We start from the raw sequence: 576,716 nt of genomic DNA on the forward strand, positions 1-576,716 counted from the left end.
TTTGGTCCTAACACCACGGTCAATTCTAGTGCCAGGCAGGATCCTTGTCAGCTCAATGAGAGGAGATTTGGGTTAATGCAGGTCACTTGGCTCTATTGCCTCCAGTGCTCAAAGCAGAAGACCACCATGTTTCCTAAATAGATCTTTGGCCCTGGTGTAATCTGGGGAGGCAGCTGGGCCCTTCTTTAAGCACAGAACCCTAAGGCAACCACATCGGACCCAGAGTTATCCCAAGAAAACTGGTAGTGCCAGAAGGTTCGAAGAAGGCAAAGTATTACGGTATCCTTAGATGAGAAGAATGACAAATATGGCAAATTGGATTTAGAAGAGCAATTCTCTAAGTGTGTTCCAAGCAACGTTCCCCCAGAAGATGCTCCAAAAAAAAAAAAAAAAAAAGGGTGCCTGGGTGGCTCAGTCGATTGAGCCGCTGACTTCGGCTCAGGTCATGATCTTGCGCTCCGTGAGTTTGAGCCCCACATCAGGCTCTGTGATGACAGCTCAGAGCCTGGAGTCTGCTTCAGATTCTGTGTCTTTTTCTCTCTCTGCCCCTCTGCCTCTCATGCTCTCTCTCTCAAAAATAAATAAACATTAAAACAAATAAAAAAAAAAAAGAGTTGTGCTGAATCAATTCCACTACAGGCCTCAAGCACTGAAGAACTCAAGTTCATACCCACTGTGAATACCAAAATAAGCACATTAGGCTGTGGAATAAATACAAGTCCAACAAAATTCTGATTTTCCCTGGTGTTAACTTCCTTGATGCATTAGACAAATACTAAACATGGATATAATTTTTTCTTCCCCAATTTGCTGGTGTCCCAAACGTGTATTTTATCTAATCTAATGGTTAATGGCTATATTGGCATAGGTTCTATAGTGAAAGAATTTGGGGGAACTGATGCATTTTCTCTAAAAGATCCATAATGAATGTAAGTATATTAGTTTGACAGTTCACCGGAGAGAAAAATGTGCAGCTTTAACGCGGTGTTTCCAAATCTCATTTGACCAGAGCACCCATTTTTGACAGCATATCTATTAGTTTTCTACTGAACTAATGGTCTGCAGAAGGTATTCGGAGGCCACTGCTAAGAGGACTCAAGTTGGACAAGGAAGGCATCTGGCCCACACAAGCCCCATCGTGTCCAACGTTCTGTACAAGTAGACATCATGGCACCGAAGATTAATCTTTCAAGGCATCTGTTCTTTTAATGTGGAACATAAATCCCAGTCATCTAAATATACTTCTTGCTTTTTACAGATAAAATATTTTCTGTACCTAACCATAGTGTAACATTATTGGTGCTATTTTAATTGCCACTTGATATCATCTCAGAAGCAGCTGGCTATGTTTTGACTCTGATAGAATTGACAGAAGTTGTGTATGTGTATGCGTAATGTAATTTGTAATTCTCAAAAGTTTTGATTTGTGTTTAAAAATAAAAAGCACTGTGTACCTCAACAAATGATAAATCACATGAGGGATTTCAGATTCTAACAATCTGGTACTGACTGGACAAAGAGAAAGCAAATTTAAATTATTCATCAACCGAAAGGTAAACAAAAGGGTAAAACTTTTCCTTTGTTTCGTATATTACAGGCAGTGCTACATGGCCTTTGAAGATTATAATTTTTAGATGGTGCCCATCATAACCTACTGTGCCTAGAATGTAAGGATATATGTATCTTTCATATACACAATGAATATACTGATCTAATAAAGTAACAGCATCTTGGAGGATGAACTCAATTGCTTTATATAACAATCACTTAAAATAACAGGGGTTTCAGAGGTGACAGTGCTAAGTAACTCTGATGGAAGTATATTTTGAGATATTTTTCTCATATAATTTAATGGTGACCTATCTCTCTTGTTCCATTCATCCTGGCTACCAGTGGCCTCAATTAAAAGAAGGCTGTGATTCAGGATATAATCTATGACCAGAGAAAAAGCACAGCTAACTTGCCCAAATGAGGATTGTAACATTAGGACAAGGTCTTGTCCAAATAAGTTAATGAACTAGGATGTATAGATTTGCAGGGCATATGGTACAGAAATTCTTCCTATTTCTTATCCCGTCTTTAACATCAGAGCGAAGTGAACATTAGGAAATTTAAATTCACTGCATTGGGGCGCCTGGGTGGCTCAGTCAGTTGAGTGTCCGACTTCAGCTTAGGTCACGATCTCACGGTCCGTGAGTTCGAGCCCCGCGTCGGGCTCTGGGCTGATGGCTCAGAGCCTGGAGCCTGTTTCCGATTCTGTGTCTCCCTCTCTCTCTGCCCCTCCCCTGTTCATGCTCTGTCTCTCTCTGTCCCAAAAATAAATAAACGTTAAAAAAAAGTAAATTCACTGCATATCTTATAGTCAACAGAAGACTGCATCAGTGATTATAAAAATAGAGTTAATATGAATAAAAACTTACCATTAAATGTTTACTATGTACGATGACCTAAGGTAAATTCATTGTCTTTTTTAGAAAACAAAACAAAACAAAAAACAAACAAAAAAAAAAAAACAAAAAACAAACCAGAATTTATTTTTCATAGCAGGTTGTGGATCACAGCAAAATTGGGCAAAATTTACAGAAATTCCCATATACTCTGGGCCTCACACATGCATAGCCCGCACATTGTCAACATCCTCTGGTTGTACCAAATGCACCAACTGATGAAACTACAATGACACATCACCAGATCGCCATGGTTTACACAATGGTTCATGTGTGATGTTGTACATTCTGTGGCAGTGGAAAAAATGCATAATGACATGTGTCTACTATGATAGCATCATACAAAGTAGTCCCACTGCTGTGTTCTGCCTGGTCACTCCTCTCTTCCCCACAAACCCTGACAAACCCTTATCTTTTTACTCTATCTATAGTTTTCTAACTTTTCAAGAATGTCATATTGTTGGGATCATACAGTATGTAGCCTTTTTCCAATTGGCTTCTTTAACTAAGTAATATGCACTTAAGTCCTTCCATTTTTTTTACATAACTTGATATTTCACTTCTTTTCAGGGCTGAGTAATATTCTATTGTCTGGAAGTACCACAGTTAAATGATCCATTCATTGACTGAAGGACATTTTCATTGCTTCCAAGTATTGGCAATTATATATAATGCTGCTATCAACATTCATGAGCAGGTTTTGATGTGGATATGAGTTTTCACTCCTTTGGGTAAATACCAAAGAACATGACTGCTAGACTATATGATAAGAGTATTTTGTTTTAAAGAAACCTAAAACACAGCAAATTGCCTTCCAAAGTGGTGGTACCATTTTGCATTCCCACCAGCAATGAATGAGAGTTCTTGTTATTTCACTTTCTCGTCACCATTTGGTGTTGTCAGTGTTTTGGCTTTTGGCCATTGTGATAGGTATATGGTGGTATCTCAGGGTTTTTAAAATTTCCATTTCCCTGATGACATATGATGTGGACCATCTTTTTATATGCTTATATGCCATCTGTATATCTTCTCGGATAAGGTGCTTTTTAAGATCTTTGGCTCATTTTTAAATCAGGTTGTAGGTATGCTCTTTTTTGTATTCCTAGACTTTTAGGTATGAAGACTACCCAAACAAAGTCACTGCTGCATGATTCATTTTCTGTTTTGTGAAGGAGGAGAGGCCATCTATATTTTTTTCTTAATTTTGAAAAAAAAAACTATCTGAAAACATTGCCTAGAAAATCGCTACCTTTTTTTTTTTTAATTTTTTTTAACATGTATTTATTTTTGAGACAGAGAGAGACAGAGCATGAACTGGGGAGGGTCAGAGAGAAGGAGACACAGAATCTGAAACAGGCTCCAGGCTCTGAGCCGTCAGCACAGAGCCCGATGCGGGGCTTGAACTCACGGACCGCGAGATCATGACCTGAGCCAAAGTCGGCCGCTTAACCGACTGAGCCACCCAGGTGCCCTGAAAATCTCTACCTTTTAAGCACACACTACTCATCACCCTTCAGAGGCTGCTGGGACTAAGACCGTTTGTTGGTCTAAAAATAGGGGCCTACGATATTTCAATTAATGTTTCTCTTCTTCAGTTTTATCAGGAATAAAAAGAGTCCCCATAGTGCAATAGGTAGAAAGTAAATCTGAATTTTTCTGTAAAGAATATGTAAAAATTATGAAATATTTCATTACACCCATTAAATAAACCAGCAACAAATATTTTGGGGGATAAGAAGCATAATGTTTTGTACCTTATCCTAGAGAAAAACACTGACTGAATAGAACATATAGGAAAGTATCAGGTTTTATATTATGGACTTTTTTCCACGGAAAGCCTATTTTTCTGGAAAAAAAAAATGTTTTACATGTTAAATAATCATGCTTTTGAAAATATCAATCCTTATACATATCAGAATACCTAACACAATTATGATACAGGGTATACACCATAAATATTTGTAGTTAACATTGTTTTTCAGGAAAGCATTATTTTCCTTAAGTGATTTTAAATATACTGTTCTACTAAAGGTGATTTTTATTCTATTCTTAACCCAAAATTCCAATGGAATGCTAAACCTAGTAAGCCAGTAGAGAGAACGCATATCATAATTCTACCTTCAGATGTTTCTCTGAGGAAAAGAAACCTTCACTTGTGATCTTCACTTTTCCTGTTCTTATCACTCTAATCATCGATTACGTGGAACTTTACTAAATCATTCTAAAATTCTTCACAAATACTCCTTAATTTAGCACAGCCCAGCTCCTGTTCTCAGTACTCCCAGAGCTACCACAGAAGTCTCTACCAGAGACAACGCTCTAGTCTTGCCAAAGTTCTTCTTAGCCTTACAGAGAATAGTCTCATCTGACAGAGCCGTACACGTATTTCTCTCTCTAATTCAAAGCCTTGTTTTGCTTAGCCCATCTCTTCCTCATTTGACTGAAACTTCCAAAATATCACATGATATCTTCCCCATTTATTCTCGTAATAAAGAACTGGACTCCATTTTTCTTAATTGATGTATAGTTCACACAAGATGTTACATTTGTTTCTGGGGCACGGCATAGTGATTGGACAAGTTTATACATTCTGCTATGCTCTCCACAGAGCAACCTACAGATTCAATGCACTGCCTGTCAAAACACCAACAGCATTTTTCACAGAACTAGAACAAATTATGCTAAAATTTGCTTGAAACCACAATAGACCCCTAATAATCAAGGCAATCTTGAGAAAGAAGCACAAAGCTAGAGGTGTCACAATTCCAGATTTCAAGATACATTACAAAGCTCTAATAATCAAAACAGTATTGGTACTGGCACAAAAACAGACACACAGATCAATGGAATGGAGAGCCCAGAAATAAAGCCATGCTTATGTAGTTGATTAATCTGGACACCATTTTTTATGACTGACCTGACAGCTTTTAGTTTCCCACCTCTCTTTCCTGCTGCCCCCACACAGGGCAAGCACGATGAGAGTCCCCGTGTGCCACACATCCTATGAGGTCAGTGGCAAACCCACCTGCAAACACTCCCACCCAGCACATGGGCCCTTCCCCAGACTCATGCCCAAGTCACCACAAGGACCCCATGTACTCTCTCTGCTTTGCTCTTGGTTTCCTCCCTTGCAGAATTTCTACACTTCCCCTTCGGAAGTCCTTCAGTGGTCTACTGCATGAGTAATAAGTTTCATTTCATATTCATTGGTAGCTATAAGTTGTTTGGTATCCAATATAAATAATATCCAATTAATATACATTCCAATATTTATATTGGTATCCAATATAAATCTTCGGGGGAGTGGGAATTTATAGCAGGAGACACCACCCACATAAAATGATTCTTATACATTTATTTATACCAATAAATCTCATCCTTGTCATTAATATTTTTCATTCAAAATGTTAAAAACATTCCTTATTTTCTTTACATCCAATGGAGATATTTATGTAATATATATGCATACAGTATATAATTATATGTGTAAATGTCTCCATCTACACAAATGTTCTCTGTCTTGATGGATGTGAAAACTATTAACAGCACATATGGTCTTCTTTGTTATTCTGCAATCCATACATTCACATAGATATTTGAATAAATTCATTTTAGTCTGAAGGTAAATGGATTTAAATAAAATAGAAATAAAGAGTGGGGACACCATTTATTTCTCTGTAGTCTAAAGACTCATATTGTGTTTTCTATTTTACTGTCCAATACCATATCTTGGTAATACAATATTCATTTTTGTTCAGTTTGCTTTACATCATGTCTTAGTACATATACAGCTTTCAAAGTCTAATCCTTCATTCCGGTTATTTGTTTCAAGTTTCCTTTCCTAACTTTGGTTCCCAAATGTGCTAATCATCTGACAGGCAGAGCTCTGTGTGGATTAGCACCTGATTCTTTAACTTTACAACAAGGTTGTTTAACCTCCCCTCTTTGTACCATGAGTTACTGTGACTTACAAACTACTTCTTGTGAAAAAGTATCCTTTTATTGTTTGTTAGACTTTATGTCAGCCACACAGTATTGAAAACATCTGGAACAGAGAAGAAAACACTTGGATTCTTTCCCAAAAATGTCTCCAAGACCAAGCAGCAAGATCACATAGTCAAATGAACAATACGAAAGAGCAAGAGGGAAAGGCAGAAAAGGCTCTTTAAGGAAGTCAGAGTAAAATCAAATGTGTGACAAACATATCAATTATTCTGTCTATTTTCATTTAGGAATGACACATTCATTTGTCCTTTGGCAACAGTTTCTCTGGCATTTTTTCACATTTACACAATCCTAACAAGCGTTTTGTACAAATGCAACGTCCAACTCAGATGGTGATCAAATGGCTATGGCAGGACTATAAATGCTCCACAGCCAAAGACAAAAGTTAAAAGTGCTGTTGGTGCCGTAGTCTTGCAAGTAGGGTTTTTCCTGAATTTGTTTAATACCATTGACACTTTTTTTGCCTAGTAATTTCCTTTTTATTTACTTTAGTGGAACTCTCTCCAAAATATAGCCGATAACTACATGACTTAACTAGTTATCTCAGAACCTTGAGTGCTATTTTCTGTTGTCAGCACATTTATGATAAATTTGCAAAATGCAAATAAAAGCTGTAGGCAAGTGAAAAAGAATTCTCATCTATAAAAATATACACCTCACCGATTTTACATGTGTTGAAATATTTTACAGCTTCTAAATTAGCTGAAATAAGTAGTCTAACCTTTCAAGGGAAAAAGTTTTGATAATGACTTATTGAACAAACATGCTCATACAGAACACCACAGGTAAACTCTTTAGGAGAGACTAGTGTGTCAGTGAATTTACTAGGCAAAAATGACAATTTTATATAATCATTAATTTTAAGAAAAAGTAGAAAGGAAATGCATAATATTTAGTCAAGACTGAGTCTTAAAAATGTTGAAGATGGGGGCGCCTGGGTGGCTCAGTGGGTTGAGCATCTGACTCTTGATTTTAGCTCAGGTCATGAACTCATGGTTTGTGAGTTTGAGCCCCGCATCAGGCTCTGCACTGACATCATGGAGCCTGCTTGGGATTCTGTCTCCTTCTTTCTGCCCCTCCCCTAATCTCCCTCTATCTCTCTCAAAATAAATTAATAATTTTTTTAAATGTTGAAGATGACTTGTGCCCATTAGTGCCTTTCTATCCTACCATGATGGCCTAAGAAAAGAGGGTACTACACTCTGACAGGGTCCTCACTTCTCTGATTCCTTATTCTCTGTGAAGGACCCCCTACACAGACCTGCTGACTCTTAACTGTCATTAAGACTCGGTTTCCATCCTTCCAACCCTCCTCCCTTAAAAACTGTTCTAAACTGAGCCAATCAGAGATATTACCCAAGGAATCTGAAAATTGGCAAAGTAGCAGAAAAACGTCTGTTGGAGTAGAATTACTTTGATGGGCATACCTGAAAAGAAAATCCACATGTTCTTCTTGTTAGGCTCCTCCAAGATTTCCTCATTCAATCTTTCTGTTGGCCTCATCTCCTCAGTTATTCCTTTGATTCCTATTATCTACCTCAGCTACTTGTCCAGAGTTGATTTCTGTGGCCTGTCAATAAAACGGATACTTAAATTATACAGATATTGACACCAGAGAGTGAATTGCAGGCAAAAGATATTCAGGGACATGTGGAATATTTAGAATTGTATGTCATGCCAAGAAATTTTGAAAATGCATTGAATCTTTTCCTTATTTTAGGAGGGCAAATAGCTTATGGAATACAGGGTCAAAACTAGTGAAATGGATTATCTCCTGCGACCCACTGACCATAGTCTCACTGAGGTAGAAACGCTGAAGAATTGGACAAATGACACTACAGAAAATTTACAGCAAATATTACAGGTCCAGAGAAACCATTTTTTTTTCTGATAGCATTAGATAACATAAAATAAAAGATTCAAAATCAGATTTAAAATTCTGGACTAATGTCATGGAATAAAATTCAAAATTCTGAGGACTGCTAAAAATAGGTCTACTCTATTTAGAAACAGAACTTTACGGTATGACAGTGTCTTTCATTGTGTCCTAGAAGTGCACTGCAAGAAGCCTGAGTAGTGCAGGTTTATTGTCTACTTCATCTAGAAGAAAATATGGCCCAGCCAGTGGCTGACAGTGTAGTCTAAGAATCAGGGTTTCAGGTGATAGATGGAGGGTTAATGGCAATATTATTGGAGAAAGAGTATGTGCCTCAGCCTATCAAGATAGTTCTTGAATCTTCTCTAGATGCTTACTAAAAGAACCCCTCAAAAAAAAAAGCCTTAACAAATGAAAAGAGTAAGGTGACCCTTTTGTGAATATCAGTTATCCTTCTTTGCCACCCAGACCTCAGCTTGCTCAATGATCTTGAAAAAGCTGCCATAGGATAGGGAAGTAGATTATGCATGGGCACAATGACATAGGCTGCCTTCTACAAGGTCAACTCTACCATCACTAATGATCCCATCATTACTGCTGGAACTCCGTTTGGCAGTTGAAGGTACATGCTTTTAGAAATTCAACTAGCCTTGAGATCCCTTTATAGTAACATGCATCAAGATACGCTGCAAGCCTTGGTGGCAGACAGATTCTATTAGATCCCTTCCACCATGAAGTGAGCAGTAATTTTCTTCTTACTCCAAATAACAATAAGACACTTATTCTGAATTTACTTCTGACAGTATCATCTTATGTGGACTTACCAAATTCCCTATATACCATGATGATATTCCACACAATATATGGACATGGGCATAAAAATATGCATGGGCAAAAAAATACATTTAATGAGGAAATAAATAAGTTAAGAGGCACGTGTGTTTGAGATTCACTGGTATTTTCAAGCATTCGATATTTGGAAGTATTGGAACAGCAAGAATCAAAGTCTCACCAGTGGCTTCACCTAGAAGATGAAAATTTACGAATTTGGGAGCTGTCTTGTAGGATGTTGTATATGTTTTCCACTCTGGGCTGTAGTAAAGTTTTACTTATACAAAGAAGGTATAGTTTTTACCAAGTGTATTGAATATTGTGAATGAGTCACTCAGTCCCCCTTCCAAACCACTTCTCATGTGCAAGAGACAGAATAATAAAAATTCCTTTTTGTTCAGACTCCTTTGCAGCTAAGGCTCAGTATGTGATTGCTGATTCATCAATCAGATATACACACATGTGAGACTTCAAGTCAGAATCTGGTTTGGTGAAAATAGGATACATACTACGCTGGTCGTACTGTGGCTGAATCAGAACATTCATGGAAGCACCAGCTTTGCTATGGCTCATCGAAATGAGAGCAGTCTGCCCAGAGCAGAATCAAAAGCATCTCTGGAGAGGCTCATTCCTCAAAAGTCAAACAAGAATCGTTGCTTCTGCCCTTAATATGTACCTTTCCACTGAAAAGAACCAAATTAGATTCCTTGGTTTTCAGCTAAGAAATGAAGAATGCTAATAACTGGAAACTAAAACTATCATTTGACCATGCTGGACCACTAATGTCACAGGAGCAGGCAGAAAATAAGGTCACATTGTCCGGATCAATACCTGTGGAATATCAAAGGAAATAGGTTTGAATGTAAATATTTTAGGATGTCATAACAACTGTGACCAAGTAGAAGTCTAAATGGCTTATGTACCTCAAGAAGAAAACTGTAAGCCACTCTATTTGACAATGTGTCTAAAAGTGCTGGCTGAAAAGCTAAAGAAAGGTAAGGGAAATGGACGGTGGTAAGATAAAATGACAAGGACCAGCTGCTGCATTGGTGTATGTGATGGGTCCTGAGGGCTGTATTTTTTCCTCTATTTCCCTCCTTGGTTGTTACTATCATTGTTATAATTTTTATATTTTACACTATTACAGCAATTGGTGTGTTTCAAATTCTGTGTGTGTTAAACATGCTAACATGTAATAAAAATAAAAAATTAACAACATACTACATAGGCTGGTATTGGTAGTATTAAACTTCCGCAGTATTAAACTAGCTCGACAGAAAAGTAGACAAAGATGAGTGATAAATATAGTCATTAGTGATTATTAGTTAATCTATACTTTTCTAATGATGAGAAAACTGGGCTGAAAATAGGGAAGGAAGGTATGAAAAATAGAGGTATTTGATTTTTTAGCTATCCCTTTTTAAAGGTTACCATCAGAGAGGAGAGAGTTTTGATTGCAAGGAAGATTACAGTGGCATCTTCATCATCATTAATAGGTGAATAAACTCTCCTTTAATTTAAAGAGACTATAGTACTCCATTCTCCCTACCCAGTAAACTCTCTACAACATTGACAACTTGTCCATGATAGGAATGAATAAGAACAAGTGACTTCTTATATTAATACTACACCTGAGGGATCCCTGTCATAGATACTGTTCTTCCATTGTGTCCTGCCAGGTACACTTAGCAGAGACAATAAAGTGCTCTGATGGTAGGTTTGTAGAGTGATATTTTTAATCGCTTAGTTCACTTCTGCACTCCTTTTATGAAACACTAACATGAAAATTAGGGGAAAAACTAAAACATAAAAACTGGAAAAACACTTCTTTGTAAAAATCCCTTTACTATATGGGGTGCCTGGGTGGCTCAGTCAGTTGAGCACGTGACTTCTGCTCAGGTCATGATCTCGCGGTTTGTAAATTGGAGCCCTGTGTCAGACTCCGGGCTGACAGCTCAGAGCTTGGAGCCTGCTTCAGATTCTGTGTCTCCCTCTCTCTGCCCCTCCCCTGCTCACACTCTGTCTCTCAAAAATAAATAAACACTGAAAAAACAAATTCCCCCACTATCCTCCTCTGTCCTTTAAAATATACCATTTATTTTTCATGACTAGGTGGTTTCAATGATGAATTACATTAAGTTTTAAGGAAAAAGTATCAATAATAATATCAATATTATGCAAAATTTTATGCAAAGATATTTTAAGAAAGAAAACCACAGACCTAAAACTATCATAAACAATGATACAAAAAATCCTTAACAAAATATTAGTGAATTGAACCCAGTAATATATAAAAAGTATAATAGATCACAACCAAATGTTACTCCAGGAATGAAAGATAGGTTTAATACTAAAAAATTAATTATTTATTCACCACATTAACAGAATAATGTAGAAAAATATCTGTATAATCAACACCCTTTTATAATAAATAAAAGAGACTCTCAACATATTAGCAATACCGAGAACTTCCTGAACCTGATAACATACATCTATGAAAAATTTGTAGTTATGAACATAGTTACTAGCCAGTATAATGAAGCAAGAAAAAGAAATAAAAGAAATAATGATTGAAAGGAAGAAATTGCCTTTGTTCACAATCCATGATTACTTGTAGTGAGAACACCAAGAAATCATCAAAATCTACTAGAACTAACATGTTGCTGAATACAAGGTCAAAAGTCCAAAATTAACTGTATTTCCATATATAAGCAAGAAACAATCAAAGTAAAATATAGAACACATTGATAATAGCATCAAAAATAAAATACTTATGAAGTAATTTAACGAAAGATATGCAAGATACCCTTATTGAAATATGTAAAACATTGCTAAGTGAATTAAATAAAACCTAATATGTAGAAAGATATATCATCATGGGTTGGAAGACAACAAACATGGTAAGACCTACATTCTTCTAAAATTAATGTATAGATTTAATGTAATCATAATAAAAATTCCAGGGGAGCCTGGGTGACTTTGGCTCAGGTCACAATCTCACAGTTCATAAGTTTGAGCCCTGTGTCAGGCTCTGTGCTGACAGCTTGGAGCCTGGAGCCTGCTTCGGATTCTATGCCTCCCTCTCTCTTTGTCCCTCCCCACTCACATGCTGTCTCTCTGTCTCTTTCTCAAAAATAAATAAGCATTAATTTTTTTTTAATTCCAACAGTTCTCTTTTTTAGAAATTTAAAAATTGGTTCTAAAATTTGAATGAAAATAACAAAGGATCTTGAATAATTAAAAAAACACTCTTGAAATATAAGAATGAGCTTGCAAGAGTTATACAACTGTATTTTAAAAATTATGAAAAAGCCACAGTAATCAAGAGCATGTGGTAGCAGTATAGAGAAAGAGCAAAGGATCATGGAACAGAAGAGAAAGTCCACAAATAGCCCTACACATGTATGCAAAGGCAATTCAGTAGAGAAAGGAAACCTCTTCAACAAATGGTGCTGGAATGACAGATAAAAATAAGTCACTTATTTATAAGAGCTATTGCTTAACATTAGATCCTAATTCAGTATTGTTAATACCACTTTAAATTAAGACAAGGGTTAGCAAAACCTCAGAGAAAACATCTACTGGTCTACTTCTATTTGAAATATAATGGCCAAAATATTATCCCAACCTTTGCCATGTGCTGTCTTTCTGTCAATGAATGAATTGTATGATATCTGTCTTCAATTTTTTTTATTATACCAATTATTTATCATAAATAATTATACATTTATTATAAAAAATCTATCAGGACTTGAGCAAGAGTATACAGTGATAAACACAACAAAATAGTCTTTATCTTCAAGGACTTTCAGTATATAATGTTTAAAGGTAGAACACTCACATTAGTTAAACAAAAACACAAATATATAATGACTTATTTTCCTAACATAATACAGTTTGTATGATTTTTTTAAATGCTTATTTATTTTGAGAGAGAGAGAGAACACGAAAGTAGTTGAGGGACAGACAGACATGGAGAGGAAGAATTCCAAGCAGGCTCCACACTGTCAGCACAAAGACTTGCAAGACTCGATCCCCTGAACCATGAGATCACAACCTGAGCTGAAATCAAGTAGTATGCTTAACTGACTGAGCCACCCAGGCGTATGATTTTTAATATATTCATTTTGGAATGGATCTCATCTCAGTATGCCAGTAGAACTCCTTCCCATCAGATATGAAAAAAAAACATAATGTACTTGGAAAATATAACGGTTCCCAGATAGACTGGGGCTGATTAACTTTTTCAAGGAGGTCAGGAAGTCAAGGTTGAGCTGAGATCTGAAGGTTGGTAGGAATTAGTTAAGTACGGAGTATAGGGCAGAGATTCTGGTTTTAGGAACAAGTGGAAATGTCCTGAAGAGGATGAGAATTTTGTGTGTTTGAGAAACTATAAGACCGGTTTGTATGTGTCTGTGTTTGAGAACTAGCCAGTTGGTCTGGTGAAGAACACGGAGAAAAGGCACTGCCTAGATCACACAGAGCCCTGGAGCTGTGTTACAGATTTTGGAGTTTATCCCAAGGGCACAAGAGTGGGCTTCTAAAAGGTTTTAACCAAGACTGGTGCTACTTGATATACTCTAGATTTTTCTTTAAAAATTTTTTAAATGTTTTATTTATTTTTGAGAGAGCACAATCAGGGGAGAGGCAGAGAGAGGGAGACAGCAGATCCAGAGTGGGCTCTGAAGAGACCAGTGAGACAGATGTGGGGCTTGAAGTCACAAACTGCAAGATCATGACCTGAGCAGAAGTTGAATACTTAACAGACTAAGCCACCCAGGTGGCCCTGATATACTCTAGATTTTTAAAAGGCCACTGTCTCCTCTAAGTAGGAGACTGAGCAAAGAATAATCCACAGATTTTAGGTACCTAAGGAAACACAATTGTCACATGAAGTGGCATTCTGGCCCGAGAAGACCATCCCACTTCTCAGAGAGTACATAGGACACAGAATATCTGCACACTAATCCAGTTGCTGATATTTTAAAGTTCTTTTGAAACTTTCTTAAACATGTAGATCATTGATTCATCATGGCTCTTGGCTCTTATAGCTTACAATAGGGAAAAACTTATTCTGACTTGAAACATTCGAACTGAAATGCAAATCACCTCCAGCAAAGGATAACTTCAGAATAATTCCTACTGAGCATATGACTTACAACCATGTTGCACCCGCGGGGGCCCATCAAGGCATGGCTTGTTGCAAATATACACTTGAAAGTGGCTGAAATGAAGTATTAGAAGGGGCTACACAAAACTGTCTATTTCCACCTTGAAGGTTGTCTTCTAAGACAACAATGCTAGTATTTATAGAGCTAATGGCTAGTTACTGTTTCTGAGAGTAATTAGAAGTTGGGCTAGGAAGGAAGCCTCTTTAACACCTTTTAAGGACTGGAATTTAATCTACCCTATTCCCATTCTTAGTCATTTGAGTTACGAGTATTTCATGATGTAGACTCTGAAGAAGCATTAAAAGCCTGCAATTGTAAGCTGAAGCAGTTTAGTTGTAGAAATAAGCTTTCAATGGGCGAAAAGCTCATATAAACACTGAAAACAAAGCAGGCATTATTTGCTGATTTCATTCTTTAATGATATAACAGTGTATGACAGTAACACTTCATTGCATAGTTTTCCCCAAAACTACATTCTCATTCATCCACACCTTAGATTGCAGGACTCAATCATGCAATTTGAGAAGATATTAAAGAACTTTACGAAGGTAGCTAACAGACAAGATTTACCTCGGGGATTCTAATTCAAATGCTGTTCAAAATCCCACCTCTGATTTCATCTATAATTTTTAAAAATTTTTTTATGTTTTATTTAGATGTTTGAGAAAGAGACAGAATATGAGTTGGGGAGGGGCAGAGAGAGAGGGAGACACAGAATCTGAAGCAGGCTCCTGGCTGTCAGCTGTCTGAGCAGGCTCCTGGCTGTCTGAGCTGTCAGCACTGAGCCCGATGTAGGGCTGGAACTCACGAACTGTGAATCATGACCTGAGGTGAGGTCGGCCGCTTAACCGACTGAGCCACCCAGGCGCCCCTCACCTATAGCTCTTGAGTGTGTAATTTAACTTCTTCAGGCTTCGACTCTGCTTTGGTGATCAAAGTAATATTTTACAGGTGTAAAACATGTTCTCACTTCCTTGGTTAAGTTACAAGGAAGTTGGTATCCAACACCTTCAGGATAGGATATAAATTCTCTAATGTGGTAACAACAACACCAACAAACCTTCTGGTTCCTGCCTCACGTTTCTTTTCTTTTCTTTCTTTTTTTTTTTTCTTTTGTTTCGTTTCTTGCCACGTAGAGTGAGTTCCGGATTTCAAACTACTGGACGGAATGTACTGTGATATAACAGAGCTGTGACAAATGCCAATGCTGGGACCTGAGAAAGATTTGATTTTGTTCTCCTGACTTCCTTCCCACTCAATCTGACTTAGAATGTATCATGCTGTACTTTAACTGATTCATCGTAAGTCTTTCCTATTAGACTGTGAGCCACATAAACCCCTGCATCTAACAGAATTCTTAAGACATACCACTCAATTCCTATTTGTTGAATGGATACATTAAAGGCTGAATGAAGCACAGGTTCATTCAGTTATAGAGTTTGGGAGTAGATAGTGTAGCTAAATCAAAATAGAGTATGAATTAGTAGTGATGTGGCTCTCTAAACAGTCCCTAATATTCAAGATTAAGATTCTCTTAGGGCGCCTGGGTGGGTAGGTCAGTTAAGCGTCCGACTTCGCCTCAGGTCATGATCTTACAGTTGTGAGTTCGAGCCCCACATTGGGCTCTGCTTCAGATTCTGCTTCAGATTCTGTGTCTCCCTCTCTCTCTGCCCCTCCCCCACTCATGCTCTGTCTCTCTCTCAAAAATAAATAAACATTAAAAAAATTTAAAAAGACTAAGATTGTGTTGATAGAAGAAATTTACAGCATCTACATTTCAGGAAATAATCAATAGATATTCTAATCTGTGGAGTCATATAAAAACTTGTATTTATTATTTTGTTTTAATATATAATATTTATTTATTTTTAAGAGAGAGAGAAGGAGAGGGGCAAAGAGAGGGAGTCACAGTATCTGAAGCAAGCTCCAGGCTTTGAGCGGTCAACACAGAGCCCAACACAGGGCTCGAACTCACGAACCACTAGGTCATGACCTGAGCCTAAGTCAGATGCTTAACCGACTGAGCCACCCAGGTGCCCCAAAACTTGTATTTATTGACTCCAGATTTGGATAGCACTACTAACAAAGGGTGTGAAGAAAGTGATAGTGTAATACTAAATTATATACAATATATAACAAGAGACTGTAGATGTAAAATAAAACAAAAAAAATTTTTTAAAGATTTTTGTGATTAAAAAACATGTTCTGTCATAGTACACAGGTAAGGACATCCATAAGGATTGGATAATACTATACCTCAATGTACATACCACTTAGCCTTAGAAACAGTATACGAGCAATACTAATAAAGTCCTTAGTAAATCCCTTTCTACAAATACGTAAAAAAAAAAAAAAACCCTATTATATGTAAATTGAATAGTTAACTTTTTGCTTCTATTTCTCCTTTTCTTATACCATTTATTTTTTCTTATTATATTCCTAAATTCGTTAGAACTAATAGAATATCTTTTGAGGAGATGATGGTGAGTATCCTTGTCTTATTTCTGATGTCAAAGGAAATTATTCTAGCATTTCACTAGTAAGATTATTTCCTGAAGTTTTTCAGAATATTTTTAAGATTTCCTTCTATTGCTGGTTTGACTATTATAGAATATGTGGTGAATTTTTATTAGAAAGATTTTTAATCTTTTGTGCAGATCATATGGAGTTTCCTCCTTTATTAATGTTAAAACATCCTTGCATCCCTTATTAAACCATACTAGTGTAAAATGTATTCTTTTCGACACATTGGTCAATTCAGTTTGCTGGTATTTTTGTTTTGTTGCAAAAATAAGATTGCCATGAAGTTTCCTTTCTTCTTTCTGAATTTATGTGGGATTTGTATCAAGAATATATTAGCTTTGGAGTACCTAGGTGGCTCAGTCGGTTGAGTGTCTGACTCTTGGTTTCGGCTCGGGTCACCATGCTAGGGTCATGGGATCAAGCCCTGCATCCAGCTCTGCACTGAGCGTGAAACTTGCTTATGATTCTCTCTCTTCCTCTACCTCTCTATGCCCCTCTCCTGTGCTCATGCTCTCTCTCTAAAAAACAAACAAAAGCAAAACAAAAAAAGAAACAGAAACAGAATATATTAGCTTCATAAATTCACTGAGGATTGTATTGGGTTTCTATTACGGCTGTAACAAATTATCACAAATGTAATGGTTTAAGACCATACGAATTTATTATGTTACAGTTCTACAGGTTAGAAGTCGGACATGGGTCTCACTGAGCTACTAGAAAGATGTCAGCAGGATTGCATGGTTTTCAATCCCTTTAGAGACAATTCATTTCCTTGCATTTTTGATCTGCTAGAGGTCACCTTCCTAGGGCTCAGTATCCTTTTTCCATCTTCAAAGCAGCTTTTGGAACCTGCTTCCACTGCTGTATCTCTTTGACACGCCTCCTCTGCCCCTCTATCTCATGTTTAAGGACGCTTGGGATTTCACTGGGTCTCCCTGGATAATGCAGAGTATTTATACTTATATCTTAATACATCTGCAAATTCCCTTTTGCTGTGTGTGGTAACATATTCACCAGTCCTGGGGTTAGGATGCAAATATCTCTGGAGGATGATTATTCTCCTTTTCACGGGTATTCATGCTTTTGCTTTGTGTGGAGGAATCTGTAGAGGATTGAAATAATAATTCCTTGTATGTTTGACAAAATTTTATGTGTAACATCATTTGAATTTGGGGGTAGGTTTCTGTGTACGAAAATATTTTAAGATAATGAGTTAATTTCTTCAATAACAAGAACATTCATATTTCTTGAGTAGGTTTCAATAAATTCCAGGATATATACAGTTAATTTACATTACAAAGAGGGGATTATTACCATAATGTTTCCAAAGTGTTCTTTTACCACCTTTTAAAATGTATACTTTTTCTGAGTTAAAATTCTTTTTTTTAAGTTTATTTATTTATTTGAGAGAGAAAGAGAGAGAGAGAGACAGAGACAGAGAGAGAGAGAAAGTGGGGGAAGGGCAGGGAGAGAAAAAGAGGATTCTAAGTCAGCTCTGGGCTGAGGACAGAGAGCCCCTTGAGTGGCTCTAACTGGTGAACCACAAGATCATGACCTGAACTGAAGTTGGACACTTAACCAAGTGAGCCACCTGGTGCCCCTGAAGTTTCTTGTTTTTGTTTTTTTTTAATATGAGTTTTGATCACACTAAAAATTTCTCTGTTTTACTAGTCTTTTGTTTGAAAAGATCCTAGAGCTGTTGAAGGTATGGTTGTTTTAATCTCGCTGATTTCCAAACGTGCTGTAATTATTTTCTTCTCTTTTCATTGGAGTTATTTTATTGTTTTGTTTTCATTTTGAATCTCTTAAATTAGATGTTTAGTCCTTTTACTTATATACAGTAAACCCATTCAAGGTAACGGAATTCCCTCTAAGTACTATTTTAGCCGTATCCTACAAGTGTGACATGGGGAATTTTTTTTAACATTCAATTAAAAGTAGTTTTATTATTACATTGTTTTCTTCTTTAAATGATTAGGTATTTCAAGTGTGCTTTTAAAATTGTAAGTGTTTGACGTTTTAATCAATGTTTTTGTTATTGAGTTCCAATATAATTATAATGTGCTCAAACGTGGACTATGATACTGAATTTTAAAAACTGGTTGCAGTCTTAAGGCGAGAACATAGGCAACTAAGTAAAATGTAACGTGTAAGTTTGAAAAGAAAGTGTAATAACTAATTGTTAGATGAAGTCACAGGCACACACATCAAATTTATGAATATAAATGGCTGGTTCTCCAGGGTTTAGGCAGTAAAAAAAATCTTCAGAGCCACGAGTGGAGGTCTGTTGGAGTAGTTGCTCTGACATCCCGCAGATGTAAACTAGGGCAACCTGAACGTACTCAGTCATCCAAAAACAGTTGTATGATGAACAGTGCTAGAAGTTGGGCATACAACAGTCAAGAGGACAAGCAAGTTTCATTCTGTCTTGGAACTCAAAAAAGTCAGAAGTGATAAAGGCTACAAAGGAAATGATGTCACCATGCAAGTTTGACATTATTTGTATTTATGTGTATAAAAATACACACACACTTGTACTGTTCATAACTACTTTTTTACATAATTTCAAACCTGCTTGATAGTTCCCCTTTGATGGTGGATTTGCTAATTGCTACTGGTAGCTGTGTGTGTGTGTGTGTGTGTGTGTGTGTTACCAGATATATCAAGTCTACTGAAAAAATTTACTATTAATTTTTTTGCCTAAATTTTATTTTGTCTGGTTCTAGAATTGCTATTCCAGCTTTATTATTTTTTTCAAGTTTATTTTGTATTTTTGAGGGGGGAGGAAGAGAGAGAGAGAGAGAGAGAGAGAGAGAGAGAGAGGAAGGGCCAGAGAGGGAGAGAGAGAGAGAGAGGAAGGGCCAGAGAGGGAGAGAGAGAATCCCATGAGGGGCAGAGAGACAGAGGGAAAAAGAAAGAGAATCTCACACAGTCTCTGCACTGACAGTGCGGAGCCTGAAGCAGGGTTGGAGCTCACCAGAAATGGAGTCAAACTCACTCAAAGCAGGGCTCAAACTCACGACCCATGAGATCATGACCAGAGCAGACGTTGGATGCTTAACTGACTGAGCCCCCCAAACACTCCCTGGCATTCTTTTAGTCAGTATTTGCCTAGTTTATTCTTTTCTATTCTTTATTTTTATTCTTTATGTATGCTTTTTCCCCCGACTTTATTCAGATATAAGTGACATAAAACATTTGTAAGTTTTAGGTGTAGGACATATTGATATGATACACCCATATATGGCAAAATGATTACTACCATGACATTAACTCCTCCATCAAATCACAGAATTACTAGTGTGTGTGTGTGTGTGTGTGTGTGTGTGTGTGTGGTGAGAACATTTAAGTTACTCTCTTAGCAACTTTCCAGTATATAATACAGCATAATTAACCATAATCACCCTTGTACACATTAGATCCCTACAATTTTTTGTCTTAATAAGTCAAAGTCTGTACCCTCTGGCCAACATTTACCGATTCCCCTCACCCTTCAACATCATTCTACTCTACATCTATGAATTCAGATTTCTTAGATTCCATATATAAATGACATGCAGTATTTGTCTTTTACTGTCTGACGTATTTCACTTAGCATAATGCTCTCAAGGTCCACCTGTGGAGGTGCAAATGGAAACATTTCCTTCCTTCTCATGGCTGAATAATATTCCATTGTATACACACACACACACACACACACACACGCACACACACACACACGCCCACACCCTTTCTTTATCCATTCATCTGTTGACAGACTTTCAGGTTGTTTGCATATCTTAGGTATTATGAATAAAGCTTCAATGAACACCAGAGTGCAGATATATCAAGAGACCATTTTCGTTTCTTTTGCATATATACCCAGGAGTAGGATTGCTGGATCATAATGCAGTTTATTTGCCTTTTTTTTTTTTTTTTTTTTTTTTTTTTTTTTTTTTTTTAGCAAATTCCATGCCATTTCCCATAGTGGCTGTACCCAATTTTACATTTCCATCAACAAGGAACCTACAATAGGGCATTCCCTTTTGTCCATATCCTCACCAGCACTTTGTCTTTTTAATAATAACCATTCTAACAGGTGTGAGGTGAACTCTCACTGTGGTTTTGACTTGTAATTGCCTGGTAATTAATGACGCCGAACACCTTTTTGTTTACCTGTTGGCCATTTAAACATGTTCTTTGGAAAAATATCTATTCGCTTCCTCTGCCCATTTTTTAATTGAACTGTTTGGGGTTTTTTTTGTTTTTGTTTTTGTGGGTTTTTTTTTTTTTGCTATTGAGTTGCAGAAGTTCTTGATATATTTTAGATAATAACACCTTATCAGATATGTGGTTTGCAAATATCTTTTCCTGTACCATAGGTTTCTTTTTAATGTTATGGTTTCCTTGCTGTTCAATAGCCTTTTAGTTTGACAGAATCGAATTATTTATTTTTGAAATTAGGAAGCATGATACTCCTAGCTTTATTCTTCTTCCTCAGCTTTGCTTTGGTTAGTCTGGTTCTTGTGTGGTTTTATACAAATTTTAAACTTGATTTTTCACTTTTTTTAGAAAGTACCATTGAAATTTTGTTAGAGATGGCACTGAATTTATAACTGAATTGGGTAGAATGGAAATTTTTGCAATATTAATGCAATGTATTAATACAATATTAATTCTTGCATTCCATGAACACAGAATATCTTTCCTTTTTTTTTTTTTTTTTTGAGTCTACTTAAATTTCTTCCATCATGGTCTTGTAGTTTTTAATGTATAAGTCTTTCAATTGTTTGGTTAAATTTAATTATAAATATTTTATTGTTTTTGATGCAATTGTAAGTGGAATGATTTCCTCTATTTCTGTTTTAGACATTATTTTTAGTGTTTAGACACAAATGATTTCTGTATGTTGCTTTTATATCTTGAACATCACTGAATTTGTTCATTGGTTCTGAGTTTTTTGGTAGACTCTTTAGACTTTTCTATACATAATATCATGTCATCTGCAAATAGACTTTTACTCTTTTATTTCAAATTTGGATGACTTTTATTTCCTTTTCTTAATTTTTTAATGTTTATTTTTGAGAGAGAGAGAGCACAAGTGGGAGAGGGGTAGAGCGAGAAGGAGACACAGAATCCAAAGCAGGCTCCAGGCTCTGAGCTATCAGCACAGAGCCCAATGCAGGGCTCGAACACATGAACTGTGAGATCATGACCTACGCTAAAGCAGGATGCTTCACTGACTGAGCCACTGAGGCGCCCCTCACCTTTATTTCTTTTTCTTGCCTGATTGTTCTGGTTAGTACTGCAGTACTATGTTGAATAGCGGTGATAGTTGGCACTTTTGTCTTATTTCTGATCTTAGAGAAAAAGCGTTCAATCTTTCATGGCTGGGTATAATGTTAGCTGTGGGTTTGTTGTATGTGACCTTTATCATATTGAGTTATGTTCCTTCTATAACCAATTTGATGATGCTTTATCATGAAAGTATGTTGTATTTTAGCAAATATTTTTGCTACATTTATTAATTGTATGATTTTTGCCTGTCATTCTATTGATGTGGCATATCACATTTATTGGTTTGTGTATGTTTGAACCATCCTCTTATCCCAAGGACAAATCCCAGTTGATTATGGTATATGACTCTATTATTATTTTTTTATTTTATTTATTATTTATTTATTATTTATTTTATTTAAAATCAAGTTAGTTAATATGTAGTGTAATAATGGTTTCAGGAGTAGAATTTAGTGATTATAGTATATGACCCTTTTAATGACTTGCTAAGTTTGGTTCGCCAACCATTTGTTGAGAACATTTCCATGTATATTTATCAGAGTTTTGGTTTGTAGTTTTCTTATCTTGTAATTTCCTTATTTGGTTTTGGCATCAGGGTAACACTGGCCTTATAAAATGAGTTCAGATATGTTCCCTCTTATTCAATTTTTTGAAGAGCTTGAGAAGGACTAGCATCACTTTTCTTTAAATATTCATTATTGTTCAGTAGTGAAACCATCTGGCCCTAAGCTTTTCTGTTACAATCTCCTTCCTCATTATTGGTCTGTTCAGATTTTTAATTTTTCCTGATTCAGTCTTGGTAAATTGTGTGTTCCTAAGAATTTCTTCATTTTTCTAGATTATCCAATTTTTTGACAAATAATTGTCCATAGTAGTCTTTTATGACACTATGTATTTCTGTGGTCAGTTGAATATCTCCTCTTTTATTTCAGATTTTATTTATTTGAGTTTTCTTTTTGTCTTGGTCTAGTTAAAAGTTTGCCAAATTCATCTTTTCGAAACACAAGCTCTTAGTTTCACTGATATTTTCTATTATTTTTCTGGCATCTATTTCATTTATTTCTGCTCTGATCTTTGTAATACCTTTTTTTTTTCCCTGTGAAGTTTGGCCTCTGTTTTTCTAGTTCCTTGAGGTGTACAGTTATGTTGTTTAAATACCTTTTTTATTTCTTGATGTATGCATTTACCACTGTAAACTTTGTTCTAAGAACTGCTTTGACAGTTTTATGTATGTTGTGTTTCCACTTCTGTTTGTTTCAATTTTTGTTTGTTGGTTTGTTTCTTCTTTCGCCTATTGGTTATTCAGGAGTGTGCTGCATAATTTCCACATATTTGTAAGTTATCCAGTTTTTTCTGTTATTATTGATTTCTAGATTCATACTATTATTATCAGAAAATATTTGGTTTAGGGGCACCTGGGTGGCTCAGTTGGTTAAGGGTCTGACTTCAGCTCAGGTCATGATCTCACAGCTCATGAGTTTGAGCCCAGCATTGGGTTCTGTGCTGACAGCTCAGGCCCTGAAGCCTGCTTTGGATTCTGTGTCTCCCTCTCTCTCTGCCCCTTCCCCACTCATACTTTGACTCTCTTGCTCTCTCGAAAATAAATCAACATTTAAAAAAAGATTTTAAAAAAGATTTGATATGATTTTAATCTTCCTAAATTTGCTATGACTTGGCTTCTGACCTAACATATGATCTTTCTTTGAGAATGTTCTGTGTGTTCTTTAGAAGAATATGTATCCTGCTGCTGTTGGATGGAATGTTCTGTTTAGGTATGTTGAGTCCATTTGGTCTAAAGTATGCTTCTAGTCCTATGTCTCCTTGTTGATTTTCTGTCTGGTTGATCTATCCATTGTTAAAAGTGGGATATGAAGACCTCTACTATTATTGTTTTTCTACCTTCAGATCCATTACTATTTGCTTAATACATTTAGGTGCTTCAGTGTTGGGTGCACATATATTTGTGATTGTTATGTCTTCTTGATGAATTGATCACTTTATCATTAAATAGTGACCTTCTTTGTCTCTGGTTGCTGTATTTGGCTGAGAGTCTATTTTGTCTAATATAATTATAGGTACCCCTGATCACTTCTGGTCTCCACTTACATGGAATATCTTTCCATCCCTTCACTGGGATTTACCCTTGGGATATGAGGATGGTTCAAATATACACAAACCAATAAATGTGATATGCCACATCAATAGAATGACAGGCAAAAATCATACAATTACTCAATAAATGTAGCAAAAGTATTTGCTGAAATACAACATACTTTCATGATAAAGCATCATCAAATTGGTTATAGAAGGAACATAACTCAATATGATAAAGGTCACATACAACAAACCCACAGCTAACATTATACCCAGCCATGAAAGATTGAATGCTTTTTCTCTAAGATCAGAAATAAGACAAAAGTGCCAAATATCATACCTATTCAACATAGTACTAACCAGAACAATCAGGCAAGAAAAAGAAATAAAGGTGAGGGGAGCCTCGGTGGCTCAGTCAGTGAAGCATATGTTATACACATAACATAAACACAAAATATGTCTTTAAAGCTGAAGTGAATCTTATTGGCAACATATAGCTGGGTCTTATTTTTTTTAATCCATTTTGCTTTTCTTTCTTTTATTGGAGAATTCAGTCCACTTACATTTAGAGTAATTCTTGATAAGTAAAGACTTATTAATATCTTATTTATTGTTTTCTAGCTGTTCGTTCTTGCTGCCTTTGTGAATTGATGATTTTGTGTGTGGTATTCTTTGATTCCCTTCTCTTATCTTTCAAGCATCTACTGTAAGTTTTGCTGTATGGTTACCAAGAGGCTTACATAAAACTTCTTACAGATCTAACTGTCTATTTTACACTGATGATAACTTAATTGTGACAGTATGGAAAAACTACATGCTTCCATTCCCCTGTTTATGTTAATACCACAATTTACCTCTTTTTATACTATGTATTCATTAATAAATTATAGTACTTCTAATTATTTTTAGTACACCTATACTTTAATTTATACTGTAGCTTAGTGGCTAAACACATCACCATATTACAGTATTAGAATATTCTGAATTTGATGATATATTTACCTTTACTATTGTGTGTTAAACTCTTACACATCTATATTTTGTTAATAAGCATCCTTTCATTTCAGCTTGAAGAACTTGTTTCAGTGTTTTTGTTAAGGCACATCTAATAGTGTTGAACTCCCTCAGCTTTTGTTTATCTGAAAAGTCTTATTTCTCTCTCTTTTTTTTTTTTTTTTTTAATTTTTTTTTTTTTTTCAACGTTTATTTATTTTTGGGACAGAGAGAGACAGAGCATGAACGGGGGAGGGACAGAGAGAGAGGGAGACACAGAATCGGAAACAGGCTCCAGGCTCTGAGCCATCAGCCCAGAGCCTGACGCGGGGCTCGAACTCACGGACCGTGAGATCGTGACCTGGCTGAAGTCGGACGCTTAACCGACTGCGCCACCCAGGCGCCCCTCTCTCTTTTTTAAGTTTTTATTTATTTATTTTGAGAGAGAGAGCACCCAAGCTGGGGAGAGGCAGAGAGAGAAAGAGAGAGAGAGAAAGAGAGAGAGAGAGAATTCCAAGCCGGCTCCACACTGTGAGTGCAGATTCCCATGCGGGTCTCAATTCCAAGAGCTGTGAGATTAAGACCTGAGCTGAAACCAAGAGTCAGATACTTAACCAACTAAGCCACCCAAGTGCCCCAGAAAAAAACCTTATTTCTCTTTAAGTTCTGAAGGATAAGTTTTCCAGATGGAATGTTTTTGGTTGACAGATTTTTTTTTTCTTTCAGCACTTTGAATATATCATTCCACTTTCTCTGGCCTGTGAGGTTCCTGCTGAAAAATCTACCAACAACCGTATGCAGGTTCCACTGTAATCGGCAAGTTTTTTTTAACCTCTTTTTCTTTTAAGATCCTTTGCCTTTAATTGTTGATGGGCTTATGAGAATATGTCTTGAAAAAATATTTCTTTGACTTTATTTTGTTTGGTGACCTATGGGCTTCACGAACTTGGAAAATTACATCTCCTTCCAGATTTGGCAACTTCCCAGCCATTATTTCCTTAAATAAGCTTTCTGCCCCCTTCTCCCTATCTTCTCCATCTGGATCGTCAGTAATTCATAAATTGACCTTTTGAGGGTATCCAATTGATCATATAGGCTTTCTTCATTCTTTTTCATCTTTTTCTCCTTGTTATCATCTGATGAAATTATGTCCAAGTTCTTGTCTCTATGTCACATATTTGAACTTTTCATTTCATTAATTGTATTTTTCAGCTCCAGAATTCCTATTGGTTCTTTTCTGTATTTATCTTTTTGTTAAACTTTTCATTTTGTTCACATATTTCTTCTCAAATTCATTGAATTATCTTTGTGTGTTTTCTTATAGACCACGAAGTTTCTTTAAAATTGCTATTTTGATTTCTTTATCTGATAAATCACAGCTCTTCATGTCTTGGGTCTCAATTACCAGAAGATTGTTGAAATTCTTGGTGGTGTCACAGTACCTTGAATTTCAACGTTCTTTGAAGTAGCAGTAACCTCCTCCAGTTCTTTACTGCTTTCCAGAGAGAAAAACCTTACAATAGCATTGATACTCTGAGGCTCTCTCAGATCTTCTGTAGGTACACCTGCCTCATACTTCTTGCTCCCTGTTATGGCAGAAATCTTAGCCTTGTAGGCCTACTTTGGACACTGCAGTGTACCAGGCCAAGTGCTGACAGCCTCTTTTTTGTTTTTTTTCAAATGTGGTACCAAGGCTGAAATTTGTGGTCTCTTTCTGGTCTGCAGATTTGGCCAAATTTCTGTGTATGCTCACTAGCTATCTGCTGAAGCCAACTTTTGCCACTGTGGGGATTGCACATGGAGAGGTGGCCATAGGGTGAAGTGTGGATGTGGGTGAGGCATTCAGAGCACTGGGTGTGCCCATAGGCCAGTTGAAGGGATCATGGGTGAGGCATTTCCTGGAGTGTGTGGGTGGGCTTCTTGATGGAATCTACACTACAGTTAGAAATCACATCTCTTTAATGTTCTTCAGGAGTTCTATCTACCATTTTCCCTGCCTTCTCCTGTCCCTCAGTCATGCAGCTTATGGCTCAGTACTCTGGATGGTGTGAAAGGGAAATCAGCCATTCTGGCAGCATCCCACACAGTTCAGAAAGCTCGATGCTCACTCACACACTCTCCCTTTGCCCCATGGGATAAATCACGAGCCAAGGAAGGTCTTTCTTGGCCCTAAGCTGTGCTGCCTTGCAGGCAGAGTGAGTTGGGTAACATAAAGCCATTCCTCTTACTCATCCCAAAGGATCCACATAATACATGCTAGAACTTCTCTGGAAACCCAGACTTCTACAAAGGTTCTCTTGTCCATGAATGACCATCTAAGTTAATGTTCACCAGGGCCTCTTGAATCATGGCTGAGAGGGTCTGGAGCTGGTTTCAGAAACCACTGCAGGGTTCACAGCTGGGATCAAGGTCTATTTGCAGGTTACTGATGCACAGATGAGCAAGACTCCTCTTATTCCCCTTTGTATATGATGCTGGATCCCACACTTCCCTCAAAGACACGTTTATCCATGGATGCTGAATTTTTGTTGTTGAGGAATAGAACAAAACCAAGAGACATTTTATGCCACCATGATGGTAACTTCATTCCTTCTGTGCCTATTTTTAATTATATTTCCTACATATAGCATAATCTGATTTTATCAATGTTATCAAACACTGTGCTAATTTTAACCTATGAATTTGTCATATGCATTACAATTACAGATCTGCATAATTCATTTCTCTCTTTTGTTTTGAGCTTTCTTTGTCCTATTTTGCCTCTATCATTTTTTTCCCTTATTTTACTTTTTCAAGAATGATTTTTTTTAAATTCCCTTTCTCCCCTGTATCTTTTGGAAGTTGCATACATTTCAATTATTTTAGTGGTTGCCATTCTACTTTTACCACACCTATGTAATTCAAAGATTAATCAGAATTTTTTTTTTCTATTCTACATTAGTACCAGTTGAGGTCACTTCATCTCTCAACAACCCTCTCTTTTGGGCTAATATATTATTGCCCACAATGTTACTATTGGTATTTTTAACCTCCCAAATTAGATAATAATATTGATAACACACATGTTCCCAGACACGTACCAATTTCTTTGTTCATTAGTGTTCTTTTCTCCTTTGCTGTTTTTCTCATTTGCTAAATACATCTTCACTACTTTCTTTAATACAGTCTGTTGTTGACAAGCTATCTCAATTTCTATGTGTCTGAAAATCATAAACAGCAGTACTTATCTGCAGGAAGCAAAGTGCTCTCAGTTTTCATTACCAGCAGTCTGTGGTATAAGCAGCATCACCATTTGGCCTTTTTAATCAAGCACATTGAACGGTGTTTGAAGTGTCTGTACATGAAAGGGATGATAGGAAAATTGCACTAGATGAATCGCAGTAGAGTCTTTTTTGGCTTACAATGTGATCTTGGGCTATAGTTGAGACTAACTGCCCTGTTACGAGATACCAGGTAACCACGTGACCTCAACTGCCCATCATGAACTGGGTGTTTTCGGATACAGCAAGCCATAAATTCCGACATGACCAGATCACTCCATATCATTTGAAGTGGTTGATGTGGGATAGCCATGAGTGACCAAGCTCTAAAGCAGATGGCTCACATCCTCAGTATGTTCCTGCTATATTGCTCATCCTTCCTCAGACAACTTTAGCTTCATATGGAGTTTTCTAGTCTAATGAGGAGAAAAAACAAACAAACCTAGCTTGGAAATGGCTTTATACAGTAAGGCTGCCCTTGCTCAAAGTGGACTCTTAAGATGTCCAGCCCCACCTTGGCATAGCCTTGAAGGACCCAAAGCAGAGAAAACTTCCTTGTAGGGAGAAAATACTTTTTTTTTTAATACTTAATTTTTTTTAATGTTTATTTATTTTGGAGAGAGAGAGAGAGAGCATGAGCAGCGGAGGCACAGAGACAGAGGGAGACAAAGAATCTGAAGCAGGCTCCAGGCTCTGAGCTGTCAGTACAGAGCCTGATGTGGGGATCGAACCCACAGACCACAAGATCATGACCTGAGCTGAAGTCGGTCACTTAACTGACTGAGCCGCCCAGGCACTGGAAGGAAATCTATTTTAAAGTATGGTTGACATTTAAATTTAACAGAATCACCTCATTGTTTTGTTTTTTGTTTTTTTTGTTTTTTTTTTTCAGGATGGTCAGGGACTGGGAAGGCTGAGTAAAGAGCAGAGTTGATAAAATTTGGAAAGTTTTCCTCTTGGAAGGAGTCCAGTCTAGGAGTAATTTTGTTCTAAGTGAGTACTCACCCAGCTGCTGAATATGCACTTAATAATTAAGTTGATAAAATATACTACTATATGGATATCAGTCAGCCTTTCCCCCCAGCCACTCCAAAATTTGCTTAAAGATCACTAAAAAAAGTGCCTCTGGTAGAGGACACATAGATGCAAAAAACACAGGCTGGCTATCACCAAAGATGACTTTTTTCCAATTTTGCCCGATTGAACGTCAGCAATGTCTAACCTTCCGTATGGCTGAATTACTAAGAAATCACCTGATGGCAGATGAAGTATTTACTCATAGAGGTAAATTTGTTCTTATTGGAATAAGCACATTTTTGTATATAGTTTTGACATCTCTGTTCATCACACATCTAAAAGCAGCAATATCTATATTCTTATGAAATATCTTACCACGATGTTATTCCACCTAATCTTTCTTCTGATCAAGAAATTAATATTCTTATAAAAGAAGTAAGGCAATGAGGCTTTCTTATCACTTAGAAACCACATGAATTATAGACTACTAGAAAAGTATAATAAAGGCAATTACAGTACTTGCTGAGAGACAGATCTTAAAATGCTTTGGAATCCATCCTTCAGGAGGTAGTATATACTCTGAGTCAGCAATTAATAGATAGTTCCGTTTCCTTCTTTGCCCAAACCAGATTATGTGGGTCTACAAACACTGCAAGGCATCAAAATGAAACCAGCCCCTCTCACTGTCACAGCAAAGAACTCACAATGTTGACTGCCCCGTGACCAATTCCTTCACGACCAAATTGGCTATACTGGATTCTGTTTTATTTTATTTTTTTTTTTCTATTTAAATGATGATGTTCAAATTACATGTTTATTTTTTATTTTTTATTTTATTTTATTTTATTTTATTTTTTAATATATGAAATTTACTGTCAAATTGGTTTCCATACAACACCCAGTGCTCATCCCAAAAGGTGCCCTCCTCAATACCCATCACCCACCCTGCCCTCCCTCCCACCCCCCATCAACCCTCAGTTTGTTCTCAGTTTTTAACAGTCTCTAATGCTTTGGCTCTCTCCCACTCTAACCTCTTTTTTTTTTTTTTTTTTCCTTCCCCTCCCCCATGGGTTTCTGTTATGTTTCTCAGGATCCACATAAGAGTGAAACCATATGGTATCTGTCTTTCTCTGTATGGCTTATTTCACTTAGCATCACACTCTCCAGTTCCATCCATGTTGCTACAAAAGGCCATATTTCATTTTTTCTCATTGCCACGTAGTATTCCATTGTGTATATAAACCACAATTTCTTTATCCATTCATCAGTTGATGGACATTTAGGCTCTTTCCATAATTTGGCTATTGTTGAGAGTGCCGCTATAAACATTGGGGTACAGGTGCCCCTATGCATCAGTACTCCTGTATCCCTTGGATAAATTCCTAGCAGTGCTATTGCTGGGTCATAGGGTAGGTCTATTTTTAATTTTCTGAGGAACCTCCACACTGCTTTCCAGAGCGGCTGCACCAATTTGCATTCCCACCAACAGTGCAAGAGGGTTCCTGTTTCTCCACATCCTCTCCAGCATCTATAGTCTCCTGATTTCTTCATTTTGGCCACTCTGACTGGCGTGAGGTGGTATCTGAGTGTGGTTTTGATTTGTATTTCCCTGATAAGGAGCGACGTTGAACATCTTTTCATGTGCCTGTTGGCCATCCGGATGTCTTCTTTAGAGAAGTGTCTATTCATGTTTTCTGCCCATTTCTTCACTGGGTTATTTGTTTTTCGGGTGTGGAGTTTGATGAGCTCTTTATAGATTTTGGATACTAGCCCTTTGTCCGATGTGTCATTTGCAAATATCTTTTCCCATTCCGTTGGTTGCCTTTTCGTTTTGTTGGTTGTTTCCTTTGCTGTGCAGAAGCTTTTTATCTTCATAAGGTCCCAGTAATTCACTTTTGCTTTTAATTCCCTTGCCTTTGGGGATGTGCCGAGTAAGAGATTGCTACGGCTGAGGTCAGAGAGGTCTTTTCCTGCTTTCTCCTCTAAGGTTTTGATGGTTTCCTGTCTCACATTCAGGTCCTTTATCCATTTTGAGTTTATTTTTGTGAATGGTGTGAGAAAGTGGTCTAGTTTCAACCTTCTGCATGTTGCTGTCCAGTTCTCCCAGCACCATTTGTTAAAGAGACTGTCTTTTTTCCATTGGATGTTCTTTCCTGCTTTGTCAAAGATGAGTTGGCCATACGTTTGTGGGTCTAGTTCTGGGGTTTCTATTCTATTCCATTGGTCTATGTGTCTGTTTTTATGCCAATACCATGCTGTCTTGATGATGACAGCTTTGTAGTAGACGCTAAAGTCTGGGATTGTGATGCCTCCTGCTTTGGTCTTCTTCTTCAAAATTACTTTGGCTATTCGGGGCCTTTTGTGGTTCCATATGAATTTTAGGATTGCTTGTTCTAGTTTCGAGAAGAATGCTGGTGCAATTTTGATAGGGATTGCATTGAATGTGTAGATAGCTTTGGGTAGTATTGACATTTTGACAATATTTATTCTTCCAATCCATGAGCAGGGAATGTCTTTCCATTTCTTTATATCTTCTTCAGTTACCTGCATAAGCTTTCTATAGTTTTCAGCATACAGATCTTTTACATCTTTGGTTAGATTTATTCCTAGGTATTTTATGCTTCTTGGTGCAATTGTGAATGGGATCAGTTTCTTCATTTGTCTTTCTGTTGCTTCATTGTTAGTGTATAAGAATGCAACTGATTTTTGCACATTGATTTTGTATCCTGCAACTTTGCTGAATTCATGTATCAGTTCTAGCAGACTTTTGGTGGAGTCTATCGGATTTTCCATGTATAATATCATGTCATCTGCAAAAAGCGAAAGCTTGACTTCATCTTTGCCAATTTTGATGCCTTTGATTTCCTTTTGTTGTCTGATTGCTGATGCTAGAACTTCCAGCACTATATTAAACAGCAGCGGTGACAGTGGGCATCCCTGTCGTGTTCCTGATCTCAGGGAAAAAGCTCTCAGTTTTTCCCCGTTGAGGATGATGTTAGCTGTGGGCTTTTCATAAATGGCCTTTATGATCTTTAAGTATGTTCCTTCTATCCCGACTTTCTCAAGGGTTTTTATTAAGAAAGGGTGCTGGATTTTGTCAAAGGCCTTTTCTGCATCGATTGACAGGATCATATGGTTCTTCTCTTTTTTTTTGTTAATGTGATGTATCACGTTGATCGATTTGCGAATGTTGAACCAGCCCTGCATCCCAGGAATGAATCCCACTTGATCATGGTGAATAATTCTTTTGATATGCTGTTGAATTCGATTTGCTAGTATCTTATTAAGAATTTTTGCATCCATATTCATCAGGGATATTGGCCTGTAGTTCTCTTTTTTTACTGGGTCTCTGTCTGGTTTAGGAATCAAAGTAATACTGGCTTCATAGAATGAGTCTGGAAGTTTTCCTTCCCTTTCTATTTCTTGGAATAGCTTGAGAAGGATAGGTATTATCTCTGCTTTAAATGTCTGGTAGAACTCCCCTGGGAAGCCATCTGGTCCTGGACTCTTATTTGTTGGGAGATTTTTGATAACCGATTCAATTTCTTCGCTGGTTATGGGTCTGTTCAAGCTTTCTATTTCCTCCTGATTGAGTTTTGGAAGAGTGTGGGTGTTTAGAAATTTGTCCATTTCTTCCAGGTTGTCCAATTTGCTGGCATATAATTTTTCATAGTATTCCCTGATAATTGTTTGTATCTCTGAGGGATTGGTTGTAATCATTCCATTTTCATTCATGATTTTATCTATTTGGGTCATCTCCCTTTTCTTTTTGAGAAGCCTGGCTAGAGGTTTGTCAATTTTGTTTATTTTTTCAAAAAACCAACTCTTGGTTTCGTTGATCTGCTCGACAGTTTTTTTAGATTCTATATTGTTTATTTCTGCTCTGATCTTTATTATTTCTCTTCTTCTGCTGGGTTTAGGCTGCCTTTGCTGTTCTGCTTCTATTTCCTTTAGGTGTGCTGTTAGATTTTGTATTTGGGATTTTTCTTGTTTCTTGAGATAGGCCTGGATTGCAATGTATTTTCCTCTCAGGACTGCCTTCGCTGCATCCCAGAGCGTTTGGATTGTTGTATTTTCATTTTCGTTTGTTTCCATATATGTTTTAATTTCTTCTCTAATTGCCTGGTTGACCCACTCATTCGTTAGTAGGGTGTTCTTTAACCTCCATGCTTTTGGAGGTTTTCCAGACTTTTTCCTGTGGTTGATTTCAAGCTTCATAGCATTGTGGTCTGAAAGTATGCATGGTATAATTTCAATTCTTGTAAACTTATGAAGGGCTGTTTTGTGACCCAGTATATGATCTATCTTGGAGAATGTTCCATGTGCACTCGAGAAGAAAGTATATTCTGTTGCTTTGGGATGCAGAGTTCTAAATATATCTGTCAAGTCCATCTGATCCAATGTATCATTCAGGGCCCTTGTTTCTTTATTGACTGTGTGTCTAGATGATCTATCCATTTCTGTAAGTGGGGTGTTAAAGTCCCCTGCAATGACCACATTCTTATCAATGAGGTTGCTTATGTTTATGAGTAATTGTTTTATATATCTGGGGGCTCGGGTATTTGGTGCATAGACATTTATAATAGTTAGCTCTTCCTGGTGGATAGACCCTGTGATTATTATATAATGCCCTTCTTCATCTCTTGTTACAGCCTTTAATTGAAAGTCTAGTTTGTCTGATATAAGTATGGCTACTCCAGCTTTCTTTTGGCTTCCAGGAGCATGATAAATAGTTCTCCATCCCCTCACTCTCAATCTAAAGGTGTCCTCAGATCTAAAATGAGTCTCTTGTAGACAGCAAATAGATGGGTCTTGTTTTTTTATCCATTCTGATACCCTATGTCTTTTGGTTGGCGCATTTAATCCATTTACATTCAGTGTTATTATAGAAAGATATGGGTTTAGAGTCATTGTGATGTCTGTATGTTTTATGCTTGTAGCGATGTCTCTGGTACTTTGTCTCACAGGATCCCCCTTAGGATCTCTTGTAGGGCTGGTTTCGTGGTGACAAATTCCTTCAGTTTTTGTTTGTTTGGGAAGACCTTTATCTCTCCTTCTATTCTAAATGACAGACTTGCTGGATAAAGGATTCTCGGCTGCATATTTTTTCTGTTTAGCACACTGTAGATATCGTGCCAAGCCTTTCTGGCCTGCCAAGTTTCAAAGGAGAGATCAGTCACGAGTCTTATAGGTCTCCCTTTATATGTGAGGGCACGTTTATCCCTTGCTGCTTTCAGAATTTTCTCTTTATCCTTGTATTTTGCCAGTTTCACTATGATATGTCGTGCAGAAGATCGATTCAAGTTACGTCTGAAGGGAGTTCTCTGTGCCTCTTGGATTTCAATGCCTTTTTCCTTCCCCAGTTCAGGGAAGTTCTCAGCTATAATTTGTTCAAGTACCCCTTCAGCACCCTTCCCTCTCTCTTCCTCCTCTGGGATACCAATTATGCGTATATTATTTTTTTTTAGTGTATCACTTAGTTCTCTAATTTTCCCCTCATACTCCTGGATTTTTTTATCTCTCTTTCTTTCAGCTTCCTCTTTCTCCATAACTTTATCTTCTAGTTCACCTATTCTCTCCTCTGCCTCTTCAAGCCGAGCCATCGTGGATTCCATTTTGTTTTGCAATTCGTTTAAAGCGTTTTTCAACTCCTCGTGACTGTTCCTTAGTCCCTCGATCTTTGTGGCAAGAGATTCTCTGCTGTCCTGTATACTGTTTTCAAGCCCAGCGATTAATTTTATGACTATTATTCTAAATTCACTTTCTGTTATATTATTTAAATCCTTTTTGATCAGTACATTAGCTGTTGTTATTTCCTGGAGATTCTTCTGAGGGGAATTCTTCCGTTTGGTCATTTTGGAGAGTCCCTGGCGTGGTGAGGACCTGCAGTGCACTTCCCCTGTGCTGTGGTGTATAACTGGAGTTAGTGGGCGGGGCCGCAGTCCGACCCGATGTCTGCCCCCAGCCCACTGCTGGGGCCACAGTCAGACTGGTGTGTGCCTTCTCTTCCCCTCTCCTAGGGGCGGGATTCACTGTGGGGTGGCGTGTCCCGTCTGGGCTACTTGCACACTGCCAGGCTTGTGTTGCTGGGGATCTGGCGTATTAGCTGGGGTGGGTAGGCAAGGTGCACGGGGGCTGGAGGGGCAGGCTTAGCTCGCTTCTCCTTAGGTGATCCACTTCAGGAGGAGCCCTGTGGCAGCGGGAGGGAGTCAGATCCGCTGCTGGAGGTTTGGCTCCGCAGAAGCACAGAGTTGGGTGTTTGCGCGGAGCGAGCAAGTTCCCTGGCAGGAACTGGTTCCCTTTGGGAATTTTGGCTGGGGGATGGGCGGGGGAGATGGCGCTGGCGCCTTTGTTCCCCGCCAAGCTGAGCTCTGCCGTCCGGGGGCTCAGCAGCTCTCCCTCCCTTTGTCCTCCAGCCTTCCCGCTTTCCGAGCAGAGCTGTTAACTTATGACCTCCCAGACGCTAAGTCGCGCTTGCTGTCGGAACACAGTCTGTCCGGCCCCTCCGCTTTTGCCAGCCAGACTCGGGGGCTCCGCTTGGCCGGCGAGCCGCCCCTCCGCCCCGGCTCCCTCCCGCCAGTCCGTGGAGCGCGCACCGCCTCGCCGCCCTTCCTACCCTCTTCCGTGGGCCTCTAGTCTGCGCTTGACTCCGGAGACTCCCTTCTGCTAATCCTCTGGCGGTTTTCTGGGTTCTTTAGGCAGGTGTAGGTGGAATCTAAGTGATCGGCAGGACGCGCTGTGAGCCCCGCGTCCTCCTACGCCGCCATCTTCCGGCACCGAGCTGGATTCTGTTTTATATAAATAAGAATGCTGGCAGATATGGATGTTAATATTATCTATACAAAGTATACTGAGTAAATGTTTTTGAATCTGTGAATGGGCTTCTATGAAACTTAAGAGACATACTGTATGCAAGTTTTATAATCAGTGGGACTCACTGGTCAAAGAAAAAATCACTTATTATTAGAAAAAATGAGAGCAAATTCAGTCACTAGATGATTATCTTGAGGCTTAATTTTCTCACTTATCCTTAGTTTCCTTACAGAGTTGGAAGAATGTTAATTTCCATTATATTTGTAAAAGAAGTGGATTGTGAATTTCTTACATGCAAGGACAATGACTTTCATATTTGGTTACATCTAGAATCTACCATGATATCAGACACACTGTGCCAAAAATAGTTGTTGATTTAAATTGCAAAGTTTATGTACTATGTTCATGTTAACTATTCTATTAATGAAGTCAGTGTTTCACAATATTCATTTATATAATTATAATTATAAGTATCTAGATATAGACAAAATGTTTCTTGTGTACAGGCAACAAAATGCCAGACATTTTATTGAGTTAAAGTCATTAATAAAGTTACTTGGAAACTGTATGTCCAGGGATGTGTGTTAGTTGGCACTTACCATGGGTAAATCTATGACATCAACAAGAAATTCTGTATAAGTAAATAGGCATGGAGAAACAAGTTTAGACTTGTGGAAGGACAAGTTGAGATAAAGAAGGGACAGCCAAAGAAGGACTTTATGGGATGATTAACATGTCAAAGGAGATATTTTTATTAAGGTATTTCCATTTGGAGTTCAGTTTAAATCTTCTTCTCTTTCCTTGAACATGAAACACACATTTTGGGAAAATTCACACAGCTCACTAATGACTTGGTAGTGGATTCAAGTGCAGAGTGCCATGATGAAAAGCTAAGTCCTGTTTTAAGGTCGGGGGGGAAAAAACAGAGGGTGTTTAAGGAGCAATACTCACATACAGATTATATACTCAAGTTGTTGGTTATGAGTGGCCTCCAGGAAACCAGCTTTATAAATGGATGCAGATTTCTAATTAATATAGCAACTGGGGGAGTTTACATTTTATATGCATTGAACATACTATAAGTTATTTAGGGTATTTATTACATTTATTTTAAAATATCTTCAGGGGCACTGGGTGGCTCAGTCAGTTAAATATCCAATTCTTGATTTCTACTCAGGTCATGATCCCAGGGTTGTGGGCTGGAGCCTGCTTAAGATTCTCTCTCTCTCTCTCTCTCTCTCTCTCTCTCTCCCCCTTCCTCCCTCCCTCTCTCTCTCCCCCTCTGCCCCTCTCCTGCTCATGTGCATGCACTGTCTCTCTCCAAAAAAATAAAGTTCCTCAAGATTTTTTTAAAAATAAAAAATTATAATATAAAATATCTTCAATGTATAACTTTATATTAGTATTAGTTTGTTCATTCATTCATTCGATCAATCATTTTTAAAGCATCTTTACTGGGACATAACTCATATGCTATAATATTACATTTTTTAAGTATATTCATAGAATTGTATAACCATCACTACAAAATAAATGTAAAACATTTCTGTGCCCTCAAAAAGAAATTTCCAATCCACTGCCATCCTCAGTACCCCTGTCCCTTACTAATTTCTAACTTTATAGTTTTGCCTATTCTGGACACTTCATACAAATGGAATCAGATAATATGTGGTTATTTTGTCACTGGCTTTTTTCACTTAGCATAATATTTTCAAGGAACATCCAGTTGAACCATGTATCAGTATTTCATTTCTTTTTATTGACAACATTCCTTTGTATGAATATGTAACATGTTACTTATTTATTTTAGGTTGACAGACATTGTGGTTGTTCCCATTTTGGACAATCATGGATAATGCTGTTATGAATATTCATATACAAGTTTCTGCATGGATAAATGTTTTCACTATCTTGGATGGAACTCTTGAGTCATCTGGGTACTCTATACTTACATTTTTGAGGAGTTGCCATATTGTTTTCCAAAGTGGTTGCATAGTTTTATGTTACACCAGTAATGTTTGAGAATTCCTATTTCTCCACATCATCACGAATACTTGTTATTGTCTGTCTTTTTTATTATACCCATGAATGTGGGAGTGAAATGATAACTTGTTGTGGTTTTGATTTGGATTTCTCTAGTGACTAATGATGTTAAGCAATTTTCAGATGCTTTCTGGCCATTTGCGTCTCTTACATGAAAAATCTCTCCTCCAATTTATTTTCCATTTCTAACTATTTATATTTTATTACTGAGTTGTAAGAATTCTTTATACATTCTAGATTCAAGCCTTCTATGAGGTATATGATTTAGAAATATTCTCTTCCATTCTCTGAGTTGCCTTTTTACTTTCCTGCTGGCTTCATTTGAAGTACAAATTTTTTTTTTTTTTATTTTGATGTAATGCATGTGACCTATTTTTTCTTTCTTTTTCTTTTTCTTTCTTTCTTTCTTTCTTCTCCTTCTTCTTCTTCTTTTTTTGCTTACGCTTTTAGCGTCATATCCATGAAGCCAATGCCTTGCCCAGAGTAAAGTTTACCCCTATATTTGTACCAAAGATGTTTATAGTTTTAACTCTCATATTTAAGTTTATGATCTAATTTAATTTTTGTGTATAGCATGATGTAGAAGTTCAGCTTCCATATTTTTGCATATGGATATTCTGTTGTCTTAAAGCAATTTATTAAAAAAAATATTTCCCATTTAATTGTTTGGGACTCTTGTCAACTGACCATAAATCCAAGACTTTGTTTCTAGACTCTCACTTCTAGTCTTCTATTCAATGTATCTACCCTCATGTGAGGACAACACTCTCGTGATCACTGTACTTTTGCAGTAAATTTTGAAGTAGGAACCTGAGTATTCTGACTTGGTCCTATTTCAAAGTTGTTTTGGTTCTTTTGGATCACTAGCATATTATAAAAGTTTTATCTGTAGATTATCCATGACTACAAATGAAAAAAAAATCTAGGATTTTGATAGGGATTGCACAGAACCTATGGATCAATTTGGCAAGTACTGCCATCTTGACCATATTAAGTGCTCTGATCCATGAACATGAGATGTCTTTCCATTTATTTAGATCTTTAATTTCTTTAAACAATATTTTTAAGTTTTTAATGTACAAGCATTGAATTTCTTTTGTTAAATTTATTACTCTTTTGTTCTTTTTGATGCTATTTTAAATGTAATTATTTTCTTTTTTAAGATTTTTTAAATATTTATTTTTGAGAGAGAGAGAGTGCAAGAGAGAGAGAAGGAGAGGGGCAGAGAGAGAGGGAGGCAGAGAATCTGAAATAGGCTACAGGCTCTGAGCTGTCAGCACAGAGCCAGACATGGGGATCGAACCCATGAGCCGTGGGATCATGACCTGAGCTGAAGTTGGGTGCTTAACTGACTGAGCCACCCAGGTGTCCCCAAATGTAATTATTTCCTTAATTTATTTTTTCATCAGTAACATTTAGACATACTTATTTTTCACATATTGATCTTTTATCTTGAAACCTTGTTAGATTGATTTATTAGTTCTAATATTTTTTGATGGATTACTTAGAATTTCTATGTGCAAGTTTATGCCATATGCAAAGAGAAGCAGTTTTACTTCTTCCATGAGAGTCAGGATGCTTTTTATTTCCTCTTCTTGCCTAATTTACCTGTATAGGATCTCTAACACAATTTTATGTAGAAGTGTCAGTATACATATTCTTGGCTTGTTCCTGATATTAAATGAAAAGCATTCAGTTTTTACATTTTGTCACTATGGGTTTTTGGTAGGTACAATTTACCAGATTGAAGAAGTTACCATGTATTACTAGTTTGTTGAATATTTTTATCATGAAAGAGTATTATATATCATCAGATGCTTTTTCTGAATCTTTTGAGATAATCATTTTTGTGTGTGTGCTTTATTCTATTACTATGGTTTGTTAATTTGTTATTTAACTGTTAAACTGACATTGCATTCCTGTGATAAATCCCACTTGGTCATAGTCTGAAATCCTGAAATATTATGTATTGCTGGATTTGCTTTTCTAGTTTTTTGTTTGTTTGTTTGTTTGTTTGTTTTTTGCTAAGTATTTTTTAAAAGACGTTCAATTTAGTAACAAGTGCCAGGTATTATGCTAGATGATAAGGATGAAATTGTGATCAAATTCATACAGAATCCCTTCCTTCATGACCTCCTACTTTAGTTAGGGAGACAGAATTTATTCAAATAGTCACACAAATTATTACTAGTAACTAATGAAGACAATGTGAACAGAAGGAACATGACTCTGGTGAGCCGATAACGATGGAAAAGACCTGAACTGAAATATGGTTTGTTCTTTAATTTGCAGGACAGTTAGTTACTAACTAGGAAATAAAGGAGACAGAAGCATTCTAGAAAGAAGAATAGCATACTTGAGAAACTGGGGAGTAGGTGTGGGAGGACTCCACAAAGACAGTCACTTTTAGAAAGGTCTGCAGAGAGGCTTCAGACCTAGACAAAACCTACATTAACCACGTCCTGCTAGGCTATGTTAATATTTTACAATTTTACTCCAAAAGCTGTAAGAAGCCATTGACAAGTTTTAAGCAAGTGAAGTGACATTATTAGATTTTCAATTTTAAAAGACAGCTCAGACCACTTTATGGAGAACGGAGTGAACGAAGGACATGATTGTCAGGAAATTACTCAGGAGGTCAATGACAGTGGTGCAGCTGACAGGTGCTGGCTGGTATACTGGCATAAGCTGGTGGCAGAGGCATTCTAGGTAAAAGGAACTATGAAAAAAGGATGGGTTTTTACCACTGGCTTTTTTAATTACTACAAATTATGAAATGGTATAATTCAAATTCTTCACATTTTATTCTTTACCCTACTGTGAAATTCATAATTTTCAAAAAATACTTGCACCCAAATAATTGATATTTTAGAGCCTTTTTCCTATGGAGATAACATAAATTATAAGCAGGAAATATATGGGATGCCTGTGTGGCTCAGTTGGCTAAGCATCCAACTCTTCATTTTGGCTCAGGTCATGATCTCATGGTTTGTGAATTCAAGTCCTGCAATGGGTTCCCTGCTGACAATGCGGAGCCTGTTTGGGATTCTCTGTCCCCCTCTCTCTCTGCCCCTCCCCTGCTCGCTCACTATCTCTCTCTCAAAATAAATAAATAAAATTTAAAAACAGGAAATATAGAAACATTTAAGAATTTATATACATAATTGTACAGCATCAAAACATCTAAACCAAGCTTGCATATCAATGCTCAAATGGTATAAGGTAAATAGAGAATGAAAAACATCTTTGAAGTTTATTTGAAGGGAAAATACTCCAAATCTAAATACTCTAAGTCTAACATTTTCTAATGTACATATGTGCCAGTAAGATAACTAATAGAATTTTTATGCCTTCTTCTTTAATAATATTGTGTTTTAGATTTTTAATGTTTAAAAATTAGTGAATACTTTTATTATGGAAGAAAATTTTTGTTTTTTGTTGGTTTTTTTTTTGTTTTGTTATATAACATATTGCCAGTACAAATTCCAATAAGCAAGAAATTAATTTTCTTGTCACCAATTTTGGTTTCTAGTATTTTCATTTTACAGAATCACATTTGCAATGATGAAAACTCTAATTTGAACAAAAGAGCAATGGAAAATTAATTTAAAAACACATTTGGTTGCACATATGTTAGGAATAAAATTGTTGTTTTAAATGGCTTAATTAGAACAGTTTGTCATACTTAGTGGAAACTGGTATAATGGCATTATTTTAACCACTAAGTTGTGGCAGAAATCGAAAGACAGAGTATGAGAGACACTCTTTTGAAGCTTTGTTCTTTTATGTTTTTCAGAACAGTTCTATCTGTCTCATTATCTGCAAGGTACTTGTCACTATGAAACTGAGATATTCAGAAAGATGTGAGACTAGAGCATAAAGAAAGATCAGTTTGAGCAAAATAACGTCTATTCAACATTTAGTGCATGCAAACCCTTTTTGTCTTTGAATGTGATATTGGTCTGAAGAGAGTTTGATTTCTAATAGTGAATTTCTTATTCAAAGCTAAATTAATTAGCTCAATGCCTACAGATGGACAGAAGAGCAGGCACTTTGCTGAACATGAAAAGAAACACACAGCTTAGGTCTCAGTCAGGGTCATGTTTTCCAAAGCTCCTACGGGGCTTTTCATGATGGGACTTGATCTGCACAAGGTAACTATTCACACACTACTTTTCTATCTGTGTCTCCCTCTATTACTCTACACACACTAAAAATTCTGAGCAAATGAGGCCATTTAATCTTTTTCAACACATCCCATGTTCTCCTTATTTGGTTTTAGCGGCAGTGAGCACTGCCATGTCTCAACAACTCCCTTGTCCAAATTCTTCCCCCACCTCAAGCAGGAGCTGCTCAAACGCCCTAAACTACCTGAGACCCAGACTCTAAAGGAGGTAACCGTGTCCCTCTCTCCATTCCCACAGTGAGTATCTTCTTCCTCATTTATGCCCTTACAGGTCACTTATACACTTGGCTACCTTATATACTCCATGAGATTATAAACTCCCTTGAGGTCGATTCCTTCTTCATATTTCACCTCTTTCTTTGCCTCAAATAGCTCTTGGTGCACAGCAAAGTACTGTCAAAATGAATTGCCTTCACTGGGTTATGGGTAGGCTCAGGCTCATGACGCATATAATGACTGAGTCAGTGACTCATAGCTCCAACGCAGAGAGAAGAGCCTGCCGCTCTTGGTTTTTAATAGTGCCCTAGGGATGCATTTGGAGAAAGACTTCTTCTCACAGCAAAGTTTCTTATATGTCAAAAGAAAAAGAAGGGAAGTAATGGAAAAAGCCAAGGGAGTTAAGAATTTTGACCCAGAAAAACAACAATGGCACTAAAACAAGACTGAGCTAAGCCTAAGCCCTTATTAAAGCTGCGACTCTCCACCGAACATCCCTTGCACCCTTCCTGATGGAATTCTTTGTTGCACAGATGATTTCTGAAAACCAGTCCAACAGAGTCATTTAAAAATTGTCGATTAAAAAATATTAATTGCAGATGGTGGATATTTGTTATTCTTTCCCGGAGAATGGGTATCTTAACTCCTTTTCTGTGCTTCCAGAATCACCCCTCACACCTTGTGAACTCTGATGGGATTATCCAAGTGCACTTCCCACCACAGAAGCTAATGTTCCAGATACTCTCTTAGCCTCTCTTGCAGCTAGAGCTCAGGCAAATGACCTGTGTGTTGCCAATCGCATTTCTAGAGATGGCTGACTAAAGAAGCTCTCTGGCAGAGAGGAAAATTACAGCAAGATCAAATGCCAGAAGTAGCCAGAGCAGGGACACTAAGGTGGGTGTTACAGGTCAAGGCCTAACTCTGCCAAGGTGTTCTAGGCAGCTTTTATTGTGCTGTGGGGCTACATGCTGGTCATCACAAATGTATTTCATGAAGGAGTTTGGGGAATTTTTCTAGACTACTTGACTTTAAGTCTCTGGCATTCTGGTGATTCCATCCACAACTTAATATTCTTTTAGCACATTATTTTCCTTAATGCAGCAGATGACTTCAGTACCTGCCAGTCAACTTCCAACTGTCAGCACCTGCTCTTTGCTTGAAGGCTTGCTCTGGTTGTCTGAGCCCGCCCCATCCTACGCAGGCTGGAAAACACGCTGGAAATACTGGAGAATTAAGGGCCTACAGGAACAGCCCTTCATCAGTAATTGTTAAGAGTTGGCTCACAATGCCTAGCTTTCCCCTGAGGGGTAATAATCATTAGGGATTAAGCTACTATAGTGGCCTGTTTGATAATGTACTTTTTTTTTTTTTTTGGCTTCTTTCCCCTTTCTCTAACATTTCCCAATTCCTCTGCTCATGTTACTGAATCACTTCCCAAATAATCTATTTGCATATGAATCCTGTCTCAGAGTCTGCTCCTGGAACACAAACTCAGACACTTAAAAAAATTCAAAACTTGGTTTATGTCACCTATAACTCAGAAACCTGACTACCTTCCTATACTCTGGAATTTGGCATCACATAAAAATGCCGAGTCACAGGATGAGTGATAATCTAAGCTCTCATGATGTTTCTCTCTTTACCTTTATACTCTTTTCTCAATTTTAATCAGAATTTTGTAAAAAAATAAAGCATGGAAAGTACAATTAGAGAGCTCTTATATTAAATATCATAATGAGCTCTTACTAAGCAAGTGACACTGGACTATTTAACTAATTTTTATGAATCTTGCTTTCTTCTCAGAGAAACTCTCTTACTGTGAAAATACATAAAATAAGTATTTCAAGTGTCTACACAGTACTAGTCACTCTAACAGGCAACATACGAATGTTACTTTCTTCCCCTTTGTTCTTTTGTTTGCTCCCTTCCTTGACCAACCTTCTTTCTTATATAAATGATAATTGAACAAAGTCAAAATATCCAAGGAAATATATAGCTTTGGTGCTATAATGAAATGTACAAGGCACAGAGGACCCTAGATAGAACATTCCTGGAAGGAGGTAACTCTGATTGTACATATATATGATCATACTTTCACTAAATGTAAGGCCCTGCTCAACATGTACTCTGCCAAAGTCACCTTGCACAAAACACATCCGTCTAGTATAGACACGGTTCCTTCAAGAGCTTCTTTCTGTGCCCATGACTTTTTCACAGCACACGCTTCATTCCTTTCCACAGTCAACACATTGAGCATACATCCTTATTGCCCTAAATATTTCTCCAGCCACTGCCTTCCCCAGAGCTGCAAGCTCTTTAAGTCTGAACAAGTAATTTGACTAATCTGGTAAACTAATTGAACCCAACTACGTTTCCAAATAGCATTTGCATTTTTTCCTAGGGCTTTATTAACTCTGAGAAACCAGGAGAACTTTAAGCATAGAAGCAGAATCTTTAAGGGGGATATATTTTTCACACTGTCAAATCTTATGCCATAGGTGACTGCTTATTCCAGTAAAATATAACACTAGCTCTGGGACTTTCTGATGATAATAAATCTCCTATTTATACACCCTGACTTTGACAATTAGTGACTTTTTAAACTATTCATGTAGCAAGTGCTTTTTAAACACCATTATGTTCACACCTAACTTCTAGGTATTAGAAGTCAGTGAATAAAGGCCCCCTCATACTCTAAGAGCTTAGATGTTAGCTGCAAAATCGAAGTATATATGCATGAAGTTGTCATGTGTAAGTTGAAGACTGTATATGACTTCCTGTGCAAATGAATTTTCAAGCACAAAACATTTTAATGGAGTTCTAGAATATTAAGGTGAATGGGATCAGAATAGTTAAGAACTATAGTATGGAGTGTGTGAATATTGGAGCAACCCTTGAAACAAGGGGGAGTATCTAGCTAAGGGAAGACAGAAAAAAAATGAGCATCCCACATGGGGGACAATTACTGTAGCAGAGACTGAAGGGAGCTCTCCTAGAGAGTGAAATGACCCAGTGGGCCAAAGCAGAGTTCTAATGTTGAGAAATCAGTGAATAACTTGAGTATGGCCACATTTTGTGTTCAGCTGAAGAGGTATGTGTGCCTACAGGTTGATATTTTATGTTAGAGTGTATGGGAAATCACTGGATATATATCATACATCTTTCTGAAGCAACAATTTGACCCATGTTTAAGCGAAACACAACTGACATCAAATCAAAAAGCCATACATACTGAAAGTAGGTTGCAAGATTAACATGAAACTCAGCAGAATGGCCAGAGGGGAAATGGATTTGAGCTGTGTTAATATCTTATTGGTAGCCAAAGACCAGACTGAGGGTGGGGTCATCAAAAACAGTGTTTTAGAGTAAAAAAAGCAGAGTTTGGGGTGCCTAGGTGGCTGTGTCGGTTGAGCATCTGACTTTGGCTTAGGTCATGATCTCGCAGTTCATTGGTTCGAGCCCCACATCTGGCTCTGTATTGACAGTTCCGAGCCTGGAGCCTGCTTCAGATTCTGTGTCTCCTCTCTCTGCACCTTCTCTTCTCTCTCTCACTTTCTCTCAAAAAAGATTAAACATTAAAAAAAAATTTTTAAGGCAGAATTTGGTGACAGACCAAGAACTACCCACGAAAGAGCTTGAAAGGGACTAGTGGGAGCCACAGGGGGTGATCAAAGAGTCAAATGTCATGGAAGCTACAATATCAAAGAAGTGATTGTCATCCCTGTCAAACAATGCAGATAATTCAAAGGAGATACAGATTACAAGATATCCTTTAGATTTAATTCTTAATAAATTATTAGCAACACCTGACAGAGTAATTTCAGGAAAAAGTGCTGCAAAACTCAAATACGATTAGAAGTTTAGACAGTGACAAGGTTTCTTTCTCCATCCCCAGAAAGTGGTTCATCTGTAGGTCTCAGTTTCCCTCAAGCGAAACCCTCTGGCTCCCAACAAGTGCCATTAGGAGTCCCTTCTCAACCAGCCTAGCAATCCATATGCTTCCACTGTGCTTCGCAAGGTGACAGATGACATCACAGGGAGCAGACTTTCAGGATTGATCCTGATATGAGGAAATCAAAATGTGGAGCAAGAGATTTCAAAGGCCAAGGGTGAGGATGTTGCATGAACTCTGCCCTGCAGTGACAGATCCTTCTCCAAGGAAAAGTACTGTTTTCAAAATAGCTGTAAGAGCTTGAGGCAGAAAAAAGTAACTATGTTGTGGGTGAGGAGTCCCTCTAGAAAAAAAAGGAAAATATACAATGAAAGTGTGATGCTTAGAATTGTTCACGAACTGTGACCTTGAGACGTGTGGCTCTCCCAATTTTTTTAATCTTTTACTTCCTGAGGTGATTTTAAGTTAGATATCTCCCCATTTTGAAAGTTGGAATCAAATTTTTTTTGATGATTTTCAATAGTTTCAAAGGATATAATTTCCATTTTGGATAGAACTGCAAAATGACTTTCTAAAATGTATCCAAAAAAAAGTTATGAAAATAACCACAATGATGTAATTACCTTATCATTCACTTCAAAACATATGAACTTATCCTTTTTAATATTCAAAAATTTCATGTCTTTTCCTTCAGTGAAATCATATTTTCACTCCATTTTCCCTACAGGTTTTTATCTTAATGCATTTTTATACCTGAATGTTTTTGCTGAACACCCTATCATATTTCTTTGCAATAAAAATATATAATTAAATATAAAGGTATATCAACATTTCCTATGAACACAGGTTTTAAATGGCTAAAATTTCTTCTGGAATTATTTTAACACCTGCAGTAACCAATTGTTCAGAAAAACATTATAAATCATCATAAATAACATTTTTAAAACATAAAAAATCTTTAAAAGCCTTATTGGAAATCAATCTATTGCTAAGATAGATGGGGTCCATCTATCTATGATGTTGTGATTAAAGGAGTTTCCCATTAACACCTGGAAGCTTCTGCATTTCTGGGCAACCCAGCAGGTAAGATTTGGGATGGGTACAGTTGTCAATTTCCCCAAGAAAGAGCCTATGTGGAAGTAGAGGATTTGAAAATCAATTTCCTTAATCTATCCTTACTCAAGGACACTTACAATCTCTTGTTCTTTACATCCAGGACACAACATTTAAAGAGCACATCAAGGAATGAAGTTCCCCTTAAAAAAGAGTTTTCTTGGGGCACCTGCTGGCTCAGTCAGTTGAGTGTTCAACTTAGGCTCAGGTCATGATCTCACAGTTCAGAAGTTTGAGCCCTGCATCAGGCTCTGTGCTGATGGCTCAGAGCCTTGAGACTGCTTCAGATCCTGTGAATCCTTCTCTCTCTGCCGCTCCCACACTTGTGCTCTCTCTTTCTCTCTCTCACAAATAAATAAAAACATTTAAAAAAAAAAAAGAGTTTTATTTCCCAACTTACCCTGGCCATTTAGGAAAAAGTATTTGTCTTCTGTGCTATAGACTAGCACAGGAGCGAGACATACATATATATATGTATATGTGTATATATGTATATATGTGTATATATGTATATGTATATGTATATGTATATGTATATCTATATCTATATATAGATATATATATAGAGAGAGAGAGTCTGTTACATTAAAGAGCCATATAGGATTGTTTATAACTTAAGGAAAAGAACAGTGGGATTTTATTCCTCCTCGTTATAACTTTTCCTTTCCTTACTCAAGTGCTAACATGACTTTATTAAAAGGATTCTGTTGAAAAATCCAATCCAGAGCTATGCAAAAGACTTGGGGACAGGGAGGAAGGTGGTACCAGTGTTTACCACGAGGATGCTGTTATTGGAATACAGGAGCCTCTGGTTCAAAAGCAGGGGTAGGAGTGAAGGTAGGGACAAGTAGTGGGGTTGGGATGTGACTGGAGATAAGAATCAGAAAAGGCGCCTGAGTGGCTCAGTAGGCTAAGCATCTGACTTTGGCTCAGGTCACGATCTCACGATTCATGGGTTGGAGCCCTGCGTCGGGCTCTGTGCTGACAGCTCAGAGCCTGGAGCATGCTTTGGATTGTGTGTCTCCCTCTCTCTCTGCTCCTCCCCTGCTCATGCTCTCTCTGTCTCTCTCAAAAATGAATACACATTAAAAACCTTAGAAGGTTTTTAGTATAATATAAACAAGTTTTCAAGGAAAGCTCACAAATTTAAGCTTTAAACCACTAGGTGTAAAAATGCCTAACATTTCTCCCTTTCAAGCAAAAAGCATGTAAAATAATGAACTGTAGATTACAGATAGCCACTGCCATCTGAGAATTTTATCAAGTAGTAGAAAACAAATCATTGCACGTTTGAGGAATAACATTCAGGGTGAGCCTGCATTGACAAAACCTACATAGAAATGATTTTACAGAAATGATGCTAATTTTTAGATGATTATGTTGGACCCTGTTTCAGTGGCATGATGAAGAAAACACATCTATCTGGTGTTCTTTCAGGCAGAAGAGCCACATAATAAATGCAAACTGCTGTGGCTGACTTTAGAAGGAACACATCCCACAGTAGTCAAAGAAAAAAATCCAGAAAAAAAAAAAGAAAAAAGAAAAAAACAAAAACGAAGACATTGAGCAAGGTATGAATCATATCCTGTGCTCGTAGAACTTTGTGGTTATATGTGATTTACACAATTTGGTTATGGGAATTAGCCATCAGAAGTTTGTATAAATGTTTTTTATTTCCCTGAACTGTACAGAACCAAAAAGGACAAACAGTTTCAAACACAGGAAATTGCTACATCTTCAGAGTAAAACCCTGGCATTTACCTAAATTTGTGTTCTAAATGTCAAATTCAATACAAGATAAAGATAAGCTGTATTTTGGGTTTAATACGTGAGAGACACTCTAAGCACAGGGCCCGCTTGCTGAGTGCACACTCAACACCTGTTTAATGAATAAATAATCAATGAATGGTCAGTACCCTCACCACCCCCCAAAAACAAAAATTTCATAAACTACACATTAGGAAGATGTACATCTGACTCTGACATCTGTGAAAACCTGTTGTTACTGTATTAATTCTCAGAAACAGACTTGTTAAAAAAATTTTTTTAACATTTAAAAAATGGTGAATTAAAAATTTAGTTGTATTTTCTTAGGTCTTCCACTATGTCATCTCACATATTCTATTTTTTTTAGAGAGAGAGGGTGAAGGAAGAGCGGAGAGAGAGGGAGAGCAAGAATCCCAAGCAGGCTCTGTGCTGTGAGTGCTGAGCCTGAGGCAGGGCTCAATCCCACTAATTGTGAGATCAGGACCTCAGCCAAAGTCCATAGTCAGATGCTTAACCCACTGAGCCACTTAGACGCCCCTCACATATTCTTAATATAATGTATTTATGAATCATCTCCCTCAAAAAAAAAAGCACAGATTCTAAGGTAAAACCTCAAGGTTTGTTCTATCTATATATCTATGTATCTATGTATCTATGTATCTATCTATCTATCATCTATCTATCTATCTATCAAGAGAAAGAAAGAGATTGTGAGCCAGGGAGAAGGATGGAGAGGGATAGGGACAGGAAGAGGGAGGGAGAAAGAAACAGAGAGAGAGAATCCCAAGTAGTCTACACACTAAGTGAGGAGGGGGCTGGATCCCATGACCCTGGGATCATGAGAAGTTAAGAGAAAGGACTGAGATCTACCTCAAGTAAGGCCACTTCAGTGTAGCAGTTACCTTTTGTTGCTTTAATGTGATGTTTGTTCCTTTGCTTCTTAAGGTGGAGGGGAGCAGCCAAAGAAGTTGAACACCCTATACATAGTGTACCTACTGCAAATGTATAATAATCCACAGATGTGCAAACCAACGGACTCTTAGATGCGGATTTTGCTTTTTTTCCCTGAGCTGAAAAGAAGTGCAAATTGAAACTAAGTTGATCTGGCATTTTATACACAACTGATAGTATTGTTATTAAAAATCTACCAGGAGGACAAGAAAAGGCATTCATCATATCATTCTAATCTCATTTTTTTTTTCTTGGTAAAAAGATGACATAAGAGAGTGCAAAGTTTTTCTCCCTTAGTAAATTATTAGCTACGGAAATTATTCATACAAATATTAGGAGGCTTATATCAGGAATAATTACAGTGGGCAAATTGGTCTTCTGAGTGTAGGTCAGTCTTTCTGCTGAATTGAGTGAGGGGCTGACCCTGACATATTCATTATGAGTCTCACGTATTTAATAGGTGGTTCACAGAGAAATGAATTTCTGGCGTTATATAACACTAAGAAGGTTGGGGGTCCACTCTGATTAGAGTTTCACAGCCCCTGACTTGCACTCAGAGAAGATGAGTGTTTAGGGCTTAACAAATCGAGTGCTTTTGCTCTATGGTTTTACATATAAATGAGTCATACCAACGTTGTTCCAAAATAATATGCTACCTCTTCCAAGTTCATGGTAATGTTACCTATTTATTCAGTTTCTAATTTTTAAATTTTGCTAATATATTGCCTCAGTTAATTACACAGTATTATCCTATCTGTATCTATCTGCAAAACTCCCAATGTAAACAACATCATTTTATATGTACATAAATGCCAAGTCACTTAAGTAGACCTTTGAAGGTAGTAGAAGTTCCATATTAGTTACCTTTTCTTCCTCCCCAATTCCAGCATCAAGTATTCACCCAACTAACGACCACATGTTGCCAGGTTACTTGGAAATAGGACTGTGCACTTCTGGTTGATTTCTAGCCTGTGACCACTGATGGGAAGGCTTCCTACTGCCCCTTTATCTCCATGCTGTGATATTATATATATACATATATATATATATATATATATATATATATATACATATATACACTATATATACAAATATATACATTATATATATATCACATATATATCACTATATATATCACATATATATATGTGTGTGTATGTCAGATAGACAGTATAAATTACTTGTATATATGTGATATATATATGTGTGTGTGTGTCATATAAAAGAATTTTTGCTCACTGCCTTTCCACATTCAAATAAAATATACTGTTAAATTAATTTTTAACATCTTCTTAAGAAATTAAAATATTTCACACATAACAAATCTTAGAAATAATGAGAAACTTCCAAAATACTTCTTCGGAGTCAGATATTTGGCAAATGGTATTTCACAATTCATTTGGAGTAGGCATCCAGATACTGGTTTTCAATAACATAGTGTTGTTGAACCCAATTACTCAAAGATAAAGTCCAAAAGCAGAAATTTGGTCATTGAGTAAATTGAGGGCCAAATTGTTGCTTAATTTCCTGGGACTGAAAATCAAATTTGACCGAGATTCTTTCATTTCTCTCTTTCCAAGTGTGTGTGTGTGTGTGTGTGTGTGTGTGTGTGTGTGTGTGTACCTGTATGCTTATGCATATATATTGTTATCAACTTGCTAAATATCTTATTGGTCTAATTAGAATATTTTATGACTAAAAAACAAAACTACAGAGATTTTAAATTACTAACACAGGCTAGTATTGTAGAAACTATATGGTGAATCATAACTCAAAACCCAAATTTTAGTCTGGATTCAAAATTATCTATAATTATTAGGCTTTATGGGCATTCTGCAATGCAGGCTTCAAAACAACCATTTAAAAGTGAGCAAAACATCTGCCTTCCATTTATATATGTTCCCTCTCCCTCCAATGTCATCTGAGTGATAGGGGAACACTGGGTTTGCTTAGGTTTGTAATGAACAACTTTAAGAAAATTCCCCTGTGGTTGCCTTGACCTTTCCAAATGTAATATTCTTGGGATTAACATTTTCCCACGTTAAAAACATGTCTGCAAAATGAAATATGTCTGCTGCACAGTCAAGATTGGAGTACAATGCTCATTTTTATACATGCAAATTTTTACATTGGAATTTCATATGTGCTAAAACAGTACTATTGATGCTTAGGATGGATTAAATATTAGAAAGGACTTGAGTATGGGAAGGAGAAAGAATAGGGCTTCTAAGAGGAAGGCAGATTTAAATTCAATGGACATCTATTTAATTTACTAAGAAGATAAAATAAGAAAAGGTCAAACAAATGTGGATGAATTTCCATCAAGAAGAACATTAAAATTACATATGTGTGTATGTACACACACATATATGTATATATACACATATGTACATATATGCGCGCGCACACACACACACACACACACACACACACACACACATATATATATATATATATATATATATATATATATTACAATGTAGGTTACCTATAAAATATAGGATTTATTTAAGAACATAAACAGATTTAATGGCCACTGAATTGATAGATCAATTCATTAGATTTTTTTTAAATGTTTATTTCTGAGAGAAAGAGAGAGAGAGAGAGAGAGAGAGAGAGAGCATAAGTGGGGGAGGGGCAGACAGAGAGGGAGACAGTCTTTTAGGTGGGCTCTGTGCTGACAGCAGAGAGGCTGATGCAGGGCTCAAACTCACAAACCAACTCACAAACTGGGAGACCATGACCTGAGCTGAAGTTGGACGCTTAACCAACTGAGCCACCCAGGCACCCCAATCAATTAGATCTTATATAAGATGTGTAATCTCCTTCTTATTTGTTTATTAATTAATTTATTTGAGAGAGAGAGAGAGAGAGAGAGAGCGAGCACATGAGCCTGCTAGTGGGGGAGAGGGGCAGAGGGAGAGAGAGAATCTTAAGCAGGCCCCATACTCAGTAAGGACCCTGATGCAGGGCTGGATCTCAAGACCCTTCTTTCCTCCCATTTTAAAACAAAATCAACGGAGGGTGCATGAGTGGCTCAGTGGGTTAAGTACCCGGCTCCTGATCTTGGCTCAGGTCATGATCTCACGGTTCATGGGACTGAGCCCTACTCGGGTCTCTGCACTGACAGCCTGGCACTCGCTTAGGATTCTCTCTCTCCCTCTCTCTCTCTGCCCTTCCACCGCTTGTGCTCGCTCCCCCCTCTCTCAAAATAAATAAAACATTGGAAAAGAACTAAGTAAATGGAATTTAATCAAAATTCTCAACAACATGTGATCAAATATAACCTGAACTGATGGTATCCAAGACATGATGGTGACCTGTCTTCTGAGCTCAGTGGGCAGAGTCAATTGCTGACTGGATAAACAAGTACATGCTCCAGGAACATAGCCAGCTGAGCCCTAAGTACTCTAAAACACACCAGGTCAGGAATCACACAGCATACCTAATGCAGCTTCTCAGGAAGCAACTTTTCCATCTATCGGATGGCGTTTTTTTCCAAAATCAATTTCTGATCATCAGATCACCCTTGTGATTCTATGCCAAGAGAGATGATGAAAAGCCTTTGTTTTTTATGAAAAGTTATCTAAATCTACCATTTATATGATGCAGTAAAGTCACTTAAACCAAAACAAATTCAATAAACTGAACAGTGAAAAGCCAAAGCTTATTGTACTTTTACATGTATATTTCAGAGTAAGGCAGCTTATCTAGAACCTGTTTTGCCATCTTTTCCCCTAATAGTATTCTTCATTTTTTTTGCTCCCCACTCTAATTTTAAAATTAGAGTTGAGTCTGAGTATCCACCATTGGCTTCACTGTAGGGAAAAAAAAAGATTATTATGAATATAAATGTATACATTTAAACAAATATGTCCACTAACTTATGTTATTTTAGAAATCTTCCAAATAAGAATTTTTTTTTATCTATGCAGTAGAAGTTATTTCTGAAGAAAGTTTTAATTTATTTTGAGAGAGAGAGAGCACAAGTTGCAGGGTGGGGGGGTGGGGTGCAGAGAGAGGGAGGGAGAAAGAGAATCCTAAACAGGCTCCGCACGAGCCCAACATGGGGCTCAATCTCACAACTGTGAGATCATGACCTGAGATGAAATCAACAGATGCTTAACTGACTGAGCCACCCAGTCGCCCCTCTAAAAAAACTTTTAGAAAGACATAAAAATGCAAAAAAAAAAAGTGTATTGTTTTCTTTATGATGGCAATTGATGGACACTTTCTTTAATCAACTCAGTACAAAGTTTTCTGGTTAAAAGTTATTGCTTATAGGCTTTGCTACCTCTATTTTATGCCCTGAAATCAGTGCAGTAAAAACCAAACCAAACAACAACAAAAAAAAAAACAGGAAAAAAGAAAGCTTTTATTTTTAATGAAATTATGATCTCCTGCCAAATATAATGAAATATTGGGTGGATGGAGGAAAGATTCTAGGGAATTAAACCATCTCAGATCTCAAGCAGGATACAGAATACCCCCAAGTTAGGTGGCATGCCCTGAAAAGTGGGCATGGGAGCAAATCAGCAATACTGAAGAAAAAGGCCAACTGACACATAAGGGCTGCAAGAAAGTCCGTGTGCCTATGTGACACATGGAGTGACAAGGAAAACAGAGGAAGAAGAAGAACATCATGGACAAATTATCTTTGCCTCGGGCTCTTCCCAAAGCACCAGGGTGGAGGAGTACAGTATGTGAATATCATTTCTAAAATCTCTAATCTCTGGAAACCAAGGACAAGTGAAAAAACCAGCAAAGGACATGGAGGCCTCTGCTAGGAGTCAAAAATATCTTCTATCAATGAGCAGAGATATGCCCAAAAGTAGAGTACCCACAAGTGAGTTTGCGTAACTGACCCAAATTTTACAGGCATGTTTCTCAGCTCAGTGCCCTGGCTCAGACTGAAGTAATATTGTTAAGCAGGAAACTGGCCCAGAAATGAAATCTTTTATTCCATGATTAGCAACAATTACAAGTGACACAGTATGTGATATAGGCAAAGAACTTACAAGAAAATATGAGCAAAGGAATACAAGTGATACATACACAAATGTAAAATACCCACCCACACACATAAATACCAAACAGAGGAACCTGAGAAACAATTTCTCCTTAAAATCGATCACAGACAACAGGGACTATAGAAGGAAAACAAGTTCAAATAATAGTTAACTGGTTTCAAAGAAGATATCATGACACAATGGTAGTCCAGTGCTGGCATAGTTCAGAAATGAAAGGCAAAACATTATTTACAAAATTTAAAAATAGTCGCTGTGTAAAAGAAAATAGACACTACCGAAAAAGTCAGTTAACCTGAAGACCCAGTTTGATCACGTTTAAACAAGAAGAAATAATGGGGTAAATACTGAAATTTATATATGACTATACATGCATAGAATGTATCTGGAAAGTAGCAAAATAAATTTAACAGTGCTTCTGGGAAGGCTAAACAATTTGGGAATCTTAGGGGTGGGAAGGACAATTACCTTTAATTATATATTTTTATGTTTTCTTATTACTTTTTTTAGTTTTTACTATTAAATTTTTTATAATGTCAATTATGTACTGTGGGCATGGTGTGTTGCATTATACTATATTAAACTATTATAAACACACTTTAAATGATCCTACAGACATCTGTGGCCAGTTAAATTTGTACTTTAGTGATGGATATTTGTTTTATAAAATATTTCATTAAAACCACACTGTACACTCATTGGTCATGTTTAAAACTATGTGATCAGGGACTCCTGGGTGGCTCAGTCGGTTAAGCGTCCAACTTCAGCTCAGGTCACGATCTCGCGGTCCGTGAGTTCGAGCCCGCGTCGGGCTCTGGGCTGATGGCTCAGAGCCTGGAGCCTGTTTCAGATTCTGTGTCTCCCTCTCTCTGCCCCTCCCCCGTTCATGCTCTGTCTCTGTCTCAAAAATAAATAAACGTTAAAAAAAATAAAAAAAAAAAACAAAACTATGTGATCAGAATTAGATGTCGATGAAAAAAGTACAAAGGTGGAAGAGAGATCAGTGAACATAGAAAGAAAAGAAAAAAAAAACTGCAGTGAAAACAACATTTCAAATGATCAGAGACCAGGATTATTAATAGCACATTCAGACAGAAGAAAAACATGCTTTCTAGTCCCCCAAGAATAGTGGACCATCTCAAAACTTTCCATGAGTTGTTTGGGGTTTTTTTTGTTTTTGTTTTGTTGTTGTTGTTGTTGTTTTGATACACATTTCTAGGCCTGGACAGAGCTGGCTCCAGTAATTTGTGTGACAGTGCCAATTTCCTTTTAATTTCTTTAAAAATATTTTTTTAAGTTTTTATGATTATTTATTTTGAGAGAGACAGAGACAACATAAGTGGGGAAAGTTCAGCTAGAGAGGGAGAGAGAGAATCCCAAGCAGGCCCTTCACTGCCAACACTGAGCCTGATGTGGGGCTCAAACTCACAAACCTGTGAGATCATGACCTATGCCGAAACCAAGAGTCAGACGCTTAAATGACTGAGCCACCCAGGCGCCCCTTTAAAAAAAAATTTTAATGTTTCTTTCTTTCTTTATTTATTTTGAGAGAGAGAGAGAGAGAGAGAACAAGCTGGGGAGGGGCAGATAGCGAGGGAGAAACAATCCAAAGCAAGCTCCAGGCTCCAAGATGTCAGCACAGAGCCCAACTCAGGGCTGAAACCCACAAACGATGAGATCATGACCTGAACCAGAGTCGCATGCTTAACCGACTGAGCCACCCAGGCATTCCCCAATTTTCTTTCCAAATGGCCCTTCTTACCTGCACACCATAGCTTTAACCATACCTTCCTTTATTAGTATCACTGGAAAGGACCATGCTTTCTGTACACAATATCAACAAACGAAGTGACATGACAGCATGGCTTTATTTAATCAAATATGTATACACTGCATATTTAAGAAACAGAGCTTTAGCCATGTATTCTCTTCTTTTGTTGTTTATTATTATTATTTTTTTATTTTTGAGAGAGTGAGCATGAGCAGAGGAGGGGCAGAGAGAGAGGGGGACAGAGGATCCCAAGCAGATTCTGTGCTGAGAATCAGCACTGAGCCTGTGGCAGGGCTCAAGCTCACAAACCGTGAGATCACGACCTGAGAAGAAGTCAGAGGCTCGACAACTGAGCCACTCAGGTGCCCCATATTCTGTCTTTTCAAAGCACTGCCTTCCCATCAATGGGTCTCAACACACGCTAGCCTTTGGGAAGTGACATTAACAGAAATGGTTACATAAGACACAATCTTAATTAAAAAAAAATTGAATATATTTACAAGTAATTTCTTGAAGATCACGATATTGATATTTGTTTGCATCATAAGAAGCTGGGCAAAAGGGGAAATGTACATATTAATAAAATCAAAAAGGAAAGTAACTTAGCATGTATAATGACTTGGAAAAAATATATCAAGAACAAAAAAGACCACATTATTTAACTGCTTTAAGTTAAATGTAGATTTCCTTTTTCACCTAAGAATATAACATAATGGGGAACTTTGAAAATAAAAAACGTTTGAATCTACTTAGTACTTGGGAAAGACAATCACTAAAGGTACAAATGTAATTATTCTAAGATAAAGGATGAAAAACAATAAATCATTGAGTAGAGACAATGATACAAATGGAGCAAACCCGATTTATAAGATTTCATGAAAAAAAAAGACAATTTTCCCATTTAATCATTGTAATTAATTCTTCTAAAATTAGGCTTAAAAAACCAGAATGTTCATGGATGATTGATGTAGTGACTTCTGATTGGAAAAGAGAAAGTGCTGTGCTTTATCACAGTGGCTGAAAAAGAGAAGAAAAATAGAAGACAGAACGTTTCATTTCAGCTTTTGTTCCAAAACAAAAAATAAATCAATTTTCGGGGTCTAAAAAGCATTTTCAAATTAAAAAAAAATCAAATTCCCTTACTACATGACAAAATATACAAAGAAGTCTAATTTAAAATGAAAAAAAAAATTCCAAAAACAAGAATCACAAAATGAAAAGAAGAATAAAATCAGAGATGAAAGAAAATACACACTTTGATTCAGTACCATAGGGCATTCCTCTCAGGAATGTCAGTGGTCTTTTCTGATTAGCTACCACCACTTGAACCTTTCATTTCCTTAGGTAGTTTTAGAAATTTACCTTTGCCTGTAAAAATCACTGCTTTCATCCTCATTTTCAAATTCTACACATTTAGAGCAAATAAAGGTAAATCTCTTTACAAAGATACTATTATTGGCAACGGAAACATAGACTCGTTTTTATTTCTCAGGAGTGGCTCCCATATCAATAAACTCTCATTACTCAACTTTATGCTTTGAATGCTTGGATCAAGCACTCTCCAGAGGACCCCTCCTTTCCTAGGGCTGTATGAACACCAGGGCCTGTAATTGTCCTGCACCGTGGTTTCTTCCTTGCCTCCGCAGACCCTGCACTACCTTGGCTGGGTTATGCTGTGAGTTAACCCTCATGTTTCATGTGATGATCAGAAAGGGAGGTAAGGATACATTCTCGATGGAATCTTGAAAGGCAGTAGCCTCTGGCATTGTTTTCCAGCAAGAAGGTATTGTCTTTAGTAGGTAGGACAGCCACTTCGGCAAACCCAGAGGGCTGAGGAGAACCTGACACTCCAGGCTTTGAATGTGTAGACGCAGGGAGTCCTATCACAAGTCATAGTGCACTTGGTTCTTCCCCAGAGGGCCTCGATGATAGCATAGGCAGACTTTCCAGATTCAAGCGTTTTCTGGGGCGCTATGACTTTCGTCATTAATTTCTGGGCCTGATCCTCCAGTTCATCCTCTAGCTCAGAGACGTGAGATTCTCTGTATATGCCACCAGTTTGGCCTTTGGGTTCATAGGAGGCCTTACAAAGATGATCGATCACTTTCAGCCTTTCATTGTCTTCCTCCAAGATTTTTATCAACCCCACCAAGGAGCCATCTGATTCCAAAGTTCTTTCATGTTCTACTTTTCCAGATTTCTCGAATGCCTCAGACGATACTCACTAGGGCAGGCTCTTAATCCTTTATCACAACTCAGTCTACTACTTAAGACAGTTTTAACAATTACATCTGTAGAGCATGCATGGTGCCTCCCCACCACCAGGGAGGGATCCCTGGTACAAATCAGTCAGTGGGGAGGCCAGTTCTAAAACCCATATGAGTCAGCTGTTTTTACCACTCACTCCTGGCCCTAGTGGTCACAGGTGGGGTTTCCCAGGAAACAGACTTCAGAATGGAGATAGGTTTGCCTGTGATTTATTGGAGATTGCTCTCTGGGATCAATACCTACAAGGGAGAGAAGCAAGATGTGAAGAGGGAGAATGGAACCGTGGTGAATTTGCCCTGGAGGCCCTAGTCAATTCCTCTGTTGGTGAAGATGCCCCAGAGTGAGGCCAATGGATGGAACTTTGTAGCCATCTCTCCTCATGGAGGTGCTTGCAGAAAAGGGGCCTCAACTTTCACAAGGCAACTCCTTCTGGCCAAGAATATTTACTGGGGAGGGATTCATCTGGCAGCCCTGCAACTGAGAGGAAAGAGAACTTTCCCTCTAAAAGGAGAATCTAGGCAGTGGACCACAGTACCTATTATGTAGATGAACACTCAAATGTCACTCTCTTTGTGAAGAATTCCCTATCCCATGTAACTAACGTAATGCTCACATAGTTGTGCATGTGTCACAGTTTCTCATTCATTTATACTATATTACCATTTCTATTCCTGTCTCAACTGCAAAACTTTAAACTTTTTGAGCATCTAGCCAATGCTTTGTACTTACTAGGGACTGATTAATACTGTGTTTTATATATATATATATATAAAACACAGTATTAATATATACTGTGTTATATATATATATAAAACACAGTATTAATATATATTATGTTAATATATTAATATTAGTATTAATATATTAATATATATTATATATTATATATATTATATATTTATATATATATTTTATATATATAATTATATAATATATATAATATATAATATATAAAACAGTATTAACATATATACATATATATATATATATATATATATATATATATATATATATAACATATATACATAAGCCCCTGTTAGAAATGTATCAGAATTGCAAGTGAGCCATACAATTTTGCAATTTGACCTCTCATCAATATGGCATTAAGTATGCAACCAGGATGGTTAAGGAAGAGTGCTGTACTGGAATAATAAAGAACCTAATGGAAAAATCCTTAATTTCCACTGATGTTCACAGGTTTAATGTAAGATTACTTTTAATGTTCAATTCCCACAAGTATTATGTTCATTTTACTTGTGCAGCAATCTAGAATTTTTTGTGTCTTTGATAAAGAGAATTGGAGCCAAGTTTATTTTGGGGGGGTACTTTATGTTTCTCAAAAGTTTGTGAATGTGATCAAATTTGCAAAATACAAATTCATTAACACATTACTAATTAGACTCTCCAACAAATACTTTGGGGTGTATGAGATTATTCAACTGTGTCATTTGACTGGAGCAGTTTAAACCAAGCGACTTCAATACTGTTTTTATTTATTTCCATTTTTAAATTTTTTTTAAGTTCATGTATTTGGACAGAGTGGGAAACAGAGCATGCATGCATGAGTGCACGTTGGGGAGAGGCAGAGAGAGAGGGAGGGAAAGAATCACAAGCAGGCTCTGTATGCTGTCAGCGCAGAGCCTGACATGGGGCTTGATCTCATGAACTATGAGATCAGGACCTGAGCTGAAATCAAGAGTCAGGTCGACTGAGCCACCCAGGCGCCCCTTATTTTCATTTTTGAATTTTATCTCTGTCAATAGCTCATGTATACTAATAATAGATGATGAAACTAAGCGTTCCTTTTTTATTTTGAAGTAATCATCATCTATTTGGCAATCAGGTCGACCAAGTAAGTGTAAGTTATAAATATAATGGTTAAAATCTCACTGGTAATGACAGATAAAATTGCATCTACTTCCACCCATCTTTTAAAAAGAGATTATGCCTCTAAAGACACACAACTTTGGATGGAGCTCTTCCCTTAGGGCAACACTGATTTAAATGATTCATCTTCATTTGTTCCAGTGATACGGAAGAAAATATCAAGATACATATTGAGAATCTTTTATATAACATTACTTCTATTTTGTGCTAACCTTATTTTCTGTTAGCTAATTAAAACATCTAGAGTGGCTCTAATAAAATTCACTCCAGATCATTTGTATCATTTGTCAGAAAATGTATGAAGAAGTTTGTCCAGGGTGAAAACCCACTTCCTTATTTATTATTTTTTCCTCCCTCTTTTCCTTTATGGTTATTGCTAAGCATCTAGCTTATATGTTCAGTCAACAATAAGTATCTGTTAATAAGCAGTCTGGCTTCAGGCCAAAGTCCTGTGTGGTCCTCCCGGTATTGCCTAGGATTTGCACTGCAGGCATCCCTGGGGAACACTGCATTCCCCTCACCAGACTTACTGTACAGCCAGGGCACTTAAGTTTTTTATAGGGAGTTTGAGTCAAAGACTCAGTTCCTCTGGGGCAGCCATGTGCATGTGAGTATCTGCATTCATGATCCATGAGGCTCCATTTGAGGTCTCCTTATTGGGGGTTGTGTGAAACACTTCCCAGGAGTCTCCACAGAGACTTCTTTATCCTGAGCCCCGGATGATGACATCTCCTATTTTGACTCAGTCACTCCTAGCTCTTCCCTGTGTCCCTACCCCTCCAGCCTAGTGGTCCATAAAGAGACAGAAGCCTTCTGTTGCGGCTTATGGGCTGTAGCCATCTGACGTTCAGCTGGTATCATTATACAGGGAAAAATGGAATATGGGGAGTGGGCAGCACTTTTTGCCTTTTGCTTGTACTGTTGTAGTAAGTGGTAAAGACTTGATCGCTACTTTCAGGGCTGTCCTGATGGATCACCTTGACGTCTGATTATTTAACAGTTAAGTGTTCACCAAATTTCAGACCTTATCTCAGTAATCGTGGAACATGCTTTCTCATTGCCAAAGATCCTTCATGTCAGAGATGTTCGTTGTTAAACATGTGATTCTCCTCAGCCGTGTCTAGATTTTGTGATAGTACTTTTGAAGGCAGGAATATTTTTTGAGGCTAATAGGATAGTCAAAGAGGGTGGAGTGTCAGGCACTGTGAAAACTGTTTTAAGTTCTGGGAGTATATATTTTGAAGAGGTGGATTTTAGTAGGAGTAGCATTGGGGTAACCACATTTAACATGAGATCTGCTCTCTCAACCAAGTTTTGAGTGCACAATACAGCATTGGTAACTATAGGAACAATGTTGTACAGTAGGTCTCTAGAACTTACTCATTTTATGTAACTGAAACATTATACCTGTTGAGCAGCAACCTGCCATTTCTCCCTCCCCCCAGGCTCTGGCAACCACCATTCCACTCTGTGTTTCTATGAATTTGTCTATTTTAGATACAGCATATGTAATTGGAACCATGCAATATTTATCCTTTTGTGATTGGCTAATTTCACTTATAATATCCTCTGGGTTTATCCAAGTTGTCATATACACAGGATTCCCTTCTCTCTCTTTTTTTTTTAATTTAAAGTGTATTTATTTATCTTGAGAGAGAGAGAGAGAGTGTGTGTGGGAGGGGCCAAGAGAGAGGAAGAGGGATAGAATCCCAACCAGGCTCTGGGCTGTCAGCACAGAGCTTGATGTGGGGCTCGATCCCAAAAACCATGAGATCATAATTTGAGCCAAAACCAAAAGTCAGAACCACCCAGGTGCCCCAAGGATTTCCTTCTTTTTAAAGGCTAAATAACATTCCACCGTAGGTATACACCACACTTTCTTTATTCATTCATACACTGGTGAACATTTAGGTTGTTTCTATACTTCGGCTCTCATAAATAATGATGCAATGAACACATGAGTGCATACACCTCTTTGAAATCCTAATTTTAATTCTTTTGGTTAAATACTCATAAGAGCTGGAATTTGACCCATGTACCCCCAACTGGGTAGACACCTATTCTGCCTACCAATAGGACCACCCCCAATTCTCTTTGACAGTTACACTCAGCAATGTGGCCAGATATCTGCATATCTGCACAGCCTTACCATATATGTACTCCTTTCTATCTTTCAGGGATAACTCGAGTTTGTAAATAACCCAAAGTAAAGGCCAGGGTTCTTACAATGGCCTATGGGAATGGGCCTGGTCTCTGTCCCTGGATATCTCTCCAATCTGCTATCTTGTACCTTTTACCTTGCTCCCACATGAAACCACACAAAGACAGACACATTCTACCCTAGGACACTGCATTTGCTTTCCCCCTGTCAGGAATGCTATTCTCCAAATTAACTCGCTCCTTCACCTTTTCTACTGTCTCCTGGCCACCCCATCCAAAATTAAAACTACTCTGTCCCTGTTTGCTGCTGAATCCCTAATGCTTAAAATGATGTCTGGTGCATGGAAGGTGTTCAATAAATATTTTTTTAATAAATGAAACCAATAATAATACCTAGAAATCAGGAAATCCTGAATATGTTGTGAGATCACAAAAGCTATCATATCTTGTCTTTGAAGCTCATCTGTTACTTCAGGATAGACCAAGGCTCTATTTATAAAGGCCTTATCATGATGGGATTGAAATAGATAGCAAATGCCTTAGTGGCTTAAGTGAAGGGAGCTGTTCAGAGCTGCAGCCACAGGAAGTAATGTACAGTCCCGGATTTGTGCGTCCAGCCAAGGAATCACTCATTTTTAGATGACACCTGGCCTAGATGCAACTTTCTTCCTACTTAATGCTAGAGCTGGAAAAAAAAAATCCCTTCCCCTTTGGCAGGAGAGTTCAGAGAGAGAAAGGGCACAGATCAGAGAGTACAAAGAACAAAGAGAATGAGCGAGAACATGCAGAACACAGAAGACATTCCTCATAATGAATCCCTGCAGGCACCACTAAAAAGGGAGCAAGCTTCCTTAAAACCCCAGCCCTTTGCAGATTCATGGAAATGATTCACAAGAACAAGAATTTCAAGTCTGAACCTACAGGAACTGCAGAGGCTCCAAGAATGGCCTGTAGCTAGTGGTAAACTGATTCTGGAGGAAGTGACTGCTGAAGCACAGGTAGTTGACTTTTACTTGTTCTTTGTTAGGCATTACTGGGCTTATCCCTCACAACTCCATGTAGTTGTGCATTAGGTTATAGAAAAGGAAGCGGAGGTGTAAAAAAACTAGATGTTCTGCTCAAAATCACAATCTAAGAGGTAGTGAGTTCAGAATCTGAACCCAGAATCCTACGATGTAGCATAATGAAAAGAGCTACCAGATTGGGGAACACAGAAAAACCAGGATCTGAAGTAATTTTGTCAGGCTAAGCATTTCTAAAATCTCCTAGTGAGGCAAACTTATCAGGAAATACCACAACCAGTGTGTGTGTGTGTGTGTGTGTGTGTGTTTTGTTCCTTAGTATATCTCCACATTGGGGTTTAACTATTTGCAATGAATAATTCTGTTGCATTCAAAAAGGCCTGAGCAAAAGAAAACATAAGTAGTATTTCTACAGAATTTTCCAGATTTCCCAGATTTTCTTTTTAGCAACTTTGGGTTTTTTTCTGGTTCAGTGTCTTTAGTATGAACACAAGACTAAAAATACTAATTTATCATTACCAGTTTGTGCGATACTTACTAGGTGCCATGTACTGTGACAAGTGCTTTACATAAGTCATTCCAATAAATCTGCATGTTTATAACCTCCATATTACAGAAGGAAATGCTGGGACTCAGGGAGATAGCATAACCATGCAAAATCACACAGATTAAAAGTTCTGTCTGTAATGCTTTCACTGGGTGTTGTATGGAAACCAATTTGACAGTAAATTTCATATATTAAAAAATAAAAAAAAATAAAAAAAAATAATAAAAAAAAAAAAAACAAAAAACAAAAAAAAAAAACAAAAGTTCTGTCTGACTTGTGAGCCCCACCCATTCACCAAAATGTCATGCCACATAAAGGAAATAGACTATGTAAAGAACAATATATAACAATATGCAACATGTTGAATGAAGATGGTTTCAAGCCATCTTACTGGTGGCTATTTAAGCAGAATGCCTGCAGAGCTTTGTATTTTATGATGTCAGCAATCCTATTAATGACCACTCGCCATAATTTTTCCTTGTATGGTCGATTGCTCAAGTTCTCAGTTTCTTATTTTTGAGAACCCCCAGGATGGGTGGTCAATAGATTAGGGTCAGACTCTCCTAGGAGTGCAGGGGAATGAGATCGTGGGTACAAGTGAGTAAAGGTGGAATAGGACTTGGAGTATTAGCAGGTGGAATCAGAATTAGGAAATGAACCTGAGAATGCACATGTAGAGTAGCTCAAGTTCAAGTGGGCACAGATAGCTTAAGAGGAAAGATCTTGAGATACTGCTTAATGATACATAGTAAGTGAGAAGATTTCCAAATAATATAACAAACCTATTGGCCATGAATGCAAGACATCCAGTAAGATTGTATCATATCACCATTTTGATTATGGTAAAAAAGAACAAATTGGTCCCTAAAACACTAAATCCATGTTTCTTATGAGAGAGTTAATTGTAGGTCTGCTATTGAGATATGTTTTATCGCGGGTCGATATTTTAACTTCCATACGCCTATTTTATTACAATGAACTTTTCAGACTAAATTCTATCATAATGTAACCTGCATACACGCAGGGATTTGGTTTAGAAAAGAGGATCCTATAATAGGTTCAGGATTGCAAATGGAATTTTAATACTATTTTGATATGTCTGTACACCCGCTTACCCTATTTGTTTCTACCTTATGCTAATTTGCATATTATTGTGCATTATATGTACTGTCACTTTTCTTCAAAGAACATTTGAATGGTGACAAATTCTCATTTTACAAAACCCAATGGTGGTATTACCTTAAGAGAAAATTTAACAAAGAAAGGAGATTAGACGATAAATGGAAATATTTTAACAATATTACAGAGAGAAAGGGTATCATATTAGTAACTGAATTCATGTTTGAAAGTAAGTATAGTGGTAAGGCAATCGTGAATCCATCCAGAAACACTGAAAAGTACTGCTTAAGACCTCAAAGTAGTAAAAAGGACAAATATGAAACCTCAAGTTTATCTTATGGGATCAACTTTGAAATCACACATTATTAGGTCAACAGGAAATATTTTCATTTCCACAATTATTTTCCTTTATAACAGGATATTCCATTAAATATTATCTGAATCAGGTAAACATGAAATAAAGTTATTCGAGACTGTGAGCTACTGAAGGCCAAGATCACTGTTTTACTGAAACTTAACAGAATACTTAGGGCCAAGCTGGCTTTGGTTACAAGTCGTGTGTTCATGTATCATCTAAACTAGAATACCATTGTAGGTGAAAGGGGCACTTTGCTAGGGCAAGAGCTATAAACCAGGAGGATTATCCCAGGCAACCTGGAAGTTAAAGTCATCTTACTTACGAGGTTATGACATTATGTCTACTAGAAGAAACAAAACTTTACCTTCACGTGTTTCTAAAGGTACTTAATTTTTAAAATAATAATACGTATTACCTATGGCATATAAGGTGAAGAATCCGGAAGGGGATAATGCATTAAGGATTTAATATATTTGTATGCAACTTTTTTTGGTTTGCTGTACTCCAAAGGCAGAAGACATCAGCTTTGCATCTAAACATTGAGTGCTTTGAATAAAAGAGAATGAGGAAAGGAATGCAAATTGTATTATGCACAACCAGTATTTATTAGTTGCTACACTTGATGCTGAAAATGTGTCATTTTCACACAGTGAAAGAGTCACAACTGTAGAAGGAAACGTGTTAGCAGTGCTATGATTAATCATGACTTCCAGTATCGCTTTGCCTAGAAAAATATTTCATAGAAAAAGAAGGCAAGTTTCTCCTACCAGAATGAACAAAATAAAAGGAAAGGCAGTGCTAACTGTGGGCAAATATGTGGAGAAATCAAAAGTCACATACACTCTGGGTAAACATGGAAACTGATGCAATCGCCTGGAAAAACACTCTGGAATAGTATTAGACATTATCTACTAAAGCTGAATAGGTACTTATGTTTTGGCTTGTCAATTTCTAACCTAGCGGAAATGTGTACACACATTCATGAAAAGACCTACAAAATGTTTAAAACAGCATTATCATAACAGTGCCAAACTATAAACTACTTAAATGTCCATCAAGAGGAGACTAGAGAATGGTTTTGATACAGTCACACAATGAAATATTATTCATCAATAAAAATCAAAGAAGCCACAACCCTTCTCAACAATGTGGATCAATCTCACAAACATAATCCTTGGCAGACGAATCCAGACACTAGAGAGGGCATATTATATGATCCAATTTACATGAAGTTCAAAAACAGGCTAACCCAGTGCATAGTGCTAAGAGACAGGACAGCTGTCTGCTTTAGGGTGCTAGCATTGGCCAGGAGGGGACACAGGGGTGGTGCTAGCAGTGGCCAGTAGGGGGCACAGGTGAGAGCTGTCTGCCCAGAGGCTGGTGAGGTTTTGTTTCTTGATACGGATGCTTGTTACATGGGTGTGTTCAGTTTGTAGAAAATTAATCAAACTGTAACATATTATTTGTGCACTTTCCTCATGTAAATAATTCTTCAATAAATATTTTTCAAAAGAGGAAAGCTTCAGTCCAGCACTAATGTAAATGAAAATAAATTTTGAATTCACAAGGTCAGAACTAATTATGTTTTAGAGCATATGGAGGCATTAATTCCCTTTTAATCTTTGAGGAAAGTCATACGTAAAATATGTTCCAAGGTTTTATAAAATGGCTTGAGGGGATTATTTCTTATTCTTTTTTTCTTCCAAGATTGTACTGAAATTCAAGTTAGTTAATATATAGTGTAGTATTGGTATTGGGAATAGAATTTAGTGATTCATCACTCATGTCTAACACCCAGTGCTCACCCCAGCAAATGCTCTCCTTATGCCCATCACCCATATAGCCCATCCGCCTCCTCCCTTTCAGCAACCCTCAGTTTATTCCCTATATTTGAGTCTCTTATGGTTTACCTCCCTCTCTTTTTTCTTCTGATTTTATTTTTCCTTCCCTTCCCTATATTTATCCACTTTATTTCTTAAATTCCACATATGAGTGAAATCATATGGTATTTGTCTTTCTCTGCTTGCCTTATTTAGCTTACCATAGTACACTCTAGCTCCATCCATGTTGTTGCAAATGGCAAGATTTCATTCATTTTGATGGCTGAGCAAGATTCTGCGCACACACACACACGTGTGTGTGTGTGTGTGTGTGTGTGTGTGTGTGTGTGTGTATACACCTATTTTTTATCTATTCATCAATCGATGGACATTTGGGCTCTTTTCATATTTTGGCTATTATTGATAATGCTGCTATAAAGATTGGGGTGCATGTGCCCCTTTGAATCACTATTTTTGGATAAGTACCTGGTAGTGCAATTGTAGTTGTAGGGCTGTTCCATCTTGAACTTGCTGAGGAAAGTCCACATTGTTTTGTAGAGTTGTTGTACCAGTTTGCATTCCTACCAATAGTACAAGAGGGTCCTCTTTTCTCCACAGCCTCACCAACAACTGTTGTTCCCTGAATAGTTCATTTTAGCCATTCTGACAGATGTAAGGTGGTATCTCATCGTGCTTTTGATTTGCATTTCCCTGATGATGAGTGATGTTGAGCATTTTTTCATGTGTCGGTTGGCCATCTGGATGTCTTCTTTGGAGAAGTGTCTATTCATATCTTCTGCCCATTCATTTCTTCACTGGATTATTTGTTTTCGGGTGTTGAGTTTGATAAGTTCTTGATAGACTTAGCATACTGGCCCTTTATTTGATATGTCACTTGCAAATAGCTTCTCCTATTCTGTAGGTTGCCTTTTAGTTTTGTTTCCTTCATTGTGTAGAAGCTTTTTAGATTATTTGCAACTCTAAATCTCCTTTAAGAAGAGAATCTACTCCTATGTTAGCAAAACTTTGGATTATAAAAAAAAATGAAGACATGACTCAATTTCCTGGGTTTTATGTATCTATACACACATAACATGTATATTATGTATAATATATGTATATATGTATATTAGCATATATATATTATATATAATATGTAAACATATAATACATACATTAATTTATAGTATCGGTAATTTTTTCCCATGTCACTTCTTAACAATTACATGCAATGCTTTTCTTAGAAGCTTTTGTTTTAATTTAAAAAACATAGTTGCTACAATTTTAAGTATTGTTTTCTAGAATGACAAAATAAGAATGTGGACTACGTGAATGTTTTTTAATGAGAAAAGAAAATCACTGTCAGTGGCATCACCTTTGATGACTTATTAAAAGTAAAGGATGTGAAATATAATTTGTATTTCTGGACTAAAATTACTAGTTAGATTGTACTCATAATCTAGAAATGCTTGTAGAGCTATTATGCTGAAAAAATTCTATAACTGAAATCATTCTTCTCCTTTTGCTTATAAATGTGTGAAGACCTATCTGTTGACTCTAAACTCTCATTATTCAAATATTTAGTATAAAGGCAAATGTGTATAATTTAAATAAAAAACTATTATAATAAACCACATTTTAATTGCAAACCAGTCTTATAATGACTTTTTATATTTTAATTTATTAAGTGTTATTTGCAGTGTTTACATGTCTTAGTCATATTTTTCAATTTTATTTACACTGCAATACATGGTTAATGAAATGTAGAAGTAAAACATAACTTTTACCTGATTCCACATGCTATCATTGCACTAAGAACAACAAGTAACTAACAAGTATGGAGTTAGCTAGATAATGAATAATTAATTAGTTGGCATTACAAACACTTTATGTGATGTGTTATTTAGATGTTCAAGAGAATTTTAGTAATATTTGTGGAAGGTGGGATTTTGAGGCAGGCAAGACATTTATTATGTTCCCATTTTTTTTTTAAAGTTTATTCATTCATTTTGAGAGAGAGAGAGAGAGAGACAGAGAGCATGAGTATGAGAGGGGGTGGGGAAAGCAGGCGGTAGGAGAGAGGGTGGGAGAAAGAGAGAGAGAGGGGGAGAGATATGGAGAGAGAGATATGGAGAGAGAGAGAGAGAGAGAGAGAGAGAGAGAGAGAGAATCCCAAGGAGGCTCTACACTGCTAGCATGGAGCGTGACGTGGGACTCAAACTCATGAACTGTGAGATCATGACCTGAGCTTAAACCAAGAGTCAGACGCTTATTCACCTGAGCTCCCCGGGGGCCCCTAACTTTGCCAAACTTAAATAATGGAACATAGCCTCATACTATATCTGAAAACTCATTATGTAATATATTTTTTAAAGTGAGTTATAGTTGAGAAAAAGATAATACCTTTAAGATATTGTATATTCAAAAAGACACTAATGCTAAAAAGGTATTTGCTGTTATTTCTTGACCTGGACAGTGAATGTGAATTTCTGAACTGCTTTAAAATGACAAAAATAATTGGTGTGCCTCAGTGGCTCAGTCAGTTAATGTCAGGCTTTGGCTCAGGTCATAATTTCACTGTTTGTGGGTCTGAGCCCCGCGTAAGGCTCTATGCTGACGGCTCAGAGCCTGGAGCCTGCTTCAGATTCTGTGTCTCCCTCTCTCTATCTGGCCCACCCATGCTCGCACTCTGGGTCTCTCCTCTCAAAAATAAACATTACAAATGTGTTTAAAAATGATAAAAATAATTATCATAGAAATGATTTAGGAGGTAATCCTCAACTACAATGTTTTAATGCCCTCCAGTATTTTGTGAAGACTCTTTTACTCCTTGATGGCTGGGGCAAGGGTGTGCATGAAAATTTTAAGTAAGACCTCTTGTATTAGTCAGCTATAGCTGCATGTTTATCTATATAAACATATCCTGTTGTTGGAAACTAACCTCTGCTTGGAGCAAAAATATGACATGAAGACAGAGTTTGGGGATAAAGAGGAACACTAGTTTTATTGTTTTGCCAGGAGAAGGAGGCTGAAGCAGGCTAATGCTTTCAAAACTGAAGATCCACTTGGTGTAAAAGGCTATGGGGTTTTATAGGAAAATACAGGATCTGGGCAATTTCAGTTGGAAACTAGTACATATGCCAGCCGTGTTGGTGGTGTCTCTTGACTAACTCAGGTGCTGGCCACCTGAGTCTCATAACTGAATATACACTGAGGTCAGCGAGATGCCCACAGTGATACCGAGTTCCTGGAACAAAGGATTCCTCAGAACACATGAAGGGGAGAGGGGGGTTTCAAGAACGAGGAAGACAACACCAAATTTGACAACAATCCTAAACATTTATATAATGTTATAAACAGCTTATAAAGCTCAAACAAACTTCTTAAAACTAACAGTAATAATAAATTTCCATCAACCATGCTATTTTCCTCTAGAGGTAATGCTATAATAAAATTGTTGTCCTAAATAGAGGTGTTTATTTCTAGAGTATATAGCCGAGAAGTGAAGGAAAAAATTACTGAGTTACAGCAGGTCATTAATAGTTTGTCATCTTTTAAAAGTATTCATCTTTTGTGATATATTTCATTCTAAAGAAATGTTACCTTTCCTTCCTAATTTTGTGTTTATAACTGTACATCCTGTTTCTTAAATGGGGGAGTCCAAGGTAATATAAGTTTCTGGCCTCATAAAACCTGGGTCAGTCATGTGTTTCAATATATTTTTCTGCTACTGTAGAAAATGACCACATAATTTATTTTTCAAACAAGGACACTTTTGAGAGTTAAAGTTTTATATAAATAATTACAGATTTAAAACTTGAAAAGTCCCTAACAAACGAGAAGTAGGTCATCTTACTCACATAAAGACAAGATAAATTTCTGATGGATTGCACAGATAGGGAAAACACTGGTCTCTTCTGGGAAATTGGTATGATTCTCTGTTATTTATTTATTATAGCAGCATCTCATTATGTTTTTCTTCTTTCTTTGATTTCTGGGAAACTTGGAGGTAAATTTTGTACTCAATAGCTGCAGATGTCCTTAGTTCAGTATTTTCTGAATGATTCCCTAGCCCAGTTTATCCTTACTGGCTTACAATATAACCTTCTCCTTCCCTTTTCCAGCTTTTACTAAAGAGTTATGTAGTTAAAAAAAATTAGCTTCTTCTGAATACTGCCTCTAGGTATTTTTTGGAAGTTAGTATTATATAAAGAAAAGTTAATAAAGACAAATCTTTAGAATCACATCATTACAATAGCAACAGTTACTTTTTATTAAATAGTGATTCTGGTCCAGTTCTTTAAGTAAATTATTTTTGTTTTGTTTTTTTCCTTTGTGCCAATAATTTCTAGATCTCATTATCTCCTACTATCACTCATTCATCAAGTGGAGAATACATTTGATAATCACCACTTTCTCAGAATATGAATTATCAGCTTCAAAATTACAAATCAGATTCTTTATTTTGTTGAATGGGGGAAATTTTCCATACATACATCTACAGCTATATATATACATATATATAAACATGTGTTCTGTTTAACATGTGTATATACTCATATACATATACTGTTGTATGTTTATGTGCATATGGGTGTTTAAAGTGTTAAGTATTTAAAGTTACCATTTCCTCCCTGAAGATGTACCATATAATCCTGACATTGTGATATTGCTGTGGCAATTTAATTTTTTTTAATTTTTTTTAACGTTTATTTATTTTTGAGACAGAGAGAGACAGAGCATGAACGGGGGAGGGTCAGACAGAGAGGGAGACACAGAATCCGAAACAGGCTCCAGGCTCTGAGCAGTCAGCACAGAGGCCGACGCGGGCTCGAACTCACGGACCGCGAGATCGTGACCTGAGCCGAAGTCGGACGCTTAACCGACTGAGCCACCCAGGAGCCCCTGGCTATTTAATTTAATTATCTGCTTGACACCATGACCTGGATAAAGTCAATGTAACTTTCACTGCTGAATGAAAAGACTGCATTCATTCCTGGCCTTTGTGGGAGGCTCCTAGTAAGTCACAGAACCTCATAGCCATGGCAAACACTGTTAGGGTCTTGGCAGCATTGAAAACCCAGAAGCCTTCCCAAACTAGGCTTTTCTGGGCAAGTACCTACCTCCTCCTTAGTAAGTGAAAGTGGTATCTTCAGTGAAACCTATCAACTTTTTTGATAGTTACCATTATCTTTTCCAGAGGATGATCTTAATATGAACTTACAATTGATCTCAGTGACGCAAGCCAAGTTACAAACGGCACCTGTGAACTCTATTTCCAATTTCACATGTCAAAGAACACTAGTCTATGATGGCCATGTGGGTGTGTGCACAAGTGTGTGTGTACTGGGGGGGGAGTGGAGAAAGGACCAAGTCCTGTTTCAGAATATCAATCACACTGTCCAGTCCCTTCTTCTCTGTGAATAACAAGAACACTGAGACTCAAGTGTTTTCTGATAACCTTGAGAGAGTATGTCGTGACTAAGCAGAGGAACACAGTGAAAGAGAAAACAGACTCTCACTTTATGGGACTTCTCAAACAAGTGCATGCCACGCCTGCTTTTTCTTCCCTTCACATGCTCAGATCAATGTTACTGATGGACGTTTGTTGAGACGAGTAAACTTATTTTCTCTCACTATTCCTATTCAAGGTAAGAAACACAAACCAAGGCTCAGTAGTTGGGTAAGGGTCTTACTCTTGATTTTGGCTCAGGTCATGACCTTGTGCTCTGTAAGACTGGGCCCCCTGTTGGGCTCTGTGCTGACAGTGTGCAGAACCTGCTTGGGATTCCCAATTTCTGTCTCTCTTTGCCCCTCCCCCACTTGCACTCTCTCTCAAAATAAATAAATAAACTAAAAAAAAAAAAAAAATAGAAACACAAACCAAAGATATGAGGACTAAAATAAACAGTAAATACTGAGAGGGCATTAATATTACATTCCCTCTATTAGCCTACTTAGTCCATGAACTCTGATTAAAACAGAGCTTCTGTGGCTATTTTCATATTTTAGTCACTTTTTAAAAAGTTATGTTTCCCAGACTTTCCTTTTAAGGTGGTGAACAAATATCAAGATAGAAAACAAAATTTCTCTGCCAAAAAAAAATTGTAAAAAGAACAAAAACAAAACCAAATAGTTAAACAAAACAAAACACATACAAAATATAGGAGCATCATCAAGAAAAATGATGGGAGGGCAGGAAAGTAACAGAAGTTTCAAAATATTAATATGCCTTAGCTTGGGACAGTCCAAGCAGCTCCAGACTCCTCAGTTTGTGTCGGGAAGAAGGGAGGGATTAGATCAGGAAAAAAAGTTTCAAAAATTATCACAAATGATTCTTCTCGGGAGGATAAAAGAAAGAGCAGGATGAACTGGGGAGTGTGGAAAAGGAGATGAACATTTGCACAAAAGTAAAAGCCTCCACCTGCCTTCTTCTGAGTCACTCTAAAGGACATGGAGAAAACCCCTGGGCCTCACCCTTCTGGTGATTCCCTAATGGGCATCAAACTGTCAAGGGAAAACTAAACACTCTCAGAAACATGCCGGGCTTATTATCTCAAACTTATTTTGAGATCTTGAGGCAGACATTGCCCAGTGGAGATCCTCACCTGCTATTTTCCACTGCCCCCCTCCCCCAGACTTTGAATATCACTGCTAAAAAACGTATTCTGCATGTATTTCTCTCTTCTGTTATGAGAAAGTGGAAACGACAGGAAAGATGAGAGAACAATTGAACTGGTCACAGTGCATGGCTCAGCTTCCCCAAATCAGGTTAGAAGAATTATCTGAAGTCCGGGGCCATTCCGACACTGGACAGGGATGCTTCACCAACAAAGGGAAGGAATAAAGGTTCAGGATTGTTAACAAAGCCTGGGTGCCAATGAACCCTCCTGGTTTCGCAGCCTCCTTCACTCCAGTCCACACACTGCACAGAGTCTGTACCCAGGATGTATCTCAGGAAGAAGAGAGATTTCAGATGAGGAAGAAATCAGATAGAACTTACTCTAATGTCACAGGGCAAATAAAGCGTTCAAGTTACCAAATCAGACAAGAATAGTATAAAGACATAAATAAGTGGCATTTAGGCAGTTACTGCAGCAAAAAGAGAAAGAGAATAAAGGGAACACAACATGCAACGAAGAGTGTGTGTGTGTGTGTGTGTGTGTGTGTGTGTGTGTGTGTGTGTGTATGGGGGGGGGGGGGGTGGTTATCCCGAAAGGAAAGCACAAGCCAAGAACTCAGAAAAACTCGAGAAACCTTACCAGTCCACAAGCATTCCCTGATAAGACACCAATCCTGAAAAGACTGGGTTTGTACCTTTACAGAGATGGCTGGAATGTTCTTTGAAACCAGAATTGTTACTGAGACTAAAAAACAAAAACCACCACAACAAAAAAATCCGTGTGAAAGGATAAAAACTTACTTACAAATTTGAGGACACATGTATAGTACAAGTTAATTAACAAGTTGGCTAGGTAGTTTCTACACTGTTATTCATACTTAGGCTAGAAATAACAACTTGCTTCTTCACTGTATCTTTGACATAAGAAGGTCATGATTAAGGAGATGTCAGAGATACCCACAAATTACTTTCAAGTTAAAAAACATCAATATTTCAAAGATGTACAGAATTATTTTTCTCGTACTGCCTTTCTCTTCTGAAGAAAATGCAATTTAAGAATAGAATAAGTTTATAAATGTTGCATTTGTCAATGTGCAACTGACATATATATGCTTTCTATTAATTTCCTCTCATTCTTCACCTTCTCAGACACAATAATAACACACAGTAGTAGGAGTGGGAAAGAGTGAGGGTGCAGGGTGCAGATAAGAACTGTCATTAAGTGACTGCCATCTTGAGAAAGCCTCTTGGGTTTTCACTTCTCTGTCTTATAAAAATACAGACATTTGACCTGTAAGCTCTCTTTAAAGAAATGAATAAAAATTTCATACTTTTATTTTTCTAACTCTTGGATCTTCTGGAAAGACAAAAAAAAAAAAAAAAAAAAAGTTAACGGTCCAAGAAACCTCTTGGGAAGGTTTCTTTCCATCAGTGGGAACTACACTGGATCTACAGTTAAAAACCAGTAATTTAAGGGGCAAGTGGGTGGCTCAGTCAGTTAAGCACCTGACTCTTGATTTCGACTCAGGATAGGATCTCATAGATCCTGAGTTTGAGTCCTGCATTGGGTTCAGCACTGACAGTGTGGAGCCTGCTTGGGATTCTGACTCCCTCTTTCTTTGCCCTTCCCCCACTAGCTCTCTCTCTCTCTCTCAAAATAATTAAAAATAAACCTAAAAATAAAAACAGTAATTTAATCCCAATCCTGCCACTCATGCATCTTATGAACCCAGAAACGCTGGCACACCTGTAAGTCTCTATTTCCTCCTGGATAAAATGAGGCAGGTCAATAAGGCCTTTTTCTTTCTCTGCTCCTCCTCTTCCTTTTCTCCCTCTCTCTTCCTCTCCTCCCTATCCCCATCACTCTTTCCAGCTTTAACAGACATTTTTTGAGCAACTGACAAACTTCTTCCCATGAAAACGAGCACATGTACACTGTTTTGTACATCTTATCAGTGGGTGCACATCGTATCATCTCTTCGAGGAGAAGTCCATCAACCCCTTGTTAAGAATTCCATGATGTGGGACACCTGTAAGGTCACTGCCAGTATTTACATGGTGGAAAACCACCTCACTACTGTAAGGCAACTGGCTGGATTGCATTTTGGGGCATCAGAAGAACTTGGTTTTTTTTTTTCCTTTTTTTTTCAATGTTTATTTGTTTTTCAGAAAGAGAGAGAAAGAGAGACAGACAGAGCACAAGCTTGGGAGGGGCAGAGAGAGAGGGAGACACAGAATCCAAAGCAGGTTCCAGGCTTTGAGCTGTCAGCACAGAGCCTGACGCGGGGCTCGAACCCAGGAATCGCCAGGTCATGACCTGAGCGAAAGTTGGACATTTGACCAACTAAGACACCCAGGTGCCCCAGTATTGGTTTCCTTTAAAGATACTTGTTTTGGGGAAACGTTTAACTCACTTAAAAATAATGAAGATTTTTTAAATCCTTTGGAGAAAAAAATAGGAAAGCAATGTGATTGCAACCAAGAAACCCTCTTGCAGGGAGACAACTCCTATGTGAGTTTAACAAACTCTGAAGCTTCAATGTGACTTTTCTAACTTGTAAATATCAGAGAAAATAGTAGAACCTACTAGTGATAGACAGAAATGGGTTTAATCTTGATACCACCATTTACTACACTGGAAGCCCACTTAATATCTCTAAGACTTGAACCATTTTTTTTTAATTTTTAAAAATTCTTTTAGAGTCTTTTTTTATTATTTATTTTATTATTATTTTTTTTTTTAGGGAAAGAGAGAGTGTGAGCAGGGGAAAGGGGCAGAGGGAAAGAGAGAGACACAGAGTCTTAAACAGGCTCTACACTCAGCACAGAGCCCCAGTGGGACTTGATCCCATGTGGGACTCAATTCCATGACCCTGGGATCATGATCTAAGCAGAAAGTAAGAGTAGGATGCTCAATGCACTGAACCACGCAGGCGGAGAAAACATGATAATTTACCTCTATGCTCATTTCCTTTCATACGAATTTTATTAAAAAGCTGGTTTAGATGGTTATCATTTTGACTAGGATCCGTTTATCTAAAGATTTCAGGACACACAAGGAGAGGCACTATAGTCCAGGGAATAAAATTCTTGTCTTATAAATCTATAGACGTAAGCTCTAGTCTTTGACCTCAAGCGTTCCCTCTCACTTCGAGTAAGTCACTATGTAGTTTCTTTCACTGTAATGATGAGGAAACTTGGCTTCATGATTTCCAAAGTGATTTCCCTATTCTCAATTTTTATTATGAGTTAATAAGAGAGGACTCATAAAGGCTGGTGTTCTTATTCATATGGACATGATACCATTTGGCATTTCATCCACTGGTTTATAGTGAGCCCAATCGGAGCATATTCCCATTTGTGTTCAGCCATGTGCAGCCAGGACTGTTTGTGTAACCAGAGTCAGTCTCCCCTGAGCTTCTCAGGCTTTCTCTGTGTATCAGCTGTGGTGACCCCTCAACCCCTCAACCAGCTCAATCCAGCCCAGTTCGCTTGCCAGTGCAGTAGCCCCACGGGGTGCTACTAGCCTTGTTTCCTGACAACTATAGCTGCCTCAGCCTTCCCAGAGAGGAAGGCCAGGATTGCACATAGCTTCCACGAGAATATCAGTGGAGCTATGAAGAGTTTGTGCCTAGTCGCAAGTTCCAGATTCAGAAGATGAGGCATCCCGCTGTGGGAAGAGGGGTCCGGCTTCTTCAGTGACTGCTAGGTGGGACTACATGAAGTTCTCTAGAATTACTGGGAAATGCATACGTGTGGGCATACATAGAAAAGCCAGAAATAGGAGATTAGAAGTATCAAGAAGATAAATTCCTTGTATTTCCTCTCCTCTGACAATTTCTCTGGCAACATCCAGAGTAACCAAGAAATCAGCTGTATTTTCTTGTGAAGCTGTCCCCAGTAACTTTTATTGGTTCCCTGCTCTATGGTCCTGTTCTCCTCACGCCTGCAGCCTGGGATTGCACCACCCAAATAAAGTGTAGCCCGTGAGCTTTACTTGGGGCTCTGGTTTCCAATGTAGGCAAGGCTCACACAGATGGCAATGCCTAGAATCTTCCTAGGCATTTGTTTCTCATCTACAGAAACATCTGGGAAAAAAAATGATAGCAGGGCAAGTTGAGAAAACTCAGCAATATGACTTAACTTCAAGTTTGAACCTGATATAAATGCCATCAATGGCCAAGGAATTTGCAAATGGCTTAGAAAGTCCGTAAGGTCACTCTTCTATTTAATCTACATTAAATTGACCCTGATAGTACTTTCTTCAGAATTTATTTTTTATTTCTTTGAGAGGAGGCTAACTTTACAAAGAACATGGAGAAAATGAAGGAGAAATCAAGACGTAAAAGAAGGATGCCATTTTAGAAAGGGGCAAAGAAAACCATTACATAACAGGAAGATATTAATCCTACATACAATGCCTAATTTCTATGGAAGCCCTAATGGAATATATTGTGCATACACTAGAATAAAAGATATTCCAGTTTCAAAAATTTGATTTCAGTTCATTGTTTAAAAACAAACAAACAAAAACGATCCCGAAGTCTATTAATCTTTATTCAGTGGTGTCATAAAGCACGGCACTGATTGGCGAAGGGCACAGGAAAGGCATTGATGTATCTTCAAAGAAGGGTTGCTGCATCTCTTACTGGGAGTCTTGACAGCAGAAACCCTTTAGCTGCCAGCTCCTGTGGGGACTGCCTCAGTTGCCTAGAGCAAACTCACCCCAGATCATGCCCTTTCCGAGTCAGCGCACTTGAGCGACTGACGAAGACGGCTATAAAAGCCTGCACATATTTTTCCTAATGAGGCACATCTATGATGGATTACTTGAGCTCACGGAGACCTCCCCTTGGTGTCAGCTAAGGCTGTTACTGGCTGGTATTACACCTCACCTTCTCTTTTTGTACCATCTAGCTCACTTCTCTTCATAGCAAGAGGTGTTGATGCCAAAGCATCCCTTAATAAACATTAAATATAGCCCATTCTACACATTACTCTCTTCCACATGTATTTCTTGGTGTGAATGTGGTTGGGGGGAAGGCAAGGGAATATGAAAGTGCTTCCCTTCAGCCTTTAAGGTGCAGACCTAGTCCCCAAGCAGAGGTGACAATAAAATATTTAAGATTTAAAAACTCAGATGCCAATCCAAATAGGTAACTCTTGAAGACATTTACTGTGCATTAACCTTTTATTTGTTGGTATGTGTGAACATCAGAAGTAGAAGAGTCAATATGGAAGGATTTTAATATTTTATCAACTGATATGGAGATCCTAGGTTATCCTTCCTAAGTATCTGTCTTCCCCTAAGTGAAATGGGACCATTATAACAGGTAGCTCCTAATAGGGAGACATGTTCCGGGCAGAAACCTGGTGTCTTCGTTAATTTCAGATTTCCACTGGAGAAAAAGTCAAGATGTGGAGTCTTCCACAACAGCAGAACTCACCATCATATGGTAGCTGTCTAACTGACCTAGAGCCCCTGGTACTCTTTCTTGTCACTCTTTTATTCTAAAGTTAGTATGATCCTAAATAGCTTTAGAAAGTGAGTCAAAGAAAAGCAACCAATTTGGTGACTCACTCTAAAAAGAACAGCTATTTCTACTGTTAAACAAATGGATTTAAACCTATAGAGATTCTAATCTCAGCATATGTCTTCTAAATCCACCAACTACGTGCCCATATGTAGAGTTAAAATATAGTTTGTCTGGAACAGAAAACCCAGAAATGAACCCACAATTATTGGTCAGTTAATCTTTGACAAACCATCAAAGAATATCCAATGGGAAAAAGACAGTCTCTTCAACAAACAGTGTTGGGAAAACTGAACGGTACATGCAGAAGAATGAAAGTGGACCACTTTCTTACACCATACACAAAAATAAACTCAAAATGGATGAAAGACCTAAATGTGAGAGCTGAAACCATAAAATCCTAGAAGACAGCACAGGCAGTAATGTCTTTGACATCAGCCATAGCAAACTCCTTCTAGATATGTCTCCTAAGGCAAGGGAAACAAAACCAAAAATAAACAATTGGGACTACCTCAAAATAAAAATCTTCTGCATAAGGAAGGAACTAATCACTAAAAACTAAAAGGCAGTCTATGGAATGGGAGAAGTTATTTGCAAATGACATATTTCATAAAAGGTTAGCATCCAAAATGTATAAAGAATTTCTCAAACTCAACACCCAAAAAATGAATAATCCAATTAAAAATGGGCAGAAGACATGAACAGACATTTCTCCAAAGCAGACATGCAGATGGCCAATAGACACATGAAAAAATGCTCGACATCATTCATCATCAGGGAAATACAAACCAGAACTACAGTGAGTACATGATACCTGTCAGCACAGTTAAAATCAACAACACAAGAAACATCAGGTACTGGTGACGATGTGGAGAAGAAGGAACACTCTTGTACTGTTGGTGGGAATGAAAACTGGTGCAGTCACTCTGGAAAACATTATGGAGTTTCCTCAAAAAGTTAAAAATATAAGTGCCCTATAATCCAGCAATCACACTACTAGATATTTACCCAAAGAATATAAAAATGCTAATTCAAGGGATACATGCACCGCGATGCCTACAGTAGCATTATCTCTAATAGCCAAATTATGAAAACAGCCCAAGTGCCCATCGAATGATGAATGGATAAAGATGTGGTATATATATACAATGGAATATTACTCGGCTATAAGAAAGAACAAAATTTTGCCATTTGCCATGAAATGAACGGAGCTAGAGAGTATTGTGCTAAGCAAAATAAGTCAGAGAGAGATAAACACCGTATGATTTCACTCATATGTGGAATTTAAGAAAAAAATGATCAAAGGGCAATAGAGAGAGAGAGAAAGAGAGGCAAACCAAGAAACAGAATTTTAACTGTAGAGAACGAACTGATGGCTACCAGAGGAAAGGGAGAAATGAGGGGATAAGGGGAACTGTGAAATAGGTGATGGAGATTTACAAGTACACTTGTTGTGATGAGCACTGGGTGTTGTATGGCATTGTTGAATCACTATATTGTAACCCTGAAATTAATATTACACTGTATGTTAACTAAGTGGGATTTAAATAAAAACTTAAAAAAGTTTGTTTGAATATAAAGTTGATTTGTCTTTGAATTGCAATAATCAAATATCATTCTTCCTCTTACTATTAATTATAAATAATCATGTTTTGGAATGTGAGGTTAATGGAACTTCTAACTAAAACAAAAATGATTTATGCATTTTGGCTACACTGCTAAGGTATGTGAGGTACTGTTTTTTTCCCTGGTAGAATATGGGGTATCTCATTCCTAGCTACAGTGGAATACTTCTAATGTGAAATAATTAGTTTGGGAACATTAATGACACTACAAAAACAATCCTATCCCCTCTCCACTTATGCTTGCCATTCCTTTGATAGTAATCAAAATTGTAATTTTTCTTGCGAGATGCAAATGGCATAGGAAGAGATAACAAATTTTACTTAGTTTTTTTATATTATGATATGAGTGATCAGATCCTTTCTAAAAGTAGATCTTTGGTAAGGATGAGAGAGCAAACATAAGACAAGCCTGACAAAATTTTCAAAGAAAAAATATTTTTTCTCGATTTCAAAAAAGAACTCTTAGATTGTATTAAGAGTACCTTCATGGGGCGCCTGGGAGGCTGTCGGTTAAGCGTCCAACTTCAACTCAGGTCATGATCTCACAGTTCGTGGGTTTGAGCCCCGTGTTGGGCTCTGTACTGACAGCTCAAAGCCTGGAGCCTGCTTCAGATTCTGTGTCTACCTCTCTCTCTGCCCCTCCCCTGGTCATGTTTTGTCTCTCTTTCAAAAATAAATAAACATCAAAAAAAAAAAAAAAAGTACCTTCATGAGCATTAGAGAATAATTACATTATGATTTATCACTTACTTAACATTTCTAAATTTTGAAAACATATCCTTTCTTTTTTAAATTTTTTAATGTTTATTTTTTAGAGAGAAAGAGAGACAGTGTATGAGTGGGGAAGGGGCAAAGAGGGAGACATAGAACCTAAAGCGAGCCCCAGGTTCTGAGCTGTCAGCACAGAGCCTGATATGGGGCTTGAACTCGTGAACTGCAAGATCATGACCTGAGCCCAAGTCGGACTTAACCAACTGAGCCACCCAGGTGCCCCTGAAACCATATCCTTTCTATAATTATATCCATTTAAATTTTGCAATGTTTTAAACATATTTCAAAATTAAAGACTAATATTACACTTAATAAATGTTAACATTGTAACATATTTGTTCCAGGTTGTCTAATTAAAATCTTATGAATTATGTAATTGTAACTACATTTGTACCTTTATTGATGTAACTCCCCAGCCCTTCCCTTTCCAGAGGTAAAAAACTTTGTTTATGCTGATGATTCCTCTTTCCATCCATGTTTTTATACATTCTCTACACCTGTGTGTTTTCATCAATACATGATTTGATCTTTGTAGCATTTCCTGTAACAGATGGCTTGCTTTTTTCCTCACTCAGCACTTTTTCTTAATGTTTACTTATTTTTGAGAGATAGAGAGTGTGAGCATGGGAAGGGCAGAGAGAGCAGGAGACACAGAATCTGAAGCTGGCTTCAGGCTCAGCACTGTCAGTCAGCAAAGAGCCCAACGCAGAGCTTGAACCCACAAACTGCAAGATCATGACCAAGCCAAAGTCAGTTGCTCAAATGACTAAGCCACCTAGGCGCCCCCCCAACACTGTTCTTAAGGTTCATCCATGTGAATTGGTATAATAACTTTCTATTACTTGAATCTACCTGAGATTTTTAATCCATCAGTTTATAATCAAAAAGATGAATTTCAATATTTTGCTGTTATACAGAAATGTTCAGTAAACTTCCTTGTACACATCCCTCATGCATACGTGTTAGATTTCCCCTAGTCTATTGAGATGAATCTATCTAGAGGTAGAAATTATGGGATGCAGAATTTATGTGTGCATCTCTGATTTTACTAAATATTCCCACTTTCGTTAGGCAAAGTAGTACCAATTTACTACCACCAGGAATATACAAGGTGTCTCACATCCTCAAAAACACTTAAAAGTGTCATATTTCAAAATCTATGACAATATGATATATGAAGAATGATAAAATATTATGATAAGGGCATCTTATGAATTTTTACATTTGCAGCTCCTTTTTGGCAAATGAGGGTATTTCCATAAGTTTATTAGCTTTTATCTGTTCACATTTAAAAAAAAATTTTAATGTTTTTATTTATTTTTGAGAAAAGAGACAGAGCATGAGTGGGGGAGGGGAGAGAGAAAGAGGGAGACACAGAATCGGAAGCAGGCTCCAGGCTCTGAGCTGTCAGCACAGAGCCCGACACGGGGCTCAAACTCACAAGCCGTGACATCATGACCTGAGCTGAAGTCGGACGCTTAACCAACTGAGCCAGCCAGGTGCCCCTGTTCACATCTTTTGATAATTTTACCCATTAGATTGTCTTACTTAGTGATTTGTACCATTTCTTTGTATATTCTAGATGCTAATCCTTTGCCAGGTATTGAGTAACGTAAGAACCGCTGGTTTAATTTGTCTTTTAACTTTGTCTTGCAGTATATTGTGTATAAAAGTCTGTGAAGTGTATTATGATCAAATCTCTCTATGTTTTTCCTTTTATCCTTTGTACGAATTCCTTACAAATCTTAAATCTATAAACTTAATGTCCCTTCATTTTCTTCTAAGGGCCTAATAATTTTACTTGGCACACTTAGCTATTTAACCCATTTCAGATTTTTTTCTATATGAGTGCAACAAAAATCTAATATTTCCCCCTATGAACAGGTACTTTTCCCATAAGCACTCACTCAGTAGGTCAGACCTTTCCCTCCAGATGTGGTTTCTGGCCTATATAATTCCCCATGATAACTGGGGCTTTCTCTGTGCCCTCTTCTGCCTATTGACCTACTTAAGGGTTTGTTTGGTTTTTTTCCAGAACTTGTAACAAACTTTTAAAAACTATAATTCCATAATAAATTCCCTACCTTTATTCTTTAAAGTTATCTTAGCTTCTCTTAGTCCTTTCATCTAACATAAGAATTCAGAATACGCTTATCAAATTTTATTTTTTTAAGCTTATTTATTTTGAGAGAGAGAGAGAGAGCAAGCATGAGCAAGGGAGGAGCAGAGAGAGAATCCTAAGCAGGCTCTGCTGACATGGGGCTTGAACTTATGACCCGTGAAATCATGACATGAGCTGAAATCAAGAGTCAGATGCTTAACCAACTGAGCCACACAGGTGCTCCAAGCTTGTCGAATTTTAGATTCAACTTAGAAGCTGTCAAATTTTGACCAAGAAACTCACAAAATAATAAACCACAAATGGTCAATAACCATTTTAAAAGTTATTCTAAAAGATAGTAAACCAAGGTGTGAGAAATCTCTATCTTCACGGGCACTGTAACAGCATTCTCCAATCTGAAATCTTTGCTGCCTGTAGGTGTTTTGGTCTCAGGATATTTCAGGTTTCATTCATAGTATTGTTAAAGAAAAATATTTTATTTCTAGGAAACAAACCTTTTCCAACCTATGCAGCAATGATATCCTTGGTTTAAATCCTCAATTACGTGTATTTGCAATATTTTCCTAAGAAAATGTGTGTCCAATTACCAAACTGTATGCTTTATACATAAAGTAATCCTTTTTTTTCAAAGCAAATGAAACATCATGTTTATTTAAAATCTCACCCAGTACAAAAGCCAAACATTGTATAATGTTTCCCCTGTAATTTTGTTTAACACGAGTTTTTATATTAAGTTTGTTTGCATTTTTTTTTACCTTTGTAAGTTGGTATTTGTTAATTCATACCAGGAATGATCATTTCTGTAAGTCAAATCAAACATGCTTTTCACATAGAATTTTCAGCATGGCATGTGACAGCTACTTCAGAATCTTACTTTGAAAAATATATCAAAAGCTGGGGCACCTGGGTTGGCTCAGTTGGTTAAGCGTCCGATTTTGGTTCAGGTCATGATCTCGTGGTTCAAGGGTTCAAGCCCCATGTCGGGCTCTGTGCTGATAGCTCAGAGCCCAGAGCCTGCTTCGGATTCTGTGTCTCTTGCTCTCTGTCCTTCCCCCCGATTGTGCTCTATCTCTCTCAAAAATAAATAAACATTAAAAAAAAGAAAAATATATCAAAAGCATCATTATGCCACAGCCATTAGGTTAATGCCTAAGAGCAGTGATGGAGAATCTCATTCTGGACCTTCTTTAACTGAAAATTAAACTTTTAAATACAGTGAGGAGCTAAGTAAAAGGAAGACGTTTCTAACTTAAATGCCCCTGTACACCTTTGCAAAATAAAGGTACTTGTGTGCTGGTGATTTTCAGGACAGATACAGTGGACTTAACAGCAATTCCTTCCAGCTTTATCTCAGATCCTCCGAGGGAGGGCTTCTGTAAAATGAAGCAAATCTGTATACAAAACATGAACGTCTATCAAAATTAATTAATTAAGCATACCACAGACATAGCCTCTAGATATGAACTATGGAGAAAACTGAAAGGTTTATTTCATAAGACAAGCATTCCTGACAGATGAATCATACAGGTTCTGCTTATACAATACCTATGATGAAATACTGACTTAAGTTTAATTAAATATTATTGAAATGTTTCTTTATTAGGTTCTCTATTAAAGGCCACAACTATAAATACAAATGGTGGGGGGGGGGGGTATGTGTATGTGCATGTGTGTATTTGTATTAAAAGTTATTTCAGAAAGCATCTGTACATCATGCACATTAAGGATTTATAAAATACACGAAAATACCACAATACATTAAACACGCAAATAAAAAGGCCAACTGAGAATATTAACTGTAACCACGAAAAAGGCTAATATGAATAGTTATGCCTTAAACTCCACTTCTGTAGGTAGGTCACTAAATGGCAAGAAGTCAAACACATCCATTTGCATTTAACTGATTATTTCATTAAGTCAAATTTCTGGAAGAGGAATGAATGAGGAAAGGATATGTTCATTCTAAAGGCTTGACTCATAATGCCAAGTTGCCCTCTGCAAAGGTTATTCAATTTATAATCCTGCCATCATTGTATAAGAATGTGCTGTTTTCCACTCTCAACAATAGCCAAATTATGGAAAGAGCCTAAATGTCCATCAACTGATGAATGGATAAAGAAATTGTGGTTTATATACACAATGGAATACTACGTGGCAATGAGAAAGAATGAAATGTGGCCCTTTGTAGCAACGTGGATGGAGCTGGAGAGTGTGATGCTAAGTGAAATAAGCCATACAGAGAAAGACAGATACCATATGGTTTCACTCTCATGTGGATCCTGAGAAACTTAACAGAAACCCATAAGGGAGGGGAAGGAAAAAAAAAAAAAAAAAGAGGTTAGAGTGGGAGAGAGCCAAAGCATAAGAGACTGTTAAAAACTGAGAACAAACTGAGGGTTGATGGGGGGTGGGAGGGAGGGGAGGGTGGGGGATGGGTATTGAGGAGGGCACCTTTTGGGATGAGCACTGGGTGTTGTATGGAAACCAATTTGACAATAAATTTCATATATTGGAAAAAAAAAAGAATGTGCTGTTTTCCATATGTCAACTAATTCTGCATATTATCATTCATTTAATAATTGCCATTCTAATTAAATAATATCCCATTTTTATTTTCATTCCCATGATTCTCAAAGCAGTCCAAAATCATCATAGAATGTTATATTTAATATTTTGTGGGGTGCCTGGGTGGCTCAGTCAGTTAAGCATCCGACTTCAGCTCAGGTCATGATCTCACCGCTCATGAGTTCAAGCCCCATGTCAGGCTCTGGGCTGACAGCTTGGAGCCTGGAGCCTGCTTCGGATTCTATGTCTCCTTCTCTCTCTGTGCCCCTCCCCTGCTTATGCTCTGTCTCTGTCTCTCTCTCAAAAGTAAATAAACATTTAAAATAATTATTTTAAAGAGTCTATAGACCCATGTGCAGAATGATGTTTTTTTAAAAAGCAGAAAATAGAGGTGCCTGGGTGGCTCAGTCAGTTAAGCATCTGACTCTTGATTTCAGCTCCAATCATGATCTCATGGTTGTCAAATGCAGTCCTGTGTCAGGCTCCTTGCTAGGCGTGAAGCCTGCTTAAGATTATCTTTCTCCTGGGGCACCTGGGTAACTCAGTCAGTTAAGCATCCAACTTTGGCTCAGGTCATGATTTCACAATTTGTGGGTTCGAATCCCATGTCAGATTCTGTGCTGACAGCTCAGAGCCTGGAACCTGCTTCCGATTCTGTGTCTCCCTCTCTCTCTGCTCCTCTCCCCCTCACACTCTCTTTGTCTCAGAAATAAATAAACGTTAATATTTTGTGACTTGCCTCTTGGAAATATTTTTTTTTCCTTAACTGAGGCATCTGTCATTTTCTTAGTGATGTGTAGAGATCCCTTAAATAAAAATAAGGATGTTACATAATATATAAGGACAATAACCTATATTCTGTCACATGTGTTAAGAATACTTTTTCTCAGGGCCACCTGGGTGGCTCAGTCAGTTAAACATCCAACTTCAGCTCAGGTCATGACCTCACAGTTCATGGGTTCAAGCCCCCATCAGGCTCTTTGCTAACAGCTCAGAGCCTGGAGCCTACTTGGGAATCTGTGTCAACCTTTCTCTCTGCCCCTCCCCTACTCATGCTTGGCCTCTCTCTTAAATATAAATAAACATTAAAAAATTTAAAAAATACTTTTTCTTTTCTGTTATGAATACCTATCTTTTTCAATAAATTTTTATATACTGATAGCATGTTTATTTTTTCTTTGGTTTAATTCACTAATTGCTTGTGTCATTCATGCCCTTTTGTCAAATTATATGGGTTATATTCAGACCAAGATTAGATAAATATGTATGTATATTTTCTTCTAGCAATTTTATATATATATATATATATATATATATATATATATATATATATAGTTTTATGCAATCATATATTTAAATTGCACATACCTTCATGTAAAATTTATTTTGATATAAAATGTAACCTGAGAATCTTATTTTGTTTATATTTCCAGGTTATAAGACGACTATACCAATGCCCATCATTAAATAATCATTCACTTCTCCACTGAGATGAAATATTAAATGTGCACTTCTGTTTTGAACTGTTTATCCTGCTTAATTAATAACATTATAATGATGCTGGGCCTTCTATTTTAACTTTTAGAGAGATTATAAATTTTTCAAACTTTTATTATGTTTATCTTGATAGTATTTTTTCTTTCAGTGCTTTGAACTAGTTAGTGGACAGTCATCTTACTGGGTACTAGGAATTAAGCAGTAAACAAGACAGATATGCACAATGAGGCTACATTTTAGTATACAAAATAATCACTGAACAAACAATTACCAAACTATTTAATTGTAAACTCAACTAATTTATGGAGCAAAGAGTTGCCAAAATGATCTAGACAAGGTGAATACGAGACAGCTTCTCTGGGAAAAAGATTCTCAAGACAAACTCTAAACGATAAGAAGGAATTAGTAATGAAAGAAATAGTAGCAGTGAATTTTTCAAGCAAAGTTGACAGCAAGCAGGTGCAAATGATAAAAGGAGAATGGTGCATTTGAGGAATGGAGAGACTGGGGTGGCTGCAGTAAAGCAACCAAGAGGACAGTAGCTCGAGTTGAGAATGGTGTGCAGAGACCACATCACTCAGAACTTTAACAGGTCATGTGAAGAATTTTAATTATTTTTCTGAATAACCATGACAAACTACTGAGTGGGCTTAAGCAAGAGACGTGTTATGGAAAGAGTCAGATGTCAACATAAAGAAAGAATTAGGAAGGAACCAGTGCAGATATAGTATAACTGGTTAGAGGTCATGGCTATGGGTAGACAAGATGATGGTTTACCTTCCTCTCTATTTTTATCTTATTTTTCCTTCCCTTCCCCTATGTTCATCTGTTTTGTTTCTTAAATTCCACATATAAGTGAATGTGTGAAATCATATGTAAGTGATGAATCACTGAGTTCTACTACCGAAACCAATATTACACTGTATGTTAACTAATTTAAATGTAAGTAAATAAAAATAAATAAAGGGGGGCGGCACCTGGGTGGCTTAGTCAGTTGAGTGCCTGACTTGGGCTCAGGTCACGATTTCATGTTTCATGAGATCGAGCTCCACATTGGGCTTGCTGCTGTCAGCATAGAGCTTGTTTCCAATCCTCTGTCCCCCTCCCTCTGCCCCACTCTCCCAAAAGTGCAGCTTGCACTCTCCCAAAAGTAAATAAATATTTAAATAACTAAATAGATAAATAAATGCAAAAAAAAATAAAGGAACCATTCTTAAATATTATACACACACACATACATAGAGAGAGAGAGAGAGAGGGAGATGATGGTGCCTTAAATTAGGGTCATGGGAGTAAGGAGAGAAGGTCTATGAAAGTGACCCTTAAGAGAGAGAATTAAAAAGTATTTTGGGGGGGGAACCTGGATGGCTCAATCAGTTAAGCTTCCGACTCTTGGTTTCAGTTCAGGTCACGATCTCATGGTGTGTAAGATCAAGCCCCACATCAAGCTTTGGGCTGACAGTGTGGAGCCTGCTTGAGATTCTGTTTCTCTCTCTCTCTCTGCCCCTCCCCTGATCATGCTGTCTGACTGTCTGTCTGTCTGTCTCTCTCTCTCTCTCTCTCTCTCTCTCTCTCAAAATAAATAAATAAATAAATTTTAGAAAAAAAATATTTATTCATTTAGTGTACAGAGAGAGCAAGACAGCTAAGCATCAGAGATGCCTTTTAGGCTTGGGGACTGTGAGACGAGGTAGATGCTGGTGACTTTCTCTAAGTGAAGGAAGAGAAACATGGTTTAGATATAACTTATTCGTCTATTAAAATCAAAAAAGGTAGGATTTCAAGAAGTGATATGATATGTATTAGCGAATCAACAGTGTCAATTAAACTACGTGGTGGATGAGATAGCTTATCTCAAGGAAGGGTGCACAGAAAAGGCCTAAACTAAAAACTTAAGGTTAGATGTACAAAAAGATAATGGCAAAGAAATCTAAGGCACAATGACCAGAGACATGGGAGATAAACCAGGAGAATGCAAGAGCAGACAAGAGGAACCAGAACAAAACAATAAAATACTGCTAATGGAACAAATTTGGAAAAATGAAAGGAAAGCATAATTACTGAAAATCAGAAACGCTAAGCAGTAAGTCAAAGTTTAAAAAGAGAAAAATTTTAGACCCCTAAGAAAAAATTGTCTTTACTTCCATGCCAAAAAAAATAAAATGGAAAACCTGAAAGAAATAAGCAATTTTTTAGAAAAAATATAATTGACCAAGCCCAACTTTTGACAAGAATAGCATTTAAAAAGACAAATTTCTATAAAGTAAATTGAAAATTATGGTAATTATGTATTAGTTTAAGATTATCTTCCACAGGAAATTCCTATCAAACCAAAGGAGCTGATAGTTCCAAGGGTATTTAAACTGTTACAGAGTAAAAACCAAAAAAAGAAAATGTCAAAGTTCTATGAAAATAAGAACATTGGTATCAACATTTGTAATAAATTGAACTAAAGATAAATTTCAGATATGAATACTGATTACAATTTTCACATAAAATATTATCAAAGTCCAGAAAAATATAATTGTTGTGATCTTTATTCTTGCCATGCAAAGATGGTTCAATGTTAGGGAAATCTATTATCTAAGTGCATAATTGTAAAATATTTACCGAGAACAATAATCATTACCATAGGGGCGCCGGGGTGGCTCAGTCGGTTGAGCTTCGAACTTCAGCTCAGGTCATGATCTCATCCAAGTCGGGCTCTGTGGACCTGGAGCCTGCTTTAGAATCTGTGTCTCCGTCTCTCTCTGCCCCTCCCCCATGTTCTGTCTTTCTCTCTCTCTCTTTCTCTCTCTCAAAAATAAATATTAAAAAAAAATTTTAAATCATTAACACAGATGGTCAAAAGGGATTCTGCAAAACTAAAGATCTTCTTTGACAGAGTATAAGTAATAAAGTAGGTATAGGTGTATATGTTCTTAAACAAATGAAAAATATTTCTAATTCAGTCTAAAGCTATCTAAGCAAAACCCAGAATGGCATGGTCCAAGGAAACAGGAGATTCTTTTAAAGTCAAGCACAAATGAGAAAGAATGAAATATGGCCTTTTGTAGCAACGTGGATGGAGCTGGAGAGTGTGATGCTAAGTGAAATAAGCCATACAGAGAAAGACAGATACCATATGGTTTCACTCTTATGTGGATCCTGAGAAACTTAACAGAAACCCATGGGGGAGGGGAAGGAAAAAAAAAAAAAAAGAGGTTAGAGTGGGAGAGAGCCAAAGCATAAGAGACTGTTAAAAACTGAGAACAAACTGAGGGTTGATGGGGGGTGGGAGGGAGGGGAGGGTGGGTGATGGGTATTGAGGAGGGCACCTTTTGGGATGAGCACTGGGTGTTGTATGGAACCCAATTTGACAATAAATTTCATATATTAAAAAAAAAATAAAATAAAAATGGAAAGATGTATCATGAAAAAAAAATTAAAAAAAATAAAGTCAAGCACAAACAAACAGATTCAACATCATTACTATTATTTAACAATCTTAACACCAACACAACCATAAAGTTGAGGAAAAAATCAAAGTTATAAGCTTTGAAAGTAGGGCTTAAAACCATCCCTTATTTGCAAATGATGTGACTGGAGAATATTATATGTTGGGAAGGTCCCACCATAATTAACAAATATCACTACAATCAATAAGAGAACTCAACAAACAAGCAGGATTAAATAGTATAATTAAGGGAAATGCTTTCATAAAACACAACTCATTACAAATAAAAATGGAAGAAACAATACTATTTCTAGTAGCAAGGAAAAGTATTAAATTTATAACAAGATTTGGAAGAAATCTTGTATACTTCTGACCAAGAAGACTTAAAGCAATAGCTTACTGTGTTTGATAGGGAGATTTAGCATCATAAAGGTATCAATTTCCCATAAGTCAATTTACAAATTTAATATGATCCTCACAAAATCAACAATTTCTTTTCTTAAAAAAAATTAAGTTTATTTATTTATTTTGAGAGACAGAGAGAGTAGGGGAGGGGCAGAGAGAGAGGTAGAGAGAGAATCTCAAGCAGGCTGTGCACTGTCAGCCCAGAGCCTGAAGCAGAGCTCAGTCTCATGAACTGTGAGGTCATGACCTGAGCCAAAATTCAAGAGTCAGACACTTAACCAACTGAGCCACCCAAGCACCCTCAAATCAACTATTTCTTACAATACAGTGGTGACTCAAAATCATGTATGGAAATTTTTTTAAGTTAGAAAAAATACCTGTCAATCTATGAAAAAAAGCAACCGTGGGTCATTAGCACTTGTACATAATAAAAACCTAAGTTTCAGGAAATAAAACAGGGCAGTATTGGCACATCAATCAACAGGCCAGAAGAAAAGAATAGAAATGTCAAAAGCAGATCTCAAACATATTAAAAATTAACATTTGATAAAGTTATGTCCTACCAGGAAAGATAAAAGTGCCTATTAAATAAATGGTTTGGGTACAAAAGTAAGGTCAGATCTTTAACAGGTTAAATTCCAAATGGTTCCCAGATTTACATGTAAAGAAATGAGTTCATAAAAACTGTGACAAGAAAAAGTGAGAACTGTTCTATAATCCCAATGTAGAAAGTCTTTCTAGGACTCAAAATTCAGAATCCACAAACAATAACAGAATACCTCTACATAGTAAAATCTGCCATACTGAACATCAGAGGATAAATAAATGATAAACTGGGAAAAACACTTACAAGTTACATTGTACCTTATGTGCCTAATACATAAAGAATGAAAAAAAAAAGAGTTTAAAAAAAAAGTTAAAAGAAGAGAAACAGAAAAATGAGCAAAGGATACAAATAGAGGTTTTATGAGAAAATTAAAAGTCTACAAATGGCTCGTTTTAAAACTTGACAAAAACACAGATTTCACTTACAATAATAGGAAGGCAAATTATAGGTAAACTAAGAGTGTTCATTTTGACAGCACATAGACCAAGAACTGAAGTGATACAGAGAAAATTAGCATTGGCACTATGCAAATATGACATGCATATTCATGCAACATTCCATTTTCAAAAAGTAATACCATTTTTAAGCATTAACTTGACAAAAATCTGTTTTAAAACATACTTGGCAGGTTTGTGGGGAGTAGCACTCTCATTCATTGCTGGTCAAAGTGTAAGTCAGCATAATCCATATGGAGAACAATTTTGATGTATTTATCAAAATTATAAGGTATATACACTATATATACCAATTCCACTTCCAGGAAAGTGTCTTCCATGTATGTTCATATACACAGAAAATGATGTAAGCACAAGGTTATGCAGTCTAGCATACATTCTAACAACAAAGTTTAGAAACAAATTACCTGCTGATTAGGGACTTTTTAATATATTATAGTATAATCACACAAGGGAATACGATACACTGCACATGTTGATCTGGAAAGATACAGGAGATAATTTTTTAAGTAAAAACACAAATATGGAAGAATGTGATACCACGGGTATGAAACACAGGAAAAAAATTCATGTGTATTTGCCTTGGCATGCAAAAAACCTATGAGGAAAGACACATAAGAATCTAACACAATAAAATATGTTTTAATGGTGTACTGGGAACTGGGCAAATGAGAAATAAGGTAGGAAGAAGACTTTGCATTGTACAGTTTTTATACTCTTTGATGTTTAGAACATGTGTATGTTATTTTCAAAGTAATGCATTTATAGAAGACTGCTAGGGAATGAAGAGAAAAAGACTTTCTTGTCCTGGGTGAGGAGAACATTCACTGGCAATAGTCATGGCAGTCATTGAAGATGCAGATGTACAAAAGTTTGTGTACCAAAGGAACCTCATGTTTCTGCAGAGGCTCTGATCTTGCTAAGACTGATGGACCCGCTACTGTGTAATTATCAAGAAAATATTTACAAGGCTTGATAAGACAGACTCTTGCTGGACCATACTATTGCCCATTACAATTGAAATTAACAAGAAGTTCATTATTTAACATGTCTTGTTGAAAATGACAGAGAATGGCATTGTAGTGCATGTATCCACTCAGTTGAGAACTATGTATAAAGGACACTGTTAGATTATGAAGCCAGTTCAGTGCTGGGCTCTGCTTTCAAAGAGCTTATATTCTTCAAGGACAAAAATGCCATGTATATAAATACATAGAACTACAGAGAGAGAGTATAAAAGGTTATGAGCAAAATGAAGTGCCATGAGTTTGAGAGGAGATGAAAATGACCACCAGCTGGAGAACAGGAAGAGGAAGATGGAGAGAGATCTGGCATTTAAATGAAGTAACAAAATGTTAATTTCAGCCATTATGACAAGTGTGAAGTGGTATCTCATTGTGGTTTTGATTTGCATTTCTCTGATGATGAGTGATGTTGAGCATCTTTTCATGTGTCTTTTAGCCATCTGGATGTCTTCTTTGGAAAAGTGTCTATTCATGTCTTCTTCCCATTTCTTCACTGGATTATTTGTTTTTCGGGTGTTGAGCTTGGTAAATTCTTTATAGATTTTGGATATTAACCTTGTATCTGATATGTCATTTGCAAATATCTTCTCCCATTCCCTTGGCTGAGGCAAAGAGGTTGCTGCCTATTTTCTCCTCTAGATTTTGAGGTTTTTGGGAATGTTATAAGTCAACAGCTCTGCTCGGAGAGCGGGAGGGCTAAAGGACAATAGGAGGGAGAGTTGTTGAGCCCCAGAGGACAGAGCTCAGCTTGGCAGGGAACAAAGGTGCTGGGAAGCGCCATCTCCTTTGCCCATCCCCCAGCCAAAATCCCAAAGGGAACCAGCTCCCATCACAAACTTGCATGCACCGCACAAACACCCAATGCTGTGCTTCTGCAGATCCATCCCTCCAATGGTTCTGCCTCCCTCCAGGTGCCACAGGGCCCCTCCCAAAGTGGACCACCAAAGGCAAAGTGAGCTGAGCCTATCCCTCCCACCCCTGTGCACCTTGCGGATACACCCCAGCTAATACGCCAGATCCCATCAAAGCAGCACCACAAGCCTGGCGGTGTGCAAGTAGCCCAGACAGGGGCCACACCACTCCACAGTGAGTCCGGCCCCTGGGAGAGGGGAAGATAAGGTACACACCAGTCTGACTGTGGCCCCAGCGGTGGGCTGGGGGCAGACATCAGGTCTCACTGAGGCCCCGCCCACCAACACAAGTTACTCCAGACAGCACAGGGGAAGAGCCTTGCAGTTCCCCGCCACTCCAGGGACTATCCAAAATGACCAAACAGAAGAATTCTCCTCAAAAGAAACTCCAGGAAGTAGCGACAGCTAACGAACTGATCAAAAATGATTTAAGCAATGTAACAGAAAATGAATTTAAAATAATAGTCATAAAATTAACCTCTGGGCTTGAAAAAAGTATAGAGGACAGCAGACAACTATTCCTACACAGATCAAGGGACTAAGAAACAGTCAGGAAGAGCTAAAAAATGCTATAAATGAGCTGCAAAATAAAATGGAGGTGACCACAGCTCAGACTGAAGAGGCAGAGGAGAGAATAGGTGAATTTGAAGATAAAATTATGGAAAAAAGAAGAAGCTGAGAAAAAGAGAGATAAAAAAAATCCAGGAGTATGAGGGGAAAATTAGAGAACTAAGTGACATAATTAAATGAAATAATATACGCATAATTGGGATTTCAGAGGAGGAAGAGAGAGGGAAAGGTGCTGAAGGTATACTTGAAGAAATCGTAGCTGAGCACTTCCCTGAACTGGGGAAGGAAAAAGGCATTGAAATCCAAGAGGCACAGAGAACTCCCTTCAGATGTAACTTGAATCGATCTTCTCCATGACATATCATAGTGAAACTGGCAAAATACAAGGATAAAGAGAGAATTCTGAAAGCAGCTAGGGATAAACATGCTCTAACATATAAAGGGAGACCGATAAGACTCATGACGGATCTGTCTACTGAAACTTGGCAGGCCAGAAAGGAATGGCAGGAAATCTTCAATGTAATGAACAGAAAAAAAATGCAGCTGAGAATCCCTTATCCAGCAAGTCTGTCATTTAGAATAGAAGGAGAGATAAAGGTCTTCCCAAACAAACAAAAACTGAAGGAATTCATCACCACTAAACCAGCCCTACAAGAGATCCTAAGGGGGATTCTGTGAGTGAAATGTTGCAAGGACCACAAAGTACCAGAGACATCACTGCAAGCATGAAACCTACAGACATCACAATGACTCTAAACCCATATCTTTCTATAATAACACTGAATGTAAATGGACTAAATGCTCCAACCAAAAGACATAGGGTATCAGAATGGGTAAAAAACAAGACCCATCTATTTGCTGTCCACAAGAGACTCATTTTAGACCTGAGGACCCCTTCAGATTGAAATTGAGGGGATGGAGAACTATCTATCATGCTACTGGAAGTCAAAAGAAAGCTAGAGTAGCCATACTTATATCAGACAAACTAGACTTTAAATTAAAGGCTATAACAAGAGATGAAGAAGGGCATTATATAATATTTACAGGGTCTATCCATCAGGAAGAGCTAACAATTATAAATGTCTATATGCCGAATATGGGAGTCCCAAATATATAAAACAATTAATCACAAACATAAGCAACCTTATTGATAAGAATGTGGTAATTGCAGGGGACTTTATACTCCACTTACAACATTGGATAGATCATCTAGACACAGGATCAATAAAGAAACAAGGGCCCTGAATGATACTTTGGCTCAGATGGACTTGACAGATATATTTAGAACTCTGCATCCCAAAGCAACTTCCTTTTCGAGTGCACATGGAACCTTCTCCAAAATAGATCACACACTGGGTCACAAAACAGCCCTTCATAAGTATACAAGAATTGAGATCATACCATACATACTTTCAGACCACAATGCGATGAAGCTTGAAATTAACCACAAGAAAAAGTCTGGAAAACCTCCAAAACCATGGAAGTTAAAGAACACCCTACTAACGAATGAGTGGGTCAACCAGGCAATTAGAGAAGAAATTAAAAAATATATGGAAACAAACGAAAATGAAAATACAACAATCCAAATGCTTTGGGATGCAGTGAAGGCAGACCTGAGAGGAAAATACATTGCAATCCAGGCCTATCTCAAGAAACAAGAAAAATCCCAAATAAAAAATCTAAAAGCACACCTAAAGGAAATAGAAGCAGAAAAACAAAGACACCCCAAACCCAGCAGAAGAAGAGAAATAACAAAGATCAGAGCAGAAATAAACACTACAGAATCTAAAAAAACTGTAGAGCAGATCAATGAAACCAAGAGTTGGTTTTTTTGAAAAAACAAACAAAATTGATAAACCTCTAGCCAGGCTTCTCAAAAAGAAAAGGGAGAAGACTCAAATAGATAAATCATGAATGAAAATGGAATTACTACAACCAATCCCTCAGAAATATAAGCAATTATTAGGGAATACTATGAAAAATTATAAGCCAACAAACTGGACAACCTGGAAGAAATGGACAAATTCCTAAACACCCACACACTTCAAAAACTCAAACAGGAAGAAATAGAAAGCTTGAACGGACCATAACCAGTGAAGAAATTGGACCAGTTATCAAAAAACTCCCAACAAATAAGAGTCCGGGACCAGATGGCTTCCCTGGGGAATTCTCCCAGACATTTAAAGAAGAGATAATACCTATCCTACTCAAGCTGTTCCAAAAATAGAAAGGGAAGGAAAGCTTCCAGACTCATTCTATGAAGCCAGTATTGCTTTGATTCCTAAACCAGACAGAGACCCAGTAAAAAAAGAGAACTACAGGCCAATATCCCTGATGAATATGGATGCAAAAATTCTCAATAAGATACTAGCAAATCGAATTCAACAGCATATAAAAGAATTATTCACCATGATCAAGTGCGATTCATTCCTGGGCTGCAGGGCTGGTTCAACATTTGCAAATCAATCAATGTGATACATCACATTAATAAAAGAAAAGATAAGAACCATAGGATCCTGTCAATCGATGCAGAAAAAGCATTTGACAAAATTCAGCATTCTTTCTTAATAAAAACCCTCGAGAAAGTCGGGATAGAAGGAACATACTTAAAGATCATAAAAGCCATTTATGCAAATCCCACAGCTATTATCATCCTCAATGGGGAAAAACTGAGAGCTTTCTCCCTGAGATCAGGAACACGACAGGGATGTCCACTCTCACCGCTGTTGTTTAGCAAAGTGTTGGAAGTGCTAGCTTCAGCAATCAGACAACAAAAGGAAATCAAAGACATCAAAATTGGCAAAGAGGAAGTCAAGCTTTCACTTTTTGCAGATGACATGATATTATACATGGAAAACCTGATAGACTCCACCAAAAGTCTGCTACAACTGATACATGAATTCAGCAAAGCCGCAGGATACAAAATGTACAGAAATCAGTTGCATTCTTATAGACTAATAATGAAGCAGCAGAAAGACAAATAAACTGATCCCATTCACAATTGCACCAAGAAGCATAAAATACCTAGGAATAAACCTAACCAAAGATGTACAAGATCTGGATGCTGAAAACTATAGAAAACTTATGAAGGAAATTGAAGAAGATACAAAGAAATGGAAAAACATTCCATGCTCATGGATTAGAAGAATAAATATTTTAAAATGTCAATACTACCCAAAGCTATTTACACATTCAATGCAATCCCAATCAAAATTGCACCAGCATTCTTCTCAAAGCTAGAACAAGCAATCCTAAAATATGTATGGAACCACAAAAGACCCCGAATAGTGAAAGTAATATTGAAGAGGAAGACCAAAGCAGGAGGCATCACAATCGCAGACTTTAGCCTCTACTACAAAACTGTAATCATCAAGACAGCATGGTATTCGCACAAAAACAGACACATAGACCAATGGAATAGAATAGAAACCCAAGAATTAGACCCACAAAAGTATGGCCAACTAATCTTTGACAAAGCAGGAAAGAATATCCAAATGGAAAAAAAAGACAGTCTCTTTAACAAATGGTGCTGGGAGAACTGGACAGCAACGTGCAGAAGGATGAAACTAGACCACTTTCTTACACCATTCACAAAAACAAACTCAACATGGATAAAGGACCTGAATGTGAGACAGGAAACCACCAAAACCCTAGAGGAGAAAGCAGGAAAAAACCTCTCTGACCTCAGCCGCAGCAATTTCTTACTTGACACATCCCCAAAGGAAAGGGAATTAAAAGCAAAAATCATCTATTGGAACCTCATGAAGATAAAAAGCTTCTGCACAGCAAAGGAGACAATCAACAAACTAAAAGGCAACCAACGGAATGGGAAAAGATATTTGCAAATGACATATCAGACAAAGGGCTAGCATCCAAAATCTATAAAGAGCTCATCAAACTCCACACCTGAAAAACAAATTATCCAGTGAAGAAATGGGTAGAAAACATGAATAGACACTTCTCTAAAGAAGACATCCGGATGGCCATCAGGCACATGAAAAGATGCTCAACGTCGCTCCTCATCAGGGAAATACAAATCAAAACCACACTCAGATACCACCTCATGCCCATCAGAGTGGCTAAAATGAACAAATCAGGAGACTATAGATGCTGGAGAGGATGTGGAGAAACAGGAACCCTCTTGCACTGTTGGTGGGAATGCAAACTGGTGCAGCCGCTCTGGAAAACAGTGTGGAGGTTCCTCAAAAAATTAAAAATAGACCTACCCTATGACCCAGCAATAGCACTGCTAGGAATTTACCCAAGGGATACAGGAATACTGATGCATAGGGCCACTTGTATCCCAATGTTGATAGCAGCACTCTCAACAATAGCCAAATTATGGAAAGAGCCTAAATGTCCATCAACTGATGAATGGATAAAGAAGTTGTGGTTTATATACACAATGGAATACTACGTGGCAACGAGAAAGAATGAACTATGGCCTTTTGTAGCAACGGGGATGGAACTGGAGAGTGTTATGCTAAGTGAAATAAGTCATACAGAGAAGGACAGATTCCATATGTTTTCACTCCTATGTGGATCCTGAGAAACTTAACAGAAGACCATGGGGGAGGGGAAGGAAAAAAAAAGTTAGAGAGGGAGGGAGCCAAACCATAAGAGACTCCTAAATACTGAGAACAAACTGAGGGTTTATGGGGAGGGTGGGAGGGAAGGGTGGGTAGGTGATGGGTATTGAGGAGGGCACCTGTTGGGATGAGCAAAGGGTGATGTATGGAAACCAATTTGACAATAAATTTCATACTTAAAAAAAAGAAAAAAATGATGTTTGATAGTGCAGTAAAGTAAAGCACAATTAAAAAAAAAGTTTTTGATGGTTTTCTGTCTCACACGTAGGTCTTTCATCCATTTTGAATTTGTTTTTGTTTATGGTGTAAGAAAGTGGTCCAGGTTCATTATTCTGAATGTTGCTGCCCAGTTTTCCCAACACCATTTGCTGAAGAGACTGTCTTTTTTCCATTGGATACTCTTTCCTACTTGGTCAAAGATTAGTTGGCCATACATTTGTGCATCTATTTCTGGGTTTCCGTATTCTGGTCCAGTGATCTACGTGTCTGTTTTTGTGTGAGTACCATACTGTCTTGATGATTACAGCTTTGTAATACAGCTTAAAGTCCAGAATTGTGACGCCTCCAGCTTTGGTTTTCTATTTCAGGATTTCTTTGACTATTTGGGGTCTTTTGTGCTTCTACACAAATTTTAGGATTGATTTTTCTAGCTCTGTGAAGAATGCTTGTGTTATTTCGATAGGGATTTCATTGAATGTATAGATTGCTTTGGGTAACATAGACATTTTAAGAATATTTGTTCTTCAAATCCATGGACGTGGAATGTTTTTCCATTTCGTTATGCCTTCTTCAATTTCTTTCATAAGGTTTCTACAGTTTTCAGCATACAGATCTTTAACCTCTTCAGTAAGGTTTATTCAAAGGTATCAAAACAATTCAGAAAACAACAGATGTTGGCAAAGATATGGAGAAAGGGGTACCCTTTTACACTGTTGGTAGGAATGTAAACTGGCACAGCTACTTTAAAAAATAGTATGAAGATTCCTAAAAAAATTAAAAATAGAACTACCCAATGACCCAGAAATTGCACTACTAGGTACTTATCCATAGGATACAAAAATGTTGATTCAAAGGGGAATATGCACCCCAATATTTTTAACATTGCCAATAATCAACTATAGCCAATCAACAATATCCAAATTATTAATAATAAACAATAGCCAAATTATGGAAAGAGTCCAAATCAACTTATGGATGGATAAAGAAGATGTGGTGTGTGTATATATATATATATATATATATATATATATATATGTATAAATATGTATACATATATATATATGTATATATATATATATATATATGATGTGGTATGAATCAAAAGAACATGTGGTATATATCAAAAAGAATCAAATCTTGCCACTTGCAACAATGTGGATGGAACTAGAGTGTATTGTGCTACACAAAATATGTGAGGCAGAGAAAGACAAATATCACGTGACTTTACATATGTGGGTTTAAGACACAAAACAGATGAACATAGGGAAAGAAGAGAAAAAATAAGTTAGCAACAGAGAGGGAGACAAATAAAGAGACTTTTAAAGATGGAGAACAAACTAAGGGTTGCTGCAGGGGAGATGGGTGGGGAAATGGGTAAATGAGTGATGGGCATTAAGGAGGGCACTTGTTGGGATGAGCACTGTGTGTAATATATAAGTGATGAATCACTGGATTCTATTCCTGAAACCAGTACTACACTGTCTATAACTAGAATTTAAATAAGTGAATTTTTAAAAGTAAAATAAATAAAATAAAAATGCACCCCACCAAAAGACCCACAAAGCCAAAACTATTTACTATTTTTAGCCCTTTAGAGAAAAGATTGTAGCACTGCTTCAGTCCATTATGACCCCAAACTTTTTTTTCAGAACTGTCCTGACCCAATCTTTATTTTGAGACAAAATCTGACATCAGAAATTTCAAACTAGCAAGTGATTTATGGAATCAGAAAATTATTTGCTTTATAAAAGGATTCATCACAGAATTTATACAAATCAATTCTAGCTCTTCTGAAAAAAGAAAAAAGAAGTAAAAAGGCCAAATGATCTGTGAGTGAAATAGCATTTCAGGTAAACAGTACGACATAAAGACAGGAAAAGTAAAAGAGGGCAGGGAGAAGGAAGAACATATAGTTCGACAGGCGTATGAATAGGATATTTGATGATATATCCAATGAGGGAGAGTATCCAAAATATATACGGAAGTTACACAACTTAACACCAAACCTCCCAAAAAACTCCAATTAAAAAATGGGCAGAAGATACAAACAGACATTTCTCCAAAGACATCCAGATGGCCAAGAGAGAGATGAAAAAAACGCTCAACATCAGAAAAACTCAAATCAAAACCACAATGAGATATCACCTCCCACCTATCAGAATAGCTAAAATAAAAGATACAAGAAACAATAAGCATGGATGAGGATATGGAGAAATAGGAATCCTCATGCACTGTTGGTAGGAAGGCAAAATGGTGTAGCTGCTGTGGAAAATCCTATGGAGGTTTCTCAAAAAATTAAGAATAGATTTACCATATGATCCAGTAATTCCGCTACTGGGTATTTACCCCAAGAATATGAAAACACTAATTTGAAAAGATACATGCACCTCTATGTTTACCTCAGCATTATTTACAATAGTCAAAATATGGAAGCAACCTAAGTGTCCAATGACAGATGAATGGATAAAAAAGTGCAGGGTGTGTGTGTGTGTGTGTGTGTGTGTGTGTGTTTAATGATTATTCAGCCATAAAAGAAAAGTATGAAATCTTTCCAATTGAAACAACATGGATAGATCTAGAAGGTGTAATTCTAAGTGAAAAAAGTCAGAGAAAGACAAATGCCATATGATTGCACTCATATGTAAAATTTAAGCAACAAATGAAGAAAGGAAAAAAGAGACAAAGGGAAACAGACTCTTAACTACAGAGAACAAACAGATGGTCACCAGAGGGGATGTGGGTGGGGGGACAGCTACAACAGGTGAAGATGAGCACGGAATAATATACAGAATTGTCGGATCACTCTATTGTACACCTGAAACTAATATAACACTGTATGTGAATCATGCTGGAATTTAAAAAAAAATTAATTTAAAAAGAATATGGTATTTGTAAAGTAGAATCACTAAGCCCAGGTTATAGGGCCCTGAACTGAAGGCTAAAGATTTTGGGTTTTACTTCATGAAACCGGGAAGGTCTAGAAGTTCAGGAGAAAAGGGATAACAGCTGTCCAAACAGCCCCTTAGCAAGGCTGACATGCATCAACTTTGCAGGATGGATTGGAGGAGATGGTTGTTCACGGGGAAAGGAGAACAAGTAAGAAGGCACTGGAAAACTCTCGGCGAGACCATTAGAATCATATGGAGAGTATAAGGTAACAGATATACAGGATCATGTGGAGGTGTGAGGAAAATAATAGGGAGTCAGTAAATATCTGTTGTATAAATGGATGAATAAATAAATGAATGAGGCCAGACAGATGGAAGCAAAAAGCAAGGAACTAAGTTCTATTCCTATTCCTGACTCAAGTTATTAGTCAACTTGCAGCAAGTTCTCTCTCCAGAGTTTCTTCCAGCCTGACACCCTTACAGGAAAGGTAGAATCAACAACCTGTTCCTGGATGGGGAAAGGAACAGTCTTGGCTTTCTTGTTAAAGCTTCTGCTCTCCCCTGGTAGTTTCTCTAATTAAGCAAGGTGAGAGTACTTTGCAGAAAGGCTGTGGCTTCAGATGTGTGCATACCACAAATTCTCTGTTGCCTTAGAAGGGATTTGATCTAGCTCCTTTTCTTATAGCCATGGACTACTAATGACTAGACAGGTATTTTAGACCAAATCAGGAAATGCAGGTCAGGATAAAAGACAATCTATCTGGTTCCCCTGTGACTACACGATTTAATCCTGGACGTTCTTCATATATGAATGGGGAAAACAGATGTCTGAGGAAGGAAGAGAAGAAAGAAGGGTGTGAATAGCACTGCTAGGAATTTAACCAAGGGATACAGGAGTGCTGATGCATAGGGCCACTTGTACCCCAATGTTGATAGCAGCACTCTCAACAATAGCCAAATTATGGAAAGAGCCTAAATGTCCATCAACTGGTGAATGGATAAAGAAATTGTGGTTTATATACACAATGGAATACTACGTGGCAATGAGGAAGAATGAAATATAGCCCTTTGTAGCAACGTGGATGGAACTGGAGGGTGTTATGCTAAGTGAAATAAGCCATATAGAGAAAGACAGATACCATATGTTTTCACTGTAATGTGGATCCTGAGAAACTTAACAGAAGACCATGGGGGAGGGGAGGAAAAAAAAAGTTAGAGAGGAAGGGAGCCAAACCATAAGAGACTCTTAAAAACTGAGAACAATCTGAGGGTTGATGGGGAGTGGGGGGGGGGGGGGGAGTGGGTGATGGGCATTGAGGAGGGCACCTGTTGGGATGAGCAGTGGGTTTTGTATGGAAACCAATTTGACAATAAATTTCATATTTAAAATTTATTAAAATAATAAAATAAAATTTATTTAAATAAATAAATAAAATAATAAAATTTATTAAAATAATAATTAAAATAAAATAATTTGCACATATGTTAAAAAAATAAAGCAACCATCAAAAATTGCTTCAATAAAAAATTACAACTATGTTATTGGATCAGATTTACATTTTTTACACTATCATTAAAACTTTTTTCAAAAATTAAAAAAAAAAGGAAGGAAGGAAGCATGAGAAAGAGGAAGGAGGGATGAAGGAAGAACAAAAAAATTAAGGAAATTAAGGAGGGAAGAAGGAAGAACAAAAAAATTAAGGAATTAAGGAATTAAGAAAAAATTAAGGAAATTAAGAACAAAAAAAATTAAGGAAAAAAAAAGAAACAAAGGAAGGTGGGGAAAAAAAAGAAAGAAGGAAAAAAAGCAGGAAAAAGTAGCTGTTTTTATTTCTCTGAAATTTCCCTTTTAGAAGACTTATTGATATTTACCCCTGACAATCAAATGAAGTCAGCACTACCATTTTTAATTTTATAGATGAATCACCTAGATAATGATGATCACTATTATTATTATTACCATTGTTTTTATTACTCTATCTCAAGTCTTCTTATAAATTCACTCCCTTGGGCAGCAGGTCACTGTGTAATAAAATTGCTTATGACAAGGAAATGCAATTACTGTGGGAACGTGGACTGCTTGGGAAAAGACAATTTAGCTGATAATACAATTTACCTTCCCTTTTTAATTCAACTGATACTGCTATGGGGGAACTGTGCTTTTAGCAGTCAGTGTCACATCCAGTTTCTATGGAAATTGTAGACTGCTGTCATTGGATAAAGTCAATGATGCCATGGGAACAACATCCCTGAAAATGGCAAGCTTCTTCTCCAAAGGTGTGATTTGCCTTCTTCCTGAAAGGTGACAGAATCCACTGGCAACTTCACATTTTCTCCACATATAAACACACCCTGAATTATCCATGCTACAGTTCTTTTCAAAATTATTGCAAAGAATTACATACCCAAATAATTATTTTCAATTAAAGGAAGAAGAGAAAGGAAAATAATCTAATAATAAATATGCGGACAGACTGTCTTCATCTACACTTAGCCATTGCAACCACACCTAATGTATAGATATGCTCCCTTTCCTTTTTTTTTTTTTTTACTTGTTTAATGTTTATTTTTGACAGAGAGAGAGAGAGAGAGAGAGGCAGAGAGAGAGGGAGACAGAGAATCTGAAGCAGGCCCTGCACTGTCAGCACAAAGCTCAACCTGGGTCTTGAATCCACAAACCGTGAGATCATGACCTGGGCTGACATCAGACACTCAACTGACTGAGCCACTCATCAAGTGCCCCACCCTTTTTTTTTTTTTTTTTTTTTAATTTGAGAGAGTGAGTGAGCAGAGGAGAAGGGCAGGGGGACAGAGAGAATTTTAAGCAGGCTACACACTCAGTGCTGAGTCCAATATGGGGGCACCATCTCACGGCCCTGGTATCATGACCTGAGCCAAAATCAAGAGTCAGACACTCAACCAAGCCATCCAGGCACCCCTAGATGTGTTCCTTATTTGGACTTTCCTCCCCTTAATATACGAATGTCCTAGTCAGGCAAAGAAACCCTCCCTTCCACTCCATACTTTTCCACATATATTTGCCACTCCACCCCACAGTGAGATTCCACGATGTTAAGAATTACTGGTTTCTCGCAGACATCTTACCTTCAATTTGCAACTGGCCACTGCTTGCAGGGGTTACAGCAGACAAAGACTGTATGATGAGGGATCAAGAGGAAAGAAGCACTTCCTTATTGAAATATTTGGTGTGCAACTTCACCCAAAATTTCATTCTAAGCAAATACTTTGAATTCTTTCACAATGCGTCATCCACTTGTATAACCATGGTAATTAGGCAAACTGGATGGGCTCTCAGAGAGCTGAAAGTTGGTATGTGATGATGTCCTGGGGTATTAACAGGAAATATCTTATAGTTATCCAAGTCTGTAAATATCCTCAATAAAAGGAGGAGGAGGAGGAGAGAGACAAGAAATCAGATGCAGGGACCTTGAAGGCAAATGGAGTCCTATGTCTTCCTCTAGGACTCCACCCTTCCTTCAGTCTCCATTTTTCTTGCTGGCGATCTAATATTAACAGGAGACACATGTATCAGAGTACTGCGCATGGGCACCTGGATGGCTCAGTCAGTTAAGCTACCTACTCTTGATATCTACTCAGGTCATGATCTCACAGTTTCATGAGTTCGAGCACCCAATCCAGCTCTACATGCTGAATGCGCATGGAACCTGCTTGGGATTCTCTTTATCCTTCGTTTTCTGGCCACCCTTGCTTGCACACATGCTCTCTTTCCCTTTTTCAGAATAAATTTAAAAAACGTATTGCACAGCAAAACACTGCTTGAATCTGGATGATGAAATTAAATGAGGTTTTTTTTGTGTGTGTGGGGTGAGGGTGGGTAATGTTAATGGATACTATGGAAAAGCTAACGCCCTTTAAGCTACCCCTTAATACAATTACTGCTTCTTTGACCACCATCTTGCCATTTTATAAGGTGGATCTGAGCTCCATTTTGATCTGATTTTTAAAAATTTAAAATAAAGCTTGAATCATTTAACTTTCCTCAGATATGATGCAAAGGAAATAAGCCATGAGTTAAACAAATTAATCTTTCACAAACATAAGACTCTTTATGCTTCACTGTTGGGTCCAGTGGGGCTCTTAGCATGCTTTGGATTGACTTGTATTTTGGTGCCTGCCTGTCTCAAGAATGCTAATTCTGTTTGATGAGCTTATTTTTTAATTTATTTAATATAAAATTCATTTTAAAATTGGTTTCCATACAACACCCTTTGCTCATCCCAACAGGTGTCCTCCTCAATACCCATCACCCACTCCCCTCCTTCCCACACCCCATCAACCCTCAGATTGTTCTCAGTTTTTAAGAGTCTCTTATGGTTTGGCTCCCTCCCTAATTTTTTTTCTCCTTCCCCTCCCCCATGGTCTTCTGTTAAGTTTCTCAGGATCCACATTACAGTGAAAACATATGGTATCTTTCTCTCTATGACTTATTTCACTTAGCATAACACTCTCCAGTTCCATCCATGTTGCTACAAAGGGCCATAGTTCATTCTTTCTCATTGCCACATAGTACTCCATTGTGTATATAAACCACAATTTCTTTATCCATTCATCAGTTGATGGACATTTAGGCTCTTTCCATAATTTGGCTATTGTTGAGAGTGCTGCTATCAACACTGGGGTACAAGTGGCCCTATGCATCAGTACTCCTGTATCCCTTGGGTAAATTCCTAGCAGTGCTATTGCTGGGTCATAGGGTAGGTCTATTTTTAATTTTTTGAGGAACCTCCACACTGTTTTCCAGAGCGGCTGCACCAGTTTGCATTCCCACCAACAGTGCAAGAGGGTTCCTGTTTCTCCACATCCTCTCCAGCATCTATAGTCTCCTGATTTGTTCATTTTAGCCACTCTGATGGGCATGAGGTGGTATCTGAGTGTGGTTTTGATTTGTATTTCCCTGATGAGGAGCGACGTTGAGCATCTTTTCATGTGCCTGATGGCCATCCGGATGTCTTCTTTAGAGAAGTGTCTATTCATGTTTTCTACCCATTTCTTCACTGGATTATTTGTTTTTCGGGTGTGGAGTTTGGTGAGCTCATTATAGATTTTAGATACTAGCCCTTTGTCTGATATGTCATTTGCAAATATCTTTTCCCATTCCGTTGGCTGCCTTTTATTGTTGATTGTCTCCTTTGCTGTGCATAAGATTTTTATGTTCATGAGGTCCCAATAGTTGATTTTTGCTTTTAATTCCCTTTCCTTTGGGGATGTGTCAAGTAAGAAATTGCTGCGGCTGAGGTCAGAGAGGTTTTTTCCTGCTTTCTCCTCTAGGGTTTTGGTGGCTTCCTGTCTCACATTCAGGTCCTTTATCCATGTTGAGTTTATTTTTGTGAATGGTGTAAGAAAGTGGTCTAATTTCATCCTTCTGCATGTTGCTGTCCAGTTCTCCCAGCACCATTTGTTAAAGAGACTGTCTTTTTTCCATTTGGATATTCTTTCCTGCTTTGTCAAAGATTAGTTGGCCATACTTTTGTGGGTCTAATTCTTGGGTTTCTATTCTATTCCATTGGTCTATGTGTCTGTTTTTGTGCGAATACCATGCTGTCTTGATGATTACAGTTTTGTAGTAGAGGCTAAAGTCTGGGATTGTGATGCCTCCTGCTTTGGTCTTCCTCTTCAATATTACTTTCACTATTCGGGGTCTTTTGTGGTTCCATACGAATTTTAGGATTGCTTGTTCTAGCTTCGAGAAGAATGCTGGTGCAATTTTGATTGGGATTGCATTGAATGTGTAGATAGCTTTGGGTAGTATTGACATTTTAACAATATTTATTTTTCTAATCCATGAGCATGGAATGTTTTTCCATTTCTTTGTATCTTCTTCAATTTCCTTCATAAGCTTTCTATAGTTTTCAGCATACAGATCTTTTACATCTTTGGTTAGGTTTATTCCTAGGTATTTTATGCTTCTTGGTGCAATTGTGAATGGGATCAGTTTCTTTATTTGTCTTTCTGCTGCTTCATTATTAGTGTATAAGAATGCAACTGCTTTCTGTACATTGCTTTTGTATCCTGTGACTTTGCTGAATTCATGTATCAGTTCTAGCAGACTTTTGGTGGAGTCTATCGGGTTTTCCACGAATAATATCACGTTACCTGCTAAAAGTGAAAGCTTGACTTCCTCTTTGCCAATTTTGATGCCTTTGATTTCCTTTTGTTGTCTGATTACTGATGCTAGCACTTCCAACACTCTGTTAAACAACAGCGGTGAGAGTGGACATCCCTGTCTTGTTCCTGACCTTAGGGGGAAGCTCTCAGTTTTTCCCCATTGAGGATGATATTAGCTGTGGGATTTGCATAAATGGCTTTTATGATCTTTAAGTATGTTCCTTCTATCCCGACTTTCTCGAGGGTTTTTATTAAGAAAGGATGCTGAATCTTGTCAAATGCTTTTTCTGCATCAATTGACAGGATCCTATGGTTCTTATCTTTTCTTTTATTAATGTGATGTATCACATTGATTGATTTACAAATGTTGAACCAGTCCTGCAGCCCAGGAATGAATCACACTTGATCATGGTGAATAATTCTTTTTATATGCTGTTGAATTCGATTTGCTAGTATCTTATTGAGAATTTTTGCATCCATATTAATCAGGGATATTGGCCTGTAGCTCTCTTTTTTTGCTGGGTCTCTGTCTGGTTTGGCGATCAAAGTAATGCTGGCTTCATAGAATGAGTCTGGAAGTTTTCCTTCCCTTTCTATTTTTTGGAGCAGCTTGAGAAGGATAGGTAATATCTCTGCTTTAAATGTCTGGGAGAATTCCCCAGGGAAGCCATCTGGTCCTGGACTCTTATTTGTTGCGAGATTTTTGATAACTGATTCCATTTCTTCGCTGGTTATGGGGTTGTTCATGTTGTCTGTTTCTTCCTGTTTGAGTTTTAGAAGTGGGTAGGTGCTTAGGAATTTGTCTATTTCTTCCAGGTTGTCCAGAATGGGTCAACCAGGCAATTAGAGAAGAAATTAAAAAAATATATGGAAACAAATGAAAATGAAAATACAACAATCCAAATGCTTTGGGATGCAGTGAAGGCAGTCCCGAGAGGAAAATACATTGCAATCCAGGCCTAACTCAAGAAACAAGAAAAATCCCAAATACAAAATCTAACAGCACACCTAAAGTAAACAGAAGCAGAACAGCACAGACACCCCAAACCCACCAGAAGAAAAATAATAAAGATCGGAGCAGAAATAAACAATATAGAATCTAAAAAAGTGCAGAGCAGATCAGTGAAACCAAGAGTTAGTTTTTTGAAAAAATAAACAACATTGATAAAACTCTAGCCAGGCTTCTCAAAAAGAAAAGGGAGATGACCCAAATAGATAAAAACACGAATGAAAATGGAATTATGGGGCACGTGGGTGGCTCAGTCGGTAAGCATCAGACTTCGGCTCAGGCCATGATCTCACAGTCTGTGTGTTTGAGACCTGCATCAGGCTCTGTACTGACAGCTCAGAGCCTGGAGCTGCTTCAGATTCTGTGTGTGTGTGTCTCTCTCTCTGCCCCTCCCCTACTCATACTCTGTCTCTCTCTCAAAAATAAAAAAAAAAAAACATTAAAAAAATAAAAATAAAATAAAATGGAATTATTACAACCAATCCTTCAGAAATACAAGCAATTAACAGGGAATACTATGAAAAATTATATGCCAACAAACTGGACAACCTGGAAGAAATTGATGAGTTTATTATTCTATTTTCCAATGTGAAGAAACTCAAGGGGATAAAACTCCTTTGGGTAATCTGTTAAGTGTGGTGATCTCTTCTGGTATCTCAAGTATGTGTATGAGAGACTACTGCCCCAAAGTGAATGTGCCATATGGCCATGGGCCACTCTAGGCAGGAGTTTATGATAAAGACCAGGGTTGACACAGTTAAGGCAGGGTGTAGGACCCAGACAAAGTAAGGAGAGTTATAAATCAAGTGTCGTGCGGATTCAAATACCGAGAGTCAGTAACCCCCAGACTTCCCCATCAAGTGCTCTAGCTGCTGTTCATAGGAACATGGGTTTTACTGAATACCTATTCTGCTTGTATTGAGGCCAATTTTGATGCCCTTCTGGAGTTGTGCATAACTTGGAGTTTTATCCTAAAACCCTTTTTTAATTTTTGTCAGAAGATAAAATGTATTTGTTGCCTGACAGAGTAGGCTATGTTTCCTGCCACTTCAGTGACACCAGGGTATATCAATGGCTTACCATTAGCACATGTATCTTCTATGGATTTCTTCTATCTCCAAAGGGCATCAACACTATGTAGAGCCCAGTTAAAAGCCCCTTCTCAAACCTTATCTCAGAAAGAGACAGATATGAGTGAACAACAACACTGGGAAACAATCCACCTCCACCTGGTTCCCAATTTAAACCATAATATCTTTGATGCTGCTTCATCAAAGCTGTATTGGCCTTGACATGTAAGCCTCCCTAGGTGGTAGTCTTGGGTGGATAAAAAGGCTAATCACACTGCTTTTCTGGAAAGAAAAATGGGAGCTCTATGTAGTGCCAGTCCATGTATCATCGCTATTTTCAGGACAAGTGAAATGTCAAGGCTAAAATACCCTCCAGCTATCTATAAAATAACGTAAGCCAGATCATGGCAGAGTTTTGAAATATTATTCAATTGATTTTTTCCATCAGAAAAAAACTAAAAAAATGTATTTTTCTGCTCCACATTTATCAAAAAGGGTGCTGAATTAAAGGTAAAAATATGGAAGCAGTCTGGTATCCTGTCAAATTTAATCTATGTGCAACAGTCCGATCCATCCCACAGAAATACATTGTACTGAAAATGGAAGGCTAGCTCAGTAAGATGCTTGATTCTTCTTCCTTTAACACTTATATTGCTCTGTGTACTTGCATAGTTGAAACTAGAGAGAGTGTTTAATACGTTTGGCTACCGTGACTCCTGTAAAGTAACTCTTCTGTTGTTCACAAAATGGACAACTCCTGCAGATTAAGGATATTTTATTTCAATTTTTCCTACTTTAATGAACTTTTAAAAGACATACATTCTTCTGTAGTACCTACATTTAAGGAAATTGAAATGCAGATATATATGGATAGAACTACTTTTGGACAAATTAGTTGAGTCCCAAGTGCTAACAGTTATTGTTTTAACAGATGGTAGAATTATGAATAAAATTTCCTTTTCTTTACCTCTGTGTTTAAGGACATCACATATTTTATTTTTATATCATTTTAATCATAGAAAAATGCATAGGCTTTTGTTACCAATACACATTTTGAATGGTGGTAGTGCTCTGCAATTTGAAATGATTTATTTTCTCAGTCAACATTTAATTAATATGCCTCCTTGATATCAGCTACTTGTATAGGTTTTGAGAGCATAATGAGAAATAAAACATCCTGTCTACCTCCATTAAACTCCCAATCCGTAAGGACTGGCCTAAGATTTCTTTCACGAACACTTTTTATAAAAAGTCTGTCATATAGTTTTTAAAAAGTCATTTAAAACCATAACAAATTGGCACCAAACAAAGAAAAAGACTTTAGCACATCTTGAAGAATTTTACCCTGTATGTTCACATACGTAAACAGGACCAAAAAAAGAGGCTCAAGCTTTATACAGATTGTGTGAAAATAATTCTGAAAAGATTTTCACATCAATGGTATTCATACATCTTCTACATTCACCAGTCTGGCACCAAAAGGTTCGCAAAACACGCCAACCTAGACAACTAACCTGTCACTTCGATTTCCCAAGATACCAGGTTCATAAGATGCAGTGAATGGTTCAGCCCTTTATATCCAGAAATTACAGAAGAGAAAGCAAATAGTGGGAATGGTCTCAACTTCTTTCTTTTTTTCCTTCTCCACTGTATGATCCCCACTCCCCACTCATGATCTGGTATCAGCACTCAGAACCTTCATTTAGAAAATACAGCCTGGTTGTCTCAGTCGGTTGAGTGTCCAACTTAGGCTCAGGACATGATCTCGTGGTTCCTGAGTTCAAGCCCCATGTCAGGCTCTGTGCTGACAGCTCAGAGCCTGGTGCCTGCTTCAGATTCTGTGTCTCCCTCTCTCCCTGCCCCTCCCCCACTTGCACGCACTCTCTCTCTCCCTCTCTCTAAAATAAACATTAAAAAAATACTTACAAATATTACTAAAAAGCAAAAACAGATCTTACCAAATTGAGACCCCTGAGAGTAGTCAACAACTATCTATATTGCTATGTGAAAAAATAAACAGAGCTGGATATCAGGATATAATCATGTAAATTAGAGTACCTAGATAAACTCACAAGTTCTCTTTGTTTCTTCCACATTAACATGAAGTTCTCTTCTTTCCAAAAATGATTACATTTCCAGTTAAAAAAAAAAAAAAAAAAAAGAAAAGAAACTGTTCTGTTGGAAGGAACCTGACTGATTGAGTATATCCAATGCACACTTGCCTGGCTTGTAATGAGGAAATTGAAATCCAGAGAGATTAATCTCAGAGCTGGCAAAGTTCTCCAAGCCTGCCTCTACTGTGATGCTTTTCCAGTAAACCAAATTCTTAGCATCACATTAGAGTGTGCAAAGGCATATTTACCTCAAACCTACTGAAACAAGCTCTCCTCTAAGGAGAAAGGCCTAGCACCTTTCAATGACTGAATATATAAAACTGCATTAGAGAGTGCTCCTCCAAATTGTATATGGTTCAGAATTCTTAAAACCTGGATCAGCTCCTACTGAGAAAGACATAGCAGAGAGTTCCATATTGTTGTAACTTATGAAATCTTGATTGGAGCTGACTAGATGGCAGGGCATTTTTTGGCAAAGGTCCAACGAATTAAAAGAGTCTAGACTAGGGCACCTGGGTGCTCAGTTGGCTAAGCATCCAGTCTTGATTTAGGCTCTGGTCATGATCTCATGGTTCAGGAGTTGAAGCTCCGCATCAGACCCTGCGCTGACAGCATGAAGTCTGCTTGGGATTCTCTCACTCTCCTTCTCTCCCTGCCCCTCCCCTGTGCGCTTTCTCTCTAAAAATAAACAAACAAACATAAAAAAAAAAAAAAAAGAGTATTGACTTTAGAAGGCCTTGGTCATCTTTGCCAGTCACCACTAGGTGACCTTGAAAGGTTTACCTAATAATTTACCTTAAAAAAAAAGTCTAGCCTGGATTGTTAAGGACTTCTTTTTAAAGTGTTGATTTCAAGGGATTCTCATTAGTTTTCAATCACAGTTTCTTCCTGTTTAATAGGAATGCATTGCTTACTACCAGTCATTTAAAAAAACAAAAACAAAAACAAAAAACCAAAAAACTAGTATCAGAATAACTTCAGAATTGACATATTTCCAAGTTGATTTAAATAAAAACACTAATTTATAATATATAGGGTAAAATACATAGGTAATAAGCCTATATGTCAAGATTAAGGGTTTCTGTCATATTTAGATATTTTTTTATCATATTGAAACAAATTTTGATGTATGTACAAAGGAGAAGAATTACAAAGAAAACAGTTCTTCCTGTTTATTTCATTTTCTGGAGTTTCTCTTTGTTCATGTGAGAGAAAACCCAGAGGCCTTTGTTAAAAAAGAAATTCTGAAACACTGTTCTATAACCAAGATAAAAATATCTCCCTTCTCAACTGTCTATACTTAACATTTTAGTTCCATGATTGATAATGTGCATTAATAATGAACCCTTCTGGATTTAGCACATCATGGTGTGATCAGAGTGTACTATCAACAAAACAAGACAACATGAAGAAGAGTTTGCCCATCTGCCTTGATGTCAAATTTTGAAACCATGAACTACAAAACTTACAAATACAGATTTCGTGTCCATTAGAGAAAAAGTTTTATATACTAATTATTATATATTATTATGTATATTTTAAGTATTCATGACATACTATAAAGGATTTTTACTTGAGAAATTCATTGAACTTTTGCTTAAAGAGTTTCTTTAGCTCTGGGGCACCTGGGTGGCTCAGTTAGTTAAGTGTCCGACTTCAACTCAGGTCATAATCTCATGGTTTGTGAATTCGAGCCCCATGTCGGGCTCTGCACTGACAGTGCATAGCTTGCTTGGGATTCTCTCTCCACATATCTGTCACTTCCCCCCTCACACTCTCTCTCTTCCTCAAAATAAATAAATAAGCTTACAAAAAAAGGAATTTCTTTAGCTCTTTGGCAGTTTGGGAAAATGTACCCTAACATAAGCAACATAAACCAATTAAATCTAATCATATATTACCAAGTTATCAATCTCCAGATGGCAGCGTCCTAGGAAAAAAATACTCTACTTGGGTGGAAAAAATAATATTTTTGGAAAAAAAACATGTATGAAGTGAAAATATCTCTTTTATTCCAAAACAAATCTAATATTATCTTTGGGTAAAACCCAATTCACCAATCCGCAGTCACCCATTCCATAAGAAGAGTAGACTGGTAGAGTTGACTTTTGAGGAAGAGCTTTTCACATCTAGGATTCTTTAATATGTTGATAAATATTCTTGGGGTAGGGGTGTCTATGGCCATCCATACTTGAGAAATTTATTAACATCTTGAGTTCCTTCTTATAGAAAGTTCTATAAGAACTAGAAATTTTGCAGTAAAGGAGTCCTTTTGCCTTCTTTAAGATTCTCCAAACAGGGTGCCTGGGTGGCTCAGTTGGTTAAGTGTCTGACTTCAGCTCAGGTGATGATCTCGTGGTTTGTGAGTTTGAGCCCCAGGTCGGGCTCTGTGCTGACAGCTCAGAGCCTGGAGCCTGCTTCTGATTCTGTGTCTCCTTTTCTTTCTGCCCCTTCCCCACTTGTGCTCTGTCTCCCAAAAATAAAGAAATGTAAATTAAAAAAAAAAAAAATAAGATTCTCCAAACATTTTTACCCTTGATCCTCTTTTCTCCAAACACCTTATAAAATAACAGTAATGGTATTCTATCCAACAAAAGTAAAGAAAAAAAATTTGGAGGATCTCAAGAATTCTGCTCAAGAAGTTCCACACAGTAGATTCTTAATAAATATTGTTTTGTTTCATAAAAATAAAAGCCAAGTACGCTGTTCCACACTAGCTTAAACACTTTGAGATTCTTTATTTCATTTAAATTCCATTTTCTTTACTTATCTTGTTTGTAATAAATATGCAAAGCCAATGCTAATTGTGTATTATGAAGGTAATATTATCTAAAAGGACACTAAATCTACCTAAAATCGTGAATATTTTAGTCAGTGCTCACAAACACTTCTGTCAATTCTAAAATTATGGATTGTCTAATACTGCCCTCAAATACTTGAAATTTTTCCCAAAAATTAATTTGGAATTCTAGTGGGCATACATCCTCATTTTGGAGCCAAATTCAAATTTGTTAAGTGAACTTTTATCTCAGATTCTGGAACTGTCATTTCAAAAAAAAAAAATTTTAAATACATTTTGTAAGCATTAAACTCGAATTGCATTAGATGCTAGTAAATACAAACACATTTGTCTCAGGCTCTTGCTCTTGGTTTTGATCTATTTTTTTTTTTAATTTTTTTTTTTCAACGTTTTTAATTTATTTTTGGGACAGAGAGAGACAGAGCTTGAACGGGGGAGGGGCAGAGAGAGAGGGACACACAGAATCGGAAACAGGCTCCAGGCTCCGAGCCATCAGCCCAGAGCCTGACGCGGGGCTCGAACTCACGGACCGCGAGATCGTGACCTGGCTGAAGTCGGACGCTTAACCGACTGCGCCACCCAGGCGCCCCTGATCTATTTAAATTAGAAAGAGAAAAGGAAAGAGGGAGATAAATTGCCAGTGTTGTGAATTCTGCCTCTGACATTAAACAGCTCGCTTAAATGTTGCACAATTGATAGTTCTGTATTGAATCTACACTGTGATAATGATAATATAGTGTTTTAACATTTATTGCCCGGCAGCTCAGATCTCAGGCTTTTTATTTGTTTTTTAAATGGAGTATCTTACTCTGTAAGCCTATTTACTTATTTATTTATTTACTTACTTATTTATTACAGATCATGAGACTGAAATTTAGTAAGATTATTTTAGACCCTGTATGGGATAAAAAAAAAAAAAAAAAAAGCAACCACACCTGTAATTACTTAAGCACTGGCAATAAAAGTATCAACTCTGACTACAAATTAAAATACAGGTTTTAGAGTAGTTCATTTAGCTTACAATATGATATACACTGGATGCTTGGTTAATATCTGAGCTTTAAAGTAAGACATTAAAAATTAAGTCGCCCTTCTAAAGACTTCAAATGACTGAAATTCTTTCCATATGAAATATTTAAGTATATTTTCCCAAAGTTCAAATGGGCATGATTTTCACCTTCCCTGCACACTTTCCCCATGATACCACACAATATTGTTTACATAGGGTTATTCCTGCCAATGAATAGGCATACATCCTGTGAAGACCAGTCCTTTGGAACTTTATGCAAATACTGAATCATTTTCTACATCCAAAAGATGTTAACAGCTACCACTTAACGAGAGCTAACTAATATACTTGGTACTGTGATTAGATAAAAACCTAAATAGGTACTGTTTTATTATCATCCCTATTTTATAGTTGAGGAGAGAGATAGTTAAGTAATTTCAAATTTTAGCAGCCAGGAAACACCAGAGAACCACATTTTCTAATTCTGAATATCTGATCAGCTGACTTACTATAGCCTAGGGCCTACTGTGAAAAGACGTGGGGGTGGGGGCAGACAAAAGAATCCAATTGGGCTACCATGGCGATTGGGTTATCATATGTCATCCATAGGTGGAATTTTGAAGAGCAAAGAAGCTGATGAGATTTGATGGGGCTAATGGTTACTACCACCCAGGTCACTCAGAGCCTAGAAGGGGCCACGTCAGGGAAATTCTCTGTCTCATTTCTGAAACCCACCTGGGGATAGTTTGGGGTGGAGATAACAATAAAGAGTCTCTGCTTCAAAGGCCAATCAGTGACTCTTTAGGCAATAAAATGGAGGCTAAAACTACCCCTGACCCTATCGCTAGCCGAGCTGTGTCAAAGACAACTTTCAGCTAGAAGAAGAGGTGAGACAAATAAAACCTACTCATGGGCCAACAACTGACCCTCTCCGGAAGTCCTGAAGGCTCAGACATACATAACATTTGTCTCTGGCTGAGTGGCCTGAAGCAAATACATTTTTTTTTTAATGGATTAACAAACACATGCCAGATGGAGTTCTCAGGACTTCTGCAAATATTAACTCATTAATTTTAATCTGCATACTCATGCCATCAAGTAGACTCTATTATTATCACTCCTAATTAAGGAACATCCCCCAAGTTCCTGAGCTAGTAAGTGGGAGAGCCAAAATTCCAATCTTTACGTTCTGTTCCAAGCCAGTCTCTTAACCTCTCGGCAATGCCCCCTGCCATTGCCTGAACAGTCTCAGCCCATCGAAAGCCACGATGCCTGGAAAATACAACAACAAATCTATGCACCACACACCAGGCTCACCACACTGGCTCAAGCAGAGTAATTATTCCAGGTAGTGAATAATTAGTGCTTCACACTTCACAGTAATTAAGATGCTATTTTTAATTATGTATTTTGAACAAGTACATTGACAGATGCTGAGAATTTAAACCCTGATACCGGCAGTATAAAGCTGATTCCCAGGGAGGATAAAACTCAAACCCCAGGGATGATCAGGGAAACAATAACCATCGTGGTTAACAGCATGGATTTGGGGCCAGATTATCTGGGTTCAGATTCCAGTTCTGCCACTCCCTCCAGCTACTGGTTCACAAGTTACTTTGACTTATGAATATTTGATTACTTACCTTTAAAGTGTGTGTGTTGGGGGTGGGGGTATAATACCTACCTGTGTGGATTAATGTAAAAATTAAACTGTAAAGCGGCACTTACTAGAGATTAAATAAGGGTTGGCTATTGAACCTGTTTCATAGAAGGGGAAGAGCAGAAGTGGACAGTGCAAGAAGAGAAATACAGACTTTGTCATCACAAAGACATGTCCCTCAATCACACTGGGTCAAGTGATTTTATCAGACCTTTAATGAGAAGCAACTGGAAATCAATACCCGTACTCCACCGCTCTTTCAGAGTGTCGATTATAATTATGTCCATGTTAGCTGTTCTCCACTAATTCTTGTCGTCTACTATGGTTCCAAAATACAGCCACGAGTTCTTCCCAATCCAGTCTGCATCCGCTATGCTCTGTGATTTTTCTTGCCGGTTAGAAAGGGAGTCTGCTTCCCCACTCTTTGAATCTGGGCCGGCATGTGTCTGACAGAATGAAATCGAAGTGACGGTGTGCTACCTCCAGGGCTAGACCTTAAGAAGCTTTGCAGCATTCTGGCCTCGCTTTCTTAGAATGCTTTCCTGCGACCACCGGGTAAAGAAGCCAAGCTAGTCTACTGGAGAATTAGACCACGTGGAGGAGAATGAAGGGGCCTTAGCTGACAGCAAGCACAACTGCCAGACGTTCGAAGGACACCATCTTACCCTCCAACCCACCAACCCCTTTGCTAAATGCAGCTACATGAATAAGGAAAGAGCAGAGAAGACAGTAAGAATTCTGAGAAATGATAAATCACTATTTTAAACTGTGGATTGAGCACAGCAACAAATAACTAAAAAGCATCTTCATGAGTCTCAAGCTAAAGAATGTTTTTAGAAATTCCTATGTCATTTCTAAGACTGGATGGACCCTATGTGCAAATACGACTAAGATTGTGGGACACAGATGAAGCAGGATTCAAAGACATTTTTGAGGAATACTGTCCTTGGCAGGCTTATTTCAGTCTGATTTGATGCTCTGCTGAGTACCACTTCCTTCTGAGATCCTTCAAGGCCATTTTTTTTGCATAGGAATACTCTAGATCTATAGAATATATATACTATCATAGAAATTTTCATAGGTTAGAGCACAAGTCTGAGAGCAAAATGGTCTAAAATCAATTCCTGACTTTCTAGCAACTAACTTTAAAAGTATACTATATGTTAGCCATTGTAAGTATTGTGTATGTGTGTGTGTGTGTGTGTGTGTGTGTCCAATACACTGAATAAACAAGATTCACAGGATACCATCACAATACAACCTAATTTTTATCTACTAGTGTTCCTTTAAAAATTTCTTTCCAGGGAGTTCCTTCCTTGTCGATGGATAAGAACTCATTGTGAAACCCATATCATATTCTCCTGAATGTACACCTTTCAAACTTTTAAAAAGTTAAATAGAAAACTTCCAAACTTTTAACAAAGAAAATGTGGTCTTACACAATTAAAGACAGAAAACAAACAAGCAAGTATTAAAAATGAAACAGGTAAGGGGTGTCTGGGTGGCTTAGTTAAGCGTCAAACTTCAGCTCAGGTCATGATCTCACAGCTCCTGGTTTTGAACCCCATGTCAGGCTCTAGGCTGAAGCTCAGAGCCTGAAGCCTGCTTTGTATTATGTGTCTCCCTCTCTCTCTGCCCCTCTCCTGCTTGCGCTCTCGCTCTCTCTCTCTCTCTCTCTCAAAAAGAAATAAACGTTAAAAAAAAATTTTAATGAAAAAGGTAACATTAGATTATGGAAAACAAAAACAAATATAATAATTAATAATGGATTTAAGTGCCTTATTAAAGAGAAGACTAATCAGTTTGAATTAACGAACAACTACTATTGAGCTATATACTTTTATGAAATACTCAGTAATGTCAGGTAACACAAGAAGTTTTTTGAAAGGTAGGTATGAGCCATCAGACGCCAGAGAGAGAATACTCAGTATATAAATACCAAAAGCATAGTAATATTTGGGAAAAAAACACATTGTATGATATATAGGTTTTTAATTTAAAAATTTTTTTAAATGTTTATTCATTTATGAGAGAAAGACAGAGCATGAGTAGGGGAGGGGCAGAGAGAGAGGGAGACACAGAATCCAAAGCAGGCTCCAGGCTCCGAGTGGTCAGCACAGAACCCGATGCAGGGCTTGAACTCATGAACTGCCAGATCATGACCTGAGCCAAAGTTGTACCCTCAACCAAATGAACCACCCAGGGGCCCCAGTATATAGTGTTTTTAAGAGGAAAAAGGATACAGTACACAATAAATAAAGCTTTTGCACCTCTATATGTAGGTAGCATAGCATTGAAATGTACAGAACCAAGACTCCTGAATCTTCCTATCTTCTCCAGCAAGAGGCAAAGTACTAAACACATGAAGCATTACATTAGTGTCTGTTGCTATTATGGAACTGCTTTTGGCAATAGGAAGATAAAGAAATAAGTCATAGAGTCTAACTGTCTAAGAGTTTATAGTCTCATTTGAGAAGACAGCCAACATATTAAGCATTAAAGTAGTACTGACATTCTGGCTTTGAAATAATTGAAATAAACACTGAGAGCTGTAAGAGTTGCAGGCAGAAGCAGACCCCTGTAGGAGAGAGCAGAAAAGCATCGTGGGGAGGTGTAAATGGATTAAAATTTGACCTTCAAGTAGAGAGTTCAGAAGTTTTGAAATAAAATAGTTTTGTTGTTGTTGTTGTTGTTTTGGAGTCATTGTTCTTCACTGTGTTTAATGACTGAATGGATGAATAACCTTGAAGTCTGCCTAGTCTTAGGAAAATGTTATGGTAATAGTTTATGGACGGTCTCAGATCAGTGGGAGTGCAATGGTGTAAAGGTTTTATTTTTCCTCATGTTACTGTCCTCAGCTTGTCTTTCTCATCCCATAAAAATTCATTAAGCAGATTCTGCGGGGATCAGGTTACTGTCAGTTATCATCAAGTCCTGTCTAATCTAAGTGGAAACTACAAATCGAAGCCTCCCAGCTCCGGCTATTATCATGGTCTAGGAGAGGAACACTGTAGGAGTCTGCTCCTTACCTTTTCATTCAGGATGCAGAAGAAAGGATGGGCAAGAAAGGATGGAGAATCTGAAAAAGCAAAAAGTCATCCCATTTCTACCTCCAAATCTGATACTCCTGACTAATGACTGATAAGCCACAGCTCTCCTTCCCTACTTCTTTGTCTCCTGATATATGGATAGGAAGCAAAGAATGATGCTGGGCAAATCGGAAACCAGTCAGGACTCCAAATGTGTTCATTTCTCTCTAAAATGTGAGGTATGTGATACTCTGTCCTCAACATCGCTTCTAGACAACAATTCCGGCAAAAAGAAGAATCCTCTCACGCTGATTTCCAAGAGCTGACTTTTGGAATCCTTTTTAAAAATCTTTTGATACCATGTTTTTAAAACTTTATATACCTGCCAAATGGCATTGCACTTGCTAAAATACTGGTTTTATATAAGGTCACATAAAAAGAAGCAAAACTCAGTATCATTCATTCTTATCATGATAGAATCTAGTTGGTTCAAATGAACACTATGGTCAAAACTGAGAAAATAACAAGTTTTAATAATACACTCCTAATTTGCATAGTTTGTGAAATTTTTAGGGTTTTTAAAATGTCGTTTCCCTATCAGCAATGATAATGTAAAAAGAAAAAAAATGCATAAGGTCTAACTTAGAACAACCAATGTGATGGCTCAGTTTCCTAAAGAAACTGTCAGCTTGTGTGTACATATGCTCAGGAACACAGTGACAGCCAAACTCATCCATCCCTGACTGGTTTCAGTAACAAGTGACCAGTTGTGGTTTTATATGGGGGAGACAAATAGAGGAAAACTAATTATGGCTCATTTTAGTATATAACTTTATGCTATCTAGTTGGTTCAAGTGAGGATTGTAGTCAAAATGTCCCACTGCTCCAGAGAGAAAAATATTAAAACACTAGACTACTTGATTAATTTATTTGGCAGCTTAAATATTTTGGCTTACTTAGGGCTCCCAATTTCCAAAAAAGCTATTCTTAAACATGAATATTTAACGAAGACATGTGTAGATCAGCAACCAGGTGTCAAAATTTGCTCTTCTTGGAGCGCCTAGATGGCTTGGTTGGTTATGCATCTGACTCTTGTTTTCAGCTCTGGTCATGATCTCACGATTTGTGAGTTCTAGCTCCACATCGGGCTTTGCACTGGCAGTGTGGAACCTGCTTGGATTCTCTCTCTCCCACCTTCTCTCTCTGCCCCTCCCCCATTTGTGCTGTCTCAACCTCTGCTGTCTCTGTCTCTCTCAAAATAAATAAATAAAGTTTAAAAAAATAAATAAGGGGTGCCTGGGTGGCTCAGTCAGTTAAGCATCTGACTTCAGCTCTGGTCATGATCTCATTGGGCTCTGTGCTGACAGCTCAGAGCCTGGAGCCTGCTTCGGATTCTGTGTCTCCCTCTCTCTCTGCCCCTTCCCTGCTTGTGCTCTGTCTCTCTCTCAAAAATAAATAAACATTAAAAAAATTTTAATAAAAGATTTGCTCTTCTGCCAGGGCCTGTGTTGCATTCATATATCAATCAGTGAATCAATAAATCAATACTAGAGTAACTAATTATCCCCTTCAATCATAGTGAGTCACTAATTTTTGGTTAATAAGAGAGAAAAGAATGCTTATATGGAGCGTAGTTATTTACCCCACTGTGCCTGAGTTACCCTAAACTCCTCATCTATTCATCATTTATAATATTTTCTATATTAATTAGTGTAAAGCTGAGTGAGAAGGATATAGCTTCCCAGGGTGTGGCCAAATTATTATTTTCTGCCAACTTCATGATCACCAAATAAGTGATTCCACAATTTTGAACCCTGTATTTAATTAATTTGGCAAATACTTTTTTTAAATATGAAATTTATTGTCAAATTGGTTTCCAAACAACACCCAGTGCTCATCCCAAAAGGTGCCCTCCTCAATACCCATCACCCACCCTCCCCTCCCTCCCACCCCCCATCAACCCTCAGATTGTTCTCAGTTTTTAAGGGTCTCTTATGGTTTGGCTCCCTCCCTCTCTAACCTTTTTTTTTCTTCCTTCTCCTCCCCCATGATCTTCTGTTAAGTTTCCCAGGATCCACATTACAGTGAAAACATATGGTATCTGTCTTTCTCTATATGGCTTATTTCACTTAGCATAACACTCTCCAGTTCCATCCCCGTTGCTACAAAAGGCCATAGTTCATTCTTTCTCATTGCCACGTAGTATTCCATTGTATATATAAACCACAATTTCTTTATCCATTCATCAGTTGATGGGCATTTAGGCTTTTTCCATAATTTGGCTATTGTTGAGAGTGCTGCTATCAACATTGGGGTACAAGTGGCCCTATGCATCAGTACTCCTGTATCCCTTGGGTAAATCCCTAGCAGTGCTATTGCTGGGTCATAGGGTAGGTCTATTTTTAATTTTTTGAGGAACCTCCACACTGTTTTCCAGAGTGGCTGCACCAGTTTGCATTCCCACCAACAGTGCAAGAGGGTTCCTGTTTCTCCACATCCTCTCCAGCATCTATAGTCTCCTGATTTGTTCATTTCGGCCACTCTGACTGGCGTGAGGTGATATCTGAGTGTGGTTTTGATTTGTATTTCCCTGATGAGGAGCGACGTTGAGCATCTTTTCATGTGCCTGTTGGCCATCCGGATGTCTTCTTTAGAGAAGTGTCTATTCATGTTTTCTTCCCATTTCTTCACTGGATTATTTGTTTTTCGGGTGTGAAGTTTGATGAGCTCTTTATAGATTTTGGATGCTAGCCCTTTGCCCGATATGTCATTTGCAAATATCTTTTCCCATTCCGTTGGCTGCCTTTTAGTTTTATTGATTGTTTCATGACAGGGATGTCCACTCTCACCACTGTTGTTTAACAGAGTGTTGGAAGTGCTAGCATCAGTAATCAGACAACAAAAGGAAATCAAAGGCATCAAAATCGGCAAAGAGGAAGTCAAGCTTTCACTTTTTGCAGATGACATGATATTATACATGGAAAACCTGATAGACTCCACCAAAAGTCTGCTACAACTGATACATGAATTCAGCAAAGTCACAGGACACAAAAGCAATGTACAGAAATCAGTTGCATTCTTATACACTAATAATGAAGCAACAGAAAGACAAATAAAAAAATTGATCCCATTCACAATTGCACCAGAATCATAAAATACCTAGGAATAAACCTAACCAAAGATGTACAAGATCTGGATGCTGAAAACTATAGAAAGCTTATGAAGGAAATTGAAGAAGATATGAAGAAATGGAAAAACATTCCGTGCTCATGGATTGGAAGAATAAATATTGTTAAAATGTCAATACTACCCAAAGCTATCTACATATTCAATGCAATCCTAATCAAAATGGCACCAGCATTCTTCTCGAAGCTAGAACAAGCAATCCTAAAATTCGTATGGAACCACAAAAGGCACAAATAGCCAAAGTAATTTTGAAGAGGAAGACCAAAGCAGGAGGCATCACAATCCCAGACTTTAGCCTCTACTACAAAACTGTAATCATCAAGACAGCATGGTATTTGCACAAAAACAGACACATAGACCAATGGAATAGAATAGAAACCCCAGAATTAGACCCATGAAAGTATGGCCAACTAATCTTTGACAAAGCAGGAAAGAATATCCAAATGGAAAAAAGACAGTCTCTTTAACAAATGGTACTGGGAGAACTGGACAGCAACATGCAGGAGGATGAAATTAGACCACTTTCTTACACCATTCACAAAAATAAATTCAAAATGGATAAAGGACCTGAATGTGAGACAAGAAACCACCAAAACCCTAGAGGAGAAAGCAGGAAAAAACCTCTCTGACCTTAGCCGCCATTTCTTACTTGACACGTCCCCAAAGGCAAGGAAATTAAAAGCAAAAATGAACTATGGGGCCTCATGAAGATAAAAGACTTCTGCACTGCATTGGCAAATACTTTTTGAGAGCAGAGGCTGGCCAGGTACTAGAGAAGCAACAGACAGCAATGTCATGCTAATTTCCTGCTCTTGGCCAGATTATAGGTGAGTATGGGAGAGAAGTAAGAAATCGCTGGAAAAAACTGTTAACTGCTCCAAAATGTTTTTCAGCCCTTAGACATACCAATCCATTTTCACAATGACTCACACCCATATACTGTGTCCTTGAGATGGATAATAGAAGCTCTGTTGTGCTTACTGTTGTAAATCTTCAATCAATCACCTAGAATATACCTGACATCCTGAGGACTGAGAAGGTAAACCTAACTAATTCCACCAGCAAAACCTGAACTCTGTTCCTCATCACACTAAATCTACCGTTCCCTCAATTACACGGGTCATTTGGCTCTCCACCTGGCTTTAGTGGTTGGAACCTTCTTACAATAAGATAAAATCAGATGTGGTCATTTTTAAAAGATGCATGAAACAGATACTTTTCGTATACTATAAAATCTGGTTCAGCTTTCAATACAAAAATAAAATAGCAAAGGAAAAACAAACTTTTTTATCTTTACAAGATCAAGACATATTATGACAATCCATAGTGTCTGTTTAGGCGTGCATACCTAAAATATCCATTATGTTTTAAGTAAAATGGTGCTTTTAGAAAACAAGATTTTGTGCTCGCTTCGGCAGCACATATACTAAAATTAGAAAACAAGATTTTACTAATAAATTCTTTTAGTTTATTTTTAAAATTATTTTCTTCTGCTAAAACATGTACTAGTGTATACACCTGAGATTTCAGTTAATATCCACATTTTTCAGGTGAGCAGAACTGACTTTGAAGAGAGGGTGAAGAGTCAAGGCGATGGGTTTAATTATTAAGTCAAGTGAAGATAATGAAAACATTTTTCAAGTTCTCGTTGCTTCTATACACTGCTATTGTCTGAATGCTTGGATCCTGCCAACATTCCTCTGCTGAGATCCTAACCCCCAATGTGATGGTATTTGGACATGGGGCCTTCGGTGGGTGATTAGTTCATGAGGGCAGCGCCTTCACAAATGGGATCGGTGACTGTAGATAACAGACTCCAGAGAACCCACCCATTCTGCCATCTGAGGACCCTGCACAGTCAGCTGAAGAGGAAGAAGACTCTCACCAGACACCATGTCTGCCAGTGCCCTCATCTTTGACCTCCAAGTCTCCAGAATTGTGAGAAAAAAATGTTTGTTGTTTATAAGCCATTCGTATATGCTATTTTTGTTCAAGTAGCCTGAACAAGCTAAACACATAAACATACGCGTGTTTTCTTCTCTTGTATTACTGACTTGTGGTTACTTGCTATCCTCAAGAGATTATCATGTTAAATTTCTGAAAACAAATAGAAGAGCAGACTGTTTCATTTCCACCATCCTTAGAAAAGGCATATTTAGGGTGTCTGGCTGTTCCGTTGGTTAAGCATCTGGCTCTTGATTTCAGCTCAGGTCATGATCTCATGGTTCTTGAGTTGGATGCCTGCATTGGGCTCTGCATTGATAGCATGGAGGGAGCTTGGGATTTTTTTTCCCTCTCTCTCTCCCCCTCCCCTGCTCGCTAGCGCTCTCTCTCTCTCTCTCTCTCTCTCTCTCTCAAAAATAAATAAATAAATATTAAAAAAAAAAAGAAAAAACGTAGTCAACTTCAAGGATATTACACCTCAGTCTTTCCTGATTATGAATCCTAGTTCATTTATGATTATAGTTCTAAGAATATGTAAACTTCTCATCTATAATTTTTACATATCAAACTTATAATTTTTAATTTTAATTTTTATTTACATAAATAAATATACATCATATTTGTAAAATTTCAAACAATCCAGAAAAAAAACATATATTTCCCTCTGTCCTTCACTTCCAATTTTAGTCTGCTTGTAAGAGGTAACTATGATGAACTATTTAGTGATTAATGTTTCTAAAGACAATATTCTAGACATTTATTATACCAACACACATGCACACACACGATTTTGTAATCTATCATTACATTTCATGTAAATGATAGAAATGTATCATTTTGCAACTTCTCCTTTAACCTGTTTTTGAGATTTACTTATAACATGTATTTCCATATTGATAGACAGCTAGATGGCCTATAATTTTTTACTTTGATAAAGATAGCATCACTAAGCATCTTTGTACATCCTACCTGGGCACATGATGGAATACTTCTCTTGAATGAATACCAAGACGTGGAATGGATAGATCAGAGCTGCAGTATAAATCAGTTCTCCAAAACTGTCTTCCAATATTATTCTACCAATTTACACTACCATCAGTGATGCAGAAGAGTTCTTTTGTGCCCTCATCTCATCTAAACTGTGATATTCTTTATAAAATATTCAGTCTATCTAATTTTACTTGAATTTACTTGTACCAGATTCTCTGTGAGGTTTAACAATTCTCTTTATGTTTGTTGACCTTTTATATTTCATCTTTTGTCAGTTACTCAGTTATTTTGTCACTTTTTCTATTGGATTATATATTTTTCCTTTTTAATTAATTGTAGAAGCTTTTCACTTTGAATATAATTATCTACTATAAATGTTTAATTACTTTCCTTGTTTGTTAATTCTTTTTATCTTGGTTATGCTATTTGTATTGCTTAAAAGCTTAAATTTCTAAGGAGCCAAATTATTAATCACTACCTTTATGCTGATGGTCTGCTGAATCTTTTGACAAAAGGTCTTCTTACACCAAAATTGCATGCATAGTTTCCCAAAATTGCTTCTGGGTATTTTTTTCCCCATTAGGTCCAAAATTCATCTGCATTTCATTTTTGGAAACTGTGTAGTGAGGATCCCTAACTACAAATGCATAGCTATTTGTTTTCACATGTTGTAGTGAATTATATAAGAATCCTTAAGATAGCATTTATAAATCCAAACATAGAGCCAATCATTTCTAAATTTTTTAATGTTTATTTATTTTTGAGAAAGAGAGAGAGAGAGAGAGAGAGAGAAAATATCAATGAGCAGGGGAGGGGCAGAGAGGGAGACACAGGATCCAAAGCAGGCTCCAGGCTCTGAGCTGTCAGCACAGAGCTCAATGCAGGGCTCGAAGCCACGTACCCTGAGATCATGACCTGTGCCAAAGTTGGTTGCTCAACTGACTGAGCCACCCAGGTGCCCCAATATAGCCAACCATTTCTAAACAATTCATTCACTTTTCCAACCAATGTCTTAATGTTTCCCTTCACTTGAAAAGCTACTTGTCCCATATGGGAAATTATTATTTAACAAATTATTATTATTTATTAATTTGGACAGATTTATTATGTAAGTATTTCCCCAAAAGCTCTAAGTTTTTAGAACTCCTTAGAAATTACTACATTGCTCTAGAAACATGAGAAAAGTTATAAAACAGTCACTCAATTCTCCAGCCCAAGTTTGGTATGTTAGCTGTTTTGTCAGAATTAGCACATCAAACTGACGTCGTCATGAATGCAGCTGAGAGGCACAGGTTTTCATCTGACTTATTCTCTGGTCACAGTTACTAGCTGATACCTCCCCAGTGCTAGCTGGCTTTGTATCAGAGGCTAAGTCATTAAGCAGGGAGAGAAGTTATGATCAGCTTTCATCTGGGTCCTCTCACAAAATGCTGTAGACCTTCACTGTGCTGATGGCACTTCTCCTCTGGGTCCACTACATTGTCCATGACTTGGCACAAAGACTCTATCTGGCGTTTTATTCAACTATATGTTTCTTCTATAAAAGAACCCCTCCCCCTTTCTGCCTTTTCCTCTAATGTCCTGTGACAAAATGTTGAGAGACTTTGAGACTGTAGCTCTGATCACAACTGTCTTTTATATGTGAATTTCTAAGAACATACAAATTAAAAGAGCTTATTACATAGATTAGGATTTTACCTGCCTTCCCTATCTTTCTTTTCCACATCCAACATGTCCTTAAGTCCTACTGACCACTCTCTTGAAATATCATGTAAATGTGTTTCATCTTTTCAATTCCCAGGGACACTGCTTTTACTCAGCATCATGTCAAATTTCACTTACCTCAAGTATTTCAACATTCTCCTCAATAATTTCTCCCATTTTAATATCATTCTTTTTTTCTTTGTATTTTATAAAAGTTGTGTCTTTCTAAACCATAGACTGATTATGGTGTATGATTTAACTGTAATTTATGTCAGTCATGTAACTCCTCATTTTGTATGAAATAAAACCCTAAGTACTTTGAAGGGCAGTCAATAATCCCAATAAATGTACATCAACTTAGTTTTTCTAGCATCCACTGTATCTCTCATTCTTCCCCAAACTAATATATTCTATACAGCAGCCACAAAGGGGAATGAGGCTTCCTTCCAGTCCATAAACATCTTTGACTTTATTATTCTTACTAAAAATACTGACAGACAACTTTATTATTCATTTGTAATGAAAATAAGCTCAAATTTTGAAAAGACAACAACCAACTTCTTTTCTATTGTCAAAAAGGACAATTTTCTCCCATTTCTATGTATTAAGTAAAATGTCTAGCATAGTTGGAAATTCTATCCTTACTCCAAAGAAGGACCATCTAGGGGCGCCTGGGTGGCTCAGTTGATTAAGTGTCCCACTTTGGCTCAGGTCATGATCTCATGGTTTGTGGGTTCGAGCCATCTGTGGGGCTGTGTGCTGACAGCTCAGAGCCTGGAGCCTGCTTCAGATTCTGTGTCTCCCTCTCTCTCTGCCCCTACCCTGCTTGCACTCTGTCTACCTCTCTCTCTCAAAAATAAAAATAAATAGTAAGAAAAAAAAATCAAAGAAGACCATCTAGACTTCTATTTCTATGATTTAAAAGCCAGTAACAGAAAAACTCTCCATCTTAGAACAACTATTAAAATGGGATAAAAGTTTTAAAATCTACTTTCTAGAGGCATGAGGAAACAGCCAACCCAAAACTAGTGAGTGAGAAATCCTGGGAAGGAAGAAATGCATTGAGGTAAGACCAATATTTCTGCTGATTTTTCCATGAAGGGATTTGATGCCCACATTCTTCTCAACAATGCCTAACCCAGAGTCCATGTTAAGGTGTAAATAGGATAACCATCAGTGATAATGTATGGTGTGAGACCTATGCATGTTCTAACTTTTTCTACAAATAACTCAAAACCTTAAAAAGCCGGAAAACAAAGAAGACTAAGTTGGCTAACTCCAAAAAGTTGAGTAAAATTGACAAGTAGGCTGAGAAGCATCAGTTCTTTTTCCCTAACTTACTAATCATAGACACAAGATAGAGTCTGAGGTTGGAGCCTTGGCCAGAACAAAGGGCAAACCATAGGAGAATTCAGTGGTTGTGTGGGGCTCAAGTAACAAAATTGGAACTGTGAGCATCTTCAAACATCTGATGGGTCCTCCCCTAGATATAGTGCCACATTTTAAAATTGTATAAGACAATGGGCGCCTGGGTGGCTCAGTCGGGTAAGCGTCCAACTTCAACTCAGGTCATGATCTTATAGTTGATGAATTCGAGCCCTGCACTGGGCTCTGCTCTGATAGCTCGGAGCCTGGAGCCTGCTTCAGATTCTGTGTCTCCCTCTCTCTCTCTCCCTTCCCTGATCATGCTTTGTTCCTCTCAAAAATAAACATTAACTTTTTTTTAAATATTTAACATTGTACAAGACAAGAAGCTAAGCCGATAAGCCAAAATTTGCAGAAAGACAGAACTAAGTTTCCTAAAGTTCTGTAGAAGTGAGTATAAAATAACCTAGAAACAAGTGTGAGCCATACATAACCTCAGCCTTACTAAAATTTAAACCAGCTTTGACCTAACTCAGTCCCTTGCTGAGTTGAGGTCATCTCCTCTCACACCCCACTCAACACCACAACTGTGTTATTTTTTTTTTTTTTTGGAAGATACAGTAAATCCTTTCCAGTAGGAGATTCCTTCATCTGAAACCTCTACACTTCTATCACAGTATCTGGAATGTGATGAAAAAATTAAGAATTAGGAGAAGAGGCAAGACGACGTGGTGGCAAGACAACGTGGTCAGTTACTAAGAAGAAAAAAATAAGCTATAGAAGCAGACCCACAAATGACTCATACATGAGTCATCTTGAAATAACTATGATTAATAAACTCATGAAAGGAAACAAGAAGGATGGAATGGGTGAAAGAATAGAAATTTCAACAAAAAAAGCAGAATTTGTGAAGATCAAGTGGCCACTGGAGTATTTAAAAATACTATCTTAAATTAGCAACTTAGGGGCGCCTGGGTGGCTCGGTCAGTTGAGTGTCCAATTTACACTACCACCTGTGATGCAAAAGCGTTCTTTTGTGCCCTCATCTGTGCTGCGGCTCAGGTCACGATCTCACAGTTTGTGAGTTCAAGCCCCACATTGGGCCCTGTGCCGACAGCTCAGAGCCTGGAGCCTGCTTCAGATTCTTTGTCACCCTCTCTCTCTGCCCCTCCCCTGCTCACATTCTTTGTCTCTCTCAAAAATATATAAAACGTTAAAAAAAATAAAATTAGTAACTTCCCAGATGACCTTAACAGCAGATGAGATGTAGTAAAAGAAAGAGTTAGTAAACTCATATACAAATCAAAAGAAAAGAGCCACAAAATGTACAAAGAAGAAAATATTGGGGTGCGAGTGTAGAACAGAGTATAAGAAAACCATGAGATTCAAGTAATTCGAAGTAAATGGAGTTCTAAAAGAATAAGAAGGTGCAAATGGGGCTAAAGCAACATTGTGATTGAGAATTTTCCAAAACAGATGAAAGATATCTATCTATCTACTGGCTCAAGAACTCTGGCACACACTTAAACAGTATAAACACAAAGCAAATCAAAGACCCATACTGGTAAAATAGTTTAAAAAAAACACAACTAAAAAGACAGACTTAAAAATAGCTAGAGAAAATAAAACAGCTATATTATCTACAAAAAAAGCAGGAATAAAACTGAATTAAGCAAACAGAAAAGATGAACGTCAAAAGATATTCCACTGTTGGTATGGCATCTTTAATATGCTGTTTATGGAATAAATGCCAAACAAAATTTATATTTACACTGAAAATATTCTTGAAACATGAAGATAAAAGTAGCTCATTTTAAGACAACAAAAATGAATTATGTGTTACATGAAAGCCTACACTAGAAAAAAAGAATAGAGTTCTTGAAGTAGAGGCAAAATGATCCAATTTGGAACCATGAAAATACAGAATGGTGCGAAGAACACAGAACGGGCAAACATCTAAGTAAATATAATGATTGCTGGTTATACAAAATCATGATTGTAATTTCTTAGGGTATTTTAAACGTACATACAACTAAAACACAGGCAAACAGGATACAAAAGGAAATAAAGACCATTAATAGTTTCTTTGGCTTGGGAATTATTGATGAAAAAATATATACAAGAATTTTTTAGAGGATTCAAACAGTTATATATGTGCATTGTACCCTCTAGGGTAACCACTAAGAAAATAGAATAATTAATAAATAACACATTAGTAGATGGAAAATGAAAAAGAATTTAAAAATTCAGTAATCCAAAACAAGGCAATTAAAGAAAATAAAAGAATATAATGCAAGTGTATTAAAGTGAAAACAAATAGACGATAGATACTTCAACATTCAAATGGACTAATATGAACACAAGTCTATGAAGTACAAGTTAACTTTTTATTTTTTTAATGCTTATTTACTTTTGAGAGAGAGAGAGAGAGAGAGAGAGAGACCGAGCTCAAGAAGGGAAGGGCCAGAGAGAGAGGGAAACACAGAATCTGAAGCACGCTCCAGGCTCCGAGCTGTCAACACAGAGCCCAATGCGGGGCTCGAACTCACTAACTGCCATATCATGACCTGAGCCAAAGTCGGACGCTTAACCAACTGAGTCACCCAGGCGTCCCTATGATGTACAAAAAAAAAAAAAAAAAAAAAAACATTACTTAAGAATAAAAACTCATACATCTGAGAGTGAAGCATGGAAAACAGATGCATCGGTTATCTAGTATTGTACAACAATCCTCAAGTTGGGAAACCTCAAACACTAAACATTTATAATATCCCAGCTTCTGTGCGTTAGCAGCATGAGATGGCTTGGCTACAAGATTCTGACCCAGGGGCTCTCTTAAGGCTGCCATCACGGCCGATTGGGGGCTGTCTTCATCTCAAGGCTCAGTTTGGAAAGTACCTTGTTCCCAAACAATCCACATGATGATCTTTTCCAAAAGGCTGCTTTACAACATAAAAACTGGCTTCTTCTAGAGGACGTGATTCTAGACAAGAGTGAGAGAGCATAGACTACAGCCTTTTTATAACTTCACATTGGAATGGACATCCTATTAGTTTTGCTGCATTTTGTCCCTTAGAAGGGAGTCACCCAATCCAGCCCACAAACAAAGGGAAGAAATTACACACAAAAATACTCATCTACAGTAGATTGTGAGAAATTATGCACTCACATGGAATTGCAAAAGTAGCAGTTCTCAAAGCAGAATCTTTCAGGAGGTCTGTTAACTGACAATTATTTTCATATAAGCATTAAGATATTATTTGATGGTTTGCTCTCATTTTCGTACAAGTATATGGTGTTTTCCGGAGGTAACATGACATGTGATATCATCCTCACTCGGATGATTACTGGGGACATGTGTATTCCTGTGTTTGACAACTTTCTCAGTTTTAATTTGTAATATAGTAAATACCAAAATATGTAGCCTGCATTATGAAAAGATCTTTGGGATCCTAAATAATTTTTAAGAATATATAGGAATCCTGGGGGGCCTGTGTGGCTCAATTGGTTAAGCATCCGACTTCGGCTCAGGTCATGATCTTGTGTCCATGGGTTTGAGCCCCACGTCAGGCTCTGTGCTGACATTTCAGAGCTTGGAGGCTGTTTCAATTCTATGTCTCCTTCCCTCTCTGTCCCTTCCTTGTTCTTTCTCTGTCTCTCTCTCTCAAAAGTAAATAAATATTTTAAAAATTAAAAAACTAATAATATGCAGGAATCCTGAGACATGTTTAAGATTTATGGTTAAATCACTAAATCAATGTAAAAAGATAACTAAAAGGCATAATAATTTTTAAATGCTTGATTACTCAATAAAAAGGTAAAAGTAAGAAGATCAGAAAGTTGACAACAACAGCAAGTTTACTTAAATTCAAACAGATTTGTTATTACAATTATCAATGTTACAAATCACATATATATAATGTTCAGTGAAAGAAGCAAGAAAGATAGTAACAAATATATGATTCTATTTATAGAAATTAAAAAACAAGCAAAGTGATGTGCTGTGCTGGAAGTCATAATACTTGTCGCCTTTAGGGTGGGTAATATCTGGGGTGGGTATCAGGGAGCTCTGGGGAGGGACCTGTAGTGATGGTAAAATTTATTGCCCTATGTCCCTTTATGTACATACATTCACTGTGCAAAATCTCATTGAGCTGCGAACTTTGTTATGTACAATTTCTGTATGCTTACTATTCATACATGAAAGAGTTTACTTAAAGAAAACAGAAGCCCCACTTGGTTGGCTGTGTTGAAGACCAGCCAAATATTCAACAAATATTTGTTGATTTGTCAAGTATCTACTAAAAATCAAGCATATTAAAAAGTCCCTCCTAACCTTTTGGGATGAGCACTGGGTGTTGTATGGAAACCAATTTGACAGTAAATTTCATATATTAAAAAATAAAAAAATAAAAAATAAAAATAAAATCTTATGAAAAAAAAAAAAAAAAAAGTCCCTCCTCCTCATATACCTTAGACCCCCAAGGTAAATTAATTAATCAGTAAATTTAAAAAAAAATACTGTATACGGTACGTTATATAGGGATAAATGCTCTGGACTAAAAAACAGCCCATGGATTAACCTTCAGACACAGTGGCTTGCATGCTGCTTTGAGATCCCCGAGCTTACTGTAGAGAATCGTCTGGAACGGCTGCAGTGAAAAGCAGTGTTCAACTGGCCAACCTCCCCAACCACGCTTCATTCACAACACATGCTTTTATCTCTTTTACATAAAATGTTGCCACATAAAATTCCATTTGAACAAAACACTCCACAGTTGAAAACGAATTCAATAGATTTTTCATGTTCTAAAACATTTCAGCTTTTCAAAGGGACAAATGGTGTTTCTGGTTACATACAGACCACTGCAGATTTACTCAAACTCATTGTGTGTTTTACATTTTTGCTCTAGAATTATAGGTTGTATATAAGCAGGTGAGTTTATGGTCCTGAGAAGGACAGTCTAACCCTCATTTGCTCGACTCTAATGACTGCTGAGTGACCTTTCTAAAGATAATGGGGTGTCCTGTGTGCATTTGTCTGTATATAAGTAATAGAACCATTAGGTGATTAAGAGAATGGCTGTATTTCAATGATGATTTACTTTTGTGCAATACTGCTTAGCCATGTGGAAATAGGTTAACATTCTCCTGCTGAACCCTACACTTACTATCATCAGTAAGTGCTCACTCATTTCAATTAACTTCTCTGTCACTAATCTGGAGGTACCACCATGAGAGGTATGAAAGGCACAGGAAAATTAGTTGAAAGAGAGCAGATGTATTTCGAAAAGGAAAGGCGTCAGGGTTGAATAGCAACCAGAAACATAAGAGAAGATCCTTTTTTAATCTATGTATAATTGAATCAGCACTGAGACAGTTTTCATGATTGATGACTATGATATCAGTGATGGTGATGTAAAGGTTATTAAGTGCCCAGAGTGTTCTAGAAGTCACGTGGTACATGGTGCATTGAAAGATAATACTTTGCCATCAGGGATTTTTACCTTTTAAAAAGAAATGGGCAAGATTAGAGCATATGCCTGCATACATTCATCAAAAATATATTTGAATATCTTCCTTATTTGCAAACGTTGAATAACCAGAAGTAGGATAATGAAAAAAGAACAACAGATAAAGGACGGGGAAAGATGTGGTGCATACTCAGTAAACACATTTAGGAAGTGGGATGGGGTTGAAATTCCAGTAGAAGTAGCACAAACGTATTATAGAAAAGTCTTAATTTCTGTGTACAACAACGTCGTATACCTTAAATTAAGTAATCAGCCCAAGTCCATGCATCACTGGCTTTGTTTTGAATGAATTATGCATTGATAAGGGTTTTGAGCAAGTATCAGGGGAAACATCAGAGTATTTGATCTATTTCATCAGGTTTTGGGGGGGGAGGAGTAGGTAAATTGTCCTTATTTTTCAGAAATGTGAACTTAAGCTAGTCCGACTCTTAAGTTTCAAAAGAAATTGTGTGTATTAAACAGGCACAGAGATGAGCTTTTCATTTGGAATACATTTCATATAGGAGCATGAAATATTAATGTCAGGTGGGGAAGTGGTAATTATCTAAAATTTAATTTGAAAAAATATTACATTTCTGACTTTTTTAAAAACTACAATTTCTAATAGTATTCCATCTCTGTTGGTGCCAAAAGCACGGAACTGAATCAGTGAATATTTTTGAATAATTTCAAAGACTTAACAATCCAGGATGTGATAAAAGGGAATTAAATTTAGCAACCGTGTTATTTGGATTTTTACTTCAAGGGGATACAGACAGAAGCCAAACAGTTGATTTAAACCCAAGACATTCTGAGAAAGGTATCGTTAAAAAGGTGTTTAGAAGATGCAACTCTGCTAAAGCCCAAATTACATGGTCACTTCTTTTTTTTTTTTTTTTTTTTTGTATTTATTAATTTTGAGAGAGAGAGAGACAGAGACACAGAGAGACAGAGCGAGCAAGCATGGGAGAGGGGAAAAGAGAGAAAGAGAGAGAATCCCAAGCAGGCTCCATGATGTCAGAGCCCCAAATGGGGTTCAACTTGGGGCTAGATCTCAGGGTTTGTGAGATTATGACCTGAGCTGATTTAAATCAACAATTGGGAGCTCAACCTAATGAGCCACCCAGGCGTCCCTTTGAGGTCACTTCTAATGACTGTGCAAAGGGCTGTTACTGCCTCATAACAAATTGCCTGAAATGCAGGCCCCAGAACAGCAGCAGTAACTCATGGGGATTCATTACAAATGCAAACTCTCAGGTCACATTCTATACCCATTTAACCACAAACTCTGAGATTAAGGCCCAAAAATCTATTTCTACAAGCCCTCAAAGTGATTCTGATGCACACTTAATTTTGAGAACCCTTCTACAACCGACTGCGGGCTACAGCTCACTCCAGTCACTAAAAAGGTCTTGAAGAAACAACTCTGCCGAAATCTCTAAATTGATTGAAATCATTCTCAGAAATGTCTCAGGAATACCTCAAACCAGCTGTGAATCCCCGTGACATCTCATGCCTCAATCAACTCTACATTGACACAGATATTCAGCTACAAACAATTTTTGGAAAATAGGTTAACTCATTCTGTTTTCTCTATCTTCTATTAATATAAGCAAGACCTTGACGTAGGTTCACTTTCTAAAAGCTCTTCAATAAATAAAACTTTGACTGTGGTGGGGTCAGGGAGAGGATGAAGAGGTACGAGAATTTTAATAATATATTCAGTAATAGATCTGGGGGAGAATGTGGTCACTTATGCAAACTAAAATTGTATTTCAGACTCTTGCCTTCAACCTCTATCAGTCGCCAATACAATGAAACCCAACACGGTATCAGCAAAAAATAATGTTCAAATCAAGTAATAATTTCCTGAAATTTTTTCTCCTCTTATGAGACTTTTTTTTTTAATGAGAAGATTTTGTTAGGTTAACTCACAACCCCTTTCAAATCTCCCAGAGGAATGCTGATGGGAAATAATGGCAAGATGGGAATTCCTCTTTCTTTAGTTTGTAACATTATGTATGTATGTGTGTGTGTGTATATATATATATATATATATATATATATATATATATATATTTTTATATATGTATATATATATTTTATATATGTATATATATATTGTATATATATACATTGTGTATATATATATACAATTTTGTGTGTATATATATATATATATATATAGTGTATATATATATATATATATGCATGTATATATATATATATATATATACAATTTTACAGAGAAAAATTGGCACTTCTAGTGTATTCTTGCTTTCCTCAGCCAGCTCTTCTGCAGTATGGGTCTAGGGGACTGGACCAAAACAATTTCAGCACTTGGATGTATGCAGAAGTTCATTTTCCTTTTTGACATGAATAATATAGGTTGAGTCACTGACATGAGGACAGAGATCCCACTGTACTGGAAAGAGACAGAATCAAGGAGGTAGACTACTCCTCTAACATAGTCAAGGGCTTAGTGAAGGTAGAAAAATACATACTAATTTCTTAACATGTATTTGTAACTTACATAAAACAAATATATGTAATAGGTGTTAACTTTGATTACTTTTTTTAAGTTTATTTATTTTGAGAGAGAGAGAGAGAGAGCGTGCACACGCACATGGGTCAGAGAGGGAGGGAGAGAGAATAGCAAGCAAGCCCTGTGCTGTCAGCACGGAGTCCAGCTTGGAGCTTGAATTCACAAACTCTGAGATCAAAACCTGAGCCCAAACCAAGAGTCAGGTGCTTAACAGACTGAGCCACCCAGGTGCCCAACTATGATTATTTTAAGTGATGTACTTTCATTAGATCTTAGAATTAAATATTATACCTCTAATGAGTTAAATCTAAGTAATTTACTTAATATCATAATCATGGTGAAGGCAGGGATGGTGAGGCGTGCATTCTGAAATTACTTAAGCAAAAAATCAGCGCATACAATGTGAAACAAATATACTGAAATGAACTTGGAACTATCCTGGAAGTGTTTAGGAGTTCAAAGTTTTAATACTGAATCTTATACACTGAAAGTAGTCATTTTAGATTTTAAGCTGAACAGTGAACTCTCACCAAAATAAAAAATAGAAACTATAGTCTTAAAAAAAAAAACCCTTGAATGTAGAAGGGCCTGTTCCCAAGTTTTGTTCCTCTTGATTTAACTGTCAATAGGTTAATGAGCATCAGACACCCACAAAGCTTTGTTCTTCCACTACTTAAATTTCTCAAATCATGCAACTGTACGGCCCTCGTAAGGTGCCTGCCTCATTATATGAGGCCTCCTGGTCTCATTTCCTCAGCTCTGGGGCTCTGTGTCACTGTAAGTCACTTGGACTAATATTTTGGGTAGATAACTATTAATATTCATTAGATATTCAAATAATGCCACAAAAAACCAATTGAGTAAAATTTAATTTATACAAGAAAATCCTCTATGTGCCTGCTTAATAATGGTTTTTCAAGTAACAGCCACTTCTAAAGAATAGACATTGCCTCGCCCTCTCGGAAAAATAACTGAGAGGTTATGTCATCAAAAAGTTAAAGACATGGGGTGCCTGGGTGGCTTGGTCGGTTAAGCGTCCGACTTCAGCTCAGGTCATGATCTCACGGTCCGTGAGTTCGAGCCCTGCGTCGGGCTCTGTGCTGACAGCTCAGAGCCAGGAGCCTGTTTCAGATTCTGTGTCTCCCTCTCTCTCTGTCCCTCCCCTGTTCATGCTCTGTCTCTCTCTGTCTCAAAAATAAATAAACGTTAAAAAAAAAAATTAAAAAAAAAAAGTTAAAGACAGCATGGGGTAACCAAGTTACACGGCATTTTAGTTCATAAGTTTGGGTTCAAATCACATCTTATCAACTGCATGTCAAAGATTCAGTAATTACTATCCAATTAATAATTAATTAATAATCATTCAATATACACATGGCTTTATCTTAAATGGTAAAACTGTAATCCACTTTTAGAAGGTTGTAATCCAAATAAAAGTATGACATATTTATTAATCCATGAGCATTCTAACTGAAGGAGGAAAAATTTATCTTTAATTAATCTTACATAAACATACTAAATGTATTTTGGGGCACCTGGGTGGCTCAGTAGGTTGAGTGTCCGATTTCGGTTCAGGTCATGATCTCACGGTTCACAAGTTAGAACCCCGTGTCAGGCTCTGTGCTGACAGCTCAGAACCTGGAGCCTGCTTCGAATCCTCTCTCTTCCTGTCTCTCTGCCTGCCCACCACTCATTCTCTCTTTCTTTCTCTCTCAAAACTAAATAAAAAAAAAAAAAAAACTTTAAAAAAAGATACTAAATGTATTTTGATCCCCAATGGTTGGTGGTGATAAGTCAACACTAAACATTCCACTTTCTACTTCTACCATATTCTAAAATGTTAACTTCTGTGAGCACTAAACTTCCTGCCTCTATCAAGTGCACGGCCTCCAGCATCACTGTCCCACAACACAGTTACTACCATTGTCATGACTCAACATATGCTGTTTCCTCTTGTGGAACCACTAGTCTTTCTCTACGTCTGCACTACTTACCTTATTTTTTTATTACTTTTGATTTTTTAAGTAATCTCTACACCCAATGTGGGCCTGGAACTCACAATTCCAAGATCAAAAGTCACATGTTCTACAGACTGAGAGAGCCAGGCAGCTTTTCTCGTGCTCTACTTAAAACACCTTCTAGGGGCGCCTGGGTGGCTCACTTGGTTAAGCATCAGTCTCTTGATTTTGACTCAGGTCATGATTCCTGAGTTCGAGTTCCTGAGTTCGGCCCTGCATCAGGCTCTGTGCTGACAGCTCGGAGCCTGGAGCCTGCTTTAGATTCTGTGTCTCCCTCTCTCTCTGCCCCTCCCCTGCTAATGCTCTGTCTCTCTGTCTCTCAAAAATGAATAAACATTAAAAAAAATGTAAGGAGTTCCAACTTATCAATTTTTTTCATAGATCAAACTTATGATGTCATATGGAAAAACTCATCATCAAATCCAAGGTCACCTAGACCTTGAATCCTGTTATCTTGTAGTAATGTTATACTTTTGCATTTACATTTAGGTTTGTGATACATGTTGAGTTATCTTTTGTCAAAGATGTGAGATCTGTGTATATGTGTGTGTGTGTGTGTGTGTGTGTGTGTGTATATATATATACATATATATGTATGTATATATGTATGTATATATATGTATGTATGTATATATATGTATGTATGTATATATATGTATGTATGTATATATGTATGTATGTATATGTATATATACATATGTACATATGTATATATGTATGTATATATGTATGTGTATATATATATATATATATATATATACACACACACACATATGGTTTGTTTTGTTTTTAAGAGAGAGAGTGCATATACATCAGCAGTAGAGGGACAGAGAGAGAGAGGGAAAGAGAGAATCCCAGCCAGGCTCCACACTTTTAGCAGAGTTAGATGGGGGACCCGAACCCATGAACCGTGAGATCATGACCTGAATGGAAATCAAGAGTTGGATGCTTAACTGAATGAGCCACCCAGGCAGGCGCACCTGTGTTTATATTCTTTCTGTTGTTGTTCATGTATTCTTTCTCCATTGAACTACTGTTGCTCCTTTGCACAGAGAAACTGACTGTGTTTGGCAGGTGTCTCTCCAGGCTCTCTATTTTCTATTGGTCTATGGATCAATTCTTTGACCAATGCCATGCTATCTTGATTACAATTGTTTTATTTTTATTAATTTTTAATTTAATTTAATTTTTTAATGTTTTTTTGAGAGAGAGACAAAGTGGGGGAAGGGCAGAGAGAGAGGGAGAGAGAATCCTAAGCAGGACCCATGTTCATCACACAGCCCAACGTGGAGGTCGGTCTCACCACCATGACATCATGACCTGAGCTGAAATCAAGAGTCAGATGCTCAACCAACTGAGACACTGAGGTGTGCCACTTTTTTTTTTTTTTTTTTTTTTTTTTTTGAGACAGAGAGAGACTTAGCAGGGGACAGGGGCAAAGGGAGTGATAGAATCTTAAGCATGCTTCACACCCAGCACAGAGCCCAAAGTGGGGCTCAATCTTACGACCATGAAAGCATGACCTGAGCCGAAACCAAGAGTGGGACACTTAACAGATCGAGCTACCCAGGCCACCGTAGCAAGTCTTAAAGTCAGACAATGTCAGTCCTTTTACTTTGCCTTTCCATATAATCTTTAGAATTATTTCATCAACATACACAAAACAACTTGCTATGATTTTAATTGGGATGACATTTGAATCAGTGCATAAAGTTGGGAAGAACATTTCTAACCACAAAAACAGAAGAGCTCTTCATTTACTTAGACCTTCATCAGAACTTCATAGTTTTTCACAAATAGGTCTTGTACAAAACTTGTTAGATTAGTATATAAGTATGTAATTTTGGATCTTTAATTTCAAATTCTAATTGTTCATTACTAGTACACAGGAAAGCAACAGACTTTTGTATATACACCTTGTATGCTGCCACTGTGCTATAATCAACTATGAGTTCCAACATTGTGTTTGTAAATTCTTTGTATTTTCTATTTAGACAATCATGTAATTTGCAGACAGTTTTATTTCTTAGCCTTGTCTTATTGCATTACTTAAAACAACCAGTATGATGTTGAATACGAGTGGTGAAAAAAGACATCCCTGTCTTGTTCACAGTGTTAGGGAGAAAACACTGAGTTTCTTACCATTAAGTATAATGTTACCTATAGTTTTTTGTTCTGTTCTGGGTTCGTAGAGGAAATGTTATTTACCAGGCTGAGGAAGTTCCTCTCTGTTCCTAGTTATCTGGGAGTTCTTCCTCAAGAATGTGTGTTGCGTTTTGTCAAATGTTTTTCTGCAGCTACTGATATGATCCTAAGAGTTTGCTTTTTTTTACCTGCTGATGTAATGGGGTATAATAATTTTTTTTTAATTAATTGATTTTTGAAGGTTGATAAGCCTTGCATTCTTGGTGAATTCTACATAACATTTAGGGGGAAAATGATAGAAATTATCTGAATTCTCTTTCTGACAATACATGCAAAAGGAAACTTCCTAGGGGCACCTGAGTGGCTCAGCCAGTTAAGTGTCTGATCCTTGATTTTGGCTCAAGTCATGATCTCACAGCTCATGAGTTTGAGGCCCACATCAGGCTCCACGCTGATAGTGCTGAGCCTGCTTGGGATTCTCTCTCTCCTCTCTCTGCCCCACCCTTGCTTGTTCTCTCTCTCACTCTCAAAATAAATAAACAAACTTAAAAAAAAAAAAAAGAAAACTTCCTAAATCATCCTGAGGACAGGACTACCATCTTATTAGTCTCAGAGTCTCAAAATGAAAGCATTATTCAACTCTCCCACCATTTTCCTGCCAAACTTGGAACACTTCAGACACCACACTGACAACAGCGCTCAGCTTTCTTATACTTCAAGCCAATACTTAGCGATTTGCTTCTATCTCCAAATGTGAATGCTTCCATCCCCTTCTTTCCAGTCTCATTTCTCCAGTAATGTTCAGTCCTCTCAGAACTTTTGTAATATCTACATGGCGATCTCCTTCAGTTTCTCGACTCCTCCAAATATCCTTTCTGTATCAAAGTAGAAATGTAATGCACAACTGGGATCATTTCACTTCCTCTCTCTCTTTTTTAAATTTATTTTGAGAGAGAGAGAGAGAGAGAGAGAAGGAAGGAAGGAAGGAAGGAAGGAAAGAAGGAAGGAAGGAAGCAAGCAAGGGGAGTGCACATGCATGTGAGCCAGTGAGGGCAGAGAGATAGAGGGAGAGAGAATCCCAAGCAGGCTCCACAGTGTCAGTGCAGAGTCCATGTGGGGCTCGAGGTCACAAACCGTGAGATCATGACCTGAGCTGAAATCAAGAGCTGGACGCTTAAGTGACTGAGCTACCCAGGTGCCCCATTTCACTTCCTCTCTTGAAAACTTCCAGAGAGGGGTGGCTGGGTGGCTTAGTCGGTTAAGTGACTGGCTCAGTCAGTACAGAGCCTCCTTGGGATTCTCTCATTCCTTTCATCTCTGCCCCGCCCCTGCTCATGTGCTCTCTAAATAAACATCATAAAAAGAAAAAAGTTCCAAAGAGACAGAACAAAAACTAGCCTGATATTCATGGCTTTTTACAATCTAATGGGAGTTGTACATCTAGACTCTCCTAATTCCTCCATCCAGAGGGCCATGTCCCAATCATTCCCTCAAGTCCCAGTTTAATTAAAACCACCTTTACCAGGGGCGCCTGGGTAGCTCAGTCAGTTAAGTGTCTGACTTCGGCTCAGGTCATGATCTCACCGTTCATTAGTTCGAGCCCTGCATGTGGCTGCTCTGTGCCATCAGCTTGGAACCTGGACCCTGTTTTGGATTCTGTGTCTCCCTCTCTCTCTGCCCCTCCCCCACTTGTGTTCTGTCTCTCTCTGTCTCTGTCTCTCAAAAATAAATAAATGTTAAAAAAAATTAAAAAAAAAACTTTTCCAGAAACTTTCACACATGAATGTATGCATGCATATACGAATAACAGTATTGGGAAACAGTATCTTTCCTCCAAAAAATTTTTCTGTGGGCACACGTCCTTTTCTCTTGTGAATAATTTTTTTTAATCCAATAATTATTACCTCTGGTAGACTGTGATAGTCTTTGGGCACACTCATTTGTTGTCACTAGTTACCAAGTAAACTAGAGTAACCAGGACAGCTGTAAAAAGCACAATGAATATAATCGCTGCATGTGCTGACAAGCTTTTCCGGTACCACTACACATCTAGACCCAGGTCCAAACCTCTCTCAGGAAACCCCTCTCTTTTCCCTGGCCAACATATTAAGGAAGCAACCCTTGTATTGCTCCAGTCCTGGATATTTTCTATTCTGTTCCCTTGCTTTATTTCCATCATAACCTTATTCCTACTTTCAATCATCTAACGATTTCCCAGCTCAATTGCTCTTTCTCTTGCTATCAACTAAAAGCCCCTCGAAAATAGGAAAGTTGGTCGGGTGCCTGCGTCACTCGGGCAGTTAAGTCTCCGACTTTACCTCAGATCATGATCTCAGGGCTCATGAACTCAAGCCCCGCAAAAGGTGAGCTTGAGCCCCGCTCCAGGCTCCGCACTCTCTCTCGCTCTCTCCCTCACTCTCTGCACTCATGGGATTCTCTCTCCCTCTCCCTCTCTCTCTCTCTGCCCCTCACTCGCGCTCTCTCACTCTGATAAATAAATAAATAAATAAATAAATAAATAAATAAATAAATGGATGGATAGATGGATGAATGAATAGTTTTTAAAAAAGAAAATAGGAACGTTGCTTTTGTTCCAGTATCTCACATCGTTGGCAGTGGGTAACTGCTGAATAAAGAAGTGGACCAACACCTATAGGTGTTCTGTTCTGACATGGAAATGGAAAATCATGCAAATAAAAAAAAGGAGAAGGCGACTTCTTAAATGTGGTAAATCAAAGATGATCATGTGTGGGTTACAGGCGGACTGAGGTGCTGTGATCTCTGCATCAAGGATGGGAAATCGTCCCTGGGCATGGCCCAATGCAACGCTACTCTTCTTCTAAGAGGCCAGTAAGTCCTAGAGGTGCCAAGGCTACACTTCATTTTCCCTGCTGGTATCATCACTTCCCAGCTTAAGACAGGATGTGAACAGCTACTGTTAGCAAATGAAATCCAGCTGAGGCAAACCGATGGGAAGTGACTTGGCAAAGAAAATGACAGCAATAATGGGGAATAAGAAATCCCAGGCATATGAGGGAAAAGGTTTCAGAGGCTAACTCCCAGGAAAGGATTTATTACCAAAATGATAAATTGATTCTCTTGCCAGAATTGCTATTAACAAGTAGAAACAACGCTAGGCCACATTTATTAGCACACTGAATCTAAACCATTTAGCCTTATTTCCTTAAACTCCATATCCTAATAAATCCGTGGTCCTCAGGCTTTGGCAGCATACCTAGGGAATGTGTGAAAAGTTAACACACATGTGTCGAGTGTGTATGTGTCTATACATGTGAATAGGTACGCGTGGAGTATATGAGTAGGTTTGCATGGAGTATATATATCAATATGTACATTTAAAACCTCAGTAAGTTATATATAGTCAGTTCTCACTATTTGTGGTCACCACGTTCTATCACATCATCACAAACAATGAATGAGTCAATACTGAATTATTGCCACCAGGGGAAATACTGGGTTCGGCTCCACTAAGTCTCTCCTCGTATTTTCCTCAAATGACCAATACTTAACTGTATTTTATGTGTGTTTTTGTTTAAAAACATCTTATTTAATATATACTGTTGATTCCTTACCAGTGAACTCATGGTGGACGCCTGAATGAAGCTTATCTTACACATTTCCTTCATGAAGCACATCAGAGCCTTCTTGCACTAAGGAATGCTAGACAGGATTTCAGCACTATATCTGGAGGCCATTTTAAAGAATGAAATCTTCCACAAAAAGTCCACAAATTTGAAAAATGTTGGGGCGCCTGGGTGGCTCAGTCGGTTAAGCGTCCGACTTCGGCTCAGGTCATGATCTCGCGGTCCGTGAGTTCGAGCCCCGCATCGGGCTCTGTGCTGACAGCTCAGAGCCTGGAGCCTGTTTCGGATTCTGTGTCTCCCTCTCTCTGACCCTCCCCCGATCATGCTCTGTCTCTCTCTGTCTCAAAAATAAATAAACGTTAAAAAAAAAAAAAAAAAAGAAAGAAAAATGTTGTCACTAAACAGATTGTGAAATGGACATTTATTTACAGTATGAGAGCCAAAAGAATAAGGTCAAACCTTGTTTGACCATAGCTGGCAGTATATGGATGGGGCCACCCCAGATTTTTCTCCCCCCTGCAGAGGTATAGGTCCGTGAATGATCATAAAAGCACTGTGAATATTAATGTGGGGGTTACAAGTACATTTAACAAGTAGGTGAATTCATACACACAAAAATCCACAAATGACAAGGACTGAGTATATGCATCTGTGTGTGTTTATTATACATATTGCTGTGTGTGTGTGTGTGTGTGTGTGTACACAAATTCAGAGAAAGAAGACAAATGATACATTTGAAAGTTGGCAAACTGGCATATGGGTTAAACAGAAAGCAGTAATTTTCCTTTAAAATTCTGTTGCTGATTAATGAAATAGGCTTTGTTTACAATTTAATTAGACATGTAAGTGATTTTTGAGAAATTGGCAAAATATAAGTACTAAGGGAATGAAAACTTAGTTACCTCCAAAATTACTCTCCGCTTCCAGAAATAGAAACAGGTAAAAATGGTAATGAAAAGAAATATCTATAGCCCTGCCAAGAACCAATCCAATCATTGTCAGTCTTTGTCAATTTTCTTCTTCTTCAAGAATTCATGCCACTGAATTTCTGCTTTTCTTAATACTTTGGATAGACTGTTATGGCACAGATTTCTAACTTAAGGTGACAATTTTAGAAACTGGACCAACAGAGTTGAGAATGTATTAAAATCAGTAGGCAAGACCTAAAAGGAAAAGCCAGAAAACAGATCATAATGTATAAGATGAAGTTCAAAAGGATAATACTTTATTCATTGAGTACAAACCATGGGCCTAGCCTTCGAATTTGAATGGGTAGTGAAAATGGATCCTTTTAGCAGTACAGTAAGAAAACAAATGAGGAAGAAGGAGAGAAGGAGGAAAGGTTCACTTTCTTCTCAGTCACAAAATCACAATTTTTTAGAAAAATAAAATACTAGTTTAAACTCACATACTAAAAAATGAAAGAACCTTGGAAAACAGTTTTTCAGTTTCTTCTAAAACTGAACATACTCCAACCAGACAATGCCCCCCCTTGCTATTTACCCCAAAAGAGTTGAAAACTTATGGCCATACAAAAGCCTGTATGCAATTGTTTATACCAGCTTTGTTCATAATTAGCCAAACTCAGAAGCAGCCAATACATCCTTCAGCAAGCGAATGGGTAAATGGTGATACATCCAGACAATGGAATATTATGCAGCACTAAGAAGAAATGAGCTGTCATGACGTGGAAGAAAGTTAAGTGCCTATTACTAAGTGAAAGAAGCCAATCTGCAGATGCTACCAACTCTATGATTTTAACTATATGACATTCTGGAAAAGTCAAGAATAAGAGAAGGCGAAAAGATGAGAGGTTGCCAGTTGGTTGAGGGGAGGGATGAGTTAGTGAAGTACAGAGCGTTTTTAAGGCAATGAAAATACTCTGATACCATAATAATGGATACATGTCTATATACATTTGTCCAAAACCATACAATATACTAACACCAAGAGTGAACCCTAACATAAATTATGGGCTGTGGTGATTATGGTATGTCAGTGTAGGCCCAGAAATTTTTATAAATGTACCACTCTGGTGGTGGATGCTAATAATGAGGGAAACTAGAGGTGCTTGGTGGCTCAGTCAGTTAAGCCCCTGACTCTCAATTTTGGCTCAGGTCATGATCTCACGGTTCGTGGGATTGAGCCCCGTGTCATGTGCAGACCCTGCTTGGGATTCTCTCTCTCTGCCCCTCTCCCACTCATGTGCATGCTCTCCCTCTCAAAATAAAAAATAAATAAACATAAAAAAAATAATGAAACTATGCCATTGATGGAGCTGAGGGTATAAGGGAAATCCCTGGAAGCTTTCTCTCAGTTTTGTTGTTAACCTCAAAGTGCTCTAGAAATAAATTCTTCAAAACTTTTCTTAATTAAAACAAAAATGAAAGAATGATAAAAGTGCATCCAAATGAAGATATAATATCACTGGGAAGTTAACTTACTTTGTTGGTAAGAACAGTATTAGGTAAGAACAGTATGTTTCTGGTGAGCTTACATAGATTCTTTAAAAGGGAAATTAAAGAATTAAAGAATTTAAAGAACATATCAAGTGGACAAATTCTCTGGAAAAAAAGTCCTCAACAGTTCATGACAACTCCTTATTACTGTTAGAAATGCCACTTAGAGTCTCCATCCTGTTGCCATCCAGCAGACAGCTGAACTTTGCCAGGATCAGTAAATATCACAAATAAAATGGTCTACCCAAAGCAGACCTGTAATTAACCACTGAACTAATCGTTCTAAATCGAATACCCGCACAGAACTACGCAATCCAGAAGCTGATAGAGAAAGTAAGCATTGCAAAATAATGACCTGATCTTACAGTTCTTTGGTTCCTATGTTAGGATATTGAATAAATAAATTAATTCTGCAGAAAGAACAAGCCCAAATCAGAGTGACACAATGCCACAAACTAGTGAAATTCTGATTTCAGACCAATCTCATGTAGAAAACCTTAAACACACACACACACACACACAATTCCTTTCTTTTTTAATTTTTTTTTTAGTATTTATCTTATTTTTGAGAGAGAAAGAGAGAGAGAGAGAGAGAGAGAGAGAGAGAGAGAGAGAGAGAGAAAGCACAAGCAGGGTAGAGGCAGAAAGAGCCAGAGACAGAACTGGAAGCAGGCTCCAGGCTCTGAACTGTCAGCACAGAGCCCGACATGGTGCTCAAACTCAGGAACCGTGAGATCATGACCTGAGCTGAAGTCAGACGCTTAACTGACTGAGCCACCCAGGTGTCCCCACATTATTCCTTTCTTAACTTCAGAAGTCTTTGGAAACTCATGAGGGAGGAGAGCTGTTTTTATTTAAATATGAAACAAATTGAAACAACACTGAAACACATTAAAGATTTTCACCAAGGTAAATTCTTCACTAACAACTATAGCTTCATTTTTAAATATTATAATAATGAAAATATTTGTTGACTGCTTATAACACCTAAGTCATTGTTCTGGGGACTTCACAAATAATTAACTGATTTGCTTCTTAAAAAAACACCATCATATAGACGACACTATTATCCCAATTGTATACCGAAGAGAACTGAGGTTTAGAGAGTTTAAATCACTTGCCCATGGTCATGGGGGTCACGCTCGTAACCAGTGCCAGGACCACAAAAATTGTCTCTGATAAGCCACCCCACAAAAAGAGTTTTTTTCTAATGCTCAGGACGTTCGATCTTCACTTGAAGATCATCTACCCTTTCTTTTTACTTGCATTCTTTTTACTGTCACCATTTTCTCTAAGACCATTCTTTTTCCCCCCTCTCTTTTTTATCTTGATTACTTTCCCACTGTTTTCTTCCCTGTCTTTAATAGTTGACTACAGGAAACTAATGTGCATTTATCACATAAATTAAATGACTTTGTGGTCCATACTGTATTATTCACTCTCCAAAAATCTATAGGGCCATTAATCAGATTTCTTGTTTCTTCTTAACTTTTCAGGGGATCCCTAGTTAGCAACCTTCATTAGGAAAAGATTCTAAGGCCCTATTCTAGGTAAATTATAGTCACCCACTAGACTGAGGTGAGATCATGAAGCAACAGATAATTAGCACCAACAATCATAGAACCCACTCATGGATATACTGGCTTAACAAAACAAATTAAAAACTGGTCTGATTTAGAGAAGCTCAGAGAAGTTTTGTTTGGCCCACACTATTTATTAACCAAAAAAAATGCATAGAAAATCTGAATTTCTGGTTTACCTTGATAAGTGGCCACGCTATTCCTGATTTTTCAGAGCAACAAGCAGATGATGTTGAGTGACAATTTCTATCTCCCTCAGACAAGCTTAGGACTCTACAATAGTGTTCCTACACACAGTTCACTCATTTACACCTGCGGGCCCCATGGGACAGTTGATACTGTAGACCCTTGAGTTTAAAATCTTAGTAAGCCACCCAACCATGTCTAGGGTTAGAGCAGCAAAATTAAAAATGTGCTTCTAATTTGGTTTATAACTTCCTAATTCCTTTTTTTTTTTTTTTACCAATTATTTCAAACTAGTTCTAAAATTGACCTAGTTTGGAAATTCACTAGTTCTCTTTTAAAGACCAAAAATTTAAATATATGACACATAAGAACACTGGAATTGACATTTTTGTATAAAATAGGAAAAATCCAGAGGTCAGCCCAGAAGATACTGTGACTATGTCAAATCCAGAGCAGATAGAAATCTTAAGAAAGAAATGTCATGCCCAAATAATGAAAGTGAGTCAGCAAAGGCAGTAATTATAAATTTTCATGTTTTTCAATACAGATAAAATTCTCTTCATTTACCCCAGATGTGTTTTTCTATAAAGCATGGTTGAATGGAAGCCTCCATGTTTTTGAATGGGTAAAGCTTAGAGATGATAACCCAAGTAACAGAGGGGAGGCTAGTGAACCTGTCCAAAAGAGGCATTTTCAGAACAAGCTTATGTTTTTATTTAGATGGTATGTTAGAGATCCATAAAAATAGCAAAATTTCTAAAATCACCTTTATTGATATTTTCGGTAAGGGTGATTGAAAAGACCTCAATTTACCTGACTTTGGGTAGGGAGATGAATATTACAGTATTTTTAAAATGATCCACCCTCAAATTACCTACCTGGAATACCACTGCCCAGGATTTGGAATTAAACACGTAGGTTTGAAACACGGGTCAGCTATTTATTTTATAATAGTGAACATCTGGTAAGATAATAAACATCAGTCTCATAGCACAGTACCCAGGTTACATTAAAAAAAAATGTATTCTCTGATACACAAATGTGCCTTCTGTGCCTCTCACACACAGCTGAGACATGCAGTCCTCAAAAAGCAGAGCTGAGCACGGAGGCCAAGTGTAGAGGCAGAGAGTTTGATTCCGAAGTTCCATAATGTTATCTATTAGGATACTTTAGAGACAAACATTAAAAATTAAAACCATGGCCACTAGAAGAAGTTGCTATGGCTTTCAGAACTCATATAAAACAAAATAAGATGAAGTAATTTAAAAACTGCTGACATTTCCAATTAACCTTGCATTCTTTGGTGGTTCTTTATAAAAATTATTGAGAATATGCTCACATACAGCTCAGGGCTGATGTCAACATGCTCCTTCCCCTGGGACTGATCTAGTAGGGCAGTGGTTACCAAGATTTCTACCATTCTTTCATTTTCACTGGTATTTAACTAGTATTTCACTACCATTGCTCTGTCTTCTTGAAGTCCTATACCTCTACTTGCTATTGACATTAATCCTTAGCATTCTTTTGTTCTATAATAACCTCTCACTGAGTCAGGTCATTTTTGTCCTCCCCAGCTGCTGATAAAGTTTGCCCCAGGCAATTACTGTATTCACCTCAGACCATCAGAAGATTTAGTTTTTCTAATGTCCATGAACCTTTGGAAAGAACCCAAGTCTGTAAGATGACTCCCAGAGCAAGTCGAGCTTAACACAGAGCAGAAGCCTCTTCTTTGGTCTTTCTTTCCAATCGGTATCCCCATTTGCCTGCTGGATCCAGTGTTTCTTAATCCCAATTTCAGGGCTTGATTCTTTATATTCATTGGATTTACATGACCCAATATTATTTTCCCAATGCCTTCAATTTTAACACTACACATTACTTAGTCCATTATACCACGAATCCTAAATAAGAGATGCTCCCACAGTCAGCTCCTATGGCAGACTCCCTGGCCTCACAGACAGGAAAAGTATTCCAAAAAAGACCATGAAAAAATAAAGGGTAAAAAAGGATAAACATCAAGGCAAACTAGAACAAAGCAAAGATCAGGGCAGAAGGAACAGAAAGCAATGGACACAAAGAGAAAGAACTTCACATCTGCTGTCTTATGTTGTCAAAATCAGTGGTGGCCGCCCAGGCAAAAATATTTTACCTCCTTCAGGATAAATAAACTTCAAGAGATTAATAAATCTACCCAAAATTAGATACCCACCGACTTAAAAAACGAGAAATCAAATTCAGAACTGGCTACATTATCTACCAAAGTACGGGGCTCCCATAACACATAACATAACAACATATATGTATTTTTTTTCATCAGTTTTAATGACATATTGCTTAGGATGTGAGAAGCAGGGCTTGACACACCGCTTTGAGTGGAATGGAATGAGGGGGTGCTGTTAGTACAAAGAGACGGAGGGAGCCAGGATGGGTAAGTTAAGAAGCTAAAAGAAAAAAAAAATGTGTTCTTACCTGGGCCCTGGCTGCAGCCTGGTCCTGTGGAAAAGACAATGAGCAGTTAGCAACACCTGGGGGACAGGTGTTCTCCTCACTGGGATTAGAGCAGGCAGAGACCACAGTCTCCTAAGAGGCCATAGTTGAAAATAGTTCATCCAAAGGTAAGTTCTTCTTAGATCTTCCTCCTGAAACAGGGATACAATACTCTCGATGTGAATTTACCCTGGGGAACGCAGAAAATTACACTTCTAAATTACAGTTAGAAACCCAACAAATAAATGTCACAAAGCTCCAACCTTGAAATGATAGGAAATCCTTGGAAATTAGAAATAGTGCTTTTTTTTAAATGATGGAAGAAACCAAGACTCAAAGGGTTTAAGCACCCTAAAACTGCAGAGATAACAAGAAGCAGAGTTGACACTGCAACACAGTTTATCAGACTCTGAAGTTATTTTTCATCATAAGTAGGCTGTAAGTTTCCATTACAATAACACACTGAAAAATTACCTTTTGAACTGGCTGAATAGAAATACTGATTTCCTACCTGAGATCATTATTTCAGATCATGGAGCCAAGTCGTAGTTGATTCATGTTATTTGTTTTTCAAAATGGAACTTCAGAACATATATTAACTGCTTTAAGGAATGCTGAAACTCCACATTTAAAAAATGGTAGTTTAAATTATGTTTTCTTTCTACATTTGCTCAATATGGAAATTGTTAATATTGTAGCTTTAGCGCCCATTTAAGTCTTCAGCTTACTTTTGCTAATTATAAGCAAATCAATTGTTATAAGAAGTAGAATGTGATATTATATATATATATTTTTTCTTTAGTCAAGAGAATCATCTCCTGGATAGTTAGATTCCAAATGACTTGGCAAGACAGAAAGTCAATGAAGTACAATAAATAGACCCAGCGGAAACATTTTTCCTAAACAGCCCAGTCTAAACCACTCATTCTTCAGATATTGTCAAGATTGGATTAGCCTGGTTTAGGGAATCACATTTTCTAAATGAAATTTTGCAGCTGAAATGCCAAAGTTTTTATCATGCTATTATACCCTTGAGAAAAATAACAAGCAGACTATTTCACTCTTTTCTGGCTATTTGCTATGAAGCCTAAGTCATTTCCATAAAAGAACCAGATTTCTCCCTGACTCACCAGTATGTAAATTGGGATTAGCAGACTCTCAAAAAGTAACTGAAGGACAAAGAATAAAACACTGTTGCCATAATCACAAACCTGCAGAGTCTTCAGTAATGAAAATATTTACACTTCAGACTTTAGAATGCTAACATGGAAAGACCTTGTGGAGAAATAACTCAATCAACCAAACCACACAGTTAAGCACTCCTACTCCTCACCATCATACACGTACTGAAGCCATCATCAAGTGAGTCTGAAGACAGTGAATAACCACCTATATCTTCAGGTCCAGAGTTAAGAGTTTTGCTATGCTCACAAACTCTGTTTTGAAAGGCAAAAATCAGGTGGAGTCTCTTTAGAGCCAGGTGACGATGACAAGGGCTTTTCATAGGACTCTGGTGACTTCAAGGTCAACAGTAAAAGGAGTAGCAAAGGAGAGTGGGTAAGGATAGGGCAGAAATATTGATTTATGAGCTTTCCACACCTCAACGCTGTATTTCATGAAAGAAATGAACATAGGATTGTACAACCCCTATTTAATACTGACTTGTCAAGTCTTATAAAGTATTTGATTCTAGCTTGTTACCTCTAAGGGTCAGGTCTCTGTTTTAAAGAAACTATAACCAATATTGTGACTTAAAATTCCCAGGGAAAAAAACAGCAGCTTGTCCATAAGACTGAGTGAAAATGTAAGATCTTCTACAATAACTGTATAGAAATTATATTTCTAGAAATACCTTGGGTAAAGTAGCAACAAAAGGTAAGTGGGCAACAAGGGGATTCTGTGTTCTCAGCCCCTCTTGTCCTTGTGGCACATTATATTTGTATATTCTGTCTTTCTGAGTATGGTAAAGATCAGTGTGATAAGGACCAAAACGTGCTGGTAAATGCATAAAGCTCTGAAGCATATAATATGGTAGTGCCATTATTATCATCATCATCACCATAATGCTCACCAATGAGTCAGGAAAAGAATCCTAATTATAGGGTAGGAAAAAAAAATCACGCTGCCCTGGCAAGAGAAATGTAATAGATGAATTATTTTTGCAATGCTATCTGATCATCAAGAGATACTGCCTTTAATCATTTCTTACATCTCTTACCATGAGGTAGAGTGAAGACATTTCCTTGAAGTAACTTGAAGGGAAATGTTTACATTACATACTTACAGCCTCACATTAATACAATTTTGTAAGTGTTCTAGGCTATTTCACAGAGGACAACCGCTACCTAATAGAGGAGCTAATTAATAGAGCTAATTAATAGAGGAGACCTCCTGCAGAGGCATCAGAATTGAATTGTGAGACAGGGGTCCCAAATTTGAGTTCCAGGTTCTAACTAACACACCATAAAGATTTTGCCCTTCAAGACTTCAACCTTTTCTTCTATAAAATAAAATCTTTCTCTGTTTATGGCTAATTTAAGTAGCCTGTATGTACGAGGAATGAGGTAGGAACACCAAAGGTAGAGTCAGAGGGAGGAACATATAATTTCTGCTTTCAAGGAATGTGTAAATACTACAGGACACCACTACAGATATCACAGACACACACACACACACACACACACACACAAACACACACACACACACCAAAATTAAGCATAAGCAGTGATAAGCTTTAAGGTTACAGTTGACCGATAAGATGTAGTAAAGGTAAACTACTAAGGCAGAGATTGAAAAGTCTGCCTCAGTTATAAACATGTAGAATATAAACAGGTAGGACCTCATACTGTGGGTAATTGTAATGTGTAGACATAGATCCATCAATGGCAACAAAAGGAACGCTCTGGTGGGAGATGTTGCTAAGGGGGAGGAGGCTACACATATGAGGGGGTGGGGGTACTTGAGAAATCTCCCTACCATCCCCTCAGTTCTGCTGCAAACATAAAACTGCTCTAGAAGAACCAAGTCTCGGGGCACCTGGGTGGCTCAGTCAGTTAAGCATCTGACTCTTGATTTTGGCTCAGGCCATGATCTCATGGTTCATGAGATGGAGCCCTACGTCAGGCTCTGAGCTTAGAATTCTCTTTCTCCCTCTCTCTGCCCCTCCCCTGCTTGTGATCCCCCCCCCCAAAAAAAATAAATATTTTTAAAAAACAAAAAATAATAAAAAGTAAAATAAAAAATAAAACAAAGTCTTAATGAAAACAAATAGCACGTGTCTTCAAAAGTTCATCAGAAGAAAGAGGACTTAAAAGACAAGAGAAGAGATGGACTGTGGAACTTACTTAGGTTTGATATCTAAATTTTATTCAATATGAACAGGTAATGAGGATGTGAGTCTTTGTATTATAAGAGGATTTGCCTAAGTAGTGACTTGCCCACATATAATCCTTACTTGTTTTCACTGATACTTTTCAGAATTACTGAATTGTCTCCCACTTAGAATGCAGTAAACGCAGATATTCAGAATAATTTCTACTTCTCTTATTAAAAAAAAGATATGGCTCTATCAAATGACTTTTCTTAAAACAGAGGCCTAACAATCATAGTTATTCATTAGATATTATTATTAGATATATAGAGAGAGATAATTACATACATATTTTATATATATCTTGAAAGTTTGCAATCACTGAAAGTGATGCTCTTTTAGAAATGTTTACTGCATAATCATTGTGGCAGAGAAGGAAAAGTACTGCTTAAGAAGAAGATGACCTTTATTGTCATCAGTTTTTTCCTAAGTGACAAGAAAATTTTCTGGGCTACAGTTCTCGCTCCCCAAAATTCCTTTCCTTCTTTCTTCCTCTCCTCCATCTTCCCTCCGTCTTCTTTTTTCTTTTCCTTCTCTTTTTTCTCCTCCTCCCTCCCCTCTTCCCCTTTCCTTTTTTCCACCATTATATTTATGAAGTGTTAAGAATCATCTCAAAATACAGAGATAAAAGAATCAGTAATGGCCCTAAGAAACTTATTTGCTGGTTAAAAAGCAAATTAAAAAATTAGCAAAATATAGAAAATTCACCTGAAGTAAATTTTAAGAGCAAATAGGAATTAACCAGTTATTCTCATAGGCGCCGATAGAAGCAACCGCAGATGACCATGGATGCACACCCAACACAGGACGCCTAAATAAAGATGGACAAGGTGAGGCACATGGAGGAACCATGTGGATAAAGTAGTATTTGAAATTGAAGGAAAGGTAAGGATTAAATAGGCATGAGATGGAAATAGGGGTGAAAATGTGTAAAGATGTAAGGAACATATGAAATCGCTTTAAAATGAAAGTGATGGGGTTCGTGGGTGGCTTGGTTGGTTGAGCATCTGACTCTTGATTCCGGCTCAGGTTGTGACCTCATGGTCCATGAGTTCGAGCTCCGTGTTGGGCTCTGTGCTGACAGCTCAGAGCCTAGAGTCTGCTTGGAATTCTGTCTCTCACTTTCTCTCTGCCCCTCCTCCACTTGTGCTCTGTCTGTCTCTCTCTCAAAAACAAATAAACATTAAAGAAATGAAATGAAATGAAATGAAATGAAATGAAAATGAGCAGGGTGGTACAGGAGTTCAAGGTACAGATGAGGGACAGTGTAAGAAATAAGGGTGCAGAGGTGGACAAAGGCCAGATTATGAGAATCAGGGTGAGCGATGTAATTGGGATTTTATTCTTTCAGTTTGGTTATGGGTGGTTCCTGAAGAATTGTAAATACTAGAAGGACTTGATCAGTGTGCCTTTTAAGAAAGATCACTCTAGCAAGCATGATGAGAAGGGGTTGGGAAAGGACCATACTAACATGGAGGAAATCAGTAATAAAATATAGTGTAGCTCAGTCAAAAGATGGTAATGGATTTTAGGTCATAGAGAGGTAATGAGAATTATAAGAGCTATCAAGAAAATAAAACAGTTAAGATTTAAATATTATTCCATGTGACTGTCAACAGAGGAAGAAGGGTCAGGGATGACTACTATGTCTCTCATTTGAGCTTAGTATGACTTGGCTTTGGCAAAAGAAGAGCCACTAAACCTCACTGGTGCACAACAAGACACAATTGTTTCCTGTTCATGCCATTGCTGCTGTTTCTACACTAGCCAAGCACAACTGGGCTTGACTCTACACTACACGTTGGGTCCAAGTCTGCTCCACCTCTCATCCTCGTTGGACCAACATATACCTGAAGCATCATCTTCTTATCAAGAAAGGCAGAAAGTCATAAGGAAGTCCATCCAACAGCCTTTAAACCTTAAATTGTGTCATAAATACCACCACTGTCCTGGTGAAAGCAAGTCATATGGCAATGAATGGGAAGTGTACCCACCATGAAGCCATGGCAAGGGTGTGTACATATAATAATCCAGGGCAGTGGGCAACAGAGACTAATAATTAAATTTACCACAAGCCCACTGTGGATGGTGGAGGTATTCTTAAAATAAGGAATTATAAAAAAGAGAGCACAATATGGACACAGAAAAAGAGAATTTGGGTTATTGAAATGCTTCCAGCACTTAAAATCACTGGTGTTTAGTAGGTAGTATGGTATATAGATAGAGCTGTCAGGAGAATTATAACTGGGTTGGGAACACAAATGAGAAGCTCTCAGCATTGATATTCAAAAGGCACTGTGGGTCAAATAATGAAGAAACTCTAGGGGAAAGAATCCCAACATTTAAGGGTTGAGAAGCAGCAGAAGACTCATAAAGGAAAATGAGATAAATGGTAGAGATATAAAACCAAAGGAGAGAGTAATTTTATGTGCTAAAAGGTCAGAGGGGTCCAGAGAGGAAAGGACTCAGAATTCTTAATTGGATTTAGAATTTAAAAGAACATTAATGGCCTTTACCAGAACCATTTCAAAAACATGGTAAAGTTAGAATCCAAAGGCATCTCGAAAAAGATGACTGTTATCTTTCCAGTTGTTCCAGCATGATCTGCCATCCTTACCCCTATCATTCACATCCCTTCCTCTTTAACATAAAAGCAACTCTGTCTCTTAAACATGTGCTGTGTCAATGCAATTCTCTGTATCCCTGCTCAGGCCACTACAATAACTACCACATCCTACAAGAGCTTCCTGGCAGCTCTTCTGCCTCCATAATCCATTTCCACATCACAGGCACACCAATCCTTAAGAGGAAAAAAAATCAGATAATTGTAGTATACTGACAAGTACAATATAGAGGGTTAAAATAGGTCTTAGTCACTTTCTGTGGCAAAAACCTACTTTAACCCTCTGTATTGTACTTGTCAGTATCTTATCTTTTTATGTATTTTCTATCTCCAAACATTACTGCAGATATATTGCCCTATGTATAAGTCACATCCATATTTTGCAAACATGGAACTGGACCTCAAAAGATGTTAGTAACTATTTGTTGAATAAATGCATACTATTGTCGATTAACTGAAGCGAGCTGAAGAATAAACAGGATAAAACTCGGAAGGTAAAAAATAAATTCTAAACCATGATCAAAAAAAAGGAGAGAAGATGCACTACTGTTGCAGACTATGAGTCTGGAGTTCTCTCTTGTCCAGCAAAAGAACAGATGCAGAATTCAATACAAGAAAGGCTAATGTCCAGGAGGAGATAAGAGCCCCAAACAGGGGTTTCATCTCCGTATTTATTGAGCTCACAAGACGTTACCCACATAGTGAATGTGAAGAAAACAAGATCTTACACACATGAACATAGAGAAAAACATCAGGTAGTAATCATTAACTTGTGTGTGTAAGAAGCAAAGGGTCTGGGGGGGTGGGCAAGTGGAGTTTGTGATCAAGGTACAAGGTGTTCAGATGGAAAGTAATTTTACTCGTGATCCCATTACAATATCTCTTTAGCTAGCCTTGGGCGCTTTCACCCCGTGGTGGCAGCTTTCCACCCTAAGCTTTTTTCTAACCCATTTATGTAAGTAGAACCTATTTCCCCACACACTACTTGGACAGCATGGGTCTTATTAATTTGTTTGTAAATTCACTTATGGATGTATATATGTATTTTCCTGCAGTGACTAAGGCATTGTTAAATACTGACAGGAGTGGAAGTTGGGAATGTAAAAAAAAAAAAAAAAAAAAGCAGAAATCAGAGGAAATAATGGGGAACAGGGACTGAGAAAGGAAGTCTGGAAGACGGTAGATTTCAGATTGGGAGTGGAGTTACCAGCCAGGGAACAAAAAAGAGACCCTTTTTTCTACCTAAATTAGCAAAAGGTATGGATAATCAATGCTTGTTTGTTTTTTTTTCTTTCTTCCTCAAAACTACTATACCTACCATTGTATAAGCTACTCTCCTCATTTGGTATTTCATGCAGATTTTCCTCTCTCTTTAGAGATTCTGATACAGCATTACTTTTACTGGCCCTGCAAGTGCTCTTTTTAAGCAAGTGTTTATATAACCACTAGTTTATTTTTTTTTATTGACAATAGGATTTTTTTAAATTTTTCATTATTGTAAATCAAATTGCTATATGTGTATGTGTATGAAATAAATATATAAATCTTTGTGCAGGTCTTTGAATATTTCCATGGTAAAAATTCCTAGAGTTACTATATTTGAAGAGTTTAATCTTATGAAATATATTACAAAATTGGCTTCTATAACTTTTTCTACCACGTACTCTACTTCCTTCATGAACAATAAAAATCATGCACTCAAAATTTTTATAGTTTGATAGGTACTGAAGCTTCTTTTAAGGTAAATTTATTTGATTTCCAGTATACTTGAAGTGTTTGTACATGTATTCTCCATTAAGATTTCTTTTTGTGAGTTGTTTGCTCATGTCAGCTATCTAATTTCTTATTGGGATTTTTTTTTTTAATTCATGAGTTCTGGTAGCTCCTTATGTATTTACATGATATTTAAGGCTAGCATAAATAAATTACATTTCATAGATTCTAACAAATCATGGGAACATGTATTGTTATATACAATAATCAGTAATGTATACAATATGTATATTATATATGGCAGGAAAAATTCCTGCATATAACATTATGATATAATATTAATTTTAAAATTCATCCCATCTTAGGGATATTAAGTGGTGTAAAAAAAAATAGGGCACTGTTATAGTATGTAGATTAATTATCTTCAAAGATGCCCATACCCTTATTCCTAGAAAACATGAATATATTTTTCTCTGGAAGAAAAGACTTGGATGTTGATTCATTTTTGAGAGAGAGAGAGAGAGACAGAGAGACAGAGAGTGAGCAGGGTAGGGGCAGAGAGAGGGAGAAACACAATCCAAAGCAGGCTTCAGGCTCTGAACTATCAGTACAGAGCCTGATGCAAGGCTCGAACTCATGAGCCGTGAAATCATGACTTGAGCCGAAGTGGGATGCCCAAGTGACTGAACTACCCAGGTGCCCTGGAAAAAAAGGACTTTGCACATGCAATTAAGATTACTGAATTTAAAACATAGAGATATTTTAGATTATCCAGGTGGACCTAAACTAATTGCATGAGCCATTAAAAAACAAAGAACTTTGTCTGAGAATAAATGATATGTGGCAGGAAGGGATGTGAGAAAGATTCCAAGAGGGAGAAACAGTAGATGTGCCATCACCAGCACATAGACCCATGTACAGTGAAGGGAGAGAGAGATCTCTAGGAGTCAAGGGCAGCTCCCATCTGACAGACACAAGGAGATGAGATCAATGCCCTTCAAGTGCATTCAACATTTTCTGCCAACAACCTGAATGACCCTGGAAACTTCTAGATGAGAGCCCAGGATGATTAGTGCCTTGATTTTGGACTTGTAAGACCCAGATCAGAAACAATAGCTATGCCCACCAGACTTCTAACTTACAGAACTATGAGAAAATAAGCATATACTATTTGAAGCTACCAAGTTTGTACTAATCTGTGACAGCAGCATTGAAAACTAATACAATTATAAAACAAAATTAGGTATATGAATTCAAGAAGACAGTTGAATTCTAAAATCTAACATTCCCCAGATTTAGAACAACGTAATTTTATGAAACCAGAGATGAGAGAGAACAAACACTACATTAAAGCAAATGAAAGAAAACTTCTGGAGTTTTTAAATCCAAACATAATATTGTCAATTGTAAAGTTTTAATTTACAGTCTAGAACTACACCGGAAACTTCAAACTTGTGTATTCTTGAAATTTCTTCATTTTTTTGGTTTGCTTTTCACCATTTTGAAAATTATCCAGGGGTCTCTGTAAAATATGCCTTGCAGCTGACTGCATATTTCTGACAATCTAAACTAGTAAGTGAAAGGCTGTGTATTTTTACTTCAACAGATGAAAAACAGGAACAAAGTAGAAATAAACATTTCTGATACAAAATTCTAAGGACACAATTAAAACAACCAGCCACTATTATAAATTTCTTTTCCAGGTTATAATTTTTAAGATGTAGGAAAATTATTCTGAGATTGTAAGCCAAATAAAACAAGTGCTCATAAAAATATGAATATGTGAGCATGTAACTTGATTAACAGACCCAGAGAGTGATAAAATTTTCCAAATATCACTGCATCTTACTGTTTAATAACTACATTACTCAATTGAAGAAGTTGCAAACCATTTTTTTCTTCTATTTATCACCATAGTCTTAACTTGATATTATAATTTTATTTATTTTTTCTTTTTTTAATGTTTATTTATTTTTGAGAGAAAGAGAGAGAGAGCGTGCACAGTGCAGGGGAGGGGGCAGAGAGAGAGGGAGAGAAAAGAGAGAATCCAAGCAGATTCCGTGCTTCAGCACAGAGCCTGATACAGGGCTTGAACCCAAGAACCTCAAGATCATGACCTGATACAAAATCCGGAGTCAGATGACTAACTCCCTGAGCCACCCAGACACCCCACTATTATTTTAAATATGTGCTGGCTATGCCACTGTATCTCATATTTGACAGTGACCTAAAGACATAGTGTGGTTATGAGAAGTACGTTCAGTATGCCTGAACCAATCATTCAAATGATTATCAAAGGTTCAAATTGACAAAAGACAAGAACATAGCCCATCAATATGGGATTACTTTGAAAAAGAAGGTCCATACACAAAAGGATAATGATTCTACACTAGAAAATGGGGTAGGGATGGTCTCCAGTTTGATTATTATTCTAAGGACCTACAGTATACTGAACTGTACATTTGTTGCATGAGCTTTGCATTTTATTTCCACTCTTGCGGTGTACTTTTCTCTCAAGGTAGTTCAGGAAAGTATACCAGGGCAGGGAGTGATGAAGTCTTGCCTCCCCCCCACCCCCGCCCCTTAAACTGAAGCATGTGATGAGGCATCTTTGACAAATACAGTTGGTAATTACAAAATTACATCCGGCAAGTTCAGTCTTTGCAGAAGTACTAACAGATTAAGGAGTTCAGAGATTCTTTCGAGTAATTTATTTAACACAGAAATCATACTGACTGGAGACAATCTGAAATTATCTTGTAACCAAAATATAAGATTATCAGAATGCAAACACACTGAGGGAAATTTCTTCCAGCCAAAAGATTTGCCAAAATATTTGAATACAAATATTTCTGTGGTAATGACACTTAGAGCAAAGCAAATGGGAAAATTGTTTTCACAACACAAAACTATATAATCTTAAATTAATGTAATTATAATTATTTCCTTCTTAGATAATTTATTTATTCATTATTTTATCATTGGCACTTAAACAGAGTACCCGGCACAGAATGGATGATCGACACATGACTGCTGAATAAATGAATGAATGAATGAATGAATGAATTGTTCTAGCCCTCCCTGTATTTAGGGAAATACATTTTATAAGCAATAGCAGGAGCAGAAAATACCAAGTGGGACAGGCCTTCCACACTATTGACCTTCTGGATCCACAAGCAGAAAATGAGCTAGAGTAGAGGAGAAAAAGGATAAAGGAAAGATGACGAACGAAGTATTAGATGGCAAAGTCACAGAGTATCTGTTGGAAGTCAGAGATCTGTTTCTATTTTTTTCTCTGCCACTTATTGTTGGATGATCTTGGGTAAGTAATTTAGCTCCTCAAGATTTATTGTCCTCGTATGTAAATGGTGATAAAATCATTCAATTTATTAGACTGTCATGAGGATTAAATATGGTAATATCACCATTGTCTTGCACTGTGACTAGCATAGAAGGTCAGAATAAATGGCGGTTATTATTATTATGAGTATGTTGAGCTAAAGTAGCAAAAATAGTTTTTAGCTTGGTTACTTTGAAATGAATATTTAAGGAGCTGTCTTTCATTTCTTTCCCTTGTTAAGTGGAATTCTTTCATTAACTTCTCTTGGATCCTCACTGATTTGCATTATGTCTCACTAATACAAGATGAAACCAACCATCACTGATTGCATTATGATTAACTTCCCTAGTTTGTCATTTTCAAACAGTGAAGGATGACATGGCAATGATATCCCTTAATTAGTTAAACATTTCTCATTTATAAACCGGAAAGGATATTACATCTCAATGAATTTAAATGTGTTTTGACCCAAAGAAGCTAATTCTCCTGTTCGTGGATGTGGGCTGTTTAACACTGCAGTTAGTCAGGGGTTATCAGGTCAGGGAGAATTAGCACTTTCCTCAAAGGCGGACCAAGCAGTTCTATGAAAGGCTATGTCTGTTTCTGGTGTCTGAATTACTTAGTCAATGGCAAAGAAAAAGGTAAGAGTATAATTCTGGGTAAAAATATCACCAAGGTAAAAATACCTAAATTATGCTTTGAGCCTTCACTCTATTTCCCTCCTATTTTACTCCCCAAGAGTAAAAGAATGAATAGAATTCCAACATTCTACTATCGAAAAGGTTTGATTTATATTCGCCTAAATCTGTTTCCTAGAACATGTGCCTTACAGCAAGTTTTGTATCTAGAGTCACATGACTCCAAATACTGAACAAAATATTTTATCTAAAGAAACCTGAACTAGGGGCGCCTGGTTGGTTTAGTTGGTTAAGTGTCTGTCTCTTGATTTCAGCTCAGGTTGTGATGCCAGGGTCATGGGATCGAGCCCCACTTCGGGCTCTGCACTAGTTGAGGAGTCTGCTTAAGATACTCTCCCCCCCCCCCCCGCCCCTCTTCTGCTCATTCTTTCTCTCTCTCTCTAATAAATAAATAAATAAAATTTAAAAACCTAAACCACTTCACTCATTCTTACTCATTAGATGTGTTTTATCATCTACCAATATATGCATATGTGTGTATATAAATTTATAATGATACATGTATATATCACATATATCATATATATTACATATTATGTATTACCTGTATACAAATATAGATATAAAATTTGCATATATCTCTAATGTAGAAGAAGGTCAAAGAAGTGTGGGTTTGCAGAGAGGAGTCAGTCCATATAGATACATATTTTCCACCTAAATATGATGACACAGTCCCAGACTCAAAAGTCAAGAGCCAATTCATTAAGAGAAAATAAACTAGTTTAGAAGAGAACATTTAAAAATGAATACATATACTATCAAAATAAAGAATGGTTTTCCTTTTACATAAACTGCTTACCAAAGTGGTGGAATACATTTAAATAAAAGAGCTCTGTGACTAGTTAGAAACATCAATTAAACACATTGGCACAGCCTCAGTGTAAAGCTGAACTCTGTAAATTTGTCAGGTTCTGATATGATGTTTTCAGAATCTTTCTATTTGTAACTTTCATTTGTTGCAGTTAATTTCCAGATATAAATAGATAAAACTAAAAGGAATAACAGAGTGTGATGCTGTTTGACTCTTTTCTATAAGAAGTCTGCATCGTTTCCAGAATATTTTTTGTCCACAGAAATATAACACTGAGATATTAAAAGCCTATTGATTCAAATGCCTCATGTGATAGTATTCCAATGAGAGTACAATGAAAATTGAAAGTCAGAAATCTTAATTTTTAATTGTGAATTACAATTGTCGACCATAGGCCAAGCCATCTTGGGATAAATGTACTATAATAAATGATAACATTTAATGAGGGAAGAAATGCAATTGGTGTTACATTCTTTTTTTAATTTTTTAAGTCTATTTATTTTGAGAGTCAGAGACAATACAAGTGGGGGAAGGGCAGAAAGAGAGAGAGACAGACAGAATCCCAAGCAGGCTCTGTGCTGCTCACGCAGAGCCTAACATGGGATTCGAACTCATGAAACTGTGAGATCATGACGTGAGCTGAAACCAAGAGTCAGATGCTTAACACACTGAGCCACCCAGATGCCCCAGTGCTACATTTAAAAGCTAAAGCATACACTAAACTTATATGAAAATGGATACATAATCTAAGCCTCAAGGTCTTGGACATGATATGCTATGGTCCTTTTCATGGATCATGTATCCCACTGAATACAAAACTCAGATATTTGTTTAACCAGTCTAGCAGGATTCTGATTTGGGCATTAAGGGTGTCAGTATAATTAGGGCTTTGTCAAGTTAGACCTACTGAAGAATGCATTAGACTGATTTTATGAATTTATTCAGCAAGTTGGCTGCACTGTGTTTGTGTTCAGTCTCTGGCCTCCATTTTATAGAGACTGAAACTTCTTTATTTTTTCCATCACAAAATCAAAATCCTAAAAAGAATATTATGTCCCTCACTGTAAGTTCATCTCCTTAGCATAGAAATATATTTCCTGCAGGTTTTGACTAGATTAATATCAGAAATTCCAATACAGCACTACCATTTAACAAGGATTTATTACAGGATTTAATATTGAATTAAGGTGTGATTTATCTAAAATTTATTGAGAAAGTTATAACGAGTTGGAAGACAAATGTTAGGACCTCAGAGATAAATTGTAATACACAGACTTAATTTTGAGGATTATATGCGATATTACTTTGATATATGCTGTAAGAAAGAAGTCTTCTAAAACATATATAAAAGTTGGGCGCCTGGGTGTCTCAGTCAGCTAAGCGTCCAGTTTTGGCTCAGGTCATGATCTCATGGCTCATGGGTTCCAGCCCCACATCAGGCTCTGTGCCGGAGCCTACTTCCGATACTGTGTCTCCCTCTCTCTCTCTGCCCCTCTCCTGCTCATGCTCTGTCTCTCAAAAATAAACAAAAAATGTTAAATAAAAAAATTTTTTTAAAGATCTAGAAGAGATTTTACCTATCAGGACAATGAGGGCTGCCTACATCCCCTCATGTATTCTTTGCAGGGAAGAGTCTACTCCCTGTTTATTTGTAATTTCTAAATTATCCCTGATTTTCAGTAATAATTTAATCACAGCCACAGAAATTAATTATTAGAGAATCATTATAAAGAGAATTTGGGAAGAGACTAATATATTTAAAAGGTCTTAACTACTAATTAGGTATTTGAGGCTTTTCTAATGGATCGTCTGCACAAACATGAACAATACCTATTGTCAAGTTACCACAACGCTTCCTACAAAGAGAGTGGGGACTACGCAACAGTACTAGTCATATCCCACAAAAACTGATAAATAGCCTGACATAAATGTAAATTCTTTTGTCTTTTCTTTGAATGCCTCATAAAATTGGAGAGATTCTTCTTATAGTTGAAGGGTATTAAATGACCAGTTTCTCTGGGCGCCTGCGTGGCTCAGTGGGTTAAGTGCTTGACTTCAGCTCAGGTCATTATTTCAAGGCTCATGAGTTCAAGCCCCGTGTTGGGCTCTGTGCTGACAGCTCAGAGCCTGGAGCCTGCTTCGGGTTCTGTGCCTCCCTCTCCCTATGCCCCTCTCCTGCTCACTCTCAATCTCTATCAAAACAAATAAACATTAAAAAAAAATTTCTCAACCTTCATACTACATTCAACACTGGGTAGACATGCTCAATTCCTCTGGTAAGCCACCCCCAATATACTCTGCTTCCAATGCCTCATCACCCAAGAATGGCCTTAGCAGTACTTTTTTTTTTTTTTTTTTTTTTTTTTTTTTTTGGTGTTGCAGCTGCTCCTTGCTAAGGTCTGTCTCTTACTCAGCAGGCTCTATCTTTAGTCCCATACTGTGAGAATAGGTTTAAATTTCATTACGCTTTCTGAAAAAAGACCACTTCTGCATTACTCTCCTCAAAACACCCCTTGTATTTAGCAATTGTTCCCTCATCTTTTTCTTCTCTAAGTGTATCTTTCTTCAGCTTTCTTAAGGAAATGATTTTACAGCAGTAACCGACATAAATACTCTCTTCCTAGCCGCACTAACACATTGTCTCCAAAATGGTGGACACCCAGCCCTTCAGCTGCACAGTGGGACTATTGGCTTTCTCTCCTCTGAAAATTTTAGTGAGCACCAACTGTGTTACATTTGGGGAACAGTTCTATGTCCTCACCTACAAGATGGTGAAAATCTAGAGCTTAGAGTTTCTTGGCTTAGCCTGAGTCTGACAGAGAAAGGGTCTTTCTTTTTTCCAGGGTCATTGTGCCCAACTAGCCAGGAAGGAAATACGTGCTTTTTATGCCTTTAATAGCCTCAAAAGGAGATAGGGGAAATATCAAGAAGAAAACAACAAGAATTACAGGAGAGAAATGTCAGTGAAATCGAGGAAGAGATTACAACTTCTTAATTAGAAAAATCCCTAATACATTTAACATTTGCAGAATTGTGTCATAATTTTTTGCACCCAGAGGTATATTTTCCCCATTTTTACAAAGGGATACAATGCAATAGGAGAACACTGGTTCATGTTCAATCATTATGAACATCTTTCTTCCAAGTGTGAAAATATGTTCTTGGCAAACATAATTGTGGAACTCTTTTCACATTTTATGCAGAATGTTCAGCTTTGAATTTAAGTACTTCCTTCTTTCTGGCACTAAAAGATGTTCCAGGCGTATCTTGTCTATTTCTTGCCCCAGTCTTACAAGCAGCAATTTTCCAAAAGGTCCTGGAACCTTTTATTGGAAAAGGTATTAGAAAGCCAGACTGGGGATCTAATTGTGCTCATTAATACTGGGGTATTGTTGCTTCCAGAAATTCATATGTGTATACTAACTCATGTATATGCGTGTATCTATAAAGGTTTCTGTGTGTCACCATTAGTATATACATATTGTTGACTTCATACTGATGTTTCTAACTGTATTCCCTTACCACATAGATCATTCTAATTCCCTCCACGTTTTATCTCTTACCTTCTAGTCCAACAGTGAGAAACCTGGCTCCATTCTTCATCAAACATTTACTTAATTGTTTAACTCCTTTATACATATAAAATTATACCTAAACTGTTTAGGCATACCCCCACAGGGAAGCTTTATCAGCGAGGATACAGGTTTATGTATAGGTTCGTTTGCCTTTCATCTTACAGACTGCACTCATTTCCAAAGTTGCTTAGATCAGCACCTTTTCTACCATATCCCTTAGGGAGGTTGTTTTATATATTTGTAACACAGTTAGAGTTTCTTGTTGGTGTCCTCTCCTGGTATCCCCTGACCTCCTAAGGGATTTTTAAAATATTTTTTTTCATTTTATTTTATTTGAGAGAGATAGAGGAGGGAGGACCAGAGGAAGAGAGGGAGGGTGAGAGCAAATCCCCAGCAGGCTCTGTGCTCAGTGTGGAGCCCAACCCAGGGCTCGATTCCACCATCCTGGGATCATGACCTGAGCCGAAATCAAGAGTTGGACACTCAACCAAGTGAGCCACTCAGGCACCCCTCTCCTAAAGGACTTTTTTCTAATTTGCATACATTAAGGTTCACTCTTTATACTATAAAGTTCTGTGGGTTTTGACAAATGCATAATGTCATGTATCCATCATTATGGTATCACACAAAATAATTTCACCACCCTGAAAAATCCTCTGAGCATCACCCATTCAACATTCTCTCCAAGCCTCTGGTAATCACAGATCATTTAAATATATCTATTTGCCTTGTCTGGAATGTCACATAATTTTAATTATATAATATATAGCCTTTACAGATAGAGCTATTTCACTTGTAAGCTGCGATTTTATATTAATCTGTGTACCTAAGATGAATATTTTTTTTTATGTCTGCACAGATGATGTTTTGATTCTCTACTGATGTTCACATGTGAGAGATGGCCTGGCAGGAGCTAAACCAGCTAAAGTTGGTATCTGGTAGTATTCCTAAGAGCTGATCTAAACTAGTAGGCTATCTCTGAGAACCTTTACAGGAGATGGATGGAAGGAGAGTAAGTGAAAGAAAGGGAAATGGAAAGAGAGGGACACAGAGAGACTGAATAAACTTAAATATTAAAAGCAAGAGAAGCTGTATAATCCAACTACCGCAGCTCTCAGCAGTGTGCGTAAAATGTTTTATTGTTCTGTTAGTGCAAACACAGAAATATTCCCTGGTCTAACAGTGTGCTTACATGCCTGTATCTTTAATTAAAAAGCTACCAATGAGCTGTGGCAGAACAATCATTTCAACTGTATTGCCATCTGTGACTAAAATATATTAACACTGTGTAGGGGGAAAATGGAGAGAGGGTGGAAAGAGACTGCCAGAGGGGTCTGAACTTTTCTACATGTAAAAATGGGGTCTTCCCAGAAAGGGAGATCTCCATTACCTGTCTAGCCATATATGCTTAACAAACATGCATGGAGCCTCATCATTAGTATCACTTCATAACAATTTTTAAAAGTTCATGTTCGGGGCACCTGGGTGTCTCCATTGGTTAAACGTCTGACTTTAGCTCAGGTCATGATCTCACAGCTTGTGAGTTCGAGCCCCGCATCAGGCTCTGTGCTCACAGCTGAGCCTGGAGCCTGCTTCGGATTCTGTGTCCCTCTCTCGGTCTGCCCCTCCCCTTCTCATATTCTCTCTCTCAAGAATAAATAAACATTAAAAAAGAAAGAAAGAAAGAAAGAAAGAAAGAAAGAAAGAAAGAAAGAAAGAAAGAAAGAAAGAAAGAAATAGTTCATGTTTGAAGATAGTAGACATTTTTGTCTATTCCTGAACATCATACAAAAACAATGAAGAGAATGAGAAATACAAAATTAACTTTATTTTGATACGACTAAGAATTTTTTTTTAAATCACAAAGAAGGAAATAGGTGTTATGGTTACACAAAGTCACTGAGTATTGAGTAGGGGTAGGACAAGCAGGAGCAGAGAGACAAATCTGTGGTTTCAGATCACAGAAAAGGCCAGAGAGTACTTTTCTTAAAGGTGAAGTGCATACTCTGAGGAGTAAAATGAACTTCCCTGCAGGAAGAGAATGTACCAGTTGGCCACAGGGCATTTTCTACAATGAATTTTGTTCTAAGAGACAAAGACGAGAAATTCTCCAGAAATGCCATACTTGCAGGAAGCATTCTCTCTCTGAGGCACTGAGGGAGAAGAGAAACTTTTCACTGTTTAAGTTCCCACAGGTCTCTTAATTTCATTGGTGAGACAGTGAAAATAAAAGGAGCTCACGCAAAAGTAGGTTGTGAAGAAAATTCCTTCAAGACCAACACAAGACCTCGATTCCTCCTACATATAAACCACAGGCCAAAAATTGAGACAAAATTGTGCTCCATCACAAATGAGAAATTTAAAAAAAAAGTACATGCCATATTAAGATGTCTATAAAAATAACACAAGAAAACTGGACAGAAAAACCAAACAAACAAAACTGCAGAATATATTGATGAGAAAATGCAGTCAAGAAATAGGTAAAATCCTAGATCAAATATTTCACCATGAAAATTATTAAAAAGTAACTTACCGCATTAGTCATCTATATGATGAGTAAAAAAAAAATCTATGAAGAAAATGACATATGAGCTAAGAAAGCCTAGAATGAAGTAGAAAAAAATCATTAGACAGGTGCCTGGGTGGCTCAGTCAGTTAAGCGTCTGACTTCAACTCAGGTCATGATCTCACAGTTTGTGAGTTCGAGCCCCACATTGGGCTCTGTGCTGACAGCTTGGAACCTGGAGCCTGTTTCAGATTCTGTGTCTCCCTCTCTCTCTGCCCCAGCCCTGCTTGCACTCTGCCTCTCTCCCTCTTTGAAAAAAAGAAAGAAAAAATGAAAAAAATGAAAGAAAAAAATTATTAAAGGGAAAATTAAAAGAATACAAAGAAAATGAATATTCCTCAAAAAGCAGTAAGACACATAGGGAATGTATTTAGGAAAGTGAATAAAATTATGTAAAAATGAAATATTAAGAACAAAAGATGAAAACAGACAACTTTCGAATGCCTGCATGAGTTGTTGTGCAGATCCTGTCCCCAGTGAAACATAGCTGGTGAAAATTATTTAAAACAAACAAACAACCATTTAGTCTCAGGAAACTGTCCTAAGGACACGCAGAAAATTAAGAAACATTTACTGAGAACATCTATTAAATCTCTGTAAGAACAGTATGATTCTGTGGCACTTGGGCCAGGGCATTTTAGGCCCTGCCCCATGTCAGCATGACAAGTTTCGCTGTGTTGCATGGGGCCAAGAAGATGGAGCCCTCTCTCTTCCCAGCTCCCAGTCAAGGTCTGAGGTCTATCCCCAGAATGAGAAGATCACCAGCATTTCTCAGCCTTCCTCCCAGCTCTGTGTTGTAAAGGCTTAATTCCAAGAAAGAACAGTTGAGAGTTTGGAGGTTCCCTCCTACACTCAGCCTCCATTCATAGAGAAAAGGCATCCCAAGAATGCTGAGTACCAGATTACCATCACCCCAGCTGGGGTCACAGGGCAGAGGTTCCAAGCTTGGAAAGGGAAGCCAGAAGGAGCAGAGGCCCCTGCCACACTCAATGCTTTGCTCATAAAGCAGATGTCTGTTCTAGAGAAGCAGGTAGTCGTTCATTGTTCCTGCCTCTAGTTCTGAAATAGTGAGCCAGAAATTATGCATGGGGAGACTGGCAGACCATGAAAACAGAGGACTCCAAAGCTTTCCTCAATGAAACCCATTTAAATGTCCACAAGGGAAATTTTGCTGAGATTTTCATGGGTGTTGTCTCTGCTTTTGTCTTTTTTTAAATAAATTCTTTAGAATATGGGGAAACCCAAGCCTAAGGGAACTTGCATATATGCATATAGTGGGTGAGTGGGTAGGTATAAAAGAATTTAGGCTTTCCGTATTTATGAATCTCTTCTGTTTTGTCCCTCTCCTTGTTTTTATATATTTTTTGTTTCTTTTCCCTTATGTTCATCTGTTTTTTCTTTTAAAGTCCTCATATCAGTGAAGTCATATGATTTTTGTCTTTCTCTGACTAATTTAACTTAGCATAATACCTTCCAGTTCAGTCCACATAGTTGCAAATGGTAAGATTTCCTTCTTTTTGATTGCTGAGTAATACTCCATTATATATATATACCACATCTTCTATATCCATTCATCCATCAATGGACATTTGGGCTCTTTCCATACTTTGGCTATTGTCGATAGTGCTACTATTGGATGTAAATTTTAAAAAATTTTTAAAAATAAAATTAAAAAAAAAAAAGAACATAGGCTTATCCCACCTTTTGGCTCAATCATATTTAACAAATAACTTCCATTCTCCAGATCATCTCCGGGTTCAAGAGGACTACTAGAAGCTCCTGCCAGCATGTCTACATTCCAGATGGAAGGAATAAATAAAAAGATGAAAGGCAAGGAGGCCCTGTGAGTTAATTCCTTTAAGGCAAGCATCACAATTACATTTTATTGACAAGTATTCGGTAATATGGCCATACTATGCCACATAAGAGCAAGGAAAGTAATATATATTTCATTGGGTGCATGTCAACATTTTTTATGAAATCCTCAAGTGAGTCAAAACCCAGAAATGTGAGAAAGATGAAAGTTCGATTCAATAAAAATACTCTTGTATATGGCAAGTACCACTGAGTAAAGTCAGAGACAAACAACAACCTTAGAAAGTATAGTTCAACCCATAATCCAGACATGGAGTAAATTCAGGTATATAGAGAGAGCACTTCAAAAATAACATGAAAGGGGTATGTGATTCCATTTTTTAAGTTTGCAAATTATATCAACAATTGACAGAAAAATATGAAGACTTGGTTTTTAAACTTAAGAGCATGATAGGGGTGCCTGGGTGGCTCAGTTGGTTAAGCGTCCAACTTCAGCTCAAGTCATGATTTCATGGCTTGTGCGTTCAAGCCCCACATCAAGCTCTGTGCTGACAGCTCAGAGCCTGGAGCCTGCTTCGGATTCTGTGTCTCCCTCTCTCTTTATGCCCCTCCCCCACTGGTGCTCTGTCTCTCTCTCTCTCTCTGTCTGTCTCTCTCTCTCTCTCTTTCTCTCTCTCTCAAAAACAAATAAACATTGTAAAAACAGAAAAGAAATAACAAGTGTTCATGAGGATGTGGAGAAAAGGAAACCCTCATGTACTGTTGATGGGAATGCAAATTAGTACAGGCACTGAGGAAAACAGTATGGAGTTTCCTCAAAAAATTAAAAATAGAACTACCCTATGCTCCAGTAATTCCACTTCTGCAAATTTATCTTCAAGAAATAAAGTCACTATCTTGAAAAGATAAATGTGCTCCCAAGTTCACTGCAGCCAAGATATGAAAACCTAAGTGTCTATAAACAGATGAATGAATAAGAAAATGTGGTACATATATACAAGGAGTGTCATTCATCCATAAAAGAGAAGAAACTCCTGCCATTTGTGACAACCTGGATGGAGAGAGAATTAAGACAGAGAAAGACAAATACTGTGTGGTCACACTTACATGTGGAATCATTAAAACAAAATAAAACAGACAACTTGTAAGTACAGAGAATATAATGGTGGTTGTGGGGCAGGGTGAAGAATGAATGAAGGGGGTCAAAGGCACAAACTTCCAGTTATAAGTAAATCCCTGGGATATAATGTACAGCATGGTAGCTATCGCTAAGAAATACTGTATCATATATTTGAAAGTTGTTAAAAGAGTAGATCTTAAAAGTTCTCATAACCAGATAACAAAATGTTTCATCAAGTGCAGTGACAGATTTTTAAAATATTTTTAAAGTTTATTTATTTACTTGAGAGAGACAGAGACAGCGTGAGCAGGGAAGGAACAGAGAGAGAGAGAGGGAGAGAGAATCCCAAGCAGGCTCTACGATGCCCATGCAGAGCCCGATGCAGGGCTGGAACCCATGAAACCGTGAGATCGTGACCTGAGCCGAAACCAAGAGTCTGACGCTTAACCAACTGAGTCAGCCAGGCACCCACTACAGTGATGGATTTTAACTAAATGTATTGGGGTGATCATTTCAGGCCTTCAGGCTCACACAGGACTACATCACTGCCTCTCCTCGGTCTCCAGCTGGCCTACTGCAGATCTTGGCACTTCTCAGCCTCCATAAACATATCAGCCAATTCCTTATAATAAATCATACTTGTATCTCTATACATACATATATGCTGGTTGTTTCCCTAGAGGATCCTAATACAATTTCCTTTTGAAAAATAAAATATTTTTAAACGATCAAGCCCATTTTAATTACACTAGTGGACTTTATTCTGTAGAATATTAACAGGATGCTAGTAATTCTAGTAGAACCTCAAAGAGATTATGTTTCAGAGGCCTGAATCCTTCTGACAGTGACCATAAATTTGATATTTTTCTCTGCCTGGTGAAAAAAATGCAAAGCTAAGTTATGACTAGAGGCAAGTTTTACTAACATCTGCATTTATTCTCTAAAGAAAGAATTTACACAAGTTGCAATAAATGCAATATGGAATGCTACAGAATTCTTAGAATAAAATTCTGCTCACATGTTATGGCCTGTTGCTATTTTACAGCTTTCCTAAAAATTAAACAAACAACAGTGATAGAAACAGCAAATGAAGAATCATTTGCCAACTGAACACACCTCTAACAGTCATGAGTTCTGACTGGATGTTGGAACCACCCATAATTAATTTCTCACAAATGGTATAAAACAGATTAGAATTTTCTTCTTCTTTTATTATCACAATGTGTGTCTACCCCTGACAAATCTTGAGGGTAGGACTCAGATATGCAAAATCCCATTAAGCAGAAAGCTGAGTAAGATGTGAGTATCATTTAAAATGATTAGGATAAAGAAAAATAGGGACTTCTTGAAAAACTCCCTTTGCCAGATTTTTATCTCCCAGCATTCTGAAAGTCTTATCAAAAGCCAATTAATTAATTAGAAGCTGAAAAAGAGAAGGAAGTTTTCTCGATCCAGGAAAGTGGTCTAACAAGATAGCTGTATTCTCTTTATTACAGAATAGTTTATGCAACTAATTCTTTAATACTTCTTATCTTTTATTAAGGGACAAAATATGCAATTGGAGATTGGTGGATTTTGAGAGGTGACAAGAAGTTGAGGATTAGTGGCAAGTGTAAATACACCTGTGAAATTCTCATATCTCATCTACATGAAATGACAGATTATTTCTCAAGACTACATAGTCCACATGGGCTTTAGGAAAACTGGCTTTCTATTAGTGATTCAGAGATTCCGGCTCCTCTGTATAGGGTTCTCCTGTTTTCAAGATAAAGCTTCCAGTGTTGCCATAGGAAAAGGGAAGACTACAGAGGATCATATGGAAGAGCCTGCCCAGGAAGTGAATCAAGTTAATTTGTTCACATTCATTTGGCCGGAACTCAGTCATCCTGGCACATCTAACTGCAAAGGAGGCAGGGACATGTAATTGAGAGGGAATAGGCTGAATGTTGGTAGTAATCAACTGCAAGCATTGAGGCAACACAACCAGAATTGGTGGCCCTAAAGCAGAGAAGTAGAATGCTTTGGATGCCATGAGAGTTGGACGAAGAAGCTGAGACATCTGTGCTAAATAGTGAAGTGGAGAAAGCAAAACTTCAAAAGTTGACCATAGAGAAACTTTTCATTAAGACATGTTTTTAGAAAGCCTTAGTAAAATTACAAAGGTAATGTACAAATCATGTCTATTCCCATGGGGCACTTAGGGGACTCAGTCAGTTAAGCAACCAACTCTTGATTTTGGCTCGGGTCATGATCTCATGGTTTATGGGATTCAACCCCACATTAGGCTCTGCACTGACAGCGTGGAGTCTCCTTAAGATTCTCTTTCTCACTCTCACTCTGCCCCACCCCATTCATGTACCCACTCTCTCTTACAATAAATAAATCAACATTAAAAAAAAATCATGTCTAATTCCAGCATGATGCACCTATCAAGGCATGATATAGCACACTCTACATGCAAACATGGGCTCTCACCAACTTGAAGATCCTCTTAAAGTGTGTTTTCATATTTTCATTTAACTATGAAAAATTGCTGTTACTTGAAGTTAGGTAGGTAAGTTTTCCATGAGAAAAATCAGATGAAGTTTTGAAAAAAGGTAGGTCACCTTCAGAAACCAGGAATGTTCTAGGAGAAAGAATTAAAATATTTTTCATTGAAGAAAAAGACACACACACACAAAAACAACTTAAGAGAATAGAAGAGACAATATCTTCTCTCTGATTTTAGTATGGTAGATTTTTTAAAAATTAGTTCTTTGCTAGAAAGAAATCTCCAATGCTGCAGAAAGACATTGTTAACATCTTTTGAGTTTTTTTTCAAATGAACTTTATTTTCTCAATGGATGGATAAACTTTCTTGTTATTAAAAGATCTAAATTAGTTGGCTGGCTTTTAAAAATATTATTACCATAGAGGCTCCTGGGTGGCTCAGTTGATTTAGCATCCACTTTTGGCTTAGGTCATGATCTCATGGTTGGTGAGTTTGAGCCCTGTGTCAGGCTTTGTGCTGACAGTTCAGAGCCTGTAGCCTGTCTCTCTCTACCCCTCCCCCACTTGTGTGCATGCTCTCTCTCTCTCTCTCTCTGAAGAAAATAAACATTAAAAATTTTTTAATAAAATAAAAAAATATTATTACCATAAATATTCTAAGGAATATTCTTATTCTCATGATGCTAAACTGTGATTAGAGAGAGAAAATCAAGAGGAAAAAAATGAAGAGCATCTAATGATAATAATAAATAATTTAACAATGTGAAAAAAGGGCAATATTCTTTACACAGAGGAGGATGCTTCATAATTAAAAGTCCAACCACTGAGCTGATAGAGATTACATTTTTATGCAACCACTTCTATCCTTTTATTTATTAAAAATCATGAATACTAATGAGAGAACTTAAGTCTTTCTAAAACACCATAAAATGTAGTTGAGCTTGCTAATTAGATCTAAATTTTGGATAATCTTCACAACTTACATGGACAAATTTATTATATTTTCATTTTAAAGTAAAACATCAGATTTAATGGAAATATAACGAGAAGATTTTGTTATAACGTAACTGATACTTTTAGAATAGGTTTGTGAAATACCCTGGCATTTATAAAGCCAAACACAGGTGAATTTTTAGTTCAGAACCGGGGCACAGGCAACACCAGGCCAGTGGAAAAGCAGGCTCTGCTCATGGTACACACCTACCTGAGAAGCAACAGAAATGTATCTCCCTGAATACTGCATATCTCACCTTATCTGACTGGTGGCCCTAAAGCTACCAATAAGTCTGATCATTTTTGAGGGGGAGACAGAAAAGGAACATAGCCTTCCTCCCAGGTCCCAGCAGCTCCTTGGCTCAAAAGAGGAAGTCTGGAATTAGACTTTTTGAAAGTTCTGGCTGAGATGATTTACAAGAAGCTTTATTCCAGTGGCTGGGTGTCTATTTTTTTTTTTTTTTTCAATATATGAAGTTTATTGTCAAATTGGTTTCCATACATGGGTGTCTATTTTTATTTATTTTTAAGTTCATTTATTTTTGAGAGAAAGACAGAGAGCACAAGCAGCGGAGGGGCAGAGAGGGAGAGACAAAGAGAATCCCAAGCAGGCTCCACACTGTCAGTTCAGAGCCTGATGAGGAGATCGAACTCAGGAACCATATAAGGACCTGAGCTGAAACTAAGAGTCAGACACTTAACCGACTGAGCCACCCAGGTGCCCCTGGGTGACTGTCTAAAGCCCAACTTTGGGGAACCCGAAAGTGAAGAGTGGAAAGCAGTGATATCTGTGATACCTTTAAGAAAAGTCAACATTGTCCATTTCCCCTCCTGGTATTCCTGATCTCCCATTACTCACAAGATGCCAAGATGGTAATAAACAATGACTTAATTCTCTCTGTACACCAAGAACATAAGGAGCTTGAGGAGCAGAAAAGCTTCCACCTGGGAACTTGCCTGCTTCTTCAGGTGCAGCCTGTCACGACAAAGTCACCTTCTACCACTGGTAAAGATGCTACCTCTTAGAGTACTCCAGCAAGGGAATCTAAGCCCCAAGTAGCCAAAAGAGAAAAATGGCAGTGTATCTCTAGGTACTCAGAAGCTTGCGGAGTAAATAAAATCAATCAGAACATGAAGTAAAGGTCTTAGATGATTTAGACAGTGACTTTAAGTTTAACGGTGGAAGATGCATTTAAGAAAATTCAGGTATATAATTATCACACAGGGAAAAATGCTTTTCTGGATCTTAGGAGAACATGGATTCCCAACTAAATACTACATTAAAGAATAGCAGAATAACTTGTGGGACAACTTTAGATTGTCGAGTATGAAGCAGAAAACATTTCAGAGCAAACAGAAAAATACCGATATAGTAAACAAGAGGGAAAAGATAAACAGTTGAAAGAATGAGGCCAGGAGATGTGGCATGTAAATACAGTAGTATGAGATGTGAAAGCTGGAGGAGAGTTAATATTGCATGAAAAAGCCTGAGGAGCTTCAAAATTAACAAGAAAAAATTTAAAAGCATACTAATCGAAGTCAACAATGGTAAGAAAAAAGTGAACAGGGACACCTGGCTAGCTCAGTCAGTAGAGCAACTGACTCTTGATTTCAGGGTCATGAGTTCAACCCCCCTGTTGGGCACGGAGCCTACTTGAAAAAAAAAAGGAAAAAAGAAAAGAAAAAAGTGAACAAAAAAACATCCATGTAAAATAATATAGCAAACTCACAGAGATAAAGCCTATCAGTCATTACCCTAAAAGTGAAGCATCGAAGTTCTTTAATTAAAATACAAATATCATCATCGGGGCACCTGGGTGGCTCAGTTGGTTTAAGCGTCCGACTGACTTCGGCTCAGGTCATGATCTCCCAGTTTGTGGGTTTGAGCCCCACGTCGGGCTCTGTGCTGACATCTCGGATCCTGGAACCTGCTTCAGATTCTTTGTCTCCTTCTCTCTCTGCCCCTCCCCCACTTGTGCTCTGTCTCCCTCTATCAAAAATAAGTAAACATAAAAAAAATTTTTTTAACTTTATAAAAAAATAAAATAAATAAAATAAAATACAAAGATCATCATGAAGTACCTGGGTGACTCAGTCATTTATTTGGCTGACTTGAGACTTCTGCTCAAGTCATGATCTTAGGGTGCAGAGCCTGGTTGGGATTCTCTCTCTCTCTCCCTCTTTCTCTATCCCTCCCCCATTTGCATGCTGTCTTTCTCTCTCCCTGTCTCTCAAAATAAATAAAGATTTAAAATAAAATAAAATAAAATAAAATAAAATAAAATATAGATATTATGGTAAAAAACAAACAGCTATGTGATGTTTAAAAGAAACATTTAAAATAGATAAATTGAAAATTCAAATAGAAAGCATCAAAAAAGGTAGAATTTAAGGTTCAAAGAATTGAAGATCAAACCAAAGAGAACTCAGTAAGAAAATTCCCAAATTATTAAAAAAAAAAAAGAGGAAACAGATTGATAAAACTCTTTGTGCCAAAGAGAGCAGCAGATAAATATGGATGGCAAAACCTATCAAAAATGCCAAAAAAAAAAAAAAAAAAAAAAGAAAAGAAAAGAAAAAGAAAAAGCCTTTGATTAAAATTAGACTACAAAACGAAGATACCCCTCTTCCTGTCATGGACGAATCTAACAGGCAAAAATCAGTAAAGGTTGTTATGATCTGTACATTTGTTTCCCCTCCAAAGTTCTTACTTTGAAATCCTACTGCCCACTGAGATAGTATTAGGAGCCAGGGACTCTGGAGAGAGAGCCTCATGAATGAGATTAATGTCCTTATAAAAGAGTCCAAAAGAGCTCCTTCACCCCTTCCACCTGAGGTGGACCCCGGGAGAGATTGGCAATCTGCAACCAGGATGGGGACTGACCTCTGGCACCCTCATGTCCAATTTCCAGCTTCAAGAACTGTGAAAAATAAATTTCTATGGTTTAGAAGACACTCAGTCTATGGTATTTTGTTATAGCAGCTGAAACTAAGAAAAGGTATGTAAGAACTGAAGTTAAAAAATCCAATACTCTGGGGTGCACATGGGTGGCTCAGATGGTTAGGCATCTGACTAGATTTTCAGCTTAGGTGAAGAGCTCATGGTTTGTGAGTTTGAGCTCTGAGTCGAGCATCTGGAGCCTGCTTGGGATTCTCTCTCTCCCCCCTCTCTCTCTGACCCTTCCCCATTTGTGTTCCCTCTCTCTCTCTTAAAATAAATAAATAAAAAAATCCAATTACCTTGAACACATACTCACACCCACACATGTACATAAAATCTTACATCCTTCAAATGGAGAACGGTTTTTTCTTATGTTTATACAATATGAAAATATGTAATCGTTTCCTTGGACATACAGAAACTACACAAATTAAAAAGCAGAAAATTAACACACCAGATCCTCTGATAAAAATCCCATAAAATTAGAATAATAAAAAAGGATGAACCTACCTAAGTCATTAGAAATTAAGAAATAGACTCCTTGGATAACTCATGTATCAAAGAGAAAAATCTATAGAAAACTGTAAAACATATTGAAGTCATTGAACAGACAATATTTTGTAGAGTCAATCTACAGGACATACTAAACACTGTGCTCAGAAAATGCACTTTTAATTACTTCAGCATTAACAAAGAAAGATTGAAAGATGAAGAAAACAAGTTTCATATAAACATTAGGAAAAAAGGACAACATAATTGAAAGAAATTATCAAATTAACAGAGATAAAAGCTGAAATTAATAAACCATAAAATAATCAAATTACTTTTAAAAATTCAAAAGGTGGTTCTTTGTAATGATGAAGTTGTTAACCTTCTTTTTAATTTTTTTTTTAGAGAGAGACAGAAGTGAGAGAGAGAGAAAAACAGAGAGAGAAAATCTTAAGCAGATTCTATGCTCAGCACATAGCCTGACTAGGGGTACAATCCCATGACCCTGGGATCATGACCCGAGATGGAAATCAAGAGTCAGATGCTCAAATGACTGAGCCACCCTGGCGCCCCAACCCTCTTCTTATTCCAACATAAGAGAGAAGGAGAAAGAGAGCAAGAGCAAATGAGAGAGAGATAAAGATACAAAATTAAGAGAAAGTTGGTACAGGCACAGAAAAGGTGAAATCAAAGTAATATTTACAACTCAAAGGCAGTGTGTTTGAAAAGTTAGAAGAAATGATTTCCTTAGAAGAAATGGCCCAAAATGAAAACCCCAAGAAATGCAAAACACGAACAGGCTAATTAAAAAAATTGTTGTTCTTTTCCATTAAGTTACACAGAGCGTTTAACAGAAGAATAATGATGGGGCATACTACCCGCATAGCTCTGGCTTTGGGAATTTACAGATGTCCTGTTTCAGTAGTCTCTGCTGTAAACAAGTAGCATGCAGTATAACTGAAAATGTGAAAGCCACAATGCCCAGGACGCTAGGTAGAGCCAACAGCTGAAGGTCTTTGACACAAATCATAGAGAAGTGTAGAGTTTAAACAAACGCAAATTAAGTGCCAACTGGAAATACCCAGGTCATAATTTCCATCAATGCATTTTACTCAGGTTTTTCTGAGATTAAGGTGCTATTCAATTGTTAGTCCAAACCTTGACTGGTTTAATTTTACATGAGCTTCCTACTATGATGCTGGTGGGAGATAATTTTCATCATCCCACAAAGTTGACTGCCTTACTAGTTTCTACTGGGTAGATAAAAACGTGTTAATATTTCTCTCTGTTGTGCTCAACCCTCAGGTGAATAAAGCTGCCGGCCATTCACTAAAGAAGATGAATACTCTTACTCATTACTGAAATGGAATAATCAAGGTCAGCATGCAAATTTGATACCTATATTACTAGACTGGCACCTTGTTCTAAAAAGAAATAGTATTGGGGTGCCTGGGTGGCTCGGTCAGTTAAGCATCCGACCTTGGCTCGGGTCATGATCTCACAGTTCGTGAATTCAAGCCCCACATCAGGCTCTGCGCTGACAGCTCAGAACCTGGAGCCCGCTTTGGATTCTGTCTCCCTCTCTCTCTGTCCCTTCCCCACTCATGCTCTGTCTCTCTCTCAAAAATAAATAAACATTACAAATAAATAAATAAATAAATAAATAAATAAATAAATAAAAGAAATAGTATTTACAAGTCTTTATTTTCTCTTACCAAGAACCTAACTTAAATAGCTATTCCATGCTTTCTCCAACTCACGGAGTATTCATTACATTAATAATATTTCAGCACTCTGGCTGATCAAAGCTACCTCTTTAATAATACACTCTAAGCAAAGAAAACAAAGTTTAAAGTACTGCAAAAAAAAATGCAGCCCCCATACTGAGGAATACCAACATACAACATCCTATGTTTCGATTGATCTGTTGTCAAATTCAATTTTGGTACATACCTGCTGTTGTTTATCTCGACTATCGAAAATGCATTTCATGTGTCATAAGCACATATATTTTTATGTGCTTAACAGCTTGACATTGATATTTTTCTGTAACATCTACTGTAATCTACTGTAATATCTACTGTAATGTTTTTCTGCAATATTTATAAAACATATAAACCAAAACAAAATTTTAAAGGGAGAAGGATTCAACCTAAACCCTGGTGCTCCAGGGCTTTGGCTTGTTCACATAGCCCACTCTGAAGACCGCATTCCTTTGAAAGTGGAGGGAAAAGAGTTTCCCTTCTTGACAGAAAGTCTTGAATATACTCATGAGCAAGAGTTCTCTAAGCAAGTGTGTCCTTGATAGAAATAAACTAACAGGTTTCCTAAGGAAATACCCTAGTCCTACCTAACAGCTTAACTAAAGCAAACACAGAGAGAACCAGTATCTCTAAAAAAAAAAGGTGGAGGGGGGGAATTAAAAGTGTTTCCACCGGAAGAAATACCTACCTAATTTCAGCTATCTTTTCACTTATTTCACAGGGGGAAATCTCTGGATTCTAGGTAAGATTAGAGAAGGTCAGGGGCACCCAGGTGGCTCATTCAGTAAAGGGTCTGACTTGGTTTCGGCTCAGGTCATGATCTCACAGTTTATGGGTTTGAGCCCCACATCAGGCTTTGCATTGACAGTGTGGAGCCTGCTTGGGATTCTATCTCCTGCTGTCTCTCTGCCGCTCCCCAGCTCGCTCGCTCTGTCTCTTTATCTATAAATAAATAAATACATAAATAGCTTAAAGTAATTCAAGTACCACAGGCTGTAGTGCCTTTAAGTAAGCAGCTGGGACTGGGCTTTAGAAAGAAAAATTTGTCTGGACATAAAAACTGGCCAATGCTGGCTTCAACACAGTGTAGGCAGCAGAAGGGATGGGAGGGGAAGATACGAGAAGGTGTGATGGTGATTTTTCTACTTTTGTACTCTATCTACAAACACTAACCTTAATTTAAATTCTTTAAGTCAATTATAAGTCTACTTTCAATTGGTACCAATGTTTCTTTTCTACCAATACCTTTGTTTACATTTCAAACATTCTGTGTTGGGCACATTAATTGTATGAGCCTATTTTCATTAATGGGCTACCATTATGACATTCCAATGATTTAACAGTATTTTGTTGTTCTTCAGGCTCTGAAGTGGAAATTATCTATCTACGTTACTTATGTAAGACTCTGGAGCCTGAAATTTCACTATGAAGTCATACTGTTACATGTAGCCTACTGAATTATTCAAATGTCTGAATCAACTCTAAAGTTTTACAGTTAAAATCTATAATATTGGCCACTTCTCACACAAAAACTTTCACACACACAAGTAATTTGCCCAGGGGTGCCTGGGTGGTTCAGCTGGTAAGCACCCAACTCTTGATTTCGGCTCAAATCATGATCTCACAGTTCATGAGTTCGAGCAACCATGTCAGGCTCTGTGTTGACAGCATGAAGCCTGCTTGGGATACTCTGTCTCTGTCTCTGGCTCTGGCTCTCTCTCTCTGCCCCTCCCTCCACTCATGCCTGCTCTCTCTCTCTCTCTCTCTCTCTCTCTTTCAAAAATAAATAAACTTAAAAAAAATGTTGTTTGCCCAATGTAGAGAAAAACTTCTATTGTAAAGATGAAATAAAATCATTCATATATAAACATGCAAAAACAACATTGTTTCCAGTTATGATGGAATTACACTTAATACATGGTTTAATATGCATGTACATAAAACAACTATTTGAATGATTGATGGAAGTAAAAGTGCTATTTTCTTTATACTTTTGCTCTTGTATTGTTTGATGAAAAAGTTATGTTCATTCTCTTAAAAAAAATACACAGTTATTTGAAAAGGATCGATAAGTTAATAATTAAGAATGACAAACTATGGAGCACCTGGATGGCTCAGTTGGTTAAGCATCCAGCTCTTGATTTCAGCTCGGGTCATGATCTGCCAGTTCGTGAGTTTAAGCCCTGCATCGGGCTCTGTGCTGACAGCTCAGACGGAGCCTGGAGCCTGCTTCAGATTCTATGTCTCCCTCTCTCTCTGCCCCTACCCCCCTCGCATGTGCACTCTTTCTCTCTTTCTCTCTGTCTCAAAAATAAATAAACATTAAAAAAAAATAAAATAAAAATAATGACAAATTATGGTGGTTTTTAAAAGTACTAGGAGAATTCAAAGGGAACGCAATAAACTTTACACATAGGCAAAACAATTGGTAGAATTCAAAGGGAGAGGGTGATATTTGATATGAGTGGGCCTGGCAAGATGAAAGGAAGTGGTGTTGTCTCTTATGAGCCTTATAATAACCCCACGTGGTTGGTTTCCCTGAATTCAAACAACTTTTCCAAGGCCCCACACTTTGGACTGGCAGACATGGTGAGAGTGTGGAAAAACAGTAGCCTTGATCAGCACATAAGTACAACAGGGGGCTACAAGGTGTTGTTGCTTATGATATTTCAGTAACAATAATGAACAGAGCAATCATTTGGGAAATAGCCTGTTAGTTTGCCAGTGAAGAGAGGGGAAAATACAGAAAAAAACTCGCAGCCTCAAATGTCTCCATGAAACACTTAGGATTGGAAGTTTCTCTAGGCTTTGGGTTCACAGTGCACTGCTGTGAGCTGTGGATGACAGCCATTAGTGGTCAAGATGGTAAAGCTAGTGACCAGTAAACATCACATGCATAAAGGTAAGCAAACCCTATAGACTGGTGTTAGGCAAGCAACTTGACTCTTCGGCAGGTCACTCTTAGCCCCAGGTTCCATGGTGTCATCTAAGCCGTGTTCTTAGCTAACGACCCACTGGTTCTGCTGAATACAATTGTCCTCTGCAGATGGTTTCTGCCAATTCTTTTATATGAGGGAGGGAACATGGCTCTGCTCTGGGATACCTTCTCCAAATAATATTAGAGGCAGCTATTCAAAGAGCCAAGTATGCCCAACTTCAGAGTTTCTACAGGGCTGATTTTCCAGGGAGCTCTCTGATAGCTTCCAAATGTCATGGGTGATTACACCCACATCTCACAACTCTTTCATCATTTGAAGCACGTGGTGTCCCTAGGTCCAACTGGCTTTGATTGCAGTGACAAGTCCCTTTTATTGCCCTCCACGACACCATTAAAATCAACGGGCAGACACTTAATTCATAACTTCAAAACTAAGGTCAACCACTACAAAATTGAAAATCTAACCACAGCCTTTCTCGTCCTGAGAAACAGAGTATGCCCCTAAAAGAATCTAACAACTTAATTCTCTGCCCTAAAGGTAAAAATTGTTTATAACTTTGAAAGATGAAGTTTTACAAACATAGAATGAAGATCTAGTCAACTTGGCACCACATGAAGACACCAGATTTTTAAAAAGGAGATGTTTAGGTCTCTAATAAGTCAAACGGTGAACATTTCCTCTCTTTCAGGGTCTGCAGTTTATTGACAAACATTGGGATCTTCTTATAATATCAGTCTTGTTCTTAAGACAGAAAGTTTTTAAAGTTCAAGATACAATAACTTAGCAAAGTCATGTCTAAAGGTTACGTGAATATTTAGATCTATAAGAAATGAATCTTAGTGTTTAGTTATTCACATTTTACATCATTTTCATATCAAGAAATCAGTACATTTGACTAAAAAGCTAGTTGCAATACAACTTTAACATAATTTTCCATAGCAAAAAATGGACCATGATGTTCCTTCAAGTGACTGATCACGGAATCATTATGAATACTTCATGGAAAAGTGTATTATTCACAACATTTTTCCATCCATTTTTAACATTTAAAATTACTATGAAAATATATGGATATCTTAGTATCCTTATAAGAGTTCCAGGTGTTCTTAAAGCATATCTTTTGATACATTCTGCATCAAAATATTTTACAGGACACACTTTTATTTTGCTTATTTATTCTACTATGCCACATGGAAGCAAAAACTTTTTGATCCTCTACTTTTTTTTTTTTTTTAGAAGTCAAATATAGGTCAGATGCCCATGTAGACCACTCTGCATGTGTTGCTGTGTTCAAAGGCCTCCAGATCAACAGCAGGAAAATATGTTATAAAACCTCCCTGGTCTCTCATCTCCAATTCTCTCATAGCTTGTAATTGCTCCAGAGTTTCTCAATCTTTAAGACTATCTTTAGGAACTTTCTCCCTTAAGCTCTCCCAAATACCCCATTCATAGGAACTCTTATCTCCTCTTTTTCCCATGTAATTAGTATCACTTTCCTATCAGATGGAGCTTCCCTGGAACTCTGGAATACATCTATAAGTTATCAAGCCAAAAGAAGGATGCCTGTATGACCACCAATATTCCATTTATCCTTACCAAAAGGTACCTACACTATGGGAAAGAAGTTGTCTCCTTATAACTTCCCTTCCACTATGAAATTCCAGGGGAGCAGTGCTCAGGAATGAAACTGACTACCTCTGCATTATTTAACTCAGTAAGTCGCCTCATGCACCTAACTGTTAGGGCCTCGTGGTTGGAAATGCACAGTATGTGCAGATACAGACACTGACAAACATTCTAATCCTGTGACCTGTGGATCCTGATAGAGTCTTTGAGCTCGGGTAAAATCCACTCACACTGCTCGTCCCTCAGCTCAAATTCAAAGGAGCACAAATTAGATTGAGGAGCTGTTCTCTTTCAAACTCAGGCCCCTGCAATTCACCAAGTTTGTTGACAAGTACATGAATCCAGCAGCTTCTGTGCCAGGTCAGAATTTGTAGGCCCCACACTTTCATGGGTTTTACCTGCAGAAACTCCACCAGGTTCCTAAGGTAAAGAGCCAAGAAAAACCACTTTGTGCTTCTGGCAAGAAGAAGCAAAAATAACCATTGTGAAATATGCCTAGATCGTTCTCCATAACAAAGGTCTATTCACTAAGCAAAGACTTTACCAGAACCTTATCCAACTTGGATGAAGAGTAATTAGTCAACTCAAGCTTCTAGTTTACATGTCTCATGTAAATGGGGGTGAGGGAGAGGAGCTGAGAAACACTTCTGAAGGCCACAGACCTGGAATTCAAGGCCCCACTAAAAAAGTGAGATTTAGTGATCACATTATGGACTGCTTCCCTTCCCCCACAGGTTCCATAACACAACAGGACTCCTATAGTAACTATGGACTATATGTGAAATAGCTGTAAGATATAATCTGTTTAAGATTTGGTTCTAGGGAACCCAAACACAACAGGGATAAACAAGGATACTGGAGGAATCTGAAGTCACTGGTACCTATAGCTAAAGCAAACATTCAACAGAGCCAAAGTCCCAGCAAGTTTAACATAAAACCTCACATAGGTGCTTATGTGTCAGTTTTTATTACCTAATAGATCATGCCTGCCTTTCCACCAGAAAGTTATAAGGCATGATAAAAAAAAAAAAATATGAACCGCAGAATGAAGAGACAAAACAAGCATCAGAAGCTGACTCATCAATTTCGGAATTATCAGATAGGGAATTTAAGGTAACTATGATTAATATGTTAAGATTTCTAATGGAAAAAGTAGATAACATTCAAGGACAGACAAGTGATGTAGAACATAAAGGAAAACTCTAAGAGAGGAGGCTAGGATATTCATGTGGTAATGTATTACAGTCGAGAATATCATTAATACTTGATGCTTAACTTAATATAGACATGGATGGTTTGACATGTAGGAATGTTCACTGCTTATGTATATACATGAGTTAATATACACACATATCTGTCTTTGTTACATCAGCTGAGCTGAGAGGGCTTAAAATGATGACACCTCAAGCAACGAGCAAATCTGGTGCCCAGAGCCTGATTTATGATACGATTCTCTAGTAAAAAGAACCAGAGATCCTTGGAGAACTGGTTGACTCTAGGGCTAGGGGTAGACATACTCAACATGAACCTGGAGCATCTTCTAATGTGATAAAATAACAAAGGGCTCAAAGACACATTCAGACACATACAAAAATAAGGTATGTTAAAGGGGCATGGGAGCCACGTACAGAAAAACTTGAGCAATAAAGTAGGCATCATAATCTTCAATATAAAATAAATAGGAGTCCATACTAACTTATATAAAAGTTTAAATGATTAATGAGCAAAGAAAAAATGTCCATACAGAAGAATTACTAATAAATTATATAGATCCTCTGTCCTAAATGTAACCTTCTTCCAAAGAGCATAGTATGGAAGGGAGGAGACACAAGTTCAACTTTATAGTGGAGCACTGTGCCAAGTACCACTTTAGCCAGCTGATCAAGGTAAATCTCAGCAGTCATAAATCATGCTCACAGTTTGCACCTTTGATATGATGTGATGCAAATGGCACTTTGCCTCTGTGGTCTTGCTCCCCAAAACCTATTTTCTCAGTCTAACCATGAAAAAGCTTTGAACAGATTCCACTAAAAGGGTATTCTACAACATAACTTGACCAACACTCCTCAAAACTGTCAACGTCATCAAAAACAAGGAAAACCTGAAAAACTGTCACGCTCAAGACAAATCTGAGGGGAAATGACAACTAATTTTAATATAACATGGATAGAGTCCTGGAATAAAGGATGGCATTGGGTATAATTAGTGGTAAATTAAGGAAAATTCAAACAACAATAGACTTTAGTAAATAATAATTTATCAATATTTGTTCGTTGTTACAAATGTAAGATACCAGTGTAAGATATTAATAATAGTAAACACTGTGAGGGGGTTTATAGGAAACCTATTATCTGCTCTTTTTTTTTCTGTAACTATAAAGCTGTTCTAAAAAATAAAGTATAGTAATATAAAAACAAGCAAAGGAGGAATAAATCAAGGCCATGATGCAAAGATGACTATTTTTCTCACAGTCTAAATGAAAATAATACATTTTATGATTCCCTTTAATTTAATAACAGAGGCCTACAATATAGAATTAAATTCATGTTGTTAGGGCCAACGAAACATGAATACAGTTAAGATTCCAAATGTGCACAACAAAAGAGAACTGAAATAAAGGAAATGATGCTTTTCATGGAGAATATACCTTAGTTGTGTTCCATTAAAAAAAAAAAAAACACTAGCTGGAAAATGACCTGGAACAATTTAAAAACAATTTAGACAAACTATGTTATGAAATATAATTAAGCTTTAAAGAAGCAATTTTAAGACTGAATGAGGGCATTTAATATGTGTGTATATATTTTGTGAGAAAATACAGTATCCCCAATAATCTTTTTCAGGTATTACACTAAGATAAGAGACTGTGATATTTCAAAATTAACTACTTAAGGGATTTATAAGATGGGTGATTAGGAAATTCAAGAATTAAAATCAAACTCAGACTTTAGCAACTCTAAGGAGTAAATCTGATGAACTGGTCTCAAAGCACCCTGAGTTCTATATTGATTAAAGTGTTACGATTACTGCTGCAAAGTGAAAGAATGTATTTTTTTCATTAAAATAACCAATTTTATAATACTTAACACAATAATTATTTTCTTAACCAATGAAGTCTTTAACTCTCAAAAAACCTTTTCAGAATGATACCAGGGGTGCCTGGGTGACTCAGTGGGTTATGTGTCTGACTCTTGATTTTGGCTCAGGTCATGATCTCATGGTTCCTGAGGGCCCCACATTGGGTTCTGCGCTTGGGATTCTGTGACCCTGTCTCTCTGCCCCTCCCGTCCATGTGCCTACACTCTTTTCTCTTTCTCTCAAAATAAATAAACATCTTTTTAATAAATAAATAAACAAACAAACAAATAAATGATATCAGCATTGTGGCAGCAAAATATACCACTTATTCTGCCCCGTCTCTTGAAAACAAAAAGTTCAGCATCCATACTGAAACAAAATTGCCTTTGAGGGAGCTACGGGACCTAGCATCATATGTCAAGGCAACTGGGAAGAGTCTTGCTCCCCCATGCATCAGGAAATTGGCAGAGAGGAGTCTGTCACAGCTAGGGACCCTCTAGTAGCCCACGAACCAACATTACCCAATCTAAGCTATGATGTATAAGCCGTTAGAGAACATGGATTTAAACAATCACCCAGACAAGACAACCATTGTGGAAATTCAGGTTTCCAGAGAAGAAGTTCCAGTACTCTTGTTAGACAAATAACATATATAAATATAAATATAAACATAAATATTATAAATATAAATGAATGTGTCAGAGTGAGAAAGAGAACAGGTTGACTCTTCCTGAGTCATCCCTCTCCGCAAGGTCACATAGCTTAGGGCCAGGCGAGATTTCCTTGGCCAGGATTTCTTCTGTGAGGGGAAAATGAAAGCCAGTGAGTGTCCTAGATGCTGCCAAAGGAGACGTTTCTTTCTTGCCCTATCCGGAGTACTGAATCACAAGCTAAGTGGCCCATGTGGGGAGAATGATGGGGAATGGAGAAGACAAGACACTGAGGGGACATTAATGTGATGTGGACACTATTTACTGTGTCACTCATTCCATCAAGAATCCTGCCCATGAGTCACACAGAATGCCTCACCCATGGATCCTCACAACTGGTCGATGTGTACCCCTGGTGCTCCAAAACCTGCACCCAAGTGCAGCCTACCCTGCAGCTGGCTTGTTGTGCATTCTTCCAATGGTAGTGCTAAGAGAAGACTTTGGCAGGCAGCTAGTGAGTCCATGTAAAATCTGGACAGATCTTCAGGCTGGAAGAAGACCATAAACTTAAGTGTTAGTGTCATCTTTGGGAAAGCAAAAGACAGACTAGCAGCTCCAAGCCTGTGCATTAGAGGTTAAAGAGAAGGTATACAAGCTTAAGAATTATACCACACAAAGGAACAGTATGTATAAGGCAGCTGTACTGACAGAAGGTCTGAGAAGGCCTCAATCTGTAGCAGGGCAGACAGAAGGCATTTCTCCCCCAAAGGCAATTAGTAAAGTCGATAGGAGGTGACTACTACCTCATGTGAAGGCAATATGCAAAACACATCAAGGAACATGAAAAAATCAAGGTAACATGATACTATCAAGGGATCACAATAAACTCTAGTTACCACACAAAAACACATGGAGATGTTTGATTTACCAAACTGAAAAAAAAAAAAAAATTCAAAACAGCTGTTTTAAAAAAGCTCAATGAGCTACAACAAAATATGGAAGGGCAATTCAACAAAAGCAAGAAAACAATATAAGAACAAAGTGAGTTTAACAAAGAAATAGAAATTGTAGAAAAGAACCAAACAAATTCTGCACCTGAGGGAAACAATAAATGAGATGAAAAATGCAAAGAAAGAGCATCAACAAAAGAAATGATGAAGCATATCAATCAAAAGTACCTATGAAATTGAAGATAGGACTTTAAAATTATGTAGTTGGAAGAAAAAAATGAATGACAAAGATGAGGAAAGCCTACCTTATTTATGGGAAATAATTAAAAGAAAAACTTTGTGTACCAGTGGAGTTCCAGAAGAAGATAAGAAGAAGTGGGCAGAGAGGTTTTTAAAGAAATGATGGCTGGCACACCTGGGTGACTCAGTCAGTTGAGTGCCCAATCTTGATTTCAGCTCAGGTCATGATCCCAGGGTCATGAGACTGAGCCCAATGACAGGCTCTACACTGAGCATGGACCCTGGTTAAGATTCACTCTCTCTCCCTCTGTTGCTCTCCCTGACTCACATTCTGTCTCTCTTAAAAAAAAATAAAAAAACTGACAGCTGACATAAAAAAAAAAAAAAGGATGAGATTGTGCTATTTGTAACAACATGGATGGACCTAGAAGGAGTTATGCTAAAGAGCCAAGATACGGAAGCAACATAAATGCCCACTGATAGACAAATGGATAAGGAAGATGTGATCTATGTACATATGAGTGTGTGTGTGTGTGTAATGGAATATTATGTGGTGATAAAAAGTGTGATAATGCTATTTGGGAGAACATGGATGGACCTAGAGATTATTATGCTAGGTGAAGACTTATCAGACTGAGAAAGACAAATGCCATATGATTTAACTCATATGAAGAATCTAAAACATAAATGAATAAACAAACAAAAAGCAGAATCATACCTATAAATAGAACAAACATATGGTTCCAGAGGGAAGGGTATGAGGATCTGGGCAAAATGGGTGAAGGGAAGTAGGAGGTACAGGCTTCTAGACATTAAATGAGTAAGTCATGAGAATAAAAGGTATACTGTAGGGAATATGGTCAGTGGGGTTTTAAAGTTGCATGGTGACAGGTGGTAGTTACATTTGTGGTGAGCCTAGCATAATGTATAGAGGTGTCAAATTACTATGTGGTGCACCTGAAACTAAGTTAAAATAATGTCACCTGTACTCAAATTTTAAAAGTGAAAATAAAAAATTAAAGAAAATAATTGAGAGATAATGGTGGCAAAGGCAAAGAAAGTTATTTTTTCCTTTACTGAGAGAAATGGCATTCGCTTAGTTAAAGCCAAAGGAATTCTCACAGCAAAAGATTTCCCCTAATAATTGTCTGAAGTTTCCACTTTGTTTCCATATATATGCTAAATGAGCTCATGACATTTCTCAAGGTAAAAAGTAATTTAAAAAAATGATGGCTGAGAACTTCCCATTCTGGGGAGAGACTTGGATATCTAAGATCATGAAGCTCATGAGTCACCAAAAACAAAACAAAGCAAAGCAAAAAAACAAAACAAAACAAAACAAAAAAACCCAATCAACTCAAAGACGTCCTCTGCAAGGCATAGGTAGATGTCAAAAATCAAAGACAAAAAGAGAATCTTAAAATTAACTATAGAAACAAAAGTTTTTAACTTATAAGACAACTCCCATAATGCTGTTAACAGAGGTTTTTTTAAGTTATTTAGTTAGTTTATTGATTTGTTATTTGAGTGATCTCTAACACCCAATGTGGGGCTTGAACTTAAACTTACAACCCCAAGATCAAGAGTCACATACTCTTCCAAATGAGCTGTTACAAGCTAGGAGAGTTTAGGATGGCATATTTAAAGCACTAAAAGAAAAAAAAATGCCAATCAAGAATCTTTCACTCAGCAAAGCTTTATTTCAGGAATGAAAGAGAGTTAAAGAATTTCCAAGACAAACACAACTTCTGGAAATTTGTAACCACTATACCTATATTACGAAAAAATGCTCAAAGGAGTTCTTCAGGGAAAAATAAAAGAACACTAATTAGTAACATGAAATCATATAAAAATATAAAACACAATGGTAAAGTTAGTATGTACTCAATTAAAAATGTTAATACTATAATGTGGAGTATTAAACACTTTAACATAAAGATTAAAGGACAAAAGTATTACAACATAACTATAACTACACTAATATGTTAGTAAATACACAAGATGACAACCTAAACTATGACATCAAAAACATAAAAGGAGGAGTAAAAGGGTAGAGCTTTTCCATGCAACCGAAGTTGTTATGAACATAAAAGAGACTGTCATATTTGTAAGATGGACAAAAGATACTTCCATGTAAGTGACAACCAAAAGAGAACAGAGATAGCTATACTTATACATATATAAAGTCTATTATATGAATATTTTATATGTTATATAAGATATTTTAAGCCATAAACAATAACAAGAGACAATAAAAGATCATGATGTAATGATAAAGGGGAAATTCATCAAAAGCACAATGATAAATACATATGTAGCCAGCATCAGAACAACCAACTATGTTAAGCATATACTAACAGATCTGAAAGGAGAAATAGACAGCAACATAATAATAGTAGAGAACTTCAATACCCCACTTTAAACAATGCATCATACAGACAGAAAATCAATAAGGAAACACTGCATTTTAACTGTAGTTTAGACCAAATGGAAATTAGAGACATGCACAAAACCTCCCATCCAAAAGCAGCCAAGCACACATTTTTTTCAAGCACACATGAAATATTTTCCAGGATAGGTCATATATATCACAAAAAGAGTCTTAGCAAATGTAAAAAGAATGAAATCATACCCAGTTTCTTTTATAAATCTCAATGATGTGAAACTAAAAATCAGGAACAGGAGGAAAGCTGGAAAATACGTCAATACATGGAAAAGGAATGACACAATCCAGAACAACCAATAGGCCAAAGAATACATCACAAAATATCTTGAAACAACAAATGGGAAACTCAACATACCAAATTTAGGGTTGGAGCAAAAGCAGTGCTAAGAGGGAAGTTTATAGTGATATGTGTTCACATTGAGAAAACCAAAACAACTCAACCAAATTTTACACCTCAAGGAACTAAAAAAAGAACTAAGCCAAGTGTTAGCAAAAACAAACAACAAACAAACAAACAAACATCAGAGCATGAATAAATGAAATAAAGAGCAAAAAATAAAAAAAAATAAAAAAGCAAAACCAAAAAACAAACCAACAGAAAACAAAAACCACACAGTAGAAAAGATCATCAAAACTAAAAGTTAGTTTCTCGAAAAAAATATTTTAAAAATCAACAAAACTTTACCTAAACTAACCAAGAAAAAAAGAGAGGACAAGTAAAATCAGCAATGAAACAAAGGTATTATAACTACTATTACAGAAATACAAAGGATCATGAGAGACTGCTATGAACCAACATATGCCAACAAATTGAGCAATCTTGAAGAAATGGATAAATTCCTAGCAACATATAACCTTTCAAGATGGAATCATGATGATATAGAAAATCTAGGGGCACCTGGGTGGCTCAGTTGGTTAAGCGTCCAACTTCGGCTCAGGTCATGATCTCACGGTCCGTGAGTTCAAGCCCCGCCTCGGGCTCTGCGCTGACAGCTCAGAGCCTGGAGCCTGCTTCAGATTCTGTGTCTCCCTCTCTCTCTGACCCTCCCCCATTCATGCTCTGTCTCTCTCTGTCTCAAAAATAAATAAACATTAAAAAAAAGTTTTTTAAAAAAATAAAGAAAATCTGAACACACTAATAATGAACAAGGAGATTTAATCAGGAAACAAAACCTCCCAGCGAAAGAAAGCCTAGGACCAGATGGTTCCACCGGTGAATTTGACCAAACATTTGAAGAAGAAATAATCCCAAACCATAAGAAGTGCATGCCAATCCTTTTCCACCTATTTCAAAAAGCTGAAGAAGAGAGTACACTCCTAAATGCTTTTTATGAGGCCAGTAATATCCTGACACCAAAGCCAGATAAGGAAATTATAAGAAAACCATAAAACAATATTTCTGATGAACGTAGATAGAAAAGTTCTCAACAAGATTCCAGCAAAATGAAATCAACAACACATGAAAACGATCATACCACATCATGAACCATTTTTTTTCCAGGAATGCAAGGATGATTCAACATGTATAAATCAATAAATATGAGAAACCATATTAATACAATGAAAGATAAAAATCATGTGATCATCTCAATAAATTCAGAAAGAGCCTTTGACCAAATACAACATCCTTTTAGTATAAAAACACTCAACACATTGAATGTAGTAGGAACATTCTTCAAAATAAGGCCACATATGACAATCTCACCATTAATATCATACTCACTGGTGAAAACATTAAAAGCTTTGCCTCTACGATGAGGAACAAGACAATGTGCCCCCTTTTACCACTGCTATTCAACACAATACTCAAAGTGCTGTCCAGAACAATCAGGCAGGAAATAGAAAAAGGCATCCAAGTCAAAAAGGGAGAAGTAAATTTATCCTTTTTTGCAAACAATATAATCTTTTATCAAAAATCCTAAACTCCAACATTAAAACTGTCAGAACTACTCAATGAACTCCCTGGAGTTGGAGGATACAAAATCCACATACTAAAATAAGTTGCACTTCTCTACATTACAATAAAATATAAAGAAAAAAGTTTTTAAGGGTGCCTGGGTGGCTCAGTCGGTTAAGCATCCGACTTCGGCTCAGGTCATGATCTCGCGGGTTGGTGAGTTCAAGCCCTGTGTCGGGCTCTGTGCTGACAGCTCGGAACCTGAAGCCTGCTTCAGATTCTATGTCTCCATCTCTCTCTGTCCCTCCCCCTCTCAGGCTCTGTCTCCGTGTCAAAAATAAATAAACACTAAAAAAAAAAAAAAAAAAAAAAAAAAAGAAAGAAAAAAAAAGAAATTTAGCCCATTCACAATAGCATCAAAAACAATAAAATATTTTGAAATAAATTTATTTTTTTAAATTTTTTTTTAACGTTTGGTTTATTTTTGAGACAGGGAGAGACAGAGCATGAACAGGGGAAGGTCAGAGAGAGGGAGACACAGAATCCGAAACAGGCTCAAGGCTCTGAGCTGTCAGCACAGAGCCGGACGCGGGGCTCGAACTCACGGACCGTGAGATCATGACCTGAGCCGAAGTCAGCTGCCCAACCGACTGAGCCACCCAGGCGCTCCAAAATATTTTGAAATAAATTTAAACAAGGGGGTAAGAGATCTATCTGTACACTGAAAGCTACAATTCTGGGGAAAGAAATTAAATACATACAATTGGAAAGATATCCTGTGTTCATGAATAGAATCAATATTGTTAAAATATCTATACTACCCAAAGCTATCATTAGATTCAATATAATCCCTGTTAATATTCCAATGGCATTTTCCAAAGAAATAGAAAAATCAATCCTAAAGTTTGTATGGAACCACAAAAGACCCTAAAAAGCCAAAGCAGCTTTCAGAAAAAAAGAGCAAAGTGGGAAATATTTTACTTCTTCACATCAAAGTATACTATAAAGCTGTGGTAATCAAATCAGCATGGTACTGGCATAAACATAGACATTTAGACCCAAGGAACAGAATCAAGAGCCCAGAAATAAATCCCCACATGTTCAGCCAACTAGTACTTGACAAGGGAGCCAAGAAAGAGTAATCAATGGCAACAGGAAAGTGCATTCAATAAATAGTTCTGGGAAAACTGGGTAACTGCATGCAGACAATGAAATTGGAACTGTATCTTATATTACTCACAAAAGTTCGCCTGAAATGGATTAAAGACTTAAACATAAAACTTGAAAATGTAAACCTCATAAAAGAAAAGATAGGGAAAAGCTCCCTGACACTGGTCTTGGCAATGATTTTTTTGGATAGGACACCAAAAGTGCAAGCAACAAAAGTAAACATTAATAAGTGGGACCATAGCAAACTGAAAAGCTTCTGGACAGTGATAGAAGCAATAAAAATTAAATTAATGAACAGACTATAGAATGGGAGAAAATATTTGCAAACCATGTACTTGATAAGGGGTTATTATTTGAGACATATAAAGAGCTCATACAACTCAATTGCCAAAAACAATTGATAACAATTGGCAGGAAACACCTACTCAGCAGTTTTTCTAAAGAAAACATACAAATGGCCAACAGGTACATGAGCAGGTGCTCAACATCACTAATAATTAGGGAGATGCAAATTAAAACCACAATGAAGTGCTACTTCACCCCTTTCAGAATGGCTCTCACCTAAAAGACAAGAGATGGGGCGCCTGGGTGGCTCAGTCAGTTAAGTTTCCGACTTCAGATCATGATCTCCCAGTTCATGAGTTTGAGCCCCACATTAGGCTCTGCACTGCTTGGAATTCTCTCTCCCTCTCTCTCTGCCCCTCCCTACTTGCACTACACACTCTCTCTCAAAATAAATAAACTTTAAAAAAAGAAGGAAAGACAACAGATAACAAGTGTTAATGAGGATGTAGAGAAAAAGGAACCCATGAAAAACAGTATTGTGGTTCCCAAAAAAGTTAAACAGAGAACTACCATATGTATAATCCAGCATTACCACTTGTGGGTATATATGCAAAGGAAATGAAAATGGAATCTTGAAGATGTATCTGCAGTCCCATGTTCATTGCTGTGTCATGTGCAATAGCCAAGATATGGAAACAACCTAAGTGTTCATCAACAGATGAATAAAGATGTGATATATATACATACATATATATATATATATATATATATATATATATATATATATTTATATACACACACATTTATATATACATATATATATGAAACACACACACATACACAGAAACACGCACAAACACAACTAATTCAACAGAATATTATTCAATGATGAGAATAAAGAAAATACTGCCATTTCCAACAACATGGGTGGACAATGAGGGCAATATATGAAATGAAACATCACATAGCAAAAGGCAAACACCCGTATGATATCATGTATATGTGGAATCTCAAAAAAAGCTGAACTCATATAAACAGATATTCAAACGATGGTTACCAGGGGCTGGGGGTTAGTGAAATGGGGAGTTTGTACCCTGTCAAAGAGAACAAACTTCTGTAAGACAAGTTCTGGGAATCTAATGTTCACCATGGTGACTATAGTTAATAATACTGTATTACATAGTTCAACGTTGATAATATGCTATATCTTAAATGTTTTTACCACACAAAAAAATCTTAGTTACTTATGAAGTGATGGAGTTATTGTCTAATGTGGTAATCATTTTTCCATACATAAATGGTTCAAATCAACACATTGTGCATCTTTAATTTTTACAATGTTGTACGTTAATTATATCTCAGTGACACTGGGGGGGGGGCAAATTATATTTTCCAAAGGGAGGAGAATTATTTCTATTCTATAGTTGAGGTAACTACGATTTCAAAAACTATCACTTGCTTAATACTGTACCAACAGCTGAAATGAAATACCTAGAACACCAGCACATAGTGTATGCTCATTAAATACATACGATTCACTCTGTGGAGACCAGTATTCCAAACCATTTGCTCCAGTATAAAGCACATTATTGCATGCTTCCTACATGTTAGTCACTGTGCCCTTAGCTAGTGATACAGAGATTAATAAAATGCAGAATTTGTTTATCTATGGTCTTCCCATCTGGCATACATGTTTGCTGAACGATGAAAGAAAAATAAGTTTCAGATACTCTGGATTCCTGAATTATGGGTTTCCTGATTCAGAAACAGGCGATGTGATGCTTCTCACATTATAATTTTATTATAGCTTACACTGAAGAGGCATTATTCTGTATATTTCTTGTTGAAGTTATGCTTACTAATAAATAATCAAACAATACTTCTGCAGCATCATCCAATTAAAAATCTACAAATCAATACCTGGTGAGGGGAAAGTAAAATTGCTTTAGACACTTAAGGGAATATCTGTATTCCTTGGATGAGAAAGCAATAAAAGCTAATCAATTTTCTGATAATCCATTTAGAATTTTTAGCAACTATTTATATTTTTAAAGTAGACTATTACATGAAGTTAGCTTACAGAATTTTTGTGATTAAATGTATGCCTTCAGCACCACCACCTCCCCTACCACCAAAATAAATGCGTGTCTTCATGGTGATACAGTGAAAGAAATGCTTAATCTTGTCAAATTCCATTCAATATATGCAATGCCTTGGTATTGTATATTGTATTGCCTTTGTATGATTTCAGGAAGTTTCTACACAGGAACACACACATGTGAGCTCAATAAAACAACAAAAAAAGACTATTATAATCTTAGCATTGCCAATAGCTCTCTGTCAGAATGGTATCTTAACCTAAAACACTCAAGTTTTCGATTGTCTAGGGAATTAACAACACAGTGCCATCATTTTATCATAGACATATTGAAACCATTTAGGAAGGCAGAAAGGAACAGGGTTTGGATTAATTATCGTAGAAAAATTTATTGATGTATCTGGAAGGTTACGTCCCTATTCTAAAAAGTGCTAATAAGGAATATGTTACTGAATGGAATAGACATTCCCTTCTCTGTATGTTATGGCCCTTATACAGTGAAGCAGAAATTTTATTTTTTTAAATTTTTTTTAACGTTTATTTATTTTTGAGACAGAGAGAGACAGAGCATGAACAGGGGAGGAGCAGAGGGAGAGGGAGACACAGAATCTGAAACAGGCTCCAGGCTCTGAGCTGTCAGCACAGAGCCCAACACAGGGCTCGAACTCACGAACCGTGAGATCATGACCTGAGCCGAAGTCGGACGCTTAACCGACCGAGTCACCCAGGTGACCCTGAAGCAGAAATTTTATAAGAGACCTCATGCTACCATGCACATCTCTGCTGGGACCCGCACAGAATTAGCTGGCATTTTGTCATACCACACACTAATGGCTGAATAGTGTTGGCAAAACCCTAGCAGATCTGGAAGGTTTTCCTCCTCCATTTTGGCTGATGTGTCCTCAGAGACTTAGCCTATTGTGGTGAATCCTCTTCTGCTAGCCAGAAGATGTCTAGATTTACATGGGTGTGAATTTTTACTTTCTATTCCCATCTGTTTTCTTATTGTCTTCCCATGTAGAGCTGGCATATGTTCTGGGAATGTCTTGTCACTTCTCTGTGCATTTTCTCATTTTCTTCCTGAAACTAAGTTGGATCTTTTTTATTTTTTTATTTTTATTTTATTTTGTTTTCATTTTATTCCATTTTATTTTATTTATTCCATTTTACCTTACCTTACCTTACCTTACCTTACCTTACTCGGCTACAACTACTTCCTGGGACACCCTCAGAGGTTTTACCTTACCAGTAATTTAGATATCCTTCCAGAATTCTTTAAAATTAGCTCAGTAGTTGCAATTGCCTTCCGCATTTTCAGAACCAGAGATATGTTGTGTTGCTTTCTTTTGTTTGAACATGGCACATGGGATAAAATTCATATGTTTGTTTAATAACACATTCCAAATTTGCAACCATCAACTTTTTTAGTGCTTTCACTTTGTCTGAAAGCAGATGCAATTTAAGTAAATCGGTATGTTGGGATAATTTGTCAAACATGTCATTACCTACATATAGGGCCACTTACATAATTCACAAGACCTTCCATGCAAAATGAAAATGCAATACCCCCTTTTTAAAACATATTAAGAATCATGTTCTAGTGACATTAAAGCATTCAACAAAGCATGTGGTTCCTCGAAGCAAAGAGCCCTGTCTGACATCACAGGCTGCATACCATGAAGCCAGTCTTGTTTAAACATTTTTTTTTTCTGAAAAAGTGCTCCCATTAGAATAAGCAATCAAATTTTCAATATTTTTGATGTTTATGATGTTTATGTTTATATCTATGATCATCCTGATATGACCTCAGAAATATGCTCTTTTTCTATTCTCTAATATTCCTGAGGTGTAAAATTGTTTCTGCCAAAATAATGTTGTTCAATTTACTGTATGATTTTTTTAAATAAATGTAAACATTTATTTATTTACTTTTGAGAGACAGAGACAGCAGGTAAGGGGCAGAGAGAGAGGGAGAGAGAGAAGAATCATGACACAAGATTATGACCTGAGCCAAAATTCAAGAGTGGGCCATTTAACCAACGGAACCTCCCAGGCGCCCTATTGTATTATTTTTTAATTCCTCATTTTGCATTCCTGTTTGTTGAGACAAAGAGTACTGGAGACAGAGTCATTGGGTGTTAATCCTGGCCCCACTCACTGGCTTCATGATCTTAGCAAGTTACATACTTCTGTAGGTCTCGACTTCCAGATCTATAAAAATGCAGAGGGGGATTATATGCATCTCTTAGGTTTTGTTTCTGTTTTCTAATGGGGCTTAAACAAATTAAATCAGCAATAACCTTAGTATATTTTCTGACACATAACAGCAGCTTACCAATGTTGAACATTAACATTTAAACTAAGTTCTTACTTCTTAAATAACCACTTTCCTATAATTCCTGGTCCTGATTTCCTCATGCCCTATTAAGTCTTACCGTAAGTGCGTCCCTTGCCTTTCTTGCTTTTCTTTTCTCTCTCTGTGTATTCTATCATACTATCTGGCACAGATGTTTTATTCTCTGCCTGCTTAATACCTAAGATCATTAGTCAGGAGTTCCCAACTCTCAAAACTCTTCTCAAACTGTCCTGCTAACCATTTAGGGGTCACTAAGAGATCCTAATGGCGAGAACAGTTTCAGCTTTCATGACCACTTAAATATTACAAGCTATCCTTCACAGCCTCTCAAATGTGGCACCCCTCTTCTTTCTGCATCTCCTGAACCTCCTTTATCAAATTTAGGCTATACGTAAACATAAAAGACATCATTTGTATTTTGAAAGTAATAATTCAGAACTTGAAAAGGCAAAATCACTTTCTCCTGTATGTAACTAACTTTATTCTCTCATGGGTCTATACCACAATAACTAAATATGGAAAACCCTGCCTTACATGGATTGTCAACACTCTCAAAGAAACTCAGATCAACCCATCTTCAGAGAGAACTGAAGTAAATATTTATTATTTTCCTCATTGTTTCAAACCTCTGTGCCATCTGGTGTCATTGGATTCGCTCACCCTTACTCAATTAGGACATCCCTAATCCTATCCAAATCCATTCCTCTCCATCCTCCCAAATGTTTTCAATATGTCTTCTGGAACACGCAGTTAGTGATTAAAAGATTAAAATGTTTTCAGTTTCTTTTTAACTATGACCATGATGGGTGTTGAGGATTCAGCTTCTCACAGAGCCCCTCGAATAAGATGTATCTCTCAGATACCTCAGTTGTGTGGAGGAGGAATGATTGTTCCCATTAGTTTCTGAACCAATATTACCTGGGAAATGGGAAGCTTTCTTATTAATAAATATGCAACCTATCCTTGAAACCTTTACCAAATCCTTGGATTCATAGAGTTCCAAGTTTAGACTTAACCAGATTATGTTAAGATTCCGACACAGATGAGTGAGTTAAAGACAATGAAGAGGATGTTAGTTTAACAGTAACCAAATAGAAGAACAGTGTTAGCATCACCTGAGAATGGAAGTGGTACATGTACAGGAGCTTTGGAGGGTTGGATATGACTAATTCGGGTTCTGGAAATTCAGTTTCTGAACTACTCTACTCTTCTTCAAAACACAATCCCATCCACTCACCTTTAATTTTCTTCTTTTTTTTCTCATCTCTACTGCCTTCCAGGAAACTTCTCCTAATTCACCAAAGATTTTAGTTCCCACACCACACCTTTTCTTTCTCTCTCTCTCTCCTAATATTCTTTAAACTTAACATGAACATGTATGACCCATGGAATTCCTTGGCTTCTCATTTCTTTGATATATTTAATATATCTTTTTTTTTTATAATGCTCCCTTCCCAGTCACACTCTCCCTAAATCAGATGGTAGGCACCCTAGTTTCTGCCAACCTTAGTATATTCTCCCAGTTTGCTCACTCTAGCACTTTAAAGAGTATTTGATTAAATCAATGCCCATAAGCCATTAATGCTGGTACTTAACCATTATTTACCATGCATATCCTACTGGCTTCTATTTCTACAGCTTAGATTGACTGAGTTTTCATCTCAGTTACTTCCCTGTGAGTACCTTCAACTCCCTTACCTGGCCTCTGTAACAGTGACTTGGAAACATCCCAACCCTGGCTGAACCCAAGTCTTCACAACTTTGGTTCCAAAGTCTGAATAGTTAGCATTCCAGTAGAAAACGATACAAGAAGACCAACAGGTTTTCATGCCCCAAATGGATACAACGTACTACTTAAAAATCCCATTATGTGTCCCTAGAAAGTGTTCTTTTCTATGCTCGCAGTTCAATATTCTGCAACTTTTTATCAGTTTGCACATAATCTTTCTGCCCACCCTCAGTTTTTAGCTGCTGAGTTTTGTTGTTGTTATTGTTGTTATTGTTGTTGTTTTTACTTCATAGAATAAAACAAGAATTCCTATATCCCCCCCATGACTAAACTTACACATCCACCAGCATTTATAGCCATATTCTCTGCCTTTCCACTGTCACAGTGGACGATGACAACCTTCATCGAAAAATGTTAACCCACAAACATGTGCTCTGGGTCCATCCTCTCCCACCATTTCTAAAGGGCTTTCCTTGTGAGTCACTCCCTCTCTCTGGAAGGTCATCACTCATCTCATCTCAACTGGGTCATTCTAAACCACATAGAAACTAATCATACTATTTTCTGTCTTAATCAAAAATGGCTGTCTGAAAGCACCACCCCTTCTAAGCACTATTCATTTCTCTCCTTCTTTCACAAAATCCTATCCACACCTGCTGCACGTCTCTTTATGAACCCATTCCAGTCTGGCTTCTGACCCCATCACATACTAAAACTGATCCTCATTAGGCTCTTCTCAGTGACATCAGTGTGGCCAAATCCACTGGACATTTTTCTGTTTTATCAACAATATTTAGCCCCACAGAATATACTTAACTATAACTCAATAAAAAACCTTTTGTTTCATGGATTTGCTAATATCACACAGTCCTGTGTTCTTTTTTTCTTCTTGACAAACTTCAGTCAACTTGACAGCCTTTGTTTCTTCTCCAAACATTCCCTACATATGAGCAGTCCAGGGCTCAACCCTTAGCTAGCTACATTCTCCCCTTAAGTAACCTTATTTAATTTCTAGGCTTGAATAGTCATATTTATTTTTATGATTTTCTGAATTTCTATCTCCAGCATTAATTCATCAGTTAAGCTTCAAACATATTTATCCAGCAATCTTACATGGCATGTTCCCTCAAAGACCTAATCACTATTCTGTATTTAGTCCATCCAAAATTTAACTTTTTATATGTCTCTCCCTGCTATTAATTTCAGTGGATGACAGCCACCCAAACCTAAGAGTATTCCTTGATAACTCCCTTTCCCTCTTCCCCATCTTAAACCTGTCAGCAAGACAGGTGAGTTGTCATCCAAAATATGTTCTAAATTCATCCATTCCCCTCCATCTCCAATGCCAACACACTATTTTAAGCATGTACTGTAAATTATATTCTATCCATCATTCTGTCCCTTTCTCCCACACTCTAAGTCGTGTCAAGGTAAAAACTTGTAAGTCTTCACTTCTCTACCTTCAGCACCTAGAAGAGTCCTGCACATATTCTACACACTTAGTAAATCAAGAAGTAATTAATTATTCCCCCTTGATTCTTCCTTGATTATTCCTCCTTGATAATTCAATAAAGACTCTTCTTCTTTTAAAATTTTTTAAATGTTCATTTATATTTGAGAGACAGAGACAGAGTGTGAGCAGGGGAAGGGCAGACAGAGAGGGAGACAGAATCCAAAGCAGGCTCCAGGCTCTGAGCTATCAGCACAGAGCCCGACATGGGGCTCAAACCCACAAGCCATGAGATCATGACCTGAGCCAAAGTGGGGCACTTAAATTGACTCAGTCACCCAGGTGCCCCTCTTCCTTCCTCTTTAATGTCATCTCTACTTCCAGTCTTTCACCTAAATGCCCATTTGTTTTTTGTTTCACATGTTTACTTCCCTTCTTGTGCCCTTATTAGTTGACTGGGAATTTTTAATTTTCTAAATAAAATATTGTGCTTCTGAAGATACCTGTGTTTTTCAGTTTTTTTTTAAACCAGAAAATGTATATATACAAGGAAAAAATTCATGATACAGATATCAACATTATTACTGTGATACCTATTCTCTAGACTTTCTTCTGTGCATACACACAGAATTTATTTTTCTTTATTTTTTTTAACGTTTATTTATTTTTGAAGGAGAGACAGACAGAGCATTACTGGGAAAAGAGCAGAGAGAAAGGGAGACACAGAATCTGAAGCAGGCTCCAGGCTCTGAGTTGTCAGCACAGAGCCCAACGCGGGGCTCAAACTCATGAACCGTTGAGATCATGACCTGAGCCAAAGTCAATGCTTAACCAACTGAGCCACTCAGGCTCCCCAACACAGGATGTATTTTAAATGTTTATTCCTCTATGTATTATTTTGTAGCCTGTTTATATAAAACATGAGCATATTTCCAAATTAATAAGTTTAGTTAATTGTAGTTTAGTTCAGATTAAATAACTTTAGTTAATTATTTTAATGAATGGATATTATTCCATTAAATGAATTTATTCAGTGACTCTAACATTGCTAAAGAGATTATTTTTAGCTTATTCTTTAAAAAAACATTTTGAATACAGATATATATACGGCAGTTGGCATATATTAAGCACTCCTTCAGACTAGAGTTACAGGAGTGTACACATCTTCAGGGTCTATTCCATTTATTTTTAAGTTGGTCTAGAGATAAGTTTCAGATAATTATAATTCCTACTTTCTCCAATCCTGATTTTTCCCCTTCTTTTAGATCACTGTTAATTACACACAATATATATTTAATTATTATTTTAATATGTGATCTTGGAATCCCACTGTGGGAATGATTTTTATTTTTACATGTATATTCATATTTAAAAACTGTCTTTCTGCAGATCTAATCTTACTTTTTCTATTGGAATTTTAACCATTCATCTTATTGAAAGCTGCCATATTGTTCTGAGACACACTGAATTTTTTTCTTCACTTTTGTGTTTAGAACCTTATTTTATTGATCATAACAATTTATAATATTTAAGTATTCAAGTCAGTACTTTCCTTTGTGGTTCTTAACTTCCATGTCATGTACACTGGTTTTCCTTCACACTTAGATATGTTTTCCTACCCCTTCATTATTTTATGTATTCCTTTTTCCCTGTTTAAAGTCATCGCTCTATCTGGAATTTACTTTGGCATGGGGTTGCACCTATTATTTTTGTCCTCCTAATGACTAATCTGGTTGATTCAGTACAATTACAACATCTTTCCCCCAGTTTTGCTGAAAAATAATTGACAAACATCATTACTACATAAGTTTAAGGTGTACAGCATAATGAATGGTATGATTTACATATATTGTGAAATGATTACAATAGGCTCACCTAACATCCATCTTCTCATTTAGATACAATAAAAAGTTTTTTAAAAAGGGGAAAAATTCTCTTTCTCTCATATATACATGTATATACATACACATACACATATATGTATATGTAGATACACATATATGTATATACACATATGTATGTATATCTACATATACATATATAGGTATATATTCATATATATATATATATATTCATTCCACATTTATATCATTCCATACATATATGAGATCATATAGTATTTCTCTTTTTCTGACTTATCTCACTTAGCATAATTCCTTCATGTTCCACGCATGTTGTTGTAAATGGTAGGATTTTTTCATTTTTTTGTGGCTGACCATCATCCTGCTTCAAATTTTGCAGATGATGATGATAATGAGGATAATGATTTTGGTATCTGAGGGGCCAAGACCTCTCATTAGTCTCTTTTCCTTTTGAGTTATTGTTGTTATTTTATAACTCTGTCACATTTCTGAATCAGTGCCCTGATGATACACATTTTGGTCAGAAGGGCAGTAATTATACTGTTAAACAATTAGCAGCGTTACAGTATTCAATGTTTCTACCAAAGAAAACAGACCAAGCACTCCATTTATTTAGGTGTTACTTTATATCACTTTTAAAATAATTTTCTTGATTTTTTATTTATTTTAGAGAGAGAGAGTGAGTGAGCGCAAGTGGGGAAGAAGGGCAGAGAGAGAGAGAGAGAGAGAGAGAGAGAGAGAGAATCCTAACAAGTCTCCATACTCAGTGTAGAGCCCAACACAGGGCTCAATTCTATGACCCTCATTTCATGACCTGAGCCAAAATCAAGAGTTAGACTCAACCAACTGAGCCGCCCAGGTGCCCCTATTTTATATCGTTAGTAAGGTTTTATAATGTTCTTTATTGTACACTGATAATTACTAATTTATTTTATGTAATATTATATATTTTATACTTTCTCATTGCTGTATGTATGAGCCTTCATCCACTGTATTTTCTATCTGGTAATAAGTATTCAGTAAAGCTATACATTTTTAAAAAATATGTTCTTTGTTACTTCCAGCATCATTATCCCCTCATTAATTCAGATAGATTCCAACTGATAACTCTGATTACCTCGATGAGAACATAGGCTAAAATGGTACTTTTATACCTTCCAAGACTATCTATTGGCTACTAAGCTCCTCTAATTCCCACTTTCCCTGGGAAATATTTTCCACTCACATGTTATGTTCGTGAGCTTGGACCACCATAACAAAATACCACAGGCCAGGTGGTTTAAACAATGGAAATGGATTTCTCCCTATTCTGGAGGTGGGAATGTATTTTGTGTATATCTATCTATCTATCTATCTATCGATATAGATATATATCTATAGATATATACACACACGTGTATATACACGTGTGTGTATGTGTGTGTGTGTGTGTGTATAAAGGTTCTGGACATTGTTTCTGGTGAGCTCTCCTCCTGGCTTGTAGATGGCTGCCTACTTACTATGTCCTCACGTGGCCTTTGGACTGTGTGTATGTGCAGCCTGAGAACAAAATCAGGAGACGAAGTGCTGTGGTGTCTCTTCTTATAAGGACCCTAGTCCTACTGCATCAGGAATCCACCCTCATTTCCTCATTTAACCTTTATGACTTCATTACAGACCCTATCTCCAAATATAGTCGTAATGGGAATTACAGTTTCCACATATGAAATTTCCATTTTATTAATATGGACATAGTTAAGTCCATAGTACATACCTCATAATTTAAGTCTTAAATGTAGCTTATCATCTGTATGTCAGCAACTTCCCATACTTATTGGAGGTGGTCATCAAGAAGACGTGACCTGAAAGCTGCATCTGGCCAACTGGAGGCTCCTCACTCCCTCCCCTGTCTTTGGAATATGCATTCTGCTTGCCTTCCCTGCATCTAGAAGCTGCCCGAAGGGTACAAGCTTCAGATAGCAAAGTGATGATGAGACCATCTGAATGGTGTATGTGACTGATCCTAGTTAAGGACTCTGTATAAACTTTTAAGAATGTGGTGGCACGTGCAGAAATGTATGCATCTTGAGGCTGCTCCAGACAAGCCTGGTAAATATGTTCCCTTGAAGATTAAACCTGCCACCTACCAACATGGAGTGGCCTGCCTCTTTCTCAAGTCTCTCTCTGGCCTTCTCATGAAGGCAGTTTCAGATTACACCACAGAAGCTCCTGGGGTTTCAAGCACCAACTCTTCAGAGACCTCTTGCATCCCTTCTACTGAACTCCAGATCGGTATCTCCAACTCCCAGTTAAATGATGGATTTAAATTTATCTTTGCCCATCCACCCAAATATACTACAGCCACATTTTGTTCAGTTGCTCTTTCTTCCTTATCCCTGCCAAATCTTCAAATCTCTCTCCATATGGTTGACTGCCTCTGACTTTACCGGGGCTTTCATTATGTTTTCCTAGAGAGGTGAAGGTGTCTTCCTCCAACTTCCCTTTCCTTAAGGGACCAGATTAGTTCTAATTAAGTTTTCACATGTCACTCTTTAAAGGACTCAGAGTGTGAGATTAAATGCTACAGTGTATATCTGAGAAAAGTTAATACCAGTATTAGCCACAACCATAACTATCAAATTTTTTTTATCTTCTTAGGAAATTTTAAAATATGTTATGGTACATATTCTGGCCGTCCGTATCATGTGGTGCAAATTAGAAAACAACAACAAAAGTAAAAACAAAACAAACAATGATCAAAGAACTGGATTATGCATTTTGCTTAATCACTATATATTTTGAGACTTTCTTTTGGACATCCTACTTCTTTAGGGATATATGAGTTTTCATTAGCTGAGGTAGAGGACTAGGTATTTCTAGCGCTACTGGAGATGAGGTTCTGAGTCTCTGTACTTATTAATAATATGTTATAATAAAAAATATGACAGTCTCAGATATGTCTGTAAAGTCTAATTTACGTGATTTAAAAAAAAATGAAACCATGGTTGTCAGCACATAAAAGTCCTGCAAAGCTCAGGCTCAGGTTTCTGGGACTTCCTGGTTATTGGCTTAGGTTTGAAGCTACGATACAAATCAAAAAAAAAAAAAAAAAAAAAAAAAAAAAAAAAGTCAAACAAACACAAAGGCAAACCAGAAAAAAAAAAAGACTATTTTTTTGTTGTTTTAAAAGTACAGCACCACAGCACTCAGAGATCAGAGGAGAAAAAGCCTAAGAGTCTAACTTGCCTCAATATACTTTAATTCACCATTTGATTGCCAGGCAAAACATTAAAAATTCAGATTGTTTTCCAAGGTCTAATGAAGTCCATCTGTAAGACAGAAACCCAAAAAGCATGATAAAATTAGAAAAATGACAGACAAAAACACAACGTAGTTATAAGATGTAACAGAGGCAAGTAGAAAACACAACTTTCCTACTTCTGTGACTTTTTTGCTTATACCTTCCCTTTCCGAATGATAGCCTCACCTTCTCCCAAATTTATTTCTATCTTTTAAAATGTTACCCATAGCCTTTGGATACACAAAATGAAACTTACCCCATTCCACTTATGTCTTCCCTCTTATTCTAAAATACCCTGGACCAAAGCACAAAAAAACTAGGAAGTGTTTGAAAGGTAGAAGAATTTGGACTGCTTAAGGACTTTAGGATTTCCAGAACACACGGTTAAGTTCTCTGGATTTCTAACTCCCTTCCATCTCAGACAAGCATTACAGAAGTCTCCAATTAGGAACTTATTCCTAGAAGCGGACAGAAAAATGTCCCAATGGCCTGTTTCTCCCAGCCAAAGACTCAGAAAAAGGGACCCAACAAAAGATAACCTTTTTGGTGATCCCTGCCCTTCTCCAGACAAATACCAAAAGAAGAAAATCTCTCTCTCTTAATGAGATGCCAGGAAGTAGAAATAGTAAACTCTCCACTTTTCCCATGTTTGGGGGTCAGTGGAGCTTAATGGGGAACTGAGTTTCCACCTTAAATCAGAGGCAACAATTTTCAGCATACAGATCTTACGAATGGATAAAGAAGATGTGGTCTATATATATAATGGAATACTACTTGGCAATGAGAGAGAATGAAATCTAGCCATTTGCAGCAACATGGATGGGACTAGAAGGTATTATGCTAAGTGAAATAAGTCAGTCAGAGAAAGGCAGATATCATATGTTTTCACTCATATGTGGATCTTGAGAAACTTAACAGAAGACCATGGAGGAGGGGAAGGGGAAAAAAAAAAGTTACAGAGAGGGAGGGAGGCAAACCATAAGAGACTCTTAAATTCTGAGAACAAACTGAGGGTTGATGGTGGGGGTGGAGAGGGGAAAGTGGGTGATGGGCATGGAGGAGGGCACTTGTTGGGATGAGCACTGGGTGTTGTATGGAAACCAATTTGACAATAAATTATATTTTTAAAAAAATCAGAGGCAACAAGTCTGTGCAAGTACTTTGGCTGCTTTCCCCCAGAGAGTGTGAGCGAGGCTGAATGGGGAGGTGGCCTTCCATCCCATCCGTGTGAAACAAGGCAGTGCCCCACTTTCACCTGAGTGGTGTTGGTAACACAAGTTATGTTGAATATGCCCACTCACCCAGCCCACAGGCAACAGCTCAACAAATGAAGTGCCTATAAAATACATATACACATATAATACATACTATATATAAATTTAAATATATATTAAAATATATTAAATAAATATTTAGTACATATTTACTGGATAAATACATTATGTAAATTTATATATTTCTATATAAATAAATTATATATATATATATATATATATATATATATATATATATATATATCTTAATAGGGACCATTCCTGAAATGACAGAAATGTAGAACAGATTAATGGTCACCAAAGGTCACTGGGGGTGAGGGTGAAACTATAAAAGGTCAACAGAAGAGCCTCTGGTACATGGAAGGACCAGACATCACTTCAGCACTAGGCTTGGGAGCCATTTTAAACAGCTAAACTATAAACAAAAAGCACAAAAATGTGAAGTATGGCACTAAATAGACCCTGAAGAGGGCACTTGATTACACTATGACAAATGAACACTAAGCATGGCCTTGCTTGGCCCCAGTTGGGAATACGTTCATCAGGCAACTCGAATTTTTATGAATGATAGCAAAAGCGGGGCCATAGGTGCCAGCACATAGGTGAATTCTCAAATACTGATTCCATGAATAATGAGAATTGACTGTAATTCTCGGGAAGCCCCCGGGTGTGGGCAAACTAAGTGATCGTAATGACAGTCCACATGGAGACAGGAAATCATATCCACAGCCAACATTTATATAAAGCAGCTTCTGAATCCAGCCTATTTATAATGTTCTCTTTCAAAGGATTACCACCTCCATCAAAGCAGCTCAAGATCTTTATCTCATCCCACTACTGCATTGTGAAGATGTCCTTCAGCTTTGAAATTTTGCCTTTCACTGTGTGCCTTTGTGCATAGTTTCTACATTTTCCCATATTCTGATATCATATTTTATATTTATTGACTGTCATTTTATACTACCCAAACCAGAAAAATTTACTTATCTTCCATTGTTTCGGCTATTCTTCGATGTCTGGTGGACCTGGAAGTGCTATTTATGCCCCCAAATTGACAGAATAATTCTCTAGAATTCCGAGAGGCCAACTCATCTTAGAGTTCATTGTAAACTGAGAAGGTTTTGTTCTCTATAGCATGACAGTTGTTGCCAAGGATGCATTTTCCAGAAAAATGGGGAACAAAGACAGACTCTTGTACAGCAGGAGATCAGTCAAAAAAAGGGAAATTGTGCAGCCCTCAGTGTGAACTGTTGGCATGGGGCAAAAAAGCTTTTAGTTTTATCAAAAGAAAGGGCAATAATAAAATACTGGCATTTTAACAGAGGCTCAAAACTGTTTTCCTGTCTCCCCTCTAAATTTTTCTGATTGTTTGTAAGAGAATAAGGACAACAGAATTGCTAAGCCTTTCAGCATTCTATATGCATATTTCTTTTTAAACTGTCCCTTTCTTACTGATCTGTAACATTCTTAAGAGAGTAGTTTCCAGGGCAAGTTGGAGTTGACTTTGCAACTTCCAGCTCAACTGCCCATTTGTGTAACAGCAGTGTGGTTTGGGGATGGACCCACCAAGGGTAACTCTGGATGGTCTAACCCAGCCAGCTGCACAGTGTAATCACCTGTGGAGCTTTTAAAAAAATACATAATGTCTGGGTTTTGATCCAGATATTCTGATTTAATTGGTCTGAGGTAGAGCCCAGGTTTTTAAAACTCCCCACATGACTCTCAACTACAGCCCATGTTGAGAACCACTGTTTTAAACCAGCTATGCTAATCCCAGCTCCCTTAACAGTGACTAATTCAGACCAAGGGTTGAAACCACCAAAACATGGGATTTGAATCAGTTGTGATCAGTGTCAACTGTCAACTTAAAACAAAATTCTGTTGGTAGACCAACCAGGCATAGTGTGGCACAACTCTAAAGTCTTCAGAGATCTAGTTTATGTCCTTATTTCCATTTGTTAAAACTTTATTTGAACCGGAAAGGAGAAAGGGAGTAGGAGAGTAAGGGTTCAATACACTTTCTTTTACAGATCATTCCTGGGACCCCAAGTATTACCCATTATTGACAGGACTTAGAAACAGTGAATGCTCCCTCTCCATAGTGTACTTCAATGTTCCACACATTACTTGTGCTTGACAAAAACTTAATCATGTAACTCTAACTATCCACGAGGGAGAATGTAATTTTTAAAACAAGTGTGTTGCAGCCCTAAACAAAATCATATATTTTTTGTTATTTATAGGGCAAGGGAGAATAGACTAAGAATAGGCAAATGGCAGTCTTGCTATACCACTTTCATTAGCTGGGTCTGGTTCAGAAACGACCCAAGCTAGGGAAAAGGAGAGAATAAAAGAAATGTAGAAAGGAAAAAGAAACTTACTTCCTGGCCACATCATTGGGCCACTGAATCCACCAACCTGAAGACCTCTTATCTTGCATTCAAAGGTAAATAAATTTTCTTATTGATTCTGATATGAACACGTTTTCTGCTACTCGCATATTCAAAGCATCCTCATGTTTAGAAGAGCTAAAGATAGTTCACAGTTACTCACTTTAATTTACCAAAAGGGCAAATATATTTGCCTCCCAGGGAAATAAAAGTAGCAATTTATCATTCTTAGGTTGTGTCAAATCTATTTGCAATTCACTCTTTTGGTGTAGAAAAGGTAAATGTTTGTATTGTCCCCTAGTAATCTAGTTGCTACGAGTTGAAAAATATGCATAAACTCAGTGTATAATAAATTAAACTGGGAACTCCAAATATTTGGGTTCAGTATTGTTTTTCTTGAAATAAATTCATTGTGAGAAATCATTATTTGTTTCTATTGGACCCAGAGAAGAAAGAGACTCAATGCTTCCGAGCTTCCTATTAATTTTCTTTTAGTAAAATGGAAAATATCATGTGGAAATTAATCCCCAAACACTCTATCCATTTTTCTCTTTCCTTATTTATTTAGTGTCTGTGTGTGTGTGTGTGTGTGTGTGTGTGTGTGTGTGTGTGTCATTTTGCAGACTGGGGAAATACGTAATTGGATCTGGGAGCATGTAAGGAAAATCTAAACGAATTTTTAGCAGGCCAATCAATAACAAAGATGTCACTTGGAGCTCGTATCTTGCCTTCAACTTCAACTCACTGGAAGGTGTAATGATCTAAAAGGCGCCAAAGCCCAGAACAAATAATCAGAAAAAAAGATACTCTAGTTAGGTTTCTCCTGGGGTATTACATGTAAAACCATTTACTCTTGTGTTAAGCCTAGGAGTCAGGAATATTAACATCAGGATGTGTTCTCTTGCTATACCTAGCTATGTGACATTAAGCAAATACTTTAACTTTTTTGGTCTTGAGATCATCATACAGAAAATTACTAGCTCCGTCTAATGGTCTTATATGTCTGCGCTGATGCTAAAGTTGTCGAATTTAGTCTCAGTTTTAGCTTCTTATTCAGAAAACAGTGTTGGGCCACTTCATGCCCAGTCTCTTCTCTCTCATAGTCATTCATTCTCTCTCTCTTCCTCCATCCAAGATTTAAACTTTTTTTATTAAAGGGGATGGTTTTCACATAGACAGGGCTGGGAGATGGCATTTGTTAAAGATGATAAGTGGAATATATAATTGGTCTATTAAATGGGCCAAAGTAAGTAGGATATAAGCAGAAAACAGTCCATTTTTTTCCTGGTCACCCTCTTTGCCCCGTTCCTTGGTATTCCTTTAATAGATCCCATAGCTTTCTGGTTGCTTGTAGGTAAACAGAAGTCACTTGCAAGTGGTAAGAATCTAGGGTAATCTCAGTACTATAATCTTAGACCCAATATAAAAGTTCTCTCATCCTCAGACGACACAAATCTGGGCATCTGTATGAAAGAAGGGGGTTTGTGTCCTGTTCTCTCTCTTTTCTTGATCCAAATGCACTCCCCTAAGAATGGCTGCTTCTGATTCCTCCTGGATGAGGGATAAAGACAGAATTAGAGAAAAGAGGGAAAATTTCAGCTGTGCTTTTACCCTGTGATTGTCAGCTCTCTGTGAGGCAAATGCCCAAATGTGCTTCCTTGTGGGACACACAAGTGAGAACACCTGAGATTCCCCACTGAGACGTCCACCTCTGCCTATATGCTCACCATCTGATTCCTTACCAATAAACCCTTGACTTCCAACAGTAAATCCTACACTATGTCTTTCTCCTGAGGTCCCATCACACCAGGAAACATTCCTCTTGGCCAAAGTCCTTTTAAGATGGTTGTAGTCTGGGTACCTTTTAAGCATTCACTTGGCCCATAAGAAGGTATATACCCTCTCCCAGCTAATGAATGAAGCTTATTCCAAAGGTGGATGGATGTTCTTCTTGCCTTAAAATCAGAGGTGGCTCCAGTCAACTTTCTTCCTTCACATGTCTATAGATGAAATACAGCCTTTTCTTTAACCCACAAACTGTAAGGGACACATGTCTAATTTTCCCAATAATTTCCTCCTACCCTCCTACAGTAGGTCAGAACACCCTGAGTGTACATTTTAGTAGCATCCAGATGGAAAATAAGCTATGCCATCTGGAAATCTACGATACGCCATCTTGCCAATGGGTTCTTTTGTCACTCTTGGTTTTTTGCTTCAGAAGAAGCAGCTCTTTTCCCCACACCCACCCAAAAGAAAGAACAGAAAGTACTGCAATGCTCTTATTGCACATATTCCTGCTAAAGGATCTTCTCCTCTCACCACTGTCTGGACTTGAACTATGTAGACTGGAGATAAATGATGTGACCATGACCTCAGAGATGGCTATGGTAACGTATTAATAAGACTTCCATGTGTTGCTACCAGTGTTTCCATGTAAAACATGAAAAGAATTATTACCCATTATTCTCAGCTATAAAGAAAGATTTGTTCAAAGTTGCAAAACAAGTGAAAATATATCTAGATGGATAGATGATAGATAGATGATAGATAGAAAGAAGAAAGAAAAAGAAAGAAAGAAAAAGAAAGAAAGAAAGAGAAACAGAGTCATAAAGGCTTGTATTTTATGAGCAAGGCTTAGAAATAGGAATTTTCTTTGAAAGAATATTTTGAGAAAATATTTTCTAAATTACTCATAAGTTTGGCCCATGTTGCAATAAAATTTGTGTGTGAAATATTCAAAACGCTACTGCTTTTCTCTGGATGACATGTTTTATGTACATCTGTTTAATAGAACATGGAAACTATTTTATGTTTTAATCACTTCCTTTTTCAGAAACAGAAACTTTGCTAAAACTCTCCTAGTAAGTTCTCAAGGGTGCACGTGGATTATACTGCAGCCAAACAAAACTGCTGTTGAATCACCAACGTGACATTTATTTTATTTGGGATATGGGCTCTCTGGGAATTCCCCTTTATCCTGCTTCCTGTTACAGTACCATTTTTCTGCATGGCAATCACTGGTTATTACAATTAATCATATCATCTTCACCATAATTAACATTACATTTATTAATATACACATGGGAGCTATGCACATTATTCTCTAAGCAAAGAAAAGTGTGCTCTCCTTCAGGGTTTTCCATTTTGAGCCAACCAGTCCCAATAACCGACTAAATGGAATGGAGAGCATTTTATAGCCTTAATTATCATTCCCATAATCACCATCATCATCATGAGTGCCTACAATGTGCTAAGTTTACAGGAGGTGCTTTAATTATATTATCTCTAACTGTCAAGTAGCATGGTTGTGGGGGGGGGGGTCCTCTCTATTTTCTTCTCTTACAGGTTTGTGGGAGTTTCATTAACTGATGGGTTAATTTAGAAGTTGAGCCTCCAGTCAGTTAAGCGGCTGACTTCGGCTCAGATCACGATCTCGCGGTCCGTGAGTTCGAGCCCCACGTCGGGCTCTGTGCTGACCGCTCAGAGCCTGGATCCTGTTTCAGATTCTGTGTCTCCCTCTCTCTCTGACCCTCCCCCGTTCATGCTCTGTCTGTCTCAAAAATAAATAAACGTTAAAAAAAATTTTTTTTTAAAAAGAAGCTGAGCCTCATTGGGTCTTCAGCTTAAGACCTCCCTGGGGCTTTCTGAGAAAGGAGGGTTCATTGATGCTATTCTGCCATTGCCTGACAGAGCTTAGAAGAGATGACATGGAGTAGACATTCTCCCTGGGACTTGTGAATCATCACTGGACCAACATAATTAACCAATTTATGATTAACTATACTGTTCATAAAGTATATTGGGACTTTTTTTAAGAAAGGCAAGGTAATCTCAGATGGGTATAAAATGAAAGTTAACTAAGAGAAAAAATCCAATTAACTTAGTTATTCTTCTATAGAGGGCCAAAAGTGTGGACACACTTTAATCTCCTCAGATGGGAGTTTGATTCCTGACCTGCCTCTAAGGTTGGCCTCCTCACTCTTGCCCCACCCATATCTGTATCTATGTGCTTCCTGAGAATTCCAGCAGCTCACATAAGAAAACTCCAAACCTTCCACTGAAAATGTGAGTAGTGTGCACACTTATTTTCTGCCCCTATTCACAGGCTTAGAGGGGGTAACTATCTTTCCCATTGAGGAAAGATGAGCAAAAAACATAATGTCCCAACTCAGACTCCCTACCACAGTCATGGAGAGGTTAGCATACTCACAAAGACCAACAAATTTCTCAGAGACAATGGGAGGCTAATCCCACATAGAGGAAACAATATCTTACCATGGTTTGACCTTTCACTTGAGCAGTGAGAACCTTTCCACTCTGTCCGCTTCTCCCCCCATTCCCGCACTGATGTAGTGACAATCACTTGAGTCTTACCTGCCTTAAAGTCAAACAGCCTCACAAATAACCAAAACACCCTGGATATTAATTTCTCTCTTTATTCTTTGTTGCCCAGAGGAACTGTACTGAAGTGAAGCAATCACACTGATTGCCTAAAGTCATACAGCCATTAAGTACCAGCGATAGGATTCATACTCTCAGGCTCTTTGGACTACCCTGCAGAATCCCCACTACATATATGACCGAAGTAACTAGAAGCATCAATAATATCTAAAACCATTTCAGAAAAAGAGTTTCCATAGCCTCTATCAGTAATTTGCCAAGTGCTTCTAAATAATATCTGACCTTCTCACAGAGATATTAGATGAGAGACAGGAAAACTAGATACCACTATCCTGAGGCACAATCCTCAAAGCAAAAAATGGTAATTGGAGTATCCATCTTGGAAGGTTTCTGATGGTAGCCTTTATGCTACGAGGGATTTCTTTACAGGCATGAAACCAGCAAATCCTTCAATAGGGGTGAATAATATTCAATTTCATGACTTTCGTTTTTACATCTGATTGAAGGCTACTACAAGAAATCCTTTAAGTAAACAATTAAAAGGTCAGAAATATTAATATTCATAAATACATATTAATAGGTTAATAGATTTGACTGTTCTTTCCAGGTCAGTATTCTAAGAAGACCTACTATCTTTAGCATTTAGAAAAGATGCAGAAATCCTACTGGGCATACCCACACATGCATTTAGTTGGAATTCTTACAATTTGGGGGGAAGACTGTTTTCTTCTAGTCAATCATCAATATTATCTTGAGTTAATCATGTCCTACCATTGATACCATTTTCACTTTTTACAGAGCCTCATTATTATAAAATTATTTTATTCCTCTATTAATTTCCTACAGATGCATCAGGAATAATTCTCTAACAAGTAGAATTTAAGATCATGTCCACTTACATTCCGGAAGTATTTATACTTAGTTCTGTCACTCAGGCAAAGATATGCATAGTCCTCCCACCCCTCAAAATTTTATTATGTGGTTATATTTTATTATGAAAGTGCTGCCTTGGAGCCTGCTTTGGATTCTGTGTCTCTCTGTTTCTACCCATCCGCCACTCATGCTCTGTCTCTCTTTCTCTCTCTCAAAAATAAATAAACATTAAAAACATTTTTTTTAAGTCTAAAATCATGGCATCAGTAGTGTTATTTCCTTCTGTGGGCTCTAAGGGAAGAAATGTCTCATGCCCTGGTCCTAGTTTCTGGTGGCTGATGGAAGCACTTAGTATTGCTTGACTTTTAGATACAACACTCCCATCTCCACATCCATCATTATATGCCTCCATTCTCTTTGTCTCTCCTCTTTTTTTTTTCCCATAAGCTCCCACCAGAATTGTCTTTTTTTTTAAAGCTTATTTATTTTGAGAGAGGGAGACAGAACACGAGAGCCAGGGAGGGGCAGACAGAGAGGGAGACAGAAAATCCCAAGCAGGCTCCACACAGTCAGCATGGAGCCCAATGCAGGCCCCGAACTCATGAACTGTAAGATCATGACCTGAGCAGAAACCAAGAGCTGGACGCTTAACCGACTGAGCTGCCCCGGCACCCCATGAGAACTGTATTTGATATCTTTATTCCTACCAGATGCCATTTCAAGGTGTACTGCACATCTTTAGAACTTCTATTCCCCTAATGCCTCACCATCCCTACAAGCAGTCTGTGAATACTGTGCCCAGGTGACGAGATCCATCAGTGTGATTGGGCTGGTCCCTCCTACAAGTTCCCCTTCCTGTCCTCCCATGTGAGCCAAGGACATTCAAATACACCCATGAAATTAGCTCCTGCCTTTTGCTTGTGTGCTGTTCCTGGATCCCCAGTAAAGGCACTTGTCCCTGTACCCACTCTCTTGGTCCCCTTTCCATATGGCCCTCTGGGGGCGTGATATGCCTGGCCTCTTCCAGGATCTAGGAGTACAATAAATCCTTTAATTTCATCTGCCTTTTCAAGTGTAGTTTCTGTGGTTCCCACAATTAGGACTTACTTTGTCATTTACAACACACAGGATAATCTAGACTCTTGCTGTCACGTGAATCAGAAATCTTCCAGCCTCTACACATTACCTGAATTCAAAGCCCCTTCCACATTTTTAGGAATTTGTAACAGTCGCACCCTACTTCCTGGTACCAAAATCTATAACCATCAGGGCTGTCCAGAGAAATAGAACAGAATACATTAAAACAGAAATTGGCGGGAGTGGTGGGGAAGAGGGATGGCATGAGGGGGAAAGAAGAGAGAAAGGGAGATTAATTTATCATAAGGAATTGGTTCAAGTGATGATGGGGGATGGAAAATCCAAAATCTGTAAGCCAGGCCAGTGAGCAGGAAACTTAGGAAAGAGTTGAAATTGTAGTCTTGAACTCAAAATCTTCAGACCAGGCTAACAGATGTAAACTTACACTGAATTTCGGTGTTAGAGTTTTGAGGTGGAATTCCTTTCTCTTGGAAAACCTGTTTTTGCTCTTAAGGCCTTCAATTGACTGGTTGAGGACTTTCATGTTACCAAGAGTCATCTCTTCTACTTCACGTCAACTGATTGTAAATGCTAATCACATCTACAAAATACCTATATGGCAACATGAAGACTAGTATCTGAGCAAACAAGTAGGCACGATAGCCCAACCAAGCTGGTATAGAGCATTAATCACCACAGGGTAAAATGTAGGCTATGAGGATTTTGTGGAAAGGACTAAAAATCTTGACAGCCATTTTGGTTAAGTCTAGAATATGAATGCAAATTTACATAGTGACTAGTTTACACACCCTCAGTGCATATGTGGTTAATTTAGGTTTCTCTTTGGGAGCTAGAGCAGAAGAGACACAGAAGAGAAATAGCATTGCACAAATCACATAAGAGAGATTAATCAACTGCCTGAGGTAATCCTGAAAGAAATGATAATTATGTACATGGACATATGTCAATTGCCTTAGCCTAGGGCCACATTAACTAATAATATAAATAGAGTCTAAATCTGTCTAAAGAGAAAGGTACAAGAGGAAAAAATTCCCATTTTCCCAATGCCTAGTTTTAAGGAGTGACCCAGGGTGGGGGCACTGCACCATTTGGACACACACTCTTGCCTCACAATGGAGACATGGAGGGAGACTGAAAAGAAAGTGTGGAGAGAAAGAAACCAGAGCCAAGAAGACCAACTGAGCAGTCAATAATATGGGATGGGATGGGAAGACCAGGGTCCCTATCTTCTACCTTCCATTTCAGACCTCATCCCTACTAGCTCTGGGACCTTGGAGAAGTCCCTTAAACTTTCCTGGTAGGAAACAGAAAGGTGTGAGCCAAGGAAGCCAGATCTTAGCGATGTGGTTTCAAGTGGAAGGTAGAAGGTAGGAAGTCTGGTGAAAGGTAAAGCCTAAGGCATAAATTTGGCATGGTTTCCAGAGGCTTCTAGAAGGACTAGGTGAGAGTCTTTAAAAAATATAGATGTATACACAGGCAATATACAAATATAATAGAGTAATAAATTTGCAACAACCATTAACAGTTACTTTGGAGTGTTCTTCACACCAAACTCAAGAATGATTATTACTATCATCTTTATTATCCATCCATAAGAGGAAATTGAGGCATGGGAAGGCTAAGAGACTTCTCCAAGGTCATGAAGTTAGTAGGTGGTAGAGCTAAGATTTGAACCTAGGCAGTTTGGCTCCAGAGCCTATGCTCATAACCATTAAACCATTTACTAAGTGGATAGCTATAAGGTGTTACTTTCTTCTCTCTTCCTTTTGGCTTCTCAAGAAGCTGCCACTTGACTTTCTACTCCCTATATCTGCCTGAACAATGATCGGTGACAGAGGGAAGCTGATTAATTCTGAATTCACAACTTAAGGTATTTACAGACAGTGGAAAATAAGAACTAACACAAAAGACAAATTCACCTTATAAGATTAGGCAACAATGAAGCCCTTAGGGGGAAAAACTACAATAAAAAGAACATAAGGCAAAAACCATGCTTGGGACATCTGAACATGTATAGCTCAGCAGGTCGAAAGTGACTGCAGTCTAGGTAATAAGTAAATTGCATACTCACATTATGAACCGCTGAAGTAATTCTGTAATGTTTGGTGGGGGAAAAAACAGAGTAAGAATGAATTAAAAAAACAAAAAAAACAAAAAGGTTGGCGTATAAACACCAAGAAAAGGTAGCACTCAAGCTGATAAAGTCAGTTTTCTAGGTACAGAAGAAGCAATATAAGAAATGGATAAAAAGCATCTGGAATTAATAGAAAAGAGCTGAAATATGTTGAATCAAAGTAAATTGTGCCAAATAAATACAGTATGTTTTGGGGAGAAAGGATGAACTTGAAGGAACAGGTGCTCTCTCAGAGTTGACTTGCTTTTTTTTTTTTTTTTAAGTTTGCTTATTTATTCTGAGAGAGAGAGAGAGAGAGAGAGCAAGCATGAGCTGGGGAGGGGCAGACAGAGAGGGAAAGAGAGAATCTCAAGCAAGCTCTGCAACTCATCTCATTTTTTTTTTACTTTCAAAAAATATATATTTATTGATCATCCACTTGCTGCCAGACACTGTGGGAGATGCTATGATGGTTCAGAGAATAATCACTACCCTTCTAGCACTCACATTATAGAGGCAACAATAAAAAATTATAAATAAAAACTGTGATGGTGGCGAGACTATAATAAATAAGAAAAACAAGCCGAGAGAACCCATGGAGAGTAGAGTGTAAAGGACCTGTGGGAATCTGACTGGAGTTCCAGAAAGGCAGAAAGAAAATGAGAAAAGAAAAACAAAACAGATAATGGCTAGGACACTTCTAGAATTGATAAAAGACACCCATCTTTATGTACAGAAGACTCAACGCTTGCCAACAAATAGCATCTAAGTCAGGAGGAGGCTTGGTAATCAAATATAAGTGTTCTAAGGTTCTTGTATTATTCATTACCAATGAGGAACTACAGCATGTGATAGGGCAACTTTTCTTCTTTTTATTTTTTATTTTTAAAAAAAATAAAAAATAGGGCAACTTTTCTAAGACAATCACTAACAAGTTCACATGTTAATATAGTAGCTACACAGAGGAGATTTTACATCACAAGACAATGAATCGGTGGTGTATTACAGCTGGTTCCTGCGTGTTCAAGGGAGCCCATTGTTAAGTTCTCAGGAATTTTGGCAACCAGTTATTGAACCATCAGCAGCTTGGAATCAGCCATGGTAGGAGTACTGACACCAGCGGTAATCAGCAAAACTACCACCAAGCGCGAGTCGTTAAACAGTGACCATCACACCACAGATTTGAAGGCTGTAATCTTATCTTTATGTCATGCTGTTTCATTTTGTCTTTGCAACTTAAGCTCACTGAATGCAAAGCCAAATTCCTTAAACACTCTTGTGGACCCTGTAGAACCTGGCACACGTTCCCCAAATACTGGATTGTTTGTTACCGGAAGCAAGACCGGGAGTGGTCCTTAGTTACTAGGAAGAAAGAGACGTCCGCGTTAGCCTAATTAGGTTATTTTCAGAAAACTACACCTCTAGAACTTCAAGAAATAAATGAACTACTAAAATTTCAAAGTGTAGTTAATATACATGTCCCTTACTTATGAGAAGAACTTGGTCAGATAATTTTTTTGGTGCTCCAATGTGAAAATATTGGAAAAAATTTCAAAGTAAATGCATAAAAGAATGAGAGTCTACTGACTTTTTGAATGGGAAGTAAATGTCTTCCTAGACTGGGGGAAAATGTCTTGGAAAAGGGAGGGCCTGTCTTCCCAAGCAGGAGTTCCCTCTTAAGCCAGACAGATGGAATTATTGATCTGTTTAGAGAAGTAAAAGAAAGCATAGGGGCACCTGAGTGGCTCAGTAAGTTGAGTGACAGACTCTTGATTTCGGCTTAGGTCATGATCCCAAGGTTTATGAGTTCAAGGCCTGCATCAGGTTCCATGCTGAGTGTGGAGCCTACTTAAGATTCTCTCTCCCTTACTCTCTGCCTCTCTCCCACCCGTCTCTCTTTCTCTCAAATTAAAAAAAATAAATAAATAAAAGGAAAAAATAAAACACAGTGCATGACAAAACACAAAGTGTACTCAAATATAATCAATAAATCAATCTATCTGTGGTGTAATGCCAATTTTATTTTGAATTATAGCCAGAATGACAATACTTGAGAGAACAGTGTAATGAGATCATTTTTGATCTCATACAGTTTTTTAAATAGTACATGTTGAAGGCAATCTGATGTATAATTGAGGCAAAAACTTTTTTTTTTTTTTTTTATCAGAGTACAGAGAAACACTTATAGTTCAGTTCGATGGGGATTAGATAAAAAGTGGAAAGGATAGTTAGGATTCTGGAGAAATTTTAATCCAATTCAAAAAGAAAGTTTAAAACGGAAAGGCAGGAAAAATTTCCTTAGTCTGTCTCTTTAAACTCACAATGAGAAAATCTAGCTCAGGATGTAAAACTTAACTCCAAGAAGCTGAAAAAAATTGTGATGAACAATCTTGCCTGGTGAGGTTTAATTAGGAAAAGTTTGGCATGACTCCAATTGCCCCCTCCATTCTACTTCTATAACTCATCAATACACATAAGCTTCAGTTAGGACCACAGTCATTGTAAGCTGATACTAAGCTACCTTTTCATCCCATTTTCCATCTCCACACACACACACACACACACACACACACACTTGAGACTTTAGAAACAGTACTTGGAACTTAGACCAAGTTGAACAATCGATAATAAAATTTAAGGGCTTAAATAAAGCATGTCTACCCTTTGCAGAAAAGGATCCTTTCATTTTTTTTTTTATGAAATAACAGAGGTAATGCTAAATTTAAAGGTGAAAGAGCCATTCTACCTAAATACTTCTTTTTATATGCTTTGAAGACGCCTGTGTAATGTTTATAGGAGCTAAAACTTCTTTTTCATGTTAACATAAAAGAAATTTTTCTTTCAATCCTAAAAAAAAAATCTATCTCTTGCTTTTGAATTAAGAAAGCATGAAAAAGAGATTCATTTTGTGCTCATAAAAAGTTGTTTCAACCTTTACTCAGGCATCTCCCAACCAATATTTTTAGAATTCCAAGCAAGCACATATAATGAAAAAATGGTATCACTTCCCAACCAGAAATAATTTATTTTTGAAATAACATTTTCCTTGTGAAGGTCAGATACTTACTGTGGATTTCAGTGTTCTTTTCCTTAGTGCCTTGAGCCCACCCCAAAGTGTGAGTCTCTGAAAACTATATTAAAATAATGTGGTCATATGTATTTCCACATGCAGGCAAAATGGATATCACAGAGACCTCAATTACAGATGCAGACAGTATATCAATATGATGTAAGTCACGACAGCCCCCAGAAAGGACTTGAGATTTTAGCCCATCAGCACCTCTGTCCCACCCCAAAGACACCAATCTTCTGGGAGAACCACTGGCTTCCTGTGCAAGTGAAGTCTCTAGGTAAGTTCTCTGGTTGACCCATCACACTCCTCCACCTAAAATTCAGCCAGCTTCCTACTCTGAAAACCTTCCTATAAACTCCTACAGCTTTACTTTAAGAGAATTTCAAATTGCCAGCTGTTTTTTTGATTATGAGGAAAGCCAGCACATTCTGTGAAATTAGAGATTTTCAAACCATCCAAAGAGCTGGTGTAGGATCAAAGAGTCATGAAGACAGGGTACACTGATTTGCAATGGATTAAGAAAAGTGAGGTTAGGTGTTAAGTGTGTGTGGGTGGATCAGTTAACAGTAGTCATATTTACTTTTTAATTAAATAATGGCAAGAGATCATGTTTTTGAATGTTCCTCCTTGAAAAATAAAATTTGGCAACTTAAGGTGGAATGAATTCAGGAATTACTTTCTTAAAGAATTCAGTTTACACTTTGGACACTCGTTTCTCTCCAACAAGAGTTGGGAAAAAAAATTTTTTTAAGTGTTTTATTTTATGTCAGTGACTTTTCTAGTAATATGCTTTTAGCTATTTACTATGAATAAATACCACACTGCTCCTGGCATAAGGGGGAACCACTGTAGAAAAAGCTGACGTTCTCAAGGTCTGGGTTCACTTCAGCTGTTAGTTATGACCAGGTAGGAAAGTGTGTCATGAGTACTTTCTCCCAGAATTTTCCCCTTCTTTTCCTCCTGCTTACACAGACTCAAAGTTCCAAAGATCTGCTCCTCCTTTATCAAGAAGGACACCCACTTCTCTATGTACACATTTCTGACCTCAACATATCCTGAGTGTAATGAGCTTAGGTGACGCAGAAGGAGAACGGTACACATGTGAGCACCAATAATGAAGAACTTGGGACAGATTATCTTTTATGGATATGAAAGGGAGTTGTAAGATGTGGAAACCAAGACTTTACAGAAGAAGTGGGCTTAACCAGAAGCGAATAATCCAAATTATTCTTCAAATAACCCTCATGTTAAGCCTAAGAGAAAGTTAACAAATGCCCTGCCAAGCAGAAGTGCTCAAGTGCCCAACTGTTCCATAGGAAACTTCTGTGTCATTGCTATGGAAAAGGTGGGATCATTAACACCCTCACTGCTTTCTAATTCTCTTCCCTCCCTGCTCAGGGAGGCATGAGGGCAAGATCCAAATCAAAAAGTTCAGTGAGAAAAAAATTCCATCTGGGGGAAAAATGGTCAGTTCTCCTTATTTTGGTACTCTGACCTTTGGAAGTGATTCTCCTGAAGCCCACTCCCTTGGATTCAAGTAGAAGAGGGAATAAATGCCTTTCTCCAAGAATGCTGTACTTCCTAAAAGACCAAGAATACCCAATTTTCCCTCAACACTCTTCTTATCTGGACTCTGAGAGTCATTTCTGTGATGGTGGCTTCTAGAAAGCCCTGCATGGAAATAAATGTCTGCTATTGAGGGCATCTGTCTTCAGATTTGGATATTGGCCATTTTTTTTTCTAGAGAAGAGAAAAAAAATGTCTACTGTTTTGTTTTATAGTATGGAAACTCAGCAAATAATATATCATAAGTTATGAATTAAAGGTTCAGTGGGGGTCATACAGCCTTGGGTACAAGCTAAAAAATTGTAGGAGTAGTTCAAAAAAGCCACAGCTACCTCACTACATGAACTATATACTCTTTGGTGTATTTTAAAAGGCATGGGATATTGTGCTGATAAAGGGTTGTCATGTCTTCTTTGCTTTATTGTCTCTCTTATAGCCTCAAGATGCTAAGAAACAAAGTGTTTCATGTTCAGACTAGAATACAACTGTATCCAAGCTAATTCAAACTAAAGACTTTATTTCATGTCTTTTGCTGTCCATGCCTCCTATCATTTATCTCCAAATACTAGAGTGACGTAAGATATTTCTATTTCTCCTCTTTGCCTAGGTGATATCCTGATCCTTGAATAAGCTGATAAGCCCCAAACTTATAAATTTATTTAGAACCTCAAGTTTATCAGACTTAGGAATTTTGATCACTCTACTAATCCCTAAGGATGGCCCACAAATGTGAAGATCATCCATGAATTTGCTTAGACCAAAAACTTGGAATTCCTCTCTGATTCCTTCATTCCTTCACATCCACATTTAATCCATCACCAAATACCAACAGCTCTATTCACAAATACATCACAAACCTGACTATACTTCTGACTACTTACAATCATTATAATTTCTTGCTAAGATTATTTCAAACACATCCAGTTTCTGTTCGTGCTTCTAAAATCTTTTCATCATCAGTAACTACAATCCATTTCTAACCCATTCTATGCAGAGAGTGTCCTCCTTGTACTAAAACCACACAGGAAGTCTTAGAGAACTCAGATGTTCACTAAAAATAGATTGTGATTTAAAAATATGACCCATAAGCAACTTAAAAGTTTCAATTTATTTTGTTCATTCATTTCTTCATTTAACATTATTTATTTAGGAGTTGCTATATGCTCTCATTCTAACATGAGAGACTGAAAAAAAAAAAAACAACTAAGAAAATAAGTCAAGGTTATGACTTGCCTGGAACCCTAATTTAAACTGGACGATCTTCATTGAGGGATATTTAAACTAAGTTCTGAGTGATCCAGAGAGGCCTGGGATACTAAAATCTTGGGGAGAAGTGTTCTAGGCAGAGGCAACTATTAGTACTCAGCCATAATGCATGAAAGAGCTTAGTAACACATAAAAAGGAAGGAGTACCTAAAGCTTACCGACAAAGGAACAGAATGAGGGAAAAGAAAGTCACAAGGTTACACAAGATCAGATCAGCTGAGTCCTTGTTGGTCTTGGTTAGTTAAGTCCATTTTATGTAGTGTGAGATGAGAAACCATTAAATAGATTTAAATAGATTTAAATAGAATAGGGACCGTGTCTGATTTTTATCTTTAAAAGATCATAAGTTTTCCATTATCAAGTCTTCAAGGGCTGAGACATCAAATATTGGCTTCTGCTCTCCCCATGACTATGCTTATTTCCAAAAAGCAAAGCTAATCCGTGATTTTGTGGCTTCAGTATGAGCTTGTGACCCATATTTTAGGGAATGGTCTAAGACTCTTGCATGCTGTCTGGGAAGGAGGAAAAATGGAAGTCAACTTCCATTACTGAGCTGTAACCAATGAGCTGCGAATGCCCTTAACTGTGACAAGAGCAAGCCTTATTACACCATAAACCCACTGATGTGACTCTCTCCTAAAGCACAGATTATTTTATAGTTTCGCTCCCAGGCCATGGATACTGGTTCTCAGGACTGAGGGAGTTCATTCCAAGTATTAATTCACTTAAAACCAGAAGTTCTTGGGACTCAAGGTACTCTAAGCTGGAAATCACATGTAAATTGGATGCAAATTAGAAAATCCCCCCAAATTCTAGTCTGTCTTTTACCATACTCTAGTTTTAAACAACATTCATCTCTTAGACTGACTACATAATCTAGAAATCAGGTGATAAGGAAAACATACATGCCACTGAAGACCTACCACATTGGTAACATTAGGATGGCTAAGAATATTCTTTGATGATAGCCTACACGTTCAGTGCCATTGTGATATGATCAGAGAATAAAGAGCACATTATCCAAAGCTCTCCTATATATCCTGTATATAGCCAATCTAAGAAACCCTTCCCATACATAAATATATCATCAGCCAAGGCAAAAATCAAGACTTCGCAAAGAGGATGCATTCTGTTCTAAGTGGACTCTCCATTGGGTCTTAAGTCAAAAGCCGAAATAATAAAATAAAGCAAAGCCAAGCAAACCCAATAGATATAGTATGCAGAAATTTTATCTCTTAAAAATTGCAGAGGGAGTTAGTTACTTTACAAGTCACTATGTTCAAATAGCAATAGGACTGAGTTTTAGGAGTTAAATTTTAAAAGAGGATCAAACATATTTATTTGTTGACTCAGACAGATCTTACAAATCATTTGAACCAGCTATTGTTTCACAAAAAGGAAAAAAAAAAATCCAAGAGTTTCAGTATTTTTGAAAAGCCAGAGCAAGGAAAGGCCAGGAATAATACCCAGTTATGTGAACCTGGTCCAGTGGTGGTTCTACTACACGGCAAAGCAGAATTGGAAAAATGAACGGAGGCTAGCTCTTTTTGCATATTGCAAGAGGGAGCAATCAAACACTTTTGCTGAGATTTCTTAGAGCCAAGTTTTGCATGGCCAAACTAGAGACTGAGCATCTTTCTGTGAAAGGCCCCATGTGGCTTTGCCCTCTGCTAATTGTAAGTTGGACTGCAGAGCTACTATGTGGACACCAACACAGCCCCAGGGCAGAAGTGTCCAATTCTATAAAAATTTCATTGTTCCATGTGGACAGAGCACCGACGTACAGATAAGTTGGGTGTGTAGATCTGAAGTCATAAAACAGGCCCTTAGGGATGTAGTCATTCTCCAGCCTTCCACAGTACAGACAGATTGCATATTACCCGAGGACATCACTGCTTGCCAAAAACAACACCATGGACTGAGATGAAATAAAATGACCAAACAGGAATCAATTAGAGAAACGTGCACAATTCTGTTTGTGCAGAGTCCACTGCACTCTGAAAGGGGAACTGTGGTTTCGATTATAACTCCTATGAGTCAGGGTACCTTCCCAAGTCATTTGTTGTCCTTAAAATATCAAAAGTAACTTGAAGTCAAAAATGGCAGGCAGAGCGCCATGTCAGAGACCATTTCATCATATAAATTTCATAATTTTCAAATCAAATAACATCTATCTCTTCATTACAATGTACTTTAGAGAGCAACGAGAGCTTCATCTTTATTTTATTTCCACAATCTCAGTTTAATTCCACTTTTTGTATGATGTGGAATATATAAAAATAAAAACAACTCTATCATCCTTATCAACTCTATCACTTGATATGTAAGTAGTTCATCAGCATTATTTAAATACAAGGGCTAACTCATAAGACACAATTCTTTGAAAACTTTATTTTTTATTTTTGCATTCTAATAACTCTTATTCCAAACTGAAAATTGAGTATAATCCTTTATAGGCTGGCTGGGCTCAATGATAATAGCTAATTTGCAAATAATTGCTATTACTATACCCATTTTATAGATGAAAAGGGATTCAATAAATTTCCCAGAGTTAGTATGTTTTAATTGCAGACAATTTAAATCAAATTTCATTTCCTTGAGCAGTTTTTCTGTATACATGGCCTGCGTTTGAGAGGGTAAGCGATTTCATGGCATTCAGCAGACCTTGAGAAAAGTTTGTGATGCAGAAACTTCTGCAGAGTTTGGTGATTTACTTAAACACTCCATATCTACAATAGAAAGATCCAGGTATCAAAAGAGACAGCGGTCAAGCACTGGGAAATTTAACCCTGAAGATCTCCTTTTGTTGCCTTCTAATAAAAATGCTATTTTCCTCTTTTTCATGACATAAGAACATTATGTTCAAAAGAGGCTCTTGGAACCAACATCAAAACAAAACAATTCACCAAAATACTAAAGCTCCCTATGCCCTCTGTCGTGACCAACCCACAGTATCAATTAGATTGGAAGTACTCGTTAATATACCTGTGTCTGCCTGTTCTGTTGGGTGACTGACTGGTGGGCTCACCTGGCATCACCCCAAGTATGTTTATGGCAGTAGTTGTACACTCATAACTGCAAGTAGGAAATTTAATTACAGTATGAGTATAAAAGGAAAGTAACTTAAGAGAAAAGCATTTAAAAAGAGAACAGCGAACCAGACAGGGATGAGAAACTGTTAATGTTTGAAGAAAAACTGTACAACTCTTAAAGGATTCCGCACTCAGTTGCTTTCACAAATACACTTCCTTCTACTTTGGAGAAACACAAACAAAATTCTGAGTAGGAGAGTTTCTACAAGGAAGATGTGAACTCTAACCTGAGGATTCATTCTTGAGTACTTTTTTAAAAGGCCTTGGATTACTATTAAAAAATTGGTGACAGAAACATATAGCTATGTTTCAAGTCCATATAACATATTTCATGTATGTACCACCTTGAAACAAAACTTCTCTTTTTAAATTAATACTGTGATACTGAGAAAGTAAGAGCACATGTAGTGTAATTTTTGCTGCTATGTTCCTTCAATACCACCGAAAGACTGATTTGAAGAGATCATCCCCTCACTCAAAATAAAAAGCACATGCAAAGCCTGTTTGTGAAATTTGTGACATAAAATTGGCAGGTTTCAGTAATGTCTGTGATGGGAATGGTCAGAAGAATTCAAAAGGAGCTTCACTTTGGTCAGGGTAAGAAAAGAATCCCCACAGTGCAGGGGGACCTCAACTGTTAGGGCATGTTCTCCCTGTAAGTAACTGGGTCATCCCAAATGATTTACATAAACTGTTTGTGCTTCAGCTACCTCATGTCTAAAACATAAGTATGTAAAGCTAACCTATCACCACGGTCCAAAGTCTATGATATACTCATAGGGTAAAAATTGTGACTGCATAAAAGCCACTAGTTTAATCCTTCAGAGGATATTTCCACTTATTTTTTTTCTTAATTTGAGAGAGAGCATGCATGAGTGGGGTAAAAGGGGGAGAGAGGGAGGGAGAGAGAAAGAGAGAGAGAGAGAGAATGAATCCCAAGCAGGCTCTACTCTCAGTGCAGAGCCTGATGTGGGGCTCAATCCCAGAGCCCTGGGATCATGACCTGAGCCAGACTCAAGAGTCAGATCTCAACCAACTGAGCTATCCAGGCACATCATGTTTCTTTTTTACTTTAATGTTATACACAGAACTATTACCTTGCTGTGTACCAAAATTAGTCCACTCAAACTTTGCACAAAGTGGCCAGCAGTCAAAATATTAATTCACTTAGTTTTAAAACTTTCAAATATGAAATAAAAAGTATTACACAGAGTTGGCAGAAAATCCTATTTTAAAATATGTCTGACATTAAAATTATTCCAAGGAAGACTTGAGAATGAAAGATAGGACAAATTTAAAAGCAAACTAAATACATCAAAAACATCCAATATCTTCTTAAATGCCATGGGCCACATTAAGCTTGCCAACTGTAATTAGTAATTTCATTAACCCAAAAAGTGTTTGTAATTAAAAAATGTACATACATAGGATCTCCATATGTAAATGACATCAACTATTTAAGTGAAGTGACACATTATGTATTCAAATTTTACATCATAGGGCACTGATCAAAGGAAATGGATGACTTTCACTATTCCTTCTTGCCTTTGAATACTATCTGTGTGTGTGTGTGTGTGTGTGTGTGTGTGTGTGTGTGTGTGTGTATTTATTTATTTATTTATTCATTCATTCATTATTTCATTCATTCATTCAGTGTATTTAATTTTGTGATTTGCCCACCGTGTCTCTTCCTTTCATGGCACACAGCAGAAAACCTCAGAACAACCATAAAGCCAAGTTTCAGAAAAAACTAGGAATATTGGCCCATGCTTTCTCCTCAATTCCGTTCCATTCTGACCGATCAAACTTTATTTTCTAGACTTCTTTGTAGACTTCTCAAAATAAGAGCTTACTAGGAACATTTCTATCTGTCAAGTTAATGAAAGGGTTCAAAATTTATAGCACATTGTTGACATTCTTTTCATAAGCCTATACACAGGGACTCAAGAAAGACACTGGTTTCACTGGATATATGTGGTTTTCCAATGAAATCTGATAGCTTTTGACTTTCAAACTGCCGTCTTACAGAAGACATGCCTTTGTATATAACCTTGATTCAAAAAATGTGGTAGCTCAGGAACTACAGAATAGAAATACCTTATAAATACTGGTAACAAGAATAACTCTTTCTTAGGGTCAAACAATTTCTAAAGTGTTAAATTTTCAGGTTGTGTGCACAAAGCAATTAAGTTTCCTCAGTGCGATGCCTATTAAGGACCCAATTCTGGAAAATGGGTAACTGTGATACCAAACCAGTTAAGATAGGTGGAAACGAGTACCAAATGTAGATCTTTCATGAAAACAACCAACAAAGGATAAATGAATAAAGATGTTGTGATATACATATATGCAAGGGAATATTATTCAGCCATGAAAAGTGGGAAAATCCTACCATTTTTAACAACATGGATGGACCGTGAAGTCATTATGCTTAGGGAAATGACACAGAGAAAGAAAAATACTGTTTGATCTCACTCACATGTGTAATCTAAAAAACAAAAACAAAAAACCAAACTTATGCAAACAGGAGCACAATTTTGATTACACAAGGCAGAGGCAGGGAGGAGGAGGAATTGGAAGAAGGTGGTCTAAAGTTACAAACATCCAGTTACAAGATAAATAACTACTAGGGATGTAAGGTACACTATGAGTACTATAGCTAACACTCCTGTATGATATAAAAGAGACTAAATACTGAGATTTCTCATCACAAAGAGAACAACTTTTTTTCCTTTTTTCCCTTCTTTCTTTTCTTTTTATTGTATTTACAAAGAAGATAGAAGTTAGCTGAATGGACTGTAGTAATCATTTCATAATGTATGTAAATCAAGCCATCATGTTATACACCTTAAACTTACACAGTGATTTATGTCAGTTATTCCTGACATTCCTGATTTATGTCAGTTATTCCCTTGCATATATGTATATCACAACATCTTTATTCATTTATCCTTTGTTGGTTGTTTTCATGAAATAATCCCAGTAGATTTTTCTGAGACTCTGTTCATTTGATTAAAAAGAATGACATCTCCTATCTCTCCCATCATATTTCAAATCCTAACAACTGGATGGATATGGGAAAAGAAAGCAGGAAAATTGGCAAAAATCACTGTGAAAGTAAGTGACTCGTTATTCTAAAAAGTAGTTAGTCCATATGCTGTCAATATGGAATTGTCATTAATATGTTCATTTTAATTATTATGTTTTGTTTTTTAACTAGATTTTAAGCTTAAGTAGCCATTGTTTCTATTTTTTCTTTATTTCTCAAAATGCCTGTCCTAGTAACTTACAAAGAAAAGGTTCAATAAATATTGTTGATAGATTGAGTACTGATTGGTTGTCAGTGCTGAAAAGTATCTCCCTGCCCTCTGGGTAATGCCTGTGGTTAAAACAAAACAAACAACAACAACAACAACAACAACAACAACAACAAACAGGGTAAGATGGAAATGTTTGCGTAAGTTTTAAAGGCCTAGTCCCTGTCCTGTGACATGTAAGAGTGGCTATTTACTTAAAGCTCTTAGTAGTACACAACTATGTTTGGATTATATAAAATTAGTGTATTTTTTCTGCTTTCAAATGGACACTACTGTACAGCATTGTCTTATCCTAATTTTCATGATTCTCTATCTCAGCAAGAATTGGAATGTATATATATAAAGCCACCATTATTTCTTCTAAAATAAAGTGAAAATCATCAAAAACTATCTACATAGACTGTGATCTGTTCAGTTCTCAATTCTCTAATTAATCTTCATCCAAGGATACCAAAATTCATGAATGGCTAGAGATGAAAAAACAAGCCTCACAGCCACGGAAGAAAAAGAACAGGGGCCAAGACATTAATGCTGCCTTCCTTGTGTACTTCGGCTCTTAAAGCTAATCATTCAGGTTTTTTTAGACGAAACTTGCAGACTTCTGTGAAATGTAGGCTCCTTCTAATCCACAACTACACAGTTTTCTCTGAAATATTCTGTAAGAGAGAGACTCTTATTTCAGTTAACAATCAGCAGTAAGAAAAGAAACAGAAACACAAATCTCAAATAAACTAATGGACATTAGCCAACATCCACACATTGCATACAAAATCAGAAGGCTTTGGATGAAAGAAAAAGGAAGGAAGGAAGGAAGGAAGGAAGGAAGGAAGGAAGGAAGAGAGGGAGGAAGGAAGAGAGGGAGGAAGGAAGAGAGGGAGGAAGGAAGAGAGGGAGGAAGGAAGAGAAGGAGGAAGGGAGAGAGGGAGAGAGGGAGAGAGAGGAAGGAAGGAAAGAGGAAGGAAGGAAGGAAGGAAGGAAGGAAGGAAGGAAGGAAGGAAGGAATTTTATATGCTTAGCCATGCCCTAAAATCAAAGCATACTACATATACAGTCTGAAATTAATGCTAGGTAGTTATCTATCTACATTATATATGCACACACACACACACACACACACACACACACACACACACACAATTTTGCAAAGGATTTTAGTTACTAAATAATTCTGGAGCTGAGTCCCAAGCGAGCAATTTTATTCCAGGGAGAGCAAGTATCTAATGTTTGTTTAATGACCCAATAGAACTTGGATAATGAGACAATTGAGGGTTGAGAAAGGTACACCATCCATCACAGTGAGTCTAATGCTAGTGACATACTGTTTATTTACAGTGCAATATAGGACGACCTATGGCTCACACTTCCAACACAAACAGAACAATAAAAAGTACTTAAAGCCATTTATATTCATTTTAAAATGAAACCCATGGGGTGATGTCAAGATTTCTACTCTTTCTGACAGAGATAAAGTATTTATCAACAGCAGTATGCCTCGTTCTTCAAACAGAGCACAGTGGGGGCTTGGATTTCTATAACTCGTGTTCCACTCTAATGGAAAAACAATGAAGTTGGAGAAAAAGAAGTTATTCGATCATCTACTTTATCTCCATAGTTATGTCTATGAGACATGCTGTCTCAATTTTTTCCCAGGCCTGTCACTCACTGATGGTTTCCAAAAAAAATTTTCTCCACTTTTCTACAGCGTGGTACAATACAACTTATCTGTCACTGATTCCTTTTTCTCTTATTCAGGTCATCCCATTCTACTTAGTCAATTCTCTAGAGTACAATATTTGTGATCCTTTTCTTTGGCAAAAAATAATTTTGCTATGTGTAAAAAATGACATGCACAGTGGGGCACCTGGGTGGCTCAGTTGGTTGAGCGTCCAACTCTTGATTTTGGCTCAGGTCATGATCCCAGGGTTGTGAGATCGAGCCCCACATCAGGCTCCAACTGAGTGTAGAGCCTGCTTGAAATTAATTCTCTCTCTCTCTCTCCCTGTCTCTCTCTCCCTCTCTCTCTCTTTCTCTCTCCTCCTCCTCTGCCCCTCTCCCCTGCTTGCTCTCCCAAATATGTATTTTTAATTTTAAAAACTGATGTGCATATTAAATCCTAACTTACTAAGCCATTCACAGGTGGTTGCATCATATACTACCTCTATGTTCTTGCTTTTTTCCTTCAGGTTTTAATGGCTACCGTACCAATGACTCACACTTTTACAAAGATCATTTATAAAGTGAGGAAAACTAATTCTGTACCGTATATAATTTGAAAGTGAAAGAAATGTATCCAGCTACATTAGGAACACATGTCCAGATGCACAAAGTTATATCTAACATTTAGGAAAGTCAAAGTGAGGAGGGTTCAGAGTTTCTGATTGCTGTCCTTCCACATGGTGAGCAGTTCAATTCATCAAATAGAGGAAAATTCCATTATAATTTTAGCACCAAGAGATCAGCTCCTTGTTGGTCTTGCTCACTGATTAACCCTAGTACTAAACCTAATGCCTGGCATGTGGCTGATGATGCCCTTGTTAGAAATATTATCTTGTTAGAAATACTTTGCTAATTTAAAACTGCCAAGTGTTAATGATAATAGAAATATTTCTGAAAATGTTAATCCATAAATATTAAGATTCAGCCTTTGGCAATCCCTTTATGCTCTTCATCTTTTTAGTGATGTTTTCAATAGCACCTACCTTCAAAATGATAGCAAATACAGAAACAATTTTTTAACTCGCCTTTAAACCACTAACTTTATTAGTTCTCTCCCAGAAAACTTATCTCATTTAACTGTTTTTTTATTATTTTATTTATTTTTTTTTCTTTGAGAGAGAGAGAAATAGTGTGCACATGGGCATGTGCACACACAAGTTGGGGAGGGGCAGAGGGAGACAGAAAGAGAGAGAGACAGACAGACAGAACCCCACGCAGGCTCCGTGCAGTCATCATGGAGCCCGATGCAAAACTCAATCCCACAACTGTGAGATCGTGACCCAAGCTGAAAGCAAGAGTCGGTGGCTTAACCAACTAAGCCACTCAGGTGCCCCTCATTTCTCGGTTTTTAAATTTGGTTTTCTGGAATAATTTTCATAACCAGAACAATTTCAAGTTATTTTCAAAATTATTAATAGAGATATACTCCCTTTGTACTCACTGAGCAAAAGAACATCAAACTTTAGACATATTTGACCTAATAAACAATTGCTAGTGGAAAACATAATTTAATTTGCCATAATTCCTATTTCTAATATCGTACCCATACTTAGACTTTCACTTCATGATAATCTTAAACATAGAATGTGTTAATGCACTTTCATCTTTGGTCATATTTCCTATCTTGCTTTAAAAATCATTACCATGGTTATATTACCCAAGTCTTCCAACACTTTCAAATACTTCTATATTGGCTCAGTAATCAGCAAAGTGAAAATATAAAAATCAAGTAACAATGTTACTAGATCTTCTTGATAGGTATCCTCTGAGTACTTTAAATTAATTCATGCTTAACCATTACTACATAATTGCAACAATGACCTTATTATTTGGAAAAATGTCCATATATTGGTCATAAATTTTTAAAGACTCACATAATTAACAATTTTGCAGGGGAAAATTTGAGATCCCATGGCCCTTTTTAAGCATCTCAGATTCTGATTCATGCATCATGATTTTACTCACCGGTTCATCAATTTAATGTTGAGCACCTACTAATTCCCCAGTCCTCGACTAGTGCTGGAGATTCAGAGGTAAAGACAGACAAAAAAATTTTTAAATTTTATTTTTGAGGGAAAGAGGGAGAGAGAGACAGAGCATGAGCAGGGGTGGGGCAGAGAGAGAAGGAGACACAGAATCCGAAGCAGGCTCCAGGCTCTGAGCTGTCAGCACAGAGCCCGATGAGGGGCTTGAACCCACGAACCTCAAGATCATGACCTGAGCCGAAGTCAGATGCCTCACTAACTGAGCCATTCAGGTGCCCCAAGTGCCCTCAATTCTTGGTGTGAGAATCTACCATGATATTATTCTTTTTCTTTCATTTCATTCTTTTTTTCATTCTTTTTTTCTGTATACCTAGACTGTGGTGTCATTTTTTGGGAAGTTTCCCCTTCAGACGGAGACCTCAGCAAAAACTGCAGGTTTGGTATAATAATATGACAGGAAGTGAATACAGGTACATAATAAATCCACAAGAATATGTGACAGAGTCCATGATGCCCTAACCCAAATCAACTTCCTCTTCTTTTAGGCACATAGCTAGATTACATTTTCCAGCCTCCATACAGTTAGTTCTGGCTGTGTGCATGAATAGGAAATGTGAACCAAAGTGAAGTGTGCTTCTTCCAGCCTTGGTCTGAAAATCTCTCTAGGGTATCTCCATGCTCTTTCCTACTTAGGACAGACTGGAATGAGGGGAGTGTTGTGTTACTGAAGTCCACTACGGTGAAAATGGCAACAGTAAGTGGGTAAGAAAGAGTAAGCCATAAGTGGGTGGCTCAATTGGTTAAGTATCTGACCCTTGATTTCGGCTCAGGTACAGATCCCATTGTTTGTGAGATCGAGCCCTGAGTAGGGCTGTCAGCACAGAGCCTGCTTGGGATTCTCTCTCTCTCTCTCTCTCTCTCTCTCTCTCTCTGCCCCTCTCCTACTCACACACTTGCTTGTTTGCTCTCTCAAAATGAATAAATAAAAACACAAAGGATGCCAAAATGGTGACACCCAAATTAGCAACGTTTAATCAGCTGTGCTGGATATCTTCTGTCTCTTCACATCTATTTCCCACTGTCGGTGTGGCAGTGTTGGAGAAGCCAATTTCTTCAAACCCCCTAATAAGGGTCAAAACTGGGAAAAAAAAGGCTTTGAGCACAAAGTCACAGTAAGCTTTCTCCATTAGACAAGGAACTGAGCCCTGCAGCAAAAATTAAGGATGCTGCCTTCTTACCAAAACCTCTTGTTCAGATGGCAACTACTACTATGTTGAAAGAAATAGGCATGGAAGTAAAGAAGCAGAGAAATAAAGCAAGCTAGAGAAGTAAACCTAAAGAAAAAAGGAAAAAGACATTGTCTGTGGTTACTAGCACTTGGAATATACGTAAACCACTAAATTAGAACCCCCCAAAACTTTTTTTGAGGTAATTCTACAGTCAAGAACTATGAGTTTAGCCCAAAAAATAAAATTAAAATTAAAAAAAAAAAAAGACTGAATATAAAACAATCCTTGGGCTCCCAATTGCATAAGATTAAGAAATGGACTTTGGAAACTGCACAGCTCCCTAAGAGAATATTCTCCAGGACCCATTTTACTTTAAAAAAATTTTTTTAAGTTTATTTATTTATTTTGAGCACACATGCTTGAGTGGAGGAGGAGGAGAGAGATGGGGAAACAAAGAATCCCAAACACACTCATCGTTGTCAGCACAGAGCCCAATGCAGATCATGACCTAAGCAGAGTTCCAATGCTTAACCCACTGAGCCACTCAAGCACCCCTCCAGGGCCCATTTTAAAAGTGTCTGCAGACAGGGGTACCCAGGTGGCTCAGTGGGTTAAGCATATGACTCTTGATTTGGGCTTAGGTCATGATCTCACAGTTCATGAGATTGAGCCCCGCATCGGGTTCTGTGCCGATAGCACTGGGAGCCTGGTTGGGATCCTCTACCTCCCTCTGTATCTGTCCCTCCCTAACTTGTGCTTCCTTCTCTCTCTCTCTGTCTCTCTTTCTCTCTCTCTCTCTCAAAATAAATAAAGATTTTTTAAAATAAAAAATAAAAGTGTCTGCAGACGTAAATATAGAAGGAAGATCCTTCCAGAGGACAGGAGCTAAGTCCATGGAGATCAACTCACGAGGAAGCTCTTCCAGAACACAGAACCAATATCTAATCATGAAACTTCCTCGTCTGCCAGTGTAGACAGGTCTAAAGATTGCCTTTCCAGAAGGATTCCAGCATTTTTCTGCACTAAAGTAAGCCATGAGTTTCCCATTCACACACTGTCAAAGTAGAGGTTTCTTATGATTACTATGCACCTGCTTTACTAAAGTATGATATTTTCTAGGTCACAGGATTTAAGATATAGTAACAGAGGACTGGTCCTGACTGAGAGAAGTAGACATCTTCCAGATATCCTGTGAAGGACTGGGAAAGGGGGGCAGTGATGGAAAGGGGCTGTAGGTTGTCTTACTGGGAAAAGGATGGGTCTGCTTTAAATATGAGGCATAGGCTACTGATTAGTATTTCAGAAGCAGTAGGGTAACCTGTGGCAAAAATTGCTTGCTATTCACAAGTATATATATTCTCTTCTTCAAGGACACAATCAGACACTAATTTTTCAGCCTTCCTCACATTATCGCGTGACCATGAGATGGTGTTAAAATGCAATTTCCAGGCCTAGCGAACCAAAATGTCTCAAAATCTGACCTCATTTGTTTCACTAGGATTACTACCATGATGTCCTCAAGACCTCATCAGAGTTTCCATTATTATGAGCACCTATGTGACAGACAACAGAGAAGACAGCTGTCCCTGACAGAAGTCACAACTGCCTTGGATTTCTGGGTGAGAAAAAAATTGACTTATCCTGGCTAAGGATTCTTGGTAACAGTGGCTAGCATTGGGCTAACCCAAAAGCTAAGTTTTATTTTATTTTTTTTATTCTTTATACACATTCTTTTTATTTTTTTATTTCTTATATTAAATACAATTTATTTTCAAATTGGTTTACATACAGCACCCAGTGCTCACCCCAACAGGTGTCCTCCTCAATGCCCATAACCCACTTTCCCCTCTCCCCCACCCCTTTCAAGTCTCAGTTTGTTCTCAGTATTTAAGAGTCTCTTGGGGCACCTGGGTGCTCAGTCGGTTAAGTGTCTGACTTCGGCTCAGGTTATGATCTCACAGTTTGTGAGTTCAGGCCCCACATTGGGCTCTGTGCTGACATCTCAGAGCCTGTAGCCTGCTTTAGATTCTGTGTCTCCCCTTCTCTCTACCGCTCCCCTGCTCACTCTCTGTGTCTCTCTGTCTCTCAATAATAAATAAATGTTTAAAAAAAAAGAGTCTCTTATGGTTTGCCTCCCTCCCTCTCTGTAACTTTATTTTCCTCCTTCCCCTCCCCCATGGTCTTCTGTTAAATTTCTCAGGATCCACATATGAGTGAAAACATATGGTATCTTTCTCTGCCTGACTCATTTCACTTAAACTCCACACCCAAAAAAAACAAATAATCCAGTGAAGAAATGGGCAGAAGACATGAATGGACACTTTTCTAAAGAAGACATCCAGATGGGCAACAGACACATGAAACGATGCTCAACGTCACTCCTCACCAGGGAAATACAAATCAAAACCACACTGAGATACCACCTCACTCCAGTCAGAGTGGCTAAAATGAACAAATCAGGAGACTATAGATGCTGGAGAGGATGTGGAGAAACGGAAACATTCTTACACTATTGGTGGGAATGCCAACTCATGCAGCCGCTCTGAAAAACAGTGTGGAGGTTCCTCAAAAAATTAAAAATAGAACTACCATATGACCCAGCAATAGCACTGCTAGGAATTTACCTAAGGGATACAGGAGTGCTGATGCATAGGGGCCCTTGTACCCCAATGTTGATAGCAGCACTTTCAACAATAGCCAAATTATGGAAAAAGCCTAAATGTCCATCAGCTAATGAATGGATAAAGAAATTGTGGTTTATATACACAATGGAACACTACTTGGCAAAGACAAAGAATGAAATATGACCTTTTGTATCAACGGGGATGGAACTGGAGAGTGTTATGCTAAGTGAAATAAGTCATAAAGAGAAAGACAGATACCATATGTTTTCACTGTAATGTGGATCCTGAGAAACTTAACAGAAGACCATGGGGGAGGGGAAGGAAAAAAAAAAGTTAGGGAAGGAGGCAAACCATAAGAGACTCTTAAAAACTGAGAATAAACTGAAGGTTGATGGGGGGTGGGAGGGAGGGGAAAGTGGGTGATGGGTATTGAGGAGGGCACCTGTTGGGATGAGCACTGGGTGTTGCATGGAAACCAATTTGACAATAAATTTCATATTAAAAAAAGAAGAAGAAGAAGTGGTTGATATATACAATGGAACACTACTTGGCAATGAGAAAAAATGAAATCTGGCCATTTGTAGCAACGTGGGTAGAAATGAAGGGTATTATGCTAACCAAAAGCTAAGTTTTAAAATGCAAGTTTCAAAGTCATTCACCTATAGATTTATTAAGGCTGAACACATTTCAATTCCTCCTTTCATTTTTTTTTAATTTTATTTTTTATTTTTTAAAATTTACATCCAAATTAGTTAGCATATAGTGAAACAATGATTTCAGGAGATTCCTCCTTTCATTTTTTTTAATATTTTTTATTTATTTTTGAGAAAGAGAGAGATGGAGTGCAAGTTGAGGAGGGGCAGAGAAAGGGAGACACAGAAACTGAAGCAGTCTCCTGTCTCCAAGCTGTCAGCACAGAGTCCAACACAGGGCTAGAACCCACAAACTGTGAGATCATAACCTCAGCCACTCAGTCAGATACTTAACTGACTGAGCCACCCAGGTGCCCCTCAATTCCTCCTTTAATGTGTACTACTGGACAAGACAACAGAGCCTGTTTCGGTTTTTTTATCAATTTCTTCAAAATTTTCGGTCACCGGTCTCATTTTCAGATCCCCTGTTACTGGTTTGCATGAGACCAATATAATAGGATATCTATTAAATGACCCACTAACTGATATGTGCCTCATTTTTCCTGTTATACAGATTTGGAAATGGAGCATAATAGGATAATGGAAAACCTTCCTCAAGATCACATTTCAGAACTGATGGACACAGGATTCAGACGTTATACACAGCCACTCATGGTTATGAGGAAATGCAAACCTGTTGTGAAATTTAGTCCTCCCACATGGCTTCCTTGAGTATTGTGGCTACTAACAGTGTTAGCAAAGAATGGCTGTAGTTTAGAAAATACAGGTGAGATTTGGGACATCCACATTACAAACGAATTTATTTTTTAGAAAGGAATTCAACAAATAATTCCTATAACCAAAGAGCTTGTGCTGATCTTCTACAAGGGTGTACTTCAGACAAATGTAAAGATTCACAATATCATAGGCTCACATTTATTAGAACAAAAGTGAAGGGCAGGGCTTGATCTTCTCTACCCCAAAAATATGGTTTGTGAAGGCAAGGTTTGCAATTTTTCAAATATTTTCACGGAACGAAAATACTATTTCCTTCTAGTAAAAGGAAACTATTTCCAGAGCTCATAAAATAAAGCACTATTTTCTGTGCCTCAGTTTTTTCATAAAATATCTTATATTCATACCACAAATGGTTGGAAGTTCCTTCTAAGAGACTTTCGTAATAACATAGGATGTGGAATGTGTACTTGCTGTAGATACCTAATTAAAATTTTGTTCCCTTATTACAGTATGTTCTATTTCTATGTACATGTGCTTTATCATTTATTTACTTATTTATTCACTCATTCATTCATTCAGGAGGCATTTACTGGCTGTTTGAAAATCAATTCCAGTGGTCGATATCAACTACTAAAATCTCTCTCCAGCATTCAGAACAATGCCTGGAACACAACACACACAACACAGATATTTAGAGAATGAATGAGTGAATGAGTTAATAACGAGTGAATGAAGCGTCTTAGTTTAGCATCTGCAACAAACTTAAACCTAAATATAAGGGAGACCACGGCATGCTCTCGAACCCATCTACATTCAAAACCTGAATGTAGACTTGAGTATTCAGAAGGCAATTCGATGAGAAGTGGATCTGAAGTTTAGACTCAAGCATGGGCACAGTGAGTTTAGAAAGACCTAAAACAGGACAATGAACAAACTACAAAGATATGGACATACATAGTGTGCTCAGCATCAATAAGACAACCAGTCGTTATTATCCAGATTCTTTCTTTATCATAACCACATGGCCTCAGTGTCCTAAAATGCTCCTGACAAATAGTCCTCCTAGTGCCTACAGTAGTCTGGGGCTCTTTTACTGCCCAGGGCATTCAAAGGCATGACTCTAGCCCTAAACTCTCAATGTGTCTCCCAAACTACCTTCCCCGCAGAGAAATCCAAGTGTTGAAGTAAATGGCTTACTCTAGACCTGAGGGAAATCACTGCTACTTAAATAAGAGCACATAAAATTGAGGGAAGAAACCACAGATGTTAAATACACATGGTTTGAGAGAACTGTTTGTCCTTAGAGCCTCATGTATTCTTTTCTTACAGGATTATTCACTTCAGAAAGTAATCAATTCCAGTCTAAGGTCATAAGTGGAAGGTTTATGGTGGCTTCTCTGATAAACAGAAATGCCGAGGAAAGTTATCCATTTACTTAAATCACTCAGATGTTAAAGGGGCAAAACATTTACTGAGTTTACTTAAATAAATTTTTTACTGGCATAATTGAGGCTTGAAATTATTTTTTTTTTAAATTCCATCCACAGCAATCCTCATTAGCCCTCTGTATTACTGGTGGCACTATCTATGAGATTTCATGCTTCCTTTCTGTGTGATACCTCTGAAATTCCTTAACACTTTGATCAGATTCCAAGACTCTGGTTCCACGCTCTAATGTCAGAGAAAAGCCATATATATGTATAATATATAGTATATATAAAATAAAAATTTGGTCATTTTCTCAAGTTTAATTTTTTTCCTTCTTTAGATTTATATAATGTATTTCTTTAAATAAAAATACTGTTATACATTATTGAACACTATTACTAGAGAGAATGGATATTCAGAAATGGTGACTTCTGAATTTAATAAATATAACAAAGATTCTAAACACCTAACTCAGGAATGTGACAACAATACGTGTAGAATTCCATGTGTATGGTTTAAAAGGAGGAGGGAACCCCTCATTTAATGGAATATAGTTGTTACATTATGGGTGTCAAGTAGAATTTGACAGGCCATAACGAACACTGTGGCAATTGCTGTCCACAGAAGTTAAATGCTTAATCACAGACTTAACATAGATCACTTATTTTAACATTTAAATTTTCATGTTTAGTGTCTCACCAATACTAAGACTACAGAGGGGAAGCTTTGTTTTTCTATCTTTAAAAATAAATTCAAATTTTTATTAAAGAAAGTAGTTTTATGTGCATTCTTGGTAATATATTTGGACTACCTTCTTTTTGAAGTTAAACTTGTATCAAAATCTAACATGATAGAATGAGTCTATACACAGTCTATACGCAGTCTATATCTATACCCATGTATCACTACTTCCAGAAAGTGAACTCAGGTATCCAGGTTTTGGGTTCTACGTGTAACTGTAATTCTATAAAATATATTTTTGGAATGCAAGTGGAAGAAAAATACATAAAATGATAAATACAATTAAGGTGCAGGGCTTGGAAAGGGGCCCTTCCAAGCAAGAGGCTCTGACACTTAAGTTTCATATAGCATAATGCTAAAGTTCCCTCTAGGTGGACACCATGGTTAGTTTCCACATTAGCCATGAACACTCACACAATTTGTGAATACCTGGGGTTTTCATGATTGATATCTGGGCAGTCCTCTCAGATGAGTTAAAAAAAAAAAAAGTCCAGAGATACCTGGGTGAATCAGTGAGTTAAGCATCTGACTCCTGATTTGGGTTCAGGTCATGATCTCAGGGTTTATGAATTAGAGCCCTGCATGGGGTTCCACACTGATGGTGCAGAGCCTGCTCTAGAGTCTCTCTTTCTCCATTTCTCTCTGCCCCTTCCCCACTTGTGCTCACGCACTCTCTAAATAAACAAATAAATAAATAAACAAACAAACTTTAAAAAGAAGAAAGGAAGGAAGGATAGAAGGAAGAAAGGGAAAAATAGGCCAATTAGAACATGCACAGCCTGTTTCCCCTAAAAATGATGTTCAGAAATCTAATTTGGTATGTGTTTAAAAAGTCTTCTAACAATTCTGCATGTTAACCCCTTCAATTTCATTGTTTCCTTTCAACAAGCAGAATACTATGAGGTGGGGGAGGAGAAATATTAGGAACATAAGAGTATGCTTAGTCATGTAAGCTTTTACATAGGCAAATGTTTGGAAAGGGTTATAATCAACCATTAATAAGAGGTTTATGCAATACAATTGGTTTTCATTATAATCATGAAAATTATGTAGTTTCATTTCTAGAAAGAACCTATTAGTTCATTTTTTTTGTCCACATAAAAAAAAATAATTCATGATACTTCATCCTGCACCCACTCAACTCATTTAAGTCTTTCTGGTTGTGTATCTTTTCCAAATCAGAGGATAACATAGGGCAGTAAGACTTGCATTTTTGGGGCGCCTGGGTGGCGCAGTCGGTTAAGCGTCCGACTTCAGCCAGGTCACGATCTCGCGGTCCGTGAGTTCGAGCCCCGCGTCAGGCTCTGGGCTGATGGCTCGGAGCCTGGAGCCTGTTTCCGATTCTGTGTCTCCCTCTCTCTCTGCCCCTCCCCCGTTCATGCTCTGTCTCTCTCTGTCCCAAAAATAAAAATAAAAAAAAAACGTTGAAAAAAAAAATTTTAAAAAAAAGACTTGCATTTTTTACTTTACCTTCAAAGTAGCTCTTGCTAAATGAGTAAGTCATGGTGATGTAATATTAAGTGCCTCATGGCACCTATAGTTAAGAATACTGTATTGCATATTTCAAAGTAGCTAGGATAGTGGATCTTGGAAGTTCTCACCATAACAACAACAACAAAAAAAACCTGTTACTATGTATGGTTATGGATCTTAACTAAATTTATTGTGGCAGTCATTTCCCATTGTGTACAAATATGAAATCATTATGCTGTTACACCTGAAACGAATATAATGTTATGTCAATTTTGCCTCCATAAAATTTTTGCAAATTATCTCTTGTTCAGTGTTTAGAAATGCAATGAGTAAATGTGTATACATTTTCTTCCATCTTTATGATAGGAAAACTGATAAAATCAACTATGGGAGGGTCCATCATATGGCTTTTGGAGTCCAAGAGAATTAAGTATGAATTCCAGATCTGGTAATGACTTGCTGTGAGATCTCTCTGAGCCTCAGTTTCTACATCTGTAATGAAGATAAATGAAGTGCATTGGGATGATTGCCTAGAGAGAGCAGGAAAATGAGAGAAGGGAAATAGGGTTAGAATGAAATAAACCTGTGCCTGGGTGATACATTTGGTTAAGCGTCCCACTCTCGATTTTGGCTCAGCTCATGATCTCATCATCTGTAGGGCTTGAGCCCTACATTGGGTTCTGCACTGTAAGTGTGGAGCCTGCTTTGGATTCTCTCTCCCTCTGCCCCTCCCCTGTTCATGCCCTCTGTCTCTCTTCCTCTCTCTCAAAATAAATACCCTTAAAAAAATCCCCAGGCCCAGTGAAAAGAGGAGAGGAAGAAGTTATCTTAACAGAGAAAGAAAGAGATTTTGAGTAGAGAAAGCCACCTGGATAGGAGGGGTGGCAATTAGTGACGTGACAGGTGTTCTGATGCAGCTTACAGAGCAACCACCAGATGAAATCATCAGATCTCACTCTCTTCCCTGCTTTCAACATCTCCATTGGCTTGAGGGTGTGAGAGTCTGTTGACACAAACCACACAGATCAACCTAATAAGAAGAGAGCCATGAGGAACAGTGGGAAATAGATGTGAAGAGACAGAAGATATCCAGCACAGCTGATTAAACGATGCCAATGAGGCCACCTGGTTCAACAATCTAGGAACACACAGGGATTTATGAATAAAAAGCAACAACCTTTGCTCGATCCTCCGTCTCGAAGTCTGGACTGTGAAGTTACCATGTGAAACCACTTCACACTTGGGCTCTTCTAATGATGACTTCTGAACATCTGAATAACATCAAAATCCTCTTTCTACACTTATTCAAAGTGCCTACTTATTTTTGCTCTGGAAAATGAAGACTTAGCTAACTTAAACACGCATGCTTTCCTCGGCACATCCAAGTTGTTCCTCTAGTTCTCTGAAAGCTAACCTTGCATATTTAAAAGAAAGTTGGTTTTGTTCAAGATGCCGGACATCTTTCAATTATAGAGAAAGTTTATTTTATTTGATGAGACAGCTGATTAAGAAAGTGTATCTTCTCAAATATCCATAACAGTTGAGTAAATTCACCTATAAGCAAACTTGTCTGCTTTAGGAAAGCTTCAATGAAATATAATATGCAGTGAAGTTAATACTTAGGGTATAGTTTTAAGAGCTTTGATAAACGCATATATATTAAATAATAAAGCATTTCCATCACTCCAAAAAAATCCCACGTGCCCGTCTACAAACAAATTCTTTCTCCTGACCCTGGCCCATGGTGACCACTGACCTTATTTCTATCTTTGTAGCTAAGCCTTCACTAGAATGGCATATAAATAGAATCATAAAATATGTCATATGTTGTATCTAGTTTCTTCACTAAGCATAAGGATTTTAAAAATCATCCGTGTTGCTGAATATGTCATTAGCATTTCTTTTTTATTCCCATTGTATGAATAAGTCACTCTTTATCCATTCAGCCACCAAATGTGTTAAGATTTTTAATTTTAAGAAAGAAAGTACACAAAACAGGGTCTATAACAGCTAATGTTCCTGATAGAAATATATGTGCTATAGTATGTAGCCCTGATTTTCAGTTGTGGTTTCTCTTCCGGATAATTTGCTTTCATTTGTATCTAGTGTATTCTTTTAAAAATCAGGTCATTGCTTTTTAAAATTTCTTTGTAATTTTTATTTATTTTGAGAGAAAGAGAACATAAGCAGGGGAGGGAGAGACAGAGAAGCCCAAGCGGGCTCCACTCTGTCAGCATGGAGCCCAATGCGGGCCTTGATTCCACATACAGTGGATGATGACCTGAGCCGAAATCAAGAGTCCGATGCTTAACTGACTGAGCCACCCAGGCGCCCCTGCTTAACTTTTATTTGAAAAGGAAAAGGATGTAATTTTCAAATGTAATTGAGGGAAAAATTTTTGTAAGACTCCAACACAAATTCATGGAATAAAACACAAATTCTGCAACTTACAAAAACAGAGACTACCTTTTTAAAAAATCTAAGAAAAATTTTGTAAACCTCTGATACAATTCCTATAATAAAAAATATAGCAAACCACAATTAAAAATTTTAAGAACTGAGAGCTAATTTTTATGCTATTTTTAAAACATACAGAGCATATTTTCCTAAAGCAATTCATTTCATCAGAGTGGCAGATGTCAACACAGTGCTTTAGCTCAAAGAAAATTGTGCTATTTTTAACTTTTTAATTTATCAATCAGGGTAATAATACAAACAGGGCTCTAGTATTCACTACTGCTGTCTAGAAGGCTAAAGTGTAACCTTTTGTGGCAAAGCAAAACTATAATATCTGAAAGCAATTTGACAGAAATGACATGCTGAGTAACCAATGGGATGGATTTGCTAACCATTCATAAATAGGAGAAATGGAGAATCATTTTATCAAGAAACACTAAAATACATAAGAGAGAAAAGTAGCTTTTACTTAGACTTTATAAAAGATTCCTGATACATTAGGATATGAAATTTCATTTGGAATAAATTTTTATTGGTTTATCAAGATCAAAAGGAAATAAGAGCAATTATTCAAGCAGAACTATAAGCAAGACGTGTTTCCTCCACAGCTCATGATATTCTGGGAAGAAATTTCTGGTAGAGACGGAGACAGATGAAAAACAATTTGTTCTAATATAAAGATGAAATAAACAGCTTGCTAACTGCTGTAGAAACCAAAAATGTAACTATAGGAAGAATACAAGAGCAAGGGAGAATTTTAAAAATTTTTCTTCTTACATTTATTTATTTTTGAGAGACAGAGCACAAGTGGGGGAGGGGCAGAGAGAGAAGGAGACACAGAATCCAAAGCAGGCTCCAGGCACTGAACTGTCAGCACAGAGCCCCATGCGGGGCTTGAACCCATGAACTGTGAGATCACGACCTGAGCCAAAGTCGGACGCCCAAACGATTGAGCCACCCAGGTGCCCCACAAGGAAGAATTTTTTAAGTAGAAAGGCAATCATTTTTACAATTCTTCAGCATTCTTTCTTGTTTGAAATTTGTCCTGAGGTCATGCGGTTTCTTTTTTTTGTTTGTTTTTTTTTTTAATGTAATTATTTTGAGAAAGAGAGAATGAGGAGGGGAGGGGCAGAGAGAGTGGGAGAGAGAGAATCCCAAGCAGGCTCCGCACTGTCAACACGGAGGGTTCAAACTCATGAACCATGAGATCATGACCTGAGCTGAAATCAACAGTCAGACACTCAGTTGACTGTGTCACCCAGGTGCCCTGAGGTTATTCCTAATAGCATATTATCCTATTTACTACTGAGTGCATATTCCACTTCATCAGGAAATTCATCCACCCAGTTTTCAGGTGCAATTCAACTCAATGCATACGATGTCTCTGTCAGATCCCCCAAGACTTAGATTTTATTTCATTGAACAATGTAGATAATAAAACAGCATTTGGGAAGTTAAGCCAGAAATAATAAAAAGATAGTTTCTCCAGATTAAGAGAGGTTTATGTATTTACAGACTTCGCAATAAAGAAGAGCCATAGGTGAAGCAATAATGCCAAAGACATTTACAATGTGAGAAAGAAATATGAAAGTTACAGGGTATAAAATAAAGAGTATTAGCAAACAAGTTTTGCTCTGTTTACTCACTGCCCAGCACCAAAATAAAGGAGAATACACAACAAACACATGGAGACAAGATAATCAAGATTGAACAAATATGCCATCATGAGCTCCAAGTGTTGTGAGTGAAAAGGGATTCTAGGTATTTCTAAATCATGGATAAAAAGAAAAAAAAGGATTAGGTAAAATATAAACGGGAACTTCATGTCTTATCCAACTCCCTTCACATAAGTGCAAATTATGCTAAGTGGTTGAAAAGGGTGGAAAGCATCTATGTTGTTTGTTTCAGTTGTTTTCAGTGTCAGGAATGAAAATGTCAGTTCCTCCTGTATTGGATCAGTTTATGTCCCCAAGAGAAACTTTCCTTTTGTGGCCAAAGATTTTACCTTTTGACCATAATCATCCATAACAGTGTTCCTTTGATGTTATGCACATGCTTACCGGCAACAGTACCAACAGAAAAATTATACAATATTAACATCACAAGAGACTGAACATTGTGCTTAAGCAGTAACATGAATAGGAAGCAGGATTTTGCTAAGAATCTACCTTCAGGCCAAGAACAGACCCATCTGAGATTCATCAATGGGTTGGAGACATTGTCCACAGTATTCAAGGTGTGTCAGAATCTTGTTCTTCAGGGTTTATGCAGAAAAAACAAATCTTCGGCACAACTAGGGGAAGTCTGTTGAAGTAGTTGCCCTGACACTCCTGCAGAGGGCTCATGGCTGCCTTGTAAACTAGGGCCTACGATGAATGCAACCTGAGTGTGTTCATTCATTCAACCCAAAACAGCCATCTGACAAACCATGTTACAAGCTGGGAATACAACAGTCAAGAGGACAAGCAAATTTTATTCTGTCTTGAAGCTCAAAAAAGTCAGAGGTAATTGGGGCGCCTGGGTAGCTCAGTTGGTTGAGCGACCGACTTCGGCTCAGGTCATGATCTCGAGGTTCGCGGGTTCAAGCCCCTCTTCGGGCTCTGTGCTGACAGCTCAGAACCTGGAGCCTGCTTCAGATTCTGTGTCTCCCTCTCTCTTTGCCCCTCCCCTGCTCACGCTCTGTCTCTCTCTGTCTCAAAAATAAATAAAAACATTTAAAAAAAATTTTTTAAAAAGTCAGAGGTGATAAACGCTATGAAGGAAATAATGTCACCATGAGTATCTGGAGCTCAGGAAGCAAGTGGAATTATTTTGATGGAGCCAGGAAAGTGGGACCTTGAATGGGAGCCTCAACACTGAACAAACAAGGGTCATGCTTGAGAAGTGAGGACATTCCAAGCTGAGAGAACAATGGCAGCCTTACTATGTTACTTAACCTCTAAGGACCTCATTTCCAAGTCCATGAAAAGGATGACAAAGCCTGTCCTCTAAGGTACCTAGAAAACTTAGGGAAAATGAGTCTGGCACATTCCGCAGTGAGGGCTCTATACCCACTCTCATCACTAACTCTCTGCATTGACGCTCCCTCCTTGATACACCCTGAGGGCCAGAATTGCATATCTACTCACGGTGAGGGGGGGCAATATCAAAACTGTTTGAAGACAAGTAACATTTTAAGAAAAACAACTATGAAGAAAATATGTATGCATTCCACAAAACTTACAAAGAAGGTGTTTTATACTTGCCAGTGAAACAATGTAGGGTCAGTGAAACTACAAAGTTGAGGTCAAAGTCCTGAGCAAGAGTCTTCTCAAGCTGCACATGAACAAAGACAGCCTCCGAGGAAAAGAATATTGGCTTACCTGCAGAACATCACCTGCCTGGAGCAAATCTCAATTCTCTTCCTAAACCGATTATCACACAAAGTAATGAGGTTTAAAAAAAAAAAAAAAAAAAAGACCACTTTTACCTGTGTGTGTGTGTGTGTGTGTGTGTGTGTGTGTGTATGTGTGTGTGTTTCCTTCCCAGAAAAATTAGTGTCTTTTTTCATTTTTCCTATCTGAGATCTCACCATGACCTTTTTTAAATGACATGCTACAAAGATAGATACAACAGCACAGAAGGAACAGGAAGAGCATTGGTTTTCTGGATCATGCTGGGAAGGGAAGGAGAGTCCTTTTCTTCCCAGCTTTCTTACTCCCCCCCTCTCCCCTTGCCCTGCCACAGATAGTTTGGGAGAGATTAAAACTAATGAGATCTAAGTAGGTAATTTCATATAGTTAATACCACTCACCCAGCAGGAGAGCAAGATAAAAGATTCAAGATAGGGAAAAGGAAGGGCTAGGGAAGCCAAGTATTAGGATTCAGAGTGCCTTTGATAAAGAAGCTAGTAGGATCCAGTAAAAAAAAAAAAAAAAAAAAAAAAAAAAAAAAAAAAAAAAATTGTAGTCCAATTATCAAGCAAATTGCCAAAAGACATACATTGCCACAGAAGTCAGTATACTGTAAGTATGATCATTTGGGCTTTGAAATAGGAACTAGAACTAAATACCTGAACTAACAGTGAATGAAATCTGGTTTGGGAAGTACTAAGTGAAAAACTCGACATTTCCCTTTAACTGAAGCTATATTTTAAAATACTGTATTAAAGTAGAGATAGCCAGAGGATCTGAGTTTTCTTCAGTGGGATTTATACAAGCACATTTAAAAATAAAAAACCAAGAATACATGATATTCTCTAAGAAAACATTACTTACTGTTGGTCTGAAAGAGATACTTATTAAATTCCTTTTGGACTTAGGTTTGCTCACATGTTCATTTCCAGGAAATGACTACTTGTGACATTAACAAGAAGCAGGCCTCTGTTTCCCAGTAACTGTTGGGAAACGTCAATGACTCATTTATAGGAGTAAACAAAAGGATTAAGGAGAGAAGAGCTATTTCACAACTATAAATACATACTAAAGTTACAGAGCTCTCTCCCAGAAAAAACTATAAAGAACACTGGGGAAAAAATGAAGAGTTTTTGCACAAAGTAAACATACAGGAAAGCAGTAAAAAGAAAAAAAAAAGTTTAGTACTTTTAATCTATGCTGAGTGAAATAAATCAGACAGAGAAGGACAAATACTATGCCATTTCACTCATACGCAGGATCTCAAAAATGAAACAATCAAAACAGAGAAAGATTCATAGATAGAGAGAACAACCTGGTGGTCCCCAGCAGGGAGGGAAGTGGAGGGATGGGAGTAAGAGGCGAAGGAGATTAAGAGGTGCAAACTTCCAGTTAAAAAATAAGTACGTTGTAGGGTCATCTGGGTGGCTCAGTTGGTTAGGCAACCAACTTCGGCTCAGATCATTATCTCACAGTCCGTGAGTTTGAGCTCCGCTTCAGGCTCTGTGCTGACAGCTCGGAGCCTGGAGCCTGTTTCGGATTCTGTGTCTCCCTCTCTCTCTCCGTTCCTATCCCACTTGTGCTCTGTCTCTCTCACTCTCAAAAAAAAATAAACATTTAAAAAATTAAAAAAATAAGTACATCGTGGAGATGCAATGTACAACACAGGGAATATAGTCAATAATATTGTAATAACTTTGTAGGGTGACAGATGGCAACTAGACCCCTAATTTTGTAATGCCTAAAAATATTGAATTATGCTGTATACCTGAAACTAATATAATCCTGTACATCAACTGTAAGTCAGTAAAATAAAAACTTGAATCTAGATTGAAAACATGTGGCTTCCAGAGAAAATCAAGAGTATATTAGAATGTTTGGTTTGCTTTTGCTTTCATGCCAGCTTCCTTTAGCCTTTTGGTCTCTTTGTATTCAGTGTTAGAAAATGGCCATTAGCACCACCTACCACATCGATTTAATGAAAGAACCATTTCCTGAAATATTTAATTCATAGCACTAACAGATTTTTAAAATTTCTTTAGGTTTAACTCTTTACCAAAGATTATGCACATACTATAGTCTTTAAGTACAATGTACAATATTAGAAAAAAAGCTACTCGGGGAAAAGGATTCTTCTGATATAATAGTAAATCTTAGGCAAAATTTTTTTTGAAATTTTATGTTTTAAATTTTGAAATAATGGTCAACATACATAATAAATTGCAAGAATAGCAAAAGCAACCCCCATATCCTCTTTACCTAAATCCCCAATTGTTAATGGTTCACTGCATTTGCCTCATTACCTTCCCATTCTCTCTCTGTATATATGGACTTTTTTCTTCTATTGGATGGGATGCCCTATCACCTCTAAATACTGTAGTGTTTTCTCCAAAAATAAAGAAACCTCTATATGTTATGACCACACACCCTTTCTATTCAGTTAAATAACAGTGCTAACAAAATTGACCCAACACATAGATCCCAAAATTTAACATAACCTAATAATATCTCTTTAACCATTAAGTTCCAGCAACCTACCCAATAATACTGTATTTAGCCGACATGTCTCATCAGATTCCTGCAATCTGATTAGTTTCTCCTCATTTCGCCAGCACTTGAGAGGCTTCAAGGCTTTCATGCTATAGGATAGCCCTTGGTGTCTGACATTTCCTCATGACAAGACTGAGCATCGCATCAAGAGGCACACTCGGGTAATGTCCCACCACTGGTGATATTCAAATTATCACCTGGTTTCTGCCAGTTTCTTCAATGGAAACCCACTTTTGCACAAGATGGCTGGGCCAGAAAGGATAAAGAAATACTATCACCGAAGTTGAGGTCCCAGAGTTGGATGGCAGTGCTGTTCTCAGCATCATGCACTGTAGTAAAGCTTCCTCCCCTTGTTTTGGTTACTATTGTATGGGGAGGCATTTTGATTACTATCTCATGGGGAGGTATTTTGATTACATCGATATTCTGTTCCTCATCAAACCCCTACAGGCAAGCCTTTAATTGATGGTTCTCACCTGTGCCTACTACCCAGGTGATAGTTGCTAAACAATGGTTGTGTATTTCATCATTTCTTCTTTATCTATCATTGATAATCTACTCTGAAGTCCTTTTCCTTCTTCCTTATTTATCTACTTATACAAGTGTGGAGTGGTGGATTTCTCTTTTATTCATTAAGTAGCAATCTCACACTCTCATTATCTATTTTGATGTTTAAACTGTCATACAGTTGGTGAGCTCCTTCAAACTTACATCTGTGTTTTTGCTTTTGTTTTTTTTTTTTTTGCCATGTTTCAATCAGCCTTTAACCATTTAATTATTTTATGCATAACAATATATTATATGCTAACCTTAATACCCCTGTTTTATGCTCACCAGCTCCAGCTCTATAATCTAAGGAGCCTTGGTTCCTTTTAGTGGAAGATTATTTCTAGAAATCAAATCCAAGTGTTTGGTGTATACATTACTAACAGAGTGTCATAGTTCATGGTCTTTCAGCAAACAGAGTTAGGAAATACAGGGAGCTATAGAGATATGTGTATATATAATTTTTATATGTAATCTATTTGCAAAGTTACATAGATATAAAATCATATTCATATATATATATATATGTTTATGTAAACACACAATAATGCACATAAACCTATAACTCTCAATATCTGGGCATTCACAGTCCTGAGCTTTGTAGGTTTACAAGTATTGGTTCTTAAAGGAGCATTACGATACAGCAAGAATCCCACCGATCCTTAAGTTACAGCTACCTCCCTCGTCTGTTGGGGTCTCAGTGCCAAGGGATTAGGGGGCAAGAGCAAGAATCATCATGCTGGCAGGAACCACTGGCTCTTATCAGAAGAAGATACAGCTTCTGTCACCTGAGGAGGGCGGGAGCCATTTTGGGGCACCAAAGTGAACCCTTTGAGTATCTCTTGGTATTCCTCTGTTAATTTTTTAAGTTAAATGGAAAAGCTCAAGAGCCTGAGAAGGATGTAACAAGAACTCAGAGCCCTCAGTGTAGAGGGTCTAGATCACTCCACCGAGTAAACCACTTAGGACAGCAAAGTTCTTAGAGTGAGGGCAATCTAGAATGTCAATAGAGGAAGACGTTACTTACCACTCGCAGGCCTGAATCTTCAGTTGTGAGGATTATAGTTTGTACCACTGACCTCTCTCTTAGACATCTCCACCAGGAAAAGAGGCCCACCAGAATGCTGGAGTAGCTGCTGCACAGAGAAGAAGCGGACAAACTGTAACAAACACGGCGTTCTCCCATTCAGATCCCCCCCATGCAGGGCTTTAAAGCTAATTCCCTGCTTTTGTGAGGATGGCCTACTGACAGGTGTCAGTACTTAGTCCTTCCCAGGAATTGCCCATGGCTGAAAGAGAGATCTATCACCCTCAAAAACCTTTCAAATGTATTATTTATTCCGAAATTTGAATTATACAAATTAATATATGAATACATTCTCTTCATTAAATGTAACTACAAATAAGGTAATTAAGTCCCTTTAGCTCTACCTTAATACCAGTCACCTTTCCTCTCCACAAAGAAGCACTGTTCTTAGTTTGCATTTATCCTTCAAGACCTTTTCCTACACATGTGCAATTATCCCAGTTCTTATCAGTGACCAACATAAAATTATACATACACAAACGGATGCGAGCTGAGTCCATGCATGCTTGGTAGGCTGAAGTTTGTATTTCCATGCTTTAACATTCGTTTGGGTGCATTTTCTCATGTTTGATAGGGTATATACCCTTATTGTTTTACAGATGTATGCTATGTTTAAGGCATTAGTATTTACGTTCCAGTTTGCTATTTTTTCCCCACTGTTAGTGAAGAGTATGTTAATTTTTGGAGATATTTTTAGGGGTGCCTGAGTGGCTCAGTTGGTTAAGTGTCCGACTTCAGCTCCGGTCATGATCTCGCAGTTGGTGGGTTCAAGCCCTGGTTTGGGCTCTGTGCTGACAGCTTGGAGCCTAGAAACTGCTTCAGAATCTGTGTCTCCTCTCTCTGCCTCTCTCCCCACTCGTGCTCTGTCTCTCTCTTCTCTCTCTCTCTCAAAACTAAACATTTAAAAAGAGTATTTTTTATAAGCCCAAGCAATATACAATATATAATACAGCTAAAATTCCAGAAGTCTATATTTCACAATTTACAAAAGACATTTGAGGGTCACCTGAATGCCTCATTCAGCTAAGCATCAGACTCTTGATTTCAGCTCAGGTCATGATCTTGCGGTTTGTGAGATCCAGCCCCAAGTTCAGGGGGTGAGGGGTGGGGGGGCTCCACGCTAACAGTGCAGAATCTGCCTGGGATTCTCTCTCTCCCTCCCTCTCTCTCTGCCCCTCCCCTCCTTGTGCTTGCTCACTCTCTGTCTCTCAAAATAAATAAATTTTTATTTATTTTAAATAAATCTTTTTAAAAAGAAATTTGAAATCACTGTATTAATGTTAATTTCTTCCGATTATACAAGAGGATTACATTAACAAGTTAAAGAAATCACTTATAATCCAATTATTCTTTCATAACGTTTTAAATGTATATAAAAGAAAAAAATCTCCTCTTTCCTTTCTCCAGTGTATTTAGTATTTAGTATTGGTATTTAGAAGTATCAATACCTTATTCTATCCATACATCTATGTATTTATATATCAACACATTTTGTGTTTAATGTCATAGCTAGAAACTTAGAAAGATGAGAATAAACACACAAACATATGGACACAGCTAATTTTGTTTAGTTTTCTACCAAAAGAATGGAATTTTACAACATGCTTTGTTATAAATCCTTTATTATGAACTATCTTTACAAGTCAGCATATAAACATATATGTCATTTCCATATGAGTAGCATTCCATTGCATTAATCCCCCAAAACTGATGCCAATAATGCTTAAGCGGATTTATGCATTTTTGATAGAAAAAAAACTGTCATTTTGATTTGCATTTTATAGTGTTTATTTTTATAATATTTTTAAAATTTTTAATGGTTATTTATTTATTTTGAGAGAGAGTGAGTGAGAGTGCACAAGTGGGGGAGGGGGAGGAGACTGGGAGAGAGAGAATCCCAAGCAGGCTCCATGCTATGAGCACAGAGCCCAACATGGGGCTCCATCCCAGGAACCTTGAGATCATGACTGAGCCACTCAGGCACCCCAGATGTTTTTTAGTCACTCCAATTCAAACATGAACTGCTACTCTTTAACTATTGTCTACTTGTGGTCTAGGCTGTTGAGGGTTTTTTTTGTCATATATTTTGTTGCATTTTTTCTATATAGTGAAAGTATTACACTTTTTCCTATTCAATTACCTTCTAAATGTTTCTACCCATTTTCCCTTCTAACTTTGTTAAACGGTCTTTAACCATTCAATGTTTTTAATGCTAATGTGCCCATATCTGTCCATCTCACCCCTTATGGTTTTTGAGGTTTATGTCATGTATGGAAAAGCTTTCCCTCTACAGAATTTATAGTTTCTGTTTTGGTCTACTTTTAGTAATTTTTTTGATCATGTGAAATACGGACAAAGTTTATCTTCTTCCAAGTGAATGGACAATTGCACCAATCCAGTGAATTGAAAAATAATTTTTGGCTTTCTTCCACTCTAACCTCTTTTTTTTTTTCCTTCCCCTCCCCCATGGGTTTCTGTTAAGTTTCTCAGGATCCACATAAGAGTGAAACCATATGGTATCTGTCTTTCTCTGTATGGCTTATTTCACTTAGCATCACACTCTCCAGTTCCATCCACGTTGCTACAAAGGGCCTTATTTCATTCTTTCTCATTGCCACGTAGTACTCCATTGTGTATATAAACCACAATTTTTTTATCCATTCATCAGTTGATGGACATTTAGGCTCTTTCCATAATTTGGCTATTGTTGAGAGTGCTGCTATAAACATTGGGGTACAAGTGGCCCTATGCATCAGTACTCCTGTATCCCTTGGGTAAATTCCTAGCAGTGCTATTGCTGGGTCATAGGGTAGGTCTATTTTTAATTTTTTGAGGAACCTCCACACTGTTTTCCAGAGTGGTTGCACCAATTTGTATTCCCAAAGCATAAGAGACTCTTAAAAACTGAGAACAAACTGAGGGTTGATGGGGGGTGGCAGGGAGGGGAGGGTGGGTGACGGGTATTGAGGAGGGCACCTGTTGGGATGAGCACTGGGTGTTGTATGGAAACCAATTTGACAATAAACTTCATATATTGAAAAAAAAAAAAAAAAGAAACATACTCCTGAAATCATTGTTGCACCATACACTAACTTGGATGTAAATTAAAAAGAAAATGGTAATAAATAAATAAATAAATAAATAAATAAATAAAACATGGCTAGTGCAATGACCTAGATGAACGATAAGAACCCAAAACAACATGGTGGTGGAAGAACAGAAATGGAGGGGTGGATTCCACAGATATTTGGGGCAATTAACCTGAATAACCAATTTAATAGAAGTTGTAATATTATAATAAATATGTATTTCATCTTTGTTCCTGGTTCCTGGGACCGAGCTCCTACAGCTCTTGTAATCTGTAACTCTTGTCAACCCAGTTACATCTTTTGTTACTTATAATAAACCACTTCCAACCATAAAAAAAATAATAATTTTTTCCCAATGATACAAAATACATTATCATACCCTAAAGTACCCTTCTATATCTTATTTTGTTTATATAAAAGGGTAATATGATGTCTTTGGGGTTAAAAATGGTATGATGGTAAACTCAAAACTTTTACAGTGGAAACACCTGCATCAGGCGTTGTCACTGAAAATATGTAACTTGATCTAAATCTGTTTCCATATCCTTCAAATGGGGATCCTACCTTCCTCCTAGAGTTGTCTTGAAGATTCAGTGACATAAAAGTCAATTGCCTGAGGCATGACATGTGCTAGGAAGTTAATTCCTGTGGGTCCTCTTTCCCCATTTCCTTCTACTCATTCTAATAAACAGCTTTTATCAGGTTCTCCCAAGTAATATACTTGACGTTGGCTCATTCTAGTGGAAAACTTGAGGTGCAAATAACACATCCAGAAGTTTAGAAATTCTATGAGTCCCTCACCCCTAAATTTTATTTTCCTTTGTAGTTGCCACTATAGTGAAATAATATTCATAGCACCTTGTCTCTGGGGAATCACAGGAGCTTATTGCAAGTGAACTAATAAAGAGCGGATGACTTTTAGTTCAGCACACCTGTCACATCATTTTCAAGTACAGGAGGCTTCTTAACAAACCTGCACTCTATAATAGTGTTTCATTTCTGCTAAGAAGTCAGTCTTCCCCAAACTGTTCTATTGAAAGCACAAAGAATCTCAATGTTCCAGAAGGTGAAACAGAGGTGGAAGTTGTCAGAGTTGTTGGTGATGGCAAATACACAGCATTTCAATGATACTGATGGTGTTCATAATACTATGAAGAAGTCCTTAACAATTAATAGGAAAAAGTGTTATTAATTATACTTTCAATAATGGATGTAATATGGATTTTAGTATTAAAAACATATAAAATATGTGGTTACATATTAAACAGGGCAATTAAAAGAGAAGGAAAACCAACAGTTGACATCTTTGTTCCATGTTTTAAACAAGGTGAGGTCAACACGTATCCCATGAATGTCTTGCTATTGCCAGGTACTGGGCCAGGCTCTAGAAGTTACAGTCTTAGAAAAATACACCTTTACTGGATTTTTCCAGAAATACTATAAATTATAATTTCATATTAGTTTGCAAGGCTTGGGAAAGATTCCATGCAACTCAAAATATATGTGATATAGATGACTAAACATGAAACGATATTAACAATTTTTAATTATGATAATGGTATCTGTGTTCTCTATTTTTAAGAGATAAGATACTATAATATTTTGGTTTTATTTAAAATAATTCAGTTTTTTGAAGGGGTAGAAATGGGAGTACAGGTGAGACAAGATTGGACAGGTGTTGGTTATTACTGAAATAGCATAATGGGTACAAAGAAATTACCACTATTTTTGCATGTATTTGAAATATTCTCTAATAAAAATTGTTAATGATGTGATACCAAATAAATCCACAAATATCAGTGGCTAGATCACCTATCATAGTCCATATAGAAGAGTAATTCCTTGTATCATCATACAAATTCACTCTAATTAAGATTTTTCAGATTCAAAATCCAAGCCCTATCGCTTACTAGCTATGTTTTATTAGCCAGGTTAATTAAGCATTTTGTGTCTTGATTTTCTTATTTGTAAAAATCATTATAAGATTATTGCAATCATTGTGGTGCCTGGGTGGCTCGGTCAGTTGAGTGTCTGACTTAGGCTCAGGTCATCTCACAGTTTGTGAGTTCAAGCCCTGTGTCAGGCTCTGTGCTGACAGCTCAGAGCCTGGAGCTTCCTTCAGATTTTGTGTCTCCCTCTCCCTCTGTCCCTACCCAACTCACACTCTATTTCTCTGTCTCTCTCTCAAAAATAAACAAACATTAAAAAAAAATCTTTAAAAAGATTATTGCAATGACTAAATCAGTTCATCCCATGTAATTGCTTAGAAGTAGTTGGAATATTGTAAATACTAAATATTTGCTTGCTATTTTTATTATGCAGTGACAATAGTTATATTTGGTCTCCAAGTGCATCATTTAGATAAGAAATACTGACAAATTACTCAATGGATTATTAGGCTTCCAACAATCACAATTTACCTGTCTTGTTAAATATCATCTGGTTACTCAAAGTCTTATTCTATGTAACAGTGAGAAGCAATAAATCCCTAAGTTTATATTATTAAGTTATCAAGCTCAATTCTTGAAATAGTGGCAAAAGATTAAAAGCAATTTAGACAATCCGAGAAAAGAAAAACACTAATTCAGGCTCATACATTGTCTAAATAAATGGAAAAAGAAAGAAAACAAAATATATGATATATAGATAACACAGATAGGACTACTGTATTCACTTTGAGGCCCAGTAACCAAAAACTACACAGGTAAAATCTCAAAGCTACCAAATGGTAGTATTTCATGTCAAAAAAACTTATCCAAGAAAATGCTTTAATTACTTATTGACTTACTTATTGATAAACATAAATCAACAGGCTATATTAGATTATGTAGATATTCTTTTTATACTTAATAAAGATCTAGCCTTAAAATGTGGTCAAATTTGTCAAATAATTTCAAATAGGTCAATATCAATGATAAATCCTAAGATAAAAATTACTTTAATGTTTATTTATTTTTGAGACAGAGCATGAGCAGGATAGGGGCAAAGAGACAGACACAGAATCCGAAACAGGCTCTGAGCTGTCAGCACAGAACCCAGTGCGGGGCTCAAACCCACAGACCGTGAAATCATGACACTTCAGCTCTGAGCTGAAATCAGACACTTAACGGACTAAGCCACCCAGGCACTCCCATAAAATTACTTTAAAAATCAGCAGAACAGGGGCACCTGGGTGTCCCAGTCCATTAGGTGACTGACCCTTGGTTTCCACTCAAGTCATGATCTCACAGTTGGTGGGTTAGAGGCCTGCCTCAGGCTCTGCAGCTGGCAGCAATGGAGCTGCTTGGGATTCTCTCTCTCCTCTCTCTGTCCCTCCCCTGCTCACACTGTCTCTCTCAAAATAAATAAATAAACATTTATAAAAAATTATTAAAAAAATAAAATTCAGCAGAACATATAAGGCAAGCATGAACAAAATTAAGAGGATGTACACAAAAAGGATAATGTGACATCCAAAATTAACAGTCAGGACTACCTTTAAATGAGTGTTTACAGACTAATGTGGTTCAAATCTAAGTACTCTTGATGATAACCCCAATATGTGAAATAAATAATACAAAGTGGTAGACACTGGCAAACTTGGTTTCCACTTACTTGGTGAATCTAAACAGATTCAAATTCAGTTATTTTCAGCGGAGTGAACCAGCACACATTTGGACCAAATAGTACTCATAAGTCACTCTGCAATCTGTCTTAGTGCAATATATTGATATAAAATCAACCTGTATCCATACAATTCAAAAGCCTCTTTCCAAGGATAAAATATCTATATCCATCATGGATACTGAAACCACTCACATGAATTATCTCCTTGGAATAATATTTTAGTGGGTTCCTACTTGTTTCTTTGCTTATAATCACATGAGCTTCCAATCTCTCCCCAGTATAGCCTAAGGTGCTATTTCTGAGAACCCAGTTTGGATTCCACCAATTTGCTTTAAATGCTGAGAACACTGCAGAAGTGTTCTCAATCAACATTCTGGCTTTTTCTCCAGCATTTCCCACACCTGCTTCCATCCTTTCTGTCATGGTGAAGCACTTATACTGCAATTTTCCTCATGTCTCAGGCTAACTCACTCACTGGTGTTTTGTATACTGTTCCCCTTCCCTCCTCTACTTGATTACATCCTACATTTATTCAACCTCCAATGCATGGGTCACATCACCTGCCCCCCCCCCCCCGTCTTAGCTGCACTGCACATGCTCCTAAATGTCCCTACCATTCCCTACTCCTACTTCTTCCATGTCCTTTATTATGTTGTTTGTACTCTCTCAAGATCGCAATTTCTTATCTTTTATTTCTGTATTCTCAACTTTGTGAACAACACCAGGCACACAATTACACTCAATAATGTTTCCTTGAATAAATTAACCCATTAAAGAAGCAAAACACAAACCAAGTCTGCTCTATTCTGCGTGCTCTTTTTTGTTGAATTTGTTAAACACAGTATGGTTTTCATTTTTACTTAAGCATATAGATACCATGTTTTAAAACTAACCAAGTATACAACTACAGAAGGAAGGAATTATTTCTTCTACCTCACTGGAAACAAGACTGCTACCAGCAAATTGAATACTGATTGCCTAGATCTATAGAAGCCAAATGTAAAGGAAAAAGGTTTTGTGTGAGAATTCTTACATGAAAGCAATAAATATGTACTGGTTTAGTTGTCTCCTAATTTCAAAACTCCTCTATGATAAAATCCACTAATTAAGAAATTCTCTTTTTCCAACAGCAAGGACATATTGTCATTTCACGGGTGTCTTGTTTCATCTTTTTTTTCCCCCACAGTGAGCCTTGAACTTCATTATTGTGTTTCCAAAGAAGTGTTTTTCCCCCATATTATTTTATATGACCTACCCATTCTAATTGGCAAACCCAAATAGTTTTTTTTAATTCCTGAGAAGACACAAAAATATGTCTAATTATGTCACTCATTGTCATTTTGGGTTGAATTCAGAAGCACCTCATATTTGGGATCAGGGAGGTGGCAGAATTGTCAGTGCTTACTGATGTCAATGCCCTCAGGGCCATCTCTGTTTAGTTCACCTTTGCATCTCCATGGAAACGATTTTTTTCTCCATTTCCAGAAAATAAATCATGGGGAACACTTATTGTGTTCCCATGGAGATCTGGAAGCCCATATTAATCTTCTCCTTTGAATAATAACCAAATATGTGATTTTCTCTCTTTTAAAAGGTAAATAAGCATCCATGAATGTTACATAAATTAAAAAAATCACTGGAAGCTTAAAAATGAAAATAATGAACAGATAAAATAATTGAAGATGGGAGTTTATACTAGAAAAAGTTAAAGTTAAAAAAAAGGTAAAGAAAATCAGAGTCTACTTTAAAATTACCTTTTTTTTCTTTAAAGCACACAGAACATCAACTTGATATTTATAGGCCAGAAGGTAGAAAGGTGGAAGAGAAGTTGTCATGTAAACAGAAATAAAGAATTTCTTTGAACTACTGGAAAGTAATAATTTACTCCTTATGAGACTGGTTCACATAGTCAAGTCAAGCTGCCTTCACACAGGCAGGCAACATGAGTAGCCTTATGACCAGTCATAGCAATTTAAAGAACTGCATACATATCCTTGCCTGGTCTAATATGAATATACTACTCAGGTAGCAAAAACGAGCATTTGGCTCAAATGTTTTAAACATTTAAAGGGAATAAAATATTGGAAGACGTTAACTGTAGAGGTATTGTACAGGGTATGCCTGAATTATTGGTATATTCGTGTCCAGAGGAGAAATTAGAATGAAGGTATTTATGATTCCTATCCTGTATTCATTATGGGTGTGTTCCAAAATTCTCCGCCTAAGTCCTAAACATTTAGCCTGAACAAGCTTAGGCTTTAAGTATAGCAGCACAGTGGCATCAACCTCTCTAGAATCACAGGGATACCTGGGATAATCAGCAATGCTAGACAGTGGCAAAGTGGCAGAGGAAAATGGGAGAATAACCAACAGATATCCTCACCCGTTCCCAGAGTTGGGCATTCTTTCCTCTGTATTCCTTAAGCATCCTGTGCTGATGTGTATAGTCACAGAAAACACATTGTATTATAATGATTTACTTACTGCTTCCTTTATTTTATCTGCAGATCTTTAACAACTAGCACAGTGGTGGATACAGAGTAGAGGGGTACATAAGTATTTATTGCTATTGAATCATGTTTTTAGAAGTGGAAGTGTCCTTAGAATTTGTTTAGTTCCTTATTTTTTAAAGGTGGATATAAAAAGATTGGAGGTGAAATGGTGAATCTGAAGCCACAGTTGGTTCCAGAAAGGAATTTAGGAGCAAGTTGTAGAACCCCTAATTTTGTATTCATTAAACATTGCCCCTTACATGCTTACTAATATCTTTTCATTTTCCCAAGTGAGTGAACTGTACAAAGCCTCACCACTAGGACTCACACACAGTCCCTCTTAATAGTATACTGGTGGTTCAGGAAGTTAAAAACACCTTTACATGCAGAGCCTTCTAAATAAGGACTCATCCTAGAGAAACAGTGTGGCAAGCTGAACCCAATAATAAAATTGAAGTCATGAGATGTCAATCCTCTAGATTTGTTAATGTTCCAGCCTTAGTTCTAGATGAAATATTGTGAAAGGTTTAAATAACTGAGTTATTTTTCACTCTTTGAAAAATTGACATATAATAAATTGCACATATTTACAGTGTACAATCATGTAAGTTTCAATGTATAGACAACCATGAAACCATCCCTCCTCCAAAGTTAGTTCATGTTCAATTATTATCCCTAGTGTCTCTCTTCCATTTGCCTCAGGGAGACATTGATAAACATACTGTCACTGTAAATTAGTTTGCATTTTCTAGAATTTTTATTGTTTGCAGTTTTAGAATTCCATACAAACAGAAGTAGACATTATTAATTTTTTTGTTTTTTTTTTCACTCAACTGAATTCTTTTTAGATTCTCCCATGTTATTTCTTGCATGGAGAGCTATATACCAATAATGAAGCAACAGAAAAAGAAATAAAAAAAATTAATTCCATTTACAATTGCACCAAAACCAACGAGGTACCTAAGAATAAGTCTAATCAAAGAAGTAAAATATCTCTACTCTGAAAACTAAAGAGGAAGTCAAAATTTCACTCTTCACAGATGACATGATACTCTATGTGGAAAACCCAAAAGACTCCACCAAAAAACTCTAGAACTGATACATGATTTCAGCAAAGATATAAGATACAAAATCAATGTAGAGAAATTGGATGCATTTCTATACACCAATAATGAAGCACAGAAAGAGAAATCAAGGAATCAATCCCATTTACAATTGCACCAAAACCATAAAATACCTAGGAATAAACCTAACCATAGAGGCGAGAAATCAATATACTGAAAACTATACAAAGCTCATGAAAGAAACTGAAGAAGACACACAAAAAAAGGAAAAATATTCCATGCTTATGGGTTGGAAGAACAAATATTGTTAAAATGTTGATACTACCCAAAGCAATCTACACATTCAATGCAATCCATATCAAAATAACACCAGCATTATTCACAAAGCTAGAAGAAACAATCCCAAAATTTGTATGGGAAAAGACACCAAATAACCAAAGTAATGTTGGAAAAGTAAACCAAAGCTGGAGGCATCACAGTTCTGGACCTCAAGCTGTATTACAAAGCTGTAATCATCAAGACAGTATGGTACTGGCACACATACACACACACAAACACAACACAAAAATAAACAAAAAACAAACAAACACAGATCGTTGGAACAGAAGCAAGAACCCAGAAATGGACACACAAACGTATGGCCAATTAATTTTTGACAAAATTGGTAAGAATATCCACTGGAAAAAACACAGTCTCTTCAGGAAATGGTGCTGGGAAAACTGGACAGCAACATGCCAAAGAAAGTACTGTCTTACACCATACACAAAAATAAATTCAAAATGGATAAAAGACCTAAATATGAGAGAGGAAAGCATCAAAATCCTAGAGGAGACCACAGGCAGCCCCCCCCCTTTGACCTTGGCCAGAGCAACTTCTTACTAGACACATTGCAGTAGGCCAGGGAAACAAAAGCAAACATGCACTCTTGGGACCTCATCAAGATAAAAAGCTTCTGCACAGCAAAGGAAACAATCAGCAAAACTAAAGAAACAACCGATAGAATGGGAGAAGATATTTACAAATGACATATCTGATGGGAATGAAAGCTGGTGCAGCCAGTCTGGAAAACAGTATGGAGGTTCCTCAAAAAACTAAAAATAGAACTACCTTACGACCCAGCAACTGCACTACTAGGCATTTATCCACATGATATAGGTGTGCTGTTTCGAAGGGACACATGCACCCCCATGTTTACAGCAGCACTATCAACAATAGCCAAGTATGGAAAGAGCCCAAATGGATGGATGAATGGATAAAGAAGAGGTGGTATATATATACAATGGAGTATTACTCGGCAATCAAAAAGAATGAAATCTTGCCATTTGCAACTACATGGATAGAACTGGAAGGTATTATGCTAAGTTAAATTAGTCAGAGAAAGACAAAAATCATATGACTTCACTCATATGACGACTTTAAGAGACAAAACAGATGAACATAAGGGAAGGGAAACAAAAATAATATAAAAACAGGGAGGGGGACAAAACAGAAGAGACTCATAAATATGGAGAACAAACTGAGGGTTGCTGGAGGGCTTGTGGGAGGGGGGGATGGGCTAAATGGGTAAGGGGCAATAAGGAATCTACTCCAGAAATCATTGTTGCACTATATGCTAACTAATTTGGATGTAAATTAAAAAATAAAACAATAAAACAAGTTAATTTAAAAAAAAAGAAAGAAAATCTATCTCCCACTTGTCACATAAGGTTCAGGACACTAGGAGACATATGCTGTCTTCACGGCACAAAGTAGATAATGATCACAAGGGACTGTGTATCAGCATGCTTGTCTTGGGTGGTACTTACTCAACCTGTAAATTTAGGTAAAAGAACTTGACCATTGTTAAGATATTGTTAGGAATTAAACTCTAAGCAAGAACTTCCTGTCATTCTTCCTTTTAAAAAAATAGTATCAACTTAATTTAAGAATAGTCTATACTGAGCATAACAAACTATGATCATGTACAGCTACTTCTAAATCTATGAAACTGAAACAAAATACCAAAATAAACTGCATCATCAAAAGCTGATGGAGATCCAAAAGTCTATCTGTAATCCCCCATTTCTTTTTGTTTTTATCCAACAACCTCACTGCTGTTACTAATGTTATTCCTTTTAATGGCATAACTGAGAACTTAAAAAATAAATTTATAATAAGAAAAAAACAGAAGAAAAAGAGGAACCAGATAAGGTATCAGCATGACTTCTCAATGGGAAAACTAGAAGTTTGACAGGCAGTAGAATAACACCTTCAAAGTTCTGAAGGAAAACTACTAACAACTTAAAATTCCATACCCAGTCAAACTACCAATCAAAATCAAATATGAAGGTAGGCCGAAGGTATGTTCAGACAAGAAAAGCCTTCAAATCTTTACCTGCCAGATAACATTTCTGAGCAAGCTACTGGGAGATGCTCTCCACCGAAATGAAAGAGTAGACCAAGAAAGAAGACAGCATGAGCTACAACAGGGACAGTCCAGCACAGGAGAAAGATGAAAGGAGATGGAGAAGAATGATGGGGAAGACCCATCCCAGGATAACACCTTGCATCACATCAGAGGGCACCCACACTTGACTGAAACAGCCAGAAGTCCTGGGAAGACTTCTTCAGGAAGAAGAAATTACTAGAAATACCTGATGTGTCACAATGTTTTGAGGGAAGCTTTAGTTCAAATAAGGGACAACTGGGAGAGAGGGGGTGAGTTAGTACTGAGCACATACAAAACTAAGCAAAACAAAAATCAAGACTATTTTTAACTCTGTAAGGGAAAAAAATGTGCAGGAAAGGAAAGTACTTCCATATATTTGTTGTGAATAATGTTTACATTATCATAACGTAAACACTGAATATTGATTCAGCTGGAGTTACAACGTAATCTAAATTGGGGGACAGGAAAGGGTGCATGTGGAGAGGGGAGAGCTACATACTTACCCTCCATGATAGTAGATTGTTGATAAAGCCTAAAATCAGAAAATCAAGTAGCATTAAAAGTGTGATAATTATAGATGTGAAATAAATCCTAAAATAATCCACTTAAGCCGGCAAACACAGTTGTCTGCAGGGAGGGGAGGAAATGGAGCACAGAGGAGTAATTTTTTTTAATAATAAAACATAGGCGATTTGACCTTTCAAACTATATATGTATAAAACTTTATTTTAAAAATATAAAAGAAGAAAAAGAAAAAAAATGACATATCTGATAAAGGGTTAGTATCCAAAATCTATCAAGAATTTATCAAACTCAACACCCCAAAAACAAATAATCGAGTGAAGAAATGAGCAGAAGACATGAATAGACATTTTTCCAAAGAAGACATCCAGATGGCTAACAGACACATGAGAAGATCCTCAACATCACTCATCATCAGGGAAATACAAATCAAAACCACAATGAGATAACACCTCACACCTGTCAGAATGACTAAAATTAACAACAAAAGAAACAAGTATTGGTGAGGATGTATAGAAAGGGGAACACTTTTGCACCGCTGGTAGGAATGCAAATTAGTGCAGCTACTCTGGACAATAGTATGGAGGTTCCTCCACAAGTTAAAAATAGAACTACCCAATGATCCAGCAATTCCACTACTGGGTATTTACTCAAAGGGTACAAAAAATACAGATTCAAACGGGGTACACACACCCAGATGTTTATAGAAGCACTATCAACAACAGCCAAACTATGGAAAGAGCCCACATGTCTAATGACTATTGAATGGAAAAAGAAGATATGAAAATGAAATATTACCCAGCCATCAAAAAGAGTGACATTTTGCCACTTGCAACAATGTGGATGGAGCTAGAGTGTATCATGCTAAGTGAAATAAGTTGGACAGAGAAAGGCAAATACTATATGATCTCACTCATATGGGGAATTTAAGAAACAAAACAGATGAACATATGGGAAGAGAAAAAAAAGAGAGGGAAACAAACCATAGGAGACTCTTAATGAGAGAGAACAAACTGAGGGTTGGTGGAGGAAGGTGGGTAGGGGATGGGCTAAATGGGTGATGGGTATTAAGGAGGACACCTGTCCTGTTGAGCACTAGGTGTTACATGTGAGTGATGAATCACTAAAATGTACCACTTAAACCAATATTACACTCTATGTTAACTAACTAGAATTTAAGTAAAAATTTGAAAAAAAAATGTTCATTCCTTTTACTGCTCTGTTATATTCCACACGATGTTTTTTTATCCAGCCAATTGTTGATCAACATTTAAGTTGTTTCCAAGTTTTGGCAATCCAAATAAAATTGCTATGAACATTCGTATACAAGTCTTGGTACAGACATGTGCTTTCTATTTTCTTATTCTTAATATCCAAAGGTGAAATGGCTGCAGATTAGAAATATATGTTTAACTTTTTAAGTACTTCCAAACTTGTTCCCTAAGTGATTGTACTAGTTTATATTCCCATGATCAACATACAGGAGTTCTGAGTGCTACACATTCTTGATAACATTTAATATGATCAGTCTGTTTGTAGGCATTTTGATGGATGTGAAATGTCACCCCCTTTTTTGGTCTGCTCATACATTTTTAAATGAATGTTGGGTGCATACATATTTAGAATTGTTTTATGTTCTTGGTGAATGGACCCCTTTATTATAATGGAATGTCCCTCATTATCTTTGGTTATGTTCCTCCTTCTGAAGATTACATATCTGAGATAGACATATCTACCTTGGCTTTATTTTACTTTATGTTTACATAGTATACCTTTTTTCATCCTTATACCTGTTAACTATATGTGTCTTTATGTTTCACTTAGGTTTCCTATAGGCAACATATAATTGGCTCATGCTTTATTTAGTCTAATTTCATAATCTGTGTCTTTACATTGGTGTGTTTATATTTATATGGTTGATATAATATGATTGATTAAAATTTACCATTTTCCTACCTGTTACTTTTTTCCAATTTGTTCTTTTTTTCTGCCTTCTTTTGAATTAATCAAGCATTTTTTAAGATTTAATTCTATTTCCTCTATTGACTTTTATTAACACCACTTTAAAAATTGTGTTTGGAGTCTCATAGGGTTTACAATATGTATCTTTAACTAATATATTATTTCACATTTAGTGTAAAAACCCTACAAAATATAATTCCAATTCTCACTTTCCATTCTTTGTACTACTGTTTTCATACATCTTATGTTTACATGTATCATAAATACTCAACACATTGCTACTCTTTTGCTTCAGAGAGTCAATGAATTTTTAGAGCATTTAATAAGGCATCTCATCTCTCCCTACATCTGAAAAGAACCCAACATGGCTTTGTTAGAAAATTCCTTTCCTAATACCTACCTGATACATTGTAGGCACACAAATAAGTACTTGGTGGGTGAGTAAATTAAAACATTCTTTCCTGAAAATATAATTTTTGTAGTTTTTACAGAAGAACTCATAAAAATCACAAATAATTCACAAGTGTATACATTACTTCAATTAAGAAAATATTCACACTACAAAGAAGTACAGTTACCAAAACTCACAGGAGGGGTGGAAAGGGGGGAAGGTAGAGAAACAGAAAAGGAGAATGGGAGACAGGCTAATTCAACTCCTACTAAATTATATAACAGAATTAACATATGTCTAAGGAGGAGGTTAATATTCAAGTAAGTCATATTAACAGAAAAAGCTTACTTTCAATCCTGTGTGTGTATTTTTTTCTCAGAATAACTTCAACTTTTAATCTGGAGGATGGCTAACTGAAAGAAGAAAAAACAATCCAATTATATATTCTTGTTTTTTACTGCCAAGCTTGCATTTGTAAATTAATATAATATAAATTATCATTTTATATTATCACTATTCTACCAAAGATTTATGCACTTAAAATGTTGCATTCAGGGGCGCCTGGGTGGCCCAGTCGGTTAAGCGTCCAACTTCAGCTCAGGTCATGATCTCACAGTTCGTGCGTTTCAGCCCCGTGACGGGCTCTGTGGTGACAGGTCTAAGCCTGGAGCCTGCATCAGATTTTGTGTCTCCCTCTCTCTCTGCCCCTCCCCGTTCGCACTCTGTATCTCTCTCAAAAATAAATAGACATTAAAACATTTTTTTTTCAAACTTTAATGTATTCAGCACAAATATTACTAAGTACATAATATATATTATATCATGTGGGTCCTAGTCAACATAGTGCTTGTTATATGAAATGAATAGCATTTCATATAACTTATAACATCTTTGACATTAATTGTCTTTTTTAATCCTCTCAGTAATCTTGTGAAGTAACTATGATAATTTCATTGATTTGTAAATCTAAAGCTTGGCGATTTTACTGCGTAAACAATAAACTTTATCAATGAATGGGAACACCAAGAACAAACCTCATCTCTGCCCCCTGCTATATCTGGGATATGTATCATCAGCCCTTCCTGATGTCCCATTTCCATATTGCACTTGACTCCTAACCATTATCAGCCATAGATGAATCAAAACAACCCAATTTTTATTATAAAAAGATAGCTGCCTTTTCCATATATTTAAAGAGATCTCAGTTTAGGTCTATTTGACTTACTATACAATGACACCCTTTTCTTTCGCATCTTGGGAAATTAAAAATTCCACCAAAAAGTCCATTTTTTCTCCAAAATTAGGTAACCATGCTCTAAGTGAATATACTCATATGGTTTATTAAAAAGTCTTAAAGACCACATGATCCCCTAGTTAGCGATTGTAAGCAAACTGTGTGCAATGAATATTAATGAAAATTAATAAAGTATTAACATTACTTAAATGTAATAAATATTTCATTTAATGAAGTGACAGGAACAGAAAAATTAAACCAAAGATTCTTTTGTAGCATATTCTCTGACTTTATGATCTAATTAAAGCACATAAATTATCAGAGATGATCTAGCTCAGTAGCATTTCAAAAGAAGAGACTCTATCACTTGAAAATAGGGTTTATGAATGACCTTCAGTGACACCTGCCACAGATGATTCACAAAGTATGATGGTAGCCAGAAATTTTATATTGTGATACAGAGGAACAGAGACCCATAACTCAAAATGTGTATTATATTGCCCTTAGCTATATTTGACTGACAATAAATAATGCCAACTTTAGAAGAAATGTTTCTCATGATAATGAAATCATTTAGAACACAGAAGAAATTGTCACTTTTAGAGTAGTATGCACTCAGTTTGCATGGCTACATCTAGATTGCTTCTCAAGGAATCTTAACATAAAAAGCTCTCCTGGTAAAATTAATTTCTACTGATTACCTTATCCAATTATTTATTCTTATAAATATAATTATTTGATTTATCCTCATTTGCATGTATAGAAACAAAAATGTAAACTACTCTCTGAATAAACTTCAGCACAATGTGAGAATCTACTTTCTTTGGCATTTCCAAAAAGCTCTCAGTGGTTTTGCAGTCATGTGTGTTTCTGTTTTTAAAAGTTAAAAATATCCTGAAAATACTTCCCAAAATACAAGTGATGAGTAGATATCATTAAGAAACCAACAGCACTACTCACTCACATGTCCTCTAATAAAATACTTGACTCATTAAGAGAATGGTTACCAAAAGGAACCAGATAACACGGGTCTTTAATGGATGCAGAACACTTAAAGCCTGGCCATGATATTTATGTCTTAAAGGTCCAAGGAATGTATAATGATTTTCTTCTTCATGAGTGGAAAAGCCCTCTCCATCTATCTTATAATGCCTGGGATGAGAATGGGGAGAATGGAAAAAGGAGGACACAAAAGAAGACGTTGTCTGGGTGATAGAGGAGGGGGATAGAGACAGAGAAAGATGGAGAGAAAAAGAGTGAGAGAAAATTCTAAGAACTTCTTAGGCTCTAGGCAATTATTTGTGATGCCCTGTGCTGCCTATAATATCAAACATCAAAATACATTCACATCCTCACTAAATACTGTTTCTACATAACTATTTAAAACTGGAGTATAGAATAAACCTTGATTTGCAAGAATAATTCATTCCGGAAACATGCTTGTAATCCAAAGCACTCGTATATCAAAGTAAATTGTGTCACTTGTGATCACATGATGTTCAGCACCACGTACCACTCGTATTGCAAGACATCTCTCATTTGTCAATTTAAAATTTATTTAAAATGTTTGCTCATCTTGCGGAACACTCACAGAACAAGTTACTTGCAATCCAAGGTTTTATTGTCTATTGCAACCAACTATTATCAGTTGCCATTGCTATGCATTGTGTGTCTTCAATATGAATCCACTTTATACATTTTTATGCATTTTTTATTATTTATTTTTGAGATAGAGACAGACAGAGCATGAGTAGGGGACAGACAGAGAGAAAGGGAGCCACAGAATCAGAAGCAGGCTCCAGGCTCTGAGCTGTCATCACAGAGCCCAACGCAGGGCTCAAACCCACGAAACACAAGATTGTGAGTGAGCCAAAGTCAGATGCTTAACCAAATGAGACATAGGGGTGCCCCTGAAACCATTTTAAATGTAAAATTTTCTTTATGTACTTTGGAGCCAGTAATTTTTGGGTCTCCACTATTTTCAGTTTCTTGAAAAGCTAGTAGGACCAAGGAACTGTGACAGTAGGAGCCAGTGGAGACCATTGCCCTGCTAAGGCATAATTTTACTATTCGCCATGAGGCTACCTGTCTTTGAATTGCTCATCTTGGGGAAATGTTCAGTGCTTTGTATTAATCTTTAAAAATTTTCAGTGGAACTGAATGCGTATCTTGGAATACAGTCAAGGTGTACATTTCTTAGAAGCTGTTTTAGGATACTATGTGAGCTTGAGTTTAGTTTTGCTATTTTACTCTTTGTAAGATAACAAAGGCATTTTTATCATAACAGCCTATGACTAACACGCATAACTCCCAAGTGAATCCACCCTGACTTCCAGAGCTATCCTTACATGATTTGTTCATTTGCATATAATTCTTTCATTATTCCAATTGAATTAAAAGCACTGTCCAAGATTAGGATTAAATAAGAGAGAAAGAGAAAAATTAGGATCAATTTGGGTAATAACATAGTCATCACTAATATAACAATAACATAAAATTACTCCCCAGGGCCCATGGCCCTGTTGTCAGGATAAATGATTACCTTGGTTTTAAACACCAAACATCTGTCCTCAATTTTAATTTCCCCTCTCTCAAATAAGTGACAATTCTTCCATGTCTGTTACCTAACATGACAATTGTTTACCAAAATAAGAAGTCAAGGATCACTTAAATATTCAAAGTTGGCTTTATCTTTGACCTTCCCTGACCTCACCACCAGATTCCCAGGATACAATATGCTCTTCATCTTTGCTCCTCCAGGTCCTAACAGCCACACTCCTCTCCAAACCTTTGTCTGGAGGCCCAGCTTTACTTCCTGATAAAGCCTGACAAAATAAATTCTTAATAATATACTATTTTTTGAGAGATAACACTACTTTAAGCTAGGGTTCCCAGAAACTTAAATGTCTTCAGGGGCACACATCACAAACATATGAAGGAGTCTGGTCTAAGACAGAGATCTGAAGAGCCTAAATTCCAAATTATATTTACAACATTTAAAAACATTCTTAAAACTGCTGCATGCATCTATTTTCAGACCCTACCATAACTCTGTACACACATTCATTATGGAATATTCTCTAATACTGTAATTACTCAGTAAATAGATCAGTAGATTGAAGGATCAATACAAGGATGACAGAATGATTACGTGAATGACTTTTTGTTTAAACAGTTTTTCTGTTTTCTTTTTCTGAGTACAGACACTCAAAATTAAAAAGGTGAACTACTTGTTTTGCCTCTGAGTGAAACTAATTCTCGTTAGAAGTTTATTTCATGCCAAGACTATTGAGAACACAATAAGCATTTCACATAAAAGCAAAAGAAAATCACAAATTACCCTTTCCAGTACTACTGCCTAAGCAAGACTGTAACTTTTCAAACTACCTCAGGTATTTCCACTAAGACCAAAGAACACGTGAAAATATGGAGCTGGAAGCATTCACTGTGACCATCAGACCAAATGTCTAATTTTATAAAAAGAAAACTGAGGCCCAGAAAATAAATACTTCTCCATCAACTGTATCAATTGAGCAGGACAAATACTAGAATTCTCTGCCTAGGATTCTTTCTAGAACTTCTCACTCTTTAAGGAAGAAGAAGGATAATCACCTATGGTGACTCGTTTTTTGTTTTTGTTTTCCATGAGAAAAGACTTTCCTCAATAGTAGCATAAACACATCATGTTCTAATTAGTACAATGAATTAGATCTATATTAAGCTGCTGCCATTAAATTTTTGGAGGTCTTTGGAACTAATTTCAGTAATTTGAGAATTACTGGATTACTTCATAGCAGGCATTTATGAAAACTGTCAACTTCCACATTTTTTAATTCCCATCAAAGCCATGGTAAAGACTATCTCACTAGTGGACCGCAATGAACCACATATCCTTACATTCATTCCTTTATAGACCACTACAGACACTGACTCTAACAATGTAGGATGCACATTGGCCAGTGGTACAGTAGCAAGCATGATGCAAACAGGGAATTGACAATTACTTTCTCACAAGGTCAGGTTATCTTTGAACTCTGTCCAAAAGCTGAACCATGCTCTAAGCATATCAAGGCCATACCATAGAAGAAAGGTAAAGAGGCCATATGGCAAAGCAATGAGACACCACACAGGTGAATGATTCCAGATTCCCAAATCCCCAGCTGAGTCCTGTTCAAGTACCTGATGTACAATATTGTGGGAATATTGTTGTAGCTTTAAGTCACTTTAAGTTCCAAAGTGATTTATTACACAGCAATACATATATACCTACTCAAAAAAATGGGTGGAGTTATTCACTAGACAAAAGATCTAAGGCATGTAGAGTGGGGGAAGGTAAGAGGACAACCTAAATTGATGCCAAAATATGACTGATAGACACATGTTAGGATCGTTAAAAGAATCTGCCTCACATAAGCACCAAGAATACAGCAAAAAGCATAACCTTATCAAACAACATAGGGGGAGATGCGAAATTTTAACAACCTTAAAATCTTGACTTCAGTGATTTTTACATTAAAGACAATAAAGATTAAATATAACAACAAACTTCCAATAACCTTCTAACAGCGTATCTTATTATCTCCCATCATACAGCTGAGGAAATGGGGATCCAAAGGGACGAAGCAATTTGCCTCAGGTCTCTTGGGTGTTAGGGGACAGGACACCAAGACAACACAGGTGACTAGACAATGATTAGACAGCTTTCTTAGTATCTGATGGATACTAAGTGAACGAAGTGAACGAAGTGAACGAAGTGAACATTAGTGATACTAAATGAACGAAGGTACATCTTTCTAAATTAGTATTTCTCTTAGTAAATTTTATTCATTTTTTTCAAAAGTGTCAATATACTGTCTGAAAGGAATACTAAGTTTGGGGGGTCAGATTAATTCAGATAATGCTATCATATTACTTTCATATTGGAACAATAGTTCAAATCACTTTTTCTTTTTTTTTTTTAATGTGAAGACCTTTTTCCTTTGTGTTTCTTTACAAATAAAGTTTTATTAAGATTTTTTTTTTTAGAGAGGTAGAAGTTTCATAGAAAAATTGAGGGGAAGGGGCGCCTGGGTGGCTCAGTCAGTTAAGCGTCCGACTTCGGCTCAGGTCATAATCTCACGGTCCATGAGTTCAAGCCCCGCGTCGGGCTCTGTGCTGACAGCTCAGAGCCTGGAGCCTGTTTCAGATTCTGTGTCTCCCTCTCTCTCTGCCCCTCCCCCGTTCATGCTCTGTCTCTCTGTCTCAAAAATAAATAAACGTTAAAAAAAAAAAAAGTTAAAAAAAAAAAAAAAGAAAAATTGAGGGGAAGATACAGAGATTTTTCCCTGAATCCTCTGTCCCCACACATATATAGCACCCCCCATAATCAATATCCCTGAAGTGGTACATTTGTTAGAAATGATGAGCCTACATTGACACATCATAATCATCCAAAGCCAGTTCACTCTTGGTGGAATATATTCTATGGGCCTGGGACAAATGTATAATGACATATATCCATTATTGTGGTATCATACATAGTATTTTCACTGCTCTAAAAATCCCCTGTGCCCTAGCTCTTCATCTCGCCCAGCCCTCACCATTCACCAAACTGTGGGAACCACTTATCTTTTTACTGTATCCATATTCTGTATTTTCCAGAATGTCATGTCATTTAGTTGAAATTATACAGCATATAGCCTTTTCAGCTTAGCTTCTTTCATTCTGTAATATGCACTTAAGGTATCCCCTTATCTCTTCATAGCTAGATAACTCATTTCCTTTTAGTGCTGGAAAGTATCCCATTGCCTGGATATGTGCTTTATCAATTCACCTACTGAAGGACATTGCCTGGATATCTGCTTTATCAATTCACCTACTGAAGGACATCTTTGTTGCTTCCAAGTTTTGGCAGTCATGAATATAAGTGCTATTAACATCCACGTGCAGGTTTTTAGTGTGGATATAAGGTTTCAATTCCTTTGGGTAAATACCAACAAATGTGAATACTCTATCATATGGTAAGAATATGTTTAGTTTGCTAAGAAACTGCCAGCTGTCTTCCAAAGTGGCTTTACCACTTTGCATTCCAATGAGCAGTGAATGAGCATTCCTGGTGCTGCACATCCTCACCAGCATTTGGTGTTATCAGTGTACGAGATGGAAGCCATTCTGAAAGGTATATAATGGTATCTTTAATTTGCATTTCCCTGATGATATATCACATGGAACATCTTTTCATATGCTTTTTTGCCATCTGTATATCTTCTCCCACTCAAGTACTAACCAGGCCCAACCCTGCTTACCTTCCGAGATGATGTGAGATGAGAGTAGGCAGGTTCTGGGCGATATGGCCGTAGATTGCCATCTGTGTATCTTCTTTGGTGAGATGGCTGTTATGATCTTTAGCTTCTCTTTTAATCATGTTGTTTTCTTTTTGTTCAGTTTTAAGAATTCTTCGTGTATTTTAAATAATAGCATTCATCAAATGTATCTTTTGCAAATATTTTCTATCATTCTACCATTTCTATTTCTACAATTCTACCATTCTTGTTGTCTTATTCTCTTGAAATTGCCATTCATAGAGCAGACTTTTTCATTTTAATGGCGCCCAGCTTATCAGCTATTTATTTCATGGATTATGTCTTCAGTGACATATAAAAAGTCATGACCATAACCATGGACATTTAGGTTTTCTCCTATGTTACCTTTTAAGAGTTTCATAGCTTTATGGGGGTTAATTAATGTTTATTTATTTATTTTTAAGAGAGAAAGCAAGAGACAGGGTGCCTGGGTGGCTCAGTGGGTTAAGCACCTGTCTTGATCTTGGCTCAGGTCATGACATCATGGTTCCTGAGTTCGAGTCCCACATCGTGCTCTGGGCTGGCAACCCAGAGCCTGCTTGGGATCCTCTCTCTCCCCCTCTCTATGCCCCTCCCCGACTCACACTATCTCTGTCTCTCTCAAAATAAATAAATAAACTTAAAAAGAGAGAGAGAGAGAGAGCAAGAGAAGACACAAGTTGGGGAGAGGCAGAGACAGGAAGAGAGACAATCCCAAGCAGGCTCTTCGCTGACAGCTGACATGGGGCTCAATCTCATAAACAGTGAGATCTTGACATGAGCCGAAATCAAGAGTCAGATGCTTAACTGACCGAGATCCCAGGCCCCCCACAGTTTTGTGTTTTATAGTTATATCTGTAAATATATAAATATAACTGTAATTCAGTTAATTTTTTGTGAAGGGTATAAGGTTTGTGTCCAGATTCATTTTTTGGCATGTGGTTGTCCAGTTGTTCCAGCATCGTTTGTTGAAAAGACTGTCTTTACTCCATTGTATTGCCTTTTTTTCCTTTGTCAAATAATAGTTAACCATCACTCCCATTTACAATTGCACAAAAAATAAAATACCTAGGAATACACTTAAGCAAAGAGATGGAAGATCTGTACTCTGAAAAATATAAAACACTGATAAAAGCAATTGAAGACAACACAAAGTAATGGACAGACATTCCATGCTCATGGATTGGAAGAACAAATATCATTAAAATGTCTATACTACCTGCAGCAATCTACAGATTTAATGCAATGCCTATCAAAATACCAACAGCATTTTTCACAGAACTAGTACAAATAATTCTAAACTTTGCATGGAACCACAAAAGACCCCCACTAGCCAAAGACAACTTGAAAAAGAAAAATAAAACTGGAAGTATCACAATTCTGGACTTCAAGTTATATTACAAAGCTACAGTAATCAAAACAGTATGGTACTAGCACACAGACACACTGATCCAAAGAACAGAATAGAAAACCCAGAAATAAACCCCCAAGTATATTATCAATTAATCTTCGACAAAGCTGGAAAGAATATCCAATGGGAAAAGGTAGTCTTTTCAACAAATGGTGCTGGGAAAACTGGACAGCTTCAGGCAAAAGAATGAAACCGGACCACATTCTTACACTATACACTCACATTAAAAAAAACAAAAACAAAAACAAAAAACACCTCAAAATGGATCAAAGACCTAAATGAGTGACCTGAAACCATAAAAATCCTAGAAGAGATCACAGGCAGTAATTTCTCTGACACTGGCTGTAGCAACATTTTTCTAGATAGGTCTCCTGAGGCAAGGAAAATAAAAGCAAAATTGAACTGCTGGAACTACACAAAATAAAAAGCTTATGCATAGAAGTAAACAATCAACAAAACTAAAAGGCAACACATGGAATGGGAGAAAATATTTGTAAAAGACTTAACCAATAAAGGGTTAGTATCCAAAATATATAAAGAACTTCTGCAACTCAACACCCAAAAAACCAATGATCCAAAAAAATGAACACAACATGAATGGCTATTTCTCCAAAGACGACATGAAGATGGCCAAGAGACACATGAAAAGATGCTCAACATCAGTCATCATCAGTGAAATGCAAAATCAAAACTACAGCAAGATATTACCTCATACCTGTAAAAATGGCTAAAATAAAAAACACAAGAAAGAACACATGCTCACAAGGATGTGGAGAAAAAGGAACCCTTGTGCACTGTTGGTGAAAATGCAAACTGGAGCAACTACTCTAGAAAGCAGTATGAAGATTCCTCATAAAGTTAAAAATAAAACTACCCTATGATCCACTAATTGCACTACTGGGTGTTTATCCAAAGAATACAAAAACACTAATTCAAAACACATGCACCCCCCTGTTTACAGCAGCATTATTTAGAACAGCCAAATTATGGAAACCACCCAGTTATCTGTTGAAAGATGAATGGATAAAGAAGATGTGGTGTATATATACACAACATCAGCCATTAAAAAGAATGAAACCTTGCCATTTGCAACAATGTGGATGGAGCTAGAGAGAATCATGCTAAGCAAAATAAGTCAGAGAAAGATAAATATCATATGATTTCACTTATATGTGGAATGTTGGGTTTTTGTTTCTTTTTTTTTTTTTTTTTGAGAAAGGGGAGGGAAGGGGAGAAGCAGAGAGAGAGGGAGAGAGAGAAAAATCCCAAAAAGAGTCTGCCCCTTGGCAGAGCAGAGCCTGAGGTGGGGCTCGAACTCACCAACCTACGAGATCATGACCTGAGGTGAAACCAAAAGTCAGACGCTTTACCAGCTGAGCCACCCAATCCCTCTAGTCATAGGTGGAATTTAAGAAATAAAACAAACAAGTAAAGGGGCAGGGGGAAGACAGAAAAAGGCAAACCAGGAAACAGAATCTTAACTACAGAGAACAAACCGATGGTTACCAGAAAGCAGGTGAATAAGGGGGATGGGTGAAATAGGTGAACGGGGTTAAGAGGACACTTATCATGATGAGCACTGAGTAATGTAGAGAATTGTTGAGTCACTATATTGTACACCTGAAACTAATATAACACTGTGTTAACTATACTGGGATTAAAATTAAAAGCTTAGTTTAAAAAGATGTAAAAAAAAAAATTAGTGACCATCTATTATGTGGGTCTACTTCTAGGCTCTCTGTTCTGTGATCTATTTGTCTATTCTTTCATCAACACAATACTGTCTCAATGACTGTAGCTATCTAATAAATCTTATAGTGTCACTCCTGCAGCTTTGTTCTTCTCATTCCATATTATGTTGACTATTCTGGATCTTTTATGGATGCTCTCCCATATAAACTTTATAACCAGTTTCTTGAGATCCAAAAAATAACTTCCTGGGATTTTAATTGGGACTGTATTGAATCTATTGATTAAGTACGGAAAAACTGACATCTTTACAACACTGAGTCTTCCTACCCATCAAAATGGATTCTTTATTTGTTCTTTGATATCATTTTTAAGAGTTTTGTATTTCTCCTCATATAGAATCTTGTACTTTTTGTTAGATTCATACCTAAGAATTTCATTTTGGGGGCATTGTGGTTTGGAAGTGGTATTGTGGTTTTAGTTTCAAATTCCACTTGTTCCTTGCTGGTATGTAATACAAGAGTTGACTTTTGTATATTAACCTTATATCCTAAAGCTTTGCTGTAATCACTTACTAGTTCCTGTAGTTTCACCAGTTCTTTCAGATATTCTACATAAAGAAGCACGTCATCTTTGAACAAAGATAAATCAATCTGTTGAGAGAGATTTGAGTTGAATATGAAGCTGTACTTCTGTAGGGCAAGGCTCTAAGTGACCAAGCCAAGAGCACATACTGGGAAAAGCCTACCTATGAAAGCATGCAAAGGGCTCTGAAAAAGTACAAGAGCAATAATGCAAAGGATTAGGAAGGACCCTGCTGAACACTCAGGCATTTACAAGAGAGCTTTAGGAACCACACTGCATATGTAAATCTAATATAGCCCCAGTTAAATGGTATTTTAGATCCTTCATAAAGAAGCTTTAAAACAACCCTGAAAAGGCACTGATATGCAAGCAAATTAACTGCTAGCAGAAACAACACCGAAAAAGTCATTAAAATACGAAAAAAAAAAAAATCTAGAAGCTCAACAAAGTAAGACTGATAATGTTACATATAAACAAAAATTAGCAGAACAAAGAAGAAAAATGATGCCTTTAACCAGAAGATAAATCCATGAGTAGCAACAAACCTAGAAATCACAGACACATGAAATTTGTGCTTAACCCCTCCTTTGAGTTTATTCTTTATATTTTTAGTTATCATTTATATTTTTCATTCTAATATTTTATTATATTCAGTTTTCTGCCAAAGTCACCCAACTTGTCTTTAATTCCTTATATTTTTAATCATAATTATTTTACCATTACACCTGATAATTTGATGATCTGGATTCCCTTTGCATGTTTCTATAGTCACGTTTTGCTCCTGGGCTTTTGATCATCTCTGTTTCTGAACACCTGATTGTTTTTGATGTAGTATTGAACAGTGTATACAAAAATTATAGACATATTTTTCAGACGATGGAAGATGTTCTTGCTGGCCAAGATTTACACTGCTTTCTGCCATGCAGGCCAGAGACCTGTAACACTGGGGACCATTAGCATAGTTTCTGATTAGACTTAATCCTAGGACAGAGCCTTATGGAATCTCCTTCAGAAAACTGTGGCATTTACCAAGACAACTCCTCCTTGGCTCTGTCTAAATTCAATTTGTTGTCTTCTAACCTCCTTGAAGCTGCTCAAAGTTCTGCTCTGCTTCTCAGCCTGTCATCTACTGATAATTCTATGAAAACAGCCATTTAAGTGTCTTAGAGAAGAAATCAGTAACCTTTATCTGTAAATGGCTAGATAGTAATACATTTCAGACTTTGAAGACCAAGAGTAGAACTTGAGTATATTGTATAGGTAAATATATAACAAGAAAGAAATCCCCTACCCTGTCCTGATTCCTAGGGAGGGCCATCCCGGGTTGTTAGCACACTTTAGGACCAACTACCATATAGAAGAGGCATTCTCCAGATGAAAAGTGACTTCCTGGTGGACTACACAGGGAGAATAAGCTGCAAGGGCCCGAAAGTCAGTATTCATCTCTGCCTCCCTGAAATTGAGAACCCCATTCTCTCCCCTTAGACAGCCAAGCCATGTCCACTTGAGTAGCTGGCCAGAGTGGAGCCAATTCATGGAGCTCAGGTTCTAGGTTCCTGGCAGTTGCCAAAAGCAGAGTTCTCAACTTTGAAGTCAAGACCAACATGAGCCATGGACAATGGCAACCCACAGTTATTGGCTGGGGAGGCAGGGCTGGGAATGAAGCGAGGAGTGGAGGAAGATGTCTTAGCCTGGTCTCTATGGCTCACAGCGCCAATCTGCTCAAGAGTACTTGAAAGCCACACAAAAATTCAGCAAACTAGAACAGGTAACAGTTTGCCAACCCTCGCTTAAAAGTCAACAATGACTCCTGATACCAGACTATCTACTCTATGCCCTTTTTCAATATTTTAATTCAGAAAATTCTTTTTTTTTTTAAGAAAAACACTTTACTAAAATCCAGTGGGAAGATAGATTGTAGAAACTGCATACAACATAAAACATCCAGTTACAAAGCTGCAATCTTGATAAACAACCAGCCACAGACATACTACCGAGCTATCAGTCCCAAATCCCCTCATTTGTATTGGAGGGGCTGGTTCAGCAGAGGTTCAATTGGGTCAAATTTGGTTTCCTGATTCTTTTTTTTTTCCAATCGTTGATTTTTCATAGAGAGAGAATGTGCATGCCTTAATGGGGCAGAGAGACAGGGAAACAGAGGATCCAAATCCAGCTCCACACTGGCAGTATAGAGCCCAATGTGGGGCTTAAACTCACCAACCATGAGATCATGACCTGAGCCGAAGTCGAATGCTTAACCAACTGAGCCACCCAGGTGCCCTGGTTTCCTGATTCTTCAGGGCTGGTCAAATGAGTTTGCATGGCATGGTTCCAAGCAAACACAAAATGACCCTTCTGAAACCATCAAGGGTTCTGTGTTTTGTTTAGTAGTGAGGATTTATTTGTACTCCTGACTCTGACCTATCCCTCAAGTACCCTGGAATTTGTGATTTCTCTAGTTCTTCTGGCCACTGATGGCCCAAGTAAAACTGTGGTGCCAGAACAACAGCTCTCCTGGTCTGTGGACATAAGCAGTAACTTCTCATGGGGGAAAGGACAGGCTGAGCAGTCTACCACAAGGACCTCCTGAGTGGCCAAAGACCCTGTGGCATTGACGCAGGGCCATGGGGTAGAGGGCATGGCAGGCAAAGGTGCTACTCTGCAGCAGGTGCAGTGGGGTGTCGAAATTTGGACATGAGGAGCACATGAGAGAAGAGGAAGAACATTTCAGCAAAGTTCCCCATGGGAGGCACTATCAACAGCCAAGCATGGAGTACGAACCAGCCACCTGAGGTAAGCCCCTCTTCCTGGCAGTCACTGGCCAAACTAGAGGTGCTGCTCATTCTTCTGTTTCTGACCAAAGCTGTGGATTTTCTGCACAGTTTCAGTGAGCCAGGCAACCCTGGTGAGTCCCTTGGTGGTCAGGGCTATTGGGATCTGTGTTTTCAGCCAAAGCCATGACAAGAATCTCCTGCTGCTGGAGCCTCTGCAGAGGCTGAGGGAGCAGGTCCTGAAGATGAAGGCTCACAAATTCAGGGCTGACTTCCTGAAGTTGCACAAATCTCCAGAAACATTTTTCTCTAAGTTGTTCTTGCAGGGTGGTCCAGGACCTCTACATGTTGGCAGCAAATTGAGAGTAGAGCTCTAGGTGGGGGCAGAAGCCTTCCAGCCCCTGTCCCCAGTGCCCTACTTTGGAGGTAGGGAAGCAGCTCTTGGCTGGTGTCATAAATGAGTTCCCAGGACCCAGAGTGGGCCTGGTGCTTTGCTAGTTGTAGAGTGCCCTTGGCTCTTGGAATTCCCATGAAATACATGGCCACCACCAGCTCTGGCTGTTCCTGGTAGTACCCTCGGTCTCCATCAGCTCCCAGGCAATGCAGGCACATTTCGGCTCCCAAGCGCACACTGCTATAGCACCTGGCCTCTCCTGCTGGGCTGAGGGGTCAGTGCTCTAATCCAGAAATTCTTGCTTCCTAGATAGCTTTCTCACTTCTAAACATTTTTTTTTAAACGTGTGTGCAGATTTTTCTCAGTAGATTTAGTCTAAAACAGAGTTTCTCAATCTCGGCACTCTTGACATTTTGGGTCAGACACTTCATTGTGGAGGACAGTCGGATGCACTACAGGATGGCAGCAGCTTGCCCACCTCTATCCACTGGGCGCCAGTATCACTTCCCCAGTTCTGACGACCAAAAATGTCTCCAGACATTGCCAAATATCCCCTCGGGAGACTATTGCCACACTTCGGAACTACTGGTAAAAAATAACTACTTTTGCATTACCAGAAGAGGAAACTGAACATATTTAAACTCCTTGAATTCTGGTTATTTTTATGCAAAAAATAAAATACAGCATTATAAGGATTATATAACCTAGAAAACGCTCGACTTAGTGTTTCATATATAAGAAACTATTTTGGGGAGCCAGACATGTGCCTAAAGATATAAAGATAGTTAATAATATATTTAGGATGGGTCAGTAAATAATAATTATTAAATGTGTCCATAACCCATGCTTGTTAATAATTTGAATCTATTACATGTTTATGAAGTTACCGGGATTTTTCTCAACTTATTTTACATTTATTATCCATTTCACCCTCAGAATAATCCAAGGAGATAGGTACATTGTTGTTCTCATCTTTAACATGTAGAAAATGAGGTGCAGAGATGTTAAGTAACTTGCCCAGTATTGACAGGAGATAAGTGACAGCACCAGAATTCCAACTGAAGCCTTCAGTCTCTAGAGACTCAGCTTTCATAGTTTGCTATTTTTAAAGGAATGAAGCTTAATAATAAAAATGTGCTTTGAATTCCTGGTTGCAAGGATTTCTGGATGTGATGGATTTTATTGAATTAGTCACTGTGTTTCTCTTCGGGGTTCTTTTAATGCTTGCTCATAGCTCTTTTAAAAAGGATGAAGACTGAGTTCATTTAAGACCATTTTGTTCAGTACTTAAATAAGCTGAATGATGTTCATAATAATGAGATTTTGGATTATATGTGCAAAGATTTAAAATGTCCCAGGAGGAATTTAGTATAGAATTCATAAAATATTTCTTGACAGCTAGAGTTCTTAAGCACAATTGTGGCCAAAAAGTAATAGAATATCGAAAAGTGGAAAAATAAAAAACAGCTAACAATATGACTGCTATAATTTACCAGCATAACTTCTTAATGGGATTCAGGTCATAAATTCAATTTCCAGGTGAAAAGTCACTATTAAAAGTTGTTGAGAACCAAGCCAAGATTATTAGGATGATACAGAATGGGTAGAGATAAAGGAGAAGAGCAGACATGTTTAAGTAATATCCTCTGTTCTAAAAATCAACTGTTATTAGTTATACATTAATATGTAAAGAAGTATAAGGTGTGCATACTACTACACAATTTGGACCTCGAAAGTTCAAATAAATGATCATGTACCTGAGGTGAAGCAGGGAAGATATGATGCAAGAAGGAGAGATATTTTACTAGTGGGCAGGCAAGGACATGGGCATATTTAAATTTGGTAAGCAGAAAGAAATCTTTATTAGCGCTTATACAGTTAGAACTAGGTATGTCCAAGTACACATGCACACATGTTTACATATATATTCACACACATTTTTGTCTGATCTAGTTTATTACCTGTTTTTTTTGTTTTGTTTTGTTTTTAATGTTATTTATTTTGAGAGAGGAGAGAAGAGTATATATATAGAGAGAGAATCCCAACCATGCTTCACACTCAGCACGGAGCCTGACATGGGCTTGACCCCATGAAACCATGAAATCATGACCTGAGCCAAAATCAAGAATCAGACGCTTAATTACCTGAGTCACCCAGGCTCTCTGTTTATTATGCCCTAAAGATGCGCTCAACAAGCACAGACATATTTGTCTTTCTAACAATAGTAGTATAGTTATGGTATTAACATAATCTATTCCCCTAAAATACACATAGAGAGTGATTCCAGAACCCAAATGTGGGTCATCCATGTTTAACTTGGAAAAACTTTATGTCATACTCAAATAGCATATAAGATGCTATTAGATCACGTTCTCATTAATAAATTATTGTTTTATATCTCTATGTTAAACACATAGAGAAAGATAATTAAAGGAAGGAGCCTAGATTTTAAGAAATAAAATTATTTAGGGTTTCCCCAAAGCTTTGTAGCCTATGTAGAATCATGACAATATAATTTGACATTGGTCCTAGCCATGATGGTATGACCAGTACTAGCCTAGCTCTTCAAAAATAAAACAGAAAGTTTAATGAGGCAATTGTTTGCCAAAAGTGGACAAAAGGGACAAAGAATTGCAGGTTTTGAGAGTCTGGGAATACATGGAGTAAGATCCACAACATCCGTGGCTTAGTGTGTACAGGCACTTTCTAGAACACAGGAAAGCCAGGGACAAACAGACCACGATAGTCTTTCTAAACTGAGGAAATACAGATAGGCGATATAAATCATTAAACTGACTGGAGGTTGTGGATTAGAATAGAAAACAAAAGGGAGGTGAATAGAAGACAACTCCCAGAATCTACATGGAGTTCCTCTTACTTTGCTGGTCAAATACTATGCTGTGTGTATTGTGAGTGAGACTCTGGAAGGTCTGGAAGAGAACAGATGCTAGCCGTAAGCTAGCTGGACATTTTAGCACCTGTGCTGTCTAGGAGACACAGAGGTCCAGCAAGAACGGAAAGTCTCTGCTGAACACTTGGTACTTTGCCTGACTCCCAGGAAGTCACTTACTGATCCTAGAATAATAGGTAATACAGACTCACTCTAACGTAGCTTTTTATAAGCATGGTTACCAGTAAGGGGATGCTTGCAAGAATGAAACTAAGCACTTCCCAGAGAAAGGCAACAGAAACTGACCACAAGAAAGCCTAGATGTTGGAATCAGTAGATGAGGTGTGTATGTATTTACATATGTCCAGAGACTTAAATGAATGTGTGTTCATAATAAATAAACAGATGAACCTGAAAAGTAAAATATTTGAATTTTTTTAAATGTTTATTTATTTTTGAGAGAGAGAGAGAGACAGACAGAGTGTGAGCAGGGGAGGGGCAGAGAGAGGGAGACACAGAATCTGAAGCAGGCTCCAGGCTCTGAGCTGTCAGCACAGAGCCCGACACGGGGCTCGAATTCATGGACCGTGAGATATGACCTGAGCCGAAGTCAGATGCTTAACCAACTGAGCCACCCAGGCACCCTGAAAAGTAAAATATTTTAAAAGCAAAAGGGGGTGAGTGAATGGGTTAACAACAGCTTGGAAACAACAGAAGAAAAAGAAAAAAATAGAGACTCAAAGATGCATGAGTCAAAATTAAGTGGTAAAACATAAACATAAATGGTAAAATAGAAATATAAGTATAAAACATTAAATATATATATATATATATATATATATATATATATATATATATATATATATATATATATAAATGGTCCCAGATAGAAGGACAAGGGAAAAGAAAAAATGCTTGAAGAAATGAGGGCTCAAACTCACCATAATTTGGTAAATAAATAAATAAATAAATACCAAGATCCAGGAAGGCCAGCAAATCTCAGAAAGAATGTATAGAAATAAAACACATTTGGATATGTTACCTTCTAACAGCTGAAAATGATAAATCAAGGTAAAATCTTGAGAGCAGCAAGAAAAACAACACATGCAAGAGCAATGAAACAAATGACAATTGACTTTTTTTAATGTTTACTTATTTATTTTTGAGAGGAAGAGAGAGAGAGAGAAGAGAGGAGGGGCAGAGGGAGAGGGAGAGAGAAAATCCAAAGCAGTCTCTGCACCCTCAGCACAGAGCCCAACTTGGGACTCGAACTCACGAACCATGAGACAAAATCAAGAGTCAGATGCTTAACCAACTGAGCCAACCAGGTGCTCCCAAGTGATGACTGATTTCTAATCAGGCAGTGCAGACCAAAAAGAACATAATCTTAATAGTTAAAAAAAAAACTTGTCAACCCAGAAATTTATATCAAGTGAAAATATGCTTCAAATATGAATGTGATAAGAAAAAAATTTTTAGATAAAAAAAAAAACATGAAGCAAATTCATGTTATTCAAACTGAAGGAAAGTGACCAATATGGCAACTTCAATATACAGGAAGAGACAAAGAACAACAGAGATATAAATATCTGGGAGTGCCTGGGTGGTTCAGTGGGTTAAGCGTCACACTCTTAACTATTCTTACATGAGAGTCCAGATGGAGGCATTTCCAAACCTTAAGCTGTTAACATCCTTCTACTCTCTGAACCTTGATATGGTGACATCTGTCTCACGGCTTCCTATCCTTATGCATCATAATAACCAACTCCCCTTTATGCAGCATTCTCCTTCTCAAGGAAGAAAATACAGTCCCAAAGTTCCCAGCCCAAGTGTGACTACATCTCTCTGGCCAAAACGTGGCTACACACCCACCCTAGACTGAACGTTGGCAAAGGAGAACAGGCCACCAATATTAGACCTGACCTGTCATGATTTAGACATTGGGCATTTTACTGTTGCTCAACCATGGGTCTATTAGTTAAAAAAAAAAAAAAAAAAAAGCAGGGGGTGGGGAGCACTGGCTATTGAATAGACAACCAGTAGAATGTACCACATTTGGTAAGACAAAATTAATCTGGAATTAGTGTACAGAATGGATGAGGGAGTGAGTTATAAAGGGAGGTATTAAATAAAGGGAGCGATGGACAGAGCATATGGAGGCAGATCATTAACCAGAGCACTGCCACTAAGAGACTGCCTCAACAGTGCATGAGTATAACCTTGGAAGACATAAACTACCATCTAATGTGAAGTTATAAAAAAGAGAATGCGAGAGATCCTATTTGGTTTGTACTCTGTGTTACCAGATTGTTTAATTGCTTTAATTTCTTCATATCCCCAGGAGACCACTTAGAATTGTCTCATGTGTCTCCCAATTTAATTTCTATCGAATACTTTTAAACCTCCTTCCTATACTCTTCACCTACCCTCTGGCTTTTCTGGCAAAGGAGTACTGGCAGTCTTGCTGCTATCTTTTACTTATTAAAATGTCTTCGTTTGCAGCAGCCTAATGCAGCATTCAGCACTTGGCATGCTGCCATGTTGGTTATTCCTTTTAGCTTGGGTTTTCAATTCCTGTTTTAAAAGAACATAACACCCAGTGGGCAATATGGAGATTAGAAGCAGCAAATGACATGACAAGGGCAAAAAACATATGTTATAAACATTATAAATTTCCCTACAAGGGTGGGTATGAGTGGTAGCAAAGTAAACACAGACAATAAACACTCTGCTTCATTATGCTTTCTTTGTCGCATACATTTTATTTACTTATTTATTTAAATTCAACTTAGTTAACATTCCATATAGTATTGGTTTCAGGAGTAGATTCATCACTTACCCAAAACACCCAATGTTCATCCCAACAAGTGCCTTCCTTAATGCCCATCACCCACCTAGCTCATACATTTTTTTTTTAATTTTTAATTAGGCTCCATGTCCAGCCCAGAGCCCAACATGGGGCTTAAACTCACAACCCTGACAACAAGAACTGAGCTGAGATCAAGAGTCAGATGCTTCATCGACGGAGCCAAGTAGTCAACTCCATACATTTTTTTTTTAATCCATAATCATGGCTTGTGCCTAGGTCCTTCCTGTCTATTGTCAACCCACAGAGCTATAATACAGAGAACAATACTCAAACAGGACACCTGAAGTTTTCTAATCAAATGGGAATAAGACTTCTGGAACCAGTGCTTACCAATTTATCCAGAAATCGCACTATGTCTACACTGCAGCAGAATCAGTCCATTTATTTTGCACACAGTGCTACGTGTGGTCAAGTACAGCTTCCTAAAACAAAAGCCATCTCTGAACAAAACTTGATTCATAGGAGTAATCAGATTTCACCATTAAATTTATTGAGCATGTAATTTATAGGCACAAACCACAGCCAATATTGTAGGTGTGGCAAATAGTTTTTAAAAATCAAAAATTAACGACCAGAGATTAAAACATACAATGGTAGCAGACACATTCTGATAAATCATAACATACATTTCTCAGTTGATATTAAGTGCTCACTTATACTTTAAAGCAATACCTGCTCTGCTTTTTTTCTTTTTTTTTTTTTTAACTGAAAAGTTTCTTCTTAACTTCATGACAAGGGAGACCTACCAAAGCCTTCCTATCTACTCTGGAACGTTAACTTCAAAGAAAGGGAACAAATTCTAGGTCGGTAATGATCAGCTCTTCAATGTCCTTATGCTTAAAAAAATACAGTAATGCTTAAAAAAATAAATAAATAAAAACAAAAACAAAAACAAAAAAAAATAACTTAGGTTCATTGTTGAAGTCTCTTCCAATTGTATTAAGAAATAGGTATCTGGGGTGCCTGGGTGGCTCAGTTGGATGAGCCTCCGACTTCGGCTCAGGTCATGATCCCGCATCTCGTGAGTTCGAGCCTCATGTCAGGCTCTGTAATAACAGCTCAGAGCCTGAAGCCTGCTTCAGATTCTGTGTCTCCCTCTCTCTTCCCCTTCCCCGCTCATGCTCTGTCTCTCTCTGTCTCTCAAAGATGAATAAACATTAAAAAAAATTTTTTTAAAGAAATAGGTATCTCATTTCTTCATTTTCCTCAGACCATAGTAATGAGCTCTGAAAAAATTTATAACAAATATTAACTTAAAATATAAATTCTTGCATAAAGATAGACTAACATACTTAATATAATCATTTTCTTTGCTACATGACTTTATATATATTCAATCTACATTTTATATGATTTTAATATATTTTTTAATGTTTTACTTCTAGAAATTGGAAGATACTATGTCCCAAGTTGCTGTACTGATTAATTTTTCTTCCAACAAATGGAAAACAGAAGATGGAGAGTAAAATATGTCTTACAGCCATGTAGCCACTTTAGCCATATCCTGGGTGAAATATGTGCCTTTTTAAAAGCAGTACTAATGATCAATATGGGGGTTTTGTACATTATCAATAGGGTGGTAACCCAAAGCTTTCATCAATTTACCTTTTCCTGATTCCAATTACAATACAAAAATATACATAATGTACTAATTCAAAAGCTCTCCATGCTAAATACATAGCACCAAGACTAAATACCTAACACCGACTAAAGGTTAAAGAGGTATCTTTTGTTTTTCCCCTGTTGAGAAAAGACCCCATCTGCTGGTTTCTATCATCAAAACAGCTTCCAGACAATTCATTAGGAAAACTAAATACTTACCAACCCATACTACTTTTGTACACAGATATATTGACTCCTCCTCCAGCACCGTGTCCCTGGACACCTAAACATTATTGAAGTCCTTTATATTACGCATGTTTAAACAAAGGTATGTACGAGTCTAAGAATTTCCCAAAAGAATTCACAAACCATTTCAGTGCAGCAATTAAACTAAAATGGAAAAGCAATAAAAGATTTTAGCCATGTGATCTTGTGAGCCTCACAGGAAAGGAGGAAGTTTCAATAGGAAGTGACTTAGACACTGCAAGTTTATTCTTCCTCCCTATGTACCATGTTTCATATTCTGGAAAAGAAGCATCAACTTCAAATATAAATACTATATATACATATATATGTATGTACTATAAGTACTAGAATAAATTTCATGTTAAATAAAAATGTTAGATCACTTCAAAACAACTCAGAACTCAGGGGAGATGATGCACAAAAGAGCATACTTCTACTCACATTGTTTATTCCTTTAAGACATATTTATTGTGCAACAAACACTGAAAACTCTAGAGGCCTAGGGAGAATATACGACGAAGAGGCATGACAATTGCTCTCCAAGGACTCTTCACTTTGCCTTCAATTTTATACAGACCCCTTTCACACATTCTTAAGGTTTGCAACTTGAAGTTCTTGAAGCACTAGCCAAAATGCTGTCTTTATTAGCAGAAAAATATTATTGTAGCCAAAAAGTTAAAACTACGAATTTTTTTAAATTATCTATTTCCCCTTCTTGAGTGACCAGAGAATAAGGAATCAATTTATTACTTCCTTTTGCAGTTTCCAGAAGCCCCCCAAATTATCTTCTCAATTCTAATTCTACTTTTGTGACGGTTCTTTTTAAACTCCTACTTCAGCTTCACTACACCAAACACACTCCTCCAGTGTTGCTGTCTCATGGCTCAAGACGGATTTTCTACACTTTTCCTTTGAACAAGTTCCGGAAATTCAGAGGGCTCATGATCTTAAATCAAGTAACTATCCCCATGGCTGTGGTGTTGGAAAGCAAGACGATCACTTTCTAGGAACTTGCTTTTTGTCACTTTCACAATACCTAGTGTTTGTTTATCTGAAGAAAGTTTAGGGACTCCTGGGTGGTGCAGTCGGTTGAGCTTCTGACTCTTGCTAACGGTTCAGGTCATGATCTCAACAGTCATGAGATTAAGCCCCGTGTCAGGCTCTGAAATGAACATGCAGCCTGCTTGGGATTCTCTCTCTCTCTCTCTCCCCCCTCCTCTGCTCATGCTCTCTTTCTCAAAATAAATAAACACTTAAAAAATAAAATAAATTAGTAAGTTGTGTAAGAGACTTCAGATGCCTAAATGTCAGACGTGGTCCTTTTTTACAGAGAAAATAAAGAGTATTTCAGTAGAATGATAATCCATTTTATGCAGAAACTAAGCAAACACATGAAGTTCTTGTAAGCAAGTGAGGGAGTGAGGTTCCACTGGTAAATAAAATTATTTCAAATTGCTCAGATTTATTTTAGGTCAGCTTTGGAATCATTTAAAAATCATAACATATGCAAGTCCTGCGCTAGTCCAGCTGCTTAATTTTCCAGGATTATTTATAAATCACTTTTGTTCAATAAGTAAAATTACCTTCCCTGCTAAATTTGAATTACCAGACACTTCCAAAATATTTCTCAAACCAGCAACTGTTTTCTCATTCGCTACTTGGCATGTCTTCAACAACTTATTTAACACTTGTAGCAGTGTCTCAAAGATCTGATCCATCGTGTTGGAGTGATTTGTTTTACCACTGCAGCATCGTTTGATTTCCAACAGACAGTATTTCTGCAAATAAGCTTCAGAAGTGTGAAGCGCCTCCATCACAGTCATGCACAAACGTGCCCAAACCTAACAGGCATGAAATAGTTAAATGGCAAAGCCCTAAGCAGCTGCAGCCAACAGCGACACATGATATGGTCCAGGAAATAACCTGAGAGACACTCCTTTGATTAATGCACTGAAAGATACTGAAATAGTTGTTCTCTTTCTGCCAAAAGCCGGAATGGTTTAAGACTGTTGGTCAAACTGAAATGATCATAAGAATCACCTAGGCAGCATTTTACATCTAGAGATTCTTGGGTTCCATGCCCAGCAATTTTGTTCAGTAGCATTGGGGGCAGGGGAAATCACTATTTTTTTTTTAAGTGCCCCAGTTAGGAAACTTTCTCCAGTCCTCTGCTCAGGCAGGATTAGAATAAATGATAGAACCATACATCAATACCAAGTGTTCTATATAAATACCAATTGTATTTTGGTATATTTACTTTCAGAAATCATTCATGTATATACATACACTCAGTTTAGTGATCTTGGCTACAGTTCATTTAATTATGTGTCTAGAAATATTTTTTTAATTGGACACTTTTAGATATTCTTGCACAGAAATTTCTGAACTCAGTGGACCCAAATGATCAATATTCTCACGCATTAGAGTAAGTAGATCCTGTAATCAGCAACCCTTACAGAAAAAGACAGAAACAAAGTCTATTTGGATTTTAATTTCCTTCATGTGAAATGTGATGAAAGAACCATGTGAGCTGTGACCATATGGAAACCACTGATCTACACCTCTCCTTCCTCCTGCCCCTCACCATCCCTTCTAAGGAGAGGAACAGCATTCCCAGGAAACTGTACTAGGCCATTTTGCAAAGAGGAAAGTGCTATCACTCCCCTACCTTCTAAATTCATATGGATAAATGCCATAGCATCTAGGAGCAGGAAGAGCCAAAGTTGTATATATGTGGGAGGCAAATCTACATTCTCTAGAGGCTATGTAAGGGGTGGCTAGAGCCTACTCTAGACCTGTGTCCGATCCTCATGATGACACTTATACACTTTCTACTTTGTCTACGTATTTAATCTCTCTTTGCTTTACTCTTCTGATCTGGAAAAATGGGGTACACTTTAATATTTACCCCGTTATCACCATATCTGTGATTGCTACCTTAGTATTCAGAGGGCCAACAGACCAGCAGCATAGGCCCTACCTACAGCCTGTGAGAAACGCAGGACTTAGGCCCTGTCCCAGAATATGCATTTTTAATAAAATTTTCACACGTGGCATCCGACAGTTTGAGAAGCACTGACTTAAGACATGTGAGGATCTTAGAATTTCAAGGAATTTACAAATTTGCTGTTATTATTTAGTTTAAATCTGAACATTACACAAAGCCAAGAATTAAAAATTCTGCCAACAGGTATATAGACCTGATAGAAGCAGTGCCCAGTACGGTCTGTTGGGGACAAATCAGAACCAATAGAAACCAGTTTGGACCAGCAAAGAACGTGTACAGATGATGGCAAAACTAGAGACTGAGAAAGATGACATAGGAAGAACTACAAGAGAAATCTATCTCTGACAAATTTCCTTCAAGATTGTCTCTCTGGGAAGGGAGATAGAAAAGTCAATAAATAACAGTGAAGGTTTAATAATGCATGCACACAGAACAGAGATAGGTTAAAAGAGAGAGAGAGAGAGAGAGAGAGAGAGAGAGGTGCACTCTGCCTGGAGAGGTCAGAGAATGCTTTTGCAGGGGACCCACATCTGAACTGGGTTTTAAAGAAGACATGTAGACAAAGAAAAAGGCATTCTGAGCTTTGGAAATCTCAAATACAAATGCTTGAGGTCTTCACTGCATGGTCGCTGAAATTCAAGGTCACTACACCTTGCATGTGGGTGGCATGGCTCTGTGTTTATGAAGGAGAAAACCAGAAAAGGGTGTTGAAATGCTGCTAGATAGATGCTAGGGCCTGTCCCTCTGCCACACAGTTCTGTTGTTCAGGATGGGCCCAGAAATCTGCATTTATAGGCCGTCCATCATTCTGCTATATTTGATAAGACATGATACTGGTGTGTGACTTAATTATGAAATGTTTTTATTTCTTTTTAATAACCATAACTGTGTCCCAGGCCAAATGAGCTGCCAATGAAGGGTTAAACTAGTGAAGTGACCAACATTATTGTTTAAGTGGATAAGTTGGAGAAATGTGGTTATGCATTTATTTATAAATGGACAGTTAAAGGTATTGACTCTGGAGCCAACGTTCCAGATGTACTATGCAACCTTGTACAATCACTTTAATGCCCTGTGCCTCCTGACTTATCTCTGAAATGGGACACATAATGAGGCAGTTGAGGATCATGAAGCATCACTAACATTGTTTAACATACAGTAAACATATAGTAAAAATAAATGCTTAGTCATGACCATCATAACCATGCTACGCCAGACTTCATACGGTAGAGTTTTATGAACAATGCATCTGCCCCAAGTAAAGATTACAGAAGGATATATTTAAAAATCCTGTTAATGGGGGCACCTGGGTGGCTCAGTCGGTTGAACGTCTGACTCTTGGTTTCGGCTCAGGTCATGATCTCATGGTGTCATAAGTTTGCGCCCCATGTCAGGTTCGGCACTGGCAGCACAGAGCCTGCTAGGAATTCTCTCTCTCTTGCTCTCTCTCTCTCTCTCTCTCTCTCTCTCTGCCCCTCCTCCACTTACAGTCTCTCCTTCCTAAAATAAATTAAAAAAATTTTTTTAAAAGAGTGGTTTAAAAAAATCCTCACGCTCAGTGCCTTATGCATAGATAGAAGTTCATACTTATTTCAAAACTTCTCAGTACCCTTTTAAAAAGTAGAAATATTTCCTTGTACAAGTCTTCTTTTGTATTTTGAAGCATACATGGAATAGTGGCTCACTGATGTCAAATCTAATCAGAAAGATGAATGCTTGGCTACTATAAAGCAGCAAGACTTAAAAAGTCTCTTGAGGCCAAATGTGTTCTTTCTCAAACCAAACTCACTGAAACAATGCACAGACTCCAGACTTAAACCAAGACATGGGCAGAGAAAAGTTTGAAATACTTTAATACAGTTACCACATCGCACAGAATTCCATCTCTCTCTTTTTAAAAATAATCTAATACAAGAATAAGTTAGCCAAGCCATGGCTCATTATAACAACAGATGCATCATCTAGGAATTCACAATCTGTTTGTACATTCATTCTTTTTTGGAATCTTGAAGTTAACACAATACTGTTGAAAGATGTTGAGGCTTGGTAGATTTGAAATAGTTTGGTGATAGGCATGCTCATTCCTTATTAGCAGCACTATGAATCAGTAACGACTGACATGTATTAAAATTTTCAAATAATTTCTTTTCCAGTGATTATACATTCCAAACTTAAATGCATTAAAAGATCACTATAACTTTCTCTTGATAACTCTGCTTTTCAAATGGTATATAATAAGATACGAATACCTAAAACTATGGAAACATATGTATAAACTGAAACTAACGTGTACTTATTTAACTCAGGCCTTTTTGAGGACATAATTTATCCTGGATGTGCTGCTTTTTCTGAGTAGTAAACATAAGCTGACGATATATATATATATATATATGTATATATATATATATATATATATACACACACATATATACATATACATATATATATGTGTGTGTATATATATGTGTGTATATATATATATATGTATATATATATACACACACACATATATATATATTCTGTATAGCTGGTATTCCAGGAACTTAAAATCTTGAAATAAAGAAATATAAAATGATATCATTGGGATAAAAGACAGGTTGAAAACTCAATAGTTTCTACTTTTTCTTCAATGTTGAGGATATCCACAGAACTTGCTGTATACTCCTCTTAAACCAAGACGGTTTTAAAATGCCAAATAAATTCAATACAACCACAGCCTATTCTATCCTGCAGTCCTCCCAAGTGCCCTCCCCCAACTTGTCCTTCCACAGCTGGTATCTCTGCTTTCCTCTCCTGGCTGCAGGATGATTCCACCTTGTCCTCAGCATGCAACTTGAAGACCACTTCCACAGATGAGCCTCCCCTGACTTCCAGAACTAGGTTAAATAGTCTACTGCAGACTCACCTCACATTAAGTACTTCTCCATTCTAGCATCTGTCGATATGCCATTGTATGGTGTGTGTGTGTGTGTGTGTGTGTGTGTGTGTGTGTGTGTGTTTAATGTCTGCCTCTCCACTATCTCTGTGGAGGTAGAAACTTGACTTACTAGAGTCAGCCTCAGTGCCGATCACACAAAAGACACTTAAATACTGATTGAATGAATGAATACATTTTTTAAAATAAATATTTTATTATTTTATTTTATTTTATTTTATTTTATTTTATTTTATTTTAATTTTATTTTTCAATATATGAAGTTTATTTTCAAATTGGTTTCCATACAACACCCAGTGCTCATCCCAAAAGGTGCCCTCCTCAATACCCATCACTCACCCTCCCCTCCCTCCCACCCCCCATCAACCCTCAGTTTGTTCTCAGTTTTTAACAGTCTCTTATGCTTTGGCTCTCTCCCACTCTAACCTCTTTTTTTTTTTTCCTTCCCCTCCCGCATGGGTTTCTGTTAAGTTTCTCAGGATCCACATAAGAGTGAAACCATATGGTATCTGTCTTTCTCTGTATGGCTTATTTCACTTAGCATCACACTCTCCAGTTCCATCCACGTTGCTACAAAGGGCCATATTTCATTCTTTCTCATTGCCACGTAGTACTCCATTGTGTATATAAACCACAATTTCTTTATCCGTTCATCAGTTGATGGACATTTAGGCTCTTTCCATAATTTGGCTATTGTTGAAAGTGCTGCTATAAACATTGGAGTACAAGTGCTCCTATGCATCAGTACTCCTGTATCCCTTGAGTAAATTCCTAGCAGTGCTATTGCTGGGTCATAGGGTAGGTCTATTTTTAATTTTCTGAGGAACCTCCACACTGTTTTCCAGAGTGGCTGCACCAATTTGCATTCCCACCAACAGTGCAAGAGGGTTCCCGTTTCTCCACATCCTCTCCAGCATCTATAGTCTCCTGATTTCTTCATTTTGGCCACTCTGACTGGCGTGAGGTGATATCTGAGTGTGGTTTTGATTTGTATTTCCCTGATGAGGAGCGACGTTGAGCATCTTTTCATGTGCCTGTTGGCCATCCGGATGTCTTCTTTAGAGAAGTGTCTATTCATGTTTTCTGCCCATTTCTTCACTGGGTTATTTGTTTTTCGGGTGTGGAGTTTGGTGAGCTCTTTACAGATTTTGGATACTAGCCCTTTGCCCGATATGTCATTTGCAAATATCTTTTCCCATTCCGTTGGTTGCCTTTCAGTTTTGTTGGTTGTTTCCTTTGCTGTGCAGAAGCTTTTTATCTTCATAAGGTCCCAGTAGTTCACTTTTGCTTTTAATTCCCTTGCCTTTGGGGATGTGTCAAGTAAGAAATTGCTACGGCTGAGGTCAGAGAGGTTTTTTCCTGCTTTCTCCTCTAGGGATTTGATGGTTTCCTGTCTCACATTCAGGTCCTTTATCCATTTTGAGTTTATTTTTGTGAATGGTGTGAGAAAGTGGTCTAGTTTCAATCTTCTGCGTGTTGCTGTCCAGTTCTCCCAGCACCATTTGTTAAAGAGACTGTCTTTTTTCCACTGGATATTCTTTCCTGCTTTGTCAAAGATTAGTTGGCCATACATTTGTGGGTCTAGTTCTGGGGTTTCTATTCTATTCCATTGGTCTATGTGTCTGTTTTTGTGCCAATACCATGCTGTCTTGATGATGACAGCTTTGTAGTAGAGGTTAAAGTCTGGGATTATGATGCCTCCTGCTTTGGTCTTCTTCTTCAAAATTACTTTCACTATTCGGGGCCTTTTGTGGTTCCATATGAATTTTGGGATTGCTTGTTCTAGTTTCGAGAAGAATGCTGTGCGATTTTGATTGGGATTGCACTGAATGTGTAGATAGCTTTGGGTAGTATTGACATTTTTACAATATTTATAAAATAAATATTTTAAAAGAGAGAGCGTGTGCACGCATGCAAGTAGGGGAGGAGAAGAGACAAGAAGAGAGAGAGAATCCAAAGAAGGCTCCCTGCTCAGTGCAGAGCCCAGTGTGGGGCTTGATCCCATGACCATGAGATCATGACATGAGCCAACACCAAGAGTTGGACACCCAACCGAAAGAGCCACTGAGGCACTCCTACATGTTTTTTAATTAATAATTGTCAAGGCTCTTTTTTTTAATAGATTTTTTAACATTGTTTTTTGAGAGAGAGAGAGAGAGAGAGAGAGAGCAGGGGAAGAGCAGAGGGTTCTTTAAATACTTCTACATGTGCTAAACCCAAGAAATAAACATACACTCTTCCCTGGACAGTTTACAGAAAGAACAAGTCTTTATATTACATGATAATAGACGGTGACTACCCTCATCATGGAGAGCACTGAGTAATGTAGAGAATTATCGAATCACTAAGTTGTATACCTGAAACTGATAGAACATCATATGTCAACTACACTTCAATAATAAATATGTACACACATATATACATCAAACAAAAAAGCAAACACAAAACTGTGGATCCTGCCAGATGATGGAAAATTAAGTTGTCCATTTGCATAAAATGTTTCATGGCTTATTTGAATTGAACCAAACTTTTGAGCATCAAATCAAGAACAATTTTTAGCTGTAGCTGAGAAGCTGGGAAAGAAAGAATTATTCTCTACCTAGGGTTTCCTTACTCCATTATATATGCTGATTGTTATCTTGAGGGAAAGGAAATGCCCAAGCATAGCAGGCTTGTTCCTCACCACTGTGTCAAGATTCCATTTCACTCCTTCCTCTGTCATCCCACATAAGCAGAGTTTTCCAGTCACCTGTGGGTGATGGAGTCTGCTACTGAAAAACCCAACAGAGCAGTGAGAGTTAGCAAGCACAAAATGTTTTCATGCACTGGACCTAAACACAATTTAGGTCAGTTCAGATCGCCACCCTCAAGGAAATGAACAGTCACAGGAACTTCTACAATATTTCTTCATTGCTCTTGGTATAGATACATAATTTCATAGATAAATGGTTCCCTCTCTTCTACACCCAACCCCCCTGAGTTTCACCACCACAGCTGAGACTTCAACATACTTCCAAGATTTAGTCATGTTGCTTTAGTTATGAACCTTTTATGAAAAAGTTAGCTTGTTGTGAATCAGACCTTCCCACACAAGGCCACAAAAATGTGTGAGTTCATTTCTGAACAAAATATTTAGCTGAGTTAGGGTTGGTTTGCTTGTATCTCACATAAGACATGAGAACAGAAATCTTATTTTTGCAACAAGCGATCCATGATTTTTATTTATAATATCATAATCATCTTTGCAGATGACTAGATCTAACTCACTTTTCACACTTTTCTTCTTTATGTGTTCCTACAGGTTATCGAATGAAGTTTTAAAAAAACTTACTTGATTCTAATTTTCACATTGGAGAACATAGCTCAGGTTGTTCTATTCTAAAAAATTATATAGAGGGATGCTGTCCTATGTCAAAGGGGCTGAAGCCCATACAAAATGTGCCATTGCCAGTGAGCCTGTAGTGGCCGGAGGATTGGCTCAGATTTATGAGTCAGGACTGAAATCCCTCTTTGGTGCCAGTCATGGTGCCTGGTGAGCATGGGCCTCTGCCCAGGGTCAAATGAGGTTTTACTCCCTAAGGACAATGACATGAATCTTATTCATTAAATCTGAGGCTTTTCTGCCCCATAATGTGATTCATACACTCAAAAATGAATATTTTAATGCATACACACTTCAAATAGCCTCACATCTTTAAATGGGAATTTGAATGGTTAGAACTATACACACCACACACACACACATAAACACACACACCACTTTTAGTTTCCAGGACTCAGCAGAGCAGATCAAGATCGAGATATCAAAGTCCTGATGACTGTGTATTTCCAGCGGGCTGGTCTCCTACTTCCCATTTGGGAAGAAGGGCTCTAAGAAGTACAAGTCTTCAGAGACAAACAACAGTGGCCAGAACTCAGGACTTACTGAGACTATATGATCAGCTTTCCTAAGCAAGGTTGTCTTATTCAAGAGGTTTGTGATACAAATCTAATTATTTAGAGACAAATGCTATACCCCAGGCTCCAAAGTATGGTGATTGCTTTAGAGTATTTTACATGTACTATCTCACAACAAAGCTCATTTGAGTAAACATTTAAATCACCATTTCGTCCGGATGCGTACTTTAAAACTAAAATTCAACACTGGCAGCTGTTTCTCCATCTGAAATGAAAAACCTTCTCCAAGTTATCAACTAAAATCATTTCCTTCCAACACAATTTTAACCACCTCCTCAAAAAGATGTTGAAGTTAATTATACCTGATAATGACTCTCACCTCTCAGGAAGCATCAGAGAGTCTCCCAGGACACTCTAAGAAGGTATTTTCTAGTCTTGTCCAACCAGAAGCAACTAGGATGTGAAAGCAAAGTCGTTCACACATGGAGAAACCAAAGAACCAGTTCAGGGACAGAAAACTCCCCAAAAGTCCTTAGATATGAGGCACATTGTGTCTGAGAGACTGAACGCCAGTAGTAAGAACCCTTGTGAATCCATTTTCAGATGTCCTACCAGTCTCATAAGTAATTTGAACTTCATTTTCCTCAGATGTAAAAGGTACAGAATAAAGCTGAGCCCACAAAGTTGTGAAAATCAAAACAAATTCCACATTAAAAAAATTTTTAAAAACATTAAATCCTCATGTTAGGGTGAGATACTGTTTATTAACTGGAGTTGGAAAAAAGAAACTTATGTGATCATGAAACTTAAGTATTCTATAACTAGTCCCAAAATAGCCAGAGATACTTCCACGAAAATGTAAATCCACCCTCTATATCAATTAAGCAAATAGTCCACAGAATATTCTCTCCCAGAGAGAAAGTAGTCAGTTTTATGATGTAGATAGATATAAATTCTATTATCAAAAGTATGAAATTCCACACAGATAATATTATGAAATACTCACAGCAATCAAAGTTAGAATCAATCTGGTTCTATCTAGACTGATTTCTTGCCTTAAGCCCTCATAGCTACTACCAGTCAAATGTTTGTTTACACATCAAAAGATCTAACGTTCACAGATCTCAGTACATTTTTATTTCTATCTTGGAACAGCAACTCAGGATTCTGTAACCTAAAAGCCATAAATATATGAACTGAAAACCCACATACAGACTGAATAATAAATAAGTGTTTGATCTCCTAGGTTTTTTGCTTATCTAAATACATTAAGAATTTTTTGAACCCATCGCTCTGTTATGAACTCAAAGCAGTGTAATTTCACCCTTCAGTTAAATGGAAATAGCTTTCAGTCATCCAAGTTAAGACTCCAAAGTTAAATCCAGAAGAAAAAAAAAAGGAATTATTTAACTTTGAAATTGTGTCATCTGTGCAGAGTAACTTTTTAAATCACGCTGCTTATAACAAGTGTAGTTTACTGGTTTAAAAATTTGTTTGACTCTATTTTCTGTGGTCTGTGATAAGCAATACACAGTTAAAGCTCTGATATCTGTATATAAAAGGCATTATCAAGATCACCCCTCAGCCACGTGCAAATGAGTGTCACGTCATCTCCTGGCTTACTCTGCCCCGTCATCCCTGCTGCAGTTCTTGCGTGATTGACAGTGGATGGCCTTTGAGAGCAATGTTGGCAATTCCTCCGTGTGTCCTAATTAAACGATTCTGCGGGAGACAGAGCGGATCTCTTCCCTGTGCCTGCAAATGTTCCCTTGGAATCCCATGAGGGTGGGCCTTCCTGAGATATCCCAACAGTTAATGCTGGTACCTCCATCTTTTGCCTGTTTTAGAATCACTGGAAACCCAGGTAGCCTCCCTTCCTAGCACTTGCCCTGTAAGAAATGTGGGAGAGAAGGAAGACGTTGTTATGTCAGTCAGCAGTCCCCTGACATTTCTTTCTCCAGTAGCACAGGAATGGCTGTACTTCCTGTGCACTTCCAAAATTACCCTGTGAAGAAATATTCCAGTCTCTGCATCTTGCAGAAAGCTACAAACATGAGGTGAGAAATGGTGACATAGCGAAGAAATGTATTTTTAAGTTTTTGTCTTGTTTTGTTTTGGTTTTGGTTGTTTTTTTTTGTTTTTGTTTTTGTTTTTGTTTTTTTTTTTGAGGGAAGGAAGGGGCAGAGAGAGAGAGGGAGAGGGAGAATCCCAAGCAGGCTCTGTGCTGTTGGTTGCAGAGTCCGACGTGGGGTTCAATTTCATGAACTGTGAGATCGCGACTTGAGCCAAAATCAAGAGTTGGCTGCTCAATGGACTGAGCCACCCAGGAGACCCAAGAAATGTCTTTTAATATGTACTTTTTTTGGTAGCTTTTCTCTGTAAGATTCAATTATTTATCTCATTGCTTCTTTTTGTCCCTCTTATTGAAGGGGGGAAAAAAAGCCACAAATAGGGTAGGCCACCTTCAAAACTTGATGCTGTTAGGAAGGTCTCAAACTATGAATCACACTCATTTGGATTGGACTTCTTTTCCTTCAGGAGCTATCTCTCTCTATATATATATTCCCTACCAGATGTACACAAGTTACCCATTCTATTCATCCCATAGAATTGTTCACGTAACAATTGAACATACGATGATAAATACTAACCTATTAGCCTACTTGATGCAAAATGATGTCAAGAGAAAAAAAAATGCGTGGAGATTCTGAGCATTGTGGCAAGTCTCATCTTGGAGAAGCAAGCCTCTACCACTCTAAAATTAGTTTTGTTCTTGAATTATTCCAATTGTTATCCGAATGACTCACTATACAGGGCTCAGATAGATGCAACCCAAGGGCCAATCTTTGAGGCTCTATTTGAGCACTGATATCCTACTTTAGTTAATCAGAAAAGGAAGTGAAAATAAAGAGGACAAAGCCTCAGCTTTAGGGAGTACTACAGGTCAACCCAGAATACTGGTGAGGCCCTGAGGCAACAGGACAAGACGTAAGGGTTAACATGCCTCAGCCAATTTCACAGAGGCTGGCTTCCGCAAAATTCTACAGAAACCAGCCCCTGCCAAATTCCTGAGGCAACCAGTCCTAGGCATAGCTGAGAGGGCAGCTCAGCCCACAGGTTCAATGAGGCTGCAACCGCAGGTCTCAGACCCCATCCCCCTGATCATGCGAGGAGACGGACATCAATCAATAAATGCTGAAATAGCAGAAAAGGGACAGAGGACAAGCTCTGGCAGTTCATACATACTGCTACTGTGACACAGGGCTTGGACCCAAGGTTTCAAATGTGGCTGATTAAGGCCTGGCACTCCCTCAATTATGTTGCTTAAAAACTCCACAGCACAAAAGCCAGGATTCCTGTCTTGTTGTCTAGCCAACTGGCCTTTTGTGCTCAACACATATGCAATTTGTTCCGTGTTGGTAGAAGAAGAAATTGGTACAAACAGAACCACCTTTGTGTAAGATATTTTAGCACTGTCTAGCAGAACTTTTATATTTTGACCCAGGATTTCAACTTCTAGAAATTTGTCATAAATACATATTTGCAAAATGATGTTTGTACCAAGTATTCATAGTGGCACTGCTTTTTTTTTTTATAGCGGATTATAAAAAGAGTAATGTTCACCAACAAGGTGTTGGTTAAATACATAATGCTACATCCACATAATGGAATACTCTACAGCTGTTAAAAAAAAAAAAGGATTAGAAAGCTTGCTTTGCATTAATATAGAAATACTCCAAAATACACTGTTCAAAGTGTAGGCAAGGTGTAAGTGTATTCATTTGTTCCCTTCCTAATATTTGAATGATAGGGACATAGTGCAAACTATTAAATGCATCAAGACTGAAGTGATGAAGGATAAATCTTCAAAAGCATAATATTTAGCAAGTAACCACAAAACAGAGCACTAAAATGCAGTATCACTTGTAATTCTGAGACTTTTCAAGATGAAGTTCAACTGGTACCTCAAGCTACTTATGTAGGCAAGACTTAACTGAGCACATTTGTGGAAGTATTCAGTTTATGAAAAAAAATGAGAAATGATACAAGTAAGGTCAGTCTACTGAGTGATTCACAAAGACTTTTCAGATTATATTCCAGGATTATCCCTAGTCTGATTAGTTTTTAAAACTTTTCAATTCTTTATCTATAATTACAAAATTGTGGAAACTGATGCTCAGAAACATGGTCTTGTGGTATGCAGCAAAATAAACAGGCTAGAACAACATAGTATCAAGTTTAAATCAAAGCTCTGATTTTTGACCAATCATTTGGTTTCTAAGGACCTCAGTTTCCCAATAAGCTAGAAAATAAAAGCTAGGCATAATTATGACCAAGATTCCTTCCAGCTTTACTACTCTAGAATTCCATTCAATATGACTATCATATGGCACAAACTCTAAGGTTTCGAAAATACATTAAAGAATCATGATACAAATAATAGAGTGAAGTCAGCAATTAGCAAAGAAGAATGTGCAGACAAAATACAGCAAATGAAGGGTTCAATTGTGTCATCTTGATGACAATTTGACTATTGAGAGGTCTGGGTGATGAAGAACCTACTATAAAATGAAGCCTAGTATTTTCCCAAAGCTGCACAGTGTTTCAGAGTGAATATTATAACCTTTGTAGAGAGAGCATGAGATGAGTATCTTAAGATCCAAAATGGTCACCATTTTGAATGAGCTTTGGAGGTACCACAGAGTTCCATCTCCCAACATGAAACATCACTCTAGAAGTTCTAGCTGCCTGGGGCACCTGGATGGCTCAGTAGGTTAAGCACCCAACTCTTGATTTCGGCTCAAGTCATGATCTCCCAGTTTGTGGGTTCAAGCCCCACACTGGGCTCTGTGCTGACAGAGTGATGCCTGCTTGGGATTCTCCCTCCTTCCCTCTCTCTGCCCCTCCCCTGCTTGTGTTCTCTCTAAAGAAATAAATAAATAAACTTTTTAAAAAACTTCAAATATCAAGCTATAATTCTCATCACTTACAAATTCTTCTACAGACTAGGAAAATCCATCTATTAAACAAAAGCCACATGTTCCTATGGCCCAAATTTTCTCTAGTAAATATACCTAAGGGAAGAGCTGTAAGACCATGGTATATGTACATACTTGGTTGAGTGAGTTAATGCTAAATTGTTTTCCAAAATGCTTACACCTGTTTATACTCCATTTGGTGGTATGGAAGAGCTCCAGGTGTGTTATCTTCTTGGCAATATCTAATATCATCAGCACTCTTAATTTTTCCAATCTACTGCCTTTAAATTATTCATTCTCAACTTCCTTTCCTTTCCTTTGGTTTTTCCAAGTTTAGAGTCACATGAAAAGCTTGTGCTAATAATCCACCACCACATTCACCCCTATCAGCTCTCCTATGAGCCTTTACTCTTTCCTTCATTTCTAACAACAACTCGCTACCCTTCAATTTTAAGTTGTTTATTTTTTTCAAATAATACATCTGAAAGTTATTACTGTCAGGACCTGGATATTCGGTGTTATTGATAACTAACATGTTTGTTGGCTGCCACATAGACCTCGCTCGTAGCTCTCCAATATCATCCACTGGAGCCAAGTATCAGAAACCATGTGATAAAGTTGGATGGTTAGTTGTACCATATGCTTATTTCAAAAATGCAAATTTGTTCCAAATGATTGAAATATTGGAGAACTCTTTCAGCCTCACACAAATTTTGCACTTGCCTATGCACAAATTCATTCGTGACAAATATTAGGTGAAGAAAGAAAACTGTACTCAGATGTGGCAAGTCATGTAGGAATACACAAAAACCAAGCTCAATTTCAAAGCTTCAAGCCAGGATGTCCACCCTCTCTTTACACCTATATTTTCACATCAGTCAACAAGTAACTATTGTGCTCTTTTTACCAGGCACAGTGGTAGACACTAGTGATCAAGGTTCTCTGTGGTCATCAAAGTCATAAATATGCACAAGCTCATAAAAGCTATTTTTGCCGCAATAATTACCAAAGCGTAATAGTATTAAGTGCTACAAAGAATAAGTGCATGATGTTGTGAACATGTGTCACATGAACGAAGTTCTAACCAAACTTGGAAGCTACAATTCAAGGAGAGCAGACAAAGCTGCCTTGAGAAAGTGACCTTTCAAATCAAACAGCAAAAGTGAATTCAAGTTAGCCCGATAACAGATACGAATGAAAAGAAGGGAAGGCTACATGGGAAGGCTCTGAAGTCAAAAGAAATTTGTCCCCTGGAGCACCTGGGTGGCTCAGTCGGTTAAGCATCAGACTCTCGATCTTGCCTTAGGTGAGGATCTCACAGTTCGTGAGACTGAGCCCTATGTTGGGCTTGGTGCTGACAGTGTGGAACCTACTTGGGATTCTCTCTCTCCATATCTCTCTGTCTCTTTCTCCCTCTCAAAATAAGTAAACATTAAAAAGAAGAAGAAAACAGAAATTTGTCCCTGAGGAGGAATAGAGAGAAGGCCAGTTTCACAGAAGCACAGCAAATGAGAAGAATAATGATTTGGTAAGAGGATATGGTGGGTTGGGTGGCAGCCCCCCAAAAAATATGTCCACGTGGAACCTGTGAATGTGATCTTGTTTGTAAAAAGGGGCTTTGCATATTTAATTTTGCAAAACATCTTCAAGATGAGATTTTCATAGATGCACTGCATGGACCTTAAATTCACTGACACATATCCTTATAAGGAACAAGAAAGGAGAAAACAGAGAGACACACAGAAGAAAAAGTGATGTGAAAATAGACTCAGAGATGGAATGATGGATCTACAAGCCAAGAATGCCAAGGATTTCCAGAAGCCACAAGAAGCTAGGAGAGAGGCATGAAGAGATCTTCCCTCAGAGCCCACAGATGAAACCATCACTGGTGATACCATGATTCTAGACCTCTTCAGAACTCCAAGTGAATAAATTTCCATTGTTGGAAGTCATCCCAGCTTGTGACAATCCGTTGTGGCAGACCCAGAAAACTGATACAGAGGCCAAATCATTCAACAGCCTTATAACTTAGGTAACTATGGCAGCCGGATTCCAAGAAGGCTCTCATTCATCTGTGTCTCCAGATATTCACAACCTTGGGTCATCTGCTGCCCTTGAATGTACCTTGAGATCAGGCACATAGTTCAGGTTTTTCTGGATCCTTGTTTCATATTTTCATTTTATTATTTCCAGGGCTTAGCATTGGGCCTAGAATATAAGAAAAGCCCAATAAATATTTAAGAAATTACTACCTGACCACTTTAATTTAGATAACAAGAGAATTGGAGGATTGTGTAATTTGGGAGAGGGTCTAAAGAAAGGATATTTAAAATTACCAATGTTTAAAGGAGAGGAATTCTTTGTGAAAAGAGAGAGTACACACAAAAAAATAGTCACCACAGTATTGTGGCCTGCTATTGGATCAAATGATAAATTGCAATTCTACTCTTAAAAGATGGCAGGGTATTTCTTCACTTTGTTAACTGTGCTCTGTGAACTTGAACATATAACTTAACCTCTCTGTCGATTGTCTTTCTCATCTGACAAATGGATATAATAACTGTCCAAGCCTCAGAGGGTCTAGTGAAGATTAAAAGGCAATGTAGATATAAAAGGCTTAAAACTGTACTCAAAGTATTATATAAACTCAATAAATCTGACTTTTTATTAACATTAATATACAGAACATTCCATTCAACAGCAGCAGAATGCATATTCTTCTCCCGTGCAAAAGGAACATTCTCTATGAGAACATTGCAATCACATCAGGGAACTTTTCATATCACAGTGATATGAAACTAGAAATCATAGGGGTGCCTGGGTGGCTCAGCCAGTTGAGCTTCCAACCTCGGCTCAGGTCATGATCTCACGGTCTGTTAGTTTGAGCCCCAGGTCGGGCTCTGTGCTGACAGCTCAGAGCCTGGAGCCTGCTTCAGATTCTGTGTCTCCCTCTGTCTCTGACCCTCCCCCGTTTATGTTCTGTCTCTTTCTGTCTCAAAAATAAATGAACATTAAAAAAAATAAATTTTAGAAACTAGAAATCATTAACAAGAGAAGTATCAGAAAATCCATGAGCATATGGAAATTAAACAACACCTTCTGGAACAACCAATGGGTCAAAGAAGGCAATCAAAAAGGAAATTAAAAAAAAAAATCTTGAGACAAAGATGGAAGCTCAATATATCAAATGTACACAATGCAGCAAAAAGAGTTCTAAGAGGAAAGATTATAGTAATAAAAACTTACATTAAGAAAAAAGAAAGATCTCAGGCACCTGGGTGGCTCAATCGATTAAGCATCTGAGTTCAGCTGAGGCCATGATCTCACAGTTCATGAGTTCAAGTTCCGAGTTGAGCTCTATGCTGACAGCTCAGGGCCTGGAGCCTGCTTCAGAATCTGTGTCTCCCTCTCTCTCTCTCAGCCCCTCCCCCACTCGCACTCTTGTCTCTCTCTCTCTCTCTCTCTCTCTCTCTCTCTCTCTCTTTCTCAAAAATAAACATTACAAACAAAATTTCAAAAAAAAGAAAAAAGAAAGATCTCAAATAAATAACCTAAGTTTATAATTCAAGGAAGTAGAGAAAACAATAAATGAGGCAGAAAGTTAGCAGAGGTAAAGAAATAGTATTAGAGCAGAAATAAATAGCATAGACAATAGAAAGAGAAATAGAAAAGTTCAACAAAACTAAGCCCTGGTTTTTTTGAAACGCTAAACAAGGTTTACAGACCTTCATCCAGATGAACTATGAAAGAAAGAGAGAAGACTCAAAGAAGTAAAATTATAGATGAAAGAGGACACATTACCACTGAAATACAAAGGATCATAAGAAATTGCTATCAATAATCATGTGCTGACAAGTTGGGTAATCTGGAAGAAATGGATAAATTCCTGGAAACATACAACATATCAAGAAGGAAACATGAAGACATAGAAAATTCTGACATAAATAACAAGTAAGGAGTTTTTTTAAGAAGAAAAAAAAAATTAAGATTGAATCAGTAATCAAAAATCTCCCCTACCACTCCCCCCACCTCACACACACACAGGACCAGATGATTCCAATGGTGAGTTCTACCAAACACTTAAAAAGTAATTAATCCAATTTTTCTCAAGTGCTTCCAAGAAATTAAAGAGGAAGGACCACCTAAAAACTCATTTTATGAGGCCATTTTATTATTTTATGAGGCCATTATTATCATTTTAGTACCCTGATAACAAAGCCAGATATGGACACTGCAAGAAAATAAAATTATAGGTGAATAATCCTAATGAATATATATACAAAGTATATATGCAAAAATTCTTAACAAAATGGTAGCAAATAGAATTCACACACTGTAAAGGATGATACACCATTACCAAATGAGATCAAGTCATAGGATGTAAGAATGGTTCAACATATGCCAATCTATAAATATAATATGCCATATTAACCAGAATGAGGGATAAAAATCTCATGATCATCTCAATAGATGCAGGAAAATTCATCTGACAATATTCAACACGCTTACATGTTAGAAACTCTCAACAAATTGAATACAAAAGGAATTTAGGTCAATATGTTCAAAGTCCAGTTATGACAAATCTACAGCTAACACTCTACTCCATGGTAAAAAGCTGAAGGCTTCTCTTCAAAGATTAAGAACAACACAAGAGCACTTACTCTCACCACTCCTATTCAACATATTACTTGAAGTTCTACCTAGAGATAAAAGGCATCCAAATCAGAAAAGAAGAATTAAAAGCGTCCCTGTTTGCAGGTAACGAGTAACATGACATCATATATAGAAAGCCATTTTAAATACACACACACACACACACACACACACACACTTGCATACATAAATATAATAGATTCTTATTCAACTATAAATAAGAAGGAAATCCTGGCATTATAACAGATAAACCTGGAGCGCATCTTGAAATAACCTAGACAGGGACAAATACTCTCTGGTAGTACTTGTATGTGGAATCTAAAAAAGTTGAATTCATGGCAACAGATGGGCTGGCAGTGGCCAGGGGCTGAGAGGTGGGGGAAATGGGGAGGTAAGATAACTAAGTTCTGGGGATCTAATGGACAGCATGGCAATGATGATTAAGAATACTTTACTGTATACTTGAAATGAGCTAGGAAGTAGATCTTTAGTGTTCTCACCACCAAAAAAAAAAGGGGGGGGGACATAACTGTGAGGTGATAGATGTCTTAATTAACTTGATTGCAGTAATCATTTCACAATGTAAACATATATCCAATCATCATGTTGTACATCTTAAATATTGTACAATTTTGTTTCTCAACTATACCTCAAAAAAGCTTATGGGGGGGGGGGGGGAGAAGTAGTAATTTTTTGTGAAATGATGCTTGTGAAAACATTTAGTGAAAAATAAAGTGCAATATAGGGTGCCCGGATGGCTCAGTCGGTTAAGCTTCCAACTCTTGATTTCAGCTCAGGTCATGATCTCACAGTTCATTGAGATCAAGCCCCAAGTCCGGCTCTGCACTGAGAGCTCGGAACCTGCTTGGGGTGCTGTCTATCCCTCTTTCTCTACTGCTGCCTCTCTCTCTCTTTCTCTCTCTCCTCTCTCTTGCTTTCTCTATCAAAATAAATAAGCATCAAAAAAAGAAAATAAAAAATGAAATGCAATACACATAACAGAAATTATTATTATAAAAATTCACTAACCTGATGATTGCAATTTCTTGAGTTCCAAATAATCCCAGCTTTTATTAGCTGGTCTTCCATCTTACACAATGTCCTCACACCCCTCACCTCACCTCTTTTGCTTCCTCAACCTCAGATTCTTAGCATGTGACCTGTCCTCCACTTCAGAAAGAAAATTAAAGTTCTTATATGCAATTACTTAAAAGGCCACCATATCCATAACTTCCTCCATTTCTCTTTTCTTCGCCATAGTGCTCAGTTTTTCCATAAATGTTCTACTGAAGTTTCTGCCTTGTCAGAAAACACATGCTGGTGATTAGTCCATGTCTTGTGCACTCCGAAACTTTATTTTCAGGTTTAGTCACTTTGACCAGCATGTTAAAATATTCTGGCTCCTTGTCATAAATACAACCAGAACCAGAACGATAATTTCAGATCACGGTGAAAACCTCCCTCCCTAGTTACCTCTACTCCACACTGTCAAACTTCTCCAAAGAATTATGTATGTTCACTGTTTGCAATGTCTTTATTCTCTTTCAGTCTGGCTTATAACCCTACCCCTGGACTAGCCACTGTCCTCTCTGTTACAAAGGTCACCAATGGCCACCAGGCTGCCACCAATAATTAAACTTGTTATCAACAATCATCTTCATTTTTACCTAGTTCTCATCTCACTGGACTTCTAAAAAGTCTGAGACACACACTATTCTTGCCTTCTTTTCTTCACTTTTAGGGAGGAGGAAGAAGTAGATGCCTACTTTTCTCTATCAAAACACAAAACAATAAAACTGTACTTTGCCGTGTAAAACTATCATAGACAAAAACAGAACAGACCTGTTTTACTCCTGTTTTTACACATAAGTCAACTGAGGCTTAGACAGTTTAAGTCACTTTCCCAAGATTACACAATGTGTGAATAGCTCACATTCAAAGCTTTTTGAAATTTAAGTGTAACTCAGCTAACATGGTTTTTGATTTACCAAAACTTTAGTAGACTTCTACTCAGCAATCCACAGAATCTCATTTCCTCCTTACCTAATCACCGTTTATTGACTAAAAGTGTGACTACTGATCTGTACACATCAATAACGAACAAATCAAACTTGCAAAATCTATTTTCAGAGTTAACTATAGTAACATTAACCATAATGCCAACTAAAGGCGGTGGTTAATTAAGCACTCATAGATGTCCAGAAACTATGCATTTTTATAAATGTACCTTGTTGCTAAGCACCAACCAGCCATAAAAAAGAAAGCGAATTATTGCATGGTATTAAGCCACTTTACAAAATGGCACAGTAAGATTCCAAAAGGAATCATGTGTGGAAAATGTAATCTCAGTAGTTAAAGCTGGACATTTTTCACAAATTGATAATGCCAGGGTCCTGGATTAGAGTCTGTATACCCAGCTATTAGACAGGCTTTTAAAAATTCTCTAACAACATTCCTAGGGACCACAACATGTGTCACGGCATCACTAGATACAGGAAGCAGAACATGGCACACAAAAGCACCACACAGCCAGCTACATGAAGAGCATGAAAATGCAGTCTGATAAATTAATGTGCAAAAGAAAAGTGGACACAGCCAGTGATACATGCCAGGCAGACCTCCAGGGTGAGGTCTGTGTGTGCAGCTCGATGAACTTAACAGAGCCAGGATCAACGGCTAGGGGCTTCCACATGAACCATTTTGTCCAACTTTACCTTTCTTTCATCTTGTTGCTTTAGTTGGAGATATTTCCCTTGAAACAGTTATTAAAGTTAACTGCATCCTTTTCAAGAGTGAAAGAATAAGCATTTACAGAACTGAGCTAATTCTAAACCAATTCAGAATCAGTAGAGAAAGGTATATAATAGAGGTTAAAATATCAGATTTGCTGCTGTTAAAGACCAGGTTGGAGAAAATGAGTTAGGTGAGCAGTAAAAAAGGTTTTCTGAGGCTTAACTGTATTTTCATTGGTTAAACCCTGAAAAGAAGAAAGCCACATTCAAAATGCAATTTTCTGATTATGCATCATAAACTGAGTAGTCGCTTGCAAATATAGTCAGATCTCTGCTTTTTCACGGAAACATTTCATGAAGGAAGAAAAAGCTTACAGAGTGACCAAGAAGCTCACAAGGAACCGAGACAGAAGCAGTGCCTTTTTGGCTTAGTGCCACAATCTGAGGGCAGCCTTTGCAAGGTGTTGATTGACACCAGTCCCAATCAGTATCAACGTGTGTGCAATTTCAGACACAAAGTGCATGGGATTCACAGCATTCCCCTCGGTGCTGCTTAGAACTGAGGATTCTTGCTCCAAAAAGATAGAGGCAGGTATATACTCCTCTAAAGACAGATAGATGCCTATCTCTCGTTGATGTCATTCAGCTCTTCATGCAATTTGACATAGTTTAATAAGGCACAGAATCCTACTTTTTGAAAAAAAGAAGAGTTATCTTAAAGTAGCATGACTCCGAGTGCTGTTAAGTCAGAGAGAACCGACTGGCCTCCCTCTCAATGCCAGGTGGCCCAGGAGATCAGAGACCAACTGGAAATAAGTTTCCTAGTAAGTTTTCTGAATTCCATAAGCATTGCAGGATTTTTTAATTAAAAAAGAACACATTATATTCAAATCTATCTCATCTCACTTTTTCATCATTTTTATGAATGGTAGGGAGGACTTCATCCCTGTCATGTGCTACTTCTCAAATTCTGGCTCCAGACATCTGTAAATAACAAAGGCCATAGATATGCAGCCACTGACTCGCTGTAAGAAAGCACAGTGTCTGATGCCAGAGGCCTCGGCTCCATGTATGTACTCTCTCATCTCCGAAAACGATGAGCTCCTGGAAGCCTGATAAATCCCTTTCTTGGGATACCTCATCATACTCCTATACCCGTATCTTTCCCTTTAAACGAATCTAAATTCTCAAAGGAACGGAAGATTTTTTTGTCCATTTTACTGGAAGACAATCCTTACGACCAAATTTTATTTATGTCTTAATTCCAAAGTGGCTTTTAGAAAATGTACCACGGACAGCACAGATATCAGTATAATAAAATTTTTTCAATGTAAGGACCAAGGGCAGAAAGAAAAATGAAATCACCTGAGCCAAACTCTGTATTTGTAATTGCTGTGGTAATGCTATGTGTGACTCTGTGATTCAGCCAGATGGGAGAGAAATGGAAGACTGACTGATTAGGTTTCCGTTATCAAAATGAAGGGTAGGTCCAGACTCTAGGTAGTTGCTCTACTGTGTCTAGGAATAAATTGACTTAGACAATCAGAAGTCTACCTTTGTTTTGTCTCCTGAATCACCTAAAATGTACTTTAATCGAATGCTCTTGATTTTTCTCATGGTTATTTGCAGAAGTGCCCACATAAAAGGAGACCCTTTCTTTTAATACACATCATGCTCCTAAGAGTTTGTTATTCAAAGATAAACGTAAGGAGTTTATTTTAGATTTTAGTATCATGAAAGTCTTTTCATATGAGAATGGTCATAATAAATCAGTATGGGTCTTTGAGTTTGGAAATGAAAGGATTGGATGTTGATGGCATTCTATTATCTATATTGTATATTCCTGTACCATTAACCACACTTCACAGCCATACTCCACTTTCACTGGATTACTGTCAAAGCTTTTAAAAGAGGTTAATAGGCTTCCATTTCCAAAGGTTAGCCAACATCGCTAAAGTTAGAGTTTCACAGGAAAACATTTAGCGTATTACAAGAAAACATTGCAGAGAGGAAGAGAAAAGACAATCCCTAAAGGAATAAGATTTTAATATGTGGCTAGTATAGAGTGATGCTATATATCTTGTAATTTCCAAACTCAGAGAATATTTTTGCTATAAGGGAATCTTAAAACATGAACACCATCTCCTCAATTTACAGAAGAGAAAAAAACATTGAGGCACAGAGAAGTTAAGTACCTTGCCCAAAGTTCCGTAAATGACCAGAAGGAAAGTTCAGACTAGACCCCAACTCCCTCTATTGAAGATCAACATGTTTCCCACTGAAAAACTGCCCTAAAACACAAAAATTCTGTCCTAACAGAATGATCCCATGCAGCTCAAATCTAAGTATAAAGGACCCCTCAGCTAATGTGACTTTTTTTTTCTTCACATTTTAAAGTGGGGCTGCTTACTAACAGTGCTATCTCTTTTGAAAACCTTGGAGATTCAGTTTTAGAGGCTCTTAGATTTTTAGATTTAATAGGGTTAAAAATTAACATGCTATATTCTTTTGTCATAGACTCTGGGTCTGGAGTTCTCTCTTGTCCAACAAGACAGCAGATGCAGGATTTAAATGCGAGAGAGGCTAATGTCCAGGAGAAGATAAGAGCCCCAAGTAAGGGTCCTTGCTTCTTTTTTATTAGGATCAGAAGGCTTACAAGCATGATGGACATGCACAGAGAGACAATGAAACCATGAACATTAACTCATGGGTGTGGGGGAAAAGGGGTTTTGAAGATACATGGTATATTAGGGGTTTGGGTCAATACAAAACAAAATCCTGGCACATGGCAGATAGTTAATTACAGCAGACATGAGGTGCCACCTCTGTTTACCTGACCGGGTCTAGGGGACAAGAAAGACAGAGCATGCTAACCTCAGAGTCAAAAAGGCACCTTTCTTTTGCAAATTAGCTCCACTCTGGGCAACTTCTCCCTGCTGCAGTCTAAAGTCCTGTTTTCCTGTTTTTGACCTTCCTTCCTGTGAAAGCAGCTTTCTGCTATTGTACAAAGTTCGGGGACCTTTCCACCCTGAATACCTAATCTTATTTACCTAATCTTGGATGTTTTCGTCCTGAGATTTTCTATTCTCATACCTTTGTCCTATACTGGGGGCCTTTGCCCTATTTACCTAATCTTGTTTACCCAAACTTGGGTGTGTTCATCCTGTGGCTTTCTAATTCTTTATGCCTTGTTAACCCATCCATGCAGGCTCAGGGAATTCCTAAGCTTATTCCCCACATTCTTTGTAGTTGGACAAGATCAATACGTTCTCTCTAATGAATCAGAGAAGACCCAGAGACTACAGCGGTAACTTGTTCAGTGATTTTTATCAAATTAACTTAAGTAATCAGATGGTTCAGTCAATGTGACTGATCAATTTCACTCATCATGGAAGGGAGTAAAATGGATTTGTCACAACATGTATGTCACCCTTCCTTTTGTCTCTTTCACGACGCTGTTCCTTGGTACTGTGTCCATGCACCTACTATTGTACCTACCACACTGGTTTATAAAGGTTTATCATTCTACTAAAAATAAAATAATATTTACACAATATCATGTCATATTTTTCAGTCTGATCATGCTCAAAATACTTAAAGAGTGCCTACCTCATTTGGGGTACCATGTTAGCTTCTGGGTTTACGAGGTTTTTAAGGAGACATACATGACATTTTAGTTTACAATACTGCTGTCTCAGAGGAATGCACAGGAAGTGCTGAGAAAGACCTTATAGGGTTTGGGGGTCATAATTACAGAAGTAATTATATCGGAGCTGAATGGAAGCAAGCAGAACTAGGTAGCTAGTAAATAAAGGTAGGGAAACTGCATGAGAATGCTCCAGGAAAAGAAAACACACACACAGAACAAAAAGGAAAGAAGCCTGAAAAGTCATTTTTCAGTGCGAGATGGGGCAGCTTCTTTAGAAAGGCAAGAAGCTATCATTAGCATGAGAACAAAAATTATCAGTCTTTGATATAACAGAATCTGTTGGAGAACTAAAAAAGCATGTGAAAGACCAAGGCTGTCTACGTAAAAGAGGCATTTTATTAAGTCCTCAGGTGATAGTAACACATACCAAAGTTCAAGAACTACTGTATTGGAGCATCAAGTGCTAGACGAGAAAGATGCGTGAAAGGACAAGGTGGAAAAATCAGGGTAGAGAGAAAGAGATCAAGACTATATTCAAGGTTACCCTAAGTCACAGGTCAAACCCCATGTTAAGAAGAAGTCTACCTACAGCATGGGTAACAGGAGTGCCACAAAGATGCCTGCACTTTAAAATAATTACTGTCGGTGCGCCTGGGTGGCTCAGTCAGTTAAACATCTGACTTTGGATCAGTTCGTGATCTCAGGGTTCAAGAGTTCCAGCCTCGCATCAGGCTCCCTGCTGTTGGCGCAAAGCTCACTTCAGATCCACTCTCCCCCTCTTATCTGCCTCTTCCCCACTTGCATGCATGCACACACTCTTTCTCAAAAATAAACAGTTAAAAAATAAATAATTACTGTCGACAATAAATAAAATACATACATGATGGAAAGAAAAATAAGAGAATGGAGCAATTAATATTCCTTTTCAACAGCACAGGTGAAAGAGGCTAAGGGCCTATGCTAGAATTCAGGTTGTAGGGATGACAAAGTGGGAAAACATTACAGCAATATCCAGTCATCAACTTGTATTTAGTAAACATTCAAGAGAGGTTCATGTAATACAGGTCATGAGTGGGCGTCAGTAAATTAGGAAGAAGAAGTCCTCAGTTTCCCCGATCGTACAGAACTGACACTAAAAATGTACCAACAGAACAGATGTTTGGGAAAAACTCTTGAGTCCATTACAATCAGCCTGTAAGAGCCACTGGAATACACTACAACATGATGGAGTGGAAACTGTTTTTGAAGTTGATTTTATTAAACATTTAATGCATACAAACAATAGGTCTTCAACGTATAAAGAACAATAAAATGAAGATGCACACAAATCCACAAGTCTACTTAATAGATTCCCAATACACGTGAAGATGATGTTTCTCCCCAACCATGTGCTTTCACTTTCCCACCACCCTGCGGTCCTCATTCTTCTAAACCTCGTGCTTACCACTTTCTTTTCTTCATGGTCTAAGTACAGTGGATGTAGCCGATATAATGTTGTTTCGTTTTATGTATTGTTTTACAAAATTACTGCCTTAATGTCTTCTACAGCTTGCTCTTTTCTTCTTTCTCAACATGTGTTTGAGATGACTAATTCTGATGTGCAACACTTCAGTTCATTTTCTTTTTTTTTTTAAGTTTATTTATTTATTTTGAGAGAAAGACAGAGAGCACGAGCTGGGGAGGGTCAAAGAGAGAGGAAGAGAGAGAGAGAATCCCAAGCTGGCTCAAGGCTGTCAGTGCAGAGCCCAATGCAGGGCTCGAACTCACGAACCACCATGAAACCATGATCTGAGCTGAAACGCACCCCCACACTTAACCAAATGAGCTACTCAGTCACCCTCTCAGTTCATTTTCTTTCTGTTGAGTAGTCTACTGCATCAAGAGACCACTACTTAATCATTTGCCTGCCGGGAGGCATTTGAGATGTTTCCAGTTTTCTTCATCAGAAACAATACTTTTTGAAATATTCCTGCACATGCGTCTTACGGAACAATGAAAAATTTCCTCTAGGATGGTGGCTTTTATTTTTAAATGGAGACCCACTGTATGGCAGCCCAGTACACATATATGTTCACACAGACACATGTACGTGTGCACACATATAACACAAGCAAGTATTTCTCGAAACAACATTTAGCCTATTTCTACGTGACAATATCCTTTAATTTATTGCATTGTACTGTATCAGACACTATCATATTTCATTTTAACATGTTTATATTTGGTTGCTGAATTAACTTTAAAATCCCCTACAAAGTGGCAGCGACCTAGGCTTTAAAAATCACTGCTCAGGGTGTAAACCTAGAAAAAGAATTCGGGGAGGTAAATATGTGTCCATCCCTGGATTCCTAAGATAATACCAAACTGTTTCCCACAAGGCTTCTAGCAATCTACTCTCCCATCATTGATACATGTTATTGTTCCAAACATACACTACAACTTGTTTTATCCAGTCTGTTTAGAGTAAAATATTATCAATTTGTAGTTAAGGTAGAGGTTGATTGTTTTCCTACTTGCCTTGGCAATTTTTGTTTCTTCTTTTTTTAAATGCCAAACCCATTTTGTGTTGAGCTGCTAATTTATCTCTTGTTGTTCTATAGAAACATGTTTAAAATACATACTCTTAAGGTTTATTTTATTTAATTAATTTATTTATGTATTTATTTACTTATTTACTCACTCTCCTTACAAGTAGGGGAGGGGCAGATAGAGAACAGGACAGAGGATCTGAACCAGGCACCATGGGGAAAGCAGAGACCCAATGCGGGGCACAAACCATGAGATGATGACCTAAGCGAAAAGGCAGACTCTTAACCGACTGAGCCATCCAGGCTCCCCTCAATACACACTCTTGATACAAATCTTTTGTTGCTTATCTTCACCTATATGGTTTATCTTTTTTAGGGTGAGCTTAAGTGTAAGAAGTTTCCATTGTAAAGTGGTTAAATTTATGTATCTTTCATTATTATCATCTTTTCATTAATACTAATGTTATGTCTGTTTTAGAGCTATTAAAGGCGAAATCAGAGGTGTCTGGGTGGCTCAGTCAGTTGAACACCCGACTCCTGATTTCCGCTCAGGTCATGATCTCACAGTTCAAGCCTCATTTTGGGCTCTGCACTGACAACACGAAGCCTGCTTGGGATTCTCTCCCACCAGCCTTTCTATTCCTCCCCTGCTCATGGGTACGCCCTCTCTCTCTCTCTCTCAAAATAAACTTAAAAATATATGTATTTTAAAAAAGGCAAAAGGGAGCATGGGTGGCTCAGTGTTTTAAGTGTCCGACTTCGGCTCAAGTCATGATCTCACAGTTCGTGAGTTTGAGCACGATGTCAGGCTCTATGCTGACAGCTCAGAGCCTGAAGCCTGTTTCAGATTCTGTGTTTCCCTCTCTCTCTGCCCCTCCCCTACTTGCACTCTGTCTCTGTCTCTCTCTCTCTCAAAAATAAACATTAAAAAATTTTTTTTAATAAAATTTAAAAAGGCAAAATTATTAATGATCAAAACAGGATAGACAACCTTAGCCATATACAGATATAATTCTACCTAAGTAAGACTTGGTTACCACCAAAGAAATCTGTTAACTTAATCATTTATAAGGCTACCCATTCTTGTCCCAACATGTTTGCCTAAGAGGTCTTTGGCATGTATCTAGAAAACTAAACTGATAGTAAGATTTTGTTTCAGCTTATTGAACTGTTAGAGAAACAGACTCTTTATTCAACAGCTCTTGGTCCGTTAGTCAACAGAGGGGTGGACCTTTGTGGGCAATCTGCCCTTTTTACAATTTGCTAAATAGATTTAATGACTATCCAATTCTCTTGGGATAAATCATTGTTCACTCAAGAAATTCATGCATAATGATTTCATTTCCTCAATATCTTAATTCGACAAACAGGGTATCTTGAATTACTGACACCAATTGTTTGATTAATAAATATGTACCCCCATTGGAAGGTAACAGACTATATCCTGGTTTAAGAATTATTTCTACCAAGTTCATGTTTGTCCCAAAAGCTTGATCAGGTTGGCGTTCACCAATAAAGCTGAGTAAATTTGGGAACCAAAGACTGGATTCACCTAGAACTATGACTCCCACAAAACTCTTTCTGAAGAGCTTCTAACCACTGACTCTGACATTTCTACTATTTATTGAGGTTCTCAACTAAAATGACATTTGGGACCAGCATGTGACTTACAAGTATGAGGAATTGTGTAAGATTCTAGGAAACAACAATTATTTGGAGATGCAGTTATCATCTAAATATATTCAAATTATCGAATTATTTTTTCAGCCTTCTGCTTTCCAAAGAGAAAAAAAAAACAATCTGCAGACTAGGTTCTTGTCTCAATTCACCATTTCCCCACTTTTATTTTAAATGTAACACCACAAAAGTAGAGAGAAGCATATATACTCTTAATCATCTATGTTTTTGCAGAATTAGGAGACATTCTATTTAAAAAAAAATTTTTAACGTTTATTATTGAGAGACAGAGAGACACAGAGCGTGAGCAGGGGAGGGGTAGAGAGAGGGGGAGGCATAGAATCCGAAGCAGCCTCCAGGCTCTGAGCTGTCAGCACACAGCCTGATGCGGGGCTCGAGCTCACAAACTGTGAGATCATGACCTGAGCCGAAGTTGGTCACTTAACCAATTGAGCTACCCAGGCGCCCCAGGAGACATTCTATTTTTAATGATAAACCTAATTTTTGTTTCCATTTTCAAAAATATGGTTAGCAAAGCTCCTAAATTTTTTATGTCTGTAAGCTGGAAAATTTTTCAGTATGTATGTTTTGTTGCATTTTGCATTTTAAGCACTTTGATTTTTTTTTTTTTTTTTAATTTATTTTTGGGACAGAGAGAGACAGAGCATGAACGGGGGAGGGGCAGAGAGAGAGGGAGACACAGAATCGGAAACAGGCTCCAGGCTCCGAGCCATCAGCCCAGAGCCTGACGCGGGGCTCGAACTCACGGACCGCGAGATCGTGACCTGGCTGAAGTCGGACGCTCAACCGACTGCGCCACCCAGGCGCCCCTGATTTTTTTTTTTTTAAGTTACAGATTGTATAGATTCTGTAGTGAATTTCTGGATTCTACAAAATTGCACATCTCAGAATGCTGAAAGTCAATCCCTTATAATCACTTACAACACTCTGGGAGAAAAGAGGATTTATGTATAAATATATATCTGGTATTCTGTACCATATAAAATTATTGCAGTAATTTTATAGACTGTATCTCTAACACACATGTGTTTAACTGAATAAAACTACAAATGTCAGTCATAGAATTTGATGATGATTCTTTTTGTTTGGTTTGGCTGACAATTATATACCATGCTACCTGCATGTTTAACTTTCCAGAGTTTGCTAAGAAATATATACTTCTTACTTGTAAATACAATTTTGTCTTCTTCTCTGTCTTACTCTGTGTACGTACAAGCATGTGTGTGTGTGTGTGTGTGTGTGTGTGTGTGTGTGTGTGTGTTTTCAAATCAGCATCTTTTGAATAAGGTAGAAATAAAAAATCTACTTAGTAGTATTTAACTGTTTTAATATCCTCATAAATAAAAATTTAAAACTCTTCTTTCTCAGTAGCTTTCTGCCCCCCCCCCCCCCCATTTTTCTCTTCTTTCCATAATGGAGTCTTATGCCTCCACATCAACATTCTGGCACATCTCTAATTATAAGGAAGACTACTGTTCTTTCTTTGCTTCATATTTAGAAACTATTTTTAGATGCTGGCTTTCACATGCATGTCTCTCTTTTTCTAAGTAATTCTTTCATCTAAAATCAGAGATAAAATTTCAAGCTAATGTTGCCTAACTAAAAATACAGGGGAGTGCAGTACTTTATATTTACATCATATGAAGTAACAGAAAACATTTCACTGGATGGAAAGTGACCAGGAACCAAGTTAGAAAATTGGGAGAGAAAACGTTTCAGATTTTGTAAAACTATACTGTGTTCACATATACTAACCCTTTTTCTTTTGGGAATGCAGGTTGGTAAATTCAAAATCAAAATAGCTGAGTGAAATTTCAAAGTTAAAATTCTGTCTTAACAGAGAACAGTTTCACATTTCTGGATTCAGAAATTTATTTCTGGATTTTGGATATTGACTGCTTTTCTCATTTCCAAAAATACTGTGTTTTTGTTGAAGGTTCAAACTGCTTCCTAACAGGACTAAGGAGCGCTCCTGAGGTTATGGCAGGCTCAGGAATCAATCAAAACTAAGACTCTGTACATGTGGATTAGAACAAAGCAAAGAGGAGAATTATCTGCTTGCATCTAAGAATACCTTTAATCTAACTAAATTCCCCTGTAGTGCAAAAGTTGGATTTGCTTTCTGGTTTACACCAGTATTCTAAGCCATTGCCTTTTATCTTTTAGTTCATTGTACAGTTTCAATCAACTTTATACTTGCCTCTTCAATGGCGATACCCTGCTGGGCAGCCTTTGAAGACCCTTGTCAGGACAGAATGAGGTCAGAAAAACATTCTAGAAAGACACAGGGCAGTGATCAATAGTTTAAATGAAGAAATGAAACTGGGACAAGGGGAAAAAATGATCTAAATTTAATCAGTTCAGTTTAATTTATTAGATGAAATTTCCAATAGCAATTGAGTTAAATTCCATCACTATCAACGAACCTTAAAAAAGTTCTCCAGGTTCAATATGCAATCTAAGCTTCAAACCAGAACATAAATTAAATTAATGGTATTCTTTTCTCATTGCATTAGTTTGATTTAAGTAGGATTTGAAGTATTTCTTATAGCAGATGATTCCAGTTCATCTTCTCAATGTGCAAACAAAACTGAGTTCTTTTGTCAACCTACACCCAGTGACACATTTATGGTCATCATACATTATTCAACTCGTGTTTCTTTGTTCAAATATTAGATCATCCCCCATTACCTAACATAAAATAGATGTCAGCTTTATTTTGACTGTGGGGTAGCAAATTAGTATAAAAGCAAGTTATCAATTCTCCTGACAGGTGTCTCACTTCCAAAGGAAAGCAGAATACTTTTCAAAACACATATTTCAAACTTGTTTTATCAGTTTCTAAAAGTGCCATCTCCTTAATTTAAGGCTATTATTTCAGTGACCATTAATCAGCTCTCCACTTCCTGTACAAACTCTGGTGACACATGGTAGGCCCAATCACAGCTCTGTATCCTTTTGGCATGTTTCTCTGACCCCATTCTGTTCTGTCAAGGGTCTTTAATGGCTGTCCATCAAGGTACAGCCATTGAAGACCCAAGTGTGAAGTTGACTGAAACATTAATGTGTTCTAAGGAAACCAAAATCCAGAAGTATTCCACTAAAAACAAAACAAAACAAAAAAATCCTATCATTATCTCCCACGTACATTAGGCTTAAGTTGATATGGAAGAAAGGTGTGTAACTACCACCTAATTAATGGTATTACTTAACATTAAAATAAAAAGGTTTAAAGTGTCCTCTTTCCTGTAATACAAAAGAAAATCACGAACAACCTGGAAGTCTAAATGGCAAAATACAGCAAAGACATTTACTAAAACCAGGCTACCTGGCATTCAAGACATTCTTTAGTTTAAGAATCCTATAGGAGCTCCTCAGGTGAAAACAACAACAAAACACATCTTTAGTAACAGTCCTTAAAGGTATCACTTTTATTCATCATGGAAAAATAGGTTATCACGACTGATTCTCTTCAGTTGTTAACTCTTGCAACATTCTGCATAATTGTGTAAATGCAAAGTGTGTATTTTTTTAAGTAATTTTTCCTATTGTATAGAAATTTTCATGACTCAAGTAGAGAGAAAACAATGTTGGATGCAAAACCACTTTTTCAAATAGACAATTTTGCTGCTACCAGATCTTCTATGGTGACCCCTCTTCTTGCCCAAGACCAACATATAAACCCTAAAATCAAAACTGCTATAGTATGTCCAGAACTAAGCTAGTTAGAATTTTTATGGTCAATATTGTCTTGCATATTGTTGATTAAGAAAGCTCATTAGGATTTTCATATTAAATATTATCCTGTTACACACCCATCATTTCCTACTAACAAGCCCAAAATGCAGATTCAGGGAGCCATTTATGTTGGTACAGTCTCCTCTTTTCTCTGCACTTTACCACATGACCTCAGAACCATCTACTCCTGACCTAGTCCTCCCTCACCAGAGCATAGCCTAACCCTCAGGAGCCCTTTCTCATTCCACTAAACTCAACATTGAGATACTTTGTCTACTTGACTTGAATTTGTACTGTCTTCCTTTTAGCCAGGGTTAAGATTCTTCTCTACGACCTCTGTTTTCTTCCTTCTGTTCAGCCCCAAGAATACCCCTACCCAACCTCAGAAAAACCACACTCTACTCTACTCAACACCAGCCTGACAGATGTCCATAGCAGCTTATCTCTCTGAAGCACTTCTGAGGACAAAGCCTAGGAAAAACGGGGTCCCTGTCTTATATAACAGGGTCTAGGGTTCATGGAGTGCCAGAGACTTGACCTATTGCCTACATAATAAGATTTGAGAATATACTCTAAGATTTTCCCTAGCCAAGAATATTCCCATCTGATCCAAGAAGCCAGCTGATCAGTTCCTCTTGAGCAAGAGAAAACTTTGTGTCACAGAGAATGCCTGACATTGAAGTTAGTTCTGGTTGTGTTTGAGTCCCAGCTGCTTTGCTTACTAGCTGCACAGCTTCAGACAAGTTATTCAACTTTTGAGCGCAGATCTGTTTTCCAAAAACTGGAGATTATAATCCCCAATTTGCAAATTGGGTACAAATGTAGGCAGTAAGTTTAACTACAAGGTATATGTAGTCCTCAGTAAACTGAAGCTCTTATATTATTACTTGTATTGTATACTAACACCTTAATAAAAAGGAGTTTATAGGATTCCTTTTCATGCATCCATAACGGATTTGAAGCAATAGAAGATCCCTTGGCAAATGGCAGTAGGAGCAAAGTATTTAACAGTGAGGAAAAGGGAAATATAACAGCTCAGAAAGTTACCGAAGACTACAACATCTCCCATATCAGTCTTACAATAGAAATAAAAACAGAATAAAAACAACATTTGCAAGTTCCTAATAGAAGCCAATCATGTTCCTAGGAATTTTTCTTGTATTTCTGAATTTTACAAATAAAAGTATCTTCAATCTCAGAGAATTTATTTAACTTTACGAGTTCACACAGCTGCTCCAAGTCCAGGTCTTTCTAACTCTGACACTCGCTACCTTTCTGCTTGGTCATGCTGCCTTCCAGCTTGGAATTAAATGTTGGCTCTGTTTGAACTTCTGTAAAGTATTTATGATGGTGTTTGCTTCATTTGTAAAATATCTAGAATACCTGCCTATTGGGATTATTTAAGAATAAACTTATTTATACTACATGAAAGACAAAGCTACAACTATAGAAAACATTAATACCATTAACATAAAAACTTCAGTTGCCAGATTCACCAAATCCCAAAGTCCCCTGATCTTCTATTTTATGTTGTGATCCCTTCCCTCACATACCATTTTAATCCTGCTATGGTGACCTGTTCATTTAGCAAATATAGTCTGACCACCTAGTATATACTAGGGAATTGCGTCAAGACTACCTATCTACCTTCAGGGAGTTCAAATCCATGAATGAGAGCAAATACAGAATTAGAAATTACAGCTCAAAATGTTAAAAGATATAAAGAGACATGAACTACACTTTGTGAAAACACAGTAATCTCTGCCTGAGGAAAGGACGGAAGTCTCTCAGAGAGGGAGACACATGTCAGATGAAGGAAGATTAAGTATTTGCCACTTAGATAAGAAAAGGACATTTTTGGTTAAAACTAGGAAATCTCTTTTCAAGAGCAATTTTGCCCCTGGCAAGAAATTCTGTGATACTTTCCCTAGTGATTGGCTGGGAAAGGTGATTACTTTTGAAACACCCTGAAAACTAAAATCCAAGTATTTTGAGGGGATAATTAATACTTAATGCTAGTAAAAGTGATTGTTTCCTCCTTTATTGGGAGGGATAAGTGACCAGGGTACATATTCTATCCCAAGTGATAATCAGCAAGGATCATAACATATCCATAAGAGTAGCCAGTAGGGTCTGTCTTCTTCCAGCCAAATGGATGTGATTTAGAGTCTGGGAACCCAAGACTCTCTGGTCTAATGTCATCTGCTCTTTGCCACTTCCTGTACCAAAAATGCAAAGTTAAAAGTCTGTTGTGGGTGGAGACTTTTAGTTTCAGTGTATGTAATTCAGTATGTTTTCCCATGGAAATCATCAAGTTACAATGTCTTGGAAAATAGGAACTCAAACACAAGTTTCAAAAGACCTGTGAATTGTGTCCAGATTCTCCTTTTGATGAAGCCTAAGACAAAAAAAGAAAATTTCAGGTAAAGGAAACAAAATAAGCAAAGCATGAAAATGATAAAAAAAAAGTATACTCTTCATGAAATTTTAAAGAAATTGGAATGGACAGGCAGCTGGGTGGCTCAGTTGGTTACATGTCCAACTCCTGATTTTGCTTCAGGTCACGATCTCAAGGTCGAGTGATGGAGGCGTGCACTGGCCTCCGCACTGAGCATGGAGCCTGTTTGGGATTTTCTCTCTCCCTCTGCCCCTCCCCCACTTGCAGACTCATGCACTAGCTCTCCATCTCTCAAAAACAGAAAGAAAGAAAGAAAGAAAGAAAGAAAGAAAGAAAGAAAGAAAGAAAGAAAGAAAATCGGAATAGAATGTGGATAAGAAGATAAAGAATGAGGTCAACGGGTGGCCAGGGGAACAGATCATGCAGGTCTTGAAAAGCAATGGGAGTCATAGCATCCGATTTTCTTCAAATACAACATTCTGGCCATAGTATGTATATTTATTTATTTATTTATTTATTTATTTATTTGTTTGTTTGTTTGTTTAATGAAGAGGGACAAGAATGGAATGAAGATAAGTAAGAGTCTATCACAGCCATCCAGACGAAAGGTAATGTTGACTTGACCTAGAAATGTTTGAAATGGTCAGAAGTGGTCTCATTCAAGATGTATTTTGAAGGTGGATCTAAAACTACTTGCTCCTAATCAGTTCTTCCCTTCTTTCTTGCCCAGCATCCCTGTGGAGGGTATACTGCAAGGGAAATAGACTGGAAAGTAGGACTCTAGCCTCAGGACACCATTGATAATTTCTGGGCATGGGACAATGAGAGCTAGCACTAACAAGATTTAATTTCATTCTTTCAAGCCACCCTACATCCTGCCTTACTTTTTCAAAGTAAAGAGCTAACAGGTGGTGTTACCTGCCTTCCTTCTCTGAGTCACATAATGAAGACTTGCCCATACTCTCCATTGGCAGTTTGTTTTTCAGTGACAACGTGACAGTTTGGGCTCATTTAAAAATAACCAATTTCCAACCACTGAAAAACCATCTGGGAATGTTGTTCTCCTGAGATAAGAAGATTACTTTCTAATTGGTCTGTTTGATAGAAAATGTTTTCCTTCATTGTATACAACACTCACACTCATGTCTCTCCTGTGGCCACAGGGATTCTACAGGTTGACCTCCAAGATACTCACTTTGGATGCCTCTGCAACCTGATGAAAGGCTACTGTCAGGCATTCCAAATGGCTCCTGAATTCATTGTTTTTAACATCCTCCACAGGAAACGCTCAAACACACATAAATGCAACTGTGCAAAACACAGCTTTGAGGACTAAAGCCTTAAAGTCGTGAAGCACTATTCTTCATGTTGACTCTTAGATTTGATAATTAAAAATCATTTCATGTCTATTTTAAGCTCAGTATTTACATTGCAGTCTCACATGGAAATGTTTTTATCATTTCAATGTATTAAGACATTGATAGCAATTCATGTCTAGTCATTAAAAAGTGTGTTGCCTCCTTCCTGTATTGTTATTTATCTGTTCACATGTTCAATTAAAAGTACCAAACACACACCATCTGTCCTGAAATCAGTCAGCAGAATGAGATGAACACGAAAAAAACGACCCCACTCTAATATAGCTTATAGTCTACTAAATTTGATTCAACAATGATGCAAAAGAGCACTGTATTTGGAATCGAAAGATATGCCTTATGTTAACATCACTGCTCTTCCATTTTAGGCCCTAGCATTTGTAGACCTTCCTGACCCCACATTGGAAGGAGAAATGTAAGTCAGAGAGCTGGGACTAGAAATTACAGCTATGAACACTGTTGGCTTCACAGCTTTGACTCAGACCCATTAGAGCTCACGTAAAGGAAAGAGTGTGGCAACTCCCCTTAGAAATTTGCATGAGGCCTTGCTTGCCTTGATTGGTGAGATTCTCCTTCACCTGTGGGGTTAATCATGGTTCCTAACTGACTTCAAATCTAGTAGCCCATATAGCATTACAGGCAAACAGAAACCCCATTCTCAATCTCTCTCCCCTCCTCCAATACCCCTCCCCACCTCCAAATACACACAGCCTTCTCTGGAACCACTGGCCATGAAGTTCCCTGGGACACACAGCCTTAAGTATAGATCTTCTAGGTGGAATATCATATTCACATTCTTTCCGATCGTATATGCCTTCTAACAACCCAAACTGATTTTAAATGATGCAGGCAGCTTACAAATTATTCTTCAAATACTGCTCAAATACCCCACATAGGGCAAGGGAATACACGCATACACACACACATACACACACACACACACACACACACACACACACACACACAAGCAAATGGGCCCTATATTCGCAATCTGAGCCCTAATAATCTGCCTATAGACAAAGTCGAATAAAAGTTTAGTTGTGGCATATTAAGCATCAAACATCTGTAGACTGTCAAAATTGATTTAAAAAAAACCTTTCACTTTAAGATCACACACTTGCTTAAGCTTCATTAAGAAATTGTGTAAATATTCTACTTTCCAATTTCTCGTGCAACAGAAAGATCTTTACACGATTATTTAACTAAAGAATTTAAAAACAGATTTAAAAAATGAAAAATTAATGTAATTTAAAACATAAAACTGAATATAAAACTGTTTTTTTCACTTACTTGGCTTTAAAAATATTTACTGTGTATAATAGTAACATCTGTTTTTGCACAATTATAAGGTATCACAACATACAATACTGTACCATGTTCTGGTAAGCATTATGTCTCTTAAATGCACTGAATGACTCTAATTTTAGTGGAATTAATTTTAATTAATTTCAGTGAAACATCTTTGACTTTATTAACAAATATATTATCAGCAGGCTCCTGACCTAATTCCGCACTGTTTGCAAATGTATATGCAAAGGTATAACTATATGTATACATTATGTGTATGAACTTAGAGATCCTTGGAAAAATCAAATCTAATGTTCCAATTTCCCAAGTGAGAAATGAAAGCCCACGTAATGCAAAGTAATTACTTGCCTAAACCACAAAATTGGTTAAGCGATAGAGTACAGATCTCCCACCCACCCTCTCTCTACTTTACTAGAAGAAAACTAACTATAGTGGTTATCCACAAGAGCACTAAGGAATAATTGCATCTAATTAATGCAAATAAATTTTGTATTTATTGAAAGAAAAAGATTTGAATTAAAATAGGCAAAGTGGGGTGGGGATAGGCAGAAGAGACAACCTCATAAACTACTGATAGATGTGTCATTGATAAGTATCTCTATAGGGGGCAATAATTCTAAAATTTCAAAATGGCCCATACTCTTTCAACTGGCAGTTTTACTTCTAAGAATTTATCTTAGGGACATACACAGGTGACCAAATTCAAGACCAAGAAGGTTCTCTGCAGCAGTGTTTGAAACAGAAAAATGCTGGAAAACACTTACATGTCCACCAACAGGGATCAGGTCATATAAATTATGGAAGCGCCATAAAATGGAATAATCTATAATCTATTATAGATTATAACTATAACTATATAATCTATATATTATATATAGATAATAGATATATTATCTATTATAGATATAGATAGATATAGATATAGATAATATATAGATTATATATAATCTATATATTATAACTATAACTATATAATCTATAACTATTCTGAGGTTAAATGTCACTACACCAGCTCCCTAGTTACTAGTAAGCTAATCACCAAAGCAGTTTCCTCTTCATATTGTTAACAGAATTAGACTCTATATCCAAACTGCTCTGACAGACAAGTGAGGTTATATACAAGAGGTTAGTGAACTGTGAACAGAATGAGTATGCGTCCTCAGGTCCTAGCCCTCACAAACCTCCCATTATACCTCTATGCTCTGTTTCATACAGAGGGATCCAGGTAGCTTGGAAGTCATGTGTTCAAGGCTGCTACAAGAAGGGCCATGGAGGAAAGGTTATTCCTCATCAGGTGAACAAGAGATAAGCTTTTAATGAGCTAAGCCACTGAAACTTCTCTGTCACAGAAGCTAACATTACAGTAACTAAAGTAGCATACTCATTTAAAAGGCAAAATCAGGGGCGCCTGGGTGGCTCAGTTGGTTAAGCGTCCGACTTCGGCTCAGGTCATGATCTCACGGTCTGTGAGTTCGAGCCCCGCGCCAGGCTCTGTGCTGACAGCTCAGAGCCTGGAGCCTGTTTCAGATTCTGTGTCTCCCTCTCTCTCTGCCCCTCCCCTGTTCACGCTCTGTCTCTCTCTGTCTCAAAAATAAATAAACGTTAAAAAAAAATTTTTTTTTAAAAAAAAGGCAAAATCATGGTGCCTGGGTGGCTCAGTTGGTTAAGCATCTGCCTTCAGCTCAGGTCATGATCTTACAGTTCGTGAGTTCGAGCCACACATGCTTGAGATTCTCTGTGTCCCTCTCTCCCTGCCCTTGACCCACTCACACACACACACACACATACACACACACACACACTCTCTCTCTCTGTCTCTGTCTCTCTCTCTCTCTCTTAAAAACAAATAAACTTAAAAAAAAAGAGATAAGAAGAATATATTAGAGGGGAAGTACAAGGCATGACAAGCACTATTTCACATTTGTGCTTAGTATATATACATAGATAAATTTTCCACGTGGCTTTCCAAATGGCTTGTTAAGAGTTTAACATTGTGGGGTGGCTGGGTGGCTCAGTCAGTTAAGCCTCCAACTCTTGATCTAGGCTCAGGTCATGATCTTATGGCTCTTCAGTTCCAGCCCCACAAGTTGGGCAGGCTCCTCACTACTGTGCAGAGCCTGCTTGGGATTCTCTCTCTGAGTCTCTCTCCCTCTCTCTCTCCATATATATATAAATATATATATATGTTTATATATATATGTAAGTTTATATATATATATAAGTTTATATATGTTTATAAACCTATATATATATATATGTATATAAACTTATATATAAGTTTTTATATATATATTTATATATTTATATATATAAATATTATATAAAATGTGTAAATATGTATATAAACTTATATATAAGTTTTTATATATATATTTTATATATTTATATATATAAATATTATATAAAAAAATTATAAATATATATATATAAAAGTTTAAGTTTAGCATTGGGTAAAAAAGGAATATACTTCATGTTTCTGTGCTTGTGGTGTCATTTCCTATCACCCCATAGCTTCTGGATCACTTGCGATTCGTGAAAATGGTGTTTTTAATAATTACATTTCCTAACTTTTCATACTTTTCAAAGAACTCTTCATATGACTATAAACTAAGTCCATTCTATAGTCCAAACCACATCTAAGGATACAGTTCTTCCCTATCCCCCACCTGCAGTGTGTGTTGTGTCTTGAAGCCACACAATCAGGATGGATGCTGACTCTCCTCTTCCACTCCCTCTTGATAGTTTATCACACCCTCCTCCTCCTACACCCTCCTCTACTTTGGTGCTTCTGAGCATCCCTCACTATCAGAGGTGAGGTTCAAAGAACAGAAGCTAAAGTCTCTTATAGGACTGACGACATAAGCTCTCAGTACAGCAAGACAGCCAAGTGCTGAATGTAATGTTGGCTGGATGATGGCTCTCTGAAGAAAACCTTCATGCTGCACAATCCCTGATGTGCACCTTGCTTTCTCCAGTTGATGTCTTGTTAGACTTGCTCATTTGCTACCCCTACTACTCTACTCAAAAGCTTCCTCTTACTAGAGTCCTCTCATTACCATCCCCAAGCAATTTTTGGGAAAAGTTCATAAAGACGCTTCCAGCCAAGTTACCTCCTTTGTCTATTTGGCTTGTGATAAACTCACACATCTTCCCAACCCCAATTGGTAGTAATTAAGGTCTGTTCTACAGAAACTTCCTCTCCTTTTTCTGCCTTGAGGAAGGTCCAGGCAAGAGACAGGCTTCTCTGTCTGTGTTTATGAGCTCCCCATCTCCAAGCGATTCATGGAAATTTGCTCCATGAACATTCTCTCCCAATAAACATAGGTGCATCCTGTCTAGGAAACACTGAGCTGAGGACTGAGGTAATTACCTCCTCTTTGTGAAGACTCCTCCTAAAACTGAGAGAGATCTTCTAGAAATATACATGGCTTGGCCTGAGGATAAAAGGGTCCCTCGTACCATCCTTCAAGGAAGACAACAGAGAAAACACAACATTCTACACAAGACCCAAATGTCTTGACTCTCTATCGTGCAGACTATCTCCTATCAAAGTCTCATCTCCTTTGAGAGACAGTGAAGGGGGAGGTGGGTGGACTTAAGGTTGTTAGACTAGCTCTTCTCTATTTTAGAAATCTAACATAAGAATTACAGGCCTATCTCTTCGGAAACTAAAAACTTACACTTATTTCCAGTTTGGAGGCTATATTAAAAATTCAAAAATTCAAAATCCAAGTTGAGTGTGTGTGTGTGTGTGTGTGTGTGTGTGTGTGTGTGTGTGAAATGTCAGCATCTAGGGTGGGAGAGACAAGCATTTTTCATCATAAATTCTTTTACCCTGTGTAATCATGTGCTAGTTTTTTAAATTTAAAATTCCAGGGATTTTTTTTTTTAGATAAAGGAAATTAGGATTTCACTGGAACTCCTACTTACTGAGTTACAAGAAATATCCTTAACCATTTTACTCAAAAAAAATAAGCACTGAGAAAATCATCGCTGGATCCAAGTCTTTATTTAATGGCAGGTTTTTGTTTTGTTTTGTTTTTTCTCCCACAATGAAGTTTGACACTGTGGTGGTGACTGGAAAGTACCAGAACTGTCCCATAAAATCATGGAAAACATCTGAAGAGGCTCTTGAGAGTCTGTCCTCCAGACAATCTGACAATTGCAATCTTCGCTACTGCTAAAGCAGGGCACACAGTGTATGAAGGTAACTGTTTTATTCCCTTCCACCAAGGGTGCCAGGCCACAGAATGGCAGAGCAAGTGGCACCAACAATTTCCTTATCTGGTGCCATCAAAGAAGACCTCACACTTTCAGCTGTCATTGATTTGGAACAACACATCTGACTGACTTTTTTCAGCTAAAAATACCTTGCACTCTACTCTGAAATTTGAAACCTAATAAAATTTTTGTGATGAAGTATGATTTTGCCATCAACTCTACTTGAAAATTCAATTCTTTCTTAGTTTCTTTTGTACTACTGTGTTATTGTGAATTGGCCTAAAATTCATGCAGAAATTTACACACACACACACACACACACACACACTCATATAATATAATTTAATTTGTAATTGATAATAGCTAAAGAGCTCAGTGGTAGGACTTTCACTTCCCAGTAGAATGTAATTAATAACGAGTACGGAGGAGGCAGCTTCAAAAATTATTACAAAGATTTAAAAGAAAGGCTTTAAAATAACATCCAATCCTCAATCTGAAAATAAATCCATTGATCTAATTTGAGTGACCTATAAAGCTAACAAGTAGGAAACAAAATGTAGAATGCACATACTTCAGAGAGGAAACATTTTTTTTAACGAATTCTTCATACCTGGTAATTCCCAGCAAACAAGGAGGCAGGAAGGTGGGCCCAAGTTGCTGATGAGTGACCACTGTACCTTAGGATAGAGAGTCCACATTATGCAAGAGCCGGGGATGAAACAGAGAGAAGACCCTCAATCCTGGACCAGGCTTGTGGTTGTAATTGTTGAGCTATTTCAAAGGGTACATACTGTTAGCCAGCACACCAGATGTGTTTTGTTTGGCTCACATAGTACGTGTGTTTGTTGTTTAACTGCTTTAACTGACATTTACACATCTGAAGTTCCCAAAAAAAAAAAAAAAAAAAGAAAGAAAGAAAAGAAAAGAAAAAAAACTGGCTTCACCATAAAACAAGACAACTCCGATGAAAATCTCATGGTTTGAAGTGGGACTTTATAAAACCGCAAACTGATGTTATGATTAGAAACTTATTTGGGGGATTCATAATGATAAAAAGGAAAAATGGTACATACAGTTCCCTACCTTTTTTTTTTTTGGCCAAAATAATACATAGAAAATGGTAAAGTAACAAGCTAAAATGCATTGCTTTTTCAATCTCTCTTGTTACATGTAAAGACATTGCCAATGATGTAATAGTATCAGTATTCAAACAAGCAGTATGCTATGGAGAGACTTATTATGCAGCTGGATGAAAATACTGTCATTTCTAACACCTCAGCTTCTAATATTTACCAGTTTCTGTGTCCACTATACTTGCAGAACTTCGTAAGAACATACAGCAGAAGACATATGCTCAACAACAAAAACAAAAAAAAATATTTTTTAAGAATAAACAATGTTTTATAAAAGTAACTGTAAATATAGACAGTGATGGAGTGACTACTCTGGCATACATACATTAAATAATTTAAAGAGAAGTCCAGGTTTAAATACAAGTGCTTATAGACAAAATTCATTGTTGCATCAGTCATAGTTAAGATACTAAGCCAACGATATAAAAACTATGAGTCTCCCAAGTCTTATGGGAGGACATCAACTGGTTAACTTCATACACATAAACGTTAGCAGTAAGTCTAGTTTTAGGGCTGATAAACCCAATAACTGCCCCATTCCTCTGTGTTTTTCTCTACTCTTTTTATCTATAGGGGTTGGTAACAACATGGATGCAGAAATATCGGGCCTTATACCACACAAATGATGACACTCAGACACATTAGAGATCAAATATTTCAACAGCTTTCTCTCTAAAGTGAGGAATTTAAAAAAATAAATAAAATTAAGTGAGGAATTTTTACTCAGAAGTGCATAGCAATTTCCTCTATGGTCCCATTTCCTAAACTAGATCATCTGTGCATTCCTGAACTGTACTTGTGGCCAGGACAATGCTGTCAGTAAGGACTTAGGCTTGAAAGCTTGAGCCAAGGAACCTAAAACTAATAGGTGTCCAAGGTTGGTTGCTCTTAACTCTGGCTGCACTTAAGACTCATCTGTGAAGTATTAAAAACACAAACAAACAAACAAACTGAAACCTCTATAATCAGGTCTCATCTCTTTAACTGGTGCTCAGGTATCTGTAATGTCAGCAAGCTCCCAGGTGATTATAACATAAGAGCTGGAAATGAGAACTACTGGCTTAGACTCATTAAGATCCACCACTAAGGGTGGACTCAGTTCCCAAAACTGCATGGTTACTACAGCAAGGAATAAAATGATGCTTGGAAATCAACTTCTGTATCCAACAAAATACACCAAAAACAATGAAAACCTGATTACATTTCAAAAAACAAAAATATACACCAGAATTAATGTAGGATTGCCAAATTACATAAGGTTTAGGATAAACTATGTTACATTAGTGTCCCAGGTAAATATTTGTCAAGAAAGAAAACAGAAAACTAATTACAAATAGACCATCGGGAAAACAATGAGTATCAAAAGAATTACCTATCAAAAGAATTTAATCTATCTGAACTTGATATTGGTGCATATATATAAAGTTCAAAACTGATTATTTTGCCAAAAAGGTTTTCCAACATGTATCATATTTTCCAACATGATACAGCATTCAGAGAATATTCTTTCCTTTCTCCCTGCCCCTTTCCAATAGAAGCTTTATAGAATCCTATGTTTTAGATTTAGGACACTTACTATTTTCTTCCCAACCTGGGGTAATTCAGGTTCATCATTTATATTTTTGATAGATAACAATTTTTTATTCCCATAGTATGCTGTAGTTATTAGGTAATAATTATTGGGAAAAAGAGAGGGAAGGAAAAGAAATCCAAGGAGGAAGGGATGACTAAGAAGTCTTTTTTTTTTACCTTTTTTAATGTTTTATTTATTTCTGAGACACAGAGTATGAGTGGGGGAGGGGCAGAGAGAGAAGGAGACATAGAATCCAAAGAAGGCTCCAGGCTCTGAGCTATCATCAGACAGCCAAATGTGGGGCTCGAACTCATGAACCGTGAGAACATGACCTGAGCTGAAGTCGGATGTTTAACGAGTGAGCAACCCAGGTGCTCCAAGAAGAAATTTTAATTACAAAGTCACATGACATCTGTTCTTCATTTGATTAACACTTAAAAATCTTGCCATACTTAAACAGACTAGCTCAATTATACTTCTCAGGGCATTCAGCCCTGAGACCTTGTGTCTTCTTTGATAATGACTGAAATTAACAAATAGAAGTCAAGAAGAAATGCAATGCAAACCTTTCCCAAACTGTTCTCTCCAACAAACTTGGTGACTGCATAAAACAGTATGTACTATACAAGAGACATCAAAGTAAAGAAAGTTATCACGGGTAAAGAAAGGTATTACATTATGTTAAATGGGTCAATTCTCCAAGAAGACATAACAATACTTAATGTGCATGCACCTAATAAAAGAGCCTCAAACTCCATGAGGCAAAACCAAAAGAAATACAAGGAGAAAAAAATAAATCTACTACTAGAGTTGGAGACTTCAACAACTCTCTCTCAAAAATGGACAGATCGATCAGGCAGAACATCAGTAAGGATGTAGTTGAACTGAACAACATTATGAATCAATTGTATATAAGTGAAATCTATAAATTACTTCATCCAAAAAACATCAGAATACACATTTTTCACTAGCCTCCATCAAGACATTCACCAAGATAAATCACATTTGGGCCATAAAACACACAAGTAACAAATATAACAATGAACAGATTTAAAAAACAGAAATCATAAGCAGTATCTGCTGTCAGACCACAATGGAGTTAAATTAGAAATCAGTAACAGAAAGTTAACTGGATAATCCCAAAATACAGCATGATTCAAGTATACACTTTTAAGTAACACAGGAGTCAAAGAATAAACTTCAAGAGAAATTTAAGAATATCTCAAAGTGAAAATGACGTCAGCATCATGGTACTATTATATATCCCTCATTCCATCCCCCACCCAACAACATTCAGCATGACTGATGGACAAAACTGCCTTCAAAGGAAATGTGAAATCCAGCACAGCATGCAAAGAAACCTGGAAGGAGTGTCACCTGTCCACTTGCCAGGTAGCTGGCAAACAGACCTCATTCCTGGCTGTGGACCATAAACCAGGGTCAGCCCTCCTTGCTGTGCTCCCAGGAGCCCCTGGAAAACCCTGACTTAGACAATAACCCACACATGAAAGAGCCTTTGTGAAGGACCAGGTTTTCAGAGAGGCTCCCACACACCACTGGAACAACAACAAAAAAACGTACGTATGAGTTCAGACACACTGGAGGAAGCAAAAGAAAGAGTTTGACTTTACCTGCATCACCCCTTGTCCAAGATGGAACAGCTTTGAGCCAAGGGAGATCTTCCTCAGCCTGTAACTTCTCCTGTGGGGGAAAAGGAAACCATACGAGTGAACAGCTAGCTTCTTCATTTCCCTCTTATTCCTTCCAAAGTAATTAATCATGACTAGGGAGTGGATAGAGCAACAGATAGGGCCCTTGGGAGACACTGGAGGAATAGAGATCCTACAAACTGCATGACAGACTCCATCAAGAAGCTTGCAAATGAGCCACTGGGAATACCTCAACCAAAGAATCCCCAAATTATCTATGTGCACCTTCAGTACTCTATATGCCTCACTACTCATGCCATCACCCTGTGCATCCTCCCAGTGGAGGAAGTGAAAGTAGGCTTTAGCAGATGGCTACAGAGTATGCAGAAAGCCAGCTGAATCTGTGGGACAGACACAGACAACAAACTTAAGCTCTAGCACCATGTTTGAGAAAACAAAAAGGAGGCTGTCAACATTCGGCCCTGGACATTTCAGGATCCACAGAAGGCATACAAGCTTAAGAATTATCCTCAAAAGATAGAAAGAAGCATGGAGCACATGTACCCATATAAGTTCTGAGAAAGCCTCTGAACATCTATTAAGGTTAACAGAAGGTATCTCTCTCCCAAAGTCAGACAGTAAAGACTGGAGAAGGTGACTACTACTTCAAATGCAAAGACAGAAAAACAAAACTTTAAGCAACATGAAAAATTAAGGTAACAGGACATGAATGAAGGATCGTAATATCTTGCATTAACTGAATCCAAAGACAGAGATCTATTATTCACCAGATAAAGAATACCAAAAAAAACAAAAAAAAAAAAGTGTGTCTGAAGGAATGCAGTCTGCTACAAGAAGACACAGAAAGACAATTTGAAAACTCAGAAAACAATACACTAACAAAATATGAAGTTTAACAAAGAGAAAGAAATCATAAAAAAGAATCAAGCAAAAGTCTGGAGCTGAAAAACACAAAGAATGGAATAAGCGAATCAACATCAGACTTCATCAAGAAGAAAGAATCAATGATATTGAAGACAAAAACTTCCAAACTATTCATTTAGAGGGGAACAAAGGAAAAGGAATGGAGAAAATGAATGTTAAGATGAAAACGATAACTAGAGACCAAGATGATTGCATAATGATTAAAGGGGTCAAATTATCAAAAAAATATATCAAAATTATATAAGCACCCAATATCAGAGCACCTAAACATATTAATCAAATACTAACAGATCAGAAGGGATAGACAACACAATAACACTAGGCAACCTTAATACCCCACATTCAACAATGGAAAGATCATTCAGTCATAAAATGAGCAAAGAAACATTGGACTAGAACCATAATTTAGACCAAATGGACATAACAAATATATACAGAACGTTCCATCCAACAGGAACAGAATAAACATTGTTCTCAACTGTATGTGAAATCTCCTTCATCATGGTAGGTTACAAAACAACTCCTAGCAAATTTCAGAAGACAGAAATCATACCAATTTTTTTTCTGACCACAGTGGTATGAAACTAGAAATCAGTTAACAAAAGGAATGATGAAAAATTAACAAATATGTGCAATTTAAATAACACAATCCTTTACAACTGAAGGGCCAAAGAATCACAAAGGAAACAACAAAAAAAAAAAGAAAACACCAAAACAAATTAAAATGTAAACACACATACCAAAATGTAGGAGATGCTGAAAAAGCAATTCTAGGAGAGATGTTTATAGAGGTAAATACCTACATTAACAGAAATATTTCAAGTAAACAATCTAACTTTACACTTCAAAGATATAGAAAAAGAAGAACAAACCAGGTCAATATTTAGTAGGAGGAAGGAAATAACAATGATCAGAGAAGGAACAAAATAGACCAGAAAAACAATAGAAAAGATGAATGAATAAAACTAATATTTTTTTTGAAAAGGTAGGAGACACTATGACTGTTATAAGAGAAATACAAAGGATTATCAGAAACTACTATGAACTAATATAAACCAACAAATTGTATTAACCTAAAGGAAATTAACAAATCCTTATTAACATACAACTTACCAAAAGGTAAGTATGAAGAAAAAGAAAATCTGATCAGACCAAACCTAAATAAGAAGTTTGAAACAGTAACCAAATGTTCCCCAGCAAAGAAAAGCCCAGGATCATATGGTTTCACTGTAAATTCTATCAAATATTTAAAGAATTAACACCAATCCTTCTCAAAGTCTTTCAAATTCTTCCAAAATATTGAAGAGGAGATAATCCCCCATATTCATTTTACAAGACCAGCAATACCCTGATGTCAAAGCAATATAAGGACATGACAAGAAAGTAGACCTAAAGACCAATATCTCTGATAAATATAGATGCAAACCTTCTCAACAAAATGTCAGCAAACTGAATTCAACATCACATTAAAGCAATCATACACCATGATCAAGTCATTTATCCCTGGAATACAGGCTGGTTCAATATATGCAAATCAATAAATATAATACACTGCATTAGTATAATGAAAGATTAGAAGTGGTCTGATCATCTGAGTAGCTGCAGGGAAAGCACCTACAAAATGACAAAATGGTAAATCCTCTCATGATTAAAATAAACACTCACAAATTGGGAATAGAAGGAACATAGCTCAATATTATGAAGTCTACATAGAACTAACCCACAGCTACCATCATATTCAACAGCGAATAAATGAAAACTTTTCCTCTAGGAACATGAACAAGAGAAGGGTGTCCACTTTCACCTTACTATTCAACACAGTACTAGAAGTTCTAGCCAGAGCAATGAGGCAAGAAAAAGAAATAAAAGAAATCCAAATCAGAAAGAAGTACAATTGTCTTTCTTTGCAAGTGCTATGACCTTATATATAGAAAACCCTAAACTGTCCACCAAAAAAACTATTCAGTAAATTGAAGGATAGGAAATCCACATGCAGATATCAGTTACATTGAATATACTAATAATGAAATATCTGAAACAGAAATAAAGAAAATAACCCCCTTATGATACTATCAAAGAACAATAAAATAGTTATGAATAAATTGAACCAAGTAGGTTAGAGATTAGTACACTGAAAACTATAAGACTTTGATGAAAGATAATAAAGAAAACACAAATATAAAGCTATTCCCTGTTCACGGACTGGAAAAAATTATATTTTAAGAATTTCCAAACCGGCCAATGCAACCTACAGATGCAATGCAATTCCTATCAAAATTCTAATGGCATTTTCAAGGAAGGAAGGACGGGAAGAAGAAAAGTGAAAGAAAGAAACAAGAAAGGAAGAAAGAAAGAAAGCATTCCTAAAATGTGTATGAAACCACAAAAGAAACTGAATAGCCAACACATTCTTAAGAGAGAAGGGCAAGCCTGGAGGATTGACACTTCCTGATTTCATACTATGTAGCAAAGCTATAGTAATCAGAATAATATGGTACTGTCATAAAAACAAACACATAGATGAATGAAACTGAACTGAGAGCCCAGAAATAAAACCTCACGTACACAGTAAATTAATGGGTGACAAAGGAGCTCAGAATAGTCAATAAGGAAAGGAAAGCCTCTTCCACAAATAATAGAGATAGTCACATGCACAAGAATAAAACTAGACCCCTATCTTATAACACTTACAAAAATTATTCAAATAAATAAAAGACTAAAATTTAAGTCCTGAAACTGTAAAACTCCTTCACATAAACAAAAAGAAAAAGCTCTACGGCACTGGCGTTGGCAATGATCTTGTGGATACGACACCCAACACACAGGGAATAAAGAAAATGTTAGGGAAACTACGTTTAAAAAAGCATCTGCACAGCAAAAGCGGGGAAAAAAACATCAACAAAATGAAAATACAACCTACAGTATGGAAGAAAATATTTGCAAATCCTATTTGTGAAGGGATTAATATTCAAAATATATAAAGAACTCATACATCTCAATCCCAAAAATACAATCTAATTTAAAAAATTGGCAGAGGACATAACTAGACACTTTCACAAAGTAGACATGCAAATGGCTGACAGGTACATAAAGAAGGGCCCAACATTACTAATCAGCAGGGAAATGTAAATCAAAATCACAATGCAGTATTACCTCATGCCTGTTAGGATGGCTATTATCGAAAAAAGTCAAGATACAAGTATTGGCAAGGATATGGAGAAAAGGGGATGACTTTGTTCACTATTGCTGGGAATGTCAATTGGTATAATCACCAAAGAAAACAGTATGGTGGTTCCTCAAAAAACTAAAAGTAGAACTACCATATGATCTAGAAATCCCACTTCTAGGTATATATCCAAAGGAAATGAAAATAGGATCTTGAAAAAGCATCTGCATGTTCACATTCATAGCAGCATTATTCACGATAGCCAAGACATGGAAATAACGTTAATTGTCCATTAACAGACAAATGAAAAAAGAAGAGGTGAGATGTATAAATACACACACACATACATACAAACATACACAATGGAGTATTATTTAGTCATGACAAAGAGCAACATCTTGCCATTTCCAACAAGACAGATGGATCTTAAGGGTACTAAGTGAAATAGACCAAACAGAGAAAGACAAGTAGTGTATGGTATCACTTACATGTGCAATCTAAAAAAGCTTCTCACAGAAACAAAGAGTAGAGTGGTGTTTACCAGGGGCAAAGGGGGTGGAAAGGGATGGAGAAATGCTGGTCAAAGAGTATAAACTTCCAGTTATACGACAAGTTCTGCCAATTTCAAGTACAGCATGGTGATTACTGTTAGTAATACTGTATTATAAACAAGTTGGTAAGAAAATATTCTAAATTGTTCTCACCACAAAAAAAAGGTGTTAACTATGTGATGAAAATATCAATTAACACTATGGTGGGCTCATTTTGCAATATATAGGTGTATCAAATCAATACATTTTGTACCTTAAATTTACATGGTGTTATAAATTCTATGTCAAAGCAATGGAAAATTCAACTATTCTTTTTTTTTAATTTTTTTAATGTTTTATTTTTGAGAAAGAGAGTTATGAGTGGAGGAGGGGCAGAGAGAGAGAGAGAGAGACACAGAATCTGAAGGAGGCTCCAGGCTCTGTGCTATCAGCACAAAGCCCAATGTGGGGCTCGAAACCATGAGCCATGAGATCATGACCTGAGCTGATGTTGGATGCTTAACCGACTGAGCCACCCAGGCACCCCCCAACAATTCTTAAAAATGAAGAAGCCAAGGGGTGCCTGCCAACACTCAGTTGGCTGAGTGTCCAACTCCAGCTCAGGTTATGATGTCATGGCTCATAGGTTCAAGCCCGGCATCGGGCTCTCTGCTGTCAGTGCAGAGCCCGCTTCAGATCTTCTGTCCCCTCTCTCTGTGCCCCTCCACCGGTCATGCTCTGTCTCTCTCTAGCTCATGCAAAAATAAACAAATAAACATTAAAAAAAATTGAAGAAGCCAATAACCTAATTTAAAAGTGGGTAAAAGACCTTAACAGATACCTCATCAAAGAAAATATATAGATTGTAAATAGGCATATAAAAAGGTGTTCCACATCATACGTCATAAGGGCAATGCAAGTTAAAACAATGAGACATTTCTGTAAACCTATCAGAATGCCCAAAATCTGGGACACCAACACTACCAAATGCTGATGAGGATGTGGAACAACAAACAGGAATTCACATCCACTGCTGGTGGGAATGTCGAGTGGTCCAGACACTTTGGATGACTATTTGGTGGTTTCTTACACAACTCCACACATTTACTATATGATCCAGCAATTACACTCCTTGGCATTTACCCAAAGGAGCTGAAATCTTATATCTGCAGAAAAACTACACATGAATGTTTAGAACAGTTTTATTCCTAAATGCCAAAAGATGGAAAAAACGAAGGTGTCCTTCAGTATATGAATTATACATAAACTATGATCCACCTAGACAATGGAATATTATTGAGTGGTAAAAAGAAATGAGCTGTCAGGGTTCCTGGATGGCTCAGTTGGCTGAGCATCTGACTCTTGATTCCAGCTCGGGCGGATGCAAGTATCATGGGATAGAGCCTGCATCAGGCTCCACGCTGAGCCTGGAGCCTGTTTAAGATTTTCTCTTTCCCTCTTCCCCCTCCCCCCCTTTCACTTACACTGCTTGTGCTCATTCTCTCTCAAAAAAAAAAAAAAAAAAAAAAAAAGAGCTGTCAAACCATTAGTACATGGAGGATCCAAAAATGCATACTAATAAGTCAAAGAAGCCAATGCAAAAGGGTACATACCATGCAATTCCAACTGTATGACATCCTGGAAAAGGCAAAACTACAGACACAATAAAAAGATCAGTGGTTTCCAGGGAGCAGGTGGCAAAGAAACTAGTTTGCAGGGCAGAGAGGACCTGTAGGGAAGTAAAATTGCTCTATAGAATACCGTAATAATGGATATAACTCATCATACATTTGTCCCAAACCTACAAGATATACAACACCAAGAGTTAACCCTAAAGTAAACTTACAGACTTTACATGAGTATGATGTGTCATTGTAGGTTCAACCTTGGTTTAAAATAAATAAAGTACCATTCTAGTAGGTGTTATTGATAATGCAGGAGGCTATGCATGTGTGGGGTCAGAAGGTATACAGATGGGAAATATGTACCTTCCTCTAAACACTGTTATAAAGCTAAAATTTCTCTTTAAAAAATTAGTCTTTAAAACAGTATGTACTTACTTAATTTAGGTATGCTTCAAACTTTTTCCCCTCCCCCATTCAACAAACTAAATTAGATTTAGTCTGATACTATTCAACTTTTATTATAATATGAACCCTTCTTTTGCCAATTAACTTTCACCTTGCCTCCTTTACTTTTTGCCCAAGTACTAGTATTATTTCAGTAATTTTTGCTGCTCAAATATGCAAAGACTCTCCCCTGGTGCAAAATAAATAAAAGCAGATTTCCCCAATGTTGAATTATTTATTAAACAGAGTATTTTGTATTCAGAGTTTAACTACCTTTGCCTATCATATTCATTATAGGACAACTTCAGCCATGTCATTTAAGAAGTGTGTATTAAATACTTGAATTTATTAATGATGGAATTCTGAAAGTTGCAATAGGATTGAGGAAGTCATTTAGTCACACTGGGTCTGAATTTTCTCTAAATGAGAAATCAAAGTCACTGACTAGGACAAGACAATGTCTAAGGTGGAATCCACACCTAATGTTCTCTGCTAGGAATCTAACTTTGGTGATGTTCAGTTACTGGAAATGCAATCAACCAAGATCTGACCACTGTAGTTCCCTAGCTCAGACTTTGGTCAAAAAGGCAGAATATAATTAAGATGATTTAAAATGCACTACACATGGAAGAGACATTAGTTAGCCTGGAAGGGGCTAGGAAGGTCAAGGAGAACAAAATGTGCGGGCAACCATATTTAATAAAGATCTAACCCCACAAATGCAACAGGATAAGAGGAGACTATGAAAGGCTACAAGGCAAACCCTGAAGTTTTAAAGTAACCTGATCATCCTTTTTTATTCTGAGAATTAGTGAAAGATAAATACTTTTAAATTTTTGATGGTTTCAAGTTAGAAATACATTTAGATATGTAATTTCCCTAAACGAGCCTTGAAAATTTAGCACTCCTACCTGCATATGGTCAACTCCTGAATGCTTGCTTTATCATAACAGATTTGTGCATCTTCTCTAAAAATTACAAGAGCAAATTGTTAGACCTTTCTCATAAGTCTGTATCATCCATGAAACTGCACAGCAAGTGGGGAATATTTTGAAAATCTTAAGGATGGTGTGACTATGACTTTTTCTAGGTGGTTCCAGTGTTTTACAAGCATACCTCTTCTCTCATTCAGAAAAGTTTGTTCAGGATCCGATTCCCTGCCTACTTTACTCTATCAAATGAAATATTGTCATTTCTTCAATTTCTTACACCTGTATCATTTTCAGGAATTCAAAAATCAAATAGCACAGATTTCTGTATTACCCTCTTGGATTCTTAAAGTACTTTACTCTTTTCTTTCTTTCTTTCTTCCTTTCTTTCCATCTTTTTCTTTTTTTTTTTTTTCATCTCTTCCTTCCTTTCTCTTTCTTTCTTTCTTTCTTTCCTTATTTCTTTCTTCCTTTCTTTTTTTCTTCTTTCTTTCTTTCTTTTCTTAAAGGAAGGTACCAGCCTGACTGAGTGGCCAAAAACCCACAAAACAGGAAACTGTATCACCTGACTTGGGCAATTAATCTGGATAAAGTCATATTTCTGCTGTCTTGGTGATGAAATATTAATTAACTTATCACTGCAATTCTTTTTTTATAATTTTTTAATGTTTATTTATTTTTGAGAGAGAGAGAGAGAGAGAGAGAGAGAGAGAGAGAGCAAGCATGAGCAGGGGAGGGGCTGAGAGAGATAGAGACTTAGAATCCGAAGCAGGACCCAGGCTCTGAGCTGTCAGCACAGAGCCCAACGCGGGGCTTGAACTCACAGACTATGAAATCATGACCTGACCTGAAGTCAGACACTTAACCAACTGAGCCACCCAGGCACCCCAACACTGTAATTCTTTACAAAAGTTTTAGTTTAATGTGTTTGAGGGCGCTCATAAACCTTTTCAAATTTTATGCAAAATTGGGTTGGTACAGGGATTCCTTAACTGTCACCAGATTCTCAGTCATCACTCAATCCCACAAAAAAATCAAGAACCACAATGAAGGAAATATACACCATTAATTTTTAAAATTTTTCAAGTTTCTACTAAACTATCTGAACTAACACAACCAAAACAATTAAACATACAAATATTATTCTAGCATTCATCAGGAAGATGAATGCTTACACATTAACTCCAATGAGATAATAATCAACCATAGTAATTTCTCATACATTAATTTCTCAGCTTTGATTCGGTTGTTTGTGGAAAGTACATACTAGTTTCAAAGGAAAAAGTAGATGAGAAGTGATAAAGCACAAGAGAAAGCATGAGGTTGGCATTCCAAAATTTATTTGGGTTAAAACTATCTTCCTAGTTCTTAAATAAAGGACCAGCTTCACCATTTGTGAGTAACTTAAACTGCTCCACCTAATTGTCATGACATTCCTGCAGCAGGTCCTTACTCTCACCTCACAGAGGAGTAAAGTCAGTGATGCTAAGTTTCTTGCCCAAGATCACACATATCCCTGTCCTGCAAATAACCAATCACATTCCCCAGAGTAGTAAGAACTCCCAGTGTCCATATTTGTACTGTCGTTTGACACAGGGCTATTCAGCTGATCACTAGGATATGTGTTACCACAAGCTGCCATGTTTACTTCACTGGCATATAAGCTATAGGGTGGATACCCTTCTGCTTTCTTGTAGACCCTCACAGGTATGTGTATAGTAGGGGGCACAATTAGAGCTGCTTCACGGGCCTGTGACCTGTACAGTCTCACAAAACCCTGTAGAGATGGTCCCTGTGCGTCATTTAACACTCTGCTACAGCCATCATGAAATGCTTAATAATTTTTCAACTAATTACTCTTCATTTTCATTTTGCATTGGCCCTGCTAATTATGTAGCTAGGCCTGAGCACAATATAAGTATTGGCATATATATAATTGTATTGGTATGCATAAAGATACTGATAAAAATTGATGATTTCAATGATTATCCACATGAGCTAATATGGCAGGAAGACCTAATACAACGTTAACAGGTATCCTTAAAAAATCATGGAAGATAAGAATATTCTCCTCTCCCTTATAAATGGTTTAGGTTTGCCTATGACAAGAGAAGTGTATTAATCTGTAAAGAGATTCCTACACCAGTTTAAGATAAAGTTTATGTTCTAGTTTATCATAGTGAATATGCATGTAGTTGCATCACATAATAGTGGTTTTTTTTTTTTTTAGGTTTATTTATTTTGAGAGAGAGAGCGCGCATGCAAGTGGGAAAAGGGCAGAGGGAGAGAGAGAAAGGATCCCAACCAGGTTCTGCACTGTCAGTGTAGAGCCCGACACAGGCCCCGAACTCACGAACCGTGAGATCATGATCTGAGCCGAAGTCGGACACTTAACCCACTGAGCCACCCAAGTGCCCCTATCACATAATAGTTTTTTATCTCATGTGATAAACTTTACCGGTTTGTGGGGAAATTAAATATTTTCATCTTTTAACAAAATATTCCCAGTTCAAATTAGTTCCGTGAATAAAATTACCTTCATCACCAACACTGGCCTCAGACATTTCACGTCATCTTGTGAAATTCATAAATGAAGTATGACAGGCCAAAAGTAGTGTCACGACTTTAAAAACTTAAGAAAATGAACATCCAGACTATTTTACACAGCAGTTTCCAGCCGTGTCTATGGTACTGCTATTTTGGACTGTGTGACGATGCAAGTGGAGGAAACGGTGGTAAGAAAATTTTCTGGTAAGGTTTTGTGTCTTCTAACCAGACTATCCTAATTATAGTAAGATTCAATGCAACAATTCTGAAGTTTAGATGAAGGCGATAAAAGGCTTTGGAAGCTTGGGGAAAGTATCGCTGTCTGGGTCCTACTCATCAAATTCTGACTTAAGGGGTCAATAACGCAGGCTGAGAATCAGATCAGGGTATTTTAAAACCTCTAAGTATGGCTAAGACACTGCTTTCAGTGCTATGATGAATAAAAGAAAAGGAGATGCTGTTCTAGTTTACATAAAAATCCAGCTCACGCTGTAACTGCTAAAACTAGAGCTACCTCCTTATAGATGTGTCTGAAATGAACAAATGCTCAACACCAGTCACACCCATTTCTGGCATATACCCAAATACACATCAAGTCAGTAATCTGCCCTGAAATGCACTCTAATACCTCTAAGACATAATGCACCATTGACTTTAGTATTGGGGGAAGTTTCGTAAGTTCTTTTAACTTGATTCCCCAAGGATCAGTGGTCCCTAAGAACGTAAACCAACGTTACTGGAATATTATTTCTAAGCAGACAAAGGAATCTTGGAAAAATAAAAACTAGTGTTGTTATTCTTCACTAAAAGGTTGTTTGGATCAATCTTAAGCCAAGACGAGAGAAACTGGTTATTGCCGTATTCAGTCTAATGCTTTTGACAAAACCCAGGAACAGAAGCTCACATTCCATTTGTTCCAAAGGGCCTTCTGGGTTGCTTAAAATACCTTTATTATTCTTGGGCCTGGTATAAGACATGTTCATTTCTCACATATTACTGTGAGGTTAATTTTTGCAATACAAAGACCCACTCATTGAAATCTACAAATAAAATAGCACTAATAGGTAGTGTACAATAGTCTTAATTTGAATAATATTGCTTCAAAATAACTTAAAGATCTAATTCAGTTGTATAGAATGTGAAATTTCAGCAGATCTCACTTTTTTTCAAACATACTGTGTCTGACCACTTTCAAAAAATTTTCATTTATATAACTTACTGTTTTTCCTAACTTTGAATGTTCTTAGCGAACTGAACATTCTCATATTTTTGTGCTTCTCTCTTGATAAAATTTGCTCAGGGGAAGTTTCCACTGCATTGAACATGCAAATCCGCATTTCCCCTTTGAAAACTTCAGGCATATTTATAGTCTTCTTTAGTGGAAAGAGGTGCCATGACAATACTTGCTGGTCGAGAGAAAAGAAGGAAGGGAGGAAGGCGAGGAAAAGAATATCAATAACAACATAAGTGAGTTCCCTCAAGGCAACTAGAAGGTATATCAATGGGTGACAAGGGTCTCAATGGACTGGCAGATGGGTGAACATCCACAGAACGCGGCAAACAGAAGGCGGGCCCATAGCATATACAGTTTAACACTGAGTACCCCGTAATCTTAAATTGGCTTCATACCCCATAACTTTGGAGACCAAAACAGTGTGTCTGAATCCGACTCCGTGCACTCACACAGGAGACCCATTGAGAACTGTATTCCCACATCTTGTGGGGAAACATGCTTCTCTATAACTGTAAGGTTATCATGTTCTGTGATATGTTAATAGGATAAAAGACATACTTACTAAGAAGGGCACAAAAAAGGAACAAGGTAGCCTTTTTATTTTCTGTAAGTGACCCAATCTTCCTCCTTCTGAGAAACATAAGCAGAATTCAAGTTGGCTTAATAATTTCAGCTCTTTCCAGTTAAAACCTTTTCTGCCAGGCTTTTATGGATAAAGCCTTCACAGGTTACTATCTTTTCCTCCCCTTATTCTCCCTAAAAGAAGGCTAAGTGGAGCTCAGATAACCTCAGGGTGGCGGAAAAGGGAGCCTCATCTTCTGTTCTGACCAGTTTTTCTAATAAGGATTATAAATTATACATGATTTCAAATTTAAAACATTTTCTTACAGCAGGGGAGTAAAAAATATTCATTACTGGTTAAAGGGATTATAACTCCTATTTCTATTAATTTCCATGTAAAAAGACTTAAAAATGTCATCTGTGCTCTATAAAAAGGCGCCACAGTGGTTGAGTGCCATTGACCTCATTGCAAACTTCCCTTTATTAGACTACAAATTTAGTGGAAGCAGCAGCAACAATGATCTCCCTGAAAGTGTTTTTCTTTCTGTTATGTGTACTTGGGGGTAAATCTTACAATCTCAGAGCTGTCATTATGAAAAATAAGGTACAATTACTCAGAATTGACCCTTTCAAGCTCATGAAAAAGTTCCCGTTCCTATATCCAGTCACGTGGGTATCCACAATAGACGTGAAATGCTGATTCTGAAAAAGCATCAAGTTCTAACAGCAAGAAAAAGCTTTATGTCAAATGGATTCAAAAGCATATGACAGAGAAGAGATAGAAAGTTCTGACAAACTGACCAATTGAGTGCTAGACAATTTCTAAATCCTACCACAGCAAAATGACAATTTCTCATCGGAAGTTTCTACCTAAAGAGAGAATTCAGCAAGAATGAATTGGCACAGACAAAGAACAGAAATAACACACACTAGGCTATGTCAACACATCCTTTGGGTCAGATTAAAATGTAAGGCTACAAATAAATAATGTTTTTAAAATGTGTTCTACTAACAGATTTATTGCCTGAGGGATTATCCTAAGAAAGAAGGACTAATGATATACTTTTATTGGAGATCATGAACATCTTCATCAATTATTGAAAAACAACAACTATTGTTAGTTCAAGCTCTCCCAATGAGGAAACCAAGATTTTTACATGACAACCTCTGAAGAAAACTGAATGTGTTCTATTAATATTGTTGCACAAATTTCGACTATGAGTTTGAAATCAGGAAATTCGACAATGCATTGTAATTAAAAGTACCAGGTATATAAAAGCCGCTTTTAATATTTAATTTTGCATTGTAATCTAACATGAAATTAAAATACCAACAATCCATTCTCAGTTTCTGCACTCACTGAAGTAATAGTAGCTGTATTATTGCAGCAGCTACAATGAACAACAAAAATCTGTTCTCCTTTCCCAGGGAAGAATAGCAGCATTATGTCCGTGGTGTCTCTGTGGCTTTTACTGAATAAAGGCGATAAATTTAGCTTTTCATTGGGTCAGTTTACTGCACCCTGCACACTGTTTAGGGAAAGGATTTGTGTTACAACTCTATTTCTCTCACAATATTTTTTTTTCTCTGTGTATTTTATGTATTTGTGTTTTGGTCTTTTCCATCTCTGCTTAGATCTTCCCCCCCCCCCCCCAGTGGAGACGGATATGTGTGTATGTACTCATGCGCGCACACACACACACACACACACACACACACACACACAGTTCTGATTCCTGAAACACAAACCATGGTCAATCTAAGGACATCACAGATCACAGACAGAATTTGAAATAAAGATCACACCTCACTTTCTCTATCTGAGCTCTATCTACAGCCATGGAAGGCTTCAGAAAACTACAACGTCCGTCCTATCCAGCAATTTCTCTTAACTATTTCTGGAGAAGTATGGGGAAATCTTTCCAACTATAAATCAACAAATTGTTTATGTCAATAGAGAGATGTGCAATGGCTTTTTCATTTTAGACAATGTTCTCTTTCCTTCCTAATTATTTTAGTGTATAGAGTGACCTCACCATTGTATTCTATTTAAAAAGGCAACCAAGTTCCTAACCAAGTTCCTTATCCAGATGAAAGCCCAACTATTGGCATACTGTTTGTATAACACTCACTTTAAAGGCTTTATCCAACTACTTCTATACTTGTAGGAATACAGAGTATTATTTTTCTATTTCTAAAATATATTTATAGGCTTTACATATTATTTTTCATATTGGTTTTTCCACTCAATTTGTTCTTGAAGATTATTCCATGTTCATGCAAACAGACCTACCTCATCTTTTAACCTCATTTGCTCTCTTCCAGAACACAGAGGAACTATATTTTAACCATTCTATTATGATGAATATCTCTGTAGCTTTCAAATTACTGTTATTTCCGTGAGTACAACAAGAAACATTCATGTTTTGTGTACTTACACAAATGTTTTATTCTAATGGAACAGTGGAATTACTGGATTCTAATTTGTGAAAATTTTTATCAATTCTAATACAGGATGACAAATCACTCTCCATGTTGGCTGTAATGTTCACTTCCACTGACAGCAAAGACTTGGTGTTTCTCAACTACGAAGATAGCAGCTCAATGTCTAAATATCTTCTACATTATTCACTTGAACCCACATGGATTTTTTTTAAATTAGAATTCCTGTTGGCAGGATATGCTTAATTTTTCCACAACAACCGATTCTCCCTATTGTCTTATACCTTCCTGTTATGTGTAGGCATTTGAGGATGTTATCTATGCCCAGAATGATGCCCTAAGTTATCATCCAAAACAGGCCATATTTAAGAGAAAATCCAAATAGGGGGCAGGGGTGGACTCTAGAACAACAGACACAAATCTGGATCGCCCTAAGCAAATTGGCAAATATGGTCACCCTACATATCTTAAATAGCGATCTTATTTTTAATCCCACCTCCCCCAGCACTAGAGGTGTTCAGTATCTCCACATACATTTGCCATTTGTATTTCCTGTCCTATAAATCGCTTATAATGTGCGCCCAACTTTCTATTAGTTCATGTTTTTTCCTTAAATTTTAGGGATTCTTTTTACATCATGTCTCATTTTATTGGTTTAATAGGTTGTTCATTTTCCTTGTTTCTCTGGTGCTTGCCTTTCTGTCTAGCTTTATGATGGCTTATGTCAAATTAAAATTTTAAAATCTAATGTTACATTATTTATGTATTTTTCACACACATACGTACACACATATACACATACATATATATTTTTACATTATATATTCTCTATTTTATATATATATTTTACATCTGGAAGGATGTATACCAAAGTATCAATTGTAGCTATTTCTAGCTAGTAATTTTTATCTTATATAATATCATTTTTCAAGTTTCATGAAATAAACACATTCTATTAAAAAATTAACGAATCTGCAGGTAGGTCCCATTGTGTAATACTATGTCTCCTCACACAATGATGATACCCTTACCACCCGAAGATTTCCACCTGAAATCATCTTTGTCCAATTCACTCCCAATAATTCACTCCCACTAAGATTAACCACCTGAGGAAACTGAAGTCAACACACTTGCTTTACATATGATGTCATCAGAGCCTTCTGAGCCATCCTCCCCCCACCTTTCTTTCTAGTTGATGCTACTTGCTCTTAGGCTGATCCTATGTAATTTAGCTCTCACAGCTCAGGATTTCACAGGGGTTTTTCCCCATCAAATCAGTCTTTCTCTAACCTCCTTTTCCTCCAATATAATTAACGCATTAGTTGGATCTAGTTTTATTTGTCTTTAATTGTTTTTCCTCAGATAAATTACTCTGAAGAGACAAGCGTTTCTACACCACCCCCCATACACAAACAATTGGATGGCTCATTCTGTCTCCATACAGTGTCAGTAATCTAAGATTAGGGAATTCTGTAACCTCAGATCTCAAATGGTAACAGATGTATCCATTTTATTTAAAGGCATTCACTACAACATTTTATAGCTAAACTGTAAGCCGTCAGACTGGGAAGCAAATACAAATACTCTTAATCTTTACCAGCCTCGCCTGTTTTTTGGTTTTTGTTGTTGTTGTTGTTGTTGTTGTTGTTGTTGTTGTTGTTTTCATTTGGGTAGGAAAGCCAAATTGGTTAAAAATGAATGCTCCCATTTTCACGGCTTGTCTTCCATTTTAAATATAGCTATCTGTCCACATAACTGGGTAAGTTCAAGATTGGCCTAGCTACTGTTGTTCCGGTATTCACTGAAGGATATATATGGGAGTACCATGGAAACAAATGATATATTTAATACTATATCCTGATCAAACCAATCTTCAATCACCTAATGTACATATACCACCTGTTATATTGACAAATTTCCCTGAGATGTATGAAACTAATGTAATAGATTTTAAAATACCTTTTGCCCCCATCAATCCATCAGTCATTTTTGAGAGAAGGAAACAGCAAAATTAGTAAACATTCTTTGGCATCATTTATATAGACTCTGATTTGGAAAAACTACTCCTGCCTCGTTCATCTTGTAGTGATAAATTTCTAGGGAAGAAAACATCCAGTAAAACTCATTTATCACCAAGACCTTAAAATGAAAAATGACAACCCTGGGAAGAAAGTTTCTCACGAAGGTAATTTCTGGAACAAGAGGGCTACTATGATGACATCTAACAGTGCAGCCCTTCCTCACTTTTCTGTTGCCAAGGATTCTGAATGGAGTTGAAAGTGCTTATATCCCTCATCAAACAGTTTTGGAACTATAATGTCATTGACCCTGACTACACATAACAGAAATCCTGAGACCACGTGGGTGATGATACTAAGGTGAAATAATGATCTTTCTTTCCAGGTTCTTACTAATCTTCACATGTCTAAGAACATGATAGCAGGTGACTCACAGAAGTTCAGAACAAACCTCGCCCTATATCCATATGCCAGCGGAAAGTAATTAGGTCCAAACGGACTGTCACTTGTCTCAGTAAGAGAGAGTGTGGGGAGACAGAGATACAGTCAAAGTAAAGGGAGATGGCTTTTTAATAATCATAAGTAACCAAAGTCATAAAGATAAAATACCAGGGACTATTAATTGCAGTAATTCAATGTCTTCTAAAACTCAAACCTTGGTCAAAAACTCTGCAATTACATTAAGAACAAGTATCATTTTCCAAACACTTTAAGCCACAACTCTGTTATTTTCAAAGCTAGGTATCCATTAAATAGGCATTATACATGATGACTGACTCCAGTACCCTCCTTCAATTCGAGCTTGTTTGAACTACCACATACAGAAATCTATTAGGAATAACATTCTACAACCTATCCAGCTTATGGAAGCATGTCTCTCTTTGGGAAGCTTATTAAAAATGTCACCTTGGACAACCAGATGGCATTCTTTCTCCACATCCCTAACCAGTCAACATTTGAGGCAAATCAGAATGGTTTGCTAAGCACCATCGCTCTTGTTTCTTAGGGTAAACATACCATTCACCTGGACAGAGTCCAGAAGTGAGAAGTAAAATAAATCCTTTGGCTGGATAGATGGAGAGAGGAAGGAGCTGGTAAGAGTTGGAAAGAGTTAAGGAGTTCAGACTGCTGCATTAATGAGAACTAAGTGGAGATGATCTTCTCCATTCCTTCTCTCTCCCTTTATCTTGAGGTAAACACATTCATACAGTAGATCCTAATGCAGCATTTTAGTCTCATTCATGTTCACTAAGTAATATTTATAATATGGTACTAATAAAATTACCCCCAGTTAACCCAGAGATAAGTCCTACTACATATTTGATATGTCATTCAATATTGTTCCTATTTATATAGAGAATGTGCATTTAACGGTTGACAGATTTGGAATTATGTTCCAAATACAACTTTTGTACTCTGTGGGTCATGAGCATTTTTCCATGTGATGTTCCCCCAATTTTAATTTATATGATAAATTTTACAGTATTTCTTTATTGGATCCTTACATCATTCCCCATTTTCACTATTATAAACATGACTGAAATTATTACAATCATGTGTACCACCTCATTATACTCTTATAACAGCAGACACCAATATATATGTTAATGCTATTGATACACTAATATTTTTGGAGAGCTTTTAAAAAATATTGGCACCTGGGGTTCACCACCGAAGATTCAGATTTGATTGATCCAGGATGAAACCCAAGTTTCTCTGGCTTTTCAAAGTTCCCTAGGTGATTCAAGGGGGCAGTCAAGGCAGAGGCAGATATGTGTTATTAGCAAGTGGACATCCTTAATCGCAATACTAATTCACACACCTCCAGCATTTTGCAAAATTGCCTACTCTGCCCAACATTGCAAACTGGCCTCATTTGAATCTTTGTCAAATAGGTGACAATGGTTTCTCATTATCTTCTCATTTTTGATTCCTAGTGAGACTAAACATTTTTCAAGTATTTACTACCCATTTGTCATTTCCCTTTTATGAATCACCTCTTTATATTCCCTGTCCATTTGTTCAGTTGCAATGTTCAAGTTTTTATTATTGTAAACAATCATTCATGAGAATTAATTATTCTGCCAAGGAGAGCAAATTTACCATTTATCTTTTAATTTTGTTGATGGAGGGTATATGAAAATGTGAAATAATTAAATCTATTTTTAGATTGTTTTTCATTATTTTTATCCTTGTTTAAATCACATGTCAGCTGATGTCACTAAAAATCAAAAGAAAAGCATACATCACTAAATTCATTTTCTTAGTCACTTCAAGACTTGAGTTTCCATTGTTTTAGTTCAGTTTAATGATTATCTTACCATCTTGGTTGGGCAATTGTTGTGTTTTGGGGGGTTGTTGTTGTTGTTGTTATTGTTGTTTTGAGAGAGAGAGAGAGAGAGAGAGAGCTTGTGGGAGCCAGGCAGAGGGGCAGAAATAGAGAAAGCGAGAGAAAATCTTAAACAGAAAATCTTAATCCACGTCCAGCACAGAGCCCAACGCAGGATTCACTCCCATAACCCTGGGACCATGACCTGAGCCAAAATCAAGAGTCGGATGCTCAATTGACTGAGCCACCCAGGGGCCTGGCCATGGTTGTTCTGCACTACATTTACCCAGACTAATAACCAGCCTCTTTCTTTCATTTATTACTAATTATTCCCACATGGGAATTTTGTGAAGGAACTTTGAGAGTCTGGGAGAAAACCATGTGACAGAAATCAATGATAAGATGTCCATCTTCTTAAAACTCTCTTCGCTCTATTTGATGGGACCACATCCACACAGAGCTAGCACTTTCCTCTGATCCATGCATCTTTTTCTACAAACATCAAATTATTATTAACACAGAACAGCCTAAGTATTTCCTTTGTTGTCTTAGATCCAACCAAGTCCTTTAACTTTGTTTTGGGCAGAATAAAATATCAACTATAACAGACCCTACCCACATCTCATTGACTTAGTGCAACAGTTTCTGCAGCTACCATCCAGTGCTATGGTACAGGTAGAGACGGGGGTGTGTTCAGTTGCTCAGGAACCCAGGATTCCATCATTGGGTGCTTCCACTATCTTCTTTGCTTTCAAACACCAGAGGTCAAACCAAAGGAAGAGAGCTTAGGAAAGGCACAAAGGCCCTTACCTGCCTTGGTCTTAAAATAACACACCTCACTGATCCATGTATTCAGGTGGCCAGAAATATTCACATCACTGCATCTAGATACAAAGGGGCATGTGGTCTTTGCGTGCTGAGGAAACAAGACATTTTCCTAAATAATGAGAATTTCCTTCGGAAACAAATTCTCAACTCAGATGGTAAGAAAATTATTCGTATGCTCCACTGAAAGACACTCCAGACTCTAAAATCAAAAATCAACTTAATAATATATTATCTAGCTATTACATAATTTCATTATTCATATTAAAGTATCAATATCTCTGCCCTGCAATTTATTTTGGTATGGAGCATGGATTAAACTTTATTGCAAAAAGGTAACCAATTGTCCAACACCATTTAGTGAATAATATACTTTTAACATTTGACATGTTATCTTGATCATACAATATGAGAAAGACAGAATGTTTCTGGAATATCAATTCTATTTATCTATCTAATTATCCTTGGAAAAAATGTTATTGTTATTGTAGCTTTATAATTTATTTTAATATATACCAGGAAATTGCCCCTTTGTCATGCTTGCTTATAAAATATTTTCTTCTTCTAAATGCTTATTTGCCATATATACTCTATTTGGATTCCGTTTTATGTCTGGAATCATATTCCTTCTGCCTGGAGAACTTTAGTATTTCCTGTAGCATAGGTCAGCTGGTTATAATTCTACTTTTATATATTTGTCTTTTATTCTCCTTTATTTTTTCAATGCATTTGCTTTTGTTGTTTTTTTAGGGGGGGAGGAATGTTATTTTGCTATTGTTAACTCAACTTTTGATTGACATAATTGTAGGTCCACACACACTTATAGTAGATACAGAGAGATCTCATATACACCTTGCCCAGTTTCCCATGAATGTAATATTCTGGAAACTATACTATAGCATTCCAACCAGGATACTGACTGGAATAGAATGCACTGATCTTACTCAGGATTTCCTCATTTGTGCTTGCACTCATTTGTGTGTCTATCTATGTGTATGACTCTATGTGTATATTAAGTTCTATAGAATTTTGTCAGTTGTGTAGGCTTGGAGATTTCTATTTTTGAAAGTTATTTTTTCTGGAAATAATTGACTTTTTTTTTTTTATTTTTAATGTTATCGCTGTATTTTCTCCTGGTTTGTCTCCTTTCTTATTTAGAAGTCAGCTATCATTCTTCTATTTTTACTCTGCATATCATGTGCCTTTTTTTCTCTGACTGCCTTCAAGGTTTTCTTTATGTTTGACTTTCAAGAGTTTGAACATGTAATGTCTACATATGTGTGTGTGTGTGTGTGTATTTATAAAAAAGGATAAATTCCAAACAGTGGACTTTTGAAGCAATGGAAATTCATGAGTAGATTCAAGTTGCTCAGAGAAGCAGAAAGCATCAAAGTTTCCCCTGTGAGAAGGCTATCATTCTTTGACCAAATTGCAAGTGGGGCCTATAATAGAGGAGGCTGTGTATTTTGCACTTGGGAGATTTATTTCAGCTCATTCTACTTTACTTCACATTCATCACTATCACATACTTATTCTTTGGGGGATTTTCTTTCATCTGATCAGGAATACCTTCAACACTACGACATCCACCGCGAATAAATTGCTGTTTCTTTCCTGTTTCGAGCAGGCTAAAAAAAAAAAAAAAAAAAAAAAAACAGCCTATACATAATGACATTTTAACATTCTCATTGACTTCCCACCAATGGGTAAATAGAGAGTACAACTGTGGACCAAGAAAGCGCATTAGGTTGGGATTGATGTGTACTTGTACACATTTGTACTTTTCATTTTCAACAAATAGCCTAAGTTGCATTCTAAAGCAGTTTGAAGTATTTTTGAACCATTGAAATTCCACAGCATTACTAGTGTAAATATTCCTAGGTCGACCACCACCAACAAAAAATATAACTTAGCAGTATCCAATACCAGCTCCGATTGTGAGATCATCATCACGAGGCCACAAATCTCGACTGCCCACACTCCCACAGCAAGTGCCAGAGATAGAATTACACATTAACTCCTCTGAAAAGGATGGTGATAAATCTCTGAACCTCCATTTCCAAACACAAGGACCACTAACCCCAACATTCTCAACAAATATATTTATAGATGTGATCATCAATATACTTATGAGTTTGGTATTAAGTAAGGTGATCCTTGGTAAGCAGAACTGCAGAAGAAAGGGGACTAGACGACTCTCAGTGATTTTTACACCTAGTAGGGAAATTTCATGAAATTATGAAGCAAATACCTAAACATGTACATTTTAAGGACTATTCCTCGGCTATTGTAATCCAGAGCACTCACTCAAATACTGCTGTTCTAACTCCCTTCTAAAAGAATGCAGTCTTCACTCATCAGATCCTTGTCTCTGATCATCACAGATACAGCCATCTCTACACTGCAGTATGCCAGTTGGCAAGATGGGCGTACGGGGCCCATGTCTTTCTTTTTTATGCCTGCCTTGGTATATGGTTGGTGGCTACACTTTTGCTGACAAGGATGTAGGAGGTACACAGATCAGTAGAAGAGGAGAACCACAGGACAGGTGTGAAGACCGTGATGTTATAGAACAAATTCAAATAAAGCAACTTAGACCCACCTACACTGCACACTGTTTCAAATAGTTTTTAAGACTCTGAGTTTACAGACCAGATAAAAACAAAACAAAAGATTTGCTCTCCCAGGATCTACAAATATTATAAATGGAAACAACCAAGTAGAAAAGTTCTCTCAAATTTATATGTGTTAGCAATGCCTGAAAAGCAGCATTCATAGATAGGCACGTCTATTGGGGGTTCAGATTTTGAAGGCCATTTCTCCTTTGAATCACACTTCTCAGAAAGCGTATGTACAAAGAAACTAAAATAACATACTGGCAAAATGTCTTTAATTGCAATTTTGCAATAAATAATACAGATCACATTTGACTAAGACTTTTAAAAAGTCTTTTACGTAAGTTATCAGCTTAATTAATTTTTGCAATAATCCTGTGAGGTATTATTAACCTTTTTTAGATAAGATAAATGAGGTCAGATTAGCCCAATAATTTGTCCAAGTTTATAAGGCTGGTAAGTAGTGAAATAGGATTTAAACTTAATGTGTACTTTACAGTCAAATTTCTGAGTTCTCTCCATTACATGAACATGAACTCAGGATGGGTTTTGTGCAAATATTATTGGCAAAAAAAAAAATCATTTTTTAAATGTTTATTTTTGAGAGAGAACACAAGTGGGGGAGGGGCATAGAGAGAGGAACAGAGGATCTGAAGCGAGCCCTCTGCTGATAGCAGCAAGCCCCATGTGGGGCTCAGACTCACCAACCGTGAGATCATGACCTGGCCGAAGTCGGATGCTCAACCGACTGAGTCATCCAGGAGACCCCCCTTCACCCCAAAAAAATCATTTTAACTCCTAATCATTACTTATATTGTTCATATTTCAGTAATTTCCAAAAAACTCACAGACTAGAAAATTTTGTTGGTTTATCAAAATGTGAGATTAAGGAAACTGGCTCAGAGGAACACCCTGGAAAAAGGAACTGCCACAGGCTGCATAAGGACTCCCAAAGATATGCAGGTTCTAATCCCTGGAACTTGTGATTATTATCTTATATGGCAAGAGAAAATGTGCAGATACTAAGTTCAGCATCTTGATGTAGGGAAACTATTCTGTGTTATCTGGATGAGCCATACATGCAACCCCAAGTGTTCTTGTAAGAGAGAAGCAGGGCTATTTGATCACAGAGAAGAAGGCAATCTGATAAAAGCAAAAACATGTGAAGAGCCTATATGGCTAACTCTGAAGACTGAAGAAGGGTCCATGACACCAAGAACCCAGCTTAAAAGCCTAGACAAAATAAGACACTATGTAGTCCAAGCTGGTGAGGCATATAGCCAGGTGAAGAATCCATCTTACATTCTAAGTCACATAACCTCCCTGAATACCACAGTCATTAACTCACTGGGGATGTAAATTGGCACACCCACTATGGAAGACAGTATGGAGGTTCCTCAAAAAATTAAAAATAGAACTACCAAGTGATCCAACAATTCCACTTGTGGGTATGTATCTGAAAGAAATAAGATCACCAGCTCCAAGCATTATATGCACCCCCACATGTATTGCAGTGTAATTCACAATAGCCAAGACATAGCCAAGACATGGAAACGGCATAAGCAGTCACTAATGATGAACAGGTAAAATGTGGTGGTCACCGAACCAAGGCCCCACCACAGCTGTGGTCCCCTTCCAACCCAATGAGAAGTACAGCTGCTTAAACAAGTAAATCACAGCCTGAACACCACCAACTTACCCACATTTCAGGGTAGCAGTTTACCCAAATTGTTAGGTCATGGTCTTCCGGGTAAACCAACAGGGCATCATTTACATTAACAGGGCTAAATATACATGTAAGAAATGACAGCAAATGACACTAGTCATCGTAGGCTGTTTTACATAATTTGTCCACTTAGTGAGTGCCTCATGGGACTCAACTCCAAGAAGAGGACCCGGATCCTCCAATGGCCAGCTACAGCCTCTTAGGAAGGGGCGCCAAACCCTCCTTGGTGCTCCAGAGTGAGATTTCAAGCATGTTGAGACTCTGCTGAAGCATGAGTCAGTCTGTTTAACACGGAGTAAAGCCTGAGCACCAGCACAGACCTTACAATGATCCTGAGAGTGGATGATGAGGCAATAGGTAACAGTAAATAATCATCAACAAGAGTAACAAAGTTGATACTTGACTCACCCATGGAACTTGGCTGGGTTGTTCACAAAGACTGACCCCCAAATTGGAGAAAGGTGTTACTGTGTTAAAGGTTAAGGAACTGTCATTTCTATATGCCTTTTTCCTCCAAAATATTCATTTCCTGCCCAAATTAACTCAACAACCTCCTACTGTTCTTGCCTCCAGTCCTGTCCTACTGTAATATATTCTCTGCACTTCAGACCGTGAACTTTCTGAAATGTAAATCAGATCACATCTTTTCCCCTGCTTTAAAATTTGTAATTGGCTCCCTGCAGCCTTGAAAATCAAGTCTACACTTCATGACTGAGTCTTACTTTGAAACACATATCTTAGCACAGGCTGGTTCTTCACCGGTGTCCCAGGAAGTACAAATGATGGAATAGAAAAAAAGTGAGAAAGGGAAAGGAGAAAATTCTTTAAGGCATGTGTCAAGAAGTACATAACCTCTGTGGATACTGGGTCTCAGTCCACTACAGGCCTCTGGGTGTGAAACACACCTGAAGACTGTGTTGGGGCTGGGGAATTTACTCACTGACAACCACTCCCATTTGTGAACAGTACCTCAAGGCACAGTAACACCAAATCCAATCTTTCCTAGTACTGAAGAAAAATCTCAGTCACCCAAGAGAGAAGCAGATAGTTCTATGGTGGAAAGGTGTCAGTGTTCCAGAAACTGTGTCATCCCTTAGCTACAGGCGAATCCAGGAAGGCTGAGAGGACATCAGTGGACATTCATGAGTTTGCTTCCCACTGCATAACAGACCCTCACGTTGTGGCACTGAACTCACCAAACTTCTCTCTGGCTACTTGATCCCATGACTCACCTATATTGGACTATCTTGGCAGGACATTGATCTGGGCACCAGTAGTTATCTGTTACAGAATTCTTCTATTTCCCTTTGGCCAATTCAGGACATATGTTGTAAAGGTGTATCAATAAAATATGTAAGAAGCCGATTTTTTTGAGGGTAAATACTCAAGATTTTTTAATTTAAACACTTGTTTTGCAGAAGTGAGAACAGGGTGTCAAAGCCAGGCTTTTTATTTATTTATTTATTTATTTATTTATTTATTTATTTAAGTTTATTTATTTTGAGAGAAAGAGAGCACAAGCAGGGAAGGGCAGAGAGAGAGAGAGAGAGAGAGAGAGAGAGGTGGGGGAGGGGGGCGGGGAGAGAGAAGCCCAAACAGGCTCAGCACTCTCAGCACAGAATCCTACACGGTACTCGATCTCACAAACTGTGAGTCAAAATCCAGAGTCCAACACTCGACCACTTGAGCCACCCAGGTGCCCCAAAACCAGACTTTTTATCCAGTAAACTCGAATTCCTTTTTCTGCTGTTTATATGGAAATAAAACATCCTTTTGCTACACAGGCACCAATGTGTTCACAAGAAGGCGACTTGGGGCTGGGGTCCCAAGCTATTTATTGGAGAGGATTGTTCAAGGTTTCTCTCGGCAAACCAAGGTACCTGGACTCTTTCTGCAACAGTGTGTGTGAAAGAGCTACCTAATGATTCTATGAAACACTGCTGAAAATAAACTCCCTCCCCAAGGCCATCACCAGCAAACCTAGCTGAAGAAGGTGACAAGGGGATCCATGGACAACAACGTACAGCAAGACTAAGACCTGCACATTGAGTGAAATCTTTCAGACGCTGCACAGTGGAGAAGGTAAACGAGGAACAAATGACCTGATATTTGGGTGAAGCAAATGACAGCAAACAATAATCAAAATCAATGCAAACAACTGCTTTTCCAGCTACTGGGATGTTTGGGAGTCACAGTACAAAAGGTCAACAGAGAAAACTATTTTACCAATATGCCACTTAATGTTCAAACGAATGTTAATTATCCTCATTTACAGAGTCTCAAAAATGCATATGACCAAAAAGGAACAGAAATGTTAATGACTAAAGATGTCTGACTCATCTCTTGAACTGTGCGCATGGAGTCTATTGCCAAAACCTGTCACTTCTTTCCTCAAAACCTCTACTGTAATTATACCTTTACTATCTACTGTCTAAGTGGTTTACAGAACACATACATCATCTCACTAGAGTCTTAAAAAAGCACTGGGACACTACTTGATAAATTATCAAAACCGGCCATCAGCAATATTAAAAAAAAACAACTGGTCCAATGTCACTCAAATAGTAGATGGTATCATTGCAATTTCACATTTAGGGGGATTATCTGTAAGGCACCATACAGCTCTAAAATGCGAAGGTCTGATCATTACACACCTTCCTTAGCTTCAATTGTCTGTCACTGTTTTAGCCTAAGACTGGACCATTTCTCACCTAGGCAGCTACAATTTGCCTGACAGCAATAATCTGAGGGAGCAAATCTTTTCTCTCACCATGTCACACTCTTTCTCCTCTAAAGCACAAAAACAGCTCTCTTTGCTCTTGTGATCACAGCCAAGATGGTTAGCCTATTTTCCCCAAGTCTCCTATTAAGGAATGAATTTGAGTCTGGCACCACCAGGCTCAGGCCTGGGCTGTTCCTACTTGATTTATCATTGGCTCATTTACATATCCCCACCCCACCCCACCCCTCCCACCCTCCCACAACCCCCCCCCCCCCTGCAGGCACAAGTCTTACACTACCATCACCCCTAGGGTTTCACAACACTGTCTGACGTGCAAACATGAGCACTTGATTTCACTCCAGCAGCAGCCAACAGCTGCTCTGTCTCTGTCCTCATTTGAACAACACTTAATCCACCCCCCAAAAAAAGTTTTCATTCTTTTTTATGGCTGAGTAATATGTCATAAGAAAGAATGAGATCTTGCCATGTGCAACAATGTGGATGGACCTAGAGAGTATAATGCCACGCGAAATAAGTCAGAGAAAGACAAATACCGTAGGATTTCACTCATGTAGAATTTAAGAAACAAAGAAAAGCAAAGATAATTGGACAAAAACAGATTCTTATAGAGAATAAGCTGGTGGTTGCCAGAAGGGAGGTGGCTGGGGGTGGTGACACAGATAAAGGGGATTAAGAATATACTTATAGTGATGAGCACTGAGGAATGTACAGAATTGTTGAATCGTATTGTACACCTGAAACTAATATAATACTGTATGTTAATTCTGTTTCAATAGAATTTTAAAGTTTGTTAAGAGGATAGAAAAAAATTACAGGTCATTGCTATCTTCTGCAAATGGCAAATTCCTGTAGAGCAACACAAAGCATCCCCGCTTTTTGTTTTTTAATGTTTATTTTTGAGAGAGAGAGAGAGAGAGAGAAGAGGAAAAAGGATCTGAAGCAGGCTCCATACTGACAGCAGACAGCCCAATCTAGGGCTCGAACCCAGGAACCACGAGATCATGACCTGAGCTAAGTCAGATGCTCAACTGAGTGAGCCACCCAGGAGCCCCGCAGCATCTATACTTTTATCTATAATCTGTGGAACACAGAAAATTAACACTTAACGTGTTAAATAAAGGAAAGTATTTTCATTTTTGTTGGTATTTGATATTTATATGTGTCAGGTTTTGAGTTTATTCTGCTCAAAATACCAACTGGAACAAATCTCAACAGGGTTTATCAAAGTTACCTTAAAAACTATCTCCCAACATCCCTCTGAAAATGAAGCTCTGGGTATTTTAGTTCAATGACTTGACATTTAAGGGAAATTTGTGGAAATTTTATGTTGGGATACATTAGCTATATTTACTTTTACTCTTTGGGATTTATGAAGAACGGTATGAAAGCGATATTATTTTTAACACCCATGTATGTTCCTTCTGTTTGCATTGTGGGTCTGTGCATCACAAAACACAAAGCACAAAGAATCTTCTAGAGTATAAATACGGCTTTAGGTGGGCAGTAATTTAGCACTGTTTTTGCCACTATTGTATCTCTGGCATCTCAATGACCTAGAATAAGCTCTTAATAAGTGTTTATTAAATTCAACTTTAACAGAAAACACACTTTTCATTTCCAAGTCATGAGCGAGACATGAGTTTTCATTTTGTCATTTCAGTCCTGTGCAGGATACATTCTTAAAGGCATGGGTGCTGATTTGAAAATGGCTGGTCCAAGACACTGGGTTCAATCAAACCTAAGCGCGTACACGCCTCGTAGAAACACAACAGAAGTGACCAATGATTACAAACTACATCCAGGTCACCACCAAAGATTCCACAGCTTTCTTAGGTACACCTTTTGATGCATTTTTCATTTCCAGGATGCTTCAAAGACAAAAAGTTTCCTTAAATACATCCCTTGTGGCCATGTTTTCCCTTCTAATCCCAAAGCCATCTGCTTGATGTAAGCCTCCCAACTTCTCACACAGGAGTCCCTACAGACTCGTTGAAGACTTCCTGTCTCTCAGATTTTCCAATTCTGATTCATTATTCCCAGTACCACCCAACCTATCTTTCTCAAACAAGCATCCTGTATCACTACACTTACCCAAAATACTGTTCCATGATGTTCTAGTTCATTAACACAAACTTTCTCTGACTTTAAATGCTTTCTATAAGCCACAATATGACATCTAGCCACCAATCTTGACTTATTCCTTTCTGTTGCCATCCCTCGACCCCCTACTTAGCCTCTAACCCATCACCAAGTGCTATCTGTCCTACACTCAAGTCCAAGATAGTAGCTTCTCTCTCATCAACTACAGTAAGCTTCTATCATGTCCTGGTTCCTACTGAATGGACAGTACAGTGATTAAGAGCACAGACTGCTTCAGGTCAAAGCCCGGTCTGAGCATCTGCTGACTATGGAAGCCTGGCCAAAGTAATTGACCTCCTAGTACTGTCTTAGTACCTTTATCTTGAAAATTGTGGATTAATGGGGTGCCTGGGTGGCTCAGTTGGTTAAGTGTCCCAACTTCAGCTCAGGTCGTGATCTCAAGGTTTGTAAGCTCAAGTCCCACATCAGGCTCTGTGCTGACAGCTTGGAGCCTGGAGCCTGCTCTGGATTCTGTGTCTCCCTCTCTCTCTGCCCCTCCCCCACTCACTCGTGCATGTGCTCTCTCTCTCTCTCCCCCAAAAATAAGCATTTAACTTTTTTAAAATAAATAAATAAATAAATAAATAAATAAATAAATAAATAATAAAATGGTGGATTACTAACCATATCTACCTCGGAGTTGTTATGAAGATATAATGAGATAATAATTATAAAGTGCTTAAAATACTGTGGGATACACAGTTAAGTGCTATGTAGGTATGAGCTTGATGAGGATGGTGAGGATTTCCCCCTCAATTTGCTATATACCCAAGAACCAGAATAATCTTTAAATTATTTAAGTTCTATTTTATCATATTCTTCCTTAAAACTCTCCCAAGAATTTCTATTCATTGCACTTAGAACAAAATCCAAATTCTCTACTCTGCCCTTCAATGTCCACCATTACCTGAGGCCTGTTTACCTGCCTAGTTCATCGTGAGCCCCTGCCTGGCTTCCTTCCTTTGTTCCAGGCTCTAAATTTGTTTGTTTTTTTAAACCTATCCATCTCTTTCTGTTTACCCCTTCTCTCCTCCCCTCTCCCTTACTCAGCTGGCTCCTTCTCAACCTTTAGATCTTGGTTTGAAAGTCAACACCTTAGACATGCTTTCCCTGACTACCCTACCTAAAATAGCCCCTATGTCCAACATTCACTGTCATAGTATTTAGTTCATATCCTCCCCGCCATAGTATTAGTAGTATTACTGATTATATTACTTAACCACAAACTTGCTTCTTGTACTTATTTGCTTACTTGTTTTTTTGTTTGCCGTACCCAACTATAATGTCAGTCACCTGATGGCAGACACTCCATCTGGCTTGTCAACCAGTGAATCACCAGCACTGGACAGAGCCTACTTCATGGTGTGCATGCCGTTGTTAATTGTGGAACATTCTAGCAATGATTTTATTCAGTTATTTGTCTCTATTCCCAGATTTCTGCTCCCCCCTGTGTTCCGGCCACTTACCTCCTCTTAGCCTCCCAGATTTCACACAGCCCCCTTGATGGAATCACTCCACCCTTGCATTTTGGTCTGCCAAATTCTGAAGATGAAGTTTAAAAAGGCTTCTGTGCGTCTTTTGGTCCTCACTGATCTTCTGCTCTATCCTCTTTTATCATTAAAAATTGCTCCACCCAATCCAAATCTTTATGTATGCACAACAATATTCTAATTCTGTAATGTACATTGCTGTCATTTCAACTAAACTCTGTTTTTATATTTATTTATTCCTATAGTATACAATGTCAAAAGCAGAACATCAATAAAGATCTACAATTAGGTAACTTTATACTGGAAGGATCTTAAAGGAAGCAGACTCCCATGTATATGCTAAAATTCTAAGTACCCAGGAAAGCTTTCGTCTGAACACCTTAACATCTATTTTTTGAAATAAATTCATTTCTCTCACCAAAAAGATTTTTGTAAGTTTTTTTAAGAATTTGGTTTTGCTTGGGTGGTGATGACACCTAAGCTTCCCAAAGTATTCCAGCCTCTAAAAATTGCAAGAACAAGACATACTGGAGACCATATGGAAACAAGTTCAGCAAGAATTCTGTGTAGTTAGCATCTGCTTCTATCAAAATTGGTACAGAAACTGATAACCTTGGCTTTCTATTTCTTCTCTCAGGCTAATGCTTCAAAGGATGGTCTCATCATGGACTACTTTTAGAAAGTGTTGGGCCAAGTTCTTAATTGCCGAGTTATTAAAAAAGGAAAAGTTCAGTGACAGCTTATGCTTGCTTCTCGTTGAACTCAAGCAGGTTATACTGGGTTGTCAAGGCCGCTGTTTCAATACAAACACCTGTGATCCTAAATATCGGTGCTGTTGACTCCTGGTTCTTTGTCTAACGTGAACGCAGAGAGATCAAGTGTGAGAGTAACTTTTATAAATATTCTGAACCCTCAGAGCCAAAGGAGGACTTAACATTTGTCACCAGGGTGGTTTCTGAGGTTCCTCACATCAACATGAGGGACGATATGGCCTCAGCTTTCCCCAGGTACACCTCTTGCTCTAGCGACCACTTATCCTCACACTCATCAAAAAATTATGGGCAGCCAGATCTGAACCAGCCGTTGCACTGGGTGCCAGGAACATGGAGGCAAAAGACAGGCAGGATCAAAGGTCTTCAAGGGCTCTTATACATTGTACTGGTGATCTTAAGCTCATTCCTCTCTGACAGAAGCATGCATCAAGGTCTCAGTGTATTTTCTCATTCTTTACTCCTCTCAGCGCTGAAAAGCAAAATAAAGTCTCCTTTTGTCCTAATTTGCCCCTAATTCTTTTCATATTTCATAATTTTTTTCTTCTAAATGCTCAAACATTTCCCATCTTAATAGTAGCATATTTATGAATGTAATATGTCATTATAAGAACACACTTTATGTACCACTAAGAACAAAAATATACCACTGCCAACTAAATTATGTCACAACATTGTTTACTACTTGCAATTTTATGTTACGAAAAGAGCTCATTATAACTTTATTAGACCTAGGGGGGTTTTTTTCCTCCTCATATTATTGGTGTGTATGTAAAAAGAAATACAAACAAATTACCAACATTTCTTCACATTCAGATTCAAAAATCCTCATCAATTCAGAGTCATTAGGTCCATAATTTTCTACAAAAAATTGTCCTCTGTGCCATAAAATCCTTGGTGAAACAGCATTTTAAGTATAGTTGACAAAGAACGTTAACATTACTTTCCAGTATACAACAGTGATTTGACAATGAGGTTACATTTTTAAATAGTGCTTCACTGATTGTTTTCAGGATTCCCTTGCAAGCTGGGGATTATGAGGTTATCAATATCATTACTTAGCTATATATCCATACAGTGATACAAATTTTGATGCCCAAATATAGGCAATAACTACATCACAATTGTTACATAGATGAAAGTAGTTGTATGACACACTTTGATTTCATACGTGTTAAAGTGTAAAAAGAAATGTTACTCTTAGAAACGATGACATAAATCACACCAAAAATGTAAGCCTATTTTAAAAAATACATATTCATTATAGCTGCCAATTTTTTTTTTTTTTTAAGTAGGCTCCATGCCCAGCCCAACACGGGCTTGAAATCATGACCCTAAGATCAAGACCTGAGCTACAATCAAGAGTCAGATGCTTAAACTGACTGAGCCACCCAGGCGCCCCCATAGCTACCAATTTTCAAAGAAAAATACCCATAAATATCCTTAAGGCCATGATCAGTCTCATGCAGATAAGCAGTGAATATATGGAGAATTCCAAAACTGTATTTAAAACTCCCCGTAAATGTGGTAATTCTCATCAATTCCTAATGTTGAAACAAGAAATGTGTTCTCCTTCCAAAGTTACCAGAGTCTGCTGTTTGTTCTGAGGAAAATGGCTTACAAGCGTAACATGGAGATCCGAGACTGCCTACACAATCAGGTTTGCCAAGAACCTTAATTTAAAATCACAAAATCCTAGAGCTGGCAAAAATTTATACATTGTCTAGTCCCAATATCCTCTTTTGCCACTGAGGAAACCAAGGCCCATGGCCCCAGATGTACACCACACCTAAAGCTTCCCAAACCCTGCCATACCTCTGTCTGTCACACACTGCAGAATTTCTCTGGAGGTAATATCAGCACTTACCCAGGAGAACTGGTACTCCACTCTCCCTGTGTGATACAATTGGGCATTTAAAAACACTTACTGCAGGGATACCTGGGTGGCTCAATCAGTTAAGCGTCAACTTAGGCTCAGGTCATGATCTTACAGTACTGGAGTTCAGGCCCCACACTGGGCCACTGTGGCTCTGGGCCACAGCAGAGCCTGGAGCCTGCTTCAGGTTCTGTGTCTCCTTCTCTCTCTGCCCCTCCTCCACTTGTGTTCTCTCTCTCTCTCAAAAATAAATAAATAAATAAACTTAAAAAAACAACAAAAAAAAACAAAACACTGCAGAATAGCTCTTCTGTGCTACCTTGGAAGGGCCTGAAAAATACCTTTAAAAACATTCTTCTGGCAGAATGTGAAATATCCTCAGGACCTCTACAAAAGACAGAAATGTCTAATAATGAGCAAGACACAGACACCTAGAACAAAGGTCAGTAATCTATAGTTTACAGGCAAAATCCTACCAGCCACCTGTTTTTGAAAATAAAGTTTCGTTGGAACCCAGGTCCACCCATTTGTTTCTGTATTTCCTGTGGTTGTTTTCAAGCTACAAGAGCAAAGCTGAGTAGTTACAAAGAAGACCATGTGGTCCACAAAGCCTAAAATCATTACTATCTGGCCTTTTGGACAAAAAGTGTATCTTCTTACCGAAGGAAAGGCTTACAAGGGGCCAGAGGCAGGAATAGCAAAAGACTGTAGCGTCAAGGTCCACAACAGATTTTATGACTTGATGGCATGAAAAACACTATTCCCTTTAAACATGTGTAATCACAGCACTGTTATTCATAATTCATCATCCCATAGGAGAGAACATGCACACAAGTGTGCATACATACACTCACAAAAAAGATGGCTTTTATTCATTATCTGTAAGAGCTAAACTCAGCACACTGTAATTAAATGATACATTTATTTCTGCAGGTATAAAGAATTTTCAGTAATCAATTAACCTCTTGATGCATTCATATGTTTCTCAAAACCCTTACTCATTATGCTTGAGCTAGGACCTCAAACCTTTAGTACTCCCACTTCTGGGTCATCCAAAAGAGTAATCTGCCCCTCAGCAATGATTCTACAATAAAATTCTTTCCTGATAGACACTGATACTTTCCTCTATACCTCCTGCAAATGGTAACTCCCCATAAACATAAGTAGGCAGCAGTTCTATTAATAAAAAATATTGTAAATTAAAATACTGCTTTTATTTTTATCCAAAAACTTGATGAATATGCATGATCCTTTTTTAGAATAAAATCCTGTAGTTATCAGGAGCTCAGACTTTTGGAATAAACTGTGCTCCTCACTTAGCACGAAAATATCCACTTATGCTAAGCAAATCGTGGGACTGCCTTGATGGTGAATACAACAGGACTCAGCATTATCAACATAAATGAAGCAAGGATTTAGCTCACAAAAAGGAGAATCGTTAGATTTATTCATAAATTGATTTAGACAGTGATTCCACATAAAGCAAAGGTTATTCTATAGAATATTCTGTGGGATTTACAAAATCAGGACTTGAGCAATGGTACAGCTTCCAAGCGGATGTCATACCCTACTAGATGGAAAATATTTACCTACAGGAGGGCCTCTTGAAGAGCACAACCTCCCATGGTCTTCGGGGCCACTTGCTAATATTTTACAGGCAGTCCCCATAAGAATAGAAACATCCTGAAATGCAATTCATTAAAGGAGTCCCTCAACCATGCTTCTAAAAAAATACTCTGAACTCTAATGCGTTCTGTAAACTTTCCAACAGAGAGCTGTATGTATGCTAATAGAGTGTTGGCCAGCAAGCATTCCCAACGCTCTCGCCTGGGTAAGTAAACCTAAGAGAGGTTGGCAGGCATCCACACGGAGGTTCTCCTAAGCCTGCAAGAATGCCTTTACAGCCTGCATTTGGTGAACACAGTCCTTTAGATACTCACACTTTCTAATCCCTCATTTTCCTTCCAGCTTGATTTATAACATTTGGGTTCATTCACCCTCCATCCAAAATAAACTTACCGAGGATTCGGGAGAAAACAAGAAGATGTGGGGATGCGGAGAAGAACTCCAAAGACGACAAATGTGGCACTGGAACATGAGAAAAAACCCCAAGAGGGATGCAGGAAAACAGATCTATTTGAATAAAGGAAAATAGAATCTAAAACAAGAGGAAGCCACATGAAATGGGAGAAGACATGTTGGCAACAGAGGAATGAGGGCAAATACAATACCCAGATGGAGCTGAACTCCTAGCTATTGGGGCTTATAAACTGCAGTGATTTAACCATCGCCTTGGGGAAGTTGTAAAATGTTTTGTTCCTGGAAATGTTTACACACAAGGTAGTAAGCTGATGCAGAGAAGTAATTTAGCTGATGTCTCTAGATGTCCTTCCAACTCGGATTGAGTGATTTTCTAACTTAAGAATGACTAAGGTAATGCCAAAAAAATAAAACTCAAAGAGCCCATGCTTGTGTTCAGCATACACAAAAGATTTATGGTCGGCCTCAGAACTTTGTTCCAGAGTAACATGGAGTGAATTTCAAATGCATCGTTCTGCTGGTAATCATTTGTTTAAGTGCTAAGAGTGACTCAGTACATTTGTGTAACAACATTCAGTCTATACACGTAATTGCCCTCCTGGCTCCCTTTACCAATTTTCTTAAACGTCAAATCAAATCGATGTCTAATCAGCTTTCCAATGGTCTTCTTAAAAATACCACAATTTCTGCGGACACTACTAGATTATTTCCATATTCTTAATGACAGGCTCAGCCTAAGTTAACCAGCTAAAGAACTTTTTTCCCCCAAATTTTGCAAAAATGTTGACTCCATTCTAATGTAATGTTATTCTACATTATGAGCTATGCTTTCCTGAGGAGCCTACTTATGTTTTCATTCCATTGTGTTCCAATGGGTTCCGTTTGGGGAATGAGACAATCATTTACTCTGCATTTATCTACATTTTCAAAAGTCTGTGTATTTTCCCTTCAGTCCTGTCCCACACACGTAAGAAAAGTTTACGTTAACACCAGGCAAATCAAAACTTCATGGCAGCAGCATTCTTTAGAAGTATCCCTTTAATACTTCCTAATTTATAGGCCCATTTCATCAAGAGTAACATTGTACTTTGAAGGCTCATCTTGATTTACATACATTATTCAAAAGCTTTGCAGTATTCAAAACTGGTTGAAATTTCGACCAGGATTGTATTTATGCTACCATTTCCCCACTATCATTTTCATCGAGCAATTTTTTTTTTTTTAACCCACTCTGAATGACACTGAACTACCCATTTATTATTTCTTTGGACAAACCTCTGCTATTTTCTGTTCCCCTTTCCTTTTACTGCAGTAATTACTCGCTTTCAGTTCTTTTTATATGCCAACCAATTCATCATATATATTTGATATTTTCTCATCATTTTCTCTCTAAATGCAGCCTCTGACATCTCACCAACATTCTGTTCGACCCCACTATTTCTGCTTTTATTTGAAGGCTAGTTAACGCAGTCTTGGGCATTTTGGAAGGATTAGTGAATACGTAAGAAAAAGGATGGTCCTCCAATTTTAAGGTCATCAGCCCTGCTAGTTATCAACTCAAAAAAGATGCTTACAACAAAGGAATATTGTTCATGTAGACTCTTTAGTTAAAAAAAAAAGGACCTATTTTCCCTAGTAAAACACTTTTTCAGACATAATAGGATCTCATGAATTTAAAACAAACTTAGGAAATGTCAAAGAAGAATTTTAGAGACATTATTTACTAGTATGCTATTTTATTTATATACAAGAGAAACTAATTAATAGGTTAACTTTATTAATTGAAGATAAAAACAGAGGAGAAGGAAAAAACACAGTGTGAGGACGGTAAACTTCGTTTCTTTTCCTTGGTTAAGCAGCAGCTAGCCAGCACCCAATCAGGACATTCCCAAAGAAACAATTTCATCAATGTATGGATTCTTGGAAAAGCAGAATGAGTCTGGCAGTGAAAAGCATACAACCAGCTGTCTCTACATGGCTGTCTATGCCCTTTTCTAGGCACTTCCATTTTAGGCTAACTCTACAGCATTTCTCCTAGGACAACTTCTCAACACCCCTGAACTGGATTAAACTCCACTCCGAAGCCAAGTTGGCCATCAGAAGGATCTGACACGATGTTATGAAGCCAACACTGCTTAGGGACAATGGTTTTCCATTAGCATTCAAGTACTGAATATATACAGCCAAGGTGTACAAGATGGGACCCCATTAGTCTTTGAGCATATGAGTCTGGCACAACATGTAATGAGACCTCCTTGTTCTTTTCCAGCCCAGACCAGGAGATAGTCATGTCTGTAGGGTCGTTTCATTCATTTCTGTTAGGTCACGTATTTAGAAAACCCATTTTGAGCACTAGTGTGCTCACTGCTATCACGGTGTTATTGTTTCTAGGCCTTCCCACTACATACAGTAAGAAAACACACCTATGCTTTCAAGCCACATTCAACACCACCGGGCCTGAGAAACATTTACTGTGAAGCTAATGAGCTATTTTTAAGTTTCTATACGTAACTCTTTATTTCTAATTCTCCTTAAAGAAATCCTCCACAACTGGAAAGCTTCAAATCTCACCAAAACTCTATTTACCCCGTTTCCCCCATACCCTAACACAGGGTCTCCTCATATCCAACAATACCCATTTTGTCATCTGCCTTGTTCTACAGTGAAATCTGATTCCCAAAAGATCAGTATCTTAACTCACGTGTTCTATCTCCTGATATACAGATGGTACTTTCACAATTACAATACCACTAACAATACTTACAACAAAACTGCTAAGTAAACTTTAAGCTTTTGCTGCCAATCTTGGAGCACCTGGGTGGTTCAGTTGGTTGAGCAACCGACTTCAGCTCAGGTCATTATATCACGGCTCATGGGTTCTAGCCCCGTGGAGGGCTCTGGGCTGATAGCTCAGGGCCTGGAGCCTGCTTTGGATTCTGTGTCTCCCTCTCTATCTCTGTCCCCCCGCCCCCCGCATGTACTCTCTCTCTCTCCCTCCCTATCTCTCCGTTCTCCAAAAAATAAATAAAACATTAAAAATAATTTTTAATAAAAATAAATAAAGATTTTACTGCCATTCTATCCTTAGGATACATCCCACAAAGTGTTGTTTAAGTTGCTTGAATTAAATTTTTATTGTGTATGGGTTCTGTTTTCAACTTTGCTAACATGCTAGGTTCATTTATGCAGGTTTATGTTCAATTTTAGAGTTTTTGAATTCTTGAAATTTATTTTAATTAAGGAAAATATTTACATGACTCAAAACTCAAAATAATCAAACCAGAGAGATCATCCCTATGCTCATTTCCTCCAATCTGTTCCAACCCACCTTCAAGCCTCTGCTCCAATGTCACTTTTTCCTTGCCTCCCATGGAGAAGAGTAACTACCATCCCTATTTCACTCTCTCTCATACTTAACTGGCTTTACTGTGTTTAATACTGCCTATCACTACATAACTCCACATTTTTTAAAAACAGTTCTCTCTGCTGTTCTTCAGCAGCAAATTCGTCCTAATCCGTTATCCTTGAGTCTAAACTTCACCTGCTCACCCAGTCCCTCCTCGGGTCTTGCCCTTCCATTTAAAAAACTGGTCCCGCCTTCTATTCTCAAAGCCAGACCCTGTCTGTACCTTTTTGGCTCATATTTTTTTCTTAATTCTTTTTATGTTTTTATTTATTTTTGAGAGAGAGACAGAAAGAGAGAGACAGAGAGAGAGAGAGAGAGAGAGAGAGAGAGAGAGAGAGAGCACGAGTGGGGGAGGGGCAGAGAGAGAGGGAGACACAGAATCCAAAGCAGGCTCCAGGCTCTGAGTCATCAGCAGAGAGCCTGATGTGGAGCTCGAACTCAGGAACGGTAAGATCATGATCATGACCTGAGCTGAAGTCGAATGCTGAACTGACTGAGCCACCCAGGTGCCCCGGCTCATTTTTAAAATCAAGTTACTTTATAGAGTTGCGTGTGTACCTTCACCAACAGAAAGCGAGCTTCATGGGGACCAGGTTCATGCATTTTTGTTCGCCATTGTGCCCTGATTCCTAGCACAATACCAGTCACTCACAGGCACACAATATTTGAGGAGAGAAGAAAAATGCACCACAACTATTTTTTTCTTTTAGGATATACATTCAAGAGTCAGAAATTGTGAATATATTAACACAAATCTGTGGAAGCATTTTCATTAGAAGCTAAAATAATATGTTTTAGGAGTTAGGATTAGAGAATCTGGTAAATTTAAGACAGAGGCAGATGAAGTGCGATAGGCAAACAGCCTGTCTTCTGAGAGGGAGTAGCTGGAGATAGTGTATACAGTGTGAACAAACATATTCAACATATATTGATTATAATCTGCCAGCAACAGAAAGCAAAGATTTTTATAAATAGATTTGGCTAGTAGGAACACACAAGTTATTGGAGGAAGCACGGAAGGAGGCATGAGTTAAAGATTAAAACCCACTGGGTGACTCCCATTCTCAAATATGAATCATCTCATCCAGCCCTTTCTTTGGAACCACATGGCTCTTTAATCCTAGATTGAAATCTGGAGAATGATCTAAATGTAAATATTTGGTGTTTCTGAATGTTTTACGTAAGCTATCGGGGGTATGGGGGACAGGTTTGGCATTTTTTAGGATGCAAATTGAAGTACCTGACTTAGCATGGAGAACCATTCATCTGTGTGTACAGATAAGAAGATAAGCCTGAGATATGAGCATTGAACAGTGTTTGGGTTTCTTTTGGCCGGCTTTTGAACCATTTTAGGTTTATATCTATCTTTACCTACCTTGGATGTAACTACTGAGGGCACTAAATGGCCTTTAGTTAGAGCCAAGAGAGAAGACCAATGCAGTATGTGTATGTGTATAAATTTTAAATTGTTTCCCAACACAGCATATCAGAGAAAATGCCAATGATGGTTTTATCAAACAAGATGACTTTCGAGCATAAATCAGGATTCTGACTGTTTTAACAACCTCATCTTCCACAGTGTCTTAAAGTCACACACGCATTAGCATATTTTATCATTAGAAGATGATTATGATGTTGTCATTATCCTCATTTTACAGATGACAAATCTGAGGTTCAGGGAGGTTAACTAAAATTTTCAAAGTGAGTGGTGTAGGCTGGCACTTAGCCTTTAGTTTTGGCAATTCTATCTCCAGTGTTTTTTGCTCCCTCCCCCCCTTTTTTTTCTTTTTTAGAGAGAGATGTTGCATGCATGCGTGGGGGCAGAGAGAGAGGGAGAAAGAATACCAAGCATGTTCCACACCATCACCATGGAACCCAATGCGGAGCCTGAATTCATGAACTGTGAAATCATGATCTGAGTCAAAATCTAGAGTCAGACACTTAACCCACGGAGCCACCCAGGCACCCCTTATGTTCTATGTGAATTGGAACAGATACTGAAAGCATCTGAGACAAAGTATAGCTAGGAAGGATTGGCATCCTGTCCATCCTAAGGTGCAGTAAGTGATCAGATGATTGACACCTTTCTGTTGCCTTGATTTCACAGCCACATTGTTTGCTACAGACCATCAACTATTGTAAAATGGATACACTAAGAAAATGGCGTTGTTTAAGCCTGTCAGTGCCTAGGGAAGGAGCCCTTTTGGCTAAGGATCAGGAATTTTTTAGACTGCAAAATAGACTCTTACAAAGAAAATGACAATGGTAAATGTATGTAGTTTAGGTAGCCCATTCACATGGTATCAGTGCCCTTAGAGTGAATAGTTCAGTTTTCGGGATGTAAGTCCCACTATTTTCTAAACACAGTATAGGCTATGAGAGAGCCAACAGTTTTAATTAAGTACTGAAGCTGATCTGTTGTTCTGGTACAGAAGAAACAAGTCACATGTTTCCCAATACATTACTGAATCATCAGTTCCATATTCAGGACTCGTCTTTGGTTCATTTGGTATTACAACCCTTATGATTGTCCCAGTGTTGTGTAATAAAGAATATGGCTGGCCTCTGCCCTGGGCTCCTGGCAGGGAGACTAAATCCTTGGGATTTCCTGAGTAATAGGAGTGGCTTTGTTATTCACGAGCCCTTTGGTTCACTCCTGAGTTTATGCTAATGTGGTGACTCAAGGTGGTCCCTAGATAGCTTCAGAAAGGATGCTGGACACAAGGTAATCACACGATTAGAGGGTTGGGACTTTGAGCCAGCCTAAACTTTAGGGAGAAGTGGAGGACTGGAGATTGATTGCACTCACGGTCAAGGAAATAAGGTAACCCCATGATACTGTAATACTAAGTATAAAGCATTGCTGAGTTCTGTGAGTTATTCTAGAAAATTACTGAATGTGAGGAGAGTCATGGGAACCACCAAATTTGTAGCCAGTTGTCAATAATGCTGATGGCCTCAGGATTGTTTGAATTTGTCACTGGCATCTGAAGTAGGGGCAGCCTTCAGAGGACCTAGCCCTCAACTTATAGGGGTTACTCTAATTCCAGATAGTGCTAGAACTGAGTTTCAATATGCTAGTTGATGTCAGACTGGCTGGGATTGAAACAGAGGCCCCTATAAACAATGATGTACTATTAAAATACACATTGACATATCTTTTGTGAATTAAGAAAAACAACACTCTTAGCAGGTACAGCTATTTTCTAAATCTTAGAACTTTGTATTTCTCTGATCTCAGTTATTTACTGGGATGAATTTTGTCTACAGAACTAACTCTGCCTGGATATAGCTGGGATATTTGCGTATGAACTAACTGATTCCTTGATCAGCATTATGAGTATGACCAGCATCAGGGGAAGTGTCCATAGATCTTCGTGCAGTATTTAGGAACTGGGTAAAGAGGTGCCAGGGCAGAAGTCTGACCCTTGGCATCTGATGGTGACGGGACTGTATGATGGATGCTCTTTACTATCCAGAGGAGCAAGGATGCCTGAGAAGATGGATATAGGCCATGCAGTCTGCACATACCCATAGATTGTCCTATGGTGGTCTCCTGGTTATGTGCGCAAACTCAATCACAACAAAACTGAAATAGACATCCGCACAGAAGAAACTGTTTCATGTTTAATATTTTTGTGTCTAAGATGGCTTTTTAATCTTCACTCAACTGCCAGAGGACCAGGAAATGCCTCATTATCTGTGCTCTCCTTTTGTGTTCTCTTTAAGGCAATTCGTTTTCCCTTTATAAGATTTAAAAAACTCCATTTACCTTACAGCAGCTGCTGGAAATTTATGAATTGGCCACTCAAATATAATAATAATTTCTTTAGTTAGTATTTTACATTTATACTTAATGTTTAGTATACAGCATGAAGATAGTTTGGGGCTGTTTGCATCAGGTTCAGAGTTATTTAGTTTCTATGTTTATTTAAGTCAGAGAGGGATTCATGAGAGTAAAACATCCTGCAAGAGTTGGGAAGGGAAAATTAGAGAAGTCACTGAGGAAGACAGGAGAAGCTAGGAAAATCAAAATTGATGTTCTCATTGTTGTACCACTTACCCTCCATGGACTAAATTGGGAATGTGATTTAAAACCTTCTACCAGCCCAGGCTCCACAAAAAAAAAAAACAAAAAAACAAAAAAACACTGTAGCAATGTGAGGAAATGCAGAGCATTTTATCATCTTAAATGGTTTAAAGACTATATATTAGCTTGTCAGCTCAGCTGTTCACAAAGATAACCATAACATAAAAGTTGTCCCTCCAGGATGTCACACTGTTACCACAATGAATCTTTCCTTCAGACACTCTTTGATGGAGATCGGAACTTCGGAACTTCTGAGTCATATAGCATTTGCTTGTCTTAGATTTCTTTAAAGGCAAACACATTTTTTATTACATTCATAACGTAAGTCCTGAAATTACTTGTTTTGTACATGTGTCATTGATAATTCATAACATGCAGGTGCAGATTGGAGACAAAATCTACTTGAACATTCAGGCTCACCGTCTGCTCTCTGGTACTACTTAATAGTAAAGAGTAATGTGAATTCTTGTGTGCTGTTTCACTGTATTTGGAGGGTTATGGAATGATGTGGGGCAGGGGTGGGGTTGGGCAAAGGGGATTAAAATGGGTTGAAAACAAACTTCATTGCCAGATGGTTTATAGTCACTATTTCATTTATCTTAATGCCTTAATGCTAGGTGATCTTATGCCCATGTTATATATAAAGGACCTGTGAGTCAGATTAAGTAACTTTCCAGTGTCACAGAATTGCAAAATAGAATTCAAGACTCATGCATATGCAATTTTTTACTTTATCACATGTTGAAGCCTGCTGTTCCTCCTCTTTCTTTTCCTCCTTCTCTGATTTTTTTTTTCTTTTATTTTCCTTTCTATGTATGAAACCAATCAAAATCAGTTAACCATCTCTGCTAATCCTAGGAATCAGTGGAGATAAGAAAACTACACCTGGGACTTCTTCAGGTTCCAACTGATATGATTTACTGGCATGTCTGGTGGCTAGATTTGCATTATGCTACTTTGTTTATGCTTCACCAAGCTATTATTTTTGCTCTTATTACCATACAGCAACCATGCTGAAATGCAATTAGCAATTCTAGTCACTAATTATCTAATCAGTAGTAATTATTAGTTGGTTGGGTTTTCTTGCTGCATATGATCCAGTGTTCTGTTAAATGCTCTAGCACATAAACTCTGTGTGGTTTTGCTTACATTAATAAAATTATATTGTATGGGGAAAGTATGTAGTTTGACTTTGTTTAAAAACAAAATTCAACTGAATGCATTTTACATTTTTTTTAATATTTATTTATTTTTGGGAGACAGAGAGAGACCGAATGAGCAGGGGAGGGGCAGAGAGAGAGAGACATAGAACAGGAAGCAGGCTCCAGGCTCTGAGCTGTCAGCACAGAGCCCAAGGCAGGTCTCGGAACTCTTAAGTTCAGATGCTTAACCAACTGAGCCACCCAGGTGCCCCAAGTGAATGCATTTTAAAGATCTTATTAGCTTTATACAATGATCCATGCATTGGACAACATCCTGTCTAGCATACAGAAAGGGGCTTCAGGGAACTGGACAAAGGACTTTCATAGGCTGCACTCCTACAGGCAGGACAAAGTTTTCCAGGCAAAAAGCTGACCGTTTCAGTCAAGGTCACCTTGTATTGGGGCAAGATAAGGTATCTCTCAGGCAGATTACCTCATTAGTGCTGACCAGGTAATTCTAGGTTGACTAGTTAAGATTATATTCTTGGGAGAGGTTGAAAATGCCATTCCGTGAGCTACTAAGTCTCAGACTGGTGAGATGGGCTTAGTACAAGTGACTCCATTTGGGGGCTGTTGTTTCTTTTTTAACAACTTCAACAGTCATGAGTTCAGATCATTAGCAGTGTCACTGTGGGCTAGCTACCTAACTTTTCTGAGCCTCAGTTTCTCCACCTGTAAAACTGGGGAATACTAATAATACCTCTTAAAGAAATTTTTTTCTAAAAAGATAAAATATGAGTCACACAAATGACTCATTAATTATTGAGGAAACCTGGAAAGATATTATAACAGGCTTAAAGGAGAATTCAAAATATCATATAGATATAGGTAATCAGGAATGTTCTAATGAATTTACAAAGGTGCAAATGTTGGCTTTTCCTGCAAGAGAGTCTAATGGGGAGGTCGAATGTCTCTCTACACTAAGAATTCATTTGCAAGCCTGTGGTCAAGAATCATTCTTTCTTTTTTTAATGCTTTATTTATTTATTTTGAGAAATAGAGAGAGACATCACACGTGAGCAGAGGAGGGGCAGAGAGAGAGAAAATCCCAAGCAGTCTCTGTGCTACCATCACAGATCCCCACGAGGCTCAGTCTCATGAAACTATGAGATCATGACCTGGGCCGCAACCAAGAAACAGACGCTTAACTGACTGAGCCACCCAGGCACCCCTTGAGAATTATTTCTATTTCAGTCAGTTATCCACAATTTACAGAGTTGTAAAATGCTCAAAGTCAATGAAAGGCACATATATCTACTAGAATTAGATAATTAGGAAGGCTGTGCTCTAGGAAATGAATAGTTTTCCACTGAATACTCTCACTAGTCTTTTCTGGTCCATTTCAAAATCTTCTACAGTTTTTCCCTAAGTGTCTCATTTGAGAGGTTCCTGAGAAGTTTATATACCACCACCATCATTTAATACCACATATATATGTAATTATAACACTTATTAACACATAAAACAAAAACTTATATATCAGTTCGTTGAAACGGCTAATGTGTCATAGAAAAAAATTACTCATGACACTTGTCAAAGAATGCTAAGGAGGACCTGATTCAGGGAGACTACTATAATGGGGTTTCGTAGAAGCAAGAGAGATTGGGCTCAACTCTGAATACAAGAATGACAAGTGGAGATTTATCATTAAGAAGCAGGGTAGGGGCGCCTGGGTGGCTCAGTCGGTTAAGCGTCCGACTTCAGCTCAGGTCACGATCTTGCGGTCCGTGAGTTCGAGCCCCGCGTCGGGCTCTGGGCTGATGGCTCAGAGCCTGGAGCCTGCTTCTGATTCTGTGTCTCCCTCTCTCTCTGCCCCTCCCCCGTTCATGCTCTGTCTCTGTCTCAAAAATAAATAAATGTAATAAAAAAAAAAAAAAAAAGAAGCAGGGTAGGGGTCAGTGAATGGAAATTTACTAAGAGGAAACAGCAAGGGATAAAGGAGGAATTCTGGCTAGTGACTTGACAGGATTATAGCCAAAGGCAGGTTAGGGTGATAAGATATCCAGGGTGGAAAATAAAGAATTTGATCAGATATCAATTGTGGCCAGATACCAAGCTTGGTGGTGAGGGACTTTATTAGATATAAAGGGTATGGGATTTTTGCTAAACTAACCTAGCAGGATTCTTACTAAAACTGGACTAAATAGTCCAAGGATAGAGCCCAAAAACAAGCCGTGCCAAACAGAGAAATCAGAAGAGCCTGACTAAAGTTTTGTTAAGGAGAGAGTCTTTACCAAATAACAAGATTTAAAATGATCCACTTAGGTTGTTGGCTGATTGGACACAAAACTCTTTGGCTTGAAGCGAGTCTTGGAATCATGAATCACCCTAAAGAGAAGAGAATAGAAAATGACCCAAAATAAAGCAAGCCACTGCTCTGTTTGCTAAGCAGTCACCAAAAATGTTCAAAGGCTCATTGGATTTTGACACCTCTGTGTTTTGCATGAACAAATTGACAACATAGATTTATTAGGCTTATGGTATTTTATTTAATAATCAAGAATTTTCTTCTTCTTGACTATGATTTGGAATAACAAAAAAGAAATATATGTCTCAAAATAAAGGCTTACACTCCACTGATCAAAAGCCCAGAAGATATCAGATGTGACACAGCTGTCACACTAGGTCTCTGCCTAAAAATAAAAACAGACTTGGCATGGATGAGGAGCTGAGGAAGGAATGCAGTGAGCAAAATACAGGCTTTTGGCTAAGACTCTTCCTGAGGAATAAGGGGTTTGATTGAATTATTCAACTATTATTTGAGCTTGGTAGTTTCTGGTTAGTCCTTCATCCCCTCAGATCTATTCTCTGACTTCCTCTGCTCTAGTTGGAGCCCTGAGAGGCTGGTTCCTATGGACTCCAGTACCCTGACTTCCTTGCCCTCTGGTTTCCTGTTGGGTGTGGTGGGTTGAAAAATAGAGATTTCTCTCTCCTCCTCTTTCTATGCTGTGGTTCTGTATCTCTTTATGACAACCATGTATGGTGACACCATCCGCCCCTGGCGTGCCTCTGTGTGCCTCCTTATAACAGTGGCTTCTGACTTTTGCCAGTGCACAGATGCTTCACTATTTCTTACCATTCCTTTCCCTGCCCACACCCCTGAACGTTATTCCAACATCAAATTCTCTTTGTAATCCCAGCTGAGTGTTTTCTGTTTACCTTTGGCACCCTAATGAATTCAAGGAAGAATAACAATAAACAATTATTCAGAAATTATGACATTCTTGGCAGTTGCATACCTTATATATATTAACTTATTTGAACCTTAAAACCCTATATGGCCAGTACTGCTATGGGCATTTAACAGACAAGGAAACTGAGGCACAGAGACTGTCCATGACTTGCCTGGAGGCACATCGGACTTAAAAAAAAAAAAAGGCATGTAGTTCATGAGCATGCTGTATTTCATAATTAAATTTCATACAACCTTTTAAAAGTATAGGCTCTTTTTCTTTGCATGCTGTGTTTTTCTCTCCTAAATAATCCTATACTCCTATCATAAATTGTTTTATATTTCTTGAATGAGGGTCAAGTATGTGATGTCCTACCTGTCTTCGATTGCATAAATCATCTCATTTTTCCCCTACTTATAATGCTTCAAACTACAGAACTCATAACATTATCACATTTAGTACTAGCTATGAGAGCATTAATCATAGATGGTCATAAAGGCTAGAGAAATTAACATAACAGTTTGCTGGAAATTGTGTTAATCATGTGAAATCTTGAAAATGTCAGATTACAAAAATGGTGCTCTTTCTTGCTAACACAAGTCAATAAAATTGTGGTCGAGAAAGAAGATCAAACAAAATTAATGTTATTATTTAAAACCAATCTCACCCAATTACAAAGTGCAAATGTGTACCAGGCAGGCCCTCTTCTTGATAATTTACAGATGCCACCTAATTTAACCTTCCCAATGACTCTGTAAGTTATATTCAACCATCCATTTCTCATACATGGAAACCAAGATCTGACATTTTCAAGGTCACATAACTTTCAGCTAGCAGAAATAGAATTTGGATAGCAGTCTGTCTTGACTCCAAATACCATGACTTCCTATTTAAGAAAAATATCGTAATAGTCTTCTGTGTAGATTGGTTAGATTACATTATAGTTGTCTAGAGCTCATGTTTTGAGTTTAATTTATTTGAACTGTTTTCCCCTCAGGCACAGACCAGTCCGAGTCAACATCTTTTGGTGGCCTGTGGAGCTGAGGGCTCTGCCCCAGAGAGGGCTTATAAAAACCTGCGATATTGAGTATCAGTGGGAGGCATGAAGTTTTAAGGCTTGAATTCATCAACTCTTGGTGGGTCCTTTCAATGTTAATATAGGAAAGAGACCTGTGCTTGACTAAAATGGAAACCACACTGCCTTTAAATACAGACCTATATTTATTATGTGGAACTTTAGAGAGAGACACAGAATCCGAAGCAGGCTCCTGGCTCTGAGCTGTCAGCACAGAGCCCACATGATGCAGGGCTCAAACTGGTGAACCATGAGATCGTGACCTGAGCCAAAGAAGGACGCTTAAATGACTGAGACACCCAGGTGCCCCTTTATACGTTTTATTTTGATCATTTTGAGGTATAAGTTTTGCTGGTGGCAGTTTACAGCACTGTGGCTACTGGAGGCAGTCAAATCAGCTGGAGAGAAGCCATGTGTCTCCATTTTTCTCAGTAAAATGTAAGTGAATTATAGCGAATTTCATCAGATTTCCTCTCATATCGTTAGTTCATAATTGAAAACATACCCTTGTGAGTACTCTCAAGATTCCCGGCCTCATATTTTGAAACAAATTATCAAGAGCTAAACCCCAATTTCCATGACCACTAAAAAATGAATAGCCAAAAAGTGCTCTTAGGGATACAGTTGGCTGGAGCAGAGAATAATTCATAATCTTTATTTTAAAGTGACCTGATACAACTGGTGGGTCCTAGATTATGTTGTGTTTCTTTTCTAATTTTCTTGCTGCTTCTACTTATTTTTCTTTCCTTGGTTTCACCAGATTCTGCTAACTTCAAAGGTGGATTAATCCTAAAATTCCATTCTTGGCTCCCTGCTGTTCTTTTTGCACCTCTTCCTTACTGTTTTTTTATCATGTCCCCAAATATACACCAACGCTATGTTCTAGGTCTCATCTATAAATGCCTGCTGCCAGTAGAGACATCTCTTCAATCAGAATACCAAAACAGCTACACTTTCTTTCTCCTTCTCCAGCCCCGGTTCTGTTCTGAGTGTTTTGCCATCAGGATCTCATGTAGACTTGGGCTTCAGACATAAGAACTTGGAGACCAACTTAATCCCTTTCTCTCACTCTCTCCCATATTGTTATCACAGTCTCTCTCTCTTTTTTTTTAATGTTTACTTATTTGAGAGACAGACAGAGAGAGAGACAGTGAGTGTGTGCAAGACAGTGTGTGCAAGTGGGGGCAGGGGGCAGAGAGAGAGAATCCAAGCAGGTTCCATGCTGTCAGCACAGCCCCAACGTGGGGCTTGATCTCAAGAACTGTGAGACCATGACCGGAGCCAAAACCAAGAGTCAGATGCTTAACTGACTGAGTCACCCAGGCACCCCTGTTATTAGCAGTCTTATAAGTTCTTCATTACACCAGTTCATCTCACTTTCCCTCTTTGCTGCTTCCACTCTAATTTACATATCCATCACCTTCAAACTGAAACCACAATCTTGTAAATATTGTAAGAAAGGAACTTAAAAAAATCCTTATGTTGAATATTATTTAGGAAGAGAAACCCTAATTTCCTGATAAGGATGATAAACGAACGGCTTAGTTTGTTGTATCTCTTTCATGATCTTCTTAGGTTCATTCTCTTTAAAATTACTCCCACTATTTGCGTTGTTTGTGTTCTCAAATCACTTTATGCATAATCCTCTCTAGGAACTGGCACATGTATTATGGTGGCAGTGAACTTTAAACTCTCCTCCCAACCACAAAGAGCTCTTCAAAGGCAAGGCCATGTCTTACTCATCGTTGCCTCTCCAGTGTCAAGCATGGTGCCTGGCATACAAGAGAGAACTCAAAAATGTTCGTTTAGTTGAATCCAAAAGTATGTAATTGGATTAAATTTCTCTACAAAAATAATAATAATAACAATTATTATTATTAGATTTTTTATAATATATTTTTTATAATTTTATATATATAATATATATAATATATATAATTTTATAATTATAAAATATAATATTATTATTATTATTATCTCCCAGAGAACCTGGCTAGGCTTTTTGGACTATTTCCTGATGTTCAGTGGATAGGAAACCACTAAGCATGAAAGATGGGAGGAGCCCAGGTTGAGGGGAGACTTTGACGCATAACTTAGACATGAGATTATTCTGGCAGTGTTCTATCACATATCTGAGAAGAGAAAAGGACTCTAGGAAGGCAAAGAGGTATTGAAGCAATTCGGGTGTGAAGTTATTAGAATCTGGAGTTCAGTAATGGAAGAGGAAACAGAGATGTATTGATAAAGGGAAGTTGAATCAAGGGAAGAAAACATGTCACAAACAGGAAAAGTAAAAGTTGACTCCAAGGCAGGAGAAATTAGGCAGAAGAAATTAGAGTTCTCTTTGGGATGATCCAAGCCTCCTCACTTTGGTTGCGGATGGAACCAACTTTTAGTAAAGTGTCAAAGAAAGATTTGAGTAACTTTTCAAGCCACCTAAGATCTGCTGCTCATAGGTTGCAACTCTTAAGAGAGGTTTGGAGATGGAAATGTTGTTGGCATACTTTTCATCAGAATGTCTTTCCTTCAGCTGTTTTCTCTCCCTTGGGAGAATAACATAGCTCAGAGCTTAGCACTTATGTTTTTCTCCAAATGCCAAGGCAGTTTGAGAACACAACTTCTATACAAATTCTATCCTCAGAACAGCTGGAAGATAGCATCTGAAGATCTCTCAGGCATTTAGACATTGTTGGTTTTATGAAGTTAGGTTGATAATTTTACTTAAAATTCTTAAATGAATGTTTTCTAACAATCTCTGTCTTCATTGAGTCTCTAGGGGCAAAGCCATCTTAGAAAAGTGATTGAAAGCAGTTCCACAGAGTGCGTTAAGGGGATTAATTGTTCAAGGTGTTGTCTAACTGTGAAGAATTTATTAAAAGATAGTTTAAGAGCTGTGATATGAGTGGAATGGCACTGGGATGTAGTATTTGCTCTCTAACCTGGATTTCGGAAAAAAAATGCAGTTTTGCAATTCTGTTTATAATAAATCTGGCAGTCTTTGGGATTCATTTGTGGAATTATGGAAGGGAAAGCAGTGAAGTAATTAAATATAAAATTCAGTGCAAACCACAAACGATGTGGCCAATATACAGATCAGTATGATAATGCCTGGTACCTAGACTGCTCTCCTAAATGTTCACTACCCTCTCTCAGACAGTGTTGCTTTTATGAAGGAGGGAGGGGAAGAGCATGTAGTACAAAATGTCTTATCCTGTCCTTGGATGTGATCTTTCCTGGTCCCAGGTCCTTGTCCATTAGGATAGGGCCAGCTTCATGAGTGTGCCATTGCAAAGAGTCTCATGATCAAAAGCAGCCATTGTTGGCTTAAGTCTCTGCTGCTCTTCATTTGGCCTTCTTAATAATTTTGTCTTGAAATTTTATTGTGTAAGCAAATTCATCTGGGACAATGGAGCATATGTATGAGGAAAGAGACACGCACACAATATGCACATCTGCCACTGCTCCTTGTTGCTCTAGTCACACAGCATCTGTGGACTCATGTATTCGTTATGTAGACTGCATAATAAATTACCACAAAGTTGGTGGGATAAAACAACACACATTTTTATCCAACGTTTCCTATGGGTCGGAAGTCTGGCCATTGCCAAACTGGGTCTTCTGGTAGGGACTCACAAGGCTGTGCTCAAGGGTGGTGGGCTGCATTTCCATTTGAGGGATTTTTTGAAGGAAAGATCTGCTTCCCAGTTCCACCAGATTGTTGGCCGAATTCACTTCCTTGGAGGAGGAGAGTTCACCTCCACTTGCTTCTTTAAAGCGTCAAAGCAATGAAGGGAGGGGAAGGAGGAGGAAGGGAGAGAAGAGAAATATTTTGTTGTTACTTGGAGTTTCTGACTTTTCAACCCTCTTTTAAAGGGCTCATCAATCAGGTCAGACCCTCCTGGGATAATCACTTTTTTGATTAGCTTAAAGCCAACTGATTTGGGATATTAATTATACCTGCAAAGTCCCTTTACCTTTGCCAAATAACGTAACATAATCGTGAGAATACTATTCCATCACACTTACAGGTCCTACAGTATTCAAGTGAGGGAATGACATGGGATATGTATGCCAAAGGGCAAGGCATCTTAAGATGCTGCCTACCACAATCTGTAATAGGTAGAAGTTGAGCAACACTCAAAGTTATTACACAGTAAACTTGTTACACCTATAAATGAGGAAGCATGAGCAGCCCCAAGAGGCATGCTTTCTTTTCTGAACAGGAATTGCTTTGATTGTGGAAATAAATCAATTAATGGACTCTAAGAAACACAACCAACCAAGGAACCCTATCATGTCCTTTCTTGCTTGTGTGACCTCCCTGCATTCACCAACCACTTATGTTGAAAATGATAAGCAAGAAAGGGAAAGTACAGCCCCAAATTCCTTTTCTTTTCCATCCTTTCTTATTCATCAATAAGCCAAGGTAAAGAATATTGGTAGAATGTGCCTTTATGAGGAAATGAAATACAAACATTTGTGTTAGTTTCATGCTGATTTTCTACCATTCTAGTGAGAATATAATGTGTACTCATATATAAGCTATGAAAAATATAATTCTGTAATTTTGATAATTCCACATATAAGTTAAGTGCTTTTATATTTGCATTTAAGACTGGCATTGCACTATATAAAGATAATTGGTAAAATTTATACTAATAATCTAAATTTTTAGTTTTTCTCTTGCAGAATATTTTTTGCTTTACGTAGCAAATAAAAACATCATGACAGATTGAGAAAGAAGTTGGAAAAGGAAGGATTAAGCTTTCTATTTTATAGTTCAAAATATTTCATATTTTAGTACTTTTAATGACACTTTTTCCATCATTTTCAGACACACATTATTATATTGCACTGGGCCTTTCAAATTTTATTGCACTCCTGTACTTGGATACTGGCTGCTTGGGATCTCTGCTAGCTTCCAGAAATATCTGTAACTTATGAACTCTTGATTTTTTTTTTTTGGTGGGGGGTGCTTAAGTCACCCCTTGAGTGGGATTTCCTGACTGATCTGGCTTCAACTCAACTTATTCTGGTGCTATAGACTCTTTTGAGATTGGGCTGTGATGATTTTAGAGCTCAGAATCCCTCTCTGCCTATATTGGTGTCATCATTTATCCAACTATTACCTCTCCTCAGTTTTCTTTTGTATCTCATTTATTTGTGTGTTCTTGGGCCAATACTATGTAACTTCCCCCACCATGGCTTTGTCATATTTCTTAATATATGGTAAGTTAACAGGCCCCTACATTCATTTTTATGCTTGACTTTGCTGTTTCTGGACTTTATTCCTCAGCATGTATTCTGGAGGCTATTTAAAGTTCCTCAAAAATTTCAAGTGAATTTTCACTGGGATTTCATTGAATTTGCACACCAAGTTGGAGTTAATTGAAATTTCAGAAGTACATGGGATATCTTCCCATTTACTCTAATCATCTTCTATGTATTAGAGAGTACTTTTCAAAGTATCCCCATCTGTTAGGGAGCCAAGATGGCAGAACACCATGGAAGTTTTTTGTGTGTCTCACATCCATGAAATACAGCCAGACCAACATTAAACCATCCTACACACCAAGAAAACTGATTGGAGGATTAATACAACAATCTGCACAACCTGAACCACAGAATTCAGTAGGTGCATGCCACGGAGAGGTGTACTTGGGGAGAGAGAAGCTGGCGGTGGGCACAGAGCCACTTTTGCAGGCAGAGAGAGGACAGAGACTGGGCGGGGGGGAGAATATGGGAAAAGCACCCCTCCTCAAAAGCAGCTGGAGAGAAAGTGGAAAATTGGAAACAGCCACAGGTACTAAACTAAAAAGGGAGAAAGGAGAGGGTTTAAACTCTGTTAAGACTGTAAACAAGGGGAGCGCAAAGTCTGCAACTCTGTAGCTCGATACCTGGCGGTGCTCTGGTGGGAAGAGTGAATCCCCAGGAGCAAAGTGGGGTCTGGGAGGTTCTTGGGCCACACGGGGAAAAGCGGTTCCACTGCCGGAAGGACATTTGGTAGAGACTGGTGAAGCCACCGGGTCCCAGCAGACCCCAGAAAATGGCCACATTCGCTAGTGCTGGAACAAGGTCGATAAGGGTGAAGCCTGGTGCCAGATATGTGTTGTGATTTTCCATAATCCCTGAAAAGCTGCTGCTACACTATCTCGCAAAATTTTTATGGGGCAGGCTGGCACCTGACTGCAGTCTTGGGACACCGGCAGCAGCAGGGTCCAGCAAGTGTTCCTGGGTGCAGCCGACATTCGGCCATTGTTCGGACATTGCTTGGAGAGACCCTCCCACAGAGGGGCGGAGCGGGTCAAAGCCACAGTCCTTCAGATGTAAGGGGCCGGGGAAAACAGCCACATCTGAGACAAACCTCGGGAGAGAGGTACTGCCTGGGGCTTGGTGAAGGACAGTGAAGAAGCAGGGAATGGAAGAAAGCTGAAGACAGAGGACAGGTGTGTGATTGCGGATCGGGGAGAACAGAGTTCCGATACTAGAGACTTGGTAGCTGGATGACACAGTTTCACCGCTTCCACACAGGCGCATACGCACCTACAAGCACCACAACACTCCACCCAAACAGGCTAGCAACTCCATCTATGCAAAACAGAGCCATTACACTGAGCCCAGCCCACCTGGGCCATCCTCACCCTTCAAGAACACCAGTCTCACCGCCTACTTAGTTTATGGACTATACAGCCCTACATACTCTGACTTCTAGGGGAAAACGAAGTAATTTCAGTCCTATTTCAATCTGTTAGCAGGTCCATATATTCAATTTTCTTTTTTTTTCTTTTTCACTACTTTTCTTTTTCTTGAAATACAGAAAGAGAAAAAATTCATTTTTATTTTCAATTTTTATTAAAAATATTTTTCTTTAATTTTTTTTTACTGTATTTTCCACTTTTGTGTAAGTTTTTTCAAATTATATATTACTTCCATCATTTTATTTTAGTCTACTTCGGTGTATTCACCTTTTCAAATTTTCAAACAATTTCCTTTTTTTCTTTTTTTTCTTTTTTCTCTTTTTCGTTTCTTTTCTTTTTCTTGAATGCAGAAAGAGAAACACCCCATTTTTATTTTAAATTTCTATTGAAAATATTTTCTTCAATATTTTTAGTATATTTTTAACTTTTATGTAAACTTTTTCAAACTCTATTTTACTTCCATCATTTTATTTAAGTCTACTACAATGTATTCACTTTGCCAAATTTTCAAACGATTTTTTTTTTCTTTTTTCTCTTTTTCGTTTCTTTTCTTTTTCATGAATACAGAAAGAGAAAAAATTCATTTTTATTTTTAATTTTTATTAAAAATATTTTTCTTTAAAATTTTCTACTATATTATTTACTTTTGTGTAAATATTTTAAATTCTATTTTACTCCCATCATCTCACTTTAGTCTACAGTGTATTCATTTTTTCCAAATTCTCAAACGATTTTCCTTTTTTTCTTCTCCCCTCCCTCTTTTTTTCTCTAATCTGTCAAACTACTTTCAACACCCGGACCAAAACACACCTAGGATCTAGCATCATTTATTCAATTTTTGTGTGTGTGTGTTTTTTTAATTTTGCAATTTTAATATTTTTTTACTTTATTTTATTTTAAAATATTTTATTTTAATTTTTATACTTCATTAACTCCTTTTCTCCCTTCAAAATGATAAAACTAAGGAATTCACCCCAAAAGAAAGAGCATGAAGAAACAAGAGCCAGGGATTTAACAAACACAGATACGAGCAAGCTGTCTGAACCAGAATTTAGAATCACGATAATACGAATACTAGCTGGAGTCGAAAATAGATTAAAATCCCTTTCTGCAAAGATAAAAGAAGTAAAAAATAGAATGAAATTAAAAATGCTATAACTGAGATGCAATCATGGATGGATGCTGCGGCAGCAGGATGGATGAGGCAGAACAGAGAATCAGCGATATAGAGGACAAACTTACAGAGAATAACAAAGCAGAAAAAAAGAGGGAGATTAAGGCAAAAGAGCACGATTTAAGAATTAGAGAAATCAGTGACTCATTAAAAAGGAACAACATCAGAATCATAGGGGTCCCAGAAGAGGAAGAGAGAGAAATAGAAATGGAAGAAATAGAAGGGCTATGTGAGCAAATCATAGAGGAAAACTTTCCTAACTTCGGGAAAAACACAGACATCAAAATCCAGGAAGCACAGAGAACTCCCATTAGGTTCAACAAAAACCGACCATCAACAAGGCATATCATAGTCAAATTCACAAAATACTCAGGCAAGGAAAGAACCATGAAAGCAACAAGGGAAAAAAGTCCCCAACCTACAAGGGAAGACAGAGCAGGTTTGCAGCAGACCTATCCACAGAAACATGGCAGGCCAGAAAGGAGTGGCAGGATATATTCAGTGTGCTGAATCAGGAAAATAGGCAGCCAGGAATTCTTTATCCAGCACGGCTGCCATTCAAAATAGGAGAGATAAAAAGTTTCCCAGACAAACAAAAATTAAAGGAGTTTGTGACCACTAAACCAACCCTGCAAGAAATTTTAAGGAGGTCTCTCTGAGGGAAGAAAAGATGGGAAAAAAATACACACACACACACACACACACACACACACACATATACCAACAGCAACAAAGCTTAGAAAGTACCAGAGAACACCACCAGAACTCCAACTCTACAAGCATCATAATGGCAATAAATTCCTATCTTTCAGTACTCACTCTAAACGTCAATGGACTCCATGCTCCAATCAAAAGACAGAGGGTAACAGAATGGATAAGAAAACAAGATCCATCTATATGCTGTTTACAAGAGACCGACTTTACACCCAAAGACACCTTCAGATTGAAAATAAGTGGATGGAGAACCATCTATCATGCTAACGGTCAACAAAAGAAAGCAGGAGTAGCCATACTTATATCAGACAATCTAGACTTTAAAGACTGTATCAAGAGATGCAGAAGGGCATTATATCATAATCGAGGGGTCTACAGACCAAGAAGACTTAACAACTGTAAACATTTATGCGCCAAATGTGAAAGCACCCAAATATATAAATCAATTGATCACAAACATAAAGAAGCTCATCAATAGTAATACCATAACAGTAGGAGACTTCAACACTCCACTCACAACAATAGACAGATCATCTAATCAAAAAATAAACAAGGAAACAATGGCTTTAATGACACACTGGACCAGATGGACTTAACAGATATATTCAGAACATTTCATTCTAAAGGAGCAGAATATACATTCTGCTCCAGTGCACATGGAATGTTCTCCAGAATAGACCACATACTGGGAAACAAATCAGCCCTAAGTAAATACAAAAAGATCGACATCATACCGTGCATATTTTCAGACCACAAAGCTATGAAACTCAAAATCAACCACAAGAAAAAATTTGAAAGGTAACAAATACTTGGAGAATGAAGAACATCCTACTAAAGAATGAATGGGCTAACCAAGAAGTTAAAGAGGAAATTAAAAAGTATATGGAAGTCAATGAAAATGATAGCACCACAACCCAAAATCTCTGGGATGCAGCAAAGGCGGTCATAGGAGGGAAGTATATAGCAATCCAGGCCTTTCCAAAGAAGGAAGAAAGATCTCAGATACACAACCTAACCTTACGCCTTAAGGAACTGGAAAAAGAAGAGCAAATATAACCCAAAACCAGCAGAAGACAGGAAATAATAAAGATTAGAGCAAACATTAATGCTATCAAAACCAAAAAAACAGTAGAACACATCAATGAAACAAGAAGCTGGTTCTTTGAAAGAATTAACAAAATTGATAAACCACTAGCCAGTTTGATCAAAAAGAAAAAGGAAAGGACCCAAATAAATAAAATCAAGAATGAAAGAGGAGACATCACAACCTACACAGCAGAAAGAAAAACAATAATAAGAGAATATTATGAGCAACTATATGCCGATAAAATTGGCAATCTGGAAGAAATGGACTAATTCCTAGAAAGATATACACTACCTAAACTGAAACATAAAGAAACAGAAAATTTGAACAGACACATAACCAGTAAGGAAATCAAATTAGTAATCAAAAATCTGCCAAAAAACAAGAGTCCAGGGCCATATGGCTTTCCAGGGAAATTCTACCAAACATTTAAGGAAGAGTTGACACCTATTCTCTTGAAGGTGTTCCAAAAAAATGGAAATAGAAGGAAAACTTCCAAACTCTTTCTATGAAGCCAGCATTACCTTGATTCCAAAACCAGAGACCCCACTAAAAAGGAGAACTATAGACTAGTTTCCCTGATGAACATGGATGCAAAAATCTTCAACAAGATATTAGCCAACCGGATCCAACAATACATTAAAAAAAGTATTCACCACGATCAAGTGGGATTTATACCGGGGTGCAGGGCTGGTTCAATATCTGCAAAACAATTAACGTGATTCATCACATCAATAAAAGAAAGGACAAAGGGCACCTGGGTGGTTCAGACGGTTAAGTGTCTGACTTCGTCTCAGGTCATGATCTCACGGTTTGTGAGTTCGAACCCCATGCCGGGCTCTGTACTGACAGCTCGGAGCCTGAAGCCTGCTTCGGAGTCTGTGTCTCCTTCTCTCTCTGCCCCTCCCCCACTTGTGCGCTCTCTCTCTCTCTCTCTCTCTCTCTATCAAAAATAAATAATTGTAAATTTAAAAAAAAGTAAGGACAAGAACCATCTGATCCTCTCAATAGATGCAGAGAAAGCATGTGACAAAACACAGCATAGTTTCTTGATAAAAACTCTTAAGAAGGTAGGGATAGAAGGAGCATACCTCGAGATCATAACAGCCATATATGAACGACCCATCGCTAATATCATCCTCAATGGGGAAAAACTGAGAGCTTTCCCCCTAAGGTCAGGAACAAAACAGGGATGTCCACTCTCACCACTGTTATTCAACATAGTATTAGAAGTCTTAGCCTCTGCTCTCAGACAACACAAAGAAATAAAAGGCATCCAAATTGGCCAGGAGGAGGTCAAACTTTCACTCTTTGCAGATGACATGATACTGTATATGGAAAACCCAAAAAATTCTGCCAAAAAACTGCTAGAACTGATTCATGAATTCAGCAAAGTTGCAGGATATAAAATCAATGCACAGAAATCGGTTGCATTCCTATAGACCAACAATGAAGCGACAGAAAGAGAAATCAAGGAATCGATCTCATTTGCAGTTGCACAAAAAATCATAAAATACCTAGGAATAAATCTAAACAAAGAGGTGAAAAATCTATACACTGAAAACTATAGAAAGCTGATGAAAGAAATTAAATAAGACACAAAAAAAATGGAAAAAGATTCCATGCTCCTGGATAGGAAGAACAAATATTGTTAAAATGTTGATACTACCCAAAGCAATCTATATTTTCAATGCAATCCCTATCAAAGTAACACCAGCATTCTTCACAGAGCTAGAACAATAATCCTAAAATTTGTCTGGAAGCGAAAGACCCTGAATAGCCAAACAATCTTGAAAAAGAAAACCAAAGCAGGAGGCATCACAATCCCAGACTTCAAGCTATACTACAAAGCTGTAATCATCAAGACTTTATGGTACTGGCACAAGAACAGACACTCAGATCAATGGAACAGAATAGAGAACCCAGAAATGGACCCACAAACGTATGGCCAACTAATCTCTGACAAAGCAAGAAAGAATATCCAATGGAATAAAGACAGTCTCTTCAGCAAGTGGTGCTGGGAAAACTGGACAGTGACATGCAGAAGAATGAACCTGGACCACTTTCTTACACCAGACACAAAAATAAACTCAAAATGGATGAAAGACCTCAGTGTAAGACAGGAAGCCACCAAAATTCTCGAGGAGAAAGCAGGCAAAAACCTCATTGATCTTGTCTGTACCAACTTCTTACCCAATACGTCTCTGGAGGCAAGGGAAACAAAAGCACAAATGAACTACTGGGATCTCATCAAAATAAAAAGCTTCTGCACAGTGAAGGAAACCATCAGCAAAACTAAAAGGCAACCGACAGAATGGGAGAAGATTTTTGCAAATGACATATCAGATAAAGGGTTAGTATCCAAAATCTATAAAGAACTTATCAAACTCACCACCCAAAAAACAAACAATCCAGTGAAGAAATGGGCAAAAGACATGACTAGACAATTCTCCAAAGAAGACATCCAGATGGCCAACCGACACATGAAAAAATGCTCAACATCACTCATCATCAGGGAAATACCAATCAAAACCACAATGAGATACAATCTTACACCTGTCAGAATGGCTCACATTAACAACTTAGGCAACAACAGATGTTGGCGAGGATGTGGAAAAAGAGGATCTCTTTTGCATCGTTGGTGGCAATGCAAGCTGGTGCAGCCACTCTGGAAAACAGTTTGGAAGTTCCTCAAAAAACTAAAAATAGAACTTCCCTACGACCCAGCAATTGCACTACTACGCATTTATCCATGGGATACAGGTGTGCTGTTTCGAAGGGACACACGCACCCCCATGTTTACAGCAGCACTATCAACAAGAGCCAAAGTATGGAAAGAGCCCAAAAGTCCATCGATGGATGAATGGATAAAGAAGATGTGGTATATATACATATATAAACACACAATGGAGTATTACTCGGCAATCAAAAAGAAGGAAATCTTGCAATTTGCAACTATGTGGATGGAACTGCAGAGTATGATGCTAAGTGAAATTAGTCAGAGAAAGACAAAAATCATATGACCTCACTCATATGAGGACTTTGAGAGACAAAAGAGATGAACATAAGGGAAGGGAAACAAAAATAATACAAAAACAGGGAGAGGGACAAAACACAAGAGACTCATAAATATGGAGAACAAACTGAGGGTTATGGGAGGGGTTGTGGGAGGGGGGATGGGCTAAATGGGTAAGGGGCACTAAGGAATCTATTCCTGAAATCATTGTTGCACTATACGCTAACTTGGAGGTAAATATAAAAAAATAAAAAATAAAACAAGTTAAATTTTTTTAAAAATCCCCATTTCTATGCATTAGGGTTTGGTTATTTGGTAAGGATAGTGAATTCTATCCTAAAAAGTAACATGAAATGTTTATTCTTTTAAAGTCAGTAGATTACATGTAAAGATTATTTTCAATGTCTGCATTTGCCTTGATTGTAAAAATCTTTGCTTTATTCAATCCACAGAAGTTTGAGAGATTAATTAGGATTGACTGTAAAATCCTTGATTATACCAAAATTATCATGTCATTATTTAAATGACATAAATGGAACTATATTCTTGATATCTTATAATAGAATGAAGAATGTATGTGAAGATTTTATTTTTCAATCAAGAGTTCATTGATATGAAGAAAAATGAATCTGAATATTTTTGTAAAGATAAGTATTATACACCTATTACAGGATGTATCAGGACCTCTAAATAGATTTTTGTTAACATTTTTGAAATAAACATATTTATCCTCCAGCTAAAATTTTATCTTTGACACACAGTTTCTTGAAGTACTTCTTTCTCTTCTCTGAAGGCATTTAAAAGTTGGTGGCTGTTTCGCCTGGGTGGCGCAGTCGGTTGAGTGACCAACCTCTGCTCAGGTCATGATCTCACGGTTTGTGGGTTTGAGCCCCGTGTCAGATTCTGTGTCTCCCTCTCTCTGCCCCTCCCCCACTCATGCTCTGTCTCTCTGTCTCAGAAATAAACATTAAAAAAAATTTTTTTTAAGTTGGTGGCTATTTAAGAGTAGAAATTTAAACATACATGTTATTCGTTATACGGTGTTTTTCTCCTTAAGAAATTGGTAGTCAAAGGAAAGACAAAAATTTGTGGTATCATCTTATGAAGCTGATTAATGTTGCTATTACACATTCTATATCAGAAATATTTTCAGACTTCATCAAGTGTCAAAACAGGGAGACTCTGGTCTTTAATCACCCACCACACATACAGGCTGCGAGAGCAGCAAGAAATGAACTGTCATCAGTTAGTGTGATAGACCAGTGTTATCTCAAAATACATTTTAAAATATGAGTTACAAGTAGTATGTGACGTAGTTTCTAACTTTGTATTTCCAACCTTCACAATGTATTTTGGTGCCGTTTCTTGGTATGAGGTCAGTGTTGTAATTACTATTGCCTTAGAGAAACTCCCATCAGTGTCTGCATTTTATTTCTATCATTTGTCCAAAAACCTTGGGATGTGGTTATCACTGGACGTTTATCAAGTGATCAAGCATAAATGTCACAGTGTTATGCTAACTTAAGCCTCTTGCCTTCTTTACACCTATTCCTCCCATCATACTTTCTTCAAAAAAATTTTTTGCTCTTATTGACTATATTCTCTATGCTATATTATTCATCTTGGTGACTTATTTATTTTGTAACTTAAAGTTTATACCTCTTAATCCCCTTAATTTGTTTTACTCATCTCCACACCCACCTCTTCTCTGGCAACCACCAATTTGTTTTCTGTATTCAAAAGTTTGTTTTGGGGGGTGCCTGGGTGGCTCAGTCAGTTGAGCGTCCGACTTCAGCTCAGCTCATGATCTCACTGTCCATGAGTTCAAGCCCCACGTCGGGCTCTGTGCTGACAGCTCAGAGCCTGGAGCCTGTTTCAGATTCTGTGTCTCCCTCTCTCTCTGCCCCTCCCCCACTCATGCTCTGTCTCTCTCTGTCAATAATAAACACTAAAAATTTTTTTTAAAAAAGTTTGTTTTGTTTTCTAAATTCCACATATAAGTGAAATCATGTCTTTTTTTTCCTGAGTTCTTTCACTCAACGTAATACTCTCTAGCACCATCCATGTTGTTGCAAATGGCAGGATATCATTTTTTGTCTGAGTAGTATTCCATTGTGTGTGTGTATGTATGTATGTATGTATGTACGTATACACACACACACACCACATCTTCTTCATTCATTCATCTATCAATGGACACATGAGTTGCTTCCATATCTCGGCTATTGTAAATGACGCTGCAATAAACATACGGGTGCATATCTTTCAAATTGGTGTTTTCATTTTCTTTGGGTAAATACCCAGTAGTGCAATTACTGGATCATATGGTATTTCCATTTTTAAGTTTTTGAGGAAACTTCATACTGTTTTTCATAGTACCTGCACCAGTTTACATCCCTATGATGAAAATTGGTGCATGAAGGTTCCCTTTTTTCTACATCCTCACCAACTTTGTTATTTCTTCACTTTTTGATACTAGCTACTCTGACTGGTATGAAGTGATAGGTCATTGTGGTTTTGATTGGCATTTCCCTGATGATGAGTGATGCTGAGCATCTTTTCATGTGTCCATTGGCCACCTGGATGTCTTCTTTGGAAAAATGTGTATTCAGGTCCTCTGTCCATTTTTTAATTAGACTGCTTGTTTTGTGTGTGTGAGTTATGTAAGTTCTTTATATATTTTTTATATTAAACCCTTACTGGAGATATTATTTGCAAATATATTCTCACATTCACTAAGTTGGCTTTTCATTTTGTTGATGGTTTCCTTTGCCCGAGAAGACATATCCAGAAATATGTTGCTAAGGCTGATGTCCAAGAGATTACTGACTATTTTTCTTTTAGTATTTTATGAATTCAGGTCTCACATTTAGGATTTTAATTCTTTTTTAGCTTATTTTTGCATATGGTATAAGAAAATGGTACATTTTAATTCTGTTGTATGTAGCTGTCCACTTTTCCCCACATCATTTTTTGAAAAGACCGTCCTCTCCCCATTGTATATTCTTGTCTCCTTTGTCATAGATTAACTGGCCATAAAGGCGTGGGTTTAGTTCTAGGCTCTCAATCCTGTTCCATTGATCTATGTGTCTATTTTTGTGCCACTACCAGAATGTTTTGATTATTATACCTCCGTAGTATATCTTGAAACTGGGACTGCAATACCTCCAGCTTTGTTCTCAAATCCTTGAATTAATTTTTAGCCACAAAATTATACATTTGAGGTTTGAGATACACAAAGCATGACATTGGGATTGAATAAAGAAATGTTCAGATTTTTTGGTTTAGAGAACTTGTTCTGTATAATACATATTATACTTTTCTCTAATATATGTACAGTCTCAAGGAATCATCCCTTGTGCACAGTTTGCTGGAGAATTATCAAGCTTAAGGGGAAATGAGTGCTATATTCTGTTCCTGTGGTCCATCCTGAATTGTGTTTCTTCACCTAATTCTATAAATGAAAGAATTTTCTTGAAGTCCCTTTAGTATTGAGGCATATTCAAGGGATTTTTGCATTGATTTCACCCCGTTCTAAACCAATTTGTTACAGTTCTCAGACAATCCAATTGAACAATTGAATGATATGATGATTTGTTCATTCTGGGTACCTTTGTGGGTTTCAGGATGTTCAAGGATGTTTTTTGTCATATGAAACTGGCAATCTTCTGAGAAGCTAAAGCAACTGTTTGTGGTATAAGTTTTGAGTAATTTGACCTATAATTTATTAACAATGTCCCACTTTCCTGTTACCCTTCATGATTTATAATGGCTTTAATGAAGTAGCCTTCTATTTCTATTTTATTATCATTCACTCAGAAAAATTAAAACCTTCTTATGTTAAAATAGTAAAAGAATAAACAAACAGAAAAAAGTAACTATTCATTCTGCATTGGATAACATATAGATTGAGGAACAACGTACTAGGTATAAAGATGGTAAAAGACATGGTCTCTGACCTTTCAGATTATACTGTAAGAGATACATTAGGGAAATTGTTGTGTTTGATTTTCATTATTTTCAATTTATAAATGATATCATTTCTTGACATAATGACATAGTCCATTATGAGGAATGCAGTGTATTTCAGAAGTAGCTGGTTAGATTGGAAAACATCACAACATGTGAAGATATTTATTGGACACGCTCATGAGTTTAAATCAAAGACAAAAATCTGAGAATACAGATATTTGAATTTCAGTATTTTTGGTTTGGGAAAATACTTTCCTGTTTTATACTTCACTACTCCCAGCTGTCTTCTATACTTCTAGCCTTTTTATTCCTGCCTTGCACCTGTAGTCTTTGGGGTTGCTTCTCCCAGTTTATACGGAAAATATCAACAAAGATTACGGAATTATAGAATTTCCTGCTTCATCATCAAAGTCCTCGAGGAGAAAGCAGGCAAAAACCTCTTTGATCTTGGTCGTAGCAACTTCTTACCCAACACGTCTCCGGAGGCAAGGGAAACAAAAGCAAAAATGAACTACTGGGACCTCACCAAAATAAAAATCTTCTGCACAGCAAAGGAAACCATCAGCAAAACTAAAAGGCAGCTGACAGAATGGGAGAAGATATTTGCAAATGACATATCAGATAAAGGGTTAGTATCCAAAATCTATAAAGAACTTATCAAACTCAACACCCAAAAAACAAATAATCCAGTGAAGAAATAGGCAAAGACGTGAATAGACACTTCTCCAGAGAAGACATCCAGATGGCCAACCGACACATGAAAAAATGCTCACCATCACTCATCAACACGGAAATACAAATCAAAACCATAATGAGATACCACTTCACACCTGGCAGAATGGCTCACATTAACAACTCAGGCAACAACAGATATTGGCGAGGATACAGAGAAAAAGGATCTCTTTTGCACTGCTGGTGGGAATGCAAACTGGTGCAGCCACACTGGAAAATAGTATGGAGGTTCCTCAAAAAATTAAAAATAGAACTACCCTAAGGCCCAGCAATTGCACTACTAGGTATTTACCAAAGGGATACAATGTTTATAGCAGGGCTACTGACAAAAGCCAAAGTATGGAAAGAGCCCAAATGTCCATCAATGGATGAATGGATAAAGAAGATGTATATATATATATATATATATATATATATATATATATATATACACAATGGAGTGTTACTCAGCAATCAAAAAGAATGAAACCTTGCCATTTGCAACTACGTGGATGGAACTGCAGGGTAATATCCTAAGTGAAATTAGAGAAAGACAAAGATCATATGACTTCACTCATATGAGGAATTTAAGATACAAAACAGAGGAACATAAGGGAAGGGAGGCAAAAATAATATAAAAACAGGGAGGGGGACAAAACAGAAAAGACTCTTAAAAACAGAAAACAAATAGAGTTGCTGGAAGGGTTCTGGGAGGGGGGATACTCTAAATGGGTAAGGGACATTAAGGAATCTGCTCCTGAAATCACTGTTGCACCATATGCTAACTAACTTGGATGTAAATTAAACAATAAAAAATTTTTGTAAAAAATTAAAAAATAAAGTAAAATTAAAAAAAAAGAATTTCCTGCTTCTCAGTTATAATATTTTAATTTCAAAGTAAATTAAAGATGAGGAGAACAAATCATATTCTTCAAAGCTAATATTCAATCCAAATTTATCAATAGGACTATATCAGCAGGCTAGGTCATTCAGATTAGGCATTTCATTCATTCTGGTAGTTAGTTCCATGCTCTACGAGTTGTTACATATTTTGAATATCAACTCTGATTAACATAATCCCAACATGGTGTGGTGTGTGTGTATGTGTTCCATTTCTGTCCACTGCAATTTCCTTTCATGTCCCTGCAGTGCCATGGGTCCTATGAGACAGAATCCTTCAACATCTGTCAACTCCTTGTTTAATTTTGCTTCCTGCGCTAACAAATGACTTTTTGTTCAAGGATGACAAGAGATCAATTAAGGAGAAAGAAGAATGTTAATCCAAGATGGAACAGGTCCACCCTAACTGAAGAATGGTGAACAGGAATGTAGTCAATGAATTATAACCTCATTTTAAAATTCATTCATCCATTTAATAATTAATTCTGATGGCATCTTACATACTCATCAGAGAGGCTTTCCCTACAAAGTACATGAAGGTAAATGAACCTCTACTTCAAGCTTGACATGTATCTTTGGCTCACTGTGGAAGAATACATTATAATGAAGCAACAAACAGGATGCCTTATCATTCAAGTTTGGTGAAGAAGCAGGCAAGATTAATATCACTGCTGTGTAATGAAATAATTTTCAGGTATGAAACATTGTGCTCTACTCTTGAAAGAGCTCTTTAGTCCTGGGGATTTACAGATACTTCATTTTCATTTTTGTGATTAGAAAAATCCTAAATTTTCCTTTGAGTAGGATTTCTAACTTTTGTAAAAGCAGAGGAAAGAGTTTAATAAAAATTCTTGTTGCTGAGAAAAGCTTGTTGTTAGAGTTACCCCTTCACGTGGCCGGGTTTTACAAGTAAATTGTGAAAAATGGAAGGACTGTACTCTCAGAATATGAAGCCAGCTCATAAATAGGAATCAGGGCTGATCCAAGAGTCTCCAGACCAGCTTCACTAAACATAGGTATAGTTTTTGCAATCACTCAAGTTGGTCCCTGTCGCTTACAGAGCCACATGCAATTATAGAAGCCCTTAGGAAGCACAGAGCTCTTTTGTGTACTAACTACACCACTGACCTCATTGCCATGTGGTATCAAAAATTAAGTCACAATCCTGATGACTTTGGAGGGCACTCTAATGGATGTTCCAATCACAGAAACCTCCTTTCTTTCAATCTGTGTAAGCCAAGGCATTCAGGCAAATGCAACCACTCACTTTTCTCAGTATTTGGATAAGACCCTTGCCTACTGGAATATCGATGATAATATACAGAATTCAAAATGGGATCCTCTAGTTTGTTCTTTCCCCTACAGGGATAAATCTATTTTCAGGCATGGGCCAGTAGTCTGCCTCCAGGTGCCATGGCCATGACTGTGATGGTCAGTAATTTCATTGGACTGAACCTGTTTTAGTGGGTCATGTCCTAACATTCATCCAAATATGGGAGAGTTCATTTTGATCTGCAACAAGTTCCAGAACAAGAGATTGGGCCCTTTGGTTCAGCTCTGCTCTTTTTACAAGTTTTGATCTTCTCTGAGTGTCTTTTCTACTTCAATCACCAGAAGTGGAAGGTATATTTTTTATCAGCTCATTAACTTCTGACTTCTTAGTGAGGTGAAATAGAGCCATACCAAAAATGAAGCACACATTTATTTTTAGGAATTGCTGACAAATGCAAGCACATGCCTGTTTACTTAAAGCCATGTATTGAAGACTAAAATGAACCTGACAACTCAAAACTCCCACGTCTTCTCTTAAGGCAAGATAGTCACAACAGAACACGTGCTACACAAACATGCTTGATAACTGGCTACACCCATTTCCTGTGTTCGAAGGCAAAATAATCACAAACGAAAAGTTTTAAAGACAATCCCTATATGTTCATCCGAGGTTTAAGGATTGCCTTGGGTGCTAGAGACTGATAGAACATTGCATCGGTAGAGTGAGGGAAGAGAAAAAGTGCAGAAGGATTGTTCTGCTGTTTAAAATTTTAAAAATTTTTTGACAACTCAGAATTATCCTTAGATAATTGATTATCCTCTCCAGTTCTTGCCTTATAATATTAATTAGCTATGATGCTGCCTGTGTCTCTTACATTTTAACATGATGTCTTAATATTTAAGTTAAGATATTCTTTTGGAGAGGTAGATGCCAGTGCCAGTTATAAAATCATCATTCATTATATACAGAATCATGTGGTTTAATGCTGACATCAAATAGAAAATGAATTTATGATATATAAATATATATATAATATTATTTATATATATGTATGTATATAATACATATATACACACATATAAAAGTTTGGCCAATGACTTTTATAGAGAAACAAAGATGAAACGTTTCTTTTAAAATCCTTTACTTAAGTTTCTCAAGATCCACATACAAGTGAAAACTTAATAGAAGACCATGGGGGGAAGGGAAGGGGAAAAAATAGTTACAAACAGAGAGGGAGGGAGGCAAACCACAAGTGACTCTTAAATACAGAGAACAAACTGAGGGTGGATGGGGGATGGGGACGGAGGGGGAAATGGATGATGGGCATTGAAGAGGGGGCTTGTTGGGATGAGCACTGGCTGTTGTATGTAAGCCAATTTGACAATAAATTATGTTTAAAAAATAAAATAAAATAAAAGCATAAAATTCTTTGCTTAAAAATAACCTAATAATTTACAATAGATATAGTAATGTAAAATAGATAAAGAAGAGAAGTATAAGTGAAATGCTCATATAATGCAAATCTGGGACTTCTAAAATATGTGAAAATATTGGTGCATCTTTTGTAGACATTCTCTGCTTCTATCTCTAAAGCTATAATTGAACCTAGGTTCTGAATGTAATGGAAAGCACTAATCACTATCAAATTCCTCCTTTTCTTTTCTTCTTTATTGAAGTTTAATTGACATACAATATCCTACTAGATTCAGGTGTACATCATCATGATTCAATATTTTTATATATTACAAAATGTTCCCCGTGATAAATCTGGTTACCATCTGTCACCATACAAAGTTGCCACAACATTGTTGAGTATATTAAATCCTCATGACTTATTTATTTTATAGCTGGAAGTCTGTACCTCTTAACCCTATTACCTCTTTTGCCAGTTCCTCCCCCATCCTTTCTCCCTCTGGTAACCAACAGTTTATTTCTTCTGTTTTGTTTTTTGGGTTTTTTGGGGTTTTTTTAGATTCTACATATAAGTGAAATGATACATTATTTTCCCTTCTCTGTCTGACTTATTTAACTTATCATAATACCTTCTATGTCCATCTATCATCATTTTTTATAGTATTTATTCCTATCCCACTAAGAAAGTCTCATTATTTCATATAAATGAAACACAACATAAGAAATTAAATCATATGACACAAAACTTCGACTTTTGAATATATGATCACTCAAGACCAGTGGATGATAATTTTTCCTTACGATTCTACAGGTAGATAATTTATTATTTTCTCATATACTTGACTTATTGTAGGACCCTGCAACCCATTCAGAGCACCATCATTGAATATATTTGTCAGACCATTAATCTAAAAAGCTGGGTGCCTGGCTGGCTCATTCAGTACAGCATGCGTCTGTTGATCTTGGGGTTGTGAGTTTGAGTCCTGCGTTGCGTGTATGGCTGGCTTAAAAATAAAATCTTACAAAAAATAAAAATATAAAAGCTGTTTGATACTTCTGTATCATCTGCTTAAGTAATTACAGAGATATAAACCACATTTTTCTATCACTTTGTGTGGTACGTTCTGCATTCATAGCCCTAATACATCATGGTTACATAGGTCTTACTCTTCACCCAAACTCTCACCATTGCTCTTTCTGAGGTCAGCATTCATTTTAATGACTCCTGATCCCTCTAATCCTACCAGTCTTTTGGGTCTTCCACTCTGATGACCTCTATCTATTCTTCATTCAGCATAATGAGTTTGTTCAATCAGATCTCACCCATCAGAGATCTAGAACAGTGACATTTCCTCCCTGACTACACTTTCTTTTCTCCTACTTCCATTTCTTCTCCCTCTCCTTCAAGTGCATTATGACACCATTCTCCCTACATCTTTAAGTATTTCCAACATACTTCCTTCTACATTATTTGCTTCCCTTTGTAAATTCTGAACCCATGTAAATTCAACAGCTTTGTCGTTGTGTTCATTAAGCATAAAATCACAAATATACAGTTCCAGCTTAAAGTCCTTTCCTGAACCACAAACATATATCTAATTTTTTCTTAGATTTCTCAAATATACTTCCAAATCAAAGTTATCTCTTATACATCTTATCCATCTTATTTTCTCTATTATGCTTAGAGTCACTCAATAGAAACCCTGTCATCTCCATTTCTCTCATATTTTCTAGTTATGTAATATCCAAGATTTTTAAATTCCTCTCCCTCTGAGTATACCAAGCTTATAGCCTCTTTAAAAAAAAAAAAAATCTCCTACAGTTAAGTACCTCATAATCTCTCAAACAGAAAATTGCAACAACTATCCAGAATAGTCTCTGTTTCCCTTTTCTCCATACTCCAGTACACAACCCCAGTTTAGTTTTATCTTTTCTGTTTTTAAAATCCTTTATCAGCTCCATACCGCATATAGAATCTTGTCTAAACTTTGCTTGTCATGTTAAAATCCACTGACTATAAAATCCTATTCTGTTTTTCCAGTAGTATGTCTCAAATTTTCCTACTCCCAAATTCTACATTTTAGCTAACCCAAAATACTTTCCATATATATATATATATATATATATATATATATATATATATATATTCATTCTGTGGGTTTTTTGTTGTCCAATTTTTGTTGAATCCTTTATCTTATTCTGGAATGTTTTTTCTCATCATCATCACTAACAAAAAAAAAAAAAAAAATCTTACCCACCTGTAAGACTCTGCCTCATTTTCTACCTCTTTATAAAGCTTCACACAATGCTTCTAGGAAAAATAAAATCTCCTTTGTCCTGATCTCTGGAATATCCTATTTAGCCTTCTGAAATATATACATATACCACATTTTACTGTAATTTTTTTAGGTTCCCAGATTTAACTCAGTTAAACAGATATTTGTTGAGCATATACAATATTCCATACACTGTGTGGAGGACTTGGGACTATCTCAGTGAACAAAAAAAACAAAACAAAACAAAACAAAAACTCTGTCCTGAGACCAGAGCAAAGGGAATCAGAAGTGTGGCCTGGTATTGGGGTACAGGTTAAATCTGAAATACAATGGTAAAATAGGCCTCATTGAGGAGATAATTTGAGCAAAAAGTATAAAGGAAGTGAGGGGATTAGCCATGTGGCAATCAAGAGCATGAACTTCTAAGGAAAGGAAAGAGTACAAGACTCTACTTTGGAGTGTGTCTGTCTTATGGCAGGGAGAGAAAATTAGATAAAGTCAGAGAGATATGGGGGCTATGCCAGTAAGTCTGTACAGACCATCAGGGACATTGGATTTTGCTCTGAGAAAAATGGGAACCCACTGGAGGATTTTGAACAAAGGAACTACAGGTATTATATGACTTACATTTTACAAGGATCATTCTGGCTCCAGAATTGAGAAGAGACAGATGAGCAAAGGGAAAAAAAGAAATCGACGCTAGGAATGATACAGGATGGAACTAGGGTGGTAGCAATAAATGAAGTTACAAGTGGTCAGGGTCCAGTTATATTTTGAGGGCAGAGCCAACAGAACATGCTGGAATTTTGGATATGGGCTGTGAAGGAAAGTAAGGAAGCAACCATGACTCCAGGAATTTTGATCTGAATAACTGCTGCTTGCAATTGCCTTCGACTGAGAAAAGAAAAAGTTGTAGGTAGAGCAAGTTTGTAAGGTAAGATCCACAGTTCAATTCTGGATATAGTAACTTTGAAATAAGATATCTTTTAGACAACCAAGTAAAGCTATTAAGAGGATTATTGAATATACAAGATTGGAATTCAGAAATGACATCTGTGTGGAGACAGATCTTTCTATCTATATCTTACATAATTTACAGCCATGAAACTCCGTGAAATCATCAAGAACATGAGTGTTTATCAAGAAGAGACCATGGGGCTTTTCTTCCATAAGAGACTGATGAAATGGGAAAAAAAAAAAAAAAAAAAAAATATATATATATATATATATATATATATATATATATATATATATATCTCAATTGGAAATGTGTGGCTGAAAGGTGACATAAAATGAAGACTAAGAATGAGCACTGGATTTACTAACACGAGGTCACAGGGAGAATGGTGTAGAATTGGCAGTGAGGTCCTCTTGGACCTCCAAGTCCAATGCTATAAAGACTGTAGAAAGAAGAAAAAAAAATTCCAAGCACTTTATGCTTGCACAAGAAAGAGTATCCTGAGGGGACAATCAGCTTTTCACTAGAGCCAGAAAATGAAGAGAACAGTCAGAAAAATTAAGGCAGGGGATATGATGATGATGAAGGGTGAAGTTCAGAGGGCAGAATGGAAGAGTTTTAGATGTTGAGGTGGAGGTGGGGGAAAGGGTTGGGGATGCTACTTCCAACTGCTAGTGGAGATCAGGGTGCAAGTGATGGATGATATTCCGGGAATCCACCTTCCATTTTAACATTACAAAGGATAAAGGGACAATGAGATCAGTCCTGCCAGAATCAACATAGATTGTGGTAAGGGGGTGAGTTTTGGGGTTAGGGACTGTCTGGATTTTCTGGTTTCCTTGTAGGGCTACTGGGTAGAGGGGTCAATACGATATTTAAAGCCATCTTGAGATGTGATCTTACTCTTATTATATAGTCTTCCTCTTGACCTTTGATAAAGGCCATGGAAGATGTAAAGGAGGCCCGATTTTTTTTAAGTTTATTAATTTTTGAGAGAGAGTGCACGTGCACGTAAGCAGAGGAGGGGCAGAGGGAGACAGAGAGAGAGAGAGAGAGAGAGAGAGAGAGAGAGAGAGAATCTCAAGCAGGCTGCAAGCTCAGCTTGCCACACAGGTGCCCGAGGAGGCCTGAACTTAACCCGTCATAAGTTGAGGAATGAGCTAATACCAAATGTAGAGGCTCTACCTTAACCCTGTTCATGAGACCGATAACTCTGGGGACGCTGAGCATCACTGTGTATGGCACCTCCCTTAACTCTTGATGACAGCTCTAAAAGGCCTAAGGGTACTGTGGTCAGAACACACAGAGACCAACCATGCTGGGTTCAGTCAAGTGTAGCCAACTGATTAGGTGACCTGATAGCCCACATCTGCCTGCCTGAGGCCTGAGGTACCTCTATGGCGAGGGCTCATGCTGAGGAAAGAAGGAATCAGGCACAGTAAGCGAGGTGAGCAACAATGTTGGGTACTAGGAAGAGAGGTTATATATAAAACTAGAAGGATTCATGTTCCCTGTGAGACTCCAGGGCCTGCCAGAAACTGCACAAAACTAGGGTCACCTGGGAGCAACACAATAGTGTACCTGGCAGATGCCAGTGCAGAACTGTTAATGGGGGCCCAGCATGGAGCGCAAGGCCATGCTTCAGCAATCGTGATATTAGATATAGTTAGATATAGAGATAGAGACAGATACAGATATAGTTAGATATAGATAGATATAGATATAGATATAGATATAGATATAGATATAGACATAAGAATTCGTGAAATTAGAGGTAGTGCTGTTACTATGAATGCCGTTGATTACCAGTAGACTAATGAAGACTGGATAAATTTGTGTTGCATAGTAAGGAAAGCAAATTGCTCTGCTGGTCTCTGAGCTTGTAGGGACAAGGCTATGCTTGTGTTTCCCACTGGGTACAGTTTAATGAATGTGTTGAATTGGTTACATAAAATGATTAGAAATACCTTCTTAGGCCTTGACCTGATGTTGCAAGGTGCTTTGTTAGTGTTCAGATGTCTCCCATCATGATTTTAAATCAGAGAAGAAGAAGAACAAGTAGAGCAAGTAACCTCACTAACTGATTCAATTTTTCTTTCAAAAACACTTCTGGTCATACAAGAGGTTAATGATGAATAAAGATGTGACTTGGGGAGGGCACCTGGGTGGCTCAGTCGGTTAAGCGTCCGACTTCGGCTCAAGTCATGATCTCACGTCTCATGGGTTCGAGCCCTGTGTTGGGCTCTGTGTTCACAGCTCAGAGCCTGGAGCCTGCTTCAGATTCTTTGTCTCCCTTTCTCTCTCCCTCCTCCAATTGCACGGTCTCTCTCGAAAATAAACATTAGAAAAAATAAAAATAAATAAAAAGATGTGACTTGAATTTCCATATACCAGAGAAAACTGATGTATTTCTTGAAGATTTTTTTTTTTTCTGAGAGGCCACATACACAGTGACCAAGATAAGAGAGAGTGAAAGTACAGAATAAATTAATAAGGTGACCAAATAAATATGGACGAGAAAGAAAACAAAAGCAAAAGAGCACAACACTGGAGATTAGAAATTTAATAAATGAAGAGACAGGGAGAGAGACTCTAAGGATGGTTAACAAAAAATAGAACAAGTGGAAACTTTCTTTCCCTTTGGGTCTTGACTGAAATTTCACCTTCCCCTAGGGCCTCCTTTGAAGATTCCATCTAAATACGTGCCGGTTTTATTTGGAAATGACCCAGACCATAGTCTTGCACCTTAGGTTTACTTGTTTGTGGTCTGTCTCCTTCACTAAGTGGAAAGTATTACAAGGGCAGAAGCCATGCTGGGCTTTATGTATCATTTGTTTTTATAGCAGATCCCGATGCCTAATACACCATAGGCACAAATATTGGTTGAATAAATGAATAAATGAACAAAAGGGGGGAAGAATATGTGTTATAAATATGTGATTTTCCATATTGGTAGTGGATCAGTAGCACAGATAATCCTCACAAATAATTTGTTCAAATACAGTCATGTCTCTCTGTTCCAGGAATAAACACCCATCCTTTTGACATAAACCAAGAATTTCTGATAGGTCATTAGTGGGGAAAGTGCACTTATTGATAGGGTCCTGGGTATGAGAGATGAGCTCTTGCTGGGTATATCACAGAGAGGACCTTGGGTTACATTGATAATCCTGGTGACAGAAAGGTTCAGTAGTGTGGATACCCAGGTAGAAGATAAACTGTATTTAAGGACAAATAATTGGCAAATGATACGAGTCTGAATTTCCCCCGAGCAGTCCTCTAAAGTCACAATTTCTAGAGTGAGCTGGCACACCTTGCCCTTGCAGAATCTGGTCTTCCTCCCACATGGTCTGGGTGTTCCTTTTATGGGATCGCATGATTCATGAGTTGATGTCATACTCAGTCTGAACTCCTGAGTTATTAACTAGGAGAGCCTACGAGTGATCTGCCTGTATTTGGGGTATGGAACAGTGTGTGTCAGAGATGTGTCGCCTCGAGCCTCTCCCCTCCCCAGTGGCTGCCACCCTCTCTAGTAGTTCGAGCTGTTGAACATACACTGTGGCTGAGTCATGAGCCTGCACACGTTGTATGTATCTGCACACATTGTGACAGCGTCTTCCCCTCCTCCTTTCGTGTTCATTTTTGTTCTGTGCCTCACAAGAAGCAAATATCCTGGACTCTGTATTTCAGATAGTTTGAAAACTCAGCTAGAGTGACCATAAGTCAATGCTTGCTCATTTCTAACTCTGGCTTTGGCATATTTATTAATAGCTCCTCCTTTTGGTCTCAAGAGTGTCCTGGGCTGGATTACAAATAAGCCCTAATAAGGAGTCATTCCTCAAGAGACTGCTCTGGTTTCCAAAATCTAGAAAAAAATCACTAATTCGTACTGAATCATAGTAGGGCCTGGCAAGGTACATGCAAAAATCCTAAAAACATCAAAGCAGGTTACTAGCACTCATTTTTGGTAAAGCTTTTTAAAGCACGTTTCTAAATATTCATGATGTACACATTTGCCTGACTGCTGCAAGGTATCAGCATTGGTGGAAGACAGGACACCGGCAATATATATGTACAAGTATTAGGTCTCTTGACAATCTTAGTGATAATTCTTCAGAATCTCCATGCCCTATATATATCTCTAATAAGACAAAATGCAAATGAAATGTCTAAGTAACCACATAAATAAAGGAATAAGGCAGTTTATGAAGTTTAAAATCAGATTGCTGCTAGCAACATAAATCTAGTGTCTTGTTTCACCATTGTTATAATATTAACCTTCAACCTCCTTGAATGTACAGTGAACCTGCTGATGAATGAGTAGGGCTGTGGCTGTGTAGTAACCATGACATATGTATGTGTGTCTGAGAAGGCATTTTCCTCCAATAGACACTGAGCACTCGTTCTGGGGCACAACCCCAATTGCACACTAGTTTCTTCAGATCAGGAGATGGCAATTCTGCAGAAATGTGGTTACCTTATTTTTTTTTTATGTTTTTTCCTGTTAACTTCATTTTATACACAGCAAAAATATTTCTTTACCTTTCCTTATCATTCCTCTGCTAAACGCTAGCTCTTTTAGGTTTGCCTCATAAAAAGAACTTGTACAGGCACCTGGTTTTCTAAAGAGCCACGCTTTTGACTAAAGGCACATGTTTCCTGTGCATATTTTCACACCATAAATTAAGCAGATTTTACCTTTCATCACAATTTTCTTTCTCCCTTGATGAGTAAGTAGGGCGTTGGCGGAAATAATTTGATGAATCTTCTTTTCTTATTTTGAGCTGGAGCAAATATAGATAGCAAGCTTCAAAGGAGCAGGGATCATGCCCATTTTATTCAGCATCTATACTTAGCACTTATCCTGATGGCTTCCACATGCGAGGTGTTCAATTAGTATGTATTTAATGAATGAAGTATCTGGTGGTTCTAAAAATCATAGATGTAAGCCACAGTCATATTTTATACTCCAGCTTTTAATACTTCTACATTTTTTTGAAGTTCTATTTTCTAAGTGAAAATAATCTTTCTTAAACTATTTCACAGGAGTTATTTTCTATCCCACTCCAGACAAAGAAAATCAAGATCACATATGGATAAGGATGTCGAATGGTTCACTAGCTCATTTGTTAGCTAATGTGATTCAAATTCTTGACTCAGCAAATTGCTATATTCCATGAACCTTCACAGATTTACCTTCAGACTCAGAAAGTCTATGATGTAGGTATTTACTACGAAACTGAAGGGGTGTTTCATTACTTGTTCTTTGGCACAAGTGGGAGGGATAGTAACAGGAACATATTAACATTAATGTTACATGATAAAATTTAACTTGTGACCATGGCACCAAGGGGCAGTGGATGCTATATGCAAAGGAAAGGTGCTATATTAAAACGAAAAACATGGGGGGTGCCTGGGTGGCTCAGTCAAAGTTGTCTGAGTGTCCAACTTTGTCTCAGGTCATGATCTCATGGTTGCTGAGTTTGAGCCCTGCGTTGGGCTCTCTGCTGTCAGCACAGAGCCTCCTTCGGATCCTCTGTCCTTCCTCTCTCTGCTCCTCCCCCGCTTGAGTTTTCTCTCCCCACCCCCCCCCCCATCTTTCAAAAATACACAAACAAACAAACAAAAAGCAATGAAGAAATTTGTTTCTGACATGAGGACTCCTCCCAGGGACCAAGACCCAGGTCAGGTGTATCAAGAACCAGAGAAGAGAGAAGGGGTTTGTGAATTCTTGCCTTGATTCCCACTTCTCCTTGGGAAAGAGGAGGTGAGGGTGGTACCACTTCAATAGGACAACTTGGGAAAACATAACCTGTACCCGCTGGTCCAGATGAGAGGTTGTTGCTCTCAGCCAGTGGCTGCAGGGCAAAGAAAGAGAACAGAGGGGCATATGAAATACAGTAAAACGTTGGATTGTGAGTAACTTGTTCTGCAAGTGTTCCGCAAGACGAGCAAACATTTCTAATAAGTTTTAACTTGATAAACGAGCGATGGCTTGCTATGAGTGGTAGGTGCTGCCAAACGTCACATGATCGCAGCTGAGCCAATGGTTCTTGAAATTCACTTTGATGTACGAGTTCCTTGGATTACAAGCAGTTTCCAGAATGAATTATGCTTCAAAACCAAGGTTTTACTGTATATCCCCCTCCCAGCAATACCTGTGCAAAGGATGTGTGCTTCCTGTACATCAAGGGTGGACCCCACCGGGAAAACAGAACCAGGGGAAGTGTTGAGAGTTCTACCCAAGAGAACCTCCCAGAGAGGTTTACCAAAAGGGAGTTTTGTGTGGCGGGTTTTACCTGGATTCCTGGGGCCGACCAGGAAAGGGCCCTCAGAAAAATATGTGTATTTTTCACACTGCAGGAACTACAGCCAGAGAGATTTAGCATGGCTTGAGGGGAACATCTCTGGAAAGTTCACAAAGGTTCTGATGAGATGGAATTGGCATTTGCACATCTGTCACTCAGAGGGACCCAGTGACAGAGGATACCTCCACCCAGCATACATGACTTCTCTTGACTCCAAACTCCCTTTCCCTCCTAGATTCTTCCATAGGAGTGTCAGAAACTCAGCATAGCAAGAGACTTGGTTAAGTAGTGAAGGAAAGAGACAGATCGTCTTTGTTTCTCCCCTTTGCCATTTGCAAATGACTCACCTTCAGCCACAACCTGAGACCAGAGTTGAGTTTGGGTGACCATCTAGGCCTGGGTAATTTTTTTAAGATTTTTTTTCTTTCTTTCTTTGTTTTTAAATGTATTTTGAGAGACAGAACAAGCAAGGGAAGGGCAGAAAGAGAAGGAGAGAGACAATCCCAAGCAGGTTCCGTACTAACAGCATGAAGCCTGAAGTGGGGCTCAAACTCATGGACCGTGAGATCATGACCTGAGCCGAAAACAAGAATTGGGACACCAGGCACCCCTATGCCTGGTTAATTTTAATTGGAGAGCGAGATAGTTTTTTGCATATGAAAGTGACTAGAGGACATTTTTAACTTTAAATGAGAACAAAAACTTATAGGGATTAGTGGAGAGTTTCTTCTAAGGGCAAGAGAACATTTTCCTTCATGGTGTAAATTTTAAAGGGACAATGGGAGAAAGTTGCATTTTGATTGTGTTCCATGAGTCATGCTAGCTTAGTTTTTCTGTCATACTAGTTTTTTCGTTTGTTTGTTTTTGAGAGAGAGAGAGAGAGAGAGAGAGAGAGAGAGTGTGTGTGTGTGTGAGAGAGAGAGAGAGAGAGAGAGAGAGAGAGAGAGAGGCAGGGAGGTGCAGAGAGAGAGGGAAAGAGAGAAGCTTAAGCAGGCTCCACACTCAGCATAGAGTCCAACCTGGGGCCTGATCCCATGACCCTGGAATCAAGACCTGAGCTGAAACCAAGAGTCAAGATGCTCAACAGACTGAGCCCCCCAGGCGCCCCTGTCATACTAGATGGAACGTAGGGCCCAGTCCTCAAAAGGGTACTTATTGCCTCATGAGTGAGGCCAAATTAACTCTAAAGTGTTTGCTTTTGTCCTAACAAAGTTTAAAAGAAATGCTTACAAAGTTCACACCATTTCAAAGTGATGTCATTGTGTCCCTGAACAGAGGCTAGGAAGACTGTTTGAAAACGTAAAAGCATGTGACACCTGATAAGGAAACATTCACCACTCCATCTTGTGTCTCATTTTGATAACTGCATACTCCTTGCTTCTGAAGTATTGAATTCCAGTCTTTTATTATTTCAGGATTATAAATTATAAAAATTATAAAATTATATAAAATGACAAAATTCCTACTGGTATCCAGTAGGCCAGTACTATGCAGCGTCTTCTTCACTTACCCTCATTGTAGAAGGAATAGCCAGCAATAAGTTTCTCACCATCTCCGGTGTTTCTCCCCCACTGCTTCAGGACACAGAATATTGATCTCTAAGCCTGTCACTAGAGCACAGCTGGCCAGTGAGCAGTAAAGGGTCTTTCACTTTTTTTTTTTTTTTTTTGCCTTATATTATAATGTTTTCCCTGGCATAGTACCTTTCTTGTTCATTTTGAGCCATTCTCCATCATTACAACTGTTCTGACATTTCTTGTTTTCTTGGTGCAAGCCATTCATTGCTCTTTCTAGGCTTCTAAGAGAGCCATCCCAGCAGAGTGTCAGCATCAGCTTTCAGGATTCTTGCCAGATTATGGACTCCTGTGTCAGAGGAGAGTATCCCCCATATTGATCAGCTCTCCCTTTTCCAACTTCGCGCTCCACACTCTTTGCTCCAGTGCCTTCAGCGTCCAGCCCCTGTACACACTGTCCAGGTTCCTGATGAATCTCATTCGCCAGGGCCTGTGGCTCCGTCTACCTCCCTCTCCTTCCCTAGCAGGTCCAGGACTTGCTTGGCTGGGTTGTGCTGTGATTTGACCCTCACTTATAGTCTTGTAATTGGGGCCATCTGGGTGGCTCAGCAGGTTAGGCTTCTGATTTTAGTTCGGGTCATGATTCACTATTTGTGAGCTCAAGTCCTGCATCCGGCTCTCTGCTCTCACCATGGAGCCTGGTTCTGATGAAGTGTCTCCCTCTCTCTCTCTCATAAATAAATGAACATTAAAAAAATTAAAAATAAATTGTCTTGTAGCCAGGAGTAGAGGTGGCGGAGAACCTTAGGAGGGTGTGTGTTCTATTTCAAGGCTCTGTATCATCAGCAAGCAAGGGCAGCATTCTAGGGTTTGAGAGAGTAGCACTTCTGCAGGGTTAGAGAGTTCAGGGGGATCTGAGGGGTTAAGATTCTCAAGGGTCTCAACCCCGATGTCCCCACCATGAGTGGCATGTGTGCTGGGGATGAGAATTCAGCTTTCCTCCTCTAGACTTTACCTTATAATACAGTGTTGGGCCTGATCTTAAGTTTTCCCTGCACTCTGGTTCCAGTAGATGTGAATCTCTTCATATTCCCAAGGAGGTCCTCTGACTTTTATACTTAGCTTTAAATTTGAGACCAATCCCCCTCCGAGCTTCACTGAATTTCTACAGGGCATCAGTAGCTGCTGGCAGAAGTTGTTTGTTTCTTTGATTTTTATAATTTCATTTTCCCTCAGCCTCTCAAATATCCCAGACTCTATACCTGTTAGTGCTTTCTGACGCAGGGACAACTCGTTCCAGTTTACCACAGGTGTTAAGATTTTTCTTTCATTTTTTTGACTTTATTTATTTATTTTGAGAGAGAAAGAGAGCGAGCATGTTCACATGTTGCGGAGGGGCAGAGAGAAGGAGAGACAGAATCCCAAGCGGGCTCTACACCACTAGGACAGAGCCTGCTGCAGGGCTCTAATTCATTAACTGGAATCATGACCTGAGCCGAGATCAAGAGTCAGATGCTTAACCTACCTACAGAGTCACCCAGGCACCCCACAGGTCTACGTTTTTATAACTGCACCAGCAGTGCATGCCAGGAATGAGAAGTATTCCAACTATTACCAGTGAAGGGATCCTTCTTATAAGCCTTCTAAAATTCCATTTTATAATTTGCTTCCTAGGACCATTTTTAGTACCAACCATCTGAGGTTGGAGTCCCCGGAACACAGACTTGAGTTGGAGATGTGCTGGCAGGGGGGATACTGTGGAATCCTTTTGGATCCAATCCCTATAAGGGAGTGAGGGAAGCAGGTTTGGGCTGGGGGGAGGAAGCCAGCACTCTATGGGAACATCTGCTGAAACAGTGCAGTTACCACAGGCTCCAAATCCTTAGGTTGCTCTGGAGCTAGGATGGTCTTTCAGTGTTGTCCCAAAATTGAAGCAAGAGGGATGAGCTCTTGGACCCCTGCATTGATCAGGAGCTGGAGGCGAGCTGTTTCCTGGGAAGAAGTGTTTGTTACCAGTCAATTCCCTGCACCTGAGGGTAACACTTAGAACAGGACTCAGCAGTGAGCCATCTGTGGCCAGCACACCCACCGTCTTCGAGAAAAAAGCTCCAAGATCTGAGGCTTGCCTTTGATTGGGAGTTGTCGATGGTACAGGAGGGTAGTTTCTCCAAGCCTGTGTATACTTATACAGTTTATGAACAGTTTTATCCCATTTTATGTTTACTCCCCCAAAAGAAGATATTATTTAAGGATATGCCTTGAAAGAACCTTAAGATCACATCAAGTTCAACATTTGTGGTGTTCAGGCAAGGAATTGGAGGTGCAAGGTCAAGTGATTTGTCAGGGGATCTGAAGACACTGATGCTGAGTCTAGAGTTCAGGTTTGCTGCCTTCACCCCACGCAGGGTTCATTCCCTCTTGGAATCTGGAGATTCTAGAACTCACATCTAGAGAACAGTAATACGAGTCATTTCCCATAGCTCAAAGTTTTAGAATCTGGTCCCTACTGCAACAGGCCATAGATGTCAACCCATCATTGCTGTCTGACTCCAAAATCAATTTATTCTTTTTTCCTTTACTTTTCTGGAGGCACTGCTTCTTTTTTTAGGACCAGGATATTACATACATTATGGTTTTAAGCTCCAGAAGGCAATTGATGGTGACTTATATAATACATTGTACTTTCATTGTTGAAAACTTTTTTGGGTACAGTTTCCTTTTTGCTGAGTTTAACAAACAATAAGAATCACCTAGGTAAAAATGGCAACTCAACAGCAAATGGCCCAAATTCATTTTGTTTCTGAAATCGATTCTTTCCTGGACTTTATCAAGGTTGAACACAGGTTCTCCCACAGGGTTACCTGTGTTTCAACTACAAGGGTGTTTTGAATCTACTTACTGCCAACATGAGGGAGTTTTTCCATGAACTGGGGAAAACTTTACCTTTACCTTTGCCTCTCTATTATTGCTCTTAATAGTTTAGTCTTTCCCAAAAGAATTCCCTCTTAAATGCAATTTCTGCTTCTGGACTGTGCAAGTAAATGATCTTCAATTTGACAATTAACTTCAGTAGCTTTTTTGTGAGCCATTCATAACGCACTAAGTATTGGGCTACATGTCAGGATACAACAACCTTCAAGATACGCTATCTGCCTGAAAGGAATGTGGTGTAACTGGGATAAGATAAAGACCTGGAGAGTAATAACTCCTCTATTAAGTATTGCGTGTTCAAAGATATACACAGGGCTGTAGGTTCACAGAGGAAGTTAAATAACTACATAACCAAGGCATTCGAGAAAAAGCCATGGTATAGTCTTCAGATGGCTTCTCTTCACACGGGTATGGGGCAGTCACCTAGTTCTAATTAGCAGGCTAAACAGGAATGGTGTTTTTTAATGTTAACTTATTTTTGAGAGGGAGAGACAGAGCACAAGTGCAGGAGGGGCAGAGAGGGACACACACAGAATCCGAAGCAGGCTCCACACCCTGAGCTGTCAGCACAGAGCCCAACGTGGGGCTCAAACTCACGAACCACGAGATCATGACCTGAGCCAAAGTTGGACACTTAACTGACTGAGCCACCCAGGGGCCCCACAAACAGGAATGACTTTTAATGCTACCTAGCATTAAATACTGTAAACCATGAAGGAAAGGGGTACAGAGGGTGAAATTCTGTGCAATACCATGGGAATCGGGGAGTAGAGAGTTGAAGAGACCAGGCATGAGGCAGAGATAAGCTTTCTGTGATGAGGAGAAATAAAGTCAGCAAATAACTCCCGGCAATGCACTGGCTATAGAAATCTTCTAGAACTGGGGGGAGAAGCCTGGGCATGAAGGATAAACTTGTTTTTGCCTGAGGTCAGTTTTGCCTGAGGTCAGTCCTGCTTGGTTTAACTTGACACGTACCTGGATTGTAGGTTATATAACATTACCTATGTCACCTTTAGATTTTGGAGTAAACACTAATGTCTTATTAAAGTTATTACTATTTTGTGTGCAGGATGCATTTCTATAGGGAATGCTTTTAATTAGGAAAGCGTTTTAGTTTGCCCATCATATAGATAAGTAAAATACTCTGTGTTTATAGCATTTACATGCATATCTGAATGAGTATCAAGTGTCAGCTGTGGTACTCAAGAAATGCCAAAGTGCAACATTTTGTATTTTAAAATAAAATACTTCTTTAGAATGCGTTAGTTATAACAAACTGTATAGACAGTTAGATTTGTTTTTTTCAAAGCAGGTAATTTACTGTTACTTATTTTCTTGGAATATAGTGGTTTTGTAAGGTGAGAGGGAGCAGGAAATGTCACTCCATCTCTCACACTGTACCTGCTCCTTGCTTTTCAGACTCCCCTTCATTGTCTGAATTTAAAAAAAAAAAAAAATGTTTCTTTATTTCTGAGAGAGAGAGAGAAAGAGACAGCATGTGAGCTGGCAAAGGTAGACAGAGAGAGAGAGAGAGAGAGAGAGAGAGAGAGAGAGAATCCCAAGCAGCCTCCACACTCAGCACGGAGCCTGACTTGGGGCTTGAACTCACAAACCGGGAGATCATGACCTGAGCCAAAATCAGGAGTCTGACACTTAGCCGACTAAGCCATCCAGAGGGGACCCCCCCCGAATTATTTTTAATCTCAAAAATTCTAAACATTTGAACACCTTCTCCTAAGCTTCCAAACTGACATGGAAAACGTTTACTTTACACATGCATGTGCATGCAAGCCTACACACCCACAGCTGGTCTCACCCCTGCCTCTGCCTCCCTACCTACCTCCTTCTTTTCTTGCAGTATCGCAGTTCCGTTATGGACTTAAAGAATTTTAGCAAACTCCCTATGTTACTGTTAGGGAGGAAAAACTTTGCCATTCAACGTTCTGGCTGTTCTAAGAATTTAACTGACAGGAGACAGATTAACAGAAAATTAAATTTAATTATGCACGTAGGGGAATCCACATAAACATGACAGATTCCAAAGACAGGCAAGATGAGGTATAAATGCCATTCTGGACTAAGGAGAAGGGGTAGGGGTCTGAGGCTTAAAGGAAAGGAAACCAGTTCACAGGAAGAATGGAAAGAGAAATGTTTGGTGAACACAAGTTTGCTGGGCCACTAAGAAACAATGGAACAGAGCGAGGGCTTTGATCAGACAGGCCTTGCCGGGTTCCTCCCTGTCTGTCACTCCCTGTTGCTATTACACTGTGGTCATCTGTAGTGACAGCTCACTTCATGAAACAGGTTATCTACCTAAATTCATTTAGGTGGTTGCAGGAGAGGCAAGAAAAATTTCATGAATCCTGTTTCTTACAAATAATCAGCTTAAAATAATGAGACACATGCTAAAAGGACACATTTTGGGGTGGCAGATTTTGGTCCTCTATGTTATCCACTACTGTCATTATTTTTTTTTTAATATTTATTTATTTTTGAGAAAGAGGCAGAGTGTGAGCAAGGGAGGCGGAGAGAGAGAGGGAGACACAGAATCCCAAGCAGGCTCTAGGCTCTCAGCTGTCAGCAAAGAGCCTGATGTGGGGCTCAAACCCATGAATCACAAGATCTTGACCTAAGCCAAAGTAAGACACTTAACTGACTGGGCCACCCAGGCACCCCAGCAGAGAGAACTTTACCAGCAAGAAGGAACTGCAGGTACAGTTGACCCTGGAATAACACAGGGGATGCGAGGTGCAGACCTGCTACGCAGCTGAAAATCCACATGTAACTTCTGACTCTCCAATACTTAACCACTAACAGTCTGTTGTTGACCACAAGTCTTACCAATAACAACAACAGTCAATGAACACATACTTTCTCTATTACATGTATTATACACTGCAGCCTTACAATCAAGTAAGTTAAATAAAACATTATTAAGACAATCATAAGGAAAATACATTCACAGGGCCATGCTGTATTTATAAAAAAAAAAAAAAAAAAATCCACGTATAAGTGGACCTGTGCAGCTCAAACCCATGTTGTTCAAGGATCAACTGTATGAGGCTGTACAAGATAGGAAAGAGCTTGAGATGGTTTAAGAAAAAGAAAAAAAGGTTCAGTGTGGCCAGGGGATGAGGAGAGAAAGCAGAATGACAGATAACAGTTTAAAAGTGTGGAAAATGACAGAACTGGAGCCATTTTCAAAACACAGCTGGAGCAGCCATTTCAAAGGAACTACCTTGCATGTTCTGTTTTCTAAATCTTTAAACTGCGCCAAACTGCCAACATTCCAAGGTGCCAGCGAGAAGGAGCAGATCCCGTTTACTGATAAAAGTGAACTTGTGCAGAGTGAACATGTCTCCTGACCAGTCAATGAAGTACAAAGCTAGCCTTACTTGTCAGCACTGATGAACTCCTCTTAAAAACAACTTACCTAATCCTCCCGTTTTTCTGTAAAAACTCTGAGTCTACCTCCTGTAAGTGGGACACTCTTTTGGGTTTCTACCTAAATCTGTGTACCTAAACTGTAATTCTTTGATTCCAAATAAACGCTTGGGATAAACTCTTGCATGGCTTTTTTGTTTTCAGGTCAACAGAAGTGACAGTGAGGAACTAGGTGGATGAGGAAACTATGTTCACGCCCTAAGACATGGGGATGTGGGAGGGGAAACTGCCTGTGTGGCAGAGTTCTGGGAGAAAACCATGCCCTCTGATGACAGTCAGGTTTATGGTTTGGGTCAGGAAGTCAAGGGAACGTTCTGTAACAACATGAGGATGGAGAGAATTTGCTGACCTGAGCGGGAAGTTTGTGGAAGGGCTTTGGTTCAGGGAGGAGTCAGATGAGGGCTGTGCAGAGCAGTACAGGGAAAAGAATCCAGATGATAAGGACAGAGGGAGAGGCGTGTACTTGTGGTGGTAACTGAAATAAGCAGGGGTAAGAGGCATGAGGGATTTGCCCACGTGACAACAGAGGACAACCAATTGCTTCGCTCCATAAGAAGACTCCATGGATAGCTGCCCTTGAGATTGTGCACTGTGTCAGGGTAACAAGGTCTGGGTGTGGGAGATGCAGGAGAGAAGTATCAAAGGAAAAGACTTCAAAAGGGAAGGGCTGGAGAAGGTGTAAGGCCTTAGGACATGTTTACACAGCTGAACGCAGCTGCAGCTCGTAAGGAATGCCTAGAGCCATGAATATGGTCCAGGGCCGGATCCTCCTTCACACCTGACCCTTCCTAGTGATACAGAAACCAATTAACTCGAAATTCAACCTTAAAAAGCTAAACCATTAGACTGATTAACACACTTGCTTAGCTGACTTTATGCACGTAGTCTTTAGCAATTATCTTAATAAAAAGAAGCTGCATTCTGGAGTCAGGGCCTCATTCGGACTCGAGTATGAGAACCTTCACTTAACTGCACTTTGCGGACTCATCTTTTGCGACTCTGGCCATACTCCCCACAACATTTGGGGGCTGCAGGTCACAGCTAGAGGCTATGCCATGTAGTGTGACAGCCCATCCCACAGGCAGCTCCTGAAAAATTCCATCCATTCTAGATGGCTGGGAGGGAGGACAGTCAGTCAATGTCACTGTGCCCATGACCCAAGACTCACTTTTTACATAACTTCCTTTCATGGCAGGCCCGCTTTTCACATTATACCTGTAATTTGATGGTACCAAGAATACATGAGATTAAAAAAAAAAAAAAATACAAAGATTTTTGAACACAGAATTCTTCCTCCTGTGTGCTTTCCAAATGCAGGCCAAAACAACAACAAAAATTAATAAATTTAGCAGGTTGGAAGGATTTACCTCCTAAGAACAATATCAGCGGCAAATTAACAGGTTGAAAAACAGGGAGGCACCTGGGTGGCTCAGTCGGTTAAGCATCCGACTTCAGCTCAGGTCATGATCTCACAGTTTGTGAGTTCAAAGCCCGGTGTTGCGCTCTGTGCTGACAGCTTGGAGCCTGGAGCCTGCTTCGGATTCTGTGTCTTCCTCTCTCTCTCTCTGCCCGCCCCCCCACTCATGCTCTGTCTCTCTGTCAAAAATAAACATTAAAAAAAATTTTTTTCTAAGGTTGAGAAACGGTAAAGAAATATGTTCACAACTGCAAACCTCCCCGGAGAAACAAGGAAATCCCTCTGAAGTTAATGGGAAGAGATACAATTGGAAACCATCATGGCTGAAGGGAATGAAGAGGCTGCAGGTCTGAAAATTCCCAGCTCTGCTAGAATAATAAGTGTTATTTTTCTTTCTAATTTTTTAGGTATATTTATTTATTTTGAGTGGGAGAGGGGCAGAGAGAATCCCAAGCAGACTCCACACTGTCAGCACAGAGCCCCACTCGGGGCTGAAACTCACGAACTGTGAGATCACGACCTGAGTCGAAATCAAGAGTCAGGACACTTAACAGACGGAGCCACCCAGGCACCCCAGTGAAAAGTGTTAAACGGCAAATAGATCGTTCAACACTCACACTGCATCTATCTCCTGGAAAACAGATTCTGTTCCCATCCTCCCAGCACTTATTCGAACATATGGTTCACACAGGCAAGTCCCTACACTTACCAGTTTTCCAAAACTGAAAAAAAAAAAAAAAATGCGAAAGTAAGTTTTTACTTTTTAATACTGCATATGTGCCAACTTAGGGAAAGCTCCCATGACTTTATGTGTGCATAGGAGAGCCTACCTAGACAGCTAACTCACAAAACAAATGAAAACATCATTCTATGGGCATGGTGTTTGGTCTTAAAAAAAGATCTTTCATATTAAATAAATACACCAATAAATATATACATACTGAATATATATGCAGAGAGAGAGAGAGAGAGAGAGATGACCACAAATGACCCAAGTTATGAAGTCTCTGTTGTCTCTCCAGGAGTCCTGCTGGGTTGGCTGCCCTTGCTCAAGCTCCCATTTCACATGCTGTGAGGTTACGTGGGGCTCGGGATGCCTGAGTAACTGAGGGAGTTTCTCTAAATGCCTTCCTCGGCGGTACACCAAGCCTCTGCCCCATTTTCCTTATAACCGCATTATGAAGCAAGACATGCCCAGCGACCACTTGACTGACCACTGATGGGGACTGTTCCTCCCCTGCCCCATGCCCCACCCTTAAGCCCAACTCCATTACCAGGGACCGAGACAGTCACCTGTGCTAGCGCACTCTGCAGAGCATCTCCAGGCAGCCGAAGCACTGAATCCACAACACACAAGGAAAGATGCTGAGGAAGGTGGCTACGGAGTCAGCACCCCGGCCAGATGGTATGTGTACAATCAAGGAAGGAAAGACTTAAAACCAGGGGGCTGGCATCTCTGTGGGGAGACCGATGGGCATAATGTGGCTGTAATGTGACAAGGGGCATCAAGATGCACTCCAAAGGGAAGGGCCCCAATATCATCACTTCCTAATACCTCCACATTCATGAGACATCAACCAGGGGCTCTCACAGAGAAGTCTTCAAGCAGAGAAGAAGACCTTCCCCCACACCAGGTGGGCTTTGCTGAACTGACTGGTGATTAAGAGGCATGGCTCCTCTGAGCTGCCTGTGGGCAAAGGGGCAAGAGAAAGAAGCCACCTTGGCAGGCAAGATAAAATGAAATCAACAGGTATAATGACAGAAAGGAAGGCAGCAGAAGGGATACCCTGAAGCATGACCATAAGTTTTTCCAGATAACCGTAACCAACAGACTTGAGAGCAGCCTTTAGAATGCTATGGCCTCTTTTGAGCCAAGCTTCAGATCAGCTCAGGGCCTACATGATAGAGTCACAAATAACAACCGACCCTTTAGGAGGGGGAACACTTGAACCTCACAATGAGCTTCAAAAGCACAGAGGGTGGAAAAAAAACAAACCTAACCAAGGAAAAACAGTGCTGTCTTTGCAAATGAGAGAAAACAGAAAGATCTAAAACAATGCTGCTTTCGGAGGATCTGAAATTCTGCCACCATCTAATAGAGATAAAAAATAACTCCCATTTTCAAGAGGGAAACAATTAGATGATATCGTTGAATTGAGAAGGCTGTATTTTAAAAATATAGTTTCTGTTACTCTAAAAGAAATTAGTGTTGTTAGTAGAAAAATTATAAAGTTCAGAAAAGTATGAAGAAAAAAAAAAAAAACCATAATTCTACCTCCCAGAGGCAACCACTATTATATTGTCACTTCTCCCTTCTCTTTTCTATGCATATTTTTACGTAGTTGATATACTAAATATGAAACATTATGTCCTGCTTTTTGAGTTATGATAATAGATGTTTTCCAGCTGACTCTGTATTGCAATATACTTGGTTTACTTGTTACAAATTATTTCTTCTTAGGTCATATGAAGTGCAAAGTAGTCTGTCTACCTTGTGGATGTTAACACCCAGTGATAAATTACAGTAGACTATAAACTCTTACTAGGTTCAAATCACGAGGTTCAACAGACAACTCTAATGAGAGTGGAATTTCTGCCTCCAGCAGAGTCACAAATGTGGAACCCCAGTCACTCTACATATAAGGAAGAGAGACATAGACTCTCAGGGAGCTTCCACCCTGGCTGGTATTGTGCCCCTTTTAATTTTGGCTTGTTCATTTGCAAATGAAAGAAAGCAAAAGATCTAAGGATTGCCCCTTCACTCCTCCACCATCTCCTGGTATCTATTAAGATCCACTTCAAATATCACATTTCTAGAGCTCTCCCTGATTCCTTCTCATCTGAGAAGACTCGATTATTCCTCATGGTGCTGCTGGGGAGCTTTAAATAAGTACTGCAATTTATCACATTTATTGTATTATTAATCTCCTGTAACTGCTGGACCCCTCATGAGTCTAGGAACTCTTTTTTTTTTAATTTTTTTTAATGTCTATTTTTTTGAGAGAGAGAGATACAGAGCAGGAGCAGGGGAGGAGCAGAGAAAGAGCGAGACACGGGATCCAAAGTAGACTCCAGGCTCTAAGCTGTCAAGCACAGAACCCAAACCCACAAACTGTGAGATCATGACCTGAGCCGTGGTGGGATGCTCAAGCAACTGAGCCACCCAGGCACCTCTAACAACTCTTTAAAGATACAAATAAATACATTTTTCAGTGACTGCGAATGAACAAATTCAAAGTAAAATCCTTTTTTTTCTGGAAATCTGACAATGAATTACTGCATACTTTTTATTAGTAGTAAAGATAATAAAGCTATCTAAGTACAAAATTGTTTTTAAACGATGTTCACGTGTGGGCTCTTGTAGAATCCTCAAATCCATGTCTAAAATCTCATCTAGGAGCGCCTGGGTGGCTCAGTCGGTTAAGCAGCCGACTTCGGCTCAGGTCATGATCTTGCGGTCCGTGAGTTCGAGCCCCGCGTCGGGCTCTGTGCTGACAGCTCAGAGGGTGGAGCCTGTTTCAGATTCTGTGTCTCCCTCTCTCTGTGACCCTCCCCCATTCATGCTCTGTCTCTCTCTGTCTCAAAAATAAATAAACGTTAAAAAAAATTTTTTTAAATAAATAAAATAAAATAAAATAAAATCTCATCTGTTTTACTTTCTGCAACATGCAAAACATGCGTAGTATTTGCATCTCTGAAGGATGAAACGCCCGTTTATTTCTTATTACTAGCAACTTGGTATTGTGATGGTTAAACCTGCCAAGAGAGTCAGATAATGACAGAAGCCACAAGAGAGACAACAAATACTCTTATAGCTTCACAGAGGTTTAAGATTTTCCTTTAAATCAGGAGTGCCACAGAGTACTACAAAATTATTCATCGTCTTTTTCAACTGTCAAGCATCCATGTCAATAAATTCTAGACCCTGTTCAAAGGGACAGAAGGGGAGAGCAGAGGACACCTTAAATGGCTTATCCACAATCACAAAACAAATCAGAAAGAAGGTGATAATCTGTGATTATACAACATTTCCTCATGAGGATTTGGGATGTTTGGAGATTATGTGAAAAGCTTTTTAACCCTGGGCAGTATGGAGTGGGAGGGAGAAATATGCCCTCAAAGCTAATAGGAAAGATTCCTGTATTGTTTCTTAACTCCTTTTTTTTCTCTTTGGCTTTTTTCTGACTTTATTTAGTTTTCTATTTATTTTTAACTTCTAGAAAACAGATTTTTATATGAGATGCCACATATTATAAATGCATATTTTATAAATAACATCAGAATGTAGGAAAATTAAAATAAAAAATATACATTCAGTACGTATGGCATACTGTGCAGAAATACATGAGTTTCCTCGCAGACAACAATTCAATTTAAACCTCATCAAATAAATTCAATTTTAATTTTGCTCAGTATTGATCCCAAGTGAGGTTAGTTCAGGCTCTTTGGAGGGGAGTTATCTATTACAACAATCACCACTCCAGAGAGCCAAAGAAGCAATTGAATCAGGGAAACTGTTTGCAAATGGCCAAATAAGTAGATAATTTTCACAGAAACGGACTCTAACACAGAGCGAGTAGAAGCCTTATTTATTTTTTTTCTGCTAATGACAGTGGTTTCTCTTTAGCCAGACAATATGAGGCTGATTGTTGAGTTGTTATGGTAAAGCTATTCAAAGGCTTAGAAAATGTCTTTCTGGAAATGTCCTTTCATTCACCAGCCCTGGGACAGCACAGACAGCCTTGTAGAGCTTCATGCTGAAACAATTCTTGCAAGTTACCTACTTTCCTTAGGCAGCTTCCTGGTGGGGAGATTATGAAAACTCTGAGTCTGGCCAGACTCACACTTTCAGGGTTCAGTAAAGAAACAGCTCTCTCAGTGAGGACTGATTGCCCTAGAGCAATCACTAAAGTAGGGAGGCATCTGGGCAGGGAGATTGGAAAACAGGGTGCTGATGGCTGATTAGAGAACCCTGAGCCACCATCCTGGCACAGCTGAAGCACAGAAGGTTATAGTTCTAGTGTGGCGTTTCAAATAGCAGACAGCATAAACCAACAAACAATTCATCCCGTGTTTTGATATGACTGCAGACATTCTCGTGGTCCCTTTGGAACCGGAGCAAAAAAATACAGCAGTCTGATATAAAGGATTCCAAGTTACCACTTCTGAAAAATTAAAAATATTTTCTTGACCCTCACATAGCCTCTAATGGATCTTGAAATATCTTTTTATCTCTAATAATAAGAATTTCCCACAATGTCTCATTTAACTCTGGAAACCTATATTAAATGATTGTCCAACTCCATCAGCCTTGGAAAGAAAAACACATCTTTACTCCTGTTTTTGTTTATCAAAAAATATTTTGTTAAATATATACTAGAAAAACTTCTAAGTATATACATTTTTTAAATAACAATAAAATGAACAACGCATGCCCTCCACCCAGCTTAGCAATAAAGCACTACAATATCTCTGAAATCCCTTGTTCCCATTCCCAGAGTGAAGCCCTTTGTTCCTTGACACTTAAGGTAACCACCAACTTCAATTATGTACTTATCATTTCCTTACTAATTCTTCACAGTTTTAATACATAACTATGGGGGTGCCAGGGTGGCTCGGTTGGTTAAGCGTCCGACTCCTGATTTCGGCTCAGGTCATGATCTCATGAGTTTGTAAGTTTGAGCCCCATGTGGGGGTCTGAGGTGACAGTGCAGAGCCTGCCTGGGATTCTCTCTCTCTCCCTCTCTCTGCCCCTCCTCCGCTCTCTCTCAAAATAAATATTAAAAAAAATACGTAACTATGAATCTCTAAATAACACAGTAGTTTTACATTTTATATAATGCAATAATTCTGTATGTATTCTTGTCATCTTTTTTTGCTCAACATGATTAACATCAACATCATCCATGTTGATACATAAGGGTAATTAACTCATTTTAATTACATGTAATCCTATCATATAATTATAATTATATAATATAATCATTTAATTACATATAATCCTATCATATAATTATATAATATAATCATTTAATTACATGTAATCCTATCATATAATTACACCAATATATTTATCCATCTGGTATTGACAACATTTACATTATTTTCAGTTTTTTGCTGCCCTAATTAATGCCACTGTGGACTTGCTTTTGGCTGACATTCGCAATAAATTTTCAAGGATACAGATGAAGAAATAAATTTCTGCTATGTAATATGTGTCTCTTCAACTTTACTGAATAATACCAAATACTGTTCCAAAGTGGTTGAAATAGGTTCTATTTCCACCAGCAGGGTATATAAAAGTCTCTGCTTTTCTACATCTTCATCAACACTGATATTAATAGGCATTTTAACTTCTGCCCAATCTGGTAGACTTAAACTATTATTTCAAAAGTTTATTTATTTATTTTTGAGGGGTGGAGGAGACAGAGAGAGAAGAGGGGAAGAGCATAGAGAGAGGGAGAGAAAGAATTCCAAGCAGGCTCCACACCATCAGCACAGAGAACCCACAAACAGTGACATGTGACCTGCGCCGAAATCAAGAGTTGGATGCTTAACCAAATGAGCCACCCAAGCTCCTCAAACTATTATTTCAGTGTAGTTATCATTTTCTCTTGAGATTGATCAAATTTTTATTGATTTATTTGTTTGTTTGGTCATAAGTAGTTCATATTCTTTGAAAAATTTTTAAATTTTTTTTGCCATTTTCTCTTGTGTCACTTGCCTCATTATATTTGTATTTATTTTATAATGACTGTTAATGTATCCTATCCATTTTATATTCTAGAAAAATATTCTTTTGTTAGTTTCACGTATCATCTCTCAGTTTACGGCTTTTTTTCCCATTTGGATTCTCTCCTTTTATAAAGTTCTTAATTTTAAAGAATTTATCAATGAGTTTCTTTATGGTTGGTGCTCTTTTTATCTTCTTTAAAACAATGCCTTCTAAGTCCTGAGATAGTAAATGTACTCTCTTATATGAGTTAGAGACGCAACTTTCTTCATACTAATAATCAATCCCAGCACCATTTATTTAAAAATCCATTCTTTACCCACTGATCAGCAAGCCAACTCCAGCATGAATCAAGTTTTCATACACACAGGAGCTGGCTCTGGACTCTATTCTGATTTACTGCTCAATCCATCTTTGTGTGAGTGAATGTAACACTACCTAATTGACTACAGGTTTTAATAAGTCTTGGTTGGGTAAACAAAGGTCCCTGAATTATTGTTCATCTTCACTACTTTAGCCAATCTTTATCTTTTACTATTCCATAATTATTTTAGAATTTAGGACTTTCATCTGTGAAACCCTTTGCAATTTTGATTCAGGTTGTATTGACTCAACAGATCAATTTGGAAATGAACATAAATCTTCCCTCCATAAACATGGTACATCTCCCCATCTATTTGGTACTCATTACTACATTTTAAAGGACTTTTGGGTGCCTGGATGGCTCAGTCAGCTAGGCATCCAAGTCTTCATTTTGGCTCAGGTTATATCTCACAATTCGTAGGTCCAAGTCCCACATGGGGCTCTGGGCTGACAGCATGGAGCCTGCTTGGGATTCTCTCTACCCCCCCAGCCCCTCCCCCTGCTCTCCTGTACTCGCTCTCTCAAAATAAATAAACATTAAAAAATATTTTTTAATAAAATGAAATAAAGGACTTTTTATTTCTTTCTATAGACAAGCTTTGTACGTCTTTTGTTAGATTTATTCTTAGGTATCTTCTTTTTTTTTTTTTAATCCTACTTTAAACGATAATTTTAAATTAAATTTTTAATTCTGCCTGCTGTATACAACTAACTTTTTACATAGATTATGTACCTGAGAAGTTTGCTAAAATGTAACTTATTCTTCTAATTTTGTAATTTAGAAAATTATTTTGTTTTTTCACATAAACAATCATAATAATAATATTTTTGCTTCTTCTCTTCTCATACTTAGAGCTTGTATTTTTCTCTTGATTTCCTTTGTTATTTAGGATTTTCAGAACAATGCTGAGTAAAGATGATAGAGTACTTGACTTGATTTTAATTTTAAAGCAAATGTTTTTTTAATATTTCATTATTATGTACAATCTTTTCTTTACCTTTTATCAAATTCTCTTGGAAGTTTCCTCTATTCCAAATTCCCTAAGAGATTTTAGTAGAGTGTATTATAAATCTTTTTGCGTGTTTTTTTCTTCATTAATAGAGAAGGCGTTTCCTCCTTAAATCTATTTATGTAATAGAAATAGATTTTCTAATGTTAAACCAGCCTTGTACTTCTGGGCTAAACCCAACTTGATCATCATGAATTACCTTGTTTACACACTACTGGACACAATTTTTTAATAAGTTATCTAGAATTTTTACATCTTAGTTCATGCATGAAATTAGCCTGCAATTTTCCTTCCTGCTGTGTCCCTTTTCTGGTGTGTATCAAGGCTATATTAGCCATATAAAAAGAGTTGGGGACTATTGCCTCTTTAATTGTTCTTTGGATAAAATTGTATAAAACTGGTATTCTGTGTATAAAATTGGAATAAACTGTTACACACTAATGTTTGATGAAATTTCCCTCCAAAATCATTTGTATCTGAGGTGGTCTTTTTTCTTTTTCCTTTTTTTTTTCTTTCTTTTTTTAAGTAGGCTCCATGCCCAACATGGAACTTGAATTCATAACCCTGAGATCAAGATGTGCATGCTCTGCAGACTGAGCCAACCAGGTGCCCCTGGATTTGAGGTATTCTTTGTGGGAAGAAGTTTAACATTACTGATTATAACTTGTTGATAGTTATTGGAGTCAGAGTTTTATCTACTTGAGTCAATTTTGGTGACTTTTTGAAAAAAAGTTGTATTTTTTAAAAAAATTCCCATTTCATATCAATATACATTTCTTTATAAAACATTGTCTTTTCATCTTTTTAATCTTTACTGCACCCACACTTAGGTCCTCTTTTTCATTCCAGGCACTGATATTTGTGTCTTCTTCATTTTGCTTAATGAATTTTGCCAAAAATGTTTCATATCTCTTAGACTTTTCAGACTCCCAACTGTGGACTTCTTTGATCTTTTCTATTGCATTCTTGTTTTCTTTTAATTCATTTCTGCTTCTATATTTATGATTTACTCTGCTTGAGCTTGTTCTATTATTTTTATTGCTTAATTTATAGATTTTCTAATTCTCAAGTTTAGTGTTTAATTTCTGGTGTTACCTCTTCTCTAATACAAGCATCTAAGGTAATAAACTAACTTGGAAATATAGCTTTAACATTTACATTTAATTGATGTATAATTCCATAGAATAAAATACATAAATCTTCGGTCTTCATTCTGATGTGTGACAACTGTCTATGTCCACTTAATATGGCTCATTGAGATCCAGAACATGTGCATCACACTAGAATATTCAGGCCCCCTTTCATCAGTTTCCCTCCCAGAAGCAACCTATGTGTGGTATCTTTCACTATAGATTAGTTCTGCCTCTTTTTGGACTTAATGTAAATGGGATATTATAGTATAAATTTTCTTGTGTCCATATTGTCATATTTATCAGCAGTAGGTTGTTACTTTTTATTGTTGAGTAATATCTCATCATCTGAATATATCACAACATGTCTCTCCATTATTCTACAGATATTGAGGTTGTTTCCATTTTAGGACTTTTATAAATATATATATTTTTTGTTTAATGTCTCTTTGTTTGGCCCATTTTAAATATTGGGTTGGGGCGCCTAGGTGGCTCAGTCAGTTGAGCATCCAAGTGTGGCTCAAATCATGATCTCATGGTTCATGGGTTCAAGCCTCAGGTCAGGCTCTGTGCTGACAGCTCAGAACCTAGAGCCTGCTTCAGATTCTGTGTCTCCCTCTCTCTCTGCCCCTCCCCACTCATGTTCTCTCTCAAAAATAAATGAAACTTTTTTTAAAAGTTTTTAACTGGGTTTATTGTCTTGATTTTGATTGTAAGGAATTTTTATATTTTCTGGACACAAGTTGTTTGTCAGATATATGTTTCGAAAATATTTTCTCACAATCTCTGGATTGGATTTTATTTTCTAAGTGATATTTTTTCATTAGCAAAGTATTTAATTTTGAGAAAGCCCAATAATTTTTTTTTCTCTTTGAGTTACGACTTTCGTCAAAATATCTTCAACTATCCCCAAGTTGATGAATATATAATGGTTCATCTTAAACTAATTTGTGAATGGCACAGGACACAGGTGAACATTTTAACCTATCCATTAAAATTTTTATTTAATTATTATAATTTATTACTAAAAATGTTAGTTGGGGGCAAGTGGGTGGCTAGTCAGCTAAGTGCCCAACTCTTGATCTCTGCTCAGGTCATGATCTTGTGGTTCACGGGTTGAGCCCTGCATCGGGCTCTGCACTGACGGTGTGGAGCCTGCTTGGGATTCTTTCTCTTTCTCCCCGCGCCCCCACTCTCTCAAAATAAATAAAACTTTTTACAAAAGGAAAAAAAAGTTAGTTGGGTTATTTTTAATCTTCTTGATGAGTTTCATAGTATATTAATATTTTGATAAACTGTTGTTTTTAATATATTAAACAAAGCTATTTTCTATTCTATAGCTGTTAATTTCAATAACTTAGTTGAGAGTCTCATTTTTGTCATTTGTTTTTTCTGGCCCTTACTCTTGGCTTTAGAGGGTCTTGTGTTTTTGTAAATATTTACTTATTTTGAGAGAGAAAGAGTGAGCATGAGCACAAGCGAGGGGAGGGGCAGAGAGAGAGAGGAGAGAGAGAGAATCCCAAGCAGGCTGTGCGTGGTCAGCCTGATGCTGGGCTCCATCCCACAAACTGTGAAATCATGGCCTGAGCCAAAATCAAGAGTCGGACGCTCAACTGAGCCACCCAGGTGCCCCTTTTTATTTTCTAACTTCTTTTCAAATTTGCACTATATATTCATTATGAGGAATTCTTAGAGCATGGACTAAAAGTGTGTTCCTTAAGAAAGAATCTATTCTTTTTCTGTCAGGTGCTCAGAAGTCCTCCTAATGATCACCTCAAATAAAACTTTAGATGAGGGTTTTTGTTTCCACATGGGTGGTGGTGAATTCTGACCTTAAGCCACACGAGGGCAGGATTTGGATTCCAAATTTTCTCCTTCCTATACTATCATGATTGAGATATACAAGTTTCATTCCTGTCTCTCTTGATGGATTAACTTTCCCTTTCACTGAGGATATAGTTTAGTGGGGTCCTGGGTTTGAGTGAGAGTTTCCTTTTAGATTTCCCAATGTGTGCAGGCTAGGCTTTCTATGCTTTTCTATAGTTTTTGTAAGATTTTTTAAATGGATCTTGAGGGTTCTTACTAATTGATAGTTGCCCTAGAATAACAAGCTATTTTGTGCTTAACTTTCTGGATTCTTGTATAAACTGCCCTCTAAATATCTTCCTTACCTTCTTCTTTATCCAATAATGCATTTAAATTAATGTCTTAATTTATTTTGAAGTGAAAGGTGTTTTAAGAATATCTAGTCTACTATATTGTCAGAAATTGAAAACTTATATTTTCATTCAAAATGTTTACAGCCTTATTAGCTAATAATGATGCAATTAACACAACTGGAAACAACAAAAAAAGACAAAACTAGATGTATACTGAGTAGATTAATAGCTCACTAATTTTGATCTAATATCTTAGGTTCCAATTATCATGAAAAGTATTTAAAAAATAAAGGATCATTTTCTGCCCTCAGTATATCCAAAAATGACATTCAAAAATGGCACATGTGCCAGCTGATTAAGCAGGAGAGAAATCAAATTAAAACACACACACACACACACACACACACACACACACACACAGAGACAATATTCTTAACAATATATACTTGTTCACATGGCAGCCTAAGTACATGAAGTATCAATGGGGACCAAGAGTGACCAGATATTTCTGTATATTAAAATATTAACACTACATTTGATGCTTAACTTATCATAGAAATGAAGAGATCACTCCTCAATGTTTTAAGGTCATGGCCTCTTACCTATCTGAATCCAAAGATTTAGTAGAAAGTCACTACATTTGTGGACTTAAGGCCCATTACTAGAAAATAAATGGAAACAAATATTCTCTAGAACTAAGCAAACACTTGGTCAGTTTAGGATTATAGATTGATTGGTGGCAGGGTGTCTCAAAGGAAGAAGTTCTGTAGACCTAATGCTTCCGGATATCTCAGTGAAACAAGCCACTGACAATCAAATGGGTTTAAGCATTTCAAATAAGCCTACTTCAAATTTTTTGTATAGTGTTACTAAGTTCTTACCAGCGTTCCTGTGGTACCAATAATATCAACATTGCTTGAAGACTTCTCTTTAACTTCTTTTTTTTTTTTCTTTTCAAATCTTGATCCTCGGTGACCACTCTATTTCAACTAAATGAACATTAAACAGAAATGCCTGGACACAAAATTCTCCCTTTCCTTTAGCAAAACCTCTGAGCAAATACATTTTACTTATACTTTTTACTTAATACTTTATACTCTCTTCCCTCTACTTTGTATATTTCCTTTCTCATCGATGCACTTCATACCTGGTCAGCCTCGAAAGTCTGTCTTGTAGACTATCTTTTTGGAGTATATTTCTCTTTGGATGTTCTGCCTCTTGATGTTTTAATGAGGTTAGTATTAGGCAATGGGCAGGTCCCTCTCCCACCTGGCATAATCTCCCGTCCAAGAAAGGCCTGCAAATGAGCAGCTAGTAAGTTCTGCTTTAGATTTCAGAAGGAGCCCTCAATAGAAACCCTATTAATTTGGTCTACCATCTTTATTGTTGTCATTCTGCTGAACTTGTGAATACTCAGACCATTAAGACCAAGATTTGCATGTGAGCCTAAGGGAAGTGTGTCAAAGAGATTGGTTTTGTTTTGTTTTGTTTTTTTAATTTTTTTTTTTAATGTTTATTTATTTTTGAGACAGAGAGAGACAGAGCATGAACAGGGGAGGAGCAGAGAGAGAGGGAGACACAGAATCCGAAACAGGCTCCAGGCTCTGAGCTGTCAGCACAGAGCCCGACGCGGGGCTCGAACCCACGGACCGTGAGATCGTGACCTGAGCCGAAGTCGGACGCTTAACCGACCAAGCCACCCAGGCGCCCCCAAAGAGATTGTTTTTAATGTCAGGCAAGAAGAAATACTCTTGGTTCACATGTACCCAAGTCACCAAGGCCAGGAAGCCTTCTAGGTCTTTGGAGCCAAAGCCCTGTGGCAATATTTCTCCATTAGGGAGCATGGAAAGGAAAGGGAGGAGGTCACTTCACACGTACCCACTATCCTCCAACTCCAAAGGTTCTGACCATGTAGAGAATTTCGGTGGTACCCATGTGAGTGAAGGTGATAGGAGAAAAGTAAATAAAAAGTACTTTTGCCCAAAGCCTCCTTTGTCACAGCCCATGTGAACCTAAAAAGGAGGATTTGTACATTCAAGGTCCAAGCTACCTCTTTCACTTATTCATATGCTACATATGAAAAAAAATGAGTCCATAAAAAAACAAAATAAAACTATCTTCACTGAATTATTTTGCACATGGTTACTGAAATACATATTTTAATTTCCACTTTTACACTTATTTTTGCTTAAAAATATTACTCTGGGTAAAACAACAACAACAAAAAAAAAAAAACCCTGGGTGATTAGGCCAGTTAATAACCTAATTTGAAAAATCCCAACTCTCTTAATGTATTAAACCAAAAAATTAACAAGACTCATCTTACTGTGTTGTAAGTCTCAGAAGAAATGATCCCCAATTCTTTCTAATCATTAACCAGCCCACTGTTTACAATCAATTAACTTTTAATTCCCACAAAATACTTATCACCAAGATCATTTTCAGAGAGGCACACACCACATTCAGGCAATCCTCATTGCTCCCTCTGTACTATTCCTCATGTCTACTAACAGGACAGAAGTTTGGGGAGCTGCCACATTCCAACAGGAACCTGGCATGGTTCAACGAGGATTTTCCACAGTTGCCCAAAGTCCAAGATATCACTGGACCCCATCATCATGCTGAGAAGCCAACACTAATTATAACCATGCTGCTGTACTTGAGACTGTGGGAGAGAGATCAGTGGACTCCAGTGCCACCTACAGGCTATACCTTTATTTAATTCTTTTCTCTGGACAAAAAGGCAAGGTACCAGAGAGGTATGAATTACCCTGCTCACCAGAAACTAAAGCGGATTCTTATACTTGGGCCCTTCTGCAGTTACCTTCACTTTAGAGACCAAGAATTACCCATGAATGGGCCGAATTTAAAATATATAACAGAAACAGAAGTTTTTATATTATTATCAGAGGAAATGGATTATCTATTCTCTAGGTTTGTGGTGAGACTGTCCAAGCTGGTTTGGTTAAAAGATGACAAAAATCGGGGCATCTGGTGGCACAGTCGGTTAAGCATCCAACTACTCTTGGTTTCAGGTCAGGTCATGATCTCAGGGTTCATGAGATGAAGTCCCACATCGGGCTCTGTGCTGACAGCATGGAGCCTGCTTAAGATTCTCTTTCTCTCCCTCTCTTTCTGTCCCTCCTCCACACTCTCTCTCTCAAAATAAATAAATAAACTTTTTAAAAAAAGATTACAAAAATCTTTGAATACTGTCTATTGCCATTAATACTGTTAATGCTATTTCCTTCCCGTGCTTTTTAACCTGCTTAGATCATTAACCTTTGGTGGTTAATGTAAAGTATTTCAACACATGTACAGACTATAGCTACACAGTAGTCAACAAGGTCCTTAGACAGTATTACAGATAATTTGCCTGCACAATAATTACCCCAAATCATCAAATATTCAGTAAGTATCTAATCTGAAATGGGCACTGTGATACTAACATATCTATTCTGGAGACATGCATTATGCATTATGTCTACCTTAGTTGAAATTACTTGCATTATAAAATTTGTCTACCTTAATTAAAATTAAATGATTAAAATTAAATTATTAAGCAAATATTTGTTGAGCTTCTACTATATCCCCACCATTGAGCTAGGGAACAATACAATATTAGGGGTAAATACAATGAAATGAAAATTCCTGTTGCTATCATCAAACTGTTGACAATATAATTGGGAAGAGGAGACGTAAACAGATTAAAACATAAAGGAGAATTCCAGAGAGTAGGTGCTATAACAATTAAGAAACATTAAGAAATTACAGAAGAACAAGGATTTTAATTAAGCCTTAAATGGACAGATAGAAGCCAAGAATATTAGGAGAAATGGGAAAAGAGGTTTGGCAGTAGGAATGCAAGAGGTATATGAGCTCAAAAAATTCCCATCGCCAAAACTATATTTCCTTAGCATCTGCTATGTAATAGAACTTCCCCATACTTCTTCGTTTCCCACATAAACTCTGCAAGGTGGCTATTATTATTTCTACTTAATAGACGAGGATATTGAGGCTAAGGGAGGTTGAATAATTTGATCAAAGTCACCGAAGTGAGAAGTAGTAAAATCGGGATTCAAATCCAATACTTTATCATTCCAAAGTAGGTGCTCTAAACCACCATGCCAACAATAATAAACCATCTGTCTTTAAAGGATGCAGTGTATGTCAGGAGATAAATTTAGGAAGTATAACAGCCGGGCAACAGATGGCACATTCAGTTGGGTTATTCAAGTTGAGTCTGAAACAGAGAATATTTACAAAGGTGTGTGCAAGGTATAGAAAAACCACCAAAATAAGGCAGTATCCCAGTACTAGTAAAACCATTTCTACCCTTTATCCTGAAGAGTGGAGTGGAGAGTGGGAGTTACCAAACCCCAGAAGGACAGTCTTGTGGAGAGGGATGCCAGACAAGACACAAGAGTTTTAGTAGAAAGGAGGAATCTGAGGGAATAAATTCCCTGATTTCTCCTCCTTCCTCCTAACTCTCACCAGGGTTCTCACTGATGTAGTTCACATAGATCAGCCACCAGGGCCACAGAGTAGTTGAAGAAGGGTAGAGAATGAATTTGGAGAAGCAAAAGGAAGCACCAAGATATCCCGGAGGTTCTTGAGTGTTAGGCTAAGTTATGTAGACTTGATTCTGTTGGGAATGAAGGATGAACAAATGCTTGGGAATGAGGGAATTGCACATGAAAGAACTGCTTTAGGAAAACTAAATTTTCATTAATGCAGATAAAATTAAAAGGTTGGCAGCAAGAAGACTTTAGAAAAAACTTTGTAGAAAGTGCTGGTAGGAGGGGCATCTGGGCAGCTCAGTCAGTTGAGCGTCCGCCTATTGATTTAGGCTCAGGTCATGATCTCACAATTCATGGGACAGAGTTCAGCCTTCCTGCTTGGGACTCTTGCTCACTCTCTCTCTGCCTCTTTCTCTCCCTCTCTCTCCCTCAAAGCAAATAATTAAACGTTTTTTAATAAATATAAAATAAAATAAAATAAAATAAAATAAAATAAAATAAAATAAAATAAAATAAAAGTTCTGGTAGACTTTATGAGTTTAAGGTGAGAAATAGTAGCAGAAAAGGAAAGGCTTAGTGAGCTATGATATTTAAAAGGAATAGACTCAATCACACACATAATGCAATCCATTGATGAGAGAGTGTGCTGTCTGTTGTCTATTTTGTCCATTTTGGAATCTATTTTAATGGATTCATGTCTTTTATTACATCATCAAAGACTTTACACAACAAACTGATGTTATTCGTCCTAAGAGTAACATAGGCTGAGGAGTTAAGACAAGAGATCTCAGAAGTGAAGACCTGACCTGCAATGTTGAGGGGGAGCAGGGAGAGAAATAAAAGAATAAACCATACTAAAATCTGATCACATGCCAATGAATGTGCTCAGCAATTTTATATTTAAATTTCCCCCATACACTTGAAAGGTAGGTATTAACTGAGGGTTGATAGGGGGTGGGAGGGAGGGGAGGGTGGGTGATGGGTATTGAGGAGGGCACCTTTTGGGATGAGCACTGGGTGTTGTATGGAAACCAATTTGACAATAAATTTCATATATTGAAAAAAAAAAAAAAGAAAGGTAGGTATTACAACCATTCTAAAGATTGTTGAAATTCACATGGAGGGTAATAATAATTACAAACAATAATAGCAATAATAATGATGATGAAATGTTATATAAAAGTCTTTAGAATATGTAAATGTTAATGAAATCTGAGTCTGAGGTCTAGGAGACAGAGTAACTTTCCAATAGATGGAGTATGTCACTCACAGTCAGGATCAAACTTGGCATTTTACATAATTCTTCTTTTGGGACTCTTACATAGTCAGAGTCTCTAGATTTAACATATTATATCAACACATGAAATTTATGTACAATGAAATCAAAGAGATAAAATCCTCAAAGCCAACGCTGTAGGTGAACACCCAAAAAGTTGGCTTACTTTCATAGATATTTCCTAAATATATGCCAAAACATAACTAATACCAGAAGTAGAGGTCAGGAGATAAAGCGAAAGGTTCTCTGCAGGATTGTAGCTTTTACTAGTTTCTACATCTTTCAGCGATACTACCAAAGCAAACAGGTTGCTAGAATAGCAAGTAAAACAATAGGAAAATGAGTGGGCTCCAACTAGGTAATCTAAAGCGCTATTCATTCCAAGTTTCACCTACTGGAAGAGTGACCTTGCTAAGAAATGAACTGCAAAGAATGACACTTGAATAGAACAACTGCTACTTTCAGCTTAAGTTTAGCCAAATTCAGCAAGTGTCAGAAAAATTTTTGTTTATACAGAAATGCCATAATCCAAAGAGATCAAAGTTTACAAGAATCTTAAAAGTTAGAAGTTTTGAACTTTTCTGTTTATGATGTGAGTTTGACCTTTAATTAATAATTTCATAATAATAAACTATAAATAAATAATAGTTTAATTAATATTACCTTCAAACAATGGTAATTTTTCTCCACTTTTGTAAATTATGTGATTTATTTTTTAATGAGATGTATATTAGCAACTAGCCCCTCACATGAAAATAATGCCCTCATCCAGGTACCTACCTCTATTCTAGTTGCTTAAAGATGTACCACATCATCTTTACTTTTTCATTCAAAAGTGTGGGACACTCAGAAATGATTAAATAAAATAAATTATTCCTAGTAATCCAACAATAGCTTCAAGGTAAGCCCAAATAGGAAAACTCAAAGCCTATATTGTCAAAGAATGACATGGTAAGGTAACAAATAATCTTAAAGAGCTTTTGCCAGACAAGCTAATTAATATTAATTCAGCAATTCTAATTTAAATATCTTTGCTTCTAAAAGGTAGAGGCACCAGGAGAGAAAGATAATAACACTAGAAAAGGAATGACATTCTGTAGGTTTTACAAAAAACTTGTAAACTCAGGCTTATAGTCTTGAAATTTTCTAGGCAATGTCTGTATGGTGAGGCTACAGGGACAGAATCTCAAGCACAGAACTACACTCCAGCCTTGTCAAAGAATCTGATGTCCAAGGGAAACATGGAAACAGCGGAGCTCCCTAAGTTAAAAGGTCCAGACAACAGACATGTCAAGGATAGCCAGTATGGGCTCAGTATTTATATATATACATGCAACAGGATTTTAAAATAAAGTTACTTGTGGTATTAGATTAAAATTCAAAGTACAAAGTAAATATACAGGTTTATACAGATATAAATAAGTAGTTGAATACATATATAAATGAGAGAGAATAAATATGCTTTATAGAAGAATTCTAAATAATATATGTAGATAACCTCCCTATCCAGGAAAATTTAACTGTCCTCCCCAATAGTCGGTTCAATAGTGATTTCCTTCCCAAAAATAGGTTAGGAAAAGGGCAAGATAGTAACTTTATAGTAAGGAAACATAGCAAACAGTACTTTAACCAAATGATGAAAGTCAATATCACCATTGACCTCATTTGGCCTCACCACGTCCCCTCTGACAGGATGTAACAAGAAGAGTACTTTGCCTTTGTGGCACTCTTTCCAAAAACCACTAATCCCAGTCAAATGGTGACAAAAATATCAGACAATCCTAGACTGGGGGACAACTCTACTGAACACCTAGCCAGTACCCCTCAAAATTGTCAAGGTTTTGAAATACAAGAAAAGACTGAGGAGATGTCACAGAACAAAAGATACTAGAGACACATGACAACTTAATACAATGTGGTCACCTCATTTCCATCCTGGAACAGAAAAAGCTCTTCGATGAAAAAAATTGATGAAATCCAAATAGTTCTGGGGTTTATTTAATATTAACATGCCACTGTCAGATTCTTAGTTTTGACAAATGTGCCATGGTAATATAAGATAATAACACTGGAGGAAACTGAATGAGGGCTACAGAGGAACTCTCCGTACTATCTTTGCAACATTTCTGTAAATCAAAATTTATTCAAAAATAAGTTTATCTTACTTTATTTTCTAAATGTTTATGTATTTATTTCCTCCATGAGTTGGGGAGGGGCAGAGAGAGTGGGAGGGAGAAAATCCCAAATAGGCTCTGCACTGTCAGCACAGAGCCCAACACAGGGCTGAATCTCACTACCCATGAGATTATGACCTGAGCAGAAATCAAGATGCAGATGCTTAACCAACTGAGCCACCTAGGTGCCCCTAAAAATTTTATTTTAAAAAATCAAATTATGGTCAAGAATTAAAGCAATGTGAATACAAAAATAAGATTGCTGCCATGAAACTGGATTCCCTCATATTAGCAGGGATGGTGAAATTCTGGAACATCCAAAGGATATAGCAGTACTTGACCATCCAAGACAAAATGGATGTGGTTATCAAAATGGGCAGCCATTTACTAGGGTAAGTGTACACTAAGAAAGGGAAAACTGATACTTTTTGATATACAACTACTGGTTGAGCAAATGTTTATTTCTATATTCATGAACAGAGATGACCAAAATCAGTTTGCTTTTTTAGGCAAGGACAATAGTACGTAAACATCAACATTTTTCACTACAAAACTATATTATCTCTCATGTTTACCATAACACAAAATACAGCCTACAGGGACCTTAATTGACTTAATGTTCCCCCATAACTTCAGGCTGACCCATTACACTGATGATATCATGCTAATGGCACATGGCTGGTAGCAAATGTATAGTAACTTAAATGTTCTAGTGATTACATGCTAGAGAATCTAAGATTAAATACTATGAAGATTCACAGGCCTGTCATATCAGCAACGTATTTATAGGTACAACTGACTGAGGAATGCGAGGACAACCCTGATTTAAAAAAAAAAAAAAAAAGGTAAATTGTTGAATGCATGCCTCCTACCACTATGAAAGTGGCAAAGCATTTGGCAAGCTTGAGTCAATTTTTGAGGAGAATATGCTGCATATGGGAATGTTGTTTTGATCCATTTATAGGATGATCCATAACTACATCCATTTTGAGTGGAGCTTCAGAAAAGGTTTTGCAACAAGTCCAGGCTATTATGCAAGCTTCCCAGTATCTTGGGCCAAATGATCCTGAAGATTCAATGGTGCTGGAAATATCTATAAGGGATAAAGATATTGCACTGGTTCTCTATCAAGACCCAATAATAGAATCCAAGTATAAATTCAAGGAATTCTACGTCTGGCCAAAATGGAGTAACAAGGGCCAGAGTTACCCTGTTGTCAGCAATCAGTTCTGTCTAGTAACAGAATAAGTGAAACAATGGCTTTCAAACCTTAAATAGCAAGGGAAAATAAGTCACTGATCCCAAAAGATATGAAATGAACTATGAGAGCACTACTACTGTCCATTCTACTGCCTGCAGATGATTTACAGACCACAGTTCAAGGGACCATGAACCCAGACAGAGGCTCATAGAGGCCACTGAATCTCCCTGAGTTGTGGTGATAAATACAGAAGGCTGGGGAGGCAAAACTGGCCAAAAATCATAGTCGGAGTATATGAGAAGAGAGAAGTTCAAGGAAAGAAAGTTTTGGAGATCTTTAAAAGGTTATCCTCAAATCTCCAGCTGAGTACTTATCAGTACATACATGTGATGGATCTACTTGAGAAAAGAACCAACAGAAAAGATTTGAGGGATAAATCTATGGAACTCATATAAGGCAATATATCCCATTCTTAGCAGCCAAAGTAGAAATAATTCATGGGGCATCAGATAGAGAATACACAAGGAAACTGTCTGAATAGTAAAACAGTATCAGTCCCAAAATAAATGCTGCACTTGGTCCCATCTAACAGATTAAAAGCAAGACTCCTAAAAATTAACCAAATTACCAAATAATCAACTCACTTAACTGCAATAACATTTACCAAGTTCAGATAACAAAGGTCAAGAATATGTATAAGAATACAAAAATATCCATCTCCCAACAAGGTAAAATTCAGTTTTTAGTATCCAATTTAATACATGTCAGGCATGCAAAGAAGTAGGAAAATAAGACTACATGAATAGAAATATTTATCTATCAAAACTGACCCTAAAATTACATAGATGATTGAATTAGTAGATAAAGACATTATTACTAAATTACATATGTCCAAGAAGCTAAATAAAAAGATTAAATGTACTAAGCAGAGACATGGAAAATGTAAAAATATTTAAATTGAATTTCTAAAGATGAAAACCACAATGCATGAAGAGAAAAATATAGTGGATGAGATTAACATCAGATGAAACAATGCAGAAGAAAATTGGTAAACTTATAGATAGAAGCAGAAATTATCCAAATGAAACAGAGAGGGAAAAAATGCTAAAAATAATCAGGTATAAGAAAATATTAAGTAGTCCAAGATAAGTGTGATTGTAATTTCCAAAGAGGAGCAGAGAGATGAAGACAAATACTTAAAAAGATAATTGCCAAAAACATTACAAATTTGATGAAAACTATTAACCAGTGAAACCTAGAAACAAACCTCCAAGTGCAAAAAAACAAAAGAAAAAAATTGTGTCACAGCACGTAATAATCAAATTTACTGAAACCAATAAAAAGAAAATCCAGAAAAAGAAAAAATATATTACATACATACAGATGAACGAAGAAGAATGATAGAAAGGGAAAATGTAAAACTGTAATTGAGTAAGACGATCATCTAAGTACCAAGTTCTCTGAAATCGACAAAAAGAATTAAAAAGGGAATTTGGCAGACACAAGATCAATATAGAAAAATCAATTGTATCTGTTTATTCTAACAATGACCAATGAGAAGCTAAAATTGTAAAAACAATACCATTTACAGTGGAGTTGAAAATATGTATACTTAAGGCTCACTCTGCAAAAGATGTACAAAATCTGTTCCTTGAAAATTACAAAATATTGCTGAGAGAAATTAAAGAAGATCCAAATAAATGGACATAAATGCTGTGTTCATGTATCAACACACTACATACTATCACTTTTTTCCACATTCATCAGCAAATTCAACACGACTCCAATGATAAATTTCGACTTTTTTTTAAATTGACAAGCTGATTCTAAAATTCATATAAGAATGCAAGACCAAAAATAGTCCAAACTGCTTTGTAAAGGGAGAACAAAAGTGGATTTCTTACACTATCTGATTTCACAACATATTATACAGTAATAGTGACAGTAACCAATATGTATGGTATTGGTGTAAACATAAATGGGTCAACAGAATAGAGCTCAGAAATAACCCCACACACATCACACATACATAATCAATTGATTTTTGACAGGGTTACAAAGGAAATTCAGCAAAGAAAGAAGAGTCTTACATGGTGTTGCACAATTCAATAACCTTATGTCAACTGCAAACTCAACTCTAAGTTTGAGGAGCATAGGAGTGCCCCCACCCCCGACCTTTACTAAAGAACAACTCTGGGTGTTCTAGTAAAGACTAAGTATCTGACCATGATACCACGACTATCATGACAGTCCACTGAATCATAAAGTCAAGGGGTAAAAAATGCAATCTATTGGAGAAGGGATACATTCCTACTCAGCCCTGAGTTTAAGGAACCCAAGTTTTTTATAATGTCCTTTACTCTTAGGGAGACACTATCTCTATCTTCCAAGGTTGTCTGCTATACAAATATGACATTCAGAAACAAAACTATGTCTGGAATAAAAGCAACCAGGCCTCTGCTTCTAAATGTGCAGAAGTATGAACCCATGGAGAATTCTCAATACCCAGCTATGAGGATGGAGAGATTCTGAAGAACTTACAAAGTGCCCCGTAATGAAAAAATATTTCTTTATAAATTAAGCTAGCTTACAACAGTGCTCATCAAATATGGCTGTTCCCAGTCTCCTTAACTCCGCTACTTCCTCTACCATAAGCACCAAACCCAAAAGGGGATCGGTACCAGAAACCCCTGAGAAAGAATGGTGGAGGATACTCATGAGAAATAGAGAACAAGTTGGCAGTATCCTAACCATTTTCCAGACCTTTCTAGACTTCCCCCACTGCAGCCTTAGCTGGAAGAAGGCAACATGACATCTGTTTCTGAATGAAAACTGAAGTATTGACAATTATATGGAATTGGTATTTTGAATCCAGACTGACCTTTGTGTCTTAAAATAACACCAAAGTTCATGGACTTTCCTAAGCTCCCATGTAAGAAAAAAACTAATCATACTGAGCAAATTTAAGGGCCATGAGACAAAAAAAAAAAAAATAGCTTGTTTGATACTTGGATTCCACTAGCAATCTTGATATCCACATGCCACTTAATACATACAACTTGTGCATACCAAAAATGTGCCAGAGAAAATTCTCCTGGAGAATTAAAATTTTACTCTTTTACCTTGCAAGTTTCAGCAATGCTTGGCTTCTATTACAAATAACTTATATTACCATGCAAAATGGAAATAAATCACAAATATAATTAAATAAAATTGAAAATAGAAAAAATTCAAGGGCGACTGGGTGGCTCAGTTGGTTAAGCATCTGACTTTGGCTCAGCTCATGAGCTCACGGTTCATGGGTTCAAGACCCACGTCAGGCTCTGTGCTGACAGCTTGGAGCATAGAGCCTGCTTGAGATTCTTTCTCTCTCTCTCTCTCTCTCTCTCTCTCTTTCTCTCTCTCTGTCCCTTCCCAGCTTGTGCTCACTCGCTCTCTCTCTCTCTCTCTCTCAACAATAAATAAGTAAGCATTTAAAAAAAGAAAAAAGAAAAATTTGGGAGTCTAGAATGAATTTAGGAGTTAAACAGCAACACCTTTTGAAAAATCACCTTCTTTCTTCAAGCATCATAATCTCATATTAAAGGGCTCTTACATAGAGCCAGGGACATTCTTGCTCAGTCATATTCAAGAAGCTAAACTACACCCAGCACATCTGTCATTTAAATTCCAAAATAGTAGAGCCTGGTTCTATAAAAGCAAAAATTAGCTTCACTATTACAACACTTTGGAGAAACATACTGGCTTTCTGGGCAAGAGGCAGCTGTGAACCAGAACTTTATTACTAACTGGAACCAACAGTTAGTGATGCAGAACAATGCAGAATTCTAGATTCAATCTAGAATCACAGCATGGAAAACAGAAGACAAAGCAAATGTTGTTGGAACAAGATTCCATTTGGGCTGCAACAGTCAGCAACAACTACTGTCTGAGAAAAAGCAAAGGTTCTTAGATAAATATCTATGGGAATCCATGTATACCGTGGACTACTCTAAATACCACACTAATGAGAAACACGATATACTATTTTTCAATGTGATTTCCTGAATTAAACTAAAAATTAATGCTGCAGCACACACTTTTGAGGCCCAGATTCTCTCAGAGGCACTGTATTTAAAATATCAATTAAAATGACTAAGAATCATCTTCAGAATGATTTTCTCCCACCTTGAAAGAAATTGATAAGAATTATCTTGTCCAGTTGCATTAAATGTCATCACCTTAAATAATTCATACAGAATAAATTGATAAGGCAAAATATTTTCCTTAAAGTGAGGTGCATCTACTGAAAGCCTAAATATTAGTGTTTCACAAATTCTAGAATTTCTGATCAAAATCTTATCAAATAAATTCCAACTCTGCTTACAATGTCTCACCCAATCAAGTTTTAACTAGTTATACAGGGAAGTGGAAGGAAGGAAGAAAGGAAGTAAAGAAGGGAGGGGAGGGGAGGGGAGGGGAGGGGAGGGAAGGGAGAAGGAAGGAAGGAAGAGAGATGAAAAGTAGTTCCTGCTTTTGAGGACCTGAAAATTAAGTCAGTAAATTGGGCACTTAAGCACAGAAAAGAAAAATCGATGAACTGAAATTTGAAATCACATGTTATATTAAAAGGGCAAACACTGTGCTGACCTTTTGTCAAAGATTAGAAAAATGCATGTATATTATGGGACTAATAAACTGATGAATTACTTGTTTAGAAGAGCTGGAAAAAAAAATTCCTGATAGCTGAGAAATCCCCAATATTCATTTGGAAGTAGTACTTACTCTTTCATGGGAAGACCGGAGGTTGGTCTCTCAGAGAGCAAGTTTATTTTTATTTTCTAGATCTACAGGCAGAAGTACGCTCTAGGTGCAGCAACTATGATGTGTTAAAATTCAAGGAAGGTGCTGACCAAAAACCATACAAAACAGACATGAATCAAAGAGGCAGGAGAGGAGCCTAGAAGCTACCCCAATTAGAGGCACCCAGAGGCAGCTATGAAAGCTCAGGCACCATTATAAGCTTCTGAGCACAAGCTACTGAGAGCAAATGCTAAGCACTCAGGCAGAACAATGTGGCATGCAGGTCATGAATGACTAGTAGAACTCTCAGGTACAGTTCTCTCTGGACATCTACTAGTGGGTGATGAACCGCTGGTGCTTTCTTGACAAAGGTATGAGTACGGGAGGTGGATTCAAGAGGAGTTATACACATTTGCCAAATGCCTAAAGAGGATTCTTGGTCTGTTTTTTCAGGAATCAAGGGAAAGAAGGAACTCTCCACTTGTTTGCACAACCTGACATAGGCTAGGTTTGAAATAGCACATAACATAAAACATTAACAGAAAACTGCGCTCTCTGCAGAACAGAAAGCCAACATTTTATATAGAATATATAGTCTGATAAGGTCTTTCAATTAATGGACCTATTTAGGCAAAATTTTCTTTATTTTTACTCTGAGGATAAATGGACATTTATATCTAACATGCATTGGTTATATGCAAATACAAGTGAGTCATGGCCCACTGCTGAGAAGCACGTGCATTCTGGAAGTACTGCATGTTAATTATAGTACTTATTGAAAATCACCATTTTGACAACTGTAATTTTGCCACCACCTTTCCAAATCCTAAATTGCAAAGTATCCTGTAACAAATACATTTTAACTAAAATATACTCTGTTGTAGCTGCTAAAAATTTCTGAAACTGAGTCCTCTTTTATGAACACGGACCATACGACATTTTTAAAATAGTCTGTTTAATGATGTAAATGCCCAATAACTATTTTATTATATCTCCCCATGGTACATACAATAATTATTATTATTAATAACAAACTTATATAAAGCAATAACTAATTAATATTTTTTGAGGACAAACTACACACCAGGCATTGTGCTAAGCAGTTTACGGGCATTTATCCATTTTTCTATCTAATTGATCTATCTAGCTATCAGACCCAATTGCATAATTCAATACTAAATTCCACTCTTTTCAACCAACATTACATTATAAGCAATATATATATATATATATATTGCTTATATATATATTTATATATGACATATATGTCATATGACATATATATATTTATATATGACAGAAAATATATATATATATGACAGAAAATAATCCAGTTCTACGTAAGTTAACAAACTAATCATAGAAATTCACTAATATAGCCAATGTGTTTAGGCTAATCTGAGAAGATATTATAGCAGTATATAGTGTTCCAGACAACAAATTTTAGTCTTATCAATTATGTGTCTTTAATTATCAAATAAATATTTGGTAATATTTATTTATTTAACTTTCAGAAATACACTTGATTTATAGAAATCATTTATTAAGTACCAAAACTTCACAAGACTCCTTCTAATTCATATAAAAGTAATACATAAAATAACTCTGCTTCAAGTTGATAGAACCCTTTATATCTTGTTAGCTGAATATTTAATTCTGATTGTGTAATACTAAAAAGCAATTCATAATAGGTTGCATGTAGAAATTTGTAATTAAATTAGAGATCAAGGTAACATTTCAAGAAGCTAAATTATGTACTAACCTGTGGAATAGAGGAGAATATTATTACGGTAAATAATGGTGAAACCAAGGTCTTACAGATAATAAATTCATTTACTGCCCCCACCTTTCTTTTTAATAAATAAAAATTTAAAAATAATATAAAAGAAAAATCAAATAGAGATCTTCTATCATTTTTAATGAGCCCTACATGTGCATTTGGTTAAGCAATAAACTCAATTTTTTCCTAGTACTATCTGTAGAACCTATCGTTGGGGCAAAGTCAAAAATAGAGAGTTTGGAAGTAAAATTTCCAAAATTGTTTTTAAGTTGAATTGTGTCACTGTGGAACAAATTTAATTCAATTTGCAAGATTAAAATTAATTCAATTTGTCTTGACTGATAAAGATTAACCGTTTTTTGTTCAATATCAAATAGACTATGCATTTAAAAAGGAGAAATTATGATCTTCTTAAATCTTATATTCACTTAGTTTTCTGTTAAATTATTAAAAACTGTTTTCATCTTCAATTGTGTGAATTCAATGAATATTTCCACAAGTGTTAGGTATATTTAATAATAGCTTAAGTAAAGAACAAATTTTACATTAAGCCTTCATGCAATAGTTACTGAAAATTAGTACTGAAAATAGTTACTACAAAGAGAATACATTGTAAAACTCCTTTTTTATGTTTTATGGTACTAAAAAATACAGTTAATAACATGTATTCATGGGGGCACCTGTGTGGCTTAGTTGGTTAAGTGTCCGATTTCAGCACAGGTCATGATCTCCTGGCTTGTGAATTTGAGCCCCATGTTGCGCTCTGTGCTGACGGCTCAGCCTGGAGCCTGCTTCAGATTCTATGTCTCCCTCTCTCTCTGCCCCGCCCCCGCTCACATTCTCTTCCTCTCTCTCTCTCTCTCTCTCTCTCTCTCTCTCTCTCTCTCAAAAATAAACATTTAAAAATTTTTTTAATACAATTAAATTAAAGTTAAAAAATAACATATCGATGAAACATAATTTTGGAAGAATAGTGCTTATATAGACTGATTTTTACCTTTCCCACATCGTCCCCTAAAACAGGCACATACAAATTCACAGTGACCAATAATGTTGTTTAGTTTCAACACTCTGGTGTTAGATTAGTTTATTTTTCCATCAGGTCAATTTCCAAATACTTTCAACTAATGTCTATGTACTCTGATAAATATGCACTCTAGAGGAATATTTAGATAAATAAAATTTAGCAGAGCTCTGATCAAAACCAAAAGCCACTCCTACTGACATAGTGACTTTTGCAATGACTTGGAAACTGGCTCCCTATTTCAGTTAGCATGCAGCCTTTGAACCTTTCAAAGGTTCAAACTATGTGTGATATTTCCCAAAACGTTTACATTCTGCCTAACCTCCTCAATCTCATACAAAGTTGAAACACTCTTGGGGAAAACATAATGGTCTCAATACACATGGTTAAACAATGTAAAGGGCTCATGGATATAGGATTACCCAAGTTAAGGACATCCCCCTGAGATTTAACTGGGAAAACAGAAAACCTGAATTTAGGATGGAGAGAAAAGCTGTTATATTACTATTCCACTCCACTTTTTAATAAAATGTTTATCAGATAGCACAACTTCCTTTGTCATTTTGAAAAATAGGTCTATTATCAACATGTAAATTTTTCCTCCTCCCAATGAATATTTGAAAATCTTAGTCATTACACTAATAGAAAATACCTTCCAATAATCAGAGAAAAGTAACTTTTGCAATGATAATTTGCTTAAAGAAAAACTATAGTGTTTGTACACTATTTCTTAAACGTGACAAATATTAGGAAATTTGATTATGAGAATACAAAGCACATTTTCTGATTTTAAATTACATTTCATGGCTAAAAAGAAGTAGTTTCAGATAAAATAATGACATTGTAAGAATGAGACTACCAATTTGATGAAAAGTACAATGTAGCCAGGGTCTAAGTTTCAGTACTAGCTTTTTATAAATGCCAATGTTGAAAGTATAAATATGTGTTATTTGCATTAAACTCACAACTCTGTATATTTTGATGATGCTTCAAATTGCTCAAAGTATCCAAAATTTATTTTATTTTGTATCTATTCACAGATCTTACAAATTGAATTACTATGTAAGTATTGATCTTCAGTGTCTTTTGAAACCGTAAAAGTAGGATTTTTAATTAAGCACCAATAAATCGGAAAGTTAGATGTTTTTAAAAGCTATTTTATCAAAGTAAAATATTGGTGTTGGCTTGTTACCAAGATTTAATTTGTGCTGTCTCCAACAACTCTCCTCTTGTAAGCAATTCTCCCTTTCCTACCTCTTAGAAATCATTCAGGGAACAACAGTGCTGCAAATAAATGTACGTAAGTTTTATAATATGTAAAAATTTTTGCTTTTAGCACTTCTATTAGGTATTGTCCTAGTCATTTTAGTGAAGACCTAACTACAAGAAAAATAAACTACAGTTATCTGACGACAATAACTTACAAATTTACTTCTAGCTTCCACAAGCCTACTTATTTCTTACTGGATTTAAAGCTGGTTTGGGGTAAAATGAGAATTGCCACCTTCTGGAATTTTCCTGCCGACAAAAATGCTAGATGAGTTTAATTTGTACTGTTCAACTGAGAGAGCAATATTATTTGTCTACATGTAAGGGAAAATTATATAAAGTTTGTTTCTGGTGCGTTTTCATTTTCTCAAAGTTGGAATACCAAAGGCTGAGAATGGATTCTGACTTTAGGATCTTCAAAAGCTGCAAAGAAAATTAGATGAGTACACAGAAATCAAATACAAATCAGTAAGAAATATGGCCTATGAGAGACATGTGAACAATGCTATAGAAATGTAAAGAAAAAGAAGAAAGAAAAGAAGATGGTTTCTGGCTAAGAGGCAAGGAAGAGAAAATCGGGAGATACTTACAGTAGTTACCAGTTTACATGTGGCCTCAGCACATGGGAAGAAGCTGGATGTTAAGTTTAAAGATACCCACCTTTATGGAAAAAAGAAGAAGGAAACTTCACAGTGTATAACCAAGTATAGGGGCCTCCGGCAGGCTGCCCCCAAATGTGCCACTTTGACATGAAGATCGTGTCGAGTTAAAATAAAAGCCCAGCAGATGCAGGAAAGGCACTCTGCCTCCCCCGTAACTGCCTCAATTTACACTGAAAAGGAGAGCCTATACCAGGAAGAGAAATATTAACATTGACTCCACTTGACCTAAGAAGGAACTCATTTGGATAACACAACAGTCTTCTTTTTCCAAACATCTCTCTTCACCTTTTTGGTTAGTGACTTTTCTCCTCTCTGTACCCCCAGGCTCTACCCCTCCCCTTAGCTCAGAAAAGCTTCCTGTCGCCACACCATGATTGGAACTCCGTGTCTGTGTGGATTCCCCATATGTACACCTGTGAAATTTGATTGTCTTCTGTTAATCTGTCTCATGTCAATTTGATTCTAAGTGCAGCTAGAAGAACCTTAGGGCAGAGGAAGGTCTTTCTCCCTGACAGAAATTATTAAAAAGTATTTATGAAAACAAAAAGTATTTATGGCCTTTCATGTGTTTGGGAAACCTAGGCCTTTCATGTGTTTAGGTGTGTATAATTTAAAATGCACATTTTCACTTTGCTCCATAAGGAAAAGAAACATGTCTTTTCTTTATGTATCTCTTACAAATACGCACCTTACCTATATAGTAACTGCTCAATAAATTACTATTAATCAAATGGACTATCTAATGTAAACCTACTTCATGGAACAATTTTTAACAGCATAAATAAATGATACAAACTGTACCAAGAAACTGGACACTTCTATAATAGACATCAGTTTATTTCTACCACTAAGTTATATGTTAGGCAAATGAATTAGTTGTCAAATGCCTTATGATACTCTATTGCTAGTTTTTCAACCTATAAAAACTCCATGTGTTTACTAAGAAAACTGGGTGTTCAAGAGCCCAGGCATTGTATGTTTTCTGTTGCACAGAGTTTTATAATGAAGCTCCCAAGTTTTTACCATTTGGGTAAACTAACCTCATTTTAAAACAAAGTCTTCCAGGGGCGCCTGGGTGGCTCGGTTGGTTGAGTGTCCAACTATTCATTTTGGCTCAGGTCATGGTCCCAGGGTAGTGGGACGGAGCCCCACATCAGGCTCTGCTATGAGCATGCAGCTTGCTTAAGATTTTCTCTCTCCTCCTCTCTGCCACTTCCCCTCTGCCCCCTCCCCACTCACTTGCATGCTCTCCTTCTCTAAAAAAATGTTTTCAATTAAAAAAAAAACAAGAACAGAGACTTCCATGCTTCTGTGTGTACCATGTACCACAAATAAAGAAGAGTTCCAGGTATGAGAACTGAAAGAATGTTAGCATTAACACATAAAGAGCAAGAGCAATCAGTCAGAGAAGTAAGAGAGATTATAAGAAACTTATCCTCCATCACATTCATTACCTTCCATGAAAGAGAAAGACTACCAAAGTCACCCTGAAGAAAGTCTAGGTGCTATTTCTTAAAGAGTATAAATTAACCTTTCCTGATGAATGCTATTTTTATTTTAAAATATTTGGAATTTCCCACTTGTTCAATATTTCAAGTACAGCAAATAGGATATCCATTACTAACCTTAACAATGAAGGAACTGTCATATCTTGCAGTACATTTTGGTATGAAACAGCCTATTTAAATGGCAAGTCCTTTCACATTTTTATTATTTAAATCATATTTCTCTTAAGACTTACAATTACTTGAGATGTTACAGTTAAATATATTTTTAGATGTTTATTTATTTTAGGGGGGGAGAGGCAAAAAGAGTGGGGGTAGAATCCTAAGCAGGCTTTGCACCTTCAATGCAGAGCCCAATGTGGGGCTCGGCCCCACGAAATGTGAGATCATGACCCAAGCCAAAACCAAGAGTTGGACACTTAACCAAATGAGTCACCCAGGCAGGTGCCTTACTGTTAAATATTTTTGAGGAATAAACATTTCTGTGTTTTCCTCCAGATGAAATGACTCAAACTTTTTGTGCAGAAAGAATGGAAGACCACCTACTATCACGGACTCTGCCAGTGAAACAATGTTTTTTAATGCAGGATCAAGTATTAAAAATATTATTTAAGCGGCTCCTGGGTGGCTCAGTTGGTTAAGAATCCCACTTCAGCTCAGTTCATGATCTCACAGTTCATGCATTCGAGCCCCGTGTGGGACTTTGTGCTGACAGCTCAGAGCCTAGAGCCTGCTACAGATTCTGTGTTTCCCTTTCTCCACTCCCCCCCACTTGTGCGTGCTCGTGCGCTCTCTCTCTCTCTCTCTCTCTCAAAAATAAATAAACATTTAAGAAAATAAATTATTTAAAATATATTTATTACCTAACCATGGGGCACCTGGCTGGCTCAGTCAGCTAAGGGCCCGACTCTGGATTTCAGCTCCAGTTATGATCTCACAGTTCATGAGTTCTGAACTCATGACCCCGCACTGGTCCCTGCACTGACAGCACGGAGCCTGCTTGGGATTCTATCTCTCTTCCTTTCTCTGCCCCTCCCCTGCTCTCTCTCTCTCTCTCTCAAAATAAATAAACTTAAAAAAATAAATAAATAAAATATATTTATAACCTAACAACAACAACAACAAAAAGGTTTTAAATAGTTCAACACCATTCTCTTCCTAAAAATAAGGAAAAGCCTGAATATGAATTAGAAAGAGGAACAATGAATGCAATATTCTACAAACCCATTTACCATAATATGGTTGGCCTTGAAATTTGGTTATCAACATGTTGCTCAGGGACATGAGAAAAAAAGTAGCACCTGCCCACGATGTAGGATTAGACAGTCCAAGAAGCCCCCATAAAGTAAAACCAGAGAGTTGTACTATCCATACAGCAGTCAAAGGCCAATGTGGCTATGGAGTACTTGCAATCTGTCTACTGAAACTGAGAAATTGAATTTTTATTGGTACTTTATTTTAATTAATTTTAACTTAAAAACCCATACTCGGGCGCCTGGGTGGCTCAGTCGGTTAAGCATCCGACTTCGGCTCAGGTCATGATCTCGTGGTCCGTGAGTTCCAGCCCCGCGTCAGGCTCTGTGCTGACAGCTCAGAGGCTGTAGCCTGTTTCAGATTCTGTGTCTCCCTCTCTCTCTCTGACCCTCCCCCATTCATGCTGTCTCTCCCTGTCTCAAAAATAAATAAACGTTAAAAAAAAAATAATAAAATAAAATAAAATAAAAACCCATACTCAATTAGGTTATTTGAAAACATATGGCTTGGCTGGGAAACTTGTGTACTCAAATTTACTTTTCAACTATAAATTTTTAAAAACATATACACACAGGAAGTTTTTTCAAGAAAAACCTTGCCTGAATTGATGTGTTCTAAGTGTAAAATACCACATTTCAAAGACTTCTTATGAAGAAAGAATGTAAAATGCTCACTGATATTTTCTAAAAATTTTTTTTAATTTATTTATTTTGAGAGAGAGAGAGAGCATGAGTGGAGGAGGGAGAGAGAGATAGAGAGATACAGTATCCAAAGCAGTCTCCAGGCTCCAAGCTGTCAGCACAGAGCCTGATGTGGGACTTAAACTCAAGAACAGTGAGATCATGACCTGAGCTGAAGTCAGACACTTAGCCAAATGAGTCACCCAGGTGCCCCACTCACTAATGTTTTCAATATTACCTACTAAAATGACATTAAATAAAATATGACTAAGACTTTTCTTTCTACTTTTTAATGTTGCTACTAGAATATTTTACCTTATGTATAATGGCTCACATTACACTTCTACTGAACAGGACCAATCTAGGAAATTAACTGCCAATGTACAGATAGACTAAACAAAAACATGCCTTCTCAAAACCACTAGCAAGGACATTGTTTGCCTTGAACCTTGATGATGGTAAGAGGAGGGGAAAAAGAAAAGAATGAACAGAAACCTCTCACATGTAGATACTGCAACTTGAATTCATATGACACAGGTAGTCCAAAAAACAGAAAGCCAGTAACTTAGTTTACAGTTGCTCCAGATTGGGAGTGAGTCCAAGAAGCTACCAAAAATAAACACAATCCTCTCAGGAGGAAAACATGTTTCGTAAATAAAGTTTCAAGAAAAATGCGCTTAAATCAAAAATAATCAGATTTACCTGGAAACAAAGTACTATGAGCAAGAACCAAGAGAAAAAGCAGGCAGGGAGTCAGACACACAAATACTTCAGGATTGAAAACATCAGAGTATAATTTATCATTAATTTATTCAACAAAGGATTACTAAGTGTCCTCAGTTTGGCACTCTTCTATGCTCTGGAAACAGAGTAGCAAGTAAAATAATCAAAACCCCTGCCATCAAGGACTTTGTATCAAAACAGGTAAGTCTGTTTCAAAATACATTTTAAAATATGCAGTATAAAATACTCAAGCATGAAAAATAAGAACATCAAATAAATATTAAGAGGAAAAGGCAGAACTGGCAACACAAATAAGAAATAAGAAATTATAAAAATAACCAGATGGAACTTACTGAAATAAAAAATATAATAAATTAAATTTTAAAACTGATGGCTGAACTAAATCACTGATCTACATTAGCACTCTGTATATTTCACTACTGTGTGTGTGTGTGTGTGTGTGTGTAGACTGTAAAGAGAGACAAAGAAATGAAAATATAAAAAAGAATTTAAGAGACATAGCAAATAAAGATCCTAGAACATTAGAGTCCAAGAATGGGAGAAAAGAGAGAGAGGCAATTTTTGAAAAAAAAAAAAAAAAAAAAAAAAAAAAAAAACTACTGAAGATTTTTCTAAAAATTGTGAAGGGCTCCATTCTTTTGATTCAGGTGAATCCAGTGAATCTAGAGGTGAATAAATAAATAAATAAAAATACCCACTATGACAATATAGTGAAAAACTTCAGAGCAACAAAAAGGAGAAGAATTTAAGAACAGGAAAAGAAAAAAGACAAATTTCCAAAGCAGGAATAACAATGAGACTAAAAGCTGGCTTCTCAATAGCAGGGATGAAACCAAAACAACAAATAAATGTGCTTAGTAAAGTGTCAGCCTAGAATTATATTCCCAGAGAAAATAACTTCCAAACACTAGGGTAAAATATAGGCATTTTCAATTACACAAAATCTTCAGTTTGCCACCAGAAGAACCAAGATATTTACATTTTTTCAAGCATAAGGAAAGTATTCAAACTGAACATCTGATTTGCATGAAGGAGTACTGACCTGAACACAAAGTAAAGGCAACCTACAGGTTATTCAGGGCAAACACTGTATAAAACATAAGTAATGCGGGATTAAAAACAAATGGGATAGACATAAAAGTCACACGTGAGTGGGAAAAGTGTGTAGTAATATGTTCTAAGATCTTCAAATTGTTCAGGAAGAATGTAAAATTGTTAACTGACTCAATTTTGAAAATTTTTCTTTTCTGTTTTTTAATGTTAGTTTTTTTATTTTTGAGAGAGAGACAGAGACAGAGTGAGAGCAGGAGAGGGGCAAAAAGACAGGAAGACAGAATCTGAAGCAGGCTCCAGGTTCTGAGCTGTCAGCACAGAGCTGCACATGGGCCTTGAACCCATGACCTGCACCGAAGTTGGAAGTTTAACCAACTGAGCTATGCAGGCACCCCAATTGACTTGATTTTGAAATACTAAGTGTGGATGTTAAAAATGTCTATGATAACAATAACTAAAAACCACACAGAATATATAGCTTGTACATAAACAGAAGTGTAAACATTTAAAGAAAAATCACACAAACCAAATTATAACACAAAAGAAAAAAAGCAAAGAAAACATAGAAAAAGGTAGAATGAACATAAAATTAAACAAGATGGCAGAAAGTAATCCAAAATAAGAGTAATAATAACTGTAGATGGAGAAAATGCTTCATTTAAAGACAAACATATTCAGACTGAAGTAAAAAACAAAAATCCAACAACTGTCATCCATTTAAAACATGATATAAAAGAAAAATAGGGGCGCCTGGGTGGCTCAACCAGTTGAATGTCTGACTCTTGATTTCAGCTCAGGTTATGATCTCACAGTTTGTGGGATCGATCCCCACATCAGGCTCCAAACTGACAGCACAGAGCCTGCTTGGGGTCCTCTCTCTCTCCGTCTGTCTCTCTCTCTCTCTCTCTCTCTCTCTCTGCCCCTCCACTGCTCCTGCTATCAAAACAAATAAATACACAAACTTAAAAAAAAGAAAGAAAGAAATACACAAACATAAAAATATGGAAAATGTTAATCAAATAACCTTGTGTGCTTTTATTAATACCATAAAATACAAATTCAGGCCAAAAAAATTTTGAAACATAATGTAGGTCAGAAAGATTTAGCATTTCAAAACTTGGATGCATCTGAGGCAGCTCCAAAATACATGAAGCAAACCGACAGAAATTTCAAAACAGAATTTAAAAAGCACCCATCATGGTTAGCTTTTCATATACATCTCTCTTTAGTTTATAAATCAAGAAAAACAATAAAAATTGGTAAGTTAGAGAACAAACAACATAATTTACAAATCTGAATTAATGACACAGAACAAATGGAAAATACTCATTCTTTTCAAGGATGCCTAGAAAATTAATGCTACGATAGAAAATTAGTTCCATGAAAACTGGCCAATGGCTCATGAAGCAAGCCTCAAGAAATTAAAAAGTATGTATTTTAAAGGTAAGCCTTTTTAAAATCCATCCGTAAGAAAATTAATTTTAAGGGGTGCCTGCGTGGCTCAGTAGGTTAAGCGTCAGACTCTTAATTTTGGCTCAGGTCATGATTTCACAGTTTGCAAGTTTGAGCCCAGCATCAGGCTCCACACTGACAGTGGTGAGCCTGCCTGGGATTCTGTGTCTCTCTCTTTCTCTCTCTCTCTCTCTCTCTCTCTCTCTCTCAAACAAACATTATAAAAAAGAATCTGTTTAAAAAATTAATTTTAAAATCAAATAATCAAACATCTAAAAATTTATGAATCATGGAAAAATCCTAATTAAAAATAGAAAGAACTCCAAAAGCCTTATAGGATGAAGCTATCATGGATACGCACAAAAATGAACAGTGTCAAATGTTTCTATTAAGAAGACATAGTGAAAATTACACCTTAGCCATCCATGTTAAAAGATTAATAGGCAATTAACAAAGAATAGTCCAAGGAATATATATATAAAAAAAATGAAATGATAAACCTAAGCTAACAATTTAACAAAATACAATATATATAATAGAAAAGACAAAGGAAGTGAATAATTGGTTCTTTGACATCTAGCATAAATTTGACTAATTCTGCCAAAACATACTTTAACAAAAGGAAAATAATGTTCAATAAACTACTTTAATAATGAAAAAGAAAAATCCAGACCGCCTGGGTGGCTCAGTCAGTTAAGCGTCTGAGTCTTGATTTCGGCTCAGTTTGTGATCTCACAGTTTCTGGGATGGAGTCCCAAGTTGCGCTCTGAGCTGACAGCAGGGAGTTGCTTGGGGCTCTCTCTTTTCCTCTCTCTCTGCCCCTCCCCAGCTCACACTTTCTCTGTCTCTCTCAAAATAAATAACTTAAAAACGAACTAAAAGAAAAATCCACATAATGATGAATGAAGCAGACATTAAAGACATCATCAAAGGATATTATGACTACTTTATCTCCATAAACAAAAAATTTGGATAAGATTGACACCTTGCAGGAAAAATTTAATTTCGCAAAATTTACTCAAAAATAAATTAAAACTCCAAAGATCTTATTAACATTAAGAAAAATAAACTTTTAAATAAAATAAACAGACAACTTTGTTGGTTGGGAAAAAATCAAATAACTGCATTTTCATACATACTATGACAAAATACAGAACTGACTCACTGTAATGAACTAGTACACTCCTGACAGCAAAGCTTAATGAGAAAAACATGAAAAAAAAAAAAAATAACACTCTTGAACAGTCATGCTAAATCCTAAAGGTATAAATAATGAACCTAATTTAGAAACAAATGAAAAAGACTTGAAATATACATATATATTTAACATTAAACAATAAATGAACGTAATTTACCATTTTAAAAGACTAAAGGAGAAAAATAATGATTGATCCTACAGACTCAAAAAAATACTTAACATTCCTTATTATAAAAAAAAAAAAAAAGGATATCTATAAAAAGCTACAGCAAGCAACACAATGGTAAAATGTAAAAATTGTGTCTTTTGAAATCAAAAACAATAATATGCACTAGTATTATTGTTTTTATTCCAGTGTTCTTAGTAACACATTAACATCAAACATTTAAAGCGGAGGAGCCAAGAAGGCAGAACAGCAGGGAAGTTTTTTGTGTGACTCGCGTCCATGAAATAGAGCCAGACCAACATTAAACCATCCTACACACCTAGAAAACTGATTAGAGGATTAACACAACAATCTGCACAACCTGAACCACAGAATTCAGTAGGTGCATACCACGGAGAGGTGTACTTGGGGAGAGAGAAGCTGGCGGTGGGCACAGAGCCACTTTTGCAGGCAGAGAGAGGACAGAGACTGGGCGGGGGGGAGAATATGGGAAAAGCACCCCTCCCCAAAAGCAGCTGGAAAGAAAGTGGAAAATTAGAAACAGCCACAGGGACTAAACTAAAAAGGGAGAAAGGAGAAAGGAGAAAGGAGAAAGGAGAGGGTTTAAATTCTGTTAAGACTGTAAACAAGGGGAGCGCAAAGTCTGCAACTCTGTAGCTCAATACCTAGCAGTACTCTGGTGGGAAAGGTGAATCCCCAGGAGCAGAGTGGGGTTCAGAGGTTTTCGGGCCACATGGGGAAAAGCGGTTCCACTGCTGGAAGGGCATTTGGTAGACACTGTTGAAGCCACCTGGTCCCGGCAGACCTCAGAAAACGGCCACACTCGCTGGTGCTGGAACAAGGTTGTTAACGGTGAAGCCTGGTGCCAGATGGGTGTTGTGATTTTCCATAATCCCCAAAATGCTGCTGCTACACTATCTCACGAACTTTTTCTGGGGTGGGCAGGCACCTGACCGCAGTCTCGGGGCACGGGCAGCAGCAGGGTCCAGCAAGCCTTCCTGGGTGCAGCCTACATTCGGCCATTTTTTGGCCATTGCTTGGTGAGACCCTCCAGCAGAGGGGCGGAACGGGTCAAAGCCACAGTCCTTCAGAAGAAAGGGGCTGGGGAACAGCCGCATCTGAGACAAAACTTGGGAGAGAGGTACTGCCAGGGGCCTGGTCACAGAGAGTGAAAAAGCGGGAAGGGGACGAGAGCTGAAGACAGAGGACGGGTGAGTGATTGCAGATCGGGGAAAACAGACTGGGTAGCTGGGTGGCGCCATTTTCACCGCTCCTGCACATGCACATACACACCTACGAGCATGGCAGCAATCCACCCCAGTAGGCTAGCAGCACCATCTAGTGGAGAGCAGAGGCTTTACACTGAGACTCGCCCAACTGGGCCAACTTCGCTCTTCAAGAACACAAGTCTCACCACTGTCTTAGTTTATGGACTATAAAGTGCTACATAGACTGACTTCTAGGGAAAAACAAAGTAATTTCAGTCCTACTTCAATCCATTAGGAGATTCATCTATTCAATTTTCTTTCTTTTTTTCTCTCCTTTACACTTCTTTTTCTTGAATATAGAAAGAGAAAAAATTCATTTTTACTTTCAGTTTTTATTAAAAATATTTTTCTTTAACTCTTATTACTATATTTTTTACTTTTGTGTATTTTTTTCAAATTCTATTTTACTTCTATCATTTTATTTCAGTCTGCTTCAGTGTATTCACTTTTTCAAATTTTCAATTTCCTTTTTTTCTTTTTTTGTTCTTTTCATTTTTTTCTTTTCATTTTCTTTTTCTTGAATGCAGAAAGAGAAAACTTCATTTTTACTTTCAATTTCTATTAAAAGTATTTTTATTTAATTTTAATATATTTTTTGCTTTTATGTAAATTTTTTCAAATTCTATTTTACTTCCATCATTTTATTTTAGTCTACTGCAGTGTATTCACTTTTTCAAATTTTCAAACGATTTCCTTTTTTTTGTTTTTTAATCTTTTTTGTCTTTTTTGTTTCTTTTCTTTTTTATTGAATACAGGAAAAGAAAAAATTATATTTACTTTTAATTTTTATTAAAAATATTTTTCTTTAATTTTTCTACTATATTCTTTACTCTTGTGTATATTTTTTCAAATTCTATTTTACCCCCATCATCTCATTTTAGTCTACCTCAGTGTATACATTTTTTCAAATTCTCAAACGATTTTCCTTTTTTTCTCCCCCCCACCTTTTTTTCTCTATCTGTCACAACACTTTCTATACTCAGACCAAAACACACTTAGGATCTAGCATCATCTATTCAATTTGTGTACGTGTGTGTTTAATTTTTAATTTTAATATTTTTTTAATTTTATTTTTTTTAATTTCAATTTTTCTACCTCACTAATTCCTTTTCTCCCTTCAAAATGACAAAATGAAGTAATTCACACCAAAAAAAGAGCACGAAGAAACGACAGCCAGGGATTTAACCAGCACAGATACAAGCAAGATGTCTGAACCAGAATTTAGAATCACGATAATAAGAATACTAGCTGGAGTCAGAAATAGATTAGAATCCTCTTCTGTAGAGACAAAATAACTAAAAAATAGGTCAGAATGAAATTAAAAATGCTATAACTGAGCTGCAATCATGGATGGATGCTGCGGCAGCAAGGATGGATGAGGCAGAACAGAGAATCAGCAACATAGAGGACACACTTATAGAGAATAATGAAGCAGAAAAAAAGAGGGAGATTAAGGCAAAAGAGCACGATTTAAGAATTAGAGAAATCAGTGACTCATTAAAAAGGAACAACATCAGAATCATAGGGGACCCAGAAGAGGAAGAAAGAGAAATGTGGGTAGAAGGGTTATGTGAGCAAATCATAGCAGAAAACTTTCCTAACCTGGGGAAAGACACAGACATCAAAATCCAGGAAGCACGGAGGACCCCCATTAGATTCAACAAAAAACAACCATGAGCAAGGCATATCATAGTCAAATTCACAAAATACTCAGGCAAGGAGAGAATCATGAAAACACCAAGGGAAAAAAGTCCCTAACCTACAAGGGGAGACAGATCAGGTTTACAGCAGACCTATCCACAGAAACTTGGCAGGCCAGAAAGGAGTGGTGGGATATATTCAGTGTGCTGAATCAGAAAAATAGGCAGCCAAGAATTCTTTATGTAGCACAGTTGTCATTCAAAATAGAAGGAAAGATAAAAAGTTTCCCAGACAAACAAAAATTAAAGGAGTTTGTGAGTACTACACCAGCCCTGCAAGAAATTTTAAGGAGGACTCTCTGAGGGGAAAAAAGATGAAAAAAAAATGTATGTATGTGTGTGTACACACACACACACACACACACACACACACACACACACATATGTAAATATATATGTAAAATATATATGTATATATATGTATTTACATATGTATATATGTAAATATATATATATGTATATATACATACACACACACACATATATATGTAAAATACCAAAAACAACAAGGATTAGAAAGGACCAAAAAACACCACCAGAAACTCCAACTCTATAAGCATCATAATACTCATGATGCTCTATAAGCATCAGTACTCATTCTAAATGTCAATAGACTCAATACTCCAATCAAAAGACATAGGGTAAAAGAATGAATAAGAAAACAAGATCCATCTATATGCTGTTTATAAGAGACCCACTTTACACCTAAAGACACCTTCAGATTGAAAGTAAGGGGATGGAGAACCATCTATCATGCTAACGGTCAACAAAAGAAAGCAGGAGTAGCCATACTTATATCAGACAATCTAGACTTTAAAATAAAGACTATATCAAGAGATGGAGAGAGCCATCACATCATAATCAAGGGGTCTATAGACCAAGAAGACCTAACAATTATAAACATTTATGTGCCAAATGCGAAAGCACCCAAATATATACATCAATTAATCACAAACATAAAGAAACTCTTCGATAGTAATACCATAATTGTAGGAGACTTCAACACCCCATTCACAGCAATGGACAGATCATCTAATCAAAAAAACAACAAAGAAACAATGGCTTTGAATGACACACTGGACCAGATGGACTTAACAGATATATTCAGAACATTTCATTCTAAAGGAGCAGAATATACATTCTTCTCCAGTGCACATGGAATGTTCTCCAGAATAGACCATACACTGGGACACAAATCACCCCTAAGTAAGTACAAAAAGATAGAGATCATACCGTGCATATTTTCAGACCACAAAGCTATGAAACTCAAAATCAACCACAAGAAAAAATTTGAAAGGTAACAAATACTTGGAGACTGAAGGACATCCTATTAATGAATGGGCTGGGACGACTGGGTGGCTCAGTCGGTTGGGCATCCGACTTCGGCTCAGGTCATGATCTCGCGGTTTGTGAGTTCGAGCCCTGCGTCAGGCTCTGTGCTGACAGCTCAGAGCCTGGAGCCTGTTTCAGATTCTGTGTCTCCCTCTCTCTCTGACCTTCCCCCATTCAGTTCTGTCTCTCTCTGTCTCAAAAATGAATAAACGTTTAAAAAAAATTAAAAAAAAAAAAAAAGAATGAATGGGCTAACCAAGAAGTTAAAGAGGAAATTAAAAAGTATAGGGAAGTCAATGAAAATGATAGCACCACAACCCAAAACCTCTGGGACGTAGCAAAGGCGGCCATAAGAGGAAAGTATATAGCAATCCAGGCCTTCCTAAAGAAGGAAGAAAGATCTTAGATACACAACCTAACCTTATGCCTTAAGGAGCTGGAAAAAAAAAACAGCAAATAAAACCCCAAGACAGCTGAAGACAGGAAATAATAAAAATTAGAGCAGAAATTAATGCTATCGAAACCAAAAAAACAGTAGAACAGATTAATGAAACCAGAAGCTGGTTCCTTGAAAGAATTAACAAAATTGATAAACCACTAACAAGATGGATCAAAAATAAAAGGAAAGGTTCCAAATAAATAAAATCAAGAATGAAAGAGGAGAGACCACAACCAACAAAAGAAAAACAATAATAAGAGAATATTATGCACAATTAATGCCGAAAAAATTGGCAATCTGGAAGAAATGGACAAATTCCTAGAAAGATATACACTACCAAAACTGAAACAGGAAGAAACAGAAATTTGAACAGACCCATAACCAGTAAGGAAATCAAATTAGTAATCAAAAATCTGCCAAAAAACAAGAGTCCAGGGCCAAATGGCTTTCCAGGGGAATTCTACCAAACATTTAAGCAAGAGTTGACACCTATTCTCTTGAAGGTGTTCCCAAAAATAGAAATGGAAGGAAAACTTCCAAACTCTTTCTATGAAGCCAGCATTACCTTGATTCCAAAACCAGACAGAGACCCCACTAAAAAGAACTATAGACCAATTTTCCTGATGAACATGGATACGAAAAATCCTCAACAGGATATTAGCCAACCGGATCCAACAATACATTAAAAAAAGTATCCACCAAGACCAAGTTGGATTTATACCTGGGATGCATGGCTGGTTCAATATGCACAAAACAATTAACATGATTCATCACATCAATAAAAGAAAGGACAAGAACCATATGATCCTCTCAATAGGTGCAGAGAAAGCATCTGACAAAATACAGCATCCTTTCTTGATAAAAACCCTCAAGAAGGTAGGGATAGAAGGAGCATACCTCGAGATCATAACAGCCATATATGAACGACTCAATGCTAATATCCTCCTCAATGGGGAAAAACTGAGAAGCTTTCCCCCTAAGGTCAGGAACAAGACAGGGATGTCCACTCTCATCACTGTTATTCAACATAGTATTTGGAAGTCTTAGCCTCTGCATTCAGACAACACAAAGAAATAAAAGGCATCCAAATCGGCCAGGAGGAGGTTAAACTTTCACTCTTCACAGATGACATGATACTCTATATGGAAAACCCAAAAGATTCCACAAAAAACTGCTAGAATTGATTCATGAATTCAGCAAAGTTGCAGGATATAAAATCAATGCACAGAAATCGGTTGCATTCCTATACGCCAACAATGAAGCGACAGAAAGAGAAATCAAGGAATCGATCCCATTTGCAGTTGCACAAAAAACCATAAAATACCTAGGAATAAATCTAAACAAAGAGGTGAAAAATCTATACACTGAAAACTATAGAAAGCTTATGAAACAAATTGAAGAAGACACAAAAAAATGGAAAGAGATTCCCTGCTCCTGGATAGGAAGAACAAATATTGTTAAAATGTCAATACTACCCAGAGCAATCTACATAGTCAATGTGATCCCTATCAAAGTAACACCAGCATTCTTCACAGAGCTAGAACAATAATCCTAAAATTTGTCTGGAACCAGAAAAGCTCCCAAATAGCCAAAGCGATCTTGAAAAAGAAAACCAAAGCAGGAGGCATCACAATCCCAGACTTCAAGCTATACTACAAAGCTGTAATCATCAAGACAGTATGGTACTGGCACAAGAACAGACACTCAGATCCATGGAACAGAATAGAGAACCCAGAAATGGACCCACAAACGTATGGCCAACTAATCTCTGACAAAGCAGGAAAGAATATCCAATGGAATAAAGACAGTCTCTTCAGCAAGTGGTGCTGGGAAAACTGGACAGCGACATGCAGAAGAATGAACCTGGACCACTTTCTTACACCAGACACAAAAATAAACTCAAAATGGATGAAAGACCTCAGTGTAAGACAGGAAGCCATCAAAATCCTCGAGGAGAAAGCAGGCAAAAACCTCTTTGATCTTGCCCGCAGCAACTTCTTACTCAACACATCTCTGGAGGCAAGGGAAACAAAAGCAAAAATGAACTACTGGGATCTCATCGAAATAAAAAGCTTCTGCACAGGGAAGGAAACCATCAGCAAAACTAAAAGGCAACCTACAGAATGGGAGAAGATATTGGCAAATGACATATCAGATAAAGGGTTAGTATCCAAAATCTATAAAGAACTTATCAAACTCACCACCCAAAAAACAAACAATCCAGTGAAGAAATGGGCAAAAGACATGACTAGACAATTCTCCAAAGAAGACATCCAGATGGCCAACCGACACATGAAAAAATGCTCAACATCACTCATCATCAGGGAAATACCAATCAAAACCACAATGAGATACCACCTTACACCTGTCAGAATGGCTCCCATTAACAACTCAGGCAACAACAGATGTTGGCGAGAATGTGGAGAAAGAGGATCTCTTTTGCATCGTTGGTGCAATGCAAGCTGGTGCAGCCACTCTGGAAAACAGTATGGAGGTTCCTCAAAAAACTAAAAATAGGACTACTCTATGACTCAGCAATTTCACTGCTAGGCATTTATCCACAGGATACAGGTGTGCTGTTTTGAACGGACACATGCACCCCCGTGTTTATAGCAGCACTATCAACAAGAGCCAAAGTATGGAAAGAGCCCAAATGTCCATTTATGGATGAATGGATAAAAAAGATATATATACAATGGAGTATTACTCAGCAATCAAAAAGAAGGAAATCTTGCCATTTGCAACTATGTGGATGGAACTGGAGGGTATTATGCTAAGTGAAATTAGTCAGAGAAAGACGAAAATCATATAACTTCACTCGTATTAGGACTTTAAGAGACAAAACAGATGAACATAAGGGAAGGGAAACAAAAATAATATAAAAACAGGGAGGGGGAACAAAACAGAAGAGACTCATAAATATGGAGAACAAACTGAGGGTTGCTGGAGGGGTAGTGTGAGGGGGGATGGGCTAAATGAGCAAGGGGCACTAAGGAATCTACTCCTGAAATCATTGTTGCACTATATGCTAACTAATTTGGATGTAAATTTAAAAAAATAAAAAATTGGGGCGCCTGGGTGGCGCAGTCGGTTAAGCGTCCGACTTCAGCCAGGTCACGATCTCGCGGTCCGTGAGTTCGAGCCCCGCGTCAGGCTCTGGGCTGATGGCTCGGAGCCTGGAGCCTGTTTCCGATTCTGTGTCTCCCTCTCTCTCTGCCCCTCCCCCGTTCATGCTCTGTCTCTCTCTGTCCCAAAAATAAATAAAAAAATAAATAAATAAATAAATAAATAAATAAATAAATAAATAAATAAAAAATAAAAAAAAAATAAAAAATTAAATTTAAAAAAAAAGATCAAACATTTAAAAATTATAAAATCAGGGGTGCCTGGGTGGATCAGTCCATTAAACATCCGACTTTGGCTCAGGTCATGATCTTATAGTGGGTGAGATCCATATTGGGCTCTCTGCTGTCAATGTAGAGCCTGTTTCAGCAATTCTGTCTCCCTCTCTCTCTGGCCCTCCCCTGAATTGCTTGCTCCATCTCTCAAAAATAAATAAACATTAAAAAAAGCCGAAATTTAAAAAATTATAAAATCATTAAAAGATAACAAAAAATAGAAAGGAGGAAATAAAATAGGATTTATCCCATGTGATAGTATTGTCTGTGCAGAAGCCCAAAGAATCTAACAACAAACTAGAATAAGCAATTATAACAACAATGTTGAAATTAAAATGAATATACAAGGTATTTTCAATAACTAACATTCAATTAGAAGAAAGTTATTGAAAATAAACATCTGGGGAGGAGGAAATGAGGAAGTATTAGCCCAAAGGTACAAAGTTCCAGTTCCGGGAAATGAGTAAGTCCTAGATATGTACTGTATCGTATACTTAAAAACTTGCTAAGAGGATAGATCTTATGTCAAGTGTTTTTCTTATATACACACACAAATAATAATAATAGTAATAAGAATAATAAAAAAATATTAAGGGTAGGAGGAAACCTCGAGCTGACGGATGTGTTTATGGCATAAACTAGAGATAGTTTCACAGGTGTATACTTATTTCCAAATTCATCGAGTACAGGTTTGTACAGGTTTTACATGTCACTCATATCTCAATAGGTAGCTTTAAAAAACTGAGTCACTGTGAGAGTCCACATTCAGTATTTGACTAACCCTCTCAAAGATAACAACTGAAAATACTGTTGACATTTTGTTTGAAAAGACAATTTGAAAGTACTGGAGAGATAACCAAAAGCAAAGAGACACTAGAGAGAATTGTCCTTTGAAGGAAGTGAAGCACCCTAAGTGAGATGAAGTTTTATGTAAACATGGGCTCTACTCCTAAAGACACCCACCAGTTCTCATGTTGCAGAGGTCAGAATGCAAGTTTGAGATGTCAGCACACAGACCTGGATTAGCAAGTGAGCAAGATGGCAGAAAGGCTGTAAAAGCAGCAGGGCACTCTAAAATCTGCATATGCACAGGGAAGATTCCTAGGGGCTGACTGGAAAACCTCAAATGGCAAGCTGAAAGAAGTCACATGAATGCCAACTTCTCCTCACAGAGGACAGGGTTTGGAGTTTACCAAGTCAGAGGAGTTTGGTAAACACTTCAGGCTGCCCACAGATTCACCCTAGGAAGTCAATGTGTGATCCATTGTCAATGTATGATCCAAGAAAAAGCTCAATAGGAAGGGAATCTGAGATAACCCAGATGACAAAATTAGCAGGAAAAGAAATTCTATGACACTAAAACAGTTCTGTATTCAAAGGCTCAATGGGAAAAAAAAAATGGTCATAAAGATTAAACTTATAAAGGAATCTCAACAGACAACAGGAAATAAGGAAAATAAACCAAATGGAAATTCTAGAAATGAAAAGTACAATAATTGAGAATGAAAATTTCACTGGAGAAGTTTAATAGAAGATTCTGCAGGGCAGTAGAAAAGATCAATAAACTTGAGGTTCAGTCATTTGAAATTATCCAACTTGAAGGGCAGAGAAAAAAACAGAATGAAACAAATTAACAGAGCCTCAATGGAACTCTGGAACAATATTAAAAGGTATTATCATACATGAAGCTTAGGGGGCCACAGGTGGTGAGAGAGGGGGTAGGGCAGAAAAGTACTAGAAGAAAAAGCAATAATTTTCACAACTTCATGAAAAACACAATGATGTAAATGTAAAAAGGAAAATACAGAGAAACACTTATAATCAAACTGATGAAAATCAAATATAAGTAGTGTTGAAATAATTTTCTAAATGGAGCCCCTGCCAACCAGGGTGTCACTGCAGCAAACCAAACCTCAGGTAACTTGAGTATCCCCGTAAACTCGCCGTTTGACCAGAAATGCAGAACATCCAGTCAGCCAATGCCTCCAAACACCAAGCCAAGAAGCTCTGGGCCTTCTCACCCAAACAAGAACACCAGGGCCCCAGCCAATCAGACACCTTCTAGTTGTGTCCTCCTTGTTCTTTACTCTTTGCCCTATGAAATTTTCCCATCTTCTGACCTGTTCTGCAGTTCTTTGAGAGGCCATCTCCTTCCTGAAGTGTTAACTAAAGTATGTTTTGTATCGCATCAATCATCTTCTTTAATCATTTTTTTTAACAGTTTGTGGCAATGAAGGATGGGATCTGAACTTGACTACTAACAGTCTATGGGACAAAAAGCCACACAGGTGAGGTGCCAGCTGAATGGTGTGAGTTCACAATTTCTCTACTTGATACCAAGGGCCATGGGTAAGTCACACGGGGATGTGAGCTCTGCTCTCTTGCATGCAGCTCTCCAATCCAAGTAAACTTTATATTTAAATATAACAATTTATTTACATATGTATTATTTATATATTGATATTAATATGGTTTAAATATAAGTATTTAAATATATAAAAATATGTATCTTTCCAATTTACATATTTGCATAAATATATAGTACAAATGCATAGTAAGTGTGTAAATGTCTAAATAATATATAAATACATATAACATAAAACACAGATATATATTAAATGTTATTAAAATAAGCATATGAAAAGACATATTATATATAAATTTATATTAAATATATAAACATCTAGTTCCTGGAAAGGTTCTGAGAGCCTGGAAAGGTTCCAGGGTAGCTACAGTGTCAGTTCACAAGAGGGAGCAGCCATTAGTAGACTCACAAAGTCTCCAGGTAAGTCCACAGCACAAAGTGCTGGGGGAACTTGGGAAATAAGACAAGAAATTCGGAAACTTTTGATCAATGGCACTACAAACCTGGGTAGGCACAAGTTGGACTATTAAAAGCCATTAGGGCATCTACCACTGTAATGTCCTCGTGAAAGAAATAACTGAGCTATGGCTAACAGGAACCTCAGAAACCAAAGCCACAAAATTGGTGGGCATGGGTTAAGCACTTAGAAGTCGTCAGAGAGCTCATCACCTAACTCTAAGACCTCAGGGTGAGGGTAAGTCAGTCATGGAAGGGGTTAGATTGACATTAGGTCACCCACCAACCTCAAGAAAACTTCTGTGCAACAAGGTACACTGTAACACACCACAAAACCCCCAATTCACACCCCTGTTTTGTATCTATTTGGCTTCAAGAGATCCAAGGCCTAGCTAAACAACCGTGATCTTCCAGTTTCAAGGAAATGGGCACGTCACCTTCCGGCTCAAAGGCTTACTTTCTGTCTAAGAACTGTGGTCCCAGAAGCTCTAGATGTCTACAAAAATGGCAAAATCTTAATAAGACAACCTAGTACTACAAAGGCCATTATGAGGAATTTTCCAATTCGACAAGATTGTTCATTTAAGAAGTGCACCTGAAGGGCGCCTGGGTGGCTCAGTCAATAAAGCGTCCGACTTCGGCTCAGGTCATGATCTCGCAGTTATCAAGTTCGAGCCCCACGTCAGGCTCTGTGCTGACAGCTCAGAGCCTAGAGCCTCCTTCAGATTCTGTGCCTCCCTCTCTCTCTGCCCCTCTCCTAGCTGTGTTCTGTCTCTCTAGCTCTCTCAAAAATAATTAACACTAAAAAAATGTTAAAAAAAAAAAAAAAGTGCACCTGAAAGCAAGTGTTCCCAAATCAAACAAAGAAAATGGGGTACCTATTTTAACTGGTGTGCAGAAGCTACAAAAAGGCTTCAAAATTCCAAAACAGCATAACTATTTCAGCTTAACTGAAAGATTTCAAAAAGTTAATGAAAAAGTAAAGACACAAGAGGTACCTCAAACAAGACTGTAGACTGATGTGACTCCTACTACTCCCCTCTATCCTCCTGTGCCTGAGAATTCAGAGTCTACTAATCCTCTTTCAGAATGGCCTTTCCACTCTGAAGAGACCACAGGATGATAAACAAAAGTCCACCACATTAGTGGTCTTATCACTGCAATAGCTCCAAGGCCAGTAAACTCAAACACCTGGATATCTCCTGTTGTAACCTCCTACACGTCCATAATCAAAACACTGGCCCAGAAATCAGTGTCTCATTTGTAATCAACTGGGACACTAGAAAAAAGATTGTCCTCAAAGGTTTTGTGCATATCTTCTGACACCAACTTGGATGTTCCCATAGCTACCATCAAAGAAGGGTCCCCATACAGGCCCCTCCCAGGATTGATGGGACTCCAGTGTATTCTCCAGTAAACTGATACTAGTTATTCCCTTAAAGAGCCGGGGGGAAACTAAAATCAAAAGTTAATAAAATGTCAAGGCACCTGGTTGGCTCAGTTCATAGAGCATGTGACTCTTGATCTTGGGATGGCTGAGTTCAAGACCCACGTTGGGTATAGAGCTTACTTTAAAAAAAAAAAAAAAAAAAAAAGTCACAGGGGCACCTGGGTGGCTAGTCAGTTGAGCATCTGACTTCAGCTCAGGTCATGATCTCATAGCTTGTGAGTTCAAGCCCCATATTGGGGCTGACAGCTCAGAGCCTAGAGCCTGCTTCAGATTCTGTTTCTCCCTCTCTCTCTGCCTCTGCCCCAGTCAATCAATCTCTCTCTCTCTCAAAATAAATAACCATTTTTTAAAAAGTCACAATAACTTAAAAACATTTAATGAAAAGTCTGGCCAAATTTTGGTAGATACAAGGGTTACACTGTCTACTTTAAACCCCACTCACTCCAGAGGCTGCAGACAGGATCCTAGAAAAAAACTTGAAAAATCTGGTAAGGGTGAGAATTCTCACCAGAGTTTGCTCTCCCAGATGTCTGTATTTCCCAGTAGCGAGAAGGTAAAATTTTACATTTACATCCCTTACTTACCAAATTCAGATCCCTGTAAGTTGGTTTTGGAGTACTCACTGCTTGTTGATCCTTTCTACTGCCTTCTCATTTGTCCCATGTTGTGTCCTGACTACTTGGCATGGTCTTCCGCTTGCCTAAGACACGCAGACTATCAGTTCTTACAAATGTGTGCGGTTCAACCATCAGGTTGGGAGCCGCAAAATAATGACTGAATGCATGAATCAGTTAATTCATTTATTAAAGCATGACAAGCTGCTTCTAACTATTGCATAATTGATACTTTCAAAAAGAGATGATTCTAAGTTACTGTCGAGCTTTTAAAAATTGAAATAAAGAAGGAACATGTAAAGAAATACATGAGGGATTTGCAATCTTTGAGTAAAAATCTGTTGTGCTTTCTTTATTTACTGCTGAAAGCCTTAAGGTGTTTGAAGAATAAATGAACTGCTTCTTTAAAAGTGTGAAATAAGTGTAACAAGAGCTAGGAGGTCACAGGCTTTGGGTCCTGTCGTTAGTCTTTCATTTCATAGATAATTTTGGATCTTGTTAAAAGGCTTTTTTTTTATACAGAAACTCCATATTGGCACAAAACAATCTTATCATCACACTCTTTTTCAACTGAAACAACAGAAAAGTAGCATCAATCTTAAAACACTGAAGCCAGTAGTCCTTGGGCCTGACTGCATACTCCTATATGTTACAAGTGGGAAGACAAGACTGGGAAAGAGGAAGAAGAGACTCAAAGGGAGAAATTAAGTGCAACAGTTTGAAGAAATGATAAGGTAATTCAAATTTAGCTAGCATAGGTTTTACGTGCTCAAAAATATTATATATTGTATATATAGATATAAAGCACATATATACTAAACTCAGATTTATTTTATTTTATTTTTTTTATTATTTTTTTTTAATATATGAAATTTACTGTCAAATTGGTTTCCATACAACACCCAGTGCTCATCCCAAAAGGTGCCCTCCTCAATACCCATCACCCACCCTGCCCTCCCTCCCACCCTGCCCTCCCTCCCACCCCCCATCAACCCTCAGTTTGTTCTCAGTTTTTAACAGTCTCTTATGCTTTGGCTCTCTCCCACTCTAACCTCTTTTTTTTTTTTTTTTTTTTCCTTCCCCTCCCCCATAGGTTTCTGTTATGTTTCTCAGGATCCACATAAGAGTGAAACCATATGGTATCTGTCTTTCTCTGTATGGCTTATTTCACTTAGCATCACACTCTCCAGTTCCATCCATGTTGCTACAAAAGGCCATATTTCATTTTTTCTCATTGCCACGTAGCATTCCATTGTGTATATAAACCACAATTTCTTTATCCATTCATCAGTTGATGGACATTTAGGCTCTTTCCATAATTTGGCTATTGTTGAGAGTGCCGCTATAAACATTGGGGTACAGGTGCCCCTATGCATCAGTACTCCTGTATCCCTTGGATAAATTCCTAGCAGTGCTATTGCTGGGTCATAGGGTAGGTCTATTTTTAATTTTCTGAGGAACCTCCACACTGCTTTCCAGAGCGGCTGCACCAATTTGCATTCCCACCAACAGTGCAAGAGGGTTCCTGTTTCTCCACATCCTCTCCAGCATCTATAGTCTCCTGATTTCTTCATTTTGGCCACTCTGACTGGCGTGAGGTGATATCTGAGTGTGGTTTTGATTTGTATTTCCCTGATAAGGAGCGACGTTGAACATCTTTTCATGTGCCTGTTGGCCATCCGGATGTCTTCTTTAGAGAAGTGTCTATTCATGTTTTCTGCCCATTTCTTCACTGGGTTATTTGTTTTTCGGGTGTGGAGTTTGATGAGCTCTTTATAGATTTTGGATACTAGCCCTTTGTCCGATGTGTCATTTGCAAATATCTTTTCCCATTCCGTTGGTTGCCTTTTAGTTTTGTTGGTTGTTTCCTTTGCTGTGCAGAAGCTTTTTATCTTCATAAGGTCCCAGTAATTCACTTTTGCTTTTAATTCCCTTGCCTTTGGGGATGTGCCGAGTAAGAGATTGCTACGGCTGAGGTCAGAGAGGTCTTTTCCTGCTTTCTCCTCTAAGGTTTTGATGGTTTCCTGTCTCACATTCAGGTCCTTTATCCATTTTGAGTTTATTTTTGTGAATGGTGTGAGCAAGTGGTCTAGTTTCAACCTTCTGCATGTTGCTGTCCAGTTCTCCCAGCACCATTTGTTAAAGAGACTGTCTTTTTTCCATTGGATGTTCTTTCCTGCTTTGTCAAAGATGAGTTGGCCATACGTTTGTGGGTCTAGTTCTGGGGTTTCTATTCTATTCCATTGGTCTATGTGTCTGTTTTTATGCCAATACCATGCTGTCTTGATGATGACAGCTTTGTAGTAGAGGCTAAAGTCTGGGATTGTGATGCCTCCTGCTTTGGTCTTCTTCTTCAAAATTACTTTGGCTATTCGGGGCCTTTTGTGGTTCCATATGAATTTTAGGATTGCTTGTTCTAGTTTCGAGAAGAATGCTGGTGCAATTTTGATTGGGATTGCATTGAATGTGTAGATAGCTTTGGGTAGTATTGACATTTTGACAATATTTATTCTTCCAATCCATGAGCAGGGAATGTCTTTCCATTTCTTTATATCTTCTTCAATTACCTGCATAAGCTTTCTATAGTTTTCAGCATACAGATCTTTTACATCTTTGGTTAGATTTATTCCTAGGTATTTTATGCTTCTTGGTGCAATTGTGAATGGGATCAGTTTCTTCATTTGTCTTTCTGTTGCTTCATTGTTAGTGTATAAGAACGCAACTGATTTCTGCACATTGATTTTGTATCCTGCAACTTTGCTGAATTCATGTATCAGTTCTAGCAGACTTTTGGTGGAGTCTATCGGATTTTCCATGTATAATATCATGTCATCTGCAAAAAGCGAAAGCTTGACTTCATCTTTGCCAATTTTGATGCCTTTGATTTCCTTTTGTTGTCTGATTGCTGATGCTAGAACTTCCAGCACTATATTAAACAACAGCGGTGACAGTGGGCATCCCTGTCGTGTTCCTGATCTCAGGGAAAAAGCTCTCAGTTTTTCCCCGTTGAGGATGATGTTAGCTGTGGGCTTTTCATAAATGGCCTTTATGATCTTTAAGTATGTTCCTTCTATCCCGACTTTCTCAAGGGTTTTTATTAAGAAAGGGTGCTGGATTTTGTCAAAGGCCTTTTCTGCATCGATTGACAGGATCATATGGTTCTTCTCTTTTTTTTTGTTAATGTGATGTATCACGTTGATCGATTTGCAAATGTTGAACCAGCCCTGCATCCCAGGAATGAATCCCACTTGATCATGGTGAATAATTCTTTTTATATGCTGTTGAATTCGATTTGCTAGTATCTTATTAAGAATTTTTGCATCCATATTCATCAGGGATATTGGCCTGTAGTTCTCTTTTTTTACTGGGTCTCTGTCTGGTTTAGGAATCAAAGTAATACTGGCTTCATAGAATGAGTCTGGAAGTTTTCCTTCCCTTTCTATTTCTTGGAATAGCTTGAGAAGGATAGGTATTATCTATGCTTTAAATGTCTGGTAGAACTCCCCTGGGAAGCCATCTGGTCCTGGACTCTTATTTGTTGGGAGATTTTTGATAACCGATTCAATTTCTTCGCTGGTTATGGGTCTGTTCAAGCTTTCTATTTCCTCCTGATTGAGTTTTGGAAGAGTGTGGGTGTTTAGAAATTTGTCCATTTCTTCCAGGTTGTCCAATTTGCTGGCATATAATTTTTCATAGTATTCCCTGATAATTGTTTGTATCTCTGAGGGATTGGTTGTAATCATTCCATTTTCATTCATGATTTGATCTATTTGGGTCATCTCCCTTTTCTTTTTGAGAAGCCTGGCTAGAGGTTTGTCAATTTTGTTTATTTTTTCAAAAAACCAACTCTTGGTTTCGTTGATCTGCTCGACAGTTTTTTTAGATTCTATATTGTTTATTTCTGCTCTGATCTTTATGATTTCTCTTCTGCTGGGTTTAGGCTGCCTTTGCTGTTCTGCTTCTATTTCCTTTAGGTGTGCTGTTAGATTTTGTATTTGGGATTTTTCTTGTTTCTTGAGATAGGCCTGGATTGCAATGTATTTTCCTCTCAGGACTGCCTTCGCTGCATCCCAGAGCGTTTGGATTGTTGTATTTTCATTTTCGTTTGTTTCCATATATGTTTTAATTTCTTCTCTAATTGCCTGGTTGACCCACTCATTCGTTAGTAGGGTGTTCTTTAACCTCCATGCTTTTGGAGGTTTTCCAGACTTTTTCCTGTGGTTGATTTCAAGCTTCATAGCATTGTGGTCTGAAAGTATGCATGGTATAATTTCAATTCTTGTAAACTTATGAAGGGCTGTTTTGTGACCCAGTATATGATCTATCTTGGAGAATGTTCCATGTGCACTCGAGAAGAAACTATATTCTGTTGCTTTGGGATGCAGAGTTCTAAATATATCTGTCAAGTCCATCTGATCCAATGTATCATTCAGGGCCCTTGTTTCTTTATTGACTGTGTGTCTAGATGATCTATCCATTTCTGTAAGTGGGGTGTTAAAGTCCCCTGCAATGACCACATTCTTATCAATAAGGTTGCTTATGTTTATGAGTAATTGTTTTATATATCTGGGGGCTCGGATATTTGGCGCATAGACATTTATAATAGTTAGCTCTTCCTGGTGGATAGACCCTGTGATTATTATATAATGCCCTTCTTCATCTCTTGTTACAGCCTTTAATTGAAAGTCTAGTTTGTCTGATATAAGTATGGCTACTCCAGCTTTCTTTTGGCTTCCAGGAGCATGATAAATAGTTCTCCATCCCCTCACTTTCAATCTAAAGGTGTCCTCAGATCTAAAATGAGTCTCTTGTAGACAGCAAATAGATGGGTCTTGTTTTTTTATCCATTCTGATACCCTATGTCTTTTAGTTGGCGCATTTAATCCATTTACATTCAGTGTTATTATAGAAAGATATGGGTTTAGAGTCATTGTGATGTCTGTATGTTTTATGCTTGTAGCGATGTCTCTGGTACTTTGTCTCACAGGATCCCCCTTAGGATCTCTTGTAGGGCTGGTTTCGTGGTGACAAATTCCTTCAGTTTTTGTTTGTTTGGGAAGACCTTTATCTCTCCTTCTATTCTAAATGACAGACTTGCTGGATAAAGGATTCTCGGCTGCATATTTTTTCTGTTTAGCACACTGTAGATATCGTGCCAAGCCTTTCTGGCCTGCCAAGTTTCAAAGGAGAGATCAGTCACGAGTCTTATAGGTCTCCCTTTATATGTGAGGGCACGTTTATCCCTTGCTGCTTTCAGAATTTTCTCTTTATCCTTGTATTTTGCCAGTTTCACTATGATATGTCGTGCAGAAGATCGATTCAAGTTACGTCTGAAGGGAGTTCTCTGTGCCTCTTGGATTTCAATGCCTTTTTCCTTCCCCAGTTCAGGGAAGTTCTCAGCTATAATTTGTTCAAGTACCCCTTCAGCACCTTTCCCTCTCTCTTCCTCCTCTGGGATACCAATTATGCGTATATTATTTTTTTTTAGTGTATCACTTAGTTCTCTAATTTTCCCCTCATACTCCTGGATTTTTTTATCTCTCTTTCTTTCAGCTTCCTCTTTCTCCATAACTTTATCTTCTAGTTCACCTATTCTCTCCTCTGCCTCTTCAAGCCGAGCCATTGTGGTTTCCATTTTGTTTTGCATTTCGTTTAAAGCGTTTTTCAACTCCTCGTGACTGTTCCTTAGTCCCTCGATCTTTATGGCAAGAGATTCTCTGCTGTCCTGTATACTGTTTTCAAGCCCAGCGATTAATTTTATGACTATTATTCTAAATTCACTTTCTGTTATATTATTTAAATCCTTTTTGATCAGTTCATTAGCTGTTGTTATTTCCTGGAGATTCTTCTGAGGGGAATTCTTCCGTTTGGTCATTTTGGAGAGTCCCTGGAGTGGTGAGGACCTGCAGTGCACTTCCCCTGTGCTGTGGTGTATAACTGGAGTTAGTGGGTGGGGCCGCCGTCCGACCCGATGTCTGCCCCCAGCCCACCGCTGGGGCCACAGTCAGACTGGTGTGTGCCTTCTCTTCCCCTCTCCTAGGGGCGGGATTCACCGTCTGGGCTACTTGCACACTGCCAGGCTTGTGTTGCTGGGGATCTGGCGTATTAGCTGGGGTGGGTAGGCAAGGTGCACGGGGGCTGGAGGGGCAGGTTTAGCTCGCTTCTCCAGATTTATTTTATATATAATCATGTTCAAGTAAGATACTGGTGAACTGTATCCATATGCATTGAAGAAGAAGCAAGAAAGCATTGGTGAAAAAATATTGTATTATAAGAAAAACAGCATGGGCTTTAGCCATGGGTCTATCTAGGGTCTATATATTAGAAGTACATTTGGTGGGAAATAAGAAAATACCCATAAATTAATGGTGGGCTGCAAGTGATAATGGGATAATCAATAAAAAGATTTAATCATCTAGCCTACAAAAAAATATGGAGGTAGGCAATCTCTGATGGTAAGATATAGAGAGACCTTCTATGGATGGTAGGATATAAAGATAGAGAGAAGGTCTCTAGAGAGAGGTCTCTAGAGAGAGACCTTCTATCTTTATATCCTACCATCCTTTCAAGAATTTGCTTCTCCCATCATAGTTGTAAAGTAGCTGCTAAGTCCCAGGAATTGAGCCCATGTTCACTACAAAATATAAGAGGGAACGGGAAGGCATCAGATGCGTATGTTCCTCTCAGTAATTTTCAGAACTCCCAAAGAGAGTTCTGCTGAAGTTTCATTGGCATCAAGTGTCATATGCCCACTCCTGGCTGCTGCAGGGACGGAGTATCAAGCTGTATTAGACTTTCATGTAGAGGCAGAAAGGACTGAGGTAATCAGGGATAAGTCATTTGGTTTTCTGACCAAGTGTCAGCTACAAGTAGAACACCTTCACCTTCACTATGGATCCATTAACATCCCAAATCTCTATCTCCACACATGGAAAGTATCTTCCTCTCCACTGTGTTGGGACACTTAAATAATAAAATACATGAAAGCATTTAGAATAATGTTTGGGACATTCAACACTCAAGACATAGAAATGTTCCCTCTTTTCAGGACTAAAGTTCCTCCTGTTACTTATTAGCACGGTAATAGACTTGTTTATTAGAATTTCTTCTTTTTCTAACTTAAAAAATAAAGAACCACTTCACATATCATTACAGTTTGAAACCCAAACTAAATGAACCCCACTGAACAATTATAGCCCAGACTCTCGTGTGTCTGGAGTGGGTACAGCTACTTTCATAATGTGGCCTTGAACAGGTTTACTACACATTTTTTCTTTTAATTTTTCTTTTTCACATTTTTTATTTTTCATTCCTGACCCTCAATACCCCCTCAAATCTCAATACCCCATTATTAGGATCAAATTTAAGCACACATCTATTGATTAGGACTCCCAACTATATGTGACAGACAGGAATCCAATTTAAACTGACTTAAATAATTTAAGGTTAAAAAAAAAAAGGCTTAATGACTCATGGAACTGAAAATTCCAAGGGGATATCAGCTTCAAATAAGGTGGTGGAATCTATCTCCTGTGTCTATGTCTCTGTTACTAGTCTCAACAGCCTCTCAAAGAAATGGCAAAGTGGCTCCTAGCATCTCTAGGTCTGCATCCCAGCGACACACGAAGCCCACAAAATGAGAAAGCATCTGATTCCCAGTATTCCAGCACAACTTTCATAATTATACTGACTCAGGACATTCATTTTTGGGTTAAGATCACAGACTCTACAACCTGTGGTTTATGTCATGACTCAGGGCTTAGTACTTGTGTCTCTCTGATCAATTTGTTTAACTTCTGTGAGCTTTAATCTTGTCCCCTGTAAAACAGTACTTACTTCCTGAATCAACTGGGGGACAAATGATTTGGATTATTTGTGGGATTAAATTAGTTAATATATCGGGGGCACCTGGGGGGCTCAGTCAGTTAAGCGTCCAGCTTCAGCTCAGATCGTGATCTTGAGATTCACGAGTTCGAGCCCTGCATCAGGCTCTGTGCTGACTGTCCAAGCCTGGAGCCTGCTTCAGATTCAGTGTCTCCCTCTCTCTGCCCTCCCCTGCTTGCACTCTGTCTCTCTTTTTCTCAAAATAAATAAAAACATTTAAAAAACTAGTTAATAAATCTAAAGTACTTACAATAGTGTTATCTAAGTATTAGTTTCTGATGTTGTCTCTAAAACAGTTTGTATCTCTAGAAGAACGAGAGTAAAATACATTGAGTGCCATATCCACCCTGGGGTAGATGTGGTTTACTATAGTCAAAAAAGTTTCTATGTGGCCTTGAAAAAACTCATAGATCTCTGCAATAATTTCAGTAACTGTTCTTCAAAACAAAGCCAAATTTTGTACTTCAAAGAGGGCTTTGGCAAGTGCATATATATCTACTTCTATATTAATGTATTAAAGGGTACCATTAGGGGTCATTAGCCATTAAACAGAAACAAGAAGAAGGAGCCACTTTAGACTCTTGAGCAAAGACAATCCAGAAAAACATGATTTCAAGTTCATGAAGAACACTGGATTCCTTTGACTAATTCTACAGAATTTATGATCATGGCCATAAGTCACATTCTATATCAGAACCACGAAAGATAGTGCTCCTTTCATTCAGACATATTTCAGAAATGGCTTCATTACTATTTCCTAATACAACAAGAATCCATATTGCAGTGTTGATCCTTGGACATTAGTTGCAATGGACTCAAGTTACATGTTTTCTAAAGAGGCAGTCAGTAATTCCTCAAATCTGCATCTGTCTCCCAGTTGCTTCCCCAATCACACCACACAAACACACACACACACACACACACACACACACACACACACACACACAAGCACACACACCAGCAAGCACAGAGGACAAAAATGTTTTTTGGGTTTTTTTCTAAATAATATATGTATGTTATGCATAGGTGATTTATAGTAAATACTCAATAACTACTTAAGCCAAATGATCTTGTTTACTGGATGGACTCTATAGTCTGTAATCTTTGTAAATGGTGAATATGTTAAAGGGAGTTTTATATTAGGGTTTCACTGGGTGCTCATGTTTGGCTGGGGGGTATATAGAGATGCTCTGTAGTACATGGTGTAGTACATGGTGTGGGCTGGCAGTATTGTTCTTAAGGTAGAAGACTGTGTGTTATGGTAACTTATCTGAAAAGTGGAGGTATGGTATGTGAGTAGTGTTTGTGCATGGGGGTGATAGTAAAAAAAAAAATAATAATAATAATGGAGTACAACCTATTGGCTGCCCAATCAGAATGAACCAATGAGAATATGAAGGAACAAAAGCCATAAACAATCTATGCAGCCTTATCAAATCACACCAGTTTAGTATCAATCATGTATATGCTTGCACATATCTCAAGTTAGGCCTACAATAAGAATTCAGTTTATTGGCATTCAATAAATTGGCATTTATTGAGGGTCTCCCACATGTTGGGCCCCATTTTGATACTAGGTTATGGGAAAACAAGCATCTGCTTTGGGGTGTACAGTCCCATATGGCTTACAAAGATGTATGCCCCAATCTGTTCTCCCCTCTCCTTGGCAAAAAGTCAGGTCAGTGTGTGATCCCATAACTCACAGGCAAGTCCCGCAGTTAACAAGTTCAGACACATAGGATTATTTACTTTTTGTTCATTTGTCTTTGCTTGCATCTCCAAATTGTCTAACATATTGTTATTTTCAGTTTATTTCCGTCTCTTCCCTTTAGGATACAGTAAGGTGTATTTAGAGAAATGTACATGTAAATGAAAAAAATAAGAAGCCTTACAATCAGATTTCAGCCTCCTTTCTCAACTGGAGCTATGCTTCTATATTCGGCCAAATTTTATCAAAAATGGTTAGTTTTGGTTGTTATTTAAGTTTTATGAGGATGGAAATCCTTCCCTGTTTTTTAGATTTTATATTGAAGAGTTTGGTTTCAGGAAGGGAGCTAATCACACCTAAGGCTTTCAAAGAACAGAGAAATTTTTAAGTACTTTGGGACTCCTACTCAACGTGCAGTCAACACAATTTGACCCTGAGGACACAGTCTTCTTCAAGAGTGTGTATGATAACAGAACCATTTTAAGGATCTAGTATTTATAGCTGTTTGTAGTCAGAATACCATCACTTCCCTTCCCTCTGGCAAAAAAATCAGGGAACTTCAGTAGCATTCATTTGACTACTTGAGTACATCACAAGCTGTGGTTTTGAGAGCAATGAGTAGCCCATCTATAGGTTTTCATCCCCGCATGGAGTTTTTTTGGTTTGTTTCCCCACAACAGCATTCTGAACAGGCTCTCTTATTTTTACAACCAAATGTCCAACTAAACTGTGTGAAATAAATTCTGAGTATGTGAGAAAGTCAAAAGTAGGTGTTGGCTTAATCACGAGACAGATCAGAAAATACTTCAGAGTAAGGGAAAGACATGAAGTTGACCACAAAGCAGGGAAGAATTCACACAAGTGAAACATGTAGGGGAAGAGACTCCTATAAACAGCACATGAAATGTAAAGGTAAAATGCTAAAGCTATGTGAAGAGAGTAGCAAAGTGTGGCCCAATTTCAACAGCAGTTGCTGAAGAACTAATGGATAAACTAAGCACGAAAGGACAAACCCATCAAACTGGCAAACCCATCAAAGGACACCAAAGACTGTGAGCCATTTTAGGCTCTTGAGCAGGGAGAGAATCTTAGCAAAGGTGCTTTAGTCCAGGAGACCCTGCAAGATAAATCAGAGGTAATGAAGCAGAAAACAGGAGCTTCCTTAAGAAACAAACTAGGTAACAATGACATCAAGCCCTTGATGAATTCAACAAAACCCGAAGTCAAATGCTGATCTCACTATAGTTCATCAAGGCAACAGTGACGGTGCTGACTGTAGCTTTTATTCTGCAAATGTGGCAAAATACCTCAGTTGTGATATCTTTTCTTCAACCACATTTTTTTTTTTTCAAATAATGATTGGCTTCAGTTTATCTTTCAATTGGGTGGTTGTCTCTCCCCTTTCATCTTACCACAAGCTCAAGACCAAATAGGTTATAATGATAGCTTCACAGCAATGGTGGAGAGGAAGTACATTCTGTACATGGGAGAACTTCACAGATCCTGGAGCCCTTGTTCTTTGATGGGGTGTTAGGCAACAATGGGGATAAAACTTTGTAAGCAATGGCAATCAGATTTCTCTGTAACAAAACAGAGCAAATCTTGTATATTTTTCTAGTAGACATTGGGTCCCAAGGCAGATATTCAACTCAAGTTATCAGAAAAAGAAATATCTTAGAAAGATATGTGAAATTTCATGGAAGTCTGAAAACAGTAATAAGGTACCACCAGTTCACAAAAGCTAAAAGTTCTTTTAATTTCCTCCAGGGCTATCTGATTCTGCATCTCTGTTTTCCTCTGAGCAGCTGTTATCTCCTCACTGTCTATACACTTTCTTCCTAGGCTCCCGTGGGGTGCTTCTGCCCCTTTCCAACACTATATGAGACATAACTTTAGTTTTCCATTTTGCTGAATTTGGTCAGGTGGCATGGACCTTTTTGATTCCAGTGCCTACTACCTTCTATTCCTTCTTATCTCATTTTTTAAAATTATTTATTTCAAAAATCTCATTTTAAAAATAATAGCTCCAGGAGTGCCTGGGTGGCTCAAAGCGTCCGACTTTGGCTCAGGTCATGATCTCACAGTCGTGAATTCAAGCCCTGCTTTGAGCTCTGTACTGACAGCTCAGAGCCTGGAACCTGCTTGGAATTCTGTGTCTCCCTCTCTCTGCCCCTCCCCAACTCACACTCTGTCTCTGTCAAAAATAAATAAACATTAAAAATTTTTAAAAAAAATAATAGCTCTAGAAGTAATTTTTTCTCACTGTGGAAAAGAAAATCACATAGCATAGACACATCAGAGGAAAAAAGGACAAAGTCACCTGAAATGATGAGGTAATTCACATTAAACAATTTGATGGCAGTACTAGGAGCTTGCGAGGGCCTGCCATAACAACGCAGTACAGACCAGGTGACTTGAAGAGCAGAAATTCGTTTCTCAGGATTCTGGAAGCTGAATTCCAAGATCAAGATATTGGTAGGTTAGGTTTCTTCCAAGGCCGCTGAGGCTTGCAGATGGCTACCCCCTTGTTGGGGCTTCACATGGCCCTTTCTCTGTGCACACAAACCCCTGATATTATCTTCTCTTCTTGGATCAGGGCCCGACCCTTGTGAGCTCATTTAACCTTACTCACCTCCTTAAAGACTCTATTACCAAATACAGTCACACGGGAGTTAGGGCTTCCCCTGTGAATTTGGGGAAGTTAAATTTAAGTCATAATAATGACCATGTTTTATTTTTTATTTATTTTTATTTATTTGTTTTGGGAGAGAGCGAGTAGGAGAGAGGCAGAGAAAGAGGGAGAGAGAGAGAACACAGGGCGTTGAGCACTATGTGGGGCTCAGTCCCACAAATTGTGGGATCATGACCTGAGCTGAGATCAAGAGTCAGACACCTAAATGACTGAGCCACCCAGGCACTCCATAGTGACCATATTTTAAAACATCTCCCCTTTCTCTCATGTACACACATTTTTACACATATATAGGTATAACTTTTGTATGAATTGAATCCTATATCATGTCCTTTATCTAATCTGGGAACTTCCTGTTTCTTATAGTCTTATTTTGGCCTCTCCCTTCTTTCCTTTGCCTGAACAACACATATCAAATAACCAACACAAATAACCCTACGTGTTTATTTCCATATTATTCTATGCATATAAAATAAAATCAAAGGGCTCTTTGACTCTGTTTATTTTTAATGTGATCATGTTTTATATACATTTCTGCAATTTCCATTCCTTAGATAACAATACATCATGGAAATTTATGCTGGCCAATGGGTAAAGCTCTAACCCACTCCTTATAACAAATGCATAACATTCTGTGCAATAAATGTACCACAGTTTATTCAATCATTCTCCTCCTTAGGTGACATTAATTTCATTTTCAATTTGTTGTCATTGCCAACTGCATAGCAGTTGCACACATATGCACAAGTCCCTAATATTCTAACTTATTTAGAATAGATTCACAAGAGCTTTAATGCTGGGTCAAAGTTTATGTGTATATTTAAATTTTCTAGATCTCACTAAATTGCTCACTTAAAAGGATGTAATAACTCATATTTCTAGTAAAATTACACGAGTATACACTTTTCTCCAGCATCCATGCCAGCAAAAGGAATTATCACTAATTTAACTACCTGCCAATCTCATGGAGGTGAAATGAATGCTCACTGTTACTTACATTCTCATTTTTCCAAACACAGTGAGACTGAGTGGAAGTTTACCAGCCATGGTCTTCACCATAAACTGGATTTTTTAAAAATATTCATTGTTCATTTTTTTCATGGGATTATTTATCTTTTAGTTCCCACCATTTTATATTTTGCACTTTATTGATATTGTCCATTCACCTCTCATATTATGATAGGGTATTTCCCAATATATTCCTTAAGTTTTCACATTATGATATCTTTGGCATGCAAAAAAATACATATGCAATGTGTACAGTCACATATATCTATCTTTTCCTTTACAGCTTCCAAATTGCGAGGCTTTATAAAAGTTCTCCTCATATATTCAATTACAACACATTGTCTTTTCTCCTGTCTTCCTCAATTAACAAAACTAAACCAGACTCGAAATATGCATCTCTTACCTCCATAATCTCAAGTATTTCACACAGAGAAATTTGGCCCCCCTATCAACGCTCAGCGCTCTCACAAGATCAGGAAGCCCTGTGTCTAAACACTCGCTCAAGACATCCAGGTATTTACCTGGGAGTTATTTTGCTACTTAGATAATATTTTCAAACATATTATTTTATTTCTGAGTTTTCCTGATAAAAAATATTACTGAGTGTTAACTTTATTAAAGACCATTGGACAAATAATTCAAAACACATTTTGGCTTAATAAACAACCCTGGGGATTATTAATAACCAAGTGAAATTGTTTTCTGTTATATGGAAATATTCTAAATGCCCTTTCAAATTGCAGTTCGAATATCTCCAACACAATGTCCCCTTAGAAGGGCCCCATAAATGTCTATGGTCACCACCTGCGAGAACAGGAAGCATGGTGGAAGAGAAGTTTTACTAGAAAGGGGCAGTGATCTCAGTCAAACGCACTTAAAATAGCCAACTATTTCAAACTCCACAAAAGCATATGAACATCTGAATCACTCCTACAGCATCTCCAATGTAAGCTTACACTTCTCTGGCTTCATAGTAAACCATGCTTTGGTGATCCACCACATGGTTTCTTTCTATTCTAAGGGAATACAAACTCTCCACCAGAATAATTAATTACCCTAGAACACCACCTCTGGAACAGACTGCTGCTACCGTGACCTCCTCTGCCCATGGAGTCCAGAAACCTATGATCCAGGTGTCCTCCTGCCCTAAACCTTCCCCTACAATCACTGTCTGGGAGGTTTCTTCTCTTCACAGATCTATCTCAGCACCAGCCATGGAAGTTGATGCATTTCTTTTGAGTTTTTATGAGAGATTTTTTTTTTCTTCTGAGTGCGGCAAGCCATTTATCTTCAACCTCCATCTGGGAAGAATAACAGATGTTCTGCATAAAATTGATCAGGTCCTAAAGGTGCATGTGTGCCCAAAGATAGATGCATGTGTGTCCAAAATAAGCACTGAAGTTGTGTCCAGCAGAGAATGAATGAATACTGCTCCTCAGCAAACTCAGCCTTCACTATCCTTTTCCCCTTAGGAAGCTGAATCTGCCTGCTTCCAGAGTCTCTATATGTCAGGGTCTTTCTTCGATGGCTGCTGGTTCATCAATGCCTTAAAATTCATACTCTCCTGGACTATCTTACTCTCCTGAAATGGCAGGTATAGATTTGGAGCCTGCCCTGACTCTGTGGCACAAATGCCCTGGTGGATTTCCAGGTGGGAAAAGACCAAACTGAAGCAAATGTCCATGGTCATCAATCAGCTGGGAGCAGTGCTCCCAGCTCTCTCTGACCTGCCTGGTGAAATATCTGTGTTTTCCTCTAGTCGAAGATCAGAACCCCAAATGCCTACAGGAACCTGACAGAGTAATATAAATGAAAGACTCTGGCGAGGTGTAAGAAAAAAATCAAAAACAACCATCAGAAGTACTTTCAGTCAAGTATTTAGAAATGTATTGGTAAACTAGCTCTCTGGAAACAAAACAAAACAAAACAAAAACCTGATTTCTGGTGTTTTCCATTTTATGTGCTATAAATATTCCTACCATTGGCTCCTTCAAGCTACTAATGGTTAACAACTAGGTCAAGACATCATACTAAGTGACATAAGTCGGTAGAGGACAATTACTGCATGAGGCAACTTACATGAGGTATCTAAAAAGTCAAACTCATAGAAAGAGAGAGTAAAATGCTGGTTTCCAGGGACTGAAAGAAGGTGGAAATGGAGAGCTATCCTGGTCAACAGGTATAAAGTTTCAGTTATGCAAGATGAATAAGTTCCAGAGACCTGCTGTACAGCATTATGCTCATAATCAATAATACTATATTGTACACTTGAAAAATACGTTAAGAGGGTAGATCTCATTTTAAGTATTCTTACTACAATTTTTAAAAATCCTGAATATTTAAAAATTGATCCTCAAGAGACAGCATAAACTGACTCTATCACACCGCTGAAAATACGGCTTTAGCACATGAAATAATATACGATATATATACAACCTTAGATTATATTGTCAAATCTAAATTTTAAAAACTAAATGTTAGGGGGTAGGTCCCTGGGTGGCTCAGTCAGTTGAGCATTCAACTTTGATTCCTGTCATGATCTCAAGGTTCGGGAGTTCAAGCTCCACGTCACGCTCTGAGCTGACAGTGCAGAGCCTGCTTGGGATTCTCTCCCTCCCTCTCTCTTTGCCCCTCATTCATTCTCTCTCTCTCTCTCTCTCTCTCTCTCTCTCTCTCTTCCTCTATCAAAAATAAACATATAACATTTAAAAACAAAAACTAAATGTTAGAAAGTTTAAAAATTGTTAATTATTTTTGGTTATTGGGTATTGTTGCCTGTGTATTTGAAAAACAAAATCTGTAATTTTTGTGGGCTAACATGGTGACAGCTAGTTTTGTATTTCACAATGTGATACATAGCACACAACTTATTCTTAAATCCTTTAAATGGCACAATATTTAACTTCACTCAGTTTCATAACAAAAAACTATGTCTGTTTACACATACACTTCAAAACTTGAATATATTATTTGCACAATGGTCTTAATATTTAGGTAACATCTCTTAAAAATTTATAAAATGCTTAAATTCAGTTTCAGCATCAAATTTCACTGTAGTTCAACAACTTCAATTCACATGTTCCTTTCTCCCCAATACTGTAAATTGAACCAGTCTAATTGAATAATGTGGTTCATTTTTATAAGCATGGACATCAGGGAACATTTGGGGGACTCTATACTTCAACTTCTAAATTTTGCACATGTATTGTAGGTTATTGCTTTCATTTCTGATTACTGGCAGCATGAGAAAGGGGGCAAAACTCTTTGTTGTAAAATGATTTTCCCAATGATAGTTTTATTAGGAATATATAAATTATGTCTTTTTTAATTAATGAACTTTATTCACTTGGTAATTTTTAAGTTCACAGCAACACTGAGAGGAAAGTACAAACAGTTCCATATACCTCCTTTCCCCATGCCCACAATTTCTCCAACTACTGGCATCCTTCACTGTAATATACATGTGTTACAAATGATGAACTGCTTGGGGCACCTGGGTGGCTCAGTCAGTTAAGCGTCCGACTTTGGCTCAGGTCACGATCTCTCGGTTTGTGAGTTCAAGCCCTGCATCGGGCTCTGTGGTGACAGCTCAGAGCCTGGAGCCTGCTCCAGATTCTGTGTCTCCCTCTCTCTCTCTGCCCCTCCCCTGCTAACCGTCTATCTCTCTCTGTCTCTGAATAATAGATAAATGTTAAAAAAAAAAAAAAAAAAAAAGATGAACTGCTTGGATACATTTCATATGTTTTTGAATAACTAATTTTGAATACTCTTTCAGAAAATCATTAAACCTACTGAGATGGGATTTAATATAAAACTAAAAGCCCAAGTCTTCAATCTTCAGTGTAAACTTAAGGCAAGGGTGTACCTGCCCTAAGATGACAATGACCAAGTCCATTTCTCCAATAGTGGCTTTCCTGACCACAACATGGATAAGTTATGACTGTGAGGTTTAACAGTAAATTCACAGGCAAAGGTGCTAAAATGTCTTCCTTTTTTTTTTTTTTAATGTTTATTTATTTTTGAGAGAGAGAGAAGGGGAGAGAGTGCAAACGGGGAAGGGGCAGAGAGAGGGAGAGAGAATCCCAAGTGCTATCAGCATAGAGCCCAACACACAGGGCTCAATCCTAGAAATAGTGAAATAGTGAAATCAAGACCTGTGCTGAAATCACAAGTGGGATGCTTAACTGACTGACCCACCCAGGTGTCCCTAAAATGTCTATGTCTTGAGCATAAGGACTTGATACAATTTATAGTGTTAATTACCATGCCCATGATATGTTCTAATTTTCAACCCAAAAATATTTGTTACATATTGCAAAAATCAACTCAGTTCCTTGTGCTTTCACAATGTTACTATGTTAGAGTGAAGTTTTGAATTAAGTCAGGTGTTATCACTAATTATAGGAAAACCATACCTAACAGGCTTGCTAATTGTGTGCAGCTTTTTCTGTACAAAGAAATAACAAATCTGTGCTTCTGGAAGTTATATAGGTTTCAATGTACAAAAGTATTTTGTTCACATCAAAATTCTCATTTCAAAAATCATGGCTAAAGTAGAGATGTAATATAAAAATAGATGCAGATACTCACAAGATGAAATAATCAATAAGAACCACAACAAACTATCTAACTCTTTTATGCTATTTGTCATATAGATCTCTTCCTTAGTGAACAATTTCTGGTTAGACTTATAAATTATTTTACTAGCTACAACCCATAACTTCTGCTCTACTAACAGACAATCTGTATAAAATCAAAATCTATAAAACAACTTGATGCCTGCTTTTTTTTCAGTGAATCTGTGACTTCCAATTCTGCCCAAAATGAACTTAAAAAAACCCTGAATTTACAGTATCAACTAAAAAGATAAGAACCTGAAGAAAATATTTGAAAAAAAGGTTTTAAAGACATTGGACACTGGGCTATGAAGACGACATGAGAAACAAGATTCTGTCTGTGATTGTCCCAATTGATTTCCTTGAGAGACTTTTCAGGCTGAAGCACAGGCAAGGGAACCTGGGGGTGAGCCCAGTACATTCCCTGAGATGAGGAGACATGTCTGATAGACCGGAAAACAGACACAAAATTTCACAGGGCAGAGTATCAAAAGAGAAGAGATAAGCACGAGAAAACTCCAGAGAATTGCATGAAGATTCCATTCAGTATTAAGCAGAGTATGCATGGAATGAGACTACCAGATGATGGTGGCGGAGGAGAGGGAAGCCAAGAGAAAGATTAGAGAGAAAAGAATAGACAGTCAGAAAGGACTGAGAACATACTGGTTATCAAGAGCCAGACTACAAACCCTCATAATTCCTGGGGGCATTGGGTAGAAGATTTAGAATGGTCTTGCCTCAGAAGTAGAAAATAATTATCCCTAGGCTAAATGCTACTCTGGTACTGACTAATAAATACCAAAAACAAAAAGTGAAAGGATCAAACTGTATCCAAATAATTTATAACCACATTCCATAACAAAATTCGACTATAAGAAACATAAAATTTTCAAGCACCCAACAAGGTGAAACATCGCATGTCTGTCATCCAATCAAAAATTAGCGGGCATAGGGGCGCCTGTGTGGCTCAGTCAGTTAAGCGGCTGACTTCGGCTCAGGTCATGATCTCGTGGTCCATGAGTTCGAGCCCCGCATCGGGCTCTGTGCTGACAGCTCAGAGCCTGGAGCCTGTTTCAGATTCTGTGTCTCCCTCTCTCTGACCCTCCCCCATTCATGCTCTGTCTCTCTGTCTCAAAAATAAATAAACGTTAAAAAAAATTTTTTTTTTTAAATTAGCGGGCATTAAATAAGGGCAAAAATAACTATACACAATGAGAAGCAAAATCGATAAATCAAAAGACTCAGTGCTAACACAGAGGATGGAATGAGCAGACAAGAACATTAAAATGAGTATTATAATTGCATTCCATGTGTTCAAAAAACTGTAAGATTGAACATGCTAAGTAAAACCTTGAAGATATAAAAAAGATCATACTGAATTTATGATTAAAACTACAATGAGTTAGGGTGCCTGGGTGGCTCAGTCAGTTGAACATCCGACTTCAGCTCAGGTTCTGATCTCGCAGTTCATGAGTTCGAGCCCATGTTGGGCTCTGTACTGACAGCTCAGAGGTTGGAGCCTGCTTCAGATTCTAAGTCTCCCTCTCTGTGTCCCTCCCCCGCTCGTGTTCTCTCTCTCTCTCTCAAAAATAAACATTTAAAAAAAAATTTTTAAACTACAATGAGATTAATGAGATCAGATAAAACTACGACATCTGAGAGTAAATACACACTTGATAAGATTAATAGCAGATTACACATTGCAGAAGAAAATATCACTGAACTTGAAAATGCAGCAATACAAACGATCTCACTGCTCACTCTGGCAGCACATGCACTAAAATTGGAACAACAGAGAGAAGATTAGCATAACCCCTGCACAAGGATGACACAAATTTGTGACGTAGTCCATATTTTTAAAAACATTCATAAGTACAAGGGTGCCTTGGTGCCTCAGTCAGTTAAGCCTCTAATTCTTGATCTCAGCTCAGGTCACAATCTCAGTTTCAGGAATTTGAACCCCACATCGGGCTCTGTGCCGACAGCGTTGAGCCTGCCTGGGATTCTTTCTCTCCTCTCTCTCTGCCCCTCCCCTACTGATGCTGTATGCGCCCCCCCTCAAAATAAATAAACATTGAACAAAAATTTTTTTAAAGATTCATAAATACAGAGTACAAACTGGTAGATGCCAGAGGGAACTGAGTGGGGAGGGGGGATGAATGAAATACGTGAGGGGGATCAAGAGGTACAATCTATCAGTTATAAAATAGTCATGGAGATGAAACATAAAACACAAGGAATATAATCAATAACACTGTAATAACATTGTACGGTGACAGATGGCAACTGCACTTACCATGGTGAACGTGTAATGTACAGAATTGTCAAATTACTGTGTTGTATACCTGAAACTAATGTAACGTTGTATGTCAACATTGTATTCTTCAGTTAGAAAAATAACATTAAAAAATAATCCCAAATGAAACTGAGAAAAAAAATGTTTTAAAAGACTTAAAAGCAAAAATGAACACAGCATCACTGACCTGTGGGACAATATTAACTGGCATAATACAGGTGCAATTAGAGTCTTCAAAAAAGGGGAAAAGAGGACAAAAAACATATCTGAAGAAATAATGGCTTAAAAATGTCCAAATTTGACAATAATAAAGATGTAAAGCTTAACAAAAACTAAGCACAAGAAACATGAAGAAAACTACAAAAGAATGCATCATGATCTAACTGCTCAGTAACAGTGATGTAGAGAAAGTCTTAAAAACACTAGGAGAGGGGCACCTGGGTGATTCAGTCGGTTAAACATCTGACCTCAGCTCAGGTCATGATCTCGCAGTTCACGGGTTTGAGCCCCCCGTCAGGCTCTGTGTTGACAGCTCAGAGTCTGGATCCTGCTTCGGATTCTGTCTCTCCCTTTCTCTGTATCCCTTCCCCGTTCACACTCTGTCTCTCTCTCTCTCTCAAAAAATAAATAAACATTAAAAAAAAAAAATTTTTTAAAGCACCAGGAGAAAAAGACACGTTACACAGAGAAGAACAAAGTACGACAGATTTCATATCAGTGACAATGCAATATCTCTAAATTATTTCAATAAATACTTTCAAGCATTTTAGTACTGTCAACCTAGGATTCTATGCCCAAACTATCTCTCAAAAATGAGATGAAATAAATATCTTTTTCATTCAGACACATAAAAACTGAAATAATTCATTTGCAACAGACTTGCACTGTAACAAATGTTAAATGAAGCCCTCCAAGCACTGGAAAATTTTATCAGATGAATATGTATAATTACATAAAAGAATGTAAACGTACAAGAAATGGTAATTTTGTGAGCCTATATAACATTTTTCCCACCATTATCTAAATATTTTAAAAGAAAATGATTTAAAAAAAAAAGAATGTAGCAAGGAATTTACAGCATTTATATATCAATGAAATGTATGACAACAATATCACAAATGCCAAAAGGGAAAAATACTATTGCAACATTCTTATACCAAATGTGAAATGACATAACTATTGCCTGAAGGCAGACTATGATATGTTTTACAAGTGTGTAAAAACAATAATGCAACTTTTGTAATAGTACAGTATAGAATTACATTATCAAGACAACAAAGGAGATAAAATAGGGCCATTACAATTATTAGTCAAACAAAAAGGCAAAAAAGAAGAAAGAGCTGACCAGTGGGGGAGAAAAGACAGGAAAAATGAAAAACAAATAACAAGTAGCAAGGTGGCAGATTTAACTCTCATTATATCAAAAAATCATATTAAATATAATTGGCATGTGACCCAAATTAAAAGATTTGTAATTAGATAAAAAGCAAGATTCAACCACAGCCACCTATGAGAACCTCACTTCAAATACAAAGACAGAGTAGTTTATAAAATTAAAATACAAAAAGGTACACCACACTAATACTGTAACAAGAAAGTTGGCATGGCTATAGCAACAACAGACAAAGTAAATTTCAGAGCAAAATATTTCACCAGGGATAATGAAGGTCTTTTCATCATAATAAAGGCGTCAGCTCATCAAGCAGACCTAATAATGGAGTTTCAAAATTCTTAAAATAGAAACAGACCAAACAGCAAGGAGAAACAGGCAAAGCTACAAAATTATATGAAATATTTCATATTTCAACTTTCTTTTCTCAAAAATTGACAGAAAACACATACAAATTCAGTAAGTATACAGAAGAGTTGGAAAGCACTACCAATCAGTTTAACTTACATCTCATCCAGTAAGGGAAGAATACACATTCCTTTTTTTTTTTTTTTTTTTTTTTTTTCTTTTTGGGAGAGAGAGACAGAGAAAAAGAGAGAGAGAGAGAGAGCATTTGAGTAGGGGGGGAGCGAGAGAGAGAATCCCAAGCAGGCTCCATGCTCAGCACAGAGCCCCACACGGGGTCAATCCTATGACCCTGGGATAATGACCTGAGCAGAGATCAAGAGTGACATTTAACCGAATGAACCACCCAGGTGTCCCCCTGAGAAGAATACACATTCTATTCAGCTTCACATGAAACAGTAAGCAAGAGAGATCATACTCTTGGAGATAAAACAAGTTTGAATAAATTGTAAATGATCAGAGTCATACAAAATATGTTCTCGGACCCCAATGCAATTGAGTAAGACAAGAGTAGAAGAACTATACCTGGAAAACACCAAGTATGGGGAAATTAAACAACATGTACCTAAATAATCCCCACATCAAAGAAGAAATTAAAGAGGACAAGAGAAATGAAAAGAGATTGCATTTTTTCCCTAATTTTATTGAAATAAAATGGTCACACAGCACTGTGTAAGTTTAAATATACAGCATAATAATTTGATGAAAAAGTTTTTTTGAATTGTAGGAAAATAGAACTGTGGTACATAATCTGTGAGATGCCACTGATTAGAGAGAAATACACAGGACTAAATGCCTACATTACGAAGAATAAAGATCATAAAATGGTGACATCAACTTCTACCTTAGAAATTAAAAAAACAAAAACAAAAGCAACAACAACAAAAACAACAACAACAACAACCCAGAACAAATAAACCCAAATTAGGAAAAAGAAAGAAAATAATAAAGATCAGAATGGAAATCAATAAAAAAAAAAATTAGAGCAATAGAAAAAAATCAATAAAATGAAGAATTGGTTTTGAGAAGATGAAAAAAATTTACAAGCTTAGGACTGAACTGATCATAAATAAAAGAATAAATTACCAAAATTGAGACAGATTAAACTGCTACAGATATTGAAAGATTAATAAAGATTAATATCATGAACAACATTCTCTCAGTAAATCTGACAACTGAATGAAATGGATAAATTCCTTGCAAAGCACAAACTACCAAAACTCACTCAGGGAAAAAAAAATAGAAAACCCAAATAGCCCAGTATCTATTAAAGATACTGATTCATAGTTAAGATCTACCCACAAGAAAAACTACAGACCCATATCACTCTGCTGGTGAATCCTATCAAACACTTAAAGAACAAATAATACCAATTACACACACACACACAAATTATAGGAAAGGAAATATTTCCCAACTCATTTATGAGTATAGCATTACTCTGATCCCAAAATCAAAAACAAAACAAAACAAAACAAACTACAAGCCAACTTGCCTGATGAATGTAAAAACTCCTTACAAAATGTTAGTAACTAGAATACAAATTATTTTGTATAAAGGATAATATACTAAAACCAAGTACGGTTTGTGCTGTGAATGCAATCTTGATTTAATATTCAAATATCAAGGGCACCTGAGTGGCTCAGTCACTTGAGCATCCAACTCTGGATTTCAGCTCAGGTCATGGTCTCACAGCTTGTAGGATCAAGCGCCACATTGGGTTCTATGCTGACAGAGCAATGCCTGCTTGGGATTCTCTCTCTGCCCCTCCTCTCCTGTGTTCTCTCTCTCTCTCTCTCTCTCTCTCTCTCTCTCTCTCTCAATAAATAAGTAAACTTTTGAAAACTTCAAATATCAATCTATATAATTTAGCATATTGATATAGTAAGAAAAAATACTCTTATTTCAATACAAGCAGAAAAAGCATTTGACAAAATGCAAGATGCCTTATTGATAAAAACTCTTATCACACTATGAAGAGTAGGTAAATTACTTAAACTGAAGAAAAGCATCATTAAAAAACAAATCCTACACTAGTAAGTCTGACTGCTTTCAGCTTGAGATTGGGAAGGAAGCAATGACATTCATTATTACCACTTATATACAGCACTGCACTGGGGTCAGAACCAATGTAATAAGAGAAGCAAGAAATAAATTAAAATCAAATAGATAATGAAAAGAAAAAAAAAGTTCTCTGCATAGAAATGATATGATTATTTATGTAGATATTAACAGAGAATCTACAAAATAACTACTAAAAGTAACAAGTGAAATTAGCAAGGTCATGGAATACAAGTTACCATATTAGAAGCCAATTAAATATACATTAGTAACAAAAATTTGAAAAATGAAATTTAAAACTCAACTCCATGCAGAGTTGCAACAAAAACCATGAGAATATTTACGATCAATTCAAAGAAAGGATATCCAGATGTATACACTAAAAAATAAAAAATATTGCTGAGCAAAAATAAAGATGACCTAAATAAATGGAGTGATATATCACGCTCATGTGTTCTAAGACCTGATGTTGCTTAAAAGGTCTCTTCGCCAAGCTGATCTACAGATTCAGTACAATCCAAGTCAAACTTTCAGCAGTAGCGGTAATGTGTTATGTGCAGAAAATGATAAATAATTTCAAAATTTTGACTAAAATGGAAGGGATCTAGAACTAAAGATATTTTAACATTACGAAAACAAAGCTTGAGGACCTATCCTCCCTGATTTCATGACTAACTACAAAACAACAGTAATCAATCCATTTGGGTACTGGCAAAGAGATAAATGTATCCTTAATGGCATAAAACAGAAGGTTCACAAACGGTTCCATAAATACACATTCAAATGATGTGAATTCAATGTGTTATTCAATGGAGAAATAAATTTTTTTTCAACAAATGGTACTGGATCAACTGGTTATCTGATGAGTTACATTACATACACAAGAAAAAGTAAAATTAGGAAGACCAACTGTAACAAGTGTTAACAAAGATGTACAACAATTAGAACTTTCACACACTACTAGTGGGAACTATTACATGAACAACTACTCTCACGGAATGAACGTCTGTTTTCCCCCCAAATTCTTATGGTGAAATCCTAACTCCCAAAGTGATGCCATTAGGAGGTGGGGTCCTTGGGAAATGATTAGCTCATGAGAGCAGAGCCCTCATGAATGGGATTAGTGCTCTTATAAAAGGGACCCAGAAGAGCTCTCTTCTACTCTTTCCACCATGTGAGGATACAAGGAGAGAGAGGCATTCCAACCCAGACAAGAGGAGTCACCAGAACACAACCATACTGGCATCTTGATCTTGGACTTCTAGCTTCCAGAACTGAGACATAAATGTCTGTTTCTAAGTCACTCAGTCTATGCCACTTAGTTATAGCAGCCCCAACTGACCAAGTCAACTAAGTTACAAAGTCTTTTTGGTTTCTTAAAAGTTAAATAGCTGCTCAGCCACTCCACACTTTAGTGAAGATGCATGCAAGCATTAAGTCCACACAAACGTGAATGTTTACACCAGCTTTACTGGAATTGCCCAAAACTGCCAACAAATCAAATGGTCGTCAGCAGCAGAATGGATAAAGGTATAGTAGTATATACATTACACAATGAAACACTATTCCACAACAACAACAAAAATGAACTACTGATACAGAATGTATACATCTCAAAATAATTACACTTAGTGAAAGGAACCAAACAAAAGGAGTACATACTGTATGATTCCATGTATCTAAAATTCTAGAAAGTGAGGGGTGCCTGGGTGGCTCAGTTGGGTGAGCTTCCGACTTCGGCTCAGGTCATGATCTCACGGTTCGTGAGTTCGAGCCCCACATGGGGCTCTGTGCTGACAGTTCGGAGCCTGGACCCTGCTTCACATTCTATGTCTCCCTCTCACTCTGCCCCTCCCCCGCTCATGCTCGCTTGCTCTCTCTCTCTCTCTCTCTCTATCAAAAATAAACATTAAAAATTTTTTTTAAATTCTAGAAAGTGAAAGCTAATTTATAGTGATATATAGGAAATATATGGTGCCTGAACACAGGCATGGAACAAAGAATAGGTTACAAATGGACACGAGGAAAACTTTGAGGTTATAGGTAGTTCACTATCTTGATTGTCATGATGGTGTCATAGGGATATACATATGTCAAAACACCAAAGTATATAATTTTAAAAATGTCCAGTTCATTGAACATCAATTATACTTCAACAAAGTTGTAAAAAAAATAAAACAGTAAAAGGGTAAAAATAAAAATAAAAACGTAAAGGAGAATAATTTTCAGCCAAATATCCAGGCAAGTTTAAAAATATAGACAGTTCGTATTACATACGTTTCTCAATAGACTAATGATATTAACTCATTTTTTAGGCACACATACCATTTGCTACTAATGCTACTCATAGATATCTAACTCCTGATGAAGAATTTAGGAAATATCAAAAATACTGTACAAAGAATATATGTAAAGATTATCTAAATAACTATTAGCAGACATCATTTCTGTCACATAAAGGAGGAAGATTTGTTTATACATCTGTATCCCAAAACACAAATCCACCTACAGGTACTGGAGGTGGGAGACGTGAACTCCTAAAGCCCCACTCAGCGCACATGTACATATCCCACTAATGACTTCGTCATTGAGAATCTCTACACTTCACCCATAACTCAGCATTACTTCACAGGTGCCCATGTACCTTCTCTTTCTCCAAACACAACAGATTAACCAGTTTTCGCCTTTTTTTTTTTCCTTGTTAATTTGATTGTTGGGGAAAGATGCCTCTAGTTTCCCTTTGCTTAAGTTTATTAAACGCTTTGCTTTTCAAAAGAAATATTTTCAACGAATGAATGAATAGAAAGACCTCAAGTTAACTTTATTACGTAGTCTATTTGTCACTTAAGGTCACTGTTATTATCCAGCAACTCTGAATATTCACACAAAAAAAAAAAAGTGAGCAATTTCCTTCATTGTTTTCTGTCAAATTACTAAATACTTCCTTTTAAAATTACAGACACATCAAAAGCTTATCTTTATCTGCTTTGAGCTGTAAAAGACATGAAATTATTCTTCCCCAGGGAAAGGGAAATATGTGCTGAGTGGGCAGTTGTTACCCTTCAACTACACGGCTATAGAGGATCGTATTAAGACACTGATTAACAATAATTAAGTTATTTGAGAAACTAACCAACTGCAGTTATTTGTTCTAAAATCAGCATAGGCCTAAACTGCTAATTATTTCCACTATGCCTAACAGCAATTCCAAAGGCTCTAACTGCAATCAAAGAGCATATGCAATGAACTTGCCAAAGAGACACTTTTATGATGCATATTAAATGCAAGGAAAATGTGAGCACTGGAAACTTAAAAAGAAATTAACACAGGGAACACTGCAAGTTAAGGGTCCCCACACTATTGCTGATTTTCACATTTGTCAGATTAAAGAAATGGAATAAGTATTGCTTAGCTATGCAGAAGCAATTGAGGAGCTTGAAAGGAACACATAAATCTGTGGACGCAAAGCTCACTAAAATACATTATTATTAATTGAGAGATGAGTTATAATTAGAAAAATTAAGGGGCACTTATTACAAGGACTGATGGATGAGTGCAAAGTTCTAGACTTTGCTGAAGAGCTACTGGTCAATCCACATTGCTTCCAGGCTTCTTTGGACAACCCAGGAAATCAAGACAGGTACAGGTTCAATGAACAGCAGGATATGAAGTCACACAACACTGGAAACTCTAACCTGGCTCATTTACTTATTATGTGATATAAGGCAAGTTAACCTAGCCTTTCAGAGCTTCAGCTTTTTTCTCCCATATAAAACAGGAATAATAGGGGCACCTGGGTGGCTCAGTAAGTTAAGCATCCCACCACGACCTCAGGGTTCATGGGTTTGAGCCCCACATCGGACTCTGTACTGACAGCTCAGAGCCTGGAGCCTGCTTCAGATGCTGTGTCTTCCTTTCTGTCTGCCCCTCCCTCGCTCTCTTTCTTTCTCTTTCTCTCTCTCAAAAATAAACACTAAAGGGGCGCCTGGGTGGCGCAGTCGGTTAAGCGTCCGACTTCAGCCAGGTCACGATCTCGCGGTCTGTGAGTTCGAGCCCCGCGTCAGGCTCTGGGCTGATGGCTCGGAGCCTGGAGCCTGGAGTCTGTTTCCGATTCTGTGTCTCCCCCTCTCTCTCTGCCCCTCCCCCGTTCATGCTCTGTCTCTCTCTGTCCCAAAAATAAATAAAAAACGTTGAAAAAAAAATTAAAAAAAATAAACACTAAAAAAAAATTTTTTTAATATCAAATTACATTTCATCTTGTAGAAATGAAACTCCTTCCCCATTAAACACCAACTCCTCATTCTTCCTCCCCATGGCCCCCAGGGAAACTACCCTCCCCTTTTCTGTCTCTGTGCTTTAACTACTTTAAGTAGCTCCTATAAATGGAATCACAAGCTATTTGTCTTTCTGTGACTGGCTTATTTCATTTATCACGATGGCCTCAAAGTACATCCACGCTGTTGCATACCCCAGCAACTTTTATGTTATAAAATTCCACTGTATCCATGGAATTTGATCCTAATCCTAATAAGCTGGGCCCTGTATACAGTGAAGAACCAATTTCATGTCATACTGATCTGGTTATTTGTTTATTTTTATAAAGTTCTCAAGGTACACTTTTAAAACCATGAGTGAAGAGGGGTGCCTGAGTGGCTCAGTGAGTTAAGCGTCCGACTTCAGCTCAGGTCATGATCCTGTGGTTCACGAGCCTGAGCCCTGCGTCAGGCTCTGTGCTGACAGCTCAGAGCCTGGAGCCTGCTTCGGATTCTGTGTCTCCCTCTCTCTGTCCCTCCCCTGCTCATGCTCTACTTCTCTCTCTCTCTCTCCCTCCCTCTCTCAAAAATAAACATTAAAAATTTTTTTAAATAGGGACAATAATAGTACCTACCCTCACAGGACTGTAGTAAGACTGAATGAAACAACATGCATGTGAAACACTTTATATAATGCTTGACACACAGGGCTAAATTAATGGTACCTGCCATTATGAAAGTCACATGGAGTTTTTTTCAAAATACGAAACACACTGCTGAGCCAAATAAAGAAGATGACTAGACTTTCTAGATCCTCTTGATATTCTGCAATACTGAAATATTTAAGATAGAAATGATCAAATCAACAACTATTTTTATCATTTACACTCACTAAGAAAAATTGTTATTTCTTATACTTTTTTGCAGTCCAATAGCAGAACACTTTGCACAAATTAAGTCTTCAGTCCATTGGGATGGGTTTTATTCCAAACAAATCATGATTCATCCATTCTCTATAAACAAATATTATTCCAGTTTTACGATTCTTTTACAAGGAAAATATGCATAGGATACTGCAAAATGTATCTTTTACAGGTGTCTCAGGAATTTACTGGAAATTCAGATATGTAAAAAAAAAAAAAAAGGTTGGGAATGCTATAATTTTATCTGCTTAAGCACAAATACACATTTAGATATTATAAAACATTCTTGATTTCTCCATTTTCTTTATCCTCACATCCAATTATAAGCTCATAAATATCTCAGATGCTAGCCACTGCTCTTTAACCCCACTGCCACCTTCTAGGGCAGGAGCCATGATTTCTCCCCCACATTTCTATAGCGGCCCCGTATCTAGTCTTCTCTCCCCTATTTCTCTCTCCCATATCAATTTTATACATGGCAGCTGGTGTGATCTTTCTAAAATGCATGTCACTTCTCTCCTTAAAACCCTAAGGGGTAGCCATTTCTCTTAGTAAAACTCCCAACACATTGGTTCAGCACACAAAGCCTTCCTGGTGAGGTCCTCTATACTTATGTCTTCAACCTTATCCACTGCCACTCACCACTCCCACTCGCTGCCCCAAATACAAATGACTCTCCAGTTAGAATAAACTGCCTTAATTCTTCAAGCACACCATTCTTTCGAGCACACTCCTTTCCTCCATCTGGAGCGCTCTTTTTCTTCTTTGTCATCTGGTTAACTCCTACACATCTTTTAGGTCTAGGCTAGAGTCATTTCTTTAAAAAAAACAAAACAAAACAAAACAAAACAAAACAAAACCTCTCCAGATTCCCAAAGTTTGGATTAGGTCCTTTCTTACAAATGGTCCTTAGGTCCTTTCTTACAAATCAAAATAGTAATCTACATTTCATTTATTCTCTCAAGAAATGTTTGTTGAGTACCTACTATTTAAAGGCTCTGTTCAAGGCACTGGGATTCAGTAGTACAAATAACGCCCAAGCTTCTCCAAAACTTCTATCGTAATGGAGTAGGCAGAAAATTTTAAAAGAATGAACAGATATTAATGGTAATATAGTAATAAGTGCCTTGGAGAAAAAAGAAATTGGAATAAGGGGAATAGGGTGTGGCAAATTGAAATGCGAGGTTTTCTGATAGGACGTTCGGGGGCGGGGGGGGGGGGGCGAGTTCAGAGACAAGCTGACATCTGAACAGCGACTTGGAAGAAATGAGGGCATGAGCCAAGTGACTTTTGAGGAAAGGATGCTGCACACAATGGGAAGAGCAAATGCCATGGCCCTCAGAGGGTGAAGTGCTTAGTGGTTTGCCCTACTTAAGGAACAGCAAGAGAGCTAGTGAGGCTGGAGCAGAGAAAGGAAAGAGAAGAGATGAGGTCACTGAGAAAAGAGGGGGAGGGCAGATCGTTCCAGGCCGTGGAAGCAACGCAAGGCCTTTATTTTTTTTTTTAATTTTTTAAATGTTTATTTTTGAGAGAGACAGAGACAAAATGTGAGTGGGTTAGGAGCAGGGAGAGAGGGAGACACAGAATCCGAAGCAGGCTCCAGGCTCTGAGCTATCAGCACAGAGCCCAATGCAGGGCTCGAACTCACAAGCTGTGAGATCATGACCTGAGCCGAAGTCGGGACGCTCAAATGACTGAGCCACCCAGGCACCCCAATGCAAGGTCTTTAGATACTTCACTACAAGAGATGGAAAGCCAAAGGAAGCTGTGAGGACAGCACATGAGGGCCACCTACCCTTACTTGCACAGGGGCAGCTGTAGAAGCAAGGAGACATGCTAGCTTGGTGTAATGCACAGGATGAGAGTGGATGGTTCTTTAGACTAGACTCCAAGTAGCAAGGAGCACCAGAATTTACATATATTTTGAAGGTAGGACGAACAGAATCTACTAAGATGGGACAGGAAAGATGAAAATCCAGGAGGCCTCCAATTTTTTTTTCTGAGTAACTAGATGAACAGAATTCCTGTTACTAAAATGAGGAATGGTACAAAAGGAGGTAGCATGGGAAAGGCAAAAGATTAACTAGCATACTCTACAGTCATTCGAGAGACAACATCAGTTAAGCGGGTGCATAAACAAGTCTGTAGTTTAAGGGAAAGGGAGAAAGATTCAGGATGTAGGTATTCCTTGGTGAGTCACTGACTCCTTAGGTAAGGTTTCTAGGGTAAGAGTAGAAATAGAAAAGAGATTGAGCCCAGAGACCAAGCCCTCATTTGGGAAGATGGACAGAAACTAGCAAAAGAAACTGAGAATGCAATAGTGTGAAATAAATATGAACAAGAGAGTGATATCCTGAAAGCTAAAGAAGAAAAGTGTTTTTCTAATTAAGAGAGCCCAATCACTGTGTCAAATGAAGTTGACAGGTCAAGTAAGGGAACACTAAGAAGTAACCACTTAATTTGGCAACATGGGGGACTTTGCTGATACTTATAAGAGATATTTTGATGGAAACCATAGGGTCAAAACATGATTATATAGGACTTGGGAAATAACAGAGGAAGTGGAGTCGCTAAGTGTTGAACAAATTTTCCAAATAATTTTCCTATAAAAAGCCATAGAGGTAAGGAGCAGGACTGGGAAAACAAAGTGGGCTCAAGAGAGAGTTTCTTCTTAAAAAATTTTTTTAATGTTTTTATTTATTTTTGAGACAGAGAGAGACAGAGCATGAGCAGGGGAGAGGCAGAGAGAGAGGGAGGCACAGAATCCAAAGCAGGCTCCAGGCTCTGAGCTGTCAGCACACAGCGTGACGTGGGGCTCGAAGTCACAGATGGTGAGATCATGACCTGTGCTGAAGTCGGACGCTTAACCAACTGAGCCACCCAGGAGCCTCTGAGAGAGTTTCTTTTTAAACAAGAGACTTATTTGTGTGCTCACTGGAATAAATAAATGACTATTCAGTAGCAACATGATCATTTACAATATCTACCAAAGAGCTTACTAATATCGAACATTTTCTGGTATGTCAAAAAAGCAAGAATATTCTGCAATCAGCTTTCAAGTACAAAAGGTTTCATTTGAGAAACAATAGTAAATCAAAGAACAACAAAGAGACCACCAAGCTATGAGTTGTTTCAAACATGTATATCTGTATTAATAACAGAAGGATTAAACAGCTGATTTTCAAATATTAAAGGCACTATATTCACAGATTTCACTTCTGCTACAATTCTCTTCAAAGTTGAATGTAGATTCAGTGAATTTGTCCTCCATGGTGATTTTTTTATTATCTACATCAATAACTAGGGAAGAGAAAGAGATCAATGGACAAAGAGAACAGAGAGATGAATATTTGTTTATCTTTGGTTGTATAATGTTTTATTCTTTCAAGTGATTTCCTGGTGATTAAGTTAAAATTTTGATACATCAGTAGAATGTTTCCTGAGAGCCCATATGATGCTGCTTCTCGGATAAGGGTGAGAAGCAACATGGGACATCTGGGACTGGAAATCACTCAGCTAATAGAACTACAGAATGCCAACCACAATCCAGCAACATTATTACCAGTTACCAAGTATCTGGTATCTGTTCCTTGCTGTGCTTGGTGTCTATTCTTTTCACAAAGCCTCGGACTGCATATTATCACCCTCTTATCAAAACTGAGGAAACTGATACTTGGGAGAGAATATATAACCTGAAAAATGCCTCCAATTTAGTAGGACACAAAGCTGGAGACTCAAAATCAGGACTGCTCGCTTCCAGAACATACCTCCATCCAACATGTCACGGTGCTTCTCTACTACCATTTTTCTGTAATTACGTAGGTTAAATCTATGTACAATTCTGAAAGACTCTCTCCCTTCATATTTTTTCTCTACTACCCATAGTTCCCTAAAAATTATTCTACCATAGTTGCAGATATGCAGTACCAGCCCCTAATAATAAATATCTGCCCTTCTCTGTCTCCATTGCCTAAAAGAATGCAGACTAAAGGCAACTCTGCCTTACACTTGACCCACACCAAACTGTGATGCCTAAAAAAGATACACTGTATAAATTAGAGTTCTTAATAGTATACTATGTACTTTGTGTTTATTCTGAAATTATCTTTCTTACATAATTGCATTCTGAGAAAATGTAAATGTTAAACATTAACAAGCACCACACTGCTGTTACAATAAAAGACATTTTTTAATATTGGTGACAGAGAAGTTTGGGAAGTGAGAAAAGGAAGGTCTGAGTGGAGTCTTTTATAGGCATATAAAATTTAAATGACAGAGCCCTTTATAATCCTGCCAGAATGTAAATTCTTGAGCGTATGAAAGACTAAAAGCTTCGTCTGTATAAAACTGACAAAATACATCAGATTTTAATTGGCAGTAGGGTGATAATGGAAAGGAGATGTGGCTTAATTGGAGTTCTCTCCGTGAAAGGACAGAGCTTAGTAGTGTCATTTTAATTATTTCTAGCCACTAATCCTGCAATCATCTATTACTTTCTCCATATATTACATCAGGAAACACTCCCTGCTGCAAATGCTATGATATTTAAAAAGCAAATGCCCAGTGAAAACAAAAAGACGCAGACTAGATTCATGGGCTCAGCAACAGCTCTGGAGAACCATAAACTGACTTTTAAATCATGAATGGTCAGGATGGAGAATATGGCTACTTTAATTATTAGCAGTACACAGTCTTGATTCAGACATCCATTGTATCATCACTCAAAGCTGTTGCACGAGTTAATTAAGTACCTAATGTGATGCTGAAGATGTTTCCCTTTAATATGAATCTTTGATTATTCCCACACTGTTTTGACACGGCTAGATGAAACATACCACTGAAAACATACTACAATAATGGCCACTTGTAGTGATGGCTGTAGCAACAGTTTGTCCCAAAATAGGAAGTACTATCAGAGAAAGACTTTGTCTGGAGCCTTCTGTTAACCATTCCATATGTAAGACATAGTAATTAGTTTTCCTTTCCTTTTGATTTTTCAAGGACTCACAGACTCAACAGCTTTATTATTTCAAATGTTACCGCATGTAACTATATAGGCTGTGTAAGATTTCCACGCTCACTAACCTGAGTAAGAAAATAATCCACACTGCAGAGTTCACACACACATTTATCTAACTTCAGGATTCCCGTTTTACCTACCCATTTTTCAGAACGTTACTTTCAATTTACAAACACTTAAATTTATACATTTAGCCATTTTTAAAGGCAAATTCATCCAATCAGTATTTCATCTCCAAACATAATTTCTAAGTATTATGCTATAAACTTAAAATCAATAAAGGAACCATTACAATACAGCCCGTTAATGCCAAAAATATATATTTTAGTGGGAGTCGAATGTGGCCTCAAAATTGTAATTACCTTAATTTTTCAAGTTCCCTCTTAATCTTTCTGTTCTTTTTGTAGACATTTCCAATCGCAGCAAGTCTCTCACATTAAATTAAAAACTAATGTTTACTGCATTGCATAGAGTTGACTGACTTTCACAAGGGCTTCATGAGCAAAAATGTATTCCACTGTCTTCACACTGTAGCAGATCACCAGATATAAGTTGTTGGTAGTCATTTGAGATTCTTTTGGAATGGAGGGCATAACAACATTGAATTAAAAACACAATGGCTAGACCCTATCTAAGTAAAACTATCCTCGGGCGCCTGGGTGGCTCAGTCGGTTGACCGTCCGACTTCAGCTCAGGTCATGATCTCTCAGTTCGTGAGTTCGAGCCCTGCGTCGGGCTCTGTGCTGACAGCTCAGAGCCTGGAGCCTGCTTCAGATTCTGTGTCTCCTTCTCTCTCTGCCCCTTCCCCACTCATGCTCTGTCTCTCTCTCTCTCTCAAAAGTGAATAAATGTTAAAAAAAAATTAAATAAAACTATCCTCAGATATTAATGTTGTTCTATGAATTCTACTCTTAGGGGGAAAACATGGAGTTTAATATTGTTAATATTAACTAATTAATTAATTTTTTATAACCAATTTCCAAGATATGTGTTGGTATAATTACAAATTCAACCTAAGCTCCTATGTGTGTGGTCTTCTAGAATAAGAACAGATACCTGGACATGAACTTTACACACTGAAAATTCTTCAGTGGAGGCAAAAGTGAGTTATACTCAAGAAATCGAAACATAAAAATTAAATCGTCTTAACAGAAATTTTCAACCACCAGGACTGAAGACAAGGGAGAGATTTCTGGCCAACCAAGCACAACCAGAGATTAGAGGAATAATTAGGTGTCTGTGTTCTGGAGTCGAACACCCAGGTTCAAAGTCTGAACCAGTACTTGTCAGTTATTCACACGTGGATTACAAACTTTCCTCTGCAGCAATCTCTTCATTTGTGAAAGAGGATATAATTATCTCTAGTTCATAGGATTGCTTTGAGGATTAAGTGGGATAAATGTACAGCACCTACAAGTTTATAGCATATAATAAATTTTCAATAAATGTTATACATTTATAATAATTATCATTTCTAATGTTTTCTTTTTTTTCAAACTATTCATTCTGCATGCATTCTGACTACTGTGATCTGATATGTGGATGTGGTACATGGCTGATCTATACAAAATTCTTAGAATTCACACTTCTGGAGGTATTAACTCATAATGTTATAATGCCTTTATACATCCCCAAATCAGCTTATGAACACTGGAAATAAAGATTTCCTACACACTGTTTCCACTTCTGTTCCCAGATACAACTAATATACACTTGACAGTTGAGTAACACAGGTTTGAACTGCAGGAGTCCACTTAACATGTGGGTTGGTTTTTTTTTTTTTTTTTTATAAATACAGTACCTGCAAATGTATTTTCTCTTCATTACGATTTTTCTTAACATTTTCACTAGCTTACTTGGTTGTAAGAATACAGTATATAATACACGTGACATACAAAATATGTATTTATGTTATCAGGAAGGCTTCAGCCTACAGCAGGCTATTACAAGTTTGGTTTGGGGGAAGTCAAAAGTTGCGTTTTTGACTCCATAGGGGCTAGAACTCCTAACCCCAAGGTTATTCAAAGGTCATCTATGATGACAGTCTCCAAATATTTCTTTGTGCTCTTTGTTATCTTTAAATACTCCCTAGGTCATGGTTTGCAAATAAGACGCAAATAAGGGAATGTTAGATTATATGCATTGGGCATAGTTTATATTTTCAGGACTTGACTTTTTCTAATCTTTAGTCATTTGTATTCTCTTTACTGTAACACAGATAAAGTAATCTAACTGATCATGAGAAGAAGTTGACTGGAATAGGGGTATGGAGAAAGGCTAAGAAAAGGTCAGACTGCATTAACTATAACATATATACAAATGGATGTATATTATAAAGTGAAAGCCAAACTATAAGAACCAGAAATCTTATAAATAGATGATGTGCTTGGGAAAGCCACATAAGCTCACATTCACTCCAACGCACTTCATCAGACATTTAATAAACACTCAACTGTTCCATTAGTACCAGGACAATGAACAGGAAGAAAATAGAGCATCAAGGAGTACCCACTCCCACGAAATGAAATTACCAGCATAAACTTGACAATTAAAAGATAAAATACTGCAGCACACAGCAGCATGAAATAGATTATTGTGTGGCCTGGAACACTGATTGTAAGAAAGCAGGCTGAACGCTGTCTACTTGAATTTGCAGTCGCTTGTCTGATTTTAAATTTCTTCAGCAAAGGAGACTGGATTGTGAGAATACTTTTTAAAAATCTCAAGCTATAAGTGTTTATAGAACAGAAAGCAATCTCAGAGTCTCCCTTTATTCTATCAAACAGGGAAAATTACTTTTGAAGTTCAAAGTAGTTCTCATTTTAAATGCACAGCCTAAATGTGTATAAACTATATACAAATTTGCTTTTAGAGAAATGCAGTATCTGTTTCAATTAGTTTCAGTTAGTTACATAACATAGTGTTTGTTCTAGAGAAAGGGAATGAATCTCTTTGACCATCTACTTTTCATTCTCTCCCTTTAAGGTTAAGTTCAAATATGTAACATTATGAGCCCCAGAACCCCCATGGTTCTAATGTAACTAAGGAAGAGAAATACTGAAAAGGTATACCAGCATTTCTTAAAATTAAAAAATAGTTTTAAATACTGAATTCACATAGAGTTTCATGAATTATGAAAGATAAAGCAAATGATGGAAAAGCATTTCTCAATGTCAGCAAGTCCTTCTTTAGGGGGTTTTGATAAACTGGTTGAACTAAGCAGTTTTAAAGCATTATAAAATAGGGAATTATAACTAATCTTTTCTAAAACCTCTCTTTATGTTGTACGTACAAGACTGACATGCCCAAACTCTGACAGTTAGCAGAATAATCACAAATAGTTTTAAATCTTTTAGCTCTAAAAGAACAAGTGACCCTCACAAGGCCTTATACAGGCAGGTTGGAAAAAAAAAAAAAAAAAGCAAACTGATTATCTTTCAACATGCATTGTCCTTCAGCCCATTGGTATTATATAATAAATTTAGGCTTTGTTGCATTTAATACGTGATTTCTTAGTAACTGACAAGATCAAAGCCCAAATATTCCAAAATGTTTTTTTTTTTTACTAAAAAGTAACCAAGAAGAAAAACATTTACTGGCTCATTGGCATAATTTAAATAAAATAAGGAACAGTATTTTTCAAAGCACTGAAATTTGCTCAAGATCAAGTTTTTTTTCCTGTCTTTTTTGTTTGTTTTTAATTTATGTATTTACTTTGAGAGAGGGAGAGTGTGAGCAGGGGAGGGGCAGAGAGACGGGGAGAGAGAGGATCCCAAGCAGGCTTCACACTATTAGTGTGGAGCCCAATGTGGGGCTTGATCCCACATACTATGAGATCATGACCTGAGCCAAAATCAAGAATCAGACGCTTAACTGACTGAGCCACCCAGGTGGCTCAAGTTTTCTCCTGTCTTAAGGTCACTATCTCCTACTACATCCTCCCTGTCTCTTACCTTGGAATGGCCCTGGATGCCAGCTGATTTCCCCAATGACTGATCAGGTGTTTGCCTCGGGGTGGGGGGTTGGGGGTTTCCATGATATGAAAAGCAGTTACTTCTTTCTCCACTTGTTGTGGGGCTTATTCTTTAAGGCTCAGCTCAAAGTGCCATCTCTTCCACTGAGGCCTCTGCAAATTTCTTCCTTCTTGCCTCTGGGCCCTGGTTTAATACCTTCTCTATAAATCCACAGCACCTGGCTCATGATGATCTTCAGGCATAAGAAGCATTTCCCTGTATAAAGACCTTGTATAAACTATTTTTGATCTTTCCAAATGGAGGGGATAAAAACTGGTCATGACAATATCACCAAGTTATCTGCTTTGAGTTGCACAAAATTTGAACCAAGGTAAGTTATGGGTTGGACAGGTAAGCGAGAGAGGAAGACAAGAACAAATCTTTTTTTTTTTTTTTCCAAGTTACAACAAACATTTCTTGGACATGAACTTGGTGCCAGAATAGGAACTAGCCGTTTTATGTCTGTTAACAACTTTAGCTTGAAAATAATCTTACATGTTAGATATCATATTACACATTTTCTTGAGCAGAAAATTGAAACTCAGAAACTCACTTGCTTTGCTTATTAACCCAGTGGTGAATCTGGGTTGCTGATCCAATAAGTTACAGTATAAATCACCATAAGTGAAGGCTGATATGCAGTATGGCATAGCAGTTTAAAAGCAAATGCGATTTTGAAAGCAAACAAGCTTAGGTTTGAGTCTAAGTTCTGATACTAATGAGCCAAGAAACTTTAGACAAGGTTTATATCCCACTAGGCCTCAGCTGCTCCAAGTGTACTGTGGGGACAATAATGATACCAACATCCTAACGAGTTCTGTGTAGGGTGTCAAATTCTGGAGACAGGGGCGCCTGGGTGGCGCAGTCGGTTAAGCGTCCGACTTCGGCCAGGTCACGATCTCGCGGTCCGTGAGTTCGAGCCCCGCGTCAGGCTCTGGGCTGATGGCTCGGAGCCTGGAGCCTGTTTCCGATTCTGTGTCTCCCTCTCTCTCTGCCCCTCCCCCGTTCATGCTCTGTCTCTCTCTGTCCCAAAAATAAATAAAAAACGTTGAAAAAAAAATTAAAAAAAAAAAAAAATTCTGGAGACACTATTGGCACAAGTAATATAATGTCAAGTGCATCTTCTTGAAATTAAACTGTTCCCTTCTTGTAAAATTTTAAAGGAAAAGTCGTTATCCTAAAAAGTGATCTTAAAAATTTGTGTTGTATAAAGTTATTGAAGACAGGCCTTCTTTCTAACTAATTCTTACCCCATAACCTCCTTGTCACTTCTTAAGCCAAATGTAAAACTGTCTCTCAGGATTAAAAGGAAGATCGGTGAGAGCAGGATGGAATATAAGGCACGTACATCCCCTCAGAAATACAGCAAGGGATGAATTTATTTCAACTGATTTTATGGTGTTTTCTGAAGCTTTAATTTCATGTGGAGTTTAGGCCTTTGCTCAGAAGAAGAAGGATTCCTCAGGAATCCAGAAGTTCACGCTCTCAGAATTGCATTTACTATGCGCAAGTAGAAACAGAAAGCAGCCCAGAAAAGAGTTAGCTGGGCTCTCCATGAAGTTACGTCACAAACTCCCACAAGAGTAAATATGAGGACACATCAGAGGCTGGCCACCATGCCACAGGATTACTGTACCACCAAGGAAACCACAAAGTTTCACCCAGGTGTGATTAAAATGTGCTGGTGTGACCACAGCAAAACCATGAACATACTCATCATGAAGCCTGGTGTTCATAAACGATGCCCTTCATCAGGTCACTGCTCTGATCTGACGTCATGAGATCCATGTGGCTCTTCTCCTCCCCAGTTTCCCAGTCTCTTATTTTACTAAGATCATCGTTGGTTGTATATCTAAAGTTTCTTTAAAAAGAAATCACAAAATTGCATTATTATCATTAAAAGGTATAACGAAGCGTATTAAAAGTTGAGAATTTAAATCGAGCAAGAATTGATTTCACTTGGGCAGTGCCCAACCGACAGTGGTCAGGAGCACTCTGCCAATGGCTGCTAGGGAAAAACCTTTATAGAGAAAAGACTGAAGCAAAGTAAGAAAATTGGTTGGCTACAGCTTAAAGCCTAGCTGGCTGTTCATGACTCACTGGCTGTCCTTAGGTTTTGATACCATAACCTTGAGGTATTTATAGGCTGATGATTTCGCTTTCCTTTCCGAGATGCCATGATATTAGTGCCACATCAGTCGAACCAGTCCTCCTTGTTTAATTAATTTAACACTATTTAAAATATGTTTGTATTTTCCAGTTATATTAGATGAGACCTAAATTAATTCTAACAAAAATTTGTAAGTTCCACGATAAATTGAAAACAGTACTTCCAAGAAACAGGGAAAAGGAATACATAATAAAGAATGATGGACCTTAACAGGTCTTGGTCTTTCTTTGTACTAGTAAGAGAAATATTTTTATGAAGAAGATAGCTGAATTTATTCACTTTTATATCTATTTAATCATGGCCAGAGTCTCTCTTTCACTCTCCACTGCTAAGTAGTCATTTCTCCAAGCTCCCTTTGAAACATAAACCGTGATTGGGCTAAACCCTTTCCCCTACAATTATCTGCAATATCCAAGTCAAAGTTATCCAACAGCTATCACATTAATTATGTCTATCTGCTAAATTATTCCCACAAGTTCTATAGACATTCTTTGAAATGGAGCATTCATTCTGTATTTATGCATATTTCATTATGTTACAGAACATTTTATTAAGAAAAGCAATCATAAGGATCGACTTTTATGATAAATAACCTAATATTCATAGTCCTTCCTTTATGCTTGCTCAGTCACGCTCATTTTCATAATGTTATGTGTTAGAGAACAGAAAAACTACTGCTCATCCAGACTGCTGATCTACTAGTTTTGCCACATTTTACTGCTATGGTTTCCCATAGGAAAGCTATAATGATATTGACTGATATAACTGCTTAAAAGTACTATTATTTAGTTATTTATAGCATAGGATTAGATTATAAGGAAATCTAAAATCACAAATTGAGTCTATTTTAGATGCATGATGCTTCCCGTATATTTTTTCAACGGCAGAATAGCAAAAATATATATATATATATACATGTAATGGTGGATGATAATAATGGATATAATAATGATGTATAATATCATATGTGTGTGCATGTATGTATATATATTTATTAATGTATTTATTTATATACATATGTGCTCTTGGGTGCTTCAGCCAAGCTTACTAGAAGTGAAAATATGGGAGAACTTTCATTCATTTAACCAGTGTTCACTTAACTCTTAGTATTCGCCAAGCATTAATCCAAGGTCCAAGAAGAGGGATTATAAAACTGAAGACTATGACAATGAGACTACTGGCTATTACAAAAACTCCTACAGCAGTGATGAAGAAATCACCCAAAAAGACACTTCCTATCTCCTGTGACCATAATCAAGATGAGAAACATTCACAAAAGCAACGATGCTTTTGGTACAAGGATGTACCAACTGGATATTCTAATCATTGATTAAATATAGTAAAAATGCGTTCTAGGCTAAATGTATACAAATTAAGTGCGTTAATACAAGTTTGGGCCTGTATGGTATTTTTTGTTTGTTTACATACCTGTCTTGGTTATAATGCTACGAGCTCCTTGAGAGCAAGGACTAGGTTACTGTCTTAGTATTTCTGGTGTCTTCATAGTGCCTACACACAGAGATGTGTCTTAAAAACGTCAGTTAAGCTGAAAGATATACTCATGGGAATATAAAAGACAGTGTGCTTTACTTCAATATACAATCCCAGAAATAATCTTTGCAATAATATGTGCTGAAGTGCTTACTTTATGAGGCTTATTATCTAAGCCCCTCTTTGGCAGCAAGTATAGACAAGAGAGGTTGGAAACACACAGTTTGATATTACAGATTACACAGAGAAATAAAAGATGAGTCTGTTATCATGACCATAAAGGTTATATGTGCATTTCTTCATTCATTTTCATGGTGAAAAGATGAAGAAGAACAAAATGAAGAACTGGTATTTTCATGGCTGGCATGGTCTTAGGCACCCTGGATAATACAGCAAAGTAACAAGAGGTCAGATGCTGTTAAAGACACACAGCATAAAATCACTATAGAACCGTTCATTAGCCTGAGTGCTTGGAGACCAGGTAACCTTCTGGAGAATCATATATAATATCTTTGATCTCAAAATTTATGGCGAAAAAGTCCTTGGTCACATTAATGCCATTGCTTTTTGTCTCTTTTTCACTCTAATCATGATGGATTTTCTTAAGATGTACACCTTTCATGTTCAGGTACAAATAGCCTAAGATATGATTAATGCTTTGCACTAAATTACATTTTTTCCCCATACAGGAAAACAATCATCAGGCAGACAAGCAGTCACATTATCATTCACAAGAGAGTTGCTTTTTCAAGGAATCAGCATAAAATGAAATATCGAAAATCCAGAGCAGTGTCATTTATTTGGGGGAATTACAAAGTAGCTGTGTCAGCCTAAGCCACATGGCTTTAAAACTGTACTGCCAATATTTGGGATTAAGTCCAAAAGTAAGAGCAATATAGGACAGGCATGAGCTCTAGAGGATGGGCAGGACTCCTGGAGACCCTCAGGTCTTGCTTTGAAACACTCATTTAATGTCTAATCCCTATATTTATAGTAAAGTTGTTGCCAGTGAACTGTCTGCTTCCTAGTAATTTTATCAAACTACTGACCTATGAAAACAAGAAAACAATCAACTTTAGGATGCTTTTCCCTCCTAAACTTCATTCAAACTTAAATGTAAGAAGAATAAATACAGTTATTTTGGAAATGGAAATTGCAGGAATTTTCATATGATCATGGCATTTCAGCTTTAGAATACATGTTAAAAAACCTTTAGATTCCATGCTCATCCAAAAGTGAAACAAATCCTCTGAGATTGGTGGCTCTCAAATTTTAAGATGCCTCAGAATCAGCTAGAGAGTTTGCCAAACCACAGATGGCTGAGGCCCACCCCCAGGGTTTCTGGTTCAGTACGTCTGGAGTAGAGCTGGAAAACGTGCAATTCTAACAAGTTCTTCAGTGACGCTGATGGTTCTGGTCTGGGGAGCACTCTTGGTGAACCACTGCCCTAGATCACAATTTTAGTCTTTGATCACCTATAGTGTTACGCATCACCAACTCAATTCAACAAATAGTTATCCCTGATTGGCATTGTACTAGAGTACACAAATAATAGGAAAAAAATACTGATATTGAAGAGCTTCCGTTTAGCAGGAGAAACAGATATATAGAGGATTTTGATATAGTAAGACAAAGACACAAGGTGTTATAAGAGAGCAGAAAGAAGGGTCATCTTCCCAAACCAGGCTTCACGAAGTATTCCTGGAGGAATGTGACATGAACATGGCTTTGAACAAGGAAAGCTGGGGAGAGAACTCCAGCAGGAGAAAAGATACCTAGAAATAGCTAGGTGCCTGAGGTGTAGGCAACAGAGTTTACAATTATGCAATTTTATATTATAAATTACAATTAAATAAAAGTTCTATGGAGTTGGCTATCATAATTATAAAGGATCTATGTGCATTTTCTTAATTCCTTTTAATAGTATTAAAAAATAGCAAATATTACACAGCGTTCTACATCTCTCTGTTATCCCTATCTCTATGTCCATTAAGTATCTTATTAGAAAAACTATTTGATTATGAGGACAAACTTACCAGGCACCCACTGGATGAATGCCCCAGTGGCCTAGAAGATTCCCTTCTACTCAAAGGGACACAAAAGTTGTTTTTACGTTGCTTTCTCAAAGTGAAGCAAAAGCATTTCCCCTTGTTTTTAGTTTTTTTTTTTTTTTTTTTTTTTTCAACGTTTTTTATTTATTTTTTTGGGACAGAGAGAGACAGAGCATGAACGGGGGAGGGGCAGAGAGAGAGGGAGACACAGAATCGGAAACAGGCTCCAGGCTCTGAGCCATCAGCCCAGAGCCCGACGCGGGGCTCGAACTCATGGACCGCGAGATCGTGACCTGGCTGAAGTCGGTCGCTTAACCGACTGCGCCACCCAGGCGCCCCTCCCCTTGTTTTTAAATGAAAACAAAATGAAAGTAAAAAAGGCAAGTAGTGCCTGCCTTCCCAGGGAAATCTTTAACAAGATGTAATTGTGGTTAAGAAGGTCCCTAGGGGCACTTAGAAGTCAAGAAACGAGGGGTAGGGCATCCCGTCTGTGAGAGCTCTTAAAGGTAGGAAATATGCATTGGGAAGTAAGTGATAGAATCCTACTGTCCTCAGCACCTTCCCTCAGGCTACATCCTGCCATCCTGGAACTCCAGGGAAAGGCAAAAAGAGCCTCTTGATCTATGAATTTCAGTGTCATGGTGGAATTTGGTGTGACAGAAAACAAAAGAATGGAGAACTATTAAATGAGTAATATCTTCTCAAGGCCTGAGGGTAAGCAATGGTTAACTCAATTTATTCCAACAGAGCATGATGGCATGACTAGGGAAGAACTTGCAGAGCACACACACAGTGTTGAAGATATGACTTTTACACAACTCCATTTATATTAAGTTCAAAAATAGACATAAATGTACTACAGAGGTAGACATCAGAATAATGGGTTATCTTTGGGAAGGAAGAAGGGACTGTGATTGACAAGGAGCAATGGAAGCTTCTGAGGTGTAGCGACACTCTATTCTTTCCCATGCATGGGGGCTGCATGACTGTTATCCTTGTGATAATTCACCAAGCTGCAAATATTTTTGTGTACTTTTTCTACAGGTGGATTATACCTCATAATAAAAGAGTTTTTAAGATATAAAGACAACTTATGTAAACTTCTCTACCTTTTCCTTGGTCAGAAGCTTTATTCCTAAGTACCTGTATGAACTTCAGCTCTTATAACCCACCCGCACCTGGGCCACAGTGCATATTATATTTTGGGTAGATGGTCCATTTTCCAGGTGAAAGAGAAAACTGTTGTTTCAATTCAGGTGAGACACAATTAGGGCCAGAAATGAGGCAAAGATGTGGGAATAGTGAAGTAGGAAAAATTCAGGAGAGTTTTCAAAATAGCCCTAAGAGAACTTAGTAACCAATTAATAAGAGGTTAGGGTAAAATTGTCAAGTGACTGCAAGATTTCAGACTTGAGTACCATATGGCTGGTGATGCTTTTCACCTGGCCAGGGAAAATCTGGGATGCCTGTTCTCTTTTTTAGGCCATACTACCTGCGAAGCTAGAAATGTGCATAAAGGTAAAAACTCCTTTTCAACAGAAGGTTCTGTTGAAAAAATCTTCAGAAGATTCTTCCTTAGCTGGGAATAAAAAAAAAATGATCACTATCCATAGAGAACTTACAAATGCATTAGCAATGCCTAAGGAGTGTTCACAGGAAATTTTGCTTTGTTTTGTTTTTTACTCCAACGTATTCCAGATTGAGGTGCTATCCCTGAGACACAAGACTAATCCAAATATGAGACTAAGGAAAGACAGATCAGAGTTGGCCACAGATCAAAGAAGGAGTCAAATAAGAGTGAAAAAAAAGTGGCCCTGAGACTGGACATGAGGTCCCTCCCCCTAAAAATACTGCCCTGCCTGACGCCTAAAGCTCCACTATTAGATACCCATTCTATGCTTACAAATTTCCTTCCCCCTGATGTTTTCTTTCAAAGTTCCCATTTTCATGAAAGTAATGTGATGAGACTGTCATGACTTTCATATTTCACGGGAAAAAATGGGATGAACATATACAAAATTTTGTGGAAAATGAAATTAATTTTAATATTATATCCAGCACAATCCCAGAAGTATAGCAAGTGCTAACTTTTGTCTCCAAACCAAAGTTGGAAATTAGCAATTACAACAATTTTACAATGGTCAACTCTTTTAAAGTATGGGCAGCATCGTTTAAATGATTTCCTCTCTGAAGAATTTAAAGACTGACCAACTGCCATGTTTCCGAGATTATCTGAGCAATCTCAGATGGGAACACCAATCACTTGTGCTAAGTACCTATTCATTAAAATCTGTGAGAAACTCTTAGCTAATTGGGAATAACTACTGAGAAGTCACATTGGGCCAATGTAAAGATAACAAACACCAAACTAGCTTGTGCCCCGGCAAACTGAAATATATTGGCAAATTCTCTATAGGATCTTTGATTCCTACAGAACCAAAGTAACCTATATACAGCACCAAATTTTTTGAGACTAAAGCAGTGGTTCTAAAACTTTGCTGCACATTAGAAGCACCTGGGGAAACTTTGAAAATCCCAATGCCAGGTAAAAGCTAATACCAATTAAGTTGGAATGTCTGGGGGGTGGGAACCAGGCATCAATATTTTTGAAGACACCCAGCTGATTCTAATGTGAGCAAAATTTGGGAAACACTGGAGTAAGCATGCAGTTTTACACCCACCACATCTGCTTAGAAAACATTAGAAGTTGTTCATTCAAAGTTTAGTCTGGGAAGGTACTGGGAGTAACTCCTAGATCCCTTCCTGCCACTAATCCATGAACACACTACCCTCCTTATCCTACTTCCTTGACAATCCAACAGTATCCGGCTTTTGGGAAAGATGATAAGCAGAGAGAGATATCAGAGAGTGTGCCATTATTCAGCATTAGGAGGACTTAAGTATTACAACTCTGATTCCCTTACTATCTCATCCACAAGTGAGCACTTTGTGGTCAACACCCTGGCTGGTATTGGTTCCATGTTGCCTTGTCTCTAAACCGAGGCAACCAGACTAAGGTCAAAATAAGGAGCACTGGGCTCCTAACTTCTGCCTGAAAGTTCAGCCTAGACTCTAAGCAGGAAAAGAGGCATGATTAACAGTAAATAAAACGAGCCATTCCTTCCCTCTTGCTACATCTCAAGGGCATAATTTCCCCTCCCGTCAATCATTTTCCCAGGATCATGAGCTGCACTTTAGTCTTCTGTTATCTTCCACTGTGCCATGGAATGCTTTATTTTGTTCTCATTAACAGCTGGCAGGAGCTTCCCAGGAGATGCAGAATGAGATTCCTGTTTCTTCATTTCTGGGAATATCTTCTTCAGTTAACTAGTTAGCATCAAAATGCTTATGTCTCTCACGTGTGTTCATTCCCTTTGACTTTTAAAATAAAATTTTACCTATAGGATCTGGTGTTGCCCCATTTATCTATCCTAGGTTGTATCTGAGATTTAAGCAAACTCAGCCTACCCTCAAAAAGCAGGCCTCAGTTGAAAAGCTGACAAGTAAACATTAAGCATCCATGTCAAGCACAGACAAGTACACACTATGCCGTGCAGAAACAATTGAGTAAGATAAAACCACCCACATTTTTAATAAGGTAAAAATCTTACAGTATTTACAATGCCAAATAGCATGTTCCATCTCTACCGGGTACTGGAGGAAGGGCCACAGCACACACACAGTAAGATTAATGAGAATTTCTCTTTGGAGATGACTGATAAATACCTATCACTGCAGATGATACTGACCACTACTCATACACCTGACTTAAGAAAAGCTTCTATTGTAACCTCAGCTTTATCATTAATTCCAGGGAATTCTTCTGACTGTCTCCCTATATAAAATGGTGATGGCTCTTACTCCTTACCTTAAAGGCTGAAAATTGTAACTTGATTTCAATTACTTGGCTAACTTACATGGCCAGACTCAAAAACTGTTCAACAATCATGTGAATATCGAGTCCACGAAATGGATGTTGAGATGTTGCATTAACACATAAAAACTTAGGTGACCTCTTGATGTTTCTATTTTTTAAATGGTGAAAGATCCCTAACATCATGCTGTTTCCACAAGGAAAATAACAGGCTGGTTAAAGATGGGATGTCTAAAAATAATTTAAAAACCACAAATGAAAGTTATTGGAGGAGTCCACCGTGGATAGTTTTATAACTATACTTCACATTTTATCTCAGTTAAAGTCACAAAAGTTGCATTATTATTCTAAGAAAGCAACTTTTATATTTGTTGAAATAATAATAAATGTATGGATAGCTATCTTTAGATATATATACTGACAAGCATATTATTTTATGGCTATAAAAAGCAAATCAAATATAACTGCCAAGAACAAAAGATGTTTATTCCAACTAATATTTAAAATAAGCATATCTACTCTGCTTTTGGTAGCATGGTTGATTTAGTTTAAAATTGGGAGGAGGATGTCTACTTTTATCTCTGATACATAAAAAGCCTGGAAGTTGTCATCTCCATCCCCACACACACAAAAAGAAGCTGAACATACCAAAAATCAAAGACTTTTTGTCTTAGATATTAGAGAAACTGAGGTCTTGGGGGAAACTGCCACGAGGAAATCTGGGGAGACAAGTATATTCAAAGAGACACAACCAAGATCTGCCCATGTAGAGAAGCCTCTGGAGCCAGTAACTGATAGGAACGTTTAAATGTTAATTTCTTGAATTGCTGGAGGCTGAATGTGGACTACTTTCAAAGTAAGAAATTCTTGGGAGCTGGATTCTTGAGGGGAGAGTACCCACAATTTTGTGGGCCTTTCCTCTGAGAAAAACAACAGATTCTCACAATGAAGATCTGAGAAAGATCTTTTTGTGGCCCTGACAGAAGGAAGGGAAGAGTAATCACTGTGAAATAAGCCCAGAGCTTAACTCCACACCGAAGCCTACTCTCCAGGGAAAAGGACACCAGAGCCTTATCTTAGCTGGAAAAAGAGAATTCCTACCACACCATCTTCCTCTGGTCTTCCTGTCTTCCCTAAGAGAAAAGAGAAGTCAACAAGGGTCAGAACTTCAATAAAATACATTGGGAATGGTGTATTGAGAGAAAGTATGTAGAATGCAGGGAGGGAAGGGAAAGCCATACCGCTAGAGAAACAAATGTAAAGATTACAGCTGTGAGACACTGGCCCCCTAAATGACTAAGATTTAATCAGAAGATACAGAATGTTCTTCCCTCCCCAACAGCTTACTATAATACAGGGCTCCAGTATAATATAATACTTACAATATAATACAATATGTGATAATTATAATGCAATAGTAATAATTACAATAAAATAATATGCAATAATTATATAACAACAATAATAGTAGATTACAACTCAGAGAGTAACAAGGCACAGACTCTCCATGAGGAGGAATACTTGGAAAAGCTTACAGTCAAGAGGAGAGACAAAAGCAAGGACACTAAAAGAATCTGAATTGTCTGGCACATAAGGCTACAGAAAACATTAAACATAGACCACATCCTTGCCATATTAACATATGTCCCCTCTTACGAATGGCCTATTTACCCCAGTTCCTATTACCCTAGCCAACAAGTCTGTCTTTCATAAAAGACTGTAAGACATGACTAAAGACAAGAGAACAGTCTACAGAGCCAGAGCACTCACCAGACTTAGAATTGTGTCAGATGTGACACAACTGTTGAAATTACCACAAAGGGAATTTAAAGTAAGTATCATTAATATCTTAGGTGTCTAATGTTAAAAAGTAGACAGACAACATGCAAAAATATAAATAATGTAAGAAGTGAGATCAACATTCTAAGAGAAGTCAAACAGAAATGGTAGAAATCAAAAAGACTGTTCCAGGAATAAAAAAGACCTTTAGGGGGCTAATCAGTAGACTCAATATGGCTGAGGAAACAATCAGTGACCTTAAATATAGATTCACAGAAACTTCCCAAACTGAAATGAAAGAATGAAAAAAAAAAAAAAAGGCAGAACATTCAAGAACTGTGGGACAATATCAAAAAATGTTACACATACACAGTTGACTCTTGAACAATGTGGGATTTATGGGCAGCTTCTCAAAAGCTTAACTATTAATAGCCTATTGACCAGAAGCCTTAGTGATAACATAAATAGTCAATAAACACATATTTTGTATGTTATATTTGTTATATACTATATTCTTACAATAAAGTAAACTGGAGTAAAGAAATTTTTACTAAGAAAATCTTGAGAAAAACATTTAGAGCTCTTTTTTTTTTAATTCCGGTATAGTTACAATATAATGATTCAACAATTCCATACATCACCCAGTGCTCATCATAATAAGTATGCTTCAATCTCCTTCACTTATTTCACCCACTGACCCCCTCTAGTAACCAATCTCCTTCACTTATTTCACCCACTCACCCCCTCTAGTAACCATCAGTTTGTTCTCTATAGTTAAGAGTCTGTCTTTGGTTTGTCCCTTTTGTCTTTGTTCATTTGTTTTACTTCTCAAATTCCACCTATATACAGATACCATGGTAGCTGTATTTCTCTGATGTACTTATTTAACTTAGCAGTATATTATCTAGATCCATTCATGTTGTTGCAAAGGGCAAGATTTCATGTAATTATATATATAAATATATATATGTAAATATATATAAAACATCTCTTCTTTATCCATCTATCTATCAATGGACACTTGGACCGCTTCCATAATTTGGCTATTGTACAGAGTGCTGCGATAAACACAGGGGTGCATATATCTTTTTGAATTAGTGTTTTCTTATTCTTGGGATAAATATCCCGTGGTGGAATCACTGTATCATATGGTAAATTCTATTATTAACTTCTTGAGGAACCTCTATATTTTTTTCCAGAGTAGCTGCACCAGTTTGCATTCCCACTAAAAATACATGAGGCTTCCGTTTTCTCCACATCCTCACCAACACTTGGAAGTTCTTGTGATTTTGATTTTAAACATTCTGACAGGTGTGCAGTGTATCTTATTGTGGTTCTGACTTGCATTTCCCTGATGATGAGTGATGTTGAGCATTTTTTCATGTATCTGTTGGCCTACTGAATGTCTTCTATGGAGAAATGTACATTCATGTTTTCTGCCCATTTTTAATAGGGATTTTGTGTTTTGGGTGTTGAGTTATATAAGTTCTTTATATATTTTGGATACTAACCCTTTATTGGATATGTCATTTGCAAATATCTTCTCCCATTCAGTAGGCTGCCTTTTAGTTTTGTTGATTATTTCCTTCACTGTGCAGAAACTTTTTATTTTGATGTAGCCCAATAGGGTTTGTGTGTGTGTGTGTGTGTGTGTGTGTGTTTTGTTTTTGTTTTTGTTTTTGTTTTTGTTTTGTTTTGTTTTGCTTTTATTTTCCTTGCCTTAGGAGACGTATCTAGAAAAATGTTGCTATGGTCAATGTCAAAGACATTATCGCCTATGCTCTCTTCAAGGATTTCTATGGTTTCAGTTCTCATCTTTACATCTTTAATCCATTTTGAGTTTATTTTGTGTAAGTCATCCAGCTTCATTCTTCTGCAAGATGTTTCCCAGTTTTCCCACCATCATCCATTGAAAAGACTATCTTTTTCCCATTGTATATTCATCCCTCCTTTGTCAAAGATTAATTGACCATATAATTATGGGTTTATTTTTGAGTTTTCTATTCTATTCATTGATCTGTATGTCTACTTTTATACCAGTACCATACTGTTTTAATTACAACTGCTTCGCAATATAACTTGAAATATGGAATTGTGACACATCCAGTCTTATTTCTCTTTTTCAAGATTGTTTTGGCTGTTTGAGATCTTTTGTGGTTCCACACAAATTTTAGGGTTATCTGTTCTAGGTCTGTGAAAAATGCTGTTGGTATTTTGATAGGAATTGCATTAAATCTGTAGATTGCTTTCGGAAGTATGGACTTTTTAACATTATCTGTTCTTCCACCCCATAAGCATGAAATGTCTTTCCATTTCTTTGTGTTGTCTTAAATTTCTTTTATATTGTTTTATAGTCTTCAGACTACAGGTCTTTCCCTTTTTTGATTGTTTATTCCTATTTTACTGGTTTTTGTACAATTGTACACAGGATCTATTTTTTAATTTCTCTTTCTTCCACTTCATTATTTAGTGTATAGAAATGCAATGCAATTCTTTCTATTGTTTTTATATCCTGTAACCTTACTGAATTCATTTATCAGTCTTGTAGATTTTTGGTGAAGTCTTTTGGGTTTGTATACATGGTATCATGTCATCTGAAAATAGTGAAAGTTTTACCTCTTCCTTACCAATCTGGGTATCTTTTGTTTCTTTTTCTTGTCCGATTGTTGTGCCTATGACTTTAAGTACTATGTTGAATCAAAGTGGTGAGATTGGATGTCCTTGTCTTGTTCCTGATTTTAGGGGGAAAGCAGTGTTTTTCACCACTGAGTATGATGTTAGCTGTGGATTTTTCATATATGGCTTTTATTATGTTGAGGTATGTTCCCTCTAAAACTACTTTGTTGCGGGTTTTTATCATGAATGGATGTTGTACTTTGCTAAATGCTTTTTCTACATCTACTGAAATGATCTTATGGTTCTTATCCTTTCTCTTAATCACATTGATTGATTTGTGAATAATGAAACACTCTTGCATCCAAAGAATAAATCCCACTTGATTGTGACGAATGATTTTTTTTAATGTAGTGTTGGATTTGGTTTGCTAATCTTTTCTTGAGAATATATATATATATATTCATTCATCAGGGATACTGGCCTGTAGTTCTCTTTTTTTGTAGTGTCTTCTTCTGGTTTTGTTATCAGGGTAACACAGACCTCATAAGATAAATATGAAAGATTTCCTTCCTCTTCCATTTTTTTGGAATACTTTGAGAAGAATAGGTATTAACTTTTTTTTAAATGTTTGGTAGAATTCACCTGTGAAACCATCTGGTCTGGGACTTTTGTTTGTTGAGAGTTTTTTTTAATTACTGATTTAATTTCATTACTGATAATTGGTCTGTTCAAATTTTCTATTTCTTCTTGATTCAGTATTCTGGAGGTTATATGTTTCTAGGAATTTATCCATTTCTTCTAGGTTGTCTAGTCTGTTGGCATATAATTTTGCATAATATCTCTCTTACTCCTTTGTATTTCTATGGTGTCAGTTGTTACTTCTCTTTCATTTCTGGCTTTGTTTACTTTAGACCTATCTCTCTCTCTCTCTCTCTCTCTCTCTCTCTCTCTCATGAGTCTAGCTAAAGGTTTATCAATTTTGTTGATCTTTTCAAAGAACCAGCACTTGGTTTCATTGATCTGTTCTGTTTTGGGGGTTTTGGGGGTTTTTTGTTTGTTTGTTTTTTTAGTTTCCATTTCATTTATTTCTGCTCTAATCTTTATTACTTCCTTCCTCCTACTGGTTTAGGGTTTTGTTTGTTCGTCTTTTTCTAGCTGCATTAGGTGTAAGGTTTCATTGTTTGAGATTTTTCTGGCTCCTTAAAGTAGGCCTCTATTACTATAAACTCTCCTTTTAGAACAGTTTTTGCTACATCCCAAATACATTTACAGTTCTACAGTGTATTTACTGAAAAAAAATCCATATAAGTGGACTCATACAGTTCAAACCTGTGTTGTTCAAGGATCAACTGTAACTGGAATACCAGAAGGGGAGAAAAGAGTGAACATAAAGATAACTAGAAAAATCTCCAAATATTTGAAAATTAAATAACACAACTCCAAACAACCCATGACTCAAAGAAGTTTCAAAAATTTTTAAATGTTCTCTGGCTAAATGATAATAAAATCCATACACCAGAAAATATGAAAAATGTAAAAGTGATAACCTAAGCTTCCACTTTAAAGAACTAGACAGAGAAGAAGAATTTAAGCCTAAACCAAGCAGAAGAAAATAATTAAAAGAACAGAAAGCAATTAATTTCCAATCAACAAAAAAGAAAAATGAATAAAGTCAAAGACACACTTTGAAAAGATCAATCAAATTGATCGATGAATGATACCACAAATGAAAGAAGGTTCATCCCTACTGGTTCCGTGGAAATTAAATAAATAGTAAAGGAATAGTTCAAGCAACTCTATGCCTACAAATCTGACAATTAGATGAAATGGACCAGTTCCTTAAAAGACACAAACTATCAAAACTCACACAAGAAAAACTAAATAATCTGAATAGTTTTATATCCATTAAATAAATTAAACTAATAATTTACAACTTTCCTAAATGAAAGTACCAAGCCCAGATAGTTTCATTGGTGAATTCTATTAAGCATTTAAGAAAGTGGTGGTATCAACTTTTGACAATCTCTTGAGAATATACAAGGAGAGAGAGTACTTCCTAATCATTCTTTGAGACCACAATTACCTTACTATCCAAAAAATACAAACACAGCATAAGACAAGAAAACTATAGACCAATATATCTTATGATTATAATGCAAAAATCCTCAATAAAATATTAGTAAATTAATGCCTACTATGTACATAAAGACTGAGTAAGATTTATCCCAAAATTGCAATATTGGTTAGTTCCAAAATCAATTCTTATAAACCACATAAATAAAATAAAGGACAAAACTACATGACCATCTCAATAGATGCAGAAAAGGCATTTCAAAAAACCCAATACCCATTTATGATCAATATTCTGAGCCATCTAGGAAAAGAAGGAAACTTCTTCAACTTTATAATAAACATCTACAAAAAAATTCATATGTGAAAAAATGAGAACTCGATACTTTCCTCCTAAAATCAAGAACAAGGTAAGCATGGCTTCTCTTACAATCCCTATTCAATATTTTACAGAAATCCATAAGTAATTCACTAAGGAAAAAAAATAAAAAGTACAAAGATGGTATGTAAAACATAAGGTACAAAATATTGTGATTTTATTATTTGAGAATTTTAAAATATATTAAATTATGTTTGTCAAAATATTAACAACAGTTGCATCAGCATAGTAGAATTAGAGGTAAATTATTCTAATTCTTTGTATTTTATGATTTACCAAATAGGAAGTTATTATTTTTTTTCTTGGTGCTTAAAAAATTTTGTTAATTTAATATTAAGCTAAAATCCATAAGACTTAGTAGAATGCAAAGATATAGGACATGAATAATTACAATTTAATATGCCATATTTTCTGTATAGCTTATTTTATGACTATAAGCTAGAAGAAAGCCTTGAGTGATAACACAAGGCAAAATTTATTTTGCCGGTATGCGCCAAAGTCATGACTCCCAACTATTTTTAAGGTATTCTATGGGTTTTTTTTTAACTTTTTTTTTTTTTTATTTATTTTTGAGACAGAGAGAGACAGAGCGTGAACGGGGGGAGGGTCAGAGAGAGAGGGAGACACAGAATCTGAAACAGGCTCCAGGCTCTGAGCCATCAGCCCAGAGCCCGACACGGGGCTCGAACTCACGGACCGCAAGATCGTGACCTGAGCTGAAGTCGGCCGCTTAACCGACTGAGCCACCCAGGCGCCCCTCTATGTTTTAAATTAATAGAAAAAAATTGAAAACATCACACATAAAATATCTAAAAGGTACAACTAGAATGTAAGTGATAAAAGGTAAATTTGTCTTGAACCATACAGCTTGTAATTCGTCAAAAAACAAAACACAGTAGTAGTTTATTCATAACTCTGTGTATCACTAAGACAGTCAAAAGAATCTACAGTTCACCGCCTCTTACACCATTCAGATTGGTACAACTAAGCTTCCATAATTGCTTCACATTAGCTCCATTTGTCCTCAGCACAGATAACCAAGATCTACCAAAAACACTTTTCATATTTAGATATATTAATCTAGATATAGTAATATAATTAATGTAGATATATCCTCTACATATTCATACATAATACATATTTTTAAAAGATTAGAGTGAGGGGCAACTGGGTGGCTCAGTCAGTTGAGCACCTGACTCTTGATTTCAACTCAGGACATGATCCCAGGGTCACGGGATTGAAAATTGTGTCAGGTTCCACACTCAGTGCAGAGCCTGCTTGAGATTTTCTCTCTCTCCCCCTCTGCCCCTCTTCCTCTGTCTTTCACACATGCATTCTCTATCTCTAAAAAAAAAAAAAAAAAGATTAGAATGAAAATATATATATTATATATACCTTATATAAAGGTAAAAACAATTACTGGCATATAAGAATATCAATTATGAGACATTGTTCCAGAATCATCTATGTCTTGTAATCATGGCCAAAAAAAAGTTCCATTCACCTTATGCATTCTCTATGCATCTAGACAAGCCCCTGCAGTCATAGTCATACATACACACCACACACACACACATACATACACACACATATACCTCTTGTAAGCTCCATGAGGGTCTTAAAGCAGATTTAAGGGGAAAAAGACCATCAGGAGAAGTTGCAATTTTGCTTTCGTTAAATTTCTGCTATGTCCCTTGAAATATATGAGAAAGCATTTCTTGAGTTTTTCTGGGATACTTTGTGGTATGTCTAAACAAAACTGTAGAATAAATCCATGACATTTCCATAAAATGTGGCTAATTTTACCTAATGGCAATATTTTTAAAATGTGGATGTATTAAAGGGCATAACAAAAGCAGAAATCTACTAGGGAAAGCTAATCTATAAAGATACAGAGCAAAGCGATGCTTGACTGGGGCTGAATATCAGAGTGAACTGACTGGGAAAGGCACAGCCAAACTTTTTCAGGTGACGCACATGTTCTACATCTCAATGGTAGCAGATTTAAATGAATGCATAAACTTGTCAAAACTCATCAAAACTTTTTCTTTCAATGTGCATATTTTATTGTATGTCCATTACACATAAATAAGTATATTTTGAAAGATAAATTGCATGAATTTAAAATATAAAGACTTGAAGAATTTCCTTCACCTCTGAATTTCATTTCTTCTGTTTGGTTGAAATATTAAGGGAGGCAGTATATGATAAAATACCCTAATAGTATAAATTTCACATTTAGGTAGTTAGTGAATGTAAATTTCCCCTCCTGTTCCCTTTATAAATGTTATCACTTAAAGGGTAAGAATTTTAAAACTAAAATTCCTGCAAGGATATTAATTTGATCACAAAATAAAATTTTAAATTTCATTCTTTATTCTTTTTTTAAGTTTATTTCTTTATTTTGAGAGAGAGAGAGAGCGAGAGAGCGAGCAGGGGATGAGCAGAGAGAGGGGGAAAGACAGAATTCCAAGCAGGCTCTGCACTATCAGTGGGGAGGCAGATGTGGGGCTCGGACTCATGAACTGTGAGATCATGACCTGAGCAGAAATCGAGTCAGATACTCAATCGACTGAGCCACCTAGGCACCTCTCCACCCTTTCTTCTTTAGCAAAGATTTAACAAATAAACTGGTTGACTTTGAAAACAACTTCACCTCCCTAATCCACTTCATGCTTTAAGACTACATTTAGGAGTTACTTCATCTAGAAAGTCTTCTCTCGCCAATACCATCCCCTAACTTCTTCATGCCAGGAAAGTGTGGGTATCTCTCCTCTCTGCTTCCATGTTGATAAAAGCTATCAAAAATGCATGTCACCATCAATAATGCATGCTACCATCTGTTTGTCACCTACAAAGAGCCTTGAGACAGGGACTAGTGCATAAGTGGCTTATCACAAGAAAGCTCTCAGAGCGGAGCGAGCCAAGAAGTATGACAGGGCACAGGGAAAGCCAGGCAAGGATTTGGTCTTGGGTCTCAGATGGATTCCAGCTTTAGCCCAATCTCCTGGGAAACTCAGAGCACTAACTGCATCACAGCGTAAACCCCACTGTAAAAGACCAGCCTCTCTCCCCATCCCAGCCATTCCAACCACCTGCCTTCCCCATCACTAGCCCAACAGTCAAAATCAATACCCCTGGGCTGTCCTGAGGAGGCACATCATCTCTCTGGTGAGATGGCAATTCTTAGAAGAAAGAGACAACTGTGAGCCATCAGCAGCCATACTCACAGCAACTGGGGGAGAGCGTACCAGACCAGTAGAGGGGATCTCAGATGAACACCAGCGATATCCACCACATCACATAACACTTATCACATGTAGTATATATTTAAAAGAGTGTGCAAGAACATGAGCTCTTGAACCAGATTGCCTATAGGTGTCAACCCTACATATAGCTATGCAATTTGGGGCAAATCACTTAATATTTCCAAACTGCAGTTCCCACATCTATTAATAGGAATAATGTAATGGCAGTATCTACATCATAGGGCTGTCATGAGTAGTAAATGAAATAATATATGTAAAGTGCTCAGACAACTGCCTGGCACATAAAAACCTAATATATACTAGTTGTCACTATTATTGCTGCTGCTATTGTTGTTACATGATCAGATTAAGGGCTTATCTTTCTCACTGGATAATGAATCTGATTAGAAAAAGGAAAACAATCTGACTGACCTAACCCTACCAGCTAGCTCTTGGTGTTACTAGTTGATGGCCTGACATTTACAGCCAAACTGTGGCATTCTTTTCTTGAAATTAACCTCACAGTGCACTGATGTCAGAGAAGGTAGCTCTGTGACTGTAATAAACTAAGACAAAAAATATCATTCTATGATCTTATTAGAACACACACAAAACAAGATTAAAGTGCAAATAACAAAAATTACCAACTATCCTCTTTTCCCAGCAAACAAGGATAACAACTACTTCTTTGCCAATTATAGGCTTAGCCTCAGATTATTTTTCCTGCCTTCTAGGTAAGATTCATTGAAATAATGAATTAACTACCCTACTCCCTGACAGCACCCAATCCAGAGTAAATCCCACTTCCTTGAACATTCCTCAAAAATCGCATGACAGGAGGGAGGAGCCAAGATGGTGGAACAGCATGGAAGCTTTTTGTGTGTCTCGCGTCCATGAAATACATCCAGACCAACACTAAACCATCCTACACACCTAGAAAACCGATTGGAAGATTAACACAACAATCTGCACAACCTGAACCAAAGAATTCAGCAGGTACGAGACACGAAGAGCTAAACTTGGGGAGCAAAAAGCCCCGAAAGGAGGGAACCCCTCTAGCGGGAGGAGAGAGGACAGAGACTGGGGAGGGGGGAAGCATATGGGAAAAGCATCCTCCCCAAAAGCAGCTGGAGAGAAAGTGGAAAATTGGAAAGAGCCGCAGGGACTAAACTAAAAAGGGAGAAAGGAGAAAGGAGAAGGTTTAAATTCCATTAAGATTATAAACAAGGGGAGCGCAAAGGCTGCAACTCCGCAGCTCAGCTCAATACCTGGTGGTGCTCTGGTGGGAAAGGTGAATCCCCAGGAACAGAGTGGGGTCCGGGAGGTTCTCAGGCCACACGGGGAAAAGCGGTTCCACTGCTGGAAGGACATTTGATAGAGACTGTTGAAGCCACATGGTCCCAGCAGACCCCGGAAGGCAGCCACATTCACTGGTGCAGGGACAAGGTTGTTGAGGGTGAAGCCTGGTGTCAGATGTGTGTTGCAATTTTCCATGGTCCCTGAAACGCTGAGGCTACACTGTCTTGCGATTTTTTGGGGGGGCGGGCTGGAACCTGGCTGCAGTTTCAGGGCACTGGCAACAGCAGGATCCAGCAGGCATTCCTGGGTGCAGCCGACATTTGGCCATTGTTCATTTGGCCATCGCTTGGTGAGACCGATGCAGAGGGGAGTAGCGGGTCAAAGCCGCAGTCCTTCGGAAGTAAGGGGCCGGGGAAAATAGCCGCATCTGCGACAACACTTGGGAGAGAGGTACTGCCTGGGGCCTGGTTACAGAGAGTGGAAAAGTCGGGAATGGACCAGAGCTGAAGACAGAGGACCAGTGCACGACTGCTGATCCAGGAGAACAGACTGGGTGGCTTGGTGGCGCCATTTTTCACCTCCCGCGCATGCGCACCAACGAGCACCCCCCCCCCCCAACAATCCACCCTAGTAGGCTAGCAGCGCCATCTAGGGGAGAGCGGAGCTGTTACACTGAGCTCTGCCCAACTGGGCCAACTTCACTGTTCAAGAACACAAACCTCACCACCAGCTTAATTTATGGCCTATAAAGAGCTACATGGACTGACCTCTAGGGGAAAACAAAGCAATTTCAGTCCTACTTCAATCTGTTACCAGGTTCATCTATTCAATTTTTTTTTCTTTTTCCTTTTTCACTTTTACAATTCTTTTCTTTTTCTTGAATACAGAAAAAGAAAAAACTCATTTTTATTTTCAATTTTTATTAAAAATATCCTTAATTTTTATTACTATGTTTTTTACTTTTGTGTAAATTTTTTCAAATTCTACTTTACTTCCATCATTTTATTTTAGTCTGCTTCAGTGTACTCACCTTTTCATATTTTCAAACAATTTCCTTTCTTTTCTTTTTCTTTTTTTCTCTTTTTCATTTCCTTTCTTTTTCTTGAATGCAGAAAGAAAAAAACTTCACTTTTACTTTCAATTTCTTTTAAAAACATTTTTATTTAATTTTTATTACTATATTTTTTGCTTTTATGTAAATTTTTTCATATTCTATCTACTCCCATCATTTTATTGCAGTCTACTACAGTGTATTCACTTTTCCAAATTTTCAAACGATTTCTTTTTTTGTCTTTCCTTTTTTCTTTTTTTTACCTTTTTTCTTTTTCATTTTTCTTTTTTCTTAAATACAGAAAATGAAAAAATTCATATTACTTTAATTTTTATTAAAATATTTTTCTATAATTTTTTTCTACTACATTCTCTACTTTTGTGGATTTGTCTACTTTAGTGTATTCATTTTTTCAAATTCTCAAATGATTTTTTTTCTCTCCCCCCCTTTTTTGTTTGTTTGTTTGTTTCTCTAATCTGTCAAACCATTTTCTACACCCAGACCAAAACACCCCTAGGATGTAGCATCATCTATTCGATTTTTGTGTGGGTGTGTTTTTAATTATTAACTTTAATATTTTTTTAACTTTAATTATTTTTAATTTCAATTTTTCTACCTCACTAATTCCTTTTCTCCTTTCAAAATGACAAAACGAAGGAATTCACCCCAAAAGAAAGAGCACAAAGAAATGAAAGCCAGGGATTTAACCAACACAGACACAAGCAAGATGTCTGAACCAGAATTTAGAATCACGATAATAAGAATACTAGCTGGAGTCAGAAATAGATTAGAATCCCTTTCTGCAGAGATAAAGAAGTAAAAAATAGCCAGAATGAAATTAAAAATGCTATAACTGAGCTGCAATCATGGATGGATGCAGTGGCGGCAAGGATGGACGAGGGAGAACAGAGAATCAGCAACATAGAGGACAAACTTATAGAGAATAACAAAGCAGAGAAAAAGAGGGAGATTAAGGCAAAAGAGCACGATTTAAGAGAGAAATTAGTGACTCATTAAAAAGGAACAACATCAGAATTATAGGGGTCCCAGAGAAGGAAGAGAGAGAAATAGGGGTAAAAGGGTTATGTGAGCAAATCACAGCGGAAAACTTTCCTAACCTGGGGAAAGACACAGACATCAAAATCCAGGAAGCACGGAGGACTCCCATTAGATTCAATAAAAACCGACCATCAACAAGGCATATCATAGTCAAATTCACAAAATACTCAGGCAAGGAGAGAATCATGAAAGCAGCAAGGGAAAAAAGTCCCTAACCTACAAGGGGAGACAGATCAGGTTTGCAGCAGACCTATCCAGAAACCTGTCAGGCCAGAAAGGAGTGGCAGGATATATTCAGTGTGCTGAATCAGAAAAATAGGCAGCCAAGAGTTCTTTATCCAGCAAGACTGTCATTCAAAATACAAAGAGAGGTAAAAAGTTTCCCAGACAAAAATTAAAGGTGTAGTGGTGAGCACTACACCAGCCCTGCAAGAAATTTTAAGGGGGACTCTCTGAGGGAAAGAAAGATGAAAACATACATATATACATATATATATTTCAGTCCTACTTCAATCTGTTAGCAGGTTCATCTATTCAATTTTTTTTCTTTTTCCTTTTTCACATTTACAATTCTTTTCTTTTTCTTGAATACAGAAAAAGAAAAAAATTCATATTTACATATTTATATAAATATGTATATATTTATATACAAAATTTATATACACACATAAATACCAAAAGCAACAAAAGATAAGAAAGGACCAGAAACTCCAACTCTACAAGCATCATAATGGCAATAAATTTATATTTTCAGTACTCACTCTAAACGTCAATGGACTCAATGCTCCAATCAAAAGACACAGGGTAACAGAATGGATAAGAAAACAAGACCCATCTATATGCTGTTTACAAGAGACCCACTTTAGACCTAAAGACACCTACAGATTGAAAATAAGGGGATGGAGAATCATCTATCACGCTAATGGTCAACAAAAGAAAACAGGAGTAGCCATACTTATATCAGACAATCTAGACTTTAAAATAAAGACTGTATCAAGAGATGCAGAAGGGCATTATATCATAATCAAAGGGTCTATAGACCAAGAACAATTATAAACAATTATAAACATTTATGCACCAAATGTGAAAGCACCCAAATATATAAATCAATTAATCACAAACATCAAGAAACTCATCGATAGTAACACCATAATAGTAGGAGACTTCAACACACCACTCACAACAATGGACAGATCATCTAATCAAAAAATCAACAAGGAAACAATGGCTTTAATGACACATTGGACCAGATGGACTTAACAGATATATTCAGAACATTTCATCCTAAAGCAGAATATACATTCTTCTCCAGTGCACATGAAACGTTCTCCAAAATAGACCACATACTGGGACACAAATCAGCCCTAAGTAAATACAAAAAGATCGACATCATACCATGCATATTTTCAGACCACAAAGCTATGAAATTCGAAATCAACCACAAGAAAAAATTTGAAAGGTAACAAATACTTGGAGAATGAAGAACATCCTACTAAAGAATGAATGGGCTAACCAAGCAGTTAAGAAATTAAAAAGTATATACAAGTCAATGAAAATGATAGCACCACAACCCAAAACCTCTGGGATGCAGCAAAGGTGGTCATAAGAGGGAAGTATATAGCAATCCAGGCCTTCCTAAAGAAGGAAGAAAGATCTTAGATACACAACCTAACCTTATGCCTTAAGGAGCTGGAAAAAGAATAGCAAATAAAACCCAAAACCAGCAGAAGACAGGAAATAATAAAGATTAAATCAGAAATTAATGCTATTGAAACCAAAAAAAAAAAAACAAAAAAACAGAACACATCAATGAAACAAGAACCTGGTTCTTTGAGAGAATTAACAAAATTGATAAACCACTAGCCAGTTTGATCAAGAAAAAAAAGGAAAGGACCCAAATAAGTAAAATCAAGAATGAAAGAGGAGAAATCACAACCAACACAGCAGAAATAAAAACAATAATAAGAGAATATTATGAGCAATTATATGCCAACAAAATGGGGAATCTGGAAGAAATGGACAAATTCCTAGAAACATATACACTACCAAAACTGAAACAGGAAGAAATAGAAAATTTGAACAGACCCATCACCAGTAAGGAAATCAAATTAGTAATCAAAAATCTGCCAAAAAACAAGAGTCCAGGGCCAGATGGCTTTCCAGAGGAATTCTACCAAACATTTAAGGAAGAGTTGACACCTATTCTCTTGAAGGTGTTCCAAAAAATAGAAATGGAAGGAAAACTTCCAAACTCTTTCTATGAAGCCAGTATTACCTTGATTCCAAAACCAGACAGAGACCCCACTAAAAAGGAGAACTATAGACCAATTTTCCTGATGAACATGGATGCAAAAATCTTCAACAAGATATTAGCCAACCGGATCCAACAATACATTAAAAAAAGTATTCACCACAACCAAGTGGGATTTATACCTGGGATGCAGGGCTGGTTCAATATCCGCAAAACAATTAACGTGATTCATCACATCAATGAAAGAAAGGACAAGAACCATATGATCCTCTCAATAGATGCAGAGAAAGCATTTGACAAAATACAGCATCCTTTCTTGATAAAAACCCTCAAGAAAGTAGGGATAGAAGGATCATACCTCAAGATGATAAAAGCCATATACGAGCGACCCAACACTAATATCATCCTCAATGGGGAAAAATGAGAGCTTTCCCCCTAAGGTCAGGAACAAGACAGGGATGTCCACTCTCACCACTATTATTCAACATGGTATTGGAAGTCTTAGCCTCTGCATTCAGACAACACAAAGAAATAAAAGGCATCCAAATCAGCCAGGAAGAGGTCAAACTTTCACTCTTTGCAGATGACATGATACTCTATATGGAAAACCCAAAGGATTCCACAAAAAACTGCTAGAACTGATTCATGAATTCAGCAAAGTTGCAGGATATAAAATCAATGCACAGAAATCGGTTGCATTCCTACAGACCAACAATGAAGCGACAGAAAGAGAAATCAAGGAATCGATCCCATTTGCAGTTGCACAAAAAACCATAAAATACCTAGGAATAAATCTAAACAAAGAGGTGAAAAATCTATACACTGAAAACTATAGAAAGCTGATGAAAGAAACTGAAGAAGATGCAAAGAAATGGAAAGAGATTCCCTGCTCCTGGATAGGAAGAACAAATATTGTTAAAATGTCAATACTGCCCAAAGCAATGTACATATTCAATGCGATCCCTATCAAAGTAACACCAGCATTCTTCACAAAGCTAGAACAAATAATCCTAAAATTTGTCTGGAACCAGAAAAGCTCCCAAATAGCCAAAGCAATCTTGAAAAAGAAAACCAAAGCAGGAGGCATCACAATCTCAGACTTCAAGCTATACTACAAAGCTGTAATCATCAAGACAGTATGGTGCTGGCACAAGAACAGACACTCAGATCAATGGAACACAATAGAGAACCCAGAAATGGACCCACAAACGTATGGCCAACTAATCTCTGACAAAGCAAGAAAGAATATCCAATGGAATAAACACAGTCTCTTCAGCAAGTGGCGCTGGGAAAACTGGACAGTGACATGCAGAAGAATGAACCTGGACCACTTTCTTACACCAGACACAAAAATAAACTCAAAATGGATGAAAGACTTCAATGTAAGACAGGAAGCCATCAAAATCCTCGAGGAGAAAGCAGGCAAAAATCTCTTTGATCTTGCCTGCAGCAACTTCTTATTCAACACGTCTCCAGAGGCAAGGGAAACAAAAGCAAAAATGAACTACTGGGACCTCATCAAAATAAAAAGTTTCTGCACAGTGAAGGAAACAATCAGCAAAACTAAAAGGCAACCGACAGAATGGGAGAAGATATTTGCAAATGACATATCAGGTAAAGGGTTGGTATCCAAAATCTACAAAGAGCTTATCAAACTCAACACCCAAATAACAAATAACCCAGTGAAGAAATGGGCAAAAGACATGAATAGACACTTCTCCAAAGAAGACATCCAGATGGCCAACCGACACATGAAAAAATGCTCAACATCACTCATCATCAGGGAAATACAAATGAAAACCACAATGATATACCACCTTACACCTGTCAGAATGGCTTCCATTAACAATTCAGGCAACAACAGATGTTGGTGAGAATGTGGTGAAAGACGATCTCTTTTGCACTGTTGGTGGCAATGCAAGCTGGTGCAGCCACTCTGGAAAACAGTTTGGAGGTTCCTCAAAAAACTAAAAATAGAACTACCCTACGACCTAGCAATTGCACTACTAGGCATTTATCCGCAGGATACAGGTTGCCGTTTCATAGGGATACATGCACCCCCATGTTTATAGCAGCACTATTAGCAATAGCCAAAGTATGGAAAGAGCCCAAACGTCCATCGATGGATGAATGGATAAAGAAGATGTGGTAAATATATACAATGGAGTATTACTCAGCAATCAAAAAGAATGAAATCGTGCCATTTGCAACTACGTGGATGGAACTAGAGGGTATTATGCTAAGTGAAATTAGTCAGTCAGAGAAAGAAAAAGATCATATGACTTCACTCATATGAGAACTTTAAGAGACAAAACAGATGAACATAAGGGAAGGGAAACAAAAATAATATAAAAAACAGGGAGGGGGACAAAACAAGAGACTCATAAATATGGAGAACAAAATGAGGGTTACTGGAGGGTTTGTGGGAGGGGGAATGGGCTAAATGGGTAAGGAGCATTAAGGAATCTACTGAAATCATTGCTTCACTATATACTAACTAATTTGGATGTAAATTTTAAAAAATAAAAAATAAAGTTAAAAAAAATCACACAACACAAGCATAAATCCTGTAATAAATCCTTCTTACCACCTTTCTATTAGGAAGCCTGATGGCTCTCCTCAGTGTGTGGTCTCCCTTTTTGCCATTAGGCAATAAATTCACTTCATTTGACTACTGATATATTTCCAATCATCTTTGGCTAGAATGCTTTGATGTAGAGATTATTCAACTGTGTATGTCCAGTGCCTAAAATATAGTAGGCATTTCATAAGAATTTTTGAATGAATGAATGAATGAACCCCAGATACACGTGAATTCCAAAGATCCTGATTGTGTTTAATGACTGATGTGGGTGCTTTTCACAAGTGCAGTCTGCACAATAATCGAGGAGACATAAATACCTACTGAGCAAAGAACAATGATGTTAGGAAAAATTGAGAAACACATTTAAAAATCATAGTGCTGGGCATATGGCCATCAGTAGCGGTAATGGAGAGAGTAAAAGCCTCAGATAAAACTGGAATGACAAACTTCTGATATAGCACAGATTTGCAGTGACAGAAGCTGCTACAAATCAAAGAACCATCATTACCTTGTGCACACTACACAAAGAAGGCTGTTTAAACGGGTATCCCCAGGTTGTCACAGTGCTGTTGAAACTCAAGTCTGGACTATTGCTATCTTGGTACAATGCCATTTTTGGTCTACAATTGTACACAGGGAAGAGAAAACTGACATTCTAACTGGGAACTCCATGTTCTTTGTTCGCTTGTCACTTACACAGGCAGCCAGTCCAGCTGATGGAAAATAATTCAACAAATAGACTGATAGATCGATAGACAGCTAAAAACAATGTAAATGAGTTGTAGGATATACATATTTTTTACACTGTTGGAAGAAACTCAGATATACACATTATACAACACGACTCTATGACATTTTTGGAAGGAGTAACAGAGCTCATCACTCAACCTCCACACTAATTTTTAAAGACCCACTATGTCTTTTTTCTCTTCAAGTCTTTTGCAGAAAATAAAATGTGATTTACGCTACAGTTTAATTCCTACTGAATCTAACTCTATGAGACTGTCCCAGTGATAATATTTTTAAAAAGAAATGATACCTATTATAGGTAGAAATGAGAATTGTTGCTATTTTTTATTTAACAGGATCAGGATGTCAACATTCTCATGTAAATCTATATGTATATTTGGAGTACTGTTTTTGGAAGTATGTATTAAGTAATTATATAATGCTTAATCTATACTTTGAGTTGCCATGTTTTTGTCATGAACTCTGTATATACTCTCATTTGAAGCAGTGACAATTTTACATCAGAAATACTAACTTTTTGTTTAAAAATTACTAAAGAGAGGTTATCACAAAGCAGAAAAGTAAAACCACTCCTAAGTCCAACATTCAAATATGTGCATACTTAACAGCTTAATGCAAAGTGTCCCTCATTGTTCTTTGCATATATACATTATATTTTCCAAAATAGTATCTGCTACAAATACTATTTATAACCTAATTTTTTATATACTAATATTAGATAAATGTCTTTATCTCAATAAAGGCATTTCAACACAATTATTTTAACATATGCATCCCCTTCATATCAAGAAATTTTGCTTTGAAATTTTTCAAATATTTTATTTTTAAGTAATCTCTACACCCAACATGCAGCTCGAAGATACAAGCCCAAAATCAAGAGTCGCATGCTCGGGGCACCTGGGTGACTCAGTCGGTTGGGCGTCCAACTTCGGCTCAGGTCATGATCTCGCGGTCCATGAGTTCGAGCCCCGCGTCGGGTTCTGTGCCGACAGCTCAGAGCCTGGAGCCTGTTTCAGATTCTGTGTCTCCCTCTCTCTCTGACCTTCCCCCATTCATGCTCTGTCTCTCTCTGTCTCAAAAATGAATAAACGTTAAAAAAAATTAAAAAAAAAAAAAAAAAAAGTCGCATACTCTACTGACTGAGCCAGCCAAGTGCCCCTCAATTTTTTTAGAAAACTGAATTAATCACCCTACTCCCTGACAAGTTCCATAAATGAGTAAACAAGTTTCATAAATTAGCATCTCACCTTCTCCGTGTAGGAAACATCCAAAAGCAATAAGGAGAATTTTTAATGCAAACACTATTTCCAATGAAGAGAGAATAATCCCCAGTTTCTCAACTGCAGGTGAGGGTTATCAAAAGCAGACGAGGTTAAGGGAGAGGAATGGAAAGGACATTTGAATAAAACTTCAGAGTGAAATCTTCCTAATGGAGAACATACCTAAAAGTGCTTTCAAAATGCATTTGTAAAAGTGAGAAGTTCCGACTGATATTTTCCCATGTATACCTCTTGATATACATGGAGTGCAAGAAGTGGGTTAAAATGAGCTAGCAAATGAAATTCTCTTCAACTGTGTCTGGTTCCGTGAAGTACAGCAAACAGGCAGGCAAAAGAAAGACAAAAGAAAGAAAACAGAAAAATATTTTAAAAATCGAAAGTAAAAGCTACAGGTAAATGAAGCAGCCTGTTTTTTGGCAACAGGGAGGAAGAGAACTTTTGAATTGTGCACCGCAATAAAACTGGAATGCTACCTTGACCTCCATCTGGCCCTCTCAAGGATTTTCATTAAAAAAAAAAAAAAAACAAAAAAACAAAAACCTGATGTAGGAAAAACCCAATCCATCCCATGATAAAACACAAGAAGGAAACCCCAGAAGTATCAAAAACATAATACTGTAGACTTCTATTTCTGGCCAAAATGGACCAGACTTATTTTCTCACTTTAATCAATCAAAAAAACTGGTTAAGATATTTAAAACAATGATTTTCAAGGCACAGGACATCAAGCAACAAAGGGCAGGAATCTCTGAGAGATAGGAAACAAATGAGGTGAACCTGTGATTGACTGTCCAGTTGCTGTGCTGAGAGAGGTTCCAATCCATAGCACAGAGAGAAGAAACTCAGAACAAAACAAGTATATTCTCTAAGACAGAGTTGGGGTTCAAGGATATTAAAGCAGATGAGTTTCTAAAACAGCGTACTAGAGAGAAGACAGCTGCACAGTGAAGTAACTCCAGAGATCTGCGTGTGATCATCTTGAGCCTTCAGCTGAATATTAGTCAGTGTGTATGTATAAGGAAATTACCAAGGCTGAAGGAAGAGTCATCTGGAAGGGTTAGAGGTGACAGTGCCTAGGGTTCCCAGAATCTGGGAACAATGCCCATTCACACCAGCCACAATGGAAAGCCTCTGGATTCACAGGGTATCCCATGGAGCACACAAAAGGACCTTACCTTACCTCAACAGAGGAGCATAATTATCCCTGGAACAAACACTGCTCTGCCATCCAACAAAGCTTCACCTAACAAAACTTAAAATCAAGACCTGGAAAAAAAATGAAACTCACAATGCCTAAAATCCATTCAAAAATTACTAAGCACGAAAAGGAGGAAGAAAACATGATCTGCACTGTAGAGAACAAAAATATCAATCATAATTGACCCAGAACTGAAACCTATATTAGATTTAGAAGACAAAGACATTAAAACACTTCCAATAGCTATATTCTACATTATAAAGGTAGAAAAATGTAGCATATAAAAAAGGCACCAAACTAATAGAAATGAAAACTACTATATCTGAGAAGAAAAATACAATGGATAGGAATGCCAGGCCTGGCAACCATACATCTGTTTACTACCTATACTTTTGTCTTTTCCAGAATGTTATATAAATGGGATCATACATTAAGTAGCCTTTGAGTTCGGTTTTCACTCAGCAAAACATATTCAAGATTCACCAATATTGTTGCATGTATCAATAAATAGTTCATTCTTTTTTTTTTTTTTTTTTGCTTATATTCAATTGTACAGATGTACCTATATTTTATATATATACTCATCAGTGGAATGATACATGGGTTGTTTCTAGTTTGTGCAACTATGAGTAAAGCTATTACAAACATCAATACAGAGATTTTTATGCAGCCTTTAAGCAGATTTTGTGTAGACACAGATGTACATGTTGGGTAAATACCTAGAAATGAAACTGCTGGATCATATTTTATGTGTACATTTAACTGCATAAGAAATCATCAAACTGTCTTCCACGTGGCAGGGCTTATTTTGCATTCACAACATTAATGAATGACAGTTCTAGTTACTTTGAAGACTGATTAGAATTCTTTTTGCTACCCTAATAGGTAGGTAGTGGTTTCTCCTTATGATTTGGTTTGTTGTTTTATTTTTTACTGTATTCAGTTAGCTTTTAATTTTTTTTTTGTAATGTGTATTATTATCACTGTGTTTTTTATTAAGTTTTTAATTTGATTCCAGTATAGTTAACATACAGGGTTATCTTAGTTTCGGGTGCCCAATATAGTGATTCAAAATTTCTATACATCACTCTGTGCTCATCATAAATGTAGTCTTTAATCCCCATCACCTATTTCACCCATCCCACCACCCACCTCCCCTCTGCCAACCATCAGTTTTTTCTCTATAGTTAAGAGTCCTTGTGGTTTTAATTTGAATTTTTCTAATGCAAAATGATTTTAAGTATGTTTAAATGATGTTGAATAATCATGTTGAAAATCTTTTCATATGCATTTTTGCCACCCATTTCTCTTTGGTCAAGTATCTATTCAAACCTTCATTTTAATTATTTTTTAAGTTATTTTTTTTATTTATTTTGAGAGAAAGAGAGAGCACAGGAGGGGCAGAGAGAGAGGGAGAGAGAGAGAATCCTAAGCAGCTCCGCAATGCCAGCACAGAGCCCATTGTGGGTTCAAACTCACAAACCATGACATCATGACCTGAGCTGAAATTAAGAGTCGGACACTTAACTGACTGAGCCACCCAGGCGTGCTGTCAGTGTGGGGCCTGCTTGGGATTCTCTCTCTCTCCCTTCCTCTCTGCCACTTCCCAACTCACACTCCCTCTCTCTCTCTCTCAAAATTAATAAACTTAGAAAAAATTTAAATAAATGTAAATATTTGAATGACTTTTAGCTATGAGTTGAAAACGTTTAGAGGGTTAAATTTGTCTCTACCTCTGCTTTGGTACAGTCACCAAGGGGAGTCTAAAAGCCCCTACTTATCTGGATTTATTCAATGACAGTCAGAAACCAGCCGGCCTCATGAAAGGGAGGTTTACAGGAATGACCCTCCTGGATTTAAGCTAGAAACAAACTTGCTCCATGCTGCTATTACTATACCTGTAAATTTTTCAAATAATCATTCATCTTCTCTCTGCTCACATGGTCCAAATCCTGCTTGGATATTGAGTCACTTGTAATCTCTAACTTCTTTCCTTCTCTTAAGATCATTTCTTTTCATTCCTAGGCCTCAAAAGGTATAAAGAGGAATAATCAAGCTTGTTCAAACGTCACAGTCTGTGAATCTGATGTGGTGGGTAAAGTTCTACTCATTTAGAGAAATAAATCAGCCACTGTCTCCAATTATGGAACCAGAAAACTATCTGTGAACAGACTATGTGAGAGGAAAAAAAAAAAAAAAAACAGAAAAATTAGGAAACCAAGGCTAGTGAAGAAGAGATAAGGTCAATGCACTAAAAGCCTCATAAAGATGGGGGGCTTGTTGGAATAGAAATACTGTAACAAGGAAGTTAAAACATAAGAAGTGATAAGGGACTGAGATGTTTGAAATCAAGATTAGGGAGGTGGGAAAGCAGCTGGTGATGACTGGGAGCAGATGGCTGAAAAAGGTGGAGGAAACATTTAAAGTGTAGGAGGTTATGGAAACAGGAGGCCTGGTGCTGGCTAGATCATCTAGGCAGCTGTTAAAGTACTCAACAGCAGTGACAGCAGCAGTCATGGGCTAAAGGGAATGTGAGAAAAGACAAGTGACCAGGTAACATGGGAAGGAGGGACTAGAGCAAATGGGCCTATGCGGTCCAAAGCCATGGGACTGCCCGAGTTGGGAGGGCCTGCACCACGGGAGCGGGTACCAGTGGAGAGTCCAAGGCAGAGGTCAGTCTTGAGAGTTATCCTGGGGTAGAATCAATAGCAGTTTGAGACTAAGTGGATGCAAGGAATAAGAAATCGGAAGTCTCGGATGACATGAGAATTTCTATGTGGGAATGACTGTGATGCCAGCATTCAAGACTGATGACTCTGAACACAAACCAACATCTTCTAGTCTCTGCCTTTCTTCCATCCCACCTCCCACCTCACGTCCTTCAGAGTGAGCACATGGGCATACATACCTGCATGCACACAGAGTTTAGGAAAGGAACCATGAGCCGGGATGATCCGGTATCCTGGACTTTTTTAAATAAGGTTTTCAAACATTTCCTATGAAAAATATGTATATGGTCACTTGGTCTTAGATACTAAAATGTTGTTCAAGAGAATGAAGCTCTCAAGAAGGGAAGAAGGGAGAGAGAAGGAGAGGAGGGAAGGAGAAGGAGGGAGAAGGACCTGCAGGAGAGGGTTTCTGGACTACATAATCACAAAGGATGCAAGGGAGAAAAAGAAACTCTGTGCATTTCAAAAGCACAGAAAATGAGGGTTAGATCAGTATTTGAAGCAGATGGTATAATGTTAACAGATGGCACAGAGAACATAGAACATCTTAAGTCTCATTTTTCATTTGTCTTTTCTATCAAAGAATCCTTAAAACCAAAAATGGAAGAACAAACAAGACAATGAAGTGGCTGGAGCCTGAAGGCTGAAATGTGTGATTCACTGAACTAATATATGGGAAGTGTTGGGTATGAGCCATTAGTGGCAAGAAGGAAATCTATTGCAAGGTAGTAGGGGAGGTAATTAGGACAAGTCCTAAGTATATGTCATGTACTGGGAAAGACACTTTGAATGCATGTTTGGAAATATTTGGTACTTCATGTTAATAAAAAATAAAAACCTCTAAGAATAGCATGAATGGTTCAATAAGAATGCCTCTATTATAACTGAAGACTAAGTCCTGATAATGAGAAAACCACATAATTTTTATATTCTTATCACCAGAAGAAAGAAGGATAAATAGGGTACAGTTTAGGCAGAGGGGTGAGTGAGAACAGATATGTAAGAGTATGAGCTGTAGATTACAAGAAGTTGCTCTGACCTTGAGAACTTCCTGGGGATGGTACCTACCTGTACCTTCTGTGCAGATGAGGTCACAACTGATGCAAATAACCTTTGGGTTTTTCAATCCATGACGCCTCGCTGTCCTACAGTTAGGGCCTGCTGTGCTGGATGTGGGTTTGCATTGCTACCACTGTGGCAACTTTGCCACAGTGTGTTTATCCCCCTCTTGGCTACTGCAATAGATCAAACCCACCCAGAATGGCAACACAGATCTTCCAGGAACCCAACGGTGTGAAATTTAAAACTGTGAAAACATGAACTCTTGCTGTCTCCATTAAAAGAACATGGAGCTCAGGTCACTAAACCACATCAATTATATCCCCCAAGATATTGCAAGAACTTAGAAACATTGTCATAGAAGTGTTTTAGATGATATCTGAAGACTGATCAAGGATACAATCAGCATCAGAGGTAGAACATTGGCAAAACCCACTCTACAACTACCATTGCTTAAACCACCAATGATCCCCCACCTGGCAAATCAAAATGCTTATTTTTCAGTCCTCTGCCAAGTAATTCTCCTGGCTTACTGTGTATCTTATACTCGTCATTCTCCTACTTTCCCACTTCCTTATCCTCAGTCTGCAGGTACTTTGCCCTCAGCCCACCCTATTAACTGTCTGAGCCTCCTAAGTTTACATCTTTGATCCCCTTTCTACTTACAGATTCAGATGCTAATCGCTTCCAGAAATATCGTACAGACACACTCAGAAACAATGTTTAACCGAGTTTCTGGGCATCCTTTGTCCCAGTCAAGTTGCCATATAATCACAGAGTGAACACCTAAAGAATCATCTAAGACAATACAAAGTGTTTGACTCAAGGAAGTGAGAATTGGGATGGGGTGTGGAGGAGAAAGGGATAGCTGTTTTTATTTTCTGTTTTTTGTTCTTCCTCATAGCCCTTGAAAAATTGATCTATTTAAACCATGTGTATGTTTAACTTCAATAAGAAAAATTTTTTAATAAAAATATATTGCTGATGTTTGCCTAAGCAATTTCAGTAAAGTGACTGGAACGGAAGCCAGACAGAAAGATATACAAAAGCTTTATGACAATAAATGTAGATTCACTTTTTTTTAAATTAATTTAATGTAAAGGGAAGAAGAAGTGACAATAGACTCACAAAGATCAACATCTCCTAGGAAAAGGAAACTTAAGAAAAAGAGGAGTTAGTATATAAGGGATGCAAAGTAAAATGCATATGCTATATAATACATTAGATAAATTAACTAAACTGACAATATGATACATTGCAGATACACACATAATAGATAAAATAGGATTTGAGAAGTAAGAAGACAGGGGAGCGGTGTATTGATAGGTCAGTAATTATTATAATAATATCAAAATATTTTCTGAGCAGACGTTATGCTAAAAACTTCCATGCATCACCTTGATTCCCCAAAATAGCCCTGGAAAATATGTTTCCTTATCTTCATTTTACAGTTGAGAAAACAGAGTCTAAGAAAACTTTCTCTGAAAAGAGTCAGGGAAAGTTGTTGTAAGTCAGTGGTTTTTAACCAAGGGTGATTTTGCTTCCCAGGATACATGTGACAAAGTCTGGAGACAGTGTGTCACACCTGAGGGGCGGGAGTCCCATGTTACTGACAGCTTGTGGGTAGAGCCACTGGGTTTTTCAATACACAGAACAGCTCCCTTAACTAAGAATTATCTGAAAAATGACAATAAAGCTGAGAACGAGCAGTCCTAATCTAAATGATTCCTAGAAATATTGGAAGGAATAAGTGGTACAAGAAAAGAGATACAGTAGCGGGATCCAGCCATGATAACTGTTACCCTGAGGGTTGTTCACAAATGTGCTGAATTAAAGCTGAAAACTGGCCACCAATAGCCAGGTAAAAACCTGAGAGGAGAGGATGCCTTAATTGTAAATGGCGAGATAAAGACCTGGCAATAGATGGAAGAAATGTTGGAATACAGGGTAATTGAGAAAATGCAAGGACAGAGTAAGGAAAATGTAATTCTGCAGATACAGTCAGTTAAAAAAAAACTCATGAATATTGGTCATATGAGGTCACCGCACTTTAAAATAGGAAACAGAATGTCTTATCAGACATACCAGGATGGTGGAATAAAATTGAAGGAATTCATATTGAATTTTGTTTATTTCTTCAGAGAAGAAAGATTCCAGAATTCTGCAAAAATAAATGAAGAAAAGATTAGGTAATGCCAAAACGAGAAAAATAAAGATTAGGAACATCTACCACAGATAAAGGAGAAGAGAAAATATTTAGAGCAAGTAAATTCTAACAAACCTTTGAGGGTTCAGCTGAGTATCAAAAGCTTAAGAATACCAGGGCATCTGCGTGGCTCAGTCGGTTTGAATGCTCGACTCTTGATTTCAGCTCTCACGGTTTATGATCTCACGGTTTATGAGTTCAAGCCCCACATTGGGCTCTGCACTGACAGCACAAACCCACTTGGGACTCTCTGTCTCCTTCTCTTTCTGCCCCTCCATGGTTCATGTGCTCTCTCTCTCTCTCAAAAATAAACTTTAAAAAAAAAAAAAAAGCAAAGAATACCTAAAAGAAGGAGTTGTAGGATTTTTGCTATTGGCCATTTGGTCATAACCCCATACCATAAACAACTAAGAACTGGACAAAATATATAAGACAATTATGTGGTAGAAGCTTCTGGATCATGAAAGAGAATCCCAAGCACAGCAAAAAAGTTTATAAATCTGAAGAAACAAAGATCAGAGTGTGGGGAGAATAAGAGGGCTGGAAGTTGTGGAGCAAAGAAGGAAACTAAGAAAGAAGAAGGAAAAGGAAGAGGAGGAGAGGGGTGGGGGAGGGGAGATGAAGGGAAGAGGGATAAGAAGGAAAAGAGGCAGGAGAAGGAGTCATCCAGAAATTTGCATAACTTCCTTTGAATATGAGCTGAGGGCTAATTTGTGCATCAACAGAAGCATAGGATTACATTTCATAAGGTAAAAAACAACCAAAGACTCGTAAGATAAAAAATTCCAAGAGCTCATACACAAAAGGAAAACATTCAAATTCCAATCATATAGTGGGCAGAGCACTGGTGAGTCAGCTGGGGTACCAAGTAACATCCTCCCAGATGGGTCCAGCCATCACTCTCTCTCCCTCAGTACAAGTAAACAGATGGTGATTGATAGGTAGGTAGGTAGTATGTTGGTAGGTAGGTAAAAATAAAGACAGAACTTAAAAAAAAAAAAAAAAAAACCTGTAAGCCCTTGAAAAAAATGGTCAGTATCATAAATCATCAAGGAAACAAATTTTAAAATCAAATTAAGATACCACTCTACACCCATGAGATGGCTAAATTAAAAGGACTGACATACCAAATGTTAGCAAAAATGTGAAGCAATGGAACTATCATACATTTCTGGTGGAAATATAACATCTCTCAACTATAATTTTAGAAAACTGGCATTTTCATAGAGTTGAATATATGCCAATACTACAACCCAGCTATTTCACTTCTAAGATTTACACTATAGGATGAAAACATACATCCATTCAGAGACTTGTACAGGAATTTTTGTAGCAACTTTTTGATAGCCAAAACCCTGAAACAATTCAAATGTCCATCGACTTGTGAGTGGATAAACAATTTTGGCATGGCCACAAAATAGAGTTCTATTCAATTATAAAAAGAAACAAATTGCTTATATACCCAATAGCATGGATGAAACTTACAGATATCATTCGGAGCAAAAGAAAAAGTAAGTCACAAAAGAATACATACCATATAATGCCATTTTTATGAAACTCTGAATTGTCTATATGAAATTTTAATCTATAGTGACAGAAAGTAGATCACTGGTTAGTTGCAGCCAGGAAGAAGAAAGTGCCCAGGAAGAGGACAACAGATTTGGGGATGATGAAATTGTTCTACAACTCAATTGTGGGGATGGTTACATGAATGCACACATTTGCCAAAACTCATCAAACTATTCACCTAAAATGTATGATTTTTATTTTTGTAAATTATACTCCAAGAAAGCTGATAAAAGAGAGAAAGAGAGACAGTTCAACTGTGCGGAAATTGAGAGAAAAGTCCTGCCAATACAATCGGGATCCTACCAAAAGCTTCATGCATCCCCATTGTCAAGAACAGAAGCTATTTCTAAGATGTTCAGTCATTTAAAGAGTGGGGGCAGGGGGTACAGTGGTAGAAACAAGCAGATACTATATGCTTGTATCTGCATGGATAAAAAGATATCCATGAAGTGCTCCTGCCAATTAACTAATTTCATCTGATCAAGTCTCTCGATCTATTTAGCAATGGATAGAAAATGCAATGGGCAAATGAGTCCATTTAAGACACCATGGAGGCACAGGACAACATCTAAACAAACTGCGGGAAACTCTCCAAAACAAACAATAGGGTTTTTAGAGCTAGAGGGGAAAATAGCCAGATTAATCGCTAGATGAAGAGAGAATTCAAAAATGTATCATGCAATCACAATTAGAAACTTCATGCGGATCCCAATTTGAACAAATAAATTATAAGAAAAAAAAAATCCCCAATAAGACAAGAAGTGAAGTGTGAATACTATTAAGGAATTATTAATTTCTCAGCTGAGAAAATAGTATTATGGTTAAATTAAAAATATTTATCTTAAAGAAACATATACTTAAACATTATATATGAAATTATGTGATGGGTTGGGACCTGATTAAATATAATCTGGTGGGAAGGAGAGGGTAGGAGTAAAAATAAACAGGATTGGTCATATATGTATGGGTACACAGAGTTATTATATCATTCTCTCTGGTTTTGCAAATACATAAAATTTGGCCATAATATAATAAAAATAGTTAGAAAGGAAAGCGATGGCCACCAAGGCTCTGGGGGATTCAGTGTATGGCAGACCCAGCTAGCTGCCTGGCCAATGTATATATTAACTCCTTTTCTTTAGTACATTAGTTAGAACACTAGGTTATGTGGCAGTAAAAGACCACGAATCTCAGTTTAACAAAAGTGCCTTTCTTGTTCATACCATATGTCCCACGTAGGTTGGCAAAGGGGACCAGGCTAATGAAAGCTCCACACTCTTGTCACCATACTATCTGAAAAACAGCCCCTGGATCACTCCAGCAGGTGAGGCAAGACTGAAGAACGTTAAATGATTTTTTTAAGTAAGCTGTAGGCCCAACGTGACGCTTGAATTCACAACCCCAAGATCAAGAGTCACCTGCTCTGTCAACTGAGCCAGCCAAGTGTCCCTAAAATGAACTGTTGGCATTCTCATTTAGAAAAAATGTCATGTTTGTTCACATTTCCTTGGCCAGAACTGATCATATTACCTCGCCCAACACAAAGGAGGCTGAGGAGTAAAGCCTTCCCAAAATCCAGAAGGGCAGAAGGATCATATACGGTAATAACTGATAATATTTAACACGTTCACCAACAGGAGCACATTTTTTTTTTTTTCCTGGCTAAAAACATGCCCAGCTTTAAATATTCAACCTTCCAGACTCCCAGGCAGCTAGAATTGGCCAAGAGACATGAATCTGACATAAGAAGTTTCACCAGGAAAGCTTGATAAAGGAGGCAGACTTAGCATGTTCCCTTTGGCTCCCACACTCTCCTATTCTCCCAAGCAGGAAAGTGGGCGCTGTGCTGGAGGACATTACAATCATAAGGATAGAGCCATATACTAAAGATGGTGGAACAGCAACTAGAAGGGGCTTTAACTCCTTGATGACTTGGTGAATAGCCAAAATATCCCTGAATCAATCACCTCCAGACTACTTTACAGACTTTTTTTTTAATGTTCATTTATTTATTTATTGAGAGAGAGTGAGAGAGAACAAGGTGCATGTATACAAGCGCACACCAATGGCGGGGGGGAGGGGAGAGAAATCCCAAGCTGTCAGCAGACAGCCCAACTCTCACAAAACTCAAGATCATGACCTGACTGGAAACCAAGAGCTGGATGCTCAACCAACTGAACCTCCCAGGCACCCCACTTTACAGACTTAATGTAGACAGACAGATAGATGGATGGGTAGGTGGCGATCAATCCACACCTTATTAAACCATTATACCAAGGCTTTTGCTATATTCAGTCACATTCAATCTTTAATAATATGCAACAGTTCTTTTAGATTCAACAGAGGAGGTCAGAAACAAAAGATTCTTATTGTTTTCCCCTTTAGTTAAATAATGTAGGAACTCTAGTAGAACAACAGGTATTCACAATTTAATTAGTAACAACAAATTTTAGGACAGTGTTAACTATCTGGTCACTTAAGAGCAAGGTCTCCTTCAGCTGACGAATGGAAGAAAGAAGGGTAGGATGCACAAAATATTCTTTCTTCTGGGGAAATGGCAGGGCCACAGGAAGGAGGCAGTTCACGGAGAGTCACAAAGTGATTGCTCACACAGGGTCACAGTAACATCTCACGAACCACTGAAAGGTTGCAAATTTTCATCACTCTCTGGGTTGTTGAATGATGGCCTTGAATACAGGACCCTTCAAGTTTACAGCCTTTTGATTAATGGGTATCCCGTTCAATAACCTCTCTGGTTTACCACACTCCTCAAGACTAGGAGACGCTTATCAAGTTTAACAGACTGACTGTTGACCCTGCTAACAAGATTGTAATTTTCAAATGTATTACTTCCATACTCTGAACACAAGTAACTCAAATTCTCATCAATATTCAGTGCTCTTGAGAAGATGATAGTCCTTACAAGGTCATTTAATGGGTAAAGGAAGCCGAGAACACAAGCTTAGGCATTTTCTCTTATCCTAAAAAAAACTAGAAAAACGCAAATCAATTTCAACCAAAGACCAAGCTGTATTTCTACATATCAGCAACAAACAACTGGAAATTGAAATTGAGAAAATAATTTCCTTCATATTAGCATCAAAAAGAATAAAATATTGAGTAATATATTCAATGATGGAAATATAGAACCTGTATACTAAAACCACATCTTTAAATGCAAGAAGTCAAAGATGATCTAAGTAAATAGAACTCCATGTTTACAGACTGGAGATTTACTATTGTTAACATGATCTACAGATTCATTGTTATCTCTATCAAATTCCTAGCAGGCTTCTTTGTAGAAATTTATAACCTGACCCTAAAATTTACATGAAAAGGCAAAGGACTTAAAATAGCCAAAATAATTTTTTTAAGATTTTTTTTTTAGTCTTTATTTATTTTTGAGAGAGAGAGAGAGACAGAGTACAAGCAGGGGAGAAGCAGAGAGAGGGAAACACAGAATCCAAAGTAGGCTCCAGGCTCTGAGCTGTCAGCACAGAGCCCTACGCGGGGCTCAAACCCACAAGCTGAGAGATCATGACCTGAGCCGAAATCGTACGCGTTAACCAACTGAGCCACCCAGGCACCCCCAAAACAATTTTTAAAGAGCAAAACAAAGCTGGAAGATTTACACTGCCCAATTTCAAAACTGGCTACAAAGTTGCTATTAAATTAAAAATTGAATTTCATCAAAATTAAACACACTCTTTAAAAGACAGCACTAGGAAATTGAAATAACAAAGCAGAGTGGAAGAAAATATTTTCACATCATATCTCTAAAAAAGAACTCATATCCAGGATATATAAAGTCTTATCAACTAAATTATAAGAAGACAACACAATTTAAAAGTGGGTAATACATTTCACCAAAGAAGATATATAAGTTACTAGACTAATTTATCCTAAGAAAATATATAAATGGCTAATAAACACATGAAAAGATGTTCAACATCATTAGTCATTAGGGAAACACAAACTAAAACCACAACAAAGAATTCTAAATAAAAAAAAAAAAAACCTGACAATTTCAAGCATTGGTGAAGATATGGAGACAACTGGGACACTTGGCTGGTCGGGTATAAAATGGAACATCACAAAATGGTAACATCTGTCATATTCTTGAAATGCTAATCACATACTTATCATACAGTGCAGTAATCCCTAAGTATCATAAGTATCTACTCAAGAGAAATGAAAACATATGTCCACATGAAGACTTGTACATGAATATTCATAGAAGTATTACACAAGGGGTGCCTGGGTGGCTCAGTCAGTTAAGCGGCCGACTTCGACTCAGGTCATGATCTCACCGTTCGTGAGTTCCAGTCCCACATTGGGCTCTGTGCTAACAGCTCAGAGCCTGGAGCCTGCTTCGGATTCTGTGTCTCCCTCTCTCTCTGCTCCTCCCCTGATCACATACATTCTCTCTCTCTCTCTCTCTCTCAAATAAATAATCATTGAAAAAACATTTAAAAAAAAAATTTTTTTAAAGAAATATTACTCGAAAGAACCAAACACTGGAAAAAATCCAAATGCCCATCAATGAGTGAACAGATCAAAGGAATGTGAAATAGCTATATAAGAGAATACTAGCCAGCATTAAAAAAAAAAAAAAAAATTCTGGGGTTCCTGGTGACTTGGTCGGTTGAGGGTCTGACTCTCGATTTCAGCTCAGGCCATGATCTCAGGGTTCATGGGATCAAGCCCCAGGGTCAGACTCTGCACTAATGGTGCAAAGCCTGCTTGGGATTCTCTCTCTCCCTCTGTCTCTGCCCCTCCCCAGCTCTTACTCTCTCTCTCTCTCAAAATGAGTAAACACTTTTTTAAATAATTAAAAAAATAAAAAGAAACTACTGATACATTCCACAACATGAATGAACCTCAAAACCATTAAGCTAATGGAAAGAAGCCAGACAGAGAACAATTCATATTGTATGGTACTATTTAAATGAAACCCCTTAAAAGGCAAATCTGTATACAGAGAAAGCATATCAGTGATTGCCCTAGGGCTAGGGACTAACTACAAATAAGCACAGGAACTTTTAGGGGTGATGAAAATATTCTAAAACTGAACTGTGATAATGATTACCCGACTCCAACGAACATACCAAAAATCACTATGATGTACAATGACAGTGGAAGAATGTCATGGTATGTAAATTATACCTTAATCAAGCCATTTTAGAAGAAGACAAATGGAGAACAGGAAAAAAAGGAGGGGGGAGGGAAGAAGGACGGAAGGAAGAGGAGAAAGACCAAGGTAACACATTGCAAGTACGTGTGGAGAAAGAATAAAATTTACTTTAGGCTATTCTAAAGGGAAGAACTAAAACTAATGAACAAAAGTGGGAAAAGGTAGATTTTATTTGATAGAAGGAAAAGTTTGCTCATTATGCTCTTCAAAAGAAACAGCCTCTTCTAGAAGACTGTTCTTCATCCCTTGGAAGTTAGTACTCTTTGCAAAGAATACCGTACAATCACAGTAGAAAAAAAATTAAAACTATCACTAGGATACCTCCCAAAGTTATGATTTTATGCATTCGAACCTTAGCAAAGTTATACACACATAATTTTTGATTTTTGGTATCCTAAAACTGCTGCATATGTAAACAAAAACTGATTTTAGAAGAAACTTGCTTTGTGTTAAAAGAGTGTGGTAAATCTGGCTGCTTGCCTACCTTAATCCAACCTGACTCCATGCTAAATTGATTCCTGCATAGAACAAGCTTGGTATTTCAGGTTTCAGTTTTATAGGGAAGGACAGAAACACATCCATGTTTTAATTATGGGCAATGGCGATAGCCCAGGGATGTTTAAAAGAGAACTCAGTTAAATAACTGATCTATAGATAACTGTTCTCTGAATTTCAAGAGAGAATGATTTAGTACTAATAAAGTAAGTTTCTTGAGCACCTGGTATAAGAAAGTCCTACGCTAAGTGTTGCAAAGACCTCTCAAGAATCTCACAGCCTACAAAAAGTAGAATACACAATTAAAACACAGAACAAATGTGATTTTTGAAATGCGATTAAGTTTCGAATAGTTTTCAGAGCAGAGCAACAGAATCCTATCAATGAAAAAAGAAAAAAAAAGGAAGATCCAAGCAGCTCCAAGCTGAAGGAAATATTTTCAAATGTTTGTTCAATGAGTGTGGATAAAATTCAGACTATCCAGATAAAAATAAAAGTCCTCTAATCTCACAGAACATTTATAATTAGAAGTTACACCATGAAATATTTAGTCGTTTCAAGTTCAAGTTAGAAGAAATGTTTTTCGATGGAGTTTCTGGAACATAAACCACTCTGCTTTCTGGTGGGAAACATAAATGACTATGTAAGTTGAATATAAAATTCATGAACATCTGGAAGCCTGCTAATTGCAGACAGAATGTCACATAAAACAAGAAATCAAAGAACTTCTTTCTGGCTCATATGTCTTTAGGAGGGAGAAATCACTTTCCTTGGCACAAGTACACTGGCATAATTGACAAAACGTTGAGATGGCACATTTCACCATATGTGCTTCTTTGGATCTAATCAAGTCCCATGAACACTGGAGTCATAAACTCTACATTTGGTGTAGGACAGTATATGATCAATTCTTAAATCAGTGGTAATAAAAGAGGTAGAGCAGAAGTTTAAATACAGCAAACAGACAGGAGAGTGAGCTGCCTTATCCAGTTGGGATAGCATAAATTCCTGACAAAGAAACGCAAATCTAAGTGCAATGGGGGGCAGGTCCCCAACATGCTGAGAAAAAACAGTAGTTCCATTCCAATAGTACACAAACCACATCCAGTCTATAGACCTGTTTTAACTGTCTAACATGGAAAGCTTTTTCCCCTCAATTAAAGCCAACATTTAAAAATTGAGAAACCTACTATAGAAATACTTATCTCTGTTTTCTCTTAAAAATAAGATCTGATAATTCCTCCATAGCTAGAGCCTTCTGGTACATGTAACAACTTCCACTTGGAAGAGAGGGTAGATGTTCTCCAGTTCACACCATCCTCCAATTCGCCAACTTATCACCACCATCCGTACAATGAACACAGTGATCTCTTACTCTTTCATTTCACCTACCTGGCCCTTATAGGCATTTGAGATCACATCCCCTGCAACAGAAAGAGGCAATATGTCACGAGTCACCATTTTTATTTTGCCTTTGATGACCCCAATTTTCTTGTCGCTGAAAAAGCCTGAAGCCCAGTGAAAGGCAGTCCCTGTTCACTGAGATGCTATCACAACTACTGTTCCTCCTGCATCGGTTGGTACGTCTCTGCATCTGCTGGGGTTTTAGGATGATAATCACCCTTTGCAGCCTCCCTGAGTTGAAACACAGATGAGGGAGATAGGGGAATGAATATAAAAATTTAACTTTATTACTGATAACACTGAACTGAAGAACATGATTTGAATCAGTGGCCAAATATGCTCCTAATACAGTCCCCTTCATCTGAGCTTGACCCCATCCAAAACTGCAGACATCTCTACCTGCTGCAGGGACAGAACATGCCCTGACAAACTTCCCTCCATGTGTGTTTCAGACTGTCTCCCAAAACAGGAAAACTCAAAAAGAGCAAAACTGACAAGGCTCAGTACCTTCTCCCAAATTCATCAATTCCAGAAGTCACCACTTGAGCCCTGGTTAGGAGTAAGGGTGTAGGGAAAGAGATTTTCCCATAGTTTCCCTTCTGGGAATTGGCATACATATTATTTCCCCTTTATGGAAAGATTAGTGGTAGGGAATAAGTATCCTACACATGTATACACATTCCTCGATTTTCAGTTCTCTTTACCTAGTTGGTTTAACAATCAAGGAAATAATGGATGAAAGATTTGGCACATCCCTCAGGGAAAGAGATGAGCTTTGGGAGAGTCCTCTCCGTGTTCATGAAGCTCTTCTCCAAATACCAGCCAATGCTCCATTGTGGCCAATGTAGCTTTTTCCCATAAAAATATATATATAGGGGCGCCTGGGTGGCTCAGTCGGTTAAGCGTCCGACGTCGGCTCAGGTCACGATCTCACAGTCCGTGAGTTCAAGCCCCGCGTCGGGCTCTGGGCTGACTGCTCAGAGCCTGGAGCCTGTTTCAGATTCTGTGTCTCCCTCTCTCTCTGACCCTCCCCCGTTCATGCTCTGTCTCTCTCTGTCTCAAAAATAAATAAACGTTAAAAAAAAATATATATATATATATATACATATATATACATATATATATACACACATATATATATGTGTGTGTGTATATATATATATGAATTGGTTAAGAATACTACAGTAAGTAAACATTCCGAAGTACTGTTGTACGTCAGGCTAAAAATTTACTTCTTATTTTGTTTCCCTTTCTAATTTGGGTCCATAATAGCTCAATAGAAATTGGCTGTGCTCCACGGTAATGAGTATGGTCCCTTCAAGATATGTGGAGTTAAATTATTTTGCCTACAGGACCCACCACAGAGAAAGTACAAAGAGTTATAAGGACAGACAGAAGTTTTGGAGTCACAGTTAAAAAACAACTTAATCCCAGCTCCAAAGTGATTACTCCCAGGAAAAAATAAAAAAGAATGTTCCCAGAAACTAGCACAGTGCTCCCAAAGATGGTAGGAGAGGCTCAGGGCTATGTGAGGAAAGGAAAGTGAATGCAGAAAAATTTAATTTCCACTACACCAAACTCCTAGCTTATCAGTCACTTGCTCATGTTCCAAACCAGTAAACTGTGAAGTCTGCCACAGTATGGAGGGGAGGAGAATCTCCTTTCACATTCTCTATCCTCAGAGAAACTCCTGGCAAAGTTTTGAAATTTGCAGTGGTCACAGACCCAGTCACCAGGCCTCACTGAAATTCTTTCAATCCTATTCAGCCTATTAAAAGCTTTTCCATTTCATTTGCCTTTTGAGTCTCCACTTCCTCTCCCCAAACCCACCCCCAGCACTGCATTTGGGATCAGAGTTGTTTAGGAGGCAGATCCATTCCATAGGGGTGCCTGCCACTTGCTCTGGAATGTCCTAGGCCTAGGAGACTGGCCTGTTAGTGTAGGTTTTCATATTACCCCCAACTTCATTTCTGCTGGAGAATCACCCTCTACGGGTCCTGCCTTTCATCAGCGTTTCAATGTTCTAGACTTTGAGCAACATTTCTTTCTGCTACATAGGTTTCTGCAACAAGGAAGAAGGCTCTGATATTGAGCTCAAAACTGTTCAACTTGCTTCTGGAATACGTTCCTTTCCGTCTCTACCACAGGTATGGCTATTCACAACATCTGAGTATCTGCTTTACTTTTTGTATCTTTTCCTTTTTAAGCCCAATTATCTGCTTTTCTGACACAGTTTTCTCCAGGTCTCGTCTTGTAAGGTGCCCTATCATGAAAGACATACAGTCGGTGAGTTGTGGTGCTAACAAAAACATCCACTGTTTGAACAAATCTTGTCACCCTTCACCGCCTGAGCGAAGTCATCTCAATTATGGACCCATCATACAAGTGTCCAACCCAGGCTGGATTAGACCTACCACCATCTTCCCCTGCTAGTGGACATTATCTCCCATGCACCTTCTCTTCAAGCCCTTATTTCCTAAATTTCATTCCCTAGCGAGAGAGGCAATACCTCTAATCCCACTGAAGGTAAGTACTTCTTTAAATAATGGCTGATTTTTTCTATCATTCCCTTTCAAATCTGTCCAAGTATTCTGTACGCATATGGCTAGTCCTCATTAAAGACTCCCTGTTTACAACTTTAAGAGGACATTTTCCAAGAGTTTGTTAGATCTGGGGTCCCTCAGTGTAACAACTGCAATTTACTCTCTGTGATCCTGACACTATGCTCCAGCTACACTTCTTTATGAACCCCAGCCATCCTCTCCATTCCCAGAACAACTGGAAAAAAAAATCCCTTTTACAGTCTCACGTTCAAAAGCAACTAAGTGGGTACTTATTTTCTTTAATTTGTCATATCTAGTTAGTCAGACCTCTAAGATTTCAATCATTCTCCTAAGAACATGTCTCTTCTCTCTGCTTCCAATATAATTTGTCTGTTCTACTTTATTTTGCTTTTCTTTCTTTCTTCCCCAAATTCCTATTCTAATAATAAAACCAAAGCCTATTTTTAAAAGAGAAATTCTTCTTGAATCACAAACAAAGCCAATCCACAAGAGAAGTGTCTAAGGGTACAGCCTATCTTAATTCTTTCTTTAGACAGGATTCACAATCATTTTGTCACCTTTTTGCACTATTCACTATATACTAAGATTATCCATTTTCTGTTGTTGTTGTTCATTAGTAAATTTCTCCAACCTTTTTAGGCTAAAACCAAAATCTAGCTCCCTGAAATAAAAATCCAATGTCAGAGTTATTATAATTAGTACTTTCAGAGCCCATAGGAGCCCATGAACTGGGAGGGAAGTAAAAACCACTCAGTGCACACTCCACGTGGCCCTCAGCAGTCAGCTACTCTGTGCTGCCTTGTCTCGGTGCTGAATGCAGTTCATGCGAACAGGAATGCAACTGGAGGCAGCTGACCGAGCCCTGCATTTGTATGCTGGGTGTAAAATTCAGGCTAGCTATTTGTAGCCCACATGGACTTAGCTGCAAACCATCTATAGACCTGGCTAAGAAATATAATAAAAGCAGCACAATTATTCCACCCACCAATGCCTATTAAACATGTTGGCTGAAGCTCTGCCTGGTTTAACGTGAGCTTTAACAAAGAGTAAAAGTTCTCCTCTTCTTGGATTAAGAATAAGCAATAGATCTGAGATACCTGAAATGACAGCCTGTGGTTCAAATGCCTTAGCAATAACATTTGAGATTTATGGTTAGTTTGTACCCATTTCTGGAGACATCAGAATGAAAGTGAACGTTGGAGAGAAAGATATACTGTTCCTTCATAACCCTCTAATATCCAAGTGAGAAATGATTTTCACCTAGTGGCCTAGACAAATCATTCCTTTATAAAAATAAATTCCATATCCTGTATGGATTATCTTAAAATAAGAATTTTTATCAAATGGTATTTTAACAAAGTGAAAACATTGGATATAACACTGGAAAAAAAATTTGCAAAAAAAAAATAATCTCACTGGTTAGGGTCGAGGATATATATTAGATCTCCAACAGAATGATTAGAAAAGGGTAAATAACCAACGGGAGAAATTAGACAAAGGACAAGACCAGGGATTCCAAAGAAGAGGAAACATATATGGCCAATGAATTAGGAGTTGCCCAATCTCATTAATAATCACAGACTTCAAATCTAAGCCACAGTAAGATATCATTTTATATCCAGTCAATAAACAAAAATCAAGAAATCCAACAAAACAAGTATTAGAGAGAAAGGGAATCAATAAGATTTCTTAAGGAGTGACATCAGCAATATGGCAGAATAGGAAGTCCCCCCCCTCCCCAACAAACACATGCACACCCTCTGACAGAAAGCTATTCCATAAAGTGCCTTTATGGTAGCTTTGGGACCAAGTAAGAGGTGGTGTAACTCTGATAAAGCCCAAGAATGAAGAGAATCACTCTGAAGAATGCAGCCCCACACACCCCCACCCCACAACAGTGGCAGAACCACCAGTGGCCCTGGATGCAGACCTGAAACAGTCCCATCCCCCTGTGGACTCAGGTCTCGTCCCATTTGTCCACAGTCCAGCCTAGGTACCTTACCCTCTGCTAAGGTACCTACGATGAGCCACATCCATTCATACCACCAGTAACAGGCCTGCTGGCCTTGGACCTGACTGCTATCCTTGAAGCGGCTCTGGGACCTGGCTCCAGCCCTGCTCTACCATGGTCCAGCTACAGTCCTGCCACAAAGGGACCAGCCCAGTGACCCAACAAGAGGATACTTGGGACCCAGTGGAACCCACACCTAACCAGCCCACAGTAACAGGCTGGCCAAACACAAACACATTTTTAAAATATGAACATTTATATGTAATAAGTCCAGAAAATCTACTATTAATATAAGCAATGAAGATATTATAAATATACACAAGGTAGAACATCAAAAATTTTCATAGCAGAATTGTTCGTTATATTATAAAACACAAAACATTAAACGTTCACAACAGGTGAATATACAAATTGTGGTAAACTCACAGTGGAACATTATGCATTAGTGAAAATGAGTGAATTCCAGCTCATGCAAAATTACGAATGTTAATAGCAGGGACTGGATGGCTCAGTCAGTTAAGTGTCCGACTTTGGCTCAGGTCATGATCTCACAGTCCATGAGTTAGAGCCTTGCATCAGGCTCTGTGCTGACAGCTCAGAACCTGGAGCCTGCTTCCGATTCTGTCTCCCTCTCTCTCTCTGCCCCTCCTGTGCTCACGCTCTCTCTCTCTCTCTCTCTCTCTCTCTTAAAAGTAAACATTAGAAAAAAATTTTTAGAAAAGAATATTAATAGAAAAATATTGAGTGAAATGAATCCCAGAGGAAAATGCACAGTATACTTTCAAGAGTCAAGGCTCTAGAAAAAAATTTTAAAACAATTAGAATTAAGCAGTACATTGTGTAGGCATACGGGGTAAACACACATTCAGAAAAGTAGTTACTTTCAAGAATCAAGAGAGAAATAAAGGATTGGAAAGTAACAAATATATAGATGTTAATGTTTTATCTTTCAGGTCAAATAGTGACTTTATGGATGTTAATTTACTATAAATAACTAACTTAATTATGAGGACCATATAAGTCAATAATAAAAGTGTGTCATGAACCCAGGAATCTGAGTAATTCAATTTTGTGAATCCAAAGTATAAAAAAATATACATACCTATGTATGTATATGTAATGCTCCTCAACAATAACAAATTATTTATAATAGCAGATAGTTTTCCCTTTCATTTGTAATCTGAAAACTAGAAATGAGACATTTTAATTATGTAAAAGTTGAGTCTTAAGAGGCTTCTAGTTAACCTTATACAATGTTCAACAGTATGTTAGCAGGGTGCCTGGGTGGCTCAGTTGGTTGAGCATCCGTCTCTCGAATTAGGCTTTGGTCACGATCTCACGGGTTTGGGAGATGGAGCCCTGTGTGAGCCCTGACAGCACACAGCCTGCTTGGAATTCTCTCCCTCTCCCTCTCTCTCTCTGCCCCTTCTTACTCCTGTGTGTGCACGTGCTTGCTCTCTGACTCTCTCAAAATAAATAAATGAACTTAGAAAAAAATCAATATGTTAGCAAAAGAAAAACTCTATAATTATCAATTATGTACCATAATACAAATATTTAATAAGGAAATACAAATGATATTACTTGAATTTCTGGATGAAACACATGAAATGGCACCTGAAACAATTCTGCTATTAAATGAATCAGGGAAAAGACAAAGTATACTATATCTTCCACACCCCTAAGAGATTCTACTGAATTTCTACCTGCAAATCTTGAAAGAAACATGAAAATTACTGTTAAACATTTTTTTTTTTTTGCTGTGTTGTAGCTCAGTACTGCTAGCAAAAGGAAAAAAAAAAAAAAAGATATGCACAGTAGCTTCGTTCCCCAGAAGTCTTGGTATCAAAAAATTGAGAACTTCACAAGTACATAAAAATGGGGCAAATTTCAAAGATAAAATCTGGGAAGTTCACTTCTAGTAACAGAAGACTAGGTAATTTGAACCAGTTTTCTTCCAGAAAGAAAAGAGAAACTTTGGACAAAATAAAACAAAATCTTTTAACAGCATCAAAGAACTCCTAACGCAGTGAAGACTGAGGAGGACAAGATCTAGGATAAGAAGGAAACCCAGACTGAGGACGTGGACTTTGAGGACTGCTGTGTCCTAAGCACATACGTCCATTTTAATAGAAAAACCCAAGGTTCCTAGCAGAACTTTCAGTACATTCACAAGGCTAAAAGAACAAAAATTGAAAATCAAGAATCAACAAAGAGTAGAGAGGGGAAGGGTGATCCGGGAAGCCATCCAGACTTTGGGCTGGGACTGTTAAGTTTGACACTCTAGAAATAATTAGAAATAAAGCAATTTCATAAGGACTGAAGCCCAGTGTTGAATTATTTTGACCCCTGATTGTATTCAAGTGACCTGGAATTGCTACTGTCCCTAACCACCTGCCAGAAACAAATAAGAATTCTCTTTAGTAAAAGATAACATTATCATAATACTAAAATTATATTCCACATATAGTATAGAAATAATTACTCAGGGGATCCTGAGACAAGAGCATTAAGATAAATATGTCTAATATAATCAAGTAAAGAGAATATAGCAAATAACTGAAGCATAACAAAAATAAACCAAATGGAAATTTTAATATCAGTATACCAGTTGCACCAGTACCAACTATAGCTACTAAGAGCATCAGTGACCTCCAATAAAGGTAAGAACAATATACTCAAGGTAGACTCCAGAAATTTTTTTTAAATGGAAAATACAGAAACAAAGATGTAAGTAATGAATGGCATATGGTAGACAGATTAATTACACAGTGTATCTAGAGGCCCAGAGGAGAAAGATAAAATGAAGTAGAAACAATATTTGAATATTGGAAGAGATATTGGCTGAGATGTGTCAAAACTGATGAAAACATATTAAGTCACAAGGTCAAAAACATTCTGAACACTAAGTGGGACAATTACAAAAGAACATTACATGTGGGCACATGCTAGTAAATTTGCTGATAACCAAAATCAGTTTAAAAAAAACTGTAAAAATAAAGAAAAAAATAACACACAGTTTTTTTAAGTGCATAAGACTATTAACCAAAACTGACCATTGATAAGCAATTTCTTCAGTATCTTGAAAAAGGTGACAATGTAAGTACTCTTCAATCAGTCATAGATATTCACCATGTGAGGCTTGACATCACCAGTCAAGATGCTGACATTCTCAGAGACAAGTCATGTCACTTAAGAATATCATCTTATTTTCACTTTGCCTCCAGCCAAAGCTTATCCTTTTCACAACTTTGACTATCAAAATCTATTTGGACTATTATACTTCCATTATACTTGAAAGCCTTCTACTTCCTGATGTAAAGGCCTACTGAGAATTCCTATACATTTCTTAAAAAAAAAAAAAAAATCTTTTTTTACTTCTTACATTTTTTTTTCCTTTCATCCCACAAGGAGTGACTTAAATAACATCCAAAATGCTATGTGGAATTGACATTTCAGTTGAAGATCAGTGGTGCTAATGACTGGGAAAAAAAATCAGACAAAAGTGGTAACCCAAGTTCCTTAAGCCAACAATATCATGGAAATAGCACTGAACTAAGAATCAGGAAGCTAGGTTCTATTTCTGGCTTTGTTCCTAAGTAACTTTAGGCAAGTTTCTTAGCCTTTCTTGGAACATTTCCTCATCTGTTGAAGGATCTTCTTCAGTACCCTCAAATTCAAGTATTCTATTACATAATGCAGATCAATACATACTTTTTAGCAAAACATATGTGATATATATAATCTAGGATATATTCCTCTGAGTTCTTCACTTAAGGTTACAGTCTTAAATTCTAAAAGATACATTTCAAAAAGACAGCAAGCAAGAGCTAAGGATAGAAG

The 576,716-nt window shown here is 37.5% G+C and overlaps 1 long non-coding RNA gene, 2 other non-coding genes and 1 pseudogene across 3 annotated transcripts; 2 read left to right on the plus strand and 2 right to left on the minus strand.

Moving 5' to 3' along the window:
- Positions 1 to 7,885: 7,885 nt before the first annotated feature.
- On the minus strand, positions 7,886 to 276,254 carry LOC132681638 (uncharacterized). Its single transcript, XR_009611160.1, has 4 exons — positions 276,187 to 276,254; positions 260,225 to 260,330; positions 154,843 to 155,012; positions 7,886 to 8,022 (listed from the first exon to the last, which is right to left on the minus strand). It is a non-coding gene; the product is annotated as an uncharacterized LOC132681638 (long non-coding RNA).
- LOC132677683 (U6 spliceosomal RNA) lies at positions 94,098 to 94,205 on the plus strand. The gene has a single exon (XR_009609362.1). It is a non-coding gene; the product is annotated as a U6 spliceosomal RNA (small nuclear RNA).
- Positions 276,255 to 289,532: 13,278 nt separating the features above from the next.
- LOC132680453 (rho guanine nucleotide exchange factor 39 pseudogene) lies at positions 289,533 to 299,672 on the minus strand (annotated as a pseudogene).
- A 204,212-nt stretch (positions 299,673 to 503,884) lies between these two features.
- LOC132682511 (U6 spliceosomal RNA) lies at positions 503,885 to 503,989 on the plus strand. Its single transcript, XR_009611699.1, has one exon. It is a non-coding gene; the product is annotated as a U6 spliceosomal RNA (small nuclear RNA).
- The last annotated feature ends 72,727 nt before the right edge of the window (positions 503,990 to 576,716 follow it).

This window comes from Panthera onca, chromosome A1 (assembly GCF_046562875.1).
Source record: "Panthera onca isolate mPanOnc1 chromosome A1, mPanOnc1 haplotype 2, whole genome shotgun sequence".
In the NCBI taxonomy this organism is placed as follows: Eukaryota; Metazoa; Chordata; class Mammalia; order Carnivora; family Felidae; genus Panthera; species Panthera onca.